The 540,614-nt window shown below is 46.6% G+C and overlaps 2 protein-coding genes across 2 annotated transcripts; both read left to right on the top strand.

Moving 5' to 3' along the window:
• Positions 1-29,071: 29,071 nt before the first annotated feature.
• On the top strand, positions 29,072-152,392 carry LOC144752950 (major histocompatibility complex class I-related protein 1-like). The gene is made up of 5 exons (XM_078640761.1): positions 29,072-29,145; positions 89,201-89,470; positions 135,982-136,254; positions 147,772-148,041; positions 152,188-152,392. The coding sequence occupies exons 1-5, from the start codon at positions 29,082-29,084 to the stop codon at positions 152,205-152,207; spliced, it is 897 nt and encodes a 298-aa protein (XP_078496887.1). The 5' UTR covers positions 29,072-29,081; the 3' UTR covers positions 152,208-152,392.
• Positions 152,393-277,652: 125,260 nt separating this feature from the next.
• LOC144754136 (class I histocompatibility antigen, Gogo-OKO alpha chain-like) lies at positions 277,653-538,892 on the top strand. The gene is made up of 6 exons (XM_078641713.1): positions 277,653-277,843; positions 329,005-329,274; positions 330,438-330,710; positions 419,814-420,083; positions 476,009-476,122; positions 537,747-538,892. Exons 1-6 carry the CDS (start codon positions 277,777-277,779, stop codon positions 537,803-537,805), a joined length of 1,053 nt encoding a protein of 350 aa, XP_078497839.1. The 5' UTR covers positions 277,653-277,776; the 3' UTR covers positions 537,806-538,892.
• The last annotated feature ends 1,722 nt before the right edge of the window (positions 538,893-540,614 follow it).

Raw genomic sequence — 540,614 nt, 5'->3', positions numbered from 1 at the left:
TAGTTCCGATCAAGCTACGTCACAAACCGACCGCAGCTGATATTTTTATTTCGTCCTATTTGGACGACACAGTCCCAGAATATGCAAATCCTGTTCCGCCAGCTCCTGTAAATAATGTAAATCCTGCTCCTCCAGTCACCGGAGTACCTGCTACGGTACCCCCGGTCCAGCCCACATTACAATTTCCCACCGCACCAGCACGAAGAGTATCAGTCGACGATTCTAGTTTAGGGGCCGCAGGAGGAGGTCCTCCTGGTACCCCGCCACCACACCAACGTGTAACGTTGGTCGAGTTACATGAACATGCGTTACAGCGTACGCCCAAATATAAGTCCGTTGCAGATATCCGACGAGCTCTTACTGAATGCCGCTATGATCCAGTCGCAGGTGATGATAGTACGGTTATATATTCCATCCGTGTAAGACGGGTGACCGGGTATTTGGACACCCTACCGAATATGAAAGAAGATCTAGACAGAATATATCGTTTCATCCGTACAGGGGTTGATCCAGAAAGTATTGGCGAAGCCATGTCTCAAAGGAAAGCTGAGATCCAGCTCATGTTATTAAAGTTTCTGATTAATTGTTTAATAAGAGAACAAGATTCTCCGACTAAAGATCCGGCCGAAATGAGAATCCTGACAAGGTGGAGTGATAATATAGCCGAGGGTAAGCACAGAACCATCAGTAGTATAGAGAGTATGTACAAGAAAATTCGTAAAGAAATAATAAGGTTACACGAGAAACGCAAAGAAGCACTAGTAAACGAGAAAGAAAATGACTCTTCTACTGAAGAGGTAGACGAGAATCCCACTAGAATAGCGTATGTAGGTAGAACTAGACTTTCCGACCGACATTCACGTCTAGACTACAAGAAAATCTTTCATCATCCAGCACCAGAACAAGGTTCTCTAGAACAAGTATTTCAAGCTACCGATCACATTTTGAAATCACGAATCGGTTATAGTGAATTAAGTACTATGCATGAACAAGAACTAGCCCGATCAGCAGTCCGATGGACTACTGATTCTACCACTTTTCCAGACGAAATAGTGGCACAAATGTTTCTGAAATTGCCCCCAGCCGAGCAACGACTGGTGGGTATGTATATGATTCAGCACCTCATCACATTATATGAGGGTCAACATTCTGATCCAGGTCCGTTACATGATGTCCTGAACGAGTTACTCCAGTATAGATGGAAAGGTTTAGGTACCGATTTAATTAGTGTCATTCTAGAACAGCGCCATAAATATAGTATGTTTTTGAACCCGCATTTTGTTCATGTCTCACCTCCAGAAAGTAAACCGTTTTACATAGATAGACAGAATCCGTTACGAGAAGTGCACCCAGTCAGGACAGCAGATGGTGAAATGCAACGAGTATTTGTTTACACCCCGATTACAAAAATGGAACTCTTAGAGATGAAGAAATTAATTCCTTGTCATGACAAAGATCCAGCAGGGTTCCACCGAGAATTAAAGGACATGCTCCGTATGGGAGAATATACGTATCCAGATATTATTAAGATGCTAAAAGTCCTGTTGCCCGCAGGGGTATACGAAAAACTCAAGGAAAAAGATTGGGAGGTGGGAGAGAAAAAGATAGATTGGGCAGCTCTAGAAGCTGAAGATAAGATACGAGTACCAGGTACCGGTCTTGGAGATAAATGTAAAGAATTACCAGAACTGTTAATACAAGTTTTACCTAGATTGTTAGCCACTAAAAAGGAAGACTGGGATGCAATCTCAGCCTGTAAACAGAAACAAGATGAAGACACTAGTGATTTTTATTCTAGATTTGAGAAATGTTTTATCATAAACAGTGGATTGAAGACGAGTAGCGAGTCATACCCTCATCTTTTTGTTATTAAACTAGTCGAGAATTCAAGTCCACAAGTTAAGAATCGAGTTTTGAAAGTCGAAAGTACATGGCAAGCTAGTACCCCGTCCCAGATGTTACAGATGCTCCAGTATCATCAGAATAGAATCAGAGAAGAGCAAGAACACGAGAGAAAACGTATGAAAGACACGAAAATGAAAGTACTAGTTGCACAATCTATTCCACAAGACAGTCAGAAGAGGGGTCCGAATCAAGCCAGTCATCCTGCAGCTCCCGTTAAAGGGACCTGCAATTATTGTAAACAGCCAGGTCACTATATAAACGAGTGTGCAGTTCTGAAACACAACATAGCTACCGGTAAGACTAAAGAAAGACCACGTCCGCCTAGACAAGAACAAGTTTCACAGACTTCTCAGCCACAGAATGCACAACAGACAGTTCCAGCACCGCAGCCTATTGCTGCAACACAGCATGTTACACAGCAGATGTACCAGTATGCACAGTCCGAGTATCCAGAGTATCAGCCATATTCATGAAACAGCCTAGAGAGGGAGGTAGGCTTGCCTCTCATCGAGATACCTGTAGATCAAGAGGGTCCCTATGTTCACAGTCAAGTATTAGGGAAAGACAGAAAGTTTCTGATTGATACAGGGGCAAGTAGGACCACCATTAGTCACGACGAGGTTCCAGGGGCTCCGCTCTCAGGCTCTAGAAATGTTTCCCTTGGATTTTCAGGAAAGCCTATTGTAAACGAGATATCTAAGCCAGTTACTCTAGAAGTAGGTCCATTGTCCCGCACTACTGATCTGTTACTTACGAAGTCGTGTCCAGAAAATCTGTTAGGTATTAAAACACTGAAAGAATTAGGTGCAGTTATATGCTGTTCCCCAGAGGGAATACGTCTGTTCTTACGTGACTTCAAGGGTCACTATGTATTACGAGATTTTGATCCGAGATTGTCCAATGTTCCACAGCATTTATGGGCGCAAGGTCCAACTGATGTAGGTTATATGCAAATCACACCCCATCGTGTGACTCTCAAGCCAGGTGTAGTGTTACCACGAATCAGACAGTACAGATTGCCACCTGAGGCTGTAGCAGCCTTATCCAAAATTATTGACGAGCTCATGGCTCAAGGAGTAGTTGTAGAAACTGACTCCAATGTATGTAATTCTCCGATCATTCCAGTCATGAAACGTACTGATCCAAATGCACCCCCAGTATATCGATTAGTGATTGACCTTCGAGAACTCAATAAATGTATTATTCCCCAGTACCCAGTTGTCCCAGATATCTCTTCCCTATTGACAGCCATTGATTCCGAAGCCTCATTTTTTACAGTCATAGACCTCAAGAACGCGTTTTTCAGTGTCCCCATTCATCCAGACAGCCAGTTTCTTTTCGGATTTTGTTTAAATGGAAGGAGCTATACATTTACACGAGCTCCTCAAGGTTTCACAGAAAGCCCCAGTATTTACAGTCAAGCACTTAAGAGACAACTAGACAACATTCACATGCCAACTGACACTGCCCTACTCCAGTATGTCGATGATCTACTGATCACAGCCCGTTCTGAACGTGCTTGCGAGCGAGCATCACTTACAGTCTTGTATTTCCTTGCCGAGATGGGGCACAAGGTGTCCCCTTCGAAGCTTCAATTCTGTGTCCAGCAAGTGATCTACTTAGGCCACTTACTGTCCAAGTGGGGTAGGCAGTTGACACCAGACCGTATCCAGTTAATAGCGAGTCTTCCTCAGCCCAAGACCCAGAAGGAGGTACGTGCTTTTATCGGCCTCACTTCTTACTGCAGACAATGGATTCCTCAGTATGCATTTCTAGCTAAGCCACTGATACAGTTAACGACACAGGAGGCAGCCGTATCGACTGTCCTCCCTTGGACATCTGAACATACACTTAGTTTCAATGAGTTAAAGAAAGCTCTATGCCAAGCTCCAGTTCTAGCTACACCGAACTACAGTAAGCCTTTTACACTTTTCGTCACTGAACGTGAAGGTACAGCATTATCTGTTCTCACACAAGATCAAGCAGGACAATACAAGCCCTGTGCTTATTTTTCGAGCACATTAGATCCAGTAGCCCAGGCTCTGCCTGCGTGCCTCAAGTAAGGGTGGGCGTCCGAATCGGCTACGCCCACGGAGTAGGCGTAGTGTTGCCTTCTACGCATTTTGCGTAGACAGCGTAGCCGGCAACACTACGCCCACTCCGTGAGCGTAGCCGAGTCGGCCGCCACCCGCCTCCCTCCCGCCCTCCACTAGATACTTTATTTAAACATTTGCACGGATAAAAACAAGTTAAAAGCACTTACCTTGTCCGGGGCTCGTCCGGGTCTTCATCTTTGAATAGCGTCCTTTGCCTGGATACCAATGCGCATGCGCGGGCGGCCGCGCATGCGCATTTCTCGGGAGAAATGCGCATGCGCGGCCGCCCGCGCATGCGCATTGGTATCCAGGCAAAGGACGCTATTCAAAGATGAAGACCCGGACGAGCCCCGGACAAGGTAAGTGCTTTTAACTTGTTTTAATCCGTGTAAATGCTTAAATAAAGTATGTAGGGGAGAGCGGGAGGGAGGTGCGTAGTGGGGCTACGCGGAGTGCGGGAGTGGGCGTAGCTTCTCGCCCTCTCCGCGTAGCTCCGCGGAGCCCCACTACGCCCCACTACGCCCAGGGTTAGCCTCAAGTCAGTTGCAGCCACAACACTAGCTATCAGACAAAGTGATTCCATAGTATTAGGACATTCCTTGACAGTACAAGTTCCACACTCCGTGGAAGTTCTTTTAAACCGAACACAGACTCAGCACTTGACAATTGCACGTTTAACAGGTTATGAACTGACACTGTTCCAGCCACACATAGAAATCAGACGCTGCAACGTTCTAAATCCTGCTACACTGTTACCGTCAGTTAATCCGAATCCTGCCACACACGACTGTGTGGAAGTAGTTAACACTATGACTAAGCCAAGACAAGATCTGACAGATATTCCATTACCAGATCCCGACCTGACACTTTATGTGGATGGTTCATGTATGAGAACAAGTACAGGAGAACTAGTAGCCGCGTATGCAGTGACTACTGACACTGAAGTTATAGAAACACACCTTATTGACACCCTGTCTGCTCAAGCAGCAGAGCTAGTTGCTCTGACACAAGCCTGCATACACGCCAAGAACCTGAAAGTTAATGTTTACACAGATTCACGCTACGCATTTGGAGTTGTACACGACTTCGGAGTGCTCTGGCAGGAGAGAGGTTTCATGACTTCTCATGGAACCAAGATTCAGCATGGTCTCCTTATTCAAGCTCTGTTAGATGCCATACATTTACCGACATCTATTGCCATCATGAAATGCAAAGCACATACGAAAGTTACTGACACTATTTCTCAAGGTAATGATCTAGCAGATCGCACAGCCAAGCTTACAGCACAAACTCCAGACATTTCAGTTAATCCGATACAGACACATACTCCAGATCTGACTACCTGTATGACAGTTAAGGACCCCACTCAAGATGTCATAGATATCCAGTTACATGCTACTCCCGATGAAATCAAGAAATGGTCCGAACAAGGAGGGGTCCAGACAGATCAGGGATGGGTAACGAAGGGAAAAGCCACATGGTTTCTCCCCGACTCTATGGTTCAAGTCATTATCAATACCGCACATAGTCCTGCACATTTAGGAGAAAAAGCTATGTTAGACAGTATCCAGAACATTTGGTTCAACAAGCATTTACGAGCTGCAGCCAAGCAGAAGGTCCGTACCTGTATGATATGTTGCCAGTTTAATCCAGGTAAAAGTGTCCCGGTGGAACAAGGTGGATTCCAGCCCCCTGACCACCCTTTTGAAGTCCTCCAAATGGATTATATTCAGATGGAGCGATGTCGAGGTTTCAAGTATGTCCTTGTAGTTGTATGCGCTTTGTCCAGATGGACAGAAGCATATCCAGTCCCAGATTACACAGCCACGACCACTGCCAAGCAGTTGGTTCGTGAATTCTTCCCCCGCTATGGACTCCCTAGGGTCGTATATTCTGACAACGGCCAGCCATTCTCATCTGAGCTCATGAAACACATCTCCCTTTTGTTAGGGTACCAGTGGAAGTTCCATTGTGTACGCCATCCTGAAGCAGCCGGTCTCGTAGAGAGACATAATCAGACCCTGAAAATCCGCATCGCCAAAATATGTAAAGAGAAAGGTGTGGACTGGCTAGTAACTCTGCCAGTCGCTTTGTTTTATATGCGCATGGTCGCACATTCCAGATCAGGTCTGTCCCCGTACGAGGTCGTATTCGGCCGCCCCCCTAATATGTGGGGTACACCTAGACCCCGAAGTATTACCGATGTTTCAAGTAATATGCTGACAGATTACCTAGCTTCCTTGATGTCTGCCCTACACTCTTGTCGTTCACAGGTTGCCGCCGCATTTCCAGACAATACCGAGGTGGCACCGCATGAAATCGTTCCTGGAAGTTTGGTTCTTGTAAGGAACTTTGATCGTTCAAGTCCGCTGGAGCCCCGCTGGAAGGAGCCCAAGCAAGTCCTCTTGGCCACCCGTACTGCCGTCAAGCTGGAAGGCAGGAAGGGCTGGGTCCATCTGTCTCACGTAAAGAAATTTTATGGACTAAAGACTGTTTCCAAGAACATTTCCGAGGATTCCGAGGATTTCAAAGACTGCCAAAGTACTATTCTCAAGGACTGTCCCGCAAAAGACAATGATACAGATTCCTCCCTGTTAGAGAAACCTCCACAGCAGGAGTATAAGACAAAATTAAGGTCTAGTAAAATAAGTCAGCCAGTTTGATTGTCTAAGTCCTCCCCTAGGTGAAACGGTTAGACCGGTTTCTGACATGTATATAATAGACCCCCACAGAGAGAGAGTTAGTGAGAACTCTAAAAGTTGCACTATTATTTTATGTTTTCTGCTATATCTCAGCCTTATGATTACCTGCACAAGTTATGCATTTTATTTGTGTTTTCCAGTTTCTAATGTAAATGAGTCTGCTAATGCTACAGTAGAGCACACGTTTAGTGATCTACCTCCTCATGAACTCTCATATCGTCTTGCTATGCGTAATAATTCCTTTATCCGCATGTTACATTATTCACACCAGACCAGCAATGCCACTAATTGTTGGGTGTGTGGTCGACTCCCCCCTTTCCAGACACCGAAGGGAGTTCTGCCACTCTTTCCTTATCCATTTTCACATAACGGTTCATGTGGAGCATGGTCCACGTTAACGTCATCCTCAACAGATATGTCCTTCCTGAACAGTACATGTTTTCCAGACAAGCAAGGTCTTCCCCACAGAACAGGGTTAGATCTAGAAAATGAAGTTTATAATTTGGGTAATTATTCTTCGAATTTTATGGTCCTGAATGTTCAATCTGATACTACTTCAGACTTACCCTCTATGTCAGTATTACCAGTCAAAGGTGAATTATGTGTCCGAAATAATGGTTCCGTACATGTAGGCCATAGTGATTGTACGACTATTATCAAGTATGGTGACAGTAGGAAATCTATTTTCAAAGCTTCGCGTCATTCTTATTTTGTTTGTGGTCAGACCGCATATGTTCGTCTGCCCCTCGATTGGGAGGGAACCTGTTACATTGCCTTCCTACTGCCACCAGTTTTTCTAGCCCCACCTGACTATCATAGGAACTCCCACCTAGTACATACTAGACACAAGAGAGACCTCCCGATTGTCGATTATACTGAAACTGCTCTAGAACAATACATAGATATCAATAAAGGTGCCTTTCCCTATCTAGGTACTGTCGTAAATAGTAAACTGATACGTAGATTAACCAGAACACTTGAAGCAGTAGTGATTGAGACTACCTCTGCTCTAGGTAACTTAACCGAAGAGCAATCTTTTATGAGAATTGTCGTGCTCCAGAATCGTCTCGTCCTTGACGTCATACTGGCCGATAGGGGCGGGGCATGTAGAGTCATCGGATCTAGTTGCTGCATTTTCATTCCTAATAACGCACCGTCTGTTTATTCAGCTATTACCAGACTCCATAATATTGCCCATATGTTACACCAAAATCCAGGCACCTGGACATGGTCCGGTTGGTTCTGGAATATAATTTCCGCCTGGGGATGGAAAGTATTGTCATTTCTGGGTATTGCAGTAGCGATCATATTCAGTTGCTGCCTCTGTTTACAATGTGGCCCTGCGATTTGCGGCATTTGTGCTACCTCTTGTATTCCTAGCCCCAAGTCCCGTTCTAAATCCAGTTCCAAGACAATTCGAGACGAGCAAATGATACTGTATGAAATGATAGAGGGTATCATGAATATTGATGTTTCCTGATGGAAACGTAGTGACAAGGAGGGAATGTGGAAAAGTAAATTTTGCCATGTTCTGTGTCCCTACGTGTCCCCCATCTTATGCTATGTGTGCATGATTAATATGCATATGTATTCCCTATGTTTGATTAAAGACGCACTTACAGTTGTGTCCATCTCTAATATGCCAGTTTCCAGTTCTCGTGAAAGCTACGAGTATCAGGCCTATGTAAAGTTACGTTGCCACGTTTCTCAGTGTGCACGTTATTTCATTGAAAAGTCCCTGTTTCTAGGCCTCAAAAGGGCCCGGACACCAGATTCAGCTCCTGTCTCCTGAACCCTCGCTGAGGAGCGATACAGCCCCCACCTGTATCCTCGACCCTTCACTTACTTCCTGCCTCGCAGTGCCCGGCTCGGCCTGGCTCTGCCTACGAGTCTGCCAAGAGTATGTTATGATTCTAGTTATCAGTCCAGCCATCCTTCTCTGCATTCCTAAGCTACTGAATCGCATCAATAGTTTCCGTCATTGTCTAGCCTTTACGTCTCCATGTAGGAGAAATACTGTATTAATGGTCATTTAATATTCCTCAACACGCACTACATGTAGAATAATGCATGCTCCAGTCTTAGAGTCTCTAAGCCTCTCCCCTCCTGACTCTTAGTTTATATCAACATGTCCTCTAAACATTAGATACTAGATAGGGTTTAGGTACATGTCGCCCTGACTCTCCAGACTTCAGTCTTTACTCCTAGCGCAGAGTTCATAGCCCCCAGCTTCTCCTAGTAACACGTCATTGTCAGTTTGCGCGCACCACTAGGTTAGAGGTCCCGGCTCCTCAGGTAGCCCCCTCCATGTTTTCCGCCCCATTTATGACATATTCTGTTACGTTTACATCACATGTCTATGTATACGCCTCCTGTTACACCCACTTTCACCCTTATCTTTCGCGACTGTTATTGACCACACCCACTGCTCCGCCTATTGTATGTATTGTAATGCAATTGTTTTAATATATATACTTGTGTACTGTTATTAAAGCTAGCGCGCTCATTCCCTGTCCCCCCTGCAGGGCCCTGCCATCCTGTTCCCGTGCAGGTTGTCCTGTTCCTGTCCTTTATGCTGTATTAAACCTGCAAACTCCTACTACCTCGAATCTTGACTCTTATTTATTGAGCTATCTGTTATTGCTATGTCCAGTCAAACCTAGATCCGGTATTATTTATTTATATACCACAACGGGATGTCACACCATGCACCGGTACTGACTCTCTTTGGTACCACACAAGTGGGGAATCGTCCAATGTGGCACCTCCATGCCTGACTCCTGGTGGATGACCAGTTTACGGATTACTTGATGGAGGGGCCATACGCCTTCCGTGACATAAAAGGGGCACAGTAGAGTCGCCGGGGTTTTGTGGGGAGCATGCAAATCCTCAATAAGAAGTATTGCCCGTCATATATTAGGGGAATGGACCATGAAAAATGGAACAGCATAACGGAATTGGAAGCCTCAATGCTAGCGCGGTAGGCGGGACCCCAGTAGGTTGACAGACCAGATGCTGCACCAGCTAGAGCTCGATAGAGCGATGCTGCTCTAACTATGCATGGACCAAGCTGGGAAGGGCTGGATGGCCTCAGTGTGGTGAGTGCAGGAATGGGGGACACATCGAGCAAGCTCTTACTCTAGTTGGCCTTGAAGAATTCAGTAGCTAAGATGATACCAAGCGTAGCAGAGGAGGCTGGGCAAATGGTTGAGGATTCCCAGGGGATTGCAGAGGTCTTTGCCCGATATTACGAGAAGTTATATGAGGCACGGGTCCACCCAGAACGTGAATCATTGACGCACCTGCTAGTTGACCTCACTTGGCCCAACTGGCGGTGGCAGACAGGGCGGCCCTGAAACAAGCTATTACTGTTGAGGAGGTGGGAAAAACATTGGCAGATCTAAATTCTGGAAAGACGCCGTGCCGGATGTCTACCCAGTGGAATATTACCGCAAGCTTCAGCCGGATGTTCTCCACCAGCTCCTCGACTTATTTACTAAGGCTAACGCCAACGGTCATTTCCCACCAGAGTAGACCTGGCCACGCTTTTGGTTCTATCCAAGCCAGGCTGCCATCGCCATGACTGTGCATTGTATAGGCCCATCTCCTTTATTAATACGGAGGTGAAGCTACTCGCAAAACTCCTTGCCAACCGCCTGCTGTGGGTCGTTCTGCATCGGGTGCACCCAGACCAATGTGGTTTTATTCCACGCTGTAGTAACAGATGCTGTATTCGTAGGTGCACCTGGCACTGGCTCGCATTCAGGCCCTGGGTGGTCCAGCAGCCCTTATCTCAATAGATTTCTGGAAGACATTTGATACCATCAGCTGTTCTTATTTGAAGGAAACCTATATGGGGATATTGCTTGGACCCAAGTTCTGTGCCTTCACCAGGGTCCCTTACCCTGGTCCACAAGCCTGGGCGTGCGTCAGTGTGGTGCAGTCCCAGAGCTTTCCCGTCAGGAGGGGCGCCAGACTATTTCTACCCTTCTGTTTGCGTTGGTCATGGAGCCCTCGGGGCTCTAGATCCAGTGCGATGCCCAGGTCTGGGGGTTTGACTGGGGCCTTACAACAGAAGATCGAATAGCCCTCTATGCTGACAACATCCTGCTGTTCCTATCTCGACCGACTTATATCGTTCCTTGACTCCTCCATATATTAAATGTCTTCAGAGTGGCCTCCGGATTAAAGGTCACCTGGGACAAATTCCTGCTGGTCTCCTTGAGGGGTGACCACCGGAACGAGAATTGGCATCCTCAAGTCCCAATATGTTGTTTTCAATATCTGGGGATTTGCATCTCCTGGGAACCAGGCCTTATCTGGAGCCTAAATATTTGTTCAGTGACCCTGAGGGCTCGGAAGGACATGGCGCGATAGGACAAGCTCCCCCTCAATCTTATGGGTAGGATAGCACTCTTCAAAATGATGGCCCTCCTGAGGCTCCTCTATTTATTTCAAAACTACCCGCTACACATCCCAAGAACATGGTTCACAGCTATAACGGCCTTTGGACGCAGATTAATATGGGCCGGCAAAACCCAAGTGTGACATTCTGCAAATGTGTCCACTCGGTCTACAATAGAGGCTTCACCATGGCAGACGTTCACCTGCACTACTAGTTGACTTAACTCTTGTCCATTAATAATTGGATGCATGGGGGCTGGGGAGTGTCAGCGTATCAGGGTGAGGTGTCACTTTTAGATTTGAATACGATGTTGAGTATCCTTTATGGGGCACCCATTCCGTCCTCTCTCCCAGAGGTAACACAGGTGGTGTTTCAGGCTTGCAGAGCGGCCGTGAGATGGACCAGTTGGAACTGCAAAATTACACTAGAAACCCCCTTGTTGGTGGGCAGTGGTTGGGCCACGTCTCAAAACTGGGGGGAGTTTAAAGGCTGGGACCATTCCAAAATAACAAAGCTGGGGATGTCTGGGAGCGGGGACACATGAGAATGTCACAGGATTTGAGCCCAGACTTTCAAATACTGACCTTTCAATTTTCTCAGTATCTCCATCTCCGACACGTGCTCCATGAATATCACAGGGATCTAGAAGATGTCCCAGAATTTAGCCCTCTGGAGAGTAGGTTGCTTAAGGGGCATCTGGGAAAAGGGTGGAATATCTCAGATTTATAAGACTCTGGTAGTCAACTCACCCGACCAGTTGGAGCCCTTGAGAGAGAAGTGGGAGGACTGGGTGGGAGCATTGGACGAGGCCAATTGGAGGGATGCATGTGTGGTAGCCCGCACACTAGTGATTCCACCAAGGCTCCAATTTGTGCAATTCAAATGCCTCCATTCTTGAGAAACATGGAGGTTACAAGAAGCAAAAAATATATAATATTAGCAGCACACTTCGCTCGTCCACTTCTCACAGGCTAATGCTTGCCAAAACACACACACACTGTGTGCGCTTAAAAAGGCTACTTCACAAAGGCTAAAAAAACCTCTTCCCCGAAGTGTAAGCTGCATGTATTTGTTCTTTCGTATGTATTCCATCAAGATATGTGAGTAAGTAAAACCTGTAGTAAAATTATCACGCATGAAGTAAGTAATTTACAAAACTTTCATTTTTCACCCCAATCCTGCCGAAAACCATGCCCACTCGGCCAAGTAAACGAACAATGACTTTCCCTCACTGGTTTCTCAAAGAGACACACAAATGTAAGAACATCGAGCATTTTTAGGTTCCCGACTGACAAAGAAGCCAGGCATCCGCTGTTTATTTGCAGAAATAAACACGCTGCGCCATGTCTCCTTTTTTGTCTGGCCCAATCAGAGAGCCTGACTGGTGCGTGCAACGCAGCGTGACGAAGCTTCTGATAAGAAACTTCTTCACAACAGCTGTAATGCAGGCGAGCTAGTCCGGGTGGGCCGGACAAAAAAGCGAAAAGGAGGCCCCCAGAAAGCTTATTTCCAATGGCAGGCCACCGTTTGCCATAAACGGTGATGCAAGCCAATGGGAATAAGGGGCGGGGCTTCAAGCCCTTTTCTGAAAATCCTTATCTGCAATAAATCTCGCCGTGCGAGCAGGGCATGTGCGCAGCAACGCTAGCCGAGACCTAAAAAAAAGTACGATGGGGGTTCATGTAGCTCTCAACAGGGTTTATCTCACAGTGAGGAGATCCAGAGAGACACCCCAGAGAGAATGGTGTGAAGGTTTGTATCAGCATTTCTTACTAGCGTGCATTTTTTCCGCTAAGGATGTTGTGGTTTCAATAGTTTAGCTATTAATCTTTCATTCTACTGATATTGTGGTCTGCATTCATTATTAAAGGTATACACCCTTTACAACGAAACTTTTACAACTACATACCATTACAACGCAACTTTTACAACGCAAACTATTACAACGCATTGCTCTGGGGGGTGCTCTAGGACCTTCCCTACTACCTACGGGGACTGGAGATGGAATAGTAAATTAAACTATTCACTATCCAGCGCCTAAAAGCATTATGCGTTGTAAAAGTATGCGTTGTAAAAACTGCGTTGTAAAGGCATGCGTTGTAAAAGCATGCGTTGTAACGTCATACATCCATTATTAAATGCTGTTATTATTAGTACTTTTCTCTCGTACATTCTTTATAATCTGATGTTAATCGGCAGTGGCCACAGAACACTGCATGGATTTATCTACAGTCTTCAGCTGAAATATAGTGGCTTTCTGACAACTCTCGTGAAAGTGTGAGTGACCTTACGAATGGGGGTTGATACACGGCGTGAGCCCTCTGAATAAGTGGGCCCAGTCTGCTGCCTGGCAATCGAGATGGGCTCTAAACTCTTCTCTATTGAACAGATGGAGGGTTAGGGGGAGGGAGGCGTCAGGTTGGGCATGTACATTAACCCCTTCGACGCGCGTGACAAGGTCAGCTCGTCATGGGCGTTACCTGCGCTGCGCGCATGACGAGCTGATCTTGTCACGTTACGAGGGTTTTTACATATATCGCAGCGCGCAGCGGGAAAACCGCTAGCGCGCAGCGGGAAAACCGCTAGCGCGCATGCGGTTAAACAGTGGGGCCATTCAACTTGGCCATTGGCATCCAAAATCCCTGGTTTATTGTGAGTCATTGCGTTTCCTCGACGTCCTGCGATTTGGGGCCTTGCGGCGGGCATCGTTTAAAGTTTTTCATTTGCCTACTTGATCGTATGAGCAAACTGCACCATAGTATAAAAGTGATTTTGTACATTACATGTTTAATGAATAACTTTCCAACATGGTGAACACAATATACATTATTTGGTTACACCAAAATCGGTGGTGATCGCTGAAGAAATGAAGGATTTATTATTTCAGATGCATTCAATTACTTACTAGTATTTTTTATGCAACTTATATGTTAAGTTGATTTTTTGGTTTCTAATTTAACTCACACATCCTCGCAACTGAAGAATATGAAATGATTCTCAGCAATCACATCCTTAGAACTTTACAGGGATCGTTAGCAAGATGATGCCTCTGTAAAGCAGTTTCCCAAACCACAAACTGGAATTCACCTATTTATTTTTTTGACTCTTCAGAACAAGCATTGAAAATGCAATAGGACGCGCCTTTGATTAAGTTAAAGCCATTTGCTCTGCTAATGGTATTGTATAGCAAAGCAAATGTCTTTAGCTTAATGAAAGGCAAGACCTATTGCATTTTTAATGCTTGTTTAAAATAGTATTTACCGAGCTGCATATTAATAAATGCTCCATTATTGCCACTAGATGGCACCATTTGCACACATAATAAAAATTGGCACCAATATAAAGAAAAAGCATTTGCAATGCAATAGGTCATGCATTTGCAAGAGTTTGAGCTATTGGCAGACAATGCCTTTTATTAATGTGTTTTGAAAACCTGCAAGTGGTGCATAAACACGCACTTTGTACAGATAGTCCTTACTTACGAGAAGCAAGGCTGCCAGTAAAAGAGGCGCAGTTATTGCCAGCCTCACTTCTCATAGGCAATGACTATAAGTACAAAGTGCGTGTTTACGCACAGCTTGCAAGTTTACAAAACATAAATAAAAGGCATTGGGTCATATGTATCAATAAAGAGTTTTGCGTTTCTCAAATTGCGATTATTAGCTAATCGCAATTAGAGAATCGCAAAATGCAATGTATGTAGGATTTGCAAAAAATATTGCTAACCCTACATATTCCTTATTTGCGAATCACAAATTGAGATTTGCAATTAAGGAATACCTTCCCATTCATTCCTATGGGCTAGGAGGCCCATAGGAATACATCGGAAGACATTCTCAATTTGCGATTACTAATTAGAGAATCGCAAATTGAGAAAGCAATTTCAAGGTTATAAGGGTGCCAAAAGGACACCCTGTTGCACCCCTGAAATATGCATGTGTGCACATTTTGCACACATACATGCCCTAAGTGCATGTATGTGCTACAAATGGCACTTTTCAATTCAAATCTGAGGTTCCGTGACGATTTTACTCGTGTTTATAACATTGTCGTAAATACATAATTTTGGTATCAGTGAACCGCAAATGATCCATTTAGTGCATCCTGGTGTCTTCGCTATGCTACGAGCAAGAGCACTCCAGTTACAAACACATTTCTGTTCTACCCGTGGCATCCATTTTAGAACACGGAAGCCATTTTGTATTCCTTGCCCTCACATAGTCAATGGACACGCAATGATCTCTTTTTCATTAAAGGACACGTAGGCTTTAACCGGCAATTCACCTTGCTAGTGACACGTGCACCTTAGGCCAGCAACGCTGTAGCAGCATGACTCGGCAAGAACTGCCTCCCCAGCCTGAGGCCAGTCCTGCTATACTGGTTCTTGTGTTCGTTGGCCTGATCATGATTAGGCGGCCGAAGCTGGTAAACGTGCCCATTTACGACCCACAAACATTTCTTATCCTGTCTTTCTATCTTCTACACCTGGCTCTGCTCCTTTCCTTCTGGGCCTTTATTAGGGGGAGGTAACGAAATTTACGATGAGGCGGTCCGGGTCTTGAATGAAGAATTGACATGGGATTATGATGGACTAGTGGGAACCCCTCATTCGTAATGTTTTGACATCAGATACTGTTGACGATTCCTGTGCAACGCCAAATATTTATTGTTTAAGACACGAATATTTAGAACTGTGGTAACATGTAAAGAATTTGCCTGAAGCCCAATATTTAGTATATAAGGAGCAATCCTCTTTGTACAAATCGAACAGGCTCCTAGACACTGCCCATGTGTAGTTTCTGTGACTTCTGTGTCCCTGCAGTAATAAACCTTTGGTCTTTGACGCCACCATCGAGAAGCCCGTGTTTCTGTTTGTTTGTGTACCAAGACAGGTTGAACTCCGGGGTCTTCGGGTGTTGTCCCTGACACCTCTGGACGTGACAAAAAAAAAGTCCAGAACTCCATTTGGCGGCCAACGTGGGGCGACGTCATTCGGTACCGGTCCAAAAGCCTGAAGAGTTCGAGGAGCTTCGTGTGAAGATTTCAGAGGGAGGCGCCCCACTTCATCGATCCCGGCATATCGCAAAAGTGGCCCCGACGTCCTCTTCCACGAGGGTTCCCGTTCAGACGGCTGCAGTGCTCCGTTGCCTTGACCGTCGCCCTGTCTTGGACCCGAGGTGCAGTCCTCAGTACGGCGAAACGTGACGGGTTTCTCCTTGGTGACGTCTTCAGTGCCTCAGTTAAGTATTCAGTGGTTGCTAGTTAAATATTTTGTAAGGATTGCTCCTGTTTGGATAATCCTTTTAGTTCTCAGTTCAGTTCAGTTCTGTAAGGTTATCACTGGTTATCCTGGTTACGATAATCATTCTGTTCAGTTCAGGTATCGATACATTTGTCAGTTCTGGTAGGCCTAAGTTCGTGGTTCGAGTGCGCATCTTTTCTGTTTGTGTCTTGTTTGTCTTGTGTTCCGGATTATAAAATGGTAAGTCGGAAAAATTGTATGTTGTCTTGTTTTAGTTGCAACAGTGATTCCCGGTTGGAGGACTCGTGTTTGGTTCCTCCGATTGGAACTCCCCTTTATGATCTATATTGCAAATTTGGTGTGGGCCCTATCTCTTATAATGAGGTATGGATCCGCTACACAGAGAAAGACGGTGTCCTTAGTTGGCCACTACATGGTAGTTTCGAACCTGAAGTTCTCGATAATTTAGAACTGTGTTGTTTAAGAAGAAAGCCCGGCCGGCAATGTTTGATTCTTTCCGTTATTGGCGAAAAGAATCTAAACAGAGAGAAATTAAAAAGTTGAAGAAAGTACAGAAAGAGCAAGAGTTGACTTTAGAACAGTCTGCTAGGCAGCTGCAACTCAACGAGTCTGAGAAAGCGATGGAGGTGGCCGATAGAGAGCGTAATTTAGCGATAGACAAGTGCTATCCTGCTTTGCCATCGAGTACGGCTAAGACAGTAGAGGACCCTGAAAAGGATCCCCTTTTGTCTTACTTGTTACGATCACCCCCACCGTATGCACAAGGTGCTACGGCTCCACCTATACCGAATGTTCAATTACCGGTTGCTGGACAACCTGGTGTCCCTGTTCCCGCTCCCCTGAATCTAGTTCCTGTACCTCCTGTGGTCAATATTAATGTTCCTGCGACAACCCCTCTTCTAGGGTTGCCGACTTCTTTACCTATGCCTGTGTCGCTCACACCTGCTACGTCACAAGCTAATTTTCAAGCTACTCCTACTGTTCCTGATCTATCTGTTCCAACTGCTACTCTATTCACTGCCTCTGCTACTATTATGACTCCGCTTTCTGTTCGACGAAGAATCACTGATTCTGTCTCTAATATTCTATCTCCCTTCTATAAAACTCTGATTAAGACTCCTACCTCTGACTCTGTGCAGAGACGTAGTCAGCTTCCCAGTACAGAAGAAAGAGGAATACTAGATTCCACTGCCCTTAGATGGGTTTCGAAAGTTGGAAGATACAATGTACAAAATGTATTAGATACATTTATGCAACGGAACGAACCGACACAACGATATGTGTTCGATGAAATGTGTTTCCTTCTACGTGAGGAATTGGAAGAGGATGACCCTGAATCAAATTTAGGAGAATTAATTAATGTTCAGAAAGAGTTCGCTACAGGTATGATAGTTGGTCAAAATATAAAAGAAGCGATGGAACTAATTTTAAGTTATAGATCCGACTCATCCCTTCTTTCACCGAGAGAGTTAGAGAAACGTAGTACGAAACGAAATCGTCAATATCCAATGAGAGAGGTTCCACCAATTTGGCGCGAAGCTGTGCAAGCTAATGCACCGCTTGGTATTGCAGCCGCTCCGGCCCAATTCCAGAGAGTCTGGATACATATTCCATGGAAACGAGCTGAAGTGTTAGCAGTAAAACAGGCCTTGCCAGATCCGCGTAAAAATCCTGCAGGGTACTACAAAGAGTTGGCTCAAACAGTTGACGCTTGTGTATTGAATCTTGCTGACATAGATCTGCTATTTGGTAACGTAGTACCGCAACCAATTTGGGCTAAAATTCGTAAAGAGAATCATCCAGTTGCCCTAGGTGGTGACTGGGCAGCTATAACTGCAGCGGATGGTCAACAAATAGGTGGTTCCAAACCTGAACCTTTAATTGCTAACTTGCCTGGTAGAATAATCGATTTAATGAAAACCTTAATGCCTGCATTACGCGTTAACTGGGATAAATTGTCCGCATGCAAACAAAAGAAAGACGAAAGCGTCTCCGACTTTTTCACAAGATTCGAAGAGACTTTCGTAGATCATAGTGGTCAGGATATGAGCACAGAAGGGGGCCAGAGATTATTTGTTGATAAATTTGTGCACAATCTGTTGCCAGAACTTAGTGGTAAATTAAAGAATTCTGAAAGTGCATGGGCTGTCTCTACGACTGCGCAAATACTTGCGACTGCTCAGTACTACGAAAATAGGGATAAAGAAGAGAAGGAAAAATCAGATAAAAAGACGAAAGATTTAAAAACTAAAGTACTTTTACAGCAAGCTTATCCGCCTCGCATGAATCAAACTAATATGCAGCAAGGGTCATATCAAAGAACGGATTATAATTTTCAAAGGCCACAATACCAATGGAATCAATGTGCTTATTGCAAAATGGAAGGTCATTACAAAAATGATTGTCCAGTTCGGGCGCAAAATAATGATGCGGCCGCTCAGAGAGGTCGTGGTAGTTCTATGCAAAACTCTAGAGGTCGAGGACGAGGTGCTATGCCTCCACAGACAAGTGATCGCCCCTCTAATTATTTCGACCAGCGTAATGGACAATCTGCCCAACAGAATAGGTCTCCACAGTATCATGTTGAAGACTATTATGAAGCTAGTGAGGAAGGTCAGCAAAGTGAATACTAGGACAGCCATGGACAAAGAGAGGGAGTAGTATCAGTTCCAGTAGATCAGAGTGGGCCTTATGTCGCAGTAGCAACATCAGGTATAGTCGAACCGTTTCTGTTGGATACTGGTGCAGCAAAAAGTTCTATCATACATGCGAAACTCCCTGGCGCACCTTTGTCTGGCTCAACAAACGTTTCAGTAGGTTTTTCGGGCGCCCCTGTTCACAACCCTGTTTCTGGTCCTTTGTCTATTTCTGTTGGACCCCGTCAATTGAAAGCACCCCTGATTTTGACGACAGGTTGTAACGAAAATCTGCTTGGTTTAGACTTGTTAAAACGCCTGTACGCGACATTATACTGTTCTCCAGCAGGAGTACAGCTTACGTTGGGTAAAAGAATAATCTCTCCGATGTACTTGTCGATGGATGCGCTCCCACCAGAGCTGCGTTCACTCCCTGATACTCTTTGGGCGACTGGTCCTAATGATGTAGGTCTATTGGAAATTCCACCCTATGTAGTAACTTTGAAAGCAAATGTCAAACTTCCACGAATTCCACAATACAGAATATCTAGTGAAGGTGAGCGTGCGCTCCTACTGATAGTGCAAGACCTAATCAAGAAAGATGTTGTAGAAGAAACTAGAGGTAATGTCTGTAATAGTCCTGTACTGCCCATTTTGAAACGAACTGACCCTACAAAGCCTCCAGTATATAGGTTCGTAATTGATCTTAGAGAGGTTAATAAAATTGTGATCCCACAGTTTCCTGTGGTTCCAGACATTACTGCATTGTTAACGTTGATTCCTGCTACAGCAGCATGGTTTTCGGTTGTCGACTTGAAAAATGCCTTTTTCAGCATTCCGATAGCCGAGGAAAGCAGAGATATCTTCGGTTTCTCTCTAAGAGGACGAAGTTTTAGATTTAAACGCGCTCCACAAGGTTATTGTGAAAGCCCATCCATTTACAGTCAAGCATTAAAAAGCCAGTTAGATTCCTTCGTACTTCCTCGTGGTTCTGCTTTAGTACAGTATGTCGATGATCTTCTAGTGGCTGCCGATGACAAGGAAACTTGCAAAACAGCTACGATTTCTTTATTGCATCACTTGTCAGATTTGAATCACAAGGTGTCACCTTCAAAAATGCAATACTGCTGCCAAGAAGTGACCTACCTAGGTCATCTCTTGTCAAAGGAGGGAAGGAAGTTGACCCCAGAGAGAATAAAAGCAATTACACAGATGAACGTTCCTAGCACGCAGAGAGAAGTACGTGCCTTTTTGGGTATTACCTCATATTGTAGGCAATGGATCCCAAATTTTTCTCTCCTAGCAAAACCATTGGTAGCCTTGACTGGGAAAGGTGTCCCGAGTCCGGTACCATGGTCTGCTGAATGTCAACAGAGTTTTTCTGAGTTACGAAATGCACTGTGTTCAGCACCTGTATTGGGTACACCCGACTACAGTAAGCCATTCACGCTCTATGTCCACGAGAGAGAAGGTTGTGCATTGAATGTTTTGACGCAGAAATTTGGTGACAAACAACGCCCGTGTGCGTATTTTTCATCAACATTAGATCCAGTAGCTAGAGCATTGCCTAGTTGCTTGAGAGCTACAGCCGCAGCTGCAGCTTCCATTCGACAATCTGCTGGTTTAGTAATGAACAACATGCTAGTAGTCATGGTTCCTCATGCTGTGGATACACTCATGAACCGAACCAAGACGCAACACCTTACCAGTGCTAGATTATCAGGTTATGAACTGACACTGTTAGCTAGTCATATTCAGATCAAAAGATGCAATATATTGAATCCAGCAACATTGTTGCCGACTAGCGAAGAGTCGAGTGATCCCGAACCACACGACTGTTGTTTCAGAACTGAGGAAGAAACAAAAGGACGAATCGACCTAAAAGACACTCCGTTGTCAGAACCAGATGGCACGTTGTATGTTGACGGGTCTTGCTTCAAATTGGAGAATGGTGATGTGACTGCTGCTTATGCAGTAACGACCTTGAGTACGATTGTGGAGACTGCAAGAGTGAGTCAGAATTCTGCCCAGGCTGCAGAATTGATCGCGCTAACAAGAGCGTGCGTTTTAGCTAAGGGAAAGAGAGTGAACGTGTTCACAGATAGTCAGTACGCGTTCGGCGTGGCCCATAGTTTTGGCCGTTTGTGGAAAGAGAGAGGTTTCATTACGTCCCATGGGACTAAGATTCAACATGGTCAGCTAGTTAATGACTTGTTGGAATCTCTAACCTTACCGACTGAAGTTGCGATTGTGAAATGCAGTGCTCATAAAGCAATCACGGATGATGTTGGTCGTGGGAATGCTTTTGCTGATGAGATCGCAAAACAGACAGCCAGAAATATGATGAGTAGAATGTATGTTGCAACGTCTGCAAGATGGATTTCTGAGTCTGGAATGTGTGAAGACACAGTGGAAAGCGTGAAAGAAATTCAGAAAGAGGCGACTGAGGAGGAAAAACTTGCATGGAAAGAGAGCACGGGTAAATTGGACTCGAGTGGGTGTTGGATTGACTTGTCGGAACAACAACGTTGGATGTTGCCTGATGCGTATGTGCTTGCAGTAGTGACGATGGCACATGGAACAGCGCACATCAGTTCAAAAGGGATTTGTAAGATGTTGGCTCCGGTCTGGAAGAATGACGGGATTAGTAGGTGTGCAGAGAGAGTGGTAAGGAATTGTATGGTATGCTTGATGCATAATCCTGGCAAGGGAATCCCCACACCTGCAGGTCACTTCGCTCCTCCTTCCTGCCCCTTTGAAGTGATCCAGCTAGACTTCATTCACATGGATCGTTGTAATAACCTGAAATACGTCCTAGTGGTAGTTTGTGCTTTCTCCAGATGGATCGAGGCATACCCACTGAAGGACAATACTGCCTTATCCACTGCCAAAATTCTTCTTAAAGAATACTTCCCCAGATACGGAATGCCACGGATTGTATGGTCAGACAACGGAAGTGAGTTCGTAGGGAAAGTTATGCAGAGTGTGTGTGCCGGCCTAGGGATTAGACAGAAATTTCATAGTGCGAATCATCCCCAGTCCGCGGGTTTAGTCGAGGGTTACAATGGCACCCTTAAACTGAAACTCGCTAAGATACAAGCATCCACGGGTTTGTCCTGGCCAGACGCATTGCCTTTGGCTTTGCTATCAACAAGAGCAACTGTACATTCTAGAGTAGGGCTTAGTCCCTACGAAATAGTTTTCGGTCGTCCTGCAAATGTTTGGGGGGTACCTAGACCGAAAGAATTTAAGCAGCTGGAATACCCAATGTTAATTGATTACCTTTTCGACTTGACTGCTAAATTGAGTCTTATTCACCAACAGGTTTTCGATGCATTGCCAAAGCCATCGGAGAGTCCAGGCCATCAGCTGAAACCGGGTGATCAGGTGGTCATCCGAAATTTTGCAAGAACGAAAAATCTTCAGCCCAGATTTATTGGCCCGTTCCAAGTCCTGCTAGCAACGAGAACTGCTATTCGTGTGGCCGGAAGAAGAAATTGGATCCATACGACTCATGCTAAACGTGTGCCTCTGCCACTTCCTTACGACAACTGGGTAAAGAAAGGAATCGGTGCCTCTGAAACGGAACAAATCCCCAGGCTCATACCTTTCAGCGATGCAGAACTGATCACGGATTCACCAAATTCTGACTCTCCTCCCGAAACTGCTCTTTTTAACCCTGAACATTTGTCATCTGTACCAAAAGAACATTTGTCATCTGCGAACGTGAACATTGCAACGTCAGCTGAAAATACATTGTTTCCAGATCAAACAGCTCCTGCAAAACTGAGATACAACTTACGTTCTCGCAATATGGACAAATAAAGCAGGAAACTGCCTATTTTCAGATTTGAATTTGCTATACATTACCTCCAGCCAGGAAGTTTGCTAATACTATGTATTGTTTCTTTTTGTTTTAAAATTGCCTTGCCGTCTGGGTAGCCGTAGGGTCGTGGCTGTGTGCCTAGTTGAATCTGCGGGGGTCCGACACAAGGTCGATCTTTCTGTTAGTTCTGGGAACTCCCAGGGCTGATAGAGGCATTTTCATCTACGTACACATCATCAGTGGTCGCGAACGGTCGTAGAAGATGGAGCTTCCTGAGCTACAACGAGAAAATGTAATTTATGTTCGCAGAAATAGACTGAACAGAATACTACACAGCAAATGCTTTCTAATGCAATGTGCAGTTACATTTTTTATTGTTTTAATAACGTTGGTGGGTGGAATCGTCTTTGGTGTACATTTGATTTTTATGCCAGTAACTACAGTACCTTCCCTTGATCCTACTATTTCTACGGTTTCTTCTATGCATTCTTTCCACTCATTTCCTGAACACGAACAAGCTCGACGCTCAGAATTTATTAACAATACATTTGTACAGCTCTTGCATCAACACCAACTGATAGTTAATACTACAGACTGCTGGGTGTGTGGTTTGATACCTCACACTATGGATAAAGGCATTCCCTATCTAGTCTTGCCTTTTAGCTATAATGGATCATTTCAGGCCTTTCAGACCATTTTTTCATATGCCCTTGAGACCTATCCTCCGCGTCCACCACGGTCCACTAAATACAACTCAGCCAACAAAGCTTTAGTCCAGGGAATTATTGATATGATTAAAGACGTCAATAATACTCCATCTTATCCTAGAGATGAATTGCTGGTGTATTTGACTTGGAACTCTACAGAGTACCGCCTTGGTTTGGGAGAAAGCAAGCGTAAAAGCTCCACTTCAGTTTGGGTCGTGCCTCACCGAGGTCAGGTCTGTTTGCAAGGAAATGGGAGAAATCCGAGAGCTCAGCTAGGGAGCAGTGAGTGCGTTGAGACTTACGTATTTCCGTCTGACTCCTCCCCTGCCTTTCTGACGGCTAGGGGTACCTACTTCATTTGTCAGGACAGAGCATATACATGGCTGCCTGCTGACTTTTCAGGTTCATGTTATATTGCTCGATTGTTACCTCCGACATACACTGCTTCTTCAGATTATCACAAAACCAGAGTAGCAAGAGGTGTCTTCAGCAAGGAAGATACCGCTGGTCAAGAAGCTGGAGACTTCTTCAAAGGTTTCCTTCCGTTTTGGGGGCCTATGGCTAATAGTAGAAGTATACGTCAACTAACACGAGTAGTTGAATCTACTATTACAGAAACTGCTGGTGCCCTTAGTAACTTAACTGCTGAGCTTCAAGCGGATCGTCTCATGACTTTGCAGAACCGTATGGTTCTAGACGTAATACTTGCAGATCGAGGTGGGGTATGCAGAATGATCCAATCGAGCTGCTGTGTCTTTATTCCAAATAATGCTCCAACAGTCTATGAAGCAATCTCTAAGCTACATAAGATTTCCGACTCTATACACGTAGATAAGGGAAACTGGTCCTTCATGGAGTGGTTTTGGACTCTGGTATCAGAGTGGGGATGGAAGGTTCTGACGGTCATTGGTGTCATCCTAGTATGTCTGTTCTCGTGCTGTCTTATTATCCAATGTGGTCCCGCTCTGTGTAGCCTCTGTGCTGCAACCTGTTTCAGAAAACCACCTACATTAGGAGAAAAGACACGAGACAGGATGATGATACAACAACATGTCACTGACCTAATGAGCATAGAATTAGACTCTGACTCTGATATAGACTAAGTAATTGCCTATGTAAGGGCAAAAGGAGGGTCTGAGGTTCCGTGACGATTTTACTCGTGTTTATAACATTGTCGTAAATACATAATTTTGGTATCAGTGAACCGCAAATGATCCATTTAGTGCATCCTGGTGTCTTCGCTATGCTACGAGCAAGAGCACTCCAGTTACAAACACATTTCTGTTCTACCCGTGGCATCCATTTTAGAACACGGAAGCCATTTTGTATTCCTTGCCCTCACATAGTCAATGGACACGCAATGATCTCTTTTTCATTAAAGGACACGTAGGCTTTAACCGGCAATTCACCTTGCTAGTGACACGTGCACCTTAGGCCAGCAACGCTGTCGCAGCATGACTCGGCAAGAACTGCCTCCCCAGCCTGAGGCCAGTCCTGCTATACTGGTTCTTGTGTTCGTTGGCCTGATCATGATTAGGCGGCCGAAGCTGGTAAACGTGCCCATTTACGACCCACAAACATTTCTTATCCTGTCTTTCTATCTTCTACACCTGGCTCTGCTCCTTTCCTTCTGGGCCTTTATTAGGGGGAGGTAACGAAATTTACGATGAGGCGGTCCGGGTCTTGAATGAAGAATTGACATGGGATTATGATGGACTAGTGGGAACCCCTCATTCGTAATGTTTTGACATCAGATACTGTTGACGATTCCTGTGCAACGCCAAATATTTATTGTTTAAGACACGAATATTTAGAACTGTGGTAACATGTAAAGAATTTGCCTGAAGCCCAATATTTAGTATATAAGGAGCAATCCTCTTTGTACAAATCGAACAGGCTCCTAGACACTGCCCATGTGTAGTTTCTGTGACTTCTGTGTCCCTGCAGTAATAAACCTTTGGTCTTTGACGCCACCATCGAGAAGCCCGTGTTTCTGTTTGTTTGTGTACCAAGACAGGTTGAACTCCGGGGTCTTCGGGTGTTGTCCCTGACACCTCTGGACGTGACAAAAAAAAAGTCCAGAACTCCAAATCAATTCTTTATTCGAATAAAAGGATATCCATAAAAGTACAAAATAAAATACCAGCAGAAATATACATTAAAAACAGTAACAATCAATACATGCATAAATAACTAATTAAAACAGTAAACGCATGGCTAAAAGCAGTAAGCACACAAAAACATACACAAAGTGCAAGAATCAATGCGGCGAGTTCATCATAGACTTGTCATTTAGTTTGAGCCGATAGCAAAGATATTCCTAAAATAGTGTGAGTCATAAAATGTAGCAGCATAATATAATAAAGTGCAAACAATTTAACATGGTGCAATAAAGTGCATACAAGTACGATATGCGACTAACATAGGGGTCAAAAATGTCAAAGAGTGCAATCGAAACTACTTATACAGTGCTCATCATGGAGGCACGGGATCGAACAACCAGTCTCTGGAAGGTGCTAACGCGAAAGGTTAGATTTCCCCCATTAAGCGTGACAATATCCCTGTAGGCCACCTTATAATCAGTGATAGCCGAAGCCTTGAAAAAGGGAATCAGCAGCTGTTTGCTATATATTTGGTAGAAGTTGTAGATAAACAAAAAGTGTAACATGTATTGACTACCGCGATTTCCACAGGGACAAGGCATTTGCTCAAGATTGGTATTGACCGCATCGGTGCGGTGCATTTTCCCGCTGTGCGCTGAAGATTTGAGAATCCCGCGGTTCATGACGAGCTCAGCTCGTCATGAGCGTACGAGAGGTGTACCACGTTGATGTGGTTAAACCCCGAGGGGAAGCACAGTAGGTATTTTAAAGTGCCAGCCCTAAGGCGGAAGAGCAAGCTTTGTTCCCAGCGGCTGGTCACTTTTAGAAGATAGCTAGCTGGAAGTTTTGTGGTGGGGCCATTATCATCCACCATAGTTATATACTGGGCGACTGAGGATTTCATACCATCTTGCTCATGTCTCAAGTCGCCGTAATACTCATACAAGGCCTCCTGAATAGTCTTTTTGTTAATGCCTGCCACAGTACTTGGGTTTGTGAAGATATGCGACAAGTTTACAGCAGACAGGCTAGCCTTGACGGCTGCCACCCATGGTATGTCACAGCCCTTATCGCATTTAAGGCAGTCAACTATGACTTCTCTAGTTAACGTGGCTGCTGGATTTTGCCATACTTTTATCCAAAAGATGGCTGGGCGAGTCCAGATGTAGTCCTCTATATAGGACAATTTTAACTCATGGCGGGGAGACAAAGGAGAAGGAACAGATCGCTGCCCCCAAAACTCTCCGACAGAATCTATTTTCTTCTACCTGAATACTGTTGCAATTCACGTGGCCCCAAACTTTAGCTTCATATGTTGCGGTGGGTATACACTAAGTTTTATATATTTTCAAAAGAGATAACACTACCTCAGTTCTTCTGGGTTGGGGGAGGCACAAGATCGAATTAACAGCTTTAGAAAGTTGCTCCCGCTGTATGCCAAATGAGCAGCCCAAGGGCCATTATCTGAGAAAACCAAGCCCAAATAAGGGAAAGTGCGTTTGCATAACAATTTTTCAGAACCCGAGGCAATTACATTAACATGGTGTTTTTTGGGGCCACAACTCATCAAAAATCATTTTTTTTTATTTGTGCAAAGGTCCAGCTTATTCATAAAATCAACAAAACCCCCAACTAAAATCCCGTCCCATTAGGACCACATCATCCGCATATAGTAAGGGGGTAGTTTGTTGCCGTTGATCATCGGGATTGTCCATAGTCAGTTTAGACAACTCATTATGCAGCTCATTAATATATAAAATAAAAAGCAGAGGGGCCAGCATGCATCCCTGCCCGACCCCTCTTCCGATGACGATGCTCCCGGAGACTGCCCATCCCTGCTGATCCTCACCTTTGCCCCCAGGTCCCTATGTAAACAAGCCAAAAAGTGCACTCAGGCCTCATCCAGCCCATATTTTAAAAGACATAACCAAAGGCGCGATCGGATTACAAAATGAAAGGCTGAGGTGAGGTCCATGAAAGCTACGCTCACAATTGTCATTATTATCTTGACTACCGCATGTATTTTTGGCTGCTCACAATTTTTACTACCTCATGTATATTGTTTGATCACAAATGTCACTATTACTTATGTAACGTAACGTACGCTTTTGTAATGTTTCTCATAATGTTCCATTTCTGTTCCTTTTGTGAAGCGCTCTGACACCTTCGGGTAAAGTCCGCGCTATATAAAACTGCAAAAATAAATAAATAATAAATACGTAGATGGGAGACCGCCGAGCTGTCATGTATTTGCCAATTATCAATTTTAGATTGAGGCATTGCTCTACCGTTCCCATTTTACTCCTGAAGCCAAACTGACATTTGTTTAAAATACTTTCATCCTCAGCCCATCTCCGGATTTTTTTTGAATAACACCTGCCCAAGTATCTTAAGTGTGTTATCGATCAAAGAGATCGGTCTATAACAACTAGGGTTGGACCTGTCCTGCTTTTTGAAATCGGGACTATGATACTAGTCAACCATTTACAGGGGATTCGGGAGTTTGTTAGGTTGTTAAAAACATTGTGTAAAAGCGGTGCCCAAAACTCCAGTTTATGCTTGTTGTGCTCGATGGGAAGCCCGTCAGGGCCAGGGGCCTTGTTACCTAAACTTTGGTCAATGGCACTCTAAAAAGTGGTTTTTTTTTAAAGAAAATTGCAAATTACCACCAACTTGAAGTTGGTGGTAATTTGCGATTTCTTAAGGCCAAATAGCAGATTTCTGGCGCTTCCAGAATTGCATTTGAGGAATCGCAATTTGGAATTCCTTAATTGCATTCGCAAAATAGAGAATCACAAATTTTGCAATTCTCTATTTTGCGATGGCCTTTTGCAATGATACATCCCATAAGCCTTTTTCCAATTCGCAAACGGGCCAATAGTCTGCCCATTTGCAAATGGGAAAAAGGCTTGATACATGTGGCCCATTGTCATTTACAATGTGAATAGTTCAAACTCTCGCAAAAGCGAGACCTATTGCATTGCAAATGCTTGTTTCGGTTTTTGGCTTTAGAATTCTGGTCAACCCTCGAGTCTAGGCCCTAGAGTCTAGGGTGCCCCGAATGTTAGGGTCCGAGCCGCTGACTTTGGACCTGGAGAGGCAGGTTGGAGCCTCGGGTCGGATGCTGTGACTCTGGGCACAGATCACTTCACCCCTCCGTGCCTAAGAATGAATGGGCGCTTGTGTCAGGGGACTGTGCTCGTGTGCAGCGCTCCTGGGCCTGGGTCGCGCTCCCCCTCCCTGCTCCCCACATCCAGCTGTGCTTCAACTTCCTCCCGCCTGGCCTGCAGCTGGATGAGAGGGGGGGGGTCTCTGTGCTCTGATTGGTTCTCCACCGCCCCCACTCGTGTGACGTCACGTGTGTATCAGCTCGAGTCCTACAGGGCTGAGGTTAAAGCTCCGAAGTTTGTTACTTCAAGGACTCCCCCCCCCCCCCGCAATGACGGCCCCCCTCTCCCTGCTGCTCCTGCTGGGGGGGCTCTGGCTGCAGCCGGCCCGCGCAGGTGAGTGACCTGGGGAGGGTGAGGGGGGGTTGGAGTCACTGCCACCGAAGGGTGGGGGCCCGGGGTGTCTGTACTCAGTGAGATCTGTTTACAATGGGGGAGTGCGGGGGGTCATTGAAGTAGCAGCGGGGAGCGGGGGGGGGTCTGAAGTAGCATCTGCCTGACACGGGGAGGGGCCTATTCCAACGGAAGGGTGGGGGTCGGGGGTGCAGCGATCAATATATAACCAGGGCAGAAGGATAGACAAATAAAGGTACTACTCGGTACCCAGTGACGTCACAGGTGCCATGGGGCCCGGGCTGCGTCACTGGTGACATCATACTTAAGAGGTGGGTACTATTCTCCAATATGTGGAAAAGTAAAGAATGAATCAAAGACCCATACATTGTTACATTGCCCGAACGCGTGTTTATTTCACTTAGTGATGGCATCATTGGAACACCTTCAGAGGGGTCACTGCAGAGCTGGGGGCGTCTCAGTTAATGCCCCTCTGTTGTCATCGTCATCATTCATGGCCCTGGCTCGGGGCTCCCATGATGCACCTCCATGCTGCTGAGATATATATGCATCGAACCCCCTACACCACAAACAAGGCTTTAATAGGATGAAAAACTGGGGGAGCAGGATCTGTCAAATGGGCGTGGCCAGTGTAATTCAGGGCGTGGCTTAAAACACCCAAGATAAACACCTGTCCTTAGCATTCTGTGCCGTCCGACTTGTATTTTGCTGTTTCTGTCATTGCATCCAGATATATAATACAAGTAACATTATACCTACAAGCCAAGACTATTGGCTTGGACAATGGTTGTTAGTTGCATAAGATAAATAGGCAAAAACCAGGACTTCATTGTATAGCAAATTGAAAACGATTCAGTCAGTTCTGAAATTATGAGACTGTGAAAGAACTACCATGAGGCTCTGAAGTTACATCAAAGGCAGGACAGGGCCCACTCGTAACCGACATATCCCTATCGCCTTACACACTAGTTCCAGTCTGATGTTCACTGTGCTCTGGCATTATGTTAAAAATATACCAGGCTCCCATAATGCACCTCTCATTGCACTGGTGTCCGGGAAATAAGCAGACTTCTTGTGTTACTGCTTCGATTCTCTCGGCCCGTGCCCTGATATTCTTCTGTTACTGCTTCGACTCTCTCCCCGTGCCCTGATATTCTTATGTTACTGCTTCGACTCTCTCCCCGTGCCCTGATATTCTTATGTTACTGCTTTGATTCTCTCGCCCTGGGCCCTGATATAACAATGTTACTGCTTGGATTCTCTCGCCTCGTGCCCTGATATTCTTCTGTTACTGCTTCGACTCTCTCCCCGTGCCCTGATATTCTTCTGTTACTGCTTCGATTCTTTAGTGACGTGCCCTGATATTCTTGTGTTACTGCTTCAATTATCTCGCTCGTACCCTGATATTCTTATGTTACTGCTGTGATTCTCCACCCGTGCCCTGACATTCTTATGTTACTGCTTTGAATCTCTCACCCTGGACCCTGATACTCTTGTGTTACTGCTTTAATTCTCTCACCCCGTGCCCTGATATTCTTCTGTTGCTGCTTCGATTCTCTCACCCGTGCCCTGATATTCTTGTAACTGCCTCGATTCTTTCACCCATGCCCTGACATTCTTGCGCTACTGATTTGATTCTCTCGCCAGTGCCCTGATATGCTTATGTTACTGCTTCAGCCCTCTTGCCCCATGCCCTGATATTCTTATGTTACTACTTCGATTCTCTCACCCCGTGCCCTGATATTCTTATGTTACTGCTTTGATTCTCTCACCACGTGCCCTGAAATTCTTGCGTTACTGCTTTGATTCCCTTGCCCAGGGCCCTGATATTCTTATGTTACTGTTTCGATTCTCTAACTTCGAGCCCTGATATTCTTGTGTTACTGCTTCGATTCTCTCGCCCCTTGCCCTGAAATTCTTATGTTACTGCTTCGCTTCTCTTGACCCGTGCCCTGATATTGTTGTGTTACTGCTTCGATTCTCTCACCTCGTGCCCTGATATTCTTGTGTTACTGCTTCGATTCTCTCACCCCGTGCCCTGATATTCTTGTGTTACTGCTTCGATTCTCTCACCTCGTGCCCTGATATTCTTGTGTTACTGCTTCGATTCTCTCACCCCGTGCCCTGATATTCTTGTGTTACTGCTTCGATTCTCTCACCTCGTGCCCTGATATTCTTGTGTTACTGCTTCGATTCTCTCACCCCGTTCCCTGATATTCTTGTGTTACTGTTTCGATTCTCTCACCTCGTGCCCTGATATTCTTGTGTTACTGCTTAGATTCTCTCACCCTGTGCCCTGATATTCTTGTGTTACTGCTTCGATTCTCTCACCCCGTTCCCTGATATTCTTGTGTTACAGCTTCGATTCTCTCACCCCGTTCCCTGATGATCTTGTGTTACTGCTTCGATTCTCTCACCCCGTTCCCTAATATTCTTGTGTTACAGCTTCGATTCTCTCACCCCGTTCCCTGATGATCTTGTTTTACTGCTTCGATTCTCTCACCTCGTGCCCTGATATTCTTATGGTACTACTTCGATTCTCTCACCTCGTGCCCTGATATTCTTGTGTTACTGCTTCGATTCTCTCACCCCGTTCCCTGATATTCTTGTGTTACAGCTTCGATTCTCTCACCCCGTTCCCTGATGATCTTGTGTTACTGCTTCGATTCTCTCACCTCGTGCCCTGATATTCTTGTGTTACTGCTTTGATTCTCTCACCTCGTGTAAAGTACTGGGTTTTTCAGAACCCAGCGGTGCCAGGGACACACCCTAAGACTTCGGGTCCTTCCTGTTTCAGACTACAGAAACTCAGAGTCTTCTAGGTGAAGTCAAAGATCGAGTTTATTGGCTGCAACCAAGTAACAGGCGTCCTAGAAGTACAACAACACGGTGTGTATATTCTCAGGAGACTGCTCAATCTTACAAAACCAGCCTTCTCTTTTTATACAAAATATTATGCTTATTAAACATTCCTTATTTTACAGTTGACCATTCACATATTTTCAATACAAAGGAAAAGCAGAGTCATGATGACAAGCCCATATTTCAGTTTGTTCAGCCCACAATCAATTACCCGGCAAGGCCCAGTATTTTCATCAGATATCGACGAAACCCCAATAAAAACGGGCGCCTCCCCCTCGTAAAGTAAGTCATAAAGTAAGAAGCAGAGGCAGGTGTGTGTAAGATTAGGAAGGGTTTGTGTGGGATGAAAGGTTTATGGCATGTTGTGCCTTGATACTATCTCGCCCGGCCACTGGGAGAGGAACTGACCGAACAGGTTTGGCCTTGGGCAGTGGAGTCAGCTTGCCCAGGTCGTGCAGGAGTCAGCAAAGGTGTACGTGTCCTTCAGACTCGGTTTTGGCCTTAGTCACCGGCCTATGTGAGGGCAATCACAAAATGGCTGTCATTCACAAAATGGAACCTAAGGGTTCTGGGCGAAAACTCAGAATACAGGGTGTTTTCGTCACTCGAATATGACGAAAATGCTTGTGCATAGTCTACTAGTCATTCTCGGTCTGCTGATATCAAATTCGTCATGATACGACGATGTTTATGACACAGGGCCAACATTGTCAGTACCACAGACTATCCTTTTGGCCTTACATAGGCAATAACCTATACTCATGCTAATCTGAGTCCAGGTCTATATTCATAAAGTCATTGAGATGTTGCTGTAGCATCATCCTATTAGTTAGCTCGTCCCTTGATACAGGTTTCCTTATACACGATGTAGTGCAGAGGCCACATATTGTAGGAGCACACTGTACGCACAGACAGAACAGGAAAAGAATGGCTAAGATCATCCCAATGACCATCAGAATTTTCCATCCCCAGGCGGATATCAGTTCCCAGAACCATCCCATCAATGACCAATCTCCTTTATCCACATGAATAGATTCGGAAATCTTATGCAGTTTGGAAATGGCCTGGTATACTGTTGGAGCGTTATCTGGAATGAAAACACAGCAACTCGATTGGATCACTCTACATACCCCACCTCGGTCTGCAAGTATGACGTCTAACGCGACCCTGTTCTGAAGGGTCATAAGGCGATCCGACTGGAGCTCAGCAGTCAAGTTACTAAGGGCACCGGCAGTTTCATCTACGGTGGATTCAACCACCCTCGTCAATTGCCTTATGTTCCTGCTGTTAACCATGGGACCCCAAAACGACAGAAAACCCTTAAAGAAGTCTCCCAATTCTTGTCCTGCAGTGTCTTCTTTACTGAAAACACCTCTAACTATCCTTGTCTTGTGGTAATCTGCCGCAGCGGTGTAGGTGGGAGGCAACAGGAACGAAACAAAACATGTGCCGGAAAAGTCGGGGGGCAACCATGTATAGGCTCTATCATGGCAGATGAAATAGGTACCCTTAGCTGCTAAGAACGAAGGGGAAGTCTGAGACGCAAAAACATACGTTTCAGTGCAGGTACTCTTCCCTAACTGAGCTCTGGGATTCTTGCCATTGCCTTGCAGACATAGGTGACCCTGATGGGGTACAATCCAAATCGGAGAAGATCTCTTAGCTTGCTGTTTCTCACTCAGAGTAACTCTATATCCGGTCACGTTCCATCCTATATATACTAGTGTCTCATCTCTCGGGATAGTCTCATAGGAAATATCTTCCTTAATCATATCTACTATACCCTTAACTAGAGCACTATTTTTAGGATTGTCCTTTTCAGAACGTAGGGGGAAGACTTCATGTGCGTAGATGAACATTGTTCTGTATGCCCACACAGAACCATTGTGGCTGAATGGCAGGACCAGATAAGGGATACCTTTATCCGTTGTGTGAGGCATAAGACCACACAACCAACAGTTAGTCGTGTTCATTACTAGTTGGTGTTGGTGCAAAAGCTGAACGAAGGAGTTATTGATAAATTCTAATCTCCTAACAGACTCATGTTCAGGAAAAGGGTGGAAAGAATGCGAGGAAACAGTAGGAGGAGGTATGGACTGTGTAGTGGGTGCAAATGTCATTTGAAAAGAGAATAAAACATATCCTATTAAAAACATCATTACACTGAACAACATAAAAATGCATAATATCAAAAAGCTTTTCTTGGTCATCATTCTACATATTTTAGCTTTAAAGTTCGTTGTTTTGGCAGGTCTCTCCATCTCGAAAAACTCCATCCTCTCTAAATGCTGCTCGCGATGGTAGGGTGTTCTATGCTAAGGAATGCTTCTGTCAGTCCAGGGCAACTCCCTTAGACCAACCAGAACTGTCGACCTAACGTCTTCAGCTGCACTCCAAAGACTTGGGCAACCGCGACCCTACAGCGGAACCCGGATGGTGGTTCGAAAAACAAAAATAAAAAAGTTTCTCAGATGAGAGAGCTGCACTTTCAAGACTTAGGCAAAGAAAAGGAAAAAAAATGTTATTAGTCCATAGTTCTCGGCCTCAGATTATAGCGTTTCTTCCCAGGTACTGTCTGGTCCTGAAACAGGAGTTCAGGCTCTGTAGTGTCCAATCGAATTGACGGTGGCACAGCTTCTTGCAAAAGATTGTCACTTTCTTGTTCAGAAATTGTTCCTTTTATGCGTGCATCACTGAAAGGCAGAAAACGAGGCACAGTCTCAGTCTCAGAATCAGCAACACCCTCCTGGACCCACCAGTCGTACGGCAGAGGCAAAGGGACCCTCTTGCAGTGTACGCCGTGGATCCAGTTCTTTTTCCCTTCCACTCGAACGGCTGATCTTGTTGAGAGAAGAACTAGGTGAGGGCCGGTCCACCGGGGCTGGTCATTCTTTGTCCGTTGAAAATTCTTGACCAGCACCCAGGATCCAGGATCGATATGATGTCCTGGAGCTTCAGAGACCTGAGGCAGAGTGTCGTGAACCTGTTGGTGTAAAACACGCAATTTAGCCGTCAATTCATACAAATAGTCAAGCAGTACAGGGTGTTCGATCTCACAGAATTTTTTCGGCTTTGGCACTTCCCATTATGTTGGCCGGACGGCCGAACACTATTTCATGAGCACTAAGTCTCACTCGCGAATGCACAGTCATTCTTGTTGATAGGAGTGCTAAAGGCAGAGACTTCAGGCCATTTAAGACCAGAGCTCGCTTGGATTTTGGCCAATTTCAGTTTTAAAGTGCCATTGTAGCACTCTACTAGTCCAGCTGATTGGGGGTGATTTGCAGCGTGGAATTTCTGCTGGATGCCTAGCCCTCCACATACTTTCTTCATCACTCGTCCTACAAATTCACTCCCATTGTCACTCCAGACCATTCTCGGCATTCCAAATCTAGGGAAAAATTCTTTGACAAGGGCTTTAGCTGTGGACAAGACAGTGTTGTCCTTCAGGGGGTATGCTTCTACCCATCTCGAAAAGGTACAAACAACAACGAGTACGTATTTCAAATTGTTGCACCTTTCCATGTGGATAAAATCTAGCTGCAAAGCCTCGAACGGATACGTTGGAGGCGCAAAATGACCAGCTGGAGTCGGGGTTCCCCTACCAGGATTGTATTTCAGACACACCATACAATTTTTGACCACATTCTCTGCACACTTGGGAATTCCAGCATTTTGCCATACTGGAGCCAGCACCTTACAAATCCCTTTCACACTGATGTGAGCCATTCCATGGGCCATTGTAACCACTGCAAGCACGTACGCATCGGGTAACAACCATCGCTGATGCTCTGACAATTCAACCCAACAACCATTTGTATCCAATTTACCCGTACTCTCTCTCCACACACTCAATTCTTTCTCTGTAGCTTCAGCTTGAATAGACTTCACACTCTCTATCATGTCTTCACACATTCCAATATCACCAACCCATCTCGGAGGGCCTGCAACATACATTCGGCTCATCACATCCCTCGCTGTTTCTTTTGCGACTTCATCAGCAAATGCATTTCCACGACCAACATCATCATTCACCTTCTTGTGTGCACTGCATTTTACAATCGCAACTTGCAAGGGCAACGTAAGTGACTCGAAAAGCTCATTCACCAACTGACCATGCTGTATCTTAGCTCCATGCGAAGTCAGGAACCCACGTTCTTCCCACAATCGTCCAAAACTATGGGCCACACCGAATGCATACTGGCTGTCAGTATATATGGTCACTTTCATTTCTTTTGATAACACACATGCTCTTGTAAGTGCAATCAACTCTGCTGCTTGAGCTGAATTATGTGGGACACGTGCAGCTTCAACGATCGTATGCAAAGTCGTAACAGCATATGCCGCAGTCGTATCACCATTCGGAAGCTTGAAGCATGAACCATCCACCCATAAGGTACCATAAAACTTCGCAAGAGGAGTCTCCTGAAGGTCTACTCTCCCTTTCGTTTCTTCTTCTGTTCTGAGAAAACAATCATGCTGTTCAGAAGCATCTGTCTCTGTTACAATCGGCAACAACGTAGCTGGATTCAACGTGTTGCATCTCTTTATGTGTACATGACTCGCTAAAAGTGTCAACTCATAACCTGACAATCGAGCACTAGTTAAGTGCTGTGTCTTGGTCCTATTTAACAACGTGTCCACTGCATGTGGAACCATCACAATCAATGTATTATTCATCACTAAACCAGCAGACTGCGGAATAGAAACAGCTGCTGCTGCTGTGGCTCTTAAGCAACTTTGCAATGCTTTAGCTACCGGGTCCAAAGTTGACGAAAAATACGCACATGGACGCTGTTTGTCTCCGAACAACTGTGTCAAAACTGACAATGCACAACCTTCTTTCTCGTGGACATACAATGTAAAGGGCTTACTGTAGTCGGGGGTACCCAACACAGGAGCCGAACATAATGCATCGCGCAATTTGGAAAAACTTTTCTGACACTCTTCAGACCATGGAAGGGGATTCGGTGTATCTTTACAAGTTAATGCCACCAAAGGTTTGGCCAACAAGGGAGGAGTCAGCAAAGGTGTACGTGTCCTTCAGACTCGGTTTTGGCCTTAGTCACCGGCCTATGTGAGGGCAATCACAAAATGGCTGTCATTCACAAAATGGAACCTAAGGGTTCTGGGCGAAAACTCAGAATACAGGGTGTTTTCGTCACTCGAATATGACGAAAATGCTTGTGCATAGTCTACTAGTCATTCTCGGTCTGCTGATATCAAATTCGTCATGATACGACGATGTTTATGACACAGGTCCAAAATTTTCAGTACCACACGTGCCCTGATATTCTTATTGTATTGCTTCGTTTCTCTCAACCGTGCCCTGATATTCTTGTGTTACTGCTTTGATTCTCTCACCTCGTGCCCTGATATTCTTGTGTTACTGCTTTGATTCTCTCACCTCATGTCCTGATATTCTCTTGTTCCTGCTTCGATTCTCTCACCCCATGCCCTGATATTCTTATGTTACTGCTTCGATTCTCTCATCCCGTGCCCTGATATTCTTGTGTTACTGCTTTGATTCTCTCACCTCATGTCCTGATATTCTCTTGTTCCTGCTTCGATTCTCTCACCCCATGCCCTGATATTCTTATGTTACTGCTTCGATTCTCTCACCCCGTGCCCTGATATTCTTGTGTTACTGCTTCGGATCTCTCACCTCGTGCCCTGATATTCTTGTGTTACCTCTTCGATTCTCTCACCTCGTGCCCTGATATTCTTGTGTTACTGCTTCGGATCTCTCACCTCGTGCCCTGATATTCTTGTGTTACTGCTTCGATTCTCTCACCCCGTGCCCTGATATTCTTGTATTACTGCTTCGATTCTCTCACCTCATGCCCTGAAATTCTTGTGTTACTGCTTCGGTTCTCTTGCCCGGTGCCTTGATATTCTTGTGTTACTGCTTCGATTCTCTCACCTCGTTCCCTAATATTCTTATGGTACTACTTCGATTCTCTCACCCTGTGCCCTGATATTCTTGTGTTACTGCTTGATTCTCTCACCTCATGCCCTGATATTCTTATGGTACTGCTTCGATTCTCACACCACGTGCCCTGATATTCTTGTGTTACTGATTACATTCTGTCACCCCGTGCCCTGATATTCTTATGTTACTTCTTGATTCTCTCACCTCCACCCCTGATATTCTTATGGTACTGCTTCGTTTCTCTCACCTCATGCCCAGATATTCTTGTGGTACTGCTTTGATGCTATCACCTCGTGCCCTGATATTCTTATGTTACTGCTTCGATTCTCTCACCTCGTGCCCTGATATTCTTGTATTACTGCTTCGATTCTCTCACCTCATGCCCTGAAATTCTTGTGTTACTGCTTCGGTTCTCTCGCCCGGTGCCTTGATATTCTTGTGTTACTGCTTCGGATCTCTCACCTCGTGCCCTGATATTCTTGTGTTACCTCTTCGATTCTCTCACCTCGTGCCCTGATATTCTTGTGTTACTGCTTCGGATCTCTCACCTCGTGCCCTGATATTCTTGTGTTACTGCTTCGATTCTCTCACCCCGTGCCCTGATATTCTTGTATTACTGCTTCGATTCTCTCACCTCATGCCCTGAAATTCTTGTGTTACTGCTTCGGTTCTCTTGCCCGGTGCCTTGATATTCTTGTGTTACTGCTTCGATTCTCTCACCTCGTTCCCTAATATTCTTATGGTACTACTTCGATTCTCTCACCCTGTGCCCTGATATTCTTGTGTTACTGCTTGATTCTCTCACCTCATGCCCTGATATTCTTATGGTACTGCTTCGATTCTCACACCACGTGCCCTGATATTCTTGTGTTACTGATTACATTCTGTCACCCCGTGCCCTGATATTCTTATGTTACTTCTTGATTCTCTCACCTCCACCCCTGATATTCTTATGGTACTGCTTCGTTTCTCTCACCTCATGCCCAGATATTCTTGTGGTACTGCTTTGATGCTATCACCTCGTGCCCTGATATTCTTATGTTACTGCTTCGATTCTCTCACCTCGTGCCCTGATATTCTTGTATTACTGCTTCGATTCTCTCACCTCATGCCCTGAAATTCTTGTGTTACTGCTTCGGTTCTCTCGCCCGGTGCCTTGATATTCTTGTGTTACTGCTTCGATTCTCTCACCTCGTTCCCTGATATTCTTATGGTACTACTTCGATTCTCTCACCCTGTGCCCTGATATTCTTGTGTTACTGCTTCAATTCTCTCACCCCTTGCCCTGATATTCTTATGTTACTTCTTGATTCTCTCACCTCCACCCCTGATATTCTTATGGTACTGCTTCGTTTCTCTCACCTCATGCCCAGATATTCTTGTGGTACTGCTTTGATTCTATCACCTTGTGCCCTGATATTCTTATGTTACTGCTTCGATTCTCTCACCTCGTGCCCCGATATTCTTGTGTTACTGCTTCTATTCTCTCACCTCGGGCCCTGATATTCTTGTATTACTGCTTCTATTCTCTCACCTCGTGCCCTGATATTCTTGTGTTACTGCTTCGATTCTCTCACCTCAATCCCTGATATTCATATGTTACTGCTTTGTATCTCTCACCTCGTTCCCTGATATTCCTGTGCTACAGCTTCGATTCTCTCGGCCTGTGCCCTGATATTCTTGTGTTACTGCTGTGATTCTCTCACCCTTTGCCCTGATATTCTTCTGTTACTGCTTCGACTCTCTCCCCGTGCCCTGATATTCTTGTGTGACTGCTTCAATTCTCTCACCTTGTGCCCTGATATACTTATGTTACTGCTTTGATTCTATCAACTCGTGCCCTGATATTCTTATGTTACAGCTTCGATTCTCTCACCTCGTGCCCTGATATTCTTGTGTTACTGCTTCGATTCCCTTGGACCATGCCCTGATATTCTTGTGTTACTGCTTCGACTCTCTCCCTGTGCCCTGATATTCTTGTGTTACTGCTTCAATTCTCTTTTGCCCATGCCATGATATTCTTGTGTTACTGCTTCGATGCCCTAGCCCGTGCCCTGATATTCTTGTGTTACTGCTGTGATTCTCTGGCCTTGTGCCCTGATAGTCTTGTGTTACTGCTTTGATTCTCTCAACCCGTGCCCTGATATTCTTATGTTACTGCTTTGATTCTCTCGCCCTGGGCCCTGATATACCAATGTTACTGCTTGGATTCTCTCGCCTCGTGCCCTGATATTCTTATGTTATTGCTTCAACTCTCTCCCACGTACTCTGATATTCTTGTGTTTCTGCTTCGATTCTCTCCCCCTTGCCCTGAAATTCTTATGTTACTGCTTCGATTCTTTAGTGACGTGCCCTGATATTCTTGTGTTACTGCTTCGATTATCTCGCTCGTACCCTGATATTCTTATGTTACTGCTGTGATTCTCCACCCGTGCCCTGACATTCTTGTTTTACTGCTTCGATTCTCTGGCCCAATACCCTGATATTCTTATGTTACTGCTTTGAATCTCTCAACCTGGACCCTGATACTCTTGTCTTACTGCTTTAATTCTCTCACCCCGTGCCCTGATATTCTTCTGTTGCTGCTTCGATTCTCTCACCCGTGCACTGATATTCTTGTAACTGCCTCGATTCTTTCACCCATGCCCTGACATTCTTGCGCTACTGATTTGATTCTCTCGCCAGTGCCCTGATATGCTTATGTTACTGCTTCAGCCCTCTTGCCCCATGCCCTGATATTCTTATGTTACTACTTCGATTCTCTCACCCCATGCCCTGATATTCTTATGTTACTGCTTTTATTCTCTCACCACGTGCCCTGACATTCTTGCGTTACTGCTTTGATTCCCTTGCCCAGGGCCCTGATATTCTTATGTTACTGTTTCGATTCTCTAACTTCGTGCCCTGATATTCTTGTGTTACTGCTTCGATTCTCTAACTTCGTGCCCTGATATTCTTGTGTTACTACTTCGATTCTCTCACCCCATGCCCTGATATTCTTATGTTACTACTTCGATTCTCTCACCCCATGCCCTGACATTCTTGCGTTACTGCTTTGATTCCCTTGCCCAGGGCCCTGATATTCTTATGTTACTGTTTCGATTCTCTAACTTCGTGCCCTGATATTCTTGTGTTACTGCTTCGATTCTCTAACTTCGTGCCCTGATATTCTTGTGTTACTGCTTCGATTCTCTAACTTCGTGCCCTGATATTCTTGTGTTACTGCTTCGATTCTCTCGCCCCTTGCCCTGAAATTCTTATGTTACTGCTTCGTTTCTCTTGACCCGTGCCCTGATATTGTTGTGTTACTGCTTCGATTATCTCGCCCGTGCCCTGATATTCTTATGTTACTGCTGTGATTCTCTCCCCCGTGCCCTGATATTCTTGTGTCACTGCCGTGGTTCTCTCGCCCTGTACCGTGTTATTCTTGTGTTACTACTTCAGTTCAGGGGAGCCCGTTTTCATTGCCACACATACTTTGCTGTGCCCTCCTTACCTGCTACCTGCCACAGGACGCTTCCTCGAGCAGAGCTCTGTCATTCCCACTTGGACGCTGTAACATCGCCGCCATCATCTTTGGACGCCAGGGGGGGACTACATCCCTCAGCACTTCACGTGGCAGTCTCGCTGCGCACCGCGAGAGTGAGCACCAGGAGATGCTCATAAGGGGGCCAGGTCTCCTGCAGCGCGGGACGTGCGCGGGCATGCCCGGGCCCATCAGAGACAGGAGGAGGCAGGGCTGGGCCACCTCCCTTACAACGAACTCCCTGTGATCCAGGCTTTTATGTTAGCTTTTAGCTTTCGCATATTTACATTGTTATATTGTGTTTATAGAAGTGTAATATTGCTGTGTCCCTTTTTATCTCTTCATAAGCTAGCATGTCTGAGGCTAATCGCAAAGGAATGGGTGGCACAGGGGTTGTGGGCACCCTGGACGCTTTTCTAAACTCTGGATGGGTCGGTTCTATACACGAGATTTAGCTCACCGAAAGGAGAATTTCTTTAGATCCCCATCGAGCTTCGATTGGAGCTTTTTCATCCAGTCTCCCACCTATTGTTGACCAGCTGTTGATTGTACCCCTTTGGTGTCTGCTCAACCGCACTCATCCCAAACAAGTGATCGTCTTTTAAATGCAAGTAACTTATCCCCTGATCCTTCCCCCTCTTCTAAGATACTCACTCGACGCCAGAGATCTGAGCAGAAAAAGATGGGGGAGGCCCAAACAAAACAACGGAAGGCACGCGGCCAGACCCAAAATACATCTCAGGCCAGTAAGGTGGCCAAAACAAGAGGGAAGTGCTCAGGGAACGAGGGGGGTCCGAAAGTCGCTCCACCACTAGGCAATCTCGGCCCTATAGGAGATAAGGATAAGGACGCGACCAATATAAAGCAGATATACAGGGAGTTCGAAGAGTCCATCCTCGCCAAACTGGGTGAAAAAATTGTAGTCATGCTAGATCTCCTTCTAACTAAGCTGACGGAAATAGACACACGGTTGTCAGAAATTGAGCAACACCTGTCTCCCCCAGTGTCCACTCAGAGTAAGGATAAGAATGGTCCTCCAACTGACTCTAGACTAGCATCAGTGTATAGCACAAGTCAATCCTCTAATGAGGTAGATACCAGTGATGGTATTATAGTACCAGCCTCTGATGCCATCGCAAGCAGTCTGCATACTACACTCACATATGCTGCTCAAAGCAGGGAGCAGCAGGGGTGCTGTGATCCAGGTATGCCGCAGGGTGGAAATGTAGATCCTAGTAAATTTCTTAACTTACCGCCGGAAGCCACACCGTACACCATCATCTTCTCTAATGTGCCAGCTCCTTCCACGGGTGGTGTTGAACATTGGCCGTCACTAAAGAACAAAGCGCTCCACCTGTTAAATACTAGAACTGGGTTGGGTGACTGCCTATTCCAAGAATTTAAAATGATACGTAGAGTTGCTTGGGTAGGGAAAACCCAGAAATCTTTTAGAGGTGACTGTGTGGTGCTTAGATTTGGGTCCCCACTACTCGTTCAAACAATCCTAGAAAGGGCAGGATCCAGGTTTCCGAGTAAGGATAATATCCGCATTTTGCCTCTGGGTTTTTCCTATCGTGCATTACCACCGCAAATATCAGAAAGGGTTAGCTCAATGAATATAGTCCAGGCTCCAGGTCCCTATGACTATGTAGTCCCTACGTTAAATAGATTTGAGCTCCTCTCCACCTTGGAGGATATTGCCTAACTACATTCTGTAGCAGAGTGTAATATGGCCTCTCAGTCATTATCGAACTCGAGAGTGGGAGATGGGCCTTCAGATCTTATTATGCCAGGCAACCCCCTTCAATCGTCGTTGGACGGATTGGGGCTTGAAAACCCAGTGGGCTGGTCCAGGAGGGGTACGGGTAGGGATAAATACAGGAGCACAACAGACAATTATATGTGCGAAGTGGCTTGTGTTACTGAGATGGTTACCGAACCATGTGGCCAGCCAGGCTATGGTAAAAACATTTGTGAAGTGGCAGTATCTAAACTTATCTCTTGGAACATCGCAGGGCTTTTACACAAAACAGTCTCTACAGATTGGTCTAATTTTATTGAGAGGGCTGATATATAGTTTTTTCAAGAAACATGAGCTACCGACGCAGTATTTCGTCAAGGTTATTTAAACTTTGCGAAAGTAGCGGAAAAAGGGCAGCGTGGCAGACCCAAGGGGGGATTGACCACTTGGGTCAGACAGAGTGAGCAGTATAGTGTAAAGGAGCTCCATATTGATTCCAGGGACATCCTTATATTAAGGTTATCTAGAGTAAAAATCCCTGATATTTTACTTATTAATGTTTATTCTCGAGGTCCACAAGGGGGTAAAGCTTCCCCTACTGTAGCCTCATAAAGATATTTATTTATTAGACCACAGAGCTGATTACAATGTCATAATAGCAGGTGATTTTAACTGTACATTGAAACCTCTGGACAGTCATGATGTAAACCTTGGCATAGAAGAGGATCCCAATGGTCACCCCCGTTAGATATTCCTGCAATGAACAAATGGTTGTGTGCAGCTCTTCGATTACAAATCTTTTGCCTGGAACACTGGGTAAGGGCTGCAAATGGAAGATCTAATTCTGATAAATCAGGCTCCCACCCTTTCAGTAATGGACTACGTACTAGTAGAATCGATTTTTTCTATTTAAATAAGGAGTTTTGGTCCAACCTTGTAGATATGGAGGTCTGTGAAAGACCCGAGAGTGACCACAACCCTCTTTTGCTCTCCATATTACCCACATCATTATTATGTGGAGCTTGTGAGAAGTTGGCCTGATATATGATGCTCACTAGTTCTAGTGATCACCTTGTATCAGTCCAAACAACCCTTATGGTGATTGGTTGTAAGTCAACCTTATAGACCAGCAATCCTAATAGTAGCATGGACAAAGCAGTCTTAGGCTAAACTCTTTTGGCATGTGAAGCCAGCTGTTTTACCACAATATAACCCCCTTGAATACGAGATGAAAGGACACCACACAGGTTGTTATGAAAATAAACAGTCTATTTATTAATAACAACACCTCTGAACTCTTTATGAGGTCAGAGGGCTAAGCACATGACAACCTCTTACGAAAAATACGACAAGTTGCACAAAATTACAATGGTGCCCTAGGGGCACGACAAACCATTTACTAAGTAAGTGGAATGTGAAAGTAGATAAAAGGAATGGAGCTGTCCAGAGGCTGTAGGATCGATGGGACCACGCTACACTAACTCAAGGTAAGTAATAGGAGGCCCACGGAACGCGGGTGCAGAGTGTGAACTCACACGCGAGATGCGTAACAACGTCTATGGACAGTACAGTTCAAGTTAAAGGTAAGTACGGACAATCCTGACTGGTTAGGACTAAAACGACTGTGGAACTGGACACTAAGACAGTTAAACTACCCTTGAGCACCGAAATGCTCTCGTTACCTCACCCACGGGCTGCGGGTTCATAGGTGTCAAAGTGTGTCGGGTTCTCGCGTTGAAGTCTATAGAGCCTGGAAGAAAAGATGCTGCAGGTGACCAGGAAGAAGATGTCCGGTGCGATCCAAGGGTGGATCGGTGAAGAAGAGGACCTGAAAGCAGAGGGGATAGTGTTCAAAGTCACTGGCCAGTGACCGGTGTGGAACCAGGAAGGAACCAGATGCTGTCTTTGCGATCAGGTGAAGAGTGGACGCTTGACTCTGCAGCCACGTGGACCAGAAGGTGTCTTCGACGACCAGGATGGAGGCACGAGCTGTGCCACGCAGGCTCTCGCTGTCGGCGGTGTCGGATCCAGGATTGGGGTCAACAGGCCTTGGCAAAGGCAACCCATGCGGTGAGTGAAAAAGGCGTCTGGTGCGGACTAGGAGAGTCCGGGGTGCCCCTCTTTTGGAAGGGAGCAAGGGCCAGTCTGGAGCAACCAGACCAGCAGTGAAGGTTTCAAGGTTCGTCATCTAGGAGGCCACTAGCCAGCCGGCAAGTGACCAGACAATGCGTTGAGCAGCAAACAAGCAGAAGGGCCCCACGCAGATCTCGTGGAAGCTGGAGGGCTGATCTTCGGTGCAGGGGCTGCTCGGGGATGGGGCTTCTCAATCCCCAAAGCACTTGGTCAAGTTTACCTCGGGAGTCGTGCTGGAAGCAAAGTGCAGGTTCGTTCAAGATGGCCGGTCCCACGTGTCTCGTCGCACCCACGGGTCTCAGCTTGGCTGCAGATGTGAGTTGAGGTCGGAGAGGTCTGGGAATCAGGGTCTCGTCGGGCTCTGTAATCTGGATCCTCGGGGGAAGACGACAAAGTGAAGCCGCTGGACGCTTGATGGTGCATGCAGTTGCAGGGTGTACACTCCTTGCCCACAAGGGAGATTTCTTCAGTCTTCTGTGGAGCAGAACGTCGAAGTCCAGAGTTTCTTCTTGTAGAGTAGTTCAGGATTAATCTAATCTGGAATGGGACCAGCTCCTACCTTTATCCTGCTAAAGGGGGCTGCACTACTGACTAGGTCCCTCCCCTGGGTGGGACCAGGAAGGGGGGTGGTTACACCCCCTATCCTTTGTCCGGTTTCCCGCCAGAGCTGACGCTGGAGTGCCTCAGCAACTGGTTTGAACCGGTGTATGCACTGGGCACCTTGTGTGCCCCAGGCATGTCTCATTCCTTTCAGGCCTCCCTACCTCAATACGCAAAATCCTGTCTGGGGTGGTGCTAGCACCTCCCAAGGCAGGAAACCCTTTGTCCAAGCCTCCCTCGCTGGAAGGACTCCCAGCAGCAGGAGGTCAGACTTGTGTCTGTGGTGGCAGTATCCATTTTGTGATGCTGAGGCTCGAGTTAACTTTAACCGGGGTTAGGGGTTACATACATGTCGTGTCCCTCTAGAAGGGTGGAATGCTACCCCCGTCGCCAGAATTGGCGAGGGGGTAGTATTCCAATTCGTATGACACCTTACTCGACATGTTTTGATAATGTTATACCAGAGTTAGCATTTAACCGCGAGGTTGATAATGCACTTAATAGTATATGGTATAGCGTTATCATGAAACAGCTATTAGGACTTGGTTCCGCAAGCTGCAGACGGGCTCAGCTCATGCCAGAGCACCATCTCACTTAATTCCAAGCACTCTGCCTTCAGGATTGATAAGGCCTGCCATAGGAGTGACTGATAGGGAGATATGTGTCCATTTTAAGTTTAGATATAGGTATTCTATATCTACAGCAAAGGGTGATTACACCACCTTGCCCCAGCTGTCGTGCAGCCAATTGTGTCAGTTTTAGATGGCCAGCCAGGGGTGGCATAATACATGCTTCAGCCCCTGGTAGGCCCTGGGTACACCTATGCCCTGGATACCTAAGGTACACTGTTACAGGGACTGATAAGGTGGCCCAGTACCAATTGGTAAATGCACCTAAGGTACATGCTTGTCAATTTAGAGAGAGAACAGCTAGGCTGTGGGTCTGATTAGCAGGCCCACAGCCAGGGAAAGTCGTAAACCAGTGAAGCAAAAAGCAAAAATCTGTGGTGACCATAGGATTGCAGACCCCACTCTCCTACAGAGCTAGCCCGGTTCCACGTATCGATTATGTGGAGGCCCAATTGACTAATGACACTAGACGTGTCTGTGAGAAGTTGGCCTGGTATATGATGCTCACTAGTTCTAGTGATCACCTTGTACCATGCCAAGCAACCCTTATGGTGGAGGTTGTAAAGTCAACCTTATAGACAAGCTATCCTAGGGGTAGCATGGACTAGGCAGTCTTAGGCTAAACTCTGTAAAGGCATGTGAAGCAAGCTGTTTTACCATACACAATCCCCTTGAATACCAAAAGAAAGGACACCACACAGATATATATTGAAAATATATATAGATTTATTTCTACAAATATCCCCTATACTCTTTATGAGCACAGAAGCAAATGCGTTAAAACAAAACACAGTTTAAATATACAAAAGTTGCACAATATGGATGAGCCCTAGGGGCCACCTAAACCATACACTAAAATAGTGGTATAAGAACCACAATGGGGAAAGTGAAGAGGCCTAGGGCCTGGGGAATCGCTGGAGCTGTTCGAGACTAGCAGTGAAGAAGTCGGAAAAGGCCCGCGGGACTCGGGTGCAGTGCTTAAATTGCACGCACGCACCAATGCAATGTCAATGGTGCGTAAAAGTTACAAAGTTAGGGTTTAAGGAACCTTCCGCTGGACCTACAAGGATAAAACTTTAGACACAGGCACTAGAGGTGTACACCAGTGTGGGAACACCGGCGTTGCTGAGTTACCTCACCCACAGGAAGCGGGTGCATAGGGTCAAAGTAGTGTCGGGTTTCGTCACGCAGGTCGATGGTGCTTGGAGCTGAAGATGCTGCAGGCGGCGATGTGAAGAGTTCCGGTGGATCCAAGGGTGGATCTGAAGAGGTGAAGACCTGAAAGCAGAGGGGACAATGTTCAAAGTCACTAGCCAGTGACTACCGTGGAATCAGGATGGAACCAGGCGATGTCGGGTGCAAACAGGTGATGAAGTGAAGATTGTCTCTGCAGCCACGTGGACACGAAGAGGTCAAGGACGTCCAGGAGTCGGTCATGAGCTGTCCCACGTAGGCTCTCGCTGATGGCGGTGTCGGCAACTTGATTGGAGCAAACAGGCCTTGGCAAAAGCAAGCCACGCAGGAATCGATGCAAGCTTCTCACTCGGACCAGCAAGGTCAGAGCGGGTGCTCCTTTTCAGGAGAGCAAGGGCCAGTCTGGAGCAACCAGACCAGCAGTGCAAGTTGTAGTTTTCGTCGCCAAGATGGCTACTAGCTGCGTGGCAAGTGACCGGGATGGCGCGTCAAGTGGCAAAGTGCAAAAGGGCCCCACGCAGATCGTGGAGATGCTGGGGGGCTGATCTTCGGTGCAAATGCTGCTCGGTGTTGGGGCTTCTCAAACCCCAAAGCACAGCATCGAGGGTGCCTCGGGTGCTGCGCAGTCAGCTCTTCGGGGGTCTTCCAAGATGTCCGGTCCCACGTCTCTCGGTGCATCCACGGGTCTCTTCTTTTCAGGGACTGTGGATTGGGCTCTGAGATGTCTGGGAGTCTGGGTCTTGTCAGGCTCTGGGCTCGGGCTCCGGCGGGAGGCGGCGGCAAAGCAGACGTCGAGTTGCTGGTTGGTACCTGTATTCACAGGGTGGTCACTCCTTGGCCACAAGGGAGATTCTCTTCAGTCTTCTGTGCAGCAGAATGTCGAAGTCCACGTTTCTTCTGTATTTCAAGTCGAGTTCAGGATGATCTGAAGTCTTAGGACACAGCTCCTACTCTTATTCCAAATCTGGGGGCCGGATCACCTACTAGGTCCCTCCTCTGGGTGGGACCAGGAAGGGGGGAGGTTACACCCCCTTTCCTTTGTCCAGTTTCGCGCCAGGACTGGGGCTGGAAAGCCCCAGCACCGGTTTGAACTGGCCTATGCACAGGGACACCTTGTGTGCCCGAAGGCATGTCTGATTCTATTCAGCCCTGTCCTACCCAATACACAAAATCCTGTCTGGGGTGGTGCTAGCACTTCCCAAGGCAGGAAACCCTTTGTCGAAGCTGCCCTCGCTGGAAGGACTCCCAGCAGCAGGAGGTCAGACTTGTGTCTGTGGTGGCAGCATCCATTTTGTGATGCTGAGGCTCTGTTTAACTTTAACCGGGGTTCAGGTTAGGTACATGTCGTATCCCTCTAGAAGGGTGGAATGCTACCCCTGTCGCCAGAACTGGCGAGGGGGTAGTATTCCAATTCGTATGACACCTTACTCGACATGTTTTGATAAAGCCAAACCAAAGATAGCATTTAACTGCGAGGTTCATAATGCACTTAAGAGTATATGGTATGGTAGTATCATGGAACAGCTAAAGGAATTGGTTCCGAAAGCTGCAGACAGGCTCAGCTCATGCCAGAGCACTATCTCACATATTTACAGGCACTCTGCCTCCAGGATTGATGAGGCCTTCCATAGGAGTGGCTGATAGAAACATATGTGTCCATTTTAGGTTAGGCATAGGCATACTATACCTAAGTAAGGGGTGATTACACCGACTTACCCCAGCTGAATGATCAGCCAGTTGTGTCAAATATGGAAGCCAGGCCAGGGGTGGCACAATACGTGCTGCAGCCCCTGGTAGGCCTTGGAAGCACCTATGCCCTGGGTACCTGGGTACACTGTTACAGGGGCCAATAAGGTGAACCAGTTCCAATTTCGTAATGCACCTAAAGTGCATTGGCAATAATTTAGAGAGAGAACAGCAGGCTGGGGGTCTGATCAGCAGGCCCACAGCCACATTAAGTCATAAACCAGTGAAGCAAAAAGCAAAAATTTGGGGTGACCATAAGATAGCAGACCCTACTCTCCTACAGTGTCAGGTGGGCAAACGTGTTCAAAAGTGAGGAGCATTTGAAAGAGATGAGTATTCTGTTAGTCAATGCTCTAGGCATGTTACAGACCTGTGTTACGCAGGGAGAGCTCAATGCTAAAATTGAACAGGTCCACGAAGAATTTATTTTACAGCTAAAAAGTTTTTTTATCATGAAAAGTAAGAAACCCAAGACCCAATTGGACTTTAAAGCCGCAGCCTGGTACGGCACTTCTTGTCGCCAGACATATAGAACACTAGCGGCAGCAATCAGATCAAAAGATAGGGTCGAACTTCGTGAGGCCAGGGTAGACTATCAGAGAGTGAAGTATCGTGCCAAAAGGGATTGGGACGGACAGCACTGGGCGGATCTATTGGATGCTTCTTCAAGGAGAAATATGAGTGTTTTTTGGCCCCTAGTGAGATGGGGTAGTGGGGCCCCTAACAAGGTCCCTCAGAACTATGTGGAGCCCGATAGGTGGGTCTCTCATTTTAAAACACAGTTTTCAAGTGCAGGCGGTAATCTAGATTTTCAATTTACGCCACCCCCAGCCACTAGCCTACATTTTACTAAGAAAGAGGTGGAAAATGCACTTCAGAGGTAGGGTACCGGGGCCTGACTGCATCCCCGCTGATCTGTTCCTTCGCCACCTACCAAACTGGGCATCATACATCCAGCTCCTAGCGAATGCTATAGCTAGTGGAGCACCGATGCCTAGCACTTGGGCAGGAGCAGAAATTCTTCCCATTCTCAAAAAAGGGGCTCGCACTATACCAGGGAATTACAGGCCCATAAGCCTTATCGATTGCATACAAAAGGTCTTGGCAAGAATGGTACTAAGCAGAATTCACACCTGGCTGGAGGATCGTAACATCCTGTCCCACCTTCAAGCGGGGTTTCGGTCATGTTCAAGTACTATAGACCAGGGGCCTCATTTATGAAAGCCTTGCGCCACCGGTGCGTCACTTTTTCCCATGTTAAAAGTGACACACCGGCGGCGCAAGTCCTTCATAAATAAGGCCCCAGGTGTTCAGATTTGTCCTTGTTTACTGGCGTACCGTGGTTATAGGGGGAGGCACACTATATGCAGCCTTCGTCGACTTGCAGTCGGCTTTCGATCTTGTTCCCCGAGTCAAGATGTGGCGCACTTTTTTACTGTTAGGTATGCCGTTAGACATACTGGCATTTTTGGTCAAGTTACATACCGCAAACTACTCGCAGGTGAGATGGGATATACAGGGAAGTCTTACCCACAAGTTTTCAGTAGAGAAGGGGGTTAGGCAGGGGTGTGTTCTAGCACCCACCCTCTTCTCTTTATATGTAAATGGGGTGGTGAACTATTTTAAGAATTTCCCTATTGATGCGCCTTCTTTATCAGGGAACAGGATCCCGTTACTCATGTTTGCCGACGATACCCTCAACCTTTCTAAAACAAGAAAGGGCCTACAAAGTGCCCTTTCTAGATTTGAGGAGTTTTGTAAGGACCATGAACTAATTGTCAACGTGGAAAAAAACAAGTACATGGTCCTACATAAACACAAGTCGATTGTCGGTAGAGTTGAAATGAAGGGAGGAACACTAGAACAAACTGACATTTTTTCTTATCTGGGGGTAACCATTGACAAAAAAGTGAGCTGGAATTCGCAAGTAGAAATGCTTACAGTTAAGCACACTCAACTGTCGGGTGTACTGCTCCAGGAGCAGAGATCTTCATATACCAAAACCATTGCTCCTGTACTCCAAATTTATCACACTAAAATTGGCGCCTCGATCCTATACGGGGCTGAGCTGTGGGGTTATGCCAATCTGGATTCCTTAGTGCTTGCACAAAACTAGTTCCTGCGGTCCCTAATTGGCCTCCCACAGTCCACCCCTTTATTACCACTATATTTGGCTCTGGGCTGTCATTCTATTAGGGATGTGGCACATTACAGGGCAGTTGCCCATTGGAGGAGGCTTTGGGTGACCCCTGAGCTCAAGCACTATGCACTGGCATTAAAAGATGTTAAAGAGGCCGACGTCTCTAACAAAATTCTATGGCTAAGGTGTGTAAAAAACACACGTAGTGAGATGGGGATGAGCCGCTTATGGACTACCCCGGTTGAAACTGTTTTTCCATCCAAAGCAGAGTTTAAGGTAGCATATTGGAACATGGTTATAATGAGGTGCTTCACGGCCCTCACTGCTCCGTCTCTGTCCAGAGCATTCCTTGAGTTAAAACATGAAGTGAAGTACGAAAGTTACTGGGACCTAATCACCACTCCGAAAGATAGAAAACTGTACCATCAGTTCAGGGTGGGTTCACTCCCTACTAATGCATTTACAAATAAATGTTGTACCTCGAAAACTAGTATATGCCCCCACTGTCCTGACTTGATTGAGACAGTGATACACATATTCATTGCTTGTCAAGCCTACAGAAAACCTAGGCTAAGATGGTTGAAACCCTTATGTTTGAACCTGGGTACCCGGTCTAGAAATGAGGCATTCAGGATTGTACATACATCTAGAGAAGAATCCGTTGTGGTCGCTGTCGCCAAGTTCTTGGGATGGGTGTGGGTAATTCGTTGGAAAACTAGCAGTTTAAAGTAGATGATTAGGTTTTTGCACCTGTACTTTACACTTTGTACCTTATATCACTGGTATTGTGTACTACGAAGGCAGTAACTCCATCTTACTGACCTATGATAGCTGGTTTTATAGTGTATACCCAGGCTGCGCTTATTTTTAAGTTTTTTAATATAGTAGTTTTACAATTTTATCTTTTTAGATTGGTTGTTCTTATATTATATGAATTGTTTGATCAATTGAATTGTACGTATGCTCTCAAGTATAGATTGTTTTAACCTCACCGCTATATGTGTTTTGTATCAACTTTTGTGACTTTTAAAGTCAAAATAAAGTTTATGAACTGAACTGAGCTTCAGTTCTCTCACATCTTGCTCTGGTATTCTTGTGTTACTGCTTTGATTCTCTCGCCCGTGCCCTGATATTCATGTGTCACTGCTGTGGTTCTCTTGCCCTGTGCCCTTATATTCTTGTGTCACTGCTGGGGTTCACTTGCCCGTATATTCTTGTGTTTCTGCTTGGATTCTCTTGTCCCGTTCCCTGATATTCTTGTCTCACTGTATAAGAGGGAAGGTGCACCAGAACAAAGCCAGTAAACTCCAAGTGTATCCAAAGTATCTTTTATTGTAGTTGAAGTTAAAAATTGGACATCAGCCAACACGTTTCGTCCCACAACTGGAACTTCATCAGGGCTTAGCTATTTAAATCTCGGTCCGATCAGCCTGTATACTTGAGTTAAATTACTCCAACCAAATAAAGACAATGCTAAGATTGCTAGCAAAAGTTCTGCAGTGTCCCCCAATCGTCCAAACTCATATATTCGCGGTGGTGGCCCAAGTATTGGCGTGAGCCCGCAAATATGCTTGTAGATTCTGTAGTGTAACATAACCATCAAACATTATAAAATTCGGATGAGGAATTATGGCTGCTGGCGTCTATTTTGACGAGGTTATTGGCCGCTACATTGGCCTCCAGAAATATGGGACGCTGAGAGATATATTCTATTTCGTTACTGCATAACATTTGATGTGGAGGACTCAGGCCACCACTTGGGCCAACACTGCGATTTTATAAGGTATTAAAATAGCTAAGCCCTGATGAAATTCCAGTTGTGGAACGATACGTGTTGGCTGATGTCCAATTTTTAACTTCAACTACAATAAAGGATACTTTGGATACACTTGGAGTTTACTGACTTTATTCTGGTGCACCTTCCGTCTTATACAAATTTGCCTATCTGGTTTCCAGTGGAGTGGAAGTACGGCGAACTCTGGAAGCAGTCGCACAGACTTTTTAATTGTTTATCCTTACCTAGGAATTGATGTGCTGAACCGTGGTCAGCCGCATTCTGTCCTTTTTTGTAGTATTCTTTGTAATATTCTTGTGTTACTGCTTTGGTTCTCTTGCCTCGTGCCCTGATATTCTTGTGGTACTGCTTCGGTTCTCTCTCCCCATGCCCTGATATTCTTAAGTTACTGCTTCGATTCTCTCGCCTCGTGCCCTGATATTCTCATGTTACTGCTTTGGTTCTCTTGTCCTCTGCCCTGATATTCTTATATTACTGCTTTGGTTCTCTTGTCTTCTGCCCTGATATTCTTATATTACTGCTTTGGTTCTCTTGTCTTCTGCCCTGATATTCTTATATTACTGCTTTGGTTCTCTCGCCCTCTGCCCTGATATTCTTATATTACTGCTTTGGTTCTCTTGTCCTCTGCCCTGATATTCTAATATTACTGCTTTGGTTCTCTCGCCCTCTGCCCTGATATTCTTATATTACTGCTTTGGTTCTCTTGTCCTCTGCCCTGATATTCTTATATTACTGCTTTGGTTCTCTCGTCCTCTGCCCTGATATTCTTATATTACTGCTTTGGTTCACTTGTCCTCTGCCCTGATATTCTTATATTACTGCTTTGGTTCTCTCGCCCTCTGCCCTGATATTCTTATATTACTGCTTTGGTTCTCTCGCCCTCTGCCCTGATATTCTTATATTACTGCTTTGGTTCTCTCGCCCTCTGCCCTGATATTCTTATATTACTGCTTTGGTTCTCTCGCCCTCTGCCCTGATATTCTCATGTTACTGCTTTGGTTCTCTTGTCCTCTGCCCTGATATTCTTATATTACTGCTTTGTTTCTCTTGTCTTCTGCCCTGATATTCTTATATTACTGCTTTGGTTCTCTTGTCCTCTGCCCTGATATTCTTATATTACTGCTTTGGTTCTCTTGTCCTCTGCCCTGATATTCTTATATTACTGCTTCGATTCTCTTGCCTCGTGCCCTGATATTCTTATATTACTGCTTTAGTTCTCTTGTCCTCTGCCCTGATATTCTTATATTACTGCTTTGGTTCTCTTGTCCTCTGCCCTGATATTCTTATATTACTGCTTTGGTTCTCTTGTCCTCTGCCCTGATATTCTTATATTACTGCTTTGGTTCTCTTGTCCTCTGCCCTGATATTCTTATATTACTGCTTTGGTTCTCTTGTCTTCTGCCCTGATATTCTTATATTACTGCTTTGGTTCTCTCGCCCTCTGCCCTGATATTCTTATATTACTGCTTTGGTTCTCTTGTCCTCTGCCCTGATATTCTAATATTACTGCTTTGGTTCTCTCGCCCTCTGCCCTGATATTCTTATATTACTGCTTTGGTTCTCTTGTCCTCTGCCCTGATATTCTAATATTACTGCTTTGGTTCTCTCGCCCTCTGCCCTGATATTCTTATATTACTGCTTTGGTTCTCTCGCCCTCTGCCCTGATATTCTTATATTACTGCTTTGGTTCTCTTGTCTTCTGCCCTGATATTCTTATATTACTGCTTTGGTTCTCTTGTCCTCTGCCCTGATATTCTTATATTACTGCTTTGGTTCTCTCGTCCTCTGCCCTGATATTCTTATATTACTGCTTTGGTTCTCTTGTCTTCTGCCCTGATATTCTTATATTACTGCTTTGATTCTCTTGCCTCGTGCCCTGATATTCTTATATTACTGCTTTGGTTCTCTTGTCCTCTGCCCTGATATTCTTATATTACTGCTTTGGTTCTCTCGCCCTCTGCCCTGATATTCTTATATTACTGCTTTGGTTCTCTTGTCTTCTGCCCTGATATTCTTATATTACTGCTTTGGTTCTCTCGCCCTCTGCCCTGATATTCTTATATTACTGCTTTGGTTCTCTTGTCCTCTGCCCTGATATTCTTATATTACTGCTTTGGTTCTCTTGTCTTCTGCCCTGATATTCTTATATTACTGCTTTGATTCTCTTGCCTCGTGCCCTGATATTCTTATATTACTGCTTTGGTTCTCTTGTCCTCTGCCCTGATATTCTTATATTACTGCTTTGGTTCTCTCGCCCTCTGCCCTGATATTCTTATATTACTGCTTTGGTTCTCTTGTCTTCTGCCCTGATATTCTTATATTACTGCTTTGGTTCTCTTGTCCTCTGCCCTGATATTCTTATATTACTGCTTTGGTTCTCTCGCCCTCTGCCCTGATATTCTTATATTACTGCTTTGGTTCTCTTGTCCTCTGCCCTGATATTCTTATATTACTGCTTTGGTTCTCTCGCCCTCTGCCCTGATATTCTCATGTTACTGCTTTGGTTCACTTGTCCTCTGCCCTGATATTCTTATATTACTGCTTTGGTTCTCTTGTCCTCTGCCCTGATATTCTTATATTACTGCTTCGATTCTCTTGCCTCGTGCCCTGATATTCTTATATTACTGCTTTGGTTCTCTCGTCCTCTGCCCTGATATTCTTATATTACTGCTTTGGTTCACTTGTCCTCTGCCCTGATATTCTTATATTACTGCTTTGGTTCTCTTGTCCTCTGCCCTGATATTCTTATATTACTGCTTTGGTTCTCTTGTCCTCTGCCCTGATATTCTCATGTTACTGCTTTGGTTCTCTTGTCCTCTGCCCTGATATTCTTATATTACTGCTTTGGTTCTCTTGTCCTCTGCCCTGATATTCTTATATTACTGCTTCGATTCTCTTGCCTCGTGCCCTGATATTCTTATATTACTGCTTTGGTTCTCTCGTCCTCTGCCCTGATATTCTTATATTACTGCTTTGGTTCACTTGTCCTCTGCCCTGATATTCTTATATTACTGCTTTGGTTCTCTTGTCCTCTGCCCTGATATTCTTATATTACTGCTTCGATTCTCTTGCCTCGTGCCCTCATATTCTTATATTACTGCTTTGGTTCTCTCGTCCTCTGCCCTGATATTCTTATATTACTGCTTTGGTTCTCTCTCCCTCTGCCCTGATATTCTTGTGATTCTGCTTCGATTTTCTCTCTCTTGGCAGCAAGCCAAAGATTAAGGATTCTTTCACTGTGGTGGATCATTTTGAGGAAGAATGTTTGGCCCTAAAGAAATAAGGCATCCGAGGGCATGGATTGGTGGCCGATGCAACCTAGATTGCGAACCAACGGCAAGATTGCGTAAATGCTTGGAGAAGGAGGAAAGCAATATAATGAGGGCTGCGTGTTAAAAAGTAACCATAGCTCCAAATATGGATCCTGATTTGTTAATATACATGATCAAGTTGTGCAAGGATCCCAGTAATAGGTTAAAAAAATCTCTCAAAATCTGTCAAGGCAAATTATTGGATGTCTTAGGACCCTTGGCAAAGTGTTTGATTCTGTGGAAGAGGCATTCTTTAGGGGATCTGAGGCTGATTGAACCTTGTTAAGAGGATGGTGCCAGAGGGCAATCTGTGTTTCAGGGAATGCAAACTCTGGCATTTTGGCTGAAAACTCAAGACTTTCCACACAAAGATTAATCCAATATGGATCGAACTAGCAAAAAGAGTCATCAGAAGTCGCAAAGGGATTACGTTTTGGAGATGGTTTGGTGAGGTCTTTAAAACCACTTCCATGCTAATGACAAGGTCAGCTCGTCATGCAGTGCCCATTTATTTCAATGGAAATTAGAGTAAATTGCTGGAATTGCCTTAGCACCAAAGGGGTTTTAACTAAATACGTTAAGACATTCACGAGTTTGGATAAGGCGCAGTATTCCATGTACAGAGTATTTTCAAGTGGAAGTTTGAATAGCTGGACAGGTAGGAGAGGGCACCCTATTGGCCACGCAGGTTTCAGAGCCCAATATGAAAATACTTTAGGCCAAGGTTTTGGAACATACAGCGGAAATCCTGGCAGTGGACAATTCTACCTGCAGAAAGGTCAAAGCCTAGGAAGAAGAGGGAATCGAGGAATTTTAAGAGCTCTGCCTCCACCTAGTGGTGAAAGGTAGCAGTTGATTGAGGAAATTATTCTAGCCAATTGATTGGGAGAAGATTTTAACAACTTGTGAGACAGATTCTCCAATTGATTTTGCTCCAAGAAATAGGAACAAACTTCTTAGGGCATCCTTTGGACTCAAGACCTATTATATTGTTTATCTATCATACTAGTTATGGAGGGCAGTAACCCCCAGACCCAAGCAGCATTGAGAGAGGCGGTGGGCACCGTATTGATAAAGAGGAAGAGAGAGACCCCTGTAGATGGAAATTGTTTCCCTTCTATCTCTGAACCCCAGAGAGGGGGAAGGTTTTCCATAAGAGGAAACATATGGAAAAGGTGTTTAACCACCCCTATGGCACTGGTAGCTTCTGTGCTACAATGGAGAGTGATGCCCCCAAAAGTACAAAAGAAAGAGGCAACCTTGACTGGGCTCATCGAAAGGTTGTCCATTGCGGCATGATTGGAAGGAGTGACCTTCATGGCACTAATGATTTAAGGTGCAATCTAAGCTCCTCGGTGGAGAATATTGATTTTGATTATGTGGAGATGTTTTTTTTTTTTTTTTTTGGCAGAGTTTTATATAGCGCGAACTAGACCCGAACCGAATCGGGTATCAGAGCGCTTTACATAGCACCAGTTACGTTACATTAGGACACACATTCATTTTTGTTAGGCACGGGGAGATTAAGTGATTTGCCCAGAATCACAGGAAGTTTGGCGCCGTTACCGAGACTCGACCCGGTTCCTCCAGGTCCGAGGTCGAGCGCCCTAGCCGTTAGGCCAACTCCTCTCCCCAATTAATTTATTTTCTAGCCGCAGGACAGCCATGAAATCTTGGGGGGACTTGATGAATTTCTGGATCAAATCTTCACATCCCATGAGATTAAGGACCCCTTTGGGGGTGAGATGTGTAAGCCCACTACCATTAAACATCCGTGCAGCGCAGTACGGTGGCCAATGAACCTCAGGGCAAAGAACCTCACACGTTGGGTCAGGAAGCCTCTTGATATAGAAACACGCAATTTACAGAATGCCCTAGGCCCCCTAAAGAGGATAAAGTGTGTAATAGACCCAATCTGGACCCAGAACTTATTACATTTCTGTTTAAATCCAGGAAGGACCATAGAAAGCCGACGACTGCCTCAGCGACAACGACAATGCTAATTGCACTGTGACCTGATAGCACTGTGATGAGCACCGCCCCACTTCATACCGCAGCCCTGGTCTCATTGCTGCTGCTGGACACCATCACCGAACCGCTGCCTGCACCGCAACCTGAGGGCACTGCACACCAGACCGCTGCACTTTGCACCACAGCCCTGACACCTGCCAGTGATCCTCACTTGAACTACACAGAGTTCGATCCGCAACGCGTGTGACTAAAAGGGCCCGACGACTCCTGCGCAGACTCCAGGAAGCAACGCCTGCCAACGCCACTCCTCCAAAGCTCACCCGCAAGGTCCGGCACCCTGCATCTACAAACGGTCTCCCTGACACCATAGCTGGCCCATGACGCTGCAGTAGCTCAGAACTGTTGGATTTGCTTGATCGCGACACCATGATAGGCCCAGACAGACCTATCAACTTCAAGGAACTGTATATAAACTAAATTTTTGCTTTACTGGTATTTTGTGGAAAAGTAAATTCTGCCATGTTCTGTGTCCCTACGCGTCCTCCATCATATGTTATGTGTGCATGATTAATATGCATATGTATTCCCCATGTTAGATTAAAGACGCAATTATAGTTGTGTCCACCTCTAGTATGCCAGTTTCCAGTTCTCGTGAATACTACGAATATCAGACCTATGTAAAGCTACGTTGCCACGTTTCTCAGTGTGCACGTTATTCCATTGAAAAGTCCCCGTTTCTAGGCCTCAAAAGGGCCTGGACACTCGATTCAGCTTCTGTCTCCTGAGCCCCGCTGAGGAGCGATACGGCCCCCACCTGTATCCCTGACCCTTCACTTACTTCCTGCCTCACAGTGCCCGGTTCAGCCTGGCTCTGCCTCTGAGTCTGCCAAGAATATGTTATGATTCTAGTTATCAGTTCAGCCCTCCTTCTCTGCATTCCTAAAGCTACTGAATCGCATCAATAGTTTCCGTCATCGTCTAGCCTTTACGTCTCCATGTAAGAGAAATACTGTATTAATGGTCATTTAATATTCTTCATCACGCACTACATGTAGAATAATGTATGCTCCAGTCTTAGAGTCTGTTAGCCTTTACCCCGATAGCTTTTGGATTCTATCAACATGTTCTCTAAACATCAGATACTAGATACCGCTTAGGTACATGTCGCCCCGACTCTCCAGACTTCAGTCTCTGCTCCTAGTACAGAGTTCATAGCCCCCAGCTTCTCCTAGTAACACGTCATTGCCAGTTTGCGCGCACCACCAGGTTAGAGGTCCCGGCTCCTTAGGTAGCCCCCTCCATGTTTCCGCCCCATTCATGACATATTCTGTTACGTTTGCATCACATGTCTATGTATACGCCCTGTTACACCCACTTTCACCCTTATCTTTCGCGACTGCTACGCGTCACGCCTACTGCTCCACCCACTGCTCCGCCTATCATATGTACTGTAATGCAACTGTTTTACTATATATGCTTGTGTATTGTTATTAAATGTTACGCCAGTCCTTTCCCCAGAGCGCGCTCATCCCAGGTCCTGCCCCGGCAGCTGCCCGGGCCCTGCCATCCTATTCCTGTGCAGGTTGTCCTGTTCCTGTCCTTTATGCTGTAATAAACCTGCAAACTCCTACTACCTCGAATCTTGACTCTTATTTATTGAGCTATCTGTTATTGCTATGCCTAGTCAAACCTAGATCCGGTATTATTTATTTATATACCACATAATGGCGCCCGAATAGGGACTTGCCCTTTCCCCACGCGTCGGTGAAGCCACGCCGACCCCCTGACCCTCTGCAGTCGTGACGGAACTCTTCTGCGCACCGGCAGATATTTCTGCTTCAAGTATCCCTCAGGCCCACGGAGGAGACGGAGGAGGCGGTCCAGCATCCAGACGAGACGGTGGAGGAACGCGGCGAGTCCCGACCAGAGCCCAAGCCGAGAGTCCAAGGTCCGAGGTATCCGGAGGCCCACCCGTAACAGAAGTCCGAAGTTCGTCCGTCCAGCGTCGTAGCAGTCCAGTCCAGTCCGAGGCCTTCCGTTCTTGCTGCCCGGTGAGTACCGTTGCTGGGGTAGTATCTAGACAGGGTCAATCTAAATTGTCTCTGGTCCGATGGGTCTGGGTACGCAGATCTGAAACGAAGTGTTCACCTAGGTGGATACGGGTCTTGATGCGTCCCTTTATGGGACCGGTATGTTCCGTGCTGTTTCAGCAGCGCATCCAGTAATTCTAGTCTGTTCCGTTCTCGAGAAATTCATGTGTTTCTGTTCTCAGTATTCCAGGTAATATTCTGTCCGAACTGTTATGTTATAATGTTGTTCAATGTATTTTCAATGTCGTGGTATGCCTGAATTGTTTTCTCAGTTGTTATTGTTCCTCGTGTATTGTATTGTGTTCAAATTCAAGTTTACAATGTCTCTCTTTTCGAGATTACGTCAGTTAAAAACTAGAAAGGGTCTGTTAGAAGAAGCAGTTCCTGTCCCGCCTAGGGACAGTCCAGGTCATTTCATGTATCAGAAGCATGGCATAAGTGCCATATTATATCTAGATTTATGGGTAGAGTATACCAAAGAGTTGGAAGAAAAGTATAGATGGCCCGTATCAGGTACGTGGGATGCCGAGTGCATCATGAGAGTAGAAGAGGCATTATGGAAAAAGAAAGCCAGACAATCACAGAAAGATGCCATCGAGTTATGGCGCAAAGAATCTCATAAAAGAACCGAAAAAGAAATCAGAAAGTCAGAATTAAGTAGAGAATCCTTAGAACGAGCCCAGGAAAAGGAATTAATCGAGATAGGCGAACGAGTCAAAACTAAACAGTCAGACAGACAGAGGAACGCCCTCATTAAGGGTATGTACCCTCTTCTTGCCGAGGGCTTGCCAAAAGCGACCCCGGAGGCATCCAGTAACTTTCCGCCACCATTAGTTCCGACCAAGCTACGTCACAAACCGACCGCAGCTGATATTTTCATTTCGTCCTATTTGGACGACACAGTCCCAGAATATGCAAATCCTGTTCCGCCAGCTCCTGTAAATAATGCAATTCCTGCTCCTCCAGTCACCGGAGTACCTGTTACGGCACCCCCGGTTCAGCCCGCAATACAAGTTCCCGCTACATCAGTCACTCTGCCAGCACGAAGAGCATCAGTCGACGATTCCAGTTTAGGGGCCGCAGGAGGAGGTCCTCCTCAGACCCCGCCGCCAAATAGACGTGCAGGAGCAGTCGAGTTACATGAACGTGCGTCAAAGCGTACGCCTAAATATCAGTCCATTGCAGAAATCAGGCGAGCTCTTACTGAATGCTGTTATGATCCAGTTCCAGGCGAGGATAGTATGGTTATATTTTCCGTGCGTGTTAGGCAGGTGTCCGAGTATCTGGTTACCTTACCGAATATGAAAGAAGATCTAGACAGAATATATCGTTTCATCCGTACAGGGGATGATCCAGAAAGCATTGGCGAAGCCATGTCTCAAAGGAAAGCTGAGATCCAGCTCATGATATTAAAGTTTCTGATTAATTGTTTAATAAGAGAACAAGATTCCCCGTCTAAATATTCGGCCGAAATGAGAATCCTGACAAGGTGGAGTGATAATATAGCCGAGGGTAAGCACAAGACTATCAGTAGTATAGAGAGTATGTACAAGAAAATTCGTAAGGAAATAATAAGGTTACATGACCAACGTAAAGCAGCACAAGTAAGCGAGAAAGAAAATGACTCTACGGAAGAGGTAGAGGACGAGAATCCCGCCAGAATAGCGTATGTAGGAAAATCTAGATTTCCAGATCGCCATTTACGTCTAGAACACAAGTCAACTTTCCATCATCCAGCACCAGAACAAGGTTCTCTAGAACAAGTATTCCAAGCTACTGACCATATTCTGAAATCACGAATCGGTTATAGCGAGTTAAGTACTATGCATGAACAAGAACTAGTCCGATCAGCAGTCCGATGGATTACTGATTCTACCACTTTTCCAGACGAAATAGTGGCACAAATGTTTCTGAAATTGGCCCCAGCCGAGCAGCGACTGGTGGGTATGTATATGATCCAGCACCTCATCACTTTGTATGAGGGTCAACATTCTGATCCAGGTCCGTTACACGATGTCCTGAACGAATTACTCCAGTATAAATGGAAAGGTTTAGGTACTGATCTAATTAGTGTCATTCTAGAACAGCGCCACAAATACAGAACGTTTTTGAACCCGTATTTTGTTCATGTCTCACCCCCAGAAAGTAAACCCTTTTACATAGACAGACAGAATCCGTTACGAGAAGTACATCCAGTCAGGACAACAGCGGGTGAAATGCAACGAGTGTTTGTTTACACCCCGATCACAAAGATGGAACTCTTAGAGATGAAAAAATTAATTCCCTGTCATGATAAAGATCCAGCAGGGTTCCACCGAGAATTAAAAGACATGCTCCGTATGGGAGAATACACGTATCCAGATGTTATTAAAATGCTAAAAGTCTTGTTGCCCGCAGGGGTATATGAGAAACTCAAAGAAAAAGAATGGGAGGTGGGAGAGAAAAAGATCGATTGGGCAGTCCTAGAAGCTGAAGATAAGGCACGAGTACCAGGTACCGGTCTTGGAGATAAATGTAAAGAATTACCAGAATTATTAATACAAGTTTTGCCCAGATTATTAGCTACTAGAAAGGAAGATTGGGATGCAATTTCAGCCTGTAAACAGAAACAAGATGAAGATACTAGTGATTATTATTCTAGATTTGAAAAATGTTTCACCATAAACAGTGGCCTCAAGACAAGTAGTGAGTCATACCCTCACCTTTTTGTTACTAAATTAGTCGAGAATTCAAGTCCCCAAGTTAAGAATCGAGTTTTGAAAGTCGAAAGTACGTGGCAAGCTAGTACCCCGTCCCAGATGTTACAGATGCTCCAATATCACCAGAATAGAATCAGAGAAGAGCAAGAACATGAGAGAAAACGTATGAAAGACACGAAAATGAAAGTACTAGTTGCACAATCTGTTCCTCAAGACAGTCAGAAGAGGGGTCCGAATCAAGCCAGTCATCCTGCAGCTCCCGTTAAAGGGAACTGCAATTATTGTAAACAGCCAGGTCATTTTATAAACGAGTGTGCAGTTCTGAAACACAACATAGCTACCGGTAAGACTAAAGAAAGACCACGTCCGCCTAGACAAGAGCAAGTTTCACAGACTCCTCAGCCACAGAATGCACAACAGACAGTTACCGCACCGCAGCCCATCGCTGCAACACAGCGTGTTACACAGCAGATGTACCAGTATGCTCAGTCAGAGTATCCAGAGTATCAACCGTATTCATGAAACAGCCTAGAGAGGGAGGTAGGCTTGCCTCTCATCGAGATACCTGTAGACCAAGAAGGTCCCTATGTTCATAGTCAAGTATTAGGGAAACATAGAAAGTTTCTGATTGATACAGGGGCAAGTAGGACCACTATAAGTCACGCCGAAGTTCCAGGGGCTCCGCTCTCAGGCTCTAGAAATGTTTCCCTTGGATTTTCAGGAAAACCTATCGTAAATGAAATATCAAAGCCAGTTACTCTAGAAGTAGGTCCATTGTCCCGTACTACTGATCTGTTACTTACTAAGTCATGTCCAGAAAATCTATTAGGCATTAAAACACTGAAAGAGTTAGGTGCAGTTATATGCTGTTCCCCAGAGGGAATACGATTGTTCCTACGTGACTTCAAGGGTCACTATGTATTACGAGATTTTGATCCAAGATTGTCTAATGTTCCGCAGCATCTATGGGCGCGAGGTCCAACTGATGTTGGCTATATGCAAATCACACCCCATCGTGTGACTCTCAAGCCAGGTGTAGTGTTACCACGAATCAGACAGTACAGATTGCCACCTGAGGCTGTAGCAGCCTTATCCAAAATTATTGACGAACTCATTGCTCAAGGAGTGGTTGTAGAAACTGACTCCAATGTATGTAATTCTCCGATCATTCCAGTCATGAAACGTACTGATCCAAATGCACCCCCAGTATATCGATTAGTGATTGACCTACGAGAACTTAATAAATGTATTATTCCCCAGTACCCAGTTGTCCCAGATATCTCTTCACTATTGACAGCCATTGATTCCGAAGCTTTATTTTTTACAGTCATAGACCTCAAGAACGCGTTTTTCAGTGTCCCCATTCATCCAGACAGCCAGTTTCTTTTCGGATTTTGTTTAAATGGAAGGAGCTATATGTTCACACGCGCTCCTCAAGGTTTCACAGAAAGTCCTAGTATTTACAGTCAAGCACTCAAGAGACAACTAGACAATATTCACATGCCAACTGACACTGCCCTGCTCCAGTATGTCGATGATCTCCTGATCACAGCCCGTTCTGAACGTGCTTGCGAGCAAGCCTCACTTACAGTCTTGTATTTCCTTGCCGAGATGGGGCACAAGGTGTCCCCTTCGAAGCTTTAATTCTGTGTCCAGCAAGTGATCTATTTAGGCCACTTACTGTCCAAGTGGGGTAGGCAGTTGACACCAGACCGTATCCAGTTAATAGCGAGTCTTCCTCAGCCCAAGACCCAGAAGGAGGTACGTGCTTTTATTGGCCTTACTTCTTATTGCAGACAATGGATTCCTCAGTATGCATTTCTAGCTAAACCACTGATACAGTTAACGACCCAGGAGGCAGCCGTATCGACTGTCCTCCCATGGACATCTGAACATACACTTAGTTTCAATGAGTTAAAGAAAGCTTTATGCCAAGCTCCAGTTCTAGCTACACCGAACTACAGTAAGCCTTTTACACTTTTCATCACAGAACGTGAAGGTACAGCATTATCTGTTCTCACACAAGATCAAGCAGGACAATACAAGCCATGTGCTTATTTTTCGAGCACATTAGATCCTGTAGCCCAGGCTCTGCCTGCGTGCCTCAAGTCAGTTGCAGCCACAGCACTAGCTATCAGACAAAGTGATTCCATAGTATTAGGACACTCCCTGACAGTACAAGTTCCACACTCCGTGGAAGTTCTCTTAAACCGAACACAAACTCAGCACTTGACAATTGCACGTTTAACAGGTTATGAATTGACACTGTTTCAGCCACACATAGAAATCAGACGCTGCAACGTTTTAAATCCTGCTACATTGTTACCGTCAGTTACTTCAAATCCTGACACACACGACTGTGTGGAAGTAGTTAACATCATGACAAAACCAAGACAAGATCTGACAGATATTCCATTACCAGATCCCGACCTGACACTTTATGTGGATGGTTCATGCATGAGAACAAGTACAGGAGAACTAGTAGCCGCGTATGCAGTGACTACTGACACTGACGTTATTGAGACACACCGTATTGACACCCTGTCTGCTCAAGCAGCAGAGCTAGTTGCTCTAACTCAAGCCTGCATACATGCCAAGAACCTGAAAGTTAATGTTTACACAGATTCACGCTATGCATTTGGAGTCGTACACGACTTTGGAGTGCTCTGGCAGGAGAGAGGTTTCATGCATTCTCATGGAACCAAGATTCAGCATGGTCTCCTCATTCAAGCACTGTTAGAAGCCATACACTTACCGACATCCATTGCTATCATGAAATGCAAAGCACATACGAAAGTTACTGATATCATTTCTCAAGGTAATGATCTAGCAGATCGCACAGCCAAGCTCACAGCTCAGACTCCAGACATTCCAGTTAACATGACACACACTCCAGATCCGACTACATGCATGACAGTTAAGGACCCTACTCAAGATGTCATAGATATCCAGTTACATGCTACTCCCGAAGAAATCAAGAAATGGTCCGAACAAGGAGGGGTCCAGACAGATCAGGGATGGTTGACGAAGGGTAGAGCCACATGGTTTCTCCCCGACTCTATGGTTCAAGTCATTATTAATACCGCACATAGTCCAGCACATTTAGGGGAAAAAGCAATGTTAGACAGTATCCAGAACATTTGGTTCAACAAGCATTTACGAGCTGCAGCCAAGCAGAAAGTCCGTACCTGTATGATATGTTGCCAGTTTAATCCAGGTAAAAGTGTCCCGGTGGAACAAGGTGGATTCCAGCCCCCTGACCACCCTTTTGAAGTCCTCCAGATGGATTATATTCAGATGGAGCGATGTCGAGGTTTCAAGTATGTTCTTGTAGTTGTATGCGCTTTGTCCAGGTGGACAGAAGCATATCCAGTTCCAGATTACACAGCCGCGACTACTGCCAAGCAGTTGGTTCGTGAGTTCTTCCCCCGTTATGGACTCCCTAGAGTCGTATATTCTGATAACGGCCAGCCATTCTCATCTGAGTTGATGAAACATGTTTCCCTATTGTTAGGATACCAGTGGAAGTTTCATTGTGTACGCCATCCTGAAGCAGCAGGTCTCGTAGAGAGACATAATCAGACCCTGAAAGTCCGCATTGCCAAAGTCTGTAAAGAGAAAGGTGTGGACTGGCTAATAGCTCTGCCAGTTGCTTTGTTTTACATGCGCATGGTCGCACATTCCAGATCAGGTCTGTCCCCGTACGAGGTCGTTTTCGGCCGCCCCCCTAACATGTGGGGTACACCCAGACCCCGAAGTATTACCGATGTTTCAAGTAATATGCTGACAGATTACCTAGCTTCCTTGATGTCTGCCCTCAACTCTTGTCGTTCACAGGTTGCCGCCGCATTTCCAGACAATACCGAGGTGGCACCGCATGAAATCGTTCCCGGATCCATGGTCTTAGTGAGAAATTTTGATCGTTCAAGTCCGCTGGAGCCTCGCTGGAAGGAGCCCCGACAGGTCCTCCTGGCCACCCGTACAGCCGTGAAGTTGGAGGGACGCAAAGGCTGGGTGCATCTTTCGCATATCAAAAATTTTATGGATTGAAGCCCGTTTCAAAGAACATTTCAGATCATTTGAAAGACTGCCAAAGTACTATTCTTAAGGACTGTCCCGCAAAAGACAATGATACTGCACCCTCCCCGTTAGAGAAAACTCCGCAACAGGAGTATAAGAAAAAGCTAAGGTCTAGTAAAATAAGTCAGCCAGTTTGATTGTCTAAGTCCTCCCCTAGGTGAAACGGTTAGACCGGTTTCTGACATGTATAAAATAGACCCCCATAGTGAGAGACTTAGTCAAAACTCAATCCGATGTATCGTTTTTCTAAGTTTCGTTTTGTTTCTCAGCATTATGATTTCCTGCACCAGTTATGCATTTTACCTGTATTTTCCAGTTTCTCATGTAAATAAGTCTTCTAATGCTACAGTAGAACACACGTTTAGTGATCTGCCTCCTCACGAACTCTCTTACCGCCTCGCTATGCGTAACAATTCTTTTATCCGCATGCTACATTATTCACACCAGACCAGCAATGCCACTAATTGTTGGGTGTGTGGTCGACTCCCCCCTTTCCAGACACCGAAGGGAGTTCTGCCACTCTTTCCTTATCCGTTTTCACATAATGGTTCGTGTGGAGCATGGTCCACGTTAACGTCATCCTCAACAGATATGTCTTTTCTTAACAGTACATGTTTTCCAGACAAGCAAGGTCTTCCCCACAGAACAGGGTTAGATCTAGAGAATGAAGTTTATAATTTAGGTAATTATTCTTCGAATTTCATGGTCCTGAATGTTCAGTCTGATACTACTCCAGACTTACCTGCTATTTCAGTACTACCAGTCAAAGGCGAATTATGTGTCCGAAATAATGGTTCCGTACATGTAGGGCATAGTGATTGTACTACTATTGTCAAGTATAGTGACAGTGGGAAATCCATTTTTAAAGCTTCACGTCATTCTTATTTTATTTGTGGTCAGACCGCATATGTTCGTCTGCCCCTCGATTGGGAGGGAACCTGTTACATTGCCTTCCTACTGCCACCTGTTTTCCTAGCCCCATCTGATTATCATAGAAACACACATCTAGTACACATTAGACATAGAAGGGAGATCGAGTCCCCGATTGTCGATTATACTGAAACTGCTCTAGAACAGTATACAGATTTCAATAGAGGTTTCTTCTTCTTTATAGGACCTGTTCAGAATAGTAAGCTAATCCGTAGGTTAACCAGAACCCTTGAAGCTGTAGTAAATGAGACTGCCTCTGCTCTAGGTAACTTAACCGAAGAGCAATCTGCTATGAGATTTGTCGTTTTGCAGAATCGTCTCGTCCTTGACGTCATACTGGCCGATAGGGGCGGGGCATGTAGAGTCATCGGATCTAGTTGCTGCATTTTCATTCCTAATAACGCGCCGTCTGTTTATTCAGCTATAACCAGACTTCATAAAATTGCCCATCTGTTACACCAAGATCCAGGCACCTGGACATGGTCCGGTTGGTTCTGGAATATAGTTTCCGCCTGGGGATGGAAAGTCTTGTCCTTTCTAGGTATTGCAGTAGCGATCATATTCAGCTGCTGCCTCTGTATACAATGTGGCCCTGCGATTTGCGGCATTTGTGCTACCTCTTGTATTCCTAGTCCCAAGCCCCGTTCTAAATCCCGTTCCAAGAAAATTCGAGACGAGCAAATGATGCTGTATGAAATGATAGATGGTATCATGAATATTGATGTTTCCTGATGGAAACGTAGTGACAAGGAGGGAATGTGGAAAAGTAAATTCTGCCATGTTCTGTGTCCCTACGCGTCCTCCATCATATGTTATGTGTGCATGATTAATATGCATATGTATTCCCCATGTTCGATTAAAGACGCAATTATAGTTGTGTCCACCTCTAGTATGCCAGTTTCCAGTTCTCGTGAATACTACGAATATCAGACCTATGTAAAGCTACGTTGCCACGTTTCTCAGTGTGCACGTTATTCCATTGAAAAGTCCCCGTTTCTAGGCCTCAAAAGGGCCTGGACACTCGATTCAGCTTCTGTCTCCTGAGCCCCGCTGAGGAGCGATACGGCCCCCACCTGTATCCCTGACCCTTCACTTACTTCCTGCCTCACAGTGCCCGGTTCAGCCTGGCTCTGCCTCTGAGTCTGCCAAGAATATGTTATGATTCTAGTTATCAGTTCAGCCCTCCTTCTCTGCATTCCTAAAGCTACTGAATCGCATCAATAGTTTCCGTCATCGTCTAGCCTTTACGTCTCCATGTAAGAGAAATACTGTATTAATGGTCATTTAATATTCTTCATCACGCACTACATGTAGAATAATGTATGCTCCAGTCTTAGAGTCTGTTAGCCTTTACCCCGATAGCTTTTGGATTCTATCAACATGTTCTCTAAACATCAGATACTAGATACCGCTTAGGTACATGTCGCCCCGACTCTCCAGACTTCAGTCTCTGCTCCTAGTACAGAGTTCATAGCCCCCAGCTTCTCCTAGTAACACGTCATTGCCAGTTTGCGCGCACCACCAGGTTAGAGGTCCCGGCTCCTTAGGTAGCCCCCTCCATGTTTCCGCCCCATTCATGACATATTCTGTTACGTTTGCATCACATGTCTATGTATACGCCCTGTTACACCCACTTTCACCCTTATCTTTCGCGACTGCTACGCGTCACGCCTACTGCTCCACCCACTGCTCCGCCTATCATATGTACTGTAATGCAACTGTTTTACTATATATGCTTGTGTATTGTTATTAAATGTTACGCCAGTCCTTTCCCCAGAGCGCGCTCATCCCAGGTCCTGCCCCGGCAGCTGCCCGGGCCCTGCCATCCTATTCCTGTGCAGGTTGTCCTGTTCCTGTCCTTTATGCTGTAATAAACCTGCAAACTCCTACTACCTCGAATCTTGACTCTTATTTATTGAGCTATCTGTTATTGCTATGCCTAGTCAAACCTAGATCCGGTATTATTTATTTATATACCACATTTTTGATCACTATATGTTAGATTTTTATCGTTTGGGTCTTGTTTTACAAAGATAAATATTGTATATTTTTTCTAAAACTGGTGTGATGTCATTTTGTAGTGTTTTCACTGTATTTTCACAGTTATGTGCACATTCTTTACACACTGCCTCTAAGATAAGCCTGCCTGCTCTTGCCAAGCTACTAAAGAGGTGAGCTGGGGCTATGGTGGGTGTGTAATACCCTTACCCTGCTAGAATGGTGGATTCTGCCTGGCTTAGGTGCATACCCTTGCCAACCAGAAACCCCATTTCTAACAGAGAGTCTCTGATATCAAAGCTCGAGAGTTGTCCAACAGATTCTATTCATTACAAGGTGTACACTTTGATATTTGGAAACAACAAAAAGATATCAGATTCAGTCTTCTACCTTTTTTCCTTGATTCTGAGTTATGTGTGGTAAGGTGTTCAACATCACCATGGATTATAGAGGAGGACTACAATTGTGCATTAGACATCGCCCTGGATAGATCACACCTGCCCACTCCCCACACTCTGGCTCATGCACAACCAGAACAATACCATTCCTGGGTAACACGCTGGTCACTCATGGATGCATGGTGAATTTGATACCCGACAACTAGGCTCTACTCCTTCCACTCCATCCCCCACAATTTACCGGTGCACCTTGACCGCTCTTTGTGCACGCCAACAATTATTCCCATGACCAACATGTGGATTACCTGGTCCGGGTCATATCTGACCATAATGCACATCTCCTAACCCTCAGGAGGCGACCCCTCTGCTTCCAGTACCTACTTGGAGACTACCACGAGACTGCGTCCAAGGCTCAGTATATCATCATAAACAGGAAAACAGTATTCAAGGCTACTTCTCTCCAGGATGCTAGTATGGGACGCCTTTAAGGTGGTAATCAGAGGGGCATGTATCAGATAGCTAGCAGAGGTCCACCAGACACTATATCCCAACTTACAGAAGACAGAGAAGAAGCTTCCGGCCCTGACCATAGCAATGGATGCTGGTGAGGCGTTGCTGGCTCAGTTCGTGGAGGCAAAGACGGCCTACGCAGAAGCATTAGCAGACTTACAGAGACACAACTTCAAAGAGTACGCGGCAAGGACACACCTGGAAGGAGACCGGGCTGGAACACTACTAGTCTGGTTGGACCACCAGGACAAAGACGTCTGTCCTATTACAGAAATAATCAGCCCTGCAGGGGTCATGAGTTGACCCACTCATTAGCAAGCATTCTGCAGCACTTCAATGACTATTATGGTCAGGTATATGGGAATGCAGGGCAGAACTGCCAGGAGCTTGTAGACCGATTCCTCACTCCGCTGGTAGATCTGCTGCTTTACGTGCAGGATATCGAGATGGACCTCGGCCCCTTGGGCCACACTCACAGACTTCGTGGCTGCAGCAGGGTTACAAGTGAACTGGGCTAAGTCCACCTTTTATCCTTTGAATTCCGACCTCTCCCCGTTGAGAAATATGCATAGGAAATGTCCAGCTCGCTTGAAGCGCCCCGGACCTACGCTACTTGGGAGTCAGACACCATCACTCTCCAGCCGCCCTATACGAAGGCAATCACTGCAAGGCACTGACAGGCATACGTACCAAGGTGGGTTTCTGGAAGAACCAAGCTCTGGCTCTAGTTGGTAGAATAGCCCTAGCACAGATGATTATAGTGACTCGGCTCCTGTATCACTTCACCAATATACCGATAATCCCCAGCGCCTTTTTTAGGAGACTACATACGCTGCTCAGCTCCCTGATATGGGTCAATGGCCGACGAAGGGTAGCCCTAACCAAGGTGCAACTACCGATTGACCGGGGTTCAGAGGCCCCATCCTTTGAGGAGTATTTTCTGGCAGCAAAGCTCCAGTGGCTGTCCGCCACCTGAAGGAAACCTGCTCAGAAGCTGGACCTCTACTGATACCAGCGCTTCATCGCTTGCTCCTACCAGGAGCCCGACCCACCTCGACATATCCCATGCAGGATGAGGATTCATCGCACGTCCCAAAGGGTTCCACTCTAAACTCCCCAGCTACTTTTGGTTGGGCTGCCCCGAGGCAGAGAATTTTACACAGCTCATACCATGCAGAGCTGGACAGACCACTCGCTCCTCAAGATGTCGTTCCTGTTCACGGACGGTCAACTTCTCACATTCGACCACTTAGTTGAGGACAGCAGCCTCCCAGCAGGACAATTTCTCCTTCACAGACAAATCCTCTCAGACTGCAGCAAACTTTGGGACCTATCCGAAGGGGAACCGGCGACGCACCCAGTGCACCACACAGTAAAACACATGGACCCTGGACGCCAATTATTCACATGACTATACAAAGCCATACAAGAACTCACAGCAACCTCACCTAATCCACTGAGACACAAATATGAGGAGGAGTTTGAGTGGTTACTGCATGATGAAGAATAGGAGCAAGCCCTGGAGTATCGAAAGAAAGTCTCTTCACAACTCGCGGTTCAAAAATATAAAATTCTTCATGGTACACCATGCCTACCTTACACCAGCACATTTCCAGAGACTCTACCCAAGAATACAGTTTTAATGCCCATGCTGCCAAAGCCCCAGCGCAACGTTCCAACACATGTTCTGGAATTGCCCTACTAGTCTGCAACCATATTGGAGCTTAGTCCAGGACACAATGCGGGAGGTCACAGGGCTTACTGAGATGAACACATGGGAGGCCTGCGTGCTGGGGTGTGCCGACGTCGGAATCAATGTAAGGTCCAGACACGATTTGCGTCACTGGCTATTTTATTGGCAAAGGGAAGGATCACTATGCTTTGGCGGGCTCCCGCAGGGCCTCTAGCGGCAGCCTGTATAGGTGCGGTCGGTCAGTAAACGGGGCACAGCAGAGGAGGATGCAATCAGGCACGAAGAGGTACCCGGATTTCCACAGAATGGGACGTACGTCTCCACCAACACAGACAAGAAACCCAACCACACCCAATGTTTCTAGCCTCCACGGGAGAGCCTAGCCGGGTCCCACCTGCCGGAACCCCCAGCGAGCCCCCAGCACTTCAGAGTCCTCCACACACAACAAATGTACGCGTACCCCAGACATCTCCTAAAGGGACGGAACCGTCTCACACCAGAACTGATTCCATAAGATTCCCAACATAATCATAAAAACCAAACCCTCGTCCACCCATTCACATCCCCAACCACTCACCCTGGTTCATTCCCAAGCTAGTAACCAGTTGATTGCACCAGCAGTTCCACCAACCGAACACATCAGAGGAAGGTCAACCCCATATGGGGTAAAACAGGTCACATTACAATACTCCAAGGGCCTCATTTATGAGGCTGTGCGTCACTTTTACGCCACCGGTGCGTCACTTTTTGTGACGCACCAGTGGAGTAAAAAATGCGCCTTGTTGCGCCATATTTGCAAAGTGAAGCATCTAGGTAGATGCGTCACTTTGTAAACCACTGCGCCACGTTATACCTGCGCCAGGTATAATGTATGCAGGAGGGCATTCTGACGCAAAACAGGGTCATAGAAGTGACGCAGTGAAATCTATGAGATTTCTCTGCGCCACTTCTAGGACGCAAATGCGTCAATTTCTTACGCCTGCTTCGCAGCAGGCGTAAGACTGATGCAGGCCCTTTCACATGGGGCTTTCCCCATGTGAAAGGACGCATTGCTGGAGTTGCGTCACTTTTGTAACACACTCCAGCAATACGTCACTTTTGCGCCATACAGATACATCAGAAATACTGACGTATCTGTAACTCCTTGTGCAATGATGCGTCATACTGTAAATATGACGCATCATTGGTCTCGCAAGGAGGGCGCAGTGAAAAGTGACGCATCGCTGTTTTCACGCAGCGATGCGTCACTTTTCATAAATGAGGCCCCAAGATTCTATCTTAATCGCAGCATACAGCCATGTTAGCTTGAAATCATTTAACATAGCATTATAAATGTACAACTGATGTATAATAACATGCAATGATTTTGTAATGTAAAAAAAGCAAAAAAATAGTTTACTCAATTAGTGAGATGAGATAATAAAACCAGTTGTAAGATAAAAAAAAGAGTGGTATGGTGTATGAAGGAGTACAAGAGCAAGGTCTTGGAGTTCAGAATGCATGGTGTTGATCAGCTTCTTTTTATTCAGTGTAAAACCTTGTAACCCACATTGGCCGGATGGGTGCGTATGATTATGAGCAAAGCGGTGTAGACCTTTCTAGGTTTGGAGCCCATTCTTCATGGGGGCCATGGCTAGTAGTGTCTTTTGGCCAGGTTGTTCCCTACCTAAAATACTTAAAACACCAGACTGCCGAATGCAAATAATTTTGCAAAGTTTGCAGCCAGTGGAGCATGTTAGTAATATAGCTTTAGCTGGCTTTAAACATGCATAAGGCCAACCTCCGGTCTTGTAATAAAATGGCAATTCTCCAATTAACATATAAAGAGAATCTTGATTTCATTAAAGACTATGATGACATTATCCCGCCCTCCTCACCCTAAGGAGAGGTATTTTAATGGTGAGTATTTCAAATATTATCAATATATCAATAATATCTTTGTGGAAGTGTTTAAAGAAAATGTATCTCTTTAAGCAACTAGTTTGCAATTTAGAGGTTTGGATTTCCATTTTTGTGAGGTTTGTTTCCATTTTTTTAGATAATGTTTCATAAAATTCAACAGAAGTCCTTGAAGTAGCTCTTTCCCAAGTTCGTCACAGCCTAAAGAGGAGGATGTCTTTGTCCGCAGGATATTAATATGCTTTCATGAACATTCTAAGTGGTTTATGATGTATTACTATTCTTTAAAGGGCTGTATTTTGGGGCAGCAAATAAAGGTTATTGCATAATGTTAGCCTCTGTTGTCTTTAATGAAATCAAGATTCGCTATGCATACTAGTTTGAGAATTGCCATTTTCTTGCCCCGTCCCCTGACATTCTTGTGTTACTGCCATGAACCTCTCTCCCTGGACTCTTGATTAGTGAATGTAAGGGCTCTAAACTCCCTCACCCTTCGCAGCTGCAACCCTAAATCAGTGAATGTAATGGCTCTAACGTGTCCCGGCCGCAGCATAGACTCCCAATCGGTGTATGTAAGGGGTCTAAATCCCCCACCTTTCTCAGCAGAGACCCTCAATTAGTGAGAATGTGAGGGCTCTAAACCACCCCTTTGCCGCGAAGACCCTCGGCCAGTGAATGTAAGGGGTCTAAATCCCCCCCGCACCCTCCAAAGCAGATACCCTCAATCAGTGTATTTCAGGGCTCTGAACGTGCCCTTCCTGGGGTTTCTCGCTGAGCAGTGTCACAGATCCGCCATTAACCCTGCTCCATCCCACTGTGCTGTGCTAGACTTAGAGGTGGAGATGCGTCAAGAAGATTAATGCTTGAAATGAAACCAAGAACCTCTCCCCCGAAACAGGAGAACATGAAGACAGGAGGACACTTCTCATTTGGTGTGCGGGCCTACTTTATGTCCCACTGGAAGCCTGGGGGTGAGAAACATGGGGGGCTGCACTGTTTGCAGCAGCCCTTGCCCTCGCCGTCTTGGTTCCATTGCTCCTCAGGTCTGCTGCCCACCACCTTCCCTGGGTCGGGCACGTGCACGGTTGAGAGGGGACAGTGTTACACACAGACTCCTCCCTCTCCATGACCAGACAAGTCAACGCCGTCTCCTCGTCATGCTTCAACATCCTACGCATGCTACGGAAGATCTTCTGGTGGATCCCCACCGAGACCAGGAAGACTGTCACCCAGGCCCTCGTCACCAGCCGACTGGACTACGGCAACGCCCTCTACGCCGGAACCACCGCCAAGCTCCAGAAGAGACTCCAGCGGATCCAGAACGCCTCCGCCCGACTCATCCTCGACATCCCACGAAACAGCCACATCTCCGGACATCTGAGAGACCTGCACTGGCTCCCCGTCAACAAAAGAATCACCTTCCGTCTCCTCACCCACGCACACAAAGCCCTACACGACCAAGGCCCAGGATACCTCAACAACCGAATCAACTTCTACACCCCCAAGCGCCACCTCAGATCAACCAGCCACGCCCTCGCCACCGTCCCCCGCATCCGAAGAGCGACAACAGGAGGAAGGTCCTTCTCCTACCTGGCTGCCAAGACCTGGAACTCCCTCCCGACCGACCTGCGCCTGACCCAAGACCACCTCTCCTTCAGGAAGAAGCTCAAGACCTGGCTGTTCGAGCAGTAACGGCACCCCCCCCTCCTAGTGCCTTGAGACCCTACGGGTGAGTAGTGCGCTTTATAAATGTCTTGATTGATTGATTGATTGACAGAGGCCTGGCCTTTAATCCTGTTTATCTCTGCAGTTTATATAGCGCGTGAGCTCCAGGTTATATTACAGAAGGTCAGATCTTTTTTTTGACACAGACATTAAGTGATTTGCCCAGAATCGCAGGGTGTTGAGCCAACGTCTAAAACATGGTTCCACAGTTTCAAAGCACCAGCTCTGCCGTAACGCCACATCTCCTTTTCTTCCGACCCCTTTCCACCCACCCCCACCTTCTAGTTCTTCCACTCCTGTTTCCCGGGGCACCTCTAGTTGTTTTGGACCAGTGATGGACAAGTGGGAGGAGACAGCCTGGAGGCAGTGTTTGGTATTGTGGTAAATATTTTAGTAATTTACCTTGATGGGAATTTCTATAATATCAATAAGGTCAAGCATGAAGAGCAGAGTCCGTGGGGGTTAGAATTCAGGGTCTCTATTCAGTAACTTGAGTTAAGGGAGAGCTCCGTCACCTAAGGAGGCTCGGGAATGGTCTCTACTTTAATCACAGAAAACATGGCATTCATACACAAAAAAGAGGAAGGAGCTTCCCTTTGACCGTGTTCAGTTACGAAAATGTGGCAATCATACAGAGATCATGGCAGTAGCGACGTCACTGTGTCATAATCATGAGGAAGTAACGGCAGAAGCAGAGAGTTTGAGAAATCACCCTAGGCTGGTTCCTTAGATAAGAAAATAGAGAAATGGTCGTGACAGGATGTCTGGTGTCGTGTGTTTAGCAAACAGGAGCTGGTTTCTCGGAATTGATCATGAGTCTTGGCAAACGGGGGCTTATTTCTCAGAATCGGTCTGACCATAAGCGGGGGTGGTTACAACGGGGGCTCGTTTCTTGGAATCGGCTTCACCACGAGAATGTGCAGTTGCAGTTTGAGGAAGAGATGTGTTTGCGTGCAACCTTACGTTAATGTGACCGAATTTACTAGTTACCATCATGATGAGCTCGGGACGTGGAAGAGAGGGTGTATAATGGGACATACATAACGATAATATTCTATTTTCCACATTATGAATGAGTGTTCGGCATGGTGGGGTTGTGACTGCACACAAAGGAGAGAAGAGTGGCTGTTGAGGGAGGGGACAGTGTTACACTTGGCGCCTTCCATGTATGGAGTACGTTGTTATTTTCACTTCATTTAATGCCCCTTTTAATCTCACGTGGTCGTCACCGCGCCTTGCACTGGATCTGGCTCCCTATAGAGTCAAGCGCTTCTACGTATATCAACGGATTAAGCCATAAATTGTCTGTTGCTCAGTTTTATTTGCTTTTTCCCAGATTGCTGTTTTTATATGGTGATGGTTTTAAATAACTTGACACAATAAACATCTATCTATTGTCAGGGGTTTGGTATATTTGCTGCCCCCACACTTGTGAGTGACACACAAGGGGGGGAGGCTTTGCTACTACTACTGATATCCGGTCTCTGACCCTCTGTTCTTCACCCTCCCCACCCCTCCCCCGTCGCACATACCTGTCTTTCTTCCCAGGTCCGTGTGTGATGTGCTACTCCACGCCAGGCCTTTTTAGGTCGAGCCTAGACAGCGCATGCGCTGCTCTGCAAGGCATGCTGTATTCACTCTAAGGGCTTTCAGCACGCCCATCGCTTTTGGTTGGTTGGTTTGCCTGCCTTTCGAAATTCCTTTACTCTGATTGGTCAATAGTGTCCATATGTCCTGCCTTTGGGTGCTTGGTTCCCTCCCAGCAGACTTCACCAATTGTTTCTTTTGGTTGGCCATCTCTGGCTATGTTTTGCCTCCCTGCTCACATACCCCCCTCCCGCCCATGCTGACATCTTTCCTGGTCGGCCATCGCAACGTATGCAACACCATAACTGCAATCACAAGTCGACAGTTTTATATTGCAGCTTTCAGCTTTCCTTGCTAAATCCATGATTTAAAACCACTTATGCAGACTGAAAGACACTTGTTGTTAACTTCCAGCACATTTCAAAAAGGGACTCCTCTACGTCTGTCTTTGCGTGCAGGCGGCAGAGACCATATGTGTTTATTTTGGGCCACAAATTCGCCAATCTGTACAATAAAGCGTGCTCTCTCAAGTTGAAAACGGGATCGTTCGTCTGCAGGCCCTGTGGACTTGGAACATTTGGAACATTCAATAATCTAAAGAACCCCCGGGCTCTTTCAATCAGAACTGCCTGCGCGCTCACTATTTTATTTGTTTTTCAGTTTTATGTAGCGTGACCTCGACCCGAAGGTATCAGAGCGCTTTATATGAGCACCAATTGCATTACAGACGGACACATTTTTTTTTCCTGATTCTTTTATCTGGGTGTCCAGTGCCAAGTCCTTTTCTTGTTTCCTTTGCCTACCTTCAGGTGGAAGCTTTTCTAATTCTATACCTGTAAAGGTAAGAAAGAGCCTGGGGGCCCCAGTTATTTTTGTCGTCAATAGACGTGCTCCAGAGCTGTCTAATTACTATAAGGATTAAAGCTATTCACCACGTAATTCCCATTTAGGGCCACGCCTCTTCCGGAATACACAACTTTTCCTCGACCAGCTTTTATTGCAACGAGTAGCCCCGCCCACCCATCAAAGGCTATAAAAGTGGGAAAGGTGTCGGTCTCCTCTGGTACTTGCTGAGCCTGGCGGAGGCATGGAGGGCCTGGTACTAGGCGGCTAAGAGTGCAGATACTGTCGCCGTGGAATATATTGGAGCACATTTACAAGCCCCCTGCGCCACCACTACGTCACTTTTCATGACGTACTGGTGGAGGAGGGGGCTTCTCCATATTTACAAGAAGAGGAAAAGCCACCCTGCGTGACTTTTCCTCTCCTTGTAAATACGGCCCCTTCACACGCAGCACTGTGCGTGGAAGGGGCGTTCCATGGGTGTTGCTGTGGGTGTTCCCACACAACACCCATGGAACAAGCACATCTCCAGATTTACGAGAAATCGTCAATCTGGAGATGCGTCTGCATGCTACGCAATGGTGCTGCATTCTACAACATACATTGAAAGAGGAAAAAGCCTCTTGTGATTGTATTTGTGCAGGAAGGTGCCCCTTCCTGCAGATAAACAATCTCCCCATGACGCAGGCACCCTTTCACCTTGGTGCAAGGGTGCCTGCGCCGGTGCATGGCAGCTGTTTGTGCGCCAGCGCAGGGGGAAGCACAGAGATGCGACTTATTCTTGTAAATATGTCGTATCTCTGTACTTTTCAAACTAACGCAGCAGGGCGCAGCACAATGACTTGCTGCACAGTGCTGCGTTACTTGTAAATATGCCCCTAAGTGTATAGCTCTTGGCATTAACTGAGTAGTTTGTTGCTTTTATATATGTTCTTGCTCCTCAACTATACTCGCCGGTCTCAGGACTATGCGAGCCCGAATAATCCTGTTCTGATGCAAATCTATTGCCTGCAGGTTTTAGACAAGGTTTTGCACTGGGCACTCACTTCACTGAGTCACCCTCTAAGGGCAGGCAGGCATTATCAAGTTGACATTAATATAATGCATGTGCAGATGCCATACGAATGGCAACAGCGCTACACAAATATGATCACTCCACTGCAAATAAAAAAACAAACATAAAAAACATTGTCATTTTCAACTCTAAGAGCTCTAACTTTCTCAAATACAGGAACGATTGCATTGCAAATGTTTGTTTCCTTTGAATTCTGGGACTTGCAGTCCTGGCCTGGTCCAGGACATCACGCTTGGACCTGGGAAACTTGACAGGGGGGCCCCAGAGAGCCCTCCCCTGGGAATAACATGCACCGTAGACAGGAGGGGTGGCTGGGGGTGGGGTAAGTATTGTGAGGAGGTGTGGACGGATGGTATTACATATGGTCGAAGGGCTCTCTGTCCTCTGACCCCTCCAGTACTTTCCCTTCTTCTTTCGGCCCCTCTCTGGGGTTACACCAGGTCTGTGGGACACGTAGCGTGCTCTGTAGATGGGAGTGGCTGCTGGGGGCAGTTTTGTATGTGAACCTGAGTAACTCACTAACTGGTAGGTAATGTGTTGTGCCTTGCAGCAGGTGCAGTAACCCTCTATGCTACGTTGATTTGAAACTGTGACTGGGTAAAACACAGGGGCATATTATCAAGGGGGTTTATCTCCGCTTTTTTGGCTTTAAAAGCCAAGAAAGCGGAGATAAAATTATCTCCCTATTACCTAGCTGTCGCTAACACCAGTTAGCGACAGCTAGTAGGAGATAGCGACCATCTTGGGCCCCACTTTGCATGTCAGTGATATTTATCACTAATGATATGCAAAGTGGGCGTGCCAAGATGTTAGCGACTGGAAACAGTCGCTAACATCGCTATCTCCTATTACCATCTTTTGGAGATATTCGCGCTAAGCGTGAATATCTCCAAAAACTAACACCTGCCCTGAGCGGTTCTTAGCCATGTTATCCAATGGGAGGTGGATAACATGGCTAAGAGCATTAGGTCGGTAATGCATGAATATCGCTGACTTTTCAGCGATATTCATGCATTGCGGCCGTTTTTTATCGCATTTGCGATAAACCTTGGTAATACCAAGGTTTATCTGTGATAAAAATCGCCGCAGCTCAGCGGTAAAATGTTATCTCTAACCAAGCAATAGCGATAATTATCGCTATTGCTTGGTAATATGCCCCACAGATCTTTGCAGCAAGTGCATTAACCTCCAGGGTGGAGAGACAAAATATCGAAATTAAAATATCGATATACAATAATATCGATGTTTTAATTTCGATGGTATAGAATATCGATGTGCAATAATATCGATAGACAGAATATCGATATTAAGGTATGTATGTTAGTAATATCGAAATTTTGTTTAGTGTTATGTATTTTATTATGTTGTTTATATGTTAAAGGAAATAGCACGCACGCGCGCTATGCTGCTGGAATTGTGACTCCCAGCGCTGCTCAGTTTTAAAATACCGTTTTTTGTATTTTGTTTCTTTTAATTTGCATTTTGCCCCTGTTTTTAATTCCTTACTGCAGAGCCCACATACCTGCATTTAAATGGTGCCCCCCACCGCGTTTTGAGCGGATTTGCTTGATCTTCGTTCTGGCGCCTGGTCGCCATCTTGGGGGTGGATATTTGTTAGTGTGCCACTAGTTTCAGCGCTCTAGCGCTGACTGGGATCTCAGGTGAGCCTTATTTAAGGTGAGCGTTTCTTTGGCTCACTCCTGGTAAAGGAAATAGCACGCACGCGCGCTATGCTACTGGAATTGTGACTCCCAGCGCTGCTCAGTTTTAAAATACCGTTTTTTGTATTTTGTTTCTTTTAATTTGCATTTTGCCCCTGTTTTTAATTCCTTTCTGCAGAGCCCACATACCTGCATTTAAATGGTGCCCCCCACCGCGTTTTGAGCGGATTTGCTTGATCTTCGTTTTGGCGCCTGGTCGCCATCTTGGGGGTGGATATTTGTTAGTGTGCCACTAGTTTCAGCGCTCTAGCGCTGACTGGGATCTCAGGTGAGCCTTATTTAAATCTCGCTTTCCTACGTGCAGCGGAGACGCGCAGTGGTGACGCCTGACTCTTCGCCTGAGTCAAGCCAGAGTCCTGCCCGTCTGCGCCCGTCAGCGTCCCGGAGGCGCCCGGGGCGGCGGGGGGGCTCTGATATTAGGTATGTGTATGCCCGGGTCGTCAGTGCTGCAATATACTGCAGGGGAGCTTCGCTCTTACGACAACTTCGCCACTGGTTGCTGTACCGTTTTTCCCGGTCGCCACCTGGGTAAGTCCATCTGCCCTGGTTGTGGCTGGCGCCCTAACCACGCTCAGTTACTGCTGTCCAACCGTAACAACGTTAGTATCGGATATTGCTGCATGCTATTAAACACCAGGTCGGCGTGCAGACATGCGCAAGACATATATGAGCTCCTAGATACGGTGAAGCCACTATGTCTTATGCTTACTGAGACGTGGTGGGGTGAGTTTTCCAACCCAGATGTTACCCTGGCAATCCCGCCTGACTATAACGTCTTCAGAAAGGATAGAGCTGTGGGAAGGGGGGGCGGAGTGACACTAGTGGTGAAGAAAGGCACACCCTGTTCTATTCTGTCAGTGGAGGACATCCGCGGCTCGGAGACTCTTGCGTTCTCCATTTCTCTGTCCCCGTATCAATCAGTGAAGGGCTTATTGATTTATAGGCCGCCTGGTCCACCGGGATCGTTTTTTGAAGATCTCGACTCCGTGTTGGTGGGATTGGCCTTGAAAGCGGAACATTGTATCGTGGCGGGGGATTTCAACTTCCGGATGGATGATCCACTGGACCCGGCCGCGATTAAACTTTCTGAGGCAATGACCTCGATGGGTTTGATCCCTCATCTGCAGGGGCCCACACACGATAAGGGACACACTCTCGACCAGGTATTTTCGTCATCGCCTCTCGAAGAGATTGAGATTAGCCCGGTACTATGGTCAGACCATCAGCTGGCTAAATTTATGATCAAAGGCACAGTTAAACCGGTGCCGGGTGTGCCACAGAAGCAGGGTCATGTCCATAGGGCATACCACCGAGTGACCCCAGTGATGTTGGCCCAGGCCGCTGTGGATCATCCCTGCTCCCTCTCAGGCGATCTGGAGAGGGATTTAGGGGCCCTGCAAGTCTGGTTTTTAGACAGGCTTAATGATCTCGCCCCTGAAGTACCACCGCGCCGAGCGCCGAAACGGGTCTCTGCACCTTGGTTCACCGCTACACTGTCGGCTATGCGGCAGCAGTGCAAGGTGGCCGAGAGAGCTTGGCGGGTACAATACGACACTGCTGCCAAGCTGACCTATAAATCGGTGGTGAAGGCGTATCATCGAGACATTCGCCTGGAAAAAAAGGCCTATCTTGCAGGAAGAATAGAAGCCGCTGCCAATTCCTGTAAGGAGATTTTCTCCATTGTGAGAGAATTTATCTCCCCCCGATCTAACACCTCGGGTGAAAAGCCGTCTGATTCCTGGGCTGTGGATCTCGCTGATTTCTTTACGAGCAAGATCCAACTTATTCAAGACTCTTTTCCTCCGGCAGTGACTATGGGCTCGACCAACTCTGAGGCCATTTTGTCTCCACTAGCCTCGCCAGGTCCGACGTTGGGCGTGTTTCCTCCCATCTCTCCCTCTGCCTCTTTAGCCCTCATGGGTAATCTTAAATCTGGTTCGCCTTTGGACCCATGCCCGGCTAAAATTCTGGCGAAATTGGCAGAGGTGATCAATCCGCTGGCGAATCCGTTATTTAATCTTTCGTTGAGCCAGGGAGTGGTCCCGTCAGCCTGGAAGCAGGCTATGGTGATTCCGCTGCTTAAGAAACCAGGACTGGACCCGAAGGCCCCTGTCAGCTATAGGCCTATTTCCTTGCTGCCGGCTCTCACAAAGATCTTGGAAAAGCACGTTCAGGTGGTGCTTTCCAATTTTCTTGAGACCAATGAGATCCTGCACGCCACCCAGTCGGGTTTTCGTCCCCATCTCAGCACAGAGACTGCGCTCCTTGAGGTCTCAGAGACTGTTAAAGGTGTTCTGGACTCGGGGGGCAAAGCCATGCTGGTGATGTTGGACTTGTCGGCGGCTTTCGACACCGTCCCCCATGATCGCCTTCTCGAGAGACTTTATGAGATAGGTGTGCGGGGGACGGTGTTCAGCTGGTTTTCCTCCTTTCTAGCTGGCTGCCGGCAAACGGTCTGGGCCTCGCCAGATTCCGCCGTGATGCCGCCTCTGGGAGTCGGGGTCCCTCAGGGCTCGATTTTGAGCCCGACCCTATTTAATATCTTTATGACCCCTTTGGCGCCGTTGGCGGAGTCGTTTGGGGCTCGGATCGTGTCCTACGCGGACGACACCCAGCTCCTCTTCTCATGTAAGAGAGGAGGAGACTTTGACGGGGAGAGTATCCGGGATTGCCTTGGGGCTGTTTTTCATTAGTTCCAACTGAACAGCCTCAAGTGCAATTCCGAGAAATCTGAGGTACTCTTCTTTGGGTGTGATATCAAGCCCAATTGGCAGGACTGGTGGCCCATTGACATGTTTCCTCCGACTTGCTCCTCCAAGACGGCCAAGAACTTGGGGGTCAAGATGGACAATGGGCTTTCTTTAAAATCTCAGATTTTGGGGGTGTCAGGCACCTGTTTCGGCCTCCTCAGGATGCTGCGGAGGTTTCTCCCCCTGTTGTCTGAGGAGCACAGGAGGCTGACGGTACAGGCTCTGATTGGGTCCAGGTTGGATTACTCTAACATTCTCTACTTGGGCCTACCAGAATACTTGTTGCAGCGGCTCCAAGTGGTGCAGAACGCGGCCGCAAGAGCTATTTTTGGCTTAAATAGGCGGGCCAGTGCAACGGGGCTGTTGAAGACATTGCATTGGCTTCCAGTTCGGAAACGGATTGCCTTTAAGGCTCTGACCTTGGCTTATAAGGCCCTTCATGCGGTAGGAGCAAAATATCTTCAAAAGAGAATGACTTTTTATTTTCCAACTCGCTCCTTGAGGTCTGAGTCTCTGCTCCTGGCGGTTGTCCCGCGAGTGAAGAAAGCCCGCTTGGGTGGCCGATCCTTCGGTTTACTTGCACCACAGCTGTGGAACTCCCTGCCGCTTTCGCTGCGGGGAGCAACCAGCTTACTGGCTTTTAGAAAGGATCTTAAGACGTGGCTGTTCACTCAGTAGACGTTATTTTATCCGTTTTTTGGTCTTCACTGTTCTGTCCCCCTCTTTTAAACGTGTTATGTTATTATGATGCAGCATTCCTTTACCAAAAGCGCCGGGATACTCTTTTTGAGTCGCCGTGCGCTATACAAAAGATTAAATAACATAACATAACATAACATGTTTGTTAAACATGTTTTTTAATGTCTGTTTAGAATTTGTAAATTTGTTTACATTTTGCGTTTTAGTATCAGAGCGGGTTGTGGGTTTATAGGGGAATAGGGTGGGAAGTAATTTAATTATAATGAATTGATTAATATGTTTTAAAATTATTTTTGATTAATAACTAATTATTAATTAATAGGTAATTAATTATTATTAATTGGTTAATTAAAAGAATTAGAGTTAATGTAGTAGTATTTATTATTATTGTTATTGTTAATTAATTATAAATTGGTAATTAATTATTATTAATTAGTTAATTAAATTAATTAGAGTTAATGTACTATTTTTTATTTTTTGTTATTGCTAATTAATAATTAATTGGTAATTAATTAATATTAAGTGATTCAATGACAATTACATTTTTCATGTGATTTATTTATGTGTAGTGGGTTGTGTGTTTATAGGAGAATAGGGTGTGAAATAATTAAATTAAATTAATTAAAGAGATTGTATTTATTTTTTGGTAATTATTGTTAATTAAGTGTTAATTAATTAATTGGTTATTAGTTTTTTAATTATTTCATAATATTAATTATAAATAATTTATTAATAAATATTGTTTGTTCTTGTAAATATCTTGCTAATTAATTGGTAAATAATTTTTAATTGGTAATTAATATGTGTTAATTAGCTAATTTATAATGACATCAATTTAATATTAATTGTTATTAATTTATTAATTGATATTTATATTAATTGTGTTTTTTTGTATGTGTAGTGTGTTGTGTGTTAAAGGGGGAGTAGTGTGGGAAGTAATTTTTACCCCCATGCTATCCAACGCTTTCCCTACTGTTGCACTCTCTGGAGTGGGAATAGTCATTTTTACCCCTACGGTATCCAACGCTTTCCCTACTGTTGCACTCTCTGGAGTGAGAATAGTAATTTTTAACCCTACGCTATCCAACGCTTTCCCTACTGTTGCAGCCTCTGGAGTGGGAATAGTAATATTTATCCCTACGTTATCCAACGCTTTCCCTACTGTTGCTCTCTCTGGAGTGGAAATAGTAATTTTTACCCCTACGCTATCCAATGCTTTCTCTACTGTTGCACCCTCTGGAGTGGGAATAGTAATTTTTACCCCTACGCTATCCAACGCTTTCCCTACTGTTGCACTATCTGGAGTGGGAATAGTAATTTTTATCCCTACGCTATCCAACGCTTTCCCTACTGTTGCACTCTCTTGAGTGGGAATAGTAATTTTTACCCCTACGCTATCCAACGCTTTCCCTACTGTTGCACCCTCTGGAGTGGGAATAGTAATTATTTCCCCTACGCTATCCAACGCTTTCCCTACTGTTGCACTCTCTGGAGTGGGAATAGTAATTTTTACCCCTACGCTATCCAACGCCCTACGCTATCCAGCGATTTCCCTACTGTTGCACTATCTGGAGTGGGAATAGTAATTTTTACCCCTACGCTATCCAATGCTTTCCCTACTGTTGCACTATCTGGAGTGGGAATAGTAATTTTTATCCCTACGCTATCCAACGCTTTCCCTACTGTTGCACTCTCTTGAGTGGGAATAGTAATTTTTACCCCTACGCTATCCAACGCTTTCCCTACTGTTGCACTCTCTGGAGTGGGAATAGTAATTTTTACCCCTACGCTATCCAACGCCCTACGCTATCCAGCGATTTCCCTACTGTTGCACCCTCTGGAGTGGGAATAGTAATTTTTACCCCTACGCTATCCAATGCTTTCCCTACTGTTGCACTCCCTGGAGTGGGAATAGTAATTTTTACCCCTACGCTATCCAACGCTTTCCCTACTGTTGCACTCTCTAGAGTGGGAATAGTAATTTTTACCCCTACGCTATCCAACGCTTTCCCTACTGTTGCAATATGTAGAGTAAGTATATATATTAATTTATATGTAGTTTCAATTTATTTTAAATGTGTATGTATTAGTTATTAATTTTTTAATATGTTTTAATGTTTATATTTTTAATTTGGTAAATTATATGTATTTTTAAATTATTTTTACATTATTATTAATACATTTAAAAAAACGATATTTTTAACTTCGATATTTTTGTATTACTATATTTTATTTTGATATTTTTGTACTTACCTTTATGAAGATAAAACTCCGATATTTTTGATTTCGATATTTTTGTGTCGATATTATTGTATGTCTATATTATGTCTGTCGATATTATGTCATAGATTCAACCTCCAGAGTTATCTTGCCAGTACTATTATCCCCTAAACCCAATAAGATCTTTTAAAAGCCAGCCTCTTTGCGATGTGATCAGTTAGGTAAGCCAGTACAGATTTAGTGTCACATTTCTTTTTGTTGCTGTGTTTTAAAAAAAAATAACAGGGCAACGCTGACTATCAGAGACAACCCCTCGTTACTCCACCCGTTTGCCCTGCCGCACACTGACCCCCAGTTAGGAGTTCCTGAAGTATTTTCGGATCCCAGGGTTGTACATACAGTGGTATCACCTACAGGCATAAAAGGCAATAGAGGGCACATTCAGCCTTTAATTCTTGTAGCGTCGATAAGAGAGTTGTTTACTGGGGGGGGGGGGGTTCTTACTCTTCTGTTGGAACTGATGTAGGGGAGTTTGTACAAAGCTAAGGGGCGTGGCCATGTTATTCATGGGGATAAATCTAGGGCCCCACCTTCATTAGAGGGGTGTGGTTACACCTCTGAAGGGGGGGTTATATAAACACAGGCCCCAAAGTATCATCAAAGCCTAGTACCGTCTGTTCCGCCATGACTAAAACCCCATTTCCCCCGGAAGCCACCTCACGAGACAGTAAAAGCCGAGCAGTGGTCGCTGGGAGGTGGGGGGAAGGCAGTAATCGTACACAAGTGGGGCCATAGAGGTGGGCGCCTTTAAGGCATCTATATGCGCCCCACCAAACTTGCATGCTTTTTTCCTCCGTCTCTCCTTGTGAAAGATACCCCGCCCTATGTTCCTCCCCATCCCCCCCACCAGCCTCGTCTCTCTCGGGTCAGGAACATGCTTGACAGAAAGGAGAGGGCAATGTCTTGCGTTGGTGGGGGGGAGGAGATCTGTTTTTCATGCCCCCCCTGCAGGTCCCCCACACAGCCACGGGCCGTGGAGGGAGTTACGGTGGGGCAGGGAGGCGGGGAGGGGGAGGGGCAGGGTGGAGAGGGCTAAAAACCGGCGCATGGATAATTACAGGTAAGTAAACAATTTGATTAATAAAACGAATTTCGTAGCGCGCACTGCATCGCATTTTGCGATGCAGTGCGCGCTACGAAATTCGTTTTATTATTTAAATTGTTTACTTACCTGTAATTATCCATGTGCCGGTTTTTAGCCCTCTCCACCCTGCCCCTCCCCCTCCCCGCCTCCCTGCCCCACCGTAACTCCCTCCACGGCCCGCGGCTGCCCCCACACCCTCCTCAGGCCCCTGCCCCTCCTTTACATCTCCTCCCTCTCGGCCCCTCCCAGGGGTACCCCAGTTTATTTGGTAGAGCCACATGCACAGTAGATGGTAAGGAGGGCTGGGGGGTGTATGTGTTGTGTGGGGAGCAGAGGGAAGGAATTACATGTGGGGGGTGCTCTCATCTATGACCCTGTGTACCGTTCTCCCCCCAGGCTCGCACTCCCTCCGGTACTTCCAATACTGTCTCTCTGAGCCCCTCCCCGGGGTTCCCCAGTTCTCTGAGGTCGGGTACGTGGATGATGTCCCTATCACCAGTTACACCAGTGAGAGCCGCAGGGTGGAGCCTCGGGCCCCCTGGATGGAGAATGTGACCGCCGAGGACCCCAAGTACTGGGAGACGGAGACAGAGATGCTCCGAGGGAAGGAGCAGGGGTACAAGGCCGGTGTGAGGATCCTGATGGAGCGAAACAACCAGACTGAGGGTGAGTGAGACTGTTTGAGTGACACTGTGCAGGGGGCAACCACACCAGGGATGAGTGACACCGGGGACACTGAGGGAGGGGCAACCAGACCAGGGGTGAGTGACACAGGGGACACTGGGGGAGGGGCAACCAGACCAGGGGTGAGTGACACTGGGGGAGGGGCAACCAGACCAGGGATGAGTAACATCGGGGGTGGGAGGGCAACCGGACCAGGGGTGAGTGACACCAGGGAGGAGGAACCAGACCAGGGGTGAGTGACACCAGGGAGGAGCAGCCAGACGAGGGGTGAGTGACACCGGGGATACTGGGGGGGGCAACCACACCAGGGGTGAGTGACACTTGTGGAGGGTCAACCAGACCGGGTGTAAGTGACACCAGTGGAAGAAGACTAACCAGACTTGGGGTGAGTGGCACCGTGGTTGGAGTGTCGTGTGGTTTCCGTTTTCCCTGCAGGAACTGTGTGTTTGTTGGGCATAAGCTTCAGGATGGTGCCAGACAGATCTTGCGCACCCCTTGAGGACCTGTCGGCCTGTAGTCCGGGTAGCTCACCCTGCAATCGTAAGTATCCTTAACCCTGAGCCGGTCTCAAATGGATTACGCAACCTACAGAACATGACAACCCTGACTCCCAAGGAATAGTGGTAACAGACCTAGAACACTCTCACTCAGTCACTTGTGCACACCCAGAGATATGTTCAAGGCGTACACAAAGTGGCATTTAATTTAATTGTACGGAATATATGTGCTGAAATGATTATTAGACAGAAGCATACGAGTGTAATTATCATTACTAAAACAGTGAAAAGAATATACAATTACACCATTGTGCTGAAGCAGTTTATATATTCTGGCTTATGTGTGTACTATGTATCATGCAATGACTAGCGTAGCAGTCTAGGGTGACTGACCCGTCAAATCCCGGTACTGGATGATCTAACTCCCCATTCGCTGTGGTAAATGTGTGAGGGTCCCTTCTTGGTCACAAGTTGGACATCCCTCCTCACAGAAAGAAAACAGAAGTCAGCAAGGCTGAGATTCCGTCGAGCAGCGACCTCGCCAATGACAGCAGAGGACTCCTCTGTCTAAAACCAGAAGTGCACTCATATTTAAAACAATGGTGTCCATGCTTCCGTGCCTCGACCTCAGCCTGGCAGACACCGTTTACCTACTTACGATAGCTGTGTCCCTTTCGGAAGATGGACAAATAACAACATTTGCACATTGTACTATTGGGCCTTGTACTGAATGTTCATGGTGGTCGTTATAGTAGGCACTGGTGTTTCAGAGAAACGTATTCTGACCTGTTAAGACAGCTTAAGAGGCATGTAAATGTAATGATAGTTGTGCTTCTACCTAGGCCTGGGCCACCCACAGGATGGGTGGGCGACCAGACCGGGGGTTAGTGACACTGGGGGAGGGGCAAACAAGACTGAGTGGAGTGGCACAGGGGAAGGGGCAAGTAGACCAGGGGTGAGTGACACCAGGGGAGGGGCAACCAGACCAGGGCTATGTCACACCAGGGGAGGGGCAAACAGACCAGGGTTGAGTGACACCAGGGGAGGGGCAACCAGACCAGGGGTAAGTCACACCAGGGGAGGGGCAAACAGACCAGGGTTGAGTGACACCAGGGGAGGGGCAAACAGACCAGGGGTAAGTGACAGCAGGGGGGAACCAGACCGGGGGTTAGTGACACTGGGGGAGGGGCAAACCTGACCAAGTGAGGTGACACCAGGGGAGGAGCAAGCAGACCTGGGGTGAGTGACACTGGGGAAGGAAGGTAACCAGACTGGGGGTGAGGGACACCGAGGGAGGGTAGGGCTGACTGAGAACACAAACCAGCCCGGGCAATTCAGTTGGACTGACCCCTGAAGGGGGGCGGATGCTAGTGAGAAGACTGCCTGACCAGCCTGACCCTGTCAGTGCCGGTCGCTCAACTCGCCGCGTGGCCCCTCCCGAGGTCACCCGGTCCCCCTGCTGCCACCGCCTGCTCGTTGCCGCCTTGCTTCCGCTGTGCCCCTGACTGCGTTTGTATCTCTGCGTTTGTATCTCCCTGTACTTGTAATTCTGCTGTGCTGTGTGTTTTTGCCCGCTGTACCCCTGATTCTGTTCTTGTGCTGTGCCCCTGATTGTCCGCTGTTTATCCCCCTGCCTTTGCTTGTTTTTTCAGCCCCCTAGCGCTTCAGACGCCATTCCCCGCTGCTCCACCCCGCTCCCTGCCGCTGCTCCCCCACAGCCCCGCCCCTCTCCATCTGGTCCCTCTCCCATTAGCCACCCCGCTCCTACCTCCCAGCTGCTCCTCCCTCCCACTGGGCACTTAAGGACTCGGCCGTGCGACGGGGAGCTGTGGCCAGCCTCAAGTTTAAGTTTCAAGTTTAAAATTTATATAGCGCACTACTCACCCAAAGGGTCTCAAGGCGCTTGAGGGAGGGGGGTGCTTTACTTATCGAATATCCAGGTTTTAAGTTGTTTTCTGAAGGAGAGGTGGTTCTGAGTAAGGTGAAGGTGGGTGGGGAGGGAATTCCAGGTTTTGGCCGCTAAGTAGGAGAAGGATCTTCCCCCCATGGTGGATCTATGGATGCGAGGAATTGCGGCGAGGGCTTGATTGGACGATCGTAGTTGGCGGGTGGGGGTGTAGAAGGACATTCGCGTGTTGAGGCATTCTGGTCCTAGGTCGTAGAGGGCTTTGTGTGCGTGGGTGAGGAGACGGAACGTTATTCTCTTGTTGACGGGGAGCCAATGGAGGTCTTTCAGGTGGCCGGAAATGTGAGCTTGCCGAGGGAGTCTGGCTCAGTAGTTTTGGATGCGTTTGGAGTTTTTTTCTGTAGTTTGGCTGTGGTTCCGGCGTAAAGGGTGTTTCCGTAATCCAGTCGGCTGGTGACCAGTGCGTGAGTGACCGTCTTTCTTGTTTCGGTGGGGATCCAGCGAAAGATTTTTTTGAGCATGCGTAGGATGTTGAAGCAAGATGATGAGACGGCGTTGGCTTGTCTGGTCATCGAGAGGGAGGAGTCCAGGATGAAGCCTAGGTTACGTGCGTGGTCCGTGGGTGTGGGTGCGGTTCCTAGGGCCGGAGGCCACCATGAGTCGTCCCAGGCAGAGGGGGTGATCCTAAGATGAGGACTTCCGTTTTGTCTGAGTTTAGTTTTAAACGGCTGTTCTTCATCCACTCGGCTACTTCTTTCATTCCTTCGTGTAGGTTGGTTTTGGCGGTGTTTGGGTCTTTGGTGAGGGAGAGGATCAGCTGTGTGTCGTCTGCGTAGGAGATGATGTTGAGATTGTGTTGGCGCGCAATGGATGCGAGGGGGCTCATGTATACGTTGAAGAGGGTTGGGCTGAGTGATGATCCTTGTGGTACGCCGCAGATGACTTCGGTGGCTACTGATCTAAAAGGGGGGAGGCAGACTCTTTGGGTTCTTCCGGCGAGGAACGAGATGATCAAGTCCAATGCTTTACCTTGTATTCCGACGTTGCTGAGGCGTTGTATGAGGGTGCTATGACAGACTGTGTCGAAGGCTGCGGAAAGGTCAAGTAGGATGAGGGCAACCGTTTCTCCGTTGTCCAGTAGTGTTCGAATGTCGTCTGTTGCTGCGATGAGGGCGGTTTCGGTGCTGTGTTTGGCTTGGAAAACGGACTGTGAAGGGTCGAGGGATTTGTTAGATTTGAGGAAGGCAGCGAGCTGACTGTTGACGGCTTTCTCAATGACTTTGGCAGGGAATGGGAGGAGCGAGATGGGGCGGTAGTTTTTCAGTTCGGTGGGGTCTGCTGTGGGTTTTTTCAGAAGGGCGTTGAGTTCGGCATGTTTCCAGCTTTCCGGGAAGGTAGCGGAGTTGAAGGAACAGTTAATGACATCGCGGAGATGGGGTGCGATGATGCAGTCTGCTTTGTTGAAAATGTGGTGGGGACATGGGTCGGTTGGAGATCCTGAGTGGATGGAGTTCATCAGGCGGATGGTGTCTTCGGTGGTGATTGGGTTCCAGGCGCAAAGGTTGTTAGAGTGCGGTTTTGGTTCGGAGGTGGGTGGAGTGGACTGGTCTTCGGACTGGTTTTCAAAGCTGTTGTGTATTTCAGCGATTTTGTTGTGGAAGAATGAGGATAGAGAGTCGCAGAGTTCTTGGGAGGGAGTGATGTCGTTGGTGCCGGTGGTGGGGTTGGTAAATTCTTTGACGATGTTGAATAGTTCCTTGCTGTTGTGGGCGTTGTTTTCGGGTCGATTCTTGAATGCTGATTTCTTGGAGTATCGGATCAGTTGGTGGAGTTTGCGGGTGGCGTTCTTGAAGGTGGCCAGGTTGTCAGTGGTTGGGTTTTTTCTCCAGGCTTTCTCGAGAGTACGACAGAGCTTCTTGGATTTCTTAAGGTCATCGTTGAACCAGGGGGCTTTTTTGCTACCTTGCTTGATATGATGTTTTTTCAGGGGTGCTAGTTCGTCGGCGCTGTGGGTGATCCATTGTGCGAGGTTGGAGGCTGCTTGGTTTGGGTCCGATGATTTGGCCGGGGGTTTTTGGTGAAGCGAAGTGAAGATCTGGTCGTGGTGATTTTGTTCCAATTTCTTCGAGGGATAGGTTGTGGGGGGTTGTGGGTTGTGGTCTTTTTGTAGTTGAAGTGAACGCAGCTGTGGTCCGTCCAGTGGAGAGCTGTGGTGTGAACGAAGGAGATGTGCTTGCTGGAGGTGAAGATAGGGTCGAGCGTGTGTCCGGCTAGGTGAGTGAGGGTGTCAACAAGTTGTATGAGTTCAAGATTGGCCAGGTTGTCTAGAAGGGTGGTGGTGTTGCTGTCGTTTTTCTTTTCCAGGTGGAAGTTGAGGTCTCCCAGTAGAATGTAGTTCTCGGAGGGGAGGGCATGTGGGCTGATGAAGTCAGTGATGTCTTCGCTGAATTGTGTGAGGGGTCCTGGAGGTCTGTAAATGAGGGTGCCTCTGAGTGTGCTTTTGGGGTCGGTGTGGATCTGGAAGTGAAGGTGTTCGGCGGTAGCTAGGTAATCGTCGGAGCTGGTTGTGATGCGGATGGTGTTCTTATGGACTATGGCGATGCCTCCTCCTGTTTGGTTGGTGCGGTCTTTTCGGATGATCTTGTAGGCGTCCGGGATGGCTATGGCGATGTCGGGCGCTGATGAGGCGTTCATCCATGTTTCTGTAAGGAAGGCGACATCCGGCGATGTAGTGTCGAGTAGGTTCCAGAGTTCAATGGCGTGTCTGTGGACCGAGCGGGTGTTGAGCAGGATGCACTTCAGGTGGTTAGTGTTGGAGCTCTGTTTGGAGTTTGAGGATTTGGCGTGCCGGTCGCTCAACCCGCCGCGTGACCCCTCCCGAGTTCACCCGGTCCCCCTGCTGCCACCGCCTGCTTGTTGCCGCCTTGCTTCCGCTGTGCCCCTGACTGTGTTTGTATCTCTGCGTTTCTGTAGGAGAGTAGGGTCTGCTATCCTATGGTAACCCCAATTTTTGTTTCACTGGTTTTCGACTTAATGAGGCTGTGGGCCTGCTAATCAGACCCCCAGCCTGCTGTTCTCTTTCTAAATTCACAGACATGTACTATAGGTACATCACCAATTTGGTACTGGACACCTTGTCAGCCCCTATACAGTGCACTATAGGTGCCATGGGCATAGGTGCATCCAAGGCCTACCAGGGGCTGCAGCATATCTTTTGCCACCCCTGGCTGGTACTTAAATCGACACAACTGGCTGTTCACACAGCTGGGGCAAGGTGGTGTAATCATCCCTTGCTTAGATATAGTATACCTATGTCTAAACCTATATCTGGACACATATATACCTATAAGTCACTCCTATGGCAGGCCTTTACAATCCTGGAGGCAGAGTGCTTGGTTTTATGTGAGATGGTGCTCTAGCATGAGCTGAGCCTGTCTGCAGTGTTCGGAACCATTTCCTTACTGCTGTTCCAGTGATACTGCCATACCATATACTCTTAAGTGCATTATAATCCTCGCGGTTAATGCTAACTTTGGTTTGGCTTTATCAAAACATGTCGTGTTTGGTGTCATACATTTTGGAATACTACCCCCTCGCCAATTCTGGCGACGGGGGTAGCATTCCACCCTTCTAGAGGGAGAAGACATGTTACTTTACTGAAAACGCGGTTAATCCTAACCAGAGCCCCAGCATCACAAAATGGACGCTGCTGCCACAGACACATGTCTGACCTCCTGCTGCTGGCCGAAACCTGGCAGAGGACGCCTGGACAAAGAGTTTCCTGTCACAGGGAGGTGTCACACCACCCCAGACAGGAGATAGTGGATTGTAGCAGGGAGGGTTTAAAGAAACTAGACACTGCCTGGGGCGCACAAGGTGTCCCCGGGCAGATTCCAGTCAAACCGGTTCTGGGGCCATCCAGCCCCAGTCCTGACGCGAAACTGGACAAAGGAAAGGGGTGTAACCACCCCCTTCCTGGATCCCACCCATAAGAGGGACCTAGCAGGTAATCCAGCCCTCAGATTTGGAATATAGGTGGGAGCAGTGCCAATGCACATCAGATTATCCTGACTGAAACTTATAAAACGAAACTCTGGACCCTTCGACATCCCACTCGAAGTGGAAGACTGAAGAATCTCCCTTGTGGCCAAGGAGTGACCACCCTGTGCAAACAGGCACCATCCAGCACCTCAAAGTTTGCTTTGTTGCAGTTCCCGCCGGAACTCGAGCGACAGAGATCAACAAGAGCCAGCTTTCCTGCCTTCCAACAGCCCGATCCACAGTCTATGCAGAGCAGAGACCTGTGGAGGCGACCTGAAGCGTGGGAGCAGCCATCTTGAAGAAACAACAAAGCGCTGACTGTGCAGCACCCGAGGCTCCCTCGAAGCTGTGCATTGGAGACTGAGAAGCTCCAGCCCCGAGCAGCTTGTGCACCGAAGCTCACCCCTCCACCCTTGACGAGTGCTGCGTGGGGCCCTTTAGCATTTTCCTGCTTGACGCGTTGGTCCGGTCGCTTGCCCCTTGGCTAGCGGCCCCAGAACCAATGAACCTACAAATTTAAACAGCTGATCTGGTTGCTCCAGATTGGCACTCGCTCCCCTGAAAAGGAGCACCCGCTCAATCCTTGCTGGTTTGAGTGTTAAGCCTTCTTCGAATCTTGCGTGGGTTGCCTTTGCCAATGCCTGTTGACTCCGATCCGGAAGCCGACACCACCGACAGCGAGAGCCTTCGTGGGACAGCTCGTGATTCACTCCAGGATATCCTCGGTGCCCAGAGTCCACGTGGCAGCGGAGACAAGGCACCCAACAACGACCTGACTGCGCCCGACATTGCCTGGTTCCTTCCTGGTTCCTTCCTGGTCACTGGCTAGTGACCCAGACTCTGTCCCCTCTGCTTTCAGGTAACCTTCAACTTCGATCCACCCTTGGATCGCACCGGACACTTCTCTCCTGGACGCCTGCAGCATCTTCTGAGGTACTGGGTTTTTCAGAACCTGTACCGAACGGGTAACCCAGTGGTGTCAGGGTACACACCCATAGACCTCGAGTACTTTCCTGATTTAGACCAAAGAAACTCAGAGTCTTCTAGGTGAAGTCAAGGATCGATTTTATTGGCTGCAACCAAGTAATGGCGTCCTTAGAAGTACAACAACACCGGATGTATATTCTCAGGAGACTGCTCAATCTTACAAAGCCAGGCTTCTCTTTTTATACAAAATATTATGCTTCAGGCAAACATTCTTTACATTACAGTTGACCATTCACATATTTTCACTACAAAGAAAAAGCAGAGTCATGATGACAAGCCCACATTACAGTTCGTCCAGCCCATAATAAATCACCCGGCAAGGCCCAACATTTTCATCAGATATCGGTGGACCCCCAATAAAAACGGGCACCTCCTCCTCGTAAAGCAAGTAAGAGAAAAGAGCAGGGACAGGTGTGAGCAAGATTAGGCAGGGTGTGTTTGCGATGAAAAGGGTTTATGGCATGTTGTGCCTTGATGCTATCTCGTTCGGCCACTGGGAGAGGAACTGACCAAACAGGTTCGGCCTGGGGCAATGGTTTCAGCTTGCCCAGGTCAGAGAGAAGTCAATTAAGGTGTACGTGTCCTTTGGAATCGAATTTAGCTGTATTATAAGCCTATTGTAAGGGCAACCCACAAAATGGCTGCCGTACACAAAATGGAAGCCAAGTGTTTCAGAACGAAAATGACGATTTCGAGGTGAAATCGTTACTGGAATATGACGAAAATGCTTATACATAGTGTACTAGCCATTTTCGGTCTTTTGATATAAAAATCGTCATGCTACGACGAAGTTTTATTCACGAGTTCAGAATTTTCAGAACTACAAACCCTCCTTTTGCCCTTACATAGGCAATTAACCTATCCTCATGCTAATCTGAGTCCAGGTCTATATTCCTAAAGTCATTGAGATGTTGCTGTAACATCATCCTTGTACTTAGTTCGTCTCTTGATACAGGTTTCCTTACACATGATGTAGCACAGAGGCCACATATTGCAGGAGCACACTGCACGCACAGACAGAACAGGAAAAGAATGGCTAAGACCATCCCAATGACCATCAGAATTTTCCATCCCCAGGCGGATATCAGTTCCCAGAACCATCCCATTAACAACCAATCTCCTTTATCCACATGAATAGATTCGGAAATCTTATGTAGTTTGGAGATGGCCTGGTACACTGTTGGAGCGTTATCTGGAATGAAAACACAGCAACTCGATTGGATCAATTTACATACCCCACCTTGGTCTGCAAGTATAACATCTAATGCGACCCTGTTCTGAAGGGTCATAAGACGATCCGACTGGAGCTCAGCAGTCAAGTTACTAAGGGCACCGGCAGTTTCAACCACGGTGGATTCAACTACCCTTGTCAATTGCCTTATGTTCCTGCTGTTAGCCATTGGTCCCCAGAACGGCAGAAAACCCTTTACAAAGTCCCCAAATTCTTGTCCTGCAGTGTCTTCTTCGCTGAAGACACCTCTAACTATCCTTGTCTTGTGGTAATCTGCCGCCACTGTGTAGGTGGGAGGCAACAGGAACGAAACAAAACATGTGCCCGAAAAGTCAGGGGGCAACTGTGTGTATGCTCTATCATAACAGATGAAATAGGTACCCTTAGCTGCTAAAAACGAAGGGGAAGTCTGGGCTGCAAAAACATACGTTTTAGTGCAGATACTCTTCCCTAACTGAGCTCTGGGATTCTTGCCAGTACCTTGCAGACACAGGTGACCCTGATGGGGTACAATCCAAATCGGGGAAGATCTCTTAGCCTGCTGTTTCTCACTCACAGTAGCTCCATATCCGGTCACGTTCCATCCTATGTACACTAGTGTCTCATCTCTAGGGATAGTCTCGTAGGAAATATCTTCCTTAATCATGTCTACTATACCCTTAACTAGAGCACTATTCTTAGGATTGTCTTCCACAGAACGTAGGGGGTAGACTTCATGTGCATAGGTGAACATTGTTCTGTATGCCCACACAGAACCATTGTGGCTGAAAGGCAGGACCAGATAAGGGATACCTTTATCCATTGTGTGAGGCATAAGACCACACACCCAACAGTTAGTCGTGTTCATTACTAGTTGGTGTTGGTGCAAAAGCTGAACAAAGGAGTTATTAATAAACTCTAATCTCCTAGCGGATTCGTGTTCAGGAAGGGGTTGAAAAGAGTGTGGGGAAACAGTAGAAGGAAGAGGTATAGGCGATGTAGTGGGTGCAAATGTTACTCGAAAATAAAATAAAACATAACCTATAAAAAATATCATCACACTGAATAACATGAAAATGCACAATATCAAAAAGCTTTTCTTTGTCATCATTTTACATATTCGGTTTTTAAAGTTCACAGTTTTGGCAGATCTCTCCATCTCGAAAAACTCCATCCTCTCTAAAATGCTGCCCGCGATGGGAGGTTGTTTCTGCTAACGAATGCTTCTGTCAGTCTAGGGCAACTCCCTTAGACCAACCAGAACTGTCGACCTTACGTCGTCAGCTGCACCCCAAAGACTTTGGGCAATCGCGGCCCTAGCAGCGGAACCCGGATGGCGGTTCGAAAAACAAAAATAAGCAAGTTTCTCAGATAGGAGAGCTGCGCTTTCAAAAATAGCGAAAAGGGAAAATTTTGTTTATTTGTCCATAGGTCTCGGCCTCAAATTGTATCTTTGCTTTCCAGGTATGGTATGATCTCGGAAAAGGAGTTCAGGCTCTGTAGTGTCCAATGGAACTGACGGTGATACAGCTGGTTGCAAAATGTTGTCGCTCTCTTTTTCAGTGAGTGTTCCTTTTATACGTGCATCACTGAAAGGCAGAAAACGTGGCACGGTTTCAGTCTCTGAGTCGGCGACACCCTCCTGGACCCACCGGTCGTATGGCAGAGGCAGAGGGATCCGCTTGCAGTGGATCCCGTGGATCCAGTTTTTCTTCCCCTCCACTCGAACAGCTGATCTTGTGGAAAGAAGAACGAGGTGCGGTCCGGTCCACCTTGGCTGGTTGTTCTTGGTTCGCTGGAAGTTCTTCACGAGAACCCAGGATCCAGGGTCGATCTGATGACCTGGAGTTTCAGAGACCGGAGGCAGGGTGTCATGGACCTGTTGGTGTAAAACACGCAATTTAGCCGTCAATTCGTACAAATAATCAAGCAAAACAGGGTGTTCGATTTCACTCAATTTTGAGGGCCTTGGCACTCCCCATATGTTGGCCGGGCGGCCAAAAACTATTTCATAGGGACTAAGTCCCACTCGCGAATGCACAGTCATTCTGGTGGATAGGAGTGCTAAAGGGAGAGCGTCAGGCCATTTAAGACCAGAGCTCGCTTGGATTTTGGCCAGTTTAAGTTTTAAAGTGCCGTTGTAGCATTCTACTAATCCAGTTGATTGGGGGTGATTTGCAGCGTGGAACTTTTGCTGAATGCCTAGCCCTTCACATACTCTCTTCATCACACGACCCACAAATTCACTCCCATTGTCACTCCAGACCATTCTAGGCATTCCGAATCTGGGGAATAACTCTTTCACAAGGGCTTTAGCTGTGGATAAGGCAGTGTTGTCTTTTAGGGGGTAGGCTTCCACCCATCTTGAAAAGGCACAAACAACAACGAGTACGTATTTTAAAATGTTGCACCTTTCCATGTGGATGAAATCTAGCTGCAAAACCTCGAGCGGATACGTAGGAGGTGCAAAATGACCAGCTGGAGTTGGGGTTCCACTACCAGGATTGTGTTTCAGACACACCATGCAATTCTTGACCACATTCTCTGCACACTTAGGAATTCCTGCATTTTGCCATACTGGAGCCAACAACTTACAAATCCCTTTCACACTGATGTGAGCCATTCCATGAGCCATTGTAACTACTGCAAGCACGTACGCATCGGGTAACAACCATCTCTGATGTTCTGAAATTCAACCCAACAACCATTTGTATCCATTCTACCCGTACTTTCTCTCCACACACTCAACTCTTTCTCTGTAGCCTCAGCTTGAATAGACTTCACACTCTCTATCGTGTCTTCACACATTCCAACATCACCAACCCATCTTGCAGGGCCCGCAACATACATTCGACTCATCACATTCCTTGCAGTTTCTTTTGTGATTTCGTCAGCAAATGCATTTCCACGACCAACATCATCAGTCACTTTCTTGTGAGCACTACATTTTACAATTGCAACTTGCAACGGCAAAGTCAGTGACCGAGAAGCTCATTCACCAACTGACCATGCTGAATCTTAGCTCCATGCGAAGTCAGGAACCCACGTTCTTTCCACAATCATCCAAAACTGTGAACCACACCAAATGCATACTGACTGTCGGTATAGATAGTCACTTTCATTCCTTTTGACAACACACATGCTCTCGTGAGTGCAATCAATTCTGCTGCTTGAGCTGAATTATGTGGGATACGTGCAGCTTCAACAATTGTATGCAAGGTCGTGACAGCATATGCTGCAGTCGTGTCCCCATTCGGAAGCTTGAAGCATGAACCATCCACCCATAAGGTACCATCACACTTTGCAAGAGGAGTATCTAGGAGATCTATTCTCCCTTTCGTTTCTTCGTCTGTTCTAAGAAAACAATCATGCTGTTCTGAATCATCTAATTCCTCTACAATCGGCAACAACGTAGCTGGGTTAAGAGTGTTGCATCTTTTTATGTGCACATGACTCGCAAACAATGTCAAATCGTAACCTGACAATCGAGCACTATGTAAGTGCTGTGTCTTGGTTCTGTTTAACAACGTGTCTACTGCATGTGGAACCATCACAACTAACATGTTATTCATCAGACCAGCAGACTGTCGAATAGAAACAGCTGCTGCCGCTGTTGCTCTTAAACAACTCGGCAATGCTTTAGCTACCGGATCCAAAGTCAACGAAAAATATGCACATGGACGCTGCTTGTCTCCAAACAACTGTGTCAACACTGATAATGCACAACCCTCTTTCTCATGGACATACAATGTAAAGGGCTTACTGTAATTGGGGGTACCCAACACAGGAGCCGAACATAATGCATCACGCAATTCGGAAAAACTTTTCTGACACTCTTCAGACCATGGGACGGGATTCGGTGTATCTTTACAAGTTAATGCCACCAAAGGTTTGGCTAATAACGAAAAATGTGGTATCCATTGCCTGCAATATGATGTAATGCCCAAGAAAGCACGCACTTCTCTCTGTGTTCTTGGCACACTCAACTTCGCTATTGCCTGAATTCTCTCTGGGGTCAGTTTCCTTCCCTCCTTCGATAAGAGATGACCTAAGTAGGTCACTTCTTGTCGACAATATTGCAATTTGGAATGGGACACCTTGTGGTGCAAATCACATAGATGACGCAACAATGACAACGTGGCTTCTTTACAGATTTCCTCAGTATCTGCAGCCACAAGCAAATCATCTACATACTGAATAAGGCTAGCGCCATCAGGTAAAACAATCGTATCAAGCTGTGTTTTTAGAGCTTGATTATATATTGATGGACTTTCACAGTAGCCCCGGGGAGCGATTTAAAGCGGAAGCTTCGTCCTCCTAAACTGAAGCCAAAAATATCCCTACTCTCCTCAGCAATCGGGATGCTGAAGAAAGCATTCTTCAAGTCAATCACCGAAAACCAGGTGGCAGAAGCTGGAATCATAGTTAATAGGGCAGTAATGTCGGGGACAACTGGAAATTGTGGCACAACTATTGTATTGACCTCTCTAAGATCGATCACGAATCTGTAAACAGGTGGCTGGGAAGGTTCAGTTCACTTCAAAACAGGCAGAACAGGACTATTGCAAACGTTGCCTCTTATCTCTTCAATTGCATCTTTTTCAATCAAATCGTAAATGATCGCTAGCAAAGCTTTCTCACCTTCACTAGAAATTTTGTATTGGGGAATGCGTGGCATTTTAACATTGGCTTTCAATGTTACAACATATGGCGGTATTTCCAAAAGACCTACATCATTAGGACCAGTAGCCCAAAGAATATTAGGGAGAGATGACAATTCTGTTGGAAGTTTGTCCCTTGACAAATACATTGGAGAAACCACTTTCTTACCCAGTGTAAGTTGTACTCCAGAAGGAGAACAGTACAAAGTCGCATACAATCTTTTTAAGAGATCCAATCCTAACCAGTTTTCACCACAACCTGTTGTTAAAATAAGGGGTGCTTCGAATTCACAAGGTCCAACAGGAAGGGACAAAGGGTCAGAAATCGGATTTCTAACTGGGGCGCCAGAAAAACCTACTGAAACATTCATTTCGCCAGACAAAGGTGCGCCAGGGAGTTTTGAGTGCATAATAGAACTCTTTGTAGCACCAGTATCCAACAGAAAAGGCTCTGACACACCTGATGTAATCACCTCAACGTAAGGCCCACTCTGATCTACTGGAACTGAAACAACTCCCTCTCTTTGTCTATGGCTGTCCTAGCAATCATTACCGTCCATATGCTAATCTTCTGCATAGTAATCATCAGCATAGTACTGAGCTGTCCTACCAAACGCGTTATTCTGCTGATCAAACCTATTCATTGAATTTTGAGGCGGAAGGGGACGAGCGTTCTGGGGGAAACTTCCACGTCCTCTACCTCTAGGAGCTTGTTGAACACCTCGACCTCGTGCACCTGAGACACCATTCGCGCGCTGTAACAAAACAGGGCAACTATACTTAAAATGACCCTCTTCCTTACAATACGAACACTGATTGGGACCTACAGGGACACGTGGTTGAGTATACTCGACTCTTTGCGAGTTCCTCTGAAACTGTTGAGGTTGCTGATAATTATTCTGATAGTTACTCTGTGCACCACTATTTTGACCACCACGTGGCGGATATGCTTGTTGTAACAAAACCTTCGTTTTTAACTCTTTAGTTTTCTTCTCTGCTCTATCTTTCTCATCTTTATCTCGATTTTCGTAATATTGTGCAGTAGCCAATATCTGTGCTGAAGAGGAAACTGCCCAAGAACTCTCTGAATCTTTTAACTTTTTACACAACTCGGGAAGCAGATTGTGCACAAATTTATCGACGAACAATCGCTGGCCACCTTCTGTGCTCATATCTTGACCACTGTGGTCGACAAACGTCTCTTCAAACCTGGTGAAGAAATCTGACACTGTTTCATCTTTCTTCTGCTTACACGCAGACAATTTATCCCAATTTACTCGCATGGCAGGCATTATAGTTTTCATGTAATCAATGATCTTACCAGGAAGTTCAGCTACTAAAGGCTCAGGTTTAGCACCACCAACTTGTAGGGCATCTGCAGCAGCAATATTAGCCCATGAGTCACCTAACTCCTGATCATGATCTGCATGGCGAATCTTTCCCCATAAAGGCTGTGGAACAATGTTTCCAAACAACATATCTATATCCGCTAAATTCATGATGCATGACCCTGCAGTCTGTGACAATTCCTTGTAATACCCTGCAGGATTCTTACGGGGATCAGGTAATGTCTGCTTAAGGGCCAATACTTCAGCTCGCTTCCATGGAACATGTACCCAAACACGCTGAAAATGAGGCTGAATAGGTGGGTTAGCTGCTAGGTCCCCTTCCCTCCATTGTGGGGGAATTTCTCTCATGGGATATTGTCTTCCTTTCTTCTTGACAGAAGAATCAGACTCAAACAACGACCTAGAAACACCTTCAGGCCTAAGCAACAACAACGTCGCAACTGCTTTCTCAACATCCGAACCCACAATTGCGCCTTTTGAAAACTCGAACCGTACATGGCTCAACTCGGGTGGATTAGATTCCAAATCATTGTCCTCTAAATCTTCACATAGGAAACCACACATTTTCTCAAAAACGTATCTCTGTTTCGATGCTTCCCACTGATTGAAGACATCCATAACAGATTTTAGTTCATATTTAGTCGGTTCGGTCATCCATCTATGTGCCAAATAATTCAACGTTTCCTTCTCCCTAGAATCAGGCAGTGGGCTACGCAACTGCTTACGCTGTGTGTCAGGGGTTACACTTGTTGCACCAAAGAAAGGATATAAAATACTAGTAACAGTACTAGCCACTCTCTGACGAACAGAAGGAGAAGTTGATGAAAAGACAAGCGGATAAGCAGGGTTAGGCGAGGCAGATGCAGAGGCAGTGTCAGGAGAAGTACCAGGAGTGGTAGTCGATATAGTAGTCAAAGTTGCAGGAAGCATAGGAGGAACAGATGTTAAAGTCAGTGGCCCTTGAGGAGGCTGCACCGGAGTAATAGGAGCCAACTGAAGAGTAGCTGGTGGGTGCTGTGGAGGAACAGGAGGCAATGCAATCACAGGTTGCGCAACTAAAGGTTGCGGAGGTGCCGTAGCATTCTGCGCATAGGGGGTGGCGAACTTAACAAATGCGCCATTAATGGATCTTTTTCAAGTTCTTTTGCTGCATCTTGCTGAAGAGGCGGCAAAACTGGATAGCATTTATCTATTACCATTTTACGTTGCCTGTGCAACTGCTCACTCATCTGTTCCTCTTCATTGTCTTTATACTGCATAGCAGCTTGCATTATCGAAATACCCCTTTCTCTCTTATTTTTCATCTCTAATTTAATTTCCTTCTGTTTGGCTTCCTTACGCCATAGGCGGAAAGAGTCAAACATCGCCGGCCGGGCTTTCTTCCTAAAAAGTTTAACTTCGAGGTTATCTAAGATTTCCGTGTCAAAGCTACCATATTGGGGCCATTTTAAAACACCATCTTTTCTGGTGTATTTGATCCACACTTCATTGTATGTGATGGGGCCTACTCCATGTTTCACATACAATTCATAAGTTGGAGTTCCAATCAGAGGAACCGGACACGAGTCCTCCAATCGGGAGTGCCTATTATTACAACCAAGACAAAACAAATTTCCAAGTCTGCTAAGATCAGGCATCTTCGCTCTCTAGTCTAGCTTCAAACTTCAAAGGATTATCGATTACGATATTGCTCGTGAATACACGAGTCCTTTGGCTTTGGCACTTGCAAGTTCCAAACAAAGTGATCCCAAAGGGGGTACCCAAACTACTTAACTGAGATATCGATGACGTCACCAGAAGACTCGTCTATCGTTTCGCTCTACCAAACTTCAAGGCTCCAAATCAGGGTGATAGCCAAGGCAGCAGTCCTTCGTAGCCGTCGGGAAGCGGGGAACCTCGCAGCAAAGACTTTCGGACCACGTCGACATGCAGGGGTCGATGAAGTGGTTGGCCTTCCTCCAGAATTTTCACACGAAGCTCCTCACGAACCTCTGGCTGGACCGGTACCGTTGGTATCGCCCCGTGTTGGGCGCCAACTGAGGTACTGGGTTTTTCAGAACCGGTACGGAACCGGTAACCCAGTGGTGTCAGGGTACACACCCAAAGACCTCGAGTACTTTCCTGATTTAGACCACAGAAACTCAGAGTCTTCTAGGTGAAGTCAAGGATCGATTTTATTGGCTGCAACCAAGTAACGGCGTCCTTAGAAGTACAACAACACGGGATGTATATTCTCAGGAGACTGCTCAATCTTACAAAGCCAGGCTTCTCTTTTTATACAAAATATTATGCTTCAGGCAAACATTCTTAGATTTACAGTAGACCATTCACATATTTTCACTACAAAGAAAAAGCAGAGTCATGATGACAAGCCCACATTACAGTTCGTCCAGCCCATAATAAATCACCCGGCAAGGCCCCACATTTTCATCAGATATCGGTGGACCCCCAATAAAAACGGGCACCTCCTCCTCGTAAAGCAAGTAAGAGAAAAGAGCAGGGACAGGTGTGAGCAAGATTAGGCAGGGTGTGTGTGCGATGAAAAGGGTTTATGGCATGTTGTGCCTTGATGCTATCTCGTTCGGCCACTGGGAGAGGAACTGACCAAACAGGTTCGGCCTGGGGCAATGGTTTCAGCTTGCCCAGGTCAGAGAGAAGTCAATTAAGGTGTATGTGTCCTTTGGAATCGAATTTAGCTGTATTATAAGCCTATTGTAAGGGCAACCCACAAAATGGCTGCCGTACGCAAAATGGAAGCCAAGGGTTTCAGAACGAAAAGGACGATTTCGAGGTGAAATCGTTACAGGAATATGACGAAAATGCTTGTACATAGCGTACTAGCCATTTTCGGTCTTTTGATATAAAAATCGTCATGCTACGACGAAGTTTCATTCACGAGTTCAGAATTTTCAGAACTACACTTCATCCTCAGGCACCATCGAACTGCGTGACGAAACCCGGCACAGGTTGGCACCTGTGCACCCGCTTCCTGTGGGTGAGGTAACTTACTAGCGCCGCTGTTCCCACACTGGTACACACCTCTAGTGCCTAAGTCCAAAGTTTGGTAGTCCTAGTCCAGTCGGAAGACTCCTTTTGCAATAACATTGTAACTTTTACGCACCTTTGACTTTACATTGGTGCAAGCCGTGCTTCCCGCACTGCACCCGAATCCCGCGGGCTACTCCCGTCCTAACTGTGGTTAGTCCAGTGTAGTCCCAGTGATTCACAAGGCCCTAGGCCTTACCCCAGATCGATTAGTGATTGTTATACCACTTTTTTGATAAATGGTTTGAGTGGCCACTGGCCTCATCCAAAAACGTGCAACTTGTCTATGTTATACTGTGCTTTTATTTAAACGCTTGTGCTTCATTGCTAATAAAGAGTAGTGGGGATTATTCTAAGAATAAATACATATATTTTGATAATATATAACTTGTGTGGTGTCCTTTCATTTGATATTACAGGATTGTATATGGTAAAACAGCTGGCTTCACATGTCCTTTGGAGTTAAGCCTTTAAGGCTGCTTAGTCCATGCTACCCCTAGGATAGCTTGTCTATAAGGTTGACTTACAACCACCACCATAAGGGATTGTTTGGACTGATACAAGGTGCCCACAGAACTGTGGACATCATATACCAGGCCAACTTCTCACATTGGTGAGAAGAGGTATGAATTTGAGCTTGCTGTTGTTTTACCTTTACAATCTTTTTATCAAATTGAAAGATCACATTAAGTACCATAGGTACATTTAAATAAAAGCTTAGCATATTTAAGTTCTACTGAACTTAGTGGTTGTAGGTAGAAGGGCTTAGCACACCCTGACTACAACTCACTAGTAAGGGACAGTAGGAAAACACTTAGTGTAGGTAGGTGCATCACTTACACCACACTAGAGTCATGTCTGGCACAGGTGAACCTACAGGCTCTCTACCTGTGACAGTTGACCCTCCACAGGCAACCTCCAGCTATGACAAATTCAGCTACAAAGACTTGAGTGCCTTATGCACTGCAAGGAAGCTGAGAAAGGGTCACAACCCTACTATTCCCATCATGATAGCCATTCTAGAAAAGGATGACTTAGAGAGAGATAAGGTAGTTCCCTCAGGATCAGGTGAAGGAGTAGATCCCCCAGAGACTGAGAACGCCTCCCCAGAAGTAGAAAATGTGGAGGCAGACCCAGAATCTAATGGTGAAGATTCAGATGTGGATCAAGGGGATAATCAGGTACCAGTGGGGAGGCTTAGCCAAGCCAACTTGGACCTACATGGAAATGGAGAGGGCCAGCACCTCCCCAGAGTACATAACAGGATTCTCCCAGGCAATAGGAGAGAGAGAAGCCCTTCAAGGGATTCTCACATTTCTAGTGCCTCAATGGAATCACAGAGAGGAATGACTTCCCCTCAAAGAAGAGAGCATAAAGCCAGGATGAGAGCAGTGAATCTCCAGATAGAGAGAGAGGAATTAGCCCTGGCCCAAGCTAGACTAGCTTTTGCAAGAGAGCAGAAGTTAAGTGGGGAGACTCCCACTGGTGGCAGCATTATCCCAAGAGATAAGGACAGGACCTATGACAATAGAAACCTGAGTAAAATTGTGCCCCCCTACAAAGCTGGGGATGACATCCACAAATGGATAACTGCTCTTGAGAGGGCCTGCATGGTACAGCAGGTCCCTTCAGATCAGTGGGCAGCAATTTTGTGGCTCCCCTTTTCTGAGAAAGGGAGAGATAAGCTCCTCACAGTTAGACCTGAGGATGCTAAACACTACTCTGTCCTGAAGAGTGCTCTTATTGATGGGTTTGGCCTAACCACTGAGCAATACAGGTTGTTGTTCAGAGACACCCAACAAGCACAGACTCAAGACTGGACTGATTTTGTTGATTGTGCCACTAAGGCTCTGGAGGGTTGGTTGCAGGGAAGTAAAGTCTCAGACTATACAGGATTGTACAATCTTATAATGAGAGAGCAGATCCTTAATAACTGTCAAAACCAGCTGTTGCATCAATACCTTGTAGACTCTGATCTGACCTCTCCCCAAGAATTGGGAAAGAAGGCAGACAAATGGGTCAGAACAAGGGTTAAGCAGAAACCCCCGAACCAAGGAGGTGATCAGAAGAAAGCAGATCAGAAGGGTGGTAATCAGAAAGATAAAGACCAGAAGTCTTCTACAGGCCCCCAAACTAATAATAAGGAGGGTGGTTCCCAAAATGGAAAAAAGAAGAAGAATGATGGCCCAAAGAAACCTTGGTGCAGCTTTTGCAAGTCCACTTCCCATTGGGGGAGTGAATGCACTAAGAGAAATCCAGTTGCTACTACTGCAGTCCCTAAGACACCTGCACCCCCTAGTACAGTTAGCAGTAGAAGTACACAGCCCAAGGATATAGTGGGGTTAACCATGGGCACTGAGATGGAGACTGGCTTAGTCAGGATCCCTACTCAGGCAGTTCTGATCTGTGAGGGGGACATAGCTATGTCCTCTACTGTGAGTCCTAGTAACCTAGGCAAGTACAGACAGACGCCTTTAATTAATAAGAAACTGGCTCAGGCCTACAGGGACACTTGTGCCAGTGTCACTATGGTGACACCTAACTTTGTGGACCCTGAACAGATGATACTAGGTGAGAATTACCTAGTGACCAATGCTAGCAATGCCACCACTTCACATAGTGTGGCTGTTGTTAATTTCTCCTGGGGAGGGGTAACTGGCCTCAAAAGAGTTGTTGTTAGTGCAGACCTCCCAGTTGACTGTTTGTTGGGCAATGATCTGGAGGAATCAGTATGGTCAGAAGTGGAGTACAGGACTCATGCAGAAATGCTAGGGATTTCAGCCCATGTCCTTGCTGTAACCAGGTCCCAGGCCAAGAAGTGCCTACCTGAACCTGTGGTGGATCTTGAAACCATAGACCAACCATAACCCAAGAGAAGGAGCAAGAGGGTCAATGCAGAGCCTTCCCATTTGCCCCAGGTTGAGGATCAGACCTCACAGGAGGGTGATTCTGTGATCCAAGAGGAGACTGTCTCTGAAGAGCTTGAACCTGATCAGGTTGAGTTTCTGGGGACAGGGGGACCCTCAAGGGCAGACCTGGGGCAGGCTCAATTGACTTGCCCTTCACTTGAACCCCTCAGACAGCAAGCTGCTGCTGAGGCTGCAGGGAATGCTCAAGGTACCCATTCAGTGTATTGGGATGATGGGCTCCTTTATTCAGAGGCTAAGGACCCCAAGCCTGGTACAACCAGGAGGTTGGTCATACCTTTGCAATTTAGGGGCTTCCTTCTAACCTTGACCCATGATATTCCCCTTGCAGGATACTTAGGCCAGAACAAGACTTGGGACAGGCTTGTCCCTCACTTTCACTGGCCTCATATGTCAGAGGACACCAAGGAGTTTTGTCACTCCTGTGTCACCTGCCAAGCCAGTGGCAAATCAGGTGGCACAACAAAGGCCCCCCTAATACCACTACCTGTGGTGGGGGTTCCCTTTGAGAGAGTAGGGATTGACATTGTTGGACCAATGGATCCCCAAACAGCATCTGGGCACAGATTTATACTGGTGGTAGTGGATCATGCCACCAGCTACCCAGAGGCAATTCCCCTGAGGACCACAACAGCTCCTGTTGTGGCAAGGGCCCTACTTGGAGTTTTCTCCAGAGTGGGCTTTCCAAAGGAGGTACTTTCAGACAGAGGTACAAACTTTATGTCTGGATACTTAAAGGCAATGTGGAAGGAGTGTGGAGTGAACTACAAGTTCACCACACCCTATCACCCACAGTGCAATGGGCTTGCTGAAAGGTTCAACAAGACCCTCAAGGGAATGATAAAAGGATTACCTGAAAAGCTCAGGCGTAGATGGGACATCCTTTTACCCTGCTTACTCTTTGCTTACAGAGAGGTCCCACAGAAGGGGGTTGGCTACAGCCCTATTGAACTTTTGTTTGGCCACCCTGTGAGAGGTCCATTGTGTCTTGTGAGGGAAGGATGGGAGTTACCTCTCAAAAAGCCCAAACTTGATATTGTGGACTATGTACTTGGTCTCCGCTCCAGGATGGCTGAATACATGGAGAAAGCATCTAAAAACCTGGAGGCCAGCCAAGAGTTACAGAAAGCTTGGCATGACCAAAAGGCTGTGCTGACTGAGTACCAGGCAGGACAGAAGGTGTGGGTGTTGGAGCCAGTGGCCCCAGCAGCTCTCCAGGACAAATGGTCTGGGCCCTACACCATAATGGAAAAGAAAGGGGAAGTCACCTACATGGTGGACTTTGGAACCCCTAGGAACCCCCACAGGGTGATCTATGTGAACAGACTGAAAGCATTTGTTGACAGGGAAAGCATGGGCTTGCTCATGGCTACAGATGGGGAACAGGAGGAAGAGAGTGACCCTCTCCCAGACCTGCTTTCCCAAAACCCTGATGATGGCTCAGTTGATGGAGTAGCCTTGGTAGGCAGCCTCTCTGACCAGCAACAGATGGACTGCAGACAAGTTTTGCAAGCCCATAGACACATGTTTTCACTTACACCCAGTCAGACTACCTGGTGCACCCATGTGGTGGACACTGGTGATAGTCTACCTGTGAAGAACAAAATTTACAGGCAACCTGACCATGTCAGAGATTGTATCAAGGCTGAGGTGCAAAAGATGCTGGAGTTAGGTGTCATTGAGCCTTCAGAGAGCCCCTGGGCCAGCCCAGTAGTCCTTGTCCCAAAACCTCATACCCAAGATGGAAAGAGAGAAATGAGATTTTGTGTAGACTATAGAGGTCTCAATGCTGTCACTAGGACAGATGCTCATCCCATTCCAAGCGCAGATGAGCTCATTGACAAATTGGCTTCTGCCTAGTTTCTGAGCACATTTGATCTGACAGCTGGCTATTGGCAAATCAGGTTAGCTGAGGAGTCAAAGGCCAAGACAGCATTCTCTACCCCCAGTGGGCATTATCAGTTTGTGGTGATGCCCTTTGGTTTGAAGAATGCACCTGCCATCTTCCAAAGGTTGGTGAATCAAGTCCTTTCTGGGTTGGATGACTTTTGTGCAGCATATCTAGATGATATTGCTGTCTTTAGCTCTACCTGGGAGGATCACCTGATCCACCTGAAGAAGGTTCTGGAGGCCCTGCAAAAGGCAGGCCTGACTATCAAGGCTACCAAGTGCCAGATAGGGCAGAGCAAGGTTGTGTACTTGGGTCACCTAGTAGGTGGGGGTCAAGTTCAACAATTGGAGAGCAAGATCCAGGCCATACAGGACTGGGCTCCTCCAACTACCCAGACACAAGTCAGAGCCTTCTTGGGCCTGACTGGGTATTACAGAACATTTGTAAAGAATAATGGGTCCATTGTGACACCATTAAATGACCTGACATCCAAGAAGATGCCCACAAAATTTCAGTGGACAGTTAGCTGTCAAAGGGCATTTGATGACCTGAAGAAGGCCATGTGCTCTGCACCAATCCTTAAGAGTCCTGACTACTCCAAACAGTTAATTGTTCAAACAGATGCTTCTGAGTTTGGGGTGGGAGCTGTGCTTTCACAACTCAATGTAGATGGTCAAGACCAGCACATTGCTTTTATTAGCAGAAGGCTGACCCCTAGAGAGAAACGTTGGTCAGCTATTGAGAGGGAGGCCTTTGATGTGGTTTGGGCCTTGAAGAAGCTGAGGCCATACTTGTTTGGTACTCACTTCCTAATTCAGAGAGACCATAAGCCCCTCTTATGGCTTAATCAGATGAAGGGTGAAAATCCCAAACTGCTCAGGTGGTCCATTCCCTACAGGGGATGGACTTTACAGTGGAGCACCGCCCAGGGACTGACCATGGTAATGCAGATGGTCTCTCCAGGTACTTCCACTTAGAACATGAAGACTTATCTGGTCAAGGTTAAGTTTAATGTCCCTGCGTTTGGGGGGGGGGGGGGTTATGTAGGAGAGTAGGGTCTGCTATCCTATGGTTACCCCAATTTTTGCTTTTTGCTTCACTGGTTTTCGACTTAATGAGGCTGTGGGCCTGCTAATCAGACCCCCAGCCTGCTGTTCTCTTTCTAAATTCACAGACATGTACTATAGGTACATCACCAATTTGGTACTGGACACATTGTCAGCCCCTATACAGTGCACTATAGGTGCCATGGGCATAGGTGCATCCAAGGCCTACCAGGGGCTGCAGCATATCTTTTGCCACCCCTGGCTGGTACTTAAATCAACACAACTGGCTGTTCACACAGCTGGGGCAAGGTGGTGTAATCACCCCTTGCTTAGATATAGTATACCTATGTCTAAACCTATATCTGGACACATATATACCTATAAGTCACTCCTATGGCAGGCCTTTACAATCCTGGAGGCAGAGTGCTTGGTTTTATGTGAGATGGTGCTCTAGCATGAGCTGAGCCTGTCTGCAGTGTTCGGAACCATTTCCTTACTGCTGTTCCAGTGATACTGCCATACCATATACTCTTAAGTGCATTATAATCCTCACGGTTAATGCTAACTTTGGTTTGGCTTTATCAAAACATGTTGTGTTTGGTGTCATACATTTTGGAATACTACCCCCTCGCCAATTCTGGCGACGGGGGTAGCATTCCACCCTTCTAGAGGGAGAAGACATGTTACTTTATTGAAAACGCGGTTAATCCTAACCAGAGCCCCAGCATCACAAAATGGACGCTGCTGCCACAGACACATGTCTGACCTCCTGCTGCTGGCCGAAACCTGGCAGAGGACGCCTGGACAAAGAGTTTCCTGTCACAGGGAGGTGTCACACCACCCCAGACAGGAGATAGTGGATTGTAGCAGGGAGGGTTGAAAGAAACTAGACACTGCCTGGGGCGCACAAGGTGTCCCCGGGCAGATTCCAGTCAAACCGGTTCTGGGGCCATCCAGCCCCAGTCCTGGTGCGAAACTGGACAAAGGAAAGGGGTGTAACCACCCCCTTCCTGGGTCCCACCCATAGGAGGGACCTAGCAGGTAATCCAGCCCCCAGATTTGGAATATAGGTGGGAGCAGTGCCAATGCACATCAGATTATCCTGACTGAAACTTATGAAACCGTGCAGCACCTGGGGCTCCCTCGAAGCTGTGCATTGGAGTCTGAGAAGCTCCAGCCCCGAGCAGCTTGTGCATCGAAGCTCACCCCTCCACACTCGACGAGTGCTGCGTGGGGCCCTTTTGCATTTTCCTGCTCGACGCGTTGGTCCGGTCGCTTGCCCCTTGGCTAGCGGCCCCAGAACCGATGAACCTACAAATTTAAACAGCTGATCTGGTTGCTCCAGATTGGCACTCGCTCCCCTGAAAAGGAGCACCCGCTCAGACCTTGCTGGTCCGAGTGTTAAGCCTTCTTCGAATCCTGCGTGGGTTGCCTTTGCCAAGGCTTGTTGACCCCGATCCGGAAGCCGACACCGCCAACAGCGAGAGCCTTTGTAGGACAGCTTGTGATTCACTCTAGGACATCCTCGGTGCCCCAGAGTCCACGTGGCAGTGGAGACAAGGCTCCCGACAACGACCTGACTGCGCCCGACATTGCCTGGTTCCTTCCTGGTTCCTTCCTGGTCACTGGCTAGTGACCCAGACTCTGTCCCCTATGCCTTCAGGTACCCTTCAACTTCGATCCACCCTTGGATCGCACCGGACACTTCTCTCCTGGACGCCTGCAGCATCTTCATCCTCAGGCACCATCGAACTGCGTGACGAAACCCGACACAGGTTGGCACCTGTGCACCCGCTTCCTGTGGGTGAGGTAACATACTAGCGCTGGTGTTCCCACACTGGTACACACCTCTAGTCCCTAAATCCAAAGTCTGGTAGTCCTAGTCCAGTCGGAAGACTCATTTTGCAATAACATTGTAACTTTTATGCACCATTGAATTTACATTGGTGCAAGCCGTGCTTCCCGCACTGCACCCGAATCCCGCGGGCTACTCCCGTCCTAACTGTGGTTAGTCCAGTGTAGTCCCAATGATTCCCAAGGCCCTAGGCCTTACCCCAGATCGATTAGTGATTGTTATACCACTTTTTTGATATATGGTTTGAGTGGCCACCGGCCTCATCCAAAAACGTGCAACTTGTCTATGTTTAACTGTGCTTTTATTTAAACGCTTGTGCTTCATTGCTCATAAAGAGTAGTGGGGATTATTCTTAGAATAAATACATATATTTTGATAATATATAACTTGTGTGGTGTCCTTTCATTTGATATTACAGGATTGTATATGGTAAAACAGCTGGCTTCACATGTCCTTTGGAGTTAAGCCTTTAAGGCTGCTTAGTCCATGCTACCCCTAGGATAGCTTGTCTATAAGGTTGACTTACAACCACCACCATAAGGGATTGTTTGTACTGATACAAGGTGCCCACAGAACTGTGGACATCATATACCAGGCCAACTTCTCACAGTTTGTATATCCCTGTACTTGTAATTCTGCTGTGCTGTGTGTTTTTGCCCGCTGTACCCCTGATTCTGTTCTTGTGCTGCGCGCCTGATTGTCCGCTGTTTATCCCCCTGCCTTTGCTTGTTTTTTCAGCCCCCTAGCGCTTCAGACGCCATTCCCCGCTGCTCCAACCCGCTCCCTGCCGCTGCTCCCCCGCGGCCCCGCCCCCTCTCCATCTGGTCCCTCTCCCATTCGCCACCCCGCTCCCACCTCCCAGCTGCTCCTCCCTCCCACTGGGAACTTAAGGACTCGGCCGTGCGACGGGGAGCTGTGACCAGCCTGACCCCGTCAGTGCCGGTCGCTCAACCCGCCGCGTGGCCCCTCCCGAGTTCACCCGGTCCCCCTGCTGCCACCGCCTGCTCGTTGCCGCCTTGCTTCCGCTGTGCCCCTGACTGCGTTTGTATCTCTGCGTTTGTATCTCCGTGTACTTGTAATTCTGCTGTGCTGTGTGTTTTTGCCGCTGTACCCCTGATTCTGTTCTTGTGCTGTGCCCCTGATTGTCCGCTGTTTATCCCCCTGCCTTTGCTTGTTTTTTCAGCCCCCTAGCGCTTCAGGCGCCATTCCCCGCTGCTCCACCCTGCTCCCTGCCGCTGCTCCCCCGCGGCCCCGCCCCCTCTCCATCTGGTCCCTCTCCTATTCGCCAACCCGCAGCCACCTCCCAGCTGCTCCTCCCTCCCACTGGGCACTTAAGAACTCGGCCGTGCGACGGGGAGCTGTGACCAGCCTGACCCTGTCAGTGCCGGTCGCTCAACCCGCCGTGTGGCCCCTCCCGAGGTCACCCGGTCCCCCTGCTGCCACCGCCTGCTCGTTGCCGCCTTGCTTCCGCTGTGCCCCTGACTGCGTTTGTATCTCCCTGTACTTGTAATTCTGCTGTGCTGTGTGTTTTTGCCCGCTGTACCCCTGATTCTGTTCTTGTGCTGTGCCCCTGATTGTGCGCTGTTTATCCCCCTGCCTTTGCTTGTTTTTTCAGCCCCCTAGCGCTTCAGATGCCGTTCCCCGCTGCTCCACCCCGCTCCCTGCCGCTGCTCCCCTGCGGCCCCGCCCCCTCTCCATCTGGTCCCTCTCCCATTCGCCACCCTGCTCCCACCTCCCAGCTGCTCCTCCCTCGCTCCGCCCCCCCACTCTCCATTTATGGCAGAGTCCACGCGTACGCGCAGCGAGCGCGCCGATTGTGTACCAAAGGCGCGCCAAACGCAAGCCCGTCTGCGCCCGTCCGCGCCTGGACCGTGCCCAGCGCCAGGATTTCTGGCCCCCGACGATGCCAGCCCACCCGACGAACGTACGACGACGCCACCCTCATCGCACTCAACACCGGCCGGATCCCCGGGTGCTATCGAGCTACCCCAAGACGCACCCACGGACCCTTCACCTGCCAATCCTGCAAGTTCTCCTGCATCCAGAGCTGCACCGCACCCGCCAAGTCGAGCAGCAACCACCTGAAGTGCATCCTGCTCAACACCCGCTCCGTCTAAGCATGGGCGTAAAATCCGCTCCGATCGCGGATTTTTCGGATTTTCGGCAAGTTCACAATACGCGAACTCTCGCGAATTTGTCGAAAATCCGTGAATCCGCTCGCGGCGGATTTTTTGCTTGGTTGCGGCGCGCGGCGTGGTGCACGGCGTTCACTTTCCGTCATTAAGTGTTTGCCGAGTTGTTTTTCTCGATCATATTTAGCGAGTGCCGCGCCATTTTGGATCTTGCTGCGTGATCCCGCGGGAGTTTGGCGCCCGCGAATACGTAATCGCGGCTTGCCACCTTGCACAGCATACCTCGCGAGAGTTCGCAATTGCGAACACGTAGTTGCGGCGGAAAGGAACAATCTCGCACTCGCGAAATAGAGATTTTGCAATTCTGCACAAGAAAATCACCAGCAAACAGGATAAACCTCCAGAAAATTATGATTTTTATCAGAATCACTCCTCAGGTTGACATTTGCATGGCCTTTTTTTTGGAAGGAATCCATTTTTGGGGGGGGGAGGAAGGAAGTGCCCCACAGTCTCCAACTTCCTGTTCCTGTCCAGCAGGCTCCTCCCAGTGCTTTGTCCATCTCCTGGTCACTTTCATTTGGATCTGGAGCTGGAAGGATTACTTTTTGTGGGTGCTGCTGGATATTTGGATTTGAGGCCTTTTTGACTGTCTTTGGATCACTTTTGGATTAGAAATCAACTTTCACAAGTAAGTTTGTTTGGGGCATTACAGTTGCTGCAAGTACAATTTTGGAACTTTTTCAGAACATTAAATAAATTATATTGTTGGTAGCCACAGTATCCAGTAGGACCAGGGTTGGTTAGGGGTGCATGATACAACTGTTTTGTTGAATTTAAACATCATTGAGGCCATGGATGGGCTGGGATTGTGCTGATTTTATTGTTTTTTGTTGTTTTTTTGGGGCTGCTGGTGGGGCCTTTTGCCAAGGGGTAGTGGTGCATGGACTGAGTGTGCCTGTAGTGTGGTCTCACTCTCTTTATTGTAAACATCATGGATGGCATTGGATTGTGGTGATTTTTGGCTGTTTTTCTGTTTTTTTGGGGTGTACTGTTGATGTGGACTGGCCATGTGGGTGGTGGTGGTGGTGGCCATCTTGAGTCCTGGCTGGTACAGGCAACATGTGCTTGGGGTGTAAGGGGCCATTTTGAAGAGAGGCAGTGTCTGAGGCCTGCACTTATTTTGCCTACTTTTCATCCATTATGCCCGGGGGTAGTGAGTGTTGCATGGGCCTAGTGTTTCTGAGGGGTGTCTTCTTGAATTTAAACACCATTGAGGCCATGGATGGGCTGGGATTGTGCTGATTTTATTGTTTTTTGTCGTTTTTTTGGGGCTGCTGGTGGGGCCTTTTGCCAAGGGGTAGTGGTGCATGGACTGAGTGTGCCTGTGGTGTGGTCTCACTCTCTTTAATGTAAACATCATGGATGGCATTGGATTGTGGTGATTTCTGGCTGGTTTTCTGTTTTTTGGGGGTGTACTGTTGATGTGGACTGTGGCCATGTGGGTGGTGGTGGTGGTCATCTTGAGTCCTGGCTGGTACAGGCAACATGTGCTTGGGGTGTAAGGGGCCATTTTGAAGAGAGGCAGTGTCTGAGGCCTGCACTTATTTTGCCTACTTCTCATCCATTATGCCCAGGGGTAGTGAGTGTTGCATACTTGCATGGGCCTAGTGTTTCTGAGGGGTGTCTTCTTTAATTTAAACACCATTGAGGCCATGGATGGGCTGGGATTGTGCTGATTTTATTGTTTTTTGTCGTTTTTTTGTGGCTGCTGGTGGGGCCTTTTGCCAAGGGGTAGTGGTGCATGGACTGAGTGTGCCTGTAGTGTGGTCTCACTCTCTTTAATGTAAACATCATGGATGGCATTGGATTGTGGTGATTTCTGGCTGGTTTTCTGTTTTTTGGGGGTGTACTGTTGATGTGGACTGTGGCCATGTGGGTGGTGGTGGTGGCCATCTTGAGTCCTGGCTGGTACAGGCAACATGTGCTTGGGGTGTGAAGGGGCCATTTTGAAGAGAGGCAGTGTCTGAGGCCTGCACTTATTTTGCCTACTTTTCATCCATTATGCCCAGGGGTAGTGAGTGTTGCATACTTGCATGGCCCTAGTCTTTCTGTGGGGTGTCTTCAATATAAACATCATGGATGGCATGGGATTGTGCTCATTTTTCTGTGTTTTGTCGATTTTTTGGGGTGTATAACTGAACTGATGTTCCTCTGTCTTCCATTGCTTTTAGGTGCACAAGACTCAAGAGAACCACCAGTGCCAGGAAGAAGTCCTGCAGCGGTGTGTGTGTGCAGCATAACGTCACGCGACGTCACGTCTGGACACAGACAACTCTGCAACTCGTGCAACTGCTGCCTGCTGTTCTGACCTGCTCTGAAGAAGATGGCCCCAAAAAAAGTAACCCGTAGCTCCTCTAGCAAGAAAGGTGCCAGTAAGGAGCAGAAGAAGCAAGTTACCAAGGAGACTGGTGTGCCACCCGCCCCTTTTTTTGGGAGTAAAAAAAAAAGTATGCCTGCAGCAGCAGCGGGATCTGCTGGGGACCAAGCTGGCAGCAGCACCCCCGCTCCATTGGGCTCAGTGCCACCACCACGCCAACTTAAGTCCAAGCCCTTGAGTGCTGCAGAGGCAGCCAGTATAGTTCTTCAATCACCATCGACCAGTGATGTTGGCTCATCGCAAGAAAGCAGCAGCAATGTCCCTCAATCAACACAGGTTGTTGTAGCTCATCTGACGAGTGTTGAACAACCACAGCCGCAACAACAATCACATGTGCAAGTACAAGCCCAAGTACATGTGGAAGGAGAGGCAGCGCAAGGAGATGCGCAAGCAGAGGTGCATGGAGGGTCACAAGTGCCCACAATAGTTGTTCCTCCCGAAGTAGGGGCACATCAGGAAATCGACAATCAAGACGAGGTATCATTTGAGGAAGCCACTCCTCCTGATGATCCTTCATTGTCTTCCACACCCCTAGCAAGGAAGAGATCAAGGGTGGTGTCTACATCTTCTTCAAGCACACCTCCTTCTGATGATACGGATCAAACATGGGAACCAGCACCATTGCCGTCTGAGAGTGAGGCACACCATGATCCGACAAAGGTAGTTAAGCGTAAAAGGAAGCTCGTCCAAAGTCTCAGAGTTATGGAGTGTGATGAGGCTCAACAAGAAGTGGCGGATACTGCTGCTGATGAAGACTCTGCCAACGACGACCCAGTCATCATAAAGGTCACTGCAGCCCCAGCGGGCATGCAGCAAACAGACATTTTGACCCTAGCCCGAAGAGCTGCTGAGCGTGATGATGATGATGTTGTCGATGAGGAGGCAGTGGAAACACCACAATCATTGGAGTTAAGTAGTACACCAACTCGTCCCGCTTCCATATTTCTTTCTGGGAAGAAGAGACCTCCATCCACCTCGACCTTAATTAGTGGCGGTGAAAGTGCACAACGTACAAAAGTTGGGCAATCCAGATCCTCCACTTCATCTGGCATTAGCTTCATGACCACCACCACCAGTATCGCCGCCTCCTCCAGGTCCCACAGACACTTCAAGTTCCCAGTTTGGGACTTCTTTACTGTTTGTCAAAAAAATCCAAAGTTTGCCATTTGTACCCTTTGTAAGCTTGCAGTTAGTCGTGGTAAGCCAGGTACCAACTATGGTACCGGAGGCCAGAGAGGTCATCTTAGGAGACAGCACACTGTCCAATGGTTTGCGCACCTAGATGCGATCAAGAAAGGCCGAATTCAAGGAAACGTTGATGTTGCATCTGATGATGACGAGGAGGAAGAAGACGTGTCAAACACTTCCCTTACACCCAGTACCCCTGTCAGCAGCACACCCGATGTGAGGCACACTAAGAGTGTTGGAGCGAGTGAGACACCAACGCACAAAAGTTCACCAGCGAGCAAAATTGGGTCAACGAAGTCATTATCAGCCCGTAAATGCTTGGTCCAGGGCAACATTAGAACAATGCTTACTTCAGACGTGCCATATGAACGCAACCACCCACTGACGCGTCTGTATAACACTAAGCTGGCTAAAATGCTAGCTGTGGACCTTCTCCCTTTTTCTTTTGTAGAAGCGGTAGGTTTTCTAGAATTAGTGGCAACGCTCTGCCCTAAATGGAAGGTTCCTAGCCGGTTCTATTTTGCCAGAGTTGCGGTTCCAGCACTACATGAAGATGTGCTGGAGGCGATTGGGGCAGCTTTGCAGAAGAGTGCTGTTCACACAATACATCTGACAACAGACATGTGGACCAGTGGCGCAGGCGCTGATTACATGTGCATCACTGCACACTGGGTCTCTTTTTCAGGTGTTAAAGCAAAGCTAAACGCAGGTGTTGACCCGGACAAAGTTTTCAAAGCTGCTCGGAAACATGCAACACTAGCCATGTTTGGCTTGGAGAAAAGTCACACATCCGAAAACATTTTGGAGGAGTTTGACAAAAAGGTCTTGAAAATGCTATCCCCAAAAAAACGCCAGATTGGTTATGTTTCCACGGATAATGGCGCCAATGTAGTTAAGGCCATGGCGCTGGGTCGCTATTTTAGAGTGCCGTGTTTGGCGCACTGTATCAACCTGGTAGTTCAAAAATTCTTGAGTGATAGAGACAGTGCAGCGTTCGCGGTAATGGCCACCTGCCGCAAAATGTGCAACCATTTCAGCCATTCTTTTAAGGCCCGGAAGCATCTGAGGAGGCTGCTACTTCAAAGTCGAATACCAGTGAAAGCACTCATCCAGGAGGTGGCAACACATTGGAACTCAACCTTCTACATGCTTGAGCGTCTGTATGAGCAGTATACGGTACTCGATCACTATTTCTTCACAGAGGGTACATCTCAGAAGGAGGACATGCGGATGGGTGCGGCGCAATGGGACATAGTTAAAAGCCTGACAGACATGCTTCGTCCTATTGAGTTCTTCACTCGTGCAGTCAGCCAGGAGGACTGTAATTTGGGAAAAGCTATCCCATTGTTGTGCATGCTGGAGCACCAACTGATGGCGGTGTCTTCTGAATTTGAAAAAGATGAAAAAAAAAAGACCATTTTATTTTGTCTGAGAAATTATTAGAGCGACTACGTGGTGATGAACGTCTTCAAAAGATCAAGTCAGAACAGCATTACATTTGTGCTACTATTCTGGATCCACGCTACAAAAAGGCGCTGGCAGGCGAAGCATTCTTTCCTTTTGCTGATGCAGATGTTCAAAAGTACAAACATTGGTTAGCCTGGTCAGCCAAGAGGTTTCAAAAAGAACGGCAGGTTATTGAAGGAGAAGACAGTACATCAGCATCAGCAGGCCATCCCCAGTCACAAGAATCCACTTCTGCACCTGTGGCTGGGGCACAAGTGACCTCTCAGCCGTTAAAGACACCGGCAAGTGGATCATCTGCACCACACACAATGACAACACTAACAGTGGCTGCGGAGGAGGATTGGCTAAGTTTGATGGGGTATGGTTCTCGAAAAAATGTCACAGGCACGGCAAAAAGTAAGCAAAGTGGAGGAACCGTTGATGACCTTGAGTCGATGGTGCAGGACTATCTGAATGACTCAACAGAGGTCTTTCTTAATGATGAGCCATTGCAGTATTGGCATGGCAAAAAACAATTGTGGCCACAGCTCTCCAACCTGGCTATAAACTATTTGTCTTGCCCACTCGCAAGTGTGTCTTCTGAACGTGTTTTCAGTGCTGCTGGTGGCATTGTAACTCCCAAACGGAGCCGGCTCTCGCCCAAAAATGTGGAGCGGCTGACAATGATCAAGATGAATCAGCACCTCATACCACCAGATTACAAAGTACGAGAAAGCACGCCGCATGAAGACGAGGAGGACGGCAACGTAGATGAGGGGATTTGTTCTCTGTTCGGTGGCACTGACCTCATCCTGCCTGAATTCGCAGAGTATGATGACAAAATCTTCTTCTTATTCCCTGACACCGAGCCCTGAAAATGAGACAATGAATCAATAACTTTCTTTTTCGTCCTTATTCACTTTTATTCCTGTGTGTCTCTCTTTCTTTGTTTTGCACAGTTAATTTAATTCAAACTTTAATCACCTAATCCCAAAAACAAGACCATCAGCAGAACTGTCTTCACTTGTTTGCTTATTGATTTGAAGGTGCCGCAGTTTACATTCCTCAGGTTCACAAGTTCTGAAGAACATGCTCCTCTATCCTCCTCCTCCAGACTGCGATTTCCCTCAAAGCAGAGTGCTGGATTACGCCCAATGAAGAAAGACTCAGCACTTGTGGGGGTGTTCTACTTCTTTGCGGGTGAGTTGACGGATTTGGGCCCATTGCTGTGAAGCTCTAATAATGGATAAAAGTGTTTTGGACCAAATATGAGGTGGAAATTTCTTGCCGTTTTTGCTGACTTGCTTGCCTTTGAGGTGCTCTTTGGCAGGGTTCCGGGTGTTTGTGGGTGAGTTTTGGGGTCTGGGAGCACTGCTGCGACAGTCTAATCTTGATTGCATTTGCTTTTCAGGAAATCCGTGGTGGAAAACAGGAGTTATGATGATTGATGATGACCTAGCTGCACAGCGCGTTACTTTGGACCGAAGGCCGAGAGATATTGTAAGTATGAGATTTAGCTTTTTCGCTGTTTGGGGGTGTTGTCGCCTGGTTTTTTGCGGGTGGGTTGGCGGCCCGGGTCTTGCCTGGGGTATTCCTGGGAAGGTCTAATACCGGATAGAAAATCCATAAGGAAACACCAGTTTTGGCACTTTTTGTAAGTTAGGGTTCGTTAGGGTTAGCCCTAGCAGCAGGATTGCATGTGTTTCGGGGTGTTCTATTGCAACGCAGTTCTGGGGTTTTAGAGCACTGTTGGAGCGATGCTGGCTATGGATACTTTTGCTTGCTTGCAAGTGGTTTGAATACAATCCACGGTCTGTATTTGGGCCTACTGTTACTTTCAAAGTACGTTTTGTCTCCATTTTTCTGCTAGGCATCGTTTTTGGAGATCTGATTGGGGGTCTTCTACATTTTTGCGACTGGCTTTAGTAAGGGTCTTGGTGGGAGCATTGCTGGGAAGGTCAAATTTTGTTCTAAAACACAGTTTACAGTACACCTACCTTGAGGGGAAAGATCCGCTATAATATTTTGGCCATACTTATTTATCCTTAAAAAGGTGACTCAGACAGAGCACGCAATTTCAAAAATATTCTACTGTCTATTAGGGAAATCAAAGTGTGACTTTTTGCACCACACAGCGTGCATACCTTTTATTTATTTATCAGTGGTATTGTAATAGCACTTCCTGTTTTCCGTTCAATAATTACAGGCCGGGTTTCAGTCAACATCCGCCAGGCAGGCAGTGGACAGGGTGTCTTCTGTCAGTGGTCACCAACATTGATGGACGAAGCGTCAGCTGGAATGGAGGAGTGCCGCTAATAAGAGGAATTGTTTGCTGCATGCAACTTACTTACCAAATTCAACAGGACAACTCCAACAACATACAGAATACAGATACAGTATCCATTGTTTTCTTCTATGAGTGTGACTGCATGTGCTTAGCTTTAGTTTGTACCCAAATATTTCTTTATCTTCAATTATTGTTTGTCCAGGCTGTGCTTTTTTTTTCTTCTCTCAACAAAACCTACCCAAAAAGAAACCCCCATTCCCATCCATTTTCCAAACCCTAACCCTCTTCCCCCGGGCTGTGTTGTTTTGCTTGATGTCTGACTAAAATGACATCAATAATTCTACACACTTGCTGGGGAGGATAAGGTCATAGCAACAGGCTGGTGAAGGAATACGAGGATATCTTCTAGACTTACTCAGCTTCAGTACTATATCTTCTAGTAGTAGGAGCCAATGTCAAATAAATTCAACGCAAGTACTACTTATACTTGCAAGCAAATACTTTACCATTTGTTAGGCTACATTATGGCACTGTTCTAGTGTACTGTCACCTGCTATATTCTCGATCGTACCGTAACCGTTCTAATGCTACAGTAAGGACAAACCAGGTTTCGTTTTCTTTTTTTCCATAGGCATGCAACTGCCACTGTGTCACACCACTAGTACCACCGCAATGAGGAAATTTCACCCGCCCTGGATTGCCAACGTTAATCCCCTTTTCACGTGGAGCCAGCCCTGGGCCTAGCCCTAATTTCTAACACAAATTACAGGTAAGATAAGCGTTTGGTGGGAGGTAGTATAATGGAGTATTATTTAGGACTAGACGAGAGATTGACGGTAGTACTACTAAAGTCCTACGACTGTTCAGGAAAACAAACTTACTGTTACACCCCCGTCCCCCACCCACCAGACTGAAAAGCAGTAAAAAACAGGTATGGTCAGATAAAGTTTAAAAATGTATATTTATGTAGCCCTAACAAAATAATCTCCCTCAAGACCCACCCTAACCCCAACGATTGCCTTTGAAAAGTCCCAAAACGATCCCAACTCCCAAATCCCACCCCCCAAAAGTCTATAAAAAAAGGGCAAGGGACACTCCACTACTGGAGGGTGCTGGTGCATTTTGCGGCATGGGCATCATACTCCTTGCGGAGGGTGGCAAGCTCGAAGCGGAGGCCCTCCACCAAGTTCTTATAGTTCTGGACCTCCTGCTCCAGGTAGGACATTCGGACTCCTAGGCGGCGTTGGCGTGCCTTGCAGCTCCTGTGGGGGGCAGCTGGTCTTTCTGTTGCTTGGCGGTGGCGGTTGGCTTTGTTAGCCCGGCTCGGTCCCGCTGTAGCACTGCGCATGCTGGCGTCCCGTGGGGTCACGGAGGAGGATGCAGCTGTCCCAGTCGAGGATGTTGTTGTTGCACCGGTCGACTGCGTGTCCTCCTCCTCCTCCAGGGCCACCAGCCGCCGATATTCGGCGACAGTGGCATCCAGCCTCCGTTGCCGGGCCATTCGAGCCTGCTCCCTCCGTGATGATGATTTGGAAGGAGCAACTATATGAAGAAAGAAAGACATAGTCTGTAACCAATGCTCCTTAGCATTAATAACACAAAGTGATTGAGCCGAAAGTTGGGTCACAGTACAAGTAGCAAATTGAAAGCACAGTACATAACTATTGAGGACAGTATCTATGTAACCTCCCACTTCTGCATCCTTGCTCTAACATTAGTGGTAGTTTAATGAACAAATTCTACGACCACTATGGACTTCCATTACAGTCGACTATGACAGTACACCAGTCTTATTCTTCTTCTTCTCTCTTGTTTAGGAAAATTGGTACGTTATCTTATGCAAGCCGGCAGAATGGCAGCACAGTGAACTTGCACCCGAGAAAAACAGTTGCACACCATGATGAGTGAGACAGACTTGCGTTACTGTACCCGTCCAGTACATGCGGGTGGTGAAGCTATTACTTTTCTATTACGGGTGGCACTGAGAATACTCTGTTACAAGGGCTACTGCTTAATTAATTTACCTTTCACCCTACAGTGCAAATGAGTACTAGAAAAGGAAAATGAAGAAGCTAAATAATTTGATTATCTATCACTTCACATGGGACGTATTTGATGACATATGGGATGACTTTAGGTGCTTTGCTTAATATTGAGTGAACAGTGATACACCCACACATGAATGACGTACTACAACTAAACTAAAGTTATTAAGAGAGGTATGGAGTGTCCACCGTAATAACCAGATATATGCTGTGCTTGCAGTTGCAATACAAAGTACTGCTACTATTCATGGTAGTATTGGACACATTTACAATTTCTTTTCCTTGCCTTCCCTACACTGGAACGGACGTGCGGGTGCGGTGGTACATGCTCTTCAAGGTAACACTTAGTTCATCCATCGACCATCTACTCTCTCTAGATACACATGTGCTATCTAAGAGTCAGAGAATACCATGCTCCAGGCATCCATTCATTCAAAGTATACGCACACATACAGTTTCTGTTTCACCCACCCAGGCTGATGTCCTTCCACCCATCCTTGCTTCATCATTGACCCAGCCATGCACCATACCATATTCTTTCCTTCCCAGCCACCTCGGGGGCCAAGCAAACACATATCGTTCTTCTTTGCCAGCCATCATACAATTTCGCGTCCCACTTACTTACACCCTTCTTTCGCTTTTCGTTCATCCCATCCATCACGTTCGTCTAAGAACTTATTGGGATTCTTCTCACCAAAAACTTCACAGCTAAGTCGAAGTACATTTCGAGGAGGCTACTACCTGGTTGATTTGTAATACACCCGTGCAGAAAGCACACTATGCAGTCTTCAATCTCAATAAGTAAGGAATATATAGCTTACCTGTTCCCGCCACCACCGTGCGAACCCCCACAGGACCGTCCGCCGGCTCTTGCACCGCCTCCTCCCCAGAGTCCTCCGAGTCCTCGCCCAACACCGCCACCTCCGCGCTGGCCCCGTCACCAGATGTTACACCTACAAAGTACATTTAAGAATGTTAGAATACACCACTCACTACTATATAATATTTGGTCTAGGAGTAATAAAGAAATGTTAAAAAAACAGAATACAATGTAATAATTTGTGACTGTCTACTCTAAAGTAAAAATGTCCCTTTTTCCAGGGAAGGCTGTTGTCTTGCTGCACTTTTATGCACAACTGATGAATGCTTGCTTTTTATTTTTAACACGCACCACTTTTTCTCCTAACAGACAGAAGCTTGACTCCTAAGAACACGACCAGGATCAAGTTCAAACCAGGTGAGAGCTCGGCTCGACCACAAGAAATGTGTCCAATTAATCGTCAGCACTAAGCACTTTTCCGTTTTCAGTTAAATAGTTTTATGACAAAGTAGATTTTAATAAATGTGTTTACTTTTAATAAAGCTTTTAAACTTAAATAGACTCTGTGGTTTTTGGTCCTCCAGACTAGAGTGGATGAGCTAAAGGTTTTGGAATTTTTGCAAGCATGAGTGCCTCTGACACTTCTTGACTGTGCTGTGACTCCGTACTCTTGTCCTGCGTACGATAATCTAGAGATCATTGGGGATCAATCATCGGTGACTTCGGGAGCTAAATGACTCTGCCACACTATCTAGTCAGTAAGGAGACAGTGCATAGAGCTATTGCTGAATAGAATGGGAGTCCAATGGAATTGCCAAATGTCCAATCTTAGTTAGCTACACAGACAGACTAATAACAATAATCTAGTAATACCACAGGGAGTCATATTCGAGCCAGGATAAGAATTTATATCCAGTCTACAAGAAGATCAAAGACGATTTAGAAAAAATCGAATGAGGAACGCTAGGAAAAAATAGGTACTCTTTATTACAATTAAAACTTACTGGGGCCAGCAAAGGAGCCCTCGCCTGCCCGATCCTGGCCTGCATCCTCCTGAACAGCACCCTCCTCCTCCTGTGTCCTCTTGCCCTTGGGGGGAGCTGATGTACAACATGAAAGAAAGAAAGACCAGAAAACATAGATGAGATTTGTCAACCAAATCAACCATTTCAAAAGAACAATAACAAAATATTTTGGAGAAATAGCAAATAGATAGACAACTATTCCACGGGATCTATCTCATGTGGTATACCACGTTATTCGTATTGCCTGATTTGCGGACCGTTGACTTAGAAAGTTCCTATGTAACTCAATAAACAGACTACTAAAGAGGTTTGCCTAGGCCTGGCACTGCAGGCAGCAGTCCGCAGCACGCGAAGTGACAGACAAAGTCCATCCTGCTTGCAGATCAGTGAATACTCAAACTATCAATCCACCCACCACCACCACTATTTCTTCTTATAGCCATGTGTCTAAAGGAAGGACTGGACTTCAGTCTGTTGGGGCTGATTTAGAAGTCCCTTGCGGCTCATTTTCCTCCATTGTTGCGTGACTTTTGTGACGCAGCGGCAGAACAAAAGACTCGCCATGGTGTTGGTGCGGCGTATATATTAAAAAAAAAAAATTATGGGCGATGCATCACGTTGTAAAGCCCTGCGCCATCAGGGGGCGTTCCGGCGCAAGGGAGGGCGTACCTGCGCAGGAACGAATCCTAAAAGTGGCTGAGGGAAATCTACAAGATGTCAATCAGTCACTTTTAAGACAATGATGCATGAGTCAAACCCTGCGCGCTTGAAGCCGACGTACGGCTTGATGCAGCATTGGGGAGATAGGGTACCCCAGAGCATTGCTGGAGCTGCGCCATCGTTGGCACGCAACTCCAGCAATGCGCCGCCTTTACGGCACAGATGCGTAAGGCTTCTGTGACGTTTTGGGCCAATGGGTGGTGGTGGCATGGCACACAATTACTGCCGCATCCCTGCTACTTTGCAGGGATGCGCCGGTAATTGAAAATATGACCCTTAGTGTCTAGCATTACGCAGTTCTTATCTTTACACTACACTCATACATAATTTCTCAGGCCAATGAAATGAACACAATTTACAAAACAAATAAGCATAGTAGCAAGCAAGGCTACTGAGAAGGAGAGCAGTGCACCTGAAATGCATAGAAGATTTTGAAATATAATTTACCTACAATGTAATCGGCAGCTTTATTGCTCTTGGTAAAGAACAAAGATTTGCAAATAACAGAGCCGGATAAAACAGAGTAGTGATGAATAGCTACTACTACTCACCAAGCCCGGGGACCTCTACGCCGAGCGCGTCCAGCAAGTCCCGTTCCCGGTCCATGACATCTGTCCAGCGGTGGGTGGCCTGGTTATATGTGCGCCGGACCCCAGAGAGCTTATACATGGCCCGGCACACCTTCTCCCACCGCTTCCGGCGCTCCCGGATGCCATAGCCAGTTGCGATCTTGCCGCCTCCCAGGATCGTCTTGGGGAGGCGGCGCTGGACGTGGAAGATGAGTGCGGCCACCTCCTCCGCGCTAAAGATCTCCCGTGGCACCACTTGCTCCCCCCTCAAACGCCTGCACGGGAGCCGGGCACGGGGTGCGGGACCCTTCCCCTTCTCAGGGTGCTTCCCGGCTCCCTTTACCATGGTCTGGGCAGAAATAAAGTTAAATGATAAAGAAGAAATAGAATAGTGAAGAAGAAAAGAAAAGAGTTTAAAAAAGTAGTTTAAAAGTAACTAAAAGTAGCAGAAAACACAAAAATATACAGCTAGAAAAATAGAGGGATAGATAATAAGTAAAATAGATTAAATAAACTTCAAACAAGCAAAGGATGGCAGAGATTCAGAGAGGATACAGAAAGCATGCCCAGAATCATAGCAATGAATGAGAAACAAGATGGCCGCGCCCGTTCACGACCGCGTGGGTAAGTTCGCGCGAGATTTTCCTCGCGAGCACGTGCGAAATTGTACTAGCGAGCAGCACACTTTGCGAGATTACACATAGCGGCCGGAAACGGAATTACGTCACGCAAACAAGATGGCCGCGCCCGTGTACGACCGCTAGGGTAACTTGGCAAACGTATAGCTACAAGCGCCTCGCGAACACGCACAAAATCACGCGAACATACACGTCGCAAAAAAAAAATTTGTGTATTCGCAAGCATTCGCGGCTTCCGAAATCGATCTCGCACGGATTCGCGCACCCAAAAAACGCGCGAAATTGCAGAAAAAACGATTTTTGCTAAACTGAAAGCAATGAGCAGGTGCAAAAGTTCAAACTTAACATTTGTAACATTCACTGTAGTGCTTCCTGAGGGGCCCCTCCAGAGTTTGCAACTATTCTATGACCCTGCTATGACCCAAACAGCAGGCTCATAGAATAGCTACAAGTAGACCATAAAGGTCCTGTGAAAAAAAATTTCACTGCAACAGAAAGCAAATTACAGATAAGGAAGGAAGCAGGTGCCAGCCAGACTGGAACTTTCTAAATAACTGACACATTAATCAACCCCAAATTAATTCATGGCAGTTGAAGTAGGGGAGGTGTGCTTGCTTTTTTCACCCCCCATAAACTACAGTGATAAACAAACCTAATGGGTGGCAGTGAGGATGTACCAGAGGGTGGCATGGGTGTCCCAGAGGGTGGCAGTGGTGAAACAGAGGGTGCTGTGAACCTGTGATGATAAACCAGACGTAGAAACAACATAGTCGCGGCCATTGCGAGCCGAAAAGTAAGTTCGCAATTGCGAAATTGTCCCAAAATCGGCGCGAACGCTCGCCAACACAAAAAACGGGAAAATCCGCAAATCCGTGAGAGTTCGCGTATCTTCGCGGATTGCAAATCTGTAAATCCGCAAATTCGCGTACGCGAGATCCGCTAGATCCGCCCATGCTTAGCTCCGTCCACAGACACGCTGTGGAACTATGGAACCTGCTCGACACCACTTCTCCAGACGTCGCCTTTCTCACGGAAACTTGGATGAACGCCTCCTCAGCGCCCGACATCGCCATCGCCATCGCGGACGGATACAAGATCACCCAGAGGGACCGCGTCAATCAGACAGGAGGAGGCATCGCCATCGCCCACAAGAACACCATCCGCATCACGACCAACTCCGACGACACCCTCACAGGCACCGAACATCTTCACTTCCAGATACACACCGACCCCAAGACCACCCTCCGAGGCACCCTCATCTACAGACCACCAGGACCCCGCACACAATTCAGCGAAGACATCGCAGACTTCATCAGCCCACACCTACTCCCCTCCGCTGACTACATCCTCCTAGGGGACCTCAACTTCCACCTGGAGAACAACAACGACAACAACACCACCACCCTGCTGGACAACCTCGCCAACCTCGGACTCAAGCAACTGGTGAACACCCCCACCCACTACGCCGGACACACGCTTGACCCAGTCTTCTCCTCCAGCAAGTACATCTCCTTCAGCCTCTCCACCGGACTCCACTGGACAGACCACAGCTGCGTCCACTTCAGCTTCAGAAGGACCACGACTCACCACCACCCGCAACAGGTTCCCCGCAGGAGCTGGAACAAGATCATCACCGACCAGCTCATCACATCACTGAACCAGAACCCTCCCACCAGCTCAACGGACCCCAACCAAGCAGCCAACAACCTCACACAGTGGATCACCAATTGCGCTGACGACCTCGCACCCCTGAAAAACCACCCCAGCAGGCCCGGCAGCAAGAAAGCCTCCTGGTTCAACGACGACCTCAAGAAATGCAAGAAGAACTGCCGTACCCTCGAGAAAGCCTGGTGAAAAAACCCGACTACAGACAACATGACCGCCCTCAAGCACACCACCCGCAAACACCACCAGCTGATCCACACCACCAAGAAGACAGCTTTCAAGGAACGACTAGACAACAACACACACAACAGCAAGGAACTTTTCAGCATCGTCAAAGAGCTCTCCAACACCAGCGCCAGAAACAACGACATCACTCCCTCACAAGACCTCTGCAACTCACTCGCCTCGTTCTTCCACAGCAAGATCGCAGACATACACAACAGCTTCGGCGCACAGACCACGCACCCAACCACCGAACCGATGCCCCCCACCACCACCCTCCGCGCCTGGACCCCGGTCAGCACTGAAGACACCATCCACACGATGAACACCATCCAATCCAGATCACCAACCGACCCATGCCCCCACCACGTCTTCAACAAGGCCGACTATTGCAACCCAACTCCGGGACATCATCAACTGCTCCTTCAACACCGCCACCTTCCCGGAAAGCTGGAAGCATGCCAAACTCAGCGCCCTCCTGAAGAAACCATCAGCGGACCCCACCGACCTCAAGAACTACCGCCCCATCTCGCTCCTCCCGTTTCCTGCCAAAGTCATCAAGAAGACCGTCAACAGACAGCTTGCCACCTCCTCGAGATAAACGGATCCCTCGACCACTCGCAGTTCAGCTTCCGAGCCAACCACAGCACCGAGACCGCCCTCATCGCAGCCACTGACGACATCCGAGCCCTGCTCGACAATGGGGAAACAGCGGCCCTCATCCTCCTGGACCTCTCCGCAGCGTTCGATACTGTCTGCCACCGCACCCTAGTGCAGCGCCTCAGCAACATCGGAATCCAAGAGAAGGCACTAGAGTGGATCATCTCATTCCTCGCCGGAAGAACCCAGAGAGTCCGCCCCCCCGTTCAGATCCAAGGCCTCCGAAGTTATCTGCGGCGTACCACAAGGATCATCACTCAGCCCCACCCTCTTCAACGTCTACATGAGCCCCCTCGCAGCCATCGCACGCCAACACAACCTCAACATCATCTCCTACGCCGACGACACCCAGCTGATCCTCTCCCTCATCAACGACCCAGCCACCGCCCGAACCAACCTACACGAAGGGATGAAAGACGTAGCCGAATGGATGATGGACAGCCGTCTGAAACTGAACTCAGACAAGACGGAAGTCCTCATCCTTGGATCATCACCCTCTGCCTGGGACGACTCCTGGTGGCCCCCTGCCCTGGGCAGCGCACCCGAACCAACGGACCACACACGCAACCTGGGCTTCATCCTGGACTCCTCCCTCTCTATGACCAGACAAGTCAACGCCGTCTCATCATCATGTTTCAACATCCTACGCATGCTCCGAAAGATCTTCCGATGGATCCCCACCAAAACCAGGAAGACGGTTACCCAGGCTCTCGTCACCAGCCGACTGGACTACGGAAACACCCTCTACACCGGAACCACAGCCAAACTGCAGACAAGACTCCAACGCATCCAAAACGCCTCCGCACGACACATCCTGGACATCTCCCGACACAGCCACATCTCCGGACACCTGAGAGACCTGCACTGGCTCCCCGTCAGCAAGAGAATCACGTTCCGACTCCTCACCCACGCACACAAGGCCCTCCACGACCTGGGCCCCAGGTACCTCAACAACCACCTGACCTTCTACACTCCCACCCGCCAGCTACGATCGTCCAGCCACGCCCTCGCCGCCGTTCCACGCATTCGAAGAGCCACCATGGGAGGTAGATCCTTCTCCTACCTGGCGGCCAAGACTTGCAACTCCCTCCCCATCCACCTCTGTCTGACCCAACACCACCTCTCCTTCAGGAAGCAACTCAAGACCTGGATGTTCGAGCAGTAACGGACCCCTCTCCCCCAAGCGCCTTGAGACCCTCCGGGTGAGTAGCGCGCTATACAAACTGACTGATTGATTGATTGATTGATTGAGAAGCACTGCTGCTGCTTTTGGTACAGGGGGCCGATAACACTGCTACAAAAACGTCCCTCAGTAACAAAAATGGCCCCATCACTCAAAAAACATCCCCCACCCTGCCAGGGGCACCGGACATGGGGGAGAGGCAAACCAGACCGAGCGTGAGTGACACCAGGGGAGGGGAAACCAGACCAGGGGTGAGTGACACCAGGGGAGGGGAAACCAGACCAGGGGTGAGTGACACCAGGGGAGGGGAAACCAGACCAGGGGTGAGTGACACCAGGGGAAGGCAACCAGACCAAGCATGAGTGACACCAGGGGAGGGGAAACCAGACCGAGCGTGAGTGACACCAAGGGAGGGCAACCAGACCGAGCATGAGTGACACCAGGGGAGGGGAAAACAGACCAGGGGTGAGTGACACCAGGGGAGGGGCAACCAGACCGAGCGTGAGTGACACTAGGGGAGGGTAACCATACTAGGGGTAAATGACACAGAGTGGGGATGCAACCAGACCGGGGTTAAGGCACACTGTGGAGAAGTGTGGCTCAATGGTTAGAGCGGCAGACCCTGATGCAGATGTCTAGCCCGGGACCAGGGTTCAATTCCCCGCCTCGGCGGGTCTTGGGCTCAAAAATTTCACGGACCTGATAATTCTCGCTTCGGTGCCTATTCCAGTCATGGAGTCCCACTCTGCAACTCTGGGCAATAGCTTGCTTAATCTCCACAACGGCCCCCACAACGCTAAGGATGCCTGGCCTCCACCTTGGGGGTGCCCAGCAGGGGACACCTCACAGGGAAAGCCAGGATGGGTTCCACAGCGGTATTCGTACAAGCGCCTTGAGACCCTTGCGGGTGAGTAGTGCGCTATACAAGTATCAATTTACAATTACAATTTACAATTTACACTGGGGGGAGGGGGCAACCAGACCAGGGGTGAGTGACACCAAGGAGGAGCAACCAGACAGGGAGTAAGTGACTCAGGGGTAATTACAGATCAAGACTGGGGGTGAGTGATGGGGTTTGGGAGGGGTATGGAGGAACGGCACGGGGAGGGGGGACTCCCCTGCACAGGGCTGCATGACTGTGAATTGAACTTGACTTGGGGATGTAGAGACCCAGGAAGAGGGGGTTTGAGAGGTCAGAGGGGAGGCAGCGTTTGGGGGTGCGAGTGTGTGGAAAACGGAGTGACAGACGCAGTCACACTGAACATTTTGAGGCACAGAAACTGTAATTAGTGTTTCTGCATGTCCCTGATGGTGGGGGGTAGAATGCACCCCCACACAGATTGTTCACTCTCCCACAGATACTATGTACTGTCGTCCAATCTCACTTTAGCTCCTCCCCTCATTACGGGGACAGCTCAATCGGAGTGGGGGAGTTCAGGTCTAGCCTCACTCTCTGTCTGGAGCTGTCGCATCCATCCTCTCTCCTCCAGTCCTTACTCTGCTCCCTCACAAACTCTTGACCCCCACCTCTCACTCTCCTTTAACTTCTCTTTACCCAAGCCCCCAGGTCTCCCCATGGTCCAGGTGGTGTTTGGCTGTAAGCTCTGGGTGAACGGCTTTGCGGGGGGCGGAGGGGAGACAGGGGTGATGGATTTTATCCCCGCTCTCGGTCAATCACTCTGCCCCTCTCCGACCAGCCTCTCATTTCACCTCTGGTGTCTGACACCTACATCACTCTCTGCTGCTCCCCCTCAAAGACAGTCTTTGCTCCCCAGCGGGTTTCCTTGTGTGTCCCTCCTCAGCCCCAGACTATCACACTGCTCCATGATCACATGATCTCCTCACTCTTTCACCCCTTCCTCAAATCTCCCTCCTCCTAATCCACCGAGCTCTGGGAGGAGGCTCTGCTTGGGGTTCTGGCTCCCCTCACTCTCTCCCTGTAGGTGTTGGACCCTTGCTCCCTCCTTGGGCCCGTACTCTGCTCCCTCCTTGGGCCCGTACTCTTCTCCCTTCTCAGACCCTCTTCTTCTCCCCCCGACAGGTCTTCATATTGTTCAGCGGATGATCGGCTGTGAGCTCCGGGACGACGGCTCCACCGGGGGGTTTCTACAATTCGCCTACGACGGACACGACTTCATCAGCCTCGACAAGGACAGACTGACCTACACGGCGGCCACGGATGCGGCCAAGATCACACAGGACCGATGGAACTCGGACAGGAGCAACGCCCAGCGATATAAGGACTACCTGGAGGGGACGTGCATCGAGGATCTGAAGAAATACCTGAAGCTCGGGGAGGAGAGTATGCAGAGAGGTGGGTTATGGGTATTTATATAGCGCTTACTACCCCCACCTGGCACTCAAGCACTTGTGTGGAACGGCACTGGTAGCGCTGTACTGCACAGAGCTCATGGTGGAGTGGGTCTGGCGGGGGAGGCAGTGTTCCCCTCAGGGGTCGTGGTTTATTTGATGCTCCAGTGAAGTACGTTCTGCACCCCTCCACCACCTCCCAGCACGTATTCTCTGGTGTTTCCTCCCCCCCCCATGGATGATAAAAGGGGGTTTCCAGGGGCAGCATAACACCGGGGGCACTGCTGTGTGTGGGAGGTTAATGTTATGTGATGTTATAAAGTTACCTAGAGGTGTCTTGACGCAGGCTCCAATGAATAACAGGGAACCACCACAAGGGGGCCTAGTTGTTAAAAAGCCATGTTTTCAACTTTTTTCTGAAAGTGATCAGATTGGGAGCAGAACGGATGAAGAGAGGCAACTCGTTCAAGCCTTGGCCATACCAAAGATGAAGCATCTTACTCTCCACTTCGATTTTTTAAATCTGGGGCCGACCGGGGTTCTTGCACCTGAGGAACAGAGGGTTCTATTAGGTACACACCACGTGAATCTTGGTCTGAGGTGGGTGGGTCCAGTGTTGTGTAGTGCCTTGAAGGCTGTACACAAAGCTGCAATCTAGATCCTGTTCCTGACAGGGAGCCAATGTAGATTCTGGATCACAGTTTTAACAGAGGTGAATTTAGGGATACCGGACAGAAGCCTAGCCGCAGCATTTTGAAGCACTTGCAGCTTACTAAGATGTTGTTGGTGCATGTTAAGGTACAACCCACTGCAGTAATCCAGCCTTGATAGGACCCGGGAGTTCACAACAAGTTTTTGGGGACTCTGAAGAAATAAAATGTAAGCTCTTTGTGATCATACTCAGAATAAAAAAGGTGGAAGCCGTCAAGGAATTGGGGTCAAGCCGGACCAGGAGAGTCAGGGAGCCGCGAGTCACTCAGCAGGGCTCAAGCAAGATGTCGGAGGTCTTACGATCTTCAGGGGAGCCGCGAGTCACTCAGCAGGGCTCAAGCAAGATGTCGAAGGTCTTACGATCTTCAGGGGAGCCGCGAGTCACTCAGCAGGGCTCAGGTGTTCCAAAGTTGCAGGGGAGCCGCGAGTCACTCAGCAGGGCTTAGATGTTCCAAAGTTGCAAGGGAGCCGCGAGTCACTCAGCAAGACTCAGGTGGTTCCAGCAGAAGTCCTTCTCTGCCAAGCGAGCCGCAACCACGTCAGCAGGGCTCTCATCGTTCCAGAGTCAAATCTGCCCGATAGTCCCGGAGCATCCCCAGTTATAGGACTGCTCCTCTTTGATCTCCGGAGTCTGCAGGGGTCTTAGCACCTGGGGGCCGCTTGTTGGGGTTTCCTGCCATGCGGCCCTTTGATCCATTCATGTCAGGTTCGGGAGGAGTCCCAGACACACAGCAGGCGTGGAGCCAGCCCTCAGGGTGGCCAGAGGGGTGATCGAAACCCATCTCTCGAGGTGTGAGAGAAACTGCTCCTCCCTCTCTCACTGAAGGGGAGCGCGCTGTCCTTTAGCCAGGGTGGCGCCTCTCGGCCTAGGCCGCGCTGGATCGGGCGGCCATCTTAGGTGCCGGGAAGTGGGCACACAGGGCCTACGGGCCGGGAAGATGGAGGCATGGATGGGGAAGTCCGGGGATGGGTGGGTGTAACATGGAGGGAAGGGTCGGCTGGGCTGGGGGACTCGGGGGTCTGTTGTGGTGTACAGCTCGGAAGGGTGTTGCTACGGGTCAGGGAGGACCACGCCACAAGGCCGGGTCTAACCTGCGTCCCACCCATTCCTATGTGGAATTCCGCAAACATCTCAAGACTTTCCTGTTTTCCAGATCCCTAGCAGTCTAGCCTCCGACTCTGATTCCACTGGTTCACCGTTGTCTAGCGCCATGAAACCGTCCCGGTATAAGTGCGCTCCATAAATACGTTAAAATTCAAATTCAAATTCCAGCTGAAAGTCGGGGAGAACTACCCATCCTCTTGGGGGTTCTCTTCGCTGAGGCGGAAGAACCTGGAGAGGCCGTCAGCGTTGGCGTGGTTAGTACCAGGGCAATGCTCTAAAGTGAAATCCATCCCCTGGAGGGGGATCGACCATCGCAGCAGTTTGGGGTTCTCGACCCTCATCTGCATCAACCACCGCAATGGTCGATGATACGTCTGGACCCGGAAATGGGTTCTGAACAAGTAGGGCCGTAGCTTCTTTAGGGCCCAGACTACTGCGAACGCTTCTCATACGATGGTGCTCCACCTCTGCTCTCTGAGGAGTATCCTCCGGCAAATGAAGGCTACAGGCTGGTCTAGACCTTCCTCATTTAGTTGGGATAGTACGGCCCCAATGCCGTGTTCCGAAGCATCAGTCTGTACCACAAACTCTTGTGAGTAGTCAGGGGCTCGTAGCACGGGGGCAGTACACATGGCTTTCTTAAGGGCGTCGAACGCCTCTTGGCAGGCTGGGGTCCACTGCACCTTCTTGGGCTGATTTTTGGACGTTAGTTCTGTGAGGGGACCTACGAGGCTGCCGTAACTCCTGATGAACCTCCGGTAGTAGCCGGTGAGGCCCAGGAAGGCTCGGACCTCTGTTTGGGTGGTTGGTGGCTCCCAGGCTAAGATGGCTGTAAAGGGGCGACTTGCCCGCTTCCGACCTGGTGTCCCAGGTAGACCACCGATCCTTGCCCAATCTGACATTTGCTAGCTTTCACTGTGAGGCCTGCCTGGCGTAGGGCCATCAGCACCCTCCGGAGGTGCCGGAGGTGCTCACTCCATTCCGAACTGTAAACCGCAATATCATCCAGATATGGGGCGCTGAACTCTTCCAGCCCGGCCAGGACTCTGTTTACCAGTCTCTGAAAAGTGGCCGGGGCATTTTTCATCCCGAAGGGCATCACGCGAAAGCGATAGTGCCCATCCGGGGTGGAGAAGGTGGACCGCTCCTTGGCTCCCTCTGTGAGCGCAATTTGCCAGTATCCGCAGGTCAGGTCAAAGGTGCTGAGAAAATGAGCAGACCCGAGACGGTCAATGAGCACATCGGCGCGGGGGGTAGGGTGAGCGTTGGCTCGGGTAATGGCATTGAGCCCCCGGTAGTCCACGCAGAACCTCAGTTCAGGGGCGACACCAGGGGCCGAGGCTTTTGGGACCAGCACCACTGGGCTGGCCCAGGGGCTGTCTGAGGGTTCGACCACCCCCAAGGACAACATCTTCGAGACCTCGGCCTGGATGCAGGACCGGACTCGATCGGGGACTCAGTAGGCTCGGTGTTGCACCGGCTGGCTGTCTTCGGTGTCCACGTCATGGACACACCAGTCGGTGACCTTGGGGATGAAGGAAAACAGGTCAGAGAACTGCCCCAAGAGCTGGCGGCAGTCTTCGTGTTGCTGGAGAGTGAGGGAGGAAGAGAGGTTCACTCCTTCCACGGAGCCATCTTTCTCTTTGGTGCACAGGAGGTCAGGGAGAGGCTCTGTTTCCTCTTCCGCCCCGTCATCTGTGGCCAACAGTAGGCTCAGCTCCATCCGCACGAAGTGAGGCTTGAAGCGGTTCACGTGCAGGACCCACAGGGGGTTCCGAGGGGACTGGACGTCCACCAAGTACGTGACTTGGCTTTTCCGCTCGATCACCTTGAAGGGCCCCGTCCACTTATCTTGGAGGGCGCAATGTTTTACTGGGGCCATGACCCATACCTGCTGGCCCGGCTGGAACTCGACCAGAGTGGCATTCTGGTCGTACCAGCGCTTCATTTCTTCCTGGCTCACCTCCAGGTTGGCCTCGGCCAGCTCTCGGAACTTCCGAGTCTGGTTTCGGAGGGTCAGAATGTATCGGAACACCTCCTGAGGGGGGTCTCGGGGTGCCGTCTCCCAACCTTCTCGGACCAGGCTGAGGGGCCCCCGGACAGGGTGTCCGTACAGTAATTCAAACGGGCTGAACCCCAGGGATTTCTGGGGGACTTCCCGGTAGGCGAACAAGAGGCAGGGGAGCAGGACGTCCCACTTACGCCGGAGGGGCTCCTCTAGGCCCATGATCAGCCCCTTTAGAGTTCGGTTAAACGGCTCTACTAGGCCATTTCCTTAGGGGTGGTACGGAGTGGTGAACCGATAGGACACTCCACATTGCTGCCAAAGGGACGTCATGTACCGGGAGATAAAGTTCGTCCCGCGGTCGCTCACGACCTCTCGGGGAAATCCTACACGGGAAAAGATTCCCATCAGCGCCCGGCCCACCACGGGGGCCGTGACGGTGCGTAGGGGGATGGCTTCAGGGTATTGAGTGGCATGGTCCACTAGGACGAGGATGAAGCGGTGTCCTTGAGAGGTCTTGGGGTCCAGCGGCCCCACGATGTCATTTCCAACCCGCTCAAAGGGGGTACCGACGACGGGGAATGGTTGGAGGGGAGCCTTGCGCTTTCCTCTGCTTTTTCCACTAGCCTGGCATGTGGGACAGGACTTGCAGTGGGCCTCAACGTTCGCTTTCATTTTGGGCCAATAGAAGTGCGTGACCAGGCGGCTATACGTCTTGTCTTGGCCCAAGTGGCCTGCTAGGGGTACATCGTGGGCCAGGCCCAGGAGGAAGTCTCGTAAGCGTAGGGGTACCACCAGCACCCGGGTAGACCCTAGCTCCGCTGACTTCTGTTCGCTGTAAAGGAGGTAATTCTCCCAGTACAGCCAATGTGTTCCGGATTGGTCGCCCGGGGCCTGGGCTTCGGCCTGTTGCCGGGGTCCGACCAGGGAAGGACAGGTGGCTTGCTCTTGGCAGAACTCCTCTCGGGAGGGGCCCCCCTCATGGCGCCACTGCGCCAATTCGGGCAGGTCACCCAGCTCCGTGATCTGTGCGGGGTCGGGGTGTATGGGTTCGTTGTCAGTGACATCTTCTCCTCGTGGGGAGAGGTCGGAAGTCTCGGCTGGATCGGCCCTGTCGCCATCCACAGGGGGGTGGCTGGCAGTTTTGTCCTCGACTTCCCCGTCGGGGGCAGTTGGGCTGCCATAGATCGGGTGGTGGCGCACACCCACTCGGAAAGACCCATCATCCCGAGGTGGGTCCGGCGCTCGACCTGCTTCCATGGAGAACTTTCCAGGTCGTTCCCCAGGAGGCAGTCAACAGGCTGGGAGGTCCGTACTGCTACTTTTAATTTACCTGCTACTCCTTCCCACTCAAATGGTACCAGGGCTACCTTACACAAGCTCTCAGTGTTATCGGCTGAAATTACAGGGCACAGGACATTGGGGAGGATCTGGTCTTCTCGCACTAAATGGCTAAGGACACCTGTGATGCTGGCTCCGGTGTCACGGAGGGCCTCCACTCGGTGGCCATTCACTGTTACTAACTGGCTGTACTTCTTGGTGTTGGTAGGCAGGGCGTTCCCGGGGACCATCTCCCTATCTCCCAGGGATACTAGGGTCATGGCGGTAGTTTCCCATACCTCGGTGTCCTCAAACTCCTCCCCTAGAGCTACATTCGCTATCTGCCTATCCGGGGGAGTTGTGGTCGGGATACGTGGGGCCTTGGGACACAGGGGATCACTGGCGTAGTGCCCGGGCTTTTGACATCTATAACATGTGATGGTCACTTGGTGCTGTCTACCTGGGGGACCGGCAGCAGCTGGTGGAGGTGCGGGGAAACTCGGCGGTGGGTTTCTCGGGGGGCTATGCTGGGGACCAGACTGGGCGTCCCTGGGTCCTCCTGGGTTTCCCCCCCCTCTCTGGCGGGGTGGTCCTTGACTGTTGCAGGGGTAGTCACCTACGGGGCCCTGGGCGACCCGGGTGTTCACCCAGCGATCCGCCTCGACGGCCAGCTTCCTCGGATCTGCGAGCTTGCTGTCGAGCAGATGCTGGCGTAGCTCCACAAAACAATTTGTGGACAAATGTTCCCACAGCATGAGGTCAGTTAGTTCTTCTATGGTGGTCACTTTGCTGCCCTTGACCCATCCTTCGAATGCTCTGCTAAAAAAGTTTACGTATTCCACCCAGGTGGTGCCAGGAATCTTTTTGCAATCCCGGAACCGCTGGCAGTACATTTCTGGGGTGAGGCCGTATCTCGTCAGGAGGGCCTCCTTCATGTGGCTGTAGGAAGTCTGCACGGAGGACGGTAGATCGATCAGGGTGTCTCTCCCCTCGCTCAGGAATCAACCCCACAATCCGGCCCCCCAATCTTTCTGTGAGACGCGGTGGGAGGTCATGGCAACTTCGTAGGCCATGAACCATTGCTGGATGTCGTCATTTTTCTAATATTCTATGACCACATCTTTGGGGATGTGGACTTTCGGCTCTGCCGGGGGTCCGATCTTCATGGTTCCTCGGGGGCCGGTTCTCTTCGCTCTTCGCCTTGAGCTCGAGCTCCTTCAAGCTTCGCTCGTGCTCCAGCTGAAGTCTCTTCCCTTCATGCTCCCGCTGGAGTTTCTTCTCTTCTAATTCTCCTTGTACCTTCATTTGCTCGATCGCAAGTTTCTTTTCTGCCAATTTTATTTTGCCTTCGATCTTCAGTTTTGCCATCTCAAGCTCGTGGATAGGCCCCCGTCTGGTACGATGCTTCGTACCTGGCTGCTGCTTCCTGTCTGGGGGAGTCCCGGTTCGTCTGGCTGTGCTGCCGCTCCTTCTGTGCGGGAGACTCCGGACTCTACCCAAGCTTTCAATGCTCTCTGCATGTCTTCCTTTGTGTTGAGGCCAGTGGTAGCGATTCCTAGTTCTTTGTAGAATTCTTTTAGTTCTTTGTGCGTGTACTCCTCCAATTGTTCTACACGGAATGCAGTACTCGCGTCGACTTCAATGATACTCATGGTGGTTTCTTATGTCGTCTTTGCTCGGTAGTGCGTTAGTCGTGTATTGTACGATCTCTAGATTGCGGCTCGTATCCCGTCGCTTGCCACCAATGTTAGAAGGCGACCTCAGGGGAGGGCAGGAAGTGCACCTGACCACCCTGGGACCCACCTCCCTAGTTACAAAGACGAGCACTGGCGGGAGACTTCTCAGGGGGAGAGTCTCGAATCTAGGATCGTACACACTATACAGCACCACATGACAAAGAGACACCACACAGTAGCTTCTTAAGAACGTTTCTTTATCTCGTGATTTAAAGGATCTTTATGATCAGCAAAGGCAGGTATTTACAAATAGAGCAAGGGCTCAAAGAGTCTCGGTCAGGGTAGGGGTAGCGGGACAGTCTCAAGGTTCAGTGTCAATATCGGTGCGTATCCGGCGCACAGCTCTCAATCCTCGAGCCGGGGGATACGATGCGATCTTTGGGGTCCAGCAAGACCAGGAGAGTCATGGAGCCACGAGTCACTCAGCAGGGCTAAAGCAAAATGTCGCAGGTCTTACGATCTTCAGGGGAGCCGCGAGTCACTCAGCAGGGCTCAGGTGTTCCAAAGTTGCAGGGGAGCCGCGAGTCACTCAGCAGGGCTCAGATGTTCCAAAGTTGCAAGGGAACCGCGAGTCACTCAGCAAGGCTCAGGTGGTTCCAGCAGAAGTCCTTCTCTGCCAAACGAGCCGCAACCACGTCAGCAGGGCTCTCGTCGTTCCAGAGTCGAATCTGCCCGATAGTCCCGGAGCATCCCCAGTTATAGGACTGCTCCTCTTTGATCTCCGGAGTTCTGGTCTGCGGGGGTCTTAGCACCTGGGGGCCGCTTGTTGGGGTTTCCTGCCACACGGCCCTTTGATCCATTCATGTCAGGTTCGGGAGGAGTCCCAGACACACAGCAGGCGTGGAGCCAGCCCTCAGGGTGACCGGAGGGGCGATCGAAAACCATCTCTCGAGGGGAGGTCGGAGGTGTGAGAGAAACTGCTCCTCCCTCTCTCACTGAAGGGGAGCGTGCTGTCCTCCAGCCAGGGTGGCGCCTCTCGGCCTAGGCCGTGCTGGATCAGGTGGCCATCTTAGGTGCCGAGAAGTGGGCACACAGGGCCTACGGGCCGGGAAGATGGAGGCACAGACGGGGAAGTCCGGGGACGGGTGGGTGTAACATGGAGGGAAAGGTCGGCTAGGCCAGGGGACTCGGGGGTCTGTTGTGGTGTACAGCTCGGAAGGGTGTTGCTACGGGTCAGGGAGGACCACGCCACGAGGCCGGGTCTAACAAGCCTGGCCCCCAAAGCTGACCTTGTAGTCCATTAGGACTTCCAGGTTTTTGGCTTTCCTGACGGGAGTGGGCGATGAGCCCAGTTCCACTGGCGACCAAGATTGGGACCAGAAGGAGGTATTGTTGTCAGAGAGAATGGCCGTTTTGTCAGAGTCCAACTCTAGGCAGTTGTCGCTCATCCATGTGCCGATGGCCTTCAAACAAGCATTAAAACTGCTGCAGGTATTGTTGCCCGGCTTAGATATAGAGACAACAGTTTGCGTGTCTTCGGCGTAGGAGGTCAGAGAGAACCCAAAGTATCCTATTAAAGGAGCCAAGGCTGACACATAAACATTAAACAGGGTCGGGCTGATAGAGGATCTCTGTGGGACCCCACACAGGAGGAAAAATGGTTTGGAAACAAAGGAGTCGAGAGCCACAAAGTTTCCTATCCAAAAGTAAGGTAAAAGAGCTAACCTCTGTCCTCCAGTTCTTGCGAGGTGGTCCAATAATAGGTATTGGTGGACTGCCTCGCAGGTCGCAGAGAGATCAAATAAGATAGGGCAGCCCTACCTCGAGTATCTAGGTCCTCTCCGATTACCTCCGATGATTTAATCAGAGCAGATTCGGTGCTGTGGCCTTCTCTGAAGCCATATTCCTTATCCTGTAGCAGAAGATTATCCTGAATAAAAGAGGAGAGTTGGAGATTCAAGGATCTTGCCAACACTTTGTCTGGCAGTGAAAGCTGAGAGATAGGCCGAGCATTACTAGGGTCATTAGGCTAGAGCCTGGGTTTCTTAAGGAGGGGAAGTATTGAAGCTAATTCATTGTTTTGGGTAAACACCCCTTTTCAAGGTGAGATATTATCAGCCATGAGTTCAGGGACCATTTTCCAAATGGAAACTGGATAAGGATCTAGTGGAGAGCCTTACTTGGCTTAAAGGATAAGGTCGAGACCTGATTGGAAGAGAGAAGGGCGATTTCCTAGATGGTGGCTGGGGGTGTGGAGGGATCCGCACAGGCTCAGGGTTCAGGCAAAGGTACCTTAGGGCAGTAACCCTCAAAGTAAAGGCCTTCTGCTTTGTTCAGAAAGAATCTGTCGATACTGTCCCACAGCGGTCGATTGCTATTGATCTTGGTCGTGTAAGTTTCCTTACAGTATCGAACAATTCTGTGTAAGAGTGTTGAGCTCTTTGTGTTAGTTTAGTAGAGTGTGCTGCTTTTTCCTTATCTAATAGGGCTTTGAGGTTGAGATGGAGTTTGTACCCATCCTTCTCAAGGCTGTCATAGCTTTTGCACCATAGGCTCTCTTGCACCTTTCACTTGCACAGGTAAAGTGTTGCACATAGTAGGAAGGGTCTGTACCAGGTGTGTCGTCAACTCCCCCTCACCCCTTTAGCAGCTGACGCGGGGGTGGGTTTTCGATGGGCTTCTTCTGCCCTCAACTCAGCAGACAGTGGCTCATAATTAACGCAAAATGGTGAGAAGGTGAGTGAGTGAAAGATTGATGGATGTGTGAGTGAAATGAAGGGTGGATGAGTGAAGGGGTGAATGGATAGAGGCATGGATGAATGAATGAATGAAAGGATGGATGTAAGGATTGATGTGTGAACGAAAGGAAATATGTATGGGGGATTGAAAGGCTGGATGGATGGCCAGGTTGAAAGGGTGAATGGATGGATGAGTGAAAGAATGTATGGATGAATGAGTGAAAGGGAGGCTCGATGAATGGGAGGATGAAAGGGTGGATGGATGAGTGAAAGGGTGGACTGATGGATGAGTGAGTGGATGGATGGATGGATGAGTTAAAGGATGGGTGGGTATGTGAGTGAAAAGGTGGATGATAGAGGCATGGATGAATGAGTGAAAGGATGGATGTAAGGATGGATGATTGAAAGAGTGGATGAATGGATGAGTGAAACGGTGGATGGATGGATGCGTGAAAGAGTGGATGGCTAGATGGATGATGAGAGAGCGGAAGGATGGATAAGTGAGACAAAGGATAAATGGATGGATTGAGGAGTGATTTGATGTATGGATGAGTGAAAGGATAGATGTAAGGATGAATGAGTGAACGAATAGATGGATGATTGAGAGGAAGGCACATGTATGGCTGGATGAAAAGTTGGATGGGTCAATGAGTGAAAGGGAGGACAGATGGATGAGTGAGTGGATGGATGGATGAGTTAAAGGATGAATGGATGTGTGAGTGAAAAGGTGAATGATAGATGAATGGATGAATGAGTAAAATTATGGATATAAGGATGGATAAGCAGAAGAGTGGATATATGGATGAGCGAAAGGATGGATGATATTGAGAGAAAGGAAGGATGGATGAGTGAGTGAAAGGATAAATGGATGGATCAAGGAGAAGATGGATGCACAGACTGAGTAAAAGTGTGGATGTATAGATGAGTAAAGGATAGATGTAAGGATTGGTGAGTGAAAGAATGGATTGATGAGTGAAAGGAGAGTAGATGGATGGCTGGATGAAAGGGTGGACAGATGGATGAGTGAAAGGGTTAATGGGTGGTCGAATGAGTGAAAGGGTGGAAGGACGGATGAGTGAGTGGATGGATGGATGAGTAAAAGTGTTGATGGATGGATGAGTGGATGGATGGGTTGAATGGTGAATGGATGAGTGGAAGGATGGATGGCTGAATTAAAGGGTGGTTCAATGGATGGGTGAAAGGAAGGATGGATGGATGGAGTGAAAGCGTTGATGGATAGGCGAAGAGTGGATGGAAGAGCAAAAGGGTAAATGGATGAGCGAAAGGATGGATGACTGAAATAATGGATGAATGGATGAAAGGCGGATGGATAAGTGAAAGGATGGATGACCGAGTAATAGAATGGTATGCTTGATGGATAGAATTGAAGATGATTGGATCAGTGTGGATATGAAGGGGCGGATGGACGGAATGGTGACAGACTGAATGTTGGATACAAGATCGAAAAGACGACAATGTGAAGATGATCCCGGGATTATTCTGTGAAGGTGTTGTTTGAAGAAATGGTGTTTCGACTCCTTGCAGTGGTCGAGAAGGAATGGAGCTTGGCTTGTCTGGATTGGAACGGCGTTCCAGATCCCAGGAGCACAGTTGGCGACACTAGGTATCCTGCCTTTCTGTATTTCCTGATTCACAATCTGACAAACCATGCCTGCTCCACTAGTCACCAAGCGCCACCATCCCATGCTGTATTGTTTCTTGCAGTACTTTGCAAAAAGGGTTTTGAAATGACCCCCAGGACTTTATGTACCTCTTGTGACATCACTGAGTTTGCAAAGTGACATGACTGGGTTACAACGGTCAGCACTCCTGCAGAATCCAAAGCCAGGGTTTCTGCCTTTGGTGTCAATGAATAGTATCCAAGCGTGTTCTGGAGAACTGGTGCTCTGGATAACTTTTTCATATGTTGGGATAACTGTGTAATTGTAGTTATATTTCCTTCCAGTCTCTCCTAAAACAAGGGTTTCACGAACAAAGAAGGGCGATCGCACCTTTCTGACCGGCTACGCTTATGGATTTTATCCCAGAGACATTGAGGTGAAATGGGTCAGGAATGGTGTAGAGATGCCCTGGGAATCGAGCGAAATCCTGCCAAACCCTGACGGAACCTACCAGGCCCAGAAAACAGTGGAAGTTCAGGAAGGAGATGATGAGAAAATGTACAGATATGAGGTGGATCACAGCGGCCTGCCAGAGATTATGAAGGTAGTGTACGGTAAGTGTCCCTCTCCCCCAAGCTTGGAGCATTTTTGTCTAGGAGACGTAGGCCACTGCAGTGTGCTGGAGATTAACTGGTGGTCTTCAAGCAGTGAGGGTGAGGGGTACTTGTATCCCCGAGAGGGTGATGTCAAACTCAGTGTTGGGGTAGGGAGGAAGTTCTGCCAGTCTAAGATTGCACCTGAGGGATGGTACCTGCTGGACTGAGGGCCTGAGAGAGCGACGCTGCAGCCTGCAGCTGATTGTGTGGTGTGAGCATGGCACGCCCATGGGGAGGACACTTGCATATCAGGGGTTCTTTATGGGCTCACTGTAGTTTGTAAGAGATCATGACTGAGGTGTACGGGAAACAGATGGTATCCTCCGTGAGGGGGCTCATGCACCTAAGGAATGGGGGTGTCCCTAGGGCCTGGGGTTTTACCAGAGTGGGGGGAATCAATGCCTCTGCTGGAGATTGACTGTGGTCTGCAGTTAGTATGTGTTTTTACATGCTTGGAAGGATGTGGGTGCTCACTGCATCCAGCCAAAGATTGACTAGTGTAAGGACACATCATTGTCTAGGACAGAGGAATATTGTTATGAGGTTTAGGAACAGATGACTTTAGAGAAATATTGAATGACTCCCTATGAGTGAATGGTAATTTCTCTAAATGCTCTATATTTACCATTGTGTATGTGGAGTTCTTGTTTGCCATTTGCCTATGCTCTTTTGATAAATTATATGGCAGGAACTAGTCAATTGTGTTTAAATGTGTTCCTAGCATGTGTCATTTGCGCAAAGTCTGCAAAGTCCAGCTTAACAACTCGATGGATCTAAGGTGGCTCTTTCCATGTTGTAGGAGGGACATGTCACTCTATATGATGTCAATTGCTGACGACAATATATTACTCAGAGAATAAATGCGAGTGGATAAAGTGGTTATACCATTATCAACAACTGCTAGAGCTTTTTCTAAATTAACCCAGTCAATTTCACGTATATGTTCAGCAGCTTCCAGCATGTGTTACCTTCCACAATTCATTGTATATTGCGTACAAAAGGGGTTTTTGTCATGGCTTTCTAGTTCTTAACAATAAAATCTGTAACTCCAGTCACCAGAAAGGAGAGACAAGTGTTCTTTCACCTAATCTAATGTGGAACGCTTTAGCCATTAAAAGACATAATTTCCCCAAGCTACATCTTGTTACCACTCCTGAGTATTGAGTCTGCATGTAACGTCGAACCGGTCTGTTGATACTAAAACCTGATGTGTTGTTCAAAAAGCGTGCATGACAACCATTAGTATCTAATGGCCACACTAGCCAAACCCCTGTACTGGAATTGAAGAATTGTAAGTAGCATTCTTACACATGTTGTTGAGTTTTAAACTCAATGTAATTTTCAAAATGTGCAAATGTGGGAATTTTTGGTGTATTCATGTCTCTTATCTTGGCTAGGTCTAGGCAGGATGTTTGCTGTACAGTTTTGAAAATCATTTGTCGTGGCATTAGACATGCTCTAAACAAAGCATCATTGCTTTGAATATGCCAATCTTTCAGCCCCCAAATCGATTTTAAATCAACATTTTCTTTCCAAAAGTCAAACCCTTCTATTAACATTTGGGAAATAAAGGAGGCCGAATAAACCGAGTTTGTTTTGCTCAGCATATTTTTCTTCATCTGGTAACGGAAAAGTCTCTGGATCTATGGCGTTGTTGCCAGACAAATATGCAAACATGTGTGCAGAAGTTTTGGAGCTATCCAAAAATGGTGTAGGAGAATGTTTCCACTGTGTATAATTAAATACTGCACATGGTGTGCTACCTTTCTGTAAGTAATGGTGTGCATATCTATAACAGAACATTTCATCATTATTATATGTTCCACCACATATACCTTCACCATCAAAACAGCATAATGATTAAGAAGCTCAGCAAGCAGAATGCAGGTCTCAATCATCAGAGATGCTGCTAGGAGTAATAATGTCACGTAGTGATATTTAAATACATATAGTATCTGTAATGTTTCTGTAGGTCCATATGTATGAAATGGAACCTTGTCTCTCACAATTCCATCAATGACAGGAGCTGCTGAAATGTTCATAAGAGACAGCTCTCTTTGCACTTTGTGTGATAAAGATTGAGGCTTCAATACCTCGGTTTCAAGTGCAACAGCAAAGTGTTCTGGGAGACAATCTCTAATCGGAAGCAAAAAGAAAACTGTCACAAAACCAATCTACAGGAAAAGGAAGAGCAACAAAATGTAAATCCGAATGTAAATCCATGGAGGAACAAGTATGTGTCTTGAGACAAATTATAAATGCATGAGTTCCATGCGGTGGTGGGTCTGATGAATCTGAGGAAAAGTCATCAATGTCGACAAAGTAGCCAGTCAGTTTCTGCGAAAGCAGGGACCCTACAGGGTTATGTTGAGCTGGTAGTTAACTCCAATAGGGATTCGTAAGAAACATCTTTGTTGTTGGCACACACTTTTAAAACCAATGAATTCACATACAGTGATTGTGTGGTGTTGGCAGATATAACTAATTAGCAAAACTTGAGTGTCAGATGTCCCCAGTCAGGGAACAAAAGCTTCAGTCTTGGTAAAAGCTTATAGTGGAATCTCTTGAAAGGTAGTGAGAGGATGCAGGCAACTACCCAGGAGCCCCTCTGACCGACTATGTTAAACTGGCAACATGGTGTGGTTTGATGAGATCAATGGATACACATCTCTTATGTACACAACCAGCAAGGGGCAGTAAAAGTACCAACAGGCATTATCATATTATTTTAATTACATTTTATTTTCCCTATATTTGCTTTGCAAACATTTGATATATATTTCTGTATATCTGTATAATTAAATGATTATAGGTATATGCATTTTCATTGATTTCAATCATGTATTGTTGGTAATTATGATGTAAATCATTTTCTGCATTCATGTTTGGTTCACTTTCAAGTATTTCACATAATGTGTTGCATTTTGTGCTTATTTGTGTACATTCACTTCATATCATGGTGTGCACGGTTTGATTAGGTCCTTTGTTTATATTTAGCAGGGGAGTTTTTTCTGTTCACAGCATGTTTATAGTCTTTTGGTTTTTTTTCCCTCACAAGTATGGGCTGGTTTCGGGGCATGTGAAGGCAATCAATCATATTGGATATTTAAAAACACTGGTTGCACTAGGTTTCCTTTTAACACTTCTTAGGAGGGCACTTGTTAGTGGCCGGTCCATGGATCTATTGATCATTTTTGATAAAAACGTACGGTTTCATATACAGTGGCTTCAAGAGTTGGCCATGATCCAACATTTTTTTAAACATGAGGTAAACGTATTGGGTTACATTGTCACATTTCATTGTTTAGTTCAGATTTTAGCAGTGTTTTGTTTTAAAGCATGCAATCAGCTTTTTGCAACCATGTGTTTCACAGACACATCATGTGTTGGGAAACATCCAGTACAACACAGTCATTACAACGCACTACCTTTACAACACAACTGTTACAACGCAACTGTCTTTACATTGCATGCCATTACAATGCAGCCATTACAATGCATGTCACTACAACGCATGGCATTACAACGTATACCATTACAACGCAGTCCCATTACAGCTCATTATAAGGTAAGTAATGGAGATATTTTAAATTTAGGGTGGGTATGGGTTTTGGAGTACATGGTAATAATATTTTTTTACCCTACACTATCCAACACTTTCCCTACTGGTGCGTACACTGGAATGTGAATAGTAATTTTTACCCTACACCATCCAACACTTACCCTACTGTTGTACTCACTGGAGTGGGAATAGTAATTTTTACCCCTACACTATCCAACGCTTAGCTTACTGCTGCCCTAAAAGTATTATGCGTTGTAATGGTATGCGTTGTAATGGTATGTGTTGTAATGGAATGCGTTGTAAATCTAGTTTTAAAAAATGCGTTGTAATGGCATGCGTTGTAAAATCATGCATTGTATTGGTAGCTGCGATGTAAAAACCGTGTTGCATAAGCATGCGTTGTAAATGTTTGATTGTTGTGTCATATATTCCATGTGTTACATTGCATTTGGTGTAACTGTGGTACGATGCATTCACATTTTTATTGAGTTTATTTTTATTGGCTGTGTTGATGGGTTCTCTTTAACCATCTTGTATTGTAGTTTCCCCTGATGAAGGGTGATCATTCCGAAATGCATTGGATACACACTTCTGACGTTGATTTATGAGGATTATTGAACCTCCATGCGCTGCTGAGAAAATCCTGGATTGGAATCGCTGAGAAATTGATGATCAAAAATGTTTGAAGCATGAAAACGTTTGGATTAAAATCAAGAACGTTTGAAATAAAAAATAAGATATATGGAACTGGTTTAAGGTTTTTTGATTTTTTTTTTCGTATATGGCTGTGCATCTTGTTTGGGGGACCTGAAGAGGCTCCAGCTTTTGATACCTTCGACAGCCTGCCATCTGTAAAATGGGCAAACTCCTTCTTGTCCACAATTTGTTCTCAAACCAGTTCCCCGATCTTTAGAATGCAGCCAGAAATTGCTGATTGTCCTTCACCTCAGTAGTGACTGAACGTTACAGTACCTAGTTTCTTTGCTCATGCTGGAAAGATATAGTACCTGTAAGACAGCCAAACGTTCACTGATATATTTTTTTATTTTTTATTTTACAGAGTTTTATATAGCGTAAATTTGACCAGAATCGGGTATCAGAGCGCTTTACATAGCAACAGTTGCATTACATGAGGACACATTCATTATAGAAGGCACGGGGAGATTAAAGTGATTTGCCCAGAACCACAGGATGTTCAGTGTCATTGCTGAGACTCAAACCCAGTTCCCCAGATTCAAGGTCGACCGCTAAAGGCATTTCTGCCGCAACTGTTCCTGGATTTTCAAGGTCTTGAACCCACATCTTGACCTCAAACACGTTCTCATAGGGAGTCAGACCACCCAAGGATCTTCTTGGCAGATTATTTAAGGCTCTCGGTACCCCATACAGTTGATGGATCAACTTAGGACCTGAAATGAATACTCTAGATGTTAAAGGCTGTTTTAAGTTACGGTGTTTCCTCTGCACAATTGCGTTTACCTTAGATTGCTAGGGGTAGGAATAGTGCACAGCTCGGCCCAAGGTACTCATGGTATCCGGTAAACCTTAGAGGCAGACGCTGGGCACTGGTCAGAATAGAATGAGTCTGCTGCATATGTCCAGATATAGACTTGCAAGTCTTTTGTAACAGTTTGATCAACAGCGGATCGCTTGGCCATTCCCATAGGAATCGAAAACAGAAATCCACTGCTAACAGAATGTTTTTAATTGAGCCATCACTGTGTAATGGCCGCATTGGTCAAGATAAATGCATGTCATAGGCTTGTTTGATATTAAGAGAGGTGTCTGTAGTGGATGTGGCTGTGGTGGAAACTTTAGTTGTTGACAAATGTCACATGAAAGACAAGAGGCCAAATGTTCAAAGACTTTTTGTGGTCACAAACTGGCTGATTTACAGAATCGGCCCGTTTGTATACACAAAAAGGTTTTTTTACATGCAAAAAGCCCTATATGCGATTTGGTTATCTATTACCGAATTGTAAATTAAGTTTGGGATTCAGTATTAGGAAGGGACATGTTTAGGACATCCCCTCCTAATACCGATTCGCAGTGGTATGTGTGAATGTTTTGTGATCCAAATATGGTTGCAAAACATTCACATTTTGCTGTCTACTTCAAGTAGGTGGTAACCCAACTTTCACCTTCCCTTTTGTGAATGTTTGTAAAAATATATTTTAAGAGCAGGCAGTGTCCCCACGGACCACTGCATACTCTTAAAAAATGAAAAGATAATTATTCCTTTTTGGGGGGGGAAACACATTCCGTTTTCTTTTAAGGAAAATAGGCTACATCTCCCAACAAATGTGCTTTATATAAAAGCAATCACAGACATGGTGGCCTGCTGACGCCAGCAGGCCACCATCCCTGTGATTTTAGCAATTCTTAATGTGTCGCTAACCGAGACCTACCTCATTATTATTCATGAGGTAGGTCTATTTCAAAGGCACCCTTATACATTGGTGTTTACGATTGCCAAATAGCAAATCTCAAAAATTCTTTATTTGGTAATTGTAAACAGTTATCTTTGTGCATGTGACCCATAGTCTCTAGTCTGTTTTTACAGACCTGACCACTAGTATTGTTGCTGTAGCCATGAAACAGTAGCCGCCACTCCTAAGTGCAAAAGGAACAATTACTGGACTGAATGCTGACATTTACCCGAGTCACAAGGATCTGGGTTTAATCTATTGTTCTTTTGCTCGCCCTCATTGCTGCCATGATTAATTCCGGACAGCGGTCAAAACTTGGAATTACTCTGTCCCCCATCCCGGGGACTTGATGGAACGGTATGTTTTACACACTCAGTGGGTAGGAGTATTTTGCTATAAATGATTTTGGTAAGTGGGTGCCACAGTGCGAAGCTGTGACAGCCATCATGATGTCTCAATCTACCCTAATATTAGAACGTGTCACTGCAGCTATGACAGCAGTTTGCACTGCTGCTTTCGCAGATTCATCAGCCAATGAATTCCCTGCAGCGTGTATTCTTACATGTTGGTGGATCAAAGTGTAGATTACATGAGCATGTGGTAAACTTGCTTTAAGGTTTGCCACTTTCCCCAAAACAATGTATGCTTGATAGTGTTAACTTTTAAGTCTCTGAATCTATTTTAACTCCAATAGTGGAAGCGTTCATTGTAAAACTGGACACAATAATACGAATCACACACAGTAAGTGAGGTGAACTCTTGATCCGTGCTCTCTAGCACCAGATTTCGGGCTTTCAATTCAGCCAACTGTGCTGTGCACTCACCTAGTGACTACACAAATGTTTTTAGAGGTTGGTACTCACCATCCATTCCTCATTTTACCCATTACTACTGGCCAAGCAGTGGAATATTGGTGTTTTCTTCCAATAGGAGCCTGGGCATAATCATCAGTGTAAAATATAATGTCATACTGATCTAGACACATTATTTCACTGAGCAGAGGCTATTTTAGTTCATATTGTCGGAATGCTTTTGTTTGTGGTGTAGAATCAAATATGTAATCTACATCTGTTGCTGTTAGTGAATGAGTCCACTTTATCCATCTCTGATATAAGGCTTTTATTTTGGAAACATTGGCCTTTGTGAAAGCCTCTAATGCTGGGATGGGAGTCATAGCAATTATGTATGTCCCCTGAGTCAATGATCTTTTATTCACTACAGCAGTCTGTACTGCTGTCAAGATTTTCTCTGTAGGTGCAAAACACATTTCTGCATCGGAATATAAATATGATTTATATGTATTGGCACTGTGTCACCTTCATTGAATGTGATATATGTGTATCCAGTGGTCCCTGCAATCACACGGATTCCCACATTTGTTGTGTCTACACATGTGTCTAAGTGTTTTGCTGCTAGCATGTCAGTTTGCACTGCACGCAAAATCTATGTATGCTCTGGTGTCCAGTGTGTGATTCAAAAGTCTGGATGGATCAGGTCATAAAATGGTTTTATCCATTGTGCATAATCTGGTATGTATGTTCTATCTAAAATTTAGAAACCAGTAATTATTGTAGTCTTTTTATTGTATTTAGTGGTTTTAAGAGTGCACACTTCTTTAGGAAGTGTGTCGCTAAGCTTTTGGGTTTGTCTGACAACTTGTATCTTAAGAACAGGAAACAGAACACTGAGATAGGCCCTTTTGGATTTTTTGAAAATGAATTTGTGCCCCGTGTGAGAAAATCCAAGAATTATGTGATTTATTCTGCCCAGATGTGTTTGTAAGCCATCATCCATGAGATATAGAACTTTGACATTGCTTCATTGTAACATTTCTGTAACACAGGCAGACAACAATCTTAAGCCTATAGCCTTATGGCAATCGACAGAATTGTTTTTTTAGACCCTAAGGTGGTAAATATGTGGTCACTGAGTTATCCTTTCCACCTCCTCCTGTCTGCTTGGGGTTAGATCTTCAGTGTCGGGACGCACAAGTGGGTGAAACCATGCACTTTACAAATGGAATAAATAAATAAGTGAAGTCAAATTACTGCTTTCAGGTGCTATGTTTTGGCTGAGAAACCCATTTGATATGTCTAATGTGATTTTGTATTTTTTGCGCATTATGTTGCTGATTAGTGCTGTCCTGTGTGTGTTTTCTATGGTAATTGTGCGTGTAGCGGTGTTCAAGTGTTTACAGTCTAAGATTATTCAATATGAATGATTTGGTTTCATTATCGGAAATAAACGAGTATTCATTGAGGAGGTGCGTGTTTCAATTGCACCTTGATAGTCAAGTTGTGTGAGAATTTCTCTAACTTGTTGTTTAGCCTTATGTTTATTTTTTTTGTGTTGAAATTTTTTATTCGAAATTTGAAGATAAAAGTACAGATGGAAATAATGATACAGAGTAAAATCTTTGGTAAGAAAAAAATGGTACAAATTAAGAAAAGCATTACACAGAATATAATAAATATGAGAACATAAGGATAACGTATATTCCGTAATCCTAAATGCAATGATAATGAAAAGATTATAAAATAAGTGCAAAATGAAAGAAGAATGAAGGAAAGGAAAGAAGAATAGAACAGAAAAAGAAGAAAATAATAAAGAAAGAGGAAAAAGAAGAGAAAAAGAAAAGAAAAGAATAGACAAAAATCCCAGAGCAACACAAATTTCCATAAAAAGAGGTAAGGGAAGAAAATTTAAAGCTGAGCAATACGAGAGGAAGAACTCAAAAGAATAGGATTAAGAAGGTGGAACAATCAGAGGAGAAGGAGGAGTGGAGCCAGAATCGTCATGTACAGAGGCTTCCAGAAAAGGGGACCACACCTGGAGAAAAATGGAAGCTTGATCCTGCAAATTATAAAATGTACGTTCATGTAGAGCTGTTTGCATCATCGCCACCAACCACTCCTCCTGCGAAGGGGGCAGAGGAGATTTCCAGTGCCGTAGTATGCAAATTTTTGCTGTGGCCAGAGCCGTATGGAGAAGACGAGTTTGTGGTTTAGAAAGCTTCGGAAGGTTACGAAAATTATGCAAGATAATATTCAGAGAGGTAAGGGGTAGAGGGAGTGACATAGTAGTGACCAACGTCTTCCGTACAAAAAGACAAAAAGGTGTCGTATGAGGACATTCACAAACAATATGCGTAATATCACAACCAGAGGCTGAACACCTCCAACACAAATTATGGGATATTAACTTAGCATGGTGTAACTTGACTGGAGACCAGTGCCATTCGTGTAGAATTTTAAAAACACAAAACTTAAGACGGGCTTCACGAACTCCCTTATGTAACCCTTCCAATATTTGGTCCCATTGAGTATTGGAATATGTAACCGAGAGGCGAGATTGCCATTTCAACTGGAGAGCTTGTGAGAGGGGTTGTGAAAATAGAGGATGCAAGAAAGTTTCATAAAGACCAGAAATCACACCTTTAAGATTCCCCCACAACTGTAGATAGGACAAAAGAGGAGATACAGATATCAAATCAGGCGGGGGACCTAAATGTTTCGTGAGAGCTTGCTGGAGCTGAGTGTATTTACAGGATTGATTGGATGGCAGATGGAATTCCTCACAGAGTTGAGAAAAAGATTTAAGAGTGTTATTGTGAAACAACTGATCTATTGTCTGAATACCAGCTTCCTGCCATATGGGCCAGGACAGAGTGCGACCTCCAACCCGAACGGCAGAATTAATCCATAAAGGAGCTTTAATATGGATGCGTGAGTTAGATTTAAGTATACGATGACTCCTCTGCCAAGATTTGGACATTGCAAATAAAATAGGGGTTTTAGGATCAAAAGAACTGACCCCTTTACCATAGAGCAGGGACAAACCTGGACCAGAGGCTAACAAGTGACGTTCAAGAGGAACCCATTGAGGTATATCTTTAGATTTAGGTAGAAAAAAGACAAGTTGCGAAAGATGAAGAGCAAGTGAGTAATGTTCGATAGAAGGGAGACCCAAACCCCCTTGTAACTTATGAGAGTTTAATTTTGCAAAGGCAAGACACGGTTTAGCCGTGCCCCAGACAAAAAGTTTAATTTTGGAGTCAATGGATCTCAAAGTAGTTAAGGGGATGTGAAAAGGAAGCATACCCAAGACATAAAGGAAACGAGGAAGAGTAACCATCTTGACCGCCTGTACTCGCCCCCACAAGGACAAACCGAGAGCCTTCCATTTATCAAAGTCTCTTTGCATTTGCGCGATTAAAGGAGTCAAATTGTCCGTGACTATATTATCCAACCCTCTATTTATTAAGATTCCTCAGTACTTAATACGGGATGATTGCCAATGAAAAGGGAAACCAGAAATCACATCCTTTGTTGTACTAATAGTCATGGGTAATGCTTCACTCTTATCCCAATTTATCTTGTAGCCAGAAAAGGAAGAGAAATCATTAATGATGCGGAGGAGAGCAGGAAGGGAGCGGGGGAGATCAGTAAGTGTAAGGAGAACATCATCCGCATATAAATAAATTTTTGAGTGACCAATTGGAAGGGGAACACCTATTACCTCAGTAGATTGTCGTACCGCCGCAGCTAAAGGTTCCATTGCGAGAAGAAAAAGAAGAGGGGAAAGTGGACAACCTTGACGAGTACCTCGTCTGATTTGGAAAGGGGTGGATAGGAAACCGCCGCAATTTACCTGAGCCGATGGATCATCGTAAAGCAGTCGCACTTTATCTATAAACTGATCACCTAACCCAAACCTTTGCATGACAGAAAAAAGGTATTCCCACTCGATACGATCAAATGCTTTTTCAGCATCTAGAGAAAGGAGTAACGCATTGTCAGTGAGATGTTTAGCTGACCATAAAGTATGAGATAGGGTGCGTAAATGGTTACGAGATGACCTACCCGGAACAAAACCTACCTGCGAATTATGGATTAAAGAAGGTAGAACTTTACGAAGGCGTGAAGCAAGAATGCTAGCAAGTATCTTAACATCAGAATTTAAAAGAGATATGGGCCTATAACTACTGCACAACAAAGGATCTTTGCCAGGTTTCGGTAAGACAGCTATAACGGCCTTGTTGGAAATAGGACCAAGAGAAGACTCCTCCACTGCCTCCCCAAATGCAGCATGTAAAGTATCGATCATACTCTGACCGGTCCATTTGAAGAATTCAGGGGGAAAACCATCATCCCCCGGAGCTTTATGATATGGCAATGCAGCTATCGCTGAAGATATTTCATCCTTCGTAATAACACCCTCCAGTAGGGCTCTACCCTCATCTGAGAGTTTTGGAAGATGGACTGCAGCTAAAAAATTGGACATCGCAAGTGTTATCTATATGAGTGCTTGGAGAGTAAAGAGATCTGTAGAATGAAGCGAATTCTTCAACAATCTCTTGTGGTCGAGTAAGTACGTCACCGTTACTTGATTTAATAGCTGGGATTGCCATATTGGCCTACCTCTGTCTCAATTGCGCAGCTAATAGCCGACCAGCCTTTTCACCCTGCTCATAATGACGTCCTTTCATCCTTTGTAAAGCGTACTCAGCTTTAGAAGTAAAGAGACTATTAAGAGACATTCATGCTTTCTCCAGTGATTTCCGAACCTGAAGGGTTGGTTTTAAGATATATGATTGAGAAAGTTGGCGAATGTCCTCCTCCAAAACAGTCTGCATTTTCTTTATTGCGAAAAGCAGCGTCCCGCATGAGTTGACCCCTAATCGTTGCCTTGGCCGCTGCCCAAACCATTCTCTTAGAAGAGACTGATGTATCATTGAGAATAAGATAATCTTGGAGTTGTGATTGCAAAAGGAGTTTACCTGCTGGTGCTCTGTACCTAGCTATATTCAAGCGCCATGGTTTATGTCCTGGTTTGGAAAGACTCAAGTCAAGAGACAAGAGAACAGGGGAATGGTCAGAGATGGCTGCTTCCAGGATCTGGGACTGTGTAACCAATTGGACTGCCCGTTGTGAAAGAAGAAAGTAATCAAGACGTGAGAATGTACCATGCGAAGGGGAGAAAAACGTGTATTCTTTGTCCTGAGGATGACTCAATCTCCAATGATCAACTAAACCAATATCAGCAAGAATGTCCCGGAAAATGGCTCTATCTGGAGCATTAACAGTGTCAAAACAACCCGTTCTGTCCAGAGTCGGATCTGGTGTCAGATTCCAGTCTCCTCCAATGAGAAACTGGGAGGGATCAATTTCCGTGAAAAGGCGGTTCAGACGGAGAAAAAACTGTTTTTTGGAGCCTAATGGAGCATAAATGGAACCAAGACAGATGAAAGAGTTCCCAATCTTCAACTTGGCAAATACATACCGACCTCCCGGATCAGACCATGTTTTGAGAATTGTGAAGGGAAGTGACTTTCGGAGAAGTATGGCAACCCCACACTTACGAACAGGGTTAGGGTTGGTGGGATCATGCTTGGAGACACTACTATGAATCACCTTACCGACCCAATCTCTGCTGAGTTTACTAGATTCAATGTCATCTAAGTGTGTTTCCTGCAATAGAGCAACGTCCACATGTTTAGATCGTAAATATGTTAGTACTTTTTTACGCTTAATATAATGGGTGAGACCATTAACATTCCAGGAAATCACTGACAACGAATTAGGAGAGGACATGGTAGGGGAGGTCAAAAGGTAAATAGAAAGGAAAGGAAGCAATTGAACAAAAATTAGAGAAGAAAGATGTTGCACTGGGAAATAATAGGCAAAGTGAGTCGAGGAAAAGGAAAAGAAGAAAAGAAAGGAAAAGAAGAAGGAAAGAAAATACAGAAGTAGTTTAGAAAAGCAAAGTAAGTATCTAAGATAGACAAATCAGGTAGAAACGAACAAAAGAAAAAGAATAAAATAGAAAAAGAGAAGAGAACCTAGACTGTTATCTACGGGTCTGGGAGCACTGAAAGCAGCGCCAAGGGGTAATCGGACCCCCTCCGAGGAAAGAAGACTGGGGATCTAGAGAGCAAAGGAGAATATGGAATATACGAGACAAAATAGAGCAAGGCAACATTATCAAAAATCGTGTGAAAACATTAAGTATCATCATAAAGCAAAACCAATGAATAAAGAGAATGATTAAATGCATGTTATAAATATCATTCAATAAATAATAACTCGAGAAGGCAAGAAAAGAAGACTAAAGGAAGTGGAGTAAATGAAGGAGTCCCCATAGCAAACAGTAAAAAAAAAAAAAAAAAGATATATGAAGGAAACATGAGAAATAATGTATGAAACAGAACAAAGTAAAGAATGCCATAGGAAGAGAGAGAGAAAGAAGTAGTAAACAAAAGGAGAAAAGCACTCATGGGGAGACAAGAGAGCATGACTAGAGACAATATATATATAAGTGAGTAGAACAATATAATAAAAGTGTATTATGTCAAAACCCAAAGTATCTGATAAAGCAGATGAACAGTGTAAATCTAAACACAATAACCAGAACATGGAAAAGGGGCATGAATGGGGAGTAAGTCCTATATGTAATAAGTAATGTATATGCAGTATATAATGAGCGATACCTACAATGCCTAAATACTCCAATTTGTTGAAAACTCACAGTATAACAATAAAACATATAGCACAAAATAAAACAATGCGCATAGTGTATAATACTATAGATCCACATGTGAAGAAGTAAACAATTAAAACATCAGATACTAGAAATTATCCTAAACTAAAAAATAGCAATAATACAATAAAGAAACAAAGAATATCTTATACAACCGGAGTAATTAATATATGAAACGAATAGCAAGAAGCGTAATAAAAACCTAGACGAGAATAATATGACAAGAAAAAAAAAAGGAACATACTAACACTGTCCTTGAGAAGGAAGGAAAGAGATAGTAGGTATAAGAAGAAAGAAAACCCTAAGATCATACAACAGAGTAGAAACAGAAGAAAAATTATCAAACATAGTTTAAACCAAGAAAACAGTAAAACAAAGGGGCATCAGAGAAAACCGGAATAATGAAGACATGAAACAATTGGTAATAAGCGTAATAACAATAACAACACCATATCTAGAAAAATGGACAGGAAGAGAGAAAGATCTCTTGTGGGATAGAGGACAGTCTTATGGTATATGATAAGCAAAATCTGAAAATAGTTAAATAACTAAATAACTACCAGCTGTCAATCACATAATAATAGTAAATATATAAGAGCAATAGAGCACAGAATACTATACTATATAGAACACTAAGAAGAATAAATCTTATTTTACAATGCCGTAAAGCCTCGGTAAGCTAAACAAGCAGTGAAAGCATCATGAACAATAAACAGTGCTATACACTTATAGAATAAGAATGAAATAATTGGTAATAAACGCAATAACAATAACAACATCATTTCTAGGAAAATGGACAGGAAGGGAGAATTATCTTTTGTGGGAAAAGGGATAGTCTTAAAGGATATGATAAGCAAAACCTGAAAATAGGTAAATAACTGCCAACTGTAAATCATATAGTAATAGTAAATATAGAAAAACAATAGAGCACAGAATAATACTTAAGACTAAGAAAAATGAATCTTATTGGTTACCATGCCATAGAACCTCGGTGAGCTAAACAAGCAGTGAAAGCATCATGAACAATAAACACTGCTATACACTTATAGAATATGAAAAATTAATAATACATTAAAATATCGAAAAAATGTCAAACTGCATCAGAAGGTGTTTTAAGAGGCGATCTGGACTTGTCTCTGTGTGGCGTATTGGTGTGAGAAGAAACAGAACGTAAAGCAGAATCCTTGCCATCTTGATAGCGAGGCAGGCGAGTGGGATCTCTGCCACGCTGCTTTGATTCAGGAGAGGAATATAATTGAGATGTTGGAAGATTCATAGATGAGGATTTGGACTGAGAATATTGAGCAGAAGAAGGAGACTGCGTTTCCATGTCTTCGGACCTGATATCGTTCAGAAACTGCTGTAGTAATGTAGGATCATAAAAGTCTGTAGATTTTCCATTCCTAGTAACATGAAAACGTGCAGGTTCAAATAATCCATATTTGATGTCCATTTGGCGTAATTTGGGTCGCATGGAAAGAAACGCCTTCCGTCGTTCATTTGTTTCTTTAGAGAAATCTGCAGCCATGTAGATGGTATGACCCTGAAACAGAAAGGAGCGACGAGTGCGAGCCAGTGATAGAATGTGTCTGGTTTGCTCATGTCGAAGAAAACAAGCAATGATTGGTCTAGGTTGTGCAGAAGATCCATGACGAGGTGGGCCTAGTCTATGAGCACGTTGAAGTTCAAGAGGGGGAGTAAAAGAAATTCCAGTCAGAGTGGGAAGGGCATCACAAAGAAAGAACTTCATGTCTTGCTGCTCAATATTTTCTGGAAAACCAAAAAAACGGATGTTGTCCCTACGACTGCGATCTTCCAAATCGATGATCTTACTGTGTAGGAAAAGTAAGTCCTGATCTGAGCCCTGAGCAAAATCCAGACGACCTTCAATGTCTAGTATTTTAGAGTTGATGACATCAATCCTGGAGTGAAATGCAGTAAGTTCTGCCCTGATAGATTTAGTTTCTGTAGTCAATGAAGTCATAGTAATGTCCAGACCTTCTAACCGCCGGTTTGTGGAAAAGTAAATTTTGCCATCTTCTGTGTCCCTACGTGTTCCCCATCTTATGTTATATGTGCATGATTAATATGCATATGTATTCCCTTATGATCGATTAAAGACGCAATTCCATTTGTGTCCAACTCTAGTATGCCAGTTTCCAGTTCTCATGAAAGCTACGAGTATTAGGCCTATGTAAAACTACGTTGCCACGTTTCACAGTGTGCACGTTAATTCATTGAAAAGTCCCCGTTTCTAGGCCTCAAAAGGGCCCGGACACCAGATTCAGCTCCTGTCTCCTGAACCCTCGCAGAGGAGCGATACAGCCCCCACCTGCATCCCTGACCCTTCACTTACTTCCTGCCTCACAGTGCCCGGCTCGGCCTGGCTCTGCCTGCCAGTCTGCCAAGAGTATGTTATGATTCTAGTTATCAGTCCAGCTCTCCTTCTCTGCATTCCTAAGCTACTGAATCGCATCAATAGTTTCAGTCATCGTCTAGCCTTTACGTCTCCATGTAAGAGAAATACTGTATTAATGGTCATTTAATATTCCTCAACACGCACTACATGTAGAATAATGCATGCACCAGTCTTAGAGTCTGTTAGCCTCTGCCCTGATAACTTTTGGATTCTATCAACATGTTCTCTAAACATCAGATACTAGATAGTGTTTAGGTACATGTCGCTCTGACACTCCAGACTTTCGTCTCTTCTTCTAGTGCAGAAGTCATAGCCCCCAGTTCCTCCTGGTATCACGTCATTGCCAGCTTGCGCGCACCACTAGGTTAAAGGTCCCGGCTCCTTAGGTAGCCCCCTCCATGTTTCCGCCCCATTTATGACATATTCTGTTACGTTTACATCACATGTCTATGTACACGCCTCTTGTTACACCCACTTTATGCCTTATCTTTCGCGACTGCTACGAAACCCCGCCTACTGCTACGCCTACTGTATTGCATGTAATGTATTTTGTTTAACTATAAATATTGTGCACTGTTATTAAAAGTTACCCTTATGCTCCCAGATCCTGCCCCCGGCAGCTGCCATCCTATTCCCGTGTAGGTTGTCCTGTTGCTGTCCTTTATGCTGTATTAAAACCTGCAAACTCAAGATACCTCGAATCTTGACTCTTATTTATTGAGCTATCTGTTATTATTATATCTAGAAAAATAGAACCGGTATTTAATTATTTATTTACCACATAATGGCGCCCGAATAGGTACTTGCCCTATCCCCGCGCGCCGGAGAAGCCACGCAAGCCCCCTGATCCTCTGCAGTCGTGACGGAACCATCCTGCGCAGTGGCAGATATTTCTGCTTCAGGTATCCCTCAGGCCCACGGAGGAGACGGAGGTTGCGGTCCAGCATCCAGACGAGGCGGTGGAGGAATGCGGCGAGTCCCGACCAGAGCCCAAGCCGAGAGTCCAAGGTCCGAGGTATCCGGAGGCCCACCCGTAACTGAAGTCCGAAGTTCGTAGTCCGTCGTCGTAGCAGTCCAGTCCAGTCCGAGGCCTTCCGTTCTTGCTGCCCGGTGAGTACCGTTGCTGGGGTAGTATCTAGACAGGGTCAATCTGATTGTCTCTGGTCCGTGGGTTTGGGTACACAGATCCAACACGAAGTGTCCACTTAGGTGGATGCGGGTCCTGATGTGTCTCTTTATGAGACCGGTAAGTTTCGTGCTGTTTTAGCAGTACATCCAGTCATTCTAGTTTCTGTTCTAGTAAGTTCTGTTCTCGAGAAATCCATGTGTTCTGTTTTCAGTATTTCAGGTAGTATCTTGTCCGAACTGTTATTTTAAATGTTATTCCATGTGTTTTTCAATGTCGTGGTATGAATGCTTTGTATTCAAGTAATTATTGTGTTCATTGTGTATTGTATTGTGTCCGAACTCCAGCCTAGTTATGCCTTTGTTTTCGAAATTACGTCAGTTAAGAACTAGAAAAGGTCTGCTCGAGGAAGCAGTTCCTGTCCCGCCTAGGGACAGTCCAGGTCATTTTATGTATCATAAGCATGGCATAAGTGCCATATTATATCTAGATTTATGGGTGGAGTACACCAAGGAATTAGAAGAAAAGTATAGATGGCCCGTATCAGGTACGTGGGATGCCGAGTGCATCATGCGAGTAGAAGAAGCATTATGGAAAAAGAAAGCCAGACAGTCACAGAAAGATGCCATCGAGTTATGGCGCAAAGAATCTCATAAAAGAACCGAAAAAGAAATCAGAAAGTCAGAATTAAGTAGAGAATCCTCAGAAAGAGCCCAAGAAAGGGAATTAATCGAAATAGGTGAACGAGTTAAAACCGAACAGTCAGACAGACAGAGGAATGCCCTTATTAAGGGTATGTACCCTCTTCTTGCCGAGGGCTTGCCAAAAGCAACCCCGGAGGCATCCAGTAATTTCCCGCCACCATTAGTTCCGACCAAGCTACGTCACAAACCGACCGCAGCTGATATTTTTCTCTCGTCCTATTTGGACGACACAGTCCCAGAATATGCAAATCCTGTTCCGCCAGCTCCTGTAAATAATGTAATTTCTGTTCCTCCAGCCACCGGGGCACCTGTTACAGCACCCGTTACGGTACCCCCGGTCCAGCCTACATTACAAGTTCCCGCTACATCAGTCACTCTGCCAGCACGAAGAGTATCAGTCGACGATTCCAGTTTAGGGGCCGCGGGGGGAGGTCCTCCTGGTACCCCGCCGCCACACAAACGTGTAACGTCAGTCGAGTTACATGAACGTGCGTTACAGCGTACGCCCAAATATCAGTCCGTTGCAGATATCAGACGAGCTCTTACTGAATGCTGTTATGATCCAGTTCCAGGCGAGGATAATATGGTTATATATTCCTTGCGTGTAAGACGGGTGACCGGGTATTTGGACACCCTACCGAATATGAAAGAAGATCTAGATAGAATGTATCGTTTCATCCGCACCGGAGAAGATCCGGAAAGTATTGGTGAAGTTATGTCTCTCAGGAAATCTGAGACCCAGCTTATGTTATTAAAGTTTCTGATCAATTGTTTAATTAGGGAACAAGATTGTCCGACTAAAGATCCGAACGAAATGAAAATTCTGACAAGATGGAGTGATAATATAGCCGAGGGTAAACACAGGACAATCAGTAGTATAGAGAGTATGTACAAGAAGATACGTAAAGAAATAATAAGGTTACACGAACAACGTAAAGAAGCACAAGTAAACGAGAAAGAAAGTAATTCAGATACTGAAGAAGTAGAAGACGAGAATATCGCCAGAATAGCGTATGTAGGAAAATCTAGACTTCCAGACCGCCATTCATGTCTGGAACACAAGAAAGTCTATCACCATCCAGCACCAGAACAAGGTTCTCTAGAACAAGTATTTCAAGCTACCGATCACATTCTGAAATTACGAATCGGTTATAGTGAATTAAGTACCATGCATGAACAGGAACTAGCCCGATCAGCAGTCCGATGGGCTACTGATTCTACCACTTTTCCAGACGAAATAGTGGCACAAGTGTTTCTGAAATTACCCCCAGCCGAGCAGCGACTGGCGGGTATGTATATGATCCAGCACCTCATCACACTGTATGAGGGACAACATTCCGATCCAGCTCCGTTACATGATGTTCTGAACGAGTTACTACAGTATAGATGGAAAGGTCTAGGTACCGATCTAATTAGTATCATTCTAGAACAGCGCCATAAATATAGAACGTTTCTGAACCCGCATTTTGTTCACGTCTCACCCCCAGAAAGTAAACCGTTTTACATAGATAGACAGCATCCGTTACGAGAAGTACACCCAGTTAGGACACAGGGTGGTGAAATGCAACGAGTATTTGTTTACACCCCGATTACAAAGATGGAACTCTTAGAGATGAAGAAGTTAATTCCTAGTCACGATAAAGATCCAGCAGGGTTCCACCGTGAATTAAAAGACATGCTCCGTATGGGAGAATACACATATCCAGATATAATTAAAATGTTAAAAGTCCTGTTGCCCGCAGGGGTATATGAAAAACTCAAGGAAAAGGAATGGGAGGTGGGAGAGAAAAAGATAGATTGGGCAGCTCTAGAAGCTGAAGAAAATACACGTGTACCAGGTACCGGTCTAGGAGATAAATGTAAAGAATTGCCAGAGTTATTGATTCAAGTTTTGCCAAGGTTACTAGCCACGAAAAAGGAAGACTGGGATGCAATCTCAGCATGTAAACAGAAACAGGATGAAGACACTAGTGATTTTTACTCTAGATTTGAGAAATGTTTTAGTATTAACAGTGGTTTGAAGACGAGTAGTGAGTCATACCCTCATCTTTTTGTTACTAAACTAGTCGAGAATTCAAGTCCACAAGTCAAAAACCGAGTCCTGAAAGTCGAAAGTACCTGGCAAGCTAATACCCCGTCACAGATGCTTCAGATGCTCCAGTATCACCAGAATAGAATCAGGGAAGAGCAAGATCACGAAAGGAAACGTATGAAAGACACGAAAATGAAAGTATTAGTTGCACAATCAGTTCCTCAAGACAGTCAGAAGAGGGGTCCGAATCAAGCCAGTCATCCTGCAGTTCCTGTTAAAGGGACCTGCAATTATTGTAAACAGCCAGGTCATTTTATAAACGAGTGTGCAGTTCTGAAACACAACATAGCTACTGGTAAGACTAAAGAAAGACCACGTCCGCCTAGACAAGAACAAGTTTCACAGACTTCTCAGTCACCACAGAATGCACCACAGACAGTTACAGCACCGCAGCCTATTGCTGCAACACAGCATGTTACACAGCAGATGTACCAGTATGCACAGTCCGAGTATCCAGAGTATCAGCAGTATTCATGAAACAGCCTAGAGAGGGAGGTAGGCTTGCCTCTCATCGAAATACCTGTAGATCAAGAGGGTCCCTATGTTCACAGTCAAGTATTAGGGAAAGACAGAAAGTTTCTGATTGATACAGGGGCAAGTAGGACTACTATCAGTCATGACGAGGTTCCAGGGGCTCCGCTCTCAGGCTCTAGAAATGTTTCCCTTGGATTTTCAGGAAAGCCAATAGTTAACGAGATTTCCAAACCAGTTACTCTAGAAGTAGGTCCATTGTCCTGAACTACTGATTTATTACTTACGAAATCATGTCCAGAAAATTTGTTAGGTATTAAGACATTGAAAGAATTAGGTGCAGTTATTTGTTGCTCTCCAGAAGGAATACGCTTGTTTTTACGTGACTTTAAAGGTCACTATGTATTACGTGATTTTGATCCAAGATTACTGAATGTCCCGCAGCATCTATGGGCGCAAGGTCCAACTGATGTTGGTTTTATGCAAATCACACCCCATCGTGTGACTCTTAAGCCAGGTGTAGTGTTACCACGAATCAGACAGTACAGATTGCCACCCGAGGCTGTAGCAGCCTTATCCAAAATTATTGACGAGCTCATTGCTCAAGGAGTGGTTGTAGAAACTGACTCCAATGTATGTAATTCTCCTATCATTCCAGTCATGAAACGTACTGATCCAAATGCACCTCCAGTATATCGATTAGTGATTGACCTTCGAGAACTTAATAAATGTATCATACCCCAGTACCCAGTTGTTCCAGATATTTCTTCCCTATTGACAGCCATTGATTCTGAAGCCACGTTTTTCACTGTCATAGACCTCAAAAACGCATTTTTCAGTGTCCCCATTCATCCAGACAGGCAGTTCCTTTTCGGATTCTGTTTAAATGGAAGGAGCTATAAATTTACACGAGCTCCTCAAGGTTTCACAGAAAGTCCTAGTATTTACAGTCAAGCACTCACGAGACAACTAGACAATATTCACATGCCAACTGACACTGCCCTGCTCCAGTATGTCGATGATCTACTGATCACAGCCCGTTCTGAACGTGACTGCGAGCGTGCGTCACTTACAGTCCTGTATTTCCTAGCCGAGATGGGGCACAAGGTGTCCCCTTCGAAGCTTCAATTCTGTGTCCAGCAAGTGATCTATTTAGGCCACTTTCTGTCCAAGAGGGGTAGGCAGTTGACACCTGACCGTATCCAGTTAATAGCGAGTCTCCCTCAGCCCAAGACCCAGAAAGAGGTACGAGCTTTTATCGGCCTCACTTCTTATTGCAGACAATGGATTCCTCAGTATGCATTCCTAGCCAAGCCACTGATACAGTTAACGACACAGGAGGCAGCCGTATCGACTGTCCTCCCTTGGACATCTGAACATACACTTGCTTTTAATGAATTAAAGAAAGCCTTATGTCAAGCTCCTGTTCTAGCAACACCGAACTACAGTAAGCCTTTTACACTTTTTGTCACAGAACGTAATGGTACTGCATTATCTGTTCTCACACAAGATCAAGCGGGACAGTACAAGCCTTGTCCTTATTTTTCAAGCACCTTCGATCCAGTAGCCCAGGCTCTGCCTGCGTGCCTCAAGTCAGTTGCAGCCACAGCACTAGCTATCAGACAAAGTGATTCCATAGTATTAGGACATTCCCTGACAGTACAAGTTCCAAACTCCGTGGAAGTTCTTTTAAACCGAACACAGACTCAGCATTTGACAATTGCACGTTTAACAGGTTATGAATTGACACTGTTCCAGCCACACATAGAAATCAGACGCTGCAACGTTTTAAATCCTGCGACACTGTTACCGTCAGTTACTTCAAATCCTGCCACACATGACTGTGTGGAAGTAGTTAACACCATGACAAAGCCAAGACAAGACCTGACAGATATTCCGTTACCTGATCCCGACCTGACACTCTATGTGGATGGTTCATGTATGAGAACAAGTACAGGAGATCTAGTAGCCGCGTATGCAGTGACTACTGACACTGAAGTTATAGAGACACACCGTATTGACACTCTGTCCGCTCAAGCAGCAGAGCTAGTCGCTCTGACCCAAGCCTGCATACGTGCTAAGAACCTGAAAGTAAACATATATACAGATTCACGTTATGCATTCGGAGTTGTACACGACTTTGGAGTGCTCTGGCAAGAAAGAGGTTTTATGACTTCTCATGGAACCAAGATTCAGCATGGTCTCCTCATTCAAGCTCTGTTAGATGCAATACATTTACCGACAGCTATCGCTATTATGAAGTGCAAAGCACATACGAAAGTTACTGACATTATTTCCCAAGGTAACGATCTAGCAGATCGAACAGCCAAGCTTACAGCTCAGACACTAGACATTCCAGTTAGCAAGACACAGACACACACTCCAGATCCGACTACATGTATGACAGTTAAGGACCCCACACAAGATGTCATAGATATCCAGTCACATGCTACCCCCGATGAAATCAAGAAATGGTCCGAACAAGGAGGGGTCCAGACAGATCAGGGATGGTTGACGAAGGGAAAAGCCACATGGTTTCTCCCCGACTCAATGGTTCAAGTCATTATTAATACCGCACATAGTCCTGCACATTTACGAGAGAAGGCCATGTTAGACAGTATCCAGAACATTTGGTTCAACAAGCATTTACGAGCTGCAGCCAAGCAGAAAGTCCGTACCTGTATGATATGTTGCCAGTTCAATCCAGGTAAAAGTGTCCCGGTGGAACAAGGGGGATTCCAGCCTCCTGACCACCCTTTTGAGGTCCTCCAGATGGATTATATTCAGATGGAGCGATGTCGAGGTTTCAAGTATGTCCTTGTAGTTGTATGCGCTTTGTCCAGGTGGACAGAAGCATATCCAGTCCCGGATTACACCGCCGCGACCACTGCCAAGCAGTTGGTTCGTGAATTCTTCCCACGCTATGGACTCCCTAGGGTCGTGTATTCAGACAACGGCCAGCCATTCTCATCAGAGTTAATGAAGCATGTTTCCCTTCTGTTAGGGTACCAGTGGAAGTTTCATTGTGTACGCCATCCTGAAGCAGCAGGTCTCGTAGAGAGACATAACCAGACATTAAAAATCTGCATCGCCAAAGTCTGTAAAGAGAAAGGTGTAGACTGGCTAGTAGCTCTGCCAGTCGCCCTGTTTTATATGCGCATGGTCGCACATTCCAGATCAGGTCTGTCCCCTTATGAGGTCGTATTCGGCCGCCCCCCGAACATGTGGGGTACACCTAGACCCCGAAGTATTACAGATGTTTCCAGTAATATGCTGACAGATTACCTAGCTTCCTTGATGTCTGCCCTACACTCTTGTCGTTCACAGGTTGCCGCCGCATTTCCAGACAATACCGAAGTGAAACCGCATGAGGTCATTCCAGGCGACCTAGTCTTTGTAAGGAACTTTGATCGTTCAAGTCCGCTGGAACCCCGCTGGAAGGAACCTCGGATGGTCTTACTCACCACAAGGACTGCAGCGAAACTAGAAGGCAGAAAAGGATGGATCCATATGTCCCATATCAAGAAATTTCATGGAATCCGGAAAAAGACTTTTAATGATAATTCCAAAGACTGTTCCATTTCTAAGGACTGCCTAAAAAGTGACTTTGATTCCAAGCCTCCCCTGTTAGAGGAAACTCCGCAGCAGGAGTATAAAAAGAAGCTCCGGTCTAGTAAATAAGTCAGCCAGTTTAATTGTCTAAGTCCCCCTCGGGTGAAACGGTTAGACAGGTATCTGACATGTATGAGATAGACCCCCATAGTGAGAGAGTTAGTCAAAACTCTATCAAATGTATCGTTTTTCTAAGTTTCATATTGTTTCTAAGTCTCATGGTTACCTGCACAAGTTATGCATTACATTTATGTTTTCCAATTTCCCATGTAAATAAGTCTTCAAATGCTACAGTAGAGCACACATTTAGTGATCTGCCTCCTCACGAGCTATCCTATCGTCTTGCTATGAGAAATAACACGTTTATCCGTATGTTACACTATTCACACCAGACCAGCAATGCCACTAATTGTTGGGTGTGTGGTCGACTCCCCCCTTTCCAGACACCGAAGGGAGTTCTGCCACTCTTTCCTTATCCATTTTCACATAATGGTTCGTGTGGAGCATGGTCCATGTTAACGTCATCTTCAACTGATATGTCCCTTCTGAACAGTACATGTTTTCCAGACAAGCAAGGTCTTTCCTATAGAACCGGGTTAGATCTAGAAAATGAAGTTTATGATTTAGGTAACTATTCTTCGAATTTTATGGTCCTGAATGTCCAGTCTGATACTACTCCAGATTTACCTGCTATTTCAGTACTACCAGTCAAAGGCGAATTATGTGTCCGAAAGAATGGTTCCACACATGTAGGACATAGTGATTGTACTACTATTGTCAAATATAGTGACAGTGGGAAATCTATTTTCAAAGCCTCACGTCATTCATATTTTGTTTGTGGTCAGACCGCATATGTTCGTCTGCCCCTCGATTGGGATGGAACCTGTTACATTGCCTTCCTACTGCCACCAGTTTTCCTAGCCCCATCCGATTATCATAGAAACACACATCTAGTACACATTAGACATAGAAGGGAGATCGAGTCCCCGATTGTCGATCAAACTGAAACTACTCTAGAACAGTATCAAGATTTTAATAAAGGATTCTTCTTCTTTATAGGCCCTGTCCAGAATAGTAAGTTAATCCGTAGGTTAACCAGAACCCTTGAAGCAGTAGTGAATGAGACTACTTCTGCTCTAGGTAACTTAACCGAAGAGCAATCTGCTATGAGATTTGTTGTGCTCCAAAATCGTCTCGTTCTTGACGTCATACTGGCCGATAGAGGAGGAGCTTGTAGAGTCATCGGATCTAGTTGCTGCATTTTCATTCCTAATAACGCGCCATCTGTTTATTCAGCTATAACCAGACTTCATAAAATTGCCCATCAGTTACACCAGAATCCAGGCACCTGGACATGGTCCGGTTGGCTCTGGAGTATAATTTCTGCCTGGGGATGGAAAGTATTGTCATTCCTAGGTATAGCAGTAATGATCATTTTCAGTTGCTGCCTCTGTTTACAATGTGGCCCTGCGATTTGCGGCATTTGTGCTACATCCTGTATTCCTAGTCCTAAGTCCCGCTCTAGATCCCATTCCAAGACAATTCGAGACGAGCAAATGATACTGTACGAAATGATAGATGGTATCATGAATATTGATGTTTCCTGATGGAAACGTAGTGACAAGGAGGGAATGTGGAAAAGTAAATTTTGCCATGTTCTGTGTCCCTACGTGTTCCCCATCTTATGTTATATGTGCATGATTAATATGCATATGTATTCCCTTATGATCGATTAAAGACGCAATTCCATTTGTGTCCAACTCTAGTATGCCAGTTTCCAGTTCTCATGAAAGCTACGAGTATTAGGCCTATGTAAAACTACGTTGCCACGTTTCACAGTGTGCACGTTAATTCATTGAAAAGTCCCCGTTTCTAGGCCTCAAAAGGGCCCGGACACCAGATTCAGCTCCTGTCTCCTGAACCCTCGCAGAGGAGCGATACAGCCCCCACCTGCATCCCTGACCCTTCACTTACTTCCTGCCTCACAGTGCCCGGCTCGGCCTGGCTCTGCCTGCCAGTCTGCCAAGAGTATGTTATGATTCTAGTTATCAGTCCAGCTCTCCTTCTCTGCATTCCTAAGCTACTGAATCGCATCAATAGTTTCAGTCATCGTCTAGCCTTTACGTCTCCATGTAAGAGAAATACTGTATTAATGGTCATTTAATATTCCTCAACACGCACTACATGTAGAATAATGCATGCACCAGTCTTAGAGTCTGTTAGCCTCTGCCCTGATAACTTTTGGATTCTATCAACATGTTCTCTAAACATCAGATACTAGATAGTGTTTAGGTACATGTCGCTCTGACACTCCAGACTTTCGTCTCCTCTTCTAGTGCAGAAGTCATAGCCCCCAGTTCCTCCTGGTATCACGTCATTGCCAGCTTGCGCGCACCACTAGGTTAAAGGTCCCGGCTCCTTAGGTAGCCCCCTCCATGTTTCCGCCCCATTTATGACATATTCTGTTACGTTTACATCACATGTCTATGTACACGCCTCTTGTTACACCCACTTTATGCCTTATCTTTCGCGACTGCTACGAAACCCCGCCTACTGCTACGCCTACTGTATTGCATGTAATGTATTTTGTTTAACTATAAATATTGTGCACTGTTATTAAAAGTTACCCTTATGCTCCCAGATCCTGCCCCCGGCAGCTGCCATCCTATTCCCGTGCAGGTTGTCCTGTTGCTGTCCTTTATGCTGTATTAAAACCTGCAAACTCAAGATACCTCGAATCTTGACTCTTATTTATTGAGCTATCTGTTATTATTATATCTAGAAAAATAGAACCGGTATTTAATTATTTATTTACCACAGGTTGACCCCAGATAATTCGTGCAAAATGCGTTGCATGGTGTCAGATAAGGATTTGTCACTCTGAGGCAATGCAACTTGCGATGAAGGAGGTGACACAGAGCCATTGCCCTTAGCTACCACAGGAGAGGATTGCTTTACCACTTCATTGAAAAGTGGTTGTTTGGGCCCACGGCCACCATTCCTATTGTTAGCCATGTCCGTGCACCGCTTTAACGATGGTCTGCAGTAGCGAATGGAAGAAATATTGGTATATGAAGTAATGATAAAGCCAGGAATGTATTGAATGACAATGAAGCAATGGGGTGTACACTGCAAGAAAAAAGACAAGGCAAACAGCAGACAAGTGGCTCCTGCAATCGTAATAGGAGGCAATGATGAAATCAAAGATGCATTAAGTAACAAGAAGACAATAAGATGTGAGCATTCAGTAGATGACCTAAATGAGCATCATACAATTATCTTCAAAATTACCTCAGAAACATAACATAGAAACACCATGAATGAGTGCAGCAATAAATGAGCAGAGTAACAGTTAGAGAGTAATTGTACACATTAAAGCTCCCCGTAAACATAAGAGTGCGTCATGTGAACACGTCCTCAACCCACGAAGAGGAAAGTATGCACTAGAAATGAGATAGTTGGTTAGGTCAATTCAATCTGACACAAAAGTTACAAATAGAGAGCGGAAATAATGAAACTGAGAAGGTCAAGTCAGTCTGACCCAGATATCACTTATAACACATAGAGTGAGAGGGAGAAATGGACCAGTACTCCTGCACATGAATCTGCCAGAACCAAGATTTCCGCCCTGTCAAATGGTGGTCACTGCTCGTTTTATATGAAGGGGCTAATAATAGAAAGAATATGTCAGGCAATATTAGTTTTCCTCCTCCAGCACTGATAAAGCCGTCGGGCACATGTGCGCATTTAATTGAATAACCATGTTGCCATTAAAAAAAAAAAAAACACCACAAGTGTGCCATTAAATTATATTTCCTGTCACTCCCGTAGAGGTGCCTTTCCCTACGTTTATACAGCGCAATAGTAATTTTCCCTCCAGTAAGTCAAAGCCGCCGTGCACATGAGCACATTTAATTGAGTAACTATGTGGCCATGAAAAAACAAATGTGCAAAACAATTTATATTTCCTTCATTGCTGTTAAGGTGCCGTTCCCAGACATAAAGGAGTCATTGCAGCTTGTGAATAGCCTGTGGTCTTGTGATTTTTAGGAGTATTTTGCTTGCAAAATGTGGAATGTTGCCCTTGTTAGTGAATCTCGTGCTATATAGGCTCTACCTGAGGTCGGACCATAGCCTGCGCTTTCTGAGTCCAATTAAGATATAGCCTTCTCTGACACGCAGCACCAACTTCAGTACAACAAATATAGTGTAAAACTCCAAAAGTTCTGAAGAAGTGAAAGAGTACAAATGTAGTCAGGCAAATAACTATTGCATGGAGAGACCGAATCCTCGTAATGTTACCACAGGCACTGACTTAAACAATGTGAAAGAGCAATCCAGGTGGAAAAAATGGTGTTTCAAAAAAGCAATATATCCATGAAATGAAGCCACGAGAGTTATCCCTTATTCATTTTAGTGAGAAGTGCACTTTTTATCAGTCACAGCAGCATGAGACAGTGAAAACGTTTGCAGCGCTTACACATCGCGCTCCCACCGTCTGAGGAGGCGCGGCCTTGGTTGAAAGGAGGCGCGGTCCTGGAGTAGCGCAGGCTCCGCCTCGGCTGAGGAGAGGCGCAGGCACGGAAGCGCGCGAATGTCGAGGCTTGCGTCTTGGGAGTCGGCCGCCTCACCGTCACTCCGCCACCACTTGAAGAGGAGCCTCCATGCGGAAAATAAACACACCGCCGTAATCCTTAGGACTGCCGGAGCTCTTTCATCAGCAGAGAGACGTCCCACTGGAGCAGGTGAGGCGAAGAGGCTCGTCAGGGGTCCGACCCTCGGCGGAGCTCTCTCAGCAGGCAGCCATCTTCCTGCTTGGCCAGACCACGCCCCCTAGCCTTATGTTTAATGGGATATTGTGGTTGCACTTGTGGGCTTGACCTTATGCGTACAACATCATAGGGGGATTCCTCATCCCAGGCCACATGATTGCTGTTGATCAAGGGCCCACTCCGTGGCATATGAATGTTTAAATTTTCCCCTTATGGAACTTCTCTAACAAACTCAGGTGGTCAATGCTTTTCAGCCAAGCGAATATCGTAACCAAAAGATAAGTTCTCTCAAAAGAGAATGCTTACTATTCGAGGTATATCACCCTCCATTTGGAGATGTAATTCATACAAATGACTTGGGATACTAAGTCTATGGTTCGGTGTTTCTACCTGGACATACTCACAAATTTCTACTGCCGCAAGACACTCTTGAAGATTCTGACTAACTTTTTGTGGCTTCTGCCACGCTGTCTATCAGAGTCAGAGCCCACTCCCCATTCAAAGCAGACTCCTCAATATGTGTAGCATGTTTTACTTTTATCCTGGCCACTTTCTTCTTCTTAAATTGGGGCTTTGTTGAGGCTGTTTGTCTTCTTTTTTAATGGTGATGTCTGAGGAGCGGTGGAAGGCCATTTTTGGCTTCATGTATTCATTCGACCTGTGTCTAATCATCTTCCTCTCTCCGAACGCTTTTCAGATTACTCCTGAAAGGAACAAGAAGGACGTGTATCAGTATAGTGATACCTATCAGGCTGTTTAATAGTATCACAGGTGCTCTTTTCAGGGGACTCCTGTGGAGGAGATCCACCCTGTGGTTTGCCTTTTTCTTGATTATTCTTTTCAGTATCATTTGTGAGAAGACTCAGGGGCCTGCTTTTCAGAATTACCCTTAAGTTGTAGTTTACTAGGTCTGAATCCCAAATGATCTATACCTATGGATTTATAGGTTTCAGCAATACATTTAGGAAATTCTTGTTCTTGAACCACTGTTGGAACTTGTGCGAGACGCTGGTGTACCTCCAAGGCTGCTGCTTCCTTTTTATTAATACTTAAAATAATTGAGAAGACTGTTGCATAATTGCTAGACGTTTCATCCCCAAGTCCAGGGCCGGGGCTCACCCGTATTCATTTTGAATCTGTTTTAGTATCTCTGGTAAAACAGCAATAGATAGTCTACCCTGTGTTATTGTATAGACCGCAGCAAATACCGTGCCCCAAGGGGCGCAGTCGTCTACCAGGGGGAACCTTCCCCAAAGGCAGGCACATTGTGAGATTTCTATGTTTATTTTGAGGTCCCATTTGGGGGAAACACTGCTTCAGCTGATATGTTTTTTGTGCAGTCCTGAGCAGGATTTCCTTTCATCTGTTTGAAACTTTTCCCATTATTGCATTAATGGTACTGGACCAATCTCCTGCATCCCTAAATGTGGTTGTGTAGCTTGTGCATTCCTTGCCGAGTTTATTGTTATTGTTTGCACAATGAACGGTCATACATCTGTATAACCTGACTATACCTGTGAAAAATCCGAGTAGCTCTTGAAGAGGATTTGTTCCCTCACACCACAAACATCTCTGCTTAATTGGTGAGTAGGGTCCTTGGGCACATTTGAGAAAACTACTCAGGAGACCCATTAAATAAATACTAATGCTAGAACATTGGTGACACCAAGTTGCATGGTTCCTACTTTTTCAGTAAGACTGTACATTTGGGCAACATAACCTTCAAGACAACGTAGGACTGAGTCTGTACATACCATCAGAATATGTTGACCTAGTACCTGGCTAGCTCACAGTGTTCCCTCTAGGCCCCTAACCTGATGGGGCAGACAATGTTGTCTGCAACCTCTGAACATGACGTCCACATTTCCCCCAAGAAATCATGGAAACAGATCTTGCCCGTTCGTTTGAAGCTCCTGCATACTCAAAGGGAGATACAAGAAGTACACAGATTGGCATTTCAAATATTTATTGACGCAAATGGACTCTTGTATAAAATGCGTGTGCTGCAATGATTATTAGTAGGAAATAAAATAGTATAACTAGCATTACAAGGATGGTACAGAAAACGAACAATTCAATGATTGTGCATTGGCAGTGAGTATACATATAATGATATACTCCTACCTAGCGTTTTTTATCCTAATAATCATGCTGTGTATAATCTGCCAAATCCCCAACCCTAAAAAAGGGTCATGCAATATCTAAGGCAGGTATTGCTAGATGGACAGTCAAATGTATTGAGACATGTTACATTAAGGCCAAAAGGACCTTTCCAGACATTTCCAGGCACATTCCTATAGCTGACATCTGCAAGGCAGCGCCATGGTCAACCCTCCCATGTTTACCAAATATTATTGTGTGGATGTCGCAGCAAACAAGCATGCATCTGAAGTAAGGTACTGAGTACTGCTTGCCCAACATCTGCAACAGGCACTGACCAGACCCTGCGAGGTGAGAACTGCTTAACAGTCTCTGCAGAGCATGTGTATCTACAGCCGCACATACTACAAAGGGAGGGATTATTTTACTTACCCTGTAAGCATCTGTTGGTTGCATGTAATGCCGTAGATTCACATGCGCCCACCCTCCTCCGTGGAAGTCAGTGGGTGTCACATATGTTCACCTTCTTCCTTTTTACATTACATGGTTATCACTACAAACGGCTTCTAGCTCCCTACTCATGCACCTGATGTGCATAAAACAATCCGAAGATGGAGCCGATGACCATGAGAGGATGAGTCACAGGACCTCATGACTCGAAAGACTTCTTTGAAGAAAAACAAGGTACCAACACTAGAGGGCAGTAGGATGCAGAATATGCAAATCTACACTACTACACGCAACAAATAGGTGCTTACAGGGTAAGTACCATAATCCTTACGATCTAGCCTATGATGTTAAATAATATCAATAGGTTAAGTTATGTGTATTTGTAATGCGCACTGTGACCCGCAAGAGTATCCTAGTGCTCAGCGGAAGTGTGTGCCTAGCACTAGGCTAATTGAAAAGCCAGGTCCTCAGCCTCTTGTGGAATTCAGGAAGAGAGGAGGAGTCTCTGATGTGACGTGGAAGGGTGTTCCATGCTTTAGGAGCGGTCTGGTTCTGTGTATGGGGAGGATGGTTGAAGGTATAGGTTCTGTGGAGTGGAGGTGTCTGGATGGTTGATGTAATGAAATGCGACTGTTGAGATAGATGGGGCTTGAGTTGTGTAGTGCCTTGAATGTGTGTGTGAGGAGTCTGAATTGAGCATGTTTGTGTATCGGGAGCCAGTGGAGCTCCCTAAGGTGTGGTGTGATGCATGTTCTGCATGGGAGGTTAAGGATGAGTCTGGCTGCAGGGTTATGGATGGTTTGTAGTCTTCTAGTGAGTTGCTTGGTGATCATAGAGAGTGTTCCCATAGTCTAAACCCAACTAGTTGGTGACTAGGGTGTGAGTGGCAGTTTTTCTTTTGTTGCTTGAGAGACATTTTAAGATCTTCCTCAGCATCTTCAGGGTGTGGAAGCAGGATGCTGTGATGGCCAGCATCATCCCTGCACATGACATTGTACTGTACCCCTGGACTGCGCATTGATGGCATTGACTTGTGCGGTTCTCTTCAGTTTGCTGTCAATGATTATTCCGTGGTTCATGCACGGGTTCTGAGTGTGGGTCCGAGTTTGGCTAGCCACCAGTTGGAGTCTCATGGGTGGGGTTTTCTTGCTGTCTTGTCAGTGTTGAGCTAGAGACAGTTGGCTTTCATCCAGTTAGCCACTTTGATCGTGCAGGGGGTGAACTTGTTTCTTGTGCTTGCAACATGGGAAACCCAGACCTCAAAACATCATGGATGTATACCAAACACATGAGCGTAAATTTTACGGAATATTTCAAAGCTCAATATAAGCAAAACCACAAAATGCAAGGAATCATCTGATTGGTTTAAAAAATATTACTTTCAAAACAACTGGATGATTCCTTGCATTGTGTGGTTTTGTTAATATTGAACTTTGCAATTTACGGTATAGTTTGCGCTCATGAGTTTGGTATAATTCCGTGATGATTTGAGTGCTGGGTCTCCCATGTTGTAATTGTCATTTTGGACTTTGTCCTGTAGGGAAGATTAAGTGGACTGACTTTCCAGACTTGTGCACCTTCTTTAACTTTGTGTAAAATGTATATCCATTATGGTGAAAAGTGTGATAGTTGTTACCTCAGTCTCCTTGTAAATTATGTGTTGTTTCTTTTTTTGGGGCTAATCTGAGAGGAACAGTATGAGTTATGCACCATCGGCGTAGGAGAGGATGTGAAAGTTGTGTACAGTGATGACGCTGGCCAGAGAGATCATATCTGCACTGAAGAGGTTGGGGCTGAGCAATGAACCTTGTGCACTCCACAGATGAATTTGCAGGCTTCCGAGGAGTAAGGTGCAAGGTTGACAGCTTATGTTCTGTTTGTTAGGAAGGACCAGATTCAGTGGAGAGTGGGTCCTTGAATTCCAATCTCATACAGGCACCTGATGAGACCATGTCAAATGCTGCAGAGATGTCCAGGAGAATGAGGGCTGTCATGTCTCCTCTGTCATGAATCATGAAGATTTTGTGGCTGCGATAAGTGTTGTTTCTGTGCTGTGGTTGTGAGTGAATCCAAACTGTGTGGTATTGAGAAGCCAGTGGTTGCTGAGGTGGTCTGTGAGGCGTCTGTTGATTTGTTTCTCTAAGACCATTGTCTGTAGTTAAGCATGAGATTGATGGTGACATGTTTCTAGATGTTCAGTAATGTGGCTGAGTTGACCGAGGCATTGAGGATGGGTGTTAGCTCTTCGTTGATCAGTAGATGCCCTTTGGTGAAGGCGTGGTGGAGACAGGGGTCAGATGAAACGCTCAAGTTGATTGATTTCATGGAAGCAGTGATTTCAACAATGGTGATGTCAGGTCATGAAGTCAGGATTCTTTCATCGGCTGTGATGGGATGTTGAGTTGCAACAGAAACAGGGTAAGTTAGGGGTCGGATTTGCTGTACATGGAAGTGATTTACGCTAGATGTACGATGATTAGGAATCAGATTTCCCGATTATGATTTCCTGCAGATCGTAATGAGGAAATCACTATTCCTTATGAATGAAACTCTTTGAGTTATATTTAGCGATTCCCAGTGGGTTGAAAATAGACCTAACTCAGGAATTTTAATGTGGTATGTTGCAATTTGTGGCCCACTAGGATTCGCTGCCATTACAGGGATGATTGCCTGCTGGGGTCAACAGACCATTATGTCTGGGAAAGCTTTTCAATAAAGCAATCCTTTTTTTTTTAATGCAGCCCGTTTTCTCTAGAGGAATGCATTTAAAAAGAAAAAATTAGAACATTTAAGTTTCATAAGGTCTCGCCTACAAAGGGCGCAAGCGGTGCTTTGGAGTGACCTCTTGGAATCACTCCGGGCTTTTGTGGAAACTCGTGCACGTTCTGCACTGTTTCCAATCAGCCCTCGTGCACAAACGGCCTTTACCTTGCGGGAGCAAGCAGCGGCGCCATCTGTTTGCAATTATCGCACCCGCCGCTGCTCGCTCCCGCAAGGTAAACGCTGTAGATGGACTGAGCGCGTTTCTAGCTGCAGAGCGCACATCGCTTTAACTTTCGCGGCTGTGGTCGGCGCTTGTGTTTCAGCGCTTGTTTTCCCCTGGCTTGGATTCGCCCCCTTGTTTTTCCTGACAGCAATAATTAAACTCCCACTTCATGCGTGAGATGAAACTAAACAAATGGGCTTGGAATCCTCGCCTTACAGCTAGTGATGTTTGGGCAACACAGCGGAGACTATTTCTCCTTGGGCTGCCTTATTCCCGACATCTGCTTGAGGACCCTAGGCGGCCTTATGCAATCAGTTTTGTCAGGGAGGCACGAGCGCTGCGCTCCCCGCCACGATTCTGGACTGACTTCACCCGCTATAGAGGTGTGGGGAGCGAGTTTTATTGGTTGAGATGTTTTGTTGTAAAATGGACTGCAATAGCTTTCAACATTCTTCTGGGACCTTTTCACACCTTTTGAGTCACTTTGCCCACTTGCCGGTATCATCTGCATGTCCTAGACCGGGCCAGGACCTGCCGGCTTGGTTTTATCTGGATGTCAGCGTGCGTCAGCTCTTTTCGATAAATGTCAGCTGTCTTGCGCCACCTTAGAACTCTAAGATCTAACTTCAGAGGAAGTGGTGACATTTTGCAAACTTTTACAGCACTGGATAACTCTCTGGGCAGCCTGTGGCTGCAGAACTTTGCGCGGGCACAGGCAGCACTTGCATAGCGCCGGCCGCCTCTGTGCCTTGCGGGGAGACTGCAGCTAGGCTTGCAACGCCCATTGGTCTCAAAGGGCTTCAGCCCCTCACCCCCGTTGTGTGTGGCAGCCCGGGCTGAGACAGCTTCCCGGGTACGCTCAGAGCCGCACCCGAGCACTTCACAGGTCTTTAAAAGACCATTTGCTCGTTAACGAGGCTTTGTTGCTTTTCACGACTTCTTAGAGTCCCTGCATCTCCACTCTGCTTATTGCTGGAAGAGTCGCCACCCCCCAAAACATTTTGTAGCCCCCCCTCCCCACAAAATTTGGCTCTAGTTGCGCCTCTGCTTGCCCGCTGCTGCTGTCACCTCACTTTCCTTCAGCTCTCCTGGTCCTGCCAAGTTTCTGCTGCCTCAACAAGAAATGCAGGGGGCATGAGAGCTGTGCTTCTTGTCCTGCTCTTGCCCTGATCGTCCGCACTGCTGCTACGTAAGGGAGGGTCGAGGGAGGCACTGCGAGGTAGCATGACGTACAGCAGATCTGCTGACTTCGAGTGGGGCAGGACAGAGGGAGGGTGAGTTGAGTTGAGGTAATGCAGTGCCTGGGCCTCTCTCTCACCCGGCGCTTACCTCCTGGCTTGCAGGGCAGGCTTGTAAACCTGCAAAGTACTGCAAGTACCGCAAGGGCCCGATTGGTGTTGGCCGCGTTGAGCCTCTCATTCCACTCCGTATCTCTGCTCCTCTGTGTTGTCGTAAAGCTGCCCCCTCGCGTCCTTGCTCCTCCTCCTCACTTCCAGGCAATGGAAATGGAAACACATCACCAACAAACATGCAAACACCCATGCAGGCAGTCCAGTGATTGTACATGCACCCTTGCACATAGGTGTGGGAAGCAAACAATCCTGTACATGGCATGGACATCAGAACACAATATTTCAACTTGGAGAAAAGCTCCTTCTTATTGGGATAGCTATATGTTGTAATGTAAGTAAGGAAGAGTGGAAGAACCAGTGAACTCCACTAGTCCAAACTTTCTTACATTGGTCATGAGATAGAAGTTGTGATGAATGCCCCTAACTAACCTGGCTACAGTGTGCCCAGAAACATGGTGAAGCTGCTGTAAAAGAGTAAGTGATATCCCCTCTACATTTTCTGTGTTGGGTGAGGTTAATACCAATAAAGTTTTCTAAGTTAGTAAAGTCTTTGTTGCTTGATTAATAAAAACCATTGCACCACATTATAAAACACGTAAAGCATTCACATCCGAACGGTCTGCATTAACCCCTCCACTGCGCCCGCGATTTTGCGGAAGTGCGGCACTTTAACCTACGGCAGCACCAGCGAGGTAGCGTTGCCGTCGGGCAATGGCCGACGGCAGCATGGAAGGGGTTAAAGGCGAACATAGCAAAGTTTATCATCTGTAAATCCATTTAAAATGTCAAATGCAAAGCTAATAACCCTCTAACCCACGCATTGATTAGGCAGAGTTGGGAGAGGGGCCCATCAATCTACCCTACCACTCAAGATTATTGGTCCCATGAGCATATATGCAGTGGGGCTTAGCAACAACTTCATAAATGTTGGAAAGGCGACCCCAGGGGAGACAGAAGGTGTCTGACTGTCCGCCCGGAGGCCCACCCCTCTGTATGGAATAGGCCGAGCGCCGTAGGGAGGCCTCCTTGGCGAGGCTCCTCTCCTACAATCGTAACAGCAGAGCAATCACACTACTTACAGATAGACACGACACAAGAAAGATGTTCACAAGAATCTTTATATAAGTACTCAAAGTAAGTTCTTGGCAGGGTAGCAGCAAGGATCGAGGGATCCGTAATGTCGTGGTCTCGGGGGAAAGGGGGTAGCGGGACAGTCTTGGCACCCACCGGTGCGTGGATAGTTCAAGGGTTCAGGCCGCGACAGCGTCAGCAGGGCCTCGAAGATAGTTCAGCTTGGACAGGCCGCGACAGCGTCAGCAGGGCCTCGAAGGTGGTTCCGCTTGGATAGGCCGCGACAGCGTCAGCAGGGCCTCGAAGATGGTTCAGCTTGGACAGGCCGCGACAGCGTCAGCAGGGCCTCGAAGATAGTTCAGCTTGGACAGGCCGCGACAGCGTCAGCAGGGCCTCGAAGGTGGTTCCGCTTGGATAGGCCGCGACAGCGTCAGCAGGGCCTCGTAGGTGGTTCAGCTTGGATAGGCCGCGACAGCGTCAGCGTCAGCAGGGCCTCGAAGATAGTTCAGCTTGGACAGGCCGCGACAGCGTCAGCAGGGCCTCGAAGATAGTTCCAGGTGCAGGAGTTAGGATCAGGATCAGCCGCGACGAGGTCAGCAGGGCTTTGACTCCAGATACAACTGCCGTCTGGATCCGGGGCTGGCCCAGATATAGGACTGGAGGGCTTTGATGTCCGGACCCTCGCGCCTGGGGGTCGGAGGGGCCGGGATGAAGGTGTCCAGACACCCAGCAGGGGGGCGGAGCCCGCGCCCAGGGAGCCTGGAGAGCGATCGATACCAGGCATCCGGGGGCGGTGGAAGGCCCATCGAGACTCCCCTCCTCCGGGATCTGGTCGAGTGGCCACTTTACCACCTGGGAGGATCCTGGTGCCTCAATGTCTGGGCTTCGCTGGGGCCGGGCCCGGGATGGCTGCGGCCACGTGTTCGGGGCGTGAGGGTCCCAAGATGGAGTCGGGCCGGAAGGGTGGCCTGGTCAGGGTGCCAGGCTGGCAGCGTTGGCGAGCAGGCCCGGCCGGGGTACCAGGGAGGGGGAGCTGTAGGTAGCCCGGGAGGCTGCTCGCGCCGATGGTTCGTGAATGTGCGTGTCAGGGGGGTCAATAGTAGGTAAAGGGAGGGCCGATGTCGTTCCGGGCCCTCCATGCGGACGGGGTCGGACCACGCCACGAGGCCGTGTCCAACAATAAAAATGTAAATGTCATGGGGAGAGTGGCTATCAAAGTGCACGTGTGCATGGCAATGTCCACGTTGGCCGTAGAGCAGCCGTAATAAAGAAATAACACGTTGAGCTGGGAGAAAGCTGTGTTGTTAAAGTGCTGGCGCCTTTCCCCACTTTAGCGCCCCTGCAAGGCGCGTAAAGAACGTGGGGTCTAAAGTAGAATTGCGACAGTCAAGTTGCCTATAGCAATGTGCCAATTTAAAGATACATGTTTGAGTTAGCCTGAGGAAATTGTTCTAATAGGCCTTCTTTGTAACTAGAGCTTACATGCCTAGAAGTGTGCTCCCCTCCCCAAAGAACACACCCCTACTTCCACTAGAAGTTGCTTTAAACAGCAGTGTGGGGTTAGCTGCAAGTGTAAGGTAAAAACAAAGGATAGTGTGGGAATTAAAGCGCAAATGCTTGTTGTATAATCTACGACCATTGCAGGGCAATTGATTCAAGTGCATTATTACAAGGGTCAAAAGCAAATGACAATTGGTGTTGTTTTAGGCTCGTGGACTCCCCCGCATAGTGACCCCGGTGTCAAGTAGGTTTAGGCCAAAGGAACCCATTGACTTAAGAGAAACTGCAAGCCGAGGGATGCTTCAGGTCACTCAATAATGCAAACTAGTCACTTAGAACTGTTCTCTCCTCCCCTAATAACACTGGATTCTTAGCCATAGACTGTTCCCAAATCTCTGGAAGAATTTTAACATCACCCAGTTCAGCGAGATACCCGTTGGTTCCAAACAGGCCATCGCTGCCTCCCTACGTGGCTTTCAGCCACATACATCAAGGTGTTTTGCATTCGCAAACGGTGCGAATCGCAAAATTCGGCCGTTTGCGAATACAAAAACCTAATTTGGGATGCATCATTTAATTTTCTCATTTCGCAATTTAAGAAATCGCAATTTTTTGCGATTTCTCAAATTGCAATAGCATTTACGGATTCGCAAATTTTGCGATTTCTTAAATGCTATGCATGATTTATTTAAATTTGCGAATTTTCAATTTTTAAGGGAAAAATTACCATGAAGTAAACCTTCATGGTAATTTGCGAAAAGTTTCAAAAGTGCAGATAAATGCATTTTTGAAACTGATATTTTACACACACACCTGCCCTCGGGAAATGTGTGTGAGTAAAATGTACTTACATGACATTTCAGGGGTGCAGGGGGGGTCCTTTGTCCCCCCCTGCACCCTTGAAATTGCATTCTCATTTTGCGATTCCTTAATTGCGAATTCGCAAAATGAGAATGCCTTCCCATTGATTCCTATGGGCCTCTAGGCCCATAGGAATCCATGTAATGCAATTCCTTAATTGCGATTCGCAATTAAGGAATCGCAAATACAGAAAATTAAGGAATCGCAAAAAGTTTTGCTATTTCTTGATGCATAGGATTTTGCAATTCCTAAATTGCGATTCCTTAATTTTCGCAATTTAGGAATCGCAAATTCCTACAATGATGCATGTACCTGTTAATTCCTCACTCATTCAATTTCCTGCGCAGGAGCACGCGCCGATCCTCCAGAACCGAACCGCACAAGCAGAGTACAGGGAACGTGCCCTCCAGCCCTTGCTCTCATAGCCGGCAGATCTCTTGTCCTTCCCTTCTTTGCCCTGGGGTCTACTGCCTTCAGATGGGTAAGATCCCCAGCCTGCATTTCAGGAGCTGCACCTTGACTGATTGCTCTCGGATTCCCTGCGGTTTCACTCTGGCATAACTACGAAGTGTAATCCGTCCACGGCCACGTTTGGACTAGCTGGCTTTATCTCCAGCCACTGAAAGCAGACGCATACTGCATTTTAGTAGGTTTTTTCAACTCCAGGTGGCTCAGAGGTGAATCCCAGATACTGGATAGATCAAGAGTACACAGGGCCTGTTGCAGATAGGCCCATGCCGGGGAAATTGGCAAGTCTTCCAGTTCAGACAAGAGGTGATTGCTCAGGGTGCCCTCAGGTGCCACCTTTGGTCTGTGATAACAGATCGTGAAGGATGCCTTCTGCGCCAGTGTTACTTTGGCAAAGCCAAACTCCAGCCTGATTTGAGCCGGTGGTGTGTATGATGCAAAAAGAACAATTGATGGACCGAATGCTGAACAATGTCATACATTCACCCCAGTACAGAGATCTGGGCTTAAATCCATTGGTTTTTTTTGTGTCCCTTGCTTACTTTGCCACTGGATTCGAGCTATCCTGGCTGATGAGGAGGGGTGATGCCTCGAAACCGGTCCTAGGATGCTTGTTTCTGGTTCAGGGAGGACCTGGCTTGGCAGTTCAGGCTGGACTGTTCCCAAGGGGCACAGGGTCAAGACTGATTTGCATGTGGCTGGGTCTGAACTGCAATGGCATGGGGAGCGAAAAAACAGATCTCTGTACTGGGGTGAATGTTTGACCTTGTGCTCAGGGCCGGACTGGGAAACAAAACCAGCCCCGGCAAAGTGCTCGGCCGGCCCCCCCTCCCCACTCGGGGGGGTTTGGAGGTGCCGCCGAGCACTTTGACGGGGCCGGTTTTCGGCCGATTTTGGTACAGGGCCGATTTTGCCGCTATGCTGCAAAAACGGCCTTGTAACAAAAACGGCCCCCAGGGGCCCAAAACCGGACCCCACCCGTGCGGCGCACCGGGGGATTGCCCGGTGCCCGCTATGGCCTGTCCGGGCCTGCTTGTGCAGCATTCTGTCCATCATTTGTTCTTTTTTGCATTGGTGATGTGTCTGATGGCATTTGGAACATTGACCTGTATACTTTTACTATCATTGTGTCCAGGATTCCACTGTCCCTTCCCCTAAGGTCCTCGCTTGCATAGGTCAGTGTTGGGAGGACTGTTGCTTGAGCCACCTGCAAGATCGGTGTAAACGTTGGGACTTTCAATTTGTTGTAGAGAGAGCTCAAGCCAACAGCCTGGGCTTTGCTTTTCTAGCTTATTTCTTCCAGTTGGTCACTGTACCATCCACTCCTGTTGAAATGAACCATAAGATACTTTTTACTGTTTCAATTTTCTCACTTCCCAGGAACCAGTTGTCCTTCTGTGACCTTTTGCTTTGAACTACTGATATTTTGTTTTTCTTCTTATTAATAGTCAGTCAATTTCTTGCAGAAAAGGCCAAGGTTGCATCAAGAAGGTGCTATAGACCAACCATGGTTCTACTGAAGACCGCACACAGCTGAGTGTTTGGGACGGTGGGAGTGCACTTCATTTGAAGTAGGAGAGAGATCTGATATGAACAAATTAAACAAGGTTGCGGCAAGGACATAGCCCTTCTTAAGGCCTTTGCACTGTTTTGACTGCCCTTGAAAGGTGGGAGCCATACCCTAATTTAACTCTGACCCATGTATCAGTGTGCAGCAGTTCCAGGGCCCTTTGCAATTTGCCTCTGGATGGTACATGTGGCGATAGTGCAGCAGGATGGTTTTTGATCCCTTTCCCTGTGTGGGGTTGAGAATATTTTTGTTGACTCTAAGTCTTCTGTAAGAGTGCTCTGATGCTCCACCTGAGCGTCAGGATTGTTGTTGACTCTAAGTCTTCTGTAGGAGTGCTCTGATGTTCCACCTGAGCGTCATGCTTGTTGTTGACTCTAAGTCTTCAGTAGGAGTGCTCTGATGTTCCACCTGAGCGTCAGGATTGTAGTGGCTGAACAGTAAGTAATACCAAGTGTCCTCCGATATTGTAGTGTAGTTTCTATATTCCCAATAGGCTCTGCACATTTGAATAATATATCCTATAGATATGACGTAGGACTTAGGTCAGTAGGTCTCTATCGAATATACTAAACTTAATAGTGAGTGCCAGCTAGCTCAAAGGTCACTAGAAACTTTCTCGAATTCACAAAAAGGGATTCGTTTCTGACAACCGCATAAACATGACAACTTTGTTTCCCTAGGACTGGAATAACTATCTTCAGAGTCATGGAAACAATAGATAAGTATTTCACTCAGTCAATCGTGCATGCTTCGTTTCTAAAGAGGGTGCACAGAAATAGTGAGACGGGCGTCTTCAATAAAAAGGGTTTATTGAACAATCTTCTTTCTCATGCAAGAGAGGTGAACTGCTACAATCGTTAGGCAGAATGCAAAGTATAATGCGTACAGCGTAAACAGTAATATGAAATAATACTGTAAGAGCATTGTATGGTTTCTAAGCCATATAAAAATACATACATAAATAACATAGGCTAAAATACTCAACTGGTGCTCCTAAAATACGCCTACCCCAATGTACCTAACCTAAGTCTAGTACGAGGGAAGAAGTAAGTATGGTCTTTAGCATAGGTTTAGTTTTGCTAAGAATTTGCCAAAGGTTTCGCTAGGTTATAATCAGCTCCATACTTTAGAATGAAGGAGGTCTGGTATCTCTGTCTCGGGCTCGATTTCCCAACACCCCGCAAGGGGAGTCAAAAACACTGGAGCTGGATTTCTCAGCAGAGGAGGGCAGTTTCCTGATCTGTGAGTCAGCGGGAGAGTCGGCTTCCTTCGGCACTTGCTGTAGCGAGCTGCGTCGTGCAAGTAGGTCGTCGAACTGCTCTGAACCACAGTGCTTTGCCATAGCAAGTGAAGGCATATTCATACCTTGAAGGTGTTTAGGAATGCCATGTTTGACGTTAAGTCTGGCATATGAACGTCATGAATGAACCCTTAAGGAATATTTGTTCATTTGTAAAATAACTGAGTTCTTGGAGAAATCAATATTCAAGCAAGGGGAAGTCCCTAACGGCTTAAGCTGGTTTTCTAAGAAATCGTTGTGACGTAGATGAATGGATGGAAGTAGCCATGCCTGTCTTTGGGTATCATGGGCTATGCCTAAATAAGGGCTTCATTTCTATGCCTATATAAGGGTAACGTGAATTGTATCTATATAATGGCATGAATCGGGAAAAATCCATTCGCAATCTAAAACACCATACAACAATATATACTAGAAGTTGTTACCCTTGGACATTTTTTTGCAAATTCTAGTCTTAGTCCGACCAAACCTTGCAGAGTTGTTTTTCCTAATGGCATAACCAATAGGTCTCGCCTTCTGAACCTTGTAAGTGTTTAGTTATGCAGCACAATATCCTTGGTGCAACAACACCAACTGTTGCATGGCTAAACACTTATAAGGTCCCAAAGGCGAGACCTATTGGCTATGCCAATGCTTGTTTTTTAAGAGTTGCCAGTAGTCCGTTGGACCACTCACTGCTCTTAAAAAATATTTATTCAACCATTCTTGAAGGGGAAGGGGTTCGCTGTGAATGGGTTACCACAAACTTTAAGTTAGTGGTAGATAGCAAATATTTTGTGGCCGTATTCAGCAAGTCACCATTACCATGGTCGTCTCTCCTGCTGGATGGGGGGGCTCGCATCTCCACCATATAACGATACAGGGGCTCTGTGCCCTTCATCCTGATCAGGACATGACCAATATGTATTACCTCCAGAAGAAAGGTGGCACCCACTCTCCTCCTCTGTGAATACTAGGGCAAGAGACATGGCACTGGGTGCTCTGCAACCACACGTACCTCCTGGCAAAGTGCATACGCGGAGAGGGGCAACAACTTGGCAGACCATTACAATAGATGCATCAACAAGTCCAAGAGTGGGAACCCCGCCCGCGGGCCCTACTCCAGTACTTTCATCGCTGGGGCACCCGACAGATAGATCTGTTTGTCACTTCTGATAACATAAAATGCTCCAACTTCGCCCCCAAAATCCACAACCACAGTCCAAGGTCAATGCACTATGGAAAACTGGTCAGAGGTCTTTTTTGCCTCATCCCACTGCTTCAGTACGTGGTTTAGAAGATGTGGCGAACATTTGAAATGCTTATCCCTGTAGCCCTCACGTGGGCCAGACAGCCCTGGTACTCGACACTCCTCAAGATGGCAATCAGCACTCACGAGGTCCACCAACAGGGCGGATCTTCTGCTGCGGAGCCGAGTCGAGATCAGCCACCCAGACCCCAGGCAGCTCAATCTAGCGATGTGGCCCCTGGGGTCCTAGAGTTTAGTTAACTGCACCTTCTGCAGGAATGCATCGACAGTCACCATAGACCTACAACATGGGCCTGCCATGCTCCAAAAATGAAGAGGTGTGTCCATTATTGCATCTCTAATAACCTGCACCTTCATAAACCCAGTGTTCAGGACATGATGTGTTACCTTCTCATCTCCAAAAGTCAGGCCTCGCTTACACTTCTGTACAGCTGCATCTATTGAGCAGAGAACATTCTTCCCTAGTTTCCATTCCTGTATTCCAAGCCTATAAGGAGGGCTTTAAAAGGGTCTCCCCTCCAGAGTTACCCTGGCCCCTGTATGGAGCCTCAATGTGGTCCTTACCAGACTTATTGATCTCCCATATGAGCATTTGCATTCTTGCCCCTTTCAGTTCCTCTCCTGGAACGTAGCTTACGGTGGCCATAAATATCTCTCACAGACATCAGCATGTTACTCCAAGAACCCTCATTCAGGCCCTCAGGGGATGCTTGTTCTTAGAATCAACCTAAGGTTCTTCTCCAGACCATAGAGCTACCCGTCTTCTATCCCCATACTTGGCAGCAGGGGGAGCCCTCACACCATAGATGTTAAGCACGCTCTTGTGTTGTCCTCCGATCCCAACAGTTATTCATAACCTTTGCAAACATCACAAATGTCAGCCCACTTCTAAAGCCGGTATTGTTAGATGAATAGTGCATCCAAAGCTGCAGCTATAAAGCTGGAAGAACCCCCTGAGACTCCCAGGGTACACTCTCTCCTTGGTAGCATCCCAAAATCGCAGCACTGAAACAGCCCTGCTGCAAGTGATTGATGATGCGCTGCATATACTCGATTTGGAGAATCATGCCTTCTGATTCTTCTTGACCTATCTGCAGCCTTTGACACTGTTAATCATTTTTTTTTTTATATATATGTTTTTATTGCAGATTCATAAATCGACATCAAAATAAGGCATCCTTCTCAACCTTGAACAAAATAAGGCACAGTTCAGGAACAAAATTGCACACAGCCATTCAGCCCACATCCCGGAGGCTGGGCGGCATTCGCGCTCAATCCGTTAAATGTAACAAGGAAACCACCTCATATAGGCGGCCGGGTAACCACACATTTTAGCATCCGCTTTTTATACCCCCCACCCTCGGTCCCGGCACAGATCTCCAAGTATAATGTCCAGAAGGTGGTAAAGTATGTGAAATCCCACACTACTTGCTCTACCTATCGCGCGTCAGGACTTCTTTATTCTGGGATTCCCTAGATCCTTCAGGTAATTCTTCCATGAGTCAGTGAAACAGCTATTCATGGGTCTCCCCTCAGTCGCCTATGCCTGTGCAAGCCACCACCCATCACCTTCCACTGTTTGCCCCGGGTCCCTTATAACTACCCTCGTATCCTACCACCCCCCCCCTCAACTGCTGCTGATGTGGGCCTCAATCTCATCTACTCAGTCAAATCTGCGCCACCGGAAGGATCCATACCTACTGATCTACATGTCTCGTGGAACCTCCCTCACCAATCAACTCCTAATCTTCCTCTGCGGTCAGATAGTCCTTCAGAGCTTGTACTATTGTTTCGCACGCCCTTGCCATTTCTAGACCCTTCTCATTCGCTGTGCGCGTGGCCTGTTGCAACCTCACCACCCCTTCACTCCTAGCCCATTTCTGCAATTCGTTCATCCATCTCTTGGGTAATGGGCCTTCCTTAGACTTCCAGTGCCAGGTGATCTCTCTCTGGGCCAGTATAAGTCCTAAATCAATAAATTTGCTTGTAATTTTGGTCTTGGGCGTGTGAGGGAACCAGAGCAATAGGCATGTCGCCATATCGTATTCTACTTGTCGGTCAGTAACTGTATTAAGAAGCTCCCCCACCTCCGACCAATACGTACCCAGCCTCGGGCAGCTCCACAGCAAATGGTCCAGCTCCACCTCAGGCGTTAAGCATCGCGGGCATGCTGCATCCAGCACCTGAAAATATCTTCGTAGTCTCCCTGGAGTCAGGTAGGCTCTATGTATCACAAAGAAATGCACCTGCTGGAAGCGGGCAATCGTGCATCCCTTCCATATCCTTTTCAAAATATGTCCCAAGACCGTATCTGGTATGGGTTTCCCTATGCTCTCTTCCCAGGTTGCTTTCAAAGAGGTGAGCGGCTCCAGACCCTCGTTTAACATTCTAGAATGGAGGCAGGTAATCGCCTTAAACGTGCCCGCCGCCATCACTGTATATTGACAGGCCATCGTCGTACAGGGCTCTGTTAACCCTGTCTTCCAGTGCTTCTGGATCGCCGCGGTCACCGCCGCGTGTAGGAGGAAGCTCCCATCTGGGAGGCCATACTGTTCCTGGAGCACCCTGAAGGGTACCAATACCCCATCAATATACGGGTCGCCCATCATTTGTAGGCCGAGGTCCTCCCATTCCAGTAATGGGGACCAGTCCCCCCCATGCGGCAGCGCCGTCAGCATCCCCAAAGGGATCTCCGGTGCGTACGGCCTCTGCGCCCTCGCTCTCTTTAAGCTCCTATTCCAACACAATCTTAAGGTGTTCTCCTCCATGGTCAGGCTCCGTATCTCTAATTTTTGTTGCATGATTATATAAGATAGTATATGCCTCTGGATGCCTGTTCCTCTGATCACATCCGGGCCCCTGAACTCTTTGGCAATGTGCTGTGTCAGTATTTGTAGCTGCTCCGCCAGATAATACAACTCGAAGTCAGGGACCGCCATTCCCCCCTCAAGTTTGGGTCGCATCAACTTAGTCAATGCTACTCTGCGCCTACCATGTCCCTAGAGAAAATCAGTGGTCAATGTCTTCAGCTCCCTAAAAACCTTCTGGGGTATCCATACCGGTAGCGTGCGGAAATAATAAAGCAATCGGGGCAAGGCCACCATGTTTAGCAATGCCACCCTACCCTGTACTGAAAGGGGTAGGGAGGCCCAGAAGGCCATGCAGCCCTTCAGGGCCCTAATGCAGCGTCCTATATTACCCCCGAGCACATCCATGGGTTCGTGATATATTCGCACCCCTAGATATGTGAAGCACGCTCCCTCCCAGACCACATATACTGTCATGAGCGGACGAGGCATATTCGGTTTTACCGGGAACACGCATGTTTAGGTCCAATTAACCTTAAGGCCCGACATTTTACCAAAGCTTGATAACATTGCAACCGCACCTTCCAGTGCCGGTCCCATATCCGCCAGATAGAGCAGCAGGTCGTCCGCATACAGTGAGATGTAGTGCAATTGCTCACCGCTCCCAATCCCGCTGTATGCCACGCCAGAGCACGCCTGGGCCGCCAAGGGCTCCATTGCTAACGCAAACAACAGTGGGGAGAGCGAGCAACCCTGCCTCGTTCCCCTACATACCGGGTAAGCGGCGGATATCACAGAACCGAGTTTCACCCTGGCCGTCGCACGGGAGTAAAGAACCCTCGTCCAGCGCCCAAACTGTTCACCCAAACCGAATTTCTCCAGTACTTCGTCAAGGTATTCCCATTCTAAGCTGTCAAAAGCTTTCTCTATATCTACGGACAGCACTGCCGGCCACTGATCTGATTCCAGCGGGCACTCCAGTACGCGGACCAGGCGGCGAATATTAATTGATGTGTTTCTAGTAGGTATGAACCCGGCTTGGTCCAAGTGGATCAGTGTAGTCATATGTGGTAACAGTCTGGTGGCCAGGATGCGACTTAAGATTTTATAGTCCACCGTCAACATGAATAACGGTCTATACGAGGTGACATCAGTAGCCTCCTTGCCTGGTTTCAACAGCGGCACTATCATCGCCTCCCTCATCGACGGAGGCAGGCGCCCCAGCTGCAAGGCCTCGGAGTACACCTCAAGTAATCTGGGTGCCAGAACGTCGATATATTTCGCATAGAATTTAACCGGGAGGCCGTCGACCCCCGGCGTCTTGTTCCTAGCCATCTGTTTGATGGCCACCCTAACCTCTGACAATGTTACCATGCCTCCCAGTTCTTTTGCGCTGTCTTTATCCAGCATAGGAAGTCTAATACTCAGCAAATAGTCCCCAATATCGGAAGCTTCAGCAGTTAGTTGGCTCGCGTATAAATTGGTATAGTAGTTCAGGAAGCGCGACAATACCGCAGCCTGCGAGTGAATCACCTCCCCAGTGATCTCCCGTATGCTCATGATCGGATTAACCCTAGGTTCTGGGTTCGCAAGCCTCGCTAGCAACGTTCCCACCTTGTCCCCCTCTGCGTGCGCCTTGGTAACATATAACTTGAAATCATAGCTCCTCAGTCGCTCCGTCTCTTTCACAACTAGTTCCCTAGCTTCCTGTAGGCGGGTCTGTAATTCCGGTCGCTCTGGTCGCTGCTGCTCTAAGTCTCTTAGTACTCTATCTGCTTTCTCCACATCAGCTAAGACTGCTGTCCTTTCGCTCGAGAACCTACCAATACATAGGCCCCTTACCACTACCTTCAGGGCATCCCACTCCACCGCCCTAGCAGTGGTCGTACCTCCATTTTCCACAAAGTAATGCTCAATGCCTTGACGGACAGTGTCACTGACTACCTGATCCTCCAGCGTATCAGGCCGTAGCTTCCATGTGGGTATGGCTGACCTCACCCGCTGCCACTGGACAGAAATCAACAAAGGATTATGGTCTGATCGGGTTCTAGTCAGATATTCCGTGTGAGTCGTCATGGCAGCTATTTGTCCACTGCAGAGTATAGCATCTATTCGCACATGTAGAGCATGTATTGCTGAGAAAAAGGAATAATCCCTAAGGTCCGGGTGATGCTCCCTCCATATATCAGTAAGGCCCCATCTCTCCTGCCAGTCCCTCCTGTGTTTAGCTAGTCTGCGCACTGGGGAGTCGGTAAGTGGTGGGTGCGATCTATCTAGTGACACATCTGTAATGGAGTTAAAATCCCCTCCCAATACTATGGGTCCTGCCAGATAATGAGCCAGGGAGCCAGTCAAACCATCAAAAAAGTGGGCCTGGTCCATGTTGGGTGCATACACACTACACAAAACCACATCACGGCCGTATAGCCTCCCTTCCACTGCCACAAATCTACCTTCAGGATCTACCACATGGTTCTTGGCTTGAAAAGGGACTCCCGCCCTCACCCAGATCAGCGCTCCTCTGGCAAAAGCAGAATAGGTTGTACCAAAGACCTGGCCCCGCCATCTCTTCTGTAACGCACTACATTCCTGCCTGGTGAGATGGGTTTCTTGCAGCAGCGCTATTTGAATGCCACGTCTCACCAGATATGCATGCACTTTGCCACGCCTTGACATAGTTCGAAGTCCGCGGACGTTCCATGTGAGACATTTCAGATTAGGTAACGTCCCCACTGCAACCATCCCTCAGGCGCCTCCGCAGCATCATATTTCCGCCCACATCAATACAGCATGAACCTAAACTGAAAATTCCCCTAAAAACTCCCACAACCCTCCCCCCCAGAACAGGACCCAATAACACATTATCAGCCCCCGTCCAAACTCCCAACACAGCACACATGAATCTATTCTGTAGTCGCCACCACAGAAAGCCTTAAGGGCTACGGGAGGGTGGGTCAGGGCCAGCGGGGGGCGGGTCGTACCCCCACCCCACGTCCTAGATCCCATGCAAGAGCCCTGCACGGTACCTGTCGCTCCGTGGTCCGCCGGGGTCAACAGTGTCATCGCAGCAGTATGACAGTAGTCCATCTCCAACATCATCATTCATTAAATAGTCCATCCGCGGTCTGAGGGGTGACCAATGGACCTCCAGCACTGTCTGCTTCCGATAGTTGTGCCCCAGATCTCCCTCCTTCGTCTCCGGTGTCCGAGCCCACCGGTTGCCCTTCACGCTGTGAACCCGTTATGACTGCAGTTGCCACCAGTGCTCCCTGTCTGTCAACTGCCATTTGGCCATCCCGCAACATCTTCTTGAGTTTGTTGCGCTTGCGGATGCGTTGCGATTTGCGTACTTGGACAGGCCTTTGCCGTTCTCGATCTCCTCTACCTCTGCGGTCCGTACCAGCCCTGTACGATTCAAGCCAGGTCCATGCTTCATCCGGCGTCTGAAAGAAGTGAGTAGTCCCATCCAGTATCACCCTTAATTTGGCAGGGAAGAGCAATGAATATTGTATCCCTTCTTCCCTCAGCTCCTTCTTTACAGCTAGGTACGAGGCCCAGTGTTTTTGAACCTCTTGCGTGTAGTCCGGAAATATCGTAACCGCACTATTGTCCACTTGAAAAGGCCCAGCCAATCGTGCTCGCTGTATCAACAGGTCTCTGTCCTTAAAGTGTAGGACCTTGATTACTACTGGCCGGGGCGGGCGGCCCGGTTGAGGCGGTCGGGCCGGCACCCTATGCGCTCTTTCCAAGGAGAAAAAGGGGGAGAGGCCTTCTGGCACCACCACTGTTCTGAGCCAGTTCTCCATATAGGCGACTGCGTCATCTCCTTCAGAATTTTCAGGCAGGCCTACGACCTGTACGTTGTTCCTCCGATTGCGACTTTCGGAATCCTCCGCCCTCCTTTCCAGAGTCGCCAGTCGCTCCAGTATATCGGTCAACTTGTGTTCGGCCGTCACCACCGCAGGCTTGAGTTCCTGCAGCAACTGTTCATTGTCTTTCACTTTATCAGCCAGCTTAGAGTGGTCCGCCCTTAGTAGACCCAAACCTGTTGCGACCTGCGCGATGTCTTGATGAAGGGACTCCTTGGTAGCCGTTATGGCGTCTAGTATCCCGTCTAAACGTTTGTTCAGCCACTGCTCCTGCGTCGTTCCCCCCTGGTCGAGAGGATCATCGTGGCCTGATTCCAACCCTTCCGCCGGGTCCTGCCCCTGTTTCGTCGCCATCGCTCCGTTATTCGTGGCCAACTTGTCGTCCAGATCTCCGGCCCCTTTCTCGGGTGTCCTCAGTGCACTTCCCGATCAACTCCTCAATCGAGTCCAAAATGGCCGCTCCTGCGTTTGGTGACGCAGTTATGTCCCCCCAAAGGTGGCATCCCCCACAGGGGAGTCAGTGGTCCACAAACGTTCCGCTCACCGGTAGTCCCCCGACGCAAACTTTCTTCACTGATCATGAATCGATGGTTGGTGGGAACCCAATTAAGTGATGTTCCAGATGCTGTAGTGCCAGTTCAGCGTGTCTGGGCCAGTGCCTCGGAGTTGCTTGCCGCCCAGGAGGCCATACAACGCAGCCCCTCCACTTCACCTTCTTGTGGGAGATGCCCCTTCCCTTTGCGGTCTCCCCCAATCTGATCGCTTCGCGCCGATGAGCCGCTTCACATCGCCGGTCCCATCATCTGGTGATCGCCTGTGTTCCGGCCTGTTTGCATAATAAGACACCAGTGCTCCTCTTGCGGTCACAACCGATCCCGTACTCCGCCGTTCTCCACTGAGTCGGAGTCCCAACCTGGAGCCGAGAGCCAACCACTTCCCTTACGGGGTCAAGAGTTCTGTTCGGCTTAGCTCCCTGGCCGGGTTCCCCTCAGTCGTAGTTATCACGAGTTGTTGTCGATGACCGGAGTCCGTCCCTTGCGACCGCCATCTTAGTCAGCAGATGCCGTATCTGTGTTTTCGAGCCTGGAAGGCCTCAGGGGGTCCCAATCCACTCCGTCCCTCACTAATTGTGACCCCGTGGCATGGACCTCGCTCTGCGTGCTCCCAGGCTTTCTTTCTAGATGCTTTATTCGCGCCGTTCCGCTCCCACGGCGTATCGCACCTTCCGGGTGATCCACTTCAGTTCGGGGCTGCCGCCATCTTGCACCCGAGCCGCGGCCTCATCAACCTCGAGAGCGGCAACCTCCTCACGCCGCCCGGCCCTCCACGTCATCGATAAGGAGCTCCTTGGCTGCCCCCGGTTCTCCAAACAGAGCGCCCGTTCCAAAAACGGCACAGAGGCTAGGTTTATCAGGAGAAATTTCGGGATCGGACGCGGAGCTACAGGCTCACGCCGCCATCCCCATCTGTGCCCAAGCCACGCCCATTGACACTGTTAATCATAACACCCTCAACACTCTTCAACATAGAATGGGAGTGGAAGGCACATTGCTGAAATGGTATGCCTCTTTCCTCACAGACAGATCCCAAATGATCAAGATTGCAAACAGTCTCTCGTCTCCACTGGTGGTTGGTCAAGGCGTCCCTCAAGGTTCTATCCTTGCTCCCACTCTGTTCAATCTCTATCTGGAACCATTAGGGAACCTCCTAAGCAAATCTGGAATCCTCTACCATCTCTATGCGGATGACACCCAAATCTACCTCAAGGTGTCTTCACCTCATGATCTCTACCTACTCAGCTCTACTCTGAACACTATTCACAACTGGATGCTAGTTCACCAACTCATTCTAAATCCCTCCAAAACTGAATTCCTCCTCCCATTTAGCTCTCTCTCCCCGCCTCCTGTTCAATCCTGGATGGATCGGTTGAATCTACTCAACAGTACTCAACAGTAAACCCATCATTGTGGACTGCGCTAAATCCCTAGGTGTCATACTTGACAAAAGACTCAACCTAATCTCAAACATCAACTCCATTGCCAAGAACGCACGTTATCAGCTGCGCCTTCTGTGGGGGATTCGTTGGTTCTTCCCGGAGAAAGACCTAAAAACCTTGGTCCAATCGCTAGTTCTCTCTAGACTGGATTATCATAATTCTCTTTTGACTGGCCTTCCCAAATCTGACCGCTCATCCCTCAAATCCGTCCTCCATTCAGCAGCTCGCTTCATTTCAGGGTGCAAACGAAGTGACCACATCACTCCTATCCTGTCTTCTCTCCGATGGCTTCCCATCGAGGCTAGAGCTATTTACAAAACGGCTTGCATCACCCACAAAGCTTTGCACTCCTACTCCCCTCGTTACCTGGCGAATAAATTGAAATTGTCTGGAGGCTTGAGACCTTCTCGGAATGCAGAAAAGTTTCTGCTTGAGCCCCCATCCTTCAAAAGGGAACAATTAAGGGCTCAATCGGTCTCAGGTAATGCGGTGAGAATCTGGAACTCGCTTCTTCCATTGCTCCGTGTCACCACCTCCATACGGATCTTCAAATCGGACCTCAAATCTCTTCTATTCGAAAGACACTTTCAGAACGAATTCTTTAATTCTCAGATCCCGCCAGGTAGTTCGTTAGTCATTGTAAATTTGTAATATTTATTTATTTTTGTTCATTCCTTGCTTGCTGTGTTTGATTCTGTGTCCTGCTATTTTTGTACGTTCTATTTTGTAACATTTCTCTCATGTAACGTAACTGGTTCTATTGTACAGCGCTCTGACACCTTTGGGTAAAGTCCGCGCTTTATAAAAATGTATAAATAAATAAATTAGCTGACATAAGGAAGGCAGCCACCTGGTTAACTCCACCCACATTCACTGAACACAGTTCTGTGTGCATCCCACCCCACCAGGCGGCCATGGTTGGTCAGAATGTCCCACAGGATTTGTTTCAGACATTTGTATCAGCCACGCGCCGCCAGAGTATGTGAATCTACAGTACTATACACTAAGAACAGATGCTTTCAGGGTAAGTAACCTCTTCCTTTTCAAAGATGCTCTATATTTTCACATCTGTGCACTTTCTTTCTTGGAGTCTGGCTGGAAATGGCGGTTTCATGTCTGCTTGGCTGTTAAGCCACATCTCTTCATAAATGTCTGATATCCAGTCTCTGCGTTACAGAAGCAGAGTGGAAGCGCCCTGCAGCCCCTTGAGCAAGTACTGAGCACCTGACAGACGAGGGGACTAGAAGAGGACTGCATCTCTTGGCCTCCATCAGCCTGCGCTCTACAGAAGCAGGAGGTAGCAGCCATGTTTGTTGATGTTCGAGTAATCTTGACTCGGCCACACCCCCTGCTGCCAGGGCAGCTTCAACTTTCATCTTACTCTTGATTATACAGAGGTGGAGGGGAGATCATGTCTCTTTGATTAGTAAAGTGTAATAAAAATTAAAGAGGAAGAAAAAATTATCATGGAATAAGATATGTATTATATGTGGGTAATTATATATCTTAAAGGTACACATCTGTCTTCTGGATTGAATTATGACTAAATTTAAATTCTGAGACGTTTAACTTTTGTGCCTTAGCAAGCAATATGTCTTGCGTTTGATTTGTATATAGATCACCCTTAAAAGCATCTCACTTGAAGCGTCGACCCTTTGTTCCCTCCCACAGTTCCCGTCACCCGAAGAGTGTGTCTGTCTCCTGTACTCTGCTTACCTCACTGGGGGTCTGGAAGAGAGGAGACCGTCGGAAGGTAAACAGTGTGAGTGACAGCCCTGTAACACTGAGCAGTGGCCTAGGAGGGGTGCAGTGGCCCTAATGCAAGCCCAATGTGGATAGGAAAATACATCCATAATTGGGGGGTGATGTCATCCATCACTCTTAGGCACCGGTGTCACTGCACCTGTGGCCACGCGTGTGATGACAGCTTTGTAGCTGAACCAATGGCATCAGCACTGTTAGCGGGTCCAGGGGCGACTGGCGTGGCTCGCAGAGTGGGGAGGTGGGCACTGGACGTGGATTGCGAGGGGGATGTGCATAGTAAAATAAAAATAACTTACCTTGCCACTGGGTCCTGCGTCTCTGCTCCTGCTCTCCTCGAGGAACAGGAAGCACAGCAGGACCCTACTGACCAATCGCAATACTGCAATGCTGAATTGTGATTGGTAGGCACCCTGACTCCCCTGACCAATCAGAAAGTTGTAATTGGTTTTGAGCCTCCTGGTTCGATGCTCAACTATGGAATGGGAGCCTGGGGATGTTTCAGTTATCATCGTTTTATGTTTGTGCTGCTTTGCGGGCGGGCAGCTCTGCTCTCAGAGCAGGGCAGGGAATGAGGGGTTTGCCCACTCCTAAGTGCGCAATGACTGTTGGGTTGGACCTCTCTGGCCACCCAAACCAGTCATGCGCAATTTCCCTGTTCTCCACGCAGGCTGCATTACAGCCTGATTAAAGATAGAACATGCCTAGGCCCCCATTCCCTGGTTGAGCGTTGAACCAGGATGCTCAAAACTAATCACAAATGAAAGTTATTATCATTTTAAGTTCCTGCTACTTGCACTGCTTGAAAGCAGTGGGACGACGCTCCTCCACCATAGTGGAGGAACCGCCACTGAGCGGCTCTCTGAGGACATATGCGAGCAGTAAATGGCTGTAGACAGATCTTTGAGGATTAAATCCAGGAATGGCATGTTACGCTGGACAGTGAAATCTCCCAGTGTGTGGGAGATAAAGATTTTTCTCCCCAGGACCACCGAGGTTTCACTGGTGTCCTCAGCTGAAGGTCCAGTGTGTCTGGGTTCAAGATGTTGGCCTCTTCTTAAGAAGATGTTAGATTTTCACAAAGTCCCAAAGATCATCACAGTCAGGCTACTTCAAGCACCAGAATTCCTTGTGGTCGCAGTGCCGCCCACTGACAGCCATTTACCAGTACAGACTGGTGCAAATACAACCAAGTGCGCAATGCACACTTAACTCAGATCCATTAGTAGGGTGCACAAGCCATGGATGAGTAGCTACCAGGTACTTGTTGTACCTGGCCGTGCAAAGTCACAATTGAATGCAAATAGTGCTCAAGAGCTGGTAGGTGCTGTTGCACAAATTACTGCAAATTGCAGTTGTGCCCTTTTTAGGTCTCGCCTAGCGTTGCAGCGCACATGCGTTGCTTGCTCTGCGAGAGCTATAGTAATCCATATTTTAGATTGGGATTTTAAGCCACTCCCCTGTTTTTAATTGGCTGGCGAAATCTTTTTGGCTAAATGCTGGCTTCGGGTTAGGCATCGGGCTTTTTTGTTACCGCTGTGTCGCCTTATGGGACGGCCTATCTGGACTTGCTGACGCCATTTTTCTTTTCCGTGACATAGGAGGGCGTGCTGCTATGTTGTTTACTGGCCTGTTTCTTACATTGGTGGTCACACACACACACTGGCCGGAGGAGCACTTGTTCTCAGGGGTGTGTAAAAGTTTGAAGGTGTCGTACACTACCATTAGCTTTCCTGAAATTTGTTGTTTATGCCGCAGAGGTGCGCTTGTTCTCTGAGGTGTGTAAAAGTTTGAAGGTGTCGTACGCTGCCATTAGCTCTGCTGAAATTTGTTGTTTATGCAACTAGGTTACAATGGCATTAGCCGCGCCCAGAGTGCTAGTATCAAAGTGTTTTTTTTTGTTTTGTACCTCCTTAGTAAGCCTCGTATGTTGCGATTGTACGCCCCTATTGGATACAAACATCGTACTGCTGTTCATGTGCACATGTCACAGCACCCGGAGTGCTAGTATTAAAAGCATTTTTTTGTTTGCTTTGTACCTCCTCAATAAGCCTCGTACACTGCTATTGTAGGTGTGTGTTGCACACAAACATGGTTAATGTGCGCATGTGATGTGTGATAATTTATCTTTGCTGAAATTTGTTGTTTATACAGCTAGGCTACAATGCCATTAACTGCACCCGAAGTACTAGTATCAAAGGTATTTTGTGTCTTTTTGTTTTGTATCTCCTTAGTAAGCCTCGTATGCTGTGATTGTACGCCCATGCTGGACACAAAGATCTTACAGCTGTTCATGATGGCATGTCACAGCACCCGGATGTTGGACCTGGCACCATTGGAGTGGATCTCCCTTACATTTATTGCTGTCGCCTCCTGTGTTTTTGCTATATGTTTTGCTGGTCTAGATGCTTTGGGCACTTTGCCACTGCTATTCAGTGCCACAGTGCAAGTGCTCCCTATTGTAAAGTGTTGTATTGGATAAGTGACTCCATGATGGGTTTATTTGATTTACTTGTCAGACCCTAGTACAGTGCACCATGTGTGCCCAGGGCATGTAAATCAAATGCTGCTGGTGGGATTGCAGCACTGGTTGTGCCACCCACAGAAGCAGCTTTTAAAGTGTGTCTCAGACCTGCCATTGCTGAGCCTGTGTGCAGTTTGTGACTGCAATGTCGACTTGGCAAGTGCACCCACTTGCCAGTCCCTAAACCTTCCCTTTTCTACATATTAGTCACCCCTAATGTAGGCCAAATGGCAGGGTCCATTGTATCTTAGAGGTAGGACATGTCCTGATGTGTGTAACATGTCCTGATAGTGAATTACAGCCAATTTCATTTTTCACTATTGCAAGGCTAACTGTTCCCATAGTCCAGAGTGGGCAGTTTGATTATAACATCTTATAATGCTAACTGACTCAGGGAACTAGGTAGAAATTCGAGTTTAGAATGCCTGAACTCTGAATGATAAAATACATATTTTAGTGAAGTTGGTTTTAACATGCTGTGTTTGAAAATACCACTTTTAGAAAGTAGATATTTTCTTGCCTAACCATCCAAGCCTGCCTAAGCTAGGTTGTGTATTCCATGTCTGGTTTGTGAGTGACAGGGGCTGGGATGGCTCCAGGAGACAGTGTGAGTCAGCACAAGGCTGAATAGACCTATCTGCATGAGGAGTGGTGGGAGGAGGTTCAACTGGGCCTGAATAGGTCTGTGCCTGCCTTCCACAATGCTTGCTCCACCTCCTGTGGTACGTCTGATGATCCTAGCTCACACTGACAAAGGAAAGAAGGAGTCCTGTAAACAAAGTGTTACTGAACTGGTTTGGACTAGGTGCAGGTACAGACACTATCTGCCTTCAGAGACAAATGATTTTGGTGTATAAAAGGGGGGACCCAGAACTTTAGATCACTTCTGGGAATCATGACAACCCTTTGCCAAGTAGAAGAACCAAGTAAGCTGATGGAGGAGACTACCTCTGTGCTGTGCTGTTGGGGTTGGCCTGCTGTGGTTACTTTATTGCCAAGAAAAGGAACTTTGTGTTTACTTTTGCATCTTGAAGAAGAATCTCCAAGGGCTTGAACTGAGCTTGCATTCTGCCTGAAGCCTTAGAGATACAAGACTTCACCACCAGCTCCTCTAAATTCCCTTGCTGTGGAATTCAGCATGCAGAGAGGTGCCTACTGTTGTTTGAGCCCTCTGAGAAGACTGCGAGTTGCTGGGAGCTGGAAGAATGACACAACGAGGAGAAGCGTGTCGCCGCCGCAGCAGTTGCAGTCGCATTGCCAAAGTAGTGTGCTGCCACTGCTGCTGTTCGCCGTCACATCATCTACGAAGCGTGTCGCATCACTGGAGAAGCGTGTCACCGCCACAGAGGTCGCTGTCGTATCACCAGAGAAGCGTGCCGCAGGGCCTGTCATGGCTCAGAAGTTACTGAGTTCACCGCACGGCCGTCGGGGGTGCACGCATCAGATCCAACGTAGTAGCATCGCATCGAGACGTCATTTTCCCGCATCGCACTGGATTGTCGCATCTCATCGAGGCGTTATCTTGTCGCATCGCACCAGATCACAGTAAGAAACCGACGCATCACCTCTTCGGCGCTGCAGCAAGGAACCGACGCATCACCTCCCCCGAAGCAGGAAACCAATGCATCACCTTCCCTGCGACCCTTTTGTTTGTATTGCGTGACGCATCCAAGGTACTTTGAGAGTAAAGTGACGCATTTACCATCCACATTGAACTAAGCTATTTTCTACCATTTCAGAGATTATTTTTGATTACAGTATTGTGGATTTTGGTCATTTGGTCTTGTGTTAAGTCTAGTAAAGATTACTTATTTTTCTAAACTGGTGTGGTGTCCATTTGTAGGGTTTTCACTGTATTACTGTATGTGTTCACAAATGCTTTACACACTGCCTCTGAGATAAGCCTGTCTGCTCATGCCAATCTACCAAGGGGGTGAGCAGAGGTTATTTTAGGAGTGTACCCCCTTACCCTGACTAGAAGCAAGGGTCCCTATTTGGTCAAAGGTAACTATCACTGCCAACTAGAGACCCCAGTTCTAACTTTGGTGGTCAGCGGTGAGGATTTGGACTTGCATTTGTGACTCATATACTGTGGTTGGTGTACACTACTAATGAGTGCAGACCATAACGTGCCCACATACATTTTGGTAGAATTTTCCTTGGAACTTCTTTTTGCTTTTTGAGAACTACCAACTGTTTTTCAACATGAGTAAAGCAGCATCTGTTGCATCTGTTGACATTGATATTGAAGAGGATAGGATTGATACCTACACTGTGCCAGACCTCAAAGCTGTTTGCAAGAAATTTAAAATCTCTATGAAGGGCCTCTCCAGGAAGGAGGAAATCCAAAAGCTGCTGAGGGCCTGGGTAGAATCTAGGAATGCCAGTGAGCATCCTGAAGAGCCTAGGGAGTAGGTAGAGAATTTAAGATGGGCAGCTAGAGGGGCCATTGGGCCTGATTGGGAGGAACGTGCCTTCAAGAACAGGCAGCAGTGTTTCTTCAAAGGGCCTGTCCCCATGAGAGCTGGAGGTCAGGGAGAGAATAGGGTACATAAGATAGACCTGGCCAAACTCAAAATAGGTGGGCAGATGGAGTTGGAGAATAAGAAGTTGGCCTTGGAGGAAAAAAGAAGGCATTTGGAGCATGAGAGAATGTTGAGGGAATTTGAATTGAAAGCTAATAGTTTAGAGATTTTTCCCTCTGGTGGCAGTGCACCGTCTGTGCCTGTAGAAACAAGAGTGTTCATTCCCAAGGATGTTATTAAGGAGTTTCATAAGAATGAAGATATAGGGCAATGGTTCAAGGCCTATGAGGTAACTATGTCCTCCCATCGGATCCCTGAGAAGGATTGGGGAGCGGGGTTTTGGGGGCGGTTCCTCAGTGATGGGCGGGACACTTTATTAGATTTGCCTTCAGAAAATCTGAATTCTTAAGTACACAGAAAAGAGACCTTAATGTCCAGGTATGGGTTGACCCCTGAGCTTTATAGACAAAGGTTTAGGAATTGTAAGAAACTGGAGTCTAGCACTTGGGTAGAATATGTTTCTTTGTTTGGCAGATTTGGCGGAGCATTGGATGGTTGGGTGAAGGGTAGCAAAGTGAATGATTTTGAAGCGCTCTATAATTTGATTTCATGGGAGCACCTGTGAAATAATTGTTTTCCAGAGCTATGACAGCACCTTATTGATAGCAATGTGACTAACTCTAGGAAGCTTGCTGAGGAGGCGGACCGCTGGGTGGGTACCCGGGTCCAGATGGGTCATGTGGGAGACTCCACCAAAGGTGGGCAGGGTCCTCAGCAGAAGAGTGGGTGGGACAAGGGCAAACAGAGGGAGTTCCAGAAAGGGCTCCAAAGTAATCCCCAAAGGAACCAATGGAAAGTTTCCCAGCTTCCCCTGAGAAGAAGCCCGGGGCCTCGACAGGTAAGCCTGTTCAAAGGGGACCCTGCAAGTGCTTTAAGTGTGGTGAAGTGGGCCATATGTATTTTGATCCCCAGTGCCCACAGAGAGACAAGACAGCACCCACTGGTGCACTACTCCGGCAGATGGTGAGTGTAGCCCTGGGGGAGGAGATGGGTGCCCATGGTGGGTGGGGTCCCGAAAAGATGTCCCTTGTCTCTTTAGGAGACTGTGACGTGGTCCCCAGGACCCAGCTGCCTGATAACACTAAGAAGTACAGGCAGTGGGTGACCATCAATGGTCATAGAGTGGAGGCTCTCAGAGACACTGGAGCCAGTGTTACAGCTGTCAGGTGTCAACTGGTGTCTGAAGAGCAGGTGGTCCCCAATGCATTTTACCCAGTTGTTGCAACTGACAACTCAGAGAGCCACTGCAAGGTGGCTCGGGTTTCCTTCGGGTGGGGGGGGGCTCTGGCACTCTGCAAGGAGCTGCGAGGCCAGCCATGCCTGTAGACTGTCTGTTGGGTAACGATTTGGAGAGCTCCCCTTGGGCTAAGGTGGAGCGAAGTGCACATTTGGAGTTGTTGGGTCTGCCTGAGTGGGCGTGTGTGACCACACTGTCCATGGCAGCCAGTAAGGGTGTTCAAGAGGACCTGGAGCCTGCCTTACAGAGTAGAGGCCGGGCACAGGAAACTCACCCCCACAATGCCCACAGTCCAGGAGGAGGCAGACCTTGAGGGGGATGCCCTGGAACCTACAGGGGAGCAGGTAGCTGAACTGGGGGACCTGCCTGAGCTGATCAATTGGCTGCAGAAAGGAGGACCCTCCAGGGAAGAGTTCTGCGAGGAGCAAAAAAAGTGCCCTTCTCTTGTGGGTTTGCGCAGCAGGCTCCAAACCAAGCAGCAGGTGATCAGTGTGGATCACATTGGATATACTGGGAGAATGCTCTCCTGTATAGCGACCCTAAGGTTGCTGAGCCTGGGTCAGCCCGTGTGCTGGTGGTACCCCAGCACATCAGAGCTTTCCTACTGGGGCTGGCTCATAATGTGCCTTTAGCAGGACATTTGGGGCAGGACATTACCTTTGAAAGGCTTATCACCCACTTTTATTGGCTCCAAGTGGGCAATAGTTCAGATACTCATTGCAGGACCTGTCAGACTTGCCAGGCAAGTGAAAAGAGTGGTAGACAGCAAAAGTGTCCTATCCAGCTGTTCTCTGTGGTCAGCACTCCCTTTGAAAGAGTGGGCATTGACATTGTGGGGCCTCTGGATCCCAAGACAGCCATGAGCAACAGGTTCATCCTGGTCTTGGTGGACCATGCAACCCAGTACCCGGAAGCCACCCCTCTCAGGACAGTGATGGCCCTGTGGTAGGACGTGCACTGATGGGGATTTTCTCCCGTGTGGGGTTCCCCAGAAAAGTGGTATCAGACCTTGGTACAAACTTCATTTCCAAGTATATGAAGTCCCTGTGGCACAAGTGTGGGATAACCTATAAGTCCCCCACTCCTTACCACCCCAAAGATAATGGGCTGCTTGCGAGATTCAACCGGACCCTCAAAGGCATGATTCTGGGTCTGGAGGAACACATGAGGTATAAGTGGGATGTCCTCTTGCCATGCCTTCTCTCTGCTTACAGAGAGGTGCCACATAAATCCTTAGGGTTCAGTCCCTTTGAACTGCTCTATGGTCACCTTGTAAGAGGATCTCTGAGTTTGGTCCAGGAAGGCTGGGGGCAATCTCCCAGGAAACCTCCCCAGGATGTATATAGCTACATGCTGGCCTTCCGGAACCAGAATAGGCGATTTGGACAACTCGCTGAGGTGAATCTGGAAGCCAGCCAGGAGGAGATGAAGCGGTGGTAAGACAGAATGCCACTCTGGTTGAGCTTCAGCCTTGTCAGAAAGTGTAGGTCTTGGCCCCAGTGGAGCCCTGTACGCTCCAGGATAAGTGGAACGGATCATTTGAGGTGCTGGAGCGCAAGAGTCCTGTCACCTACTTAGTGAACTTGCGGTGTCCAAGGAACCCTTTGTGGGTCCTACATGTCAACCGCCTGAAGCCCCACTGAAATGAAGTGGAATAATGCAGATTGTAGTTGTAGATAAAAGGTTTATTATGGAGTACAGAGAGCCGTGCCTAGAACAGCTGAGAGTCAAGTAGCAACTGCCACTAGGAGCATCCAGGGAATGCTGAGCACAACATTCCAGATGAACTCACAGAATGCTCACAGTCCTCTGGTATAATCACATCACCACACCTCCCCCTTTTAGATAAAAAGACTAAATGCAAAGACAGTAAAAAGATACAAGATAAAAAGATAACCAAGTGATATATCGTAGACATAATCTTGTAATTTTCGTGACCTAATACAAACTCTGGTACTTTTCCTAACACAATCCCCCCTTGAAACATTTTGATAAACTTTTGTAGTTTCAGAAGGAGAAGGAGGATCCTTAGCAACATGAGAGGTGTTCCACCAGTTTCCATTAGATAACTTAACAGCGTTTTTCGTATTTCTACAATATGTTGTGAATCAAGGAATTTGGAAAAACCTTTTCTCACTGTTACAGGATTTGTTACTCTAACCTAGTCTCCTACACGGAGTGTGTGAGCAGGTTTTGTGGTGGAAGATTGATTAGATTTGGAACAAACTACATTTGAAGTTTTTCTTGCAGATTCCCACATACACTTCATGTCGCAACCAAAATGAAATGATTTAACCATCCAGAAGGGATACACTGGAGAAGATGCTTTTCTGCCCCTCATAAGTTCAAACAGAGAAAAATTGGTAGCTACATGAGGTGAAGTGTGATATGGCCAGACACGATCTTTGATAGTTTGGAAAACACAAGATTTAGCTCTGAAAGCAGCTTGTACACACTCCACCACTACTCTGTTAAACCTTTCGGTTTTACCATTACTTCGAGGGTGGTAGAGTGGAGTTCTAGTATGTTTTATACTGCAGGAATGTAGGAATGAAGTCATTTCCTGTGGGATAAATTGGATACCATTGTCAGTGAGGATTTTTTCAGGATAACCCTCTCTGCGAAAAATGGAGTCCAAGCAGTTAATGACACCCTTTGAATTGGGTGTAGAAATGGGTTCAACCTCCACCCACCAAGACAAATGGTTAATGACGACTAAAAAGTACTTGGAGCTAGAAGGTAATACATGAAAAGGACCGAGAAAATCCATGCCAAATTTTTGCCAAGCTCTGCTAGGTGAAGACACAGGAGAATCAACTGTACCTTGAAGTACCAAAACTTTGTCGCTGATGTTACACCGTAAACATTGCTTTACTAAGTCATCAATTTGCGTATCCATTCTGGGCCACCAAAAGTCATTCCTAACATTTCTCTTTGTAATGGTCGCTCCGAGATGACCAGAATATGCAGCTAAGATGATTTTCTCTCGATAACAAGAAGGAGGAACAAGCTTGCCGTGTCTAACTATTTTTCCATCCTCCACTGAGAGTTTGTCACTAATTTTCCAGTACATCTGTAGCTCAGGTGAAAGACATCTCTCTTTAGGCAAGCCTTTCTTAATCAGAGATGCAACCTCACTGAGCACTGGATCTTTGTCAATTTGCAAAATCCAGTCATCTTCTGCAAAAGACAAATCCTCTTGACCAATAAGTGCTACAAAGCATTCTTCAATCTCAGTTTCCCAATCTTCCTCATCTGTATCAGGGATGGGAAATCTTGATAAACAGTCTGCTCTGCAGTTCTTTCCTCCTGGAATATATTCTACAGTGAAGCTGTATTCCAAGAGTTTCGAAGATAAACGTGCTAGACGAGCTGTTGGTGCGCTTAGTGTTCTTACCGGAGAGCATATCAATTAAAGGACGATGATCGGTTTTAAGGATAAAAGATCTGCCCCAAACATATTGTTTGAATTTTTCGATGATCCATACACAGGCCAAAAGTCCTTTTTCAATAACGGAATATTTCCTGTCAACGGGACGAAGAGTCCTGGGTGCGAATCCAATAGTATTTTCTCTTCCATTAGCATGTTGTGAGAGAACAGCTCCCAAATACTCAAAGGCACCCACTGTAATAGTGGTTTGCCTTCCTTCTACGAACACTTGTAAAGCAGGAGCTTGTACTATGTGATTTTTGACGGATTGGAATCCTTTTTTACATTTCTCAGACCACACATAGATTGATCCTTTCTTTAGTAGTGCTCTGAAACATTCAGTAGTTTAGTCAAAATCCCTCATATATTTCGAATAGAATTCACAAAGTCCTTGAAAGGACATGAGTTGTTCTTTGTTTTGGGGAGGAGGAGCATCAACTATACTCTTTATAAGACCTGGTCTGGGTTTGATGCCTTTTTCGGAGATGACATGGCTGAGATATTCAATTTCTTTTACCTTGAAAGAGAGGGATCTTTGCAGGTAAGTAATCTTTCTTGTACTTTTTTGCAATAACAACGTGCAACAAGCTGATCCCTTACCAATTGGGATGTAAAGTTATCGAATTCACATTTTGCGGCAAGTACTTTAAGAGCAGTGATAAAGGTATTGATCGTTTTGTTCGGTTTCTGTGTTCTTGTGAAAAATGTATATCTGTGTACTACAATGTTTTTGGTTTTAGTGAAATATTTATCCAATTGTATCACAGCAGTATAAAACTCATCAGGATCTTCACCTTCAGGTGTACATAAGGAGGTAAGTGGTCGAAAACCTTTTGACCCTCAACTCCTAAATGATAATACATTACATTTTTCTTCCTTTCAGGTCTGGATCTTTGACCCTCAATTGCACCTAAGTATGCATTAAAAGATCTGATCCACAGCTTCCATTTAAGTTGTGGCTCTCCTGGTTTCTGTAGGAAAGGTGCAGGGGGTGTAACACTTTGCATGTTTGTTAAACAGATGGAAAAGAAAGAAGAAAGGAAGAAGAAAATAAAATGAGTAAATAGTAAACTATAATACAAGTTTAGTGTGAAAAATAATGAGGGAAATAACTGCAATTCTTCCTTTGGCCTCAGGATGGTGATATCACACAGCGTACAAGACAAATTGTGTGTTAAAATATGTTGATACATACAATGAAGAGAAAAAAAATGGTGTGTTTTTCAGCGAATGACAATTATTCTAACGTTAAAAATATGTACAATAAATGCCAGAGAAATTGACACACAAAGACTGAGTGTATCAGTGTGTTTAAGTTTTCAGAATGCTGTGTTTATCAGAGAAATAATGAGAACTGTTGGCTGGCACACAAGTGCTTGATGACACAATTAGACGACTCACAAAAGCTGTGCGTGTCAGCGCAAAGTGGGAAAGACAGTTTTGTTTGAAATAATAATAGAAGAAACGTTAAAGGCTGTGCGCATCAGCGGGAACCAAAGTTGAGCATTAAATGTAAAGCCAACATCAACGGGAGCGGAGCGCGGCTTGCTGACGAGACGTGCTGAGAGTTCCTCTCCGGTCACACACTGGTAACCAGGCAACGAGGAAAACACTGTATGGCGTGCTACGTATTACGCGCTGCCTTTCCACTAGCTCCTGATGAGATTCCACAACGTTATCAGAGAAAGCGAAGTCTCGGGAGAGTACAGACCAACACAGTGCAAAAAGGAATCCACGAAGCAGGAGGAAGACCAATCAAATTAAACAGTCAGATCAACAAGCTGAAGGCACAAAATGAAAATGGTCCCGTGGATAGGTGAGTGATATTGAAACGTGCAATGAAGCGTCCCGAAGTTCAATCGATAATCGCGATGCAGCGCGTGAAGACAACTGGCAGTTGGGCCAGTGAGCGCGAAGCAGGGCGCGAGGATGCCTCGAAGTAGTGCTACAAGCAAATTTCCAAATTTCTCTGTAGAGGCAACAACACAAAGTTAAAGTTCTGTCCAGAAAGGTACAAGCACAACAAATAATCTCTGAACAGGGCACGGCTCTCTGTTCATAATCCTCAAGAACGTGTGTATGCCTTGAGAAGAAAAACAAAGTATATAAAAATGTCCTCACAGTATTTCCGAGGAGTAACTTCAGAAATACCTCCTGCCCACTTGAAACGATGAAAGGCAGGTGATAGATGTCCATAGATGGAGTACAAAAACAAGCAGAGCGAACTCACTTCAATGTAGATTCAAAGTAGGTTTAAATCCCATCTTCTGTCGCCAATGAAATGAAGTGGAATAATGCAGATTATAGTTGTAGATAAAACGTTTATTAGGGAGTACAGAGAGCCGTGCCTAGAACAGCTGAGAGTCAGGTAGCAACTGCCACTAGGAGCATCCAGGGAATGCTGAGCACAACATTACAGATGACATCACAGAATGCTCACAGTCCTCTGGTATAATCGCATCACCTCACCCACTTAGAAAGGTCCGAAGTGGGCATGCTCCTTGCGACAGATGCTGGAATGGAAAAGGAGACTGAGCCTCTGTGCTGGTCTAGATGCTTTGGGCACTTTGCTACTGCTATTAAGTGCCAACGTGCAAGTGCTCCCTATTGTAAATTGATGTATTGGATTAGTGACTCCATGATTGGCTTATTTGATTTACTTGTTATACCCTAGTACAGTGTACCATGTGTACCCAGGGCCTGTAAATCAAATGTTGCTGGTGTGCTTGCAGCACTGGTAGTGCCACCCACAGAAGCAGTTTGTAAAGTGTGGCCCAGGCCTGCCATTGCAGAGCCTGTGTTCAGTCTGGGACTGCCATGTCGACTTGGCAAGTGCACACACTTACTTAAGCGGGTAGTGAACATCTGTTACTCCCTGACCTGATGCACAGCTAAACTACGTTGAACTACTAATCTAGATTAATACACAAATATTTACTCTGTATTTTCATTAATTTCTCTTGGTTTTATTCACCATATTGTTTTTCTGTGTGATAAACACATTGTTTTTGCATTTTTTAGCTAATCATGTTATTCATATCATATCAAATATTGTTCAATTCCTATACAATTAATCTTTGGTGTGATATAGCTCACACTTTAACACAGCCCATAACAATTGTTTACCGACGATAGAGGATTAATTGGCCCGATGCATTTCGGGACCCTGTCCCTTCTTCGGGGGCCTTCCTGTAAAGGAAATACATATGTATCACATTCTACTTCTCAGTATTTACATATTTACATTTACTTATGTGCTCAAAGGACACTTTAAGTTTCAAATCTACCACCAATATAGCGTTTATACACATGTCTTCTAGCATGTTCATCTTAACTGTGCAATTCCATTCCTATATCCTCTCACATTTGTGCAATTCCTATCTTCTAACTAATCACGTTTATAAAACTGATAGTTATTGTCTTTCAATTTTGTCAAAAGCAAAGGACTAGATATTACACAATGATTCTCCTTGTATTGCGAAGCTAGAAATGATGAGTGTTGAATATATTACTTTCAGGGTTGTTTCCACAATTTAATAAATTATGCATTGGAAAAGAAGTTAGTATTCTGTTAATCAGATCGTCAAACTAGGTGTTTGAAAGAATACTAAGAATAATAAGAAATTCTTAAAAACTAAGGTACTAAATTCCTACTGAGAGAACTAGGTGTAAAACATTTAAATAAAACATTCGTAAACGAGAGCGATGTCATTTTTACCTTGTCGTTCGGTGTTGTATTCTTTACGATAGTGTACGGCCGGGAGATGTGAACATACGGGGAACTGTAAAAGTAATAAATCTGATATCATACCGCACTTAATACTAGACGCTGTTGTATGTAACAAATCCCTGTTTTTTACCTTGCAGCATGAAATCACCTTCCTGCATGTGCTTATGGATAATAGATCGATGCTCCGTTCGCAACCTTTCTGTTTAGTTTTTATCCTAAAGAAGTAACATACAATTCGGTTCAAGGCTTTACTTTTATTGGTTGTGAGATTAAAAGCTATCTCATAGTTTATTTCTGTCTACACGTTTACCGCTCAATTAACTCACCGGCTCAAATTCGTTTCCCAGACTTAAACTTCTCGGTCACTTGTTCAATCTGCTCGTAGACTCCAGTTTGTCGAAATCTCGAGAGATTTGAGTGCGTTACTTATATTCTCCTAGCGAGTGACCCTGCTTGTTTCTACATTTTTGGGCGCCATGTTGGAACGGTGTGGAGATACCTTGAGCGTATGGAATGCGGTGTGAACTGCTAACGGTGTGGATGAAAGAATTGAAAATTAAAGATTTGAAAATTAAAAAATAAAAAATAAATAAAAAATAATGATAGTTATATGAATCTTATCGATCATTTGTTCGTGTAATCAAGGTGTGAAGTGTTTTATGACTTCATTAATAAATCTTCCTATCAGGGAGCTCTATTCACATATTGTCATTTTAAGCGCCAAGTTAGAACAATGTGAAAAACACATAGATAATCCATTGATAATCCTACTAATGAACATGTTCCTATATCTAGATAGTAACAATATAGAGTTTATTGTTTTAACCATTGATAAAATACTGCTTATGGTTAATTTTTGATAAGTATTAATAAACCCAATGTTACTTGGTAGTTAGTGAACTGAAACGCAAACAAAATCAAGTGAATTAGCTACCTAGTTTACCTCGGTGATATACAGAAGCGAGATTGTATGCTCACTCAGTCTCATGAGTGCTTACTGTGTTGGTTCCAAGGTTCTATTCTTTTCTCATATGTACTGTTGAAATACATACACTACATGTAATACATCTAATTTCTCATACGACTGATTCTCTTTTTTATACTCAACATTATTAACACTGTTGACATTCTGTTGAAACACAGCGTATCGATTCACATTACATAATCTTTCATGTTCCTTATTGCTATTATAAAAAACATCCCATATCCAGTTTGTCATTTAACATTAGCGGTTCCATGGTTTGGAAATTTTTAATTAGCATTACTTCCCTTTGGGACAAGAATTTTTGATTATCCCTCCCTGGTTTAATCTCGATTTTCTCAATCACTAGAAATCTTAACTGAGAAATGTTGTGGTGCTTTTCTAACCAGTGAGCTGCCAAATTAGAGTTGGTATTCTTGGTTTTTATCATGCTCTTATGCTCTCCTATTCTAATTTTCACCTTTCTTTCCGTTTTGCCAATGTACATAAATCCACAAGGACACTTTATACTGTAAATCACGAAATTGGAATTACAGTCTGCTGTTAGTTTGAGTGGTATTTGTTCTCCTGTTCTTGGATGAGACACAAATGATTGTTGCATGACATTATTACAGTGAGTACAATTATTGCATTTCTACATTCCTTTGTATTCTATTGTCTGTTTCTTGCTTTTATTTTTCAGTTCTTCCTTTAGATTCCTACTTCTTGTATATGCGAAGATTGGTTTTTCTTGGAATATGTTCTGAAAATCCTCGTCTTGTTGTAACAGTTCCCAACGTTTCAGTGTAATTTTTTTGATATTTCGGGATTTGGTGGAATACTTCGAAACAAAAACATTATTAGGTTTAAGAGATGATTTCTTAGTGCTTTTAAGTAAGCTTTCGCGACTTAGTTTATTCACTTTTTCTTCAGCTTTCTTTATGCAGGTGATGGAATATCCTCTTTGTTTAAATCTTGTTTTGATCCTTCTCATGTCTTCTTCCTGAGCTTCAGGTGTGGAACATATTCTTTTGCTTCTCAACATTTGTGAAAAGGGTAAGTTCTCAATCAATTGCGGCGTGTGGAAACTGCTGAACAATAATGTGTTGTTTCGATCAGTTGGTTTAACATACGTTTGGGTATGTATCTTCATATCTTTTTTGGTTATTTTTACATCCAGAAACGATATTTCTTCATTATTTATTATGTGAGTGAAATTTATCCTTGGTTTTTTTTTATTTAATTCCAGGATGTTGCTTTCGAGTGTCTCTTTTGGTCCTCTCCAAATCAGAAATATGTCGTCTATAAATCGACGATACATGAGTAATGAGGTGTTCCATTTGTTGTCTGTTAGGATGAGTTGTTGTTCGAAATGCGCCATGAATATATTCGCGTATGTTGGTGCTCCTCCAAAACCCATACTGGTTCCACTAATCTGTAGAAAGAATTTCTCTTCAAAGTGAAAATAACTGTGTTGTAAGCAAAACAACAATAGTTCAAGTAGAAATATTTTGTTGACTCCAATGTCCTCTATTTGCAGTAATGCCCATTCGATTGCTTCTAATCCTTCTTTCAATGGTATAGATGTATTGAGTGAATTGACATCAATCGTACAAAATGTCCATTGTTGATTGTCTTCTAGTGTTACCATTCGAAGTAAATTGAGAAATTCAGTGGTGTCTTTGATGTTGGTTTTCCACTGGGAAACAAATTTTGGGAGAAAAAAGTCTATGTATTTGCCTAGGGCTCATATACCGATCCTACTCCCGAAACAATGGGTCTGAATGGTGCGTCTTTCAAATTTGTATGCACCTTTGGGAGCATATATATGTGAGGTCGTCTGAGTTCCACTTCTGAAAGGAATTGTAAAGTTTTGGTTGAAATCCATCCCATTGTGAGGGCATTGTGAAGTATTGTTTCTAGTGTTCTTTTTATTTCATTGGTAGGATCAGTTTCCAGTGGTAAGTACGTTGTCTCATCCATCAGATGTTCCTCTACTTTCCTTTGGTAAAATGCAGCATCCATTATTATAAGAGCACCTCCTTTATCGGCTCTTTGAAATTCTAATGTGTCCATTTCTGTCATTTGTTGTAAAATTATCCTTTCATGTTTTGAGAAATTGGTTTTGCTTTTAGTTTGAAAATTCAACTTTTGGAGATCTTGTAAAACTAGCTTCTCAAACATATCAATGGTCTTATGTGATGTGGGTGCTGTGAATGTGCTCTTAGGTTTGAATTCCAAGTATTCTTTCGGAGTTGTTGGTGTAGATTCTGATAATACATTACTGAAAAGATTGAACAAGTGACCGAGAAGTTTAAGTCTGGGAAACGAATTTGAGCCGGTGAGTTAATTGAGCGGTAAACGTGTAGACAGAAATAAACTATGAGATAGCTTTTAATCTCACAACCAATAAAAGTAAAGCCTTGAACCGAATTTTATGTTACTTCTTTAGGATAAAAACCAAACAGAAAGGTTGCGAACGGAGCATCGATCTATTATCCATAAGCACATGCAGGAAGGTGATTTCATGCTGCAAGGTAAAAAAACAGGGATTTGTTACATACAACAGCGTCTAGTATTAAGTGCGGTATGATATCAGATGTATTACTTTTACAGTTCCCCGTATGTTCACATCTCCCAGCCGTACACTATCGTAAAGAATACAACACCGAACGACAAGGTAAAAATGACATCGCTCTCGTTTACGAATGTTTTATTTAAATGTTTTACACCTAGTTCTCTCAGTAGGAATTTAGTACCTTAGTTTTTAAGAATTTCTTATTATTCTTAGTATTCTTTCAAACACCTAGTTTGACGATCTGATTAACAGAATACTAACATCTTTTCCAATGCATAATTTATTAAATTGTGGAAACAACCCTGAAAGTAATATATTCAACACTCATCATTTCTAGCTTCGCAATACAAGGAGAATCATTGTGTAATATCTAGTCCTTTGCTTTTGACAAAATTGAAAGACAATAACTATCAGTTTTATAAACGTGATTAGTTAGAAGATAGGAACTGCACAAATGTGAGAGGATATAGGAATGGAATTGCACAGTTAAGATGAACATGCTAGAAGGCATGTGTATAAAAGCTATATTGGTGGTAGATTTGAAACTTTAAGTGTCCTTTGAGCACATAAGTAAATGTAAATATGTAAATACTGAGAAGTAGAATGTGATACATATGTATTTCCTTTACAGGAAGGCCCCCGAAGAAGAGACAGGGTCCCGAAATGCATCAGGCCAATTAATCCTCTATCGTCGGTAAACAATTGTTATGGGCTGTGTTAAAGTGTGAGCTATATCACACCCATGATTAACTGTATAGGAATTGAACAATATTTGATATGATATGAATAACATGATTAGCTAAAAAATGCGAAAACAATGTGTTTATCACACAGAAAAACAATATGGTGAATAAAACCAAGAGAAATTAATGAAAATACAGAGTAAATATTTGTGTATTAATCTAGATTAGTAGTTCAACGTAGTTTAGCTGTGCATCAGGTCAAGGAGTAACAGATGTTCACTACCCGCTTAAGTAAGGTTCTTTGCACATAGGGGACAGGCATCCCCATGATACCTGATAGCACGCAATAGGTGAATAAACTAGGCAAACAATACAAAAACTATAGAAACAATAAGGTGTGCCAAGTGCCAATTTCACTTTGAAGTTTAGTATTCCTAACTGCCAACCCCGGCCAGAGCACCCACGCCACCATTATGTCTACATTTGAAAGTATAGCAAGCACAACAGAAAATAGAGCAAACACAAGAGCTTTTACGGAAGATGAAGCAAAAGAAATTCATGGCTTAATCAAGGCCACAAAAAGTTTCGAGTCCCACCAAGGCTCAGCAATACAACAATTAAAACACATGGAGTTTATTATGCGCCGAGAACTCAATCAACGTCTGCATGCGACAACACTTATCCAATACCATAAGCATCAGCGTATTCCCAGAGGGCTAAGATTGGCGATTAAACCACTCCTGTTCAGATTACAAAACAACAAAATATTCATGGAAAAATGGTATTCGGTGCTAAATAAACGCTCCCTGGATTTAATCCTTTTAATAGTAGAAGAGCTAGCAAAAACTATAAAAGAATTAGAGGAAGAGATTTTTAATCTACAAAGAGATCTATCGAAGAGATTTGAAAATGAAGAATGGAACAAAAATCTTGAAGATATCAACAAAAGACTGGAGCAATATGAAAAAGACTTACAAGAGAGAAAACTGAGAAAATTCAAGCGGGATACCATAGATTATGGTTTAAACGAGGTATATACATGGGCAGAAATGTATGCTCAGAGGAGACCGCAAAAGAAACAATATACATCATCTAATGAAAGCGTGGTGTCAGACAGTGATATAGCTGCATCTAGAGCACCAATTCAAAGCAAAGAACCAACGATCTCAACTGAACAAGAACAATCAAAACAAAAGGGAACAACAGCAGCAGATCCTTTTTTGTCACAGGGCCAAGAAATAACTCAACCACCAGACCAATCCACACAAAAAACGAGTACAAACGTTCAAAAACCTGGAGAGGAAAAACAAAAAGAAAAGAAAACACCATACCTGAGGAGCGGGAAAATATCGTAATAAATATTTCTTCAATTGAATTAAGCAAAGGCAAATAGAAGTGTTGAACAAAGGAACATCATTTGTACCTACATACAATTCGAACCTACCAGAGACTGAAATAGCATTCTTTAAATTCATGAGAACAATCAGATTACGCCATTTTTTCAGTAATGTATTACCAGAATCTACACCAGCAACTCCGAAAGAATACTTGGAATTCAAACCTAAGAGCACATTCACAGCACCCACATCACATAAGACCATTGATATGTTTGAGAAGCTAGTTTTACAAGATATCCAAAAGTTGAATTTTCAAACTAAAAGCAAAACCAATTTCTCAAAACATGAAAGGAAAATTTTACAACAAATGGCAGAAATGGACACATTAGAATTTCAAAGAGCAGATAAAGGAGGTGCTCTTATAATAATTGATGCTGCATTTTACCGAAGGAAAGTAGAGGAACATCTGATGGATGAGACATCGTACTTACCACTGGAAATGGACCCTACCAATGAAATAAAAAGAACACTAGAAACAATACTTCATAATGCCCTCACAATGGGATGGATTTCAACCAAAACTTTACAATTCCTTTCAGAAGTGGAACTCAGACGACCTCACATATATATGCTCCCAAAGGTGCATAAAAATTTGAAAGACCCACCATTCAGACCCATTGTTTCGGGAGTAGGATCGGTATTTGAGCCCTTAGGCAAATACATAGACTTTTTTCTCCAAAAATGTATTACCCAGTGGAAAACCAACATCAAAGACACCACTGAATTTCTCAATTTACTTGGAATGGTAAAACTAGAAGACAATCAACAATGGACATTTTGTACGATTGATGTCAATTCACTCTATACATCTATACCATTGAAAGAAGGATTAGAAGCAATCGAATGGGCATTACTGCAAATAGAGGACATTGGAGTCAACAAAATATTTCTACTTGAACTATTGTTGTTTTGCTTACAGCACAGTTATTTTCACTTTGAAGAGAAATTCTTTCTACAGATTAGTGGAACCAGTATGGGTTTTGGAGGAGCACCAACATACGCAAATATATTCATGGCGCAATTCGAAGAACAACACATCCTAACAGACAACAAATGGAACACCTCATTACTCATGTATCGTCGATTTATAGACGACATATTTCTGATTTGGATAGGACCAAAAGAGACACTCGAAAGCAACATCCTGGAATTAAATAAAAAAAAAACAAGGATAAAATTCACTCAAATAATAAATATTGAAGAAATATCGTTTCTGGATGTAAAAATAACCAAAAAAGATATGAAGATACATACACAAACGTATGTTAAACCAATTGATCGAAACAACACATTATTGTTCAGCAGTTTCCACACACCGCAATTGATTGAGAACTTACCCTTTTCACAAATGTTGAGAAGCAAAAGAATATGTTCCACACCTGAAGCTCAGGAAGAAGACATGAGAAGGATCAAACAAGATTTAAACAAAGAGGATATTCCATCACCTGCATAAAGAAAGCTGAAGAAAAAGTGAATACACTAAGTCGCGAAAGCTTACTTAAAAGCACTAAGAAATCATCTCTTAAACCTAATAATGTTTTTGTTTCGAAGTATTCCACCAAATCCCGAAATATCAAGAAAATTATACTGAAACGTTGGGAATTGTTACAACAAGACGAGGATTTTCAGAACATATTCCAAGAAAAACCAATCTTCGCATATACAAGATGTAGGAATCTAAAGGAAGAACTGAAAAATAAAAGCAAGAAACAGACAATAGAATACAAAGGAATGAAGAAATGCAATAATTGTACTCACTGTAATAACGTCATGCAACAATCATTTGTGTCTCATCCAAGAACAGGAGAACAAATACCACTCAAACTAACAGCAGACTGTAATTCCAATTTCGTGATTTACAGTATAAAGTGTCCTTGTGGATTTATGTACATTGGCAAAACGGAAAGAAAGGTGAAAATTAGAATAGGAGAGCATAAGAGCATGATAAGAACCAAGAATACCAACTCTAATTTGGCAGCTCACTGGTCATAAAAGCACCACAACATTTCTCAGTTAAGATTTCTAGTGATTGAGAAAATCGAGATTAAACCAGGGAGGGATAATCAAAAATTCTTGTCCCAAAGGGAAGTAATGCTAATTAAAAAATTCCAAACCATGGAACCGCTAGGGTTAAATGACAAACTGGATATGGGATGTTTTTTATAATAGCAATAAGGAACATGAAAGATTATGTAATGTGAATCGATACGCTGTGTTTCAACAGAATGTCAACAGTGTTAATAATGTTGAGTATAAAAAAGAGAATCAGTCGTATGGGAAATTAGATGTATTACATGTAGTGTATGTATTTCAACAGTACATATGAGAAAAGAACAGAACCTTGGAACCAACACAGTAAGCACTCATGAGACTGAGTGAGTATGCAATATCACTTCTGTAAATCACCGAGGTAAACTAGGTAGCTAATTCACTTGATTTTGTTTGCGTTTCAGTTCACTAACTACCAAGTAACATTGGGTTTATTAATACTTATCAAAAATTAACCATAAGCAGTATTTTATCAATGGTTAAAACAATAAACTCTATATTGTTACTATCTAGATATAGGAACATGTTCATTAGTAGGATTATCAATGGATTATCTATGTGTTTTTCACATTGTTCTAACTTGGCGCTTAAAATGACAATATGTGAATAGAGCTCCCTGATAGGAAGATTTATTAATGAAGTTATAAAACACTTCACACCTTGATTAACAAGAACAAATGATCGATAAGATTCATATAACTATCATTATTTTTTATTTATTTTTTAATTTTTTAATTTTCAAATCTTTAATTTTCAATTCTTTCATCCACACCGTTAGCAGTTCACACCGCATTCCATACGTTCAAGGTATCTCCACACCGTTCCAACATGGCGCCCAAAAACGTAGAAACAAACAGGGTCACTCGCTAGGAGAATATAAGTAACGCACTCAAATCTCTTGAGATTTCGACAAACTGGAGTCTACGAGCAGATTGAACAAGTGACCGAGAAGTTTAAGTCTGGGAAACGAATTTGTGCCGGTGAGTCAATTGAGCGGTAAACGTGTAGACAGAAGTAAACTATGAGATAGCTTTTAATCTCACAACCAATAAAAGTAAAGCCTTGAACCGAATTGTATGTTACTTCTTTAGGATAAAAACCAAACAGAAAGGTTGCGAACAGAGCATCGATCTATTATCCATAAGCACATGCAGGAAGGTGATTTCATGCTGCAAGGTAAAAAAACAGGGATTTGTTACATACAACAGCGTCCAGTATTAAGTGCGGTATGATATCAGATTTATTACTTTCACAGTTCCCCGTATGTTCACATCTCCCAGCCGTACACTATCGTAAAGAATACAACACCGAGCGACAAGGTAAAAATGACATCGCTCTCGTTTATGAATGTTTTATTTAAATGTTTTACACCTAGTTCTCTCAGTAGGAATTTAGTACCTTCGTTTTTAAGAATTTCTTATTATTCTTAGTATTCTTTCAAACACCTAGTTTGACAATCTGATTAACAGAATACTAACATCTTTTCCAATGCATAATTTATTAAATTGTGGAAACAACCCTGAAAGTAATATATTCAACACTCATCATTTCTAGCTTCGCAATACAAGGAGAATCATTGTGTAATATCTAGTCCTTTGCTTTTGACAAAATTGAAAGACAATAACTATCAGTTTTATAAACATGATTAGTTAGAAGATAGGAATTGCACAAATGTGAGAGGATATAGGAATGGAATTGCACAGTTAAGATGAACATGCTAGAAGACATGTGTATAAACGCTATATTGGTGGTAGATTTGAAACTTAAAGTCTCCTTTGAGTACATAAGTAAATGTAAATATGTAAATACTGAGAAGTAGAATGTGATACATATGTATTTCCTTTACAGGAAGGCCCCCGAAGAAGGGACAGAGTCCCGAAATGCATCGGGCCAATTAATCCTCCATCGTCGGTAAACAATTGTTATGGGCTTTGTTAAAGTGTGAGCTATATCACACCAAAGATTAATTGTATAGGAATTGAACAATATTTGATATGATATGAATAACATGATTAGCAAAAAAATGCGAAAACAATGTGTTTATCACACAGAAAAACAATATGGTGAATAAAACCAAGAGAAATTAATGAAAATACAGAGTAAATATTTGTGTATTAATCTAGATTAGTAGTTCAACGTAGTTTAGCTGTGCATCAGGTCAGGGAGTAACAGATGTTCACTACCCGCTTAAGTAAGGTTCTTTGCACATAGGGGACAGGCAGCCCCATGATACCTGATAGCACGCAATAGGTGAATAAACTAGGCAAACAATACAAAAACTATAGAAACAATAAGGTGTGCCAAGTGCCAATTTCACTTTGAAGTGCACACACTTGCCAGTCCCTAAACCGTCCCGCTTGTAAATGTTAGTCACTCCTAAGGTAGGCCCAAGGTACCCTCATGGGCAGGTTGCATTGTATGTAAAAGGTAGGACATGCCCTGATGTGTGTGGCATGTCCTGATAGTGAATTACAGCCAATTTTGTTTTTCACTTTTGCAAGGCTACCTGCTCCCATAGACCAGAATGGGCAGTCTGATTACAACATCTTATAATCCTAACTGACCCAGGGAACAAGGCAGACATTCAAGTTTACTATGGCTGACCTCAGAATGTTAAAATACATATTTTAGTGTGGGTGATTTTTACATTTTGTGTTTGAAAACACCACTTTTAGAAAGTAGGTATTTTCTTGCCTAACCATCCAGCATACCTCTGCTAGGTTTGTGTATTCCATGTCTAGTCAAGAGTGACAAGGGGCTGGAGAGAGCCTTGGCTCCAGCAGTCTGATCGGTCAGGGCTGAGTTGAATATGGCCTGCATTGAATAGAGAGTAGGGGGAGGAGATTTCCTTTCAGCTTCCTGGGCCAGGTCTGCTTTCAACAATGCTGTCTCCACCTCCTTTCAGGAAGCTGCACAGAACTGGTTTTGGCTGGGAACAGGCACCCTCTGCCCTCAGAGGACAAAGGATATTCTGGTATAAATATCGCGGCCCAGAACTTTAGATCACTTCTGGGAATCAAGGCGAACCTTTGTCAAGGAGAAGAACCAAGGAAGCTGAAGGAGGATACTGCCCCTGTGCTGTTTTGCTATTTCTGGGATTGGCCTGGGGTTACTTTATTGCCAAGGAAAGGAGAATAAAAACGAACTTTGTGTGTACTTTTACAATCTTGAAGAAGACTCTCCAAGGGCTTGAACTGAGCTTGCCTCCTGCCTGAAGTCTCAGGGATACAAGACTTCACCACCAGCTCCCCCGAATTCCCTTGCTGGGGATTCTACTTGTAGAGCGGTGCCTGCTGGTGATTGGGTCCTTTGAGAAGACTGCGTGTCGCTGGGAGCGCGACGCAACGAGGAGAAGCGTGTTGCCACCGCAGCAGTTGCTGTTGCATTGCCGAAGAAGCGTGCCACAGCTGTTCGCTGTCACATCACCAACGAAGCGTGTCGCATCAACAGAGAAGCATGTCTCCGCCACAGAGGTTGCCGTCGCATCACCGGAGAAGCGTGTTCCAGGGCCTGTCATGGCTCAGAAGTTACTGAGTTCACCGCACGGCCGTCGGGCATGCACGCATCGCATCCAAAGTTGTCGCATTGCATCAAAGACGCCATTTTGTCACATCACACCAGATTGTCGCATCGTATCGAGGCGCCATCTTGTTGCATTGCACCAAGTCACAGTAAGAAACTGACCCATCAACTTCCCACACAGTAAGGAAGTGAGCCTCGACTCCCCTGCGCAGCAGTAAGGAACGAATGCATCCACTCCCCTGAGTGTAAGGAACGGCACATCAACTTCCCTGAGACCCTTTTATTTGTTTTGCGTAACGCATCCAAGGTACTTTGAGTGTAAAGTGTTGCATTTACCAACTACATTGAATTAAGCTATTTCTACCATTTTTAAAGTCTATATTTGATTACAGTATTGTGGATTTTTGTCGTTTGGTCTTGTGTTAAGTCTAGTAAAGATTACTTATTTTTCTAAACTGGTCTGGTGTCCATTTGTAGTGTTTTCACTGTATTACTGTATGTGTTCACAAATGCTTTACACACTGCCTCTGAGATAAGCCTGTCTGCTCGTGCCAAGCTACCAAGGGGGTGAGCAGGGGTTATTTTAGAAGTGTAGCCCCTTACCCTGACTAGAAGAAAGGGTTCCTATTTGGACAAAGGTACCTACCTCTGCCAACTTGAGATCCCACTTCTAACAAGGCCACTCTCACACTTGCCTGGGATACGAGCCGTTTATGGAGCGCACGTGTGCTGCAGATCACATCGTAGACAGCCTTGTGTGCATACAACACAAAGATGGACAGTGGGCTACAAAGCAATAATGCAGCACCAGTTTAGATAGTTTAACCAATATTTTACAAAAGCTGTATGAGCATAACCAATGTGTGCAGGTTCCAAAAGCACCCCCTCCTAAGGGTGCTACCGTTAAACAGGAACAACAAACTCTGACCTTCCCCAGCTCTTCCCAGGACAGTGTGGGGCCATGAAGGCTTGCTCCCACCGCACGCTGTGATGAGTTAGGAAAACGGTGGGGTGCAGTCATACACGTGCACCCTCCCTGATTGACAAGCAGCCTCAGATACCCAGGGCTTATGCTTACTAGGGTGACCAACCGTACGTACAGTTCACGGACCGTCCATAATTTGGACCTCACGTCCATTGTCCGTGAGGATCTCTTATACAGACACCTTTTGTCCGTAATTTTGGGCCTTGCAGGGAGCAGAGCTGTTCCCCTGCGAGAAGCCTTAGCTCCCTGATGGGACCGCCTTGCACTCATCCTTGGAGCACAAGAGCAGCCGCACCCCACCCATAGACATTCTGCATGCTGTCTGATTGCCACATAGTGAATGGAAATGGGCCAGTCTGGGCTGGTACAGCATGTGGTGGCCTCCTCCTGCCGCAGACGGGCAGGGCACTCTGTTAGATGGAAGAAAAGTACAAAACAAATCTACAAAAAAGCCCATGCTGCTGTGTGCCAGTTCATGAAAAGACGCCGGGGAAAGAAGTTAAAAAGAAGAGGTTATAGTTCTTCCACAGTTTTATCATTTCAGATCTGAAGCATTTTTAATATCGTATACAGCGAAGCCATAGTTGCTGCTTTTTTATTTATTTTATGCAACTAACATCCATTGACAAAACCCAATATTCATGGCATATTGTTGGTCTAATGTTACAGGATGCAATGATAGAAACAGCTAGAAACCAGTCGGGTATGCTCAGCACCTATTTTTAGCTTAAGTGTTTTAAGCCACGCCCTTAATTACATCCGACACGTCCCTTGGAGAGGCCCTACAGTTTTTTATCCCCACTTTAAGCCCTGGAAACAACACCATGTCACAGACACTTCACGTCCAGGCACGTGCATCATGCATGACTTATGACTTCCAAGTTTTCAGATTGACTCTGGACTGCAGACCTTCGGTAACTCAGGCCCTGCTGGTCAGCTTGATGGACTATGGCAACGCCTTATTTGTATGCATGAACGAGCATCTATTCACACGCCTACAAGTTCTGCAGAATGCAGCAGCAAAACTTGTCTGCAATAAGGGAAAGTTTGACTCTGCATCATCCTGTTTAAAGATGTTGCATTGGTTACCAATGCGCCAGAGAGCAGTGTTTAAACTGCTCAGCCATACTCATAAAGCTCTCTATAAAACCGGCCCTAGCATACTCCAGGAGAAGATAAAATTTTACATTCCCACGAGAAACTTGCGATCGCTTCAATCTGCCCTGGCCAGTACTAGACGTATCAACAAAGTAAGGACAGGCGGTCGCTCGTTCTCTTACTTAGCTGCCAAAAAGTGGAAGGAGCTTCCCCAAGACCTAAGACACACATCTAACTATTTGCAGTTCCAGAAAAAAATAAAAACACATCTATTCCCCAAATCATAAGCATCAGCATCGTAGCGTCAGCCCTGCATTACTTTTAGCAATTGGTATTAGCGCCGTGATATCCCTCGGGATGAGTGTTGTGCTCTATAAATAAATAAAATAAAATAAATAAAAGCATGGATTGGGTGAGAGGGTGGATGGATGATGGATGGATGAGTGAAAGGGTGGATGAGGGATGGATGAGTGAAATGATGGATGGAAAGATAGATGATGGATACGTTTTCAAATGGTTGTAAAGGTTTGGTAAGGATCTGCACACAGATGGAAGGACAGAATGAACATTTTAAATGGTGGGTATCAGGGGTTTGATGGAAGGATGAATGGCTAGATCCTTGGACTAGAGAGCTCTTCTGGGGAGGGTCATGATGACTTACTTTGATTTCTTGTTGCCCTATGAGCTTTGGTTCAAAATGGGAGGTATTTATATTTTCTGGCTACTCCCTTGCCCGTTTGTTACTATTCTGTATTTGCTGTGTGCTTTTGTGTGGGATATTTACATCTTGCTTATGACATTTTGAGTGATACCCAATGGCTACTTGAATGTAATACTAGTAATTGTACATGTTTGCTTGTTTTGTTTTAGGTGTAAGGTTTCAGGGAGAGCCTCATAGTGCCATGGGCTGTGCTTGAGATATATATTGTGTTTGTAGCAATAGGCAAGGCGTCAAAAATACACTATGTAATAGTGTATCGACAGTGCCTTCTTTAAGAAAGCTGCAGGGAAAAGTGCCTTTGTGACTTCCGTCAGCTGTGCAACTCTCTGCGAAGCCCCCATAAGCAAAGTCAGATTCCATATTTTAGTTCCACTTGCTGAAACACCCATCATACGTTCCCTATAGAGGGTCATCACAGCAATCCTTCCTTTAGTTCACCTATGCGTGCGGCTTTACATCTCATAATGGCACTCAGATATGACATGCTAGTAACAAAGTCTATCCGAGCAGATCTTCCTGACCACTTCTCTCACCAAACATGTCTGCTCACGATCATGAGTTGTCAACAAAATATCAGACTGTACAACCCAGTGCAGTGACCATATGGATAGATTATTATCACATGAAGTACCACAAAAAGACCTGCATAGTTGGTCATAGCTGCGCGCATACCGAAAAATCGTGAAGTGCACGATTGTCTCCACCTAATATAAACTTATTTTGACTTGTACTTAAGTGGGTGTCTATTTACTTACATTTATACTATCTCGCAACATCCCCGGATGTGTCTGTAAAACGTACTTTTTGTCCCGAAGTTTTGTCCTGAATTTTGACCTTTTGTCCTGAAGTTTAACCCTTTGTCCTGAATTTTTACACTTACTGTTAGACCTGGCACCATTGCCGTGGGTCTCCATTCCATTTTTCGCTTTTGTCTCCTCTGTGTTTGCTAGTGTTAGATGCTCTGGGCGCTGTGCCACTGCCATTCAGACCACAGCGCGAATGCTCCCTATTGTAAATTGACTGTATGATTTGGTATTCCCATAATTGGCCCATTTGGTTTACCTGTTAGTCCCTAGTACAGTGCACCGTGCATGCCAAGGGCTGGGACACCGAATGCTGCTGGTCGGACTGCATCGCTGATTGCACCACCCACAGGAGCAGCTTGTAAAGTGTGTCTCAGACTTGCCATTGCAGAGTCTGTGCGCAGTCTAGAACTGCTGTGCTGACTGTGAAGTGAACCCACTTCCCAGTCCCTAAACCTTCACTTGGCATCATGTAAGCCACCCCTATGGCAGGGTGCATTGTATGTGGGTAAGTAGACAGAATATCAAATTTTTAATATCGATGTGACAAAATATCGAAGTTTTAATATCGATAGTAAAATATATCGAATATTTTAATATCGACATTAAAAATATCGTTTTTTGTATGTGTACTTTAATATCAAAGATAAAAATGTCGAAAATAAAAATATTGTTTACAAAAATATCGATAAAATGTATTTTTTAGTAATCTTTTTTATTTATGTTTTTTTTACTATTGAAATATTGTTTTTATATTGTGTTTATACAATGTAATTTGTTATGTTTTTTTTTAAATTATATATAAGTTTAGGAGTGGGATGGTGGGTTTATAGGGGATAAGGGTGGGGAGTGTTTTAAAATGTTGATTTTTTGGGGTAAAATATAAAACAAATATAATTAATTTAAAACTAAAATTAATAATTTAAATTTGTGAGAATATTTAATTAATAATTTCGAATATTTACAAATATTTGAAAATATTTTAGGAGCGGGATGTTGGGTTTATAGGGGATAAGGGTGGGGAGTGTTTTAAAAATGTTACAATTTTGGGTAAAATTTAAGAAAATTAAATTAATTTAAAAACAATTTTTGTAAAATTGTGAGAATATTTTTTTGTTGTTGAATATTTACAAATATTTGAAAATATTTTAGGAGTAGGATGTTGGGTTTATAGGGGATAAGGGTGGGGAGTGTTTTAAAAATGTTAACATTTTGGGCAAAATTAAAAAAATGTAAAATAATATAAAAAAAAATATTAATTTAAAATTGTGAGAATAGTTTATCAATTATTTTTATTTTTTTCAAATTTTTGAAAATATTTTATGAGTGGGATGTTGGGTTTATAGGGGATAATGGTGGGGAGTGTTTTAAAAATGTTAACATTTTGGGCACAATAAAAAAAATATAATTTTTTTAAAAAGAATTAACATTTAAAATTGTGAGAATATTGTATCAATTATTTTGATCTTTTTTCAAATTTTTGGAAAAAAATTGTAAATGTGAAGGTTATTGTTTAGAATTTGTTAATATATTTTAAAATTGTGAATTTTAAATAAAAAAATATTTATAGTTTTATTTTAATATTTTTAAGAAATGTTGTTTACTTATTGGATTAGGAATAGTACATTATTTGTAATTAGTGTCCAGCACCTACCTCAAATATAATGTAGACTTGAGTGGGAATAGTGAATTAATTTTAATTAGTGTCCACCACCAACTACCCCAAATTAATGTGGACTGGAGTTGGAATAGTAAATTAATTTTAAATAGTGTCCACCACCTACCCCCAAATTAATGTAGACTGGAGTGGGAATAGTAAATTAAATTTAATTAGTGTCCAGCACCAACCCCTAATTAATGTAGACTGGAGTGGGAATAGTAAATTAAATTTAATTAGTGTCCAGCACTTACCCCAAATTAATGTAGACTGGAGTGGGAATAGTACATTAATTTTAATTAGTGTCCAGCACCTACCCCTAATTAATGTAGACTGGAGTGGGAATAGTAAATTAGTTGTAATCAGTGTCCAGCACCTACCCCTAATTAAGGTAGACCGGAGTTGGAATAGTAAATTAATTTTAATTAGTGTCCAGCACCTACCCTTAATTAATATAGACTAGAGTGGGAATAATAAATTAATTTTAATTAGTGTCCAGCACCTACCACAAATTAATGTACACTGGAGTTGGAATAGTAAATTAATTTTAATTAGTGTCCAGCACCTACCCCAAATTAATGTAGACTGGAGTGGGAATAGTAAATTAATTTTAATTAGTGTCCAGCACCTATCCCAAATTAATGTAGACTGGAGTTGGAATAGTAAATTACATTTAATTAGTGTCCAGCACTTACCCCAAATTCATGTAGACTGGAGTGGGAATAGTAAATTAATTTTAATTAGTGTCCAGCACCTACCCCAAATTAATGTATACTGGAGTGGGAATAGTAAATTAATTGTAATTAGTGTCCAGCACCTACCCCTAATTAATGTAGACTGGAGTGGAAATAGTAAATTAGTTGTAATTAGTGTCCAGCACCTACCCCTAATTAATGTAGACTGAAGTGGGAATAGTAAATTCATTTTAATTAGTGTCCAGCACCTACCCCTTATTAATGTAGACTGGAGTGGGAATAGAAAATAATTTTAATTAGTGTCCAGCACCTACCTCAAATTAATGTACACTGGAGTTGGAATAGTAAATTAAATTTAATTAGTGTCCAACACCTACCCCAAATTAATGTAGACTGGAGTGGGAATAGTAAGTTAATTTTAATTAGTATCCAGCACCTACCCCAAATTAATGTAGACTGGAGTTGAATAGTACATTAAATTTAATTAGTGTCCAGCACCTACCCCAAATTAATGTAGACTGGATTGGGAATAGTACATTAATTTTAATTAGTGTCCAGCACCTACCCCAAATTAATGTAGACTGGAGTTGGAATAGTAAATTAAATTGAATGAGTGTCCAGCACTTACCCCAAATTAATGTAGACTGGAGTGGGAATAGTAAAGTAATTGTAATTAGTGTCCAGCACCTACCCCAAATTAATGTAGACTGGAGTTGGAATAGTAAATACATTTTAATTAGTGTCCAGCACCTACCCCAAATGAATGTACACTGGAGTGGGAATAGTAAATTTATTTTAATTAGTGTCCAGCACCTACCTCAATTTTATGTACACTGGGGTGGGAATAGTAAATTATTTTTAATTATTGTACAGCATTTATATCAAATGTATGTATGTTAGAGTGGGAATTTTTAATTATTTACGTAAATAAATAAATTTCATACAATTTTTTAAATAGATGTAATATTTTATTTTTTATTAACATGAGAAAAATGAAACAGAAAACATTAGTATTATATTTGTATTCCATACAAATATATTAATGCATATATTTGGAAAAATTGTTATTGTTATTGTACAGTTTTTAATTTAAATTGAAATTGTACATTTTATTAACAAATCATATTTAATATAGTTGTAAGTGTTGTATAAAGTTATAGAAAGCAAGTACAATTTTAGCACATTTTATATACAATTTTTATCTTGTAATACATGTTGATTGTACATAGTATCATAGTATTTTTAAAGTAATATTTATATTATGAATATTAATATTAATTTTTTTAACAATATATTTAAATGAAGAAAACATTTTAACACATGTTCATTTGTATACATATTGAAAAACATTTGTACAGATTTTTAAACATTTTTTCTGAATGTTGTAATTATAATAAATATTATTTATTTCATAATATTTATTTTTATAATTTTACAATGTATTTATATTTTGTTAAGCTTTTGTTTACAAGTAAAAAATAAACATTTGGCATAGTATTGATTTTTTTATGTGTAAAGCAATATCTAAAATAATTATTTAATATGTTAGTAATGTTAACCTTCTTGATTTATTTTGGGTCATTTATTTTGTAACCGCTTTAGGTCGTTTTGAGTCATTTGGATGAAGAGAAGCTCGCGGTTGGGAGATACTTCACGTCGCTTAAGCTAAGGTTTGTTTTAAATGTTTTAAGTGTGTTGTATATTAATTTTGAAAGTAGTTTGGTGCTGTTTACTGTAGTTATAAGTCAGTTAGTTGTATTAGGCGTTTTTATATGTTGTTTTTATGTGTGGTAGATGTAGGTATTTTTAGCGTTGTCTAGGCTTGTTTGTAGACTTAGGGGGTCATTAGGATAGCGTGCAGAAAACCACCCTGACCGCCATGGATTCAGAAACCAACCTCCCGCCTGCACCGCGGATACACCGGTGGCCACATTAGGATCAACCGCCACTAAAGACCGACCGCGGCGGTAGCGGGCCAAGCAAAGCCGTCCGACGCGGGCGGTGATGGACAAAAATCGACTGCGGAAAAGCAACAACCCGCCGCAAGGACAGCGGACACACCGCACGGGAAATTAGGATATCCCCGAGAGTGTCGCGGTCGGAACCGCTGACACCGACCGCCGCGGTCGCACACAGGAGTGAATGGGAAAAATAGCGGAAGAGCTGCAGCATAGACACCGCAGCGGAAGGTACATGAAAATCATGGCGGACGATGCCAAAACACTGCAGTAATGCCAAACAGTGCACAAATAAAATCAGCCATGCCCCCAAAATAAATAACACACATAAAAATATTTTAAAAAAAGAAAAAATATATGAAAATACCCTTGAAAAATCCCACAACACACCTGACACCCAAAATCCACTTGGACACACCCACACAGCTGAGTATAAAGGCCATACCCCACAACTAACAGAACAGGCAAAAGAGCACAGCACACACACACATCCATCACCACCACCATCACCACCACCTGTACACCAGCACAAATAATCCCCCAGCACACAACACATCTCACACCTCAACACCATACCCGTGCACCCACACCCCTGCACCCACAAACACCTCAACCACCTCACACAATGCCAACTCAAAAAATGCCCAAATTAACCGACAGTGAGTTGACAGTTATGGCCAATGAGATTGTGAGAGTAGAGCTACAACTGTTTGGTAGCCTGGTCCAACAGACACCATTAGCCACGAGGACACAAATGTGGAAAAGAATAGTCCAAAGGGTGAATGCAGTAGGGACCACCCCAAGATCCAGGAAGGAGATCATGAAGCGGTGGCATGATCTCAGGATGGTTGTCAAGGAGAAGAGGAGTAAGAACTGGACGCTGGCGAACGTGACTGGCAGTGGCCCTCCCATCTCACCGAAAACATTCACACCATGGGAGGAGAAGGTGCTTGCCATACTGCCGCCTGAGAGTCTCACAGGAGTAGCAGGGGGAGTGGAGGCTGGTAAGTACAAACAAATGCCAAACAACACACTGACAAGTACTTTCTTGCAATACCTTAACACCATTACACTGTCCACCCTCACCCAACAGGTAGCTAGACTTCTTGCTCAGGAGGCCTGTATGGGGGAGGGAGGGAGGCCTGCACTAACACTCCCACCATGCCCCCTGGCCCACACTCCTGCAGCATGGAGGCCTCCCCCACCCAGGAGCAAGTGTCAGCCATTGCACTGTTAACAAACAAAGTTACAGGTAGGTAGCCCTCTTGTAATGGAGTACTGTTTGGGGGAGGGAGACCTGTATCACTACTCCCAGCATGCCCCCTGGCCCACACTCCTGCAGCATGGAAGCCTCCCCCACCCAGGAGCAAGTGTCAGCCATTGCACTGTTAACAAACAAACTTACAGGTAGGTAGCCATCTTGTATTGGAGTACTGTTTGGGGGAGGGAGGCCTGTATCACTACTCCCAGCATGCCCCTGGCCCACACTCCCGCAGCATGGAGGCCTCCCCCACCCAGGAGCAAGTGTCAGCCATTGCACTGTTAACAAACAAACTTACAGGTAGGTAGCCATCTGCACTTGGAGGGTGTTTGGGGGAGGGAGGCCTGTATCACTACTCCCAGCATGCCCCCTGGCCCACACTCCTGCAGCATGGAGGCCTCCCCCCCCGGAGCAAGTGTCAGCCATTGCACTGTTAACAAACAAACTTACAGGTAGGTAGCCATCTTGTATTGGAGTACTGTTTGGGGGAGGGAGGCCTGTATCACTACTCCCAGAATGCCCCCTGGCCCACACCCCCACAGCATGGAGGCCACCCCACCCAGGAGCAAGTGTCAGCCATTGCACTGTTAACAAACAAACTTACAGGTAGGTAGCCATCTGCACTTGGAGGGTGTTTGGGGGAGGGAGGCCTGTATCATTACTCCCAGTATGCCCCCTGGCCCACACTCCTGCAGCATGGAGGCCTCCCCCACCCAGGAGCAAGTGTCAGCCATTGTACTGTTAACAAACAAACTTACAGGTATGTAGCCATCTTGTATTGGAGTACTGTTTGGGGGAGGGAGGCCTGTATCACTACTCCCAGCATGCCCCCTGGCCCACACTCCCGCGGCATGGAGGCCTCCCCCACCCAGGAGCAAGTGTCAACCATTGCACTGTTAACAAACAAACTTACAGGTAGGTAGCCATCTGCACTTGGAGGGTGTTTGGGGGAGGGAGGCCTGTATCACTACTCCCAGCATGCCCCCTGGCCCACACTCCTGCAGCATGGAGGCCTCCCACATCCAGGAGCAAGTGTCAGCCATTGCACTGTTAACAAACAAACTTACAGGTAGGTAGCCATCTTGTATTGGAGTACTGTTTGGGGGAGGGAGGCCTGTATCACTACTCCCAGCATGCCCCCTGGCCCATACTCCCGCAGCATGGAGGCCCCACCCCCACCCAGGAGCAAGTGTCAGCCATTGCACTGTTAACAAACAAACTTACAGGTAGGTAGCCATCTGCACTTGGAGGGTGTTTGGGGGAGGGAGGCCTGTATCTCTACTCCCAGCATGCCCCCTGGCCCACACTCCCACAGCATGGAGGCCACCCCATCCAGGCGCAAGTGTCAGCCATTGCACTGTTAACAAACAAACTTACAGGTAGGTAGCCATCTGCACTTGGAGGGTGTTTGGGGGAGGGAGGCCTGTATCACTACTCCCAGCATGCCCCCTGGCCCACACTCCCACAGCATGGAGGCCACCCCATCCAGGCGCAAGTGTCAGCCATTGCACTGTTAACAAACAAACTTACAGGTAGGTAGCCATCTGCACTTGGAGGGTGTTTGGGGGAGGGAGGCCTGTATCACTACTCCCAGCATGCCCCCTGGCCCACACTCCCGCAGCATGGAGGCCTCCCCCACCCAGGAGCAAGTGTCAGCCATTGCACTGTTAACAAACAAACTTACAGGTAGGTAGCCATCTTGTATTGGAGTACTGTTTGGGGGAGGGAGGCCTGTATCACTACTCCCAGCATGCCCCCTGGCCCACACTCCCGCAGCATGGAGGCCTCCTCCACCCAGGAGCAAGTGTCAGCCATTGCACTGTTATCAAACAAACTTACAGGTAGGTAGCCATCTGCACTTGGAGGGTGTTTGGGGGAGGGAGGCCTGAATCACTACTCCCAGCATGCCCCCTGGCCCACACTCCTGCAGCATGGAGGCCTCCCCCACCCAGGAGCAAGTGTGAGCCATTGCACTGTTAACAAACAAACTTACAGGTAGGTAGCCATCTTGTATTGGAGTACTGTTTGGGGGAGGGAGGCCTGTATCACTACTCCCAGCATGCCCCCTGGCCCACACTCCCACAGCATGGAGGCCTCCCCCACCCAGGAGCAAGTGTCAGCCATTGCACTGTTAACAAACAAACTTAAAGGTAGGTAGCCATCTGCACTTGGAGGGTGTTTGGGGGAGGGAGGCCTGTATCACTACTCCCAGCATGCCCCCTGGCCCACACTCCCGCAGCATGGAGGCCTCCCCCACCCAGGAGCAAGTGTCAGCCATTGCACTGTTCACAAAAAAACTTACAGGGAGGTAGCCATCTTGTTTTGGAGTACTGTTTGGGGGAGGGAGGCCTGTATCACTACTCCCAGCATGCCCCCTGGCCCACACTCCCACAGCATGGAGGCCTCCCCCACCCAGGAGCAAGTGTCAGCCATTGCACTGTTAACAAACAAACTTACAGGTAGGTAGCCATCTGCACTTGGAGGGTATTTGGGGGAGGGAGGCCTGTATCACTACTCCCAGCATGCCCCCTGGCCCACACTCCTGCAGCATGGAGGCCTCCCCCACCCAGGAGCAAGTGTCAGCCATTGCACTGTTAACAAACTAACTTACAGGTATGTAGCCATCTTGTATTGGAGTACTGTTTGGGGGAGGGAGGCCTGCATCACTACTCCCAGCATGCCCCCTGGCCCACACTCCCACAACATGGAGGCCTCCACCACCCAGGAGCAAGTGTCAGCCATTGCACTGTTAACAAACAAACTTACAGGTAGGTAGCCATCTGCACTTGGAGGGTGTTTGGGGAAGGGAGGCCTGTATCACTACTCCCAGCATGCCCCCTGGCCCCCACTCCTGCAGCATGGAGGCCTCCCCCATCCAGGAGCAAGTGTCAGCCATTGCACTCCTCACCCTCACTTAACAGGTAGGTAGCTATCTGAACTATTCCTGATGTGTGTGTGGGAGACCTGCATCCCGAAACGCAGCAACAATTGCATGCAATGCATTGACATCCAACATGTATCAGTAAATGATGTTCCTCTGCAACATGAAATTACACACACTGTTGCCATGAATTGTACTACTGCAGAATTGATATTTGTGTAGTGTACAGACAGTCCACTACACCCAGCTGAGACAATACTTGCACAGTGCCCAACACTGCCCATTCCCCATCTACTCCACAGGTGATGAAGAAGTCACTGCTGAGGACCACACCAACGACCAGCAGAGCCAGTCTCCACCCCCAGCACATGGACTCTCAGATGCGGAGACCCAGGACAGTTTGGACGATGAGCTCCAGGCCGGCCCATCTGGTGTGCCACAGACCCAGAGGTCCCAGGCCCCCATCCTCCCCACCACCACGTCTGCTGCAAAAACAGCGCAGCAGACCCCTGCTGCCACGGCCTCTGCCTCCACCGCAGCCACCGCCACCGCCACTACCACTAGTACCACCAGTACCACCTGCAGCAACCTCCCTGTCCCAGGGGACGACCAGGCCACATCAACAACTGTGGAGGGCAGGGAGAGAATGTGTGGACCCACAGTGGCGAGGCAAGAGGTCCGTGGCATCAGAGCAGGTGGGAGGGCCAGGGTCACCAACAGACCTCGGGAGGAGTGGACACCATCCCTGGACCACTTCACCAGAGTAGTGGAGGCATACCAAGAGGTCCAGGTACAAAGTGGTCGGTCGGATGAACTTTTAAGGGAGCTCATCCTGCTGATGAGGTCCATTGACAACCGCCTTGGACAGATGGTGGACCTCATAGGCCAGCAAGTGGCGTTGCAGAGGGACAGGCCTGTGTCCCAACCACCACCTCAGTCCCCTCCTGTTCTGCCGCAGGATGACAGTGCACCATCCTCCCCTGTGCCAACAGAGAGGGACGAGTCCCCTCACGCCGCTGGCCATTCAGCAGGACCCCCCACCACCAAAAAGAGCTAGGGGGCATCCAAAGAAGAGCCTGGGAGTCTCTTGAGGCAAAGCACCTGCCACACGCCAGTCACGGAGCCAGCCCTGATGGCAACCCTCTTCCCCACTGCATTGACTGTTTGGACAGTCTTTACCCACATTTCTTTGGCAATGGCACCAGTCTGTTGGACTGTGTCACCACATCCATGTGGACTCTACTCTTGCATCTCATTGAACAGGACTGTCAACTCACTGCTCATTCCCCACTGTCATGTAAATATTTCCGCACAAATCACATGTCCACTGTCAAAATAAAAAACCTTATGTACCAGTTTGTGTGCTGTATCGTTTTTAGTGCAATATTTACAATATTGACAATGTCCATTATGTGTCCATATGATGTACAGTATGTAGTGCAGGATTCGTCTGTAGCACCTAGGGAGACACAACAGTCACTGGTCTCATTGTGGCATCACAGGCAGAACAGTACACAAAACCTACACAAGATACTACAGGCATACTAGACAATGGGCTGCAGGTGTGAACAAATAGGGTCCACCATAGGTTCACGTATGGAACGTCAATGTCACTTTTACCACACACAGGTGACAGAACGTGTGCCTGTCTGTTACATCTGCGCATAGCCCTTCACAACAACAGCAACCACACCAGACAATGTACACGTTGTACCTCATCACCCACCTTCAAGTGAAGTAGCGTTCGATGAGCTGCTGGCGCAGGTCTACTCCTTCATCCTCTCCAATGTCCTCATCACTGGACTCAGGTCCATGAGCGGGTGGTGGCCTTGGTTCCTCACCATCGTCCAGGAGCAGGGGGACCCTCTTGTGGATGGCCAGGTTGTGCAGCATACAGCATGCCACAACGATCTTGCACACTTTCCCAGGTGAGTATGCCAGTGCACCTCCGGTCCTGTCAAGGCAATGGAACCTTGACTTCAGCTGGCCAAAAGTCAGTTCGATTACCCGTCGGGTCCTGCCATGGGCGTCATTGTAGCGGATGTCAGCCGGGCTCCTGGGATTCCTAAGGGGGCTCAACAGCCATGGCCGACTGGGATATGCAGAGTCACCTGTGAATGACAAACACCCATTGCAATGTTGCACAGCCAGAGAGCAGCAGGTAACACACAGCACACCATATCAGTAGGCATACTCACCCACAATCCAAGCACGCTCGGGATGCATATTCTCCATCATCCGTGGCACCATGCTGTTCCTCATGATGAACGAATCATGCGCCGAGCCAGGATATTTTGCACACACATGAGAAATGGTCATGTCTGCGAGGCACACCACCTGCACATTGATGGAATGATAATGTTTGCGGTTCCTATATATGTGCTCAGTCGCCTGTGGTGCCACCAGACCTATATGGGTGCAATCGATGGCACCAACAACATGTGGGATGCGCCCAAGGGGATAGAAGTCCCCCTTCACGGCAGCCAATTCTCCTCCCCGAGCGAAATGGATGTAGCGATTCCGATAGAGCATCATGGCTGCAAGAACATCCCTCAGCACCATGCTGAACATGGGCTGTGACATCCCTCCAGCGTTAGCCACTGTCTCCTGGAAGGAACCTGTTGCAAAAAAGTGGAGGGCTGCCATCACCTTGTATGTGGGTGTGAATGCCGTTGGATAGTGACGGCGAAGCTGAAGGTGGGGCTCCAATAGATCACACACGATCTTCAGTGTTGGTCTATCCAGGTGGAATTTCCGTATTAATACCTCATTCTCCATGTCCTCCAGCACTGTCAGGTGACGTAGGAGATTTGGCCTCCTCCTAGTACAGAAGCAAAATATAAAATGTCAGTGACAACCATCATGAGAAGGCCACAGCACATACCATCAATGATGTAATGGGAAAAAAACGACTGCTTGAGAGATGCAATGCACACCAGGTGACATGGCTGGCCTTGTGATACACACAGAGGGCACACCTCTCCACTGTCAATACACAAGTGACACAAACACATCGGAGAATGTCAATGTACACATACTGGAGAACACAATTCACATGTGCAGGCAAGGTGCAGCAACATCCGCCAATGTTTTAGAAATTACCATGTCTGTATCATACCCATCTGCTGTACCTGTCACACCTCAGTGCATCATGTAAACTCTGCACACATCCATCAACACAATGATCACAGTATCAGGAAAACGTTCAGTTGTGTGCATGAGCTGTTGTGAATGCACCAGTCTGATATGATACGATGCTGTGAAACAAGCCTTGTGAAGGTCATCACTGACCCACAACTAATGGATTTGTACCACATTATGAGCACAAACTCAAGAGTGTCAAGCATCATCAGCCATTAAGTGCATAAGTAACATGGCAGGGAGCACAGACCAAAGTGTGTTACACATAACGTGCGTACAACTGTGGATGACATGGTAGTATGGCATTGTGTGTACAATGATGTGCCCTTTACCATGTTGCTGCTCTGTACTGATACACTCTTCAGGATTGACATAGCCATTAGTGGTAATGGAAATCGCGGTACCTACCGCCTGTCCCCGGCGGTGTGACACCAGCACCACCCCCTTCACAAGTGCGGAAGCCATTGGCATATGGACAGTTGTACATGGCGGTGGGCAAGCTACGCCTCATGAATCGCGATACCTACCGCCTGTCCCCGGTGGTGTGACACCAGCACCACCCCCTTCACAAGTGCTGAAGCCATTGGCATATGGACAGTTGTACATGGCGGTGGGCAAGCTCCGCCGCATGAATCGCGGTACCTACCGCCTTTCTCCGGTGGTGTGACACCAGCACTACCCCCTTCACAAGTGCGGAAGCCATTGGCATATGGACAGTTGTACATGGCGGTGGGCATGCTCCGCCAGCACGTAGGCGGTCATTGGATGATTTTGAATGATGCACCACCGCGGTAGCGCACCCCGGGCACCCGCAGACCATCACCGCCATGGAGCATTGCCCACAGCCAATGGGAGCGATGATCGCGGTGGCATGATGCACATTTGAAAGTCGCGGAAGGTGTGCTCCGCCAGCGCGTAGGCGGTCATTGGATGATTTTGAAAGAGGCAGACCTGGACAACCAATTGGTGCTGCTTGGCAGCTTACAGACGACCCCAGGGGGCTATAAGTTTGTGGGAGTGAGACTCACATTTCCACAGCTCACAGAGCCTGCTGCCTGGGACCCTCTCCTGCTGCTGCCCGAAGAGCCTGCTGCCTGGGACCCTCTCCTGCTGCTGCATGGGACCCTCACCTGCTGTTGCCTGAAGAGCCTGCTGCCTGGGACCCTCTCCTGCTGCTGCCTGGGACCCTCTCCTGGTGCTGCCTCAAGAGCCTGCTGTCTGGGACCCTCTCCTGCTGCTGCCTGAAGAGCCTGCTGCCTGGGACCCTCTCCTGCTGCTGCCTCAAGAGCCTGCTGTCTGGGACCCTCTCCTGCTGCTGCCTGAAGAGCCTGCTGCCTGGGACCCTCTCCTGCTGCTGCCTCCTGAGCCTGCTGCCTGGGAACCTGTCCTGCTTCTGTCTAAAGAGCCTGCTGCCTGGGACCCTCTCCTGCTGCTGCCTGAAGAGCCTGCTGCCTGGGACCCTTTCCTGCTGCTGCCTGAAGAGCCTGCTGCCTGGGACCCTCTCCTGCTGCTGCCTCCTGAGCCTGCTTCCTGGGACCCTCTCCTGCTGCTGCCTCCTGAGCCTGCTTCCTGGGACCCTCTCCTGCTGCTGCCTCCTGTGCCTGCTGCCTGGGGCCCCTCACCACTCACTTCCGCCAGAGGTGTTTCATGTCCACAGGGATGGCAAGGACAGAGGAGATCCGTGCCAGTCCATTCACCAGCGAGGAGCTGGAGGTCCTTGTGGATGAGGTGCTGGCACAGTACCCAAGGCTGTTTGGTGGTCCCAATGTAGTGGTAAGTCACCAGGAAGGTAGCTGTGGGGCAGGGGGGTATCAGACGTGTAGTTGTGCTGCTTCAGTATATGCCTGAGGGTGTGGGGTTGTGTCAAACTCTGACAGACAAGCTGTCTCAAGGGCGAGGGAGTGTGTGTATCACAATATCAGTCTTTTCCATGCCTGTACCTGTATGTGTGAGTGGGGAGTGTTACATTGTCAGCCATACAGAGCCAACAAATGTTTGCCATGTAGGTGCCAGGTCATTACTTGATTGTGTGAGTATTTCTGTGTGCCCCTGTTGTCTGACTCAGTGTGACCCAGGGAGTCGGAGCAGTGGCTGCCCACACAAACGATAAACACCACCAGACTCACATGTTCCTTGCACCACTTCCTTCACAATGATTAATACATATGCCACATCTGTGCCGTGTGTAATTGCAGACTTACACACTTCTGTCGATGCATAATATGTTGATGCATCTTGCATTTGTGAGATTATCCTGTACCCTATACGCCCCAATGTGTGCGTGCAATCACATCTGTGTGGGCCATGCAAACTGCCCTTGTGAGGGGTCCCCCAGTTTTGGAGGGAGGGAGGTTACAATAGGTCCTGAGTCTGGGTCTTGCTACTGTACTGATAGATGTTGGTACGTGACAATGTGGAACTGGTCATTAACCCTTCTTTCCTCTCATACATGCAGCTCAAGGTGAACCAGCGTAAGGTGGTGTGGAGGGCCATTGCGGCAAAGGTGCGAGCCCTGCGGGTATCCAACCGCAGACGCACACACTGCCACAAGAGGTGGGATGACATCAGTCGGCTTGCAAAAACCGTGGCTGAGATGACATTGGGGATGCTACCATGCACAGGGCGTTTGGCACGGTGCAGCATGACTCCAGTGATGGCCCGCATCTTGGCAGTGACTCATCCAGACCTGGATGCACGTCTGAAGGAGGATGGCAAGCAGGGCAGGGCTGGTGAGTATCTGGGGATTGTGACTTTTGCTTGGAGTGGATGCATGTGTACAGGGCCTGTGGCAGCGGTGAGCCATGTGATGTGCGTGTGTTGCTGTGCTGTGCTGTGTCATGTGAGTGGCTGCTGTGATGTGTGCTTGTATCGGGTATTGTGCCACCCTGGCCTTACTGAGCAGATACTCCCTGCTGTACTTTCCCATTGCCAGATGTGTTGGGCTCCACATGGTCATTCAGCGTTGGGATGGTGTGGGTGATCTATTATGGGGTGAACCGCAGTGTCCACTTGCTGAGTGTGAATTCATGTATGCCGACTTTGCCTGCACCAAGATCGTTGGTGCCCCAACATCTGCAAATAATGTGCCCCAGGTTACCACATGGTGCTTGCTATGGCCTACGTGGCATTGTGGACTGTGATGTCCTAATAGTGTGGTTCTGAAAATTCTGGACCCGACCATGGTGTGGTACCGAAGCTCTACCCTCGTGCAGAAAATGTCATCCTACCATGACGATTTTGGTATTGGCAGACCGGTAATAATTAGGACATTATTACTGTGCATTTGCGTCACGATTGAGTGACGCAAACACCCCTAAATCGTGCTTCCTGTCTTGAAGCCTTGGGTTCCATGTTGTGAGCGGCATCCATCTTGTGATTGCCCTTACATAGTCAATTGACCAAGGCTGAATTCGAGCTGAAAGGACACGTACACCTTTCCTGACCCCTCTGTGACCTGGCCAAGCTGACTCCACTGCCTCGAGCCAAACCTGTTCAGGCAGTTCCCATCCCAGTGGCCGAATGAGATTACATCCAGGTGCACATACCATAAGCCTTTCATCGCACACAAACCATGTCTAATCTTACACACACCTGTCTCTGCCTCTTTCTTTATGATCTGCTTTACGATGGGGAGGTGCCCGTTTTTATTAGGGGTCCGTCGATATCTGATGGAAACACTGGACCTTGCCGGATAGTTAATTATAAACTGGACATACGCTGTCATCATAACTCTGCTTTTACTTTGTGTTGGAAATATGTGAATTATTTACTGTAAAACAAAGAATGTTTGCCTAGGGCATAATATTCTGTATAAAAGGTCTGTGCGAAGGCCATGCAGGGAGGCTATCTCATTCAGTCGCTTTTAGGCGTGGCTGGGCGACGTAGTATTTCTGTGTGCCCCTGTTGTCTGACTCAGTGTGACCCAGGGAGTCGGAGCAGTGGCTGCCCACACAAACGATAAACACCACCAGACTCACATGTTCCTTGCACCACTTCCTTCACAATGATTAATACATATGCCACATCTGTGCCGTGTGTAATTGCAGACTTACACACTTCTGTCGATGCATAATATGTTGATGCATCTTGCATTTGTGAGATTATCCTGTACCCTATACGCCCCAATGTGTGCGTGCAATCACATCTGTGTGGGCCATGCAAACTGCCCTTGTGAGGGGTCCCCCAGTTTTGGAGGGAGGGAGGTTACAATAGGTCCTGAGTCTGGGTCTTGCTACTGTACTGATAGATGTTGGTACGTGACAATGTGGAACTGGTCATTAACCCTTCTTTCCTCTCATACATGCAGCTCAAGGTGAACCAGCGTAAGGTGGTGTGGAGGGCCATTGCGGCAAAGGTGCGAGCCCTGCGGGTATCCAACCGCAGACGCACACACTGCCACAAGAGGTGGGATGACATCAGTCGGCTTGCAAAAACCGTGGCTGAGATGACATTGGGGATGCTACCATGCACAGGGCGTTTGGCACGGTGCAGCATGACTCCAGTGATGGCCCGCATCTTGGCAGTGACTCATCCAGACCTGGATGCACGTCTGAAGGAGGATGGCAAGCAGGGCAGGGCTGGTGAGTATCTGGGGATTGTGACTTTTGCTTGGAGTGGATGCATGTGTACAGGGCCTGTGGCAGCGGTGAGCCATGTGATGTGCGTGTGTTGCTGTGCTGTGCTGTGTCATGTGAGTGGCTGCTGTGATGTGTGCTTGTATCGGGTATTGTGCCACCCTGGTCTTACTGAGCAGATACTCCCTGCTGTACTTTCCCATTGCCAGATGTGTTGGGCTCCACATGGTCATTCAGCGTTGGGATGGTGTGGGTGATCTATTATGGGGTGAACCGCAGTGTCCACTTGCTGAGTGTGAATTCATGTATGCCGACTTTGCCTGCACCAAGATCGTTGGTGCCCCAACATCTGCAAATAATGTGCCCCAGGTTACCACATGGTGCTTGCTATGGCCTACGTGGCATTGTGGACTGTGATGTCCTAATAGTGTGGTTCTGAAAATTCTGGACCCGACCATGGTGTGGTACCGAAGCTCTACCCTCGTGCAGAAAATGTCATCCTACCATGACGATTTTGGTATTGGCAGACCGGTAATAATTAGGACATTATTACTGTGCATTTGCGTCACGATTGAGTGACGCAAACACCCCTAAATCGTGCTTCCTGTCTTGAAGCCTTGGGTTCCATGTTGTGAGCGGCATCCATCTTGTGATTGCCCTTACATAGTCAATTGACCAAGGCTGAATTCGAGCTGAAAGGACACGTACACCTTTCCTGACCCCTCTGTGACCTGGCCAAGCTGACTCCACTGCCTCGAGCCAAACCTGTTCAGGCAGTTCCCATCCCAGTGGCCGAATGAGATTACATCCAGGTGCACATACCATAAGCCTTTCATCGCACACAAACCATGTCTAATCTTACACACACCTGTCTCTGCCTCTTTCTTTATGATCTGCTTTACGATGGGGAGGTGCCCGTTTTTATTAGGGGTCCGTCGATATCTGATGGAAACACTGGACCTTGCCGGATAGTTAATTATAAACTGGACATACGCTGTCATCATAACTCTGCTTTTACTTTGTGTTGGAAATATGTGAATTATTTACTGTAAAACAAAGAATGTTTGCCTAGGGCATAATATTCTGTATAAAAGGTCTGTGCGAAGGCCATGCAGGGAGGCTATCTCATTCAGTCGCTTTTAGGCGTGGCTGGGCGACGTAGCCTCACAGTTGTATGTAATAAAGATGTCTTTTCATATTTCAGATTCTCTGTTGATTTCTTTGCTGCTTTTGAATGGACTACTTATTGGTAAGACCCCTGAGAAGGAGATTGAATATTTCTAGAACCACAATTGGCGCCCAACTCGTGGCTCAATCGTCCAGTGGCTATCTGAGGAGTAACTGTGTCAGAGGATGGAAAACTGCTGGGGAAGGCAAGACAGAAATCTACTAAAAAAGGTACTCTGTGTACAGAGGTTCTGGGGGATTCTCTGTCTTTGCGGCTCAGTATGTTTTTGATTTTTTCTGACTCAGAATCTCCAAAAGATGCCACTCTTGATTGAGAAACCCTTTCTTTTTGGCGTAAGTGTTTTTTTAAGAAAAGAGACTGTTAGTGCAGTTGGGAATTGGCAGTTAGAAGTTGGACAACTATTTGTTTGCTATAGCTTTGATAGGTTTGTATAGGTTTGGATATGCGAATTGCAATTTGTATAGGCGGATAATGAAGAGACTTTTCTCCATCTGCTCCAGTTGAAGTATTTGTGGGTCGCACCCATTCCTTAGTTCTTTGGTATTTTGGTCCTTAGTTTATTTGAAGATTGCAATTTTCAATAACCGAGGGTTTTGTATATTTACAAGTGTATCGATAGAGATAGCCCCTTGAAGTTTGGAAGCTAGATTAGCGAGCTATAAGATGCCTGATCTTAGCAAATTTGGAGCTTTGTGTTGGTCAACTTTGTATACGTTTGAATTAGCCGGTTTAATAGGTTAGGTTTACAAACATATTTCTTCCTTGGTGATTTTGTATCCCCAGGGAATTAAAATATGACAAAAAAGGATCCTGCGCACTTTTGTGAATGGATATGCAGAACGATTTTTGGTGTTCTGCCAGCTACAGCTAGTAAATTGAGTGTATTTTCGTTTTTCCTGCACATACAGCTAGTGCTGTTGGGCTACTTCTGTGTGTCTTTTGGAACTCTATTAAGCAGTGTTTCTTGTAAATATGACTTACAGCTACGTACAGTCTGGACTGTCCTGTTCTCGTCCTGAGTGTTGATTTGTGGGTTTAAATGTGTGTTAAAATGTGTGTTTAAATGTCTATTTTGTTTGTGGGTTTTGTTGTAAATTGCGACAGCGCTATTTACAAGAAATGGTTAGAGCGCGCTGTATTGTGTGTCCTAAATGTTTTCAACACTTTCTGTTTATGTCTGAAATGAGCTCAATGTGTGTGGGTCACATTTAATGGATATAAATAAGGCCTCAGACAAAAATGAAATTACATGTTTTTGCAAAAATAAATAAATTTACAGCATTTTCCCTTAAATGCACTGTGTTAGATGTTCACAGGCAAACATTTTCAGCTGCAGTATATTTAATAAGAAGGTTCATTCAGCCAGCACCTCTCTAGTTAAACACGGGTGGAATTTTGCATGACAGCCCTTTTTCATAAAAGTGGCGCGAAATGTGACGCAGGTTTTGTGACGCGTTTTAAGTTAGGCATATGCGCTTAGGTTTGTGAGTTAATGCATTTAAAATGAGAGGCAAGGGATGAAGTGGGCTCTTATATGTAGAACAATCACAAAAAGGAATAATTGGTTTTATTAGAGAAAAAATAATTATTAATTATGAAAAATAATTATTAAAAATAAGTGCTACAAAAATCGTTTTTAATATTTATAAAGCTTAACGCTCATACTATGACCCCCTAGCATCAAAATTTGATTTGAGTTATGTTGCATCACCAAAATGACAAACATTCGTGTGTATAATTTGCCCTTGACATAGGCGCAAAACAAGCTCATTTTTATAAAGTATAAATTATTATTTTCAAATACCTGATTGAATACTTCAATAATAGACATTCTAGCAATGCATATTATGCAAGAAAATTGTAGGATATTCATTTTTTAATGCCCAACATGTGAAAGTCGATTTTGAGTAAAATAAATGTTTAAACAGCATTTTGCTTTCATTCAGAGTACTTTTTAAAGTGTCTCAGCCTTAAGCAGATGCATGCATTTAGGTTTTGATATAAGGTTGTGCCTTCTTATGATTCAGTGGGTTAATGTGTCAGTACACAGGCTTGTTTTAATATAAGGGTTGAAGGTTCTAGCTTCAGCTAGGCCTATGGAAAGTTTGTTCATTTAAGAACTACTGAAGTGTATATCATAGGATTGCAACAAGGATTTACTCTGAAAAAAGTGGTCTGTGTGTCTTTACGTTTTGAGACACATTGACAGTAAATGTAGTTTAATGATCTGGGAATAGGGATAATTTTAGCGCCTAAAAAGAGAAATTGTTTTTCAAAATAGAGTGAATTATTGCAGACTATAAGCCTTCTGCTTTGACGGGTTCAGTGTAGCAGCAGTTGGGGGCTGGGAGGATGGCTGACTCGGCCGCGCTCCTGAGATGTTATCTTTTAGTGTTCACTGTAAATAATGGAGAAGGCCGTCATGTTGACATTTGCGATCTCTTAATTAGGACTTTTCCTACGAGGAATGCAGAATGACCTCTCTGCACGGGCTGCTAAAGGTGGGGTTTCTGGTTTCTCTGTGTGAACATCAATAAAATGAACGAACTTAATTTAAAGGGGAAAATACATAGGGGTTTCTCTGAAGGTCCCAAACATGTGCTAAATAATATGCAAAACTGATACATTTTGTGTTTCCACACTAAGGAAAATAATATTTGAAAGCTGCGTTTATTTTACAGAAAATGAAGTGTTGCATTGGGTCTTAGATAAAAATAACATACAGCCTTTTCTCACAGGTTTGAAGGCTACAGGCCTAGTAAGAAAAAACAAAAAGGGGGATTTGCTCATTAGGCAGTATTTTTCAGTGCACATTATAGGTGCCACATTCATATGGGGGTATTAGTGTAACCAATTCTTTTTGGAACGGTAAAAATGAAATGGCTTGATATTGCGAGGTAAACTGACAAGATGGTAACAGTTAAGTAATGGGAACTTATTTTTGGGTTTCCCTAACTATGTATAATGTTTTGTCTTCTGATTAAAAGTTATAACTAATATTCGTCTATTAGCAAAAATGTCTTTCTTGTGTGTTGTGTATTTTTCTTGTTGCTTTTGCCAACAGATTATTCATGGATTATTCTAAGGCAGACAAGACACGTGAGTTTGGTCAATTGAAAGGAGATGTGTTTTTGCGTAATTTCTTTGAAAGAATAAAATGTTCATGTTTTGGTTTGGGTTTCTGGCACTGTCATGATATTTTAATTGGTCATGTATGTGAGAAGAAAGACAGTAAAGTTATGTTTGACAATAGAACTACAACTGTGTTGTGTTCACTGTCAAAAGGGAGGTATAGAGTTTGTATGGAGTTTAGACCTGACAAAATTTAGACAGGCCCAAATATTGCATTTTGGGCTGCAGGTTTACAGTGCATAAAGTATACAGCGAATATATCTGATGGCTTGACATGTGCATTATGCATCTTTATTTTATGTTCTCCAGTGTTGTGAAGGGATCCGTGTGACGACACGTATTGTTACACAATAATTGGATGAATTTGGTATAATGATAAATTTCACAGATATGGTTTTCATACTGTGAGGAAGACAGGCAGCATTTTTACCAGTGCATGCCTAAATCTGGCTATAATGATATTAAAGAGAACTCAAAAGATATACAGGTTCAAAAGTGTATCACCTGATGGTAGTCACCTACTGCACATCCCCTTAAAGGAATAGGCAGCCCTAAATTGTTATGTATCCTTGATTGGACCTAAGAATAGAATTATAGATCTGTGACTCAAGGTGTCCTAATTTTTATATTGCATTACGTAATCATGTTTTGTTTCCCAAATAGCATATGGCTTTGTCCCTTGAAAGGAAACTAGGTTTCATTTCTCTCTCCCTGAAGAAGGAACTGGAACATTAGCTAAGATTACTGTATATGGTGAAATTAGAATGTGTGTACCTTTGGTCTTGTGTGTATCCCCCGTACTCTTGGTGCTGTCACATGCCTGAGGCACCCAAGCAAACTCTTGTTCTTCCTATTTCTATTTTTTGCCCCCCCCCCGACCAATGTCGCATTATGCTTAGTTACTAGGGATTTTAGTTGTGTCCTAAATTCCATTTCCCCTTCTCCATATTCCTTCACCAGTCACCCCATTTATTATCATGGGGGTATTGTTTATGCGCACACTTCTAGACTGTAGTGAGGTATCAGGGACCACCCATGTTATGTAAAATGTTTTTCCAGACTGACTGTCAGAGTAGTGATAGGCTGGTTAACTGACCCAATATTACAGTGAGACAAGTTTTCCATCTCAATAGGAGATGTCTTAAGGTTACCCTTTTTAACATGACGAATTTTCAGATGTGTTCTAATCATGCAAATACCAGGACTTTCTAGTGCTTGTCCTTTTTCTGCATATTTGATCATTAGCCTTTGTATTGCATAGTGCACCTGATGCACATTTTTAAAGGGACTTTTCTCCATGTCCTTGATAAATCTGAAACATGTTATTTCTCTATTTGAGATGTTCTACATAAGGGATTTAGGAACATCTAGGCTTAGTCATTGAGGGAACACATGTATTTGCCCCATTAGACAATGCCACTGTGTAAGGAAATCCATTCGGATAGGTGACAGAGAATAATGAAAAGAACATCTTGATTTGGAGAAAACTAACAATTGTGTTACATTTCCTACATCACTAGGTCCTGCTAGATCTTCCAGAGTCAAAGGAAGAGTGATTCCCTGCAGACCTGTGATCAACACTAAGCCCACTCCCCATCAGTGACCGCTACAGAATTCTTGGCTCTACAAATCCTGCAACAAGGAAGTCGCGAAGCTGGACAGCGATCATCAGCGCGACATCAGTGGTACCTCCAAAAGCAAGGCATCTGCTTAAAAGGCGTTGCAGAAAAAAGGAGGAGCCGGTTCCTTGTTTTCCACAGAATGAGAATTCATTCGCTTGGGCTCTGTACCTGTTATGTGCTGGAAACCTCTGTCAGTGTACATTCCCTTGAGCCCTTGGCCCAAGCTTTGGCCTCACCCACACCTCTTTGGATCTGCACCAGCGGAACGGCAGTGCACCCAAGGATCCACGTTTGGAAAAAGGCACTACATTCTGGTGCCCATGAGAGAGCAGCTTGAGCATCCTCTGACACTAAATGATGAGTGTTGGAGTCTGAGAGTGCTGCTGATCTTGCTGGGTTGTTTCTCAGTAGTGCTTGGATCTGCACAAGATGCTTTGTGCCCTTGATTAATGAAGAGCGCATCATTTGTAGCGTCTGCCACAAAGAAGAGACACTGGTGCATTGTTTTGAGACATTGAGACTTTCGAGTGAGCGGTGAGTGTTTTGCTCGGAGGGCACTCCAACTAAACAGTATTGTTTTCTCATGAAAAAGCCTGAATTGAAGAGGCCCAACGCGAAGAAGACACTGAAAGCGGACTTGATGGACAATAGTAGCCTGCCAGGAGAGGCTTTGGCGGACTCTGGGTATTTTCTGTGAGCTTGTATAGAATTGGAGTTTGGAAACTAATTTTTGCTGCTTTGCTGGCATTTGTTTTAAAGTACTATTCTGTTCAAGTAAGAGCAGAATAAAGTCTCTCTGTGGAAGAGTATCCTTTTTCATCTGAGAGCATTGATCAGGAACGCTACTGTTTCACTTGAACATATAATAAATTACTGAAATGCATAGGAAGCTATATAAAATGTTATTAGATAATTCTAGGATTTGCCTTCTGCTTAGGATTGTGGAAAATTATGATTTCATTCGTAATAGTGGTCACTACTTCCTCCTGTGATCTATATGTTCTCAACAACGTGTTTTCTAGTGTTATTCTAAAAATGACATTGTCTTTTATGGGTGGGATTGTTTTGTTGCTACCCAATTGACATCTGTACCCACCCCCCAACCTATGTCTCTTCCTACTATTACCTCTTTGCATTTGACTTTTGTTTCTCCTCTTTTTCTCTTGCTTTTTCTGAAATTGTATTATGGTTTTTTTGTTAAATTTTTGATTGGTTACCATTTACCAGTTGCAGGGTCACGTAGGAGTACCAACGGTTCAGTTTGTGACCTGAGTAGTGGCAGTAGGTCTGCAGGACTTGCAGTGTCCCTATGACCTGCTAATAATCACAGCTGAGTTACTCTATCAAGATTGCGTGAGCGACATTAGAAAATGGAGATTGTATTGAGGAATGACGATAAAAAGCAAGAGATGAAAAAACGATATTATAGAATGTTGTTCTCTAAATGTGGTATAGCTTTATCTATTTTAATACTTTTATGTATTATATTAGCAACTATATTCTGGTTTGTTTCTCCTACACAATTGACGTCTGCACCAACTTCTCAACCTACTCTTTCTTTTCCTACTGTTTCCCCACACTCCTTTTTCACCCTCTACCTGAACACGAGTCTGCCAGAAGGTTAGAATTTGTAAATAACTCATTCGTTCAACTCCTACACCAGCACCAGTCTGTAATGAACACAACGAATTGTTGGGTATGTGGACTTATGCCACACACGACAGATAAGGGTAAACAGTATTTTGTCCTGCCATTTAGCTACAATGGCTCTTTTTGGGCGTTTAGGAATACGTTTATATTCGCCATCGAACCGTATTCCCCACATTCCATGAAGAGTAACTAAAGCAACAGAGCATTGGTAGTAGGAATTGCAAATCTGAGCAGAACATATCTGAACAATCTGAACATAACAAAATATGGAGTTGCTTTGAGTGAGAACCAGCGCATAAAAAGCCAATAAAGTTGCTGCATTTTTTTCATCCCAGACAACGCTCCGACAGTATACCAGGCCATCCCCAAAACTGCATAAAATCTCTGAATCCATTCATGTGGATGAAGGAGACTAGTCCTTGATGGGGTGGTTCTGGGAACTGGTCTCTGCCAAGGGATGGAGGATTCTGATAGTCATTGGGATTATCTTCGCCATTCTTTTCCTGTTCTGTCTGTGTGTACAGTGTGCTCCTGCAATATATGGCCTCTGGGCTACATCATGTGTAAGGAAGCCTGTATCAAGAGATGAACTAAGTAATAGGATGATGCTACAGCAACATCTCAATGACTTTATGAATATAGACCTGGACTCAGATTAGCATGAGTATAGGTTATTGCCTATATAAGGGCAAAAGGAGCGTCTGTGGTTCTGAAAATTCTGGACCCGACCATGGTGTGGTACCGAAGCTCTACCCTCGTGCAGAAAATGTCATCCTACCATGACGATTTTGGTATTGTCAGACCGGTAATAATTAGGACATTATTACTGTGCATTTGCGTCACGATTGAGTGACGCAAACACCCCTAAATCGTGCTTCCTGTCTTGAAGCCTTGGGTTCCATGTTGTGAGCGGCATCCATCTTGTGATTGCCCTTACATAGTCAATTGACCAAGGCTGAATTCGAGCTGAAAGGACACGTACACCTTTCCTGACCCCTCTGTGACCTGGCCAAGCTGACTCCACTGCCTCGAGCCAAACCTGTTCAGGCAGTTCCCATCCCAGTGGCCGAATGAGATTACATCCAGGTGCACATACCATAAGCCTTTCATCGCACACAAACCATGTCTAATCTTACACACACCTGTCTCTGCCTCTTTCTTTATGATCTGCTTTACGATGGGGAGGTGCCCGTTTTTATTAGGGGTCCGTCGATATCTGATGGAAACACTGGACCTTGCCGGATAGTTAATTATAAACTGGACATACTCTGTCATCATAACTCTGCTTTTACTTTGTGTTGGAAATATGTGAATTATTTACTGTAAAACAAAGAATGTTTGCCTAGGGCATAATATTCTGTATAAAAGGTGTGTGCGAAGGCCATGCAGGGAGGCTATCTCATTCAGTCGCTTTTAGGCGTGGCTGGGCGACGTAGCCTCACAGTTGTATGTAATAAAGATGTCTTTTCATATTTCAGATTCTCTGTTGATTTCTTTGCTGCTTTTGAATGGACTACTTATTGGTAAGACCCCTGAGAAGGAGATTGAATATTTCTAGAACCACAATAGGTGTGTGTGTTGTCCCCTCCTGTTCCCTGAATGTCAGTTAGTGGTAACAAGTGTTGTACCCTCATCATGTCCCAAGGTGTGGGCAGGCCAAGTTGTGTGTGGGGCACACTTCATGTAGGGGCAGGGTGTAGTGCTGTGTGGCATCAACATGGCTCACTCATGGCAGATTTTCAGCGTTGCAGACAGTGTTGTGGTCTATGTTGTGCGTAGCTGCACAGTGATTGCAGGGTGTGGTGGTTACCATGTACATTTGGACCTCTCCTGTACTGCATTGCTTTGAATTCGTGTGACCAGATGATGACACTTACACAACCCTGTTTCACTCTCTCATGCAGATTCACAAGAGACCACGGAGGGACATGAGCCAGAAACCAGTGGTGGCAAGGGTAACACTACAGCTGCAGAAGAGGCCAGTGACACAGAGCCCACCAGCGCATCTGAGGGGGACAGAAGTATGTAGGAGGAATCCGTGGCTGAGACACAGAGTAGCACATCATCTGATGCCAGCGGGGATGCATCCATGTTGGCAGGCACAGGTGATGGGGAGTCTGCATCATCATCTACAACCCAGAGGCCATGTCCCACCCTCCCATCCACTTCCTCATGAGCTGCCCGTATCCATGTCACTAAGAGGGGACGAGTGACATTCACACCTGGCACCGCTGCCCCTGCACCTGTCCCCCCTGCTGCCCTCAGTGCAGAGTGTGTAGAGCTCCTGCGCCAGCTCTGTGTGGGCCAAACCGCCCTGCTCAATGCCTTCAGTGACCATGACAAGAAATTAGGTCAGGTGGGTGCATACATGGAGGGAATACACTCTGACGTGGGTGGGCTACACCGTACAGTCCAGGCGTTGTCATCCACAGTGACGTCAGCCATTCAACAGGCACATGCTCCCATTGCAGCTCAGGTGCCTTTGTCCACCCCCCAGTCAGTGGCCACATCAGGTGACAGTGACCACTGTTCGCCTGCGTCACCAAAAAGATACAGCACAAGGAGCACACAACAGACACAACCCAGGCACTCCCGCCCACAGACACCATCCCCACTGAAGAGCAGGGCCACCCCACAACCCACAGACAAGAGCCAGTCAGGGAAGACCAAGGCCAGGCGATCAATGAGGCTGACATCAGGCTCACATGCCGCAGAGGCATCACCAGCAAATGACTCTCCTGTCACTGCAACTTCACACAGACCTACCCATGCAGTGTCTGTGTCCACTGAGGAGGTGTTGCATATCAGGGGTACACCTAGGAAGAGCACAGGGACACATCCACCCACCACATCTACCCCAATTCCGAGTCCATTGAAGCAGGTGGAGGAGGGCACTGTAGACACCACTCCTGGCACAAAGGCAAAGCAGGGCACTGTAGACACCACTCCTGGCACAAAGGCAAAGCAGGGCACTGTAGACACCACCCCTGTGAAAAAGGCAAAGCAGGGCACTGTAGACACCACTCCTGGCACAAAGGCAAAGCAGGGCACTGTAGACACCACTCCTGGCACAAAGGCAAAGCAGGGCACTGTGGAGACCACTCCTGGCACAAAGGCAAAGCAGGGCACTGTGGAGACCACTCCTGGCACAAAGGCAAAGCAGGGCACTGTGGAGACCACCCCTGTGAAAAGGGCAAAGCAGGGCACTGTAGGGGGTACACCAGGAAAAGAGGGGAAGGAGGACCTGAGGCGTAGCCAGACAAAGCGTTCCGCAGGATCCAGCACATCACCAGAGGTAGTGCCAGTGTCTGCACCTGATGTGGGACAGTTGGTGTGTGTGCCTGTTGGGTCATCAACACTTCCCATCAACCCCAAGACAGGGAAGCCAATTCATATTCCCAAAAAGTGGAAGGGCACCCCTCCAACCTCTCCCACCCACACTGTGTCAGAAGTCTGCATGACTCCACCTCCACGTGCCACAATGCGTGCCACTATGCCACCTGGTCCACACAGCCCTCCAGCTTGCCAAGCCACTGTTAGCCGCACATCACCTGGGGCTCTGTCACCCCAGTTAAGTGGGCCCGCTGTCACCGACACACAGCCAGGTCCAAGTCTGCATGACTTCCAGGAGTGATTAGACATCCCCCTCATGCGCCTGTGCCTTATACAGGTGTGCTAGTCCTGACCGTTGTTTACAACCATGGACACTGGGCCTGTTGCTCTGCTGTGTTGGCCTCTCCCCTACCTTGGACACTGGGCCTGTTGCTCTGCTGTACTCTCCCCTGCATTGGACACTGGGCCTGTTGCTCTGCTGTGTTGGCCTCTCCCCTGCCTTGGACACTGGGCCTGTCGCTCTGCTGCGTCATGCTCTCACCTGTGCCTTGGACACTGGGCCTGTTGCTCTGCTGTGTTGGCCTCCCCCCTGCCTTGGACACTGGGCCTGTTGCTCTGCTGTGTCGTGCTCTCACCTGTGCCTTGGACACTGGGCCTGTTGTTCTGCTGTACTCTCCCCTGCCATGGACACTGGGCCTGTTGCTCTGCTGTGTTTGCCTCTCCCTTGCCTTGGACACTGGGCCTGTTGCTCTGCTGTGTTGGCCTCTCCCCTGCCTTGGACACTGGGCCTGTTGCTCTGCTGTGTCGTGCTCTCACCTGTGCCTTGGACACTGGGCCTGTTGCTCAGCTGTACTCTCCCCTGCCCTGGAGACTGGGCCTGTTGCTCTGCTGTGTTGGCCTCTCCCCTGCCTTGGACACTGGGCCTGTTGCTCAGCTGTGCTCTCCCCTGCCTGTTACTCTGCTGTGCTCTCCCCTGCCTTGGACACTGGGTTTGTTGCTCTGCTGTGCTGTACTCTCCCCTGCCTTGGACACTGGGCCTGTTGCTCTGCTGTGTTGGCCTCTCCCCTGCCTTGGACACTGGGCCTGTTGCTCAGCTGTACTCTCCCCTGCCTTGGACACTGAGTCTGTTGCTCTGCTGTGTTGGCCTCTCCCCTGCCTTGGACACTGGCCCTGTTGCTCTGCTGTGTTGGCCTCTCCCCTGCCTTGGACACTGGCCCTGTTGCTCTGCTGTGTTGGCCTCTCCCCTGCCATGGACACTGGGCCTGTTGCTCTGCTGTGTTGGCCTCTCACCTGCCTTGGACACTGGGCCTGTTGCTCTGCTGTGTTGGCCTCTCACCTGCCTTGGACACTGGGCCTGTTGCTCTGCTGTGTAGTACCCTCCCCTGTGCTATGGACACTGGCCTTCCTGTTTGTGTTTCACCTGTGCATGGTATGTAGCATTTTTGCATCATTTTGAGCCTTGCTGTTGTCTACTATTGTTGTACCGCTGCATCTGTACAATATGTGAATAAATACAGTTACTTCTGGTGTGAGTTTTGTCGGTGTCCTTGCTGATTAAAGTTCTATGTGTGTTCGCATTTGATTGGCTGTGCACCATGCTCCATGTATCACTTCAACATTGCAAGGCTCTTTGCAGCCATCATAATTTTGGGCAGGGGTGACAGGGTCTTAAGTCCATTCTGAGCCTGCAAATTGTGTGATCTGTGATGGCTATTTTACCTGGCATGCAGTAATCTTGTTAGTGATTTGCTGCTGTTGCCTACAATGTTCACATGTGTAGTTGGGGGACACTGCCAGCACAGGGTGTGATGCTGTGCAGATGTTTCGAAGCTGTCTGGGATATGTAATGTAGTATGTGTGTGGATTCCTTTCTGTGTGTCCAGCCTTGTATGTGTATGGTCATCTTGTGTTGGGCCTTGGTCCTGGTGCCATGGCCTACATGAGATACGTGGTGTTGGGTGTAGTAGAGGTGTGCAGTGTGAAGGGTGTCAGTTTGTAGTGGATCTGTGTGTGCCCCTGTATTGTGTGAGACACACATGTGTCACCCAGGAGTTGTATGCCTGTTGTTTGTTTTGTCTTGCCCTGGGTAGAGGATTGTATGCCCTTGTGTGAGCTGTTTGTAGTGCACTGTGCTGTGTGTAGGTGAATCCATGGTGTTGTGTGAGACTCCTCCTTGTTTTGTTTGTCACTTTGGAATGTACAAAGTGTGTGAGTTGCACGTCAGTGTTGTGTTTGATTGGTCCTCAATGTGTCTTGGGTGTTCTTGTGTAAACTGTGTGGCCCTGCTGCTCCACACTGGCATTGTGTTTGTGCTTGTCATGTATTGCAGGCATATGTTGGTTTTTCAACTCCTATATAGCATGGTGTGAGTGGTTTTAGGCCATCCCCTATGTGTGCCACTTGTGCTTGGCCATTGTGGGTGTTCCGTACCTCTATTTGTGTGTGGTACACCCCTTACATGTCTGCTACTGACATGCAGGCTGTTTAACTTAGATGTCAGCTTTCCCCTTGGTTTCCATGTGTGTTTGCCTCCCCATCACTTCATATGTGGGCTTGTGCTTTGTGGTGCTGTTCTTGGCCCATATGTGTTGTTCCACTCTGGACATTGCCCCAAAGGTTTATGTGTGCTGTCCTTGTGCTAATGGTCATTCTGTAGTGGTCATGTGCACTTCAGCTGTGTGTGCTGGCCAGTGCTGTGGTGGAGGTGGCTTTGCTCTTGTATCCCAGAGTAGTGCATGTGTAGTTGTTGTGTTGGATGTGTGGATGTAGGGTGTGGTATAGCTTCAGTTACTGGGTGTGATGTTGTATTTGAGCAGTGCTGGTTTGTGGTGTGTGATGCGGTTGTGTCAATCATGCCTGTTATGCAGACAATGCTTGTTGTGCAGGCGGTGCTGTGTGCTGTGTGTATGTGGCATTGGCATTGCCTGATGTACATCCCCTGTTGTCTTGTGGTGTTTGTTGATTGAGGTTTCATGTGCATCTGTGATGGGTTTGATGTGGCTGTGTGTGTTGGTCTAGATGCACTTCTTGTGTGTTTACTGTTATAGTGTGTGTGTTTATTTCCTGGGTGATGTTGTGTACTCCTGTTGTGTCTGTGCTTCCATTGATTTTTCCCAGTTTGGATGACTGGGTATGTGTGTTTGTGTTTGAGTTCAGTATGTGTTCCTGTATTGTTTGTGTGTTGTTCTTGTGCAGGTATCGGTTGTGCCATCCCTGTTTGTGTGTGGTGTTTGTGGCTACACCCAGGGGGTGTGTTTGTGTGTGTGTGTGCTGGCAAGTATTATGAGACTTGAGTGTGTGGGGCAGTTGTGTTGTGTGTTCCTTGTCAGTCACTCCTGCAGTGGCTGTCTCCCTAGTTGTGTGCTGTGTGGTGCAGGGTGTGTATTGTGCTTGTTTTTGCAGTGCTTGTTGGTGTACATGGGGGTGCACGGGATGGGCATCTGGCCTGTGGTTGGTGGGGTGTGTTGCTGTGTGGTTGGGGGCTGTGTGTCCCTGTGGTGTTTGTGGCCTGCCCATGCCTTGGAGTGGCCCTGCCTTCTGCATTGTGCGCATGTGTTGACCGCGGCGGTGACGTGACCGGGAGGATGCTGCTGGTTGGCGGTCGCTGTGTGTCCCGGGTGCTGAGGGGTGCCTTGTTGTGAGGTGGGTGATGTGTGGGTGCCCGTGTGGATGTGTTGTGTCCCCCAGCAGGGTGTCTCTGGGGTGATTGGACCCTGTGTCGGCCTGTGTGTTGTGTGTTGCATTTGTGTATTTGCGTACCTGCGGCGGCGTCCATGGCGGCCCATCTGACGATAGTGTTGTAGGAGGAACATCAACAGATGCATATGGAGGGCTGGGCTCATGGCGGTCAGGACCGGGTCTCGCCTATCTTGCTCCGCTGTCGAGTTTTCGCCTGCTCAGGCTGGACGGTGTCTCCGCTGCGGTGCGTCAGCTTGTTTGGGCCATCCTAATTTGTCGAGTGGGGCGGACGTCATTCGGCACGGCTGAGAGTCTCGATTGGCTCCCGCCGCCGCGGTTGCGGGCGCACTTTGATGGCGGTGCGCGTCGCTCCGTGGCGGACGGGAAATGACCTAATGTGGCGGACGTGAGTTCCACTGCTCGCGGGCGGAAAAAGCTGTTTTTCCGCCCCGCCACCCCCCGACATCCAAATGGACCCCTTAGTGTTTCGATGTTTAAAGTTTATTTAGGTGAAATTTAATGTTAGTATTAGTGTTAGTTTGTGTTTATTTTTTGGTTTACGTGGGTGGGAATGTATGTTTTCTATGTTTTTATTTTAGGAGTTCGTCATCTCGGAAGGAGTCATTTTTTTTCAAAGAAGTGTTTGTTAGTTTTATTAACTAATATATTTTGAACACTTCTTTAAATTTTTCGGTTTTCCTGGAGCGGTTTTTCTATATTTTATCTTTTTTCTGTTTTTTTATGGTTTTTCGAAGGACTTTCGTTGGATGGATTATCCTGTTTTGGGACAGTTGTATTTTTTCATTTTTTCTGGGCTTCCTTTTATCAAACATGGATTGTTTTGGTGAAAATGGAGTCTACAGCCTTTGGGATACCATTGGTAAGTTTTTTAATTTTATTAATTGTGGGTGGGTAATGTTTTTATCATTATTGGTATGTCATATTTTATTTCAAATATTATTAATGTGTGTATATATCTTTTAGAAAATATTACATGTGAGATAAAATAGATTATTGTTATTTCCATTTTATTGTTGGTATTTTTTTTACAGCTTTGTTGGTGATAGAGTAATTTAAAGTAGTGTTTTCGATATTATGTTGAGGTATTCAATTCCTTTAGTGCTAGGGTACAATTTTACTTGTTGTTCTAGGTATTTATGCATTTGTTTGGTTTGTTTAGGTGTTTTGGGAGTTAGTTCTGTAATGGATTGTTCCATTCGGAACTCTTGATAGCTTTGTTCCTTTTGTAGGCATTTAATAAAGTTTTCTAAACTTGGTTTAGTTCTGCCTGTGGATTGAAGGAAGGCATTGTGCCAGCCTTCAACAGCGTTGTTTGCTTTTGATTCTCCATTTAGTGTACTTCTGTAAACGTTCCACCAGTGTATTAAGAATTTAGGATTTCTTCTGTGGCCAGATCTATGGAGTCTACCTACCCATGTGTCCTCGAATTAGTCTAATAGAGGACTTAGTTTTGCTTCATTTTGTTTGTAAAAGTTGCTGTCAATTAAAAGGCTGTAGTGTTCTGCCACATCTGTTTCTGGGACGTAAGCTAGTGCTGTTAGTTTTTTTATTTGATATGCAAAAGATGAATTAGTTGCATAATCTATGCTTAGTGTTGTCTTTTGTAAATGTCTCCATATACATTGGTTAAAGTGTTAATAACATCCTTGCATACAGGTGGGGAGATGTATTTTTAAGATACTTGAAAGCATTGTTTGATCAAAATCTAGCATTATTTTTTTGGGGGAATAGTCATTAGTTTTTTGTTTTATTGTTTGTAATAATTCCATATATGTGGAATCATTTTTGTTTCGTAGTAGTGCATACAGTAGAGGAATATTGCAGTTTTGATAAAGAACATGTACTGTGTATAATTGGTAAAAAGGTTTGGGACAGATGTTAAAAGTCCCATCCATCATCCAATATTGGCTTTGTTGAAGTTTTATGAGGTTGATAGCTGTGCCAAAAATTATTAGTCTTTTGTCATTGTTTTCATTATCATAAATGACAAATGGTCTTTTGTTTAAAGTTATAGTTTGGTCAGGATTTAAAATGATTTCGCTATATGTTCTAGGAGGTGGAGTGGTGTGGCAGTTGTTCTTTTGGTACGTGATATTGTTCTTTTAGGGAGACTATATTTGGCATTTGTGTGATGGCTGTTTTAGGTATTTGGGGTATCTGTTCTTTTAGAATGACGCTAGTTGGTTTTTAGGAACCTGTACTAGCTTCTTTTATGTTTTCTAATGCTTTTCTAACTTCAATTTCAGTTACGTTTGGTGGGTGGTTGTGTTCCATAGTATAAAGTACTGTTGCTTCTCTAGTTGTTGCCCTCTCGTAACATTTGTTGGAATAATATTTACAACATTTCCAATTAACTTTCCTCCCAAATTGTTTCTCTTGGGTATAAGTGTAACCCATATAGCACAGTAATAGTTTTCTTTCTGGCTCGTTATTTCTTTATCTGGGGGAAAAGTACATTTATTTGTATGACTTGTTCTGATATATTTTTAAGGTGGTAGTTACAGTTTTTGCTATAACTTTGAGCTGACAGTTATTACATGTGTTTATAACATTGTTTGGAGATACTTTGTTATTTGTATTTTTCTTTGGTGAGTTCTGTTCTTTGTTATTTGTTTGTTATTTGTTTGTAAAGTATTCTGTAGAGGGAAGCGAAAATAAAAAGTGGATATACATTAGTACTTAGTTTATGTTTAATTTTTCAAAGGTTTTAGCTGTTACTTTTATTTAGTTTAATTTAGTTACTTACTTTGAATCCACTGAATTTTAGGTAGAATGTTGAAGTCTTGGTAGGTGTAGTTAAAGTCATCCAGAGTGTTTTCTTCTGCCATTTTCTTTTTTTCTGGTGGTTTGTGTTTACTGTTTAATTGTTTGTAGAGTATTCTGTAGTGGTAGGAGAAAATAAAAAGTAGATATGCATTAGTACTAAGATTATGTTAAATTTTTTTTAAGGTATTAGCTGTTACTTTTATTTAGTTTAATTTAGTTACTTACTTTGAACCCACTGAATTTTAGGTAGAATGTTGAAGTTCTTGTAGGTGTAGTAGAAGTCATCCAGAGTGTTTTCTTCTGTCATTTTCTTTTTTTCTGGTGGTTTGTGTTTAGTGTTTAATTGTTTATATAGTAGTTTAGTGTTAGTAATTAGGTTGTTATTGGTTTATTTTTAATTGCAGTGTTTTTATTAGTTCGTTTGTATTTTTGAAAATATGTTTGGGTGGTTAGTTTCCATATAAGGCAAACGTTAATTAAGAATGTTGTTATTTGATTTTATAGTATATATTAAAATAGTTTTAGTTAAAATGTAATTGTTTGTAATGTTTTGTAATTGTGAAATGTATTTTTATTTATTGTTTGTAATGAGAGATGTTTATTTTAGTGTTCATATAATTTATAAATATTTAAAAGTCATATTATAAATGTATAATAATTATCGATATTTTTAATTTAAAGATTTTATTGTTGTTGATATTTTTGCTGCCAATATTTTTTACTTAGTGTGTTTATTTTGGATTAGTCGATATTTAAAATGTTGATATTTATGTTGTCGATTTTAGTGAGATCGATGGTTATGTAGATCGATATTATTTATCCGATATTTTTGTATGTTTCTAGATAGGTATAGGTTGTCGATATTATTGTTATCGATATTTTTGTATCGATATTTTTGTAGGTCGATATTGTGTCTTTCGATATTATGTCAGTGATTTTGTATGTGAAAGGTAGGACATGCCTTGGTCTGTGTAACATGTCCTGATAGTGAATTACACTCCATTTAGTTTTTCACTATTGCAAGGCTAACTGTTCCCTTAGGTCAGGATGGGCAGTTTTGATTATTACATTCTATAATCCTAATTGACCCAAGGAACATGATAGGAAAGTCGAATTTAGTATGCCTGAGCTCAGAATATTAATCTGCATCTTTTAATGAAGATTATTTTTATATTCTCTGTTTGAAAATACCACTTTTAGAAAGTAGGTATTTTCTTTCCTAAGCCTTCCAGTGTGCTCTGCTGTTATGTGTATCGGCTGTCTGGTTTTGGAGGGACAGGGCAGTCTGAGTCAGACCTGGGTTGAATAGAGAAATCTTCTTTTGGAGTATGGGGAGGGGTGACTCCTTGATCTGAATAGGGCTGTGCCTGGCAATGTGAATAATTGCTCTACCTCACACTGTACGTCTGATGGCAGACCCCCTCTTCCTGAAAGGCAGGATGTAGCCTTGTAAGCTGAAAACAAAGTGCTCCAGGACAACACTAAACTGGTTCTGGCTGGGTTCAGGGGTTTGTGACTTTTGAGAACAAAGAATGTTGTGGTATAAATATCTGTGCTAAAACCCCTACTTAGGGTGTTACTTCTGGATGTCAAGACAAACCTCTGTCTGTGTAACTAGAGGGAAAGGACTTTGAAACTTTCATCCATCTTGCTGCAGCAACTACCAAGGGCCTGATTTGAGCGGGCCTCCTGCTGAAGTCTCAGGGACATTAGACTTCACCTATCAGCCATCTGGATTCCTATTTACCTACTCGCAGGTGAGGTCTCTGTTGAGAATTCCAGAACCCCTGGGCTGAAAGTCATCGTACCGCTAGTGTGGGCCGCTGAAGCTGAGGAGCTGTTGCCGCTGAGAGCCCGCATTTGTCTGTGTTACCAAAGTAATTGTTATTGCTATTGCCGGCAGCTGCGGCTGAAGAGCTGTTGCCACTGAGTGCCCGTATTTACCTGTGCTACAAGAATCATTGCTATCGCTATTGTGGGCCGCTGCAGTTGAGGACTGTGCCGCTGAGGGCCCGCATTTGCCGTACTCCGAAAATCATCGCTATTGCTATTGTGGGCAGCTGCAGCTGAGGAGCTATGCCGCTGAGTACCTAAATTAGTCACCACTTCGAGGATCTTGCTCTCACCTGCGTGTGCCCCTGGGTGCCCACTGGGCGCCCGCCTTTAAGCCCCATCCCAGAATTATCGTGAGTGCAGGCCACGGACCGCTACAGCTGGGAGCTGTGGCCGCTGCGAGTCCGCCTGTTATTACCGCGGCTTCCTTGTGAGGCTGCATGCCGGGCCCCTTTAAATCTCAGGCACATTGTGCATCACCGGGTCGCGTGGACCCCGGCCTCGAACTATGTTCGTTCCACATGCTTTTTGAGTGCCTTTATTGCTTTTGAAGTGAATCTGTAATTATGTGCATTGTGGCTCCTTGAGCACTTTAAGCCTCGTGTTCAGTCGATATAACTGCTTGTGGTGTCCGTTTGTAGCGTCTCCCCAGCGTTGTTGTGTATGGTCATAAATGCTTCACACACTGCCTCTGAGATAGGCCTGTCTGCTTGTGCTACTTTAACACAGGGTTGAGCAGGGGTTATCAAAGGGTGTAGCCCCCTTACTCTGACTTAGGAAGAAGGATCCCTATTTGGACCTAGGCGCCAGCCGCTGCCAACTAGAGATCCCCATTTCTAACACTTATCATCCTACATTTGCATCCATGCCAGTTGGTCACTGTGGTCAGGATACTTGGGTTAGGTCCTCCCACCCTTCCTGTTAAGCAAGACAGGTACAGACTTTTAGTCCTTTTTCCTCTTTTTATTTGGGGGTATGTTTGCATCTCATACTCATTTCACAAAATATACGTTTTTTTCTGGGTATGAGCGGAGAGCAAATTAACAATAACTCCAACTATCCTTCTTCTTCTGAGTCCCAGTGCTCTCAGGTCTTCTTCCCACATTGTGGCTCCTCAGTTGAGATGGGCAAACCCAAAAGGAAACAAACAAAGAGAGCTCAGGCGCCTGCTGTAATATTTCAGAATAAAAGGGGAGGGAATTAGTGCTCCATCACCAGTGCCTTATCGTGCCAGTGACTAGTGTAGGGGATACATGTGCTCAATCTCTTGTGGCCCTCAACCGTGCCCACAAACCCTTCACAGAAAAGGAACATGCAGCAGGTACTTGCCTGACCCCACGACCCTCTTGGACCGTGGTGAGGGAAGACCCAGCCTCCTAATCTCCTATGAAAGCCCCGGTCTCTGGCCCTGTGCTCCTTGGGCGTTTCCTTCCAGCTCGGTGTCGACAGCAGCGTCCCACATTTGCTCCCGAACTCCGGTCTGCCTGTGATCCTCCTCCTTGATGCTGATGCCTTTTCTTCTCTTTTCCTGACTCCTAGTCCTCGCATATTCTTCTGGTCGTGTCCTTGTCAGCAATACTCAGGCTCCGATCCCCCTCTCCACCATTCCGCTCCCCACATCCCTCTTGCGTCTTCCTCTTCACTGGCTACGTTCTCATGATGCACCGCGTCGTCTAGACCGAAACTCTTACTTCTGGGTTGGTCGAGGCCGGCAGCCATGTTGGGAATGTCGCCGTTCTGCATCTCGCTACCGGACTCATTACAGTCACCCTAATGCCTACAGCACCCACGCTGCAGATCATCCTCAGTACATTCCAAGGATTTTAAAGTATTCATTGTCCGTGGTGGCTGCATGTGTCAGTCTGCGGTGGTGTGTGAATACTGCCCGAGTAAGGACTTACCGCAGTTATCGTGCACTAAACAGCAACTAGCAAGCCAGGTGCGATCCTAACAGTAAAATTGTATCCTGGCGGTGACAGAGGATCGTGGTCCCGGAATTTGCTTCAAGGTTTTAAATAACAGTTACTGTTTGAAAACACAGTGATGTCGCCGCCACCGGCTTAATGTATAATCTGTGAACATTAGCCAAATGCTAGTAGCTGTGTAAAGGCTTGCTGCCATGGTTATCAAAAGTCGTAAGCAGAAAGCGAGCATTGATCAATGCTGGAAAATATGCTACAGCCAATAGAACTAGAGAAAAAGTAAGTGGCTCACACTGAAACCAATAAAAAGCCAGGAAAGTGAGGGGGTGGGATGTCAACCCTTTGCAGGATATACCTTAAAAATAAGCCCAATCCCCCTGAAAAGAAAGCCCAAACCAAGCAAATATCCTACCAGTGAAGCCCTACTGACGGTAGAGATCGAAAAGTGCCTCAAGTCTAATAAACAAAATACAAGCAAGGGAGTAGGAGCCACAGTGGGGAAGGCAGCAGCAAAAATGGTAGCTGTAACACAATGGTGGCATTAAAGGGAGGTGGGAGGAAGAATGCTATAATTCAATGCAAGCACCAAGGGTGCTAAAGCTGAACACAGACAAACAGTAACAGAGTAGGAACCCAAGAAAAAAATAGTCCCCCAGAGAATAAATAAAGAACCATAGCGAAATTGGACAGTACAAACCCCGGCTCTGTTGGAGGAACAGAAGAGAGAAAGGAGGACTGCCCACTAGCAAGTAAGGATTTTTAAAGGACACTGACATAGACAAATTAAAAGGAATTGCAAAAAATGGGATGGACTTGAAGTGCACTGACTGATTACAGCAGGTTTCGAAGAGACAGCCAAAGACACTTTTGGTTCCTTTTTACTTTCACTTTATCTAGCTCCTCACACCTGGTGAGTGATGACGCAACGGTGTACTGCCTTTTGATTGGTGGGTTCCCTCTCAGCTTCCAAGCCCTGACACAGGCTGGGCTCAGATCTTGTCTAGTTCTCTTCAGAAGTTCCCTCCACCCTCACCCTCCACTGTACCAAAGCCTCAGTTTCTGGGAAACCAGCCCCATCTCCTGTCACAGAGGCCATATCCGTCCACTGGAGGGCACTAGAACACAGCAAGTGAAGCGCAAACCTTTAATCACCTCAAACGAGCTCTGTCACCAGAGCAGCGGGGGCTTTCCGGCCACTTATTTACTTATGAGCTTTTATATAGCGTGTACTTTACCTGAAGGTGTCAGAGCACTTTAAAATAGAGACAGTTACATTACATAAGGACTTCAGAGTACATGAATGCCGTACAATTTACAAACGGATTAACTCTAAACTCACATAAGAATGGTAGTAAGCACACACGTCTACTACCGATACTAGTGGTTATAGTTACATATATACAAGTTGCAAATTCACTCAAGATTACATTTTAAGAAATTACATATTTACACAGCATGATCTCGCGCTTCCAGGTGTTCTTGCGGTGCTCATCCAGCGCGTGAAGAGCATGATCTCGGCGACATTGCTGGGGTTCTTGCGGTGCTCGTTCAGACCATGAAGAGCATGATCTTCTCACCTCGACTGGGGTTCTTGCAGTCAATCAATCAATCAATCAAGAAATTTGTATAGCGCTACTCAACCGGAGGGTCTCAAGGCGCTGGGGGGGGTCCGCTACGCCTCGAGTTGCCTCCTGAAGGAGAGGTGGTCTTGGGTGAGGCGGAGATGGATGGGGAGGGAATTCCAGGTCTTGGCTGCCAGGTAGGAGAAGGATCTTCCTCCCATGGTGGATCTTCGGACGCGTGGGACGGCGGCGAGGGCGTGGTTGGTCGATCGTAGTTGGCCGGTGGGAGTGTAGAAGGTCATGCGGTTGTTGAGGTACCTGGGGCCCAGGTCGTGGAGTGCTTTGTGTGCGTGGGTGAGGAGGCGGAACGTGATTCTCTTGCTGACGGGGAGCCAATGCAGGTCTCTCAGGTGTCTGGAGATGTGGCTGTGGCGGGGGATGTCCAGACCGTGAAGTGCATGATCTTCTTGCCTTTGCACAGGTTCTTGCAGTGATTGTTCAACCCAGGAAGCGCATGATCCTCTCGCCATCGCTGGGGTTCTTGCGGTGCTCGTTCAGCCCTTGAAGAGCATGATCTCCTCCCCATTGCTGTGGTTCTTGCGGTGCTTGTTCAGCCCATGAAAAGCATGATCTTCTCACCACTGCTGAGGTTCTTGTGGTGCTCGTTCAGCCTGTGAAGAGCATGATCTCCTCGCCATCGCTGGGGTTCTTGTGGTGCTCGTTCAGCCTGTGAAGCGCATGATCTCCTCGCCATTGCTGGAGTTCTTGTGGTGCTCGTTTAACCCATGAAGAGCATGATCTTCTCACCACTGCTGAGGTTCTTGTGGTGCTCGTTCAGCCTGTGAAGAGCATGATCTCCTCGCCATCGCTGGGGTTCTTGCAGTGCTCGTTTAGCCCTTGAAGCACATGATCTTCTCGTCACCGCTGGGGTTCTTGCGGTGCTCGTTTAGCCCTTGAAGCACATGATCTCCTCGCCATCGCTGGGGTTCTTGTGGTGCTCGTTCAGCCCGTGAAGAGCGTGATCTTCTCGCCATTGCTGGAGTTCTTGTGGTGCTCGTTTAACCCATGAAGAGCATGATCTTCTCGCCATCGCTGGGGTTCTTGTGGTGCTCGTTCAGCCTGTGAAGAGCATGATCTCCTCCCCATTGCTGTGGTTCTTGCGGTGCTTGTTCAGCCCATGAAAAGCATGATCTTCTCACCACTGCTGAGGTTCTTGTGGTGCTCGTTCAGCCTGTGAAGAGCATGATCTCCTCACCACTGCTGAGGTTCTTGTGGTGCTCGTTTAACCCATGAAGAGCATGATCTTCTCACCACTGCTGAGGTTCTTGTGGTGCTCGTTCAGCCTGTGAAGAGCATGATCTCCTCGCCATCGCTGGGGTTCTTGCGGTGCTCGTTCAGCCTGTGAAGAGCATGATCTTCTCACCACTGCTGAGGTTCTTGTGGTGCTCGTTCAGCCTGTGAAGAGCATGATCTCCTCGCCATCGCTGGGGTTCTTGCAGTGCTCGTTTAGCCCTTGAAGCACATGATCTTCTCGTCACCGCTGGGGTTCTTGCGGTGCTCGTTTAGCCCTTGAAGCACATGATCTCCTCGCCATCGCTGGGGTTCTTGTGGTGCTCGTTCAGCCTGTGAAGAGCATGATCTCCTCGCCATTGCTGGAGTTCTTGTGGTGCTCGTTTAACCCATGAAGAGCATGATCCTCTCACCATTGCTGGGGTTCTTGCGATGCTCGTTCAGCCTGTGAGGTGCATGATCTTCTTGCCATTGCTGGGGTTCTTGCGGTGATTGTTCAGCCCATGAAAAGCATGATCTCCTCGCCATTGCTGTGGTTCTTGCGGTGCTTGTTCAGCCCTTGAAGAGCATGATCTCCTCCCCATTGCTGTGGTTCTTGCGGTGCTTGTTCAGCCCATGAAAAGCATGATCTTCTCACCACTGCTGAGGTTCTTGTGGTGCTCGTTCAGCCTGTGAAGAGCATGATCTCCTCGCCATTGCTGGAGTTCTTGTGGTGCTCGTTCAGCCTGTGAAGAGCATGATCTCCTCGCCATTGCTGGAGTTCTTGTGGTGCTCGTTCAGCCTGTGAAGAGCATGATCTCCTCGCCATCGCTGGGGTTCTTGTGGTGCTCGTTCAGCCTGTGAAGAGCATGATCTCCTCGCCATTGCTGGAGTTCTTGCGATGCTCGTTCAGCCTGTGAGGTGCATGATCTTCTTGCCATTGCTGGGGTTCTTGCGGTGATTGTTCAGCCCATGAAAAGCATGATCTCCTCGCCATCGCTGGGGTTCTTGCGGTGCTCGTTCAGCCCGTGAAGAGCATGATCTTCTTTCCTTTGCTCAGGTTCTTGTAGTGCTTTTTCAGCCCATGTAAGCATCATCTCCTCGATATCGCTGGGGCAGTGGCAGTGCTCGTTCAGCAAGGCCTTCAGGGTGCTGCTGCACTCAAGGGCGTTGATCTAGGGCCTGGAGGGATTCTCGAGCTGGTGCTGACAGAAGGGGTGGAAGGCCGCATGTTGGTGGGCGAAGGCAGCATGCTGGATCCCCGGGCGGTCCTTGAGTGTGCGCTAAGCACCAATTATAGGAAGGTGGGTAGCTCCGCGCTGTACAACATGAAGGCACCATAGCCAGTGTAGGGGAGTTTTTGAATGGAAGAAAGGTAGTCATTGGTTTGGTGCTGTGGGAGAGTCTGGATTAGTGGGAGCCGGCCAGTCTGCGGTGCGCCACTTGATGGAGAGACTTGGTCAGTCCACGTCTCCTGCGTTTCCACTTACTCGCCACCTTGCTAATACGGGCACTATGAATGGGGTCAGATGTCCTCCACGATTGTTGTCCCGGTTGCCTCAAAGCTCCTGGGAACTTGAGATCGGTTTATGGCTCCGGGCCCAGCTCAGCACTGTGGGAGGCTGGTAGCTGAGGAGTGCAGGGGTGGGAACATCAGGGCTGACTCATTCTCTTTATTTCCTGCTCCACCACGTTGTAGGTGGGCACAGGAGTATCTGGTGCTGAATCAGGGAACCCCTGCCTTTGGTTAGGGATTCAGGCTCGGGTTATCGTTCCGCAGAGAGGGAACAGGGAGCAACGAGACAACATGGCAGTTGTCTGCAGGCACCCAGCACCTCCTAGGCTTCTCCACCACAGCTCAGTCTTGACTCCAATCCTCGCCATGTTACTGTGTCGCCCTTGATGCCGTTCTGGGCTCCGACTGTGTTGCCTTGGACGCTATTCCAGGGTCTGACTGTGTCACCCTGCACGCTGTTCTGGGCTTTATCCACAGCTGCTTTCAGCTGTGATGGGTCGCAAGATTGTTGGCTTCTGTTCGGGGAGGGGGGTGGTAGCTCGATGGGGGGCTACTACGGGGATTAATGCCGAACGGAGATCCATAACCCGGAATCCTCCTGTAAGAAGGGGGCTCTATATATACTGAACCAAAGTAAGGTACAGTGTGTACAGAGTCCCCAGTCTCCAGAGGTTTGGCAGAGGCTAAAGTTAGAACCTTACTCTCAAAAGTGGTAGCTTGGTCGAGCAGTAAGGCAGTACCAGAGGACAGTGTAAAGCATTTGTTGTACACACTCAGTCAGCAAATGGTCTCACACACTCAAGAACTGAACTCCAGGTCAATTGTTTTGTATCAACAAGGTATCAAAATATACTTTTCTCAGTATTAGTTACTTTAGTTAAATACTTTTCAAATAGGCAATCGACTTTTTGATTACAATAGTTACAGTTGTTACAATAGGCAACACAATTTCAAACACAATGTGACATTGATCTCAATTGGAATGTATAGTTAAATGCAATTAGTTACTTTGTAGATTACTTTTCTGACCACAGGACTGGATCCTAGATTCAGTCCTGGGACATTTCCTGTAAACAGTTGAGTAAAAGCTTTTTGGTTACAGTAGTGATTTTTAAGGAATATTATTGTATTTTAAAAGTTGACACAAAAACTTTTTCACATAGAATTACCAATGTTACCCAATGGGAGGAAATTCACTTAGCAGGTAAGTAGTGTTATAGTTACTTTTTCTTACTCAATGTTGGATCCTGGATCCAGCACTGATGCATCTCCTGTAAACAGTTGAAAGTATGCATTTAAGTCATACAGACGATTTTTAAGGAATATTTGTAGTTTGTGAAAGGAAATACAAGTTACTAATAAGTATGGTTACAATTACTTCTCAGGTTCAGTGCTGGGCTAAAAGATGCAGCACTGTGCTCTCTCCTGATAACAGGTGAGTAAATCAGAATTTGTTGTTCAGCTGATTTTAGATAAATATTTGAAAGTAGCAAAACTCCACACTTAGATGAATTTTCAAGTGAAACCAGTCAATGTTACCCTATGGAAGAAATGTGAGTTATCGGCTTTTGGGTAAGTACTCGACTGGCAGAGTTAAGGTTCCAAGGGTAGACTCAGGGGTCTCCCAGGGTCAGGTGGTACACTTGGTACACCCTCAGCGGCACAGGGGCAGCTGGGTGCAGAGGTAGTTAGGCCCAATGTTATCCAATGAGAGGCAGGGGGCATGCGGTTAGTGTCTGCTGGCAAGCAGGCCATGCAGCTGTGGGAGCTGGGCTCCTGGTCACTTGGTCAGGGCAAATGGGGAAGTAAATTAGGACAAAGGTTGCACTGCCAGGGGAACACGGGTGGCTGGGTGCAGGGTGCTTCTGAACCGTCGGTCGCTCAATGTTAAGCAATGGGAGTCTTGGAAGTTGAACAAAGGCTGCAGGGTTGCGGACGGAGATTCTTCAGGATCGACCAACACTTCGAGGGGTAAGTTGGGATCTTGGAGGATAGGTAGACACCCCGGAGTTGGGCACAGGGGGCCGTGGGGTGCCGGGTGCAGGGGTGTATTTTGCTTTTGACGAAGGGAAATCTTACCCTCTGCTGGTCGCGGTTGGGGTGGTCCCTGGTTGTGAGGCTGCAGGCGTCTTCTGGGTCGTCGAGGAGGGTGTTTGGGCACTTTATTCCAGATCACAGTCGCTGGGGGGACGTCCTCGAGGTCTTTGTCCATTCAGGCACAGGCTGGGCTCGGTGGGTGCAGAGTGGGCTTGATTTGCGGTTCCTGGCTGGCACCAGGGGTATTGCTGTTTGAGCAGAGCCACTGCTCGTGGGAGTCCCAGTCTTTAAGAGGTTCAATGCAGGCAGCTCCTCCAGGTTTTTCGAGGTTGCTGTCCGCAGGAGACACCGGGATTTTAGCAGGAGCAGGTTCAAGGATCAACATGCCTGTAGAGCTGGGACCAAGTCAGCTGGTGTCGTCCTCTTGTTAGAAGCTGCACTGCAGGTCTTCTTCTTCTTGATCTTCTTTCTTGTTTTCAAATCGGGATCTGAGGAAGGAAGGTTCAGGGTGCCCCTAAATACTAAATTTAGGGGCGTTACAGGGAGGGCAAGGCCGATAGGTCCCTGTCCTGGGGTGAGTACACCCCCTATCCTGCCCCTCTCCTGTGCGATGGGAGCATGAGCCTAGCCCTGATTGGGTAGGGCTCCCTATCCTCAAGATGGTGAGAGCCCGGAGTTGTGCTTCACCTCGCCTCTCCCACCTGAGGGGTGGGGTTGGCAGAGGCTGGCACACCCCCTTTCCTCACGTAGGGTTTCCCTCCAGTCTTTCCACCAGAGTGGAGGTCAGAACCGGTGGGGGCCAGTTGCTGGGTACAGCAAATGGTCTGGAAAAGCTCAGAAAGGCGGCATGCCTTTGAGGTTTTCCCCTGTCCATCCTGGGGGAGGAGACCTAGCACCTCGCCCCGGACGTGCATTGTTGCAGGCCCAGGAGAGCGGGGGGGGGGGGCTCTCCACCCAGGGGTCAAGCAACATGTCTGCTGTGTGGCAGCCTAGGCAGCCCCTCAGTCAGGACGCTGGTTGTTAGTTAGTTTCAGGGGGCAACTCTAAGATGCCCTCTGTAGTGCATTTTTCATTAAATCCCACACTGGCATCAGTGCGGGTTTAATGTTCTGAGAAGTTTGATATCAAACTTCTCAGTCTTCAGTGTAGCCATTATGGTGCTGTGGAGTTCGTAATGACAAACTCCCAGCACCATATACTCTTAATGGCATCACTGCACTTACAGTGCCCAGGAATGGCCCTGGGTACTGTTGGGGTACAGGGCTCATGCACCTGTGCCCACACCACTGGCATAGGGAACCTGGCTAGAGGGGTGACTGATGTATGCCAGGGCAGTGTGTTTGTGGGCATGGCACACAGGGATGTGTGCCATGTCGACTCTTGCTTTAGTTCTGTACCAAGACACTCAGCCTGCAAAGGCAGTGTGTGGGTGTCAGGGTACAGGGCCCCTAAGGGGGCACAATAAGTGTTGCAGCCCTCAGGGGTCTTCCCTGATCACAAGGCCCTGGGTTCCTAGGGTACCATTTACCAGGGGCTGACATGTGGACAGAGAGGCCAATGGGGTTTAGGCTTCAATACAGCTTTAGGGAAGGAACACAGGCCTTGGGCACCTGGTTGGCAGGAGCCCTGGGCACACTCAGCCAAAGCACATCAGCAGTTCAGAAATAAGTGGGGGCATACCATGCAAGAAAGATGGCACTTTCTCAAACCTCCCTTGTACCCTAGACCCGTCCTACTTGATGCCCCCCAATTGAGCCACCGTTCCCTTCAGTTCATGGCTTTCCCGTTGCTATGCAGTAACCACGGTAGTCATGTCAGAAGCTTCTAAGCGCTAAAATAGCAGAGGCATGGGAAGGTGCAAAACTTTTTTTGCAGTTAGTCTATAGCGCAAAATCGGCCCAACGTAGCGCTTTATTCGATCGCCAGTTACATTACAACAAGTCACGTCCATATCATGGGCACAGGAAGGTGAAGGGATTTGCCTGGAATCACAGGATGTTGAACCAAAGCTGGGACTCCAGCCTGGTTCCCCAGTTCCAAAGTCAGCAGCTCTATAACATCGAGCGCTTCTAGGCACTTTTGAGTCTGAGCACAGGCAGCGCCTATCATCGCAACAGAAACAAAGAAAGCGAAACAAATACAGAGAGAGAGGGGGGTACAAACTGGAGGGAGAAAGAACAAACGGACAAAGGGGTTGAGAGAGGGGGTGACACCCCAGTGCAGACTCCACCCTGTAGCCTGCAGCCAGGACCGGTGACGGGGCTTCTAAGCGCTGAGAAAAGGATCAGAAGAGAACTCAATGGGACAGAAGTCAGGCTCTACCAGGTGAGTGATGACGAGCTGCTGTTCTGCCTCCTGATTGGTGGGTTCCCTCAGTCTCCAGGCCCAGGGAGTGCTGAGCTCAGATGTTAGTTCTCATCAGAGGTTCCCTCCTCTCTCACCCCCCTCGCCGCACCAAAGCCTCCGTTTCTGTGAAATCAGCCTGTCTCCTGTCTTCGAGGCGCTATCTGTCCGCTGGAGGGCGCTAGAGCCCCGCTGGGGAAGCCTCAACCGAGCTGTCACCCGAGCAGCGGGGGGTTTCCAGACATTTAAGTCAGTAATGTCACTGGCTTCTAAGCACTAACAGGGCTGAAGTTAGTATATAGCGCAAAATCGGCCCAAGGGTGCGCTTTCCACGAGCACCAGTCACATCACAAGTCACATTCATATCATGGAACGGGGAGGGGAAGGGATCTGCCCAGGATCACAGGGTGCGGAGCCGCGCCGGGACTCGAACCCGGTTCACCAGTTCTAAAGTAGGTAGCTCTGGCCATAACGACACATCCCCTCCTCGGCCAATAATAACGAGGGCTTCTAGGCACTTTAGAGTCGAGGCACGGGCAGCGCTCAGCACAGCACAGAAACAAAGGGAGCCAAACTAACAAATACTGAGAGAGAGGGTCAAAACTGGAGGGAGGAATATTTATTATTTATTATTTATTATTTATTTTATGTATTTATTTATTTATGCGTTTTTATATAGCGCGGACTTTACCCGAAGGCGTCAGAGCGCTTCACAATAGGAACAGTAATGATACATGAGGAGAAAATTACAAGTGAGCATGTTAAAAAAGCAAACATTAAGTTACATGAGGCAAAAGTGACATTAGTGAGCAAACAAAATACAAGAGGAGCAAACGGTGTATTACAGGAGGAAAAAGTGACGTGGTAAATAACACAAGGGTAAAGGGGGGAGGGGTGAAATCACTGACAGACTCTTCACTGTGGTCCGCAGCCAGGATAGGCGGAAGTGGGGGGGGGGGGGGCTTCTAAGCGCTGAGAAAAGGATCAGAAATGAAATCAAAAGAAAGGAGGAAAACGAAACTTCTGTCTCTTTACTTTCACTTTCACTTTTCCTTGCTCCATCTAGCTCCTCGCAGCGAGGCTCTACCTGGAGAGTGATGACGCGCGGCTGTTCTGGCCTCTGATTGGTGGGTTCCGCACTCCCTCCGAGCCCTGTGAAGGCTGAGATCAGATCGTGTGAAGTTCTCACCGGAGCGGGTCCCCACTTCAGACTGTGGTTATTGCCCCCACTTCAGACTGTGGTTATTGCCCCCACTGTGCCCTCACTGCTGCCCCCCCCCCCTCATGATGAGCTGGGGTGCCCCCCTCCTCCTTCTTCTTGGTGGGCTCTGTCTGCAGCCGGCCCGGGCAGGTGAGTGACCTGGGGGGGGACACGTCGAGGGGGGGGAGTGAATAGGCAAGTGGAATCCTCAGGGGTGACTGAGGGCTGTGTGGGGATCAGTGTTTATTTTTATTTTATTTTAAAAGTTTCATATAGCGCTAGCGTGACCCGTAGGTATCAGAGCGCTTTACATACACACTGTGAAAATAGAAGGACATTACATTACATAGTAGGCCGGCAGTAAGGAAGCAAAGCACAGAAAAAATACAGCAAGGGAGGTAAATATGCAGCGGAGGGGGAAAGAGCAAAAAAAGAAAAGGTGAGAGTGACCTAGACCGGTCCCCACTATCCATGAAAGTCCACAGAGAGAGGGCACAACTCGGATATTGAAGTCTAGGTTAGTTGAAGTTGGTCAGGAAAGTATTTGTTTTGGAGATGGAGTTTGAGGTCCCTTTTGAAACAGGAGAAGGAGGGGTTGCATCTGAGGGCTCCCGGGAGAGCGTTCCATATCCTGGGAGCGTTGCCAGAAAACGATCGGTATTGGGTGGTTTTCTTTTTCACTTTTCTTGGAATGAGAAGGAGTGAGTTGGAGCTGCTCAGGGCTCTGGCTTGACCTGCTCTTAACAGTTTGTTGTTCAGGTAGTTGGGGGCCGGAGAGTGAAGGGTTTTGTGTGTGATGCAGGCCAGCTTGTAAATACATCTCCCTTCCATGGGAAGCCAATTAAGGCCGTTGAGAGCTGGAGTGATGTGTTCAAATCTTTTGACTCCAAATACGAGTCGAGAGGACATGTTCAGCACTGCCCTTAGAGGGGCAAGGTGAGCTTTAGGAGTCCCTGTGAGGATGGCGTTCCCGTAGCCGATTTTAGAGAGAACCAGGGATTGAACTACTGTCTTGAGGTCATCGTGGGGAAGAAAAGGTTTCAATTTCTTGAGGTGTTTAAAAGAGAAAAGAGCACTTTTTGCAGAGTTTTTGATGTGGGCCTCCATTGATAGGTTCTTGTCAAGGGTGATGCCTGGAGACTTAACTGAGTCGGATAGAACGAGGGGGCAGTTTAGGGCAACCAGATTCTTGAGCCACTCTTGGATAGGACGATGGTTACTTTTTGGAGACAATAGGATTAGTTCCGTTTTATCTGGGTTGAGCTTTAAGTGATTGACGTTGAACCAAGTTTGGATCTCGGTTGGGGTGGAATTGAGGAGTTGGATGCCACTGGGAGACTTGATCCGGAAATAGATTTGGGTGTTGTCTGCGTAAAGGTGGTAATTCACTCCAGCTTTTTTCAATATAATTGTGAGGGCTCCATGAAGAGATTGAAGAGGGACGGTGAGAGGATCGAGCCTTGCGGGACCCCAAGTGTGACTTTTCTTGGCTTTGAGAGACAGGAGTTAATTTTAATTTGTTGCGAGCGATGCTGGAGGAAAGAGATGAACCATTTTAGTACTGTGCCATTAATGCCATACCGTTTCGACAGGGTCTTCAAAAGGGCTGGATGGTTTACTGTGTCGAATGCCGCAGATAGGTCAATCAGGATGAGTAAGCAGGCATCACCTTCGTCTAGGGCCTTGTGAATGTCGTCGGAGACGTTGAGCATAGCTGTTTCTGTGCTGCAGCCTTTTCTGAAACCAGATTGAAAGGTGTCAAGGAGGTTGAACTCATCATTGCGTTTGTTGAGTTGGAGGAGAACACATTTCTCCAATGTTTTTGCAAGGAATGGGAGGTTAGAGATAGGTCTGAGATTGTTAAGATGTTTAGGGTCGGCCCCAGGTTTCTTGAGAATGGGTGTGATTTGTCCTAGTTGAAGGGTGTGTGGGACACAGCCTGAGGTGAGAGAGGCGTTGATGAGTTTTGTCCAGAAAGGGGAGATGGTGAGGTTGAGTTCTTTTATAATTGTGGCAGGGAGTGGACCATGGTGTGGGAGGAAGGTTTTAGACTAGAAATTATATTGAAGACCTCGTTTACCGACATTAGCTCAAAGTCGGACCAATGCGCATTGTTTTTTAGCTGGAGGTAGGTCTGATTGTCCTTGTTAAGCGCTCTTTCTGAGTGGTCCAGGGAGGTTGAAGGGGGGCAGGTTAAGGGGGAAGGAGGGTTGGCAGTTTGTAAGAAGGATTAATCAATTTTAGAGACTTTATTGGTGAAGAAGGAGGCACTTTCTTCACTTCGCTCATTGGTGGCTTCGATTTCTTGAGACTAAGTGCCGTTAGTTTGGCTTTTAACAATGCTGAAGAGTTCTCTTGGTCTGTTTTCCACCAGATCTAGTTGGCTGCGGAAAAAAGATGCCTTTTCACTGAAGATGAGTTTTTTGTGTGACCGCCGAGCAGATCTAAGATGTGTTAGGTGCAAGGACGAGGGGTTTTGTCTCCAAGACCTTTCTGTTTGTCTGAGTTGGCGCCGTTCATCATTCAGCTCCACGTTAAACCAGGGTTTTGATTTGGTTCTCCTCAGTTGTTTGGGTTTGAGAGGAGCTTCTTGGTCTAAGACCTGTGTCATTCTTGAGTTGAAGTGTGAAGTGAGGTCATCAGCCGTCCATGATGAGGGGTGGAGTTCAAGATGGGGGTTAATCTTGGCTTCAAGTTCGGATGAAGCTATTTCTTTGATGTTTCTGGTCAAGAGTTTCGGTTTGACAACACAAATAGGTTGGAGGCTGGCAAGTGTGTCGATCCTGAACAGAATGAGGTGGTGGTCGGACCAGTCAATGGAAGTAATCTCTCTCACGGAGATCAGATCGTTGTTGGTTATGATCGCATCTAGTGTTGCACCTTTGATGTGAGTCGGTTTATTGCAGAGTTGCTTGAGGTTATATATTTCCAGAAGGTTGGAAAGGTTCAGGACAGTGAAGTCTTCTGGGTCGTTCCAGTGGATATTGAGGTCACCCAAGAACACGTCTTTGGTGTCTGTCAAGGAGAATCATGTTATTAGGTCTGTTAGTTCTTCGAGGCAAAGGGTACGCTCTCCAGGAGGATGGTAGATGGTGTGGAATTTGATGGGTGGGGTGCCCTTGGTAATGAGTTCGACGCCTAGGTATTGAAACGATAGGTATTCTGCAGGTTTGAGTTTGGTAATCTGTATTCCTTCTCTGTGCATGATGGCTAGACCCCCCCCCCAGTTTTGATCGGCCGGTCTTGTCTGATGAGGTTATACCCTAGAGGGGGTAGAATGTCTAGAATGGGGGTGGAGTGGGCATTGAGCCAGGATTATTTGAGGAAGCCAATGTCAATTTCTTCAGCGAGAAGAGCTTCAGCAATGTCAGTGGCGTGTTGTACTGCTGATCTTCAGTTTGGGAGCATGCAAGAGAGAGGGCGGTAAGCCTCGATGATGGGGGGAGTTAGGTGGATAGAGGTGTATTGAGCAGGGGGTCTAGGCGAGTGGACAGTACACATGATTCTGTTAGTGCCGTTAATAACAGGGATGTGGACAGGGGCTGACTTCTGGTACAACATGAGGTGAGAGTCGTAGAGTACATCAGGTTTCGGTACCGAAAAGGGTTGGCTATCCCTGTTGGGACTGAGGGCCTGGTTCGATGATGGGCTGGAGGGTCGAAGGGTGCTCTGTGGGGCTATGTGAGATGTATTGAGTGAAGAAGGAGCACAACACCTCGGGGGGAGAGAGCACGGTGGCTTGGCCCTGTTGAGAAAGTCTTGTTGTAAGTGAAGGAAATCACCAGCAAGGGAGTTCATTTTCTGCTCCATTCTGTTCAGTTGCTGTGCTATTAAGCTGAGGAAGTTCAAGGTTTTAGGCAGGGGTCGAGGATGACCCGGGTGTTGGACCCGGCCTCGTGGCGTGGTCCCACCCCTCCCGCATGGCGGGCCCTGGACGGCATCGACCCCTGACCTCCTCCCTAACGCTACCCTCTCCAGACTTCAAACGAGAGCCGCCACTCCGGGCGACCCCGGCTCTCCCCCTCAGGAACACGGCGACCCCTACTCGCCCCACTCTGCGGGCCCGGCCCCTACCCTGGGCCGCCATCTCAGGCCCGACCCCATCTTGGACCCTCCACGTCCGGACCACGTGGCCTCGGCCCGACCTCGGCCGCAGCCCAGCGAAGCCCCGACATCGAGGCACCAAGATCCGACCAGGTGGTAAAGCGGCCACTTGACGGATCAAGGAGGAGGGGAGTTTCGATGGCCCTCCAGCCGCCTCCGGATGCCTAGTTTCGATCGCCCTCCGGCCTCCATGGGCGCTGGCTCCACCCCCCTGCTGGGTGTCTGGACACTCTCATCCCGGCCCCTCTGACCCCCAGGCGCGAGGGTCCGGACATCAAGGGATTCCAGACCTATATCTGGGGCAGCTCTGGAATGGGTCGGCAGTTGTATCCTGGAGCCGGGAGCCCTGCAGAAGGAATCGCGGTTGACCCTGAGAAGAACGCGCTACCCTGAACCCTGGAACCTCGGAGCCCTGCTGGCGCTGCCGCGGCCCGACCTCACCGAAACCATCTTCGGAGCCCTGCTGGCGCTGCCGCAGGCCGACCTCACGAAACCATCTTCGGAGCCCTGCTGGCGCTGCCGCGGCCCGACCTCGCTGAAACCATCTTCAGAGCCCTGCTGGCGCTGCCGCGGCCCAACCTCATTGAAACCATCTTCGGAGCCCTGCTGGCGCTGCCGCGGCCCGACCTCGCTGAAACAATTTTCGGAGCCCTGCTGGCGCTGCCGCGGCCCGACCTCGCTGGACTATCTTCGGAGCCCTGCTGACGACGTCGCGGCTCGACCTTGCGGAACCCCCCCAGCTCGAGGATTGAGAGCGGAGCGTAGGGTATCCCGGTGCCAGGCTGGTACTAAGACTGTCCCGCTACCCCATTCCCCCAGTTACCGAGACATTAAGGATCCCTCGATCCATTGTATATATATTGCCGAGAGAACCTGTCTTGATTGCTGATAAAGACTACAAAAATCTATCCTCTTGTGTGATGTCCATTTGTAGTGGTGTGATTGCTCGGCTGTTACGATTCTAGGAGAGGAACCTCACCCAGGAGGCCTCTCGACGGCGCTCGGCCAACTCCAGAAGGAGAGGTGGGTCTCGGAGGGGGTCAGTCAGACATCTTCCGCCTCCCCAGGGACCGCCTTTCTAACATTGGTGGCAGACGGTGCGAGCCGAACCGACGCAAATCGTACAGAGAGTGACTCACCCACTACTGACAGAAACACACCACAACCATGAGTACCAAATAAACCAGACCGACCGCAGAGTTCCAGAAGGAACGGTTGGAAGAATATAACCACAAAGAATTGAAACAATTCTGCAAGGACCTGGGCATCGCTACCACTGGACTAAGCACCAAGGACGATTTCAAGCAGGCCCTACAAACATGGGTGGAGGCAGGAGCGACGCCGCCCCAGATCGAAGATGACACGGTCCCAGACATGCAACCGGAAAACCTCGCAACCCCAGCGGAGGAAAGACATACCAACGAGACACGGGCCTCTCCCATGAAGACGCCCGAGAGCGAGAAAGAAGCCGGCTCCACGAATTGGAGCTCGCCCGACTCCGTCTGGACGGAGAACTACAGCTGACCGAGAAAAAAATAGCCCTTGAGCAACTACGGCTGCAAGGAGACCTGGAGGAGAAACGAAGACAGAGGGACTTAGAGGAACAGAAGCTCACGTTCGAGCACGAGCGTGGCTTAAAAGAACTTGAGATCAAGGCCAAAAATGGTGAGGCCAGCGCCTCCGGGAACCGGAGCCCACCTCCTCCTGCGGACACGAAGGTCCACATCCCCAAAGATGTCCTCAAAGAATACTATAAAAACGACGACATCCAACAATGGTTTTAGGCCTACGAAGTAGCCATGGCCTCTCATCGAGTACCCCAAAAAGACTGGGGTGCCGGCTTATGGGGGAAGTTCGTCAGCGAAGGGAGAGACGCCCTGCTAGAGCTCCCAGACGCCGAGATGACCTCTTACGAACATATGAAAGCCGCCCTCCTTACTCGCTATGGACTCACCCCGAGATGTACCGGCAGCGATTCCGAGACTGTAAGAAAATCCCCGGTACTACATGGGTGGAGTACGTGAACTTCTATAGTAGAGCCCTAGAGGGGTGGATCAAAGGCAGCCAGGTCACCACCTACAAGCAGCTGTTCAACCTCATTGTATGGGAGCACCTCTCCAACAACTGTTTTGTCGAACTCAGACAGCATCTCCTCGACAGCAAGCTGACCGAGCCCCGTAAACTCGCCATCGAGGCCGATCGATGGGTGAGCACCTGAGTCCCCCGGAACTCGATGGGCGACTACGGCCGGGCTCCCCAGGGGCCCCGCCGCCCGCGAGGCGGCGGAGGAGGCCAGAACAGGAACCAAGACTCCCTCACGGTGCTGCCCCGGAGTCCCCCCCGGGGGCCACCCCGACCCACACTTCGCCATCCCTGGCCAGAAGAGGGGCCCCCCAGCACGGCCGGGGCCCCACGCGAACGTTACCTGCCACAGATGCCAGCGGCCTGGTCACTATGCCAGTGACCCCCACTGCCCGATGAACCAACGACCCGGCACCACTGGTCCTCCAAACCGCCAGATCGCTGCCGCCGCCCTGGGAGACGAAAGGGGCGAAGAAGAGAACTATGACGAAGACCAGGCTGAGTGGGAGCCCGCCGCCATGGCTGCCATGCACAAAATGGAACCCGAGAGTTCAGGACGGAATCTCTGATTTCAGGGTGATCTCGTCACTCGAATATGACGAAAATGCTTGTATATAGTATACTCGTCATTCTCGGTCTGCTGATACCAAAATCGTCATGATACGACGATGTTCATGACACGGGTCCAGAATTTTCAGTACCACAGACCCTCCTTTTGCCCTTACATAGGCAATTAACTTACACTCGCGCTAATCTGAGTCCAGGTCTATATTCATAAAATCATTGTGATGTAGCAACATCCTATTACTTAGCTCGTCCCTTGATACAGGTTTCCTTACACACGATGTAGCACAGAGGCCACATATAGCAGGAGCACACTGTACGCACAGACAGAACAGGAAAAGAATGGCTAAGATCATCCCAATGACCATCAGAATCTTCCACCCCCAGGCAGATAACAGTTCCCAGAACCATCCCATCAACGACCAATCTCCTTTATCCACATGAATAGATTCAGAGATCTTATGCAGTTTGGAAATGGCCTGGTACACTGTCGGAGCGTTATCTGGAATGAAAACACAGCAACTGGATTGGATCACTTTACATACCCCACCTCGGTCTGCAAGGATGACATCTAACGCAACTCTGTTCTGAAGAGTCATAAGACGATCCGACTGGAGCTCAGCAGTCAAGTTACTAAGGGCACCGGCAGTTTCAACTACGGTGGACTCAACCACCCTCGTTAATTGCCTTATGTTCCTGCTGTTAACCATAGGTCCCAAAAACGGCAGAAAACCCTTCAAGAAGGGTCCAAATTCTTGTCCTGCAGTGTCTTCTTTACTGAAGACACCTCTAACTATCCTTGTCTTGTGGTAATCTGCCGCAGCTGTGTAGGTGGGAGGCAACAGGAACGAAACAAAACATGTGCCCGAGAAGTCAGGGGGCAACCATGTGTAGGCTCTATCATGACAGATGAAATAGGTACCCTTAGCTGCTAGGAACGAAGGGGAAGTCTGAGACGCAAAAACATATGTCTCAGTGCAGATACTCTTCCCTAACTGAGCTCTGGGATTCTTGCCAGTACCTTGCAGACATAGGTGACTCTGATGGGGTACAATCCAAATCGGGGAGGATCTCTTTGCCTGCTGGTTCTCACTCAGAGTAACTCCATATCCGGTCACGTTCCATCCAATATACGCTAGTGTCTCATCTCTCGGGATAGTCTCATAGGAAGTAGCTTCTCTAATCATATCTAGTATACCCTTAACTAGAGCACTATTCTTTGGATTATCTTTTACAGAACGTAGGGGGTGGACTTCATGAGCATAGATGAACATCGTTCTGTATGCCCATACAGAACCATTATGGCTAAATGGCAGGACCAGGTAAGGGATACCTTTATCAGTAGTATGAGGCATAAGACCACACACCCAACAGTTAGTCGTGTTCACTACTAATTGGTGTTGGTGCAAAAGCTGAACGAAGGAGTTATTAACGAACTCTAATCTTCTAACGGACTCATGTTCAGGTAGAGCACAGCTTTCCAAACTTTCCACGTCGGTGACACACCTTTTCGACAATCTTCATCTTGTGACACGGTAATGCGAGCGAGCGCAGGGGGTTCTCTCTCCTCTCCATCTCCCTCTCACTCCTCTCCCTCTCCCTCCTCTCCCTCTCTCTCCTCTCCATCTCCCTCTCACTCCTCTCCCTCTCCCTCCTCTCCCTCTCTCACTCCTCTCCCTCTCCCTCCTCTCCCTCTCCATCTCCCTCTCACTCCTCTTCCTCTCCCTCCTCTCCCTCTCTCCCTCTTCTCCCTCTCCCTCATCTCCCTCTCTCTCCCTCTTCCTCCTCTCCCTCTCCCTCTCACTCCTCTTCCTCTCCCTCCTCTTCATCTGTCTCCTCTCCCTCTTCTCCCTCTCTCTCCCTTCTCTCCCTCCTCTTCCTCTCCCTCCCCCCTCTCTCCCTCTCTCCCTCCTCTTCCTCTCCCTCTCTCTCCCTCTCACTCCTATTCCTCTCCCTCCTCTCCCACTGTCTCCTCTCCCTGTCCCTCTCCCTCCTCTCCCTCTCCCTCCTCTCCCTCTCTCTCCCTCCTCTCCGTCTCACTCCTCTCCCTCTCCCTCCTCTCCCTCTCCTTCCTCTCCCTCTTCCTCTCCCTCTTCCTCTCCCTCCTCTCCTTCTCCTTCCTCTCCCTCTTCCTCTCCCTCTCCCTCTCCCTCCCTCTCTCTTCTCTCCATCTCCCTCTCACTCCTCTCCCTCTCCCTCCTCTCCCTCTCTCGCTCCTCTCCCTAACTCCCTCCTCTTCCTCTCTCCCTCCTGTTCCTCTCCCTCTCCCTCCTCTCCCTCTCCGTCTCCCTCTCACTCCTCTTTTCCTCTCTCTCCCTCCTCTCTCTCTCTCCCTCCTCTCCCTCCCCCTCCTCTCCCTCTCCATCTCCCTCTCACTCCTCTTCCTCTCACTCCTCTTCCTCTACCTCTCTCTCCCTCTCACTCCTATTCCTCTCCCCCTCTCCCTCCTCTCCCTCTCCCTCCTCTCCTCTCCTCCTCTCCCTCTCTCTCCTCCTCTCCGTCTCACTCCTCTCCCTCTCCCTCCTCTCCTCTCCCTCCTCTCCCTCTCCCTCCTCTCCCTCTCTCTCCCTCCTCTCCCTCTCCCTCCTCTCCCTCTTCCTCTCCCTCTTCCTCTCCCTCTTCCTCTCCCTCTTCCTCTCCCTCCTCTCCCTCCTCTCCCTCCTCTCCGTCTCCCACTCACTCCTCTCCCTCTCCCTCCCTCTCTCTCCTCTCATCTCCCTCTCACTCCTCTCCCTCTCCCTCCTCTCCCTCTCTCGCTCCTCTCCCTAACTCCCTCCTCTTCCTCTCTCCCTCCTCTTCCTCTCCCTCCTCTCCCTCTCCCTCCTCTCTTCTCCGTCTCCCTCGCACTCCTCTTTTCCTCTCCCTCTCCCTCTCTCCTCCTCTCCCTCTCACTCCTCTTCCTCTCACTCCTCTTCCTCTCCCTCCTCTCCTCTGTCTCCTCTCCCTCTGTCTCCCTTCTCTCCCTCCTCTTCCTCTCCCTCTCTCTCCCTCTCTCCCTCCTCTCCCTCTCTCCGTCCTCTTCCTCTCTCACTCCTCTCCCTCTCCCTCCCTCTCCGTCTCACTCTCACTCCTCTTTTCCTCTCTCTCCCTCCTCTCCCTCTCTCCCTCCTCTCCCTCCCCCTCCTCTCCCTCTCCATCTCCCTCTCACTCCTCTTCCTCTCACTCCTCTTCCTCTACCTCTCTCTCCCTCTCACTCCTATTCCTCTCCCCCTCTCCCTCCTCTCCCTCTCCTCCTCTCCCTCTCCCTCCTCTCCCTCTCTCTCCCTCCTCTCCGTCTCACTCCTCTCCCTCTCCCTCCTCTCCCTCTCCCTCCTCTCCCTCTCCCTCCTCTCCCTCTCTCTCCCTCCTCTCCCTCTCCCTCCTCTCCCTCTTCCTCTCCCTCTTCCTCTCCCTCTTCTCTCCCTCTTCCTCTCCCTCCTCTCCCTCCTCTCCCTCCTCTCCGTCTCCCACTCACTCCTCTCCCTCTCCCCTCCCTCTCTCTCCTCTCCATCTCCCTCTCACTCCTCTCCCTCTCCCTCCTCTCCCTCTCTCGCTCCTCTCCCTAACTCCCTCCTCTTCCTCTCTCCCTCCTCTTCCTCTCCCTCCTCTCCCTCTCCCTCCTCTCTTCTCCGTCTCCTCGCACTCCTCTTTTCCTCTCCCTCTCCCTCTCTCCCTCCTCTCCCTCTCACTCCTCTTCCTCTCACTCCTCTTCCTCTCCCTCCTCTCCCTCTGTCTCCTCTCCCTCTGTCTCCCTTCTCTCCCTCCTCTTCCTCTCCCTCTCTCTCCCTCTCTCCCTCCTCTCCCTCTCTCCGTCCTCTTCCTCTCTCACTCCTCTCCCTCTCCCTCCCTCTCCGTCTCACTCTCACTCCTCTTCCTCTCCCTCTCTCGCTCTCTCCCTCCTCTCCCTCCTTTCCCTCTCCCTGCAGTCTCTCTCTCTCTCCCCCCTCTCTTTCTCTCTCTCTCTCTCTGGCTCTCTCCCTCAGTATCTCTCTCGCCCTCTCTCTCAATCCTTCAGTCTCTCTCCACCTCTCTACCCCCTCTCTATCCCTCCTCTCTCTCCATCCTTCAGTGTCTCTCCCTCTCTCTCTCTCTCTCTCTCTCTCTGTGTTTCTCTCCATCAGTATGTCTCTCGCCCCCTCTCTCCATCCTTCAGTATCTCTCTCTCTGTCTCTCCCCGCTCTCTCTCTGTCTCTCTCTATCACTCCCTCTATCTCTGCCCCCCCCCATATCTCTGTGGCACCCTTTCGCTGTTCCCCTTCTCTCGGGAACTTCTCGCGTGAGCCGCCCCTGGAAAAGCATTGCCTCTGCTGTTTGTGCATTACCGGGAGCAGTTGGTGGTGATATTATTATTAAATGCAACTACTGAGAAATAAATTCAACAAAATATACAAATGCAATGATTTAATGTTTATAAATAAATGCGGAGGTCATAAGATAAAAAGCCCATGGACCTGAGGCTGGACAGAGTCCCCGCCTCTCTGCTAATGCCTGAGTTTTCTAAGTAATAAGATGCAGCGCCTTGAACCAATGCGCCAAGCTGAGACTCCTTCCGAAACTGCTCGGAAGCTGCCACTGCCAGGTGTCCAACAAGGTCAAGGAGCAGGAATCATGTTCGCAGCAGCCGGTGCCCCTGGCTAAGGCTGGTGCTTGGCAGGCGAGACTGGTGCCTGCTGGGCCCAGGGTGGAGGGAGGCGCTACAGAGCATATTAACAGATGCAGACACCCCCCAGCGCAGAGGCGCAACTAGAGCCACATTTCGGGAGGGGGGGCTGAAACATTTAGTAGTAGGTAGGGTGGCGCTGCAGGGGCTCTTAGAAGGGGTGAAACATTAACAAAGCCTCTTTAACAAGCACATGGTCTTTTAATGACCTGTGAAGTGCTCGGATGTGGCTGTGTGTGTGCCCGGGAGCTGTCTGAGACCGGGCTGCCGCACACGAGGGGGGGTCATTGTCACGCGACACACCCACAGAGTGGAGGCGACACAGTACGGTGTCGCGGCACACACTTTGAAAAGCTCTGAGGTAGAGGGTGAAAAGAATGCGAGGAAACAGTAGAAGGAGGTATGGGCTGTGTAGTGGGTGCCAATGTCACTCGAAAAGAGAATAAGACATATCCTATTAAAAACATCATTACACTAAACAACATGAAAATGCATAATATAAAAAAATGTTTCTTGGTCATCATTATACACATTTTGGCTTTAAAGTTCATCTCTTTGGCAGGTCTCTCCATCTCGAAAAACTCCATCCTCTAACCTTGCTGCTCGCGGAGGTAGGGTGTTCCGTGCTAAGGAATGCGCCTGTCAGTCCAGGGAACTCCCAAGGACCAACCAGAACCGTCGACCTTGTGTCTTCGGCTTGCACTCCAAAGACTTGTCGCCCGCGACCCTGCAGCTGAACCCGGATGGTGGTTCGAAAAACAAAATTAAAAAAGTTTCTCAGATGAGGGAACTGCACTTTCAAAAATAGCAAAGAAAAGGAATTTATTTGTCCATAGTTCTCGGCCTCAGATTATAACAGCTTTTTCCAGGTAATGTCTGGTCTTGGAACAAAAGTTCAGGCTCGGTAGTGTCCAATCGAATTGACGGTGGCACAGCTTCTTGCAAAAGATTGTCACTTTCACGTTCAGAGTTTGTTCCTTTTACACGTGCATCGCTGAAAGGCAGAAAACGAGGCACAGTCTCAGTCTCAGAGTTAGCAATACCCTTCTGGACCCACCGGTCGTACGGCAGAGGCAAAGGGACGCTCTTGCAGTGTACGCCGTGGATCCAGTTCTTCTTTCCTTCCACCCGCACTGCTGATCTCGTTGACAAATGGACTAGGTGTGGGCCGGTCCAACGGGGCTGATCACTCTTTGTCCGCTGGAAGTTTTTAACTGGGACTCACGATCCAGGATCGATGATGTGACCTGGATCTTCAGACGCCTGAGGCAAAGTATTGTGAACCTGTTGGTGTAAAACACGCAATTTAGCCGTCAAATCATACAAGTAATCAAGCAGTACAGGGTGTTCAATCTCACTGAATTTTGTCGGCCTTGGCATTCCCCATATGTTGGCTGGGCAGCCGAACACAATTTCGTAAGGACTAAGTCCCACTCGCGAATGCACAGTCATTCTTGTCGACAGAAGTGCTAATGGTAAGGCATCGGGCCATTTTAGGCCAGAGCTTGCTTGTATCTTGGCCAGTTAAGTTTTAGAGTGCCATTGTAGCACTCTACTAGTCCAGCTGATTGGGGGTGATTTGCAGCGTGGAACTTTTGCTGGATTCCTAGCCCCTCACATACTTTCTTCATCACTCGACCCACAAATTCACTCCCATTATCACTCCAGACCATTCTCGGCAAGCCAAACCTAGGGAAAATTCTTTGACAAGGGCTTTAGCTGTGGATAAGGCAGTGTTATCTTTAAGGGGATATGCTTCTACCCATCTTGAAAAGGCACAAACAACAACGAGTATGCATTTCAAATTGTTGCACCTTTCCATGTGGATGAAATCTAGCTGCAAAGCCTCGAACGGATACGTTGGAGGCGCAAAATGACCAGCTGGAGTTGGGGTTCCCCTACCAGGATTGTATTTCAAGCACACCATGCAATTCTTGACCACATTCTCTGCACACTTAGGAATTCCAGCATTTTGCCATTCCAGAGCCAACAACTTACAAATCCCTTTCACACTGATATGAGCCATTCCATGGGCCATTGTAACCACTGCTAGTACATACGCATCGGGTAACAACCATCGCTGATGTTCTGACAATTCAACCCAACAACCATTTGCATCCATTTTACCCGTACTCTCTCTCCACACACTCAACTCTTTCTCTGTAGCTTCAGCTTGAATAGACTTCACACTCTCTATTGTATCTTCACACATTCCAACGTCACCAACCCATCTTGCAGGGCCTGCAACATACATTCGACTCAGCACATCCCTTGCTGTTTCTTTTGCGACTTCGTCAGCAAATGCATTGCCACAACCAACATCATCAGTAACCTTCTTGTGTGCACTGCATTTCACAATCGCAACTTGCAACGGCAAAGTAAGTGACTCAAGAAGCTCATTCACCAACTGACCATGTTGAATCTTGGCTCCATGCGAAGTCAAAAACCCACGTTCTTTCCACAATCGTCCAAAACTGTGAGCCACACCAAACGCATACTGGCTGTCAGTATATATGGTCACTTTCATTCCTTTTGATAACACACACGCTCTCGTAAGTGCAATCAACTCTGCTGCTTGAGCTGAATTATGTGGGATACGTGCAGTTTCAACAATCGTATGCAAAGTCGTAACAGCATATGCCGTAGTCGTATCACCATTCGGAAGCTTGAAGCATGAACCAACCACCCATAAGGTACCATCACACTTCACAAGAGGAGTGTCCTTAAGATCTACCCTCCCTTTCATTTCTTCTTCTGTCCTAAGAAAACAATCATGCTGTTCAGAGACATCTGTCTCTGCTACAATTGGCAACAACGTAGCTGGATTCAACGTGTTGCATCTCTTTATATGCACATGACTTGCTAAAAGTGTCAACTCGTAACCTGACAATCGAGCACTAGTTAAGTGCTGTGTCTTGGTCCTGTTTAACAAAGTGTCCACTGCATGTGGAACCATTACAATCAATGTATTATTCATCACCAAACCAGCAGACTGCCGAATAGAAACAGCTGCTGCCGCTGTGGCTCTCAAACAACTCAGCAACGCTCTAGCTACCGGATCCAAAGTCGACGAAAAATACGCACATGGACCCTGCTTGTCCCCAAAAGACTGTGTCAGCACTGACAATGCACATCCTTCTTTCTCATGGACATACAGTGTAAAGGGATTACTGTAGTCGGGGGTACCGAAAACACAGGAGCCGAACACAATGCATCACGCAATTCGGAAAAACTTTTCTGACAATCTTCAGACCACGGAAGGGGATTCGGTGTATCTTTACAGGTCAATGCCACTAGCGGTTTTGCCAGCAGAGAAAAATTTGGTATCCATTGTCTGCAATATGATGTAATACCCAAGAAAGCACGCACTTCTCTCTGTGTAACTGGCACACTCAATTTTGCAATTGCCCGAATTCTTTCTGGGGTCAGTTTCCTTCCCTCCTTCGACAAGAGGTGACCTAAGTAGGTCACTTCTTGTCGACAATATTGCAATTCTGAAAGAGACACTTTGTGATGCAAATCAGACAAATGACGCAACAACGACAACGTGGCTTCTTTACAAATCTCTTTGGTATCTGCAGCGACTAGCAAATCGTCGACGTACTGAATAAGGGTAGCGCCATCAGGTAAAACAATCGTATCAAGCTGTGTTTTTAAAGCCTGACTATATATAGATGGACTTTCACAGTAGCCTTGGGGAGCGCGTTTGAACCGGAAGCTTCGGCCTCCTAAACTGAAGCCGAAAATATCCCTACTCTCCTCGGCAATCGGAATGCTGAAGAAAGCATTCTTCAAGTCAATCACCGAGAACCAAGTCGCGGAAGCTGGAATCATAGTCTATAGGGCAGTGATATCAGGAACAACTGGAAATTGTGGCACAACGATTTTATTCACCTCTCTAAGATCAATCACAAACCTGTAAACAGGTGGCTGAGAAGGGTCAGTATGTTTCAAAACAGGCAGAACAGGGCTATTGCAAACGTTGCCTCTTGTTTCTTCAATTACATCTTTTTCAATCAAATCATAAATGATCGCTAGCAACGCCTTTTCACCTTCACTAGAGATCTTGTATTGGGGAATGCGTGGCATTTTAACATTGGCTTTCAATGTCACAACATATGGCGGTATTTCCAAAAGACCCACATCATCAGGACCAGTAGCCCAAAGAATATCAGGAAGGAACGACAATTCTGTCGGAAGTTTATCCTTTGACAAATACATTGGGGAGACCACTTTCTTACCCAGTGTAAGTTGTACTCCCGAAGGAGAACAATACAAAGTTGCATACAATCTTTTCAACAAATCCAATCCTAACAAGTTCTCACCACAAGCTGTCGTCAGAATAAGGGGTGCTTCAAATTCACAAGGTCCAACGGAAAGGGACATAGGACTAGAAACCGGGTTCCTAACCGGGGCGCCAGAAAAACCTACTGAAACATTCGTCTCGCCAGATAAGGGTGCGCCAGGGAGTTTAGAGTGCATAATAGAACTCTTTGTAGCACCAGTAACCAACAGAAAAGGCTCTGACACACCTGATGTAATCACCTCAACATAAGGTCCACTCTGATCTACTGGAACTGAAACAAGTCCCTCTCTTTGTCTAAGGCTGTCCTAGCAATCATTACCTCCCATATTCTCATCTTCTGCATAGTAGTCATCAGCATAGTACTGAGTCGTCCTACCAGATGCGTTATTCTGCTGATCAAAACTATTCATTGAATTTTGAGGCGGAAAGTGACGCGCGTTCTGGGGGAAATTTCCACGTCCTCTACCTCTAGGAGCTTGAGAAATGCCTCGACCTCTTGTGCAAGAAATACCATTCATACGCTGTAACAAAGCAGGACAGCTACTTTTAAAATGACCTTCTTTACAATATGCACATTGATTAGGACCTACAGGAAAACGTGGTTGAGAAAACTCGAACCTTTGCGAGTTTCTCTGAAATTGCTGAGGCTGCTGATAATTACGCTGACCACCACGAGGCGGATACGCCTGTTGTAAAAGAACCTTCGTCTTTAACTCTTTAGTTTTCTTGTCTGCTCTATCCTTCTCATCTTTATCCCTATTTTCGTAGTACTGTGCTGTAGCCAATATCTGTGCTGAAGAGGAAACGGCCCAAGAACTTTCTGAATCTTTCAATTTCTTACACAGCTCGGGAAGCAAATTGTGCACAAACTTGTCAACGAACAACCGTTGACCACCTTCTGTACTCATATCTTGACCACTGTGGTCGATAAACGTCTCTTCAAACCTAGTGAAGAAATCGGACACGGTCTCCTCTTTCTTCTGCTTACATGCAGACAGTTTATCCCAATTCACACGCATCGCAGGCATTAAAGTCTTCATGTAAGTAACTATCTTACCAGGGAGTTCTGCTACTAAAGGCTCAGGTTTAGCACCACCAACTTGTCTGTCATTAGCAGCACTAATATTAGCCCATGAGTCACCTAACTCTTGCGCATGATCTCTATGGCGAATCAATCCCCATAAAGGCTGTGGAACAACATTCCCAAACAACATATCGATATCGGCTAGATTCATAATACATGAGTCTGCAGTTTGTGATAATTCCTTATAATACCCTGCAGGATTTTTACGAGGGTCAGGTAAAGTCTGTTTAAGAGCCAATACTTCAGCTCGTTTCCATGGCACATGTACCCAAACACGTTGAAAATGAGCCGGTACAGCATCAATTTGATTAGCGACATCAGCCGCAACGGCGTCCTTCCATACTGGAGGAACCTCTCTCATCGGATACTGTCTCACCTTCTTTCTAACAGAGGAATCAGGATCAAACAACGACCGAGAAACACCCTCACTCCTAAACGATAATAATGTCGCAACCGCTTTCTCAACATCGGAACCCACAATCGTTCCTTTTGCAAACTCGAACCGTACACGGCACAAATCAGGCGGATTGGATTCCAAATCATTGTCTTCCAATTCTTCACGAAGAAAAGCACACATTTTCTCAAAAACATATCTTTGCTTCGGTGCTTCCCATTGATAGAAGACATCCATAACAGACTCTAGCTCATATCTTGTAGGGTCCGTAACCCATTTATGTGCCAAATAATCCAATGTTTCCCGCTCCCTAGTCAGGCAGTTGACTACGCAACTGTTTGCGCGTTGAAACAGGGGTCATACTTGCTGCTCCGAAGAGAGGATATAGAAGACTAGTAACTAGAGAAGTTGATGAGAGGACAGGAGGAAAAGCAGAGTGAGGCAAGGCAGACGCAGAGGCAGTATCAAATGGAATACCGGGAATGATAGTCGATATAGTAGACAAAGTCGTAGGAAGTAAAGGCAGAGCAGATGTCAAAGTCGGCGGCCCTTGAGGAGGCTGCACCAGAGGAGTAGGAGCCAACTGAAGAGCAGCTGGTGGCTGTGGAAGAACCGGAGGCACAACAACCGGGGGTTGCACAACTAAAGGTTGCGGAGGTGCTGTAGCACTTTGCGCATAAGGGGGTGGCGAACTCAAAAAGTGTGACATTAAAGGATCTTTTTCAAGTACTTTTGCTGCATCTTGCTGGAGAGGCGGCAAAACTGGATAGCATTTATCAATCGCCATTTTACGTTGCCTGTGCACCTGCTCACTTGCCTGTTCTTCTTCGTTATCTTTAAACTGCATGGCAGCTTGCATTATCGAGATACCCCTTTCTCTCTTATTTCTTTTTGCTAATTTAATTTCTTTCTGTTTGGCTTCCTTTCGCCATAGGCGGAAAGAGTCAAACATCGCCGGCCGGGCTTTCTTCTTAAAAAGTCTAACCTCTAAATTATCCAAAATCTCTGTCAAAACTACCATATTGGGGCCATTTTAGAACACCATCTTTCCTGGTGTATCGGATCCACACTTCATTATATGTGATGGGGCCTATGCCATGCTTCACATAAAGTTCATAGGTTGGAGTTCCAATCGGAGGAACCGGACACGAGTCCTCCAATCGGGAATCCCTATTACAACCAAGACAAAACAAATTTCCAAGTCTGCTAAGACCAGGCATCTTCGCTCACTAGTCTAGCTTCAAACTTCAAAGGATTATCGAATACGATAGTCTCATGAATACACAAGTCCCTCGGCTTTGGTACTTGCAAGTTCCAAATCAAAGATCCCAAGGGGATACCCAAACTAAGAACCAAACTAAGGACTGGGAGACGCTCCACTCATACTTAACTGAGGTATCGATGACGTCACCAGAAGACTCGTCTATCGTCTCGCTCTACAAATCATCAAAGGGTCCAAGACAGGGCGATAGTCAGGGCAGCAGTCCTTCATAGCCGTTGGAAAGCGGGGAACCTCGCAGCAAAGACTTTCGGACCACGACGACATACAGGGGTCGATGAAGTGGTTGGCCTTCCTCCAGAATTTCACACGAAGCTCCTCACGAACCTCTGGCTTGGACCCGTACCGCTGAAATCGCCCCACGTTGGGCGCCAACTGAAGTACTGGGTTTTTAAGAACCCAGCGGTGCCAGGGAACACACCCAAAGACTTCGAGTTCTCCTGTCTCAGACTACAGAAACACAGAGTCTTCTTGGTGAAGTCAAAGATCAAATTTATTGGCTGCAGCCAGTAACAGGTATCCTAAAAGTACAACACGGTGTATATTCTCAGGAGACTGCTCAACCTTACAAAGCCAGCCATCCCTTTTTATACAAAATATTATGCTTTAGGCAAACATTCCTTATGTTACAGTTGACCATTCACATATTTTCACGACAAAGAAAAGGCAGAATCATGATGACAAGCCCATATTTCAGTTTGTCCAACCCACAATCAATTACCCGGCAAGGCCCAACATTTTTCATCAGATATCGGACGGACCCCTAATAAATTCGGGCACCTCCTCATCGTAAAGCAGGTCGTAAAGCAAGAAACAGAGACAGGGTTGTGTAAGATTAGGCATAGTTGTTTGCAATAAAGGGTTTATGGTAGGCTGTGCCTTGATCCTAATCTCGAGCCGCCACTGGGAAAGGAACTGGCCGAACAGGTTTGGCTTCGGGCAGTGGAGTCAGCTTGCCCAGGTCACACAGAAGTCAGCAAAGGTGTACGTGTCCTTAAGACTCGTTTTGGCCTTAGTCATCGGCCTATGTGAGGGCAACCACAAAATGGCTGCCATGCACAAAATGGAACCCGAGGGTTCAGGACGGAATCTCTGATTTCAGGGTGATCTCGTCACTCGAATATGACGAAAATGCTTGTATATAGTATACTCGTCATTCTCGGTCTGCTGATACCAAAATCGCCATGATACGGCGATGTTCATGACACGGGTCCAGAATTTTCAGTACCACAGTCCGCGCTCCATAAAGATGCATAAATAAATAAATAAATGGAGGCGGGAGACACAGTTTGCCACAGCCGTCAAGTGGCAGACCGCGGCGAAAAACGAGAGGTTGCGCCCCCCCCCAGTACCGGGCCGCAGCAGACACTTTCACGCATTGACAGGCAGACTCTGGCATTCCTCCGGTGGGGGCAGGCAACGCATAAAGCTCCCCGCGCTGTGCCGTAGGCCACAGCCCGGCGCCTCTTCCCCTATACAGGTGCTCCGCTACCCTTGTCACGCACCCGGCAGATTCCTTGCCACCAACTCAGAGGGGACTCTCCCCCTCCCCTCCCCTCCCACCCCGCGACGCAGACAGCTCGCGATGCCCCCAAACGCCCCTCCCCTCCGACCTAAACACAGTGCAGCAATGCCGGCTAAAAATTGCAAGGGCTCTGGGCCCCCCACCCCCGCCATTAACACCTAAAGCAACGCGCCCCCCATACCCCCGCCCCATGACACCCTCGCGAAACCCGCCCCCAGGCCCAGCTAACCTGCACAAACTTTTCCTCTCTAATCCCCCCGGTGGTGCTAAGGTGTCAGGAAGAGGCTGGATCCTCCTCTCCTAACACCTTATATGTGTTCCTAACGCCCGCCCCTTCCCCTATCCTCTAAACCAGGGGTCTTCAAACTGTGGGGCGTGACCCCCAGGGGGGCCGTGGAGTGGTGTGAAGGGGGTCGCGCATTCACAGTCACACGTCTGCCCTGGCCTCCAGGGCTTCAGCTTCCCTCTTCCCCCGTCATGTGTCTCAGCCTGGGCTGCTGCAGTGAAACTCGAGCTGCTGGGGGCTCGGCTGGGCAGTGTCTGGAGTCTTATCTCCGGCACGCCTGAGTTTTTCACAGGTCTTTAAAGACCATTAGCATATTTACATGCCTTTGTAAACTGGTTACAGAGGCTTAATGTTTTTTATGGTTCCAGTACCCCCTGGGCCCCCACTCTGCCTATTCCTTACATTTGTATTTTTACACTTCTTTCTGTAGTGTGAGAATGCATTTAATGAAAAGGAATATAAAGTTGGGTTGCCAAAAGAAAAATGCCTGCTCTTGACACTAAATAGGGTTATAAATAAAAAAGTATGTATTAATTAGTTATGTGACTTTTCTGTCTTTGTTCTCCTTAATTTTCAGTCATGGATGATTGAGGCTGCCCTAGAACACAATTAAAAGTGACACAATTAAAAGACCTTTCTATTTATATTTGCTGTTCTAAGTATTCACAGATAAGTGCTAAAAATACAGCTTTAGGTGACTGCTTATTTCTGGGCCATCAAAATAATGAGCCGGTAACCCTAATCGTAAGACTGGAAGTTTGTTGCAGGACCAGCACATTATTTATTTCCTCCACCCTCAATCCCTGATTAATGCCATTATAGCAATAGTTTAACTTATATCTGAAACCCTACACTTCAAGTTTCTGGGAATGCACCCTGCTTTCAGACAACTCACTTCTCATTCTCGCCTTCACTTTCACGCTCACCCTGCACTCGCAGCGATCACCGTGCACTCACAGCGATCACCATGCACTCACAGTGATCGCCATGCACTCACAGCGATCGCCATGCACTCATAGTGATCGCCATGCACTCACTGATCGCCATGCACTCACACTGATCGCCATGCACTCACACTGATCGCCATGCACTCACACTGATCGCCATGCACTCACACTGATTGCCATGCACTCACACTGATCGCCATGCACTCACACTGATCTCCATGCACTCACACTGATCACCATGCACTCACACTGATCACCATGCACTCACACCATTCACCCGCTCACCCTGCACTCACAGTGATCACAATGCACTCACACTGATCTCCATGCACTCACACTGATCACCATGCACTCACACTGATCACCATGCACTCACACCATTCACCCGCTCACCCTGCACTCACACTGATCATCATGCACTCACACTGATCACCATGCACTCACACTGATCACCATGCACTCGCTCACCCTGCACTCACAGTGATCACAATGCACTCACAGTGATCACAATGCACTTACACTGATCAAAATGCACTCACACTGATCACAATGCACTCACATTCACCCGCTCACCCTGCTCTCACAGTGACCACTCTGCACTAAAAATGTGCTTGCATTGTTCACTCTGTACCTCACTCTGCAGTCACACGAGCACACTTCTCACCCTGCACTCATGTGACACTTCACTCACCTGTCCCCCCCTCACTGCTCAATCTGTAGCTCACTCAAACAAGGCCATCACTAACCATGCACTAATTGGTCCCACTCTGCACTTACAGCCAAACACAAATTCATAGGGGCACCTCACTCACCCTGTAGTCACTCCTTTTACCCTACTCTCACACTGTTGCATTGCTCTCCGTGCAGTCACATGGGCACTCTTGTCACCCACACAGTGCAGAAGGTTAAAGTACCTGGTACACAGAAGATGTACCATTCACATCACAGAAGTGAGTGTGAGTAAACTATGAGTATTTTGTCAGACAGGTGCTATAGAGAGATGAGGTGTATTGTTGGTGAGTGGTAGTGAGGGAATTCATGGAGAAGGTGGAAAGACCGTTGCACCGTGTGCGACCAGTGCTAGGGCCAGCCCTGGCTGGGAGTGTTAAACCCCCCCGAAGTTCGGGTCTAGTGGATCCCCTGCTTCTGCCTATTATTTACATTTGTAGTGAGCTCCTGTTACCAAAAGGTGTCCTGGGGCTAATACCCATCTGCCTGCAATGTGAGAGGGATCCGGGATTGGGAGAGGAGAGAAGAGAAGAGAGGGATGGAAGGAAGGGGTGAGAGGAAAGCGGCATGGGTAAACTGCTTAACTCTGCACAAGACCGCCAGGGTTTGAAGGGACCCTTGCTGTTCCCAGCCATGGCCAGGTGAGCTTCTAATGTGGCAGCGCGTATTCCTGCGGAGTGAGAAGCCCTTCACAAAGGTTGACTAGACATCTGTCTGATGTTAATTGCTGTATTTTGGTTATAAACTGGCACTGATGGGGTGAAATCTTTCCTCAGTGTTACTGTGTTTAAACAATTTCAAAATAATAAAGCAATGACATCCCAAAATACGCAGCATCACAGAACATTATTAAAATGTTCTACTCACACAATTTAGTCAAGCCTGTCGCATAATTTGGTCCTCCCCTGCCTCATAATTCCAGTAGCCCTGCCTAGAGGTTTAGAAATGTTTGTCGGGAGGGGGTCCTTACGCCTGTAAATGTTGACAGGGGGGTCTCGGCATCCAAAAGTTTGAAGACCTCTGCTCTAAACCCTCCCACACCGTGTCCTTCCGGGCCATCGCGCGAATAGCCCCAGGGGAAGACTGGTCTGCGACCTTAACTTCCCCCGGGGCCCTCATTGCCCTGCAAATTGTTCATCAAACAACAGGGTGAAAATATGATAATGATAATGTTTAATCAAAATTCACAAAAGTGTATAACGCGCTGAAGCATTTCACTTTATGACATCATTCTATATATCATAACTTTGATAGGTATTTATTAAATGTGACAGTTTTTAAATAGGAACTTAAAAACATTCCAGGGCCCATTTTAATTCAGGTTCAGAGCACGTCCACTCTCTGCCTCTTAAAGATCGATCCTTTAAAATTGTTCATTAAACACCAGCATCAGTGGTATGGAGTCTGTCTCTTCCTCAGACCCCTGGACTCTGCACCTGCTGCCTCCAACACCCTCAAATCACCTTCCTCTGAACCCAGGGCTCCCCACACCCCGCCTCTGACACCCGCAAATCAACTTTCCAGTGATCCCAGGCTCCGCATCCCCTCCCTCCGACACCCACAAATCATCTCCTCTGATTCCTGGGCTCTGCACCCCCGCCTCTTACACCCACAAATCACCTCCTCTGATTCCTGGGCTCTGCACCCCCGCCTCTTACACCCACAAATCACCTCCTCTGATTTCTGGGCTCTGCACCCCCGCCTCTTACACCCACAAATCACCTCCTCTGATTCCTGGGCTCTGCACCCCCGCCTCTTACACCCACAAATCACCTCGCTTTGCTCTCCAGCTCTGCACACCCTTCCTCTGACACCTACAAGTTGAGGTGCCAGGTTACTGACTACAGGACCCTGTTTATTTTTAGGGGAAACAAGTAGGTTCAGCATCATAAGGACCATCACTATCTGCTTCTTCATGGGAAGCCAGTGGAGCTGGAGAGGCCCTGGGAGACAGATTGGAACTTGGGAATTTGCAGTAGCCGCACCACAGCATTCTGAAGAGTTTGCAGTTTTTTTGGCATCTTTTCTGGATGTTAGTTAACAAGGTATGCTTTAATCAATGAGAGAGAGAAGACTAGATAGGCTAGACCGTATCCCCTGGGTTATATGTATGTATCAATAAGGACTAGCTAAGGTTTAAGAGAAGTAGGAGACTCAGAGCAGTGCGTCAAATAAGGAGAAACATTGTTTTCCTTATAAAGCCCTCACCCACCGACCTAGTCGGTGGCATGCTTCATCATCGGGCCCACCGCAGTGGCACCGAATGTGCCCCGGGTGTGCTTCAACGCCAGGTGACTGCGGAGCTGGTATGTTGCTGAGTGTGCAGTGAGTTGGGTGAGAAGGGTGAAGTTTAAAAGCTATACAGTAGGTCCCAGCACCCGAGGGTAAAATATTTTAATGAACTGGGCCTCTGTTAGCGGATAAAAGGCAAGTAGACGTTGATTGGAGTGCTAATTATGACCTCCAGCGTCTAGTGTGGTCTACATGTTTCAGCCAGTGCCTTATAGATTTTATGCTGGCTTTCCTCAGGACCGTTTTAATATGTGCAAAACGTGCAGATAAAAATTAACTTATAGTGGTTGTGTTATCTTTAGGCTAAGTGAAGCGCACACTAAGACGCTGTAACTGTTAGAGGGGGATTCCCTCAAGCTTGACTACATATAACACATAGGACAAAAACAAGACGTACAGGGTAGAGTCATATTAGAATGGTATTGGATATACCACATCATGTGCCGGCTTATAAGGTGGTGTGCGACCTATAATCGGCTACTGTGGGTTCACTCCATGGGCATGAAGCTGGTGAAGGTTTTATAAAATGAAACCGATAGTGGTGGTGGTGGGCTAGAGAGCGTATTTACAAGGTGAGGTACAGGTAAGTATAATGCTAAGTCCTCACTCAGTTTTGTCTTGTAAAAAGCTTCATGGGTCGCCTGGCAGAGAAAGAGACCTTGTAAGAATAGTAACTTGGTCACAGTTTGTCCAACCTGTGGGGAGAAAAAGTAGTGGCTTACCCCATTTGTGGCTGTAGCGGTTCTATTTTACTCACGAGTGTTACAGTCTGGTTCCTCCTTGGACCTATTCGTCCTTCCACGGCGCCCGTTATGAGAGAGGAGGGCCGTCCGGTCTCTATTTGTAGATTAGTTAATTGGTTTCACCTGCATTTGGTGGAAAGAGAGGGAGGGATGCGTGCGCCCTGTTTGCATTGTCATGATTAGGCTTCAGCGCATGCGCCGGGGACTAGCGTGAGATCTGCGCATGCGCGGCTATCTTGCGCATGCGTATTGCACGAAATGAAGTAGACTGTGGGCAGGTTATGGGCGGTTCGTGTTTTCAGCTCTTGTTATGCTGAATGTTGAAGTTAAGCATGTTGCTTGCCACGTTCGAGGTTGGTGAAGTTTATGACTTCGAGTCATTGTATTTCATGACTAAGACTTAAAATAAAAATAGATATTACCACGATGGGTGATAGTCCCAGCAGGGGCATGGCCAAACACGTAGGTAAGTGATGGCTGCTTATGAACGCACTGAAAAAGTGTGAGGGGGACATGCAGTTCAGGGCACCCGCCAGGGGTACACTAGGGAGGGGGGAATGGAAAGGGGCACTCATGCAGGTATGTGCTGGCACAGATATTTTAGCGATATTTCAACAGAGAGACTACACAGTCAGGGAGTTCCATGGTATGGCATCGTTAAGGCCTTGGGTATGCGTAGATAAGCGATATATCCAGCGCTGTTCCTTCTGTAGGAGGAATTTTTCATTGACATTGGTGTCAAATTGTTCTATGACAGTCCAGGAGAAGTCACTGGGGGTGTGGTTATGGGTTAGGAAGTGGTCTGTGAGTTTACTAATGTTTTTACCACACCTAATGGTACTCCTGTGCTCTGTCATTCTTGTCCGGACTTTCCGGGTGGTCATGCCAATGTATCTTAGACCACATCGGCAGGTTATTAGGTACACCAAGTTAGCAGAGTTGCAGATCGTGAACTGTTTTTTTGTCCAAGTCTTGCCTGGTTCTAGGTTTAGTGTTTTTGAGGGTGACGTCAGGTGGCACACGCTGCAATTGTTGCAGGGTTGGTGGCCGGTGATCTTCGGTAGGCCCCATGCGTTAAGAATGGTGTTGTCAGTTCTGCGTGGGGTTGGTCGGGGCCTGGTGTTTACTAGTTGGTCTTTGAGGTTGGTTGCTCTTTTGTAGGCAAAACGTGGTTTTTCCCATTTTCTTGTTCCAGAGTTTATGATTTTCCAAGGACGAATAGGTCCAAGGAGGAACCAGACTGCAACACTCGTGAGTAAAATAGAACCGCTACAGCCACGAATGGGGTAAGCCACTACTTTTTCTCCCTACAGGTTGGACAAACTGTGACCAAGTTACTATTCTTACAGGGTCTCTTTCTCTGCCAGGCGACCCATGAAGCTTTTTACAAGACAAAACTGAGTGAGGACTTAGCATTATACTTACCTGTACCTCACCTTGTAAATACGCTCTCTAGCCCACCACCACCACTATCGGTTTCATTTTATAAAACCTTCACCAGCTTCATGCCCATGGCGTGAACCCACAGTAGCCGATTATAGGTCGCACATCACCTTATAAGCCGGCACATGATGTGGTATATCCAATACCATTCTAATATGACTCTACCATGTACGTCTTGTTTTTGTCCTATGTGTTATATGTAGTCAAGCTTGGGGGAATCCCCCTCTAACAGTTACAGCGCCTTAGTGTGCGCTTCACTTAGCCTAAAGATAACACAACCACTATAAGTTAATTTTTATCTGCACGTTTTGCACATATTAAAACGGTCCTGAGGAAAGCCAGCATAAAATCTATAAGGCACTGGCTGAAACATGTAGACCACACTAGACGCTGGAGGTCATAATTAGCACTCCAATCAACGTCTACTTGCCTTTTATCCGCTAACAGAGGCCCAGTTCATTAAAATATTTTACCCTCGGGTACTGGGACCAGCTGTATAGCTTTTAAACTTCACCCTTCTCACCCAACTCACTGCACACTCAGCAACATACCAGCTCCGCAGTCACCTGGCGTTGAAGCACACCCGGGGCACATTCGGTGCCACTGCGGTGGGCCCGATGATGAAGCATGCCACCGACTAGGTCGGTGGGTGAGGGCTTTATAAGGAAAACAATGTTTCTCCTTATTTGACGTACTGCTCTGAGTCTCCTACTTCTCTTAAGCCTTAGCTAGTCCTTATTGATACATACAGTTAACAAGGTATAACAGTAATCTATTTTGGAAATAATAAGAGTGAAAACTACATTTGTCTGTAGATCACACAGGATGAACAGAAGATTTTCCCTTGGTGTCTTAAGCACGAAGAAAGACAAAGAAGAGATAGTATTGATAAACCAATCAAAAGAAAGATTACTATTAAAAAGATTACGGGACATCATCCCCCAATTTGCAGCACGCAGCTGTGGAATCTGGAGGTAGTGTCGTCAGGATTACTGCCACTGACAGCACAATCTGGGTGTCGTCAGCGTAAGACACTACTGCAAAGTCAAAAGATTTAATCAAACAGCCGAGGGGGTGACGTAAAGATTGAAAAGAGTAGGGCTCAACAAAGAGCCCTGTGGGACCCCAGAAGGTAAAGATAAAGGAGAGTTGAACTCGTCCAGGGCAATGAACTGCTCTCGGTCCAAGAGTAAAGATTTCGGAGGCTGGAGAGCCCTACCCCTGATACCGAGAGAGGACTAGCGATCAATAAGTAGGCAGTGATTGACCGTGTCGAATGCTGCAGAGAGATCTAATAAAATTAGGGCAGCATTCCCACCTGCATCTAGGGTTCATCTAATTTCTTCAGAGGCAGAAATAAGGGCAATTTGCTGCTATGTTGTCCTCTGAAACCAGATTTGGTATCATCCAGAAGACTGTTGTTACAGATAAAAGCGGAGAGTTCAATATTAATCGCTTTCTACTACGATCTCCATTGGATGAGGCGGTAATTATTAGGATCGTTGGCATCCCAGGTAGGTTTCTTTAAAAGAGGGAGAATGGGAGCTCTTTTCCACTCCTTCATAAAGTAGCCGGTCTCAAACATTCGATTAAAGATGTCTGTAAGGTACTTGGCTACAGTTTCAGTGGCAAGGTGAAGGATTTTGGAGGGACAAGGGTCAAGTGGAGAACCTGACTTGACCTGACTAAGTCAGGACTGAACAGATGCTATGGATGGAGAAGAAAAGGAGGTCAAAACAGCATTGTGCGATGGGAGAATCCCTTCGGGCATGCGCGAAAGAGGGACTGTACTAATGTCTTGCTGGGCCATGTTATTGGAAGGAATAGTTGCATTTATTTGCTGCGCAGGCAGGTGACCTATCTTTCTGGAGGAGAGGTGAATGAAGATCGAGAGGAAAGTGAACTGGTGATAGCCTCGACCAAAGTCTTGAAGAACAAGGCTAGAGCGTTACAGAACACTTGGTCAGAGGTGTTGTTTTTGGGATCGGGGACTTAGTCACATCGAACAGTTCTTTAGAATAGTTTGAGGACTGAATTTTAGATGTAAAAAGCTCGATTTTGCTTTCATATTCGTCTCCTTGTAGCCTGAGATGGCCAGTTTGTAGGAGACTTCATCTAAGGGATCGTAGTTGGTCCGCCATTTCCTTTCCAATCTATGGCAGGTTTGTTTTTGTAGCTTAAGTTTGTGATCGACCCAGTGTTCTGAGGGGGAGGCTGTATGATTTTTATATTCATTTCAGGTCAACTTAATTCGGATACAATAGTACCCATAAAAGCACAAAAAAAAACACAAATTCATCACAGTAATCAATACAAGGATTAAAAATCATTATACAAATATACAAAGTGCCTTGTGCAAAAATGACTGTCATGTTGATATATACAGTTATAAAAACAGTTCACAAATTATGTCGTACAAAGTCAGGCGTCCATCATAGATCGCCGTGCCCTTGTTGCGGTTTTGAGAAAAGTGCAAGTGCGGAAAATTAGATCAGCATCGTCTAAGTCCAATATTGATCAGTACGCTGCCTCCAGGGCAATTCGTCTTCTTTTGTTAAAATATGGATATAAAAACTGCTTAGAGTATTTAATATAATATTTACAGAAAAATATAAAGTGCATGAAAGTTTGCTCACTCCTCCCGTCACAAGAACACAAGTTAAAATTATGATTTGGGCTATAACCAAGTGGAAAGCATAGTGCGAATCGTATTGTGCCAGCTCTTAGTCGAAACAAAAGGCTCGTTTCCCAACGGCTCATCGGTAGAGTCAAATACATGCGAAGCGGATGACAGTACTGTTAGATAGCCATGTAGTTGCTCACAGTCGATTTCTTAAATTCTATCTCCACCCGTTCGTTATTATATAGGGAGTACAAACCAACCTGCAGGTCCTTTTTAGGTTTCGCCTGGGGCCGGAGCTCCTAGCTCCGCCCAGGAGAAATCTTTTGTTTTGCAGTATGGGGGACTTGAATCCGCCCCTTCTTCCATTGGCTAGCTCCATAAATGGAGGCTAGCCATTGGAAGCCGGATCTGTCCGTCAAGGCCGGACCAGATTCGTGGGCGTTCCCGAGATTTTTTCCCTCTCCACCCTTTTTGCATCGTCATCGGGCGGTGGGCGGAGTTTTTTTTATTTTTTTTTAGGTGTTTGTTTTCGTCATTATGCCGACCACGGCCGCCGGAAGAAGTCCAGGTGAGTGCCCGTTCCCGCCCCCCCCTCCCGCTGACCGTGTGCCCGTTCCCCCCCTCCCGCTGTTCGTGTTCCCGCCCCCCTCCCGCTGTCCGTTCTGCCCCCCTCCCGCTGTCCGTGTGCCTACTGAATCCGCCCACATTAGGTCGTCAATACTGGAGACTCCGAGCTATTCCCGCTCCACTAAGGTAACTGGATGATGACATCACATGTCTGATTTCTGTCACGCACAAGTTAACATTGTTATTTTGTTTTGTATAATGTTGGTGTTAAACTCGAAGAATTGAGATATACTTCGCATTTCCCGGTGTCCGTGTCCTCTTAGGCCCCCCTCCCGGTGTCCGTGTGCCCGCCCCCCCTCCATCCGTAGACATCCAGTTTATGGGTAGAGGTAAAAGGCCTGCGACTCTAAATACCACCACCCCAGCCAACCCTCCAGTTTCACTGTAGCTGGTTGAGGGGAGTCGCTCTTCGACGGTATACTTTGGGCGAACCCAGCCTTGTGCTCTGGCAGAGAGCTCTGTGGGAGGGTGAGGCACCTCTATAGGTTTGGAAGATGTAAGTCGACCAGGGGGGAAACAAAGGGGTCAGCCTGGAATTAGGGCGGTGGGTAGGGTGAGATCGCACAGCAGCCCACTTTTCAGTTCCTTACAGCGGGTTATGTGAAATGCTGAGTTTCTGATGTTTAAAGTCACATGTGGCATCAGACGACATCACAGGAATGGCCGGCTGTTGCGCCTGTGTTGCTAAAAATATATATTAAAAAAACGTGTCGATACGGAGCATAAGATGATACAGAACAGCTACAATACACTAAAGCAAAATGCAGGACCATTTGAAATGAAAAGAGTTGAGACGAGCCAGTGTCCTTAGTGAGGCTGTCACAGTGAGAAAACTATGTTGTTACAAGGAGCTTTCCTTTGCGCAGCTAGTGACAATTCACTTTATCTTGTGCACTACACAAATGCTTTTGATGCCTTAGTGAAAATATAACCTAAAAAGAACGAACATCAATTTCACTGAAGTACAGCAGTGTTAAGCGACTCAGCGCTTGGAAGCAGGCTCCATGTTGCATTCGGGCTATAAAAATATACAGCTGGTAATTTAAGTATTTATCTTTATATATGATCTGTTTCACTATTGGCAACAGTCTGGGCAAAGGGCACATTTGCAGTAACTACACATTATTTGTACAAGGCCGGGCGAATATTCTAAGTTTATTGACATTAAATTCCATTGAAACCCAACACCTTTTCAGCACTAAACGCCAACTTTCTCTGATATCCGAAAAATAGAAAATCATAAATGTATGCACGGGCCGGGCCTGAGCCCCAGCGGGCTCCTCGGCTGCACAGGCCCTCCATTGTCGGCCGGCTTATCCTGGGAGCGGCTCCACATTTTAACAGGCTCCAGCAAGATTTCGCACATTGAAGGCCCTCTGTGTCCACGGCGCTTGGGCTGTGGTTTCTGCTGAAGGGTTCCCTCTTCCGGCCTGCATATTTTTTAGATGCGCAAGGTTAGGCTGGAGACCCTAGTGCACGCTTCACTGTGGGGGTGGGGACTTCATACATGTCGTAGCGTCTCCGTGTGGTGGCGTTTAAAGGGGAGGGAGAATTTTCTTAACGAGTAAAATGTAGTAAACCTTACATCCGGCCAACCTTTCCTCCTCTCCAGCAAGGAATTAATGCCTTGTGCATTGAATGACAACGAGGCTGAGCCGAGTGCCAGGGAGGGATTCTGTGGTAGTGATAAATAAGAATTTTCTTCGGTTTATTCTGGTGCAGACGTGGAGAGTTCACAAGTCACCGCCTGCTTTCAGTTCCATCCTCCAGCCCCCGCCCCAACCGAGCAGATTCTGGAAGCCGAACCCAACATTCCCCCACTGCACACCCTCCCTCTTTAATACCAAGAAAACAAAACCATGTGCTAATAAAGAGAAAAGAGGGGGGAAAAAAATACATGGATTACAAAAAACATCGAAATTCATGGCTCTTGTTTCCTTTTTGAGAATCGCAAATATCCTTTTATTCAATCATAAAATTGGCCCTCTACACTGTTGTAGCATGTGACGTATGAACATCTTTCAGCAATGTTTTGGAAGGTTCCAGAACATCCACAATGTCTGAGGGAGCTTTCACACTCCAGTGCAACCATTCTTTTACTGCCTCCTGTCCACTCCTATTAGACTGAACTTCCTGGGACAGACCTCCGGTACTTACATACAGGAATCCCCGCCATGCTGCTTCACCACCCTCCCCCATTCCCAAACACACCCTTCCTCGAGAAAGACAGCAACATTAACTGAAACGTCACATTCCCCGAACATCCCATCAGCGCGCTCCTCCTTACTACCAGAGCACCTACGGTCTCCCACGTCAAAACCATCAAACCCCACAGCCATCCGGTTAAGATTCCACACCACGCCCTTCCATAATTGAATCCCACACCACTATTCAGGACCTCCACCACTTCTTTGGCGGTCATAAAACTGGCTGTCTCCTTTAGGAACACAGTTTCTTTACTTTTACACATTGCCCACACTTATTTTCACACGCTCAGTTTTATACTTGTTATCATAGCTTTTTAGGTTTCGCCTAAGTGAAAGCCTGCGCAGCTGGCTTTTCACGAAGGTGAAAACCTAATGAGAATAATATGTGGCTTTGGAATACGCCCTCTGTTCCATTGGCTAGCTCCATAAATGGAGGCTAGCCATTGGAACAGAGATCTGTCCGTCATGGCCGGACCAGATTCGTGGGCGTTGTGTGGGCTGTGAGAGCTGTGAGGGCTGTGAGAGCTGTGTGGGCTGTGAGGGCTGTGAGGGCTGTGAGGGCTGTGTGGGCTGTGTGGGCTGTGAGAGCTGTGTGGGCTTTGAGGGCTGTGTGGGCTGTGTGGGCTGTGAGAGCTGTGTGGGCTGTGAGAGCTGTGTGGGCTGTGAGAGCTGTGTGGGCTGTGAGAGCTGTGTGGGCTGTGAGAGCTGTGTGGGCTGTGTGAGCTGTGTGGGCTGTGAGAGCTGTGTGGGCTGTGACAGCTGTGTGGGCTGTGAGAGCTGTGTGGGCTGTGTGGACTGTGTGGGCTGTGAGAGCTGTGTGGGCTGTGAGAGCTGTGTGGGTTGTGTGGGCTGTGTGGGCTGTGAGAGCTGTGAGAGCTGTGTGGGCTGTGAGAGCTGTGTGGGCTGTGAGGGCTGTGAGAGCTGTGTGGGCTGTGAGAGCTGTGTGAGCTGTGTGGGCTGTGTGGGCTGCGTGGGCTGTGTGGGCTGTGTGGGCTGTGAGAGCTGTGTGGGCTGTGAGAGCTGTGTGGGCTGTGAGCTGTGTGGGCTGTGTGGGCTGTGTGGGCAGTGAGAGCTGTGTGGGCTGTGAGAGCTGTGTGGGCTGTGTGGGCTGTGAGAGCTGTGTGGGCTGTGTGGGCTGTGTGGGCTGTGAGAGCTGTGTGGGCTGTGTGGGCTGTGTGGGATGTGAGAGCTGTGTGGGCTGAGAGAGCTGTTGGCAATGTAAATAACAATGCCATTTATTTATAAGTAAAAAAAAAAAGAAATGTCATGAGCAATGCCAATAGCTCTAACTTTTCCAAAGGCGAAACCATTGCATTGTAAATGCTTGTTTACAACTGAGGCTGCTAATGTTGGGTCCCGGAAAACATTTTCTCTATTTATACTGCGCAGGCTACTCAGCACACCGCTTAGCCATGGTATTTCTAAGCCCTTGTCACAAAGTAAGCAATCCTTGATAATCAGCTGTGTCAAGGATGCCGCTTCGTTCCTCCACACTGTTACCCACATAAGAGCCGGTCGTGCCCGAATAAAATCAGTTATAAAATGAATATTGAGCTCTTTGTGACATATATATTGGGGGGTAGAGATTGGGGTGCACAGTAGTTTTCTGCAAAACCTGCTGAATTCCTGAGCAATTAGCAGTTCCCCAGATCTCGGCGCCGTATGAGGCCACTGGGGTGCACTGAAGTTTATATATATGCGGTACTGCTAAAAGAGCACCTGTGGATTTAGGACGGGGTAGACTTAAAATTGAGTTATTGGCCTTTGAGAACTTGCTCCTGCTGTGAGCTAAATGCTCACTCCAGGAGCCGTTTGCAGCAAAGGCCAATACTAAATAAACAAAGGATCTTACCGAAATCAGTTTTTGACCATCTATTGATATCGGACTGATTTCACGTTTCCCCGGGCCACTGCTCATCAAAAAGGATTTTTTAAAATTTACCCGCAAGTCTAACTTTTTCATGTGATTATTAAACTTTTTGGACAAGAAGACGCAATGAATTTGGGGTACGGCCTATAAGAACCGCATCGTCTGTGTAAAGAAGCTTGGGTATGGGTTCTTTATTAATATATGGGACATCTTGGGTAGCTGTTTTCAGTGAGGTGTTGAGCCCATTAATATATATGATAAAAAGCAAGGGGGCCAACACGCATCCTTGTCTGAACCCCCTGCCAATATCAATGGATCCCGAGACCTCTCCACCTGTCCCAATCCTTACTTGGGCCTTGAGGTCTCTGTGTAAATATGCTAAGAAATTTACCAGTGTTACATCCAACCCGCCAGCCAAAAGGATTGCCCACAGCTTTGATCTATTCACTAGATCAAAGGCTGTGGACAAATCCATGAAAGCCATGTAAATAGGGGACCTCTTTGCAATGGCGTATTTACCAATAATTAAGTTTAAGTTTAGGCATTGTTCCGTGGTTCCTACCTTGCCCCTAAAACCCAACTGGCATGGGTCCAGGATGTTGTTTGCTTCTGTCCAGTCCACAATTTTGTTGTACAGAACTCTTCCTAGGATTTTAAGGATTTTAAGGATATTATCTATTAGGGAGATAGATCGATAATTACACGGAAGAGATCTGTCTCCCTTTTTAAAAATCGGGACTATTATACTTCTTGCCCAGGTCTCAGGTATTTTTGCCAGAGTTAGATTATTAAAAATATTCAATAGCAGCGGGGCCCAGAAGGCCGGGATCCACTTAATTAAATCAATAGGGAGCCCATCTGGGCCCGGCGCTTTATTACCTAGACTCTTGTTAATCACTTCCACAACTTCCGAGACGCTTATTTCTATGGGTACTGGGCTACCTGGGTTGAAAGTTGATTCGCATGGAGATGGAGGGGAGTAGATAGCTGAGAAATGATCAACCCATGCATCACTAGCAATGTTGCAGCTGATCGGCGTCAGAGATTGCTCCATAGAGCGGACTTCCCTGACAGCCGCCCAAAAGATGTTACCATTTTTCAAACTGGCGGCCTCGGACAATTTGTCCCATCGTTCCCTCAGAAGTTCATTCTTCCTACATTTAATTACCTCCATATATTCCTTTCTAGCCTGTTTGACTCCTATTATGCACCTCGGAGTAGCAGCAAGTGCCCTACGTAAGTTTCTATTTGCTAGGGAACATTCGTGGTTAAACCATCTAGGGGTGGGTGCCACCTTAGGGGACGGTTTAGAAAGGGTGGTTTTAACCGTCTGACAAATATTACCAAAGTCCTCGATTAGCTGTGCTGGTGGTGAATCTAATGAAAGGCAAGAAACAATGAGGGGCATATTGTCCTTTGTCAATTTCCTGAAAATTTCAGAATTATCGACCCCCCTCCAACACAGTCTTAGGTTGTTAGTTGATACCGCTAAGTTTGTGGCCCCGCATTCCATCTGAAAGGTCGGCCGATGAGCTGTGTGTATCATTCTCTTAATGGGGTTGTGGTCACCGAAGTCCGAAGGTACGAATTCGGCAGAAACCAACTGTTTTTCGATCAGAGGGCATACAAAAATGTAATCTATAGTAGATCTACACCCCCTTCCCTTACAAGTTGGGTGTTTGGTCATAGATGGCTCTGCAACCAGGTCCATAACATTAGACAAATTATGCGAATTAATCAACCGTACAAGTTCTTTGCCTCTACTTGTGGATTGTGCGAAATAGGATGTTCCCTTATTAGGTTCTATATCGTTAATCTTGGCGTCGTTAAAATGACCCCCCACTAAAATACCCAGCCGGTCCCAATTGTTGGACTGATTATCCAAATCTGAGATGAAATCAAAAAGATTTATAAAATTTTTGTTTGGAACTGACTGAAAATCATTGTTGTAGAAATGTATCAAATAAAAATGAATCCCTCTTTTGTACAGTACTACCTGATAGTCTGAACTATAAGTTGGGATTGCCTTGAAACTTCCCCTGCAGCCACGTTAATCCCCATAAACAGTCCTCCCGATGGTCTTCCCATCCTTGGTATTTGAGATAGCACACTGAAACAGTGAAACCCCTCAATATATAATTCTTCTGTCGCCCAAGTTTCCTGGAATAAGACAATGTCAAATCCCCTCATCTAATTTATCCAGTCTGTATTGTCAAGTTTTTATTCGAAGACCTGCCACGTTCCAACTCAATACACTCAGGCTAACTCCGTTGCTACTTTTTGCTAATTCTGTCCTCCCTTGGGCACAGTTGGGTCTGATTAGTGCGTTTTGAGTTGGTGTATCACTTGTGTCTACATTGGGTATCATGACTAATGGTCAATCTTGCATGTCCAAACTGGAAAGAGCCTGATAATTATTCGAAAGGGGCATGACTGCTCTGGTGCTCCAGTTTGGGGTTAGGGGTGGCTTATAAAAATAGCCTAAAGGGAGTGTGCTGATGTTAGTCGGGGGGGGTTAAATGTTTCATCGACAATGGATAGAAGCTGATGGACCTGCTGGGGCCTTCTAAAATTTAGAACAATGCAGTCCCCATCTATACCGTTATTTGAAGGTCCTACCCACCCTACTCTCCTGGCCATAATTATGTCCTCCCTTCTATGTGGGTCAACATTTTTATGTTTGTGGAGCCAGTCTACCAACTTATTTTGGAGATCAGACCAGGACTCTCTCTAACCCTCTCTAAGCGCTGGTACACCAGTTAAAACAAGCACATGCGGGGCGCAGGCGGGTGGGAGATGTAAAACATCCGAATTAAAATTGGAGCTAGACTTACTGAATACTCTATTTACATCACTGCTGCCGATAGCTGGCTTTAGGCTCTGCATAGATGACCTGCCTTGGTCATTGCCCCCCTTATGGGTAGCCTTACCATCATTTCCTGTTGTTAGCCTGCTGCTCCAGTTACTATGGGCGTCACTAGTTACCAATTGGGCCCCCCCCATTTCTGCATTGTTCGCCAGAGACACCTTGGGATGGTGCCATTGAGTTAACTGTACTTCGGGGTTGCGAGACCCCAACACAATTAGTTTGGCCACCTGTATGACCAATCGACGCTGGGTGCAAAGCATTTTCTCCACCCCCATCCCTGTTTATATTTGCTGACACAGTGTTTGTCTTGGACAATTCTTTCCATAAGACATCAAGTTTCTTTACAAAAATCCCCATTAGGTCGTCCAGTCTGGACTCGAATCCTTCCATCAAGGTGTCCAAAATTTCAATACCAATATTGGTTGTGTTATGGCCATTGACCGGAGGGTCTTCAGTCTGGGTGGCAATAGAACTGGTCATCCTGGCCTCAATTGATCCATTGCCACTCCCTCCATCATTGTTGCTACGCGGGACATCTGTGTTGGGATGAGTTATTTTTTGCAGTACTTTTGACTGGTTTGGTTTTGGCGAGTTTGTCTTTCCACCCGATACTGTAGCAGCCAATGTGCGCCCTCTCGCTATCTTGCTCAGCATTCCTCGTGTATTACTTGCGGGGCACTTGGGTCCTGGTTGGCCAGAGAGGATGTACATGAGATGTTTGTTGCTACTATATCCGGGCTTAAAGGCACAGGGGAAGATCTTGAGTTATCTACAGAGATTAGGTCTGAAATGCCCCCAGTTGACAGACGTGGATGGGGTGGGGCAAGATCTAAAGATAAACGTCTCTCGGTTGCCTGTATCTCATATATGAGCACCGATTCGGCCCTTATGATAAAGTCGTCTAATGTCCCAACTACCCCCTTCCTTTTACTCATTTTAGCACTGGGATGAATTAGTTGCTCAATGTCACTCAATACATTGATGGTTTGAAAAAAGGTAAGTGTATCAACGTAACTTTTTATAGTGAGAGCAGTACCTTACTTCCGTAAATCGGAAATCCTTTCACAAGACGCCAAGGGGGGTGGCCCGGCCTCTTTCGGCCCCTGACGGCCACAGACAGCCCGCCCTTTGCCCAGGCTTAGCCCGGCGCCCGCCCCGCGACGCGGGAGTCTATTGGTAATTAAGTAATCCTCGGTGATGAGGGGGAGGGGCTGCATGTGTGCTCGCGGCCCCCACTGCTTCCTGGGCCACGGAGTCCTCAGTGCTGGCCCCCGCTGCTTGCCAAAAACGCTGGCTCTGCGATGCGTCTCCCGCGAAGCGGGAGGCGCAAGGAGTATAAGTAATCCCCGGTGATGAGGGGGAGGGGCTGCTGGTGTGCTCGCGGCCCCCACTGCTTCCTGGGCCACGGAGTCCTCAGTGCTGGCCCCCGCTGCTTGCCACAAACGCTGGCTCTGCAACGCGTCTCATTTTTATATGGTTTGTTTGGTACAAGACGGTTAAGAGTGGGATTAATCCACCGATGATCGATGTTAGAGGCAGTATCAGGATCCAAGCTCATCTCCGGTATCGATTGAGCTAAAGAGGTATTTAATGTTTTAGAGTTAATTTTATGCCAAGGACGGCTTGTCGTACGAGAAGATTGAAGGCAGCTGTTCAATTCTTTTGGCAGCTAACTTCAGATGAAACATTGCCACATGATGATCAGACCAAGAACTAGGAATAGAAGCCGAAACTAAAAGTTGTGGATTATCGGTGAAAATACCATCTAGTAGGTGACCCGCTGAGTGAGGGGTCCCTTTACCAGTTGGACTAGACCCAGGCTCACCAAGGAGTCACAGAGATGAGCGGAGTCACCATCCAGGGGGTTCCCAAGATGGAAATGAAAATCCCCAGAATTGTGAAATCGGGGCGATTAGCATTGATTTCAAGCAGTTGGCCGATACTGTTAATGAAAGTTGACCTAGTGCCAGGGGGACGAAAACTAAGAACCCCATTGAATGTATAACGATTTCCTAGTTATATTTTGGAGGAGGGTGCTTCACAGTCAAGGTTTACAGGAAGCCGCAGAAAAAACGCTAGTCCCCGCCTCTTTTACCAGTATGGTCCAGCCTAAACTGGGAGTGGCCAAGAGGCGTTGCAGTGATAAGATCAGGGACAGAGGACACGTCTGCCCACGTCTCAGTGACTGTCGATGAACTGAGCGTTTACGAAATCTGCAAACTAACCAGCATTTTTAGATAAAGATCTTTACATTAATTAGTGGTCTTTGGTCGAGTGGAAGTTGGGGGAATTAGGGGAGTTCAGCGCACAAATGTTGTCCTCGGTAAGTGCTAGAAGACAAATCATCCACGTTTTCACACCTGTTTCCCTGTGGGGTATAAAATAGGGCTCTGGCCAATTCTTTCCTTAGGTATCAAGATTAAGCAACTCTTCCAGCGAGTAGCAAAAGGAGCCTCGAGGTTGGGGCATGAAAACCAGCAGGGGGCTGGCACTGAGCGCGGTCTGAGCGCGGACGGGCGCAGATGGGCTTGCCTTTGGTGCACCAGTGGCGCGTTCGCTGCTCATACACCCTGTTGAGGGGGCGTGCCAGGGGGAGTGAAAGGAAATGCTAAACAGCACAAGGCAGGTGAGCATTATAAGAGCCAAACATATGGGCAAATAACATTAACCATGTCCCAGTAACCCCTACTGTCAAGCACAGGTTCCCCATTGAAAGCCCAGTTACTGGTACATTAAAAATTAACCAAAATAATAATGAGCACACTAAAAAGCGTAAAATAAATTGTTTTAAACAATGAAGTGCACCACACTAAGGTGGCACCTAGGGAGCCAGGCACCTTCTGAAAGCACCCAAAGATTCAAATGGGAGATGAAAAAAGCCAGGACTTGAGCAGTTTCCTAAAACGAGTGAGGTTCTGTTGATTCTTAAGTTCTCAAGGGAGTTAATTCCACAATTTTCACGTGGAGTCAACAAAACTCCTCCCCCCAGGATGCTTTGTTGCATCTTGGTTTGGAGACCGTATTCAGTGCAGCCGATCGCAGAGTTCTCCTCGGTGTCTACCTAGTGAAAATGTTCCTTAAATATTCGGGACCTCTCCCGTGGAGTGACTTACGAGCTGTGCTGGAGCCATAAAGGCCAAACGTCGCTTACCCGGGAGCCAATGAAGCTCCGCTGAGGCCTGACAGAATGATTGATATTTGGGATTTTTTTTTACAGGGGCGGCTCCTCCATTTGGGCGGACGAGCGTCGCCCCACAAGCCCTAGAACTGAAAAATAAAACCGTAATGAAGTTGATTTTTTAATGTTTTATTTTTCAGCAACCAGTCCTGAACTAAGTGTCAGGACGGGGCGGGGTCAGCGCTACTGAGTGTCAGCAGCAGGGAGCTGTGCGCTTAAAATGCTCATGTCTCTTTGGTCGTCTGTCTTGGGTGCGCATTTTAAAGTTCTCTAACGTAGCTGTCTTAGAGTACAGGCCTCCAGTGCTCCTAGGAGCACATAGAGAGGCCGCTCCATCCAATCCTGGCGCTGCTTTCATGCTGTGATTGGGTAGTGCAGTTTCCTGCATTGAGAGCTTTCTAGAAGACACCTGAGGGAGGAGGACTTCGTGCTATGACGGTATGTGCATTTTTTTTGTGCCCACCCGTCCCCTTCCCCCCAGTCTCACAATCCACGGTGCAAGCCAGCTGGCATTGTTTTTTGAGGAGGCGACTGCTCCGTTCTGCAGAAGCTGGAGTTTATTTACAGAACGCTTTTGGAACCTGATAGAGGACATTGCAATAGTCTAGCCTGGACAATACCAATGTCATAACCACTGATACCTGCAAGTCAGGGGTAACAAAGGGAAGGATTTTCCTCAGAGTTTTTATTATAAAGAAACAAGCAGAGGTGAGTTTGTTTGGCTGATCTCTAAATGAAAGATCACGGATCACACCCAGGATCTTTACTTTCGAAACCGGATTGGGACGGGGGCCAAGAGATTGGGGCCACCAGGACAGGTTCCAAAATGAGAGGTCTCTTCCAAAAAGAAGGACCTCAGTTTTCTCCGAATTGAACTCCAGACTATAATGTTTCAACCATTTGACAATCTCACCCCTGCAACTATTGAAGCGATGGGAGGCTTCCCCCTCATTGCTAGAGAAGGACACAATAATATGAGTCTCGTTTGCTATGAAATGGTTGAGAAAAGATTTGATCAGTTTGGCTTGCGGGGGCCACATAACCGTTACAAACTGTGGGGCTCAGTGACAACCCTTGTGGAACCCCGTAAGGCAGAGAGGAGGGTTTTGATCTAAATTCCCCAAGGGAAACCGACGGCTCTCTATTCACCAGAAAAGATTGGAGGAGATTTATTTCAGAGCCGCTTAGCCCTATATTGACTCGACTTTCTAGAAGAACTTCATGACTCACGGTGTCGAAAGCTGCGGACAGATCTAAAAGAATGACCGCCCCCCCCCCCCCCATTGTCCATGATGGATTTCATCTCCTCTGTGGCAGCAGCCAGTGCTGTTTCAGGGCTGAGATTTGTTCTAAAGCCATGTTGGGCTTTTATCAAGGAGTTCATTTTTAATTCAAAAATTCCGGAAGGGTGGTGTTAAGGTGTTTTTTGAGAATGTTTGCTGGCATTGGCAGCCAATAGATCGGACGATAATTCTTTTCCTTGGTGGGGTTAAGTGATGATTTTCATAACCGCAGAAGATTTGAATCTTTGTTCCATTCCGTCGGGATCTGCCCTGATGTAATGATAATATTTACTAAAGAAGTGAGGGGGGCTGTAACCGTCTCTGCCACAGCATGTACGACTTTTGGAGGGCAGGGGTCTGATGGAGCGCCAGATATCGTATGGACAATGACCTGAAACGCTTCTTTTTTAGTAAGGGGGGGACTCATTAATCTCTTGTGTGCTTGATCCAACTAATTATTTTCATGCAAGATCAATGTTAGTGTGGCGACTCAAATCAAGATCAGTTTAAACTGCTTCAACCTTATCCTTGACAAAGTTGGCTCGATTGTCGCACAGCGATTGGCTGAGTGTCCTGTACTAATAGAACTGGAGCTAGAGACCAAATTGATAGCTTTAAAAAGTTTGCTTCAAGAGTTTTCGGCTTGATTGATCTTGTCTGTAAAATACTGAGTTTTCTCCGAAATTATTAGCTTTTTATAATATTGAATCATTTGTTTATAATTAATTTTTTTGTTTAGGTTATAGTTTCTTCTCCATATTTTTTCTTGCCTGCGTCATTTCTGTCTAAAGGGCCTAAGCTCCTGGGAAGACCCTGCTGAATTAATCCACTTGGTATACATAGCTGTACCTATATTTGAGTCATTGGTCAGAGTGTGTTGGTAGCAGATAGGATATCCGTGAGTTCTGGTCTATTAATTTTATGCCATGCCCCTGTTTTTATGACTCGTGCTGTTTTCTTTGCCGGAGGATTTAAGGCACCGATCTTTATGCTGAACATCCAGCTTTATGGTCTGACCACGTTAATGGTAGTACGGCCTCAAGCAGCCGATCTGGATGCCTGTGAAAAATACCATCTAAAACATGTCCGGCCTTATGAGTGGCATCATTCACCCTCCGACTAAGGTTACAAAAGCTAAGATTGTCCAAGAGATGTTCTGTATCTTTGTTATTTAAATCTTCCAAACGGAGGTTTTTGAAGTCGCCTAAGATAGTATAGTTATTGCAGGCTAGATTCATGAATTCCATTAAGGACCTCAAAAATGTACTTTTGGTCCCAGAGGCCTGTATATCAGGAGACCATTAAAGGTTTAATTATTATATAGTTTACCGCTAAACGATAGTGCTTCGCTATCTATCCCAAAAGAAACCTAGAAACCTCTGATCAGCCAACCTCATCCTCACCGAAACCTCATGCATCCACTGAGCCAAAGCAGGGGGAAGATCCTTCTTCTACATCGCCGCCAAGACCTGGAACGAGCTCCCGATCGACATCAGACCGCCCCATCCCCCCGCCCCCCGAGCACCTTCAGGAAGACTCTCAATACCTGGCTTTTCGCCTGAACGGAATTGCTGACTCCCCCCCCTCCCAGCACCTTGAGATCCTCACAGGTGTGTAGCGCGTTTACAAGTCCCCTGATTGATTGATTGATAATGTTTATTGGCTCGCACAGTGCCTCTAAATACTTAAGGTAGAGAACCGCTAGGCGGCCTCCGCATTCTATTCTGCGATCCACTGGGGTAATGGCGTGCCCCACTGGGATGGCCACAATTAAATCGGGGTTCGATGCCTCATCCACCCAGGTCTCAATTAAAAAAGCAATATCTGGGGCACAGGTGTCTATGTGACTAAAAAACATTGTGCTTGTGCTTAATACCAGATCTAGTGTTAATCAGTACACATTTTAGTAATTAGTGGCTTAGGCGGGGGAGGTATCAGTGTTGCTGTTAGAGGCTGATAGTGGCCCAGCCTGACACATAAAAAAGCAGTGCACACAGTGATAACTCTTGAAGCTGAAGCCCACCAGGAATGGGAGGTCTTTCGCACGTTGCCTCTAGTCTACATTTTCTGTTTTTGAACCAAGTCCCTTGTATGTATCTCTTTCTGTGGTCCATTGGGGTATTGTTGTTGCCATTGCTCTCCCGAACATCAAAGTCATAGGACTTTCACTTGTGGCCGAGTGGGGTGCCGAAGGATAAGCTCGTAGAGCTCAGTACTGTTTGTAGACTCAGCTTCTCAAGAGTAGCACGCTGCACTGCTTTCTTTAGCGTACTCATAAAATGCTCAACAAGTCCATTGGCCTGTGGCCATAAGGATGTGATCTTATGATGCTTTTTGTTCAGATGCTCCTGAAAATTCTTTAGATTCTTTGCTGTTGAAGGTTGGACGATCGTCAGACTTCACAGTGGCCAGCGAGCCCAATGTTGCAAGGATGTCATCAAGTTTTTCAATTGCTTGCTCATGTGTCACGGATGAGAGATTTTCGACCAAAGGAAAAAGTCAATATTCATCTATAATTACAATTTAACAATGTCCATTGATGAGTGGGCCAAAGAAAATGGTGGCTATTCCTTCTCACACATGTTTAGGGAGTTCGGACATGTTCAGAGTATGTTGCATAACTTTAGTTGGCTGGCAGTTACATATGTGACAGGCCTTTAGTTCCTTTTCAACTCTTTAATATACATATGGAAACCAAACACGGTCTTGGAGAGCTCTTTTTGTAGCAACAACACCAAGATGTCCTTCGTGAGCCACTTCTATCACCTTTTTCTATTACCTTTTGTTGTAAACTCTCCGGAATCAGGATCCACGATCCTCATAGTATAACTTCTCCCTGAGTTATGGACAATCCATCTTTATTATAATCATAGTATAGTATAATCATACTCTTGCAATCGTAATCCCCATCGTTCAGTTTGAGAAGGCATCTTGGGTTTTGGATTACCAAAGATGGCAGCAAAGAATGATGATCAGTCACCAGCGTAAAAGGCTTTCTGTACATAAATACACGGATATGTTCACAAGCTCATACTACAGCCAAACTTTCCCTCTCAGGCTATGAGCAAGGATGTTCTATTTGAGACAAACTTCTACTAGCATAGACCACAATATGTCATCTTGCATTTGTGCATCCATGGTGCTGTGCAAGTATAGCGCCTAACCCAACGGGGTTAGCGCCAACCATAATCTCTGTGTGGATTTTTGGATTGAAGTACGCCATGTCATTTTTTATGATGTGTTTAATTCTCTTGAAACTCTCTTCACAATCTTGTGACGATTAAATAGAAGTGCTTTTCTTTGTTAACTCTCATAATGCAGCACTGTCAGTGGCAAAGTCCGATATGTATTGTGAACAATAGCCTGCCATCCCAAGAAAAGAGCGCACCATTGGAAAATCTTGTGGGAATTCAGCATTTGTCAATGCTTGGACTTTTGCAGGATCAGGCGTCATGCCCCCATCAGAAAAGATCCAATCAAATAATTTTAGCTTTATCTTATTGAACTCAAACTTGTCTGCTTTTAAAGTCAAACCGGCATCATTGAGTAATCGACCTGCTTGTGTGAGGGCACTGTAGTGCTCCTTTTGTGTAGCTCAGGAAACCAATATGTTATCTCTATTGTTAAATGCATTCCCAACAGGGTGTATGATGTGTCGTATGACGTCTTGGAAAAGTTCTCCAGCTGATGACACACTAAAACTAAATCTCTTGAATCTAAACAAACCAACATGTGTAGCAAAAATTGTATTATATCTGCAACTTTCTTCTAGTTCTAACTGATGATAACCTTTATTCAGATCAGTCAAGAGAAGATTTTGGCACCATTCAATTGTTTGTTTGTGTCAACAATGTGCGGCCCTGGATTTCGCTCTCGTTTAGTCACTTTGTTCGCCTGGCACATGTCAACACATATGCGCACAGCTCTTTCACTGTTGTTTTTAGGCACTAAAACTATGGGAGAAACCCATAGCGTTACACGAGTTGAACTTTCAATAATATCATGCTTAATTAAGGATTCAAGTTCTTTATCAACAGTTTCCTGTAAATGAAAAGCAACTTGTCTATGTCTCTGAGCAACAAGATGGACATCCTCATTAATATGCAATTTTCCTTTCATAGCCTTTACTTTCCCTAAACCATGAAACAATGAAGGGAATTGATTTACTAGGTTGTGAAGAGCATTCATGTTGTAATTCACAGAGATCAGTCTCATGTCAGCAGCCATATTGAAACCGAGCACACAGGCACTTTCTGCTGTACCGTGAAGCACATGGATCGTTGTTTGCACTCTTGTTTTCTTGTGCTTCATAGGTGTCGATGTAGTGCAAGTGTACAATTTGGTCTTTGACAGCATAGGCCAAGGAAATGGAGATAGTTCATTGTACTATTCTTCAGGCATTATATTTATCGAGGCACTCCTATTTATAATTAAAGGCATTGAGTATACATTTATTTTCAATGTAATCTTCGGATAGTGGTTGTATTATTTTGTTGCTTTGGCATGTTGACTTTGCTTCCACTGACTTTTCTCCTCGCATGCAACCAGTTCGATTTGACGTTTTTCTGAGGTAAGCTTTGACATGGCACAATCACTTTCTTCACTTTTACTTATTATTGAGGCTGAAATACTGTTTGACGATGACATAGATGACGATCAACTTCGTTTAGTCTTATTTGCCTCAACAAATGTCGCAACTTGGCCGTGCGTGCGTGCATCGAACGTTGCTTTTGAAACGTTCTGGTGGCCATTTTGTCTTCGTGCCGTGACCCACTTAATTTTTCCTTCACTCTGCACATTGTCACAAAATGGTTCTCTTTACCACAGCCCTTGCATATTTTACCAATGGTGGGACACTTTCCTTCTTGTGGAAGCGCAAATCCACACCTGAAACACAACTTCTTTTTGTGTGTAGATATCAATTTGTGTCATTCAGTTTTTTGTTTTGAATTACTTATCGCACTCATGGCTCACTAGCTCTGGGCACCTCCTTCATCTCTGGCAGCCATCAACATTCACTCCAGACTAATAGTTTCTCTCAGCATTTGTCGCCTGAATGAATCGGACAAGCATCCATCGATCATTCTAAGCCGCATGGCTTCTTCATCGTTAAATTAATTGAATTTACAATGTTTGACTATGTTGATTCTTTCCACGCATTCATTGATTGTTTCACCAATTCTTTGACGTTCTTGACTGAAGACATATTGTTTATGGTCAACTGTTAGAACTTGATTAAACTTGAGATTCAACGCATTTTCAATCTGATGGTATGTGACTTCTTCATCAGTTCTTGGCATTTTCCTTATTCCTTCTTTTACACCATCACCAGAAAGATTTTTGAAACGTTTGATAATCTTCCTGTTATCAGTCTCTTCTAGTGCATCTATGAACTCTTCAAATGTTTTTATCCATGCAGCCCATCTATCGCCAGTAATTTTCTTTATGGCAGTGTCGAATGATGCTGTTGGTTTGAGGAAGGCAGCAGTATTGTGAACCAGTGTGGAACTTACTGATGTTGAGAATAGCGTTTTCCGTAGCCTCTCTGCCTGGATATCAGGATCCGTTCCATTCATGCTCTGGCCCTGTGATGGACCAGCCTCAGAGTCGTCCTTTATGGAATCCATCAGCAGAACGGCCTTCTTCCAAGTTTCTGGTGGGGCGCTATAAACAAGAACTGCTCCGTTAGCACAAATCATGCACTGTTTTGTGGCCAGCATCGGTCATGATGCAACAAATCTCTTTAGCGGGCTCGGTAAGTCCTTTACTCTATTCTTTTTATACTTCAGTGTGTTGTCTTACGCCTGGTTGATCTCTGTCGTCAGCATCAACAATCAGTTTATTGTATAACTTTATTTTGCATGGCAGCTGTGTACCTTTTGTAGGATCTTGGTTGTAGTTTCTTCACCACCGTGCGTAGATTTTTCTGTGTAGTTGTCTTTCTATTCACACGCTTCACACCAGCTGGAGTTGCGTTGCGACTTCACATACGCTAACCGTCGACTCAGCACTTTGACGAAGGCACAGGTGACAGGCACGAACAGTTTGCTTGGACCACGGCAAACTCTCCAGGAGAGCACTTTCTTCTTATACCCAATCTCGTCGCCAGTTGTAGGTCTTCCCCAGCCTGGGTACCCGCTGTATAACTAGGCCACACACGGAGATGTAAATCGCACAAGTTTATTCCTCTGCGTGTACCTGTGAACTCCTTCATTCTAAACCAGGCTTTCATTACATTCTGTTCTAGCGATTACGTCCCACTGATATGGAGTCCTTGGGGAGCCAGAAAGGATCCGGTCAAATAATGCAAGACACTACACCCAGTTCAAAAGTTTGCAGCTCTGGCCCTAACGCCACATCTCCATCTCTTCTGCCCCTTCGTCCTACCCCCTCCCCATCTTCCGGTACTTCCACACCTCCTTTGTCTGGGCTCCTAAAGTTGTTTAGGACCATGGACATGGTAGAGTGGGAGAGGGCAACCAATGTGCGGCAGTGTGTGGTAGGAAGGGAAAGTGTTCAGCACGGGGGGTTGAGTGCTCACAATGGAGAGAAGAGGGGGGGCAGTGTTGTCCTTGGCTGGGGTGTGGTATCTGTGCTGCCCCCATCTGTGGGGTGACACACGAGGGGGGGGCTTGCCTTTCCTCTGTGAGGTCCAGTCTGTGCCACTCTGTCCCTCCCACCCCTGCACATACCTGCCACGTTTCCCAGGTTCATCTATGATGAGCTGCAGCTGTCCAGGTTTTTTCCTTTGAATTCTGGGACTTGTAGTCCTGTTTTATATTGTAATAAATAAGCTGACAGGTCCCAGAATTCAAAGAAAACACCTGGCCTGGAGCAGCACATCACGCTTGGACCTGGGAAGCTTGACAGGAGTGTGTCTGGTTATCTCCAAACTCTTGTGCCCCTCGCCCCAGTTCTCTGGGAGTAACATGCACAGTATCTAAGGATTGGTTGTGGGGGCACACATTTCTGCAGCAGGTGCCTTAACCCCAGGAGATCTTTAAAAAACTGCCTTTTTGTGATCAGTCTCCTTGTGGCTGAGTTTTTAAAAAATAGATGTACAAGTAGGCCGTCAGACTCTGCTTTTCATGGCTCCGCCCTATTTCCCCTGCCACACCTTGACACCTCCCATGAGGGATTCCGGGAGTATTTTTTTCTGATTTCAGCTCTGTACATAAAGCTTTTTCACCTGCAGGCATTGGGTTATATGCACAACAAGTCACACTCTGCCATTAATCCTTGCAGAGTCGATAAGAGAGTGGTTTAAGTGGGGGGGGGGGGGCTTTGCTTGTGGTTTCTTACCCATCTCCTTCTTGCACAGATGTAGAGGCGTTCGTACAGGTGGCAGACTCTGTTTTTCTTGACTCCGCCCAATGACTCCACCCTCTTTCCGCTATCACAACTTGACCTCCAGGTGTTGGTTCCCGGAGTATTATTTTCCGATGCAAACGCTGTACGTTCATCTGTTCATCTTTTTCATCTGTAGACATTGGGTTAAAGGGACAGAAGGGCACACTTGGCCTTTAATCCTTGCAGGGTCGATAAGAGAGTGGTTTACCTAGAAGGCTCTCTCTGTACTTGGGGGGAGGATGGGGCGGGGTTTCATACCCTTCTAACAGATTTAAGGGAGTTTGGTCAGAGCTGAGGGATGTGGCCATGTAATTCATGGGGCTAATTCCAGGGCCCCCGCCATGAGCGTTAGAGGGGCGTGGTTATGTAAATAGAGATCTTGCAGTGTAATCACCGTCTGGAACCGGGTAATCCACAAACTTCCCCCCTCAACCCCAATCACCCCCTTGCTCTTGTTTCCCATCCCCGTTCCACCAGCTAGGAAGCTTAGAGAGAGTAAAAGGACAGGGTGAACGGCGCGGCGAGAGGGGGGCGGTGTTATTGTGGGAGGGGCAGTATTACACGCATGGGGGGTCGACTATAATACAGAGTTCCATGTGCGGTCTTTTGTCTGCCCCCTCCCCCCCCAAGACTTGCACTCATTTCTCCCTCTCTCTTTGTGGCGCATAAACCATCGTGCCCCACCACCTAGTGCGTACCGAGGGAATGTTGTGGGGAGTGTGTTTTTTTTTTGCCCCCACACTACAGTGAGGTCATTTCTCTGACCCTTTGTAACCCCCCTCCAAGGCTCGTTTCCCTCCGGTAGTTCTCCTCCTTCTCGGGCCCCTCCCCGGGGTCCCTCATTTTATTTGGAAGATTAACATGCATGATAGCCAGGAGTGGGAAGGGGGGAGTCAGTGTTGTGTGGGGGTGTATTAGGGGTGGGGTGTGTGCACTCTCTCTCCCCAGGCTCCCGCTCCCTACGTTACGTCTTCCTCCCCGGGCCCCCTAATTCTGCTGTGAGTACCACACACACTGCAGACGGCAGTGGCTGCTGGACCTACAAATACAAATCTGTGATCTGCACTTTACGCAATGTGCTTTGCAGCAGGCCCAGTAACCCTCTGTGCTACTTTGAGTCAAAACTGGGACTAGGTAAAACAGATCCCTGCAGCAAGTGCATTAACCACCAGAAGTTATCTTGCCAGTATTAATATTATCCAAACGTTGCTGAGTACACACACATCTCTGCAGCATTCATCGCCAGTTATCTTGCCAGTACTAAAATCCTCTAAATGTTGCTGGGTACATATCTCTGCAGCAAGTGCATTAACCGCCTCAGTTATCATGCCATTATTATTTCCCCCTTAACATTGCTAGGTGGACACCCAAATCTCTGCAGTGCATTAACCACCTGAGTTACCTTAACAGTATTATTATTCTCTAAAAGTTGCTGGGCACACACATCTCTGCATGGAGTGCATTAACCACCAGAGTTATCTTTCCAGCACTATTATCCCCTGAATGTTGCTTTGCACACACAGATCTCTGCAGCGAGTGCACTAATGTCCAGAGTTCTCTTGCCAGTACTAATATCCCCTAAACGTTGCTGGGTACACATCTCTGCAGCAAGTGCATTATCCGCCTCCGTTATCTTGCCTCTATTTATTTCCCCTAAAAGTTGCTAGGTGGACACCCAAATCTTTGCAGTGCATTAACCACCTGAATCATCTGACCAGCAATATTATTCTCTAAAAGTTGCTGGGCACACAGATCTCTGCCGCAAGTGCATCAACCTCTAGAGTGGTGTTGCTGGTATTGTTATGCCTTAAAGGATGCTTTGCACCCAGATTTCCGCAGCAGGGGCCTGAACCCTAGGAGATATTTTGAAACACATCCTCTTTGTCATCAGGTAAGTAAGCTAGACATATTTAGTGTACTTTTTTCCTTGCTACCTTTTTTGTGGCAGAGTTCTTAAAAATAAACATGTTGACTGTCAGACTTTGCTCTCTGTGACTCTCCACTATCCCATTCACTCCTTGCCCCCTAGTTCTGGGGTCCCAGTGTATAACTTACCGATCCCAGCTCAGTGCGTCCAGCTGTATGGCCTGGACTCATTAGGCTTTGCAGGGCACACACTTCCTTTAATCCTTGCAAGGTCGATAACAGAGTGGTTTACATAGGAGGCTCTTTGGGGGGTTCTTACCCTTCCCTGGCTCGAAAAGATGTGGGGGTGTTGTCAGATAGATGTAGGGCCCCCAGCATCAGCATTGAGGGGCGTGGTAATGTAAATAGGCCAAATGCGTCATCACCGTCTCCAACTGTTGAATCCTCCAGCAATGACCCCCTCCCTCCCCCTGTTGTGTTTCTGCGCCCCCCCCGCCCCCTTCAGTGTTCAAGATGATGAAAGGGAGGGCGGCGCTGGGGGCAGGATAGCTGTGGTGGGGACATGATGGGGGGGGGCACCTTCAAGGCAGCTCCGTGAGAGGGGATTTCTTCCCCCTCCTTCTGACCCCCCCCCCGCCCAGCAGAGTCCAGGAACGTGACTGACGGAGGGTGGGGGTGGATTGGGGGTGAGGGATGTCTTACCTGGTGGGAGGGGGGTATGGAGTACTGATGCGCTGACACCCCCCCCCTTCCTGAGGTCCTTCCCTGGTGCGCTGTTGCAGCCCCCCTCCCCCCCGCTCTCCCTCTCTCAGTTACCTGTTCCCCCCTGGGGGTCCCTCCCTGGGGTCCCCTAGTTTATTTGTAAGAGTGACATACACTGTGGAGGGGGGTGGAGGGCTGGGCAGGTGTCCTTGTAGTGCATGAGGTGGGTCAGTGATGTGTGGGGGTGCGGAGGGAAGGTATTACATGAGGGGGTGCACGCGCTGACCTCTGACCCTCTGTCCCTCTCTCCCCCCCCCAGGCTCGCACTCCCTCCGGTACTTCCGCTCCTGTCTCTCTGAGCCCCTCCCCGGGGTCCCTCAGTTCTCCGAGGTCGGGTACGTGGATGACGTCCCCATCGTCAGTTACACCAGTGAGAGCCGCAGGGTGGGGCCCCGGGCCCCCTGGATGGAGGGGATCACCACCGAGGACCCCCAGTACTGGGAGAGGAACACGGAGATCAACCGAGGGAACGAGCAGATGCACAAGGCCAATGTGAGGACCGTGATGGGGCGAGTCAACCAGACCCGGGGTGAGTGACAGGGGGGGAGGCACGGTGGGGGGGGTGACACGGGGAGGGAGGGGCAAGTACAAGGCAGGAGGTGGGGGGTGAGCAACATGTGAGAGTTGAGGGGGGTTTGGAAGAAGGGCATGGCGAAGGGGGGAACGGGCTGCACGTGATGTATGGCTGTGCATTGACCTTTACTTGGGGGTGGAGACCCATGAAGGGGGGGTGAGAGCTCGAGGGGCGGGGGCAGTGTTTGGGGGGTGATTGACCAGGAAGGGGGTGACAGGAGCCGTCACGTAGAATATTTTCAAGCACAGAAGCTGTGATTGGTGTTTATGTCCGCGGGGGGGGGGGCAACCAAGGCCCTCACTGTTCCTCGCTTCTACTCCAACGCTGTCTATGTTGCCCCCTTCAGATCTCACTTTGCCCGGCCGCCCTCCCCAGCTAACGGGACAGCCTCATCGGAGGTGAGGGAGGGGGGGTTCTTGTCTACATTCACAGTCTGCCTGGCACCCTTCCCCTCCTCTGCCCCTCGCCCCCATGGATGGTTCAATGGGGGTGCGGGGTTCCCTCACTCTCTGGCTTGAGGTGCCCCCCCTCGTCCCCTCACACTGCCCCCCTCAGGTCCAGCTGGGGTTATGGCTCCCCCACTCTCTGCCTGGAGACATCGGACCCTCACTCTGACCCCCCCACCATGCTGTCCTTTCACCTGTGGTCCCCAGACCTTTACTTTACTCTCTCCTGCTCCCCTCTCAGTCACAGTCTCTCTGCCCCCCCTCTCCAGAGGGGGTCTCCCCCGCTCTCTCTGCCTGGGGGTGTCTGTTCCTCCCACAGGCCCTCACTCCCCCCCTTCAGGTCTTCACTTGGTGCAGTGCATGTCCAGCTACATGGTGAGGGCTGGGGAAAGGTGCGGGGTGGATTCCAGGGGGGGTGTTACTGGGGCACGTGTGAGGGGGGGCTGTGTCTCTCCTCAGCCTCTGCCTCCAGGTGTCAGACCTCTCCTCAGCCCCTCACTCCCCTCTCCCCCCTCAGGTATCCCCATGGTCCAGTGAATGTTTGGCTGTGGGCAGGGCTGGGGGAAGGGGAGGGGGCTCTGGGGGCGTGGGGGTGTGTGTTTCACCTTAGACTCTGCCTGCGGGTGTCAGACCTCTCTCTCCTCAGCCCCTCACCCTCCTCTCCCCCCTCAGGTCTCCACATGGTCCAGAACATGTTCGGCTGTGAGCTCCGGGACGACGGCTCCATGGGGGGGTTCCGTCAGGACGCCTTCGACGGACACGACTTCATCAGCTTCGACAAGGACAGACAGACGTACACGGCGGCCATGGATGCGGCCAGGATCACACAGGACCGATGGAACTCGGGGAGGATTGAGGCCCAGCGATGGAAGGACTTCCTGGAGGGAGAGTGCATCGAGTACCTGAAGAAATACCTGAAGCTCGGGGAGGAGCGGCTGCAGACAGGTGGGTTATGGGGTTTATATAGCGCTTACTCCACTCTACCCCAATCTACCCCACTCCACTCTACCAGATTCTACCCCACTCCACTCTACCCCACTTCACCGCAATCTACCCACTCCACTTCAGTCTACCCCATTCTACCTGTAGGAAGGGGGAGTCTCTAGTTGGCGCAGTGCAGCACTGGCGACAAGCAGGGACTCTCTCTTCCCCGTCAGGGCTGAGGGTTACCTTCAAGACAACCTCTGCTTACCCTCTAGGTAGTGTGGCTTAAGCAGTCTTAGGCTAATCTCTGGGGCATGTAGGGTTAAACATTTGCAACATTACACCATCACCACCAACCCACCACACAATGACACCAAACTGTATTTGTAAAAATATATCTTCTTTATATAAATCTCAAGCAGGCTTGTAAATACAGTCTTGGTTACTTCAAAATGCAGGTTCCAGTTACTCTTTAGGTTAAGTTGCCACAGTTCTTTCTTAGCAATAAGCAATCTTTGTTTAGTGTTATTCCCAAACAGTTCTTTAAGTTCCTTTCACACAAAAAAAGGGGGGGGTCAGGCTCTTCAAGGTATCGTGGTGGTTCTGCAGGCGCTGTTCCTTGTCAGCCAGGGTCACCCCGGGCTGTCCGTGGACCTCTCTGCGCCCCTCGGCGCCTCCGCGCTGGAAAAGCGGGCCCGGTCTACCCACCCTCACGCTTCTGGCGGGGCCGGCGGCCGGGGAATCAAAGTCCGCCTCTCTCTGCGCGCTGCACGGCTGTGCGCGGCTGGCGGGGGAGAGAGCGGGGGCCCTGGGAGCGCTCAGCACGCGGCTCCTGGGGCGAGGTGAGGCAGCGGGCGGTGCGAGCGAAGCAAGACAGATGCTCGCACCGCGGGGCAGGACACAGTACCTTTTCTTGTGGAAGCAGCCTGGGCACAGTTCAGCGCGGTGATCCGCGTCGCGGTGTCTTCCTTCCGACGTTGGAGCGAGCGGCGGCTCGGCTCTGGCTCGGGGGTTGGCGTTGCGGCGCGGGCCGGGCTGAGGAAGCGCCTCAAGGTTTCCTGGCACAGGGGGCACACGAAAAAGGGGTAGCGATCGGCAAAGCACGCCTCTCTCGATCCAGGCGACGTTCAGGCACCCCACGCAACAGCTGTTTCTCGGACAGCGGCGGCGCGTTCAGGGGCACCAGACACGGCGGGTGCAAGCAGGCAACGGGCACCACCTCCTCTTTGCGTTGCGAGCTGCGGCTCGGGGCCAGTCACGATGTTTGGGTCAGCTGGGCTGACCTTCACGGTGCTTCTGGGCCAGGCAGGCAGCAGTCACGGTGCTTGGAGAGATAGCAACACCCAGAGCGTTGCTGAAGAGCGCGATGGTCACAGCGTGCTCCGCTTTTCCTGGTGAGGCGGGCAGAGGGAAAGCAACTCCCCACAGCGGTTCCTCTGTCAGGGGGTAGCGCTCACTGTTCCTGGAGCGCTGGTCAGGGGGCAAGTTCAACAGCAAGCCCTTGGAGATCTTTCAGCAGAGTTTGGCACAAAGTTCAAAATAAAAGCAAAAGTCTTTTGTAGTCTTTTCTCTTCCTCTCCTTTGGCAGCAAGGCACCAGACACAGGCCAGAGTCAGCACTCCTCCTTGTAGTCCTTCCAGGTCCTTCTCTTCGGGCAGAGTTTCTCTTGTAGCACAAACAGGATCTAATTTACAAGGAGCAGGGCTCCTACTTTTATACCCAGTTTCTTTTGTTCTAGCAAGCCAGGGGGGCCTCTGCATAACTGCTCCAGTCTCTGAGCACTTGTTGTGGGTACTTCTGGCCTCTGCATTCAGTGTGAGGGCAGGCATATCAGCCGCTCCCCAGGGGGGCGGAGACGGCATTGTGAAGGCAGGGGCAGCTTGAGCACCTTGTTGACAGGCTTCGGGCCTTCCTGGGCCAGGTGCAGGCTGAGTCATCAGTCGCTCCCCAGGAGGGCGGAGCCAGCATTGTGGAGGCAGGGGCACAGCCTGATGCATCATTCAGGGTAAACTCCCACCACCCACTAAGGGGTCATCCTGCTAATCACTACCTGTCAACTCCCAGCCCTGTCACTCACACACATCAGACAGTCAGGTCCACATCCAAGCGGAGGCGGGCTGAAATGGTTAGGCCAGCAAATGCTAACTTTCTAAAAGTAGCATTTGCAAACACAGGATATTAAAATAAACTTTACTAAAAGAAGTATTTTATTATTCTGAGTTCAGGCATACTAAACATTAATTTCTACCATGTTCCCTGAGCCTGCTGGGATTATAGAGTGTAATAATTCCAGCAGCCCAACTGGCCTAGAAGGGAACTGGTAGCCTTACAATAGTGAAAAACGAATTTGGCAGTAATTCACTATTAGAACATGCCACACACATCAGGGCATGTTCTACCTTACACTTACAATGCACCCTGCCCTCAGGCCTACCATAGGGGTGACTAATATGAAGTTAAGGGAAGGTTTAGGGGCTGGCAAGTGTGTGCACTTGCCCAGCTAGCATGACAGTACCAGACTGCACGCAGGTTCTGCAATGGCAGACCCTAGACACATTTTTAGACTGCTTCTGTGGGTGGCGCAACCAGCGCTGCAGGCCCACTAGCAGTGTTGGCATTCACAAGCCCTGGCACTCCTGGTGCACTTTACTAGGGACTAACAGTAAATCCAATGAACCAATCATGGACATCAATCACATGTACACTTTACAGTAGGGAGCACTTGCACTGCGGCACGGGTTGGCCGTGGCGCAGTGCCCTGAGTAGCAGACACCAGCAAAACATTTGAGGCACAACAGCAAAAAGTGGAAGGGAAACTCACGCCAAGGTGCCAGGTCTAACACGTGTCCCCTCCAGCTGAAATGTGGGGGGAACTACCCTTCCCCAGGGAGTTCCTCATCACTAAGGCGGAAAAATCTGGACAGACCATCAGCGTTGGCGTGATCTGTGCCAGGGCGGTGTTCCACCGTGAAGTCCATACCCTGTAGGGAGATGGACCACCTCAACAGTTTTGGGTTCTCACCCCTCATTTGCATCAACCATCTGAGGGGCCTGTGGTCCGTCTGAACCCGGAAGTGAGACCCAAACAAGTAGGGTCTTAGCTTCTTCAGCGCCCAGACCACAGCAAATGCTTCTCGCTCTATTGCACTCCACCTACTTTCCCGTGGAAGTAACCTCCTACTGATGAAGGCTACGGGTTGGTCCCAGCCCTCCTCAGTCATCTGTGAGAGAACAGCCCCTACACCATGCTCTGAAGCGTCTGTTTGCTCTATGAATTCCTTGGAGAAATCAGGAGCCAGGAGCACGGGCGCCGTGCACATGGCAGTCTTCAGGGTGTCAAAAGCCTTCTGACAGGTGTCAGTCCAAATCACATTCCTGGGCTGCTTCTTAGAAGTCAGCTCTGTCAAGGGGGTCACAATAGTGCCATAGCCCTTGACAAACCTCCTGTAATACCCAGTGAGCCCCAGGAAGGCTCTCACTGCAGTCTGGGTCTTGGGGGGTTCCCAAGCCAGGATGGTCTCAATTTTGGGTTGCAAGGGTGCCACCTTGCCACTCCCCACTTGGTGTCCCAAGTACACCACTGAACCCTGCCCAATCTGGCACTTGCTTGCCTTGATTGTGAGGCCTGCCTTGCGCAGCGCCATCAACACTTCCCAGAGGTGTCGCAGGTGTTCTGGCCAGGTGCCACTGAACACGGCGATGTCATCCAGGTAGGCGGCACTGAACTCATCCAGCCCAACCAACACCTGGTTGACCAACCTCTGAAAGGTGGCAGGGGCATTCTTCATCCCAAATGGCATAACCCGGAACTGGAAATGCCCATCTGGAGTGGAGAATGCTGACCTCTCCTTTGCCCCATCGGTCAAGGCGATCTGCCAGTACCCAGACGTTAAATCAAACGTGCTGAGGAACCGGGCAGCCCCTAGCCGATCAATGAGCTCATCAGCTCTGGGGATAGGATGCGCGTCAGTCTTGGTGACTGAATTGAGTCCTCTGTAGTCCACACAGAACCGGAGTTCAGGTGTGGCTCCCGGCGCAGCAGCCTTTGGGACCAAGACCACGGGGCTGGACCAAGGACTGCTGGAAGACTCAACCACCCTAAGAGCAAGCATCTTGGGGACCTCCTCCTTGATGCAGGCCCTGACCCTGTCAGTCACCCTGTACCTTATGCTTCACAGGTAAGCTGTCTCCTGTGTCCACATCATGGACGCACCAATCTGTGACACTAGGAACCAGGGAGAACAGATCTGGAAACTGCCCCAGCAATTGGCGGCAGTCTTTCTGTTGCTCAGGGGTCAGGGTGGGTGAGAGGTTAACTCCATCCACTGACCCATCTTTCTCACAGGCCACTAAGAGGTCAGGAAGAGGCTCAGACTCCTCTTCCATTCCATCATCAGTGGCCAACAGCATGCCCACTTCGGACCTTTTCAAGTGGGGCTTGAGGCGGTTGACATGTAAGACCCTTAACGGATTCCTGGGCGTCTTCATGTCCACCAAGTATGTCACTGAGCTCTTGCGCTCCACAACCTCAAATGGGCCTGTCCACTTATCCTGAAGTGCACAGGGTTCCACTGGGGCCAAGACATACACCTCTTGACCAGGCTGAAGCTCTACCAGAGTGGCATTCTGGTCGTACCACCGCTTCATCTCCTCCTGGCTAGCTTCCAGATTTGCCTCAGCAAGTTGTCTGAAGCGCCTGGTTTGGTTTCTGAAGGCCAGCATGTAGCTATATACATTCTGGGGAGGTTTCCTGGGAGATTGCTCCCAGCCTTCCTTTACCAAACTCAGTGGTCCTCTCACGGGGTGACCATACAGCAGCTCAAAGGGGCTGAACCCTAGAGACTTCTGTGGCACCTCGCGGTATGCAAAGAGCAGGCATGGTAAGAGGACGTCCCACTTACGCCTCATTGGACCTTCCAGGCCCATGATCATGCCCTTCAGGGTTCGGTTGAATCTTTCAACCAACCCATTTCCTTGGGGATGGTAAGGTGTGGTGAACTTGTAGGTTACACCACACTCTTGCCAAAGGGACTTCATATACTTGGATATGAAGTTGGTCCCCCTGTCACTCACCACCTCTAGAGGGAACCCCACTCTGGAGAAAATTCCCATCAGTGCACGCCCCACCACGGGGGCCGTCACTGTCCTCAGAGGGATGGCTTCAGGGTACCGGGTGGCATGATCCACCAAGACCAGGATGAACCTGTTGCCCATGGCTGTCTTGGGGTCCAGAGGCCCAACAATGTCAATACCCACTCGTTGGAATGGAGTACTGACCACAGGGAAGGGTTGGAGGGGAGCCTTGTGCTTCCCTCCGCTCTTCCCACTTGCCTGGCAAGTTGGACAGGTCCTACAATGAGCATCTGAGCTCTTGTGCATTTGGGGCCAGTAGAAGTGGGTGACAAGCCTGTCATAGGTCTTGTCCATCCCCAAATGTCCTGCTAAAGGCACATCGTGAGCCAGTCCCAGTAGGAAGGCTCTGAACTTCTGGGGTACCACCAGCACACGGGCTGACCCAGGTTCAGCAGCCCTAGGCTCTGAATACAGGAGGTCATTCTCCCAGTACACATAATGTGTTTTGGCCTGAACACCATTGGCCTGGTCTGCAGCCTGCTGCCGCATACCCACGAGAGAAGGGCATTCTTTCTGCTCCCTGCAGAATTCCTCCCTGGAGGGGCCTCCTTCTTGCTGCCAATGGGTCAGCTCAGGCAGGTCCCCCAGTTCGGCAATCTGTTCCCCAGTAGGCTCCAGGGCATCCCCCTCAAGGTCTGCTTCCTCCTGGACCGTGGGAACTTCAGGGGCCGGTTTCCCGCGCACCCTGCGCCTTCTCCCTAAGGCCGGTTCCTGGGCCTCTCCTTCAGGCCCCAGGACCTCTTGATCACCCCTACTGGCTGCCATTGACCGGGTGGTCACGCACGCCCAGTCAGGTAGACCCACCATCTTCAGGTGAGTCGTCTTCTCCACCTTTTCCCAAGGGGAGTCCTCCAAGTCGTTCCCTAGCAAACAGTCAACAGGCATGGCTTTCCTCACACAGACCTGTAGAGTACCAGAGACCCCCCCCCACTCAAAGGGAACTTGAGCCATTGGACATTGGCTCTCAGAGTTGTCAGCATTGACAACCCTACAATAGGCATGGGGTACAACCTGCTCTTGAGACACCAGGTGATGCCTCACTGCAGTCACACTGGCTCCTGTGTCTCTAAGAGCCTCAGCTTTCTTACCATTGATGGTAACCACCTGCCCATATTTTTTAGTGTTAGAGGGCAGGTAGCTTGTAGGGACCATCTCACTGTCTCCTAGGGAGACTAGGGTCATCTGAACAGGATCTCCACCCCCCGGGACCCTCACTTCTTCTCCTAAGTGAACACTGGTCACTTGTCGGGGCGGAGCACCAGTGGGTGCTGGTTTTCCAAACAGGCGACACTTGGGGTCACTGGCTATGTGCCCCGGGTCACCACATTTGTAACAATTGAAGGGCCCCTTTGGAACAGGTCTACCTGTCGGGGCCCCATTCTGCTTTGGGGGTGGGGGAGGCTGAGAACCTTTCTGCTGGTCCCCTTGGGGATTACTTTGGGGGCCTTTTTGGAACCCTTTCTGTTTTCCCTTGTCCCCCCCACTCTTCTGCTGGGGACCCTGCCCACCCTTGGCGGAGTCTCCCACTGGACCCTTGTGGACCCTGGTGCTGAGCCAGCGGTCCGCCTCCTCAGCAAGCTTCCTCGGGTTGGACAACTTGCTATCAATCAGGTGCTGGCGTAACTCAGGAAAACATTGATCAGACAAGTGCTCCCATGCAATTAAATCAAAGAGACCTTGAAAATCATTCACTTTGTTACCCTTCACCCAACCATCCAGTGCTCTGCAAAAAAAAGTCACAAACTCCACATACGTACTCCCAGGCCGCTTATTACACCCCCTAAACTTCTGCCTATACATTTCAGGGGTAAGCCCATACCTGGTCATTAAAGCTTCTTTCATATGGGGATAGGATCTCTGGGCTTCAGTGGGCAAATCTAGCAGGGTGTCCCGCCCTTCGCTAAGGAACCTTCCCCATAACCCCGCTCCCCAATCCTTCTCAGGGACCCGGTGGGAAAACATGGCTACCTCATATGCCCTAAACCACTGTCCTATGTCATCCCCCTTAAAGAACTCTTTAACTACATCTTTGGGGATGTGCACTCTTGACTCTACCTGCACCGGCATTGCGCTGCCACCAGAGGGAGGATGATCCAAGGTTTTCTCTTTTAGACTCATCTCCCTCATCTTCACATCATACTCCAACTGGAGTTTTCGCTCTTCCAGAGCCATCCTTTTGCTTTCAAGCTCCATTTGGCCCTTTAAATTCAATTCTGCCAGCTTTATCTCATGATCCCTGGTTGCCTGTCTGTCTGCCAGCTCCTCTGGCGACAGGCCTCTGCCAAAGCTAATGACGCTGTCTGGTTTTTCCAGACCCACAGGATCCACAGGTGCACCCTGATCCTCAGGTGCCTTCCTAGATTCCATCCAGGCCTTCAGGGCTTTGTAGAACTCAGGTTTGTTTTTGCACCCTGCATGTGGAACTTTGAGTTTCCTGCAAAAAAAAACTCAGTTGCTTCTTTGTGTAGTCATCCAGCTTTGATGCATCCCATTCTAGCTCCTGCGCACCAGAGGCTATGGACTCTCCTCCATCAATGCTGTTTGTGCCAGGCATGCTTGCAACACTAGGGATCTTCTTCTTTAGCAAAATTAAAAATCAAAAAGTCTGTGGCTAAGATACTGGACTGTAATCACTATGCACTGGTCAGTAGCTAAGGTAAAACACTGCAAATGTAAATTCGCGAATCCCACCGCTGCCGCCAATGTAGGAAGGGGGAGTCTCTAGTTGGCGCAGTGCAGCACTGGCGACAAGCAGGGACTCTCTCTTCCCCGTCAGGGCTGAGGGTTACCTTCAAGACAACCTCTGCTTACCCTCTAGGTAGTGTGGCTTAAGCAGTCTTAGGCTAATCTCTGGGGCATGTAGGGTTAAACATTTGCAACATTACACCATCACCACCAACCCACCACACAATGACACCAAACTGTATTTGTAAAAATATATCTTCTTTATATAAATCTCAAGCAGGCTTGTAAATACAGTCTTGGTTACTTCAAAATGCAGGTTCCAGTTACTCTTTAGGTTAAGTTGCCACAGTTCTTTCTTAGCAATAAGCAATCTTTGTTTAGTGTTATTCCCAAACAGTTCTTTAAGTTCCTTTCACACAAAAAAAGGGGGGGTCAGGCTCTTCAAGGTATCGTGGTGGTTCTGCAGGCGCTGTTCCTTGTCAGCCAGGGTCACCCCGGGCTGTCCGTGGACCTCTCTGCGCCCCTCGGCGCCTCCGCGCTGGAAAAGCGGGCCCGGTCTACCCACCCTCACGCTTCTGGCGGGGCCGGCGGCCGGGGAATCAAAGTCCGCCTCTCTCTGCGCGCTGCACGGCTGTGCGCGGCTGGCGGGGGAGAGAGCGGGGGCCCTGGGAGCGCTCAGCACGCGGCTCCTGGGGCGAGGTGAGGCAGCGGGCGGTGCGAGCGAAGCAAGACAGATGCTCGCACCGCGGGGCAGGACACAGTACCTTTTCTTGTGGAAGCAGCCTGGGCACAGTTCAGCGCGGTGATCCGCGTCGCGGTGTCTTCCTTCCGACGTTGGAGCGAGCGGCGGCTCGGCTCTGGCTCGGGGGTTGGCGTTGCGGCGCGGGCCGGGCTGAGGAAGCGCCTCAAGGTTTCCTGGCACAGGGGGCACACGAAAAAGGGGTAGCGATCGGCAAAGCACGCCTCTCTCGATCCAGGCGACGTTCAGGCACCCCACGCAACAGCTGTTTCTCGGACAGCGGCGGCGCGTTCAGGGGCACCAGACACGGCGGGTGCAAGCAGGCAACGGGCACCACCTCCTCTTTGCGTTGCGAGCTGCGGCTCGGGGCCAGTCACGATGTTTGGGTCAGCTGGGCTGACCTTCACGGTGCTTCTGGGCCAGGCAGGCAGCAGTCACGGTGCTTGGAGAGATAGCAACACCCAGAGCGTTGCTGAAGAGCGCGATGGTCACAGCGTGCTCCGCTTTTCCTGGTGAGGCGGGCAGAGGGAAAGCAACTCCCCACAGCGGTTCCTCTGTCAGGGGGTAGCGCTCACTGTTCCTGGAGCGCTGGTCAGGGGGCAAGTTCAACAGCAAGCCCTTGGAGATCTTTCAGCAGAGTTTGGCACAAAGTTCAAAATAAAAGCAAAAGTCTTTTGTAGTCTTTTCTCTTCCTCTCCTTTGGCAGCAAGGCACCAGACACAGGCCAGAGTCAGCACTCCTCCTTGTAGTCCTTCCAGGTCCTTCTCTTCGGGCAGAGTTTCTCTTGTAGCACAAACAGGATCTAATTTACAAGGAGCAGGGCTCCTACTTTTATACCCAGTTTCTTTTGTTCTAGCAAGCCAGGGGGGCCTCTGCATAACTGCTCCAGTCTCTGAGCACTTGTTGTGGGTACTTCTGGCCTCTGCATTCAGTGTGAGGGCAGGCATATCAGCCGCTCCCCAGGGGGGCGGAGCCGGCATTGTGAAGGCAGGGGCAGCTTGAGCACCTTGTTGACAGGCTTCGGTCCTTCCTGGGCCAGGTGCAGGCTGAGTCATCAGTCGCTCCCCAGGAGGGCGGAGCCAGCATTGTGGAGGCAGGGGCACAGCCTGATGCATCATTCAGGGTAAACTCCCACCACCCACTAAGGGGTCATCCTGCTAATCACTACCTGTCAACTCCCAGCCCTGTCACTCACACACATCAGACAGTCAGGTCCACATCCAAGCGGAGGCGGGCTGAAATGGTTAGGCCAGCAAATGCTAACTTTCTAAAAGTAGCATTTGCAAACACAGGATATTAAAATAAACTTTACTAAAAGAAGTATTTTATTATTCTGAGTTCAGGCATACTAAACATTAATTTCTACCATGTTCCCTGAGCCTGCTGGGATTATAGAGTGTAATAATTCCAGCAGCCCAACTGGCCTAGAAGGGAACTGGTAGCCTTACAATAGTGAAAAACGAATTTGGCAGTAATTCACTATTAGAACATGCCACACACATCAGGGCATGTTCTACCTTACACTTACAATGCACCCTGCCCTCAGGCCTACCATAGGGGTGACTAATATGAAGTTAAGGGAAGGTTTAGGGGCTGGCAAGTGTGTGCACTTGCCCAGCTAGCATGACAGTACCAGACTGCACGCAGGTTCTGCAATGGCAGACCCTAGACACATTTTAGACTGCTTCTGTGGGTGGCGCAACCAGCGCTGCAGGCCCATTAGCAGTGTTGGCATTCACAAGCCCTGGCACTCCTGGTGCACTTTACTAGGGACTAACAGTAAATCCAATGAACCAATCATGGACATCAATCACATGTACACTTTACAGTAGGGAGCACTTGCACTGCGGCACGGGTTGGCCGTGGCGCAGTGCCCTGAGTAGCAGACACCAGCAAAACATTTGAGGCACAACAGCAAAAAGTGGAAGGGAAACTCACGCCAAGGTGCCAGGTCTAACACTACCCCATTGCATCCAAATCCATCCCAATCTACCCCACTCCACTCTACCAGATTCTATACCGCTCCACTCTACCCCACTTCACCGCAATCTACCCACTCCACTTCAGTCTACCCCATTCTACCCCATTCCATCCAAATCCATCCCAATCTACCCCACTCCACTCCAATCTACCCCACTTCACCGCAATCTACCCACTCCACCTCAGTCTACCCCACTCTACCCCATTCTACCCCATTCCATCCAAATCCATCCCAATCTACCCCACTCCACTTTACCAGATTCTATCCCACTCCACTCTACCCCACTTCACCGCAATCTGCCCACTCCACCTCAGTCTACCCCATTCTACCCCATTGCATCCAAATCCATCCCAAATTACCCCACTCCACTCTACCAGATTCTACCTCACTCCACTCTACCCCACTTCACCGCAATCTACCCACTCCACCTCAGTCTACCCCACTCTACCCCATTGTACCCCATTCCATCCAAATCCATCCCAATCTACCCCACTCCACTCCAATCTACCCCACTTCACCGCAATCTACCCCACTTCACCCCAGTCTACCCCACTCTACCCCACTATACCCCACTCTACCCCATTCTACCCCATTCCATCCAAATCCATCCCAATCTACCCCACTCCACTTTACCAGATTCTATCCCACCCCACTCTACCCCACTTCACCGCAATCTACCCACTCCACCTCAGTCTACCCCACTCTACCCCATTCTACCTCATTCCATCCAAATCCATCCCAATCTACCCCACTCCCCTCCAATCTACCCCACTTCACCGCAATCTACCCACTCCACCTCAATCTACCCCACTCTACCCCATTCTACCCATTCCATCCAAATCCATCCCAATCTACCCCACTCCACTCTACCTGATTCTACCCCACTCCACACTACCCCACTTAACCACAATCTACCCACTCCACTTCAGTCTACCCCATTCTACCCCATTCTACCCCATTGCATCCAAATCCATCCCAAACTACCCCACTCCACTCTACCAGATTCTACCTCACTCCACTCTACCCCACTTCACCGCAATCTACCCACTCCACCTCAGTCTACCCCACTCTACCCCATTGTACCTCATTCCATCCAAATCCATCCCAATCTACCCCACTCCACTCCAATCTACCCCACTTCACCGCAATCTACCCACTCCACCTCAATCTACCCCACTCTACCCCATTCTACCCATTCCATCCAAATCCATCCCAATCTACCCCACTCCACTCTACCTGATTCTACCCCACTCCACACTACCCCACTTAACCGCAATCTACCCACTCCACTTCAGTCTACCCCATTCTACCCCATTCTACCCCATTGCATCCAAATCCATCCCAAGCTACCCCACTCCACTCTACCAGATTCTACCTCACTCCACTCTACCCCACTCCACTCCAATCTACCCCACTTCACCGCAATCTATCCACTCCACCTCAGTCTACCCCACTCTACCCCATTGTACCCCATTCCATCCAAATCCATCCCAATCTACCCCGCTCCACTCCAATCTACCCCACTTCACCGCAATCTACCCACTCCACCGCAGCCTACCCCACTCTACCCCATTCTACCCCATTCCATCCAAATCCATCCCAATCTACCCCACTCCACTCCAATCTACCCCACTACACCGCAATCTACCCACTCCACCTCAGCCTACCCCACTCGACCCCATTCTACCCCATTCCATCCAAATCCATCCCAATCTACCCCACTCCACTCTACCAGATTCTATCCCACTCCACTCTACCCCACTTCACCGCAATCTACCCACTCCACCTCAGTCTACCCCACTCTACCCCATTCTACCCCATTCCATCCAAATCCATCTCAATGTACCCCACTCCACTCTACCAGATTCTATCCCACTCCACTCTATCCCACTTCACCGCAATCTACCCACTCCACTTCAGTCTACCCCATTCTACCCCATTCCATCCAAATCCATCCCAATCTACCCCACTCCACTCCAATCTACCCCACTTCACCGCAATCTACCCACTCCACCTCAGTCTACCCCACTCTACCCCATTCTACCCCATTCCATCCAAATCCATCCCAATCTACCCCACTCCACTTTACCAGATTCTATCCCACTCCACTCTACCCCACTTCACCGCAATCTACCCACTCCACCTCAGTCTACCCCACTCTACCCCATTCTACCTCATTCCATCCAAATCCATCCCAATCTACCCCACTCCACTCCAATCTACCCCACTTCACCGCAATCTACCCACTCCACCTCAATCTACCCCACTCCACCCCATTCTACCCCATTCCATCCAAATCCATCCCAATCTACCCCACTCCACTTTACCAGATTCTATCCCACTCCACTCTACCCCACTTCACCGCAATCGACCCACTCCACTTCAGTCTACCCCATTCTACCCCATTGCATCCAAATCCATCCCAAACTACCCCACTCCACTCTACCAGATTCTACCTCACTCCACTCTACCCCACTTCACCGCAATCTACCCACTCCACCTCAGTCTACCCCACTCTACCCCATTGTACCCCATTCCATCCAAATCCATCCCAATCTACCCCACTCCACTCCAATCTACCCCACTTCACCGCAATCTACCCACTCCACCTCAGCCTACCCCACTCTACCCCATTCTACCCCATTCCATCCAAATCCATCCCAATCTACCCCACTCCACTTTACCAGATTCTTTCCCACTCCACTCTACCCCACTTCACCGCAATCTACCCACTCCACCTAAGTCTACCCCACTCTACCCCATTCTACCTCATTCCATCCAAATCCATCCCAATCTACCCACTCCACCTCAATCTACCCCACTCTACCCCATTCTACCCATTCCATCCAAATCCATCCCAATCTACCCCACTCCACTCTACCTGATTCTACCCCACTCCACACTACCCCACTTAACCGCAATCTACCCACTCCACTTCAGTCTACCCCATTCTACCCCATTCTACCCCATTGCATCCAAATCCATCCCACACTACCCCACTCCACTCTACCAGATTCTACCTCACTCCACTCTACCCCACTTCACCGCAATCTACCCGCTCCACTTCAGTCTACCCCATTCTACCCCATTGCATCCAAATCCATCCCAATCTACCCCACTCCATTCTACCAGATTCTATCCCACTCCACTCTACCCCACTTCACCGCAATCTACCCACTCCACCTCAGTCTACCCCACTCTACCCCATTCTACCTCATTCCATCCAAATCCATCCCAATCTACCCCACTCCACTCCAATCTACCCCACTTCACCGCAATCTACCCACTCCACTTCAGTCTACCCCATTCTACCCCATTCCATCCAAATCCATCCCAATCTACCCCACTCCACTCCAATCTACCCCACTTCACCGCAATCTACCCACTCCACTCCAATCTACCCCACTTCACCGCAATCTACCCACTCCACCTCAGTCTACCCCACTCTACCCCATTCTACCCCATTCCATCCAAATCCATCCCAATCTACCCCACTCCACTTTACCAGATTCTATCCCACTCCACTCTACCCCACTTCACCGCAATCTACCCACTCCACCTCAGTCTACCCCACTCTACCCCATTCTACCTCATTCCATCCAAATCCATCCCAATCTACCCCACTCCACTCCAATCTACCCCACTTCACCGCAATCTACCCACTCCACCTCAATCTACCCCATTCTACCCATTCCATCCAAATCCATCCCAATCTACCCCACTCCACTCTACCTGATTCTACCCCACTCCACACTACCCCACTTAACCGCAATCTACCCACTCCACTTCAGTCTACCCCATTCTACCCCATTCTACCCCATTCTACCCCATTGCATCCAAATCCATCCCAAACTACCCCACTCCACTCTACCAGATTCTATCCCACTCCACTCTACCCCACTTCACCGCAATCTACCCACTCCACCTCAGTCTACCCCACTCTACCCCATTCTACCCCATTCCATCCAAATCCATCCCAATCTACCCCACTCCACTCCAATCTACCCCACTTCACCGCAATCTACCCACTCCACCTCAGCCTACCCCATTCTACCCCATTCCATCCAAATCCATCTCAATCTACCCCACTTCACTCTACCAGATTCTATCCCACTCCACTCTACCCCACTACACCGCAATCTACGCACTCTACTTCAGTCTACCCCATTCTACCCCATTCCATCCAAATCCATCCCAATCTACCCCACTCCACTCCAATCTACCCCACTTTACCGGAATCTACCCACTCCACCTCAGTCTACCCCACTCTACCCCATTTTACCCCATTCCATCCAAATCCATCCCAATCTACCCCACTCCACTCTACCAGATTCTATCCCACTCCACTCTACCCCACTTCACCGCAATCTACCCACTCCACTTCAGTCTACCCCATTCTACCCCATTCCATCCAAATCCATCCCAATCTACCCCACTCCACTCCAATCTACCCCACTTCACCGCAATCTACCCACTCCACCTCAGTCTACCCCACTCTACCCCATTCTACCCCATTCCATCCAAATCCATCCCAATCTACCCCTCTCCACTCTACCAGATTCTATCCCACTCCACTCTACCCCACTTCACCGCAATCTACCCACTCCACCTCAGCCTACCCCACTATACCCCATTTTACCCCATTCCATCCAAATCCATCCCAATCTACCCCACTCCACTCCAATCTACCCCACTTCACCGCAATCTACCCCACTCCACTCCACTCTACCCCACTCTACCCGATTCTACCCCATTCCATCCCAATCTACCCCACTCCACTCTACCAGATTCTACCCCACTCCACTCTACCCCACTTCACCGCAATCTACCCACTCCACCTCAGTCTACCCCACTCTACCCCATTCTACCCCATTCCATCCAAATCCATCCCAATCTACCCCACTCCACTCTACCAGATTCTACCCCACTCCACACTACTCCACTTAACCGCAATCTACCCACTCCACTTCAGTCAACCCCATTCTACCCCATTCTACCCCATTCCATCCAAATCCATCCCCACTCCACTCTACCAGATTCTACCTCACTCCTCTCTACCCCACTTCACCGCAATCTACCCACTCCACCTCAGTCTACCCCACTCTACCCCATTCTACCCCATTCCATCCAAATCCATCCCAATCTACCCCACTCCACTCTACCAGATTCTATCCCACTCCACTCTACCCCACTTCACCGCAATCTACCCACTCCACTTCAGTCTACCCAATTCTACCCCATTCCATCCAAATACATCCTAATCTACCCCACTCCACTCTACCAGATTCTATCCCACTCCACTCTACTCCACTTCTCTGCAATCTACCCACTCCACCTCATTCTACCCCACTCTACCCCATTCTACCCCATTCCATCCAAATCCATCCCAATCTACCCCACTCCACTCTACCATATTCTATCCCACTTCACTCTACCCCACTTCACCGCAATCTACCCACTCCACCTCAGTCTACCACACACGATACACCAAGCCATCGCAGACCCTTATAGGAGACTCAACACCTTCTGCCTTGTGCACAATACACCCAGCCATCGAGGATCCTTATAGGAGACTCAACACCTTCTGCTTGTGCACAATATACCAAGCCATCGAGAACCCTTATAGGAGCCTCAACACCTTCTGCCATGTGCACAATACACCAAGCCATCGAGGACCCTTATAGTAGACTCAACACCTTCTGCCTTGTGCACAATACACCCAGCCATCGAGGACCCTCATAGGAGACTCAACACCTTCTGCCTTGTGTATGATACACCCAGCCATCGAGGACCCTTATAGGAGACTCAACACCTTCTGCCTTGTGCACAATACACCAAGCTATCGAGGACCCTCATAGGAGACTCAACACCTTCTGCCTTGTGCACAATACACCAAGCCATCGAGGACCCTTATAGGAGACACAACACCTTCTGCCTTGTGCGCAATACACCAAGCCATCGAGGACCCTTATAGAAGGCTGAACACCTTCTGCCTTGAGCACAATGCACCGAGCTTTCGACGACCCTTATAGGAGACTCAGCACCATCTGCCTTGTGCGCGATACACCCAGCCATCGAGGACCCTTATAGGAGACTCAACACCTTCTGCCTTGTGCGCAATTCACCGAGCCATCAAGAACCCTTATAGGAGACTCAACACCTTCTGCCTTGTGCACAATACACCGAGCCATCGCGGACCCTTATAGGAGACTCAACACCTCCAGCTTGTGGACAATACACCAAGCCATCGAGGACCCTTAGAGGAGACTCAACACCTTCTGCCTTGTGCAAAATACACCGAGCCATCGAGGACCCTTATAAGAGACTCAACACCTTCTGCCTTGTGCGCGATACACCAAGCCATCGCGGACCCTTATAGGAGACTCGACACCTTCAGCCTTGTGCACAATACACCCAGCCATCGAGGACCCTTATAGGAGATTTAACACCTTCTGTCTTGTGCACAATACACCCAGTCATTGAGGACCCTTATAGGAGATTCAACACCTTCTGCTTGTGCACAATACACCAAGCCATCGAGGATCCTTATAGGAGACTCAACACTTTCTGCTTGTGCACAATATACCAAACCATCGAGGATCCTTATAGGAGACTCAACACCTTCTGCCATGTGTACAATACACCAAGCCATCGAGGATCCTTATAGGAGACTCAACACCTTCTGCCTTGTGCACAATACACCCAGCCATCGAGGACCCTTATAGGAGACTCAACACCTCCTGCTTGTGCACAATACACCAAGCCATCGAGCATCCTTATAGGAGACTCTAACACCTTCTGCCATGTGCACAATACACCAAGCCATCAAGGACACTTATAGGAGACTCTACACCTTCTGCCATGTGCACAATGCACCAAGACATCGAGGATCCTTATAGGAGACTCACCACCTTCTGTCTTGTGCACAATACACCAAGCCATCGAGGACCCTTATAGGAGACTCAACACCTTCTGCCTTGTGCACAATAAACCCAGCCATCGAGGACCATACACCGAACCATCGATGACCCTTATAGGAGCCTCAAACACCTTATGCCTTGTGCACAATACACTGAGCCGTCGAGGACCCTTAAAGGAGACTCAACACCTTCTGCCTTGTGCACAATACACCGAGCCATCGAGGACCCTTATAAGAGACTCAACACCTTCTGCCTTGTGCGCCATACACCAAGCAATCGCGGACCCTTATAGGAGACTCGACACCTTCTGCCTTGTGCAAAATACACCCAGCCATCGAGGACCCTTATAGGAGACTTAACACCTTCTGTCTTGTGCACAATACACCCAGCCATTGAGGACCCTTATAGAAGACTCAACACCTTCCGTCTTGTGCACAATACACCAAGTCATCGAGGGCCCTTATAGGAGACTCAACACCTTCTGCTTGTGCGCAATACACCAAGCCATTGAGGACCCTTATAGGAGACTCAACACCTTCTGCTTGTGCTCAATATACCAAGCCATCGACGATCCTTATATGAGACTCAACACCTTCTGCTTGTGCACAATATACCAAAGCCATCGAGGACCCTTATAGAAGACTAAACACCTTCTGCCTTGAGCACAATACACCGAGCTTTCGAGGACCCTTATAGGAGACTCAACACCATCTGCCTTGTGCGCGATACACCCAGCCATCGGGGACCCTTAAAGGAGACTCAACACCTTCTGCTTGTGCAAAATATACCAAGCCATCGAGGATCCTTATAGGAGACTCAACACCTTCTGCCTTGTGCACAATACACCCAGCCATCGAGGACCCTTATAGGAGACTCTAACACCTTCTGCCATGTGCACAATACACCAAGCCATCGGGGACCCTTATAGGAGACTCACCACCTTCTGTCTTGTGCACAATACACCAAGCCATCGAGCATCCTTATAGGAGACTCTAACACCTTCTGCCATGTGCACAATACACCAAGCCATCGGGGACCCTTATAGGAGACTCAACACCTTCTGCCTTGTGCGCGATACACCCAGCCATCGAGGACCCTTATAGGAGACGCAACACCTTCTGCCTTGTGGGCAATACACCAAGCCACCTGGGACCCTTATAGGAGACTCAACACCTTCTGCCTTGTGCACAATTCACCCAGCCATCGAGGACCCTTATAGGAGACTCAACACCTTCTGCCTTGTGGGCAATACACCAAGCCACCTGGGACCCTTATAGGAGACTCAATACCTCCTGCCCTGTGCGCAATACACCGAACCATCGATGACCCTTATAGGAGCCTCAACACCTTCTGCCATGTGCACAATACACCATGCCATCGAGGACCCTAATAGGAGCCTCAACACCTTCTGCCATGTGCACAATACACCAAGCCATCGGGGATCCTTATAGGAGACTCAACACCTTCTGCCTTGTGCGCAATACACCCGAGCCATTGAGGACCCTTATAGGAGATTCAACACCTTCTGCCTTGTGCACAATACACCAAGCCATCAAGGACCCTTATAGGAGACTCAACACTTTCTGCTTGTGCACAATATACCAAACCATCGAGGATCCTTATAGGAGACTCAACACCTTCTGCCATGTGTACAATACACCAAGCCATCGAGGATCCTTATAGGAGACTCAACACCTTCTGCCTTGTGCACAATACACCCAGCCATCGAGGACCCTTATAGGAGACTCAACACCTCCTGCTTGTGCACAATACACCAAGCCATCGAGCATCCTTATAGGAGACTCTAACACCTTCTGCCATGTGCACAATACACCAAGCCATCAAGGACACTTATAGGAGACTCTACACCTTCTGCCATGTGCACAATGCACCAAGACATCGAGGATCCTTATAGGAGACTCACCACCTTCTGTCTTGTGCACAATACACCAAGCCATCGAGGACCCTTATAGGAGACTCAACACCTTCTGCCTTGTGCACAATAAACCCAGCCATCGAGGACCCTTATAGGAGACTCCACACCTTCTGCCTTGTGCACAATACACCAAGCCATCAAGGACCCTTATAGGAGACTCACCACCTTCGGTCTTGTGCACAATACACCGTGCCATCGAGGACCCTTATAGGAGACTCAACACCTTCTGCCTTAGGCACGATACACCAAGCCATCAAGGACACTTATAGGAGACTCAACACCTTCTGCCATGTGCACAATACACCAAGCCATCGAGGACCCTAATAGGAGCCTCAACACCTTCTGCCATGTGCACAATACACCAAGCCATCGGGGATCCTTATAGGAGACTCAACACCTTCTGCCATGTGCACAATACACCAAGCCATCGGGGACCCTTATAGGAGACTCAACACCTTCTGCCTTGTGGGCAATACACCAAGCCACCTGGGACCCTTATAGGAGACTCAATACCTCCTGCCCTGTGCGCAATACACCGAACCATCGATGACCCTTATAGGAGCCTCAACACCTTCTGCCTTGTGCACAATACACCGAGCCGTCGAGGACCCTTATAGGAGACTCAACACCTTCTGCCTTGTGCACAATACACCCAGCCATCGAGGACCCTTATAGGAGACTCAACAACTTCTGCCTTGTGCGCAATACACCCGAGCCATCGAGGACCCTTATAAGAGACTCAACACCTTCTGCCTTGTGCGCCATACACCAAGCAATCGCGGACCCTTATAGGAGACTCAACACCTTCTGCCTTGTGCACAATACACCCAGCCATCGAGGATCCTTATAGGAGACTCAACACCTTCTGCTTGTGCACAATATACCAAACCATCGAGGATCCTTATAGGAGACACCTTCTGCCATGTGCACAATACCCCAAGCCATCGAGGATCCTTATAGGAGACTCAACACCTTCTGCCTTGTGCACTATACACCCAGCCATCGAGGACCTTTATAGGAGACTCTACACCTTCTGCCATGTGCACAATGCACCAAGACATCGAGAATCCTTATAGGAGACTCAACACCTTCTGCTTGTGCACAATACACCAAGACATCGAGGATCCTTATAGGAGACTCAACACCTTCTGCCTTGTGCACAATAAACCCAGCCATCGAGGACCCTTATAGGAGACTCCACACCTTTTCCCTTGTCCACAATACACCAAGCCATCAAGGACCCTTATAGGAGACTCACCACCTTCTGTCTTGTGCACAATACAACAAGACATCGAGGATCCTTATAGGAGGCTCTAACACCTTCTGCCATGTGCACAATACACCAAGCCATCGGGGACCTTATAGGAGACTCAACACCTTCTGCCTTGTGCACAATTCACCCAGCCATCGAGGAACCTTATAGGAGACTCAACACCTTCTGCCTTGTGGGCAATACACCAAGCCACCTGGGACCCTTATAGGAGACTCAATACCTCCTGCCTTGTGCGCAATACACCGAACCATCGATGACCCTTATAGGAGCCTCAACACCTTATGCCTTGTGCACAATACACTGAGCCGTCGAGGACCCTTAAAGGAGACTCAACACCTTCTGCCTTGTGCACAATACACCGAGCCATCGAGGACCCTTATAAGAGACTCAACACCTTCTGCCTTGTGCGCCATACACCAAGCAATCGCGGACCCTTATAGGAGACTCGACACCTTCTGCCTTGTGCAAAATACACCCAGCCATCGAGGACCCTTATAGGAGACTTAACACCTTCTGTCTTGTGCACAATACACCCAGCCATTGAGGACCCTTATAGGAGACTCAACACCTTCCGTCTTGTGCACAATACACCAAGTCATCGAGGGCCCTTATAGGAGACTCAACACCTTCTGCTTGTGCGCAATACACCAAGCCATTGAGGACCCTTATAGGAGACTCAACACCTTCTGCTTGTGCTCAATATACCAAGCCATCGACGATCCTTATATGAGACTCAACACCTTCTGCTTGTGCACAATATACCAAAGCCATCGAGGACCCTTATAGAAGACTAAACACCTTCTGCCTTGAGCACAATACACCGAGCTTTCGAGGACCCTTATAGGAGACTCAACACCATCTGCCTTGTGCGCGATACACCCAGCCATCGGGGACCCTTAAAGGAGACTCAACACCTTCTGCTTGTGCAAAATATACCAAGCCATCGAGGATCCTTATAGGAGACTCAACACCTTCTGCCTTGTGCACAATACACCCAGCCATCGAGGACCCTTATAGGAAACTCCACACCTTCTGCCTTGTGGACAATACACCAAGCCATCGAGCATCCTTATAGGAGACTCTAACACCTTCTGCCATGTGCACAATACACCAAGCCATCGGGGACCCTTATAGGAGACTCAACACCTTCTGCCTTGTGCGCGATACACCCAGCCATCGAGGACCCTTATAGGAGACGCAACACCTTCTGCCTTGTGGGCAATACCCCAAGCCACCTGGGACCCTTATAGGAGACTCAATACCTCCTGCCTTGGGCGCAATACACCGAGCCATCGATGACCCTTATAGGAGCCTCAACACCTTCTGCCTTGTTCACAATACACCGAGCCGTCGAGGACCCTTAGAGGAGACTCAACACCTTCTGCCTTGTGTACAATACACCGAGCCATCGAGGACCCTAATAGGAGACTCACCACCTTCTGCCTTGTGTACAATACACCGAGCCATCGAGGACCCTAATAGGAGACTCACCACCTTCTGCCTTGTGTGCGATACAGCAAGCCGTCGAGGACCCATAGAGGAGACTCAACACCTTCTGTCTTGTGCACAATACACCAAGCCATCGAGGACCCTTATAGGAGACTCAACACCTTCTGCCTTGGGCACAATACACCAAGACATCGAGGATCCTTATAGGAGACTCCACACCTTCTGCCTTGGGCACAATACACCAAGACATCGAGGATCCTTATAGGAGACTCAACACCTTCTGCCTTGTGCACAATACACCAAACCATCGAGGGCCCTTCTAGGAGACTCAGTACCTTGTGCGCAATATACCAAGCCATCGAGGATCCTTCTAGGACCTTGAGGTCAATGAGGCTATCTCACGCTTCTGATATCAGCTGATCGCTTCCCAATCACTTCCCAATCTATTGCAGCCATTGATTAAACCATCAGATGGACCACACTTGTCTCGATTAAAGAGGAAGCTTAGTGTCTCCCATCAGCCTCACAACCTCCACTGTCAGCATCCATCGTCCTTCAATAGCACTTAAGACACTAAGGTGTCTCTGCACATATTTCTGATTATAGATTTACAAGTGCCTCTAGGCCACAGGAGCACTGCGTGATGAAAGCGAGTCATTGGAGCCAGTTCTGTCAAATCTCACCTTTTCTGCACAAACTACATCCATGCGCTACCCTGGACTGTCGCGGGCTGGCACCAAGTCTAGTGATCCCTATTGGTGCAGGACCTTATCCAGTTAACATATCTGCCTGTTTCAGGAAGTGTAGTTCCTTTAGCCAGTTTTTATCCAGGGGTACACAGACTTTAATGCACCTGCAGTCACATCTTACAGAAGCTTGGTGCCTGGAGCCAGGTTTTAAACCGCCTCCAGGTGTTGCAGAATGCTACCGCTCGCCTTGTTTTGAGGCTTCCTAGAAGATCTCCCTCCAGGGCAGCGCTCCAGGAGTTGCACTGGCTTCCGGTTAGAAGCAGGGTGGAATTCAAGGCTTTGGCCACATGCCACCGTATTCTGAGAGGAAAAGCCCCTGCCCCACTACAAAGTCTGGTTACCTGGTATGAGCCCACCAGGAGCTTGCGATCGTCATGTACAGGTCTTCTGAAAATCCCCAAAATAAAGAAAACACGCATGGGGGGTAGATCATTCAGATACCTGGCCGCTAAGCGGTGGAATGACCTGCCGATAGAACTACGCATGGAGTTCTCGGAAACCCTATTTAGGCGAAAACTTAAGACCCATCTGTTCAGACGCTAACTACTGCTGGGTTGTTACACGGTCACCCTACTTACCATAGCGCGGGGACACGCCTTGGGCGTAAACCAGGCGCTTTATAAAACTCCCTAATAATAATAATAATGATAATCCAGGGGTACACCACCTTTAGTACACCTGCGGTACCATCTTGTAGAGGCGTGGTGCCTGGAGCCAGTCTTTATCCAGGGGTACACCACCTTTAGTACACCTGCGGTCCCATCTTACAGAGGCGTGGTGCCTGAAGCCAGTCTTCATCCAGGGGTATACCACCTTTAGTACACCTGCGGGCCCATCTCACAGAGGCGTGGTACTTGGAGGTAGTCATTATCTAAGGGTACACCACCTTTAGTACACCTGTAGTCCCATCTTACAGAGGCGTGGTGCCTGGAGCCAGTCTTTATCTAGGGGTACACCACCTTTAGTACACCTGCAGTCACGTCTTACAGAGGCGTAGTGCCTGGAGCCAGTCTTTATCCAGGGGTACCCCACCTTTAGTACATCTGCGGTCCCATCTTACAGAGACGTGGTGCCTGGAGCCAGTCTTTATCCAGTGGTACAACACCTTTAGTACACCTGCGGTCCCATCTTACAGAGACGTGGTGCCTGGAGCCAGTCTTTATCCAGGGGTACACCACCTTTAGTGTACCTGCGGTCCCATCTTACAGAGGGGTGGTGCCTCGAGTCAGTCTTTATCCAGGGGTACACCACCTTTAGTGCTCCTGCGGTCCCGTCTTACAGAGGCGTGGTGCCTGGAGCCAGTCTTTATCCAGGGGTACACCACCTTTAGTACACATGCGGGCCCCTCTTACAGAGGCATGGTGCCGGGAGCCAGTCTTTATAAAGGGGTACAACACCTTTAGTACACCTGCGGTCACCTCTTATAGAGGTGTGGTGCCTGAAGCCAGTCTTTATCCAGGGGTACACAACCTTTAGTGCACCTGCCGTCTCCTCTTACAGATGCGTGGTGCCTATAGCCAGTCTTTATCCAGGGGTACACCACCTTTAGTACACCTGCGGTCCCCTCTTACAGGCGCGTGGTGCCTGGAGCCAGTCTTTATCCAGGGATACACCACCATTAGTACACCTGTGGTCCCCTCTTACAGAGGCGTGGTGCCTGGAGCTAGTCTTTATCCAGGGTACACCACCTTTAGTACACCTGCAGCCCCATCTTACAGAGGTGTGGTGCCTGGAGCCAGTCTTTATCCAGGGGTACACCACCTTTAGTACATCTGCGGTCCCATTTTACAGAGGCGTGGTGCCTGAAGCCAGTCTTTATCCAGGAGTACCCCACCTTTCGTACACCTGTGGTCCCCACTTACAGAGGTGTGGTGCCTGGAGCCAGTCTTCATCCAGGGGTACACCATCTTTAGTACACCTGCGGTCCACTCTTACAGAGGCGTGGTGCCTGGAGCCAGTCTTTATCCAGGGGTACACCACCTTGAGGTCACCTGCGGTCCCATCTTACAGAAGCGGGGTGCCTGGAGTCACTCTTTATCCAGGGGTATACCACCTTTAGTACACCTGCGGTCCACTCTTACAGAGGCGTGGTGCCTGGAGCGAGTCTTTATCCAGGGGTGCACCACCTTTAGTACACCTGCGGTCCCATCTTACAGAGGCGTGGTGCCTGGAGCCAGTCTTTATCCAGGGGTGCACCACCTTTAGTACACCTGCGGTCCCATCTCACAGGGGCGTGGTACTTGGACGCAGTCATTATCTAGGTGTACACCATCTTTAGTACACCTGTGGTCCCCTCTTACAGGGGCATGGTTCCTGGCGCCAGTCTTTATCCAGGGGTACACCACCTTAAGTACACCCGCGGTCCCAACTTACAGAGGCGTGGCGCCTGGAGCCAGCCTTTATCCAGGGGTACACCACCTTTAGTACACCTGCGGTCCCCTCTTACAGAGGCGTGGTGCCTGGAGCCAGTCTTTATCCAGGGATACACCACCTTTAGTACACCTGCGGTCCCATCTTACAGAGGTGTGGTGCCTGGAGCCAGTCTTTATCCAGGGGTACACCACCTTTAGTACACCTGCGGTCCCCTCTTACAGGCGCGTGGTGTCTGAAGCCAGTCTTTATCCAGGGGTACACCACCTTTAGTACACCTGCGGTCCCATCTTACAGAGGCGTGGTGCCTGGAGCCAGTCTTCATCTAGGGGTACACCACCTTTAGTACACCTGCGGTCCCATCTCACAGAGGCGTGGTACTTGGAAGCAGTCATTTTCTAGGGGTACACCACCTTTAATACACCTGCGGTCCCCTCTTACAGAGGCGTGGTGCCAGCCGCCAGTCTTTATCCAGGGGTACACCACCTTTAATACACCTGCCGTCCCTCTTACAGAGGTACGGTGCCTGGAGTCGGTCTTTATCCAGGGGTACACCACCTTTAGTACACCTGCGGTCCCATCTTACAGAGGCGTGGTGCCTGGAGCCGGTCTTTATCCAGTGGTACACCACCTTTAGTACTAACATGAAAAAGGGGACCCCTCTAACAATACTTAAGGCCAGGGAAAAGAGGGGAAAAGAATAAGTACTACACTAGAAAGTTCCCTCATAGCATATATATGTTATACTTTAAACATTGTTCAAATCCTTTTCTTAAGCCTTCAAATAACAACAGTGACTCACGTGATTTCCTGATTATACTTTTTTATAATTTATTTATTTTATCATCACTTTATATCTCTTTCTTGCAACTTATTGTATTTTGTTTCTTCATTTTTTATAAATATAACATGTAAACATTACAGTACATGATTTAACGCAGTTCCACATGATACATACATTTGTCAATATTTCATTGTTACTATTTTAATACAAAGAAATACATTACAAAAACAGAATTAATTACAAAAAGAGAAACACATACACCCCTTGTTATAGAATACCAAAAATACTATCACACTGTACTCTCTCTGATTCATACACTTTCAAACCAGCCATATACATCCAGTATCGGTACACAGTAGAGTATATTATATGTCAGAGAATATCTCTGACTTAATAGGAACCACAGAGTGTTCTACAGGGTTCCACGCAGGGTCGACGCGCGTTTCAGTGGGTTTGGTGTATTACAACCACCTTCTTCAGGACCTATGTGGATACTCACTCCTCACTTTCAAACACCAGGGGATAAAGCGCCATAGTTTATAAAAAATCCATATTAAAAACTCCAATTCCAGATCAGATACTGTTATCCAACCGAATCATCCACAGGTAGTCACTCTGTTTATCCCAAATAATAGGTTCGAAGCATGTGGGCTGCTGAATTCATATCTGTGCATAGATCGCCGCCTAGTGTTGGGTCCGGATGATTGCACTTTGTTGTCTTGGAAGAGTCTTCGAAGTATCACGAGATAGGTGACTCCTCCCCTGGACTACAGTGCGCATGTGCATCTTCTCCATCCTCAGATCGTTTTTTTCCGCCATTGGGTTCGGATGCAAACTCCTATACTCCAACTCGGAATCGAAAACTAAACTTTTCTAAAGGCCAAAAGGCCTTAGGCCCAGATGGTATTGTTCTCGCTCGGTACCTCTCTACTCGATCCAAACTTCCAACTCGATCCGGTCGCCGACGCGGGCCGTTGGGCCTTTTCGACGCCACGTGAGCCGACCGTCGATGGAAAGATGCCCTTTCAAAAGGTGCCCACAATGCCACTCCAAGTTCCCACATACTGATAAACATTCAGTATGGAACAAGTGCCTTTCCCCAGACCATAGGGAAGAAACCTGCTCGGCCTGCGCCCAGTTTCGGTCGAAGAAAACTATAAGAATCCGACGGGCCGCTAGGCAAGAAATGCAGTGACAGGCACTGGAACCGGACAACATCTTCGATGATGACCAGGAACTACCGGACGCTCAGGACTCGGACCTAGAAATCGTCACCGTCGAGGACTACTCTGACTGCGACGACGAATTCCCGTCGGGGCAAATCGTGAGTACAACACCCCCGACACCAACTGTCCCGTTACCAAAGGCTCCGGTCGAGGCATCGCCAAAAGGCCTTAGCCAAGATCATAAAGACTTTCGACAGCCCTGCCTTCCGGCTCGGCTCCGAAAATGAAACCAAAACCGAAACCTTCAGAAACCCCAGGGCCCAGTACCATCGCCCCGAAGAAGGTTCCAGAGCCAAAAAAGGTCACCGACCCCAAGGGCGTCGATCCAAAAAAGGCCGCACAGCCAAAGAGCGTCGAGCCAAAAAAGACTGTCGACCCCACAAATGCCGTTCAGCCAAAAGCCATCGACCCCAAAAAATCAGTGGACCCGAACAAAAGCACGCAGCCAAAGGGCGCCGACGAACCGAAGAAGATCATTGACCCAAACAAGCCTGCTGTTCCAAAACCCATCGACCCGGCATCCGGTGCTTTTCCGAAACCATCGAAGCTGGACAAACCTGTCGACCCGAATCCAACGGCTCCAAAAACACCAGTCGATCCAAAGAAGACCATCAAACCAGTGAAAGACACTCCTCCGAAGAAGCCTACGGAGCATAAAAAACGTGTCGACCCGAAAATTCCGGTCGAACCGAAAAAACTTGTCGACCCGAAATCAGGCCCTGAGCCTAAAAAGTCCAACAAAACTCCAAAAGTCGTCGACCACAAAAAGTCAAACACTAAACCCAGGACTGTAGAGGAAGAACTATTTCACCCAGATCCATCAGACGACCAAGCCAAAATATATATTAACCCAGAGACTGGTAAAGTTACCGTCCTGCATAGGAAAAAGAGGCCCTTGGACTTTCAACCTGATTCACCTATTCCACTAAAGAGAAAGAACTTTGGTACTTCTCCATCAAGACCCATCAGCCCTTTTCAACCTATTATGCCTGCCACACCTTTTGCACCTACATCACCTTCTTACCACGGGGACGGTGAGGGGGACGCAGGGTATGAACCACAACCTCTATATGATTTCCCACAAGATCCTCCTCAGGAGGAACCTTGGGAAGAACGAACAGACCCTTATGACACCCATTCCATCCCTGATGTGCCCACTTATCCTACTAGGCCATCACCCACTGATGACACAGTAGTTTTCAACCAGCTTATTGACAGGGCAGCACAATTCCACAACGTGGACATGCACAGCGACCCTGTAGAAGAAGACTTCCTGTTTGACACATTTACTACTGCAGAAAAAAGTGTCAAAACTCTTCCCATGTTAAAGGGAGTTCTAAAACACGCACCTGACATATTTAAGGACACAGCCAGGGCACGGGTAATCAATGCCAGAATAGAAAAAAATATAGACCGGCTCCTACAGACCCTACTTACATCAAGGGACAGTTGCCTCTAGACTCACTGGTAGTTGCCAACGCACGAAAACGAGCCAACTCCCAGACAACAGGGGAAGCACCTCCCCCTGACAAGGAGTCAAAAATCCTAGAGGCATCAGGCAAAAGGGTAGCTGCACAAGCATCCAACTCCTGGAGGATTGCTAATACACAAGCCCTATTGGCTCGTTACGACAGGGCACACTATGATCAGCTCGAGAGCCTTATGCAACACTTGCCCGAGCCTTTCAAAGCACAGGCCAATGATCTCATTCAGGAGGGTAAATTCATATCAAACGCCTCATCAAATGTGCGTTTGGCGCTGCAGACACCGCAGCTAGGTCTATTAATACTAGTGTCCTGCTACGCAGACATGCATGGCTGCGTATTTCCGGTTTTAAGAATGAGGTGCAGTCCACCATTCTTAACCAACCTGTCAAATCAAGACTTCCTATTTGGCCCTGCGGTAGACACCATCTTGGAAAAAATGAAAATGGACACAGAAACCGCAAAATCTATGGGTGCATTTCAATTTCTGCAATATAGGGGCTCCTTTCGTCGCTCCTCATACAGAGCAAATACACAAGGGAATGCTTCACAAACATCTGCCTCATACAAGGGTAACACACAAGGCTCCTTCACAAAGAACACAGCCAGAGGTGGTTACAGAGGTAACAGCAATAAGGGAAGAGGACGTGGAGGCACTAACACTAGGGCCTCCACTGCCACAAAACAGTGACTTCATTACGCTGCCTCCAGACCACTTAACACCAGTCGGAGGCAGACTACAACAGTTCCTACCTGTCTGGCACGCAATTACCACGGACAGGTGGGTGAGAGAAATTATCCAGTCTGGTTATTGCCTAGAACTGACTTCTACACCACCAAACATACCACCCAGACATCGTCCGATGTCCGCAGAGCACATCACCCTTCTACAACAAGAGGTAGAATGCATGCTGGAAAAGGGGGCCATAGAGCAAGTCCCTTTCCTCCAACAAGGGAAAGGAGTATACTCCCTATACTTCCTTATTCCAAAGAAGGACGGGTCTCTCAAACCAATATTGGACCTCAGCCCCCTGAATCAATATATACTATCGGAGCACTTCCATATGACCACACTACAACAAGTGCTCCGGTTGCTACAGCAAGGAGACTTTCTAGCAACTCTAGACCTCAAAGATGGGTACTTTCACATACCCATCCATCCAGCACACAGAAAATACCTCAGGTTCACAATAGAAGGTGAACACTACCAATTCAAGGTTTTGCCCTTCGGGGTTACCACGGCTCCAAGAGTGTTTACAAAATGCTTAGCGACCGTGGTAGCGCATCTCAGGAGGCAACACATCCACGTGTACCCTTACCTGGACGATTGTCTAATACAAGCGAAATCGTACCAACAATGTGCAGCACACACATCCCAAACAATCCAGTTGCTACACAGCCTAGGCTTTTCAATCAACTACGCAAAATCGCATCTGCAACCTTCCCACGTACAGCAATACCTGGGAGCCACTATAAATACCTCAGTGGCAAAGGCATATCCAAACACAGCACGGATACCCAGCATGCAGATACTCATTCGCAAATTCCAGCCACAACACTCCCTGCCAGCTCAAGTCTTCATGCAGCTCAAAGGCATGATGGCCTCCTGCATATTTATTGCCCCCATGCCAGACTTCAGATGTGTCCATTACAGGAATGCCTAGCAAGGCAATGGAACCAGGCTCGTGGACAACTAAAAAACCTAGTGTTGATGGACAGTCCCGCTCACAACTCTCTGCAGTGGTGGAACCCACAAAACCTTTCCAAAGGGCAACTGTTCCAAGAGCCGGTTCCACAACTAGTACTAACAGCGGACGCATCACTGACAGGCTGGGGAGCCCATCTCCTCCAATACATAGTCCAAGGGCTCTGGACAACCAAACAAAAAACACTGCATATCAACCAACTAGAGTTGCTAGCGATATTCCTAGCCCTAAAAGCCTTTCAAAAATACGTGTACGACAAGACGGTGTTGATCCGGACGGACAACATGACCGCAATGTACTATATCCAAAAACAGGGGGGACACACTCTCCACAGCTGTCCCACCTGGCGCAGAGCAAATGGAGGTGGGCCATCCCAAAGAACATCTTTCTCCTAGCAGAACACCTTCCAGGGAAGGACAATCAGATTGCCGACCTGCTCAGCAGGCACAGCCAACAACTACACGAATGGGAAATTCAGCCACAAGTTCTCAAGCCATTCTTCGAGGAATGGGGTCACCCAGAGGTAGACCTGTTTGCTACAAAAGAAAACTCCAAATGCCAGTACTTTGCCGCCAGGTTCCCACATCCGTTGTCACAGGGTAATGCGATATGGATGAACTGGTCAGGCAGATTTGCGTACGCTTTTCCCCCAGCACCGCTGATCCCGCTGGTGGCACACAAACTGCGGCAACACTCACTCACCCTAATACTAGTTGCTCCCACGTGGGCCAAACAACCATGGTACACAACGTTCCTGGAACTTTCAGTAGTTCCTCATCAAAGACTGTGCCTTGCTCCCCATCTTCTAACTCAGAACCATGGAGAAATTAGACACCCAGATCCCAATCAGCTGAACGTAGAGATCTGGCTCCTGAGGTCTTAGAGTTCGGATACCTTAACTTGCCCCCAGACTGCATGAACATCATTAGGGAGGCAAGAAAACCAACCACGCGAGCGTGCTAGGCAGCTAAATGGAAGAGATTTGTTATTTACTGCAACAATAACCAAATCAACCCATTAGATGCTTCCATACAGAACATTATATGTTACCTGCTGAATTTACAAAGATGTAACTTAGCATACTCTTCTATACGACTACACCTTGCCGCTATAGCAGCATACCTTCAAAACAGGCAGCACCTTTCACTGTTTAAAGTGCCAGCAATCAAAGCCTTCATGGAAGGCTTAAAGAGGGTGATCCCGCCGAGACACCCCCCTTCCCCTGTCTAGAATCTCAATGTAGTGCTCACCAGACTCATGGGACCTCCTTTCGAACCTCTACATTCATGCAAATTACAATTCTTAACATGGAAAGTTGCATTCTTAATTGCCATTACCTCACTCAGAAGAGTGAGCGAACTCTAAGCATTAACAATTCAGGAACCTTTCATGCAGGTCCATGCTAACAGGGTATTCCTTCGGACAAACCCTAAATTCATGCCCAAAGTAGTATCCAATTTCCATATCAACCAAGCAATTGAACTGCCAGTATTCTTTCAAAATCCACAGTCAGTAGCGGAGAGAGCCCTGCACACACTAGATGTAAGAAGAGCTCTACTCTACTATGTCGACAGAACTAAATCATTTAGGAAAACAAAACAACTCTTTGTTGCTTTTGCACCACAACACAAAGGAAATCCCATTTCAAAGTCAGGAATAGCCAGATGGATAGTTAAATGCATTCAAATATGTTATCAAAAAGCTAAACGCACTTTAACTGTCCCCCCTAGAGCGCACTCTACACGCAAAATGGGGGCATCCATGGCTTTCCTAGGGAATATTCCTCTCGAAGACATCTGTAAGGCAGCCACATGGTTCACCATACACACCTTCACTAAACACTACTGTGTAGACATGCAAGCAAAACAGCAAGCTGCTGTAGGCCAGGCTGTCCTCAAAACTCTTTTCCAAACTGCTGCAGCTGGCACGGGTGGCCACCGCTAGAGGAGATACTGCTATTCAGTCTATGCACAGATATGAATTCAGCAGCCCACATGCCTCGAACGGAATATGCTACTTACCAGTATGCATCTGTTCTTGGCATGTAGGGCTGCTGACATTCATATCGCCCGCCCTCCTCCCCGGTGCCTGTAGCAGCTGCAGCATTCTCTCTGGCATGCCCATCTCTTACTTTTATATCTCCATCCCTGCCACAATGGTGAAACACAATCTAAGGATGGAGTGGATGCTCATGCGCACTGTAGTCCAGGGGAGGAGTCACCGATCTCGTGATACTTCGAAGACTCTTCCAAGACAACAAAGTGCAATCATCCGGACCCAACACTAGGCGGCGATCTATGCACAGATATGAATGTCAGCAGCCCTACATGCCAAGAACAGATGCATACTGGTAAGTAGCATATTCCTTATAGTTGGGTGCAAATTGTATTGGTAGAAATCTTCTTGGGCTATTCCGGGCAACTAGATGAACAAACACGAGATTCTTCTCATAAATTCTCACATGCTGTCAAAAAGGATTTATCTTTCGCCGTGACATGCAGTCTTCAGAGAATCTGGTACCGATATAAGGGTTGTCTATAATTCCTGAGTTTCTGAACGATCTAATTTCTGCATCCAACCTTGCCCGATGAGTCCCACGAAATGAAAGCGGTATGGGCTCCCAACCTTTAGTACACCTGCAGTCCCATCTCACAGAGGCGAGGTGCCTGGAGGCAGTCTTTATCCAGGGGTACACCACCTTTATTACACCTGCGGTCCCATCTCACAGAGGCGTGGTACTTGGAGGCATTCATTATCCAGGGCTACACCACTTTTTGTACACCTGCTGTCCCATCTTACAGAGATGTGGTGCCTGGAGGAAGTCTTTATCCAGGGGTACACCACCTTTAGTGCTACTGTAGTCCCCTCTTACAGAGGCGTGATGCCTGGAGCCAGTCTTTATCCAGGGGTACACCACCTTTAGTGCTACTGTAGTCCCCTCTTACAGAGGCGTGGTGCTTGGAGCCCGTCTTTAGTCAGGGGTACACCACCTTTAGTGCACCTGTGGTCCCCTCTCACAGAGGCGTGATGCCTGGAGCCAGTCTTTAATCAGGGGTACACCACCTTTAGTGCTACTGTAGTCCCCTCTTACAGAGGCGTGGTGCCTGGAGCCAGTCTTTAGTCAGGGGTACACCACCTTTAGTGCACCTGTGGTCTCATCTTACAGAGGCGTGGTGCCTAGAGCCAGTCTTTATCCAGGGGTACACCACCTTTAGTGCACCTGTGGTCTCATCTTACAGGGGTGTGGTGCCTGGAGCCAGTCTTCATCCAGGGGTACACCACCTTTAGTGAACCTGCGGTCCCCTCTTACAGATGCGTGGTGCCTGGAGCCAGTCTTTATCCAGGGGTACACCACCTTTAGTACACCTGCGGTCCCATCTTGTAGAGGCACGGTGCCTGGAGCCAGTCTTTATCCAGGGGTACACCACCTTTAGTACACCTGCCGTCCCATCTTGTAGAGGCGTGGTGCCTGGAGCCAGTCTTTATCCAGGGGTACACCACCTTTAGTACAGCTGCGGTCCCATCTTACAGAGGCGTGGTGCCATGAGCAAGTCTTTATCCAGGGGTACACCACCTTTAGTACACCTGCAGTCCCCTCTTACAGGGGCGTGGTGTCTGAAGCCAGTCTTTATCCAGGAGTACACCACCTTTAGTACACCTGCGGTCCCATCTTACAGATGCGTGGTGCCTGGAGCAAGTCTTTATCCAGGGGTACACCACCTTTAGTATACCTGCGGTCCCATCTTACAGAGGCGTGGTGCCATGAGCAAGTCTTTATCCAGGGGTACACCACCTTTAGTACACCTGTGATACCATCTTACAGAGGCTTGGTGCCTGGAGTCAGTCTTTATCCAGGGGTACACCACTTTTAGAACACCTGCAGTCCCCTCTTACAGAGGTGTGGTGCCTGGAGACAGTCTTCATCCAGGGGTACACCACCTTTAGTACACCTGCGGTCCCATCTTACAGAGCCGTGGTGCCTGGAGCCAGTCTTTATCCAGGGGTACACCACCTGTAGTACACCTGCGGTCCCATCTTGCGTAGTTAGGTCATCTGGAGGATTCAACATCTGGACAGATGACAGGCTGACCTGCCGGACTCAGTCTATAAACACATCTTCCGAGGATATACACAAGAATCACTATTCATTTTTAGGTCGAGGACCTAAAGGCTGAGCTTGCGCAATCTTTGGTCAGAGATTTAATGCTTTTTAGTACAGGCTTGAACTCGCCTCTCTCCTCCATCTCTCCTCCATAGGCTGGCTTCCTAAACGGAGGCCAGCCATTGGAGAAGAGGGGCATCACTCCAATCAAGCCCCGTCTCTTTCGGATTCAGGGGCGTGTTTTTTGCGTTCTTTCCACCTGTGACGTCATCCGTCACTCAGAACGCCAAAACACGCCCCCGAATCCGAAAATGTTCTGAGCTTTGCGGCCGCCATTTGGCTGCTCGTTAAGATGAGGTAGGCTGCTCTCGCTGTCCTCGTTCCCGCCGTTCGAGTCTTTTCCCGCCTCCCTCCCGCTGTCCGTGTCTTTGTTCCTGCCACCCTCCCGCTGTCCGTGTCCTCGGTCCCGTTGTATCCTGGATTTATCTCTGTTAGCTCCCTTGACTGTGTCCGGGCGTCTCTCCGTCCTCTCGTTGCCCAGGGGCTCGGTGTAAGCTGCTGCACAAATATAATCCTGAGAGGCTTTTTTCGATTTCTGTGTGTGCTGCAGGATTAGGATAAAGGACAAATGAAGAGAAATCGTGATCAACAAGTGTATCAGCAAATACATAAACAGCACGGCCCGTTACAGTAAGTTCTCAACAATTATATAGGGCCTGTGTTTTTAAAGTCGACGGCGTTTCGATCCCCGGATCGTCCCGTAATGGCAAGATCAACATCAGGACTCGGGGATACAAAGAGCCCGAGAGAGGACGGCGTTTCATTCCCAGTAAAACTGGCAGGATCATCATCAGGATTTAGGGGGATACAAGGATGATGAGAGTGGGGCTAAGAAGTAGAAAAGTGCAAAAGAGCCAGTACAAGGCATAGACAATAACTCTGAGACCGTACTTGCATTATGAAAGGTAATACAGTTGCTAAAGGAGGGGGTCCCTGGTGACAAGCCTCAGGAACAGGGTGGGCGGGAATAAGAAATGGAAACAGAGCTGCTTCAAACCCTCCCACGGGTGATCTTGGTGAAGGAAAGTGTGTGCAGTAGGATGGGAGGCACTGACCTGAGTTGTACATTTTCTGGACACCCCTAGGGGGCTCTAATCAGCCTCATTGGGAAGCACACGTGGGGTCTGGGTCTCAAGGCTGAGTGACAGATTGCTTCAGTGGGCTCGAATCAGTCCAAAAATGCGACGGTGGAATGGAAAATCTAGTTGGCTGACCAGGGTGCAGAGTGTCAAGGGAGAATAGTTGATTTATTCCACTTGATGGTGATTCTCGCGAGGCTCTGAAATAACCTAATGTCTCGGATAAGGGGGCCTCGGTCGCGAGCCGGGTCACGCCGGTATAGGATGATGTCATCTGTGTACCAGGATACTGTGAGATGGCGGGGCGAAATTTAGGCCTCTCTGCATGTGCAGTTGCCTAACAGAGCAGGCCAGAGTCTCTGGTACTGGGGCTTACAAGAAAGGGAGGCAGGTGTCTCTCCTCAACGATATCCGGTCAGAGCGGACCATTCAGCCGGATCCAGGCTGTTGACTGAGTGCATTGTAGTCTTACCCAGTTTATCAATCAATCAATAAATTAATCAGAATACTTGTAAAGCGCTACTTACCCGTGAGGGTCTCAAGGCGCTGAGGGGAGGAGGTACGGCTACTGCTCGAAGAGCCAGGTCTTGAGGAGTCTTCTGAAGGCGAGTAGGTCTTGGGTCTGTCGTATGTGGGTAGGGAGAGTGTTCCAGGTCTTGGCGACGAGGTAGGAGAAGGATCTGCCGCCGTAGGTCATACGTTGGATGCGTGGGACGGCGGTGAGGGCGAGACTGGCGGGTGGGGGTGTAGAAGCTGAGTCTGCTGTTGAGGTAGGCTGGTCTGACGTTGTGGAGTGCCTTGTGTGCGTGGGTGAGGAGCTTGAAGGTGATCCTCTTGTCGACGGGGAGCCAGTGTAGGACTCTCAGGTGGGGAGTGATGTGGCTGCAGCGGGGGACGTTGACGATCAGCTTATAAAGCTGTTTGGGGGCCCATCCTGGACAGAACTGGGAACAAGAACCCCCACTCTAGGGAGTCAAACACGCTTGTGGCATCTATGGAGACACATCATTCATCGCCCGATGTAACTGATTCACTATGGCAAACAAAGCTTTGAGGTCATGGGAGGGACTTCCAGGAATGAATCTCGCTGGTTCTGGTTGAACCAAGCCTGCAGCAGTAATAATAACAGGTTTACAACCACCTTCGCGAGGATTTTGGCGTCCACAGTGATAAGAGACAATGCTCGGTGTGAGCCCCATGGTTGGTATTGCGAAGAGGGTTTGCCCGGTTTCAGGCGCACCAAGAGCCTCCCTGAATGAGGGCAGGAGAATGATCCTGTCTAGCGCCTCATTGTCACTCACAGGCGCTAAGGTGCTAGTAGGTGGGAATACGCTTCGTAAAACTCTGCAGGAAAAAAATCATTCCGGGGGCTTTACACGTGGGGAGCCCGGGGATTGCAGCTGTGATTTCCTCAAGGGTGATGGGCGCGTTTAAGAATTTCCACTGAGGACCCTCCTGCAATGCGGTCAAAGTATATTGTGTGCGCTAAATATATAGGTGTAAACTGTAGGGTGTACGCTACATAGTATAGGTGGAATCTGCCAGGTGTACGCTACATGTATATCTGCCGGGTGTACATTACATGTATAGGTGTAACCTGCAGGGTGTATGCTACATGTATAGGTGTAACCTGCAGGGTGTACGTTACATGTATAGGTGTAACCTGCAGGGTGAATGCTACATGTATAGGTGTAAACTGTAGGGTGTACGCTACATGTATAGGTGTAATCTGCCGGGTGTACGCTACATGTATATATGCCGGGTGTACATTACATGTATTGGTGTAACCTGCAGGGTGTACGCTACATGTATAGGTGAAACCTGCCGGGTGTATGCTACATGTATAGGTATAATCTTTCGTGTGTACGCTACATGTATATCTGCCGGGTGTACATTACATGTATAGGTGTAACCTGCAGGGTGTACGCTACATGTATAGGTGTAACCTACTGGGCATACGCTACATGTATGTGTAACCTGCAGGGTGTACGCTACATGTATAGGTATAACCTGCTCGGTGTACGATACATGTGTAGGTGTAAACTGTAGGGTGTACGCTACATGTGTAGGTGTAATCTGCCGGGTGTACGCTACATGTATAGGTGTAATCTGCTGGGTGTACGCTGCATGTATAGGTGTAACCTGCAGGGTGTACCCTACATGTATAGGTGTAACCTGCCAGGTGTATGTTACATGTATAGGTGCAACCTGCAGGGTGTATGCTACATGTATAGGTGCAACCTGCAGGGTATACACTACATGTATAGGTGTAACCTGCAGGGTGTACGCTACATGTGTAGGTGTAACCTGCTGGGTGTATGCTACATGTATAGGTGTAAACTGTAGGGTGTACACTACATATATAGGTGTAATCTGCAGGGTGTACGCTACATTTATAGGTGTAATCTGCTGGGTGTACGCTACATGTATAGGTGTAACCTGCCGGGTGTACGCTACATGTAGAGGTGTAATCTGACGGGTGTACGCTACATGTATATCTGCCGGGTGTACATTACATTTATAGGTGTAACCTGCAGGGTGTACGCTAAATGTATAGGTGGAATCTGCCGAGTGTACGCTACATGTATATTTGCCGGGTGTACATTACATTTATAGGTGTAACCTGCAGGGTGTACGCTACATTTATAGGTGTAATCTGCCGGGTGTACGCTACATGTATAGGTGTAACCTGCCGGGTGTACGCTACATGTAGAGGTGTAATCTGACGGGTGTACGCTACATGTATATCTGCCGTGTGTACATTACATGTTCGAGGCATGTGGGCTGCTAAATTCATATCTTAGCATTAGATCGCCGCCTAGTGTTGGGTCCGGATGATCGCACATTGTTGTCCTGGAAGAGTCTTCGAAGTATCCTGAGATAGGTGGCTCCTCCCCTGGACTACAGTGCGCATGGGCATCGGCTTCATCCCCAGATTGTTTTTTTCCGCCACTGGGTTCGGATGTGGTCTCGACGTCTCTCTGTCGAAACCGAGAAAAACTATCTTTTAGCGGCCAAAAGGCCTAGTTTTTTGCGTCGGTATTGTCTGCGCACGGTCTCGAGTCTTCCGTCTCTTGGAGCCGGAATAAGCGGAGTCTTGTTTCGCTTTTCGAACTTTGAGGCCTTCTCGTCACGACTCGACTGCAAAACTTTTCAGACATGGAGCGGAGCCCGTTTAAATACTGCCCGCTTTGTGGGTCCAAGTACCCACACATCGATCTACACCCCGTTTGTAACAAATGCCTTTCGCCTGACCACGACGACGGCAAGTGCAAGGCCTGTGCACAGTTCCGGTCTAAGAAGACTCTCAAGCTTCGGCGCGCGGTGCGCATGGAAGCTAGACAAGCGGCCCCGGATCCGGAAAACATCTTCGGCGACCAAGATGAAGAGGACCAGGGTCATCATCTTCAGATCTCCCCACCCGAGACGGAGGTCGAGGCGGATCCGGTAGACGACGACGGTGTCGTGGGTCAAGGCCTTGAATACGTCGACGAGGTAGGAGACGACGAAGAGATTTATGGGGCCGCGGCGGATAGCTTAGGGGACGAGCTCTGCCCCGAAGGTTTCGAGGATACCGACCGGGTCACGGGATCGCCTGTCGGCCTTACCCACGACCCCATGCCGCAAGCCACAGCCCCGCCTTCTGGCCCGGCCACGGACTTACTTGCTGAGCAGACTGTATCGAAACCGAAACCGAAAGCATCGGGATCGACTCCATCTAAAATGGCCGACCCGAAAACGAAACTGAAACTTAAGGACTCGAGCGTCCCTAAGATGGCTGCCGTGCCAGCGAAAACGACTGTGCCCGCTAATCCATCGACTCCGTCGACCTCCGGTCCGCAGAAGTCGAAGAAGTCCGTCGATTCCGCTGCTGCTCATTCGAAATCGACGCCTGAGGAGGGGTCCTCTAAAAAAGATGGTCGGCACGGATCAGCGTCGGCGCCGACGTCCAAGCCCGCAAAGGCCGACTCCACGGAGTCTACGCAAACGAAGACTGGCACGTCTGCGCACCGGTCCCAGGACTCGGGGTCGGTGGCAGCGGGTTCCGCGTCGAAAGCCCACAAGGCCCAAAAAGACGTCGGATCCGAAGGAAAGGTCAAAACATCCTCGTCGGCTCCAAAACCAACTGAGAGTGAGGCATCCCTCGTCGCCGCATCACTACAGCGAATTAGGGAGAAGGCCTCTGCTCCGTCGGCTCCGATTTCGTCGCCGAAGGCACAAACTGACAATCCAGCGAAGCCTTCTGGTAAACTTCTCTTTGTTTTGCCGCCAAAGGAGGCGCCGAAAGCCTTTTCCACGAAATCAGCACCGAAGAAGACGGTTTCTTCGACGGCTGGCCCACTTCCACGTCGGGTTCTCGAATCAGAGGATGATTCAGAGCAGTTCATCGACGCAGACACTGGCAAATTGACCCTCTATAAGAGGAAAATAACTTCAGAGTCAGTGGACTCATATGTCATCCCACTGAAAAAGAAGAGGGTGCCCCTTGATGCTTCAGGCCTCACAGAACCAATCCTGCCTCCTCCAAGACGGAGCCCTACTCCCTCACCAGAACACTCTGCAGGCGAGGGGTATGATGAGGATGAACAGTACAATTTCCCTATCAATGAACCAGATGCACAACCGGATTCATATGATGACACTGGTGACCAGGGCACCCAAAATGTGGGGCAGGACCCGCAGCTTTTTAATGCACGTGCATCCCCCACTGAGGATTCAGCAGGTTTTCATGCGCTACTTGAGAGGGCAGCGGCCAATCATGATGTGGACATGCATGCTGACCCGATAGAAGAAGACTTCCTTTTCGACACATTCTCAGTCTCTGAAAGGACAGTAAAAACGCTGCCTATGCTTAAGGGAGTCCTCAAGCATGCGGGGGATATCTTTAAGGAGCCTACCAGGGCACGAGTGGTCAATCCACGCATTGAGAAGAAGTACAGACCTGCACCTGCAGACCCCGCATACATTCGGGGACAGTTGCCACTGGACTCTCTTGTGGTCGCCAATGCCAGGAAACGTGCCAACTCCCAGACAACGGGTGAAGCTCCTCCCCCGGATAAGGAGTCCAAAGTGCTAGAGGCAGGGGGCAAAAGAGTAGCTGCGCAGGCCGCAAACTTTTGGCGCATTGCCAATACACAGGCACTCTTAGCACGTTACGATAGGGCGCATTACGACACCCTAGAACAGGTTATACAACACCTGCCTCCAAAGTTCCAAGAAGGCACCAAACTGCTTATTGAGGAAGGGAAGCTAATCTCAAACGCAGCCATCAAGTGTGCACTTGACGCCGCAGACACAGCTGCTAGAGCTATCAACACTAGCGTTATGCTGAGACGACAGGCGTGGCTCCGCATCTCGGGGTTTAAGCCAGATATTCAGACAACCATTCTTAATCAGCCAGTCAATCCTGATAGTCTGTTTGGTCCAGATGTTGACACCACCCTAGAAAAAATAAAAAAAGACACGGAAACTGCTAAGTCCATGGGGGCCCTCCAGTCGCAACAGTTTCGTGGCAACAATTTTCGTCGCTCAGGTGCACGTGGAGTCACCAGAGGACAAATGGGTCAACAGTCTCAGTTCTCGAAAGGTGGAGCACAAACCTCGTTCCAAAAGCAGAACAAGGGAGGTTACAGAAATAACAGCAACAGAGGTCGCGGCAGAGGAAACAACAGCTCCCGCTCCTCTACCCCAAGCAAACAGTGACTCTCCGTCACTGCCCCCCGACCACTTAACACCTGTCGGGGGGAGACTGCAGCAGTTCCTGCCCGTCTGGAGAAACATCACCACAGACAGGTGGGTGCGACAACTAGTCCAGTATGGTTATTGCCTAGAGTTGAAATCCACTCCACCCAACATCCCGCCAAGGCAAAGGCCTATGTCCGCAGAGCACTTGCTCTTATTGCAGCAGGAAGTGGTGGTGATGCTGCAAAAAGGAGCAATCGAGCTCGTGCCGGTGAGAGAGGAAGGCACAGGGGTGAACTCCCTGTACTTCCTTATTCCAAAAAAGGACGGATCTCTCAGACCCATTCTAGATCTACGCCCCCTCAACCTGTACATACTATCAGAACATTTCCACAGGCTCACACTGCAGCAGATTCTTCCCTTGCTAAACCAAGGGGACTTCTTAGCAACCTTAGATCTCAAGGATGCTTATTTCCACATTCCACTACACCCGTCCCACAGGAAATACCTCAGGTTCACTATTCAAGGCAAGCATTACCAGTTCAAGGTCTTACCCTTTGGAGTCACCACAGCCCCAAGGGTGTTTACCAAGTGTCTGGCGACGGTAGCAGCGCACCTCAGGAGGCAGAACATCCATGTCTACCCCTACCTCGACGACTGGCTCGTGCAAGCCAAGTCGGAACAACAGTGCGCCGCGGACATGTCAACTACAATTCACCTTCTTCACGATCTGGGTTTCTCGCTGAACTACCCAAAGTCGCATCTACAACCAGCACATGTCCGGCAGTTCCTAGGTGCGACGATCAACACCCTGACGGCCATGGCTCAGCCAAACCAGGTCAGGATAGACAGCATGCAGTCTCTGATCCAAAAGTTCAAACCACAACACTCGCTTCCAGCGAGAGTATTCATGCAGTTGATAGGCATGATGGCCTCCGGCATCTTCATAGTCCCTCACGCACGGTTACATATGCGCCCGCTTCAGGAGTGCTTAGCGAATCAGTGGACACAGGCTCAGGGGCAATTGACAGACCTAGTGTTGGTTACCAGTCGGGCATACGACTCTCTGCATTGGTGGACTCCACACAACCTTTGCAAGGGCCGACTGTTCCAAAAGCCTGTGCCGCAGATTATCCTGACAACGGACGCATCTCTCCAGGGATGGGGAGCTCATCTGCTCACTTAGACAGTGCAGGGACTATGGACGACGCGGCAGCAAAAGATGCACATCAACTATCTAGAACTGATGGCAATCTTCATGGCGATCAAGTCCTTCATTGTACATCTGTGCAACAAGGTAGTGTTAGTCCGGACGGACAACATGACTGCGATGTACTACATTCAAAAGCAGGGAGGCACCCACTCGCCACAGCTGTCTCATCTGGCTCAGAGCATGTGGAAGTGGGCCATTCAGAGGAACATTTTCCTCATGGCAGAACACCTCCCAGGGAAGGACAACCAGATGGCGGATCTGCTCAGCAGGTACAGCCATCAAATGCACGAGTGGGAGATACACCCATCTGTCCTCCACCCGTACTTCCAGCAGTGGGGTCATCCGGAGATAGACCTGTTTGCCACAAAAGAAAACGCAAAATGCCAACACTTTGCCGCCAGGTTCCCTCACCCACAGTCGCAGGGGAATGCGATATGGATGAACTGGTCAGGCAAATTTGCGTACGCTTTTCCGCCAGCCCCTCTGATACCGCTGGTCGCAAGAAAGCTAAGGCAACACGCGATGACTCTCATCCTAGTTGCTCCAACGTGGGCGCGCCAGGCTTGGTACACCACGTTCCTCGGACTCTCAGTGGTGCCGCATCAAAGACTGCGCCTCACGCCCAGTCTTTTGACGCAGAACCATGGAGAAATTCAGCATCCAGATCCGCAACAGCTCAACCTGGCGATCTGGCTCCTGAAGTCCTAGAGTTTGGATACCTTAACCTACCTCCAGAATGCATGAACATCATCAAGGAGGCAAGGAAGCCAACTACCAGAGCATGCTATGCTGCGAAATGGAAGCGTTTTGTCATTTACTGTACAGCCAATGACATCAACCCGCTGGATGCATCTATCCCCAACATCATTTGCTATCTGTTGCATCTTTACAAGTGCAATCTAGCGTACACTTCCATTCGGATACATCTATCCGCCATAGCGGCTTATCTTCAAAACAGGCAGCATCTCTCTGTCTTCAGAGTGCCCGCCATTAAAGCCTTCCTTGAAGGTCTGAAACGAGTCATTCCCCCAAGAACACCGCCAGCTCCGGTGGGGAACCTCAATGTCGTTCTCACCAGACTGATGGGACCGCCATTTGAGCCACTGCACTCGTGTGAACTCCAGTTCCTTACGTGGAAAGTGGCTTTCCTGGTAGCTATTACGTCTCTGAGGCGTGTCAGTGAGCTGCAGGAGCTCACAATCCAAGAGCCATTCATTCAAATTCATCCAAATAGGGTAGTGCTACGCACTAACCCCAAATTCCTTCCGAAGGTGGTGTCACAGTTTCATCTAAACCAAACTATTGACTTGCCAGCATTCTTTCAAAACCCGCAAACGGTGGCAGAACGAATGCTCCACACCTTAGATGTACGGAGGGCGTTGATGTACTACATAGACAGAACACAACCCTTTAGAAAGACAAAACAACTTTTTGTTGCCTTCGCACCACAACACAAAGGCAACCCTATTTCCAAAGCAGGGATAGCCAGATGGATTGTTAAGTGCATCCAGATATGTTATCAAAAGGCCAAGCGCACTTTAACAATACCCCCAAGGGCGCACTCCACACGCAAACTGGGGGCCTCCATGGCTTTCCTAGGGAACATTCCTTTAGAGGATATTTGCAGAGCAGCCACGTGGGTTACACCACACACCTTTACAAAACACTACTGTGTTGATGTGCATTCCAAGCAGCAAGCTGCTGTAGGACAGGCTGTTCTCAAAACACTTTTTCAGGTTTCTGCAGCTGGCACGGGCAACCGCCGCTGATGGAGGGACTGCTATGTATTCTATGCTAAGATATGAATTTAGCAGCCCACATGCCTCGAACTGAATATGCTACTTACCAGTATGCATCTGTTCTTGGCATGTAGGGCTGCTAACATTCATATCGCCCGCCCTCCTCCCCGGTGCCTGTCGCAGCTGCAGATATACTATTGTATTTATTCATTAGCATGGACATCCTTTACACTTTTCACTCCATCTCCTGCCACAATGGCGAAAAACAATCTGGGGATGGAGCCGATGCCCATGCGCACTGTAGTCCAGGGGAGGAGCCACCTATCTCAGGATACTTCGAAGACTCTTCCAGGACAACAATGTGCGATCATCCGGACCCAACACTAGGCGGCGATCTAATGCTAAGATATGAATGTTAGCAGCCCTACATGCCAAGAACAGATGCATACTGGTAAGTAGCATATTCATTATAGGTGTAACCTGCAGGGTGTACGCTACATGTATAGGTGGAATCTGCCGGGTGTACGCTACATGTATAGGTGTAACCTGCAGGGTGTACGCTACATGTAGAGGTCTAATCTGCCGGGTGTACGCTACATGTATATCTGCAGGGTGTACATTACATGTATATGTGTAACCTGCAGGGTGTACGCTACATGTATAGGTTTAACCTGCTGGGTGTACGCTACATGTATAGGTGTAAACTGTAGGGTGTACGCTACATGTATAGGTGTAATCTGCCGGGTGTACGCTACATGTTTAGGTATAATCTGCTGGGTGTACGCTACATGTATAGGTGTAATCTGCTGGGTGTACGCTACATGTTTAGGTGTAATCTGCCGGGTGTACACTACATGTATAGGTGTAATCTGCTGGGTGTATGCTACATGTATAGGTGTAACCTGATGGGTGTACACTACATGTATAGGTGTAATCTGCTGGGTGTATGCTACATGTATAGGTGTAACCTGCAGGGTGTACACTACATGTATAGGTTTAACCTGATGGGTGTACGCTACATGTATAGGTGTAAACTGTAGGGTGTATGCTACATGTATAGGTGTAATCTGCCGGGTGTACGCTACATGTATATCTGCCGGGTGTACATTACATGTATAGGTGTAATCTGCAGGGTGTACATTACATGTATAGGTGTAACCTGCAGGGTGTACGCTACATGTATAGGTGTTACCTGCAGGGTGTACGTTACATGTATAGGTGTAACCTGCAGGGTGAATGCTACATGTATAGGTGTAACCTGCTGGGTGTTCGCTACATGTATAGGTGTAAACTGTAGGGTGTACGCTACATGTATAGGTGTAATCTGCCAGGTGTACGCTACATGTATAGGTGTTACCTGCAGGGTGTACGTTACATGTATAGGTGTAACCTGCGGGGTGAATGCTACATGTATAGGTGTAACATGCTGGGTGTTCGCTACATGTATAGGTGTAAACTGTAGGGTGTACGCTACATGTATAGGTGTAATCTGCCGGGTGTACGCTACATGTATATCTGCCGGGTGTACATTACATGTATAGGTGTAACCTGCAGGGTGTACGCTACATGTACAGGTTTTACCTGCAGGGTGTACGTTACATGTATAGGTGTAACCTGCAGGGTGAATGCTACATGTATAGGTGTAACCTGCTGGGTGTTCGCTACATGTATAGGTGTAAACTGTAGGGTGTACGCTACATGTATAGGTGTAATCTGCCGGGTGTACGCTACATGTTTAGGTATAATCTGCTGGGTGTACGCTACATGTATAGGTGTAATCTGCTGGGTGTACGCTACATGTTTAGGTGTAATCTGCCGGGTGTACACTACATGTATAGGTGTAATCTGCTGGGTGTATGCTACATGTATAGGTGTAACCTGATGGGTGTACACTACATGTATAGGTGTAATCTGCTGGGTGTATGCTACATGTATAGGTGTAACCTGCAGGGTGTACACTACATGTATAGGTTTAACCTGATGGGTGTACGCTACATGTATAGGTGTAAACTGTAGGGTGTATGCTACATGTATAGGTGTAATCTGCCGGGTGTACGCTACATGTATATCTGCCGGGTGTACATTACATGTATAGGTGTAATCTGCAGGGTGTACATTACATGTATAGGTGTAACCTGCAGGGTGTACGCTACATGTATAGGTGTTACCTGCAGGGTGTACGTTACATGTATAGGTGTAACCTGCAGGGTGAATGCTACATGTATAGGTGTAACCTGCTGGGTGTTCGCTACATGTATAGGTGTAAACTGTAGGGTGTACGCTACATGTATAGGTGTAATCTGCCAGGTGTACGCTACATGTATAGGTGTTACCTGCAGGGTGTACGTTACATGTATAGGTGTAACCTGCGGGGTGAATGCTACATGTATAGGTGTAACATGCTGGGTGTTCGCTACATGTATAGGTGTAAACTGTAGGGTGTACGCTACATGTATAGGTGTAATCTGCCGGGTGTACGCTACATGTATATCTGCCGGGTGTACATTACATGTATAGGTGTAACCTGCAGGGTGTACGCTACATGTACAGGTTTTACCTGCAGGGTGTACGTTACATGTATAGGTGTAACCTGCAGGGTGAATGCTACATGTATAGGTGTAACCTGCTGGGTGTTCGCTACATGTATAGGTGTAAACTGTAGGGTGTACGCTACATGTATAGGTGTAATCTGCCAGGTGTACGCTACATGTATAGGTGTTACCTGCAGGGTGTACGTTACATGTATAGGTGTAACCTGCGGGGTGAATGCTACATGTATAGGTGTAACATGCTGGGTGTTCGCTACATGTATAGGTGTAAACTGTAGGGTGTACGCTACATGTATAGGTGTAATCTGCTGGGTGTACGCTACATGTATATCTGCCGGGTGTACATTACATGTATAGGTGTAACCTGCAGGATGTACGCTACATGTATAGGTGTAATCTGCAGGGTGTACGCTACATGTATAGGTGTAACCTGCCGGGTGTACGCTACATGTATAGGTTTAATCTTTCGTGTGTACGCTACATGTAACCTGCCAGGTGTATGCTACATGTATAGGTGTAATCTGCCGGGTGTACGCTACATGTATAGGTGTAACCTGCCGGGTGTACGCTACATGTATATCTGCTGGGCGTACATTACATGTAGAGGTGTAGCCTGCAGGGTGTACGCTACATGTATAGGTGTAACCTGCAGGGTGTACGTTACATGTATAGGTGGAACCTGCCGGGTGTACGCTACTTGTATAGGTGTAACCTGCTGCGTGTACGCTACATGTATAGGTGTAAACTGTAGGGTGTACGCTACATAGTATAGGTGGAATCTGCCAGGTGTACGCTACATGTATATCTGCCGGGTGTACATTACATGTAGAGGTGTAACCTGCAGGGTGTACGCTACATGTATAGGTGTAATCTGCCGGGTGTACGCTACATGTATATCTGCCGGGTGTACATTACATGTATAGGTGTAACCTGCAGAGTGTACGCTACATGTATAGGTGTAATCTGCAGGGTGTACGCTACATGTATAGGTGTAACCTGCCGGGTGTACGCTACATGTATATCTGCTGGGCGTACATTACATGTAGAGGTGTAACCTGCAGGGTGTACGCTACATGTATAGGTGTAACCTGCAGGGTGTACGTTACATGTATAGGTGGAACCTGCTGGGTGTACGCTACTTGTATAGGTGTAACCTGCTGGGTGTTCGCTACATGTATAGGTGTAAACTGTAGGGTGTACGCTACATAGTATAGGTGGAATCTGCCGGGTGTACGCTACATGTATATCTGCCGGGTGTACATTACATGTAGAGGTGTAACCTGCAGGGTGTACGCTACATGTATAGGTGTAATCTGCAGGGTGTACATTACATGTATAGGTGTAACCTGCAGGGTGTACGCTACATGTATAGGTGTAACCTGCAGGGTGTACGTTACATGTATAGGTGTAACCTGCAGGGTGAATGCTACATGTATAGGTGTAAACTGTAGGGTGTACGCTACATGTATAGGTGTAATCTGCCGGGTGTACGCTACATGTATATATGCCGGGTGTACATTACATGTATAGGTGTAACCTGCAGGGTGTACGCTACATGTATAGGTGTAATCTGCAGGGTGTACGCTACATGTATAGGTGAAACCTGCCGGGTGTACGCTACATGTATAGGTATAATCTTTCGTGTGTACGCTACATGTATATCTGCCGGGTGTACATTACATGTATAGGTGTAACCTGCAGGGTGTACGCTACATGTATAGGTGTAACCTACCGGGCATACGCTACATGTATATGTGTAACCTGCAGGGTGTACGCTACATGTATAGGTGTAACCTGCTCGGTGTACGATACATGTGTAGGTGTAAACTGTAGGGTGTACGCTACATGTGTAGGTGTAATCTGCCGGGTGTACGCTACATGTATAGGTGTAATCTGCTGGGTGTAAGCTGCATGTATAGGTGTAATCTGCAGGGTGTACCCTACATGTATAGGTGTAACCTGCCAGGTGTATGTTACATGTATAGGTGCAACCTGCAGGGTGTATGCTACATGTATAGGTGCAACCTGCAGGGTATACACTACATGTATAGGTGTAACCTGCAGGGTGTACGCTACATGTATAGGTGTAACCTGCTGGGTGTATGCTACATGTATAGGTGTAAACTGTAGGGTGTACACTACATATATAGGTGTAATCTGCAGGGTGTACGCTACATTTATAGGTGTAATCTGCCGGGTGTACGCTACATGTATAGGTGTAACCTGCCGGGTGTACGCTACATGTAGAGGTGTAATCTGACGGGTGTACGCTACATGTATATCTGACGGGTGTACATTACATTTATAGGTGTAACCTGTAGGGTGTACGCTAAATGTATAGGTGGAATCTGCAGGGTGTACGTTACATGTATAGGTGTAACCTGCAGGGTGAATGCTACATGTATAGGTGTAACCTGCTGGGTGTTCGCTACATGTATAGGTGTAAACTGTAGGGTGTACGCTACATGTATAGGTGTAATCTGCCAGGTGTACGCTACATGTATAGGTGTTACCTGCAGGGTGTACGTTACATGTATAGGTGTAACCTGCGGGGTGAATGCTACATGTATAGGTGTAACATGCTGGGTGTTCGCTACATGTATAGGTGTAAACTGTAGGGTGTACGCTACATGTATAGGTGTAATCTGCCGGGTGTACGCTACATGTATATCTGCCAGGTGTACATTACATGTATAGGTGTAACCTGCAGGGTGTATGCTACATGTATAGGTGTTACCTGCAGGGTGTACGTTACATGTATAGGTGTAACCTGCAGGGTGAATGCTACATGTGTAGGTGTAACCTGCTGGGTGTTCGCTACATGTATAGGTGTAAACTGTAGGGTGTACGCTACATGTATAGGTGTAATCTGCCAGGTGTACGCTACATGTATAGGTGTTACCTGCAGGGTGTACGTTACATGTATAGGTGTAACCTGCGGGGTGAATGCTACATGTATAGGTGTAACATGCTGGGTGTTCGCTACATGTATAGGTGTAAACTGTAGGGTGTACGCTACATGTATAGGTGTAATCTGCCGGGTGTACGCTACATGTATATCTGCCGGGTGTACATTACATGTATAGGTGTAACCTGCAGGGTGTACGCTACATGTATAGGTGTAATCTGCAGGGTGTACGCTACATGTATAGGTGTAACCTGCTGGGTGTACGCTACATGTATAGGTTTAATCTTTCGTGTGTACGCTACATGTAACCTGCCAGGTGTATGCTACATGTATAGGTGTAATCTGCCGGGTGTACGCTACATGTATAGGTGTAACCTGCCGGGTGTACGCTACATGTATATCTGCTGGGCGTACATTACATGTAGAGGTGTAACCTGCAGGGTGTACGCTACATGTATAGGTGTAACCTGCAGGGTGTACGTTACATGTATAGGTGGAACCTGCCGGGTGTACGCTACTTGTATAGGTGTAACCTGCTGGGTGTACGCTACATGTATAGGTGTAAACTGTAGGGTGTACGCTACATAGTATAGGTGGAATCTGCCGGGTGTACGCTACATGTATATCTGCCGGGTGTACATTACATGTAGAGGTGTATCCTGCAGGGTGTACGCTACATGTATAGGTGTAATCTGCCGGGTGTACGCTACATGTATATCTGCCGGGTGTACATTACATGTATAGGTGTAACCTGCAGAGTGTACGCTACATGTATAGGTGTAATCTGCAGGGTGTACGCTACATGTATAGGTGTAACCTGCCGGGTGTACGCTACATGTATATCTGCTGGGCGTACATTACATGTAGAGGTGTAACCTGCAGGGTGTACGCTACATGTATAGGTGTAACCTGTAGGGTGTACGCTACATAGTATAGGTGGAATCTGCCGGGTGTACGCTACATGTATATCTGCCGGGTGTACATTACATGTAGAGGTGTAACCTGCAGAGTGTACGCTACATGTATAGGTGTAATCTGCAGGGTGTACATTACATGTATAGGTGTAACCTGCAGGGTGTACGCTACATGTATAGGTGTAACCTGCAGGGTGTACGTTACATGTATAGGTGTAACCTGCAGGGTGAATGCTACATGTATAGGTGTAAACTGTAGGGTGTACGCTACATGTATAGGTGTAATCTGCCGGGTGTACGCTACATGTATATATGCCGGGTGTACATTACATGTATCGGTGTAACCTGCAGGGTGTACGCTACATGTATAGGTGTAATCTGCAGGGTGTACGCTACATGTATAGGTGAAACCTGCTGGGTGTACGCTACATGTATAGGTATAATCTTTAGTGTGTACACTACATGTATATCTGCCGGGTGTACATTACATGTATAGGTGTAACCTGCAGGGTGTACGCTACATGTATAGGTGTAACCTACCGGGCATACGCTACATGTATATGTGTAACCTGCAGGGTGTACGCTACATGTATAGGTGTAACCTGCTCGGTGTACGATACATGTGTAGGTGTAAACTGTAGGGTGTATGCTACATGTGTAGGTGTAATCTGCCGGGTGTACGCTACATATATAGGTGTAATCTGCTGGGTGTACGCTGCATGTATAGGTGTAACCTGCAGGGTGTACCCTACATGTATAGGTGTAACCTGCCAGGTGTATGTTACATGTATAGGTGCAACCTGCAGGGTGTATGCTACATGTATAGGTGCAACCTGCAGGGTATACACTACATGTATAGGTGTAACCTGCAGGGTGTACGCTACATGTATAGGTGTAACCTGCTGGGTGTATGCTACATGTATAGGTGTAAACTGTAGGGTGTACACTACATATATAGGTGTAATCTGCAGGGTGTACGCTACATTTATAGGTGTAATCTGCCGGGTGTACGCTACATGTATAGGTGTAACCTGCCGGGTGTACGCTACATGTAGAGGTGTAATCTGACGGGTGTACGCTACATGTATATCTGCCGGGTGTACATTACATTTATAGGTGTAACCTGCAGGGTGTACGCTAAATGTATAGGTGGAATCTGCCGGGTGTACGCTACATGTATATTTGCCGGGTGTACATTACATTTATAGGTGTAACCTGCAGGGTGTACTCTACATTTATAGGTGTAATCTGCCGGGTGTACGCTACATGTATAGGTGTAACCTGCCGGGTGTACGCTACATGTAGAGGTGTAATCTGACGGGTGTAAGCTACATGTATATCTGCCGTGTGTACATTACATTTATAGGTGTAACCTGCAGGGTGTACGCTACATGTATAGGTGGAATCTGCCGGGTGTACGCTACATGTATAGGTGTAACCTGCAGGGTGTACGCTACATGTAGAGGTCTAATCTGCCGGGTGTACGCTACATGTATATCTGCAGGGTGTACATTACATGTATATGTGTAACCTGCAGGGTGTACGCTACATGTATAGGTTTAACCTGCTGGGTGTACTCTACATGTATAGGTGTAAACTGTAGGGTGTACGCTACATGTATAGGTGTAATTTGCCGGGTGTACGCTACATGTTTAGGTATAATCTGCTGGGTGTACGCTACATGTATAGGTGTAATCTGCTGGGTGTACGCTACATGTTTAGGTGTAATCTGCCGGGTGTACACTACATGTATAGGTGTAATCTGCTGGGTGTATGCTACATGTATAGGTGTAACCTGCTGGGTGTACACTACATGTATAGGTGTAATCTGCTGGGTGTATGCTACATGTATAGGTGTAACCTGCAGGGTGTACACTACATGTATAGGTTTAACCTGATGGGTGTACGCTACATGTATAGGTGTAAACTGTAGGGTGTACGCTACATGTATAGGTGTAATTTGCCGGGTGTACGCTACATGTATAACTGCCGGGTGTACATTACATGTATAGGTGTAATCTGCAGGGTGTACATTACATGTATAGGTGTAACCTGCAGGGTGTACGCTACATGTATAGGTGTTACCTGCAGGGTGTACGTTACATGTATAGGTGTAACCTGCTGGGTGAATGCTACATGTATAGGTGTAACCTGCTGGGTGTTCGCTACATGTATAGGTGTAAACTGTAGGGTGTACGCTACATGTATAGGTGTAATCTGCCAGGTGTACGCTACATGTATAGGTGTTACCTGCAGGGTGTACTTTACATGTATAGGTGTAACCTGCGGGGTGAATGCTACATGTATAGGTGTAACATGCTGGGTGTTCGCTACATGTATAGGTGTAAACTGTAGGGTGTACGCTACATGTATAGGTGTAACCTGCAGGGTGTACGCTACATGTATAGGTGTTACCTGCAGGGTGTACGTTACATGTATAGGTGTAACCTGCAGGGTGAATGCTACATGTATAGGTGTAACCTGCTGGGTGTTCGCTACATGTATAGGTGTAAACTGTAGGGTGTACGCTACATGTATAGGTGTAATCTGCCAGGTGTACGCTACATGTATAGGTGTTACCTGCAGGGTGTACGTTACATGTATAGGTGTAACCTGCGGGGTGAATGCTACATGTATAGGTGTAACATGCTGGGTGTTCGCTACATGTATAGGTGTAAACTGTAGGGTGTACGCTACATGTATAGGTGTAATCTGCCGGGTGTACGCTACATGTATATCTGCTGGGTGTACATTACATGTATAGGTGTAACCTGCAGGGTGTACGCTACATGTATAGGTGTAATCTGCAGGGTGTACGCTACATGTATAGGTGTAACCTGCCGGGTGTACGCTACATGTATAGGTTTAATCTTTCGTGTGTACGCTACATGTAACCTGCCAGGTGTATGCTACATGTATAGGTGTAATCTGCTGGGTGTACGCTACATGTATAGGTGTAACCTGCCGGGTGTACGCTACATGTATATCTGCTGGGCGTACATTACATGTAGAGGTGTAACCTGCAGGGTGTACGCTACATGTATAGGTGTAACCTGCAGGGTGTACGTTACATGTATAGGTGGAACCTGCCGGGTGTACGCTACTTGTATAGGTGTAACCTGCTGGGTGTACGCTACATGTATAGGTGTAAACTGTAGGGTGTACGCTACATAGTATAGGTGGAATCTGCCGGGTGTACGCTACATGTATATCTGCCGGGTGTACATTACATGTAGAGGTGTAACCTGCAGGGTGTACGCTACATGTATAGGTGTAATCTGCCGGGTGTACGCTACATGTATATCTGCCGGGTGTACATTACATGTATAGGTGTAACCTGCAGGGTGTACGCTACATGTATAGGTGTAATCTGCAGGGTGTACGCTACATGTATAGGTGTAACCTGCCGGGTGTACGCTACATGTATATCTGCTGGGCGTACATTACATGTAGAGGTGTAACCTGCAGGGTGTACCCTACATGTATAGGTGTAACCTGCAGGGTGTACGTTACATGTATAGGTGGAACCTGCCGGGTGTACGCTACTTGTATAGGTGTAACCTGCTGGGTGTTCGCTACATGTATAGGTGTAAACTGTAGGGTGTACGCTACATAGTATAGGTGGAATCTGCCGGGTGTACGCTACATGTATATCTGCCGGGTGTACATTACATGTAGAGGTGTAACCTGCAGGGTGTACGCTACATGTATAGGTGTAATCTGCAGGGTGTACATTACATGTATAGGTGTAACCTGCAGGGTGTACGCTACATGTATAGGTGTAACCTGCAGGGCGTACGTTACATGTATAGGTGTAACCTGCAGGGTGAATGCTACATGTATAGTGTTGGACTTGGGCCTTCTGGCAGGTTCACCCCTAAACTTTTTGCCTTGAATTATAGTGATTTCTGGTCTTTGCGCACTTTGACACTGTGGCGCAGTGTAAAGTGCGTGCGCACTTGGAGTGCATGTGTGAGATAGGCCTGCCCTCCCATAGGAATGCATGGGGAATGTATGTGTCCCTGGTAGTTCCTGATGCGTGGGGAGTGCAGGCTCGAGTTTGGTATGGGTGAACTCGTGGGAGTGAATGATGCGCAACGGTATGCGCTGCTTGTATGTGTCTAGTGGGGAAGTACCATTCCTAGACATGGCTGTATGTGTGCAGTGAGGGTGCTGGAGCGTGATTGGCTGGAGCTGGCTGGCATGCCAGGCTCCAGGAAGTCTGGATGGGTCTGCCCGGTGGTGAGTGTGAGATTAGCATGCTGATGGCTGGGGAGGAGTATACCTGTGTCCTGAATGACGCTGGGTTTTCCCCTGACAATGCTGACTCCGCCCCCCTGTGGTTCGTCTAATGACCCAAGCCCTGCCAGTGAATAGAGAGGGTGGTTGAGCCCATCAACAGTACTCCCAGACCAGCTGCAACTGGTTCTTCCCCCACCCTGCACCTTTAGACAAAGGATTGCTCTGTATAAAAGGAGGCTGTGACCTCTTGTCAAATGTTCTTGTTTGCTGCTTGAATCTGCCAGGGGCGTGCTGCTGCTTGGGCTCAGGAATGGCTTGCCTCCCTGAGCCCTGCCCAGCCCCTGGACTTCTGCTGTCCTGGACTCTACAAGGACCTGATTGTTGGCTGTTGCCCTAGCACCTGGAAGTGCTTTATGGATATTCTGCTAGCGCAAGGAGCGCTTTATTTGCCTAGCGCCTGGAAGCGCTTCCTTCTCTCAGAGAGCGCTGGGAGCGCTGGATTATTGCCCCTCTAGCGCTTTGGAGCGCTTTGTTTTCCCCTAGCGCCGAGGAGCGCTTTATGTCTGCAGCCGGTGCCCACCCGGCATTGTCCGCCCCCAGCGAGTGCCCACCTCGCTTAGTTTTGATTAATTTGCCCTCTGGCAGGTGCCTACCCTGCCAGGGACCTTGCCGCGATATTTGTAATTATCACGAGGGAGCCCACTCCTCGGATATTGAGTCCCCGCCTGCCTGCCTGAAACGGGCCGCCGCGCTGCCCGCGGCGACCCGGAAGGGCTTTGGCCGGCCGGCCAATGGCAGCGCGGCCGGCCGGAAGTCCCGCCCGCCGCTGCCGACCTCAGGGGAGAGAAGCCGAGTGATGGCCGCCCGGGGCCCCCATGAGGAGGAGAGAGCCCCGGGGCAGCCAGCAAATTGTAGCCCCTGTGTTGCGGGGCGCCCCTGCAGTGGAGGGAAGTCCGGCAGAGAGAGAGCCCCGCCCGCCCCGAAGGAGACGGAGCGAGGAAGCAGAGCGCCGCCGAGCACCAGAGACCCAGTGAGTGCGTGCTAAAGGGAGAGGAGGGGCGTCGGGGCACATTGCCGGTGCCCGCCCCTCCCCTCCATAGCGAGACCCTGTGTGTCCCGAGGCCCGTGAGGCCTCCAGCCATGCTGAGTCCCCCGAGAGGGACTCCGCCTACCCCCACCTTGCTAGTGAGCCCCGAGAGGCTCCACCTGGCTAATGTTGGAGCCCCGAGGCTCCGGGGGACATTTTTAAATTCAGAGAGCCACGAGTGGCTCACGGCGCCAATTACCCTCCGAGCCCCGAGAGGCTCGAAGCGCCCCATCTGTTTAAGAGCCCACGAGGCTCAAGGGGGCATTCCTGTGTTCTCGAGTCCCCAGGAGGGGGACTCCAACGATGCCCGCAATTGTGCCTACAGCCTAGAGAGTCTCAGGGCACCCCCCATGTTCCCGGGTCCCCCGTGGGGGACCCCACCGCCCAGTGAGGCTTAATCTTTTTGTTGAGAGCCCAGAGAGGCTCAGGGGGACATTTTATTTCTACAGAAGCCTGAGAGGCTCACTCTTTGCACCACATTGTTCTGGCCAGAGCCTGCGAGGCTCCAGCGGTGGCCCAACAGTGTTTCCAGCTGTCCAGCACTTTGTGGGCAGTTGCTCCGTTTAGGCCCCTGACATTGGGACTCCCACAGGTTGTGGCTTACGTGACTGTGTTGCGTAGTTGCTTTGCTTTTACACCTCTAAATGTAGGTTCTGCATCATGTCTGCTTTACCTTTACACCTCTGAATGGGTAGTTTATTCATCATGTGTGTGGTTGCTTTTACACCTCTGAATGTATTGTGATGCATCATGTGTTTCCTTCCTTAGACCCCTACAGGTATAGCGATACTTAGGTGGTTTCCTTCTTGCTAGTACAGGTAGTACTAGCGAGGCCCAGGTTCCTTGTGTGATCTCCTAAGATAGTGAGGGTTGCATAGGTGGTGCTCACCTGGTACCAGTAGTGACTGGTTGTGTGCTATATGTTATTTTTGTGCTACAGTTTTAATTCTATGTTCTAAAAGTGTGTGTTTTATCTACTGTGTTTTTACTATAATACAAAGGCTATTTTTACATAACCTTGTGTGGAGTTTCTTTTGTGGTGGGCCTTGGGTGTTGTTGCTGGGTGCGCGCGCAAACACTTAACTTACATCGCCTCCAAGTTTAGCCTTGCTGCTCGCGCCACGTTACCTAGAGGGTGAGCAGGGGTTATCTTGGCGTGTAACTCCCTTGCCCTGACTTGGGAGTGGTGGTCTCTGACTGACTTTGGCGAAAGCCCTGGCCAGCCAGGGATCCCATTTCTAACATTGGCGGCAAGCGGGGAGGATGAGGATTTGTGTTTGCGTTGTACCACAGTAGCAGCTGACTGCACCACAAAACTCTGCATTTTAGATAACCACATTTTGGGGATTATTGTTTTAAGTTTGCTGAAAATGTCATTTCTGTGGAAGTGTGTTTCTTGTGCACTTTGAGTTAGGTGTCCCTAGCTCGGGAGGGTAGATCATCCCCCTAAGTGCAGTGTGTTTTCTGGATTCACCAGAAGGGTGGGATCCAGTGGTGGCAGCATAAGTGTGTCCAGTGCATGTGTCCCCCGTCCCTGCCCTGGAGTAATGGTACCTGTGTCAAGTGTGGTCAGGTTGAGAAGTCAGGGGTGGTAGAAACTGCCTTACCAGTCTGGGGAGGGGTGTGTGTGGATGAATGATGTGTGGCACTGGAGGTGTTTGTGAGTTCTCTGGATGGGGAGCTTGCTGAATGCTTGTGTACTCTTGTTTTGCTCAGATACCCAAGTCCTGTGTGTTGAACTTTTCCCAAGAACGTCTGCAGACAGTGGAGCCTGCTTTTTGATTTCTGTGGTCTGTTGAGAGACAGAATTTTGGAGTTGGTAATGTTCTGGGAGGAGAGAGGCATAGGGGATGGAGTGATTCCAAAAGGAGTGTCTGAGGTGTCTTCCAGCCCAGCGTGGTGGAAGAGGTTCAGTGTAGCCCAGCTAGGTCTCGGTGTAGGGGCCCACGTCCTGTCTCAAGAGGAGAAGGAGTGGGTGGGACTGCAGGTCTCCAGGTGCCCGAAACCCAGTGTCAGGGCCTGGAATGTTTCTGAAGGGAACATCAGGTCGGGGGCCTAGGCTGTACCAATAGGTCATTTGAGGAGGATCTTCCAGAGTGTCTGGAGAACGTGGAACCTCTGTAACCAGGGTTCCAGTAGTTCTGGTGTCTGGCAGTACCGCTCTAGTTGGGAGGGTGCAGAAGTCCAGATGGAGGGGTGCGAGGGGGATAGGTTCCCCAGTGGAGTAACCAGTGGGTCGGGGGCCAGCCAGAAGGGTTGTGTCGCCAGGGAGTGACCATGGTGATGCCACTTCTGTCCTGACTGACAGGCAGACTTGTACACGACACATTAGTTGTGTAACCCTCAAGGAAGTCCTGGTGCGCCAGGCATCTGACCAAAGGGGTACGTCCCTTGGTTGGGGAGCCAGTAGCCGGTGTTTCCGGATCTGGACGTAAGGGCAACTGTATGTAGTGTCCTGAAGTTACAAGAGGGAACTCCTGCCTGAAGAGAAGGAACCGGGTAAGCTGTATGGGGGATTGACCTGCAGTGGTTGCCTTGCTGCTGAAGGAGGAGAGAAAGTCTTAGATTTTTGTTTTCAACTTGTAGAAGTCCTGGTGCGCCAGGCATCTAACCAAAGGGTAGCGTCCCTAGGTTAGGGAGCCAGGTTCAGGTGGTTGCCTGTCCTGGACGGCAGGGCGACTGTAGCCAGTGTCCTGGCCGGTTTGTCTTCTAGGGGTACCCCTGTGAACACAGGTGGGGCTCATCTTAAGTGAAGAGACCCTATGTTTCCCAGAAGGGGTGGTACAGGCCTAGCAGGGATCTTTAGGGTTCTTGGCTGATTGTTGTGGTACTACCCTGAGAGCAGGTGGGGCCTACCTTAAGTGGAGGGACCCTGTTCTACAGTGGGAGGGTGCAGAACTCTGGAAGGGGGTCAGAGGAAGTCTGACCCCTGTGCATCCGGTGAATTTGAATCCCAGGTGGTAAACCAGTTAAGGGAGCTGTGACTCAGTCATGACCACCCTGGTGTCCTGTAGGCACCGCACTGAGCAACGTCCCCCTCGAGCAACGCCGCCTCTGCGCTCACCGACGTCGTCTCGACGCCGTCAACGAGCCATAGGCTGCACCGCAACTGGGGGGCACCGCAACGTGCAACGCCTCGCTACACCGTTCTGGTGGTGGTCTGACCGTGGTCACTGCTGCTGAGGAAGTCAGGTCCTAAACTGGTGGGAGAGTTGTGTTCTGGAGGGTGCTTCAGAAGTAGAGGTAGGGTGGGGCATTCTTGCCCGTGACCTCTGGTCAGCCTGAGGGTGCGGACCCTAGGTTGAGGGATCAGTGGTAGTTTGGAACTACACTGAGAAAGGGAGTGGAGAGTGGCTAGTGTAGGCCAGGGGTTACAACCCCCCACTCTGTGGATTGGCAGGGACCAGTGGTATCTGGGTGGCCTAGGGCCTGGTCCTAGCCGTGGACAACTAAGGAGTACCAGTGGGGTAGCTTAGTTGGGCCTGTTTTTTTTAAGGACGTGCTTGGCTTATGGATCAACGTGGCGTAGAACCGGAGGGTGTCCCTGCAGTGCGGGCCCGCGTCCGTGTTCTATCGCTCCAAGCAGGGAAGTCCATCACAGTGGTGATTGGCCTACCCTGCGTTTTGGCTGGAAGGGGGTTGTGTTGGACTTGGGCCTTCTGGCAGGTTCACCCCTGAACTTTTTGCCTTGAATTATAGTGATTTCTGGTCTTTGCGCACTTTGACACTGTGGCGCAGTGTAAAGTGCGTGCGCACTTGGAGTGCATGTGTGAGATAGGCCTGCCCTCCCATAGGAATGCATGGGGAATGTATGTGTCCCTGGTAGTTCCTGATGCGTGGGGAGTGCAGGCTCGAGTTTGGTATGGGTGAACTCGTGGGAGTGAATGCTGCGCAACGGTATCGCGGCTTGTATGTGTCTAGTGGGGTTAGTACCATTCCTAGACATGGCTGTATGTGTGCAGTGAGGGTGCTGGAGCGTGATTGGCTGGAGCTGGCTGGCATGCCAGGCTCCAGGAAGTCTGGATGGGTCTGCCCGGTGGTGAGTGTGAGATTAGCATGCTGATGGCTGGGGAGGAGTGTACCTGTGTCCTGAATGACGCTGGGTTTTCCCCTGACAATGCTGGCTCCGCCCCCCTGTGGTTCGTCTAATGACCCAAGCCCTGCCAGTGAATAGAGAGGGTGGTTGAGCCCATCAACAGTACTCCCAGACCAGCTGCAACTGGTTCTTTCCCCACCCTGCACCTTTAGACAAAGGATTGCTCTGTATAAAAGGAGGCTGTGACCTCTTGTCAATTGTTCTTGTTTGCTGCTTGAATCTGCCAGGGGCGTGCTGCTGCTTGGGCTCAGGGATGACTTGCCTCCCTGAGCCCTGCCCAGCCCCTGGACTTCTGCTGTTCTGGACTCTACCAGGACCTGATTGTTGGCTGTTGCCCTAGCACCTGGAAGTGCTTTATGGATATTCTGCTAGCGCAAGGAGCGCTTTATTTGCCTAGCGCCTGGAAGCGCTTCCTTCTCTCAGAGAGCGCTGGGAGCGCTGGATTATTGCCCCTCTAGCGCTTTGGAGCGCTTTGTTTTCCCCTAGCGCCGAGGAGCGCTTTATGTCTGCAGCCTGTGCCCACCCGGCATTGTCCTCCCCGAGCGAGTGCCCACCTCGCTTAGTTTTGATTAATTTTCACTCTGGCAGGTGCCTACCCTGCCAGGGACCTTGCCGCGATATTTGTAATTATCACGAGGGAGCCCACTCCTCGGATATTGAGTCCCCGCCTGCCTGCCTGAAACGGGCCGCCGCGCTGCCCGCGGCGACCCGGAAGGGCTTTGGTCGGCCGGCCAATGGCAGCGCGGCCGGCCGGAAGTCGGGAGAGGAGGGGCGTCGGGGCACATTGCCGGTGCCCGCCCCTACCCTCCATAGCGAGACCCTGTGTGTCCCGAGGCCCGTGAGGCCTCCAGCGATGCCGAGTCCCCCGAGAGGGACTCCGCCTACCCCCACCTTGCTAGTGAGCCCGAGAGGCTCCACCTGGCTAATGTTGGAGCCCCGAGGCTCCGGGGGACATTTTTTAATTCAGAGAGCCACGAGTGGCTCACGGCGCCAATTACCCTCCGAGCCCCGAGAGGCTCGAAGCGCCCCATCTGTTTAAGAGCCCACGAGGCTCAAGGGGGCATTCCTGTGTTCTAGAGTCCCCAGGACGGGGACTCCAACGATGCCCGCAATTGTGCCTACAGCCTAGAGAGGCTCAGGGCACCCCTTGTGTTCCCGGGTCCCCCGTGGGGGACCCCACCGCCCAGTGAGGCCACATCTTTTTGTTGAGAGCCCAGAGAGGCTCAGGGGGACATTTTATTTCTACAGAAGCCTGAGAGGCTCACTCTTTGCACCACATTGTTCTGGCCAGAGCCTGCGAGGCTCCAGCGGTGGCCCAACAGTGTTTCCAGCTGCCCAGCACTTTGTGGGCAGTTGCTCCGTTTAGGCCCCTGACATTGGGACTGCCACAGGTTGTGTCTTACGTGACTGTGTTGCGTAGTTGCTTTGCTTTTACACCTCTAAATGTAGGTTCTGCATCTTGTCTGCTTTACCTTTACACCTCTGAATGGGTAGTTTATTCATCATGTGTGTGGTTGCTTTTACACCTCTGAATGTATTGTGATGCATCATGTGTTTCCTTCCTTAGACCCCTACAGGCATAGCGATACTTAGGTGGTTTCCTTCTTGCTAGTACAGGTAGTACTAGCGAGGCCCAGGTTCCTTGTGTGATCTCCTAAGATAGTGAGGGTTGCATAGGTGGTGCTCACCTGGTACCAGTAGTGACTGGTTGTGTGCTATATGTTATTTTTGTGCTACAGTTTTAATTCTATGTTCTAAAAGTGTGTGTTTTATCTACTGTGTTTTTACTATAATACAAAGGCTATTTTTACATAACCTTGTGTGGAGTTTCTTTTGTGGTGGGCCTTGGGTGTTGTTGCTGGGTGCGCGCGCAAACACTTAACTTACATCGCCTCCAAGTTTAGCCTTGCTGCTCGCGCCACGTTACCTAAAGGGTGAGCAGGGGTTATCTTGGCGTGTAACTCCCTTGCCCTGACTTGGGAGTTGTGGTCTCTGACTGACTTTGGCGAAAGCCCTGGCCAGCCAGGGATCCCATTTCTAAGATATAGGTGTAACCTTCTGGGTGTTAGCTACATGTATAGGTGTAAACTGTAGGGTGTACGCTACATGTATAGGTGTAATCTGCCGGGTGTACGCTACATGTATATCTGCCGGGTGTACATTACATGTATAGGTGTAACCTGCCGGGTGTACGCTACATGTATAGGTATAATCTTTCGTGTGTACGCTACATGTATATCTGCAGGGTGTACATTATATGTATAGGTGTAACCTGCAGGGTGTACGCTACATGTATAGGTGTAACCTGCTCGGTGTACGATACATGTGTAGGTGTAAACTGTAGGGTGTACGCTACATGTATAGGTGTAATCTGCCGGGTGTACGCTACATGTATAGGTGTAATCTGCTGGGTGTACGCTGCATGTATAGGTGTAACCTGCAGGGTGTACCCTACATGTATAGGTGTAACCTGCCAGGTGTATGTTACATGAATAGGTGCAACCTGCAGGGTGTACGCTACATGTATAGGTGCAACCTGCAGGGTATACACTACATGTATAGGTGTAACCTGCAGGGTGTACGGTACATGTATAGGTGTAACCTGCTTGGTGTATGCTACATGTATAGGTGTAAACTGTAGGGTGTACACTACATATATAGGTGTCATCTGCCGGGTGTACGCTACATGTATATTTGCCGGGTGTACATTACATTTATAGGTGTAACCTGCAGGGTGTACGCTACATTTATAGGTGTTATCTGCCGAGTGTACGCTACATGTATAGGTGTAACCTGCCGGGTGTACGCTACATGTAGAGGTGTAATCTGACGGGTGTACGCTACATATATATCTGCTGGGTGTACATTACATTTATAGGTGTAACCTGCAGGGTGTACGCTACATGTATAGGTGGAATCTGCCGGGTGTACGCTACATGTATAGGCGTAACCTGCAGGGTGTACGCTACATGTAGAGGTCTAATCTGCCGGGTGTACGCTACATGTATATCTGCAGGGTGTACATTACATGTATATGTGTAACCTGCAGGGTGTACGCTACATGTATAGGTGTAAACTGTAGGGTGTACGCTACATGTATAGGTGTAATCTGCCAGGTGTACGCTACATGTTTAGGTGTAATCTGCTTGGTGTACGCTACATGTATAGGTGTAATCTGCTGGGTGTACGCTACATGTTTAGGTGTAATCTGCCGGGTGTACACTACATGTATAGGTGTAATCTGCTGGGTGTATGCTACATGTATAGGTGTAACCTGCAGGGTGTACACTACATGTATTGGTGTAATCTGCTGGGTGTATGCTACATGTATAGGTGTAACCTGCAGGGTGTACACTACATGTATAGGTTTAACCTGATTGGTGTACGCTACATGTATAGGTGTAAACTGTAGGGTGTACGCTACATGTATAGGTGTAATCTGCCGGGTGTACGCTGCATGTATATCTGCCGGGTGTACATTACATGTATAGGTGTAATCTGCAGGGTGTACATTACATGTATAGGTGTAACCTGCAGGGTGTACGCTACATGTATAGGTGTTACCTGCAGGGTGTACGTTACATGTATAGGTGTAACCTGCAGGGTGAATGCTACATGTATAGGTGTAACCTGCTGGGTGTTCGCTACATGTATAGGTGTAAACTGTAGGGTGTACGCTACATGTATAGGTGTAATCTGCCAGGTGTACGCTACATGTATAGGTGTTACCTGCAGGGTGTACGTTACATGTATAGGTATAACCTGCGGGGTGAATGCTACATGTATAGGTGTAACCTGCTGGGTGTTCGCTACATGTATAGGTGTAAACTGTAGGGTGTACGCTACATGTATAGGTGTAATCTGCCGGGTGTACGCTACATGTATATCTGCCGGGTGTACATTACATGTATAGGTGTAACCTGCAGGGTGTACGCTACATGTATAGGCGTAACCTGCCGGGTGTACGCTACATGTATAGGTATAATCTTTCGTGTGTACGCTACATGTAACCTGCCAGGTGTATGCTACATCTATAGGTGTAATCTGCCGGGTGTACGCTACATGTATAGGTGTAACCTGCCGGGTGTATGCTACATGTATATCTGCTGGGCGTACATTACATGTATAGGTGTAACCTGCAGGGTGTACGCTACATGTGTAGGTGTAACCTGCAGGGTGTACGTTACATGTATAGGTTGAACCTGCCGGGTGTACGCTACTTGTATAGGTGTAAGCTGTTGGGTGTACGCTACATGTATAGGTGTAAACTGTAGGGTGTACGCTACATAGTATAGGTGGAATCTGCCGGGTGTACCCTACATGTATATCTGCCGGGTGTACATTACATGTAGAGGTGTAACCTGCAGGGTGTACGCTACATGTATAGGTGTAATCTGCAGGGTGTACATTACATGTAGATGTGTAACCTGCAGGGTGTACGCTACATGTATAGGTGTAACCTGCAGGGTGTACGTTACATGTATAGGTGTAACCTGCAGGGTGAATGCTACATGTATAGGTGTAACCTGCTGGGTGTTCGCTACATGTATAGGTGTAAACTGTAGGGTGTACGCTACATGTATAGGTGTAATCTGCCGGGTGTACGCTACATGTATATCTGCCGGGTGTACATTACATGTATACGTGTAATCTGCAGGGTGTACGCTACATGTATAGCTGGAATCTGCAGGGTGTACGCTACATGTATAGGTGTAACCTGCCGGGTGTACGCTACATGTATAGGTATAATCTTTCGTGTGTACGCTACATGTATATCTGCCGAGTGTACATTACATGTATAGGTGTAACCTGCAGGGTGTACGCTACATGTATAGGTGTAACCTACCGGGCATACGCTACATGTATAGGTGTAACCTGCAGGGTGTACGCTACATGTATAGGTGTAACCTGCTTGGTGTACGCTACATGTGTAGGTGTAAACTGTAGTGAGTACGCTAAATGTATAGGTGTAATCTGCCGGGTGTACGCTACATGTATAGGTGTAATCTGCCTGGTGTACGCTGCATGTATAGGTGTAACCTGCAGGGTGTACCCTACATGTATAGGTGTAACCTGCCAGGTGAATGCTACATGACTAGGTGCAACCTGCAGGGTGTACGCTACATGTATAGGTGCAACCTGCAGGGTATACACTACATGTATAGGTGTAACCTGCAGGGTGTACGCTACATGTATAGGTGTAACCTGCTGGGGTGTATGCTACATGTATAGGTGTAAATTGTAGGGTGTACACTACATATATAGGTGTAATCTGCCGGGTGTACGCTATATGTATATTTGCCGGGTGTACATTACATTTATAGGTGTAACCTGCAGGGTGTACGCTACATTTATAGGTGTAATCTGCCGGGTGTACGCTACATGTATAGGTGTAACCTGCCGGGTGTACGCTACATGTAGAGGTGTAATCTGATGGGTGTACGCTACATGTATATCTGCTGGGTGTACATTACATTTATAGGTGTAACCTGCAGGGTGTACGCTACATGTATAGGTGGAATCTGCCGGGTGTACGCTACATGTATAGGCGTAACCTGCAGGGTGTACGCTACATGTAGAGGTCTAATCTGCCGGGTGTACGCTACATGTATATCTGCAGGGTGTACATTACATGTATATGTGTAACCTGCAGGGTGTACGCTACATGTATAGGTGTAATCTGACGGGTGTACGCTACATGTATATCTGCTGGGTGTACATTACATTTATAGGTGTAACCTGCAGGGTGTACGCTACATGTATAGGTGGAATCTGCCGGGTGTACGCTACATGTATAGGTGTAACCTGCAGGGTGTACACTACATGTAGAGGTGTAATCTGCCGGGTGTACGCTACATGTATATCTGCAGGGTGTACATTACATGTATATGTGTAACCTGCAGGGTGTACGCTACATGTATAGGTTTAACCTGCTGGGTATACGCTACATGTATAGGTGTAAACTGTAGGGTGTACGCTACATGTATAGGTGTAATCTGCCGGGTGTACGCTACATGTTTAGGTGTAATCTGCTGGGTGTACGCTACATGTATAGGTGTAATCTGCTGGGTGTACGCTACATGTTTAGGTGTAATCTGCCGGGTGTACACTACATGTATAGGTGTAATCTGCTGGGTGTATGCTACATGTATAGGTGTAACCTGCAGGGTGTACACTACATGTATAGGTGTAATCTGCTGGGTGTATGCTACATGTATAGGTGTAACCTGCAGGGTGTACACTACATGTATAGGTTTAACCTGATGGGTGTACGCTACATGTATAGGTGTAAACTGTACGGTGTACGCTACATGTATAGGTGTAACCTGCCAGGTGTACGCTACAGGTATAGGTGTAATCTGCTGGGTGTACGCTACATGTATATCTGCCGGGTGTACATTACATGTATAGGTGTAACCTGCAGGGTGGTCGCTACATATATAGGTGTAACCTGCCAGGTGTACGCTACAGGTATAGGTGTAATCTGCCGGGTGTACGCTACATGTTTATAAGCCGGGTGTACGCTGCATGTATAGGTGTAATCTGCCGGGTGTACGCTACATGTTTATCTGCCGGAGGTACATTACATGTATAGGTGTAACCTGCCGGGTGTCCGCTACATGTGTAGGTGTAACCTGTCAGAATACGCTCTGCAGGATCCGGATGTTGAGATAAGGGTCCACCTCCTGACGTTACCAACACCCTGAATTTAAGAACACAGGGTATTCGTACCATCGAGCGAGGGACACAGGGAAAGGGAAGTGTCAGCAGGGAGAAAAGGATCTGAAACGACAAAACAACATAATGTATAAACAAAGCAAGCAGAATATGACTACTCTCATGTAATCTCGCTAAACCCTGAATACCTGCTATATACTTGTGTGAATCCAATCTGAGAACATGAGACTTGGCAAGTACTCGGGGGGGGGTCCTAAGAACAAATCACATCAAAAAACAGATATTACATATACGACTGACAATAGCATGTTCTATGCACTGTTTAAGTTGCCAAAGCGTTATTCACAAAAGGGTGATATCCTTCATTACCCTGTGAAACTGTAGTCGTAGAATATCCCTTTCCCTTTGAAGATGACACAAGTACAAGATATTTAGAAAGTTCTCCAAGTAACGTGCTTTCCAATAAACATCAGCCGATAAGTGAAAGCACAAATTGAACCAAAAATTTTTATATACGGAAACGGGTAGTTGCGACCACCACTACCGTTCCGCTAAGAATTCCAGAGATTAGTTCCAAACTGTACAAGGAAAGAAACGGCAACATGTGGTTGACCTCGCCACCATGTTCCGCTCTGCAATAGTTCACAAAATACCACCACAAGCTCTTACCGGAAACGGGTAGTTGCGACCACCACTACCGTTTCGCTTATCCTCAGAGCTATCGGAAATATATACATAAGCAGCGTGTAGTGACATACCACCGCGCTCCACTGCAGTTTTTTAGGGAGTTCCAAACGCCAGTACTAGTACCGTAACACGAGGTCGACACCTCTGAGTTCCGCCTAGCAACCATATGACACTGACAAGAAGTGTGAGTTACGATCGCTCCACGTTCAGAAAATGAAGACAAAGAAAAATAAAGGTACCAAGTCTAAAAGGCGTCTCTTACATCCGACGCAGTAAGCATCCCTCTTACCGGGGCCTTTAGTATGGTAAGTTCTCCGGACCAGGATTCTGTAGTAGCGCCCCAGGAAACATAGCATTTCTCACTCGGCATCGACGAGAGAAGACGAAGCCAGGAAGTAGAATTACAGGCATTAGCCAATAGCGCTGGGCAGCATTAAACACTTCCTAACCAGGAGGCTCATGGGATTTGTAGTTTTACTCATTTAGGCAGGCGCAACGTAGCACAATCCTGACATAACCTGCAGGGTGTACGCTACATGTATAGGTGTAATCTGCCGGGTTTATGCTACATGTATAGGTGTAACCTGCAGGGTGCACGCTACATGTATAGGTGTAATCTGCCGGGTGTACATTACATGTATAGGTGTAACCTGCAGGGTGTACGCTACATGTATAGGTGTTATCTGCCGGGTGTACGCTACATGTATAAGTGTAACCTGCCGGGTGTACGCTACATGTATAGGTGTAATCTGCCGGGTGTACTCTACATGTATATCTGCCGGGTGTACATTACATGTATAGGTGTAACCTGCAGGATGTACGCTACATGTATAGGTGTAACCTGCAGGGTGTACGCTACATGTATAGGTGTAACCTGCAGGGTGTACGTTACATGTATAGGTGTAAACTGTAGGGTGTACGCTACATGTATAGGTGTAATCTGCCGGGTGTACTCTACATGTATATCTGCCGGGTGTACATTACATGTATAGGTGTAACCTGCAGGATGTACGCTACATGTATAGGTGTAACCTGCAGGGTGTACGCTACATGTATAGGTGTAACCTGCAGGGTGTACGTTACATGTATAGGTGTAAACTGTAGGGTGTACGCTACATATATAGGTGTAATCTGCCGGGTGTACGCTACATGTATATCTGCCGGGTGTACATTACATATATAGGTGTAACCTGCAGGGTGTACGCTACATGTATAGGTGTAACCTGCAGGGTGTACGCTACATGTATACGTGTAATCTGCCGGGTGTACACTACATGTATAGGTGTAACCTGCAGGGTGTACCCTACATGTATAGGTGTAACCTGCCACGTGTACGCTACATGTATAGGTGTAAACTGCTGGGTATATGCTATATGTATAGGTGTAACCTGCCGGGTGTACGTTACATGTATAGGTGTAACCTGCAGGGTGTACGCTACATGTATAGGTGTAATCTGTCGGGTTTATGCTACATGTATAGGTGTAACCTGCAGAGTGTACGCTACATGTATAGGTGTAACCTGCCATGTGTACGCTACATGTATAGGTGTAAACTGCCGGGCATATGCTATATGTATAGGTGTAACCAGCCTGGTGTACGCTACATGTATAGGTGTAATCTGCCGGGTGTACGCTACATGTATAGGTGTAATTTGACAGGTGTACGCTACATGTATAGGTGTAATCTGACGGGTGTACGCTACATGTATAGGTGGAAATAACAAGGACCCCCTGCTTGACAAATTACAGAAAATTCCTAGGTCAGGGACATAACATGAGAAAATAACAACCTAGACAATTCACTATTTGCTTGTCAAATATGATAATAGAGAGGAAAAATAAAATAATGACATATGAAGTTTATGAAGTTATTGCTTTTTATTAATTCCGTAGAGTTTATATATAAAGTTTACACACAAAACCACATTATTTAAAATGGTGTATAGCTCACCAATGAAGAGCTACAACATCAACAATTAAAAACATGAGTTAATACAATCCATTTAATAAAATAAAAGACAAAGAAATGGTTTTCAATGAAAAAACACAAGTGGCACAATATTCTTGTCAGTGGCACAATATTATTGTCGACGCACGTTTCGGCGACCAGCGCCTTCTTCAGGAGTAGCCACGTTTAATCTGAAAATATAAAAAATATGCTTAATAGATACTTTTCAAACTCATTATGAAAAAACTGGACAAGAATACATACATAGTAATACAGCAGTTTTTGTTTGGACCAAAAGCAATACAGCACATACAATAATGTCAAACCTCTCATTTTTGAAAAGCAAGAACAAGACAAACTAGATATGTCTAATCTTAAACATCAAGTCATTTCATTGCTCAAAGTTTCAAAAAACCAATGGGGAATAGGAAGGGCTAGTAGATAAACTAAAGATGTTCTATATCTAATGTTCAACCGTTTAGTACTCAAAAGGTCCCAATGATACATTTTATTATATTGTAGGATTAATAATGCACTAAAACTTGTTTTAAATCCAAAATGTGAATGTCATATAGAGGAAACGAGATTCATGTTGATAACTAGAGTACTAAATATTAAAACATGGAGGTACTTACTAGATTACCGAGATATCGATTACCATAGGATACCTTACTAGATTCTTCCCATAGAATTGAGAGAGGGATACTGTAAAAATAAGATTTGTTGTGGTTATATACATTTTGTTTATAGAAATACTTTCTTTATTTATCGATATACTTTCTTTATTCTGGTGATATTTTTAATGACCAAAAATGCTAACTCTTTTGTTAGAGAACAATCTTACACGTTTCAGTTAGAATTTCAACTTATTTATATATAGCATTATAGATTGTTATTTGGTCAGTAGTTAGGGACTCAATATTAGGTATAATTCTTCAGAATCGAAATCGCAAAGATGGAATTTTAGGATTGGAAGGAAAGCTCGTACCTTATTAATTCAATAGATTTTAAGAGCGTTGATACTGGTTCGAATAATCCTTCGTGTTGTGCGAGGTTATAGTTCGAATATTCATAAAACTGAGGATAAATTATATACAGAAAACTAATGATTAGGATAAATTGTGTTATGTATATCAAGTCCAAATACTATGAAGCCTAATAATAAGTCCAAATGAAAGGATACATAAAACATGTTTACCTTCTAATTTCGATTAATTTCGCAAATGTTGATGGATGTTAATATAAGATTACGTGATTCTTCATGATGTGTAAGGAACACATTCCAGAGATTCGAAATAGCTAGAATACGAAGGAAAATACAAAGACAAATTTTCAAAGAGAATAATGAAAAAGATGTTCTAAGGATTCTCTTATAATCGCGATTATGTATTGACTGATTACCTGAATGAAAAAACATGAAGTGAAACGCTAGATAGAACTCCAGATAAAACGTAACTGGATATGTTGATGAACTTCGGGCAAACTAGGATCTATGAAATAAGACGAAAAGGACCTTAAAATTATGTCCGTTTTCTAACGCGTATATGAAACAAGAAGGTGAACAATATTACTACCTGAATATAGGGATATTTAAGCTTGCTACCTGGTCTGTGAGCACCAACGTTTCTCTATCTATAAGTTCAACCAGATATCCTCCTGATGTGGGGATATTCAGATACTGTATAAATATAAGTAGATAATGTAATATTAGATGAATAACGGGCTTTAACTGCCGTAAGCGCTAATCATCTAATAAACAGGAAGCGCTTACCTTAAAAATAGAAGAATAAGTAATTCTCTAATTTCAAACAAATCTTCGTGATAAACTAAAATAGTGGTGCTAAAAAATAATGAGAGAAAAGAATTATAATTTCTATTTAGACAGGCCTAGAAAGCTAAGCAGATAACCAACGCTTACCTTTAACTTATAAAACAAATGCACAGACCAGGGGCCAGTGCCAGCGTATCTCTCGGATTCTAAATCTTCATCACCTACCGGCTAGTAACAGGCGTTTTTAAACCGTTACTTAATTGAATAAGCCGCGCCTCGCAGAGTCATGTGATTTATTATGAATCAGTGACAAAGAGGTAGATAATGGACTACACGAGTATACGAAAATACTAAAAATAAATGATGGACTATTAACAACAGCCATGAAGTCCTGTCATTTCAATTGGAGAAAAAAGGACCCGACTAACATGGTAGATTGATATTGGAAATAGATGGTGGACTCACAATAGTCATAACTAGAATAGAAAGTGGACGTGCAAATGTTGCAAGTCGGCACAATGATTATTTTAACGATAAACGGTAGAGTACAAACGCAAATCATAATGATTGTACATTATAACCGCCAATGTTGCATATGTCTAAATGAATTGTGTGACCCCAAGTAAGTTCTTTAATAAATGAACATCTAATAGTTCTGTATAAAAGAAATACAAAATTAATAAAAAGGTAATTTCAGAATAATGTATTTGATAACCATATCAGTAATTTAGTATCAAATATGTAACAAAACTATTGCGTAGGCGCAGAGCTAAATTGGAATACGAGAAAAAGAGAACCGGAAATAGACATAAAAATCCTATATGGGGGCGTAGTTCTTATTTCATTAAGCACCCCATATAGACAAAAAATATATTTAAGGTTGAATAATAAATATTAAATGTCTATCGCGTTCTCCCATGGGCAATCACTATGAAGCCCATTTCTAAACTTATCTAGAACAAAGATCCAGTAAACTTCACGTTTTTTTCTGATAGGCATACCTCCTCTGGAATCCGCGGTATGTATTTTTTCCAGAATTCGCCATTTAAAGTCATCTGGACCATGGTTATGTTCTATAAAATGTTTCACCATTGGTGCCAGAAGCTTTTTAGTTTTAATAGCTGAGCGATGCTCAGTTAGTCGGACTTGTATGGTTCTGGATGTTTCACCTACATATCCAGCGAGGCATGGACATTGAATATAATATATTACATTAGAGGTTTTACAATTCCACAGCTGACTTGCATTAGTTGTAAAGCCATTATGTGTGAAATGTTCACTGAGAATAATTGACCCACAGGATTTACATGAAGAGCAGGCTACTGTACCTCTCACTGGTTGGTTAGTGTCAATTGATTTCTGTAGGAACTTAGATTGGTTAGATGAATCATTAAAGCGAGAGCGCACAATATGATCTTTAATATTCGGATTGCGTCGGTGCGCAAAAAGTGGTTTGACCAATTTTTGTTCATTTGAACAGTTACTATTTAAAATATGCCAACTTGAATTGATGATTTGTTTGACTTTGGCATTAAGGGTCGAGTGTTTAATGATACAAACTACTTGTTTTGTTTCTTTAGCTGTTTTGGATTTTAGGAGACAATCTCGATCATAATAGCGTGCCCTCTTATAGGAATCCCTCACAAGCCTGTGAGGGTATCCTCTATTGATGAATTTAGTTTTCATGAGACCAGCCTGTTTGTCAAAATCTGCGAGGTCCGAACAATTGCGTCTTACTCTCAAAAATTGAGAAAAGGGAATGCTGTCTTTCTGATTACGGGGGTGAAAACTATGGTAATGCAGCAAGGTATTTCTTGCTGTAGGCTTTATAAATAGATCAACTTTCAGTTTTCCTCCTTCATTGATTTTCATTATATCCAAGAATTCCACTCTATCAGAGCCTATATGAGACGTAAATTTCAGATTAGAATCTGCCGCATTAATCCAACTGATGAAATCATTCAGAGTCTCTCTCCCACCAGTCCAAACAAAGAAAATATCATCGATATATCTGGACCAGTGGGAGACAGACTCATAAAAAGGGGCAATTTCATTATAGATACATCTCTCTTCGAATGAGGTCATGAATATATTTGCCACTGATGGTGCCACCGAAGCATCCATACTAACGCCTTTAATTTGGCGATATATGTTAGTACCAAATGAGAAGAAATTTTCTGTTAAAACTATTTTGAGGCATGCAAGGGTAAAATCGGTGGGACATTGAACTTTTTGATCTTCAATAAACCATTTAGTGGTTTCCATTGCTGCTGTTAACGGGATGTTACTGTATAAAGACTCAACGTCTAAGGTGACAAGTAGATCATTAGAAGAGTTGAAGGATACATTTTCAATTTTTGTAATCATGTGGCCCGTATCTCTCACATAAGATTTAATCTTATGGATATGGGGGCGAAGAAAATTATCTACATATTTAGAAAGTGGTTCTGTAATAGTACCTTTTGTAGATACAATTGGCCTAAAGGGCGGATTGTCTTGATTTTTATGGATCTTAGGCAATCCGTATACACATGCAATCTTTCCTTGGTTACAATTTAAATAATCATGTTCCTTTATAGAGATGTCACCTCTTTCAAGTGCTTCCTTAGTTAGCAGTTTGACTTCTCTAGATAGTAAATTGGCGGAGTATGTTTTAACATTAATATAGAAAGAGGGATCATCTAACATCTTAAGCATATTAGCTTCATATAGCTGTGATTCCATAACAGCTATACCTCCACTTTTATCACAATTTTTTATTGTGAGTGTCTTATTAGCTGATAAAGATTGGAGAGCTAGATGTTCTTCCCTGTTCAAATTATAAATAGGTTTGGGAACAAATTGCAAAGCTTTATCTAGTTTTTTGAGAACTACAAGCTCAAAAGCAGCCACTTCTGGTCCTAATTGTTCCAATGATGGACTGAAGGTGGATGGAAGAGATAGGGTCTTAATATTATCACCATCATTTTCTATATAAACATTTTGATCAAAGAATCTTTTCAATCTAATATTGCGAAATAATGAAATTATATCACAGTGTAATTCAAAAAGGTTAGCAGAGGAATGTGGAACATAAGAAAGGCCTTTTGATAAAAGGCTTATTGTAGGGTCGTCTAACTTAGTCTTTGATAAATTGAAAATTGGGATTACATCCCTGGTTTCCAATACTGACGATTCCTCGTTTCCCTGATAAATTGTGGTTCCTCCTGTTGATAATGATGTTGAGGCTTGTATCCTCCTCTGTTCTGGCCTTGAAAGCGTATTCTTGGGCGTCCCCGATTTGTCCCTCGATTGCCTAAAAAAGGTTGCCCTTGATTACGTTTTGCTTGTACTGCATTAAAGTTATTTTCTGTCTCATAGTAGGCATCACTAGGATCACAATCGGAATCAGATGTTTCAGAGAACGTGTTTACTCTCTGCTGTTGGGTCCTATTCTCATCCACATAATGATTTTGTTTATAGAAATCAGTTCTTAAATACGGGTAAGTATTTTCTATTGTACAAAATCTTTTATCTTTTGATAATTTATCATTCTTTCGTTTGCCTAGATAGTTTGAGAAAGATTCTAGTTCTTTATTACACTCTTCGATCTTTTTCATTGCCTCATTTATGTCACCCATCTTTTTAATTTTATCTTCCAGTTCTTCCACTTCAGTTTTAATTTCTACCGCTAGGATCTTTGCTGTGTCAACAATTAGGATCATAATGGAAAGGGGCGACCATTCGGTCCCCCCGAACGTATGGTGGAGTACCACGATCCCCCCTGGAAGCCATCTTGGGCGGGAGGCGAGTCTCGGCTGGTATGCCCGAAGCGGCGTAGCCGGGGCGCGCCTTTTCCCGCCCTGGAGTGGGTTGTCCTAGACACTGACGCACTCGGCCACGCCCTCGGTGGCGGGCGGGGGCGGGTTGTCGCCCGCCCCGAAGACGGATAAAAGAAGCAACAAGCCAAGAAAACATCCTCTCGTTCCTGTGCTCTGAAGCTGCACCTCCCCACTGCACGTGAGCTCAAGACGGAACGAAGAGCCAATTTTGAGCGTTGTAATCTTTCTTTTTGTCTTACATATATCCGTCTGGGAATGCCTAAGAAAGTCGGACAGCGGGTCAGTACCGATCAGATGCTCCGCATGCTCATGAAGGAGGTAGCCGATTTAAAGAAGCAGATGGCGGCTACGAACGGGGAGGGAGGACCGAAACGGCCTTTGCCGGGAGTAGTCCCCGGTGGGAGAGGCAAGAGGTCCAGAAAGGGGACGCTAGGGGGTGAAACTCCGGTCCCTGATACCCCACTTGAGGAGCCAACCCCGGTGCCGAAGGGGGGGAATCCGATCCCCGTGGTGGTCACCCCCGTGACCAGGGAGGATATGCCTCCCGAGTTAGCGGCACAATTGGCAGCGTGGTTGGGAAAAGAAAACGAGGGCACCACGGCTGACGACGCCCGGGCAGTAATGAGACAACTGCGGGAATCTAGGGAGGCTGGGAAGACACCAGCTTCTGTTACCCCGCCAGTTATGGCGGCAGAAAATGCAACGGGCCCAGTTTCGGCGGCAAATGCAGCTTCTGGTTCAGGTAAGCGGCCATTGCCGATCGCGGGGGAAGGGTCTGTACCTTCACGAAGGGAGAAGGTGGCTCAGCATGTTCCACTGGAAATTAAAGAAAAGATTTGGGCGAATAAGTATGTTAATATTTTTTCTTTGCTTACCGACCATTACGAGATGGAGCATGTTAAGAGCCAAAAGGAGCTCATGCATCCGAGTGTTTGGCGCGCAAAAATGGCCGCCTTTAAGGTTGACGAAAACATTGGTACTTGGGGCAGAGCGTGGGGCATTTTTACCTCCATCATGGGTGAGCGCAGGCCCGAGTTGCTGACCGAGTTGCCTATTTATCAATCGCGTATCATGGAGTACTCCGTAGCGTATGGGGGCAATCAGTGGTTCTGCTATGACAATATTTTTAGAAAAGCTAAGGAACATGACCCAGTTTTGACTTGGGATTGTTACGACTCCGTGTCATGGCAAAAAATGGAGAGTACTGGAATGTTAAAAGTACCATTGTCAGGGAGTAGCGGGGGTGAATCTTCCCGCCAATACTCTGGGACACCCTTTCGGACGGGTGCAGGTAGCGAGTACCACTCGAAGACGAGTGGCAACGCAGGTAAAAGGGGAATCTGTTGGAATTTTAACAGAGATAAATGTACGAGGCCCCAGGGGTCGTGCAAGTTCAGACATGAATGTGGGGGGTGTGGGCAGCCATCCCATCCTGAGTCCATGTGCAGAGCCAAAACGGGTGATAACGGTGGTAAGGGAAGCGCCAAGCAGGTCTGAAATAGTCCGAGGGGCGACTTTACCTACTCCGATTGATACCATGGCAATGATTCCTTGGCTCAGTGAATACCCGGATCATGCTTCCGCTGGGGTGTTGCGGAACGGGTTTTCATATGGTTTCCGCATCCCAGTGGGGGATTTTCAGGGTGTAGCTAACTGTACGAATCAGCTATCGGTCCTACAGCATTCGGCTGTGGTACAGGCAAAGATTGGGAAGGAGGTGACTCGAGGTCGTGTCGCCGGTCCATTTGACTTGCCACCGGTTGATAATTTTGTTTGTTCCCCTCTAGGGGTGGTCCCCAAGAAGGACCCGGGTGAGTTTCGGCTGATACATAACTTGTCAGCCCCACGTGGTCTTTCCGTAAATGATGCGATAGACCCGGAAGTATGTTCGGTGCGGTACGCATCTTTCGATGAGGCCGTCGCCATGTTGCATCGCCTGGGGCCCGGGGCGCTGATGGCAAAATCAGATATCGAGTCAGCGTTCCGGTTGCTCCCGGTACACCCAGACGATCAGCGTCTCCTTGGTTTTAGGTTTCAGGGTCGCTATTACATGGACAGATGTATGCCAATGGGATGTTCTATATCTTGTGCCTATTTTGAAATGTTCAGTTGTTTTTTGCAATGGGTCTTCACAAAGAAGACGGGTTTTCAACATGTTATGCATTATCTCGATGATTTTTTGTTCTTGGGGGCAACCGGGGATCCAGAATGTGGACAGGCTTTAAATGAATTTTGTGTCTTGATGAACCAATTTGGTGTGCCATTGGCGCCAGGTAAGACTGTGGGTCCCTCGACTTCCCTCGAGTTTCTGGGGATCGAGCTCGACTCGGTAGAGGGTTGTTTTCGACTACCAAGAGATAAGGTTTTGAAATTCAGGGCATCCCTTGAAACATGTATCAGTGAGACTAAAGTAAAACTGCATCAATTACAACAAGTGGTGGGCCAGTTGAATTTTGCCCTGAGAGTAATGCCGATGGCCCGCCCCTTTTCCCGCTCGATTGCACAAGCCATGGTCGGCCTGAAGGAGGGTCATCACCGCACGAGGCTCTCGGCAGAGGTTCGCCAGGACATGCGCATTTGGTTGGCATTTCTTGCGGATTTCAATGGTCGAATTGTCTGGATAAAACCGGCGGTGTCCTCTGAGGAGCTGGGGCTGTGGACAGATTCGGCGGGGAGTATTGGTTTTGGCGCCATATTCGGCACACAATGGACGGCTCAAAAATGGCCGTCATGGTGGCATGAGTGCGGATTGACGAGGAACATTGCTTTTCTCGAACTTTTCCCTATTTTGGTGGCCCTGAAAACTTGGCCTGAGGGGTTCCGGGATCAGTCTGTGGTATTTTGGTCTGACAACATGACCGTGGTAGAGTGTATCAATAGCCAGGCAGCACGTTGCAAATGGATGCTGAGACTGCTTAAAGAAATTGTGTTATTGTGCATGCAGTTGAATGTGCTCTTTAGGGCAAGACATGTCCCGGGGGTATTGAACCAAGCGGCTGATGCGCTTTCTCGTTTCCGTATGCAGGCCTTCTGGGGTTTCCTGCCCGCAGCGGACCCGGTGGCAGCACCCTTTCCCGAAGCTCTCTGGTCTCTCGGTGCCCCGAACTACAAAACCTCATGGGAGAGAGTTTAGCGCCCAGGACAAGGAAGGCATACGAAGGGGCGTTCCGTTCCTATTGGTCCTTTTTGGGTTCTGCTAGGGGGGAGCTTTGGGGCCAGGAGGAGCTTGTCGTTAAATTTTTGCTGTCTTTACATCAGGCAGGCAAATCAGCAGCTACGGCCCAGAGGCATCGGGCCGCCATTTCCTTTATGGCAAGGGCTCATGGGATCCAGGACCCGACAGCGTCTTTCGTAGTCCAGAAAGCGCTACGGGGGTGGCAACGCCTGGAGGGTCGCAAAGCAGATGAGAGGCGCCCGATAGGTCTGGATAGGTTGGCCCTGTTATTTTCCGTACTCCCGGCAACGTGTTCATCACAGTATGAGACAGTGTTATTCCGAGCCGCTTTTGCGCTAGCATTCCATGGGGCTATGCGGGTAAGCGAACTAGTGGCGAGGAACAAGCGGGATACGATGGGGGGATTGTGCCAAGAGCACGTTCAGGTCAAGGGGGAGACAATGACTGTCTCGTTTGTCAGGTCCAAAACCGATCAGGGTGCGTTTGGGGACTGCATAATCATACAGAGGATTCCCGGGTCCCCCATGTGCCCTGTGGTTTGCGTAGAGGAATATTTAGCGCAGAGAGTGGCATCATGGGGGGGGACCTTTTTGAGACACGCTGACGCCACCCCACTGACAAGGTTTCAGTTCCAGCGGGTGCTTGCGATGTCGATTTCGGCCGCGGGCTTGAACCCCGGCGAGTTTGGGACCCATTCTTTTCGGATAGGGTCTGCTACAGAGGCTACAGACAGGGGTCTGAGTGTAGAAGAAGTAAAACGTGTAGGGCGTTGGTCTTCAAACTGTTATAAAAGGTATGTGCGGTTGCACATGTTATGAAGCTGTAATGATGTACTCACGCTTCTTGTTTTGTTTGGTTTTCAGTTGCGCAGGCCTACGAGGCGGGGCGGACTGTGCAGTCGACCCGACACATGGGGACCAGCGGTCAGACATCACCGGCTGGGAAAAAGGAGGTGTGGGTCGTGGGCCACTCATACGTGAGGCGTGCCGCGGACGTATTCAAAGCAGGTGACATGATTCACGTAGCTGGGGAATACGGGTACAGTGTGTCCTTCTACGGAAAGGGCGGGCTCTGTATTGACCAGTTTCAATCCTTTTTCGAGGATTTGTTAGGGCGGACAAGGTCACCGCCGTCTATAATCATAGTTCATCTTGGGGGCAACGATTTGGTGGCCACTGGTAGACGACTTCTTCTTGAGGCAATGCTTTCCACAGTAAGTTGGTTGGCAAGGAGAGTTCCAGGGTGCACAATTGCATGGTCCCACATGATCCCACGAAAAGTGTGGCGGGGGGCTATTTCTGTTTCTGCTCTGAATCATTCAGTAAGGAAAATAAATAACAAAGTGAGTAGATTGTTTCGTTCAAGTACTCTGCATTCTGTCTCGCATGGTTGTATCAGAGGGGACAGTATGTATTTGGGGGACGGCGTTCATTTGTCCCGGGTGGGGAATGAGTTACTCATAGGAGACCTCATAGCTTGGTTAAAAAGTTTATAACATGACCTTTAGGCAGGAGTTGTTGTGGGGGGTCCGGATAGCCGGTCAACTATCCGGCCTGTGGCGGTAAGGTCATGATCGGTGAGCAGTAATTGGAAGATCCCTATGGGGGGGCGTCACCCATTACGGATGGGAGCGCTCGGGGGAGGTGGCCATTGGCCCCTCAACGGGGAGGCGGTCCCGTCTAAGGATAGGCCGCCGGAAGGAAAGGAAAGGTGGTCAAGGCCCCTTCCTGGATAGGAGGGGCTACGGGCCCTCCTGGGGAATTTCCCGGGGCCAGGACATCTGCGACGGCAGATGGGTAAGTTGTGTGGGGTTCGGGAGGGGGTTTACGCTACCTCTTAGACACCTCACACGAGTCCTCGGACGACCGTTAAATGGCGTCGAGTTCATTGGGGCCCCCGTCAAGTCCAAGGGAAATTGGTAGATGCACTTGAGGTACGCCTCTGTGCGGTTGGTCCTCTCACAAGTGAGGGTTGTATTTCTGGTTTAGGGATCTGACACCGGTTACGACCTTGCCGTTGGCCCTTAACGTTAGGATGTACAATTTCAAGTCAAATGTTTTGTAGGATGTTGGATCGGCTAGGAGAATCTTTGTATTAGAGATCTGTTAAGGTTAGCCAAACATCGTAATGTGGAAATGAAATTGTACATAATATGAAACTGTTATTTTTAATGTTTTGATTTTGTTTCATATTTTAATAAATACGGCCGGGAGGGTCACTCCCTCCCGCCTTCCAAAAGTTCAGAACCGTTTCGGTTTCCCATCCTTGGGGATTGTGTCGAGAGGGGGTGGCGGGTATCTCAGCCATATGGAAAGGGGCGACCATTCGGTCCCCCCGAACGTATGGTGGAGTACCACGATCCCCCCGGGAAGCCATCTTGGGCGGGAGGCGAGTCTCGGCTGGTATGCCCGAAGCGGCGTAGCCGGGGCGCGCCTTTTCCCGCCCTGGAGTGGGTTGTCCTAGACACTGACGCACTCGGCCACGCCCTCGGTGGCGGGCGGGGGCGGGTTGTCGCCCGCCCCGAAGACGGATAAAAGAAGCAACAAGCCAAGAAAACATCCTCTCGTTCCTGTGCTCTGAAGCTGCACCTCCCCACTGCACGTGAGCTCAAGACGGAACGAAGAGCCAATTTTGACCCACCCACCAGCCCCTGAGGACAGCTAGTTGTTTTGGAATAAAGTTTTGATGTGGTGACTCTATTTTCTTACAGGTTGTGACGATTGTCGTGATAATTTTTGAGTTTGCAATAAAGATGGTCACTTTCAGTATGTTGTGCAAATAAAGGATTTTTGCAGTGGTGTTGAGCAGTAATCATGCCTTAATAGGCTATAATTGTTTCGTGATTTAGTAATTTAGGTAGATTTGTCGTATTTATTGTCGGGCGGTAAGGTCATGATCGGTGAGCAGTAATTGGAAGATCCCTATGGGGGGGCGTCACCCATTACGGATGGGAGCGCTCGGGGGAGGTGGCCATTGGCCCCTCAACGGGGAGGCGGTCCCGTCTAAGGATAGGCCGCCGGAAGGAAAGGAAAGGTGGTCAAGGCCCCTTCCTGGATAGGAGGGGCTACGGGCCCTCCTGGGAAATTTCCCGGGGCCAGGACATCTGCGACGGCAGATGGGTAAGTTGTGTGGGGTTCGGGAGGGGGTTTACGCTACCTCTTAGACACCTCACACGAGTCCTCGGACGACCGTTAAATGGCGTCGAGTTCATTGGGGCCCCCGTCAAGTCCAAGGGAAATTGGTAGATGCACTTGAGGTACGCCTCTGTGCGGTTGGTCCTCTCACAAGTGAGGGTTGTATTTCTGGTTTAGGGATCTGACACCGGTTACGACCTTGCCGTTGGCCCTTAACGTTAGGATGTACAATTTCAAGTCAAATGTTTTGTAGGATGTTGGATCGGCTAGGAGAATCTTTGTATTAGAGATCTGTTAAGGTTAGCCAAACATCGTAATGTGGAAATGAAATTGTACATAATATGAAACTGTTATTTTTAATGTTTTGATTTTGTTTCATATTTTAATAAATACGGCCGGGAGGGTCACTCCCTCCCGCCTTCCAAAAGTTCAGAACCGTTTCGGTTTCCCATCCTTGGGGATTGTGTCGAGAGGGGGTGGCGGGTATCTCAGCCATAGATCGCGAGAACATCTACTCGCGATCATGCTCCATTTCTCCAAAAAGGCTCTATAATGTACAAACAAGCCTGGGATATTTCGCACACGGAGGCCAAGTGGAATAACACCTGATTTAAGATAGGCTAACATGAACTCACCGTGTGCTTCCATCTTTCTCAGTTTCTTTTTGAGGTCTATTAATTTCCTAACATCATCTTGATTATGACTGGAGTCATTGGATGCATTCCCAAAAGAAGCAGAGGTCCCTACCAATAGTTCAAACTCCTCAACGGTGAACCCAAAGGTATAAAGTTGTGCCATACTAACGGAAAAAAGATAATAAAATATAATAAAATGTATCATTGGGACCTTTGGAGTACTAAACGGTTGAACATTAGATATAGAACATCTTTAGTTTATCTACTAGCCCTTCCTATTCCCCATTGGTTTTTTGAAACTTTGAGCAATGAAATGACTTGATGTTTAAGATTAGACATATCTAGTTTGTCTTGTTCTTGCTTGTCAAAAATGAGAGGTTGGTATGTGCTGTATTGCTTTTAGTCCAAACAAAAACTGCTGTGTTACTATGTATGTATTCTTGTCCAGTTTTCTCATAATCAGTTTGAAAAGTATCTATTATGCATATTTTTTATATTTTCAGATTAAACGTGGCTACTCCTGAAGAAGGCGCTGGTCGCCGAAACGCACGTCGACAATAATATTGTGCCACTGACAATAATATTGTGCCACTTGTGTTTTTTCATTGAAAACCATTTCTTTGTCTTTTATTTTATTAAATGGATTGTATTAACTCATGTTTTTAAATTGTTGATGTTGTAGCCCTTCATTGGTGAGCTATACACCATTTTAAATAATGTGGTTTTGTGTGTAAACTTTATATATAAACTCTACGGAATTAATAACAAGCATTTACAATGCAACGGTTTCGCCTTTGGAAAAGTTAGAGCTATTGGCATTGTAAATGACAAAATTTGTATTTATGTGTTGGTTTTGAAAACAGATAAATAAATGGCATTGTCATTTACATTGCCAATAGCTTAATCTCTCGCAAATGTGAGACCTATTGTACCCTACGGATGAGCTCAGCAGACAGCAATTACTACCACACACACACACCCAGAGCCAGCCACACACACCCAGAGCCAGCCACACACACACACACCCAGAGCCAGCCAAACACACACACACACACACACAGAGCCACACACACACACACACACACACACACCCAGAGCCACACACACACCCAGAGCCACACACACACCCAGAGCCACACACACACACACACACACCCAGAGCCAGAGCCACACACACACCCAGAGCCACACACACACACACACCCAGAGCCACACACACACACACACCCAGAGCCAAACACATAGACACACCCAGAGCCACACACACACACACACACAGAGCCACACACACACCCAGAGCCACACACACCCAGAGCCACACACACCCAGAGCCACACACACACACACCCAGAGCCACACACACACACACCCAGAGCCACACACACCCACCCAGAGCCACACACACACACACCCACCCAGAGCCACACACACCCACCCAGAGCCACACCCACCCACCCAGAGCCACAGCTATTCGTTTTAGACAACTGTCCAGTGTGGTCATTTTCTGCAACTCTGTACTCCTGAGAGGTTCCACAAGACATAGATGGTTAATGATATTAGAATATCCATGTGATGTTTTCAGTAATGGGTGCCATGTTGTAGCGTGCTTGCCAGTGCCCCAAATGCAAGCATGAACCAAGTGCCCCATGCACCTGAGCTAGTGTTAAAGGACAGGCCTCCTCGGGGTGAAGGGACCCCAGTGCCACTGTACCTGCTGCACAAAAGTTAACTATGTTTTTGAACGGGGGTGGTTATTCATATCCAACTTAACAGAACTCATTTTGTTGTCCTGTGTGGACTGAGACTGTGTAGACTCCCTGCTGGGCATCGAGCCTGTGACCTCTTTGTTAAACATTCACTGAGTTCCTTCCACACTTTGCCGCCTGAGAGCCACAATAATATTGTGCGTTCGGGACCGTTTATGGCATGAGCGTCAAGCAAGACATTGGCATTTAGTTCTCCGGCCGCCATTTTCTGAGGTGGATCCTTGACTTCCGGTTTGGGAGAACGCCTTCCTTGGAATCCCTAGCGCTCGCCGAACGTAGGCACTGCCTGGGGAGCTGAGGTAAAACCCATCAACAGCCGGAAAATTGTAAAGCTTCACAGCAGGAACAGAATGACTGCGGAGGAGGGGGATTCTTAAATGCCATGGTTGCGTGGGAGTAACAGGTGAACTTGTACTAATAATGCATACTTTTCAGAAAGCGTGGGAAACTGAATCTACACTTGGGCCAAGAATGGAAGAAAATGTTAAACTAGTCAGATTTGTGTTTCTGGTGTTAGCTGTGACTGCGCTGTAATCTGGAGGTCTGTGGTTGGTGTAAAAAATGCACGACACCACACAGACTCTCACTAGCAGGCCGAAGTCACCAGTTAAACGACCCCCGTACCTGCTTCAACTCCGGTCAGCGCGAGGTCTTCATCCGAGTTCCGACTTGCTTCCAGGCAGTCCGTGCATGTCTAGTATCCGGCCCTCCCAGCGAGACCTTGCAGGACCACTAAAATCGCGCAGCCTACCCCTTCCAAAGACACTTTGAAAATGACCAAAACATGACGGCCCAAAAAAAAACAAAAAAAAAACATCCGCCCACCGCCGTAATGACGTTCACAGAGGGGCGGAGAGGGGAAAAAACAAAAAAACGCCGGATCGCCCACAAATCGCCTCGGACAATGACGGACGCATCTCTCTTCCAATGGCTAGCCTCCATTTATGGAGCTAGCCAATGGAAAAGAGAGGCGGGACAAAGCCACATACTGTCCTCAAAAGATTTCACCTGAGCGAACGCTGCTGTGCAGCGGCTCGCCAGACGAAACCTAAAAATGGGGTTATTGCCCTTGCGCTGGTTTAAATGTATTCACTCTCTCAGTGGTTAATGTGAAAAAAACAAGCATTTCCAATGCCATTGATATCGCATTTGTTAAAGTTAGAGCTCTTGGCGTTTAAAATGACAATGTTTTTTCTTTTGTTTGTTTATTTGCAGTTAAGGAATTATATATGCATAGTTCTATTGCTATTGGTATAAAAAGAAAAAGAAAAAACATTGTAAATTTTTAAAGTAAACAACTAACTTTAACAAGGGTGAGACCTACTGCATTGCAAATGATGGTTATTTCAGGTGTATGAGCTTAAAGATGTAAACACATTCTAAAAGTGTGTGTGTATATATATATCTGTATATATATATACACACACATTAAAAATATGGGGAGTAATGTTAGTTGATTACAATTACCTCAATGTTGATTCAGAAACAAAACAAATTCCACCATGTAAGTGACAGGCCTGCCACAATCTGATGAGTAACGCTGCAGGGGGCTGCCTATTCATGCCACTGAGATGCCTTTACTATTTATGTTTTTTACAGCCGTAATTGTCTTTTCATTCTTGTAAGATGTTAGTGGCCCTAAAAGCTTAAACACATTTACTTTTCTAATACTTCAAAGTACAGGATGCTGACAATAACCAAATGTTTCATGATCCGAGAATGCTGGACACTTTTAAGGGGTGCGAGAACCTGTTTCATCTCGTCACTGCAACAAGATGACAGCGCAATGTGCAAACTCCCAAGTATGCAACAATGATACATTATGTGCTCAAACATGAGACCTCCAAATGTGCTTCACTTATAGAAAGTGTAAAATAAGCACCAATTCTAGTTTTGTAGTACAGCTGGCCGTGAAAATTGGCACCTCAGCCAGCAAAAACTCCATGAACCTCAAAATACAATAAACCAATCTGCAGTAACTATATAGTTGTTTACGTTTCACTCCCCATCCTCCCTCCCAAACACTGACTTGGAAGTCTTCCTTAAATCAAATTTCTTGCAATTCATTTCATGTAATCTCCGCAAATATAAGGCACCTCTACTATACAATACGAATAAGTAAGGAAGGGAGTCATTACACAGTGGGAGAGCTTTACTCACGACAAAGGTCAACCTAAAAGGTGGGTCGGTTACTGGGGATATATGGACAGGCAGCCCGATACATTTCACTGTGGACGTGAGGGTGTTCGTGTTCAATTCAGAGATTTACTATTCTGACATTGGTATAAGACACTCGGCGGAAGCAGAAAGGGAACCTGTTAGGGATAAAATGAGGGAAAAGCTATGTAACGTGGCAGATAAACATCAGATGAAAAGAGGGATATGACAATTTATTAAGTGAAGTGGATGACCAAATTAATTTTCCAGTGGTGGGCAGAAAAGACGTGGAGCACTAGCATGAGTTGACATATCTCCCCAATTTACACCTCTTACACAGGAGGCAGCAAGTTAAAATCAGTCTCTTGCCGACAGACGCTGAGTTATCCTCCCGGTATCCTAGCCGGCACAGTGCCACCTTCATAACACAAGCAAATCACGTAGTCACAACCTACAAAACGCCGAGCGCTCACTCGCCGTCCTTTTCCCTTCTATATGGCCGGTGACTCTGCGCGCCGGAAGTTCGTCACTTCAGCACGCCACAACAATGCGGCTGTGACACAGCAGGATAGACAGAAAAGAGGGACGGCTTCAATGAAGGAGGGTAAATAGCGCAGCCATCTTCGAATGATGCCACGGTGTACATCGTTAAACACCAGACAAATAATGAAAACTACCTTTCGGACATTGCATATTTAACAGCTGGAAAGATATGACCATTCACTCATCATTTATTCCTTAAGGTGCATTTTCGTTTGGTCACGAATGTAAATATGTTTTAAAAGAATACAATTTTACGAACAAAGGCAGCAATTGTTAGTTGATTGGAATTGCCTCCATTGTTCTGTAAACCTACAACACTTTAAAAAATTTGCATACTCGTGTTTAGCTCAGAAACGTTCTCTATAACTAGACTTTATGGAAAGCACAGCTTCCTGTAGGGATTCGGGGGCGTGCTCTTCCCTTCCCATTGGCTGGAAGGTAAAATTCCAGCCAATGGGAAGAGGAGAGGGCGTGACTTAAAAAAAGACACGGAAACGCCCCCGAATCGCGTCAAGGCGGGCCCTGAACTCAGTGACGCTCCTCTCCTCCAATGGCTGGCCAGCATTTACGAGGCCAGCCAATGGAGAAGAGGGGCGTTTTCAGGCCCCCATACTACAACAAAAGATTTCGGCTCCGCCCACCCACTGCTTACGCAGTGGGACAGTAGCCAAAACCTAAGAAGCAATAACTTCATATGTCATTATTTTATTTTTCCTCTCTATTATCATATTTGACAAGCAAATAGTGAATTGCCTAGGTTGTTATTTTCACACGCTACATATATAGGCACATAGACGACTACCTGGGGGACGCTTCCACTCAGACAAGTGAGATTGTCTGAATTTCGGTGGATTAAACAAGCCTTAGGCAAGTTCCAGTCATGAGGAGGGATTCCCTAGTGAACTCCAAGCTTTCCCCTGACCTCCCCAATGGGACACCAGTCCCAGACTTCATCCTGCCCAATGGTGTGGTTCAAGGGAGCAAAAAGGCCACTAGTCACAGCTACTTCCTCCTCCATATCTCTGAATTGTATCTGCCCTGGCAAGGAACCAGTGTAGAGTTTTCTGCCTTAATTCCGGGCTCTGGAGTCCCAGGGGTGTCCCACCGGCACCCTGGTGACTGCCATCAAAAAGTCCCCCAGTCCACCTCCATGTGGTAGCCGTGGTCCTCACCAAGGGATCATCGGGCTCCACACCATGGAATCCTGTTCCTCCTTCCCGCAGTCTGCCTCCATGTGGTAGCCATGGTCCTCGGCTGCCTTGCCAGATAGATATGCCTAGAGTTTACAAAAACTTTCATCCGGATGTGTGCCAGCCCCGCCTGGTAGTGCCTTCCCAAATGTTATATGGTAGCGAGACAATCCCCACTGAAGGCTTCAGACACACGCCTGGATTCCGCACACGGTCATCTGATACAAGATGGCCGGACACACTAAGAAATGGAGTGAGACTACCTGTGCGTCTCTGCACCGCCTCTGAGTTGTCTGTATATTTGTCGGTCTTACTCCAGAAATAATTGAATGAGCTCAGTTCATTGTAACAATTTGGTTCTTACTAAACAGTTCTTTCAATGCAGCACAGGTAAAGATGCCGTGTGATAAATTAACTACAGGTACTCTAACTTGTGTGGGAGTTACCATACTCCAACATCGTGCGGGTTCTGACTTTGGACCCCACTGTTTGGTATTATCAATACCTCACCCATCAATGGATTAAAACCTTTGTTCATATATTGATTTAAGAACTTAAAAGTTGATATCTGATAACTTTTGGGCATCTAGTTTCCTCCATTCTTGAACCAGTTTTCAGGAACTTCAGGTGTCTATACAGATTGTTGCAATCGCGCACTATCTGGTGCTCTTGACGTTTGGACGGAGAATCTTAATTTAAAACCCTGGGATATACATTGAACAAGCCCTGAAGAAGTCCTATTGTACAAAAAGCATTGGGGACATAAAGAATCCAAGAAGAAAAGGAAATGTTTTAAAAGAATTAATGAGTAAAGAATCTCTTTTTATCAAAAAAAACTGGGAGTCTGTGCATTTGCTGTCCAATTGCTGCTGTGATTAATCAGGGTGTTATTAGCCAAAACATTATTGGGGTGTGGGTTGCGAGTCACATCTTATTTAAATCTGATAGAGATTTTCTCCTAGTTTTGTAGACTAAGACGGCTGGTCCTCCTGACTCGAGCATCACAGTGTTTTGATTAACAAGCAACCTGTGTATGTGTTGTGTGCGGTATCTTATTGCCTCAGCCGCTTCTTGGTAAATCATTTGATAAATTAACTATAAAAACTGGATGTGAGGTTCCCTGTAATCCCGTAACCGGGTCTGTATCCAGCGACACTACTTTGACATCATCTTGTTTCACCTCCATCGAGCCTCTGCGGGTGAGCCCCAACATCTGTCACCTTCTTTGGTCCTTTCCTTGAGCTCCTAGTAGCATCCTCAGCTCTTTGTAGGGTGGAGCTACCAATGTAGTGGAGTCTGTGATCCGAGATGGCTGTGGTGAGGCTTCTCCTACCCGCCCCTCTACCCAGGTTCCTCCTCTGTGCAGGTGCTCATGGCGTCCTGGAAGCGTCGTGAAGGGGGGTAGTCAAAGCATGTGCTGAACAAAAGTGTCACTGGTAGTAACTCCAAATAGCGTACAGGGAAAATCCTAATGTGATTGTGGTGTAATTGTTCTTATTGTGTTTCCTTGCAGTTGCCCCTCAAACAATGGTTACACGAAGAAAGAACGGCGCTCGCACCTTTCTGACCGGCTACGCTTATGGATTTTATCCCAGAGACATTGAGGTGAAATGGGTCAGGAATGGTGTAGAGATGCCCTGGGAGTCAATGGACATCCTACCAAACCCTGACGGAACCTACCAGGCCCAGAAAACCGTGGAAGTTCAGGAAGGAGATGACGAGAAAATGTACAGATATGAGGTGGATCACAGCAGCCTGCCGGACACTGTGACCGTGATGTACGGTAAGTGCACTGTGGTCGGTAGCGGGTGATTGTGAAGGGCATTCTGAGTAGGAAAACCTAATGGGATCCATGCAGGTCACCCCACCCTAGAGTCCCCTGCAAAAAAGGAATCAATGAACCACTCTGTAAGTATAGTTAGGATTCCCAGAGACAGGATTTCCTTGGATTTTGGACTATTAATAACTTTGTGCCCATTTGACAAATCTGTACAAAACCTTGCAGTGCTATTTCTTTTTCCACATTGGCAGATGATGCAAAATTTGGCGGAGATTTGTCAAGGTGGTGCTAAAAAAGGGGGGGTTCCCAAAGCATATATTGCATATGTACTTGCAAGTAGTGGGGAAACATCCACTCAGATTCACATTAATTTAGGCAGGATTATAGATTATGGTGTGCGGATGATCCTTTATGGTAGTACAGGTAAGTAAGGGAGTATTTTTAAAGTTATAAAGTATTTTAACTTGGAGATATCTGTTGCTGCAGTAATTTCACAACATGTCACAAAAGTACCATGGTACATGCCGATGACAAGGCATTATGGAGTTGGCTAATGACATCCTTTACAAAAGTTAAAGGCAGCCTTTTTTGGTTAGGGCCTTCGATGTAGGTAAATATTAGGTCTTAGATTTTCTCCTAACACTTTATTATAAGTAGTAACAGGTAGGGAAAATTATGTTTGAGGCATGTGTGCTGTAGATACACATGCTTTGCATACTCTAGTATTGGCTCCGGATCTTTGCAAGTTGTTTTTCTTCAAAGAAGTCTTTCCAGTCACAAGGTAAGGTGACACCTCCTTTCGGTAAAAGCGCACATGGGCATTGACTCCCTTGTTAGATTGTTTTTTTTCCGCCATGGGGTTCGCACGTGTACTGCTGCGCATTGGTTCGAAACCAATCTTCGGGCTCCCCTCAGTGCTCAAACCACTCTACCCTCGACAATATTGTTTTGTACACATTTCCCATTTATCAGCGTATTGTTTCGGTCAATAAATTCTTCACCTTCGATCTAACGCTTTCTTGGCGGCCTTTCGCGCCTTGCTGTGGCGATCTAGCCTTCTGTTGATGGAACAAACTTTGTTCAAATGTTTTTGTCAGTGCCACACCAAGTACCCTTGCCCTAACTTACATCAATTGTGTAACTTGTGCTTGTCTCCGGAGCACAAGGAGGAGTACTGCAACACTTGTAAATCATTTCGGTCCAAGAAAACTCTTTGCGATCATCGTGCTTGACGTCGAGAAATGCAGCATCAAAGCATTGAACACACTCCGGATATCCTCGGCGATGAATCCGAGCAGGAAGAGGTCAAGGCCTCGGCGGAAGAAGAAGAGACCTTCACCATTCCAGAGTCCAATTCGGAGCTCGAGATAGACTTGGAATCCAAAGACATGCCTCCGGGACAGGGTGCTGTGAGTACTGAAGACCCCTTCCCCCCTAAACCCACGCCCAAAAAACATAAGGCTACGGCACCACCTCTGCCTTCGGGCCAAGGTCTGCACCGAGAAGATGTTTCTGACTGCCCGCCTCCTGGCTCAACAACAAAACAATGGCTGAAATCCTTCCACCAAAAATCCTTTTGGTTCGTAGAACAAATCCGGTTTGGAGCCGAAACCCTCTACGCCTACCAATTTATAGATTATACGGAATGACCAGCAATGGCAGTGTTTCACGAAAGACTGAAGGGGAAAAAAAAGGAAGTCTTCCGGCATACGGCATCATTTTACCAATTTATAGGTAAGTAACATTCACAATCATTCCTTTAGGCATTAAAAAGACGTTCACAGCATCAGCATGTCCTCACTACCTTATAGTGGGAGCCTGTGTCTGAATATAGTTTCTGTCAAGATGGAAGTAGTATGGATCACATTGTGTTGGCCATGATAGTTAATAAAATACTGACTTCCTCCAATGCTACTAAAGCCTGCTTTAGATCCTGGTGCTAGCAATGTTCTATTCGAGGAAATTGCTGCCTTTGAGGCTGAAATGCAGCATCTCACTTTAGAACGATAGTGTTACTTTCTCACGGAACGAAGCTCTTTTAACCTCTTGTCCTGCACTCTGTATGTTAGACTCTGATTCTCAAGATGGATCGTTGTTAAGGATAATCTCTGTTTTTGTATCTCAATCCCACTCTCAAAAAGGCCCCAGTGCTTTGAGTGGTTCAGAGTCCATTACCATTCCCCCTCATACATGCCTTGCAGTCATGAATACAGAAAAAGCTACACGTGTGGAGAGAAGATGGAAGGAGGCAGAACATGGGTTGGGAGTGCTGAGAGATGAAGGGCGTGAGTTTTGAGTGTCCAGAATTTAGTTCTGGGCACATCGGACATACTATGGTGTCAATTGTTGTTCTTGTATATGAGCATTGTTTTTGGTTTGGTTGTTGGTTCTGTACATGATTGTTGAGTTTTGCTCCCCTTGAGTCATTGTGCTCCATTGTCTAGCACATTCTTCGTTCACCCAGGTGTATGTTAGATTCCCCATGTTAGACTAATGTTCTGATTAGTTACCTTTGCCTCAAATTGTAAAGCGCTTAGATATCCTTTGGGATCAAGTTTGTGCTATATAAAACTTTATAAATATAAAAGTAAATAAATAAAATAAAACAGAAGCATACTTCGGAGACGAAACCTTACGCTCTCAAAAGCAACTCCATCTTGGCACTGAAACCTTTGTCTCCGAAATCAAAAGACAGCCTCTCCGAGCCTTCTGATCCAAATCTAGACATTGTTCATCCCAAATTGGATCCCAAACAGATGAAGATTTATATCAACCCTGATAAAGGACAAATTAATTCTAAATCACCAGCTAAACGCAAACTTCCTTCTGAGAACCCTGACTATGAGATTCCTTTGAAGAAGAAAAGGGGCATGGCTACCAGCCCTGCTTATGCTGCCCCACTATCCCCTCCATGTCCGCTTTCTTCTCCACATCTAGATCCTTTACACATTACACCTCAGGGATCTCCACATTCACAGCCCGAAGGGGATGACATTAATGAGGAAGATATTCAATTACCTGTAGACCCATGGAAGGATTACACCATTGACCCTCCATTAGACGCTGACCCAGACCTTTAACCTGCAAAGCCCTCCCCACCTGACGATGATGTGACTTATCAGGAACTCATTGCTAGAGCAGCAGAGTATCATGGGGTGGCCTTACATAAAGAGTCGTTAGAAGAGCACTTTTGAAACAAACACTTGAGTCCACACACAGGTCAAGTCAAACACTCCCTATGCTGAAGGGCCTGATGAGGCCTGCAGATGACATCTTCAAAGGCCCGGTGCGAGCGCGCATTGTGACTCCCAGAGTCGATAAAAATGTACAACTTCACCACCTGATCCTGTCTTTATCAAAGGTCAATAGGCCTCTTGACCCCCTTGTAGTGTCCAATGCTCCCAAAAGAGCCAATGACCCCACTTCTGGTGATGCTCCTCCCCAGATAAGGAACCTAAGCTCATAGATGCTTCGGGGAAATGTGTGGCCTCTCAGGCCGCCAACCACAGGTGCATCGCAAATACACAAGGCCTACTGGCTAGGTACGACAGGGCACACTGGGATGAAATGGACAAACTGCTCCAATATCTCTCGGATGAACACAAAGATAAGGCTCAAGAGTTGGTTCAGGAGGGCAAACTGATTTCCAACTCTTCAATCAGATGTGCTCTAGACACTGCTGACACCGCGGCTAGAGAGGTCAATACCAGCATCCTCCTTTGAAGGCATGCATGGCTTAGATTTTCTGGATTTAAACCCGAAGTTCAACAGTTCATCTTAAACACTCCCTTTGACAAGGAACATCTTTTTGGTCCTGAAGTCGATCAGGCTCTTGAAAGGTTGAAAAAAGACAGGGAAGTGGCAAAGTCCATAGGAGCGTTCTAGTCTCCTTCAATTAGAGGTTCCTTTTGCCGCTCCTTTTACAGGGGAGGTTCTAAAACCACACTCTCTGACCCGAATGCTTCCTATTACAAAGGCAACACCCAGTCCCCTTTCTCTAGAGGTTTCTATAGAGGAAACCATTCCAGAGGCAGGGGTAAAGGCACCACACCCCTAACACCCCTTCCCCCTCAAACAGTGATATGCCCACACTTCCCCCTGATTACTTAATACCTGTCGGGGGAAGACTTCAACCGTTTCCCCCCATGGGTTTTCATGCAACTGTTAGGAAACATGGCTTCATGCATCGCAATAGTGCCCCATGCAAGACTACATATGCGACCTCTACAAGAATGCTTAGCAGGTCCATGGAATCAGTGGCAGGGTCAATGAACAGATCTAGTGTTGGTAGACTGCCGAACCCATCACTCTCTGCGGTGGTGGAACCCACAAAATGTATAAAAAGGGCGGCCCTTCCTCGACCCTGTTCTACAGATCGTGCTAACAGCGGACGCATCTCTGTCAGGTTGGTTAGATCATCTCTACGATTACACAATGCAGGGTCTGTGGAGCGACAAGCACAAACGTCTTCATATCAACTATCTAGAGCTTCTAGCAGTATTTCTACTGTTGAAAGCTTTTCAGTCTCATCTCATAGGTAAAGTAGTCTTAGTCGGCACAGGCAACATGACAGCTTTGTAGTATGTACAAAACCAGGGGGGCACACACTCTCCCCAACTATCACGCCTTTCTCAGACCATTTGGATTCATCTTCTGGTAGAACACCTTCCAGGAGTAAACAACCAGATCGCCGACCTCCTCAGCAGAAGGAGGCAGCAAATACACGAGTGGAAACTTCATTCCCAAGTTCTCCTTCCATACTTTCAACAATGGGGATTCCCACAAATAGATCTGTTCGCCACAGTGGACATCCCCAAATGCCCAAACTTCGCCTCCAGGTTCCCGCGCCCTCTCTCCAAAGGCAATGCCCTATGGATGAATTGGTCTGGGATATTTGCCTATACTTTTCCATCTCTCACACTCCTTCCGTTTCTGGTATGGAAGCTCAGGCAAACATCCCTCACACTCATTTTGGTAGCTCCCACATGGGCCCGTCAACCATGGTACACCACCCTGTTGGAGCTGTCAGTAGTTCCACATCAAAAGCTGCATCTCACCTCCAGCCTTCTCACTCAGAACCATGGAGAAATCAGACACCAAACCCCAAGGGGCTCAACTTAGCGATTTAGCTCCTGAAATCATGGAGTTTGGATATTTAAATTTGCCACCAGACTGTATGACTATTCTGAAAGAAGCAAGAAAGCCTACTACCGGAGCTTGTTATGCAGCAAAGTGGAAAAGATTTGTTGTCTATTGTAACAACAACAGAATTATTCCTCTAGATCAGTGGTCTTCAATCTGTGGGGTGCGACCTCCAGGGGGCCGAGGAGTTCTGGAAAGGGGGTCGCGGATTTCCAGGCATCACTTCTGCCTGGAATCTAAAACATGTGCTCTTTCTTTTGGAAAGCGGGACGCTTCATTCCAGTTGTTAAAATGCTTCAGCTGAAGTTAATTGTGTCTCCTGTGCTGGAAAAGGGAGAGACCTTGCAGGGAGGTAAAACAATCCTTCGTGCAGGGTGCATGCTAGACTGAATGAAATGCAATTGTCTGTTATGAGTTAATCTGCAAATGTAAAGGGTGCTTGGAAGCGGATCTGTCTTTAATTACTTTGTGATCGCAAAGATTTGTTTTTTTTTTAGTGGTTGCATGAAGAGTTAACAACTGGGCTGTGAAGTTCATGCTTTTAATTGTAATTTACACTACACTTAGTACCCTTAAGGAGGTGTTGAAGGGACAGTTATGCAAACAAAAAAACATGCATTACGTGTGGTCTGGTATTAGTAAAATCTACATTTTGGAGGCTCCATTATATCCTAAAACTATTTTCGCAGTTTGTAGCAGTCTATCATATAATGTGTGTAATGCAAGAATAAAATAATGACTCACACATTCACAGTGCTTTCTGTCACAGGCTGTGACCTCGTAGCACTAAAAATACACAAGTCACTGTTCTCCACTGCAGCAACCAAATTTCATAACGAGGCTCTGATTACACACAGACCTCTGCAGTGCATTAACTAAGAGAGGTTTCATAATGTAATACAGTGCCTTTCCCACTGAGTAACAATTTTTTTAAATGTATTTTTCATTTAAGCTGCTCATTATTTGTAGCTACCTGATGGTGAAAGACCTAAAAAAACTAACAAAATATTTTGGAACTGATTTATGAAAGGCTTGCGCCAATGGAGCATCACTTTTTTTTTTAAGCTCCCCCGGCACAAGCGTCTCAACCAACTTTATGAGGTGATACAAAGTCACCCAGCGTGGCTTTGATTGGCCTCATGGATATGGAGTAAGAGAAAGCAGCGCAGATCGCTGCCTTGCGTTAGTCTGTCAAGTAGGCGTTCCAGGGGTGCTGCGGTGGGTGTTCCCACGCAACACCCATGGATTTTGATGCTGCCCCAGATATACAATACCATGTAAGCCTAGGGCACCGCCAAAAACATTACGCCTCCCCACAGCAGGCGTAACGAGGAGAAATGTTTTCATTTCTCCTTGTCTTTTTTCTCTTTCCATGTGTGCTGCATTCTGAAGCTCACATAGAAAGAGAAAACCCCCTCTCTGGAGTGTTGTTGTGCACAAAAACAATCCTGCCTACATTGGCGCTTAGCAGCAATTTGTGTGGCAATGCAGGGGGAAAGGCCAGGAATGCACCTTATTTCATAAATAAGGTGAATTCCTGCCCTTTCACGTTGATGTAGGCGGGCGCAGCAAGAACACTTGCAATGCTGCTCTACGCTAATTCCTCACAAATGAGGCACTTTGTTTTTAGCCACAACTTCGACCACGCTTCGACGCTCACTGATCTTTGGTTTGATTAACACTGTTTATATTCTTTCCCCACTGTAAAAATGATTTGTTATGGGGATTGGGGGTGTTTCTGGTTGTCGATAGTTGTCAATGATGAGGAGTACCAACTTCTAGGACTTTTATGTCAGGATGGGGTCCTTATGCCCAAAAATGTTTACTGGGCTTCTCAGTATCAAAAAGTTTGAAGACCTCTGCTCTAGATGCTTCTGTTCAAAACATTATTTCTTACCTTTTGCACTTACAGCAAACTGGACTGGCTTACACATCTATTCGATTGCACCTTGCAGCAGTAGTTGCGTATTTGAAAAACAGGCAGCATTTATCTCTGTTCAAAGTTCCCGTCATTAATGCCTTCATGGAGGGCTTGAAGAGAGTTATTCCACTAAGAATTCCTCCTGCACCAGTGTGGAATCATAACATTGTTCTTACAAGACTTATGGGTCCACCCTTTGAACCATTGCATAATTGTCCTTTACAGTTTCTTTCATGGAAAATTGCTTTCCTCATTGTAATCACTTCATTGAGGAGAGTTGGTGAGCTACTGGCATTAACCTTGGAGGAACACTTCTTTCAACTCCATAAAGACAGGGTAGTTCTTCACACTAACCTAAAATGCCTACCCAAGGTAGTTACTGCTTTTCACTTTAACCAATCAGTTGAGTTACCTGTGTTCTTTCCTCAACCTTATTCGGTAGCAGAACGAGCTCTTCGTATACTTGATGTTAGAAGAGCGTTATTGTACTACATAGAAAGGACCAACGATTTTCGTAAAACAAAACAACTGTTTGTTGCATTTGCTCCACCTCACAATGGCAATCCCATCTCTAAATCTGGCATTTCAAGATGGATTGTTAAATGCATTGAAACCTGCTATGCAAAAGATAAAAGAACTTTATCTATACCTCCTAGAGTGCATTCCACTCGCAAAATAGGGGCTACTATGGCATTCTTAGGTAACATCCCTCTAGCTGACATATGTAAGGCACTAGCATGGTCCACACCACACACATTTACTAAACACTATTGTGAGATGTGTTAGCGAGACAACAAGCTAATGAAGGCCAAGCACTGCTTAAGACACTTTTTCAGACAACTGCAACATCAACAGGTTAACGACCACTCTGGGAAAATACTGCTTTATAGTCCATGCAAAGCATGTGTATCTACAGCACACAAGCCTCCAACGGATTATGTTACTTTACCCAGTAAGCATCTGTTCTTGGCATGTAGAGCTGTAGATTCACATGTCCCCACTCACCTCCCTGGACAACTTTAGTTGTTGCAGTTCTCATTATTTACATTACATACTCATGGACATCTCTATACTACACTCACTTACTCCATTCTCACCCTCTTGCGGGAAAACAACTTAACAATGGAGTAGTCATCTTACCTTGTGATTAAAAAGACTTCTTCGAAGAAAAACAACTTGCAAACATCCAGACCCAACACTAGATGGCAGGAGTATGCACAACTTGTGAATCTACAGCTCTAAATGCCAAGAACAGATGCTTACTGGGTATATTTATTTATAAATTTATTAAATTTGTAAGGCGCGACAGCTACCCAAAAAGGGTTTCCCGGTGCCGGAGCAGACCAGAAGAATGTATAGCAGCTGATTAGGTTACAGGTTAAAAAGCCAAGTGTTAAGGGATTTGCGAAATAGTGTGTAGACTTTTTTGTTCCGATGGCTGTGGGACGTGCATTCCATAGTGAGGGACCAAGGTGTGCAAACGATTTGCCTCCTATCCGAGATAATTTGATTCTTGGCACAGAGAATTTCTCTTGAGTGGATGAGCGAAGGCACATAGGGGCTGACCAGAGACTGCAGATATTGAGGGGCAGCTCCAGTATTGATTTTGAACATGTAGCTCAGGGCTTCGAACTTGATTCTGTTCTCCACCCTGAGCCAATGTAGGTCCTGCAGATGACTTGAGACAGAGGTAGCTCTAGGGACCCTGAAGAGTAGTCTTGCCATATAGTTCTGCACCATCTGCAGTCTGCGAGTCACTTCCTTGTTGGAACCGAGGTAGAGAACGTTACCGTAATCCAGTCTCGAGGTGATAAGAGCCTGGTGCATAGTAAGCGAGTCATTGATGATGACCCCTAGGCTTGACTAGAGGGCTGAGGAAGTGCTCCCATTTCACCGGGCCAGTTTTGTGGGCCCCAGAGATCTTTGTTCTTGCCAAGGATCAGGACCTCCGTCTTCTCTCCCTTGAGCTTAAGGTAGTTAATCTGCATCCATGATGCAATTTTACCCAGGCCAAGCTGAAGGGGAGATGGCCCGGCTGCGCTCTCCATGGAGAGAGAAAAGATCATTTGGGAGTCGTACGCGTAGGAAAACAGGGACAACGCTGCCTCTTCCGCGATGTCGGTAAGGGTCTCAAGTATAGGTTAAAGAGTAGGGGTCTAAGGATGGAGCACTGAGGTACGCCGTAGGGTGAGGGATGGATGTCGGAGCAGGATTTTGGGAAAAGATTTGAAAAGTGCTGTTGGCAAGAAAAGAAATGAGCTAGTTCAAGGCTGAGCCACTAATGCCTAGAGATCTTAACATTTTTGCAAGTATGGTGTGAGATACCGTGTCAAATGCCGTGCTCGGGTCTAGTAAAATGAGGGCGACCATATCTCCAGCATCCAGATGTAGCCACCACCGTTCCGTTACCCCTAGTCACGTTGTTTCTATATAGAAACAAGCTCTGAAGCCAGATTGCGATGGGTGAAGGAGCTTATTGGTCACGACAAAATAGGAGAGTTGAGAGTGGCTGTGTTTCTCCAAGATCTTGGAAAAAGCCGGTAGTAAAGACATAGGCCGATAATTGGAGGGTAAATCGGGGTCGGCGTTGGCCTTTTTTAGGAGAGGGATCACCATGACGTGCTTTCAGTTTGTTGGAACTGTGGCTTCTTGTAGGGAGGCATTTAAAAGGTCCATAATGGCAAGCAGAGTTGTGACTCAAGTTGCTTGAGCACAGAGATAGGCAGGGCGTTCTTGGGTGATCCAGATTTGACACTATCTAGGAGTCTTTTAAAGGAGGCTGCATTAAGTAGGGGCCGAGTGTCCAGGTTATCAGAGTGGGCGCAAGACATCATGTCCTGGTCAGGATGGGTAGAGTCCACTACAGGTGGGGTAGAAGCTGTTCGTAGGGAGCTAGCAGGTTGCACAGGAGGGGGGTTGTCGCACAGTGAACTCGCACTATCTAAATAGATTTCTTTGATTTTCTGGACGAAAAAGGTCGCTAGATCCTCACATTGTCGTTTATTGAGAGAGGGGGCCTAGCTATGGTGGGAGAACCAGCGAGCTCCTTTGCCATACTGAAAAGGGTTTGGAGCAATTCAGGGCATCAGAGATAGTTGTTGAGACATACTCAGCATGTTCACCTTATGTTTGGAGCTGGGCATGTTAGAGCACAAGATTTTAAGACAGTCATGTATAGTCTTTTCCAGCCTCTAGTTAGTGTCCTTAAGGTAGAAGTAATGAACACAGAGTTGTCAGGGGGTACCAGACTGAACTTGGTGATAAAGTGGTCTGACCAGCATAGGGGGAGCGCAGGGAAGCACCTAATTCTAGGTAAGATGGAGAGGAAAGGATCTAGTAAGTGGCCTGCATCGTGTGTTGGACCAAAATTATGTAAGTTTATGTTTAAGCCTGCCAAATCAGAAATTAGATTTGTACTGATTTTGCACATTGGATCGTCCAGGTGTAGGTTTAGGTCGCCCAGAATTGAAAAGTTGGCAGTGCTCATGAGTAGTGGGGTTATTAAGCTGGGAAAAGAAGAGGCCCATGGAGCAGAGGGCCCGGGGGGACAGTACACAAGTATTCCAGAGAGAGTGAAATTCAGGGTTAAGGCCAGTTTGAATAGTGCTGCTTCATAATTCGTGAATGTTAAAGGCTCGAATTTACACTGAAAATCTTTTTTAAAAATGATAGCTATGCCCCCACCTTTTTTGTGGCCCCTATCCGTAACAACTATAGCGTAGTTGGAGGGCAGAGCGGCAGCAACATCTGGACCAGAACTCTAATGCAGCCATGTTTCCGTGAGGAATAGGGCGTCTGGTTGGCCATTGACCAGAAGTTTAAAGATGTCAGTTTTATGCTTCTGGAGAGAGCGGCAGTTTGTGCTGAGGAAAGAAAATTCCTCTATGGTTGGTGCGGCAGGTTTATTATTATTTATGTTGCCCTTTGAAGTGCTTGAAGGCCTCTAGGTAGTACCGAGTGAGAAACCACAGCATAGGCAAATTTCTTCCCTGTTGCCTAGTTGTAGTAATGTGCAGTCGTGGAAGGGGGGGGAGCGGTAAGCCATTAATTGGCTTGATGGGTAGACCAATCTGTGCGTCCCACCCGGACCAGGGGTCGTGGACCGTGGTCCCGGTCGGGTTCGGACGGGCGCAGACTGAGCACTCGCCCGCTAAGCGCGTCCGCTGCACGAGGCAGAAGGCCTCAGGTTTAAGAAGGTAGATAGCTCTGGGTCACTGACCAACCAAGCTCCGCCCCCAAGAAACCCCACCAACCAGAGAGGCAAGAGATCTGTCACGTCAGCACCTGCCCTCAAGAACCCTTAAGTAATAGTTTATATTAGATTCTCTCCTGATTTTATACCAAGTTATTGCAAAGCTTTGCAGGGTCTTAAGCCTCACTTTTTAAAAATTGCATGGATCTCCATATTTGTGTATTAAATCTTGCTCGCCCCCTTGTACATCAGATAACATGGCTTTGAACATTCTCCCAATATCAGAGCTATCTGGCTTGCTTAATAGCCATTTTCCTCCTTTTAATAAAAACACCCAAGCATAATAAGACAGATCAGGGAGTCGTAAGCCCCCTTTATCATATTGCCGTCTAAGCTTTTTCCAGGCAATTCTCGTAACTTTCGATGCCCAGATAAAGCTTGTTATCTTGGATTGGGATTTTTTAAGCCAAACTTCCTTAAAGGCCATTGGAATATTCTGAAACAAAAAAGTGAACTTAGGAAGAATTGCCATTTTTACAAGGTTAACTCTGCCATAAATTATTAGAGGAAGGTGGGACCAGCTGAGTAAGGGTTTCCCTACTGCCTTATTAGAAATTGTTTTCGGAAATGTGTTATATTTTGTGCAAGATTTGGATTCCTAGGTACCTCATTTCTTCCTTTACACAGCTCAATTGCGAGTTAATGTTCCACTTCATAACAACGTTTTATTTTCATTGATCGCATAACCAAAGAGCCGCCCAAATTGTGCTGCCAGGTCGTATACTGTTGGTAGTGCTGTGTTAAGATCTGAGGTATACATTACTAGAGCATCTGCATAGAGCCCTACTTTTTTCTCCCACCCACGAAATCTAAAAGGAAGTATTCTCTCATGACACCTTATCTTTTCGGCTTGTGGCTCAATGTACAAATTAAAAAGTAGGGGGGACAGAGGAAAAAGTACAGGGTTTTGTCTTGGCAGATTGGTCCAAATATAAAGTTAAAGGTAACCAATATAAATCAACATTACGGGAAGGTTTGCACAAGGCTGCGAAGGCTACGTCGAGCCTATGGGAATGACAGAGTAAGTTCCACCAACAGACCATGGAAATTTTGTGTAGAGATTTCCAATTAGAAGAAATGTGTTGGAGGGCAAGGGCAAGCATGAGGTCAAAGAGACCTCTCGAGTGTGGTGCTTTTACTGTACTTTTTTATGCTTGATGTTCATAATTACTGCAATTTTCTGTTTATGACTTATTGTTAGGTTTTTCTCACTCCCCCCCCCTCCTTTCCCTCCCTCCTTTCCCCTCCCTCTTAAAAACGCTTAAAATGCTTTGTTCCTCATTTGTACCATCAGCTTTATTTTTTATCCTCTCATCATATTCCCTCTTCCTCATTTATATCTGCTGATGTTACCTTGTTGGATTGATTATTTACTTCAATAAAGCTTTCAAACATAAAAAAAAAAAATAAAAAAAAAAGTAGGGGGGACAACGGGCACCCCTGCCTGATCCCCCTACAGATGTTAAAACTATTAGAGATGTTTCCATTCATCAAAACCCTGGCAGTAGGATTCTTATATAGAAGAGCTATTGCCCTACAGACGTTTTCCCCCAAGTTAGAAAGCTGTAGAATTTCCTGCAAATAAGACCAATTGACCCGGTCGAATGCCTTCGTCGCATCCACAGTAATAACTGCTGATGGTATTTTGAATGTGGTTGCTATGTCAGCAGCACCAATTAAGTTGCAGGTTAGTTCTTTAATGCCCCTGCCACACACAAAGCCCTTCTGATACTCATGTAGAGACACGCCCAGTACTCCACTCAGCCTATTTGCTAACAATTTTGTAACGATCTTGTAGTCTGAATTAAGCAGTGAGATAGGCCTGTAAGAGTCACAACAGTTAGGTGGTTTATCTACCTTGAGGATCAGAGTAACAATGGCGTCGTTCCAAGATTGAGGGATCTCCATACCGCCTTCAAAAATCTCAGTAAACAATCTAACCATTACCAGGACTAAAAATCTCTCCAGTTTTTTATACACCTCTACCTGGATACCATCTGGTCCTGCAGACTTATTTGCTTTCCCGGCTTTAATAACATTTCTAATTTCAGAATCTAGAATTGACCTATTAATTTCTTCCCTTTGTGGTTCAGACAGCTTGTGGGGAACTTCTTGACCCAACCACTCTATCACTTCCTCTCCCTGCGTAACTAAATTTTCAGAATACACTTTCCCTTGACCTAGCTAGGCACTCTAACCTATCCAATTTCACTGAGGGTCCAAGCTCCGCCCTCAAGAACCCCTAAGTAACATAAACCTTATAAGTTTCTATATATTTGAAAAAAAGTATTACGAACTGTTGCAGTGCTACCTAGAAAGTAGAGCATTACATATAATGTAGGAAAATAACCCATTTGTTCAAAAATAAAAAATACACTGTCCTACACTATATTAAAAAAATATAGTGTACTACAGTATATTTTCAATGTTACACATATTTTATTCTTTGTAAAAAAAAGTCTATGGAGTACCGCTGTAATACTAACACATTACGGCGCAATTTAAATTTTTTTTTTTTAACAAACACTACTTGCTAGGTACTAGTGCGGTACACTGTAAACTTTTAAACAATATATAAATGCATTTCCTCACATATTAGCACTTGAATATAGTTCTAATAGGTAGAGAACAACAATAAAACCTACTACTTACCTATATCTAAAGCCTTAGCCCAGAACACAGACAAAGTGTAGTAGAAATAATATGGCTGTCTTTTAATTTTGTAAAGAAGGCAATTAGCCAATCATATGCTGCCTTGTCATCAGCATGTACCACTGTATACCGCGAAGTTACTGCGGTATACCATGTCCCAATGTATAACTAAGGCCCAGATGTATTACTGTATTGCGTTACCCTTGCATCACGCATGGCTTCACACGGGCAACGCAATACTTCATTTACATTTACAAAGCAACACAAGACCATCATGCTTGGCCTCAGTAGCTTGGTAAATCTGGTGAGGCTGCGCACAGCACTGGCCTATGTTACTCTGCACTCCATATTGTACATTCCTGCCAAATTTCATGTGCATCCGTACACCACTCCACTAACGGAATGCCACTCCAGTATATACTATTCTACTGTAGCCACTGCACTCAATGCAAATCCACTCTACGCCATCCCATTCTACATTACTCCACTCTACGCCAGCCCATTATATACCTCTCCTCTATACGCCACTCCCCTGTACACCACTGTACTCTACAGTGTTCCAATGTATGCCACTCCATTCTACACCACTCCACTGTATGCGGCTCTGTAGTGTAGTTCCTATATTCCCAATAGGCTCTGCGCATTGGAATAATATAAACAGCAGTGTAGATGTAGGACTGAGGTCATCTAGGTCTCTTCTGACTATATTAGACTTAATTAGGTTTGCCAGCTAGCTCAGAGGTCACTAGAAACTTTCTCGAATGAACAGGAAGTGGTTAACTTTCCTGAATAGACAAGAAGGGATTAGTTTTTGACAACAGCATAGAACATGACAACTTTGCTCTCTCAGAATAAAGAGTATATCTCTAGAGTCGTGAAAACAATAGACAGCTATTTCACTCAGTCAACCGTGCATGCTTAATTTCACCAGAGTGCAGAGAAATAGAGAGACAGGCGTTTTCAATAAAAGTTGTTATTTATTGATCAGTCTTCTTTCTCATGCAAGAGAAATGAATTGCCACAATTGCAATACTTATAGTAAAGTAAAGTGCGTACAGTAAAAGGAGTATTATGAAATAATACTGTAAAAGCATTGATATGGTTTCTTAGCCATATGATACTCTAAAACTGATAAAATATATACATACATAAAAACATTGACTAACGTACCCAACTGGTGCTTCTAAGATACGCCTACCCCGGTGTACCTGACCTAAGCCTAATACGTGGGAAGGAGTAAGTAAATTGCAGTTTAAGTTAAGTTGGTTTTTGCCAAGAATCTGAATCAAGAATTCTCCTAAGGTTTTTATCAGCTCCATACCTTGGTTCTAGAATGAAGGAGGTCTTGTATCTCTTTCTCAGGACTCGATCTCCCAGCAACCCGCAAGGGTGACTGGAAACACCGGAGCTGGAATTTCTCAGCAGGAGAAAAGACAGCGTCTCTCTCAGTGTGTCAAATGGGAGGATCGGCTTCCTTCGGCACTCGCATCAGCTGGGCGTCTGGCAAGTAGATAGCCGCTCTGCTCCAAACCACTGTGTGTTTGCTTAAGGCAACGTTGGTATATTTATACCTGAAAGGTGCCGGGTTTGACGTAAGGTTGGACATAAGACGTCACTAAGAACTAACAGTTCTTTCTGGACTCCAGGAGTTCTTGTGCAAATCAAAACAAAAGCAGGGGGAATTCCCGGGCTGCTGGAGGCTTGGTTTGTTTAAAGAATGCGTTGTACTTTCTAGGAGTCTATGGGAGTAGCCTTGCCGTAATTGGACTGCATGGGCTATGACTAGATATGGGCATGATTCTATGCCTTTATAAGGATATGTTTCGTTATAACCACATAAGGGCATGAATCGGGGATATCTTGATTAGGGTCCTAGATAGATTCACAACACCCACTCCACGTATTAATGTCCATCATTACTAAATACTAAGCAATACTAAACATATAACGATGCATGTGTGTTTTCCAACCCACCCCAAAATACATAAATCGCATTTGAAATGGTATATGGTAAATACACAAAAATTAGTATTTATACTGTACGTTTTTCAAGCAGTGTTATCATTCAGGAAATGCATATTTGAATGAATTGCGAAAATTTATTTATTTATTTATTTATTTATTAATACAATTTATAGAGCGCATACATATGCCCGCGGGCGTCTTGGCGCTATGAATACCAGATAGGATTTTTTTCTGAGGGTGGCAAATCTGAACGAAGAACCCATTACTGGTTAAACAACCAGGTCTTCACCAGTTTCCGGAATTGGAGGAGCGATTGTGCTGATCGGATTGTCAATGGGAGCGAGTTCCAGAGTCTAGCTGCAGATACCGTAAAACGCCTGTCTCCCCAAGTGACCGTCCTTGTGCGTGATACCGCTAATTGATGCAGTGACATCGATCTCAGTGGTCTTAAAGGGCGGTAGGTGGAAAGCTGAGTTTGCAAAAACCTAGGACCCTGGTTATGAATGGCTTTAAATGCAAAGCAAAGTGACTTAAATTTGATTCGATTTTTTATTGATAGCCAGTGATAGTTTTTTATTATATGACTGACTGAATTACATTTTGGAGTTTTGGAAAGTAGTCTTGCTGCTGCATTTTGGATCATTTGTAACTTAGAGATTACCCGGGCTTGTGCGTTGACAAACAAACCATTACAGTAATCAAGCGAGGAGAGCACCAATGTACTCACCACTGTTTTCCCCGCACTATCCGACAGAAAGGGAATGATTTTCCTAATTAATCTGAGTTTGTGATGAGCATTCGCCACCGTTTGGTTAGCGTGAGCTACAAAATTTAGCTTGTCATCAAAAACTATGCCCAGATTTCTGACCCTAGCAGAGGGTGTTGGTAAAGCTCCTAACGAAGGAGGCCACCACACCGGTGACCACTGTGGGGTGATCTTTCCAAAAATGACCACCTCCGTTTTCTCGGAGTTCAACCTCAAGCAGTTGGCTTGCATCCAATCTCTAATAGCCAGCATGCCCTCTTGAAACCGTGCCGCTACATGTTCCCCGTCATTATTAATAGCAAGCACTAGCTGGGTGTCGTCAGCATAGGAGGTTAGGCTCATCTGGTAGGTTTTAATAACTCTCGCCAAGTCCAACACATAGATATTAAACAGTGTTGGACTTAGCGATGAGCCCTGGGGAACTCCACAAGGCAAGGCAAGCTCCGGCGATTTAAAAGGACCCAATGTAACTGCCTGTGTTCTACTGGAGAGAAAAGAGGTGAGCAGCTTCCTCGCGCTGGATTGGATACCCAGACTTCCGACACGGTCAATCAGAATGGAATGATCGACCGTGTCGAAAGCCGCCGAGAGATCCAGCATTATGAGAATGGCTGCACCACCTTGATCCCTGATGGTTCTGATATCATCTGCAGCTTTAATAAGGGCCGTCTCTGTGCCATGGAGCTTTCGAAAGCCAAACTGCGTATCATCCAGCAGTTTGTTTTGCTCAAGATAGTCCGCCAACTGGATGTTCATGGCCTTCTCGAGTACCTTGGATATATATGGTAAACTGGCTATGGGCCTATAGTTTTTAAGCTGGTGCTTATCTAGAGACGGCTTCTTAAGAAGCGGTTTTAGCAGAGTGGTTTTTAACATATTCGGGTATATCCCAGACCCAAGAATCACATTACAAACTTGCATGATAGACATGCTAATTATGTCAAGAACTGGTAGATAAACTCTGGGAGGGCAGGGATCCAAAGCTGATCCTGATTTTATAGACACCATAAGGTCCCTGATTTGTTCCTCCTACAGTGCCTCAAATTGATCTAGTGTGCAAGTATGGGGCATGGTAGATGCAGCTGAGGATGTTATATCATTAGTAGAGAACTCAGTGTAGATGTTGTGAACTTTGGTGAAGAAGAAGTTAGCCAAGGAGTCACAGAGGGCCTGCGATGGAGTGGGGGCAGTATCTGTCGACTTCCCTGCCAGATGTTTAACTACTTCAAATAACTGTTTACTGGAATTTTTGGCAAAATCAATTTGGTTACCAAAATACTTCTTCTTGGCCTCTAAAATCATTTTTTTATAGGTTAGTTGTGTTTCTTTGTAGCGCATTTTACTAACTAGATCATAGGACCTTCGCCAATGTCTTTCCTCTCTACGACATTCTTGTTTTTGTCTCCTAAGATCTTCTGTAAACCATGGGGAGGATGGTACCTTTCTATTCCTAGAGATAGTCTTAAGGGGAACTAGTAGGTTCACAGCATTATCTATCCAGTCTACAAACTGTTTGGCTGCTATATTCGGATCCATGGATATGGTAGGGCGGGACTTAATCAATAAGTCAGTGAAAGCTACATTGTCTATGTCCCTCCAGACCCTAAAAGGCTCCTGAGTTAGATGGGTTGGTTTAGTTGGGGGCATAGTAAGAATTGAGAGGGCACCGAGAATAACAGAGTGATCAGACCAAGTGACCGGTAAAACATCCAGGATGGTTATGCCTTGTATGTTAGTAAAAATACCATCCAGCGTATGGCCGGCCTCATGAGTCGGGGTGTTCACCAGTTGAACCAGCCCCAAGCTTTCCAGATCTCCCTTTAATGCTTGGGAATCCGCATCATCCTGTTTTTCTAAATGAAAGTTCAGGTCTCCCAATACCATAAAAGAGTCCTCAGTCACCAAAGATTCAATGAGCGAATGAAGATTAGTCAGGAACATAGATCGCGAACCTGGCGGTCTATACATGAGCACTCCCTTCAGATTGTATGAGGGTGTAACCTTGATGGAAAATTGACATACTTCACAACATTTAGACAGAATTGGAAATAATCTAACGGGGAAGTGATTCCGCGTAACAACCGCTAAACCGCCTCCTTTTTTTCCCTGTCTGTCAAGTCGATGAACTGAATACCCTGCAGGTATAGCTACCACTAGATCAGGGTCGGATTCGGCGTCCATCCATGTTTCAGTTATAAATAGCGTATCTATGTTTTTATCAATTATTAAATCATGAATTTCTTGTCTATGTTTACCCAGAGATCTAACATTAATAAGTGCAATAATTATTTTACTGGTGTTGGTATTATTACCACAAATGGCGCGCACTTTGCCATTGATAAACGGCAGAAAGGAGGCACAATTGGGACATGTAAAGATAGCCGATTGAACTAAGTGCTCAGGATTATAGCGTGGACAGTTATCACATGGAACTGGCTTTAGCAGTATAAGCATCTTACCAGAGTAACATCTATAGTCAGCGTTACCGTTTAGTCCAGGGGTCATGGCCCTCGGCCCGGTCCCGGCACGGACGGGCGCAGACGGGCTTGCCTTTGGCGCTCCATCGGCGCGCCACCGGCGCGCCCGCTGCGCGGACGGATTGACATCGTCCTTAAATCCAGTATGGAAGGAGGGTGGGATGTGGCCAGTAACTCGACTGCCACCCTTTCCCCCACCCAGTATGGCGGCTGTGATCACTTCTGGTCCCTGCGTCAGCACGTAGTCTGCTGCGCAGTGGGAAGTGATGTTAGCAAAATACAATTAAAAATGCAAATAACTGGAAATGAATTATGCCACGATTTAAATGAAAGAAAATGCACACGTTTAAAAGAATCAGCCTCCGGCTTCTGCCTCAGAGGTAAACTAGCGAGTATTCAACCAGCACGCTTGGACTAGCAGCATTTAAATACCTTGGGAGGGCGGGATGTGGCCAGGAACTCGACCGCCACCCTTTCCCCCACCCAGTATGGCGGCTGTGATCACTTCTGGCCCCTGCGTCAGCACGTAGTCTGCTGCGCAGTGGGTAGTGGTGTTAGCAAAATACAATTAAAAATGAAAATAACTGGAAATGAATTATGCCACGATTTAAATGAAAGAAAATGCACATGTTTAAAAGAATCAGCCTCCGGCTTCCGCCTCAGAGGTAAACTAGCGAGTATTCATTACATTTAATTACATTTATGAGATGGCTCTGAATACAGAAAAGAAGGTCGAGACCATTTCATCACATATTTATACAATACTATACATGTGCTAGAGGCTGAGGTAAAATATTGTCTCTAGTGTCTCTAAAAATAGAAGCTCTGTTCTCTAAGAATAGTTCTACTTTAAGCAGAGTACCGAGTGCCAGAAAAAGGGTAAATATTTTGGAAATGGAAAACATAATTTCGTTTTCAGGGGAAAAAATAGTTCCAAATGTTTTCAGTAGTGCTGTTTATCAAAAACTGAAGGCCGAATTCAGAATTCAGGGAATGCTGTGTGTTTGTTGTTTTAAAAGTTATTCTCGTTGTTCGGAGAGAACATCATATCAGACAGGGTTGCGAAAAATTGGTCTACAACAGTAGGTGAGAGTTCGACCAAGTAAGAAAAAGCTGAAATTGTGCATATGTGAGAATGGTTGCTATCATCGATGTTTGGATCAGCAATGCTCACAGAAGGTTGTACCTGTTTGGTGCTGCTTTCATCTAGTACTTCACCGCCACCTAATCGTAATGGTGAAGTCTCAACGAATGCCGTCATCAGAATAGGTAGCCGCTGGGGACAACACGTTGCATGAGTCGTTACCGGACCGAGCAAAGTATCGATATCCATTGGTACTGCTGATGGTAGTGTAAGACAGACGTCCAATACGCATTCTTCTCCGCATAGCAGACATCGAAGCACAGGTAAGATGCAATCTTGCCAGGTTGGTCTGAATGAAAGAAACCAAGTTGTATTCAGATCTCTTAGCCGGGCTAATCCGAGGACTCTAGTGATTCGGTCTCGGTAGCGTATTGCTAGGATCGTTTCTTCCATCGTAGCTGGAGTTTTGTCTGTGGCTTGGCTTGCCATATCGGAGCAGAAGGATCAAAAATAAAATTCCTGATACGAGTCACAAAAGAAGAGGCAGGCCGCCGAATAACGAATGCACAACATTCGGGGAAATGCCCAGAACTGTTTCAAAGGGTGCTAACAGTCTCGAAAAAATTGTCTTAAATACATGTGCGATGCCACTGGTATCTGACATGTTTAAGATTTGTCTTAACATTTCTACGAAATGCACGGGGCAATTTGTCGATAATAGGGTGTGTATCTCTGCCGCTGTCCTTGCAACTTGCAGATCATACATCTTTTTGGACGAGGTTAAAGGCACAGTTGTCTGTAAAAGAATAGACTTCATTCTGCTTAAAGTATCAATTTGAATAGAAGAGATATTCAAAGAAGGCCATGTTGCCACCTCCATGTCTGGATTACTATTTGGATACAATACTTGCATACAGCAAATGACCCTGGAAGTAATGGTTACGAGATAGGCTTTTCCTGGCACCATGCCACAACAGCTGTGGTCACTTATTAGAACATAACTGCCGTTGGAAAGCTGTCTGAAAAATGGCTCTATCTGTTTTGCAGGAGTGCCATGCAGGTGACATGAAAGGTTATTTGATGAACCTTCGCAGGCTCCATGCAAGTTAATACCTTGACACAGAAGTGTACCACTTAGTGATTTTTTACAATTGTTACCACTAAGAAATACCTCTTTTTTCCCTTCACTATAACATTTATGTGTATAAGGTAAATTGCAGGTTGATTTGATGTATCCTTTACCCAACCTTTCATACAGGCCTGCTGGTATATATTTTTGGCAATACTTAAACTGGAAAGTTGTTATCGAAATCGTAATTGTTCCGTGTATTATCCATTCAATGACAGGTCTCTCTGACATTGTCAATGGTAATCTCTCAGGTTTTTCAATGCTCAGAATCGTATAATCTGCTCCTTTTTGTGCCAAACTGATTTGTTTATCAGTAAGGTTAAAGATAGAAAATTATGACGTTATGTTGATTAGACGCCATGGCACGTAGCCTGAACGCAGCTTTTGCAACGTCCAGCCTAGCTGTACAATAGAACGCAATTGGGACTGACCATGTTGTAACATTAGCAAGTCCTGCTCTATTATATCAATAGCAGATGATACAATGCTGTCCAGTGAATAAATTCTGGAGGACAGAGTCGTTAACCCATTGTCCACTACAGAAAATGATTTTTCCAAATTAATACGATCAATTTCTCGTATTTTTTCAGCTGTTTCAATTTGCGTTACTTTCCAAGCTTCGTTGTAAGCAGCATATATACCGGCGAATATGAAACGTTTTTGACGCTGTTTGCGAGGTCCCAGTATGAAATCTCGCAAGTCAGCACCGTCTTTAAGTAAAGTCAAGTGTTGCTTAATTTCAGCCAGTGTGGATTTTTGTAGCCACTCAAGGCATAGTTTCCCTACACTGTATGTTGTAACTATCCCTGGATGTTGTCTCTGGGAATATCTTGGGTCTGGCCTGTTCTGTTTTAACCCCTGTGTTCTGTTCAGGAATCTATCTTGACAGTTATTTGTGTCTGTGGGCCAGATCAACCATTTTTTCCAATCAGGATTTGTTCTGTTTTGGTGTAAAATATGGGATACGTCTATCTCCACATCTGTAGTGCTATTACTATCAGGAATGGGCTTCGGAATAGACGGTTTATTTAAGTCTTTTATCTTGGCTAAACCAAGACAAGGGGTTTTGCTGAATGGTGTCATTCAGGAATATTATCTGTTCTGGGATCATGCAGGCTCTAAATAATGCTTGTAACTGCCAGTCTTTTGTACCCCAGATGGTTTTTGTTTCAATGTTGTTTTTCCAAAATTCAAAACCAAATGTAGACATTTTATCATAACATTTTTCTGAATAAATCAATTTAGTATTTGTCAGCATTGTTTTCATTCCTGTCTTATTTATCATTTTAAAATAAAACGTTTCTGGATCACTGTTGTTAAACCCTGAGAAGTATGGGAATTTCTCATAAAATGTTTTCGAGCTGCCTTTTGGCGGAGTTGGACAATGTTCCCATTGATTATAAGTAAAAACATTTCTAGGTTGAGCAGATTTATGCAAATAGTGATGACCAAAATGATTATAACAGAACATGTCTTCATAGTTCGATGAACCCTGTAAATAATCATTTTCTGTGAATGTAAATGTAAATGTTTGTATTTTATATAGCGCACTTCTACCCGGAGGCCTCGTAGCGCTGTATTCATACCGCTGCGGAACCCATCCTGGCTTTCCTGTGAAATGTCCACTCCTGGGCAACCCCAAGGTGAAGCCAGGCATCCACAGCGCTGCTGGGGCCGTTGTGGAGATTAAGCAAGCTATTGCCCAGAGTCACAGAGTGGGACCCATGATTAGACTAGGCACCGAGGCGAGAATTATCAGGTCCGGGGAAATTGAGCCCAAGACCCGCCGAGGCGGGAATCGAACCCTGGTCCCGGGCCAGACCTCTGCATCAGAGTCTGCCGCTCTAACCATTGAGCCACACTTCTCCTCTGAATTTAGCTGACAATACTAAATCTGACATCATATTATTAATATTTTCAAAGTCCCAATCATCAGAGAAAGTACTTGGTGTCACAAAGTCACTTAATGAAACCTTGAACTGGTGTGGATATTTCAAGAGCTCAATCGGGCCATAGATTTCATAATCCGTTTTGTCCCATGCTACCCCACCGGGTATTGGATTGGCTGCGATGTTCACTGATGACAGTTCTCTTTTTTCGATGTGTGAGGATCTGTGAGGCTTTAGGACCAAGTTGATGTTCTGACTTGCTGTGTCCATTGTACTATATTTTCCATCAATGAATTTACCCAAACAAAAAACCACGATGAGCCTAAGCAGGAGGAAAAGTACACCTAACACAATCCAAAATTCAATCCATGGTGAAATCAGATATGTTTCTTTTAGTTGATGAAAGAGTTCAGTAATTTTTTCTTTCAAAGTTTTTGTTGCTGGCGTTTCTTCATGCTCGCTTGGATAATCAGAAAAGTCATCGAAATTGATGAAGTAGCCAGATGCAGTTTTGTCAATTGTTGGAATTGCTTCCGGTTTCTCATTAGTCTTTGAATCTTTCTTTGTTTCATTAGCATAGTCTGAGGTTACATCGTTGTAGACAGGTGTTTCTTGATGAACTGTTGCAATTTGGGTTTCAAGAGGCACAAGTTCCATGGCTTTGTTGCATAGTCCTTTTTTATTCACTGCAGGTTTATCAAAAGTGATTAGTCTTTCAGTTTGAACCTCTTGGATTGTAGCAAGATTTGGTCTTCTGCTATTTCTTGGGAGTCCACTGGGCCTACTACTTATTATCAGCCACATGATTGTGGTTTTACCAGGTTGATGGATACATCTCTGTTCTCCTTTTTACCAGCAAGGGGCCATAGTACTACTGATCTTGTTCCGCTGACAGCTAAGACAGGTACTGCTTTTCTGAAAGAAGGCCCAAATTCCTTCTTCACCGCAATCTTTTCTCTGACCAGATCCCCAATCTTTGGAATCCAGACAGGTCTTGCTGGGACAGGTGGTTTCTCTTCAGTGGCTGTTGGCTTTAACTTTATGTTACTTAGACTTCTTCTTGTTTCGTTTAAGTCCTGTAAAACAGCCAAACGGTCTTTGATATCAAAGGCTTTTTCTTTTACCACTGAAGTCTGACAATCTAAGTCCTGTATTTGCATTCTAGTGCCGAACAATAGTTCGTATAGAGGGATACCCTTTAGAGAATTTCTTGGCAGATTGTTAAGACTACATTGGACACTTGTTAGATGTTTGACCCATCCATCACCCGAACCTAATACCCTCGCCGTTATAGATTGCTTTATGTCACGTTTTTTTCTTTCCACTACCGCATTTCCCTCAGGATGGAAGGGAGAAGAGTACTGCAATGCAATGCCCATGCTGTTCATGGCCTCTTTGTAAGCTCGATATCTAAACGCAGGACCCTGGTCAGAATGTAGCATGCCAATTGCGTATGTGCCGATAAAGACTCGCAAATCTTTTATAACAGTTCTGGCGTCAGCCGAGCGCTGGGGCCACATCCAAATGAATATCGTGCAGGAATCCACTGCGACCATGATATATTTATAGTTGCCATCCCTTTGTAAGGAACCACAGTGGTCCAGGTAAACAGATGCTAATGGTTTATCTGAGATCAGAAGGGGCGTCTGTGCTGGTCGTTTCACTGTTGATACTTTCATTCTTTGGCATATTTCGCATTCTAGAACATAGTTCCTAGTTTGTTTTCTCATGCGCGGCCACCAATATCTATGTTTTAATAATGATACTGTGGCGGAAACACCAGCATGTGCAGCAGCGAGCCCTTCGTGTGCCGCTAAAATTAGTCCTAACATGTGTTCCATGTTTGGAATTGCCCTATCCCCCACTCCAGGGGTTCGAGCAAAAGGAACATTATTTGCATCAGTTATGTATCAGTACTTTACTGGAAAGCCTTTCGGGAGTGTTTTTCTATCATCTTTTACTGAAGCACTGACAGCTTGCATTATATCGCTTTTGTTTTTGACCGGGTGATAGCAGCTACGGAAGCCGTTTGCACAGCTGCTTTCGCGGCTTCATCAGCCAATGAGTTCCCCGCAACGTGAACACCATCACGTTGATGACTCAGTGTATGTATCACGTGAGTCTTTTGTAGTTCTTTCTGTAAAAGAACTACTTGTTCCCAAAGCGTTTTATGCTTGATTGTGCCACCTTTTGCATCTTTGAAGCTGTTTTGAACCCAGTTCTGCAAGTATTCATTGTAAGACTGAACGCAGTAATATGAATCGCACACTATTAGTGTGGGGAATTCGCGATTGGTATTTTCAAGCACCATCTTAAAAGCCAGTAGTTCAGCTCGCTGAGCTGTACAATCTCCTAGAGATTGAGTTTTAGTGACCAGTGGTCTAAATTTCCCTTCGTGCAAACGACCTTTAACAATCGCGCACGCAGCACTATATGCTTGTTTACCTCCAACTGCGGGTTGTGCTGAACCGTCTGTATATATTTGTTATCCTCTCCGTCCTCAGGATCATCTTGTAGTACAAGTAGGCCACCTCCAGATCTATCCAAGCCCCGAATGCTGTCAAAGCCGTGGGCTAGAGAAGGATCAGGTGAGGGCAAAATAATAAACAGGAAGGAAAGGAAGGGGACTGCAGGGAGGGAGAGCTGTGAAGACAGAAAAGAAACCAATAATTGGTTGATATCAATTCTCAGGAAAGTGTTCTCTATACTAATGCTACTAATCAGGCTATATGGTGCTATACCTGTATCGGGAAGGCGAACTGCACTAACTCAGGAGATGCTTCTCTTCCATGGAGAGTACGTGAATACAGCCTGTGATTGCCTTCCCCTGTAAACACAAAACTTACTATTGAAACTGCCCCTTAAGACCCATGCATTGGCAAAACCTGCACTGGTGAGTATGGATGCTACATACCCTAATCTTTTTCCATCAGCGTCCTGAAGAAACATAGATAGGGTTCTAAGGAATGCAGCGTAGTACACAGTAACTCCCGAAAACTAAATAAGGGTTACGTCACCCAAAAGTAAGGAGAACAAGGTTACCTGAAGGAAGTTGTTTTCAGGTGTAGGAATAAACTCTTCGTCCACCCTGGGACCTATCGAAGTAAATCCTCTGCAATAGCCGGTGCAAGAAGGCTTTCCAACAGAGGATTTATGGCAGTGAATCCTGCAAAATCAAACAACTGTTTCCTCCGCAATAGCCGGTGCAAAAAGGCTCGCCAACGGAGGAAACGGAAATACATGCAAACGTGTCCTCCGCATGAGCCGAGGAAAGTAGGCTCACCAACGGAGACACAGGAACCGAAAACTCGGCACAATGAAGACCGTCCTCCGCAATAGCCGGTGACAAGGCTCTCCAACGGAGGACAGAACTGTAGCAACAAAGCCGGTAATAACGCACAAGACTGCGTCCTCAATACAGGGAGAAACAGGAGCGCAGGAAACCCCACTCCGCACGGTCGTCTGGAACGCCAGGAAACACGAACCAAAATATCCGACACCGGCTGCAGGAAATGGATTCTACTTATACCCCGCCTCCTGGCCGCTGAGCATCATGGAACATGTAGTCTTTTCACCCATTCCGTACCCGACAGTACCATGAGGCGCGACGGGCTCTGACAATATTATACAGCCATAATGTTCCAGAGGCAGGATTTAGGTCGGCAGAGGACATTCATATTCATATTGGAGAAATTCTTGTGTTTTTAAATTAGGATCGAATTCGTATACTAAGTCTGTTGCAGCAAGAGAATTAACCTATTGTATCCATCTCGGATGTAGAGCTTTAGCATTTGGAATGCTTGCCCATGTTACTGCTTCTAGGGCAGGTACTGGTGTAACGATTATTATTCGTTTACCTTGTGCGAGGGCTCTTTCTTTTGCTACAGTAGTTTGAATCGCAGTTAGACTTTTTTCAGTAGAACTGAATTTCATTTCAGCTTGTGTGTACAAGTGTGATTTGTAAGCTATTGGTACAGTTTCTCCCTCATTAGAGGTCAGGTACGTGAATCCGCATCTTCCCGGGATGACTCAGATTACAAGGTTGCGTTCGTTTTCGCGTGTTTGCAGTTTTGTTTTAGTTAACATGTCTGTTTGTAATGACCTTAAAATTTCTGTGTGTTTCTGAGTCCAATTGATTGGTTTGAAATCAGGTTTTATTAATTCATAGAGACGTTTAACCCTCTCTGCATAATTTAGAATGTATGTTCTTCCGAAATTCAGGAAACCTAGTATTGATTGTAAGTTCTTCAGCGTTTTTGGTGCTTGGAGTACAGCACACTTCTCTAAGAAGTTGTCTGCTAGGCTTTTGCCTTCACTTGATAATTCATATCCTAAAAACAGGACAGTTAGATGAGCAATTCGTGACTTTTTCAAATTGAATTTATACCCTTCAGCTGCGAACCCAAGTATTATGGTGTTCACTCTTTTCAAGTGTGTCTCCAGGTCGTCGTCTGTTAGATAGATGTCATCGACATAAGATAATGCCTCATCATCATATATTTGTAGTAACTCTGTTACCCTTGCTGAGAATAATCCTGGGCTATTCTTGAATCCCTGTGGGAGTCGACAGAATTGTTTTTGTGACCCCATTGTTGAGAAAGCGGTCAAATACCTGCTTTCAGGTGCTATGTTTTGACAAAAAAATCCATTTGAGATATCTAATGTCGTTTTATATTTTTTGCGCACAATGTTATTCATTAGTGCTGCACTGTGTGAGTTTTGTACTGCAAATGTTTTGCAGCAGGAGTTTAAGTGTCTGTAGTCCAAAACTAGACAATATGAATCGTCTGGCTTGGAGACAGGAAACAAAGGATTGTTCATTTGTGAGGTGCATGTTTCAATCACCCCCTGATATTCAAGTTGATCTAAGATCTCCCTGACTTGCTTTTTAGCTTCTTGCTTAACTGGGTACTGCCTTTGTGCAGTGGGTTGATTTTTTAACTGGATGTTGTGGTGAAGAGAATCCTCATCCCATCCTACATGATTTGTATATAATGCAGGAGCTTGGGCTACTGCCCATTTTCTTGCAAAGGTGTATTTTTTATGAATTGGAATTTGATTTGAGAAGGCAGGCATAAGCATTTCTTCCCCATGTGGGCACTCCCTGACAAACTCTGGCAGCCAGTCTTTCTCAGCTAACAGGATTTCATAGCCTTTAGATAAGTTATCCCAAAAGAGACCTCTTATTTTCCTAGTGTTGTCCCCCTCTATACGCAATGTTATTTCGTATAATTTATGGGGTTTGCTAACTCTGGTGTCTGCAGTTTCCACTTGAATGTATTCATTCGTGTCCACTGTCTCCAGAAGATTCATCAGGATCTTGCGAGCTATGGTCACTTCTGCTGCGCTGTCTAGCATTGTTTGGGCCCACTCTCCGTTTTTCAGTTGTGTCCTCAGTATCCTCGGCATGTTTTATTTTAATACTAGCTACCTTTTTCTTTGGAAATTGTAATTTTTTACTTTGATGAGCAGGTTCCTTTTCTTTGGACTTGATGTTCTGACCGTCCTCTTCTTTCCGATTTCTGTGAGGAAGTCTGAAAAGATCGAGAGGGACGTGTATCAATATCTTGATATCTATCAGGTTTTCTCAATGTATCCCTATCTCTATGGTTGTATCTTTTGTCAGAGGGCTCCCTTTGGGGAGACTTGCTTCCTCGGTCTGGAGATCTATCTCTCGGTTGAGGAGACCTTCCTCTGGACTAAAACCGTTTCTCTCTATTACCCTCCCAACTCTTTTTTGGAGTGTTGAGATTATTTTTAATAAATGTTTTTTCAGGATTTTCAGTTAGTTGGGGTTTTACTGGTTTCCCACCCAAACTATCTCTACCTAGTTCTTCATATGATTTTTCTATGATTCTGGCAAGTTCAAAAGGTTGTTCTGCTATATCTGTTTCTTTCAATTTCTGCAGGTATGCTGTGTCGTCAATTGCCAATTGAACTAATTCTCTACATGCCTTTGTTAATTATTTTAGTTTAACTAAGAGTTCTTCGCTTGACATTTTATCAATGTCGGGATGTGGTGTGTAGCTGGCTAGAACCGGCCACGTGGCTCCTGGTCTACCTAGTGGACCGAGCATGGTGATGTGATTTTGATGTTTTAGGGCGCCATTAAACCAGAGCAGGTGCTCTTGGTAAGTTAGTGGGATTTCAACGTCCTCGAAAGGAGCGTATTCATCCGGAGGTTCCTCTATTTTGTAATAGTGGAAACTTGTGTTACAGCGTTAGCTGCTGGAAAATGTATCCATGAATAGAATACCTCTGTCTGCCGATATTCGTGGGCCTCTACCACAAATATGACTGTACCACCTCTTGATGATAGTCCATGTTCTATACGTTTAAGAGTTATAGTTTTTCTTACATTGACCGGAATGATTATAGCATTTGGGTCATTCTGTTGGAGAGTTGTGTCATCTAACAACAGTTGAGACGCTAAAGCATCTCTGTCTTCATCACTTTCCGTCATTTTTACTTAATGAAAGTTTTGTTGCTTTGCAGAGCAAGTTTCAAGGAAACAAAGATTAGGTGCACAATATTTTAGAACACTGTATCCTTCAACGTTGACTATACCTAAAACTAATACATAGGAATCTCTTCCTACTAAGTTCCGGCGGATATTAACCTTTTACCCACTCCAGACGTCTTTTGGAGTTTTTACGGAAAAAGGGTCTGTGTGAAAAGCACGACTCAGTTACTTTAGTATCTTGCGTTAGATTATCGATCTACCAAATGTTGGGCGCCATGTAGTGTAGTTCTTATATTCCCAATAGGCTCTGCGCATTGGAATAATATAAACAGCAGTGTAGACGTAGGACTGAGGTCATCTAGGTCTCTACTGACTATATTAGACTTAATTAGGTTTGCCAACTAGCTCATAGGTCACTAGAAACTTTCTCGAATGAACAGGAAGGGGTTAACTTTCCTGAATAGACAAGAAGAGATTAGTTACTGACAACCGCATAAACATGACAACTTTGCTCTCTCAGAATAAAGAGTATATCTCTAGAGTCGGGTGAAAACAATAGACAGCTATTTCACTCAGTCAATCGTGCATGCTTAATTTCACCAGAGTGCAGAAAAATAGAGAGACGGGCGTTTTCAATAAAAGTTGTTATTTATTGAGCAGTCTTCTTTCTCATGCAAGAGAAATGAGTTGCCACAATTGCAATACTTAGCATGAAGTAAAGTGCGTACAGTAAAAGGAGTATTATGAAATAATACTGTAAAAGCATTGATATGGTTTCTTAGCCATATGATACTTTAAAACAGATAAAATATATACATACATAAAAACATTGACTAACGTACTCAACTGGTGCTTCTAAATACGCCTACCCCTGTGTACCTGACCTAAGCCTAATACGTGGGAAGGAGTAAGTAAGTTGCAGTTTAAGTTAAGTTGGTTTTTGCCAAGAATCTGAATCAAGAATTCTCTTAAGGGGTTAGTCAGCTCCGTACCTTAGTTCTAGAATGAAGGAGGTCTTGTATCTCTCTCTCAGGGCTCGATATCCCAGCAACCCGCAAGGGTGACTGGAAAAACCGGAGCTGGAATTTCTCGGCAGGAGAAAAGACAGCGTCTCTCTCAGTGCGTCAAATGGGAGGGTCGGCTTCCTTCGGCACTCGCATCAACTGGGCGTCTGGCAAGTAGATAGCCGCTCTGCTCCAAACCCCTGTGTGTTTGCTTAAGGCAACGTTGGTATATTTATACCTGAAAGGCGCCGGGTTTGACGTAAGGTTGGACATAAGACGTTACTAAGAACTAACAGTTCTTTCTGGACTCCAGGAGTTCTTGTGCAAATCCAAACCAAAGCAGGGGGAATTCCCGGGCTGCTGGAGGCTTGGTTTGTTTAAAGAACGCGTTGTACTTTCTAGGAGTCTATGGGATTAGCCTTGCCGTAATTGGACTGCATGGGCTATGACTAGAAATGGACATGATTCTATGCCTTTATAAGATATGTTTCGTTATAACCACATAAGGGTATGAATCGGGGATACCTTGATTAGGGTCCTGGATAGATTCTCAACAGCTCCACTCTACACTACTCCACTCTACGCCAGTCCACTTTACGGTATTCCACTACTGTCTTTGGCACTCCAGTATATACTATTCTACTGTATGCCACTGCACTCCACTCCACTCTGTGCCCCTCAACGGTGCTCCAGTCTATGCTATTCTGCTGTATGCCAATTCACTCTACTCCACTCTACAACACTTTCCTCCCCTCCACTCTACAGACAATACTCCACTCTTTAGCACTCCACTCCAGTCTATCTGAGTGTGCACCACTCTAGTTTACTCTACACCATGGTACGACACACATCTCCACTCTCCAACACTCTTCACAACTCCCTCTATACCACTCCACACCACTTTACTACATTCTACTTTGACACACTACTGCACTCTACTCTACTATAGTCAATGTCACTCCACTCTACACTACTCTATTCCACTCAACTTTACAAGACTCTATTGTTCTTCACTCTAGATCACTGTACCACCCTCTACTGTACTCCACGCCACTCCACTGTAAAACACTCTAATCCAATCTGTGACACTCCATACTATGACACTTTCCAACACACTAGGATACGCCAATCCCCTCAACTGTATGACACAGCACTCAACTATACTCTACGACACTCCACTTAACAACACTCAACTGAATGGCCCTCAACACAATGATTTAAGAAGCATTTTTATTAAATAAAAATTATTAATATTCAATGAAAAACCAAAGGTTATGGATAGGCTATAGTGCAAGCCATGTGTGGCTGTACATATAGATGCATAGCATACTTCTGCCAACTTGTGGTGGGCTCGGAAATGTGCAAGTTATTTTTCTTCGAAGAATGTGTTTTGATTCATGAGGTAGAGTGACTCCTCCTCTTGCTGGTAATGGGCATCAACTCCATTGTTAGATCGTTTTTTTTTCTGCTGTTGGGTTCGGACGTGTGCTCCTCTACTCCATCTTGGCATTGTCATTTCCTAGTTTAGAACAACCTTTGGTATTGGTTGCAATCATGATTAGTATTTGATCCTTCTTCGGTCATTCACCAACGGCGGTCCCCTTGGGCCTCCCTTCTTTGGAATGGCACTTCCACTTCGAGACCGTATGTGCCATGTCTGATTGGTGATGGAACGGATGCCCTTTTGGTTCTGCCCTCACTGCCATGCCAAGTTTCAACGCACCAACCAACATCAGGTGTGTAACTTGTGGCTCTCTCCTGACCATCTGGAAGACACTGGCAAAGCCTGCAAATCATTCTGATCCAAGAAGATGCTGTGGGATCAACGAGCTCGATCACTCCGTAAGTCCTGACACAGCGCCGAGGACACACCGGACATCTTCGGAGGACATTAATGAGGAAGGTTACCCTCCCCCCGTGGTTGGCTGCAGATAAGGGCACCTTCTCCCACAAGGACAGCTTGGAATCTGAGCTTGAGATGCAGGATCTCATACCAGGACAAGCTGTAAGTATGGAACCCCTCTAACCCATCCCCAGCACCAACAGTCCACCCCCAAGGGCCACATACCTGCCCAGGACAGAACAAAATCTTCAGTCGGGCCGCCACTGCCTTCGGGCCATGGTCAGCACCAAAGAGATGTGTCGGAAACGTCCCGCCTTGCCTCGGCATCATAAATGCAGCAGAAGACGCATGCTCCTGAGCCGACTTCCACACCATCGAAGTCAAGCCAATCATCTGAGCCAAAAGCGCCGGTGCGGAAACATCGGTCCAGCTCAGTACCGAAGCTGACTACTTTGGACCTGGGACATTCGGCATCGAAGCCTTCGGTGCCGACAGCTGCGTTGGAGCCATCATTCTTTTGCTCACCATGCCACCCCAGTTTAGACCTGGCGATGGATTTAACCCAGATCTTTTGACTGGGGGAGAATGTTTGCATTGTCATCATTCCGTCCATCATTTGTTTGCTGTAATACTTTTCGCCCTAAGTCGGATGGGTATGCCCAGACGTGGGTCCAGCGCTCACTGTGCCAATGGAATCAAGCTATCCTGGCTGAAGAGGGGTGAAACCCCGAAAGAGGTCCTAGGATGCTTCTTTCCGGTCCAGGGAGAACCTGGCTTGGCAGTTCGGGCTGGACTGTTCCCATGAGGCACAGGGTCAAGGCTAATTTGCATATGGCCAGGTCTAAACTGGGGTGGCATGGTGAGCAAAAGAATGATGGATTTAACCCAGATCTCTTTACTAGAGGTGAATGTTTTGATTTGTTCTGCATTACGTCCATCAATTGTGCCTAAAACTGTTATGGGTGTTTCCCCATTTGTGTCACTGAAGGGAAGAATACCTGGAACTAAACCACAACCTTGTTGGTTGGGAGGGGGGTAACCTGTATGGGTACAGAGAAAGGAAATTGAGGGAAGAGGACAACAACGTCAGCAAGCCTATGCTACACGATACAATTTAAATAACAAAACATTTTAAAGAACCTGAAAAATGGGTGATAAGGTAGTCGTTCATCTTCCTGTGGCACAAAGGAATGCAAACATCATGTTTTCTGAACCGAAGTTTATAACAGATGTGCTGAAGAATGCGGTGGTTTGGAGCATGGATAGAATCGCAAGAAGTCCGGATGTTGGGGACAAAAACCTGAATATTCCTGCACCAAAAGAAAACAAAGCGATGAAGACTATCACTATAGCAACTCCAGAAGAAATAGGAGGAAACCCGAGTGGCTCATAGACTTTGTCACCACTTAACTTTTATAAACTTATTGCTACTTCACTTTCTGTCTTATTGTGTCTGGGAAATCTCCCCACTGGATGCTTCATTTGCTCCTATCTAGTTGCTTATAATTTCTACTCTGTCAAGACGCGGGGAGGTTATACATTTTCTTGTTGTTTTATAAAAGGGACATGGTATATAATGGATGTTATTTCCTAAGTATTAAGTTGTTTTCATCTTACTATTATTCATCACCTTCTTCCCCCACTTGGTATATCCCTCTCCTAACTTGCTCCTCTCCCCCCGCTCCTTTGTTTCTCTGGAATGCTCGGACGTGCACCGTAGAATGTTCAGGCTGCACTCTCTCATTGCGTTGAGGTGAATTCGAGGTGTCATATGAATAAACTCTTCTTCACTGTGCCTTGAACCCGGCTTTATTTTAATAGTTACTCTGTCTTATAAAATTACCCCGTTTCATGGTATATGGTTTATAAACCATGCTAACAGTGTTTCCTATGATGCATCTGTTTTCTAATTGTGGCAGGTATACTGCATTTTAGAACCCAATATCAATATTCCAAGCTTTCTTCATGTTTGCTTGTTATTTCATTGTGGAAAAGTACGACTGAGAGAGCGAAAGGGTGTGTCCTGTATGTTACCGCGATCCCTGAGAGAGTCGATGGAGTTGTGTTCTGGGGTGCCAATTCACTTTTTTATCTGTTAAGGTTTGGAGGACAAGTGAGGCACTATAGCGATCTGGTCTCAGGCTCATGGATATTGTGGTGGTATGGTGACTCAGTCCCTACATACTGATGTTCCATGTTTCCAAGTATAATTCTGTTCCAGAGCAGAATCCCTGCAACATGGTGCTGCCAACGTTTAGTCTGATACTTACTTGCGGGAACCCCAAGTCGCGCTTGTGCTCGTCCACAATAACCTAGCACCTTTTTATTGAGGCATCCGTGGTGTTGGGGATTTCACCTCCGCAGTTATTTGGTAGCCCCTATTTCTTTTGGATTTTTAAGCTTGCATATTAAAAGGTTTATACCCGCATTGTGCTACCATTTGAATCCTTTTCCGTTAAGCTGTTGGCTCAGCCCGGGTCTGTTCATGTTAATTGCCGCCCAGCGGTTACTCAACATTTGCTTCAACATGGAGTCCCTAATGCAGGAGCGCCTGTAATTTTTGTAGTAGAAACTAAGGCTGTGTTCCGCTTTGAGTTTTCTATTCCTGTGTCATGTTTGTGGCTGTAGATGCTAATGATAATGCTTTCCATTAATATACCGTGGCTCAGGCACCGGTTGTGTCTCGTCCATATGCACTTCTTGAAGTTCCTCTCACGGTTTGGGGACACCAAACCTGGTTTAATGGCACCCTTTCCCATGTCCTTGGTAATGTTCAAATACACCCCGTATGTAATGACGGGCCACATGGCCAACGTTGGCTGGTTATACCGAATATCCAGATTTAAATGCGCTCAGTTGGGTTCAGACGTGCATTTTATGTAATGTTTTAGTCGGCCTATATAGACGTCTGACTCAATTTATTTCATGTACTTTCTTAGCTGGTCCATCCAGGATTGGCCTGCAGACTCGGACACAACAGCCTGCAGGTGAAAGTGGGTAGGAAAGCATTACCAAGACGGTATGGGGTAATGCCGCGGTTACATGCAAGCAGTGCGCTCCTACCCACTTTCACTGATAAAAGGCTCTTGTGAGCCGCCCCCAAGCTAACGAGCTTTGGAACGCCTGCACATTATGAGTGGGATTATACCTGAGAAAATTGGCTGAATGTCCAGCAACCAGTAAATATTCTCTACTGAAGAGGGAGGAATCCCGAAACACTGGTGTCTAGAGATACGATTTCGATAGACGGCTGAAAAATATGAACTTTGTGTGAAAAACTGAACTGCAACTACCAAGACGCTCTGGGGTAATGGTGCTGTTACATGCAAGCAGTGTGTTCCTACCCACTTTCACAACAGCCTGCTGGGCCTATGATCAGTCTTGTGGTTGTAAATTCAGTTATCGGCAAACGGCCCACAAATTGTGAAGAAATTCCATTTTGGATAGCTCAGTAAATAGACCAACTTAAAGCTGTATTTCCCCTTACGGGATCCCACGACAAGCACAGAATTCTTGCTATATGCCTTCCTAATGGTCTGGTTCCCACTATCATGACTGCAACACCTTGGGGAATATTTTTTTGCCACAGTTTACACTCTTTGTCATGGCACTCCCTTGGGTAAACAGACAAAATATTGATTTCAAAATATCGAATGGACAAAATTTCTACTTCAAAATATAGAATGGACAAAATATCGAATGGACAGAATATACAGCCTGATTCATGTACATGCCGTTTTGCGTGTCCCTAATAGCGAATCATAGCGATTCGCTATTGAGGACACGCAAAACGGCATTCATGTAGGAATTGCTACTTAAATAGCGATTCCTACATGTTCTTTATTTGCGAGTAGCAATTTGCTACTCGCAAATACTCCCCATTCATTCCTATGGGCCAAGAGGCCCATAGGAATGAATGGGGATTTGCGAGTAGCAATTTGCTACTCGCAACTGAGATAGCGATTTTAAGGGTGCCAGGGGTGTCCAAAGGACGCCCTGTAGCACCCCTAAAATGCACTTTTGGACAGGTGTTGCGCACACACATGTCCAAAGGACATGTGTGTGTGCTACATGCACATTTGAAAAATGCTTTTAAAAGCATTTTTCTGAGTTTTTGCTATTTACCGACAGGTCTGACCTGTCGGTAAATAGCGGCCCCAAAAGTCCAAAATCGCTATTTTGTTTTGTGTCATGAATAGCATTTGAGGAATCTCTATTAGAGATTCCTTAAATGCCATTCCACGCAAATATGCGAATTCTTACATAGCGATTTTTGCATTTGGTATCATGAATACCAAATGCAAAAATCGCACTCGCAAAGGGCCAGATTCTGAGAATCTGGCCCTTTGCGAGTGCAATTTACCTACATGAATCAGGCTGTATGTCATCAAAAATATTGTTTTTAAGGTAAGTAATGTAATATCGAATTTTAAAAATATAGAAAGTCAAAATATCGAAGTATATAATATAGGTTATTAAAATTATCAAATTTTTAATAATATCGAATTTTTATAGTGTTTTTTATGTTATTATACGTGTGAAAAGTGTGTATTTATGTTATAATTTATTTTAATTAATGAATTTTATGTTATTTAATTTTTGCGTAATTTAATTTTGTAGCAGGTTGTGGGTTTATAGGGGAATTGGGTGGGAAGTAATTTAATTATAATTAATTAAATATGTACATTTATTTTATTGGTATTTATTTTGAATTAATTGTTAATTAATTTTTAATTGCTAATTAATTAATGGTTAATTTGTAATTAATTTGTATTAATAGGTAACTAATTTTAATAATTTCTTTTAATTTGTATTTTTAATTGATTAATTATTATATTATATTAAATTGGTAATTACTTTTAATTCATTTTTTATAGATAATGATATATCTATTTTTTTAAATAATATATGAAGTATTTACTTTCCCTACTGTTGCACTCACTGGAGTGGGAATAGTAATTGTTACCCCTACGCTATCCAACGCTTTCCCCACTGTTGCACTCTCTGGAGTGGGAATAGTAATTTTTACCCCTTCGCTATCCAACGCTTTCCCTACTGTTGCACTCTCTGGAGTGGGAATAGTAATTTTTTACCCCTAGGCTATCCAACGCTTTCCCTACTGCTGCACTCATTAGAGTGGGAATAGTAATTTTTACCCCTACGCTATCCATCGCTTTCCCTACTGTTGCACTCTTTGGAGTGAGAATAGTAATTGTTACCCCTACGCTATCCAACGTTTTCCCTACTGATGCACTCTCTGGAGTGGGAATAGTAATTGTTACCCCTACGCTATCCAACGCTTTCCCTACTGTTGCACTCTCTGGAGTGGGAATAGTAATTTTTACCCCTACACTATCCAACATTTTCCCTACTGTTGCACTCTCTGGAGTGGGAATAGTAATTTTTACCACTACTCTACCCAACGCTTTCCCTACTGTTGCACTCTCTGGAGTGGGAATAGTAATTCTTACCCCTACGCTATCCAACGCTTTCCCTACTGTTGCACTCTCTGGAGAGGGAATAGTAATTTTTACCTCTACGCTATCCAACGCTTTCCCTACTGTTCCAGTCTCTGGAGTGGGAATAGTAATTTTTACCCCTACGCTATCCAACGCTTTCCCTACTGTTGCACTCTCTGGAGAGGGAATAGTAATTTTTACCTCTACGCTATCCAACGCTTTCCCTACTGTTCCAGTCTCTGGAGTGGGAATAGTCATTTTTACCCCTACGCTATCCACCGCTTTCCCTACTGTTGCACTCTCTGGAGTGGGAATAGTAATTTTTACCTCTACGCTATCCAACGCCTTCCCTACTGTTGCACTCTCTGGAGTGGGAATAGTCATTTTTACACTTCCGCTATCCTACGGTAATAATATGGCATATTTTTTATTTATATTATGTTAGTGTATATATATAAATGTTTAAATAAATGTAATTTTTTTTATAACTTTAATTAATTATTTAATAAGTTTAATGTAATTTAAGTATTTTTAAGTGTATTTTAATTATTATTTTTAATATTTTTGTAATTTAACATTGTTTTTAAGAAATTCGATATTTTTACAAACTAAATTATTTTAAACTATATTTTTGACTCGATTTTTTAGTACTTACAACATTACACATGCGTCCATTACAGGAACGTTTTGCTTGTCAGTGGTCTCAGTCACGGGGTCAGTTGACAGATCTAGTGTTGGTAGACCGCCACACTTATCGCTCTCTGCAATGGTGGAACAACCTCTTGAAAGGGCGGCTTTTACTCGGACCTGTTCCCCACATCACTCTCTCAATGGACGCCTCACGGACGGGACAAGGTGCTCACCTACAGAACCTCACAGTGCGGGGCCCGTGGGATTGCAAGCACCAATCTCTCCACATCAATTACTCAGAGCTGCAGGCTGTTCACCTAGCATTAAAAGCATTCCTGTCTCACTCACTCACAAGGATGTCCTAGTCTGGACTGACAATATGGCAGCCATGTATTACCTACAAAAAGAAGGGGGGAACACGGTCTACACAACTCGCACAGCTGTCTCAGACCATCTAAACCTGGGCTCTTCATCACTACATTCACCTTTTAGCAGAACACCTTCGGAGAACAAGCAAAACTTTGCAGACCTGCTCAGCAAGAGGCAGCAACAACTCCACGAATGGTAACTCCTTCCACAAGTCCTCCTACTCTACTTCCAAAACTGAGGGTTCCCTCAAATAGACCTTTTTTGCCACCCAGAAAATCCCCAAACTTTGGCTCCAGGTACCCACACCCATGATCCGAGGGCAATGCTCTATGGATGAGTCGGTGAAAGATGTTTGCCTACGCTTTTCCGCCACTTCCTCTCCTTCCATTTCTGGTTAGAAAGCACAGGCAGACTTCTCTAGTAATTATCATAATAGCTCCCACTTGTACTCATCAGTCTTGGTTCACAATTTTGCTAGACCTTTCAGTAGTTCCACATGAGAATCTCCCCAACAGGCCAGACCGTCTCTCTCAAAGTCATGTACAGATAAAAAACCAAATCCCAAAACTCTATACCTAGCAATCTGGCTCGTAGGGTCATAGAGTTTTGCTATCTGAACTTAGCAGCTGAATGTATGGCCATTCTTAAAGAAGCACAAAACGTATTCTTGTTCCACTGCCACTCAGAAAAATTGACCCTTTTACAGCTACAGTTGAAAATATTATCTGTTATCTACTTCACTTACAAAAAGCTGGTTTAGCGCACACTTCTATATGCTTTCGTTTTGCTGCTATGGCTACCCATCTTAAAACAGGTAACACCTTTTATTTTTCAAAATTCTAGTCATTAAAGCCTTCATGGAAAGACTTAAATGTGTTATTCCACCCAGGATTCCTCCTGCACCTTCATGGAACCTTAATATAGAACTCACAAGACTCGTGGACCTCCTTTTGAGCCCCTGCACTCATGCCCTCTTCAATTCCTATCTTGGAAGGTGGCATTTTTAGTAGCCATCACTTCGCTCAGACCTTTTAGTGAGCTCCGGGTTGTAACCTTAGAGGAACCGTTCTTCCAAATACACAAGGGCAGGGTGGTTCTTAGAACCAACCCTCAATTCTTATCCAAGGAAGTCTCTCAATTTCACCTTAACCAATCCATTGAATTGACAGTGTTTTTTTCCCTCAACCTGATTGTGTTGCGGAAACAGCTTTTTATTTGTTAGATGTCAAAAGAGCTCTTATGTTTTACATGGATAGGTCTAAAACTTTCAGAAAGCCTATGCAACATTGTATTGCCTTTTCACCACCACAAAAAGGCAACCCTATATCCAAAGAAGACATAGCCAGATGGAGCGTAACATGCATTCAGACTTGCTATGAAAAGGCCAAAAGAGCCTTCAGAGCACACACTACTCGCTTTTTAGGAAATATTCCCATAGCTGACATATGATAAGCAGCTAATTGGTCCACACCACACACTTCCATTAAACATTATTGTGTGGATGTTTTAGAACATCACGAGCCAATGTAGGACAAGCATTGCTGCATACTCATAAGGAGGGATTGCTTTACAGACTTTACAGGGCGTGTGTATCTACAGACACACATGCCAACAAACGGAATATGTATCTTGCCATGTAAGCATCTGTTCCTAGCATGCAGTGCTGTAGATTCATATGTGACCACCCTCCTCCCCAGACACATTACTTACACATACTTTAATCTCCTTTTTAACCTGCGCGCGTGAACAACAAACTAAAAATGGAGTCAATGCCCAGGCGCATTACCACAGAGAGGAGGAGCCACTCGACCTCGTGACTCGAAAGACTTCTTTGAAGAAACAAAACATGCACAACTCCGGACCCAACACTAGATGGCAGGAGTATGCAGAGCATGTGAATCTACAGCTCTATGTGCTACGAACAGATGCTTACAGGGTAAGTAACATATTCCTTACACTCACTCGATGTCAAGAGAGCTCTTATGTACTACATTTACAGAACCAAGCCTTTTTGCAAATCTAATCCACTCTGTAGCCTTTATGAAACCTTACAAACGTCATTCCGGTTCCAAGGCATGTGTTGTAAGATGTGTTGTCATAAGTATCCACACTTGCTATCATAAAACCAAGATTGGTTTACCCGTACCCTCCCAAGGCACATTCCGCCCACAAGACAGGGGCAGCCATGTCTTTCTTACGGAACATTGCACCAGCCTACATTTGTAAAGAGGCCACCTGGTCAACAACACACACTTTTAACAAACAGTATTGTGTGGGTATCTGTTGCAGAGTCATCCTGTGCCCTGGGCACCATTATTATTTTTTTTTTGCTGACTGGTACTGGTAGTAACTGACTCTTGTCTCTCCCTAACCAGGCCCAGAGCCAATTTATGCCCTGGGGATAGAGAAATTGCAAATTTCACTTCCCCCATTGTAGTAAAGTGCTTCCCAAAATCACCTTTTGTGCTAGCTCTTTGGAGTGAGGATCTTCAATACTTTTACACATTCAGCACCCCTAAATTCTCCCTTAGGTGTTCCAGGGGTCAGGGGGGACCTGTAGACATAGACAGGGTCCTTATAAAAGCTGTTTAGTAAGTCCTGGTGTTGAAGAAATTGCCCAGTTCATGTTCCCCATTGTATATCCCCAGCCACAAAGGTTAGCATGGGAATAAGTTATTAATTGAGAACGACCGCTAGGATTTGTCAAAATATATCATTCAAGGACTTAGGAAAATGGCATTGATAAATCCAACAATATGCTATTGCTGAATTTATCCTAAAATGTACACATAAGAGGTTACAAGACTTTGTCTGTCAGCCTTCTCGTGGTCTGCTCTGATTGCTCAGAGTTAACAGGATTAGCCGGGCTCCTTTAATGAAGTGATAAGTGGCACGCAGGGAGAGAGCGGCTATCTGTGGTGAGATGACCCTGCTCCACAGGAATGCAGAGCAGAAGGGAGGGGTCATAAAGCATCAGCTTTAAAGGCTGACGGGTACAGGCAGAGACAGTAGGTCCATCCACCCCACTTCCACTCTGAACCCAGCCAGATGGCAGGCTCAAGGAAGGAATTTGCAGATGTTAGAGAGAGGAAACTAAGGAAATGAGCCATCCTGGAGGTTGGTTTAGCTAGATCTTGCTTCTCTGCTGTGATTTCAGCCATATTGAATTTTGGAGAAATAGTGCTTTCTGGGAGATTATTGTGTCACACTCTGGAGGAAGTGGGCATGCTCTGGGGTGTTGCCCTGCTCCTTATTGGACAGGAGTGCCCTCCGGTGTGACCTCAGAGAGCACCGAATATGTATCTGAGAGGGGCAGAGCCTCTCAACTCCGCTTCTTGAAACACATGAAAGAAGAAAGGTCCATGCTGAAAGTTTGATATGCACCAACCAGGCCCTGCTCTCTGACTGACTGCACCTGCTGCACAATCTGGAACTACAGCCCTGTAGATCTAACTTGCTTCAAGAAGAATAAAGAGTGAGCGCCCCGCAAGCTAAGGGTTTTGTCCAAGTGGATTATGGGAACTGAAGTCACAAACTTTCAAGGACCATCTTGGCGATTCCAGACCCTTGGATTGTGTTTTGGACACTTTGGGACCCCAAAAGGCGCTTCAGGAAGAAGTTCCAGAAGTTTGAAGCACCTTTGGAAAAAAGCTCCATAAGTGGACCAACTCAACCTGGCAGGCCAAGCCGGCAACCCTCAACCGCGAGCCGGCCTGCCTTCCTGGTTCCTCCCACTGAAAAGCTCTGCAGGTCAGACTTCTATAGTTCGACCGGGAGCTCATCAGAAGCCAAGCCGGTGAACCCTCACCAAGCCCGGCCTATTGACGAGGATCGAGGGACGCCAGAGGTAAAAACCCTGAAGGTAAAAGTCTTGACCGGCTCAATCATGAGAGCTAAACCGCCGACCTTCAACCGTGCACCGGCCTGGATCTCTGGTTCGTCCCGCTGGAATGCTCCACAGGTCTGACTTCCATAGTTTGGTCAAGAGCTCGTCTAAAGGGAAGCTGGCGTACCCTCACCGATCCTGGACTGGTAGAGAGCATCGAGGGACCCCGGAAGAAAAAGCTCCTGGAAAGTTTCTAGGACTGAAGGTAAAAACTTTAACGAGGCCTACTGGGAGGGGTAGCCGCGCACAGCTCCATTGTGGTTGGCCTAAAACTTTGACTTTGTCCCAGTCTTGTGCAACCAGAAATGTCCCAATAGGCGTTATAGGTTTCTATGTGATAAATAGTGCTAAATGTTTCCTGTTTTTATAAATTGGTGTTGGATTTTTATTGTGTTGTCTCTTAATTATTTACTGAATTGGTGATTTTAAATGTTTTACTGACCTGTCTCTGAAGTTAAGCATGCCTGCTCGCAGCCAAGTTACCAAGGGTTGAGCATGGGACTACTTTTCTGAGACCTATGCTGAGCCATAGACGGTGTTAGTGGCATTCTTGCCAGTGGGAGATGCACATTTACCGCTACTAATAACCAACTCTGCAACAATATCTTAGCGTGCCACCAGGCTTTGGTCCACCAGACAGTGCTAAGAACTTTGTTCCAGACATCTGCTTACTCGTCACCGCTTTTTGAGGGTCCTGCTTTATAGTCTGTGCAGAGCATGTGTATCAACAGCCACAGGCTCTACGAACAGAACATGTTACTCCCTGTAAGGATCTGATTATAGTCTGTGGTGTTGTAGATTCACCCGCCCTCCTCCCTGGAAGCTTGTAATAGTTGCAGATTTTTCCTTTACTTCACACTCCACAATGCACCTACACATGGTGCACCACAGTGTTCTCAATCCACATTCCATATACGTTCTCATCCACTGTGCGAAAAACACAAAATAAGATGTAGCCGGTGCCCATGTACATTGTGGACGAAGGGTGAATTTACATCACATCTGGCGACTCTAAATCTTCTATGAGGAAAAACAACTTCCAAGAGTCTGAGCCGAAGTTAGATGTCAGGAGTATAGAGAGCATGTGAATCTGCAGCACTGCCGTGAATCTACAGCACTGTCGTGAATCTACAGCACTGCAGTGAATCTACAGCACTGCCGTGAATCTACAGCACTGCCGTGAATCTACAGCACTGCCGTGAATCTACAGCACTGCCGTGAATTTACAGCACTGCCGTGAATCTACAGCACTGCCGTGAATCTACAGCACTACCCACTACGAACAGACGCTTACAGGCTAACCTTTTACCTTCCTTTTGCGTCCTGTAACTCTACTAGATTTTCATTTTAATTATACATCATCAAAAACGGTTTATTTTGGATTACAAATCCATTAAACATACAATAAAATACAACAGATACTCCATATGTGACAATTACAAAGTACACAGTTCCACCATTTTGAAACTGTTAAAATAGGTTCAGATGATACTGCATCCACACTGTGCAAAATGAAGGATACCGCAGCTTTCCTTGTTGAAATGTCACTGAAATACTTTGTTCTGTGTAAATCTGGCTGATCAGCAAAACATTCCCCATTTCCCCCTTTTTTAAAAGTTCCCCCAAAAATATCAAGCTTAGTGGCCCTGCGACAGGAATATATTAAAATAACCTTTAGTCTTGGTCATTCCTTGCCATCGTGGCCTTATCGCTGTTTATCTGGAGGTCACCGCTACAGTTGTCGCGGGCGCTCACCGTAGGTCCTTTTCAGGCCCCAACAGAGCGTACACTACAGGAAGACCCCATATCCCAGCCCCTCTTCACCTGGGTGCCCTGGTCCAGCCTCTAATGATGGAGCCGGTCAGAAGGAGGGGGTGTTGGAGGGGAGGGTATCATGTGATGCAGTAAGAGCAGGAATCATTCAGGGCCAGCCTTGCTGTGACAAGCTGTAGAGGGGAAGGGTGCAACCGGAACAGAACCCACCAGGCACACGGGAATCCTGTGGAGAAAAGCAAAACAGAAGAGAGAAAAGTACAACCTACAAAACTCTCTCCTAGTGCAGCAGCGTTTCAAGGTTCAATAAGCTGTATTCGGTTAAAAAATGAACCTTAAAGGATACATATATATATATATATATATAAAAGTAAAATAAAAAGGGGGTTAATCCCCATAGCAAACTGTGCAAACAAGCAAAGAATACACGTTTTTATCAGAATCAATGATAAAATGTCTCAAAATGTAGACATGAATCTATTCTTAAAAACAAACACATCCCTAAAATCAGTTTCACAGCCCCCCAACAATTCAACAGTAACATTAAAAGAGAGGGAAGATTGAACATGCCTTCGCCAGCTGATTAAATAGAAAAGACATAAAAGTCCCTTTGATCCAACCCCTCAGTTAGACCGTGCATACGACTGGTAGTTCTTACTAGCAAGGGTAGACCCTGTATTAGAAAAGGCTCCTTTCCCCACTTTTTACTTAGCTTTGACTGCGGAAAATAATAAATCTGTGCATTGTAACTCATACTTGGCCAGTCAGATGCAGATAAATTGGGGCTTCTTTACACTGCCGGATATTTAAAGACCTTAAACGATGAATTAAGATCCGAGTTCTGTGCTCGTGATGCAGCCACAAAAGAACAACATGTGTACTTGAGGTTGAGGTGTAATGAAGTCGCCCGGACGTGGGGCCAGTTCTTTTTCCGTGTGCACATTGGGAGGGTAAGCCAGCACCAGATGGGCCGGGCCCAGCCTAAACCTTAACAAGTAACACCTGTAGTGTCAAGGACCCTTCGGGGGCGCGGCTCGATTGGGGGGCGTGCATAAGGGGGGATATGCCGCCACCATTCCCTTTCCTAGTTCGACCTTCCACCTCTCTTCACCTGTCTGGTCTCCAAGTTTGTTCCTAACCAGTGGCCTGGCACACCAGGTTAGTGAAGCCCAGATCTATCAATTGCATTTAATGATGTTTAACATACATGAGCCGCTCACTCCTGTGTACCCCTGACACGTTTAGGAAGTCAGAAATCAAGGGCTGTGCCAGCGCCACTTCAGGCCTGGACCAAACTGAAAGCGAAAGTAAAGTTGGAGCCATCTGTGGTGTCTTAGATTGAATAAATAAATAAACTGGAAGCAAGTTATCTTTAGCGTAGGTTTATTCAAACCTCAGCCACAAACGCTCAGAGTCAACTGACTCGCAATACAGTGAACATTCCAGAATATAGAATTACAGCATGGAACTAAATGACACATGAAAGAATAATTAAAGAAACAGGAAGAGAATACGAGTGAGACACAACATCACACATCTCCCTTCGCATCAAAAGAAAGAAAATAATTAACAAGAAAAAGATTAAACATAATCTTTCATGTACATTGGTGCACGACATAACCTCATACTTCTCTTACGGGCAGTACAAGATGTAGAAGGTACAGATGCAGAGAAATTGATGACATTAAATGAATCATTTTCATTAGGTAAATCAGAAACAGAAATATTAGATTTAACAAGCACAACACAACTCTTATTCCATATTCTCCCATCCTGAGTTTTAATGGCATTCTTGAAAACCTTTATAACTGGTCTCACATTTGTATATTTGGACCATGATTTACAACCAACCGGAGCTTTTATCCTAACAAGATCACCAACTTTAAACTCTTGAGATCGAACACACTTCTTCTTGTCAAAATAAATCTTTCTCAACATCTGTTTATTCAACTCCCTTTCTCTCCATTCTCCTATACTATTATCAACCAAACCGTTATTCATTTTCATCCAACCAGGACACCACAAGGTATTGGGTAGCCTACCCTTGAACAATTCAAAAGGAGACCTCCCAGTAGAGGAATGAGTAGATAATCATTTATTCTCTCTTGAAGGGTTAAAATCCAGTTCAAACCATTTGACCTTGCCAATTGAATAGACTCTTTAAGAGTTTTGTTGACCCTCTCAAAGCTCCATTGGTCTCAGGATGATATAAAGAACATCTCTTATGTACGACACCACATTTTTTCAAAAAATCACAAAACATACTAGAACAAAACTGGGGACCATTATCAGACAATAAACTATTAGGAAAACTCTCCCTTTTAAAAATTTCTTCTAAAAACTTAATGACAGAGGTTGAGGTAATGTCTCTAACTGCAGTCACTTCAATCCACCTGGAATACAAGTCAATGAGAACAATCAAGTACGGGGTATCTGAAACACCACTAAGTGGACCTAAAATGTCAAAAGCAACTTCATCCCAAGGATGACTTGGCAATTTCCTACACACCATAGGCATCTGCCTAGTTTTCAGAATCTTATCGCTTGCAGAACATTCAACACAATCCCTGACTAATCTCTCAACTTCTATATCCATACTATGCCACCAAAACTGCAAACGCATCATTTCCTTCGTTTTTACAATACCCAAATGACCATTATGAACATGAGATAACAGTTTTTTACGAATACCTAAAGGAGGCACTAACTTAGTACCACGAGTCAGCATACCATCTGTAACAGAAAGCTCATCAGCCACAAGAGACCAGGGTTTATTCAAACGTACATTTCCCTTCAAAGAATTTATAACAGAAATCATCTCATTATCCTTTTCCAATTCACTTTTCCATTCACATTCTTCCACAGCACCTTCAGTAACTTCACAAACATTAATAACCTCCTCCGCGGGGGAGGAGCCAAGCTCGCGAGCGTAATGGTCGCCTTTTAGCTCGGCTCCGTCAGCCCTCCGGCCTGACTCGTATATCCTGCTTTATATCCTGTCCGGAGACGACACATTATCGAAGAATTGGGAACATAACGCTTTGCTCATACTCACCATCTTTCCCGGAAGCTCCGACGTGCCGCAGTTCCGAAGTTGTGCCCCCCGAATGGACCGGGGCCTCCGTGGAGCCTGGCCCGGGACCTCGCCTATGGGATCCGGCCTGGTATTGCTGTGACTGTCGGCCTCGGCCGAGAGAGTGAGCCACTGGTGAGAGCCGTTGTGCGAACATCCCGGTGATCCTGAGCCGGGCCAGTCCTGGTGGCCTGAGGCTGATGCGGGGCGCGATGCTCCGGGGACTGATCATGTGAAGGGGTCCCCCCCGCCGCTGCTGCGTCCGGCGACCCTGGACCCTCGCGCCTGGACTCTGCTTGTGAGGAGCGCCGGCGTTAATATAGGCGGACCCCCGCATTGGGCGAGTACCCTTTCTGCACCGAGGCCGCCATCGCTGGGACCCCCCGGAGCTCTGTAAAGTCCTACATTTTTGAACCGTTTTGAGAGTAACGGAGGGTGGTGAAGGGGCTGACTTCACACAATGGCTGCCACCTATCTGGAATATGGATCACCTCGTGGCGGCGGACTTGGGTTGTCGGACTGCACGGGGGCCTGGACGTGTGTGCGTGAGCCTACAATTGGAGACGTTCTTGATGCCCTGAGATCCTTGCACGCGTCCCTGGCCCCCAATGCCCCTGTACGCTCGTCGCGGTCCGCCGCCATCTTGGATGGATGCTTCTTCATGCATCCCCCTTGTCCCAGTGCTTCCATTGCCTCGCCCCCTTCGGCTGTTGCGAGGGTTATTACCGCTGTTCATCGACCACTTAGTGGGCCAGTGGCTTTGGAACTCCTTGCTCTTCGAAGTATTGAGATCGGGGACTCGGATGTTGTGCCGGAGCCCGGTCCCACTTGGGTGCCGGGGAGGAATGCTGGACTGCTGCCTGTCTCTGCATCTACGAGTTCGTGTTTCTACATTGCGGGGAAACTCCCGCGTTTCCGAACGGCGAAACTGAACTACTGTTTTTCACCGCCCGTGCTGCTGTTGCTGATACATTTGAACTGCCTATTTGGACTTTTGCTCACTTGCGGGTTGATTGACCCCCCTTGTCTGCGTCTTTGTCGTAATTTCTCTCAATTGTGTGCTTGCCTCGCATCGAGTGGCTCACTTCGCATTGTCATGTGGTGGGTGGGGTTTGTGGTTAAGAAAGGATTGGGGTGATGTGCACAGCTTCCGGTGGATTTTTTGTGTACGAACTTGTGGTGTAGTTGCTTATATTCATAGCGCGGTGGGAGGTCCCCCCCTGTAAGTGTTATGGCGCTCGAGATCGTGTTGTTCTGGTTCATTCGTAAAACGAGTGTAAGGTTGGGTGGAGGGCTGTGGCCGACTGTATTTGTTTCCGCCCTCTTGCTCCTCCCTCCCATTTCTTCTTTTGTGTTCATGTTTTCTTTTTGTCTCATTTATTCTTCCTTTCTCTTCTCTCTACTGCATTTCGGGTTCTGGTTTAGGGCGACAGGCACGCTGTCTGAAGGGTAGGCCGTAGCCTTCTACAGGGGTGCAGGGTGGGATGGGTGGGTTGGGTCCTATTTGATGTTCATTTTCCTCAGTTCTATGGCCCTTTTGTATCTCTTTATAGGAGTGCCGCGTCTGTCCTTGCCTCCCGTGGTATGACTGGGGGTGGGTCTGTAGCGTCGTTGATCTTCTTCTTGTAGTTCTGCTGTTTTCCATAGCGACTGCCATACCCTCCTCGTTGGTAATGATCCTGCTCTCTCCTGTGTTCCCCGCCGCGGGACGCCTGTGTCGGCGTGGCGCTCTTCTCTTTCGTTTTTTGTTTTCAATTCCCTCTCTTCCTTTTTCTCCCTTCTTGTCCTCTTTTCTCCCCCCCCTTTCCTCCCCTTCCCTTTTTACCCAAGGTTAGTATGACGGGTTAGTTTTGGTAAGATATCCATCCGATCCCTTCGTTCTGGTTCTGATGTGCTATTGGGTGGTGGGCATGCAAAGTCGATAGTGATCGCATGTTGATTGTGTTTAACGCAATTGTTTTTATACCTATGTATACGGTGTTGTCTCTCCTGTATTGCGGCCCCATACCCCCTTACTGTTGTTGAGGGTTTGTTTTGGGAATTCGGATTCTTCTATGTTGACACTGAACCTGTCGTACTCCTTCTGCCCATATTATAAAATTAACCTTCTCTGCTCCTGTTTGCTGGTCGCCTAGATCTTCTGTGTTTCCCCCTTTCCGGGATTGTATTGCTCATGCTCCTTAATGATTGGTACTGTAATGCTCGCTCTGGATCTTTTGCCCGATTTCCGTATTGTGGCCGGCCAATTTGGTTGTAAGCCCAGATTTATATATCCTTTTAATACGAATAAAGGTTTTAAAAAAAAATAAATAACCTCCTCCGCATCATACTCAACCTCCTCAACACCACACTCACTGTCAACTAATCTTGACAAACAATCCGCAGATTTGTTTGCAACCCCAGGAATATATTGTACTTCAAAATCAAATTCCTGCAGGGAAATAATCCACCTTCTAATTCTTGAAGAAATAGCATCTAAACCTTTTTTCAAGAACACTTCTTTCAAAGGCTTATGATCAGAAAATACTTCAAGCTTGGTACCCCAAATCAAATTTTTAAACTTCCTTAGTGCCCAATAGATCACCAAAGACTCTCTTTCAATTACTGAATAATTTAATTCAGACCCTCTGAGACACCTGGAAGAACAACAAATCAAAACTTCTTTTGCCTCCTTCCTTTGAAGAAGTACACAACCAAGTCCCTTTTCACTCGCATCAGTAAACATATAAGTAGGAAGACCAGGAACAAAAGCATGCAGAGAAGGAGCTTTTTTTAATTCATTCTTTATGCACTCAAACTCTTGCTTACAGTCAGAGGACCACTCATAAGTGACACTTTTAGCCGTTAACTTCCTTAGATTAAATGATTTTTCTGCAAAGTTTGTTATGAACTTCCCATAAAATTCTACCATACCAAGAAAGGAAAGTAATTCATCTTTGTTAACAGGCTCCTTAACCCTATCAATGGAGTCAACTAATTCCTTCGGTGGAAACACACCTTGATGACCAAGATAATTTACCTCTTCTAATCCAAATTTACATTTTTCTTTTTTTAAAGACATGCCTGCACTACTCAAACGTTCCAAAACAGCACACACACGGGAATTATGCTCCTGAATGTTCTTGCCATAGATCAAAAGGTCATCCTGATACCATTTCACTCCCTTAAGACCTTTTAGAATATTAGACATGATACGTTGAAATACTGAGGCCGCCGATACGAGGCCAAAAGGCATCCTCCTGAATTTGAAAGTTCCCATAGGTGTAATAAAAGCAGTCAAATCTTGAGATACAACATCTAATTCCACCTGGTGATAGGCGGAAGCCAAGTCTAGAGTGGTAAAGTATTTTGCACCCTCAAGTGTACCAACCATTTTATCAATGTTAGGGAGAGGGAAACGATCTACAACCACCTCCTTATTTAAAGCACGTAAATCAATACATGAACAAATCTCATTTTTCGTTTTCTTAGCGATAACGACTGGTGCCAACCATTCCGTTGCCTCAACAGATTCAATAATTTCGTTCTTAACAAGTTTTTCAATTTCTTTCTGAACACTAGCTTGTTGAGATAAAGGAATTATTCTTACTTTTGCTACAACAGGAACAGCATGTTCCCTTAATTTAATATGATGTTTGTATCCCTTCAAACATCCTAAATTTTCTTTAAAAACATCTGGAAATTTGTCAGAAAACATAGCAGACATGTCACATACTTCTTGAACTATGACTTGAGGAGATGCATTAGGATTGAGTTGGACCCCAAGTTCACGTTGATGTAACCAACTCAACAAAGAATCACCTTTCTTTGTCACATATATCTTCCCAACTGTCATACGACTACCCAATTCAAGTTTCGCCATGAAATAACCCAACATTTTGATAGGTTTATCTCCATAACCCAATGGTGCAACATCACACTTAAATAACTTAACTTTACTCTTATAATTTTCTATAAACACCCCCTCATCAATCATAGAAATATGCGAACAAGAATGAAATTTTAAGTTGATCATTACATTTTCAACAGAAACTAGATGATTTTTTCACTATTAACCTGAAAAGTAACAGTTTTCACATGAGGTTGTGACCATTTTTTAGTTGAAGTCTCACCACTAAACATTTTGGACCTACAAAATTTTGCAAAATGCCCTCTCTTACCACATGTGTTGCACAAAGTTTTTAGTGCAGGGCAATTAGATGAATTAGCTAAATGATTAAACTGCCCACACCTGAAACAAGAAAATCTATTTCCTGAATTTGTATTTGGAACAAATGGCATTGAAGTTTGTTTCTCCACACTAACATTAGTTTTTTTTTTTACTTGACAAACAGCTTCTTCCACCTTAGATTCACTTTTTGTTTCCACAGTAGATGTCTTGTCTTTTTCTCCTTTTAATTCTTCAACACATTTAGTCATATGCTCAACCTGCTTTGCAATAACTAAAACTTCATCAAGAGGAGGTTCATCTTTTAACCACAACTCTTTTCTTATGTTGTCATGCGCACATCTCAAAACAAATTGGTCTCTAATCCTCTCATCTAAAGTTTGTCCAAAATTGCACGAAGAGGCCAATTTCCTTAAGACAGAAACATATTCTTCAACTGTCTCATCCTTCTTTTGTTCCCTTAAACCAAAATGATACCTCTCCATAATCATGCTAAGTCTTGGTAAGTAATGCCGATCAAGTTGAACAATAGCAATTTCATATTCATTTAAATTTCTTTGTTCAGCTGCATTAAGTTGAGGTAGATGTTCTAAAACTTCTTGACCCTCTCCACCCAAACAGTGCAAAAGTAAAGAATGTTTTCGCTCTGCACTTAAATTTGTGCCACAAACTCTTGCATAATTTGCAATTTTTTTTTCTCCATTTTTTCCATTTTACATTAGGTTCACCAGGACTGGTTAGAAAAAAAGCTGGCTGTGTAATGTTTTGCATGTTCCAGAAATTTATAAATTATTTTTCAAGTTTAAAAGTATCTCTTTTTCTTCTTTTTTTTAAGTTTTCTTTTTTTTTGTGTAAAATTCCGTTCAAAAATAAACGAAAGTTTATTTTAATTAATTTTTTTTATAAGGAAAGTCAGAAATATTTATATATTTTATTTATAAGTAAAGGATTTTATAAACATTTCCCTTTTTTTTTTTTCTCTGCTTATATTTCAGGCAAATTATGTTGCTTAAAGATCGAAGCCGAAATGCTTTTACAAACGTTTCCTTTCCAAGCTGCACTTCAAATACTGTCCACTGTGACAATATCAGTGTCGTCACTGAACCGCAGGGTTAATCCTTCTGAAACGCCGTGAGAGAATTCAGACCGAAAGGCTTAGGAGAATAAACGTCACAATGCGTGCCTCTTCAGTGAAACGCAGAGATACGTCACTGACACGCAGTAGAGCGCGCGGTCATAACGTCGATTTCCTCTCGCGCAACGGTCCTTTCCCTTCTCTTCTCCCTCTAAGTCTTCGCAGTTTCTCAATTAAAAATAAATTCCTCCCGCCATACTCCTCACCATTAACTCAAAAGACACATGAGTTATTTTCCGATATTCCGCCGCTAGGAAGACTACGCTTCACTTGGATATTTCAGCCGCTGGAGGAGAGACGTTCAGCTTCGATTCATCATTTGTGTTGAGGTTAGTTTTCTTTCTCCAATCGTAGCCAATTTATGTGGTGTCTTAGATTGAATAAATAAATAAACTGGAAGCAAGTTATCTTTAGCGTTGGTTTATTCAAACCTCAGCCACAAACGCTCAGAGTCAACTGACTCGCAATTCAGTGAACATTCCAGAATATAGAATTACAGCATGGAACTAAATGAAACATGAAGGAATAATTAAAGAAACAGGAAGAGAATACGAGTGAGACACAACATCACACCATCCATCCTTACTATGTCTCCCAGATACTGCAGTCCTAGTTCTTTTGTGGGCGATGATAGAAGAGATACTACCAGGAGCGACAACAAACTGCTTAGAAATGTGTGTACTTCTAGGGACAGTGGAAGCCAGGGAGAGGCCCCTTAAAACAAGATAAACGACATTACACACCACTAGAGTAGAGCTTGGAGCCCTTAATACACTCGAGCTTTCAAGCTGCCAAGTCCACAGGTAAGAGCGCTAAATGAAAGGGCTGTGACGGTGCTTTGTAGCCCAACCCAGGGCACTGTGTGTACTGGGGGCTTAGGTGTGAGAGGGTACAAAGTGCCAAGTGCAGTGGTAAAGCGCTGCCAGTGGTGGTTTAAGAGTGTCCTGAGGAAGGCTACAAAGCTCAGAGTGTAACATGGGCTGTGGGTGATAGTCTGTGTGGCCTCTCTCCGGGCACTGCTGGGTATAATGTGGGCTCTGGTGAGAGCAGCGCCCTGAGAGGAATGTTATAACCTCGAGGGATGTAAAGCGCTGAGTGTACTGTGGGCTGTGTTGTGATAGTGCTTTGTGGCTTCTTCCAGGGTACTGCTAAGTACACTCGGTGCTTTAGTAATTGCAGTGCCCAGCGGAGGGTACAAAGCACTGTGTATACTGTGGGCTGTGGTGTGATGGCCGCGCCACGTAAAAGGCTGCAGTATACTGGGGTTTGTGTTGTGATCCTGCCTTGTGGTCCATTCCAGAGCATGATTTATACTAGGGCTCAGGTGTGAGAAGGGAACAAAGTGCCAAGTGCACTGCTTTGTGGAAATCTAGAAAGTGCTGAGTAAATCGTGGCAGTTGTGTTTTTGACAGTGTCCTGAGGAAGGCCACAAAGCGCGGTGAGTATCATGGGCTGTGGAGTGATAGTGCCGTGAGGTCTCTCTCAGGGCACTGCTGGGTACAGTGCGGGCTGTAGTCACAGCAGTGCCTTGAGAGGGTAGAAAGCGTTGTGTGCAGTGCTATGAGGCAGGTTATAAAGTGTAGAGTAAACGATGGGCTGTGGTGAGATACTAGTCCCGCTTGGGAAGCTACAAAGCAGTGAGTTTACTGTGGACTTGTTGCTTGGATATGAATTTACCTTAAAGAAATAAAAAGACAAGAGACGTTTGGCAAAACAGGATCAAGGTGGTTTAATTAAACGCAGCGCAGGGAGAGTATCGACAGAGTACGTTTGAAAAAAGTCTCTCACTGTACAAAGTTTCGGCCCACAGTATATACATCACATGAGATGCAATAAACCAATTTTGCATTCTTGAAAAAGCATCTTAGTCGTAAATAACCAGTTTGGACATCTCATAAGGGACACAGATGGCTCTCGACCACGGTTAGAGCTAGTGTGGCCCGTGTGTATGTATCCAGATGTCTGCTGTGAGGAGCACGTGATCACTGCGTGTGGTGTGCATGTTGTGTCCTGATTGCCTGAGCGTTTCTATCTACATGTCACATCTAGCTTTGTGAGGAACGCACGCCTCTGGCCAAATGTGTTTTTATTTGGTCCAATTTCCTCTGACCTGTTTGTGGTGCAAATATCTGTGGGATTGATCGGGGTTTTCCCTGGGTGCACGTTTGTCTTTGGGCTAAGGGAGACCCACCTCTGAACTGTGACAGGTCACTCGATAGGCGTGGTTTGAGGACCTCAGGGACTGTTACAAATGACACTTAATGTGGCAGCCATTGATAGCATGTTTAATGATATCCTCAGTATTGTGCGGACAATTGTCATAGCGTACATCAATTTTGTTTTTACTGATATTGACATAGTAATGCTTACTTAGAACATGGCGTACATTGACATTGTATCCACTGGTATGAACATACAATGACATTGTTTCTACTGGTATCGACACTTTTGCCTGGTTTTAGATTATGGCATACATTGACATTACGTTTATTGGTGTTGCCATTGTCGGGTATGCACATATCTTGGCATACATCGACATCGTATATACCCATCCTAACAGACTATGGTGAGACACTAGTGCCGCCTGGAAGGCTACGGAGCAGCGAGTATACCGTGGATTGTGATGTGATAGTTGTGTCCCTGAAACGCTACAAAGCAGTGAGTATACCGTGGATTGTGTTGTGGTGTGATAGGAGTGCAGTGCGAAGGGTTACAGAGCACTGAGAGTACCTCGGGCTGTTGTAGGATCAGACTTTTCTGGCAGTTCTTAGTGATACTGCATCTTAAATCTCATCTTTAAAGTGATTTCTGGCCTGTAACTCTGCTCCTGTCCATCTCTGTCCCACAGAAGAGAAATCTCCTCCGATGGGGGTCATTATCGGAGTGGTCATTGGAGCCCTGGTGGGTGTTGGACTGGTCGCTGCTGTCGCTTGGGTTGTCTACTCGAGGAGAAACGTTCAAGGTAAGTTGGTTTTGTTTGATTTTGTGAGTGGGAGGTACCATCACTTACTGATTCATGTGTGGGGGTGCAGGTGAATACCATCTCCACTTGCGGCAGGGCTGGAGACACATCCATGCTTTGAGACCTGCCCGCTTCACATTGAGGTGGGTGGAGCGGATATTTCCTTGTCGATGCTCTGCTGACGTGGCTCATTGTTGGCACCTGTTCACTGCTCAGCCTCCAAAAATGTATGAACACATCTTAAAGTTGCCCAGGATCGTAACAATCTGGTGATTGGCTAAATTTCCCCCAATAACAATTGGGCTCCATGTTTCAGCCACTCTGAATGGCTGCTTAGCTGAGATTAACTGTGCCTTCCTAGACCAGCTTCGAGGAAGATGCGTGGTGCTCCATGACACTGGATGATTGAAAAACTGAGTATACCATGGATTGTGCTGTGAGCGCGCTGCCTACAGACAGGTGTTTTGTGGGCGGTGGTGTCATAACAGTGCCCTGAGAGGATACAAAGCACTGTGAGTACTGTGGGCCATGGTGTGGCAGCAGTGCCCTTGTAGGGTAGAAAGCACTAAGTATACAATGGGCTGTGGTATATCAGTGAGGCTACCAAGCACTGAGTATACAAGGGGCTGTGGTATATGAGTGAGGCTACCAAGCACTGAGTATACAGTGGGCTGTGGTATATCAGTGAGGCTACCAAGCACTGAGTATACAAGGGGCTGTGGTATATCAGTGAGGCTACCAAGCACTGAGTATACAAGGGGCTGTGGTATATCAGTGAGGCCACCAAGCACTGAGTATACAGTGGGCTGTGGTATATGAGTGAGGTTACCAAGCACTGAGTATACAACGGGCTGTGGTATATCAGTGAGGCTACCAAGCACTGAGTATACAGTGGGCTGTGGTATATCAGTGAGGCTACCAAGCACTGAGTATACAATGGGCTGTGGTATATCAGTGATACCACCGAGCACCGAGTATACAATGGACTGTGGTATATCAGTGAGGCTACCAAGCACTGAGTATACAAGGGGCTGTGGTATATGAGTGAGGCTACCAAGCACTGAGTATACAATGGGCTGTGGTATATCAGTGCGACCACCAAGCACTGAGTATACAACGGGCTGTGGTATATCAGTGAGGCTACCAAGCACTGAGTATACAAGGGGCTGTGGTATATGAGTGAGGCTACCAAGCACTGAGTATACAATGGGCTGTGGTATATCAGTGATACCACCGAGCACCGAGTATACAATGGACTGTGGTATATCAGTGAGGCCACCAAGCACTGAGTATACAAGGGGCTGTGGTATATCAGTGAGGCTACCAAGCACTGAGTATACAAGGGGCTGTGGTATATCAGTGAGGCTACCAAGCACTGAGTATACAAGGGGCTGTGGTATATCAGTGAGGCCACCAAGCACTGAGTATACAAGGGGCTGTGGTATATGAGTGAGGCTACCAAGCACTGAGTATACAAGGGGCTGTGGTATATCAGTGAGGCTACCAAGCACTGAGTATACAAGGGGCTGTGGTATATCAGTGAGGCCACCAAGCACTGAGTATACAGTGGGCTGTGGTATATGAGTGAGGCTCCCAAGCACTGAGTATACAATGGCCTGTGGTATATGAGTGAGGCTACCAAGCACTGAGTATACAATGGGCTGTGGTATATCAGTGAGGCCACCAAGCACTGAGTATACAATGGACTGTGGTATATGAGTGAGGCTACCAAGCACTGAGTATACAACGGGCTGTGGTATATCAGTGAGGCTCCCAAGCACTGAGTATACAATGGACTGTGGTATATGAGTGAGGCTACCAAGCACTGAGTATACAAGGGGCTGTGGTATATCAGTGAGGCCACCAAGCACTGAGTATACAGTGGGCTGTGGTATATCAGTGAGGCTACAGAGCACTGAGTATACAAGGGGCTGTGGTATATGAGTGAGGCTCCCAAGCACTGAGTATACAATGGCCTGTGGTATATGAGTGAGGCTACCAAGCACTGAGTATACAGTGGGCTGTGGTATATCAGTGAGGCTACCAAGCACTGAGTATACAGTGGGCTGTGGTATATCAGTGAGGCTACCAAGCACTGAGTATACAGTGGGCTGTGGTATATCAGTGAGGCCACCAAGCACTGAGTATACAATGGGCTGTGGTATATCAGTGAGGCCACCAAGCACTGAGTATACAAGGGGCTGTGGTATATCAGTGAGGCTACCAAGCACTGAGTATACAGTGGGCTGTGGTATATCAGTGAGGCTACCGAGCACTGAGTATACAACGGGCTGTGGTATATCAGTGCGACCACCAAGCACTGAGTATACAGTGGGCTGTGGTATATGAGTGAGGCCACCAAGCACTGAGTATACAATGGGCTGTGGTATATCAGTGAGGCCACCAAGCACTGAGTATACAGTGGGCTGTGGTATATCAGTGAGGCTACCAAGCACTGAGTATACAATGGCCTGTGGTATATGAGTGAGGCTACCAAGCACTGAGTATACAGTGGGCTGTGGTATATGAGTGAGGCTACCAAGCACTGAGTATACAATGGGCTATGGTATATCAGTGAGGCTACCAAGCACTGAGTATACAGTGGGCTGTGGTATATCAGTGAGGCTACCAAGCACTGAGTATACAGTGGGCTGTGGTATATGAGTGAGACCACCAAGCACTGAGTATACAGTGGGCTGTGGTATATGAGTGAGACCACCAAGCACTGAGTATACAGTGGGCTGTGGTATATCAGTGAGGGCACCAAGCACCGAGTATACAATGGGCTGTGGTATATCAGTGAGGCTACCAAGCACTGAGTATACAATGGGCTGTGGTATATCAGTGAGGCCACCAAGCACTGAGTATACAGTGGGCTGTGGTATATCAGTGAGGCTACCAAGCACTGAGTATACAATGGCCTGTGGTATATGAGTGAGGCTACCAAGCACTGAGTATACAGTGGGCTGTGGTATATGAGTGAGGCTACCAAGCACTGAGTATACAATGGGCTATGGTATATCAGTGAGGCTACCAAGCACTGAGTATACAGTGGGCTGTGGTATATCAGTGAGGCTACCAAGCACTGAGTATACAGTGGGCTGTGGTATATCAGTGAGGCTACCAAGCACTGAGTATACAGTGGGCTGTGGTATATCAGTGAGGCTACAGAGCACTGAGTATACAATGGGCTGTGGTATATGAGTGAGGCTACCAAGCACTGAGTATACAATGGGCTGTGGTATATGAGTGAGGCTACCAAGCACTGAGTATACAATGGCCTGTGGTATATGAGTGAGGCTACCAAGCACTGAGTATACAGTGGGCTGTGGTATATGAGTGAGGCTACCAAGCACTAAGTATACAATGGGCTGTGGTATATCAGTGAGGCTACCAAGCACTGAGTATACAAGGGGCTGTGGTATATCAGTGAGGCTACCAAGCACTGAGTATACAGTGGGCTGTGGTATATGAGTGAGGCCACCAAGCACTGAGTATACAATGGGCTGTGGTATATCAGTGAGGCTACAGAGCACTGAGTATACAATGGGCTGTGGTATATCAGTGAGGCTACCAAGCACTGAGTATACAAGGGGCTGTGGTATATCAGTGAGGCTACCAAGCACTGAGTATACAATGGGCTGTGGTATATGAGTGAGGCCACCAAGCACTGAGTATACAATGGGCTGTGGTATATCAGTGAGGCTACCAAGCACTGAGTATACAAGGGGCTGTGGTATATCAGTGAGGCTACCAAGCACTGAGTATACAATGGGCTGTGGTATATGAGTGAGGCCACCAAGCACTGAGTATACAATGGGCTGTGGTATATGAGTGAGGCTACCAAGCACTGAGTATACAATGGGCTGTGGTATATCAGTGAGGCTACCAAGCACTAAGTATACAATGGGCTGTGGTATATCAGTGAGGCTACCAAGCACTGAGTATACAAGGGGCTGTGGTACATCAGTGAGGTTACCAAGCACTGAGTATACCATGGGCTGTGGTATATCAGTGAGGCTACCAAGCACTGAGTATACAGTGGGCTGTGGTATATGAGTGAGGCTCCCAAGCACTGAGTATACAGTGGGCTGTGGTATATGAGTGAGGCCACCAAGCACTGAGTATACAGTGGGCTGTGGTATATCAGTGAGGCCACCAAGCACTGAGTATACAGTGGGCTGTGGTATATCAGTGAGGCTACCGAGCACTGAGTATACAGTGGGCTGTGGTATATCAGTGAGGCTACCAAGCACTGAGTATACAAGGGGCTGTGGTATATCAGTGAGGCTACCAAGCACTGAGTATACAAGGGGCTGTGGTATATCAGTGAGGCCACCAAGCACTGAGTATACAATGGGCTGTGGTATATCAGTGCGACCACCAAGCACTGAGTATACAGTGGGCTGTGGTATATCAGTGAGGCTACCAAGCACTGAGTATACAATGGGCTGTGGTATATCAGTGAGGCCACCAAGCACTGAGTATACAATGGCCTGTGGTATATGAGTGAGGCTACCAAGCACTGAGTATACAGTGGGCTGTGGTATATCAGTGAGGCTACCAAGCACTGAGTATACAATGGGCTGTGGTATATTAGTGAGACCACCAAGCACTGAGTATACAGTGGGCTGTGGTATATCAGTGAGGCCACCAAGCACTGAGTATACAATGGGCTGTGGTATATCAGTGAGGCCACCAAGCACTGAGTATACAATGGCCTGTGGTATATGAGTGAGGCTACCAAGCACTGAGTATACAGTGGGCTGTGGTATATCAGTGAGGCTACCAAGCACTGAGTATACAATGGGCTGTGGTATATCGGTGAGGCTACCAAGCACTGAGTATACAGTGGGCTGTGGTATATCAGTGAGGCTCCCAAGCACTGAGTATACAATGGGCTGTGGTATATCAGTGAGGCCACCAAGAACTGAGTATACAATGGGCTGTGGTATATTAGTGAGACCACCAAGCACTGAGTATACAATGGCCTGTGGTATATGAGTGAGGTTACCAAGCACTGAGTATACAAGGGGCTGTGGTATATCAGTGAGGCTACCGAGCACTGAGTATACAATGGGCTGTGGTATATCAGTGAGGCTACCGAGCACTGAGTATACAATGGGCTGTGGTATATCAGTGAGGCTACCAAGCACTGAGTATACAAGGGGCTGTGGTATATCAGTGAGGCCACCAAGCACTGAGTATACAATGGGCTGTGGTATATCAGTGCGACCACCAAGCACTGAGTATACAGTGGGCTGTGGTATATCAGTGAGGCTACCAAGCACTGAGTATACAATGGGCTGTGGTATATTAGTGAGACCACCAAGCACTGAGTATACAGTGGGCTGTGGTATATCAGTGAGGCCACCAAGCACTGAGTATACAATGGGCTGTGGTATATCAGTGAGGCCACCAAGCACTGAGTATACAATGGCCTGTGGTATATGAGTGAGGCTACCAAGCACTGAGTATACAGTGGGCTGTGGTATATCAGTGAGGCTACCAAGCACTGAGTATACAATGGGCTGTGGTATATTAGTGAGACCACCAAGCACTGAGTATACAGTGGGCTGTGGTATATCAGTGAGGCCACCAAGCACTGAGTATACAATGGGCTGTGGTATATCAGTGAGGCCACCAAGCACTGAGTATACAATGGCCTGTGGTATATGAGTGAGGCTACCAAGCACTGAGTATACAGTGGGCTGTGGTATATCAGTGAGGCTACCAAGCACTGAGTATACAATGGGCTGTGGTATATCGGTGAGGCTACCAAGCACTGAGTATACAGTGGGCTGTGGTATATCAGTGAGGCTCCCAAGCACTGAGTATACAATGGGCTGTGGTATATCAGTGAGGCCACCAAGCACTGAGTATACAATGGGCTGTGGTATATTAGTGAGACCACCAAGCACTGAGTATACAATGGCCTGTGGTATATGAGTGAGGTTACCAAGCACTGAGTATACAAGGGGCTGTGGTATATCAGTGAGGCTACCAAGCACTGAGTATACAGTGGGCTGTGGTATATCAGTGAGGCTACCAAGCACTGAGTATACAGTGGGCTGTGGTATATCAGTGAGGCTACCGAGCACTGAGTATACAACGGGCTGTGGTATATCAGTGAGGCTCCCAAGCACTGAGTATACAATGGACTGTGGTATATGAGTGAGGCTACCAAGCACTGAGTATACAACGGGCTGTGGTATATGAGTGAGGCTACCAAGCACTGAGTATACAGTGGGCTGTGGTATATCAGTGAGGCTACCGAGCACTGAGTATACCATGGGCTCTGGTATATCAGTGAGGCTACCGAGCACTGAGTATACAATGGGCTGTGGTATATCAGTGAGGCTACCAAGCACTGAGTATACAAGGGGCTGTGGTATATCAGTGAGGCCACCAAGCACTGAGTATACAATGGGCTGTGGTATATCAGTGCGACCACCAAGCACTGAGTATACAGTGGGCTGTGGTATATCAGTGAGGCTACCAAGCACTGAGTATACAATGGGCTGTGGTATATTAGTGAGACCACCAAGCACTGAGTATACAGTGGGCTGTGGTATATCAGTGAGGCCACCAAGCACTGAGTATACAATGGGCTGTGGTATATCAGTGAGGCCACCAAGCACTGAGTATACAATGGCCTGTGGTATATGAGTGAGGCTACCAAGCACTGAGTATACAGTGGGCTGTGGTATATCAGTGAGGCTACCAAGCACTGAGTATACAATGGGCTGTGGTATATTAGTGAGACCACCAAGCACTGAGTATACAGTGGGCTGTGGTATATCAGTGAGGCCACCAAGCACTGAGTATACAATGGGCTGTGGTATATCAGTGAGGCCACCAAGCACTGAGTATACAATGGCCTGTGGTATATGAGTGAGGCTACCAAGCACTGAGTATACAGTGGGCTGTGGTATATCAGTGAGGCTACCAAGCACTGAGTATACAATGGGCTGTGGTATATCGGTGAGGCTACCAAGCACTGAGTATACAGTGGGCTGTGGTATATCAGTGAGGCTCCCAAGCACTGAGTATACAATGGGCTGTGGTATATCAGTGAGGCCACCAAGCACTGAGTATACAATGGGCTGTGGTATATTAGTGAGACCACCAAGCACTGAGTATACAATGGCCTGTGGTATATGAGTGAGGTTACCAAGTACTGAGTATACAAGGGGCTGTGGTATATCAGTGAGGCTACCAAGCACTGAGTATACAGTGGGCTGTGGTATATCAGTGAGGCTACCAAGCACTGAGTATACAGTGGGCTGTGGTATATCAGTGAGGCTACCGAGCACTGAGTATGCAACGGGCTGTGGTATATCAGTGAGGCTCCCAAGCACTGAGTATACAATGGACTGTGGTATATGAGTGAGGCTACCAAGCACTGAGTATACAACGGGCTGTGGTATATGAGTGAGGCTACCAAGCACTGAGTATACAGTGGGCTGTGGTATATCAGTGAGGCTACCGAGCACTGAGTATACAATGGACTGTGGTATATGAGTGAGGCTACCAAGCACTGAGTATACAGTTGGCTGTGGTATATCAGTGAGGCTCCCAAGCACTGAGTATACAACGGGATGTGGTACATCAGTGAGGTTACCAAGCACTGAGTATACAATGGGCTGTGGTATATCAGTGAGGCTACCAAGCACTGAGTATACAGTGGGCTGTGGTATATGAGTGAGACCACCAAGCACTGAGTATACAATGGGCTGTGGTATATCAGTGAGACCACCAAGCACTGAGTATACAGTGGGCTGTGGTATATCAGTGAGGCTACCGACCACTGAGTATACAGTGGGCTGTGGTATATCAGTGAGGCTACCAAGCACTGAGTATACAACGGGCTGTGGTAGATGAGTGAGGCTCCCAAGCACTGAGTATACAGTGGGCTGTGGTATATGAGTGAGACCACCAAGCACTGAGTATACAATGGGCTGTGGTATATCAGTGAGACCACCAAGCACTGAGTATACAATGGGCTGTGGTATATCAGTGAGGTTACCAAGCACTGAGTATACAATGGGCTGTGGTATATCAGTGAGGCTACCAAGCACTGAGTATACAATGGGCTGTGGTATATCAGTGAGGCTACCAAGCACTGAGTATACAACGGGCTGTGGTAGATGAGTGAGGCTCCCAAGCACTGAGTATACAGTGGGCTGTGGTATATGAGTGAGACCACCAAGCACTGAGTATACAATGGGCTGTGGTATATCAGTGAGACCACCAAGCACTGAGTATACAATGGGCTGTGGTATATCAGTGAGGCTACCAAGCACTGAGTATACAGTGGGCTGTGGTATATCAGTGAGGCTACCGAGCACTGAGTATACAATGGGCTGTGGTATATGAGTGAGGCTACCAAGCACTGAGTATACAATGGGCTGTGGTATATGAGTGAGGCTACCAAGCACTGAGTATACAGTGGGCTGTGGTATATCAGTGCGACCACCAAGCACTGAGTATACAGTGGGCTGTGGTATATCAGTGAGGCTACCAAGCACTGAGTATACAATGGGCTGTGGTATATCAGTGAGGCCACCAAGCACTGAGTATACAATGGGCTGTGGTATATTAGTGAGACCACCAAGCACTGAGTATACAGTGGGCTGTGGTATATGAGTGAGACCACCAAGCACTGAGTATACAATGGGCTGTGGTATATCAGTGAGACCACCAAGCACTGAGTATACAATGGGCTGTGGTATATCAGTGAGGCTACCAAGCACTGAGTATACAGTGGGCTGTGGTATATCAGTGAGGCTACAGAGCACTGAGTATACAGTGGGCTGTGGTATATGAGTGAGGCTACCAAGCACTGAGTATACAGTGGGCTGTGGTATATCAGTGAGGCTACCAAGCACTGAGTATACAATGGGCTGTGGTATATTAGTGAGACCACCAAGCACTGAGTATACAGTGGGCTGTGGTATATGAGTGAGGCTACCAAGCACTGAGTATACAGTGGGCTGTGTTATATCAGTGAGGCTACCAAGCACTGAGTATACAATGGGCTGTGGTATATCAGTGAGGCCACCAAGCACTGAGTATACAATGGGCTGTGGTATATTAGTGAGACCACCAAGCACTGAGTATACAGTGGGCTGTGGTATATGAGTGAGGCTACCAAGCACTGAGTATACAGTGGGCTGTGGTATATCAGTGAGGCTACCAAGCACTGAGTATACAGTGGGCTGTGGTATATCAGTGAGGCTACCAAGCACTGAGTATACAGTGGGCTGTGGTATATCAGTGAGGCCACCAAGCACTGAGTATACAATGGGCTGTGGTATATGAGTGAGGCTACCAAGCACTGAGTATACAATGGGCTGTGGTATATCAGTGAGGCTACCAAGCACTGAGTATACAGTGGGCTGTGGTATATCAGTGAGGCCACCAAGCACTGAGTATACAATGGGCTGTGGTATATGAGTGAGGCTACCAAGCACTGAGTATACAATGGGCTGTGGTATATCAGTGAGGCCACCAAGCACTGAGTATACAATGGGCTGTGGTATATGAGTGAGGTTACCAAGCACTGAGTATACAATGGGCTGTGGTATATCAGTGAGGCTACCAAGCACTGAGTATACAATGGGCTGTGGTATATCAGTGAGGCTACCAAGCACTGAGTATACAGTGGGCTGTGGTATATGAGTGAGGCTACCAAGCACTGAGTATACAATGGGCTATGGTATATCAGTGAGGCTACCAAGCACTGAGTATACAGTGGGCTGTGGTATATCAGTGAGGCTACCAAGCACTGAGTATACAATGGGCTGTGGTATATCAGTGAGGCTACCGAGCACTGAGTATACAACGGGCTGTGGTATATCAGTGAGGCTCCCAAGCACTGAGTATACAATGGACTGTGGTATATGAGTGAGGCTACCAAGCACTGAGTATACAATGGGCTGTGGTACATCAGTGAGGTTACCAAGCACTGAGTATACAACGGGCTGTTGTATATGAGTGAGGCTACCAAGCACTGAGTATACAGTGGGCTGTGGTATATCAGTGAGGCTACCGAGCACTGAGTATACAATGGACTGTGGTATATGAGTGAGGCTACCAAGCACTGAGTATACAACGGGCTGTGGTATATGAGTGAGGCTACCAAGCACTGAGTATACAATGGACTGTGGTATATCAGTGAGGCTACCAAGCACTGAGTATACAACGGGCTGTGGTATATGAGTGAGGCTACCAAGCACTGAGTATACAACGGGCTGTGGTATATGAGTGAGGCTACCAAGCACTGAGTATACAATGGACTGTGGTATATGAGTGAGGCTACCAAGCACTGAGTATACAACGGGCTGTGGTATATGAGTGAGGCTACCAAGCACTGAGTATACAACGGGCTGTGGTATATGAGTGAGGCTACCAAGCACTGAGTATACAATGGGCTGTGGTATATGAGTGAGGCTACCAAGCACTGAGTATACAGTGGGCTGTGGTATATGAGTGAGACCACCAAGCACTGAGTATACAGTGGGCTGTGGTATATCAGTGAGGGCACCAAGCACCGAGTATACAATGGGCTGTGGTATATCAGTGAGGCTACCAAGCACTGAGTATACAATGGGCTGTGGTATATCAGTGAGGGCACCAAGCACCGAGTATACAATGGGCTGTGGTATATCAGTGAGGCTACCAAGCACTGAGTATACAATGGGCTGTGGTATATCAGTGAGGGCACCAAGCACCGAGTATACAATGGGCTGTGGTATATCAGTGAGGCTACCAAGCACTGAGTATACAATGGGCTGTGGTATATCAGTGAGGCTACCAAGCACTGAGTATACAATGGGCTGTGGTATATGAGTGAGGCTACCAAGCACTGAGTATACAATGGGCTGTGGTATATGAGTGAGGCCACCAAGCACTGAGTATACAACGGCTGTGGTACATCAGTGAGGCTACCAAGCACTGAGTATACAACGGCTGTGGTACATCAGTGAGGCTACCAAGCACTGAGTATACAATGGGCTGTGGTACATCAGTGAGGCTACCAAGTACTGAGTATACAGTGGGCTGTGGTATATTAGTGAGACCACCAAGCACTGAGTATACAGTGGGCTGTGGTATATCAGTGAGGCTACCAAGCACTGAGTATACAGTGGGCTGTGGTATATTAGTGAGACCACCAAGCACTGAGTATACAGTGGGCTGTGGTATATGAGTGAGACTACCAAGCACTGAGTATACAATGGGCTGTGGTAGATCAGTGGCTTGAGAGAGACTACAAACCACTGAGTATACTATGGGGTGTGGTATATCAGTGGCTTGAGAGAGGCCACCAAGCACTGAGTATACAAGGGGCTGTGGTATATCAGTCTCTTGAGAGAGGCCACCAAGCACTGAGTATACAAGGGGCTGTGGTATATCAGTGGCTTGAGAGAGGCTGCCAAGCACGGGGCTGTAGTTGTGGGGCTTCCCTTCTTTTCTTGTCAGATGATTCTTAGAGGCAAGTTCAAGTCCTTTGTCTGTGTGAGCCGTCATACCTGTCCTTTCACTCTGTTTCTGTCATACCTGTCCTTTCACTCTGTCATACCTGTCCTTTCACTCTGTTTCTGTCATACCTGTCCTTTCACTCTGTCTCTGTCATCCCTGTCCTTTCACTCTGTCTCTGCCATCCCTGTCCTTTCACTCTGTCTTTGTCATCCCTGCCCTTTCACTCTGTCTCTGTCATCCCTGTCCTTCACTCTGTCTCTTTCATCCCTGTCCTTTCACTCTGTCTCTGTCATCCTCTGCCCTTTCACTCTGTCTCTGTCATCCCTGTCCTTTCACTCTGTCTCTGTCATCCCTGTCCTTTCTCTCTGTCTCTGTCATCCCTGCCCTTTCACTCTGTCTCTGTCATCCCTGTCCTTTCACTCGGTCTCTGTCATCCCTGCCCTTTCACTCTGTCTCTGTCATCCCTGTCCTTTCACTCTGTCTCTGTCATCCCTGCCCTTTCGCTCTGTCTCTTCATCCCTGTCCTTTCACTCTGTCTCTTTCATCCCTGCCCTTTCACTCTGTCTCTGTGATCCCTGTCCTTTCACTCTGTCTTTGTCATCCCTGCCCTTTCACTCTGTCTTTGTCATCCCTGCCCTTTCACTCTGTCTCTGTCATCCCTGCCCTTTCACTCTGTCTCTTTCATCCCTGCCCTTTCACTCTGTCTCTTTCATCCCTGTTCTTTCTCTCTGTCTCTGTCATCCCTGTCCTTTCACTCTGTCTTTGTCATCCCTGTCCTTTCACTCTGTCTCTTCATCCCTGTCCTTTCACTCTGTCTCTGTCATCCCTGTCCTTTCACTCGGTCTCTGTCATCCCTGCCCTTTCACTCTGTCTCTGTCATCCCTGTCCTTTCACTCTGTCTCTTTCATCCCTGCCCTTCCACTCTGTCTCTCTCATCCCTGCCCTTTCACTCTGTCCCTGTCATCCCTGCCCTTTCACTCTGTCTCTGCCATCCCTGTCCTTTCACTCGGTCTCTGTCATCCCTGCCCTTTCACTCTGTCTCTGTCATCCCTGCCCTTTCGCTCTGTCTCTGTCATCCCTGCCCTTTCACTCTGTCTCTGTCATCCCTGCCCTTTCACTCTGTCTCTTTCATCCCTGCCCTTTCACTCTGTCTCTTTCATCCCTGTTCTTTCTCTCTGTCTCTGTCATCCCTGTCCTTTCACTCTGTCTTTGTCATCCCTGTCCTTTCACTCTGTCTCTGTCATCCCTGTCCTTTCACTCTGTCTCTTTCATCCCTGTCCTTTCACTCTGTCTCTTTCATCCCTGTTCTTTCACTCTGTCATCCCTGTCCTTTCACTCTGTCTCTGTCATCCCTGTCCTTTTACTCTGTCTCTGCCATACCTGTCCTTTCACTCTGTCTCTGTAATCCCTGCCCTTTCACTCTGTCTCTGTCATCCCTGCCCTTTCACTCTGTCTTTGTCATCCCTGCCCTTTCACTCTGTCTCTGTCATCCCTGTCCTTTCACTCTGTCTCTGTCATCCCTGTCCTTTCACTCTGTCTCTGTCATCCTCTGTCCTTTCTCTCTGTCTCTGTCATCCCTGTCCTTTCACTCTGTCTCTGTCATCCCTGTCCTTTCACTCTGTCTCTGTCATCCCTGTCCTTTCACTCTGTCTCTTTCATCCCTGTCCTTTCACCCTGTCTCTGTCATCCCTGTCCTTTTACTCTGTCTCTTTCATCCCTGTCCTTTCACTCTGTCTCTGTCATCCCTGCCCTTTCACTCTGTCTTTGTCATCCCTGCCCTTTCACTCTGTCTCTGTCATCCCTGTCCTTTCACTCCGTCTCTGTCATCCCTGTCCTTTCACTCTGTCTCTGTCATCCTCTGTCCTTTCTCTCTGTCTCTGTCATCCCTGTCCTTTCACTCTGTCTCTGTCATCCCTGTCCTTTCACTCTGTCTCTGTCATCCCTGTCCTTTCACTCTGTCTCTGTCATCCCTGTCCTTTCACTCTGTCTCTTTCATCCCTGTCCTTTCACCCTGTCTCTGTCATCCCTGTCCTTTTACTCTGTCTCTTTCATCCCTGTCCTTTCACTCTGTCTCTTTCATGCCTGTCCTTTCACTCTGTCTCTGTCATCCCTGCCCTTTCGCTCTTTCTCTGTCCTGCCCTGTCCCAGAGTGGAAGAGTCGATTCAGGGAGGGTGATGGAGAATTCTGGGGTCATGAATGGGGAAGTCCTTCAGTGGTGCTTTACTGGAGCGATGCTGAAAGGGGGTGGACTGAGGCTGGGTTGTGATTCTCATTTCAATGAGTGACCCCTGCCTCGCTGCTTCTGCAAGTGAGTGAATATGATGCTTTACAGCAGGCACTGTCAGCTGTGCCTCTTTTACCCCAGTCCCTCCTCAGTTGGGCTCCAGGTTCTACTCTGCGCTCCTCCCTTCACCAATACCTTCAAGGACACACTTGGCAATATCCAGCTCCTGCTGATCCTGTTCCTCATCCCTGACCCGCACTGTCTGCGCCTGAGCTGAGCAGAGAGGAGCTCTCTGGCACTGAGCTGAGCAGAGAGGAGCTCTCTGGCACTGAGCTGAGCAGAGAGGAGCACTCTGGCACTGAGCTGAGCAGAGAGGAGCTGTCTGGCACTGAGCTGAGCAGAGAGGAGCTCTCTGGCACTGAGCTGAGCAGAGAGGTGCTGTCTGGCACTGAGCTGAGCAGAGAGGAGCTCTCTGGCACTGAGCTGAGCAGAGAGGAGCTGTCTGGCACTGAGCTGAGCAGAGAGGAGCTGTCTGACACTGAGCTGAGCAGAGAGGATCTGTCTGGCACTGAGCTGAGTAGATATATCTGAGCTGAGCAGAGAGGAGCTGTCTGGCACTGAGCTAAGCAGAGAGGAGCTGTCTGGAACTGAGCTGAGTAGAGAGGAGTTGTCTGGCACTGAGCTGAGCAGAGAGGAGCTGTCTGGCACTGAGCTGAGCAGAGAGGAGCTCTCTGGCACTGAGCTGAGCAGAGAGGAGCTGTCTGGCGCTGAGCAGAGAGGAGCTGTCTGGCACTGATCTGAGCAGAGAGGAGCTCTCTGGCACTGAGCTGAGCGGAGAGGAGCTCTCTGGCACTCAGCTGAGCAGAGAGGAGCTGTCTGGCACTGAGCTGAGCAGAGAGGAGCTCTCTGGCACTGAGCTGAGCAGAGAGGAGCTGTCTGGCACTGAGCTGAGCAGAGAGGAGCTGTCTGGCACTGAGCTAAGCAGAGAGGAGCTGTCTGACACTGAGCTGAGCAGAGAGGAACTGTCTGGCACTGAGCTGAGTAGATATATCTGAGCTGAGCAGAGAGGAGCTGTCTGGCACTGAGCTGAGTAGATATATCTGAGCTGAGCAGAGAGGAGCTGTCTGGCACTGAGCTAAGCAGAGAGGAGCTGTCTGGCACTGAGCTGAGTAGATATATCTGAGCTGAGCAGAGAGGAGCTGTCTGGCACTGAGCTGAGCAGAGAGGAGCTGTCTGGCACTGAACTGAGCAGAGAGGAGTTGTCTGTCACTTCAGCAGAGAGGAGCTCTCTGGCACTGAGCTGAGCAGAGAGGAGCTCTCTGGCACTGAGCTGAGCAGAGAGGAGCTGTCTGGCACTGAGCTGAGCAGAGAGGAGCTCTCTGGCACTGAGCTGAGCAGAGAGAAGCTCTCTGGCACTGAGCTGAGCAGAGAGGAGCTCTCTGGCACTGAGCTGAGCAGAGAGGAGCTGTCTGGCACTGAGCTAAGCAGAGAGGAGCTGTCTGACACTGAGCTGAGCAGAGAGGAGCTGTCTGGCACTGAGCTGAGTAGATATATCTGAGCTGAGCAGAGAGGAGCTGTCTGGCACTGAGCTGAGTAGATATATCTGAGCAGAGCAGAGAGGAGCTGTCTGGCACTGAGCTAAGCAGAGAGGAGCTGTCTGGCACTGAGCTGAGTAGATATATCTGAGCTGAGAAGAGAGGAGCTGTCTGGCACTGAGCTGAGTAGATATATCTGAGCTGAGCAGAGAGGAGCTGTCTGGCACTGAGCTGAGCAGAGAGGAGCTCTCTGGCACTGAGCTGAGCAGAGAGGAGCTGTCTGGCACTGAGCTGAGCAGAGAGGAGCTGTCTGGCACTGAGCTGAGCAGAGAGGAGCTGTCTGGCACTGAGCTGAGCAGAGAGGAGCTCTCTGGCACTGACCTGAGCAGAGAGGAGCTCTCTGGCACTGAGCTGAGCAGAGAGGAGCTCTCTGGCACTGAACTGAGCAGAGAGGAGCTCTCTGGCACTGAGCTGAGCAGAGAGGAGCTGTCTGGCACTGAGCTGAGCAGAGAGGAGCTCTCTGGCACTGAGCGGAGCAGAGAGGAGCTGTCTGGCACTGAGCTGAGCAGAGAGGAGCTGTCTGGCACTGAGCTGAGCAGAGAGGAGCTCTCTGGCACTGAGCTGAGCAGAGAGGAGCTCTCTGGCACTGAGCTGAGCAGAGAGGAGCTCTCTGGCACTGAGCTGAGTAGAGATATCTGAGGCTGGAGCAGAGAGGAGCTCTCTGGCACTGAGCTGAGCAGAGAGGAGCTCTCTGGCACTGAGCTGAGCAGAGAGGAGCTCTCTGGCACTGAGCTGAGCAGAGAGGAGCTGTCTGTCACTTCAGCAGAGAGGAGCTCTCTGGCACTCAGCTGAGCAGAGAGGAACTGTCTGGCACTGAGATGAGCAGAGAGGAGCTCTCTGGCACTGAGCTGAGCAGAGAGGAGCTCTCTGGCACTGAGCTGAGCAGAGAGGAGCTGTCTGTCACTTCAGCAGAGAGGAGCTCTCTGGCACTGAGCTGAGCAGAGAGGAGCTCTCTGGCACTGAGTTGAACAGAGAGGAGCTGTCTGGCACTGAGCTGAACAGAGAGGAGCTCTCTGGCACTGAGCTGAGCAGAGAGGAGCTCTCTGGATCTGAGCTGAGCAGAGAGGAGCTGTCTGGCACTGAGCTGAGCAGAGAGGAGCTCTCTGGCACTGAGCTGAGCAGAGAGGAGCTCTCTGGCACTGAGCTGAGCAGAGAGGAGCTGTCTGTCACTTCAGCAGAGAGGAGCTCTCTGGCACTGAGCTGAGCAGAGAGGAGCTGTCTGTCACTTCAGCAGAGAGGAGCTCTCTGGCACTGAGCTGAGCAGAGAGGATCTCTCTGGCACTGAGATGAGCAGAGAGGAGCTGTCTGGCACTGAGCTGAGCAGAGAGGAGCTGTCTGGCACTGAGCTGAGCAGAGAAGAGCTGTCTGGCACTGAACTGAGCAGAGAGGAGCTCTCTGGCACTGAGCTGAGCAGAGAGGAGCTGTCTGGCACTGAGCTGAGCAGAGAGGAGATCTCTGGCACTGAGCTGAGCAGAGAGGAGCTCTCTGGCACTGAGCTGAGCAGAGAGGATCTCTCTGGCACTAAGCTGAGCAGAGAGGAGCTGTCTGTCACTGAGCTGAGTAGAGATATCTGAGGCTGGAGCAGAGAGGAGCTCTCTGGCACTGAGCTGAGCAGAGAGGAGCTGTCTGTCACTTCAGCAGAGAGGAGCTCTCTGGCACTGCGCTGAGCAGAGAGGAGCTGTCTGTCACTTCAGCAGAGAGGAGCTCTCTGGCACTGAGCTGAGCAGAGAGGAGCTCTCTGGCACTGATCTGAGCAGAGAGGAGCTCTCTGGCACTGAGCTGAGCAGAGAGGAGCTCTCTGGCACTGAGCTGAGTAGAGATATCTGAGGCTGGAGCAGAGAGGAGCTCTCTGGCACTGAGCTGAGCAGAGAGGAGCTGTCTGGCACTGAGCTGAGTAGAGATATCTGAGCTGAGCAGAGAGGAGCCGTCTGGAACTGAGCTGAGTAGAGATATCTGAGCTGAGCAGAGAGGAGCTGTCTGGCACTGAGCTGAGCAGAGAGGAGCTCTCTGGCACTCAGCTGAGCAGAGAGGAGCTCTCTGGCACTGAGCAGAGAGGAGCTCTCTGGCACTGAGCTGAGCAGAGAGGAGCTGTCTGGCACTGAGCTGAGCAGAGAGCCGCTCTCTGGCACTGCGCTGAGCAGAGAGGAGCTCTCTGGCACTGAGCTTAGCAGAGAGGAGCTCTCTGGCACTGCGCTGAGCAGAGAGGAGCTCTCCTGCACTCAGCTGAGCAGAGAGGAGCTCTCTGGCACTGAGCTGAGCAGAGAGGAGCTCTCTGGCACTGAGCTGAGCAGAGAGGGGCTGTCTGGCACTGAGCTGAGCAGAGAGGAGCTGTCTGGCACTGAGCTAAGCAGAGATGACCTGTCTGGCACTGAGCTGAGCAGAGAGGAGCTCTCTGGCACTGAGCTGAGCAGAGAGGAGCTGTCTGGCACTGCGCTGAGCAGAGAGCAGCTCTCTGGCACTGAGCTGAGCAGAGAGGAGCTCTCTGGCACTGAGCTGAGCAGAGAGGAACTCTCTGGCTCTGAGCTGGGCAGAGAGGAGAGGAGCTCTCTGGCACTGAGATGAGCAGAGAGGAGCTCTCTGGCACTGAGCTGAGCAGAGAGGAGCTCTCTGGCACTGAGCTGAGCATAGAGGAGCTCTCTGGCACTGCGCTGAGCAGAGAGGAGCTCTCTGGCACTCAGCTGAGCAGAGAGGAGCTCTCTGGCACTGAGCTGAGCGGAGAGGAGCTCTTTGGCACTCAGCTGAGCAGAGAGGAGCTCTCTGGCTCTGAGCTGAGCAGAGAGGAGCTCTCTGGCTCTGAGCTGAGCAGAGACGAGCTCTCTGGCACTGAGCTGAGCAGAGAGGAGTTGTCTGGCACTGAGCTGAGCAGAGAGGAGCTGTCTGTCACTTCAGCAGAGAGGAGCTCTCTGGCACTGAGCTGAGCAGAGAGGAGCTCTCTGGCACTGAGCCGAGGAGAGAGGAGCTGTCTGGCACTGAGCTGAGCAGAGAGGAGCTGTCTGGCACTGAGCTAAGCAGAGAGGAGCTGTCTGGCACTGAGCTGAGCAGAGAGGAGCTGTCTGGCGCTGAGCAGAGAGGAGCTCTCTGGCACTGAACTGAGCAGAGAGGAGCTGTCTGGCACTGAGCTGAGCAGAGAGGAGCTCTCTGGCGCTGAGCAGAGAGGAGCTCTCTGGCACTGAGCTGAGCAGAGAGGAGCTGTCTGTCACTTCAGCAGAGAGGAGCTGTCTGTCACTGAGCTGAGCAGAGAGGAGCTCTCTGGCACTGAGCTGAGCAGAGAGGAGCTCTCAGGCACTGCGCTGAGCAGAGAGGAGCTCTCTGGCACTCAGCTGAGCAGAGAGGAGCTCTCTGGCACTGAGCTGAGCGGAGAGGAGCTCTTTGGCACTCAGCTGAGCAGAGAGGAGCTCTCTGGCACTGAGCTTAGCAGAGAGGAGCTCTCTGGCTCTGAGCTGAGCAGAGACGAGCTCTCTGGCACTGAACTGAGCAGAGAGGAGCTCTCTGGCACTGAGCTGAGCAGAGAGGAGCTGTCTGTCACTTCAGCAGAGAGGAGCTGTCTGGCACTGAGCTGAGCAGAGAGGAGCTCTCTGGCGCTGAGCAGAGAGGAGCTCTCTGGCACTGAGCTGAGCAGAGAGGAGCTGTCTGTCACTTCAGCAGAGAGGAGCTGTCTGGAGCAGAGAGGAGCTCTCTGGCACTGAGCTGAGTAGAGATATCTGAGCTGAGCAGAGAGGAGCTGTAGTTTAGGGAGGACTAATGAGGGGCTTAGGGGGGACAGGATCCCAATCCACAGATGAATTAGCCCATCAGTATTAACAAACTGCCCTTCTAAAGTTACTACATCCAAAAAGGACTCGAAAGAGTACTAAATATACTCCACCTCACAGCAGGAGTAAGTCTAGCACCACGTATGGCCAACTACTGGTACTGCAACACCGTCCCATAGAAAATAATAGAGGGACTTAAAATAGAACCCTATAAAAAATAATGTTATATTAAATGACATCTTATTCATTAGGAAACATATAGGTGTATCTATTTAATGTTAAAACGATGTCTAAAAATAACACATATTTATTATTTCATTTTAAAATTTGTAATATCCTTTTTGAATTAAAAAGCAAATATAGACTTAATTTTTTCGAAAATAAAATAAATTATTTTATGCTTTACATTTAATCATTTTAGTACATAAAATGTCGTTTTGTTTAATGTAGCTGGATTTTTTTTAATTCAAAGTACAGAAAAATAATTTTGTGGTAATAAATGCAGAATAATAATTATTTTGTAACTTTTACTTATGTTTTCAAAATATGTTTTATATGGAGAGGTCAAAGCAGGCATGCGCATTGGAAACAATATTCCGGTTGGTATCTCAAATAAATGTGTCAGTTGTTCAGACTATGACATTCTATCGCTTTCATAGTCACTGGAATCCTCCAATCACCAGCCGCGTGCAGTGCTAAAGTCAACGCCAACCACGTGATATAGACTGAGTGGGCAGTGCCTAGAAACCCACGGGGTCCTTTATTTAATAATGATATGAGGTAGAGGAAGCATTGACATATGTAAGAAAAAGGATAGCTCCTGGTTTCAAGCCTCACATTAGATTAATAGCGTATAAAGCGCCTAGTTACTCCAATGGAGTATCCCTGTGCTAGGAATTCTCGGAGCTGTCAGTTTAGCAGCGCCTGCACACCTGAGATGCCGAATGGGTCTCAAATCATCGAGCCCACGAGTTCGTGGCTGCACTCCGCCATCGCTAGATAAGGCAGGGGTCCTTAAATATTCATAAAAGGGTAACCCCCTTTCTTTGAATGGTTTTTAATTGAATATAGATAAGGAGTGGCTCTTAATAGTATTCCATTCATATATTCAGTGGAGTAACGATACTTGAGGGGGCCCCCTGCATCGCTGCCAAGGTTCCAGGTTGCATATGTGTGACTTTTCAATGACTGGAGTGTGCTTATGCGTGACACTTTGAGTGACACTTTATCGCATGTCAATATAGCTGTGCCTTTGTTATAATGCTAACTTCAGAATGTCCTGTGCAACCCTGAAAGAGTGGAGTGAAGGTGAGTGGAGATAGACATGTGCTTGTTTCCTGCAAATGGGACATAGCATAGTGAGTGTTCAATGCACCCCAGGCTAACTTATAAAAATATCAGAAATAATCCTAATAACAGGCTGACTACACTTGGTTATGCCAGGGTACAGTTGTCTCTAGTAAAATTTGCTATTGAGGATTCGCAAATTTGATTTTACCTACAACTGGCCCTTAATTTTTTTCTCTCTTAGCAGGGGGGGTGGCGTCCGCCATTACGGAAGAACCGCCCCTGACTATAGTTAGCGTAAATTTTTATTGAATGAGGTTAATAGTGCTGTGTCAATTTTTTATTATGTTATACTGATAGAGCGCGCGAGGCCACCCGACCAATAATTTCGCCGTTTCCGGCTTCGGGCCCATATACTTCAAATCACCATATACATTGACCAGGTGACTTCACGAGCTCTACCAATTTGTGTGTGTTCCCTACTATTGTTTCTCAATGCACCCGACTTACCATCCACCAACACGGGTACCTAATGACCACAATGAAACAGGGAGCTAGCTGTAAAGGAAAGGCAACAAAATACAAACCCAACCAATAACATTTAAATACTGGGTAAAATGACCACGGACAACTGGAAGTTTTAAAATGTTTATCTAAAGTTCGTTTTCGTTATGCATGAGATATACAAGAATAAGGCATTCAATAACTAAAATAATGTAAATGATATAACTATAGAGAAACAAAGACAGGGTAACCATTGAAATACTGATATGAAATGCAATGGGAAAATTCTATGCAATTCAGAAATGTTTAAGCATGGACAGACTATGCATGGGTAACTATAGAAGGGCCTATAAAGAGAAACACGCTAGGCTTAAAGTAAAGGGACCTTTAAACAGTCTAGGTAAGGAGGTTCTAGACCATATCAGAAAATGACAAACTGCAATGCAAAATATAATTTCTATCAGGTGAGGTGACATAGGAACACGTTTACGAGAAAATATGCAAATGACTTTCAACAGTTTGCGGAAAGCATGGAAAAATAACATATGCAAAGGGTAACTTTATTAAAGCAAAAAGTCAGAAATTCAGGAGGTGCAAGTTTAAGAAGTTCAGAGCAGTATTTACCTAGAGTGGTGTGGAAACCAAACTCTGGCCACGGGTCAGTTAAGGACAGGAAACCCTCAAGGAAGGATACCCTTCAAAGGACAGCAGGTGCAGAATGGATACCCAGGACAGGACAGGAACCCCTCGGATTAGGAATCAGGACAGGACAGCAAACCCTCAGGACAGGACCGGAACCCACAGTTCGGAAGCAACGCCTGCGCTCCACCCTCTCTGCAGCTATTCGATCAAGACCCCGATTGGGTCAGCGAACTCCCAGCAAAGTGCTCCGCCAGCACTTTAAGGTTCAGTAAAACCTTAGTCTATGGTCAAATTCGGACAGAGTGCTCCGCAGCTCTCTGTATCTTCAGTCACCTATTGAGTGCGTTGGGTCAGTGACAGGTCAGCTAAACCAGACAAGTCGGACGACTTCCCTAGGTGAACCCAGGGTAGATATACTGTTTGGAGCAGTGTACCACCCCCCAAATGTTGCAAAGTGTCAGAATCCCTCAATCTGGATTGGTCCTAAGGTAGGATTTGGGTAACACACCAATCATAATACTCCATTTGTATGCCACATTAACATATTTTGGTACCGCCTAGCGAGATAGGGGTTCCCATGAGAGACTACACGGCAAACAGTAGCGCAACATTACAATGTAACATATAAGGAGCCACATTCGCTGTTCTCGTGGGGCAGAGGTGACTTTCTCAGGAACATCTTGCCCATCACTGCCAACTGGCTGTGTTCCATCAGTCAAGGTCCACTGTGCCTCAGAAAGTTGCGCAGGCGCAGAAGGGACCTCCAAGATGGCTCTCCTCTCTCTCAGACCCCCATTCCCCGCAGTACATGAAAAGTAAGCGGAAACAAATTAATACATAATAATGTCATTATGAAAACACATCACAATGTTCGTACTTCTAACTTATCATCAAGAAATATACTTATGCAATCTATATGTTAGCTACATAGAGACGAGGACAAGAGCAAACTGCACGAGCAGTATAAGCTATGTATTACGCATGCGCATGAATTTCCCTCCAACTCTGCAGACCCGTCAGGACACGTGAGTGTGACTGACGCATGCGCAGTAACTAAATACAAGCGACGGCCATTTTACAGACTCCGTTTAGTATGGTTAAAATACACATGTGCAAGCTTCTTTAACTTTGTTTCGAACTTAAAATATCGTTAGTAAAACGTACATTTATTACCTTGTTACACATAAATGAGGTTCATGATTTCAGCAAGTCGCAAAATATGCGAAGCTTTGCTTCATCAATCCCCTCTTTGATGATATTTACTATCATCACAAAATAAATGGAACCAGATGCCAACTTTCTTTCACACTTTATATAATTCTATTTCTTCCAGCAAGCGTTCCAACTTTTCTCTTTCAGTTTTAGTAGGGTGAGAAGTCTTCACCTTTTTGTATATCTGATCATTCACTTCCTCTAATTCGATCTCATCCACACTTCGTTTCACTCCTCTAGCATTCACTTGATGTTTTCTGGTGTGCTTGCGACATTTGCAACAGATAAAGATGAAGAATATGATAAGACCTATAATTCCAATTGGCATCAGTATCTTGAACAATAAGCTTTTACCTAAACCAGCAAGCCAATGACCCACGTTTGAGAGACCATCGACCAGTCTCTTCCAGGCACTATCAACCTCGAGTGGTTTGAGTTCCTTTTCCAAATTAGTAATGTTTTTCACATATTTTTTAAGCTGTACACTTTTATCTGGAATATAAGTGCAACAATGTTGCGACTTCAACATCCGGCAGACTCCGCCCTCTTTCGCTAATAAGGTGTCAAGAGCAAGTCTGTTCTGCAAAACCATAGATCTAATCGCAACCATTTCGGTATTGACCAGCAGAAATCCATGAGCTGTGTCAGTAGACAACACATCCACTATAGTAGACAATTTGCAAATTCTGTGAGTGTTCAGAACCACTCCCACTCCAGGTATCAGTGCACTGAAAATACTACCCATTATTTCACCTATACTTTCTCTTTTACTACGCATTAAGCTATTAGTATTTTCACTGCTTCCAGCAACTCCATTCACATGGTATATTTTCGGGAAGACAATGCCAAAATAGCAACTTCCATACCAGTGATCCGGCAATTTGAAATAAGCCTTGTCCCCACAAATATAATAAATTCCAGGAAACACAGGCTCTGACCCATTTTTTAAACCCCATCCTCCAATTACCTTGTAATTATGTTCGCATTCACTGGAACCAATGAAAACATTATTATAGTAGCTAGTCTTCTCGCGATGAAGACATAGCTTTCCTTTCTTTTCAAAATCCAGCAACATAGCAGGTCCCGCCCCACCATTTGAGGTGCCTTCCATGTTCTCCGCCCACTTTGGCCTTTTCTGACTTTCGTCATTTGCCTTTCTTTGTATCTTAATTCTCCGTTTCTCTGCCATGTTCAGGAACATCTTTTCCTGCTCACGCAAAGAACAAGTCAAATTATCTCTGTGTGCGTCACCTATGTCGATATTACCTATAGTCAGAAAGTATTCACCCATATAACGAGTAACGTCACTTTTGGTATGTACAGGATTCAAGTTCCCACGTATAGGAAGTTCAGAAAAGTTCACGTCATCATTAGAGTAATAATACTGTAACGGTCCTCTTTTGTAAAATAAGCTTGCTAAAATGCTACAAGAAATTCCATAAGTCAGAGGTAAGTGATGGTATGTCACGCCTTCAGCTACAGAGGTAGGTAGCTTCATGCAGACATAGCAATCTTCAATTTCCATAGTCTCTACATAATGTATTAATAAGTTTGCGAAAACATTTAAGTGTGTCCTGTTTTTAATTCCATGATAATGTAGTCCTCCCTCATCTGATGCTTCTAAGTCTTGTTTTGTTTGTCTCAGTGCTCTCTCATGTCTTGCTACACTCTGTGTTGTCAGCTCCTCCCTGTCAGTATTTACAATTTCAGTAGGGACAATATTAGTATCTTTACTCACTGCAAAAGGGATGAAAACTGTTAGTCCTATCCATATTACTATCAGTACTACTATACTACATATACACAACTTGCAGCACGTCTAGCAACGACTGCAACTTGGTCTACCATTCACAGTTGAATCAGACATTTCGGCTCAGAAGAAGTTTCTCGACCCCTCTTTGTGTCTTTACACAACTAGCTTACTTTGTGCAAATTCACGGTGGTTCGTCTTCTTCTTCGGCAGAGTACTCGGGGACGGGCTCTCCGTCGCTTACGTCAGTTATATCAAGATCTTCAAGTTCTTCCAAAACGAGTGTCCATTCAGGAGACTTGTACTTTTTGTTTTGCCTTTTTATTCGATCACTCCTTCTTTTGGAAGTGGTTTTCTCTTGCTCGGCTATCCGCGCACTTCTCCTTGCTTCTGCACGTTTTTCTTCCACCGTCTTTATCCTTAGCCTCAATTTCTTTACGAACCTAGGCTCAAGGTGCTTTCTTTTCTTGAGTCTTTTAGTTGGCACTTGGACTTCGCTTTCTTCCCTTACCCTCTTGTTCTCTTTAACCTGTGGCAATTCTGCTTCACTTTCTTCTTCTTCCCCTATCTGGCTAGTTTCAGGGCTAGCATCTAGTTCTTCGGCCTGGTTACTAATCTGGCCTTGTTCAGGAATATTTTGTGTTTGGCTTTCAAATGTCTCTATTTCTATTTCCTGAACGCGTTCTTCTAACCCTATCTGATCCTGTTCAAGCACTTCGATCTCTTGACTTTCTTCTGCTTGAACTATTATTCTTGGTCTAATCTGTCCTTTATCCACATCAGGAGTTAGTGGAGGCGTATCGAACACCTGTTCTGTCCCTGTCTGACCTTCTCCTTCCTCAGTTTTGATGTGAATCTCAAGACGCTGAGGTTCTTCGCCTGTGCCTTGCTTTTCCTGACTAGTCCACTCTCTACCTTCACAAAGTCGCTCTCTTGTTCGGATGGGATCTTCGGTGAGATCAATCAATGGTATCCATTCTTCTGGCCATATGCTTGGCAGCTCGTCATCAGCTACTCCTGGCTCAGTTTCTTGGACCCCTTCAGCAGGCTGGATTCTTGGCAGTTCGTAGTCAACTACTCCTGGGCCAACGTCTGCTGTTCCTGCAGCTTGACTGGTACTGGGCTGTACGTTGTCAGCTACTTCTGGTCTGGCTCCTGCAGAGTCCTCTGCTGGACGCCCTTCTTCTCCAGGTTCCTCGTCTGGTAATACCTTCTGGGTGTGGCCGGCGTGGATCCACTGGGGAACACCTGCACACTTCACTGCGGTGGTTGTTACCAGGATTACTTGGCGTTTCTTTCCCCACCTTGGTGCCAGACAGTTTGACCGAGTGTGCTTCTTTATTTTGACCCAGTCTCCTGGAACCAAGTTGTGGAGAGGAGTCGTTGGATTGAGGATGCCGTCGTCTCCGATCTGGCGAGAGATAGAACGCACTTGGTCACCCAATCTTCTGCAGTACTCAAGCACCAAATCATCAGTAATACTCAACAGTTTGCTTCCTGGCACCCATGCTTGTCTCATCACTCTTCCCATAATGATTTCATGGGGACTTAGGCCTGTCTTGCGGTCAGGAACACTTCTCAGTCCCATCAGGACCAGGGGCAGGGCCTTCACCCAATTCATGCCAGATGCATCGCACAGTTTTGCTAGTCTGTTTTTGATAGTTCCATTTATTTGCTCCACTACTCCAGAAGCCTCTGGATGATATGCACAGTGAAGTTTTTGTCTGATTCCAAAAGCCTTACAGAGTTCGCCGATTACGTCATTCTGAAAATGTCCGCCATTATCTGATTCAATAATGACTGGAACCCCGAATCTAGGTATCAGTTCTTTGAGTAAACACTTGGCTACTGTCAGTGCGTCACTTTGGGAAGGAGGGTAAGCTTCTACCCATTTTGAGAATACGCAAACAATGACCAGGACATATCGCTTCCCCTCACAACGTGGCATGGTAATGAAATCAACTTGTATCCTTACAAAGGGACCCCCTGACCTCCCAATCTTTCCCAGTTCTACCATTGTCCTCTTGCCTGGGTTCATCTGTTGACATGACAGGCACCTCTGGCAGAGGGACTCTGCTACTTTCCTGAACTTTTTACTGTACCAAGTCTGTTGAAATACCAGAATCATGGCATCCCTACCAATGTGTGATCCCTCGTGTATTAATCTCGCCATGGTGCTAAGCAAGTGTCTGGGTAATACAGGCATACCAGTTGGGCCCAAGATGACACGATCCACACGTCTCGGTCTACACCCATCCTCCTTCCATTTCTCTCTCTCTTGCCAAGGTGCCGCCTCCTGCCATTCTCTCACTTCATCCCATGTAGGCACTTCTTCAAACACTTGAAGTTGGCAGCTGGTTCCGAGCCCCCCTCGTTTTGGATTAATGATATAGCGATCCCTGGCGCACCATTGGGCCACTCGATCAGCAAAATCATTTCCCAGTGATACCGTGTCTATGCCCTTCTTATGAGCAACACACTTTACCACCGCCAGTTCCTTTGGTAACTGGATGGCCTCTAAAAGGTCATGAACAACCTTTCCATTTCGAATGGGGGTACCTGAGGAAGTCAGGAATTCCCTCTGTAGCCACAATTGGCCAAAGTAATGCACAACACCATAACAGTACTGACTGTCAGTGTACACTGTTATGCGTATGTTTTTCCCAATTTGGCAAGCCTTTATCATAGCGATCAATTCGGCTACTTGTGCAGACTTTATGTTATATAGATAACCTGCTTCTTCAATTTTGGTTAAGGAGACTACTGCATAGGCAGCACTCAGGCCTCCTAGTTCATGTCTTAGACAGGAACCATCCACAAATAATTCCATGTCATGCACGGGCAATGGAGTTTCTTTAATGTCTGGGCGTGGCTTGGTGCTGAACTCTGTCAAATCAATGCAGTCATGTTCATCATCATCCCCACCTTCCATATCCATGGGGTCGGGGAGTAAGGTGGCAGGGTTCAGAATACCGCACCTCACAATGCTTACATTTGCTGCACCCACAAGAATCCTCTCGTATTTAGTCAGCCGACTAGGGGTGAGATACTGAGTTTTGGTTCTGGTCAATAGAATTACCACTCCATGTGAAACATACACAGTCACAGGATGTCCCATGACAATGGACTCACTTTGTTCCAAACTTGCGCAGGTAGCAGCTACTGCTTTCAGACAACCTGGTAACCCAGCAGCTACTGGGTCCAAGGTGGCAGAGAAATAGGCCACAGGCCTTCTGGCACTGAGCTGAGCAGAGAGGAGCTGTCTGGCACTGCGCTGAGCAGAGAGCAGCTCTCTGGCACTGAGCTGAGCAGAGAGGAGCTCTCTGGCACTGAGCTGAGCAGAGAGGAGCTCTCTGGCACTGAGCTGAGTAGAGATATCTGAGGCTGGAGCAGAGAGGAGCTCTCTGGCACTGAGCTGAGCAGAGAGGAGCTGTCTGGCACTGAGCTGAGTAGAGATATCTGAGCTGAGCAGAGAGGAGCCGTCTGGAACTGAGCTGAGTAGAGATATCTGAGCTGAGCAGAGAGGAGCTGTCTGGCACTGAGCTGAGCAGAGAGCAGCTCTCTGGCACTGAGCTGAGCAGAGAGGAGCTCTCTGGCACTCAGCTGAGCAGAGAGGAGCTCTCTGGCACTGAGCAGAGAGGAGCTCTCTGGCACTGAGCTGAGCAGAGAGGAGCTGTCTGGCACTGAGCTGAGCAGAGAGCAGCTCTCTGGCACTGTGCTGAGCAGAGAGGAGCTCTCTGGCACTGAGCTTAGCAGAGAGGAGCTCTCTGGCACTGCGCTGAGCAGAGAGGAGCTCTCCTGCACTCAGCTGAGCAGAGAGGAGCTCTCTGGCACTGAGCTGAGCAGAGAGGAGCTCTCTGGCACTGAGCTGAGCAGAGAGGGGCTGTCTGGCACTGAGCTGAGCAGAGAGGAGCTGTCTGGCACTGAGCTAAGCAGAGAGGACCTGTCTGGCACTGAGCTGAGCAGAGAGGAGCTCTCTGGCACTGAGCTGAGCAGAGAGGAGCTGTCTGGCACTGCGCTGAGCAGAGAGCAGCTCTCTGGCACTGAGCTGAGCAGAGAGGAGCTCTCTGGCACTGAGCTGAGCAGAGAGGAACTCTCTGGCTCTGAGCTGAGCAGAGAGGAGAGGAGCTCTCTGGCACTGAGATGAGCAGAGAGGAGCTCTCTGGCACTGAGCTGAGCAGAGAGGAGCTCTCTGGCACTGAGCTGAGCAGAGAGGAGCTCTCTGGCACTGCGCTGAGCAGAGAGGAGCTCTCTGGCACTCAGCTGAGCAGAGAGGAGCTCTCTGGCACTGAGCTGAGCGGAGAGGAGCTCTTTGGCACTCAGCTGAGCAGAGAGGAGCTCTCTGGCTCTGAGCTGAGCAGAGAGGAGCTCTCTGGCTCTGAGCTGAGCAGAGACGAGCTCTCTGGCACTGAGCTGAGCAGAGAGGAGTTGTCTGGCACGGAGCTGAGCAGAGAGGAGCTGTCTGTCACTTCAGCAGAGAGGAGCTCTCTGGCACTGAGCTGAGCAGAGAGGAGCTCTCTGGCACTGAGCCGAGGAGAGAGGAGCTGTCTGGCACTGAGCTGAGCAGAGAGGAGCTGTCTGGCACTGAGCTAAGCAGAGAGGAGCTGTCTGGCACTGAGCTGAGCAGAGAGGAGCTGTCTGGCGCTGAGCAGAGAGGAGCTCTCTGGCACTGAACTGAGCAGAGAGGAGCTGTCTGGCACTGAGCTGAGCAGAGAGGAGCTCTCTGGCGCTGAGCAGAGAGGAGCTCTCTGGCACTGAGCTGAGCAGAGAGGAGCTGTCTGTCACTTCAGCAGAGAGGAGCTGTCTGTCACTGAGCTGAGCAGAGAGGAGCTCTCTGGCACTGAGCTGAGCAGAGAGGAGCTCTCTGGCACTGCGCTGAGCAGAGAGGAGCTCTCTGGCACTCAGCTGAGCAGAGAGGAGCTCTCTGGCACTGAGCTGAGTGGAGAGGAGCTCTTTGGCACTCAGCTGAGCAGAGAGGAGCTCTCTGGCTCTGAGCTGAGCAGAGAGGAGCTCTCTGGCTCTGAGCTGAGCAGAGACGAGCTCTCTGGCACTGAACTGAGCAGAGAGGAGCTCTCTGGCACTGAGCTGAGCAGAGAGGAGCTGTCTGTCACTTCAGCAGAGAGGAGCTGTCTGGCACTGAGCTGAGCAGAGAGGAGCTCTCTGGCGCTGAGCAGAGAGGAGCTCTCTGGCACTGAGCTGAGCAGAGAGGAGCTGTCTGTCACTTCAGCAGAGAGGAGCTGTCTGGAGCAGAGAGGAGCTCTCTGGCACTGAGCTGAGTAGAGATATCTGAGCTGAGCAGAGAGGAGCTGTAGTTTAGGGAGGACTAATGAGGGGCTTAGGGGGGACAGGCACCAATCCACAGATGAATTAGCCCATCAGTATTAACAAACTGCCCTTCTAAAGTTACTACATCCAAAAAGGACTCGAAAGAGTACTAAATATACTCCACCTCACAGCAGGAGTAAGTCTAGCACCACGTATGGCCAACTACTGGTACTGCAACACCGTCCCATAGAAAATAATAGAGGGACTTAAAATAGAACCCTATAAAAAATAATGTTATATTAAATGACATCTTATTCATTAGGAAACATATAGGTGTATCTATTTAATGTTAAAACGATGTCTAAAAATAACACATATTTATTATTTCATTTTAAAATTTGTAATATCCTTTTTGAATTAAAAAGCAAATATAGACTTAATTTTTTCGAAAATAAAATAAATTATTTTATGCTTTACATTTAATCATTTTAGTACATAAAATGTCGTTTTGTTTAATGTAGCTAGATTTTTTTTAATTCAAAGTACAGAAAAATAATTTTGTGGTAATAAATGCAGAATAATAATTATTTTGTAACTTTTACTTATGTTTTCAAAATATGTTTTATATGGAGAGGTCAAAGCAGGCATGCGCATTGGAAACAATATTCCGGTTGGTATCTCAAATAAATGTGTCAGTTGTTCAGACTATGACATTCTATCGCTTTCATAGTCACTGGAATCCTCCAATCACCAGCCGCGTGCAGTGCTAAAGTCAACGCCAACCACGTGATATAGACTGAGTGGGCAGTGCCTAGAAACCCACGGGGTCCTTTATTTAATAATGATATGAGGTAGAGGAAGCATTGACATATGTAAGAAAAAGGATAGCTCCTGGTTTCAAGCCTCACATTAGATTAATAGCGTATAAAGCGCCTAGTTACTCCAATGGAGTATCCCTTTGCTAGGAATTCTCGGAGCTGTCAGTTTAGCAGCGCCTGCACACCTGAGATGCCGAATGGGTCTCAAATCATCGAGCCCACGAGTTCGTGGCTGCACTCCGCCATCGCTAGATAAGGCAGGGGTCCTTAAATATTCATAAAAGGGTAACCCCCTTTCTTTGAATGGTTTTTAATTGAAAATAGATAAGGAGTGGCTCTTAATAGTATTCCATTCATATATTCAGTGGAGTAACGATACTTGAGGGGGCCCCCTGCATCGCTGCCAAGGTTCCAGGTTGCATATGTGTGACTTTTCAATGACTGGAGTGTGCTTATGCGTGACACTTTGAGTGACACTTTATCGCATGTCAATGTAGCTGTGCCTTTGTTATAATGCTAACTTCAGAATGTCCTGTGCAACCCTGAAAGAGTGGAGTGAAGGTGAGTGGAGATAGACATGTGCTTGTTTCCTGCAAATGGGACATAGCATAGTGAGTGTTCAATGCACCCCAGGCTAACTTATAAAAATATCAGAAATAATCCTAATAACAGGCTGACTACACTTGGTTATGCCAGGGTACAGTTGTCTCTAGTAAAATTTGCTATTGAGGATTCGCAAATTTGATTTTACCTACAACTGGCCCTTAATTTTTTTCTCTCTTAGCAGGGGGGGTGGCGTCCGCCATTACGGAAGAACCGCCCCTGACTATAGTTAGCGTACATTTTTATTGAATGAGGTTAATAGTGCTGTGTCAATTTTTTATTATGTTATACAATTAAAATTAATATACAACATTAATTTCCATGATATTTAATGAAAAAGAATATACATTTTTTCCCAGTTTGATAAACTTTTACAAAATGTTCACTCTTTATTACCATATGAAGATCTCGGCCACCTGGGCTTAACCTATAGTAAAAATATATTTTTGTAAATATTATTGTAAATTAATTGTATACATTTATTTTTAATAATGATCAAAATAAAAACGCTACAGCACTTTTAATGTAATCTTTAGCTAAATATGTATTACTTGGAATATATTAAAATAGCATTATTTTCCTGAAGTTTAAATTATAAAAATATTCCTCCTCGTGTAAAAGAATATTTTTTAATTATGTATTATTAATTTTTTTAAGTGATGTATAGCATTCATCATTTTTAAAAGTTATGTATAGAATTAATTTATTACAACAAATTATGTTATTTTTGTAAATTCATAAAAGGTTAATAAAAAACGTTTTAAAATAAAAAAGTTTTAGTTTTATATAATTTTGTATACATTAAATTACAATTATTTATATATGCAACTATTTAAAATTATATAATTTAAAATGATTTATCACTGTCTCCATTCTTTGCATGGGAGGATGTTGCAGTATCAGTAGAAGTAAAGATACTCAAAGTGCAAGTGTAAATGTACAAGTAGTAAATCCACTCATATAGATTTACCTCTGTGAATAAGCCCCAATGTGTTTTACATAATATTCTAACAGAATTCCACAATCCAGAGTGCCTGAACACAAAAACACCACAATCACAAGACTTCTGTGACAAAATCTCTAATGAATTGATCTCCAAGAATACAAAGACTGAAAATTACCTGAATAAAGGAACAGACAACACCACAACAATTTTGTGACCAGCCAAGCACAGAAAGAGACATCAATAACCATCCATCAATGCATTATTTACCACTACAACAATGCGTTACCAGACCAGCATTGAAAAAGACACAAGTAACCATCCATCAATGCATACCTTTAACACCACAACAATGCGTGACCAGACCACCAGAGGAAGAGACACCAATAACCATCCATCAAGGCACACCTTTAACACCACAACAATGCGTGACCAGACCAGCACAGCAAGAGACACCAATAACCATCCATCAATGCACACCTTTACCACTACAACAATGCGTTACCAGACCAGCAGTGAAAAAGACACCAGTAATCATCCATCAATGCATAACTTCAGTACTACAGCAATGCATGAACAAACCTCCACAGGAAGAGACACCAATAACCATCCATCAATGCATACCATTAACACCACAAAAATGCATGATCAGACCTCCACAGCAAGAGACACCAATGACCATCCATCAATGCATAACTTTAACAGCACAACAATGCATCATCAGAACGCCACAGAAAGATACATTACTAACCATCCATCAATGAACACCTTTACCACCACAACAATGCACGACCAGACCAGCACAGAAAGCGACATTCCTAACCATCCATCAATGCATACCTTTAATAGCACAACAATGCATGACCAGACCTCCACAGCAAGAGACACCAATAACCATCCATCAATGCATTCCTTTAACACCACAACAATGCATGATCAGACCGCCACAGCAAGAGACACCAATAACCATCCATCAATGCATACCTTTAACACCACAACAATGCATGACCAGACCTCCACAGCAAGAGACACCAATAACCATCCATCAATGCATTCCTTTAACACCACAACAATGCATGACCAGACCACCATAGGAAGAGACACCAATAACCATCCATCAATGCACACCTTTAACACCACAACAATGCATGATCAGACCAGCACAGAAAGAGACACAAATAACCATCCATCAATGCAAACCTTTAACACCACAACAATGCATGACCAGACCACCACAGAAAGAGACACCAATAACCATCCATCAATGCACACCTTTAACACCACAACAATGCATGATCAGACCACCAGAGGAGGAGACACCAATAACCATCCATCAATGCAAACCTTTAACACCACAACAATGCATGACCAGACCAGCACAAAAAGAGACACTCATAACCATCCAGCAATGCACACCTTTAACACCACAACAATGCATGATCAGACCACCAGAGGAGGAGATACCAATAACCATCCATCAATGCATACTTTTAACACCACAACAATGCATGACCAGACCAGCACAAAAAGAGACACTCATAACCATCCATCAATGCACACCTTTAACACCACAACAATGCATGATCAGACCACCAGAGGAGGAGACACCAATAACCATCCATCAATGCACACCTTTAACACCACAACAATGCATGACCAGACCTCCACAGCAAGAGACACCAACAACCATCCATCAATGCACACCTTTAACACCACAACAATGCATGACCAGACCAGCACAGAAAGAGACAGTAATAACCATCCATCAATGCACACCTTTAACAGCACAACAATGCATGAGCAGACCAGAACAGAAATATACATTACTAACCCTCCATCAATGCATACCTTTAACAGCACAACAATGCAGGAGCAGACCAGAACAGAAATATACATTACTAACCCTCCATCAATGCATACCTTTAACACCACAACGATGCATGATCAGACCAGCACAGAAAGAGACATTACTAACCATCCATCAATGCATACCTTTAACAGCACAACAATGCATGAGCAGACCAGAACAGAAATATACATTACTAACCCTCCATCAATGCATACCTTTAACACCACAACAATGCATGATCAGACCAGCACAGAAAGAGACACCAATAACCATCCATCAATGCATACCTTTAACACCACAACAATGCATGATCAGACCACCATAGGAAGAGACACCAATAACCATCTATCAATGCACACCTTTAACACCACAACAATGCATGATCAGACCAGCACAGAAAGAGACAGTAATAACCATCCATCAATGCATACCTTTAACACCACAACAATGCATGACCAGACCTCCACAGCAAGAGACACCAATAACCATCCATCAATGCATTCCTTTAACACCACAACAATGCATGACCAGACCTCCACAGCAAGAGACACTAATAACCATCCATCAATGCAAACCTTTAACACCACAACAATGCATGACCAGACCACCATAGAAAGAGACACCAATAACCATTCATCAATGCATACATTTAAAACCACAACAATGCATGACCAGACCACCACAGCAAGAGACACTAATAACCATCCATCAATGCATACCTTTAACACCACAACAATGCATGAGCAGACCACCACAGAAAGATACACTAATAACCATCCATCAAGGCACACCTTTAACACCACAACAATGCATGACCAGACCACCATAGGTAGAGACACCAATAACCATCCATCAAGGCACACCTTTAACACCACAACAATGCATGATCAGACCAGCACAGAAAGAGACACAAATAACCATCCATCAATGCACACCTTTAACACCACAACAATGCATGACCAGACCACCATAGGAAGAGACACCAATAACCATCCATCAAGGCACACCTTTAACACCACAACAATGCATGATCAGACCAGCACAGAAAGAGACACAAATAACCATCCATCAATGCACACCTTTAACACCACAACAATGCATGACCAGACCAGCACAGAAAGAGACACAAATAACCATCCATCAATGCACACCTTTAACACCACAACAATGCATGACCAGACCTCCACAGCAAGAGACACCAACAACCATCCATCAAGGCACACCTTTAACACCACAACAATGCATGACCAGACCACCATAGGAAGAGACACCAATAACCATCCATCAAGGCACACCTTTAACACCACAACAATGCATGACCAGACCACCATAGGAAGAGACACCAATAACCATCCATCAAGGCACACCTTTAACACCACAACAAAGCATGATCAGACCAGCACAGAAAGAGACACAAATAACCATCCATCAATGCACACCGTTAACACCACAACAATGCATGACCAGACCAGCACAGAAAGAGACACTAATAACCATCCATCAATGCGTACCTTTAACACCACAACAATGCATGACCAGACCAGCACAGAAAGAGACACCAATAACCATCCATCAATGCATACCTTTAACACCACAACAATGCATGACCAGACCACCACAGAAAGAGACACCAATAACCATCCATCAATGCATACCTGCGATACCCATCACAAAAAGATGTCCTTAACATTATCATTCCAGCCAGACCATCAGGATCAGCATCAGACCCTGCACCACCAAGAATCTTTAAAGAGATCCTTCGCTCGACCTGTGCAGGAGAGGTATCGGGATACCTCTCAACAAGTCCCTGAAACGAGGTTCATTCCCTCCTGAGCTCAAAACCTCCTTTTTTTGGCCCCCATGCGATCGAACTCTCTCTCTCTCTCCATACACCAACTGCACCAAGCTGACCAGGCACATGTTTATCTCTAGTGAGTTCCTGTTGACCACATCTGTGTCATGAAGATGGAAGCTCTTTTTGAAAGTCCTGACAGGTTCCATCTCTGGGTGCGATGCCCCAATCATTATAGCCAGAAGGTTGTTCAGTATCAAAGGTCGTAACTCACCTCGCAAAAACCAAAGGATGCCCCAGTGAGTGGTACACATGCCTGGAAGAGTGTAGTATATCTCTAGAATTATAGGGAACCATGGCTGTCTTCCCCATATCAATCACAGAGTCCTTTCCGCTTGTTGGCGTCTGCCTTGAGTCGCTGCCCTAGTTATGACAAATGGCAGGAAGGCATAGTTCAAACCTTCGCTGCAGTCTTATGGTAATGCATCCACCTGAGTTGCTTCCGGGTGCGGTCTCCAACTGAAGACTGGAGTTCAGTCTGGATGCAAATAAATCTCTGACCAGAGAGCCCCAACTGTAGCATAGAAGGTGGAACCTGTGGGTGCAGTGGCCAGTCGCTGGAGCCCCTAAGTTCAGGCCGGTGATGTCGCTGGTACATCCCGGCTGATGCACCGCTGTCATGAACATTCCTTTCTCCGGGCAAAAATGCCAGAAGTCTTTGGCGATGTCTGATCTCCTTGGATCTAATACCTTGTAACGTGTTGATATATTGCATCAGGGATACATTTCTCATCTTCCATAGTATGCAACATGTTGCTTTGTTCTTTGCGAGGCTTTGTGTGGTGAAGGCCCCCGCTAGGAGTTCCAAGTCATGTATGTGGAGATACAGATCTTTTATGGGACTATATCCACCCATGGAGGTCTCCCGGCACTGAGCTCCCCGGCGACTGGCATCCTACTCTATACCTATGTCCAGGTTGACCCAAAGATTGCCATCTGTTCCAAGCTTCCACGTGCTCCAGTCTCCTAATCATCGTCTTTCTGGCCTCCTCTTCGAATCTCCTCCGAATATGAAAGACCCCTCTGAAGGTGTTTGATCTTCGGTCTCTGAAGGGCTCTGTAGTGCAAGGGGCCTGTAAAGATCGCCTGTATAGACGATGACAGAAGATCGCCTGTATAGACGATGACAGAAGTCGCACCGCTCTGGTGAGAGTCTGCAGTAAAATCTGATCCATCACAATAAGTTCTTCAGTTCCTTCTGGATCAGTTTGATCCTGGTAAACAGCGGTTCCCAGGCTGCTCTCTGAGAGTCTACATTAAAACCTAGAAAGTCAATTTTGTCCTTCGGTCCCAGGTCCAACTTGCTCTGATTGCTGAGGAAACCTAGGGCCAGATGCACGAAAGGATTTAACATTTCTTAATGGACCGAATCGCAATTTCGGTCCATTAAGAAATGTTAAAATGCCTTTCCATATGAACAAAGGCAAACATGCCGTTTCAACGCAATAGAAATCGCATTTTACAATTCCCTAAATAGGAAATTGCAAATAGGGGTTTCCTAAGCACATGTCCAAAGCGTTTCCTTGGTGCAAAATGGGCAATTTGGAAATGCTATTACCATTTATTACCATTGGCTCCAAGCCAATCGTAACCTTCTGCAATTTACAAAAAAAATGCACCTAAATGCATTTTTTTTAATTGGCATGCATCGCGCACATGGACCGATGGCATTTGTGCACTTTACATTTGCACCACTTTTTATGGGGGTGCATCAAGGGGGGCCTTAGGCCCATAGGCACCATTGGTTTTGCATTCCTTAAATTTGGAAATGCAAAACCATCCATTCAGAAACACTATTAGGGAATCTCTACTTTTGTACATTCCATTGTGCATTTTTTATATAGGGATTTCTTGGGATTTGCTGATTGCAAAATGCAAAATGGAAATTTTGTACATCTGGCCCATAGTTTCTTCAGAAGGGATATAACTTACTGAACCGGACTCAGTAGAAAATTCCTATCCAGGGCCATATGGATTAAGTTGTCTAGATAATGATTAATCTGTAGTCGCTTGTACGTACCCACTCCAATACAGGTTTATGAAGCTTTGAGAAGCACTAAGGGGCAAAAAAAAGCCCGAAAAGAAGTACCTTGAACCATACCTGTTCTCGCCAGAGAAACTGGAGGAATCGCCGCATGGTGGAATGATTGTAATCATGAGATACGTCTCCCTGCCCACCTGCAGAATCCTTGGGAACCTTGATTGTGGAATTGGCAGGAAGGGTGTCCTTGTCGATGTCCGGCTGAGCCGAAAACCTTTTACAATGCCTTTTAAAGTCTTGTTGAATTTAGAGAGGTCTTTCACAAACACTTCACAAAAAAAGTTACCTTTAGTCCCAAGGCCTGCCACCGGGAAGGCCAATGTTCCCAGCTTCTGCTCTAACCTAAGTAATAGCAAACGCCTGTGCTCCATTAAGAGGGCACGGTTGTCGTTACCCAACATTGTTGCTGAGCTTAATCTAGAGAATTTCTGTATTGATTTTGTCATCCAATGTTTTGACTTCTTCAGGCAGATCAATAATTTCTTAGGTCTCGCCTAGGCAGCGCAAGCACTATCTCTTCGAGACATGGTGTATCTAGAGAACAGCCCACCTTTGTAATTGGTTCCTCTTTCACTGTAAGTTCATAAGGACCGCCCGCCATATGTGCGGCGGTCCCGTGATGCATATTAGGATGCATCCGCCGCACTGGCGGGCGCATCTGGCATTTTTTACATTGCGGCGGGCTGTGCTTTCAGCAGCACCCGCCGCGATGTGAAAAAGGTATGTTTTGCCTTTGCATGCACAACGTGACAGGCGCCGCGCGGGGCCTGCCACGTTGTGCATGCAAATGCAGGGGGGTACCAAAGGTGTACCCCCGACTCTCCCAACACCCTGGATTCCGCAACGGGCCCCCACATTCAGAACCCACATGCCTTTTCATGGCGACAACGCCGCCATCGAAAGGCACTTCTCCGCCTGTATTGTAATATCGATCGCAGTGTCTTGCAGACACTGACAACATATTAAGCCCTTTTTCTGCCCGGTCAACTTATCGACTGGCGTAATACCGGTGGACGGTCTTTCCGTCCGCCGGGGCCCCCCGCAATCGTAATATGGCGGGCGAAATGGGAGGCAGGGGGTAGGTAATGGCGGGCGGATCGCCACCGCCATACTGGCAGTGGTAATATGCCCGCTATTGTAATAGACCCCATAGTGTGAGATTCGAAAGGCAAATGCGATCACTACAGTACTTATCACATTAGTATCAATCAGTAAGAGAAGAGAAACTTGTGTCTGACTGCTGGAGCAAAGAGAGAGGGTGGGAGATTGAAGGAAAAGGGTGGGAGATTGAAGGAAAACCATCTTATAATGTTGTGGAAACTGTCTGTGGCTGTTGGTGTCAGGTGTTACTGTCATCTACATACTGGACTGTTGGAATTTGTAGTTTTTTTTGGGCTGCTGTTAAATTAGTACAGAATTAGTCAAGAAAGTTAAGTAGAATCTGAGCCTCCGGTCCTGACACAGAACAACACTTACTCAGCGTTGAGGCTAGTCCTCGCCTCTCTCTACCCGTGATATAAGCCTGTTGGCTATTGGCTCTGTGGCCCCCTTTGAAGCAATTAAAACAGAATTTCTCGGTTTCTCATTTGAGTCCCAACTCTGGAGTCTCATCAGCTCTCCCAACAGGCCCACCTAGGGAGAGTAATGTTGAGTTGTCCCATTTGGCATGTGGACTCGATACCGAGACAAATCTATCAAACTCCTGAAGGAGCCGGGGACTGATGTGTGAGGCTGCCTGGTGTAAACCGATGTAGGACCAGCGTATCAAAGCGAAATGTACTTTACTCTACTCGGATTCTCACATCCTACAGCAATCTTTATTTTCAGTGTCTCAATTGTGGGGGGCGAAGGTGTGACAATGGACACCCCGTCTTCTGTCCCTTTATATGTTCCATCTCTCAGAGACCGTGTCCCACACTCTTGCATATGATTCTATATGAAGAATCCGGACTCTGCTCACAAAGTTGGGGCCGGGTCCTGCGCCTCTCCGTACCACCATCATGTACTTCCAGTCCAGTGTATTGAAAGCTTTTAAGATGTCTTTGTTGACTATCGGATTTGGGGTACATCATCGATGATCTCTTCTATGGATCTTTGATTCTATGGATGTTTATAAACCCACATTGGTCCTCATGCACCAGAAATCCTTTGGCTCCCGCTGCCTGATTGCAGGCAGTGAACAACCTTTACAACGCAACTTTTACCACGCAGTGCCTTTACGACGCAACTTTTACAACGCAAACCATTACAACGCATTGCTCTGGGGGGTGCTCTAGGATAGGGAATAGGTTTAATGTACTATCCAACACCTTCCCTACTATCCACGGGGACTGGAGTTGGAATAGTAAATTAAACTATTCACTATCCAGCGCCCAAAAGCACTATGCGTTGTAATGGTATGCGTTGTAAAATCCGCGTTGTAAAAGCACGCGATGTAAAAGCATGCGTTGTAATGTCATACATCCTTGCAGGCATTTTACGGGGTATCTTCACATCTGTATTCACTATTGACAAAGGTCTGCATTAGGAGGGGTTCCCATGCTTCTTTCTCAGGATTTTGTGTCATTACAATAACTGCCTTCCACGTGGTGTCCGGTATCCTCGTCATCTCTCTGTCCAGCCTCCTCCTGGGCGTCCAGCAGCGTCTCTGATGCTTGTAGTGCATTCACTTGGCACTATCCGCAGGGAAACCATCGCCACTCATCGTTTCCTTCTACCGATCCCTTTCATAGCCTAAGTTAGCTCCTCTTTCTGGAGCTCAAATCAAGTTCCTCTCTTTGCATTTCATTAAGTTTGGGAGCTTCACCCCCTCAGGAAATTCTTAATGGAGACGTCACCTCCAACCTCTGACAGGCTTCGAAAGATCATAAAAATGTCACTAGACCTGCAGGTCGAGTAACTAGACTAATCTACTCGAACTAACTGCAATGTACTTGACCTGTAAACTGGTCTCAAATTGTGTGATCTTTGGCAAATATTTTATTTTACAGAGTGCCTTTTGTGCACCCTAAAATGTTTGAGTTCAGCATTTCTGCTGTACAAAACAAAACTCTTCTGTTTGATTAAATAGACTAAATGTTTGGCCCAGGTGTAATAAGAATCTATCCCACCTATAGAGGACACGTGATCCCTGACTTGCCTCTCGGTTTACTGATAGCTTTGTCATCAGGGCTGGGGCAGGAGTGTTTCTCAGTTCATGATTAAACACTCACTTTTCATAAAAATATTATTAAAGCATGATGTGGTGGTGCTCGGTCATTTACACAGTACATTTCCAAGAAATGGCCAAACACCGCCCTGCTACCTTGCAGCTTTACTGACAAAACTATATAGGGCATTAGCTATATAGTGTGAGTGGTGTGGCTCACTGGTTAGAGGCGGCAGACCCGGGAGCAGAGAACGGCCTGGGACCAGGGTTCAATTCCCGACGCGCCAGGGTCAGCGGACTCGATAATTCTCACCTCAGTGCCTACTCTAACCTGGGATCACACTCGGCAATAGCTTGCCTAATCTCCACAATGGCCCCACCAACGCCGGGGATGCCTGGCTTCACCTTGGGGGTCCCCAGGAGGGACCATCCAACAGGGAAAGCCAGGACGGGTTCCCCAGCGGTGTACAGCGCCGGGACGCCCCTTTGCTGGGGCAGCTGTGCGCTTTACAAGTATACAACATTTAACATTACCAATAATCTGTGAAAATTGGGTTTCATAAAACATATTTAGCATTGGAACTGGCATTGATTAGTTTTTCATCCTATTAAAATATTTTTTTCCACACAGAAGTACAAATATCTTTCACAACTACTGAAATATATTTTGAAATGTTTGTACAGCTGACATAATATCTGTTTAAATGTGTGATAGGAAAAACCCGATGCAATGCAGGTTTTCATTTCACACTTTGTACAGCGGCCAGACAGGTCACTTTACAAATCCCTGGAACTCTGCAGTCGGAGAAGGAAAAGTCACTGTGAGCAGACTTCTGACCCCTGTCTTTGAACACAGAGCAACTCTGACAAGATGAAACAAGAGTTAAAGGCATCTATATTGCACCTTTACTCTCTGGCTGAACAGAGCACCTGTTCTTTGTCAGCCGCCAGAACAGGCGACTAGGTCCTAAATACAGCTCCACCTGATAAAATCTGGCTCCCCCTAGTGGACAAGTAGATTTTTCAAGGCCTGTCTGATTCCTTATAAAGTGTGTCCAGATGGGATTGTAACCTCTCATTGATAAAGACATCACCATTAGAGCCACATCTGGTTTAGAAGTTTTCCTGGCTTGCCTCCCTCTCTATGGGGTTTCTGTCTCTATTCCTTTAGGGTAAGTTTGTGCAGTGTGTCCCCAGTCCTTCCCCCTCTCTTTTCCCTTACAGGAGCATTACTTTGCTCTGGTGGCGTGTGACCTCTTACTTCCGCAGCAATCTCACTCTTTCCTCTTGTACCTTTAATTCTGTTACATATTATTCGTATACGTTATGTTATGTTACGTTAACAGTTTGTAAAGCGCCTGGTTACTCCAATTCAGAGTGTCCCAGCACTGACTTCCGAAAGACCGAGTAGATAACAGACTTCCCCTTTTTATTGCTTTAGGCTCTTCCTAAAAAGCCAGGTTTTTAAGGGCTTCTGAAAAGAAGCTTCTGAAGGCTCTAATCTAAGATGCACAGGTAATCGGTTCTGTTGTTTAGCTGCCAGGACCCTGAAAGAGCTGCCACCAAGGCGCTCTCTGCTAAATTTACAGACACTGGAACGACCTGTTCCAGCTGATCTGAGGCACAGGTTACGGCGAGTATACACTCAAAATATCGAGTTTTTAATATCGATTAGCATTATTATCGAATTAAAAATATAGAATGGACACAATATCGAATGGACAGAATATAGACTACAAAAATATCGAATAGAATAGCATTAATATCGAATTCAAAATATAGAATGGACAAAATATCGAATGGTCAGAATATACACAACAAAAATATAGAATGGACAGAATATAGACAACAAAAATATCGATTTTGAGGTAAGTAAGTTAATTTCAATTTTTTATAATATCTAATTTGTTAAAGTGATTTTTTATGTTCGTATATGTGTGAACAGTGTATATTTATTGTATAATTTATTTTAATTAATTTATTTTATGGTATTTAATTTTTGCGTAATATAATTCTGTAGCGGGTTGTGGGTTTATAGGGGAATAGGGTGGGAATTAATTTAATTATAATTAATTAAATGTTTTAATTTATTTATTGGTATTTTTTGAATGAATTGTTAATTAATTGTTAATTGGTAATTAATTAAAATATAATTGGTTATTAATTTTAATTGATTGATTAATTAATAATTATGTTAATTTTATTAATTTATTTTCTGTAGCGGGTTGTGGGTTTATAGGGGAATAGGGTGGGAAGTAATTTAATTATGAATATTTAAATTTTTAAATGTATTTATTTGTATTTATTTTGAATTAATTGTTATTTAAAATTTTAATTGGTAATTCATTAAAATATAATTGGTAATTAATTGTAATTAATTGATTAATTAATAATTATGTTAATTTTATTATTTATTTTCTGTTGTGGGTTGTGTGTTTTTAGGGGAATGGGTGGGAAGTAATTTAATTGTAATTAATTAAATATTTTAATTTATTTATTGGTTTTTTGTTCTAGTTTTTAATTATTTAATAATTGTTAATTATTAATTGGTAAATAATTTGTGTTAATAGGTAATAATTTTTAGTGATTTGTATTTTTAATCGATTAATTATTATATTATATAAAATTGTTAATTACTTTTAATCAATTTGTAATTGGTATTATTATTAAATGCATTTTTATTTATATATGAAGTATTTACTTTCCCTACTGTTGTACACTCTGGAGTGGGAATAGTAAGTTTCACCCCTACGCTATCCAACGCTTTCCCTACTGTTGCACTCTCTGGAGTTGGAATAGTAATTTTTACCCTCCTGCTATCCAACACTTTCCCTACTGTTGCACTCTCTGGAGTGGGAATAGTAATTTTTACCCCTACGCTATCCAACCTTTCCCTACTGTTGCACTCTCTGGAGTTGGAATAGTAATTTTTACCCCTACTCTATCCAACGCTTTCCCTACTGTTGCACTCTCTGTAGTGGGAATAGTAATTTTTACCCCTACGCTATCCAACGCTTTCCCCACTGTTCCACTCTTTGGAGTGGGAATAGCAAATTTTGCCCTGCCGCTATCCAACGTTTTCCCTACGGTTGCACTCTCTGGAGTTGGAATAGTAATTTTTACCCTCCTGCTATCCAACGCTTTCCCTCTGTTGCACTCTCTGGAGTTGGAATAGTAATTTTTACCCTCCTGCTATCCAACACTTTCCCTACTGTTGCACTCTCTGGAGTGGGAATAGTATATTTTTACCCCTACGCTATCCAAACTTTCCCTACTGTTGCACTCTCTTGAGTTGGAATAGTAATTTTCACCCCTACTCTATCCAACGCTTTCCCTACTGTTGCACTCTCTGTAGTGGGAATAGTAATTTTTACCCCTACGCTATCCAACGCTTTCCCCACTGTTTCACTCTTTGGAGTGGGAATAGCAAATTTTGCCCTGCCGCTATCCAACGTTTTCCCTACGGTTGCACTCTCTGGAGATGGTGTTGCAGGGTTTCTGTACTCACACAGAACTGTGCACAGAGGAGTGGAACCTCGGCAAATTAGGATGTCCCAAAACTTACCTTAGCAACCAACTCACCCCTTACCGAGCTAGCTACAGTGTCTCATTGGACATATCAAACACCCAATGTTTAGACAAACCAGAACATGAACTTACAGTACCTCAGGGTACGTGGGACTCATGAACACTCTTTCGTTATATTATCATTACAAACCAGAACATGGAGTAAAGAAGACACATGTGCATTTGAAATGTTTATTTACTAATGCCGTCTTCTCAGGCGCAGTATCTTTGATAATACAAGTATACTTATTATCAGTAGCAAAATTATCAGCATAGTTACTAAGACATAAAAAGCGAATGGTGACAGCATGTTAACATGCTGTAATGAATAAGAGTTAACAACACTTATATCTCACCCTCCCTAACACATATATTATATTATTAGCTAAGAAGGTCTCTTTGGGTTGTTTTAGGGCGGGCCCATACCTTAGTGTCCTAGCATGAAGGAATCACATCAGCATACACCAGCTCTCTCTGCATGTGCACCGCATCAAGTGTGTTAACGATTCTCGTGCAAAGCAATATCAATCCCGCCTCAAGCCCAAGTTGGCAAAGGCTGCACTTGTGTTATGACTATGAAAGCGTGGAGATCAGACCTCATAACAATTCCATATCGTGTTGCTCCTGAAACTTCAGCACTCTCCGTGCAGACAGGGTTTATTAAACAAGACTGATATCAGAGCAATAACATATTATTCTCACATACACCACGGCAAACCACTAGGTTGAAAGCTAAGTCAACAATTAAGGGTCGTGTGCAGAAGTTGCAAGAAAGGAAAAATGGCGTTTAAATCTCAAATGTACCTATGCTAACTTAACACGATATAAGGATATATAGGAGCTATACAACACCCCCCCATGATCCGAGAACGGACTAAGTAAGGTAACAGAAGTGCCATCACATGAGAGCAGAATCCATTTATAAACGAGCATGAATAAAGATTCAAATATAAAAATTAATGCCAAAAAAATAGCCCACAAATATAATGTGGCTCAAGCCAATAGGCAAGGAAAAATAAAATGTCTTGACCAAAAGTCAATAAAATCAAGGAAATGCTATCAATCAGCATGTCAATTTGAGGCAGTGTCTATGATAAAACCGTATATGAAAAGTAAGCTGCAACAGCCTCCAGGAGGAAGTCACTGTCCTCATCAGAAAACAGTTCAGCCATCCAATTTAAAAGATGAAAGGAACATACGTGATCTTCCAGCACCGGATCCTCTATAACCATCAGAGGACAGCTCGGTGGGTTCTCAAGAAAACTTAGTTCCAAGAAATTTTGCGCTGCCGACAACACATCCCAGGGACCCATTAGTCCATGTGCCACCGCCAAGGCCATAATCCTTTCGTCAGAACAAACCAACTCGTGAGCAATGATAGGACTCATCAGTTGATCAAAATCGACGTCAGAAGATGCTGGTCCGCAGAGACACAAATCAATGGCCCAAAGGAAATCACAGGTCAGACAGCGAAATACAGGCTGGACACAGGTGAAATAGGAGAACCGAAAAGATAATCCAAACGCCGTGCTTAGAGTCGCTAACGGCAGTGTGCCATAGTAATCAAGCATGCGGTTGCGAAACCGCGTCAGTAGTAGCTGTGCGTGGTCTTGCACAGGAAGGGCATCCATATTTAAAAAGGCAGAAAACCACCAATGCGCCAGCCGCTAATGCAAGCAAAAACGGGAACCCTCCAAATAAGGATGAAAAAATAGAATGAAAGAAGGCAGGGACGACTCCAAATATCTTCTCAAAGGAAGTCACGAGACCACCGCTAACAACTTTAAAAAAATGTGCTAGGCCCGTTGTGGAGGATGCGTTAAAGATAGAACGGACCATGGCTCCGAAATGCAAAGGCAAATCAGTGTTTAATAGAGCCTGAACCTCCGTACGGGTGTTAGCAATGTGAAGCACGAAAGTTTCACGGGCCGAGCTCAAGGCCACCTCTTTCTGGGACAATAGAGCTCTTATTCTAGCCATGCCGCTGAATTCTGCTCCCAAGGTCGGTATCTGTGGCCAAATGGAAGACTCCCTATGTTCACGTGTGGGAGGATAAAGAACATTTCTGCAGCAAATAACTCGCTCACTAACTGTTACTATGAAAGCTATACCTTTAATTAAACCACAACAGTTTTCATTATTGAGCATTAAATAACTACCATTCTCTAACAATTTAAACGTGGGGATGATAGCAGGAACTGGCGTGCCCTGTAAAACGCAAGCCATATTCGGTCGGTCCTTGTTACATGAACCGTGTAACTGTATGTGTCTGCACATTAAAGAATGATCCGGCGTCTCAGTACACTCATCCCCTGTTAGATAAACTTCTTGTTCATCCTTGAAACATCTGTATGTGTATGGGAGTGACCAGACCTCATGAAGAAAACCGCTACCTAAGGGTTCAAAATGACCTATTGGCACATATTTCATACAATTTGAAAACTTATATAAAGCAAAAGGCAGCGTTATTAAACCGTGGATAAGCCACGTAGCAGCAGTGGCTTCTGCCACAGAAAAAGGTAAAGATTCCAACCTTTCAATATGTAGCATAGAAAAGGAAGCATCACGCATTGAAAGCAAGCGTTGTTTGTCTGTCAAATTAAACGGTGCAAATAAAGAAGAAACATTCATGTATCCCCAGGGAACTTTACCCATTTTCAGAGTCTGAAGTGTCCATGCAAACTGCATGATTGAACGTAATTGATTTTGACCATGGTATAATACAGATACTTCATCATGCACAATATCAACAACGGACGACACAATATTATCTAATGTGTAAATTCTAGAGGAAAGCACGTTAATGCTATTGTCAACAACTGCAAGCACTTTCTCAAGATTCGCCTGATCAATAGCCCTAAGACGTGAAGCAGCCTCAATCTGTGAGAGTTTCCAAATTTCATTGTAAACCCCATATAACCAACGTTTCGACCTGCCACTAGCTGGGCCCTTAATGAAATCATTCAAATCCACGTCTGCATTCAGTTTGGAAAGGTGATACTTAACTGCAGGTAAAGTTGAATGTTTCAGCCAAGCTTGACACAACTTGCCCACAGAGTAAGAGGTGACAGTATGACTCAAATCAAAACGGGGATCAGATCTAACAGTCTTAAAACCGTCAGTTATATTTAAAAATCTTTTTTGGCAAGAATCAGCACTACGGTGCCAAAGCAGCCAACCCTTGGGATTCATACTGGAAATGTTAAAGGAGGAATTAAGAAGCAGAGCCTGTATATCTCTAATGGACAATTTAGTAAAATTACTCCAATTCTCATATTCCTCCAACTCCGGGAAAGACGGGGTGTTTAACCTTTTAGATGTAGCCAATCCAAAGCATGTGGTCTGGGAAATGGTTTCATTTAAAAACCACATATGATTTGGGATGAGACATGCACGGTGCAAAGCCTCAGTGCCTCGTACCTGCCAGGCCCTTGAGCCCCAAACTGATTTAAGATCTATGGTATCCTTCCATAACTCATACCCCCCAGTAACTAATTGATCTAGGAAGGCCTTCGAATACAACAATTTTGTATTTGTAAGTCGAACCTTGGACAGTGGCTGTTTTTGAAATTTAAAATAAAAGGACTCGGGATTGGACTGATTAAAGTCAGTGAAATAAGTATACTTTTTAAGAAACGTTTCTGAACTCCCTTGTGTAGGTGCTGGGCAATGTTCCCACTGAGTAAAATTAACCGCATCCCTTCGGGAAGATGTCTTGTGTAAGAAGTGATTGCCATAATGTTGGTAACAGAACAATTCACCATAATTAGCAGATTCTAAATATAAATCCTCAGCATCAAAAGCAGCATAGTATTTCAAATCAGAAAACAAACTTTCCACAGCATTAACATCCCAATCATCAGAACGAATGTTTTGTTTCACTACATCCCCCATATTAACTCTCAGTACATTAGGAACATTAACGACTTCCGTTGGACCATGAATCTGAAAACGAACTGCATCCCACGCGATTCCATCCAGAACAGGCCATGCTGTGATGTTAACCAAAGTCAAGTCTCTTTTTAATCTGTGTGTAGAATGTGAAGAGGAAAGTGGGGCCAATGTTCCATTTAAATGAGTAATGCAAGTTCTCTCCTCGACATAGTGTCCATTCATAATCCGAAAAAAATAAAACACAAAACCAAATGACATAAAAAGGTAAACCGAAAAAAGGACCAGCCAAATGTATATCCAAGGAGGTATCAAAAAATGTTTTTTAAACAGGCTAGCATATACTGCAATTTTAGAGGGTTTTTTCGAGGCAAGGGAAGCAGAGTCAAATGAAAATCTGGATTCCGTGGCTAAACGAGCTTGCAGGTCAGGCATGGACAAATCAGTGGGGTATGTATAGTCTGTCTCATCAAGGTTAGTTCCTGGTAAATTATTCAATAATGGACTGGAAACAGCAGGTAATTCGATGGCCACCTCAGGTTCATTATTAGAAGTAGTGGGCATAATTGAATTTCTCACAATGGAAGGACAGGAAACAGCCGGTGTCATGCTAAGAAGAATCGGCCACTCTGTGTATCTTGACATTGTCAATAGAAATAAACCTGTTTTCCTTACGACCTGGAAGTGGTGGTAAAATGACTGTTCTTGTGCCCTTCACTCCAAGCACTGGGACCGGAGCTCGATAGGAGGGACCAAACTCTTTCTTGTTGTCGATCTTCTCTCGAACCAGTTCTCCAACTTGGGGTAGCCAGCCAACTACCGGGATCTGCAACGCATCATCCGATGTGGAGGGCAAATGTTCCTTTGCAAGAGTGTCTCTGGTCTTTTGTAGATTCTGTAAAACAGTGCAATGTTCATCTGCGTCAAAGGAAGTGGCGCGAACCACAGAGTCTAGACCGTCAAGGTCAGGGACGTACATCTTGATGCCAAAGAGCATTTCGTATGGGGTCCGCCCACCCAGAGACCTTCTAGGGAGATTATTAAGAGCACGCTGCATGCCATAGAGGTGAGCCAGCCAGTTTCTGCCAGTGCCTATAACTCGGGCTGTCAAAGATTGCTTTAAATCACGGTTCATTCGTTCAACTACACTATTACCCTCAGGTCTGTAGGGTGACGAAAACTTGACTTGGACCCCCATCGAAGTCATGGCATCCTTATACGCCTTAGAGGCGAAAGCCGGACCCTGATCCGAATGGAAGGTACCACAGGCAAAAATCCCTATAAAGATACGCAAATCTCTAATGACAGTCCGTGAATCAGCGCTGCGATGTGGCCATACCCACACAAAGCGTGTGCATGAGTCAACTGCTACTTAGATGTATTTATACGCAGTATCAGATGAAAATGGACCGCAGTGATCTAAATAAACACAGCCTAGCGGTTTATTAGAAATGTACAACTGAGTCTGAGGCGGACGCGTAGCAGTCGAAGGTTTAATCTGCTGGCATATGTCACAAAGAAGGACATAATCACGCGTCTGTTTGTACAGTCCCCGCCACCAGAAACGTAATTGTAATTGAGTTACAGTGGCCGAGACGCCCGCATGCGCAGACGCCACACCTTCATGAGCCGCTGTTATCAAGTCCGCTCTGCGATCCGAGTTGGGAATCAGCCGTTCCCCAACATCAGGAATTGTCACAAAAGGAACCTTTTCGGGACTTAAGTGGTATTTATACTTCGAAGGGAATCCCGCAGGATGTTTACTTCCCTTCTCAGAGGCAGCAATCGCTGCCAAGATGTCGCTATCAATCTTGGTTTTAGACCTAGTAACTGCTGCAACTAAGTATGTAGATACTGCTGATTTCGCCGCTTCATCAGCAAGCGAGTTGCCAACAGCGTGTACTCCCACGCGCTGATGACCGAGAGTATGAATCACATAAACGAGTGGCAACATAGCCTTAAGCTCTGCCACTCGAACCCAGATCATTTTATGTTTTATTGTGCTACCCTTGGAATCATGAAAATCATTTTGAATCCAAAAGAACAAGTTTTCATTGTAAGACTGGACACAGTAGTAAGAATCACTTACAATTAGAGTAGTAACACTTGGATCTGCGTACTCCAAAGCTAGTAAGAGAGCACGAAGCTCTGCCAATTGTGCGGTGCAATCGCCCAGGGGCAACGTGTGAACCTCCCTGGAAATGAACTCATCATTCAACATTGCACCGACCACAATGGCGCATGCGGAAACGTAGGCATGTTTAGAGCCATGCGCAACCTGCGCCGACCCATCAGTGTAAATGATGCAATGGAAGTCCTCCAAAGGTCGCATCGCCAGAGGAGCAGGATGAACGAATTCATACTGCAAGTACTCCTGCGACCGTAAGGAAGCGTCAAAAATAAACATGACATCCACGGATGACAATGACGCAGCCCACTGAATCCACCGAGGGTGCAAAGCCTTTGAATTTGGTACACTGGCTTTCGTGACTGCCTCTAAATGAGGACAGGGTGTTACCACTAGCATGCGTTTCCCCTGTGACAGAGCTCGTTCTTTTAGAATTGCCATCTGTACAGCAGTTAAAACTTTTTCCACTGTGGGAAACCGCATCTCAGCCGAAGTGTACAAGTGTGACTTGTAAGCGATAGGTACTGTGTCACCTTCATTAAAAGTGAGGTACGTGAAACCCACCGTCCCAGGAATTATTCTTATGACCAGGTTGGTGTGGTTATCACGAGTCAGTAAATATTTAGAAGCGAGCAGATCAGCCTGCAAGGATTGCAAAATGGCTGAATGCTCAGGCAGCCAGCATGATTTAGAGAAAGTTGGTTGTATCAAAGCATACAAAGGCTTGATACGCTGGGCATATTCCGGAATGTAAGTTCTGCTGAAATTCAAAAAGCCCAGTAAGGATTGTAATTTTTTCAGTGTTGTTGGTGCGCGCAATTGTGCGCACTTCTCTAAGAAGTGAGGAGCCAAACCTCTACCTTCATTGTTGAGCTCATAGCCCAAAAACAACACTGTATGTTCAGCAATGTGCGATTTTGCAAAGTTGAATTTGTAACCCATGTCTGCGAAGTTGCAAACAAGAGAATTTACACGACACAGATGCTCCCAAATATCGTCGTCTGTGAGATATATGTCATCCACATACGAAAAAGCATCAGGGTCGAGTGCCTCCAGAATAGAGACAATTCGAGCGGTAAATATACCAGGACTATTCTTGTAGCCCATTGGAAGACGCCGGAATTGCTTTTGGACTCCAGCGCTTGTAAAACTGGTCCATTGGGAGCTAAAGCTGTCCAATCTGTGGGCATAAAAACCATTGGATATGTCAAGCGTTGTCTTGAAACGCTTACGCACGAGACTATCCACTAGGGCAGAGCCGTGGGTATTCTGTACTGCACAGTTACGGCAATGCGAGTTTAAATGCCGGTAATCCAAAACCAAACGATATGATCCGTCAGGTTTGGTCACAGTAAAAAGGGGATTATTCATCGGTGACACACACGTTTCAATAACTCCCTGATATTCCAATTGTTCAAGGATTTCCGCGACGGAAGATTTTGCTTCACGCCGAATGGGATATTGAGGTTGAGGCTGCGGCTGAGACCGCAACGGAATTTCGTGGCAAGGCGACAATTTATCCCAACCACATTGGTTACGGTACAGAGCCGGCGCGAGAGCCCGAGCCCACTCTTCTGCAAAATGCTGCGCATGCTCTTTCGAGACAGTGTTCGCGAAACTGGGTAGGATCACCTCCTCCCCTCGCGGCGCCGCGAGCACAAAAGGTGGGGGCCAGTCAGCCTCCGAAAGTAAAATATCATATGTAGAAGACAGATTCTCCCAAAATACACCTTTAACGGTACGCTGTATGTCACCTTCAATTAACAGGACAATTTCATATAGTCTTTCAGGGGGAGCAAGTCTCGTATCCGCTGTTTCTATCACAACGTAGACATCAGTCGCTGTCACCCTCAGTAGTGGACGCAGCGCCTCTCTGACTATGGTTATCTCCGCCGCGCTGTCCAGCAAGGTCAGAGCCCACGTCAGATTCCGAAGCCGCGTTCTCACTATCTGTGGCATATCGATGCGCTGTTAAGGCTGCGACTTTCTTTTTCGCAAACTGCGGACGCCTAGGCGTAGAATCCTCCTGCTTCACTGCGCCGTCCGTCTGGCGGGACTGGCCACGTCCTTGTTGGCCACCACGTCCACGTCCACCCCCTCCTCCTCCACCGGTCTTCTGGGCCGATGTGTCCTGAAAGGAACGAGGAGAGCGTTGATCAGAACCCTGAAAACGATCAGGCGATTTAATCATCGCGCGGTCGCGCAAATCATAAACTTTTTCGGGTGGCGCAGGAGCTTGTATTGCAGGAAAAGTCCCCTGAGTCTGCGTTGTCTGCTTCCCCTGTGTCTGTTTTTTAGGCCAATTTTGTTTTTTGGACTTGGGCTGGGCATCTGTCACTGCAGATTGTCCCTGTGGTTGTTTTTTCTCCTTCACTGGAAAATATTTCAGACCTCTACTTGTGCGGCCAATCGTTTTATAAGCGGCCACCACAATCTTTGCTAACTGGCGGGGTTTGTCGGCATCGGGCAGAGCAGCCAAAGCATTCGACACCTGAAAGTTAACTGCATCTCCTTTAACATTGGAGAGAATGAGATCACTTACAATCTCAAAAGAACCACACAGGCGCATACCCAATTCAACCGCTGCCTCTGGACCGTGATCATTCTGAACACGTCTAACGATTTCAGGCAGGGCAGTCATAGATGGGGTGCCGAAGCACCTTGTATAAACTGCCGCAAATGTTTTTCCCCAGCTGTCACAGTCAGCAAGTTCAGGAGTAATATCCTTCGGTAGAGTAATCGTCAACATTCTATGTTTATCAGCAGGAGTAGAATTAGGAAAAACCGCCTCCAGTTGATCAAACTTCTCTGCTAGCCAGAATGGGAAGTCATCGTTGTCAACCGGACGCGCACCAAAAACCGAATTTACCATCACTGGATTGAGACGCATTCCGCCTCGTTCCATGGGAGCGGCCGCACCCCCCTGGGGACCACCAGGAAGATGTCGACCGATGTATTGCACTAAAGCACGAATCACGGAAATGGAGACTACATGTAGCCTACGAATTTCTGCCAGGGTACAAGCCCCGTGATTCGGGTGCGGGGTAAAGCCACCCAATGCAGGCCAATTCGTACCTGGAATCGAGAGTGGACCTAACCTCGCACGGGACAAAGAGTGGGGGAGGGCGCCATCAAACCAAACTCGATGCTGCCAATGATCAATAGGTATTTCCAATGCCCTGTATGGCGTATATTCAGCCGGGACATCCGAGGCGGTGTAGGAGTGGTACAAACCAGAATTAGCGTCCACAGCCGGAAACGTAACCCAAGAGTAAAACAACTCGTAAGGAAACGCCGGATCTGCACTTACCACGAAAATCACAGCCATCCCATCTACTGGGACCTGGTACGTCTGAAGATGGTTGCGTACCGCTACGCGACTATGCTGTGCAATAGCCACCGCTGCCGCCATAACAGAATTGGAAACAAGTAAACACAAAGAATACTTTGTAGCACAACTGGGTAGTAACTCAAAGAAACCGTTTAAGTAAGAATCAAGCTTGAATAAAGACCTATTTCAAAAAATAGGTAGGTTTCACCAACACCCCGTTCTCCGGAAACGGACGTGAAGGGGTTAAGGCATGAACGATAAACTACTCGAGTGTCATGATATAAGACCACCGAAACCGTTGGGCGCCATGTTGCAGGGTTTCTGTACTCACACAGAACTGTGCACAGAGGAGTGGAACCTCGGCAAATTAGGATGTCCCAAAACTTACCTTAGCAACCAACTCACCCCTTACCGAGCTAGCTACAGTGTCTCATTGGACATATCAAACACCCAATGTTTAGACAAACCAGAACATGAACTTACAGTACCTCAGGGTACGTGGGACTCATGAACACTCTTTCGTTATATTATCATTACAAACCAGAACATGGAGTAAAGAAGACACATGTGCATTTGAAATGTTTATTTACTAATGCCGTCTTCTCAGGCGCAGTATCTTTGATAATACAAGTATACTTATTATCAGTAGCAAAATTATCAGCATAGTTACTAAGACATAAAAAGCGAATGGTGACAGCATGTTAACATGCTGTAATGAATAAGAGTTAACAACACTTATATCTCACCCTCCCTAACACATATATTATATTATTAGCTAAGAAGGTCTCTTTGGGTTGTTTTAGGGCGGGCCCATACCTTAGTGTCCTAGCATGAAGGAATCACATCAGCATACACCAGCTCTCTCTGCATGTGCACCGCATCAAGTGTGTTAACGATTCTCGTGCAAAGCAATATCAATCCCGCCTCAAGCCCAAGTTGGCAAAGGCTGCACTTGTGTTATGACTATGAAAGCGTGGAGATCAGACCTCATAACAATTCCATATCGTGTTGCTCCTGAAACTTCAGCACTCTCCGTGCAGACAGGGTTTATTAAACAAGACTGATATCAGAGCAATAACATATTATTCTCACATACACCACGGCAAACCACTAGGTTGAAAGCTAAGTCAACAATTAAGGGTCGTGTGCAGAAGTTGCAAGAAAGGAAAAATGGCGTTTAAATCTCAAATGTACCTATGCTAACTTAATATTGCGTTTATATATATATATATATATGTATTAACAAATCAATTTGTATGGTTTTTTTACTTACATTAATTATTTATTATTTTTAAGGTTATTTAAGTATTTTAAGTAAGTTTAATAAGTTAATTATATTCATTATTTCATTAATTTTTAATTAATTTAAAGCATTTTTAAAAATTCGATATTTTGACTAACTATATTTTTTACATCGATATTTTTGTACTTACCTGTTTGGAGATAGGAGGTCGATATTTTGGTATTCTATATTTTTTCCTCGATATTTTTGTAAATCGATATTCTTGACGTCGATATTGTTTCAGTGATCCGTTACGGTGGTAGGGTAGAATCAAAGGAAGGAGACAACTAGGGCCCTTTCCCTGGAGTATCGTGTATATATAGCACATGGCTTTGAAGTATATCCTCTCCTCAATGGGGAGCCAGTGGAGGTTTACCAAGACTAGCCTCGTAGGGGCACATTGGAGAGCGTTCCGCGGCATACGAGCTGCCGCCTTTTGCACCCTCTGGGGCATTTCAATACTCCTCTTCGAGGCACCCAAAGAGAGGACATGGCAATAGTCCAGCCTTGATGCCACGAGGGCCTGGACTGCTGTTCTTTTTGCAGAATCCGGGATGAGCCCCAAAATCTTCCGAATCATTTCCAGGACCCCAAAGCAGGTGCCTGTAAGAGTGGAGATTTGGTCCGTAAAAGATAGAGTGCAATCAAACCACACTCCAAGATGTTTTACTTTATGGTTGGAGTAGGCAGAGGGCCTCACTCATCGCGCCCCCATATCGTGGACCAGATAGATGGTTGTTTCCCCACCACCAGGATGTCAGTTTTATTGGCATTAAGTCTCAAGCCACTGTTTTTCATCCAGTTAGCCAGGTCTATCAAACATAGTTTAAATTCTCCTGCTGCTTGGTGATTATCCTGAGCTAGGGTTAGAATCGATGGCGTGTCATCAGCATAGGACGCTGGGGCCCTCAATTATTACAGTCAATGGACGCGTATATAAATTAAACAGGGTCGGACTCAGGGCTGAGCCTTGAGGCACTCTTCGTTACAGCGACCGGGTGGTGAAAGAGAGCGACTATAGGGTAACCTGGAAGGTACAACCCTCCAAGAAGTCTGCTAACCAGCCCAGTGCCTCCCACTCCTGAATGCTGTGTCTGTCTTGTAGCAGTCAATGGAGAAAGTATCAAAGGCGGCACTCAAGTCAAGCATGACCACTGCAGCCGTCTCTACGTCTGCCACTTGGCGGAGAGATTCCGACGCGAATAGAAGGGCTCATTCTGTACTGAAGGTGGTCTAAACCTTGATTGTGTTTTGTGGAGAAGAGCATTTTCTTCCACAAAATTCATCAGTTGTTGATTGGCGAATTTTTCAGCAATTTCTTCGAAAAAAGGCACTAGAGATATAGGTGTTAGGTTTTCAGGTACAGAGGGATCTAAGGTAGGTTTCTTCAAAAGTGGAATCACCATGGCATGCTTCCATTCCTGGGGAACACGCCCAGAAACAAAGGATAGATTAAGCAGCTTAGTAAGTGCCGGAACAATAGTTTAGGTTTTCAGGTACAGAGGAATCTAAGGTCTTTATGACATTGTCTCAGGGCCGCAAGCTGGGAAGTTTTATGGTGATCTTCATAATCTTTGCGCCATGTGTGTTCCAGCTGCTTACAATATGTCTTCTGTGCCTATAATGCCTCCGTGAACCAAGTGGTCAAAGGTTTCGATTGCATACTAGTGACGACTTTCCTAGGAGCTAAAGCGGGTAGTGGAGACCCCGCGCTCCTCTTCAGTCAGGGAAGCTCCCTCCCAGAATAAAGGACGGGGAAAAGGAAAGTCAATTAAAACAATAACCAAACTGAAATAGTGCGAAAGAAAATCATAAAAGCAATTAAAAGCTGGCGGTGAAAGAGCCGACCTAAGATGGTCGCCCCCGGGACGGGAGCCAGACCCCTCTCTGCTCCTAGTGCACTAGAAGGAAAGTTAACCTCTTGCTTCTGCAGCAATCTAACTCTTTCCTCTGGTACAGTGCCTTTTATTCCATTTCATCATATTCACACACATCCCCTTAGCAGCATTTACTGGCATCCCATTTAATCGCTGTCATGAAAGTAGTTATTGTATCATGAATTTCTGTTAGGAAATTGGCATCCAGCCTCCATGTGCTGACTCTAGTGTGAACTGAGTAGAACCGTGTTCTATCAGTACAGGGGAGGGGTCAGAGAGGTGTCTATTCATTTATTGAGCTATTTTCATCTTCCTGCTAACCTTTACTTGTAAGCCCCTAGTATATGGTATAATATGCACCCAGAGCGTTTAAGTGAAATGCTATTAGTGGACCTGCAGCACTCATTGTTCCACCCACTGAAGTAGCACTGGCAGTTCGGCCTGGCAAAATAAACCTCATGCAAAGCCTAAACCTTCCTTTTTAATACATATAAGACATTTTGGAGGTAGGCCCTAAATTGCCATTGGGATACCTCCATTGGCTACCTATTAGTAAGAGGATTGTTTTTAAAGCTATGCTATGGTGCCATAGGATAATCCATCACAGAGCACGGGCCTATATGTTGGATCTGGCATCCTTGTATGAACCCAACAGACCACTCAGATCCAAAGGAATGGGTCTGCTCAGAACTGCCTGCCCCAAAAAAGCTAGAATGGGAGGTAGATCATTCCGCACTTTAGCGGCTAGGCACTGGAACCTCCTGCCTCTGGATATCAGGCTAGAGATTAATGAGTCCTCTTTTAGAAAGAAGTTGAAAACTTGCCTCTTTACTTTGTGATTGTGCTCTCTCTGTCCCTCTAAATATGCTCTCTCCACAGCGCGGGGACACGCCGGGAGGCGTCACCAGGCGCTTTACAAACTCCTTTAAATTAAAATTAAATAAATACCTTATTACACGTGTTAACTTTTGATTGGGAGAAGATAGGGATATCAGGTTTGGACTCAAATGAATTGAAATATAAATTCCTCGATACTGCTAAAGTCGACTTTTAGATTCCAATTTTGAAAGTGCCACTTTCAGAAAGTTGTATCCCTAAGGAGTTAGGTCCTTATGAGTGATTGAGACTGGACCTTATATTTATATGAAAAACAAAAACTGTCTCAACCACATTAAATTCAGAACGACTTAAATGGATGGAAAAAATATCAATTCATTCCCTTCCAGGCAAATCTTTTATTGCCATTTACTTTATATTTTATCAGCAATTTTTTAGTTATACTAGCAAAAAACAAACACTGTACATTCAATATTCATACATTTTTACAAAAAATCACATAAATTATTAATCAATTAAGACAACATCAAAACATACTACAAAAAATACAGGAAATTTCAAATACAAATGCATACATCGACAACAATAAATGGATATTCAAAATGTGCGTGGAACTTATGCCAAATGAATGGCAAGCAATACAAATCACTGGACTGCTAAGTCCTAGTTGTTGTTACAAATCAAAATTTGTTCCATCCAACACAAAAGCCAACGCGTTTTGAGGCCAGGACGAATGTCCCTGGTCTCTCATCAGGGCTTTGATTCTTTATATCTGAAAGATGTAAAGAAAAAGCTAATTACTGAACTTATACTCAATTGATTGCCTCTCCTAGCTTATCCACGAGTATTGACTAACTGTACATACCGACTTGGGGTCATGTGGCGGGGCGTCGCTTTCCTTGCGAATCTGGGACACCGGGGGCTTTATTTGAAAGGGGGGTACCTGATGACAACAAGAAGGGAATAGCGCGTATAACTAAGACGCCAAAACAGAACATTGTTTGCATAAACTTCCCAAAAGAAAACTGACCTGCGCTGTGCCGTCTCGCGGCCAAACTCTGGGTAAATTGTGACCATGTGCCGGTTCGTCTATGTGAAAAACCAAATTTGGAAATTGTGTCAGTGATAATATGCACGCCAATGTTTGTCTACATTGAAAAAAACGAAAAACGTGCGCCTACCTTTATTTATTTCTTCAATGGCCCGTAAATTTTTCAATGATCGTTGCGCTCACCTAGACCTAGCGGGGTGAAAAGCGCAAAGTGCATGATCAGTTTATAGCCGACTTGGGACAGAATTACTCAAACTAAACGCACAATGGGAGCCGCTTACCATGTGAGTCTGTGCCTTCTCAGAACCCGGTCGAATTAACAGTGATTCAAAGATGGCCGATGGACTGATAGTGATTAGTTATATTAGTTGCCCACCCAGTGCATTCTGGACTTGGTAGTTTTTTTGTCCAAAGAAAAACGGGCTTGTAGTTTGAAGTGCACGTGTTGGAGGTTTTAAAAATGGAACACTGCACAGTCTTATCCGGCAAAAAGGTCAGCGCATAACTTGGATAATAATGCAAAGAAAATTCAAAATGTATATGCGTGGTACCCACGGCCCCAATGGTGTCATGTGTCCAAAAAGATTCTGTGGAAACAGGCGCTTAGACCAAACCAGGTGCCACACGAACTGCGAAGGAACTCATGACAATACCGGTATTACAGGCGTGTAATCTCAGAAAGGTTATTCAATCCAGTCTGAGCACTGTTAAATTTTAAGATTAAATATGCTTCTTTCTGAAGCAAAACACGATCAATGTCTTGAATATTCTTTTTTGAATTGACTACTTGCAGCACGGACCACCTGAAATCATGCTCAGTATGACCCTTTTCTAGGAAGTGTTGGACCATGGGTGCCACCATCACTTTCTTCTTTATTCTAGAGCGATGTTGGCTGATTCGATGGTTGATCTGTTGGTTCGTCTTTCCGACGTAGATTTTAGCACAAGGGCACTGTATCACATATATGACATTTTTTGTGCGACAATTGGAAAATTCGTTGTGCGACCATTTGGTCCCTTGGTGAATAAATTCTTTGCCCTCAATTGTATTGGGACACGCGACACAGTTTCCGCACTTATGGTGCCCCTCAATGGGTTTGAGTTTCCACTGAGCCACCAAATCGCTTCTTAGTTTTGGTAGAGCAATGTCTGCTCGAATCAACTGTTGGCGATACTTCGGTTTTTTTTGTATGCAAAAATGGGCCTGGGGAAAGGACAATCAAGTCCTTCCAAGAGGTGCCAATTTTTGAGTACAGCTTGCCTGAGTTTGTGTGTGTCAGGGCAAAATGTCGTGACGCAGACAAGTCTGTCCAATGGGGGGCGATGTTTGACTTGCAGTAAGCATTCTCGAGGTGTGTATTTTGCTCTCTTGAAGGAATGCTTCAGAAGCTTTTTAGGATAACCCCGTTGGCGCATAGCTAAACAGAAATGTTGTCCATGTTTTTCATAATCGTCCATTTCAGAACAATTACGTCGAATTCGAAGCAGTTGGCCAAAAGGCAAGTTGGCTTTGAGGTTTCTCGGGTGGGCACTGTTGTGATGTAGAATCGTATTCCTATCAGTTACTTTTTTGAAAAGGGATACTTTCAATTGTCCTTGGGGACATGTGACCTCTACATCCAAAAATGTCATGCGGTTAGTGCTTTGCTGAATGGAAAACTGTCTAGAATTAAGCCAGGCGTGGAACAGCATCAACTCGGTCTGGCTCCCCTGTCACAGGAGCCAGACGTCGTCAATGTACCTGTACCACTGTTTGATGTGATCCTTAAAAGGATTGTTCACCTCCACAAATGTTTCCTCGTACTGTGCCATATAGAGGACTGCCATTTCTGGGGCATAAGGACACCCCATGGCAGTCCCCTTGATCTGCATAAAGAAATCACCATTAAAGGTGAAATAGTTCTTTTTGAGTGCTATTGTCGCCAATTCTAGAATGAACGAGGTGGGAACCCGATGAGGTCTTGGTCTCTTATCAAGATAGATTTGCATCACCTCCAGAGCCTCTTCTTGGGGGATCTGGGTATAAAGGGACGTGACGTCCATGGTGATCATTATTTGACATTGTGCATCAAATGGCGTACCTTCCACTTTCAGAAGGAAATCTGTCGTGTCTCTGAGGTAAGATCTTACTTCTCTTATAAACGGTTTTAGAAAGAAATCCACGTACTGTGCAATGGGTTCTAAACAAGAGTCACAGCCCGAAACTATCGGGCGACCCGGTGGGTCATGAAGCCTCTTGTGAAACTTCGGGAGAAGATAAAGGACAGGGGTCCTTGGAAATTTCTTGAGCAAATAGTCATGTTCTTTAGAGCCCAAAAAGCCACTTTGCTTACCAAGTTCCAAGACTTGGGCGATTAATCCCTCAGAAAGTTGGCATTTTCCTGACCCTTGAGGGTCATATGGTGAAATATCTTTAACAAATCGAAATAATCCCAAAGGAATGTTTTGTTGTGTATGAAAGAAAGGATCTGTTTCTTTGCTCAGATACTGCAGCTGTGTAAAGATGCCTCTGTTAAAGGTGTTACTCTCAGCATCCACAATGGGATCTACACAGAGTAGAACTCAAAGACACTGTTTTTCTGTGATGTTCAATATATTCTCTTTGGTTCTGCACTGTTATTTATAATCTGTGGCTGAGAATGGGGCTCTTTCTCCAGAAATGTCTGATCCTCTGTCTTATTTGTTTACAGGTCCAAGACCTGAGGTGGGAGACGTCCATCTGCCCCTTCAACAAGGACAGAACATCTGAGGAGAAGAGGGATCCAACTCTGGCTCCAGCAGCCTCCGCCCCAGCAGAGGAGGGAGTAGCAGCCTGCTCGTTGGTGCTCCAGAGATCTACCCTTGGTCGCTCCATTCCGGCTTCCACGGGAGCTTCAGTTTTCTTGTTACTAATTAAGTCCTTGGATATAAAATGGTGGATGGGAGATTGCAATTAAAACTTCGCAGGTTCTTTGAACAGGGGACATTTCATTTTTCAAATATTTTTATTCTCATATACACTGAATTTGGAAGTGTCGTTTATTTGTATTTAGTGCGAACGCTGGTGCGTAAAAGGTCCTTTAGCTGGCCGACACCACATCGACGCTGGTGGCATTTGTGCCGCGGGATTCCAGTGTTTCTGCCCTGAATTTAAAGATCGGTTCTAAAAAGGAGGAACATTATTTATCATTCACAGGAACAAGTTATAAATTGAAGCTGGCACTGAGAGGAGACTGAGAAAAAAGCTATTAGTGTTATTATGTCTGAAGGGTGGAAAATGTCAGACCTGTGCATCTGTGCGCAGTGGAGAGACTGGATTATACAGCTAGGTGCAGAGTGCACAGTGTACAGAGCGCACAGTGTCAGAGCTGTACCTTTGTGTGCAGTGGAAAGAAGCAACATTGTGCACCTACATGCAGAGTGTATAATGTCCGAATCATACCTCTGTGTACAGAATGGATAGTGTTAGAGCTGTGCCTCTGTGTACAATGGATAGTTGCAGCATTGTACAGCTACGTGCGGAGTAAGTTATGTCTGGATCGTCGCTATGTGTACAGAATGGATAGTGTTAGACCTGTACTTCTGTGCGCCCAGTGGAAGAAGGTGGATCGTACGTATGCATGTAGACTCTTCAATGTGGGAGCCGTACATACGTATACTGAGGGGACAGTGTCAAAGCCATACAACCGTGTGAAGAGTGGATAGTGCCGGGATCCGTCCATGAGCGGATGATATTAAATATAGGAGAACAGTACAGGACAACATTGACGTGGGAGTGTTATAATGAGTCCACTCTTCTTTACCTGTGGGTGTATTTGAGGCAAATAAAGATCATACAGACACTGTATGTTTTGTTATCTTGGTGTGATTTGCAATTTTCCCCTCCATCTATAATAAACATCATAACATTGCCCGGCTGAGGAAGAACTGCCAGAGCTGCTTTCTCCTCTAAATTGATTGCATGTACTTTAGGTACACTCCAGATTGGATTCTGGGGTACCCTTATAAGTCACTAGTGTATGGATACCACAGAGGCCTTCCAGGGGCTGCAGCATGTATTATGCCACCCCTGGGAGACTATTCAAAATGGCACAACAGGTCTGCTACTGCAGCCTGTGTAAGGTGGTGCATGCACCCCTTACTTAGATATAGGTTCACTATATCTATCCATATGACTGCACATATAAACCTATCAGTTACCACTATGGCAGGCCTTATCAATCCTGAAGGCAGGGTGCAGGGTATTATGTGAAAGGGTGCCCAAGCATGAGCTGAGCCCCTCTGCAGCCTTCGGAACCTATTCTCCGGGGTTGTTTGTGATGCAGCAAACCATATACTCTAAAGTGCATTATAACCTTTCAGTAAATGCTGACTTTAAAACGGCTGCATGGAAATATGTTGCGTTTGGTGTCAAACACCTTGTAATCATACCTGCCCGCCAGTAACTGGCGATGGAGGTATGATTCCCCCCTCCTAAAGGGACATATGCGACACACCCGGTACCAGCTTTCTTGACCTGGGCATCACAGAATGGATGCTGCCACCAGAACAGGAGGGTGTCCCTGCAGTTGCGGGCCTGCGTCCGTGTTCTATCGCCCCAAGCAGGGAAGTCCATCACGGTGGTGATTGGTCTACCCTGCGTTTTGGCTGGAAGGGGGTTGTGTTGGACTTGGCCCTTCTGGCAGGTTCACCCCTAAACTTTTTGCTCACTTTCACTGTGTCCCAGTGGAAAGTGTGTGCGCACTTTGAGTGCATGTGGTGAGATAGGCCTGCCCTCCCATAGGAATGCATGGGGAATGTATGTGTCCCTGGTAGTTCCTGATGCGTGGGGTGTACAGGCTCGAGTCTGGTATGTGCGGACTCGTGTGGTTGAATGCTGCGAAATGATGTATGAAGCATGAATGTGTCTAGTGTGGAAGTGCCACTTCTAGACATGGCTATGTGTGTGCTGTGAAGGTGCTGGCGTGTGATTGGCTGGAGCTGGCTGGGATGCCAGGCTCCAGGATGTCTGGATGGGTCTGCCCAGTGGTGAGTGCTGAGATCAGCATGCTGATGTGAGGGGAGGGCTGCACCTGGTTCCCCACACAATGCTGGCTCCGTCCCCTGTCGTGCGTCTAACGACCCTAGCCTCCCTAGTGAATGAAAGGGGTGGTTGAGCAATCTAGGGTGCTCCAAAACCAGCTGCGACTGGTTTCTGCCCACCCTGAACCTACAGACAAAGGTTTTCATAGTATAAAAATGGGGCTGTGTCCCCACAGAGTTGTTCTTTTCCTGATCCTACTTGAGGGGGGCTGCTGCTGGTGCCAGGAGGAACGGCCACTTGGGACTGCCTTCCTGCCTGGAGGGCCCAGTGAGCTGGCCCCTGGCCCAGCCTTGCCCCCCCCTTTGCCTTGCTCTGCAGAGGGACCTTTTCATGGACTTGTACTGTCCTATAGCGCTGGGAGCGCTGTAGTTATCTTTTCATAGCGATGGGAGCGCTTTATTTGCTTTGCTTGCGCTAGGAGCGCTTTATTTTGTGTTCTAGCGCATGGGAGCGCTTTATTGGTGAAGGCCGGTGCCCATCCGGCATTGTCCGCGTC

Source organism: Lissotriton helveticus, chromosome 5_1 (assembly GCF_964261635.1).
Source record: "Lissotriton helveticus chromosome 5_1, aLisHel1.1, whole genome shotgun sequence".
NCBI lineage: Eukaryota > Metazoa > Chordata > Amphibia > Caudata > Salamandridae > Lissotriton > Lissotriton helveticus.
Note: the sequence above shows the minus strand (reverse complement) of the source record. Positions and strands in the feature narration are given on the sequence as shown.

Excerpts from the sequence above, each read along its gene's own strand:
- LOC144752950 (XM_078640761.1), top strand. The coding sequence starts at position 29,082 with ATGACGGCCCCCCTCTCCCTGCTGCTCCTGCTGGGGGGGCTCTGGCTG. Across the intron at positions 89,471-135,981 it reads GCGAAACAACCAGACTGAGG|GTCTTCATATTGTTCAGCGG; the intron begins GTGAGTGAGACT and ends TCCCCCCGACAG. Across the intron at positions 148,042-152,187 it reads GATTATGAAGGTAGTGTACG|TTTCCCCTGATGAAGGGTGA; the intron begins GTAAGTGTCCCT and ends CTTGTATTGTAG.
- LOC144754136 (XM_078641713.1), top strand. The coding sequence starts at position 277,777 with ATGATGAGCTGGGGTGCCCCCCTCCTCCTTCTTCTTGGTGGGCTCTGT. Across the intron at positions 330,711-419,813 it reads GGAGGAGCGGCTGCAGACAG|TTGCCCCTCAAACAATGGTT; the intron begins GTGGGTTATGGG and ends GTTTCCTTGCAG. Across the intron at positions 420,084-476,008 it reads CACTGTGACCGTGATGTACG|AAGAGAAATCTCCTCCGATG; the intron begins GTAAGTGCACTG and ends TCTGTCCCACAG.